Genomic DNA, 500,055 nt, shown 5'->3' with positions numbered 1-500,055 from the left:
TCACCTCTTCATCCACATTTCCCACCTGCCTCAAAGGTAGGTCCACTTCTGAGGGCAGGCAAAGCAGGCAGCTGTCTAACCATAGCAAGAAAGTAGAGACAACGGGAGCAAGAAATTTGCCACTGCTCATTTTTTATTATAGTTAGTCAACTGGCATGAGCAATTAATCAGATTTTCTGGGAGGCTATGAGTGGAGGTTAGGAAGCTAAAGAGTAAGAGCTCCTGCAATACTCAGGTCTGGAGAGTACCCCCTTCCAGGAGTCTCAGTGGCTGAGTTTTGGAGCTCAGCTGGTGGAGTACAAGGTCAGCGCCTTTGCTGGCAGTAGCTGTCGTAGAGAAAGCTAGAGACGAGGGTCTGCCCCTCCTGTCCTTTGGGAGCTGCTTTTAAACTGAAGCCCTACTGCTGGTCCCTGCTTATGCTATACCACGGTTTGCAGCGGCTATATCTGTGCCCGGTCTTGTACCACCACTGTTGTCTTGCTGGGGGATCGCCAGGCAGTGTCTGACTCTGATCACTGTCTCTGGACCTGATCCTGAACCAGACTTGCTGTTCCACGTTCTGGCTCCTTGCTGGTGCGGCGACTGCTCCCACCTGCCTTTTTACTACGCTTGGCTCACTCGGGAATCAGCCGGCCCTCGCTGGTCCCTGGCACATCCAACATGATTCTGGCTCTGCCCGCATCTCCTCTTCCTGTCAGGACCATACGGCAGAACGCCAGTGATTTCATCCCCCTTACTAAAAGCAAACTCTATTACAATACACGTTTTCTTTCAAAATACTACACAATTGATTTTATACGTGCATTCAGCAATATTTCACTGAACAGGAAAAGAAAGAGTAGAACACGAAATTTTTGTCCCTGAAAAACGCAAGTACAATAGAAGAATGCTAGTAAGCATTTCCACTATATGCCGGACCCCACTCGCACGCATGCACACCTGCATCAATATGGGAATGACCCGCTTTTGGCATAGCTGGGTTAGTGTGGTGGTGACGTAGCGCTCTCAGCTTCATCTCCCAAGCATCTGAAATCCAGTCCCCAGCCATCACTTCTTCCCTTTATCCAGGAGGAGATATATATGCCTTTCCTGGAGCCATCAGTACATGAATGTACCAGGGTAAGTGTTTAGAAAGAGGCAAGACCACATGAAAGGATCGATTGCATCTCCTCCCTGTGGAATCGGGCCAAGGGCACTGCATTTCAGTGGGAAAGACAACCAGAAGGTCAGCAAAAGAACCACAAAACCAAACCAAAACATGTCAAAAAGGGAAAACTACCCAAGAAAATATTGGGCCATGAAAAGAAAACCAGCCTTACAAGGAAGAGCTCTTTTCCTCTTACCATCCCAAGCGCTAGCCCCTAGAGGCTTAGTGTTTCCCTCACCATAATACAAACCAGGCTTCCATGCCGGGAGCCCGCACAGCTGCTGCTCACAGAGAAGCTGGTGACTCAGTGATGTGCAGGAATGCCTATGTCCTGATTATTTTGGAACAAATCAGATACAAAATGTGAACAAAAGCAAACAGTTATCTGACCACAGAAATGATGTTCACAGGAGTATCTTGGGAGCTGTACTGGGAAATGTGGGCTACGTACAGCACTGTCAAGGTCCTGCAGTACCAGAGTAATGCATATGGTTACACCACATGTGCCCGAAATAGTAGGGTTGGTGTACTCCCTGCCCCACGTGCTGGTTCACTCACATGACTGCAAGCAGAGCAATTTCAGGAGAGAGGATTCAGGGCACAAGTTTGGAGCTCTGGGCCCAGGAAAGTCCAGCTGGGCTAAATCAGTAGCAATGCAAGTCTACCAGACAGGTGGAAAGAATGGAGAGGCCACTGCAATGTTTGCCAAGAACCATGTCAGAGCTATCTCCAGCTCTATCTTCAAGTAGCAAGGATGATGTTTTACAGAGGAAGACTAAGGAGAGCTGCACTGGTCCAAGGGGAGTAAAAGACCTTCCTCAGAAACACACTAGAATTTTGTTTTCTTGCGTTATCCAGCCACGACTGAAATTTTCGAGACAACAGTTTTAAGATAGCTCTTTTCCCCAACACATTTCCTTGGAAATAAATAAAAAAGTAAAGCATAAAAAAGTGTTGGAAAAAAAAAAGTAAAAAAATGAAACTGACAGGAATAGTTAAAAGATTGTTTCACTTCCAGTTCCAAGAGACACTCGTGGTGGTGTGGGCAGTTATCACCTTAGTGATGGAACAGTGTCACTTCCACGCTATGAAGTGAGTATCTTTGCTTCCTTCGGAACAGGAAAACCATAACCGGCAGATCAGCACAACGTGGGGGCAGAAGAGTGTTGCTTGCTGACTCGGCAAGCCTCAGAGCTGCCCATCTGGTGCTTTGAAACCCCATCTGGGAATGCTCTCTTGTCACCAGCTCCAGCAGACAGGATCCAGCACAGGTCTAGGAGGGAGAATGATCTGTGCATAAACTAATCTCACAAGGACCACGAGCTGCTGATACAGTTTACGTCTCTCCTTACCTTGCAAAGCTACCAACTCATCTCCTGAAGCTGAGGTTTAGGTTGTTGTTGGCAAAAGGGGGAAGACAAGAAGAGCAGACCAGAAGATTTTGGTGACAGGACTTCTCTTGAGATCCTCAGAGTTTGCACTGACTTCTCCTCAGTCCCAGTAACGGGCAGACGGAAGGAAGATGGAGAAGCTGGGACCGGGCTGCAGTCACTGAATCCAAAGCCACATTTGCATGAACACCACGAGGCAATGAAGAACAAAACATCATCTGAAGAACAATTGTGGAATGTATATTATGCTTTATATACACGCAGTCTTTGCTGAGGTAGAACCTGCCCCAAAGGTCTATGCCTGTACAGGACTATGTCTTTTTTAACCCTGTACTACAAGGGTTGAGCATCTCCTGGGGAGAGCCGAATTAGAAAGACATTTTAATGTTTTATTAACAAGTGTGTTACCTTTCTGTGCAAGAGCTAATATCATTAGAAGAGGCTGGTTACAACTTATTTCAAGGAGTCAGATTTTACAGGTAGCATGAACTGTCAAAGGGCAGAGCTCTCAGTCTGTTCTCTTTTAACTCTCCCAACTAGAAACAGACTTTTTCTCTTTTCTTTTCTTTTCTTTTCTTTTTTTTCTTTTTTCTTTCTTCTTTTCTTTTTTCTTTTCTTTTTTCTTTTCTTTTCTTTTCTTCTTTTTCTTTTCTTTTTCTTTTCTTTTCTTTTCTTTCTTTTCTTTTCTCCCTTTTTCTTTTCTTTTCTTTTCTTTTTTTTCTCCCTTTTTTCTTTTCTTTTCTTCTTCTTTCTTTTCTTTTCTCCCTTTTTCTTTTCTTTTCTTTTCTCCCTTTTTCTTTTCTTTTCTTTTCTTTTCTTTTCTTTCTTTTCTTTTCTCCCCTTTTCTTTTCTCCCCTTTTCCTTTCTCCTCTTTTCTTTTTTCTTTTCTTTTCTTTTCTTTTCTTTTCTTTTCCTTCCTTTTCCTTTTCCTTTCCTTTCCTTTTTTTCCCCCAAACGAGGAGAGAAGCAACCCGCACTCCCACTCAAAGAACCAGGGAGACTCTCTGCCTCCCCGTGCCACCTTCAGCCCGCGGCAACCGGAGGGAAAACGGCACAAACCCACGGCAGAAACTCGGGGGCGCAGCAGAAACGCCGTCCCCCGCCTCACCCCGCCACTACCACCCCCCTTCCCGGCCCCGGGCGGCGGAGGGAAGCCCGGGGACCCCCGCCGGCCACCTCGCCCCGCGGCGGGCGGAGCGGGGCGCGTTTCTTCCGCGGCCGCGGGCAGCGGAGCCGCGTTCGGGTCTTCCCCTGCGCCGGGGAGGATGCGGAGAGGAGGCTGCTGCCGCTTCCCTTCCCGAGAGCCAGCGAGCCGAATTTCCCGGGGTGTGGACGGTCAGCAATAAAAAGAGAAACGCACGATCCAAGTTAATTTTCCACCCCCGAAAGGAAATGCTGCTTCCTGTATTATGCAAGGCCGGTGCCAACACCACTGACACAGGAGTCTATTGTCCTTTTTCACAAAGCCGTGGTGGGGAAGGACGCCTGAGAAAATAGGCCTTTTGCAACAGCAAGGAGCTTTTGATCTTGAAGGGGGGGGAGAAAAGCGGGTGTGCGCTGGGGGCTGGGAGGGATGCGCGGACGGCCCCAGCCGGTACCGGGGTGCCCCTCACCGTGCCTCCAGCCCCGCTCAGGATACACCCAAGTGCCTGCAAATGTCTTTCCTTTTCCATAAAAAGCGATCACACGGCTTCAGCCCTGCTTCCGATGTGTGCAAGCCGGAACAAAGACACCAGGGATTAAGAGCCTCTTCCTGCCCCCTCACCCCCCCCCCCCCCCCGGCCCGGTGTAATGCAGATGATTTACAAAACCTGGGTCACCGGGAAGAAGCTAACGTCTCCCCCGACGGTGCTGGGGCTGCCCTGGCCCCGGGGACACGGCTGCACGGCGGTCCCGGTCCTCCCGTTACCGGAGGGTAACAAACCGGGGGCTGCCACCCGCCGCCACCCCACGGCAGACGGATCCCCTGGATCCCCTCCGCCCGGGGGGGTCCTTCTCTGCACAGGGCACACGGTGCTGGGGGCCAGCTGCGAGCCCCAGCAGTTTCTTAGCAGGAAAAGCGAAGTCACATCTGAAGAAGAGCCGCGGTGTTTCCCAAAGCCGTTTGGGAGACATGCTTTCCTGTCAGAGGCTTTAAAAATATCATGGCTTGCTTTCCCTTAAATAAGCGATAAAGGCTGGAAACCTTTTATTCCTACTCTGGAAGGATCATGTCAGTCCAAAAGAGTGTATTTGGAACCTTGGATACATGGGTTCTTTCAATGTTGCTGATGCTATCCCTTGTCTTAAAGAGTTAATCTTTCCTTAAAAGAGCTTTTAAAAGAACAATTCTGATTCTTAAAATAGTTCTTATAAACTTTCTTATTAGTTCTTATTAAAGGCGAGTTCCTGCCTTTCTTAATGGGATACAAAACCCATTTCCAAGGGAAGTCTACATCCAGCAAGAGCAGCAGGGTCAGGCTCTTGCATTGACTGTTTTCTGGCAGCTGTCTGTCTGCAGGATGGAATCCCTTTGGCCGACTAATGACTGACAGTGGCTCATTATGACAAAATGCAAATCACTTTAAATGTGCCTGCTTGCCATCAAAAAGAAAACCTAATGTTCCTCTTCACACATGTAGATGGCCTGATTTAGAGGCATTTTAGGGTAAGAGGATCTGGGGAACCTTCAAGAATGATTATGAAACATTTCTATATAAAAATAGAACAGGATTTCCCATGTCCAAGAGCAGGACATTTTTAAAAAATCCTAAATCTTGCCCAATTTTTGTGTCTCCCTTGCTGTGAAAACAAAACGGAACAAAAAAATCCCGAAGTAAAACAGATCATCCGGGTTTCCAGTAGCTTGCAAGGTGCTCAGGGCTGAATATAGCTGGTTGTGAAATGACGGTGAGTGTCACCGGTGGCCTTCCACCCCTGCAGCTGCATCCACACCCCCCTGCCTCCCTCCACAGAGACATCGGTTTGGATCTGCAGTTCCTAACACCGTGCCCAACTTTGGTCCACGGTCCTCAGCTCTCATCTAACCTCAGATACAGTCGTTTTTAACGCTGTCAGCACGCCAGCTCTTCAGGCTCTTTCCAGGCTTTCTGTGGAGGCCAGGCGTGCTGCAGGCAGGAAAAGCTGTGCTCTTTCTGCTGTGCTACCGCCTGCCCTTCCCCCAGCCCTTAGATGTGGGCAATTCAAGTTTATCTCCCACAGACTCTGCCACAGACTTCTGTTATCTGGAATAAGCCCCAGAGGCACAAATCCTTAAAGGCATTGAAGTGCCTAACTCCCATCAGAATGAGGGATGTAGTTGTCTAAATACCACTGATAATCTACAAAGTTGCTCACGATTTGTATAACAGAGATCATGTAAGTACCTACGGTCTGACACAGGCAAAGGGCTAAGTAAAGTTTCCTTTATTATTCCTGCTGCTGTTGCTACTGCTATTATTCAACATCCGTACCAGGGTGTACTCACAACTCCACGTCGGGAGTTAGGAGTCTGCTGGGAGAAGGAGCACAAGGAGAAAAGGTTCTGCTTATGAGATATCACAGCCGAAGAGTACGCTGAGAAACAGCCCTCTGATGACGGCTGGGTATCAGACGATGCCTACTGCAACATCCGTCACCAAGCCGTGGAAAACCAAGTTAGCCCAGCTTCTTGGGCCTCTGTTGGGAACGGGTTGGAAATGGGAAGGATCCCTTCCTTGCACCCACCTACATCTGTAGGTGTCCGACCTCCTCATGGCAAAATACAAAGCACTCTTGGGAATTTAGAATCTGGGGAACCGGCTGGTCATCTGCTTTGCACTGGGTTCAGCTAGCAATGAAGTTAAGATGTCCATCATTTTGGTGAGATGGATGAGGCTTATTAAGAGAGGAAATAGGCACAGCCCTAAGGGATAGGCTATACCAAATGAGTGCCTAAAAATAAACTCTTTGTTTTTCCTGTTCCATGAAAGCTATTGTTGAAGTTGCCACAGAAATATTTATAATTGTGAAACAAAAAAACACCCAAGAGGTAATCTCTCCTCTACCTGTAATTTCTCAGAACAGTACAAACTTTGTAAAAATTTCAGTGTGTTTGAAACAATCAGTGCATCCAGGTGGGGGCAAATTTGTAACTGTTCGTCATTAATATGACTAAAAAAAAAAAAAAGTCACTGTTGTAACAGATCTAATTCAAACACTTTAAAATATGATCCAGCTGAAGGTGTCAGTTTGTCTGCTTGGTGAGGGGTAAATCTGCACACATGTTGTAATCCTAGAGGTCACATAAGGATGAAATGATGTGTCCAATTTCACACAGCACACGTGACGGGGTCAGAAAATGCATTCTCTTGGTCAAGTCATCAAAACCAGTCCTTCTGCAGACAGACACGTTCAATCCCTTTCACTGTGTATCAGCCTCCAGTGTTAGAAATCTAGTGCTGTGACCACAGGAACTACAGAAACCTGTTTTCCTAAGTAGCTTGAGGTTTCTGTGTTTGAGAAAGTATGACCTCTGCTCGATGCCTTTCCCATGGGTGAGCATTCATAAGGCATTTAAATGCCCTACTGAGCCCAGGGACATGCTGGTGACTAATAAGGTCTGAATTCACACTAAGCCTTTCTCTCAGCTGATTTTCATATGGGTTCTCTCTACTCTACCTAGCCCCTATTTTCATGAAAACTGTGGGAATATAATTACCTTTAAAACCTATTCCTTTTTATCAGCTTTAATTAAAACCGGCCAACAGATTCCAAAGGGAGAAGGAACACTTTTGGTGAGGTAGGAACCATGTAAATACACACAGGTTGCTCATACAACTCTTATTTCTTTAGAAAACAATGCTAATTGCTTAGATTTTTTGCTGTCCCAGTTCTTTCTGAAGAAAAGCTGTAGCAGAACCTTATTCCCCTACTTTAAAGAATTTCTTCCCATTTCCAGCCTAAGTGAATTCCTACCAAGTTTACATCTTTCTGGTTTTATGTTGACTTTGTCTTTCTAGCTTAAATACCATCTATTTACAGGTATTTATTCCTTGATAAATACTTATGTCAGACACAGAATCAACTTCATTTTTACTATAATTGCCTCCTCTCATAGGACAGGAATGCCCTCGTAGACATTCCCTCCACCTATCCCAGTTTTAAATCATTTTTCTTGAACATCCAAAACCACCATGCCTTTTCATGGCAGTTTCACACCGATGGGTCATGACCATTCTGAGATACTGAATGCATCCTTTTTTTTTTTCTCTGTCATTGCCAATGTATGTTTGCCAAACTTATAGCAGATATTTTTGAGGAATTTACTCAGAACAGTAGTCATTGGGCCATTCTGCTTCCCAGTCTCATGAAGTTGTGAGCATAGCCTGACTCACAGATTTTGGCAAGTTATTTCAAGCATTATGTACAAAAAGATTCCATTGTGAAGGTTGTTTTTATTGGGGATTTTCTGCTCTCTCATACATATGTACACAGAAATTTGTAATGTGAGACTTGCAAGTATAGGGAATGAAAACTAGTTCTGGTTCACCTTTTCAAGGAGAGATGAGTGCTCTCTTGCCAAAAAGAAGAACAGAATATTGCAAGATAAACCAAAACAAAACATACTGCTATTCCACGAGATAAACCTCTAAATATGTTGCTGAAAGAGTTTTCAACCCCCGAAATTGCATACTGTTTCAGGAGACAGCTGCATAACCGAAACAAAAAGCAAGGTGCTTGCAAAAATCCCATCTATTCAAGAACAAATACGTGGATCTGAAAGTGAATGCTTAGTTTTGTGCTTCACAGGAAATGTACCTGTTTGCATTTCTGTCCCTCCTCCCAGGTAAGGATCCTGAAGCTCTTTCAAAAAATCAACAGACGAACATTTGCAACATTCTGGAAATGAGAAACATCCTCCTTTCTGAACCAGTCTACTTCTTGGTGACTGCATGCTACTGAGGGCATGAAAAGGCTTCACCAGCCCTGTCTGCCCAGGATGGAGTGCTCCTTGAAGACCTGTGATGTGAAATATTTCTCCCTTGAGCCCTGCTGAGGAGAGGAATCTTTTAATCGGATGGATACTTCTTCATGTTCCTTCAGCAACCCCACCATCTGGCCCCCACACAGGGCTCAGTTTGGTTGTCAGATCCGGGTGTCTAATCCCACTCGTAGTAAGCCGGGACATGCGAGCCGTCCACCCAGGGATGGCACGGGTCCAGCATGCCCAGGCCTCTCAGGAGCAACGGCCAGAATCCAGGAGGGATTCCCTGGGGCCTGTACGATGACTGGATGCCGATGTTTGGACAACTGAATTGTCCCGCAGGCTTCCTTCTTAACGTGTCTCAGAAATGTCCATCTTCTAGCTAAGACACTGCTGAATTCTTTTGAAATGTGTTGTCATTTAATACCACTTAATACCTGGTATTTTCTAAGGAATTTACTTTCAAAGGCATTTAGGCCTACATTTAGACTAAGTCTCTGTAATTGATGTTTTCTACCGTCTGCACACCTTTGAAGGCCTGGAGCGAGGCAATAGGAAACACAAGCCACAGGGACCAAAGTGGGCACACAACCACAACCACACCAGTGAATGCAGACAGACCTCAACTCATACTGGTAGTATCTTTAACCTTTGAACTGGAAATACTGAGGAGCTGAATGAGTTGAGGTGACTGCATAGAGCCAGCCTGGATCTGGAAACAGTACAGTCATGTTTGGTTGAAGCTATTTCTGAGCTAAGACACCCTACTCCAAACCACTCCCTGGACTTGGCCTGGTCTCTACAAGGAGGATCTACCTTCTGGGCTCTTTTGTTTTGCAGAGATACACTTTTGATTTTTTCCTGTATTTTCTTCTAAGCAAAGGTGGAACAGCAGTTAAGTTGGAAGGCCTTTAGGTTGCTTATTTCAGCAACCAAGTCTTGTTGAAGATGGTGAATGCAGTTGCTTCATTGTCAACTAGAAACATACTTCCCGGAAGGCATGAAAACTGAAACTCTTCCTGACCCTTCTTCCTTTCTGAGAGAATGAGTTTAAAAGCTCTGGTATTGGTTCTCCTATCTTTTCTGCAGTGCTGAAAACCTTGTGTCGGTTTATTATTGAGGGGAGATCTTATCGCTCTCTACAACTACCTGAAAGGAGGTTGTAGCGAGGTGGGTGCTGGTCTCTTCTGTCAGGTGGCTGGAGGTAGGACAAGAGAAAATGGCCTCAAGTTGCGTCAGGGGAGGTTTAGGTTGGATATTAGGAAAAATTTCTTTACTGAAAGGGTTGTCAGGCATTGGAACAGGCTGCCTAGGGAAGCGGTTGAGTCACCGTCCCTAGAGGTATTCAAAAAGCGCATAGACAAGGCACTTCAGGACATGGTTTAGTGGGCACGGTTGACAGTTGGACTTGATGATCTTAAAGGTCCTTTCCAACCTAAATGATACTATGATTCTATAATTATGCTGTGTTGCCAGCACAATCAAGATTCTCTAGCAATGCCCAGTCTATGCTTTTTCTCTCACTGAAGTCAGCGACAATTCAAACCAGAAGTGATAAGTAACTGATACTGATTTCTACTGTTGCTGAAATCTAAATCGGACACAGCTTCTACTTCCTTACATAAAACCTTACATAAACCCTTGATGAAGTTCCTTGTTACAGTGGCATACCATAACACCTAAGATATTCCCAAAAGTATTGGGATGGTGGCTGCCTAAATGCTGTCTTTACACCTATAAAATTAATGAGGACCAACTTCTGTTTTCTTTTTTCCATTTAACACTCTGTTTCAGGGTTTGTCAATCTTTTGTTAATGCAAAGAATACCCAGTCTTTTAGATGAAAAGAAAATTGGAAGACAGTTGCAAGTAGGGTTGTTACAGAGCTTTTCACTTAATTCAGTGAAAAGTTGGCTAAACTGCTTTTATGTTTATTTTCCCCAATTCATTTGGCTTGCCTGCTTGAGTGGAGAATGTGTGTGTCTGTATGTTCTTCTGGCTGAGATACGGAAATTAAAATTATTCTGCGGTTTACTGTTTCCAGGATAAAAATTAACCCACAGGCAGTAGCTTGAGGAATTGTGGTTGAAGAACTGATCTTCCTTTTTGAAATTCAGTCTGTGCTTCCCTTATTTGTCAGCAGTTGTTTCCTTTATTCTTCTTTGGATAATATTGTAGATGGCTTGTCCGCCTCTGAACAGAATACAGCACACACTCAGATGCCACAGTCACTGTGGTCACCTTTCTTTGTCATTGTGTTTACAACTTCCTTTTATTTCAGAGAACAGAGACTTAATGATATTTCCTCATCGCGACCATCAGGACCTTTAAGTGTTTCCCCATAAGTTAATCCTCACCTGCACCTTTCTAGTTTAATTTTTTTTTTTTTTTTTGGCATCTTTCACTTCTATTGTGCTGGGAAATGTGACAGTGCCTAGTGCAGTGTTTCATTTTCGGTTGGCACTCTTAAAGAGTGTTTTGCCTATAGTGTCTCTCTGTTGTTTTGGGGTTTTTTTTACTGTTTCCAAGGACTCATCTTGTTTGGTACGGATTTGCAAGTCAGAAGGCTGCTGATCTGAAAGACCACTTCACTTTTCTCTCCTTCACAAGTGACCACAGCTTCTTTGGTGACATTTTCCATATATTTATTCTCTCCTCCTGTTAGTCCTGTTAGTGCTTTGTTTTTTATTTAGTAGAGACTTTTAACTGCTTCTTTATCTAGAAGGGGTATTGCTTCCTTTCATTTGTTCTCCTTCTTTCACACTGTTCTTATTTATCTAGACTTAAGTTATACTTGCTGGGAAATCAGGAATGGTTATTGAAGGTTCAAAGCTATTAGTGTCAGCTGAAAGGGACCTGACATCTTCCCACTTTTTTTTGAAAGAAATAGAAGAACAAGAAAATTAAATTACTTGTCCATACAATTAAAAAAAAATCTGTCATAAAACAAAAAATAAAGCCCATGCCATCTGGCTAAAGTATCATAACCACACAATTATCTTTTCTTCAATGTGTCTTTCTAGTTGCTGCAATTACAGAAGAAAAATGTCCAGGTCATAAATCACTTCACCCTTTTAAATGTTAATGTTTTAAATATTTAAGCCTTTAAACATGTTTTAATAGCTTTATAGAATAGTTCCTCAAAGCTATGCCACAGTCACTGCTCCAGAACATAGTAATACATCATTCTATGCTTTTCTACTAGGTGTTTCCAGCTACTAATTAAAAAAGAAAACATGAAGTATGTTGACAGACAGCAGTGGCCCTGGGCACAAAGACATAAAAACAATAGTAACATGATTGCTAGAGAAATGGAAGTAGTCATTAACTAATCACAGGGAAAGAAAGATAAGACTAGTACCAGAAGCAAAGAACATGAGAGAAACTAATGCTGTAGAAGCAGGAAAGATTTAAAAAATAGTCCCAAAAAAATCATCTGATTTGGTGATTTGATGGTTCATAGCAGGCAGATGAACCAATCCGTATCGGTATAACTTTTTTCTAAGAAGAAATATGGAAAACATACCTTAAAATCTATCTCTTCTGCTCAGACAACGGGAAGTTGCTAGTGACAACTAAGCAAGAAGTCATATTTTCCTATTCCAAACCCCAGAATTTCATTAAGCCCACAGCAGTTAATAACACACCCCTGAGCGCTGTGAGCAGAACTTGCAGAACATGTATTACCAACAAAGGACAAGAGAAGATTTAGAAAAATTATCAAAATGTATACAAACACGGTTTATTTAAATATCTGCTTACCTGCAATCATTTATCTTCTTTTTTTGAAGAAAAAGGCCACGAACAAAAGCTATTTACCCGCTTCCAGCCAAGAAAGACTGCAGACACCCACAGCCCCATGTTGCTGTTGAATCACCTTCCCTCACCTAGCCTGACTTTCTTATTCAACATGGTTTTATTCAACTGGCCAGAATTAAAGCCGTTCTTGAAACACAAAACACAACTCCTGTGCCTTATAATTGTTATGGCAAACCAAGATTCCAGTAAATATAGAAACTGATAACAAACAATTATGAACTCACTCACCCCTCCTGTTCTGCTGGCAGCATATATCAACTGAAGGGCACATATTATATGCTCTTGTCATCTCACTGACTGACATTTGGATTAGTCTCTTGGGTTTTTTGTTTATCGGGGTTATCTCACCTCCCTCTATTGCAATGAATCAAAGGTTGACTAAAGTAATGGATCTCCGGTGAATTTTCCTCTGGGCCCATGGACTTCAGTGGAGGAGCTGGGAGAATTGCCACAGAGCGCGAGAAGTGGCCGTATAGAGAAGAAAACAGTCGTTACATGATGGGCTTCTGTATCCTTTCAGGATCTTGGCAATGACCAAGCTGTTCTATGTCAAATGCTTATTCAGAAAAGAAACAAGTGCAGTAAAACTTGCTGTCAAATACAAGTAATGTTAGAGCAATGGATCTGAAAACACCTTCTCGGGGAGATCAATGTCATTATGAAGCTTCATATGCTTCAAAAGTAAAGAAGACGGGAAGCAGGCTGGATTCAAATCGTCATGGGGTGTCTCTTGCACAAGAGAGAGAAAACATCACTAAGGCAGTGATAATGGTCAGTATCATGATCATACTTGGACCATGAGAAAAGTGAGATCCCAAATCCAAACCTCAGACTGGACACTGTGAGAATGCAGAGAAAAGTGTCACCTTGCTACACAGTGTTAATGTGGTGAGGGAATGGATGTGCCCGTCACAGCCAGAATTTCCACCAGTGAAGTAGTGGTGTCGGACACTCCTAATGAGAAGTGCCTAACTAGAAGTATATTAAGTGGATCTGATTTTCAGAAAGCAGCAGGGTCTGAAATTCAAGACTTTCGGAGACTGTCATGTAAGCTGCCCACAAAATTAGGCAACAAAATCATCTCTGACAATCAGTAAATATAGTAGTTACTTCATCGCTTCTTGAAGAGCAGTGGCAAGGAAGCCAGAGATGACAGTAATGTCAGGAGATGAAACTGCAATAGTGGGAAAGACTGTAAACCACAGAGACACTGGTGACTGCAGGGAAACTGTTAAACTAATGAGGAAGGAACTTGAGGAGAAATGTAAAAAGTCCTCCATCCCAGCCCACGCAGTAACTGTAGAATTGCCCTTCCCATTCCTGCTACTACAAGCAGTAATTTCTTGATCTTAGACTTTCAAACCATTAACGAAATAAATCAAACCCAAATAATATAAGAACGAAAATGGAGTGCACAAGTTTATTGAGGGACTTTAGAGGGTTTTATTTCCCCAGCTGACTGTCAGGTACACTGCACATAGCCTCACCGCACTCAGCTACCGACCCTGCAGTCTCCAGCCCTGACCAGCATCAGTATGAGATATGCTGCTTGCACAACATTTCTCTAACCCTCCTGAAACCTTTTTTTTTCCTTTTTTTTTCTTTTTCTCCTGTACCGCTGATCTAAAGGGAGAGCAGAAACATTTCCATCAGATGCAAAAAGTATGTTTGTGAGAGGAAATTGGGAAAAATATTCTTTAAGAGTTGCGGTATCTCCTGCTGACCATTTTTGCTGTCAGATTGACTATATTATTTACTATTCCGTATGACTTCACTCCCTACTCCCTTTTGCTCTAGATAATGTAACTTACTGTTCAAGGTCTATCTGCCTATGACAATTTTGCCTTTCTGTATGCTCTGTAATATATGTAAAGTTGTGTAGCATCTCTGTGAACACTTTGCGAAACTTTTAGCAAGCCTCTCTTTGCATTCCTTTTTCCATTGAAACCCATCCAGCCAAAGCCTTCCAGAGCAGCAGTGCAATAGGTAGGTAGCAATATACCATTATTTGGAACACAAGTTTACCATTGAAATGTTTTTTCTTTTCTGAATAGAAAGCGAAGGCACCATCTACTTTGTAGCCTGATTGAGGGATTAATATAGAGTATATATGACTTTTTCTGCGTGTGTACCCTGCAGGTCTTGTCACAAAGAATTACAAGAGTGACACAGGTTAAAAAGTTCATACTGAGGTTCTTCTCTTAGCGTGAAAACACATTTCCTTAATTCTAAAGGTGCTAAGAATTGACATTGTTAAATGAAGTTAATGGAAGGTACAAATGTTCTGCCTCCTTTGGAATAACAGGACACAGTTACCCACTGGTTTTAGATATCTATGGTTGAAGCAATTATTTTAAACAGTATATCTTGCAGGGTCAGAACGCAAAGAAGGTAAGCCAAAAGGAAGTGGCAGCTGAAGTAAGTGGTAGGATATAGCCTCAGAATAAAAGGGATCAGCACAGCGTATTTTTAGATGCTTGGGAATGGGGCCCAAAAAGAATAAAACTGTGCAATCAAGGACACTGCTTCCCCTTCCAATCACACACACACTCTCCATATTGTATCTAATCACTCACAGTTATGGAGTCATTTCCTTAGGAGTTCTAAGGGAATCACGTTTGGATACCAAAATGTGTAAGCAATGCATTAATTTGATACTATAGAAACTTGCATCAGAAGTCCTTGACCAAAATATTCAACACTACGAGTACGGTATCATTCTTCCAGTCCCTTCACAGTTTTCCACCTGGTACATTTTTCAAGGATGCATATTAGCTTAGAAAATAAAAGAGAATAGATATTAAATTGGCCCTAAACTGATAATGAATCCTTGCATGACTTCATCGTCACATTAAGGAATATATTTCAAGACAAATAAAAGGAATCTTGACTAATTTTATTGTTTCTGAGAAAAGGCCTGTTAGAAGGAAGAGTGGGTGGCTGAATAAGATCCCATAAAACATTCAGCATTTATGAAATAAAGGCAAATGCGTTGACAAGTGAAGTGAAAACTCAGTGTGTTATCACTGAGTCACACACTGAGAAGCACATCTGTTGACACAGAATGTAGAATATATCAAAAGAATCTAGTATAATACCAAGCAAGCCCTCACAGAAGCAGCAGAATGTAAAAGGCTTTAAAATCATTACACGTAAAGAGTAAAATCAGGTAACATCCACACAGTCTGGCACTCATGCTGTCACTAGGACAGATAGAACCAAAAAAAAGTAAAGCCATTCAAAAGCAACCACTTGTGCACTGAAGCATAACAACCAGCTATCTTTGTATTTTGTATTAGTATTAATATCTGAAACTCCACCTTGTTTGAAAAATCAGTACAGTTTTGAATGGCTGCCCTCTGAATGACTGATAATGCCAACTAGACATATGTTACAACAATACAGGCACTGCAGTAATATATATATACAAGGAGACATGACGATTGTTATTTCACTTTTAAAAGTCACTATGCCCTAGGGCACAATTAACAGGCAATAAATTCCTACATGCTACTGAAGTGTAGAGATTAGTGTTTGCCTGTCAAAGCATGGAAACACATTTACACCTAATAAAATAAGGCTAATTAGCTGTTTAAATAATAGGAAATGTCAGTCAGGGGCCACAAAAGGCTATGAACAATAACTAAACCCACCACCAAAAAATTAACACGTGTGTTTAAAGAAAAGTCGAATGTTAAGCATCTAAAAGAGCCTTAAATGTTTGCCAAGCCATCCAAAAGAGAAGGAACTTTACTTAAGGGATGAAAACAATAGTTAGTGGCAGAAACTTACTGGAGTACAGTAGGGCATGTGTCACTCCAGTCTGCGCACTTCTTCACAGATTGATTTAGGAAAATCTTGTACGTACTGGACAGGAGTTCAGTGAGAATTTGGAGCATAGTACAGCTTCTTAGGACATGTTTTGGCCTTGTCCAGTTGTAGGATTGCAGGTGATGTCAAAGGGTATGTCTGAACCGCAGGGCAGATGCGCTCGGCGGCGTGCCCGGCACTTCCCATCTCCCAGCTGTCTACCTCTGTTGGAAGATGCGCGTCCCCCCACCGCCCGTAGCCCTGCCTGTCCTTCCTGGGGAATCGAGGGCACGGCAGGAGGATTAGATGGCTATGAAGTCTTGCTCTAACATGAAGTCAGGATGCAGCTGTACATACTCCCAGACCCCAAAATTGGAAAAGCCCAAGCCCCTCATTGAAATACAATGATAAAAAAATACGCTCCGGATTTAGGACTATATATGCTCACTTGAAAGTTAGGCAATGCAAAGAAGGAGGAGGTGGACAATAGCACTGGTGTGATACGCCACTGGAATGGACAAGTGATTTCTCTGTACTTCTGACCTGAGCCATTGCTTCTTCCTGAGAAGATAAGAATGGCAGCAGAGGCAGGTCTTCTAGACATTGATACGGGCCAGGTAGCTCTGTTTCGTAGCGGTCAAGGATCAAAAACTGGATCCTAGCTGCGGCTAATGTTGGAATTTGTCCACCCAGATATGTGATTAGTTTTTAAAAAATACTATAAATACTTTTCTGTTAGTTTTAACAGCTTCTAGTGTTCTCCTCCTGTTCTCTCCTTTTTTTCTCTAGCTTTGAATTTCAGAGAGATTGAAGCAATCATTACCCAGCACCTATATAAAGAGACTAATAGCATAATTTCTGAGTGATTTCATGGTTTGGTCGTCTACTCAGCACTTATAATCTGACAAAATTAAGCTGTATCACTCAAAATTGAAACTACATCATGAAGACAAGCTTTTTTGCTGGTGTGAACCCCCAAATGTAAAATAGGTACAACAAAAGTTGATTCTTGCCTGGGATACTTGAGTTTGCCAAAATTGCACTGAGCACAACCCTCACCCAAAGCATTCGGCACCTTTCACAAACACTAATGAGAACAATTTGTTGCTCAGCTGAGACACTTGGAAAACATGCATTAAAATAATATGTTGCATTAAGTAGTGACAAACTGGAGAATAAATCATCAAATACAGTTTTGAAACCAAAAGGTTTTGGAACCAAAGTTCAAAGGCAGTTAGTGTTTGCTGAATTTGTGGATTTTTCCCATTCTGGATTTCTTCTGGCCCATGGCAGGAGTCAGCCCTCAGGCAATGAACAGAAATGATCTCGCATGGTTATGAATAAAAGCAGGACCTGCAAAGTGCTTGTGATATATGCCCACTCTTATATATTGTCTGCTCTGCATCAATATTCCCGTGCAACACTGAATGATAACCATGTGCTGCGTTAATAAGAGCATAGCCAGCAGATTGAGGAAAGTGGTTTTCCCCCTCAGTTCAGCATTTATGAGATAAATCTGAACTAGTGTGTCCAGTTTGGGGACCTTCAGTACAAAGACACAGACAAACTAGAGCAAGACCAGTAGAAAGGCTACCAAAATGTTTAAGGGGACGGAGTACATGACATAGGAAGTGAGGGTGACAGAAGTGGGTTCATTCAGCTTGGAGAACAGAAGCCTAAGCAAGGATCTGATTGCTGTCTACAACTAATTAATGGGTGGTTATAGAAAAGAGATTCTTCTCGGAGAGGCAAGTTGCAGCTGGGAAGCTCTTACTAAATACAAGGAAAAAAACCTTCCCAGTGAGGTGCTCAGGTGGGAGAAGGGGCTGCTGCAGAATCCTCAGAGATAGTCAAGGCCCTGAGCAACATGATGTAATTTCAAAGCTGACCCCATTTTGAGTGGGGGACTGAGTTTAGACCAGATGAGGTCCTAAGATCCCTTCCATGCTAAATTATTATATGATTTACAAGATCATGGCAGGAACATAATGTTGGGAAACACCTAAACCACATGATGAAATACAGTTTAGTATCAGTGGCATTTAAGCATGTGTTTGAATTATTCCTGAAACAGAATCAAGAAATAAATATAGCTGCATGATGTAGAAAGATAAAGCGCCTGTATATAGCTTCAAAAATTCTTGAAGAGGGGAACGATACCTAATCTAGCCTGCCAGATTGGAACCAAGGAGACCATTTGTCATTTCCAACATTTTTTTATAGGCTCTTTTGTGATTTCAGGCAAATAACTTAATCTCACTATAAATCAGCTGCTGACTTATTAAGTAACAGGATAAATCCATTAATACTTAGGTATTTGTGAGTCCTTCAAATAATACTAAAATAAAGTTCACAAGTGGATTCCAACAGGGCAAAGGAGAGGATACATCTCCTTAAGTTCTGAGTCATCTGTCTTAGTGTAAAACAAACTGTGCCATAAGAGCATTACAGACAGCAAAGCTAGGAGGTTTAGCTCCAGGGCGGACATCTATCATGTGGACATCTGCATTTGCTTAGAAGAATCTCACCCAGGAAGCTATGATGCAAAACTGCTTCCTCATGCCAGTTCCTCAAGCCTTCAGACATAGCGTTAATCAGAATGGAATAAGAAATAGGATAGATGTTTCTTTTCTTCAGTCTCTCAATAATTGCATTTGGTGAGGTTTGTTGTTTTGTTTTTTTTCACTGTTGCCAATAATACATTGACAAAAACACATTGTAATCTCTGTATTAAAAAAACTAGATTATTACAATCATAAAGCTGCCCCAATGACTTCCAAGAAACAAACTTCTGGATGAAAAACAAATGCTTCAAATTAAACTTGGGTTAAATATGAATGATGGTTAGGAAAAATATCTTTGGAATTGTCCTAGGACAAGTACATTGACTGCTTACATACACAGACATCTTTGCTCATGCTTTCAACAGCACAAATCCTTTGTACTCTTCAATTTGCACTGCACTCTTTGAATGCCAAGATCACCACAAAAATGAGGCATGACTTCTTCCCTATGATTAGTAGATACTATGATCTGTGTTTACAACTGGTGGTCTGTCTCCCTGCACTTTCCACACATCCCAATGTCATTATTACTTCTCCAGGTGTGAGGCGGTATATGAAGCAATATATAAGTGAAGCAAAAGTGAACCTCTACCACAAGCCTGAATTCAGTAAAACAAAAAATCCATCTTCGAGCAAAAACCTTCTCCAACTACTTTATCACCGATATAAAGGTATGGAGTTCTCCCAAAAGCAAATGAATCTACCAACTTATTATCTGCTGCCACACCTATTTTCCTAACCGTGCTTCTAGAAAGTCCCATCTCAGCTCTCTCTTCTGATGTCTTGCACTTTGACATTCTTCCTGGAATTACAGTGAGCCTGACTTACTGAATTTAATTAGCGTAAAGATGATGTACAGATGTTCTACCACAGTATTACTTACAGTCTTTTAAGCATGTGTCTATATCCCCAAGGGCATCTTAGTCTACGTCCAGAGCATTTTGAATCCACATCACTTACTCAGCTATGACACAAAAAATTAAAGGCTGTAGGTCTGGTCTACAAACTTCACCTCTTGACTTTTCTTAAGCTTGGACTGTAAATATGTTACAGTAGAAATGATCTTTTAATTCTCTCTATGTACATCACCTAGCACAATGTGACCCTTGTCCAGTATCAGGACACCTGCATATTTTATACTAATACAAATAACTAACATCAACAAGCAAAACCTTTTGTGTGTGTGTGTGTGTGTGTGTGTGTGTGTGTGTGTAATAGAGAAAACCTGCATGGGAAGGAAATTACTTCCAGTTTAAGAAACCAGCAAAATCTACACACTCAAGGATAAGTAAAATCCAGGAGAAAAAAGGATCAAAATCCATTGTCATTGCTGGCAGATCTTAATGATGGGATGTAATTTAAAATGCTTAAACCCCATACTGCTTGTGTCTTGGGAAAATCATAAGGTAGACTCAAGCAGATAAGAACAGCAAATATATCACTGTAGCTTTTCATCAGATTCTGGGCTGCTACAAGGTCTCGGGCAATCCCACCGAACCAGCGTGTGCGAAGCGTGCGGGCTTCCTTACGCCGCTGCCTGGTTTCCTCCTCCCCGAGAACAATGCGATGAACGGGACTGGGAGGGCAGGAGAGCATCCAGCCCTGGAGGACAGTTATTCATGCTGCTGCAGCCAGAGGCCTGTCAGCATTTCCACTCTTTCACACGCGTCCCAACTTCAGACAGGGATTACATCATTTTAACCACTTTTCTCACATTTAAAAAAGTCAAAATTAGTCAAAACAAAAACAGCAACCATGTGTGCTCAGGGATGTGAGCGGAGAAATAAGGATAAACAAATCTGCTGTCTTGCATATCCTACCAGCAGTTTGTCTCAGTGTGATCCTTAAAAACAGCAGGGTGCCTAGTCTCAGCTTTTATCAAATAACATTTATAGGACACCCCACATTCCCTACCAGTGGACCACAAAGAATCAACAGGGAACTAATAGGCTGCCCTTTATTTTTTAAATGTTAGGGTCCAGCTTACTCAAAAAATACTATGATGTATTTTGTTTTGTTTTGTTTTATAGCATGGGAAAGAATGAATGAGAGGTGACCCATACAGGCTTACTTAGGAAAAATTACGGTTCGTATTACAGGCATGTTTATGCAAACAACTGTGTGTAAGGACAAATACCCTTCAAAATCACAGTTCTGCATCAGCATGAACACACGAAGTTTGCTGTAAAGTCTGTTTTAAGGGAATGTCAGTTTTTCAGTATAGGAAGAGGGAAGGCAGGGTCTAGTATGTCTAGACAGTTGTGTTCAGGGGTGTTGTCCCTAGACAGCAGAGGATATATGGCTTTTAAAGAGGACAAAGATTGGCTTTGCTATAAAAGAACAAGCCACTTCCTGGAGAGGAAGATGCACTGATTTTTTAGGAAAATGCAGACACATTGTGAGCTCCAAGGAACAGTGATCTAGAGAGGAAGGAAGAGGCTGCGGTGTGAGGACTAAACATTACCTACCTATAAACTTTGTAATTAAGGCTCATAGCCTGTTATAAATGAGTCTTTGTACAATCTTCACCTAGATGACAAGAAGCAAATGCTTTATTTTATGTCTTTATTGTTTTCCTCTTCTGCTTCTTTCCTGCTTGAAGGAAAAAAACCTTGTAAAATACACCTGTAATATGGATTTCACTCCTAGTAAGGAGGAAAGCCAAGGCAGAATATGTGTTGCAAGAGAAGCAAAAGGCTCTGCACTCAGGAAAAAACAACAAAAGTAAGAGACTATAGAGATAACCTGATAATGCAGGGGGATTTCCCAATGAGGTGCCATGACTCCATGCTTAGACACGGACTCCCTGGACTCTCAAAGTTTCAAGGAAAAGCTGGCACTGTTACGTTCACAGAATTCATATAGAAAATAGGATAAGTTTTCCAAAATTTTAATAACATAGTTTGCAAAGACAGCAGGTTAGTTTTTTTCTACAGGAAAATTCAGAAAAGCAAGAAAAATATGTGAGGGAGGCAATGGAAAACTGGTTTTTAGCTTTCATATTCCAGTAAGCACATAACATCCTTCCTTTGGCTATAAGACAGCTATATTCTCTAATATTTTATTGTGAATAAGCACAGATACAGGTTCAAGGAGTTCTCTTCCATGGTTCCCGCTGTGGCTTTTAACTTCTCAATAAATTTATTGAGTTGAGTTTCTTTCTCCATCATTTTCCAAATGATGAAATAATTCTAACAATATTATGAAGATTAATGTATTGATGTTTTACTTATCACAACTCAGTAGCTTGTGGTTTTAAAATGCGAAGAAAGGAAGTGGGGGTAGGAGAGACGTAAAATCCTTTGAACAGAGAAATAATCCTGAAATCTACTCTTCTCTTTCTTATCACTGAACATTCACCTCTTATTATGTTCAAATATGCCAGACAGTGGTTAATAATAGATAAGTGAATCTAGAGTGAAGGCCAAACACATCATTTCATGTTCCTTATCTCTGTAATCTTCATTCAGAGGAATTCTCTTCTTCTTCTGGAATCTGGGGCAACTTTTCTGGAAACCACAGCAATAGCAAACTCAGTAAGTTATCAGTCCCCACAACAAGTGTGAGTTGTGGCTGGAAGCAGAGCAGATGAAGATATTGACTAACAGCAGGTTTTTTCCATAATATCTGTCATTAGACTAAAGAAAGCATGAGTTCATGGCACACTGGCTACAAAACGAAGGATGAATAACTTAACAAGGCTTTAAGGAAAAATGCCAGAAAAAGCGTGGGGATATGGGGCATTGAAACAGAATAGTAGATTAATGCATTAGCCTCTCATTGTCAGACTAGTAAGAAGCTAGCTGAGGTTATTAATGAATGAATTGGTGGTTTCCATTTAGTAGACTTTCAGGAACATATCTCAAAGACAGAGTCTAATTTTTAGTCTGTCTTTGACAATCATCCAGGAAAAGTGCGGAAGCACATGTTTTAGGCTGGATCTGAGGACCGCTTCAAGGAATAAGCAAAACATGTTGGCAGGCAGAGCTAAATATGGGTAATGTAAAATGCTGAAGTACACCTGATGTCTATAATCTTCTCTTTATTTAAAGAGGGGGAAAATGCTGATCTGTAGGGCTTTGGAAACACACTGGATATATTTTGTTTTAAGAATTTTGTGACCAACACTGGCCCAGCGTAGTTATTGCCTCTGTAGGGTAGCTGCATGTGAGGCCTGGTGCTTTAGTCTTGCATTCATAAAAATGGGTGTGAAATGAGAAAGAATATAAGCATATTCAGAAATGCCTCCCATCCTGAGGGAGAGAATAGTTGAAACATCTTAACCACCCAATCCCAATGCTACTTCTCAGCATATAATGAAAATTAAGTTGTTTCTCTTGGACACAGAGCAGATCCACATGTCACCTCTCGACTATAAAAAGAAAATTCTGGTCTCCCTTAGCCACATCTTGTGCACTAAGAAACTACAATACAGCACACCTTTTAGGGCATGATCCTTATTTACGCTCTTTAGACAGAAATATCCCAGAGGAGAAGGCTCCAGACACTCTTCCTTCCTCTGTTTTTCAAAGGATTTTTTTCATCTTTTCAGGATGGTCAGCATGCTATTCTCAAACAGAAGCCAAAAGCTATAGCTTTTACTACAATCAGATTTAGTAGGAATCTAGCGGGAAAATCAAATGTGGAGAAAATAATAATCAAAGTTTTAATGTAGATATAGTTGTTCATGAAATCTGGTGTAGATCCAGTTTCTAGCCAGGGAAGAGCCCCCCCTGCAAATGAGTATTCTGCCTCAGTTTTCAAGCAGAAAGAGCAGGTACAACACAGTAGCAAGGTTGAACGGTAATTTTGAAGAAATCTGTAGAATTGGAAATGTCCAGAAAATTTTTAAAAGCTGAATGGCCTAAATTTAATGATCTAGGTAATTTTCATCCTCAAATACTCAAAGAATCAACACAGCAATCACAAATCTTACACTAAGAATTTTCAATAAATGTTACAAATTTGTATTGGTTTTATCTATTGGCTAGTGGTACACCTAGGAGCTATATTTAGGAAAGAGAGGGAAAGTGTATTCTAGATAACAAGAGAGTCAATAATCTGATGATAAGAATATCCATAATTTTAGAATAAACTTTGAAGGCGAGGATAATTAGGCATTGGGCAATTGTAAAATAACATAGACTGAAAAATGGATTTTCTAAGAGGAGGCTGTGTCCAAGCAATACAATATCCTTTCTTGATTGTGTAAAGGAGGTTTTGAAAATAGTAAAGTACAGCTCTTATCTAGCAGAATTTTAGTTTAGTATTTGATACAATGTCACAAGGAAAAATATTGTTTGAGATGAAGAAGGGTGTTAACAGTAGAATTGAAATTTGAATAGAATATTACTCAGAGAGAAGACTATTAATGAAGTGCCTTGAAATGGGATGATTCAGGATATATTAGACTCCCTCAGGGAGCATTTTTAGGATTAGTCTTAAATAAGATAAAATATTTCCATAACTGATGGTCCCACAAGAAATAGAAATATGCTAATTAAAGTTAATGGTAGCCCAGAAAGTCAGAAGGTCTCAAACCAGAGGAACATCAGACTAATCACATGTGGAATACGTTAGAATAATAGAAACGTAACAGAATAAAACAAGGTCATTGACTAGAGATTAAGAACAAGACTTTCAGCAGCAAACTAGGAGCTTGCCAATTAAAGATCTCTGGTGAAGAGAAAGCCTGAGAGTAGCCTATGAAGCACCAGTGTGATGCAATTATGAAAAAAAAGCAAATGTGAAGAACTATTACTGTAGCTGTGTAGGCACTGATGTGACCTCATCTGAAGCTCTCTACAAAGTTCTGACTACTCATGTTCAAGAAATGTAAAATTGAAGCATGTTCTGGGAATGGTTACTGGGATTATCACAGACAGTCTGGAGGCTTCATGTCCTTTTCATGGAGGAAGAACCATGCAAGCTAAAAGCCAGCATAGTCACCAGAACAAATAGGCATGAACTGGCTGTAAATGATTTCTGCCCAGACATGAAGTTGCATCATGACCAGAGCAATGAGGTTCCAGCACAACCACCCAGAATAAGAACAGTCAAGGAGGAAGGAAGAGGAATGGGATCAAGTTAACTTAATATGCAAGTTTATTAAGATGTTATGAAAATAATTATATAGCATGGCTCTTTGTAACAGCAGTGGACAGGACTCAGTGAGCCAAGAGGAGCCCTTGAATCCAAATGTGATCCTATGTCGACCTCCCCTCCCCCTCCTCGTCTCCCTTGAGCCCGTATATTACTTTGATCTGCCCACTCTGATCCTCCACCACAAAGGTATTCACACAAATTTACTCTCAGAGGAGGATATGACAGTCTCTCTTGAAATGTCCACTGTATATATTTCCCAAACCCTTTTAGGACTGTTTGCTCCTTTGAATAAATGGCTTGGGGTTTGTTTTTCCGGTAATCTTTTACAAGTTAAAAAAGTCTTTCTGAAGAAGAAACCACACAAGTTTTCATAGCTCATTTGCATCTTCTTTGTTCCAGTCTAAATCTAATTCTTTAAAATACTTGCCTTTTTTTTTTTTTCATTTTATTTTCTTTTTTTTAACCTAGAAGGTCACTCTGAACCAATTCACAATCTTCCTTTACAAAAACAGAATTCATCATTTCTTCTGAAACTAAAAATAGAGTATTTGCCTGATGGTATTAACTTCATTTGTTTCCTTTCTCTTTAGTTTTAGTTCAGTATGTTAAATAGCAATACGTTAAATAACCTCTACAACACTAATGGCATGTGCTTCAGTAACTTTGTGCAAATAAACTTATCGGCTTTCTGCTGCAACACTTTTTACTTAGTAAGTACAGGGCTGCCACTTTTTTAAGTCATTGATGGTTTCTGTCACAAGCATTTCCTAATGATGCTATATAAACTGAATAGGAAATCTCATTGTAAAACAAAGTTACAGCAACACACTTTCAGCATCTTTCAACAATAAACTTGAGCATGGGAACAGGATTTAAGCTGTTAGTATGACACAAAAAAAGTAATTTATGTCATAAAACAGGTAGCTGTAGAGACTCAGAATTAAGAGATGCAATACGAAGAGCAAAAAAAGTTAAGCCCATTGTGTGGAAAAACTGCAGTATGGCAATATGAATAAAATCATCCATGGATACAATTAATTAACTGCCAACATCCTTTACAATATAATAACGTTGAATTTCATAAAAGCTTTTCCTGAAGAAACACTGTAATAGTTCTGTACAAAAGCAACGTTGCTGTTTTGCTCCAGCCTTGGCTCGGTGAAGTCTACCCTGTGGGGTCATTGCACCCATGTGGAACCCTCTGAAATTCAAGCAACCTCTCTACAAGTGTCAGGGTTTGCATACAAGCTGCTTGCTGTAAGCTATAACTTCTATTTACCTACATGTGAGCAAGCTGCAGTTTTCTATCAGAAATGAGTCATCAGATTCAAACCTAAGCCCAAGCTTGGCCAAAATTCAGGGAGCTCTAGACCCACTTCTGATTTTGCAGGTTAAATGTAGGCATGCTGGTTCACATCTTGAGTAGTTCAACACATAATTGCTTTCGAAGATTTGAGCCTTAACTATTTCTAAGCCAGCCATCACCATGCCCTCCATGTGACTAATGATAGCATTCTTAAGCAGCACATTGTGGTTGGACCAGAAACTTTGTCATGCTTTTGTTTTTAAAATGATAGAAAAAGCACATGGAGAAAATTTTCTGTTGACAGTTTCTTATAGGGAAAAGAAACATTATTTTTAGTGATGCACATATTTTTACTGAAAATGTCTGTTTTCTGTGTGAAACACCAACTTTTCAGTTTGGTGATTATGGGCTCATTTATTGTCTTCAGCTGTAAAAGGAAATGAAGGTGACTTCTGATTATCTTGCTACTTAATGGATATGGTTATGAGTCAGAGCAGTCTCAGACTCCCCTTTTGCTGCTAGGCATTTTGGCAAACTCTTGGGTGATTTTTTTTTTCCTGCACAGTAGCAGGAATGGGAAGTAATGTCCCATTCAATTCTTTCAGCTGGGACTACTATTAATTATTTTCAAGGTTTCCCTTAGGAAGACACTCTCACAGGAAACATGCTCTTAGTCTCACCTATATGTGCAGGGTGGTTATGCTTCTGGGAGGCAAATCACTCCAGGCTAAGGGGGAAGACAAAAATGTTTTGGTTCTTTTTTTTTTTTTTTTCTGTGAATTCTCACGAGGGACTTGGGTTTCAGTGCCAAAAAAAGATTTTATGGAGCAGTGAGGTCCTGACTACGTGAGCACTGGCTAGGTTAAACGTTGGACTCAGGCTGAAGGATTAGCTTAAGATTAATATTGTCACAAGGAGGTAATAGAGCTTACTGAAAATAGTTATTCAGCCATTAGTAGGGAAATACGCCTACCAGCATTCCCCCAGGTACTGCCCATGTAGCTTCAGCTGTTGCATATACATTGCTTTTTATCTTTCGACCTTGTTTTTTCATAATTCTCACAGCATTGCGAGTGAAGAGAAAAAGTACTCAAAATAAGCCACAAGCATCTAACTCCCAGCTAGACGGAACAGAGGCAGAGGCGGCTGGCAAGCGCCGAGGAGGAAGGCAGGTTCAGGCTGTTCGGCTACTGAGCATCCCCTAGTGACTGGCTCTTCCCATTACAGCCTCCTGCTTTTCTGAGTCCACAAAAGCAGCACAGAGACGAGAAGCCCGGCTTCTCAGAGTCCGAAGAACCGATTACCGCAAATAAAGAAGTCCTAGACTTACAACAGCACCCACAAGCTACAAAATAAGTCATCACTTCAAGAAAACAAGGACCTCTTTTTAATCCAAGTATGTAACTTGGGATTAAAAAACAGCTGGCATCCCTTGTTTGACATACCAAAACAGGAACTGAAGACGCTTCTACAGATATACTATCTTTCCACTTAAAAATTAACTAATGACTCATAAATCAAATAATGAAACGAGGGATTGTTGGTATTATTTCCCCACTGGATGCTACAGCACGTTAAAAACTTTACATTTCATAGACAGATAACAATGTGCTTTTTTTGGTCATCTATTGGACTGCTTGCTGTATTTGAATGATGAGGATGGGCAAGTTTCGCCTCAAGAAAATCCTGCAAGCTGTAGAGCTTGCTGGTAAACAAACAGGAAAAAATCATCTGCTTCGGCAATATGTGGGATTCTTTTTTTTTTTTTTCTTCCCTGCAACAGTAACTTTTTTTCTAAATACTTTCACCAGCTTCAGGAAAGGGTGGGTTAGAGTCAGGGGTTTCCTGAGCCTTTTCAGAACATGGTTTTAACGTAGCCATGTGTTCAGAAGAGCCCCTAGAGAGTCTTGTTTTGGAACACTCTGACGCCTACACATTATTATCTTTGCTACGTTTTGCAGTTTTGTGTGAAATTTATTTTTAATCTTTAACAAAACATGCCCCTGTTTATCTTAAATTCAGAAAAGGTTTAATAATTTAAAACAAAATAACTTTTTAAATAATTAGATTTACAATGAATGCCAAAACATAAAAGCATAAAGCAAGTTAACAAGAAAGGACTTCTTAAAGATCAAAGAAAATGTGTTTATTTGATTTGATTAAAAACAAATAAAAAGTACTTTCACTTTAACAGGTTATAACTGGCTGTTGACAGAAACCAGTGAAAGAGTTTCCCAGTCCCACAGGATAAAGGTTTTCTTCTGATAGAGGTTCACGTACTCAGAACAGATTGCCCACTGATACGTCAAAGGAATTATATTTTGAAAAGCGACAAAGCTGCATCAATATTAAAAACCGTGGATACAAAGGCAAGTTTCCTTGGACAGCATACTCCTTTTGCTATTATTAAGTAGGACTGATGGTGTACATCAATGGGTATTTCCATCTTCCATCCCTCTATACACAAAAAAGCTCTGGGAATGGGAGAGGTAAAAAGTACCATTTAATTTAGTGGAAAGGCAGGATATATTAGCTCAAAAACTGCTTTAACATAGCAGTAGAGTTCCCAGAAGTGAGCTGGCTTCTGTAGATCTCCTCCTGCATGGGCAGAGAAGGCTGGTATGTGGCAGCCTTTGCCCTGCCAGCCACGTTGTGCCTCTGTCGTGACAAGCTTCGAGTCCACGGGGGAAGTCTCTCCCTGAGGCTCCAATAGGAAATGTACAGACCTCTCATGAAATGATGCCGTGCTGGGATCCAGCAAGAAAAAGCTAAGTAATTGAAACAGGAATTTGCTTTAAGTCAGGATGTCTAAAACTTTGTTTAATGAGGTTTTATGTTTGTTAATACCAATTTAACTGCTAAAAGAGCATTTGAAACAGTATGGTTTTTTTTAAAAGAGTAAACACTTTCCTCATTTCTAAAAGATAAAAGAATCCATGGTCTAAAGATCACTTGAAACCTCAGTGAAGTCCCCCAGCTAAACCAAAAAGACCAGATTTGACATTCCAAAAATGCTGAGGTAAAAAACATCCAGAAAATATTTAAAACATTCATACATTTCAGACCTTCTCTACACAAAATGATGAAAAAATCATTCTTAAAAAAATAATAATTTGCAGGTTATCTTTAAAAGCAACATGTGAAATTCATCATCCTAACTTTACAGAAGTAATCATTTTAGAGGAGCGCTAGTTATTTTCACCCTAATTTTAGAGCATCCACATACTCTAAAGAGTATGTCCACATATTAAAGAGTGCCCACATACAAGAATGGCCTCTTTAGCAACCACAGTCACTGCGTCTCACTTTCCACCCTGTTACCATCGGCCTGGAAGATGCCTTCAGACAGACTATCCAGACCTGCACGCCAGCAACACTCCCCGGCGGGGCTGCTGCGCCTGGGGCAGTGCCTGTGGGCTGCTGTCTGTACTCTGGCGAGCCCGGTGCTGGGGGCAGCCTTGAAATCATCTGCAACACAGAGGGCAGCCGTACCTACTGCTTCTGAGCAGTGGAAGCACTCATCGCCCACCACATGCTCTCATTTTTGATCAAAGGTTTGGTCAGCCTGACAGTTGCTCATGTAACTCCTATTAACTTGCAGCGGAGCCGCAGAGAGGAATGAGATACTACTCCAATCATCCGCCATTGAGATGCTCACTGTAAGATCATTAAAACAAAGCTGGCAGTGAAAAAAAATCAAGCCTTGCTCCAATTTAAAATACTTGGTAATTTGATGAGAAAATATGTGTGTGATTTGTGTTTATGTCTGGAAGTTTTCCCTAGCGTGAAAGCCTTTAAAGGAAAACCAGATCTTTCTTGCAATGTATGTTCTTTCATGTTATGCAGCCTAGACTGCAGATTGCAGTGATGTCAAAAATGTACATGGAGTGATTGCATCCTGTCTGTGTCCTGCAAGAATGACTTTGAAATTTAGATGTTTCATCTCTACAGTCATATCCTGATCAACAAACTCAGTCAATAAATAAATACATTTAGTGACAAACCTAGCTTTTTCTGTAAGCTGCAGTTAAACAGGAACTTGATTTGTTTTTTGTATTCACATCTATTCTATAATAATGAATCCAGCACCACAATACCCGAGTACCCATTATAATTACAAGATCAGAGAAACCTTTGTGGTACCCATTTTCCTAAAAATGATTTAAAAACCCCAGTCCTCCATTCTCATTCTTTTGAAGTCTTTGCTTTAAGCCTAAGACCTGAACACAAAAGGCCAGAACTTTGGTTAAAACATTCTTAAGTGGTGAACTGATTTTGCCCAAGAAAGAGGAAAACAGAGTATAAAGCGTATGATCTTTTCAGTAATTTTTTCCAAAGCTCAGAGTGCCATTAAAACATATATAAATTTCCCATTTAAATATTGCTTCTTGTGCAAGATGTCATGATTGTCATGTATGAAATTTGTAGCACCAGGGAAATTTGGGGCAAAATCTCAAAGGGTTGAGTGATCTCCAGGTCTCAGAAGAAATACGTAAAATAGATACGCCAGACACGTATCAGGGGCTACGCATCGAAAGCTGTGGAAAACTTTGTGATTGTTGGAAAGTCCTTCAAAGGTCTTTAAGTGCAAACTATATGAATTCCGTTACCATAGTGTTATTTTGGCTATTAATACCTGCCTACTAACACAGCAGCTTTTATCCACCATTCTCAAGACTAATTTCCAAAGATTAACCTGCTGGAGGCCCGTCCCTGTCGGTCACTGACAGAAGGTCGGGGCCTCGAGGGCTGCCTGAGGTCCCTGATAGAGCAGTGCACCCGGACACCTCGCGCCTGCACAGCACTGCCCAGGGAGGCTCCATGGCTGGCCGCGTTTACCTCAGGGAGCACCGCTGCCTCGTTTCGCTACGACGTGACGCTGCTGGGGTCACCCAAGCTCTCTGCTTTTGCCGCCTGTGGCCCACTAGGAGAGGAAGGGTTTGACCAAGACAAGCAGCCCGCACCTGACACCACAACATGGCCGCCGCCGGCCTACCGCGGGAAGCCATCGCCCAACTCCAGCTCCTGCTTGGGGCCAGGGCGGTACCAAAACGGCTGGCTTTTGCCGCCATGGGGGAGCAGTGCGGTCAGTCTACGAGCAGCAGCCCTGGAAGCAGGCAACCCATGGCCGAGGAGGACACGGGGCCGGAGAGGGACCCCTCACCCCACCGCGGGCCAGAGCCCGCCGGCCGCCATCAACCGCCGCCCCCTCGCTCACGGTACCCGCGGCTCCGCCCCCCATGCGAGGCCCCGCCCCTCCCCGCGGCCCCGCCCCTCCCCGCACGGCCGGTTGCGGGGCGGGGCGGGGAGGGGAGGGGCGGGGCGCTGTTCCCTCCTTGCGTCTGACGCAGCGCGCCGGGGGCGGAGCGGAAGTGAGGAGGAGGAGGAGGCGGAAGTGGCTGGGCGTGCGGGGTCAAGATGGTGAGTGCGGGCTGGCGGCGGTGCTGGGCCGAGGAGCGGGCCGGGCCGGACCGGATCGGACGGCGTTCGCCTGTCTACCCCGCTCCCCCCTTATCCCTCCCGCGGCCGTTGGGGTCCCCGGGGGTGGCGGCCGTTGGGCGAGGGGCGCTGGGGCCGTGCTGAGTCATGGGGGTCGGGCGCAGCCATGGCGGGCGCTGGTGCTGGCGGCTGGGGGGCCCTCACCGGGGGAGAGGCGTCCGGCGTCCGTCCCCTTCCCCTCCCCGGCGAGGGCCGGTCTCCATTAGGCATCCTCACGGGAGCTCGGGGCCGGGAGGGTGCCTGGGAGCTGGGGGGGACGGGACGGGGAGGCCGAGCGGCCCGGTAATGCCGGTGGAAGGTCCCGCCTCGGTTCTCTGCGGTGGGTAGCGGTGGTGTGACCTCCTAAGACGGGCCGGGCACTGGCGTGACTTGAGAGCGTTACTTTTTGGGGAGGATTTCATGGTTTTCTCCTTACGTTTGACTTTCACTTTGCTCTTGTCACATCTTGCAGGTAATGTATCTCTTTAATGCTTTCAGTGACCGTGATCTCAGAAAGGTCTGGTCAGCGTTGAGTATGTTAGTTGGTAGATGCTTTATATGCATGTAATAACAGGTATTTTCAGGTTTTCTAATAGCTGTTAGGTTGTTGACAGTTACCACATTAGTACAAAAGACCTTAACAGTCAGCATGAGTTTTCTGTTAGATCTGACAGTGCTCCTGGAGGAAACTCCTGCACTGAACAGCTCATCACTGTCACCTTCCAGAGATTATTGCTGTCACCTTCCAGAATTCATTATACATCGGCCTATTGGTGGAACAATTTGTATGAACAATCCTAAAGTCACTTCAATAAAATCAGGCAGGTTAGCATGAAATCAGTGGTCTGGGTTAAGATGGCTTTATTTAGTAAGTCTGTGGATGTGTGTTTTTCTGGTCTTCTGCTACAAGCTACTGTTCTTCCTTTGCCCTTTCAGTTAACTGGCATACTAGACCACTTGCATACACCTTGTCCTCTATGGCAGCCTTAAACCGTGGATAAAATCAATTTGATCTTACTTGATTGTGTCTGTATTGAAGTGAATGAAGGAGTGCTCAGCCATGTTCCTTTCTGTTCTGTCAGCTGAGCATGACCTGCCTTCTTCCTTTCCATCCCTGCAGCTCAGGGTGGGAATGAAAAAGGGGTAATTGCAAGTTTAACTGTTTGAGCCAGATCCTACAAATGTATTATCAGTACCTTTAAATGTTATCAGATTCTCTGAAAAAATTCTAATTTAGTATGGGGTTTGTGTTTTGGTGAGGGGTTTTGTTTGTTTGTTTTTTAAAGAGACCCTAATGTCTAGGGCTTGTGCGTGAGTAGTTTAAGGAGTCTTTGAACACTTTGTTTCATTTCCCTGGCCTAATGGCCCATACGAAAGGGGTCTGGTTCTGTTAAAGTAATCCTAACTTTTTTGGTTCCAGAATTCCAGAGGTGGTGCTGCTCTGTTGAAAGATAGTATCCCAATTACTGAATTTTCAGCCTCAGGACCATTTGAAGGTCATGATCTTCTGCGTAGAGGGTAGGCTTTACTTGTTGATTTGTGCTGTAGCAAATGTTGAACTTTAGATATAGGAAGAAAGTATGTGTTAAATGTTGGCTTTTTAAGAAGGTTCTTGGAAGGTGTATCACAAAAGCTATAGCCTAAAGTGCATGTATTTAATCAGATTGTCCTTCAAGTGTGAATTTGCTGTGAAACATCACTTCAAGAAGTAGATAACATTAATGGACTCTTACCTGTGTGATACTCCTCTTTTCTAAAGAGATGGCAAAGTATTAATGATTATGAAAGGTATGCTAGTTGTAAAATACATGTATCTGAGCGTGATATAGCACTGTGGGAAATGGTTAATTTCAGCCTTGGTACAAGTTAATATAGTAAAAGTAGTGGGTTTGGGTTTTGTCATTTTACATGAGTGCAGAACTATGTACATGTCTTGAATCTAAAATAAGTTATGGAGTTTAAAATGTGGGTAATAAAACTATGAGTGGTGGGGGAAGTTATGTACAATATTCAGTTGCAAAAGCTTGGAGACTTCTAAAATTAGATACCATGCAGCTTGGACATAATTAAATCTATGATGTTTTAATTTATTAATATTTGTCTCTATTTCTGAAAAGGGTCAAGGAAGAAAAACTGTCATTCTGTCTTGTCAAACATAAAGAAAAAAGGATGCCTGAAATTTAAATTCTTTTTCTTCTGCTAGTGCTGTAGTTAGAGGTCTTATTTGCTGCTTCACTATTAAGCTTTTTTTTTTTTGTAGTTCAAACTGTGCTAATTGTGTCTCTCTGTGGGCTGATATTTGTATCTGAGATTAGTTTTGGAATGCAACTTAAACAATATCCTGATTTATTTGAAGTTCAATTTTTTTACTTGTATTTCTAGCTTTACAAGTGTGAAAAATGAATTGTTGCCTAGCCACCCGCTGGAGTTGGCAGAAAAAAATGTAAGTATAACATGGAGTGTAGCCATCTTCACTCTTAACTGATTATGAAGTTTAAATTAACAATGTGGTTACCTGGACTGCTTTGTGTGGTAACAAGCAATGAACGGGGTCTTGCCTTTAACAGAATAAAGATGTTCAACAATAGTAACGTTTTATTCATATAAATGACATTGTTGGCAAGTTTGTTTAATGTTGACCTCCTACTTGTGACTGTCTGCACTTCAACTAGGTAAGTGGGCTTCCACGTAGGGATTTACTTAGCAAGGTTTTGTCATCTAAAAGTTACTAAGGTAGTTGTGTGTGCAGGCTCTATAGTTAGGTGGGGGGCACACCTGCCACTTCTGGAAGGCTGATCCTCCCATTTTGTTTATAGGTTTACCATATATCTTAGTTTTCAGACTTTCAGCCTGTGAACACAAAAATATTTTTCATTAAATTACTTGATCCCATCTAGAAATTTTATACATACAGTGTGTTGTAAGTGTATGCAATCTTGTTCGGTTTCGTCATCACTCGTGGACCACTGAAGAGGTTGAAGGTAAAGGGAGACTAGACAGCTTTGGCTAAATAGCTGGTTGAACTGAATCTCGTCTCTGGTAGCTGTTTTGTCAGTACAGATTTGTTCTAATAAAATGTCCTGAAGCAAAGGCAGTATATCTGGATAGAATGTTCCAAATTGCAAAGCTAATCAGCATGACAAAGTCTGAATGTAATTCAGACCATCTAATATATTCTAATTCTAACCAGTGCTAGTGTTGTCTTGAGTTAAAAGGATGATGTTAATGTGACACCAACTTCACAAGCTTATTTATAAATACTATAAATGTTTCAGAGCTATTTTTCATTTGATTTTTTTTTTTTACAACTGAGTGCTATAACTTAGTTTTTAACTCTGTTCTTGCTGTATAAAACCTGCATAATTAAAAGAATACATGCTAGAGAGAAAAAAAAAAAGTACAGAAGTAATTAAAACAGACAATGTGATCCCCTAGGGAGTATGTGAAACTAATGGGGTTTTTCCCACATATTGTTTGGTTAGTCTTTCTGTAAGTTTGTGGCCGATTTATCTAAGAATTATTTTTATGTACATTTGCATGGGAAAAGGCTTATCTTAGCCTGACATAGTTATGGTTGTTTTTACTGCTGTAAATGGTAGGTTATTCAGGTAGCAGTAGTAGAAACCAAATCTTTCTGCTACCCAGCTAAAGGACCCTTACTTTTATAAAATAAAAGAAATGGAAAAACGATGTGACCAGAATTGTGAGTTTGGGATGAGGCATATAAATAGTATTTTCTGCTAACTTTTGAAGTGTTCAATATAGGTTGTTATGAAGAAAAGGCATGTTATGCCTTTGACTTGTATTTTCCTGTTGACTTTTGGGATCCCTCCGCATAAACAGGATGATATTCTTATACTAGTAGGCTTTTGTCATGGTGATTGAGTACAGGTTTTAAAATAAGATGCTTGTATTTTTTGTTTTACTTTACAATATTGTGTTAAGTGAACATTACAGGCATGTAGTCACTACTGTAAAAGCCAAATTTGAGACTGGATTACTCAAGCTTTTAAGTTTAACATTAAGCATAAGTTACTTTTGTGTACTTTAGTATTCTTGAACCAGCACTTTTTCATTAAAAGAACCCTCTACTAGATAGATTTTCTTTGTCTTGCTGATCAGTTTTGGAGCAGTTGGTAAAATTGTGAGCTTTCCTTTGCTTTTCAGAGTCATATGGAGTATATGTGGTGCTCTGTCTTCCTACTTGACCAGAAAAGAAGTATTTCAAGTGTTTTCAAGTAGAGTCTTTGATGACTAACAATAACATCAATTGTGGCTTTAAAGTTTGTGTTCTTAGGTTAAACCAGACTTAGCTTCCAATTTGTGCTGACAGTATTTTAGTAAAGTAGTGCAAAGCTACACCACTTGGTGGTGTTACATGACCTGATTGTCAAAAATAACAAAATAAAATGGCTACTATTGATTTGTAATAAAATCCAGCAAAAAGCAATTTCAGTTTCATAAAACAAGTATTACTGCATCATTATCTTTCATGTACAATTGAGACACATATGACTATCACTGAGTTTTTACATATACATTTAATAAGCATGCTCATTTAAGTAGGATGTCACAAATCTTTTCTATGGCTGTACTGGAAAGTAACTTTTCTAAAATAAAAATCAATGTTGTTTATGATAGTTCCAGTTAAATCAAGATAAAACAAACTTTGCCACGCTGAGAAATATTCAAGGACTCCATGCACCTTTAAAGCTGCAGATGGAATTCAGAGCAGTGAAACAGGTAGGCATTTTTATCCAACTGGTATAACTTAAACCACTTAAAAAAAAAAATTTTATGTTGGATCATGCTTTCAGAGAGACATCTTTCTTTATTGAAATACCTTATGTTTCCAAAACAAATTCTTCCACCGGACTGCTTTTATTAAAACCAACCAACCAAACACTGCTATTAATAGTTTCCAGAACAGTCAATATGCTAAAGCATTTCAGCTGTTGTTCTTTTATTGGTTACTTGGTGAAGTGGTAACTGCTCTAGATTTTCTGTGGACTAGCTTCCTGTAAGCCTTCAGAGAAAAGCAGGAGGAATTGAGTATTAATTCTTAAAATTAATACTCTCCTCTGTGGAACGTATGACCTTCATGGGGAGGAGTCTCTGCACCTGTGGGGTAAAGAGACTTAGAGGTCTGAAGGAGGTAGTGATTTGGGAGTGGGTATAGAGGTAACGTGAAACCTGAAGCAGAGAATTTGCTATGTGCTTATTTTGTTCCACAGCCTTTCTTGTAAGATCAGGGGAGGTCTACAGGGAGTTACGTTCAAAGGTTTTAACTCTTATTTGGGAAGCTGAGTCTCCCTCCTTTTCTTCATCTCCTAGGATGGAGAGTAACTGGAGGGAGGTTGACTTTGTCCCTTAGGAAACATGGAAAACTCATTGGTACTAGTAAACTTTTTTTTGGCTTGTTGAAGGTTGTCAAGCTATTAAGAGTTGTTCTTCCAAGTGAGTTAGAGCAATTTTATACTCCCTTCCAGTGGATCAGGTGCTACTGAACCACAGTGAGCTGCATTAAACTTGGCAGAAATTACTGGTCCTGCAGATGTGAAAGTCAGAGAGGATGTATGAAAACATCCCTTGATCTCAGCTGGGCTGTCTTGTGAGGAAAAATCTTTTTCCTAACTTATGTGAGGAAAAAGGCAAAAAATGAGGCAGGTGAGGATACCCTGCTACTGTGTCTCCACAGGTATTCTTGGGGAATGGGTGAGTGAAATATGGTGATTAGAAGGTTTTTCACTTCCAGCTTCATGTTAGATATACAAGTTCTCTTGTGGTTTTATTTCACTTTTCTAAAATATAGCTAGCAGCTAAGCACCATGCAGCCGTTCGCTCGCTCCCCTCACAGTGGGATGCGGAGAGAATCAGGAGGGTAAAAGTGAGAAAACTTGTGGGTTGAGATAAAGGCAGTTTAATAGGTAAAGCAAAAGCTGTGCACACAAGCAAAGCAAAACAAGGAATTCATTCACTGCTTCCCACGGGCAGGCAGGTGTTCAGCCATCTCCAGGAAAGCAGGGCTCCATCACACATAACGGTGACTTGGGAAGACAAATGACATCACTCTGAGCATCCCCCCTTCCTTCTTCTTCCCCCAGCTTTCTATGCTGAGCATGACATCCTATGGTCTGGAATATCCCCTGGGTCAGTTGGGATCAGCTCTCCCGGCTGTGTCCCCTCCAACTCCTTGTGCCCCCCCAGCCTGCTCGCTGGTGGGGTAAGAAGCAGAAAAGGCCTTGCCTCTGTGTGAGCACTGCTCAGCAATAACCAAAACATCCCTCTGTCATCAACACTGTTTCCAGCACAAATCCAAAAGACAGTCCTGTACTAGTTTCTGTGAAGAAAATTAACTCTACCCCAGTGTCCGGGTTTCAGCTGGGATAGAGTTAACTGTCTTCCTAGTAGCTGGTACGGTGCTATGTTTTGAGTTCAGTGTGCGAAGAATGTTGATAACACTGATGTTTTCAGTTGTTGCTAGTAGTGTTTAGACTAATGTCAAGGATTTTTCAGCTTCTCATGCCCAGCCAGCGAGAAAGCTGGAGGGGCACAAGAAGTTGGCACAGGACACAGCCAGGGCAGCTGACCCGAACTGGCCAACAGGGTATTCCATACCGTGGGATGTCCCATCCAGTATAGGAACTGGGAAGTGGGGGCGGGGAATCGCCACTGGGGGGACTAGCTGGGTGGCGGTCAGCGGGTGGTGAGCAATTGCACTGCGCATCATTTGTACATTCCAGTCCTTTCATTATTGCTGTTGTCATTTTATTAGTGTTATTATCATTATTAGTTTTTTCTGTTCTGTTAAACCGTTCTTATCTCAACCATGGGTTTTGCTTCTTTTCCCGATTTTCTCCCCCATCCCACTGTGGGGGGTGGGGGGGGGAGTGAGTGAGCGGCTGCGTGGTGCTTAGTTGCTGGCTGGGGTTAAACCATGACACCCAGCCAAAACCAGCACATACAGATACGCCATTCTTGGAATGTTTAGGATCTGAATGCTGTGTGTACCACTTGAAATGTTTCTGTAATGCTGTCAGTGAAGGGTACAGAAGAGAGTGTTGAAAGTAAGTGGGAGTGGACTCGAAGCTTAAGAATTGTTGGGATCGGAGAAATAATTATGATTTAGATTAATTGCAAGGAGGATTGTGTTTAGATGTGAAAATCAATATAGGTCTTTCACTTACATTCCTGACTTGTGTTGGATATGTAGGAAACTTAGAATGTAGTTTCCAAACACTGTAGTATATGTCAGTCACCCAGTACTGACCTCAGGTCGTAGATGTGTTTTTTGCAGTGAGCCTCCCCAGCTTTATGTGATAACAGAGGAGAAAAAAACCTACTCTTTTTTTTTCTTTAACCTACACTATTCATCGTTGTTTTTGAAGGAAGAAGTAACTTTACCTGTTGCTTTTCTCAGTCACTTCACACTGAGAAATACAAATGTAAACCCCCTCAATTTCAGACTTGCAGAAACTTGAACTCTTTTTGTCTTTTCACAGGTCCAGCGTCTCCCATTTCTTCACAGCTCAAACATAGCACTGGATACTCTGAGGGGAAGCGATGAATGCATCGGTTTTGAGGATATCCTTAATGGTAAATACATTTTGTTTTGAATGTTATGGGAACATTTAAAAGTAAAATTTGGGAACTGCAAAGTTCTTTGCCTCTACGGAATAAGAGAATTAAATGCACAAAATACAAAGAAAAAATTGAATTCCTGAAGGCAAAGAAGTACTGGGAGAAGGAGAAATAAATGTTATTCAGCTGCTAGTTGTGCAGAAATTACTCTGAAATATTGAGTAAGGCAGTATTTGCTTGTAGGCTGGGTTTCTAAAGGAGTAGAAGATTATGCACTTAGATTGTATGCCTGTTTCCCCAGAAACCTTTGAACTACTTGTGCAGATTTTGACAGGTGGAGGTTACAAAGATACAAAGTTTTTATAAGTTCTATAATTAAAAAGAAAGAAAGTCTAGAGGAGAGATACTGAACTAATGAACCAGAGATGTGGCAGGGGGAAGGCTCCCTCAAATTAACTCACCAGTTTGCAGTTGTGTGGTGGGCTACTGACTGACAGTTAGTATGTGTGGAATAGAATAAACCTGGAAAAATAGTTTGAAAAAAATTATTTCTTTCTAGCTGGTAGTTAAGGACATGGAAGGAGGCAGAGGGTATTTTGAGGTGGGATTGGAGAATGGAAGGACCCAGGGAGGTAGGAAACTGGAAATAATGGAGGAGTAAGTGGGATTCTAGAGGCATGAGTTACCTCTGGGATTATTTTCTGGGATGGATTTACAGGGAGCAAGGGAAGGAATCTTAGGTTATTGTGATTCAGGGGGTAGAGCAGTGTCAAACGTTATTTATAGGAATTTGGTTATTTACCATTGCTCACAACAAGCTATTACGTATTATGGAGTGCTGAGGAGTGAGTGGGTAGAAGTGGTTTTGGTTAAGTTTCTATTTATCAGCTGGGGCTAGATTAGATAACTTTGGTGTCTCTGGAGGAATCAAAGGCATTAATATGCCTTATTTATGGAAGGAAGACACTCCAATAAACCCATAAAGAAAGGTCTATTTCTTCCAAAGTGCAGTCACAACCATTTTTCTGGTCTTGATTTTTTTTTTTATTTTTAATTTTTATTTTTTGTATGGAAATGAAGTTCATACTGTCAGTATTGGTATCTCTTGTGTGCTCTGCACATTCCTTGATAACCTTGGAGTACAGTGGCTAACATCAACCATACTCTACAGAATGGAGGAATCTCAGAGAGATTTAAGGGCATAGAAAGTCTGTGAAACTAGGCGGTTAGGTGGAGAAGAGAAACTATGAATATGTCCCAACTAACAGAAGGGAGGAGCATGAGCTCCTATTGTGCAGAGAAGTTGCATTGGAAAGAGATGTGGGGCACTGATGGGGAAAAGAGCTTCAGTCAGACTCGAGTTTTCTTAAACACAAAACTCAATCAGCCTTGAGATTCAGGCTATAGGAGACTGTGCTTATGTAGAACTGATGGTTTTACTCGAAGTGTGTGTGGGGGGGGGGGGGGGGGGGGGGGGGTCCTTATGAAACACTGTTCCACTATAGATGTATTTGTTATCTCATCATTACTTTGGATAGAGACTTAGGAGTTACAGACCTACATTGTGCAATACTGTCAAAAATCAGTCAAGTAACTGTTGCACTAAGCATTAGAATGGAGGAAAAAAAAAAAGGTCATGTTCATAGTTACTGTTGGTCTCTGTAGCTTGATAAAAGCCTCATGCTGTCAACTTTTTTTTTTTTTCCAGATCCTTCACAGAGTGAGGTTATGGGAGAACCACACATGATGATGGAATACAAGCTTGGTTTATTGTAACAAAACGTACTCTGCAAAAGTGTTTTGTGCGTGTCTTTATACTGCAGATTTAAATACATGATAAATTGACACTCACAGTGTTAAGCAGTCCTACAGTTATCATTTGCCTTCCTTGATGACAAGGCGCATTAAATGTTTAAAGTCTATAAATTGTTCTGTGCTTGTTGTCAATTACATAAATGTCTTGTAACTAGGTAGTTTAAATAATGTCTCTTCGTACACTGCTCAGGACAGTAGCTTCTTAACTATGGAAATGCTATATATGTATACAAGAAATCCAAAAATACCCATGCATTTTAAAACTGATTACTGTAGGTAAATGCATTTAATGGATGTTCTTGCAGAAGAACTTTTTAAGGGGGAAAAGAAGGTATTTTCCATTGAGTAACTTTGTTCATGAAAATTTCCATACACTTTTTAAACTATTGAATAAAAGTTTGCTATAAATGCTGTTGCGTTCCAAAATATATTTAATCATAAATCAAGAATCTCTTATCCACAACACAAACAGTGTTGTTCCTTTTTCTTGCAGTATCTTTGAAGATCTTTAATGTCTACACTGCCAATGGAATCCTGCTACATACATTTTATCCCCCCTGTTGACAGTTGTTCATGAGTGAGCCGTTAAGCTTTTGTGTAGAATTGGAAGTATTGCTGTAAGAAGGGAGTTAAAGGTCTGGATTTTTTCATCTGTGTCCCTGAGAGGATATTCTGGTTTCTGGAAGTAGAAGCAAGTTCCACTTGGAGTTTAAAGAGGTGTTTTAAAATCCATTTGGGAACAGAATCCAAAAGAGCATTCCTAGATCTAGGTATTTTAGTATTCAGAAGGAATGCAGTGCCTAATTAGGACAGTACCTAATAAAGCTGCTGCAGTGAGAACATGAAGATACAGTGGTACTAGATGACAAATACAGAAATAATTTTTTGTGGGTTTACCAAAATCAGATCTTTATTAAAGGAGAATGAGAGACCTATACTTAAATACACCTTTTAAAGGAGCAGGCCACTGAAAGGTTTTTTGTTCGCTTAAGCGGGGCAGGGGTGTGTGTGTGTTATTAAATTCAGGGTTATAACAACTATTTTCTGATGTCATACATGTGCATGTGTCACATATAAACCCTGTGAGGCAGCTAGTATGATGTGGTGTATCAAGAGGAAAAAAAAAGTCTGTGGTTCAAAAGATGTCATCTCTTGTCATATGTGGAGAGCCTGAAGCAGTATTTCTAAGACAGGAACTGTCTTTATTCAGCAGGTTTGAATGACTTGCTTAAACCAGTAAGTGCGCTTAGTGTTCTGTTGTAGATAATTTTAGCAGAAATATTGCTGTAAACCTCTTTTCACAATCCCAAACATCTCTTGTGCTTTTCAGTGTGCTTAAAGCTGCCCCAAACTCCCTATCCATGTAGACAAAAGCTTCTAGCTTCTGTCCTGTAAATTTTACAGTGCTTTTATGTGCATCTCTTGCAAAACATTGCAGCAAATTAAAAACATTGAGATGGCACAGTATGAGACACTTTACTGGTGGTTTTGTTTTTATATTTAAACTTGTTTTATTTAAAGAGTGAAGCTTCTAAAATTGTTTTTCCCTTGAGAGTTGCAGAGATTAGAGGCTTGTGCTATGAAATACAAGCTCTTTCATTTGTATTTTTTGCCTTAGTGAAGTTAAACATAGGACAAATCAAATGTGCAAGCGTAGACCTAAACACTATTTTGTTTTCCATAGCTGTCCTGGTCTTGCTGTGAGCTGATATACTTTATTAAACATCAGAATTGACTGCTATTTTATAATTGACAAATTTCTTGGCAGTTTTGCATAAAGCAAAAGTAAACTGTTGCTATAAAGCAAGGTTAGGGTTCAGTAGGCTTTGTGTTGCTTTAGGCTTAGGCCAGGAGGGCTGAGGGATTACTTTGCCAGGTCTGGGACAAATTAAGGAATGGGCATGGATTTTTAAGAGGATTTTCAGGTCTGCCTTCCTACCAGCCCTGTTCCAGAAAACAGGGAGCCATCCCACAGTCCTACACAGTTACTGGTACCTTACAGCTCCCCGCCTCAGTGTATCTATCTAGTTGGCCTTTCCTGGTGTTAGTTGAAAGATGGATGGTCTTGTATCTGAGCAAAACTACATTAAGACAAGTAACTTAGTACACTTTGTCATCAGTGCAGTGAAGAGCGGACACAGATGAGGAGGCTGGATGTAATTTCTAGGTGGTTTTGTTCAACAATTAGTATACTTTATTACAACCTTGGGTGAGGTCAAGCCATATTCAAAGCAAGGAAGTTGTATTGTTCATTATGTCTGTAAGGAAGCTGATTTTAGGGGTTAGCCAGGCTGGAAAGCAAATGGTATGGCCTGTGCAAGAATTTATGCGGTTAATAAAGTAATGGGAGTCGAACAGGACTGAGGCGAAGAGGTTTTGAGATAAAAAGGAAGGGTGACACTTGTGTGGTGTTGCAGTGGGTTGGGCTGGGGACTGGTCTTCCTGGCCCAGCCCCTTCTCCCTGTTTCTACAAGCCGCCTGGCAAGTAGCAACCCACGGAGGTGAGCCAAGCAAGGTGTGCTGGCAAGTGGAGCTGGGGCAGAGCCAGCCTTGGTCTCACGTGGGACCCAACCTGGGCGAGGGGAGGAAGGCGCTTGCGGATCTGCTGGTCTAATAGGTGCAACACAAGCCCCCACCGTGCTGACTTCTTGCAGACAGCAGTGTTGTCCCTGCTCTGCAATTCCCCACCTCCTCTTGGTGCTGATGTTCTGGGCAGCAACCTTTCCTCTCCCCAAGCGCAGGAGGGAGGGAAAAGCACATCTACCTGCACTGCTGTTTGTTTGTTATGACCACAAAAAAATAGATGATACTGTATTGCTGCTGCTTCTGTTTACATAAACGTTCCTCCACCAGTGATCCCGTTGGCCATTTGTCAAAAAACAAGGCAAGAACTACAACATAGAGTTTAAAAAAACAAACTTCATTATTAGTTTCTGTCAAAATAATTTGCATTTATATACAAATAGAGCAACTATTATAAACTTGGAAGATTTTAATTTAATAATGTGAAGCGCATTAGTACCTGGTTTCCTCAGCTTGCACCGTGCTAGGCACTTTAAAAACACAGTTCATATCCTTCATGTGTTTTGACCTAAACTTACAGCCAGTTCTAAATGCTGCATCTACCAGAAATCGTTTGCAAACAGCAAGTACTTTGTACAGCAAAAATCAAACCATGACAAAGCCATTCCTGAAGGGTACGTGCTTGTTCTCGTCCGGACCGACACAACGCCACTGCAGAACTGGCTTGCTTTGTTGCCACCTTATGAGTGCCAGCAGACGTGTGCATTGAAGAAGGGAAAGCGAAGGCACACACCCCTTCTTCATTTGCTTTACTTTTTCCAGGCAGTTTTGTGCGAAATAGTTAATTTCATAAAGCCTTACATAACTGCATAATGAAGAGGCTAGGAGGACAATGTAATCTTTGTGCTGAAATCCTTTACATCAGTGTTTTCTTAATCTCTCTACAAACACTCATTATGTTGTGGACCCACTGATTATTGTAAAACTCGGCTCGCTTCTCCAACAAGTTGGCAGCAACTTGGGCACCTCAAGGGAGGAGAGTTAAGCGCTTTTATTTACTGGCCAGTGTCTAAACTAGCTGGGAAAAGGTAATGATCTTTAATTGTCAAAATCAGCCTTGGTAGTTCCGGACAGAGGTGTAAGAGCTGGCTATAGTTATTAGCTGTGTAAATGTTCATTCCCCCTGTCCTGGATAAACAGCACTGTTTTCACCAGTGACAGTCTCCTGGGTAGTGTAAACTCTCCTTTACCTTATTTGAACCCTCTTTCAAAATTCTTGGTGATCATGATACATAGCCTGGAAACAATGCTGTCATTCAAACAATAGTATCATGATCTGGTACTAATTTTTTTGGTGGAGTGCCACTGAGAAGCTCTGAAGAGTACTCTGTTCATGTGATGGATATTAACCACTGTAAGCAGAGAATTAATTATACAGCATATACTATGTCCGTCTTCATTTTTAGCCTATGCAGTGTGCATGTGGAGTCAGTTCCCATATTATAGTTGCTTTCCTAGATTTTTCCATCTGTAAATGTCAACCACTTTACATTATTTTGATTTCTCTACCTAATCTGTTTTGGGGAAAGAGAGTCGGGTACAACCTACCTGTACTTTCAGGGATCAGAACAGTATTGGCTGTCAAACTCCCTCTGAAAAAAACACGTGGAAGTGGTCCTTAACATGGTGTTATCTTTACACTTCTGCTGTGCTGTGCATTCCAGAAGCTAATACTCTGGATAATTTCTACTTAAAGATCTCAATCAAAAAGGTGAAGAGTCAATGTAGAAATTGATTTCTGAGTTTGGCAGTCTCACCAGTTTGCACTGTGGCCCTGGGCAAGTCACTTGTCCTCTCTGTTAATTTCTCTCTCTGTGCAACAGGGAGGATAATATCTATTATGGAAGGAGGTTCTTAACAGCATTTGTAAAGTGCTTTGAAGATAAGAAGTGCTGTTCAAGTGCTTATAAATTATGCTGCATTCACTGCAAGATGATCAGATGCATGATTCAGATTTGGTCACCTCATTTCAGTGTTGTTAAAAAAACAATCAAAGATCCACTGAAAAGAAATGCTATTACAGCCTTTCACTAGAAGAAACATTTAAGCTAAGTACAGGCAACTTAACTAGAAAACAAGTATCTATGGGACAAAAAATAGAAGTGTCTATCTGCAGTCCCTAATATATGGAAAACAATAAAAATAAATGTGCAATATGGCCTCTGCAAAATGTAGGCATAGGCATAACTTCACACTCTGCAAGCTGGAAATTTTCTAAGTATGACAGTTCTGTGTGAAAATCCATTTTAAGAACTAAGTCACAGGCAAGGTCCACACATCATACATTAAACTTACTTACACAAACGGTCTCTGCTAACTGCAGAGCAGTAAGTCTACTTAAAGCAGGTGCAAGTACTGCCTCCAGTTTAGTTGCTTTCTGAAAAAACTACCATTTAGTTTAGTAATTTTAGACAGCTTTGGGGTCTTCACCATTAAGACAGGCCTTTTAAGATGTACACAGTGGACCGCATCCTCAGCTGGCATGAGCTCCACTGGCTTCAGCAGAATTGCCAGCACCCTCTGAGTTGATAAGCTTATCTCTGTCGCCCTGCTTAGAATGATACAAGATGTATCACAATACACAGCTGACATTCTCAAACTTGAGAAAGGGTAAGTGTAAAGAGAGTATCATCCTATCTTATTTTTTTCTTCATGCTGAAAGCAGCATTAAAATCTCCACTGCCAGCCTATTTGCATAGTGAAGTATAAGAGCTAGCTTTATTCAAGTGCTAAATAAGAGACTGGATAAAGAGTGCTACCAATTTAGTGCTTATTGCTGCAGGGCCACTTTGAGATTGCATCTGCAACTGTTGTGTTATTTCTATGGTCTCTGTATGACATAATGGTCTCTGCCACTGCATGTCAGGTTAGAAAACCCAAGTAGGTGAATCCTTTGTTCAACTATCAGTGCTCTCTATGCTGGATACTTCTTCAGGTACAAGCAGAGCCAAGTCCTCCCCATTCCAGCTTGTGCACAGAAGCCAGCTGTAAGACACAGATAAGACGGGTATCTTTAGCTGAGATAGTTAAGTATAGCATGCTGATTCAGCACCAACACACACATCCGCTAGCTCTGTTACAGCCATCTTCTGCGGCACAAAGCTGTCGACTGGTCTCAAATAGTAACACTGCATGACACTCTAAAAGGTTTTAGAGAAAGCTTGTTCAAAGGGTGGGATATCCGGGACACTAATGACAGAAGGAAAAGAAAAATGACTTCAAAAAATTTATGGTGATGATGGACTACAGTCCTGATTGTAGGATGGACTAATTGATGGTAAATATCTGTTGCCTTTTGCAGAGGGTAGAGTGCTTTTTTAACAGAAACTTTCTCTGCCATACAGCAGTGAACTAAACTAAAACTGATATTCAATAAACCAGAAGTATTTACTGGGCCTTTGTTAATCTAACTGAATTCCTCACTTTTTTATTACTTTACTGAAAAGTATTCTCCACGCTCAGCACAAGACCTATTTGCTTCAATTCCCTCAGGTCTGCGACCCATCACTACCTTAGTCTTAAGTTATGACTAGTGCAGCTTCTCTGAATAGACTGTGTAAAACACTGTAGTCAGGCATGCACAGACTTGAAATTATGTGAAATGTTATATATCTACAGCATTATCACTGCCTATTTAAAACTTAAAATGCAGCTGATATAGAGATAAAAGGTGACTGAGGTAAAGTCTAAGCATTAGAAAAAAGATAGAAGTCTCCAGCAAGAGTACCACCCTCTTAAGAAAAACAGCTTTCCCCCCAAATATAAATCTTTCTAATAAAAAGTGGTCCTTCTGTCATTTAGATCAATGTTCCAGCACCCTAAAAACCCACAATTTATATTGGAAATAATGTAAAGTAAACTCTGCTTTAGTGAATAGTCACGAGTAATGACCTTTCACTGTCAGTATTACTAGGTGGTCACTAGATATGATTAGATGCAAATGCTACAGATGCATATTTTTTAAACATGTCTAGAGGTTTATTCATATGGGCCTTAAAGTTAGTGCAGATCTTTTACAGATTTTGATGGTACTGGGTCAAAAGGTACCCAAGACCATAGGCTGGGACAGATAATTTTCCATTAAATTCACTGCATGATTGGTCATGTTTACAACCCTCATTAGCATCTAGAAGAGCTCAGACTGCAAAACTAAGCTCATGCCTTTCAAGTGATCTGCTACTTTTGTACTTTGTCAAAGGCTTTCCTCAGGGACACGTGTAAAGGTCTCAAACCAAGGGAAGGCACACAAATGCAGTCAAGGGTACGGTGTATCCCACTACCAGTACATTCAGGGCAGATTTCAGTTCGGGGGAATTAGATGACAAGTTCACAGCATGGGGCGGAGGGGAGGCAGCTGGATCAGGGCCAGAATGGGAAACCTCCAGCAAAGGTGTAGGGGGGTAGGTGTTGAAGAGAGAAGAAATGTGAAACTAGAGCTACTAGAGCACACTATAGAGCTACTAGAGCACACTAGAAAGTACTCAAGTTTGAGAACTACTGCACTAAACCATTCAGCTTCAACTCATGTCAAAACAGAAATTACTGGCAAAGCAGTCAGAAGCACCCTCCTGATCTGTACTTACCATAGCACAGCCAATGGAATTAGACAAAGGCCTGCCGATAGGAGGAAGCTAAAGCCTGAAAACCATGCAACAGTAGCTGCATAGAGAATATTAAAAACTGAAAGTGAAATAGTGCCGGTCACAACTTCTAAACAGGCAATACAAGCAAACACAGCACCTGCCAAAAACAAATGGATCAATTACAAACAAAACAAAATAAAACCAAAACGCCTTCAAAGTACTGAAGTTTTAAAATTTGTTTTGAAAGATCTATCTATCTATCTACAGTTTTTAGCAAGTATGCAATTAACAAGCACGCGAGTATCGTATGTCATTGCTATGGAATTGTCTTTCTGCAAAAGACTCAGTTTTTAAATGAAATAAAACAAAACAAAAACCATTTTGCTGATGAAAACTATTTTTCTTTGCTACTATTCTGTCACTGTACCTATTTTCTTGAATCTGCTTATCACGTGAAGTTCAAACTGTTCATCCTCACTAACCATGTTCTGCACATCTCCATCCTTTACCCCTTCCAATTCTCCTCTCGATTATCACTCTTCCTTTTCTTGTTTCTTCCTTCTCTAATCTTCACTCTTACATGTGGAAAAGGCTCTGATCCAACAAAGACTGCTGGTTCAGCACATAACCATCTCCTTCCCATTTTTGAAAGAAAAGAAACAACATTTTTTGCACTGAACTACCCATTGGGGTGGCAGTCTATCCCATCACTGTCTTGTTGAACACATTTTCCCAAGCCGCGTTCATATTCATGGGACCATAAACAAAATCACAATAGGTAAGCAGAAAAGGATGACAAGAGGCAACCTGATTCCTGCATCAAACTACACAAGTAGCCAAACGCTGAAGAATGCCAAGAAACTGCAAGAACAGAGGTGTATGTTAGCATAGTTAAGTACAGAGAGATCTTTGGTTTAGTGTATAAATAATGTCTTTAAAAAAATAAAGCCAAACAACTCAGGAGAATGCTTCTAGGAAGTATATGCTCCCCAAAATCTAGAAAGTATATGCTCTCCAAAAGCAAAATATGGGATACTAGAGCCACATTTTGGGGCCTGACATGCTTTTTTCTGTGTTCCATAAGGAAAGGACTTTGAGAAGTAGTTATCTTATATCTTTTGGGACATGTTTAAGTAGCCACGGGCACCCGTGAAGCCGTGTACATAGCTCAAGATCCAAGTCTAATTGTTTTCAAGTGCTTTGAAGGTTGACCATCTACTGCTTACCTTTCTAAATTATTAAGTGTGACATTGACTAAATAACAGAAATAAATCTTTCTCTGCATCTCATAATCTTGTGAATGTAGAAGCACTTCTGAAATCACATCTGTATAGAACCTGAGCATTCCTCTGCTTTAAGTTCCCCATGGTTTTTATTTTTAGAGCAGATCTCCTTTGAAGGTTGAAACTTGCAGCAGTTTTTAAACACAATGTTTTTTATATTAAATTCAGAATAAAAAACATTAATATCAATCATGACACAGGGTCATATTATATGGAACTTGAAAGAAAAGCAGTCTTAAAATACCAATACATATCTGTTTGTTTAAAGGTAATCTTGGTGCATCTCTGTTCTGACATATCATATTATTGTATTGTTTAAAAACAAATTCTACTCACCCTGTTCACCAGTGAGAACCACTTTTGACAGCATGGATCGGAGAACAGGAATAGGCATAAAGCAGAGCAAAGATGGCACTCTTACTGTAAAGCAAGGAATCAGTCATGAGACACTGAAGTAATAAAAATCCAGGGTTTTACAAATACATTGCAAATGAATTAGTCATATACTTTTGAATGCTCAGTTCCCCATATAGTAAAAGGCAATAGAAAAGTCAAACTGGAAGTGCTCTGAGACACAATTATCTAAGCACAGAGAAATTAATAAATCCAATATATCTGTATGGCACTAAAACCAAATAATAAGCAAGTAATTCTGTCCTCTGTCCACACACTTCATCTTTTAATTAACGCCTACATCAGTCTGACCAACCTTGTGTATTTTACCTCTCTATGGCCCTTTCAAGATGGTATGTCCACTATCTACCAACTGCTCTCACTACAGATAACATAGCAGTATTTTCATATATGTTGTTGACCATGGAACAACTGATTCAGAACTCACCTAAAAACATGAGCAGGGTGGTTTTAGCAAAGGCAGCCATGACCATTCCTCCAATGTAAGAAAATATCCCGATAAAGACAATATAAATGTCTTTGAGACACTTAGAAAATAAGTAAACTCCTAAAAAACTGGTCAGAGAAACAGAAGTGAATGCAGCTGCTCCATATCCAATGTATACTTCATTCCAGCAGAGTGGCTCATCCAGTTCATACAGTGTAAAAAGCGAACTCCCACCAACCATAGTAAACAAATAAGTCATAAATGTAAAAAGTAACACAATTATCAAAATTCTCTTTTTATAAGGGGCAGTTTTAAAAAGCATGTACACTCCAGAAAATGTTTCTCTAAGAAGTTCTTTACAGGATACTGGTGCCTCGTGCTGGAATTCAGACACGCCTACTGTATCTTCCAGAAAAAATATAATATAGATAATATTAATGACATGAAGCAGAGATGCTGTCACAAATGTCCATGTAAAGCCTATTCCTCTTAGAAAGTAGCCAGATGACAGTCCTGCCAATCCAGATACAACTCCAAAAATCAAATCCACCACAGCTATTCGCGTTGTTTTCTGCTTCTCATCGTGACACACATCTGCTATAAAAGCAAAGCCTCCTCCAAGGAAAGTTGCCATACTCCCAAACAGTCCAGTAACAAATGCAACCGCAAATAGGATAGAGAGGGACAAGGAAAAATACGCTATTACAGTGAGGCAAATATCTGCAATCAAAGCTCCCGTTGATGGTAAAACTAAAGACCTTTTGCGTCCCTGGCGATCCCCATTAGCTACAATGACAAAGGCAACTATAAGGCTGGGAACTGCCCCAGTTAAGTCCAACTGCATATTAAAAATAGAGGCTTTTTCTTGAACTTCCTGTGAAGAGAAAAGAAAAATAATTGTAGATACTATAATACATTGTAAAAAAAAAATATATATAATCTATGATAATAGATTAGTATGCAATATAATGTATAGCACAGGGCATGTTTATAGATTATAAATTCTATTATTATAAAACATGATGATACATTATCATTTTATAAGATCATATGACATTATATTATGCTATAATAAAATACATTACTGTATGTTTATAAGAATGCATTATATTACAGTAATCGCTAATGCAAAGGGATTGCATATTCAAAGACTCGCACTTTTGTAATTTTAACTTTCATATTCCTCAAACATCCCCTGTTACATTTTAAGCCAGAACTTACTTCTTAAAATACAGTCTTACTAGTACTCTTGACAGAGAAGTTTCAATGGAGACAAGAGAACGCTTCTTTTGAACATGCATTTACAAAGAGCTGGTGCTTATACTCCAAGTGTCTCCTTCAGTACAGTGTATGGCAAAAGGACATTGAGCCTATTTTAATCTCTTGGAAATCAGTAGTAAAACAGTCTTCCATTGAGGAACACACCCTATGCTCCCTACTCACAGGAGATCATTTTTCCTCCCAAATAATCCTACTGAGAGGGTTACAAGAAACAATTCACTGACTAGCACACTGTGCAAGTAAACAGATCAGTATTTACTCTGACATCCCAATGTACAATGTTAATAATAATAATAACAACAATAAAAATGTGAAACACAGCATTAAAAATTATACTGACTCACAGATATGTGAACTGATTTCTAAACCAGTGGAAAGCTCTAAGTTAAGAAACTGCCCAAATCAGTGATGTCTCCATACACACATTGCAGCCGGTATTCACATAAGGAGCAGCAGCTAACGCTACGACAATAAACTGTAAACAGCCATTATGGGAAAAATTTCTGAGTTCTTTTTAACAGAAGTATAAAAACCAAACTTAGCTGAAAAACAACACTCAGGTTAATAGAACATGAATGGCTGTGGAAAAAAAGAACTAAAGAAAAGCCAATTAAAAAAAAAGACTATCTTGTTATGAAGCCAGCTGCTAAATGACAGTCAACAAGCTAATTCAGATCTTGCATTTAATATATTGATGCAGGCTAGACAGACAGCAGCCGCGACAGCCCTTTCAAAGACAACCACCTGATCAGACAGGAGAGCAGCAGGGGAAAAGGAAATAACTTCATTCAACCCTTTATAAGATAAACTTTCAGATGCAGAGACTAAAGTCACACTGAAAGTTCTCTTCAAGTTTTCTGAGGTATCACACTGACTTGGGCAGGGGTTGCACTCTTCAATCAGTAGCAGGCACAGCTGTGTAAGTCTTCCCAAGCCATTCTCAGCCTATATTCAAGCCATCTATATTCCACGTTTCAGGTGTTTGTAGCGAACATAATCCCCACTGAGTAGTATCCAAAAGATGAAAAAAACCTAGAATTTCCAGGAATGTACTTTGGGTAATTTTAAAAGCTGCTGAACGCTTTATAAATTCATGTTTATACTTACAGGCAAAGACCATGAGTTTCTAGTTCAATCTCTTCCTTTGTTTACAAGATAGCAAGTTTTATTGCAAGAGGAAAATTCAACTGATCCTGAGGCCCTCAAGGAAAGCCCTCAAGATCCCCAGCACTCTGGAGTTTTTTCTCTCTTCCCTTGTGGTGTCTGACTACCTTAGGATTCCTGATGTCCTGTCCACTGGCCAGCACTGTTGTCACCCTGGAAGGGTCAAAACCATGAAGACTGAACAAACTGAGATGGAAAACTATATTCTGACCTTTAACTCCTCCCCTGCTGACAGAGAGAACTCTATGTAGTTGCAGGCATTGCTTCTTTACTGGGATTATCATGTTCAAAGACATGAGCATCAAAGAAATTCTAATACATTAGAAATAAAACTAAACGTTATTATATATCATCTTAACCCACATTAACCATACAATACAAATATTATTGCCAAACCATAATGAAGTGTAAAACTGAAGGAATAAAACAGCAAAGACTTGGGTTTCATTGTTTTGGAAGTAGTTGCGCAACAGAAAGAACACAGCTACACATCCAGATACCGCAAATAACCATAACCTTGCTGACATAAATGACTCGCTGTCTACTGACAAGAAGACTAAAAGACAGAAGTACAGGAAAACTCCATTTAGAGCGTAAGGCACTCAACTGCCTACTTTATGTTTTTATAAAGTCAAGGGAAAGGAACATAGAAAATGATAGGTCAAACCTTCAGCTGCTTTAAAATCATGTAACTCTATTAAATAATCAATGGAACTACAAAAATTTGAAGAGAAAGGTCTAGTTTTTTAATCTGCAAATTCACTCTACTCTTAAAAAATACTCATGGTGGACACAAAGAGTTCTTAAAATCACAGATTTAAAAATTAGAAGAACGACAATGAAGCAGCAATTCACTTATATAAGGATTAAATTAAGAGAGAAGTGTAGCGCCTGAGGCTGAACAATGTACAGGACATGATAAACGGACGGGCTCATAAAATTAAAAAATATTATTGAGTAGCAAAGGAAAATGCATGGATTGGATAATAAATAACCTGGATAATAAATAATGTTTAATGATTAATAATATAGCTCTTTCTGAGCTAAAAAAAACACCCATTATCCAAGTCAGTGATTGGAATGCTTCAGCTTGTATTCAAATTACCTTTGAACTCATTTCATTATAAAATGACTAATTTCCTTCAAATCATAAGAAATAATTAATCTAAATGCTGCAAAGACTATCTATATTCTACTTTTTTTGCAGGCTCCAAGTGATTTTTGCCTTCAATTTCCTTTTACATTTTGCTTTGAAACAGGTGAGATTAGTATAAAGCTTCTCCATTCTCAGAATGAAAGGACTTAATCAACTATTCAACTAAATCAACTATTAAGGGAGGTGTTCTTCTAAAAGTTAATGCCAAACAGGGCCTGTTGGGAACACTCCTGACAGGAGGGTTTTGGTTGTTTTTTTTTTTTACAATAATTTGTAACAAATTTTGTTACACACATTTACAACATCTGTAAACATAAGTCAGTTAAGATGGTCTTGGAAAACCCAGAACACCTACTTCACATACCCTCAGCAAAGGGCTTGGGACTGAGTTACTGGATCTACCCTTTGGCCCATACACAAGACTATTACTCAGCACAGAGACCGGGTTCCACTGAAATTAATGGGTGTTAGAGCATTTTACATTCTTATACTGTGGTAACAAGTGTGGTATCAGAATGCAAGCAAGACATCCAGACAAGAGGATAATTGTTCAAAAGCTCATGCCCTGCTGGCAATCACTGAAATGGAGGGAATGGAAATTTGGCAGGAAAGGGAAACAAGGAAGTTGTGTTGGCCATTATTCAGCTACTGTCTTGAAGGGTTCATGTTCTCAAATATCAAGCTAATAATACTTTGTAACCTTTATGCCAAAAAACCTGTAATGTGTGAATTCACCACCACATCAGAGACGCTATCTAAACTCCAACTGAAATTAAGCACTCTGCTTCAGTGTTTTGCAAAAAGAAATATGAAGTCTTATATCCTGACTCATAGGTGATCGCAATGTGAAAATTGGGTTGAATTTGCGGGGGGTTCTAGCAAATGCAAAGCGCAGAAATGTTTGTGAAATGTAGGTTTCTTGATGGGCTCTGCGATTAAAACTGTATGAACCATATATGGTTTTCTTAGAGTTGCTCCTTCTATACAACAAAATGCCCCCACACAGCACCAAACGAGGAGCTAATTGTAAAGAAAACATTTTGGGGGAGTGACATACAAGCATTACTCAGACAATAATTGGTTATTATCTCCAAATCAATTCCAATGGGTAGCATACATTACCTTCCTTGGCTGATGGGTTAGCCCAGAAGGCATGCTAGACTACGATTCTATTGACCTTTTTTACTTTCACATTCTTTCTACTAAGACTGGCTTCTGTCACATGAGGAAGAACCTACTCCACAGTAAAAATCCTGAATTATTTCTTCGATCATCTTCAGTGGAAGCACGTACCATTAAAAAATTTATGTTATATACAACAAATGAGGCAGATAAGCGCAGGTGATTAGTCTTGTGCATACACAGCACATCAGAGATGCAAATCTGGGATGTGAGCAAAAATTTTCAAGTGCCACCTTTTCAGCAGCATAGGGGAATGCCAGCTGACTGTTTCCATAACTCCATCTTCCGTGTAATTTACAGTCTGAGTCATCTACTCTTCTGACCCTACAGTGGTTTCATGTTCCACTTGATCCAACCTAACTGCCAGTTGTTGTTGCCAACGATGGTTCTATTGTACCTCTTCTGGAAATGTGTTCCCTCTGGCATCCCCACGTGAGATACAGCAATCCCGTGGCCACAGAGTGTGTCAGAGCAGTGCACTGCTTCAGAAAAAAACAACACTTAAAAAGCAACAAACACAAAAAAAGAGATGAGCATTCTGTTGAATCAGTGCCCCAGTCAAATCCAAACCGTAACCTCCAACTGGGGAATTGCGAGATACAACACGTGGGGGGGAGCAACAGGGGGAGAAGGGAATGGAAAATGGGAGTATGATCATCTCTTCTGCTGGCAGCCCATAGTTAGCTCTGCTTAAGTGTAGCATTAAAACTGCATTAGAAGTGCAACAGAAGAGATTCCAATCAACAACTAAATAGCTACCCAGCATGCTGAACTATGAAAAAGTGATAAAAAATGTAACTGACCACGGGATGCTGTCATCTTGACGTCTTTGTATTTCAGCAAGGCAGACTAGCACTCTGAATGGTAAACCATCAGTTATATTTGACTGTGCAAATTTTTTTCACATTTTAAAATTAGAAAATGTTTTATTTCAACCTCCCCCGTCGTTCATTCTTGTAATTCCTCGGAAATAAATGTATTCTAAACTAGATCCTATTCCTGAAAACTGCAGGACATTTGCTAAAACTCTGCATAGTTACAAAGAACGCCAGAAGTCAGAAAGACAACCGATGGCTCATGACCACACGCACAACCGTCACCGGCACTTCGGCGGTGCCCGCTCTCATCTCAGCCCAACGCCAATCTGGGCCCAACCCTCCAAGACGATTTCTGGCTCCCGCTAAAATATGAATTTATCTCAGCCCCTTCCCGGAGCCAAACCTTTGCCCCTAAAGCACGACAGCGACCTACAGCGCAACACCGGAGCGGTGAGACAGCAGGTTACAGAACTACGGCTCTTCCATACGCAGAAGGTTAAGTAACGTTATGTAAAAGGAGAGACAGCACCTCCTGGCTGCAAGTTTATTTACAATTATCACTTCTTCCCCCCCCCAACGCCCTTACCTTCTGCTTGATGTAAGCCGGGCTACTTTTATTCTGCTCGCAGGCACTGGCGTTGCTGTCGCTGACGAAAGTGGAGTTGTACTCCTCCTCCCACAGCCGCCGGTAGATGAACTGCTGCACCAGCGGGCTGGTCAAGGAAGACGCGAACATGTAGATGAAAATGACGGGCTCCACGCACAAAACCTTCCTCATGTCTGGCCGTGCCCCGCGGACGCTGCCACCTCCCCGCCGCCCGCTCTCCTCCGCGCCGGCCCGGCCCCCGGCGGAGGTCGCGCAATGCCGGCGGTGCGTGGCAGCGGGAGGCGGGACGAGGCGGGCGGCCGCGTCCCTCAGCGGAGGAGTCTCGTCGTCCCGCCCGGCCGTTCGCGTCCCGCCCAGCGCTGAGGGGACGAAGCCGGGCGCCGCCATCTCGCCCCGCTCTCCCTCAGCCCCTCGCGGCCCCGCGGCCTGGCCGGGCCGAGGAGGAGGGAACCGCCGGCTCGGCGGGACGAGGGGACGCGGCCTCCCCCTGCGGCCTGCGGGCAGCCATCGCCCCAGGGCGGGAGAACGGCCTCACCGCCCCCCCCACGGTGTTCGTACCCACAATTTGTGTGGCGTTGCTGCTAGAAATCGGGACAAATCAGCACTTTCCTGATTTTAGGGCAAGAGGAAATGGCCTCAAGTTGAGGCAAGGGAGATTTAGGTTAGATATTAGGAAAAATTTCTTTACTGAGAGGGTTGTCAAACATTGGAATGGGCTACCCAGGGAAGTGGTTGAGTCACCATCCCTGGAGATATCAAAAAGCGAGTGGACAGGGTACTTAAGGACATGGTTTAGTGGGCATGGTTAATGGTTGAACTCGATGATCTTGAAGGTCTTTTCCAACCTAAATGATTCTATGATTCACCCCCGAGCAGCAGCCTGCCAAACGTTGCTATCGCTCGGAGGGTTTGTTTTGGCCGGTTGCGCAAAGAGGATCTTTCCCACCAGCCTCCGGCCTCGTTTAACACGGCACCGGTGCGGTCAGCCTGCCCCGGGGGGGGGCTGGTTTCTGCTCTGTGCTGCCGTGTTTTCGGCTCTCAGCTGACACGATTTAGAGGTTTTGGTATAGCTGCTCCCTTTCCACGTGCCGTTGACTTGTCAGGGTGTGTAAAAGCAACATTTGTTAGCCACCAGCTGCTCCGCGGTTAATGCATCTCATTCCGATCCGAGTCTGACGTAGCTGGTGGCCTGTCTCTCTGTTGGGACAGCTGCTGCAGCACACGCTTCGGTTCGACGAGAGAGCTCACGCTGGTGCAGATCCACGGTTGTGCTGTTCAGGTAGGACCTCTGCCCACCTCGAAGTACGCAGCGGAGGGAGCACGCCCTGGCATCGGAGCTGTAAAACTTCGGGATGTGTTTTCTTGCACAAACTACAGAAGCCATGGCTGCTCGTTGGGTTACGGATGCTGGTTTGTCTCTGCTTTGAGGTAGGGTGCTGCGGGACGGACACCGCAGTACCCCTGCTCTCTTATTTCTCTGCGGTGCGCTGTCATCTTAAGACACTGAGTAATGATTCTGGCTCCTTGCAGGTGTGGTACAAGGAGAGGTGACACAGTTGGGAGTCCCAAAGGACCTCCTTTCAGTCTTAAATACTGCTTTTCAACTACGTATATTGCAAAAAGTCGTATTTGCTAAAAGCACATCAAAACTTCAAAGGTTGCCTGGTGTATTTTTTCTCCTAAGAAGTGTGATTTAATAACTTCATGAATATTCAGTTCCTTCGTAAACTGATTTGAAACTAGATTAACTGTAACATGGGACATATGATCTCAAATAAGGCTTGAATTTGTTTCACTGGCATGTGACATGTCATTCAGTCCCAAATTTAGAGACAACACTGGCCTGTCATGTGTCTCTTAGCATAGGATCAGCCCAATGTAGAAGCTCAGTGGCCTTGATCATTTACTTCAGATGGTGAACTCATTTGGTCTGGCAGATAGGCCTGCTCACAGAGACACGCAGACAGAGATTCAAAAAAAGGGCGCCTCTGGCCTGAGATCAACTGTAGAGAGTATTGTCCTTCTCCTTGACCTACCCAGGTCCAAAGTCTGATTCACCCTGTGACAGTATTTTGTTTGTCACAAGGTAAAGCAAAAACAATCATGTGAGGGTTACACGCGAACGGGCTGCTAGACGAGAGGGGCTGTTCAGGTCACTCAGCCAGCCATTAACATTTATTTGGATGTAGCGAAGAAGGGATTTTAAGCCTGTGGGAGGTTTATGTTCCACAGAAGGGTATTGTCCAGAGCCCCATTAGGTCTATTGCTATGTCCATCTGTGCTCAAGAGCATGTGGTTCGTGAACACAAGTGTCTGAGTGCAGCCCAGGTTGCTGGGCAAAACTCTTTAGGTAGCAGTCCCTTCAGCACAGCCTTACCCACACCAAGGAGCGAAGCTCTGGCTCTGCGCTCTGGAGAGGTCCTCCGCTCCTGTCCTTCCAGTAGCTGTGTTCAAGTTTGGGCTTGGGTTTGCAGAGCCAAGTGGCTCCAGCAAAGTTGTAGCCTCGCCAATGCTGAAGGCAATGCTGCAGCATGAGCTGGGCACCTCTAAGCACCTGATTATCTTAGTCCAACAGTTTGAAGCCTGCTCATGAGTATCTTCTAGTGCTGACAGGTAACGTATACCCCACACGCAGGTGCACTGGAACAGACTTGGCCCTCCCTTGTTCCCAGTCCCCCCCTGCAAGGGGAACTAAAAGCAATAGATGTGATTGAACTTTTAAGATCAGACTTAGCCGGGTGATGCTTATCCTTTGAAGTCAAGCATTTCCAAATAACAGAATACATGGCAAACTAGCTTCTTCTCTCCCCTATCACCAATATTCACGTTGGCCCAAATTTGAGTGATATGCCGGTGAACAGACTTCACGAAGCTCACAGGCCTGTAGAGGCTGCAGCTTTGCAGTTTTGTATTGTTTGTTTACTGACATCCTCAATGTGAGAAGAGTTGAAAGAGCACATGTATTCATTGTGGAGGTCAGACTTTCTGGGAGCACTTGCTAAGTTTTCCATCAAAAAATCTTAAAAAACAAACAGATTACTGACCTTTGAAGGTGATATGTCTCTTGTGTGTCAGGGCACGGAAAAAAGGTGACATGTAATGAAGTTCAACCTTCAGGACATTAGGAGACTTTTGAGAGATCCCACCAGCACTGGTCAAAGGGCAAAGACATGTTACCTTCAGCGACAGAAATCTTCAAACAAAGCCTCCTGCACTTCAAGGAATTATTCTTGATTTACATGGCAAGACCTTGGCATTCAGTGATTGCTACGATTGCATTCTCAGACAACTTTGTTGCTGCAAACAAAAGAGCAATTTTTAATTTTTTTGTATATATATATACAAATCATAAATACTATAAACATTTTTTCTAGCAAATTCTTTTGATGAAGATGAAGTTGGAGACATTTTGGAGATCTGGATAGTCACATTTCTTTGCTGAAAAGATGAGTAGTGCTTTAATAAATAATATTGCCATGTAAAACATGATTTTAATTGCCTTCTAAGAAGTTAAGTACTTTTTAAAATTGAGGTGACTTTAATTTTCCATTTTAACAATCTACTGAGATCATGGAGAACCTTAGCCTTCTACAAATCATTTGTGGATTAAAGAGTGACAGTAAGAAGTACCATATCTACTTCTATTCAACTCATGTTTTCAAGGCTATCTTGATAACGATGGTTAACACAAATTAAAAAAGAAACCTAAAGAGGGAAGAGAGAAGCATACTTCCTGCAGAGTGTTGATTTTATACAAAATGCAGTTCTGCAGAAACCTTGCGTACCCTGCGTCTTGCCCATGAGCATGGCCAACGGAGGGACATGAAGGAAGTTCTCCAAATACTACTGCTGGGGGAAAGGAGAAGAGAATAAGCTGCATAATTCTGCAGAGGCTTGTCTAGGTTTAGATGTAACTGTTTTGTTTCAGTATAACTGAGTTGATTGCTGAAGCTTGAATGCAAGCCCTGACAACAGAGAATAGTAATGAAGATTTAAATATAAGACTGAAAGAAAACATGATAAGGAAAATTTGTGCAACGAATCCAACCACACAGTTTTGAAGTACCTCTCTTTTATAAAAAGAAACAAGGAGAGACTGTTACAGTCATCCAACACAGAGAAAACCCATGCTGGTTTCATATCACTAATTTTCATTCAGTGCAGATCATCACTCATTTTCAGGGCCTAAAATGGCATCTCTGATCTTTGACTGTTTACACAGCTAAAAGCATCTGCCCCAGCAAGTGCTCACTGACCTGCAGCCCAAGTAGTGCAGAGAGGCTCACGCCTTCATCACTCTCATCTCCGACTGGCCCCGTTCATACTGCGTAGCATTTGGTCTGAGTCTCCTTTGGCCCCACGGGGTAGCTGAAAGCCACAGATAATAAAAAATAATAACAGCTTTGTCTTTTTGCAGCCCAGAATATTTGAAACAATGTGACTGAGTTCATCTGGTGTGGAAGAAGGTGCTTGAAAGGTATGGGCAAGGACATCCCACCAACCCAGTGTTGCTGAAAATGGGGTGTTGTTCTGAACCCCTCCATCACAGCATGAGCACTACTGCTGACTGTAGTCTCCATGCCATATGGTACTTAATACTATTCTTAAGTACTGCGTTGAAATTTTGTGTCCTCAGACACGTGTAAGGCATCAAGATATATTTATTTTCTCTGAATTAGATAACCTTAACAGAACCGATGTTCTTGCTGGCCTCTCATCACGCACACCACATAACAGCAGCCATTTCTAAATGGTATGATTTATTCAATATTTTTGCTTTTCAGTTATTTTCCTCTTATGTATTTGCAAGTCCTCAGTGCTCGTCTCTGATTATTTCATATCTCAGATTTAGATATTTCCATTAAAAGCCCTTCATCTTGGTGGCTTTTCTGTTTAGATGACTTAGCAGAGGAGAAGTTTGTAGCTCCCTTCACTGGGAGCTAGGTTCAGGTGCAAGCTTAATGTGGGCAGCCTGTTGTGGTTTTGTTCAGTCCAAAACAAAGCTACAAGGAGCTATTAGACCTGCTGTGGCTGGCTTTCAGGCTTCTCAAGGATTTGAAATTTATTTTATGCACCTGCTTGGTTGTGTTTGTGGGGGTTTTTATTTTGTTTTTTTTCTTCCTGTTTTGTTTTCAATTACATTTATGTACTAGACGTATGATAGTTCTTCACTGTAGATAGGTGATTTAAGTTGTGTTAGTCTGACTGCATTGCTTAACACAGAATTTCTGCTGAGCTGTTTTACAACTCCAGTTTAGCACCTTGGTCTTACTTTGCAAAACTGCTTTGAAAAATAACTAACGGTAATGCTGTCCTGCCTGCCACCCTCTGTCCCCTCCCCGCGAAGCTGTTTATTGGGTGCGGATGATCAGCAGCAGGCTGGAGATATTCCTGGTTACTGTGACTCAGCAAAGTGCTGCTCCCTTTGGTCTGTATTCCACTTCACCCATTTGCAGAAGTGGACAAAGGCATAGAAGAATGTTTTAATCTGAAACAGTGTGTTTCTTTCCTTCCTTTTCCTTTTTAATTTTTTTATTTTTAATATTTAATGTAAACAATTCCTTAAAATGAGGAACTGAAAGTAAGCAGCTGAGGCAGGGCTGGAGTGGCTGCCTCTGAGTCACATGCTGTTCTGTTGCAGGATGCTGTTAAATTTTATCTGCTCTTAAAATTTTGCTAAAGCAAAGTGCTTTTCCAGTTTGCTAAAGAAAAGTTTTTTTCAATCCTAGTGAGTTGGTGGGACTGGCCAGCTGCATTCCCTTTTCAGAGATGAGGTCTTATCATCTGCCATCACCCTCAAGAGAAGCAGCAGCGTTTTGGTGAGCTTCACCAAGACCAGAAAGCAGAATGAAGTCTCTTTAGGGTACAAGTTATTTAAGCTGAGTACCATCAGGAAGACTTCCTGGTGGTGACAGATGATGAGTTGTTCGAGTCGTTCTCATCTTTCAAAGCCAGTGGGAGATTTGCTGCTGTCCTTCCAGGGGACCGTGCATCAGGCTTGAGGCTGAGCAGCCCAGCACAGACTCTGAGACCAGTGACAAAGACTCCATCACTTGGAGGAGTTTGAATTAGAGTGAGTGAGACTGTGCCTGTACCCCAGACCGGGCATAGCTGATCTCATGTGCTTTTTCCAGTTTTAGATTCTCGGGCAAAAAACCCAACTGGTCTCACAGGGGGAACCTGTGAAATGTTTCAGTGGAAGCAGAACTCCACCCTGCCTTGCTTTGGTTTAGGTGCTAATGGCATTTTTCCTCACCAACTGACCATCAAAACTGTTCTTGACGTTCAAAGCAGCAGGGGAAAAAATTATCAGTCCTTATTCCTATCCATCAGAAAATACCAAAATACAACATTTCCCTCAGTTTCCAAACATCTCTCCAGAGCTGTTCAGAAAGATCTGCAAGGTGGTGTTCAGTGTGCCCTGTTACTTCTTTAACTGAAATATCTCCTTCCTCAATCTAATTCTGCTGTGGATTTGTGCACATAAACATCACCAGGTATTTATCCCAATTACACTCTTTTTGTTTTAAAATAGTTGCGGGGACCGTAGGTTTCCTGATGGTCTTGTAGGTATCATTGAACAGCAGCAGGAAATTCCCTGGGTTCTTTAGATTATCACAGTGCCTGAAGCAGATTTGTCATGTACTGTTTTCAGGCAAGTTCCTCGCAAGAGTTCTTATACAGGAAGATGGGGTAATATTGTTGAAAATAATATGGCACTTGGATCCAGCTTTAGGCATCATAATAAGTGAATTTCTTCTAGAATAGTACTGAATGCTCTTTACTGCTCTCACAGGGAAAGTAAATAATAAAGCAGCTCCATTCCTTTGAAAATTGGGCCACTTATAAAGGAGAGGTATTCAGTTTATCCAATTTAGTAAGTGTGAAGCCTCAGTTTAAGCACCTTAAACAGGTCCTTTAGGGACCTATTAAACCCGACAACCTAACCCTGACAGATGAAGTTCCTGGTTCAAAATGTTCCCGAACTGCTGATTCCTGGAAGCAGGGAAGGTATCCTGAGAACAGTCAGCACATTTGCTTGTTCTTTATCCTGTTCCCTGAGCATCTGTTATTTGCCACTGTCAGAGAGGGGCACTTGAACTAGATGGGCTTTTGTCTACTCGACATACTTATTTTAGTAGGGCTTTGGTGCTGATAGAAGAATAGAGGTGGCATTTTGAGAAGATTTCACAAAAACTGGGAGCATAACAGAGGATGTAGGAGGCAAAGGCTGTATGAATTAATGAAGAGGAGAAGACACTCAGATAAGCTTGCATGAAGATGCACACTTTGGGTTATAACATGTACAGTTACTTACGAGCAGTCTTGCCCTGAATTGTTCAGCTGTGTAAATGCATGACATTGCGTAAAATCCTGGAGAAACTTCTAGTTCTCTGCATGGGCCTGGGTGTGTTGGGTTTTTTCTATGATAAGGTATAAGTATTTTCCAGATAGCTTTGCAAGTGACTTTCTGAACCTGATCAGAACTTGCTGAGTGTTAAGCTTGCCTTGCTGTGGGCAGCAGGTTTTGCCTTCTGTCCTGTCTATTTTTAAAATGAGGTTTGTGGTGGGGAAACGTAAAGCCGGTTATCAAGTGTTTTTACAAAACAGAGTTGATGGTGACAGTGTGTCATACAGACACTGAACCTCCTGTTCATAACTATGTTGTCTGCTCTCCCTGACCGTGTTTCTATGGCATGTCCACAGCTGCCAAAACTGCTTAATGTGGAAAAGAATTGCTAGTAAAGCACTTAGGGGCTTGATTGCAAAATTAATTTGGCAAACAGAAAAAAATACTGTCTGACTCTTGAAGGTCTTTTCTCTTTCCTTCCCAGTTGGCTGTTCTCTGCTGCTGATTCTCATTCTTGTTGACTGTGTCATGATGTTTTTCCTCCTTGCCACTCCCAAGCTCCCTGCTACCCTCTGCCCTCCTTTGGTGCATCTTCTGCCCAGTTTCCTACACCCCTTCTACTCTGATGACTTCTCTTTGGCTGAGGCCTGGTGGTGGCCTCAGGAGCTCCTGTCCCCCTGGCATGCCTGCAGCCTGGGAATACCTGCTATTTTTTCCGTGTCTTATTCCCCAGCACTGACACCTCAGAGAAGCGGCTGGGCTCCCATGCATAGTTGTTCCCAGCTGTGTGCAGATGTGCCAGGCGAATGAAGCCTGGAAGCACGAAAAGGAGCTGGAAACCAACAAGCCGAGCTGTCACCATCAGATCTAGCTGCTCTTCATGAAACCAGCCAATGAACTTAGCTTCATTTTTGTTTTTCATTGGTTTCACTTTCTGCTTGTCCTGCTCCATCCGTACACGTTTCAACATTAGCAATCTGGTCTCTGTGTTGAAGTGGTTATACCTTCTCATACCTTTTCTTTTCAAACTTGAATAAACTCTTTTTATTCTATGTTGAGAAAAACTCCTTTACAAGAATGACATTTTGAGCCCGAACTTGTATGCATTCTCCAGGACAACATGGGAAAAGTTCCTCTTTCAAAACTGAACATTTATGTTATTTTTAAAGCAAAGACATTAGTGAAGACATTACTAAATATCTTCAATAATTCAAAGAGAATCATGAAATTGATTTACAGTCTCACATACTGTATTCAAGTGTAAATAATGTTCACCTCAGAAAAAGCCGGCCACGTGAGTCAGTGAGTACTTGAAATATCCTCTTTTTCCCCCTCTTCTTTTCTTTAAAACTCTCTGAGGATTGGACTATCACATCACTAGATACAGCACTCTTGTTTTATTAAAAAAACTGAAAATGATTTAAGAGATAAATGGAGACACACTCATTCAGAAATATCACAGCTTGAAGTTTGTCTTTTCTATTGCGTATTTCCTGATTGTGGCTTTTGTTTAGTCTTTAAAAGATTGTATAAGCACTGTCAGAGAGCCCCCATTTTGTGCCCAGCTCTGCGTTTCGTGATGGCCTGGCCCTCCTCGTGGGCTCCAGGAGAGCTCTGCCTGTGCAGGAGGTACCAACCTCGCTCACGTCTACGACCCGTGTGTAAGCTTGGGTTAGTGTGAGGGTGACAGGGTGTTGTGTTTCTTTGGCCTGACTTTCTGGCGTGTTCAGAAGATATCAACAATTGTTATAATTATTTGAAAGATCTGTACTGATTTACTGTGTGAATCAAGGAGAGATTAATTTATGATATCTCATCTCCCAACTCAGCTATTTCTTTTTAATCTCTGATCAGGAGTAGCACTTCTGACTGGCACTGTTATTGTCCTCAGGCCTTGGGTTAATAAAACAGGAAATCCAATTTTAGCATGCCTCATCCCAGATCCAAACCAGTAATGCTACTTTACACTGATAAGATTTATCGGAGATCAGATAGTGTCTGACCAAACCACTCCAATACTTTGCCTACATGACAGCCACAGGCTCTCTTCCTTTGCCACGTAAAGCCATTATGAAAATGTGAGTCTAAGAAAACCCTATTATGAGTTAACTTAAGAGTAACTATAATAGCTACAGCTCATCTGGACCAACTTTGTCCTGCGACGTGATCTGGCAGTCTATAACTCAGGGACTAGCAGTGGCAGGGCCATGAAGCTGAGCTCAAGGTGACCCAGCCTGGATGTGCTGCCTCTCCACAGCTCATGAGGAACCAAAAGCTCTGTCAGCTGCGCGTGGAGAGGCACCTCTACTGCTTTCCCATGTGAATTAGACCCACAGCTTTTTGGGGGCTGTGCTGTGCTGAGCCAGGTCTCAGTTTTCAGTTTTCCCTACTCTTTGGCTGTTTGCTTCTGCTATCACTTGCCCTTTACAGTTGTTTTTCTGGCCACACAGTAAACTGAAGTAAGAGTTCAGTTCCACTGCTTCTTTTCATGGTGTGACAGCAAGCAACAGGCTTGTGGTTAAAGATACTGAAACTGTTCATTAAGCTGTACCTTTGGTGGCTGTTACACTGGGGTCCTCTCTGGAAATTGTTCCTGATTGCTGTAAGCAAATTCAACTCACGTTTGCAGGAGTCCTGACTGATTGCACTTGCAATGTCGTTTGCACTTGTCGTTTCCTTGGGTCTTGAGTGAAGCACAGGTAATACGCTATATGCTGTTTGTTAACTGCTTGTCAAAGCCTGGATGAAGAGAAGTGAAAGGTGGTTGAGGTGGGGCTGAATTGTTTTCTGGAGTTTCCCATCTCTCTTCTTCCCATACTGTTACCTGGGCATGTGGTGTAGACTAGATACCTCACTTCAGGATGGCTGAGGTGAGATGAGCTTGACTTCATCCTCATACTTGGTCTGCAAGTGGGGTTTGTGCCCAGAAAGGCTCTGGGGAGAAAAGAGTACACACTTGTTTATAATGGTTACAATCAAGGTCCAACCTGAAATCTCTGAAATACTTTTATTTACTGTGAGAAATGGGATATTGCGTTGCCATGTCACAACCTCCCAAAGCTCCTGAGGACACAAAGACTGGCCAGAAGAGGCAGCTGACAAATATTAGCTATTCCATAGCAGGCAGATAAATGCACCGTAAGGAAAATGGGGCATTTGGACCTGGTAGGTATAAATCACATTTGTTAATGCATGCCCATTAGGCTGACACTATTAATTGCAGCTGTAATCAGCACATCAGTATTCTGCATTATCTGAAGAAAATTTGCTACCAGTATTTTAACTAATTTGCACTACATTTGATTCTTCATTTTTAGTAAGATTGGTATTATTTACCTGTCTTTGAAAAGCTGCTAAAATGAACGTAGCCTCAAGCCTACTTTAATTGAGAGGAGCAAAATACATTTTTTTAATAAGTAAGCATCCTGAAATTACTGATTAAAGTCTGATTTAATTTTCCATCCTAGTGCAATTCTTCAGCCTAAGTCCAATACAATTTCACAGTTCATTCGTGCTGAGCTCAGCATAAAATATTTCATACTTTTTTGTGAAATCACCTCACACTCTTACAAACCCATTATACTAATTACCGTTTTAATGAGCACAACTGAAGGAAATGGGTGCACTAACAGGGTCCAGGGAACACTATATGAAAGAGAGAATAATACTATTCTCAGCATTTCAACAGTGGATTTTGTTTCTAAGCTAGTAGAAAATTCAGCCCAATTTCAGAATCATGTAGTGTGAAATCCCATAGTAAATGGTGGGAATTTATAATAAAAATTGAAAATTAAAGAATCACACTCTCTACCATACAGGAAAGCAAAGTTCCAAAAGGTCTTGTTTGATTACATCCATTTCAGTGGCCACATTTGTTGAAAGAAGCAGGTTTTAAGAGGAGGGTCAGAACACTGAAGACAACTCCAGCAAAGCGAAGGGCAAGCCTTGGAGATAAAGGTTCCTCTGCTGCTGTTTCTTGCAAGCTCTGTGCATTAAGTTACTGGTGGGGTATTCCAGGGGACACAAAGCAAAGGCCACATGCATTTTGTTGATTCTTGTTTGGCTGAAAGGCTGCAACGGGCTCTAACCATGGTGAAAAGCCATTTTTCCTTGGGAAAAACAGAAGGAAGGCACAGCCCCAGTGTCACTGCTTGCCATCCTCAGGGGCTGGACTAGTGGAACCCCACGCAGGTGGGCAAAACCCCACAGTCCCAGGGAGACCTGCCCTCCTGCCATCTCCGTTCAGCGACATGGTAAGCATCCAGTTCCTATCCAGTTTGTGTAGCTGAGTCCTGCCTGGCAGGGATCTGGCGAAGGGAATGTGATTTTGGTAGTAAAGCGTGGCCCAGAGCCAGGGAGTAAATTGCGGCAGAAGAGGAGAGGGGATGGTAGTGCAGCAGCTCACCTGCTGCTCTGCTATGGTCCTGTAAGATGAAGCAAACTGAATTCAGATAGAAGATACTGCATGAAAATGAATGAACGAATGAATGAATAAGATCCCAGAGTAGATGCACATGGACGGGGGCAAGCAATGGGGTACCTTGAAAATGGAGCTTGCGAAGTGTCGTTTATACATTTTGTCTCTTAAGGATGAACAAGTCTTCCTCCAGTCCCTAAGGCAGCAGCTGGGAGTAGAGCCAGCACCAGCTGCCAGGTCATGTTTGGAAGGGAAGCAGGGAGGAAATTTTCCTCCTCCTCCTCCTCCTCCTCTCTTCTCCTCTCCTCTCCTCTCCTCTCCTCTCCTCTCCTCTCCTCTCCTCTCCTCTCCTCTCCTCTCCTCTCCTCATGTCCTTTTATTAAATCTTATAGGAATGCTAGAAAATAATTATTAAATCTTAATTGTTCCCCCTTTTTGTGCGACATTAAAGATTCACTCTGCTGAAAAACACTGGCTGTAAACTACCTCATTTACCTAAATATTACGTGAAGATTTCTTTCAGAAAAAAAAAGAAATGTTGTACGACATACTCTGCCTAATATTTGAGTACCACTTCATATTTGTAATTAGGAGTTTAAAGCACATATATGCCACTTACTAACAGTTTGGGGAGGCAAGAGGGAGATAAAGAGTCACTTACAATCACCACGCTGTTGAATAGTAATGCTAGTTTTGAGCAGCATATGGGAAAAATTTGTTAAAATGCAATAAAAATTCTCTTCAGGGATGAATTTGCAATGAAAAAAATGTGAGCAAGGTGGGATTCATAGTTCTAATGGTCTTATGCCAAAAAAGAGACTTTTTGATATTTCAGGGCTATTAGCAATAATACCTGTGCAACAACCATATCATCACTGCGCATAATGGCAGGAATGCAATGGATGTACATTAGGACACAAGTATAGCTATTATAATACATTATGTGTTCTGTAGTGATAAAGGAATTTAGGAAGAAAAAGTGAGTGGCTGTTTGCTTGTTGATGATATATTATGCACTCCCCTTCAGTAATGGATGTGGTGTAGAAATATCTCAGCAGGATAATGAGGTTGCAGGTAGAAAACAAGTGCAGTTACTTCATAAAGGTGAAAAGTAACTGACGCTTTAACGTCCCTCGGGAACATGTCTGATGGATGCAGCTGCAGTGCTCTTGTATTAATGGCTTCAGTTTCCTCATTGCTGACTCTTGTGAGGTGGTATCAGTTAGACAGTCCTCTGTATTTTAAGAAGTCATGAGAAAATAAGCTGTCATCCTCAGAGTGTTGTGACAGTGCTGGCATTATCAGAGCAAGCCTGTCTCCATTGCTGAATCCCACCAGCTAGACAACAACACTGAAATCAAGGTAATAATTACTCCCCAAAGCCATTTTTTTTTTGTGAACACTGACAATTCCTTCAGCTAGCAAAAACTGACAGACAACCTTTACATTCTGATTGTACTTTGAATTTCTCGCTTTCCAAAATACTGACTACAGATTTTTTTCCCTGCTGATAAAGATGTGTACAACGTTGAATGTGACCAAATTTACTCGAATTTGCATAAAAGCAATAACAACGCGTAGCTTTCAGCCATGACTGCATGTACATTTCTGCACAATAAATCTTCCTCCCTCCCACCCTGTTTTTCATGCTGATGAACTTTCCTGAATGCCGTGCAACATCACACAACCTGTAAAACGGCTATTAGGGAGCACTGGTTATCGTTTCAGCCGTGCCCTGTGTGGGACTGGGGTGGTCATAGCTGGCAGTATTTGATTTTGCAGCTATCATCCTATCTTGCCTATCCCCTTGAGGCTATTATTATTGTCTGGAGTCATCTACAGGCAGCCTCATACTGCTTGCAAGTAGACAGCTCTGAGAATTTTTTGCCTTTTCATGCTTTGAAGCTTTGGTTGAGGCAGCTCTGCTTTTATCCATTTTTTTCCTTAAAGCTGTTGTCAGCTATCATTTGCAGTTCTTTGGTTTGATGGGAAAGTGCAAAGGAACGGTCCAGCCTTATCTTCCCGCGGCTCAACTGCAGTCCTAACAAGCTGGAAGCAATATATTCCCATTAGCATCTCATTGTATCATCTTCCTTCTGGCTTTCCTGATGCTTAGCCAGGAAGGCAGTAGTACTGTGCAGGATTCCTCGCTGGACTCTGCCTGTATCTCTCCCCTCACCTTCAGCACTTCTCTTGGGGTAAATGCTACGAAGTGATGCCCAGCTGCTGAGCACCTTAAACAGGGTGAGGTGAGCTGTGCCAAAATGTCTGTCTGCAGGAAGAAGAGTTTCTTCACCTTCTGATCCACACATCTTTTGTGCCCTCTCTACATCTTCTGGGTCCAGCTGCAGCCTCTGCACTGGGGATGGATGATACAAAGGTAAGGAAACTAGTCGTTGGGTATTAGTTGACCATCCCTGCCCTACATCTCCCTGTGATTTACAAGAGCCACTGGCCTGTGTTCTTCTCTTGTAGATGTATCAGAGAATGTATTCGGCAGCAGTCTGGGTGCAGCAATATGTACTGCTCATTAATGCCCCTAACTACATCCTTCCCAAAAAATCCCTGTCTGCTTTCAGAAGGAAAAATCTAGGTACAAATCAGAGCTGGCATCACCAGATCATCTGAGAGCTGCTGTCATGTTTGTCAAACTTCTGCTGTTTAATAGTGGGGAAAACAGGTAGGTTAATACTTTATATTTGAATTTTAATATTAAATTATATTTACATCTACTATATTTGGTTGTGGATGTCTGAAGTCAGATACATCTGGAAGTGACTGGTATGTATAGATCCCTTTGATTTGGCAGTTGGTGTCCATCAGTGCTGGGAATCTAGAGGGTCTTATAATTTTTAGCGTAGACATCAGAAATTGCTTTAGATCACATCCTTTCTATTTCAGTATTTCCCCATGAATAATATGAATGTGGTGATATTCTTCTGGTACAAGGAATATAATGCAAGTTCAGTGAGGCCAAATGCTGTTTTACATAAAGAACATAAAACTGCCACCAAATTCAATGGAGAGTCATGCAAGGGGAGAATACCTTTAATTCTTGTCAGTTGAAGGGAGATTTTAGCTGTCAAGTCATAAAGAGCAAAGTATAGTCTCATTTCCTCTATAATTGATAGAGAGTAATTTTCCCTGCTTTATGATATAGGTTTTATGAGTAATTGTTTTATTTCTGCCTACCAAGTCACTTAGTGTGGGTTTTATCTTCTTGTATGGTGTGGATTGCAGCCGCAGTCAAAAAGTTTCCTTTTAAAGGAAACTATAATGTCCCAATCTGTTTTTTTGGCTTTATATCATTTATAGACAAAATGAACAGGATCAAACTACAGCTTGAAGAATCATGGCATTTTTAGCTAAGGAAATGTTCTTGATGAAAACCCAGATTTTATTAGTGATACTACAATTAAATAAGCCATTATCAACTTCCTACAGATCTTCTAAGAGCAGCTCTCTTTCATTCTGGAGCCCAAATTACGGAAGCAATCTTCATAAAGGCCACTTCCCCAGCTATAGCGCCTGCTGTGATATGATTCATGCCTTTTGTCTTCTGCTTGGAATTTGGGGATGTTTATGAAAGACTGTTATAAATACTGCATCTAATTCTTCTTTTCACAAGATGCTTTATTCACAAGGAAAAAAAAAAGAAAATTGCATCACATATGTACGTCATATCATTTCCATTCCCATTGCCATCTGGCACTATTCTTGTTGCCTCCTTCGTATACATATTGAAAGGATGTGAGACCAGTGTCAGGCAGACACTCTGGAGCACACGTTTCACTACTACAGCTGGTAATTTAATGGTGCACAGGGACGTTTGATACAACGAATCTGTGTAAATGTGCGTTTGAAGGCTGGAGCTAGAATAGTACGTGCTGAGGAACAGGAGGAGAAGTAATGTATAAGAATCCCACTTTCCACACTGTGCATTACTAGTGATCTTACACAAAAGTTATGAAGGTGAACAGTATAAATATCTCAGCTCTTTTTATACTGTTCAGACTTGGGGAAACAGCAGTATCATCTGTACTTGGAAAGTACCTGGCTGTTGGTTTATCCTAAACTGTTGTCTGAAAACATGGGTCAGATCTTTTTGGCATGTCAACTTCTCTGGGACAGTAACCACAATGGTATGTCAGTACACTGCTAATTACAGCAGGATCCTTTCTCAAACAAAAGAGAGTTTGCAAAGGCTGAGAAAAAAGGGTGGATGATCACTGCAGACCCACTGAGTTCATTGTGCCTACGTAAGGTGAAGGGTGATGACAATGGTTGCATTCGTATTCAAGCAGTCTATTTATGTGAACCACTATGCTAATAAGAGACAAAATTATTGGTTGTGAAATTCAGATGGGCTTCCAGGTTACAAAGGGATCAATTTAGGAGTCAGGGATTTCACGTCTGTGCAAAACACTTCTTTGAAAAGCTAGAGGAATAATCTGGCCATGGATTCAAACACAGAGCTGGTCCTTTTGTAAGGTATACCTAGTTATAGGTTACACTACTATCATCTCTCCTCTCTGTCCATCCTAGTGTCGACGCTACCCTGACTTCTAGCAGCTGTGCCAGAGCTGGACATGCAAAAATGTTTGTCAGCAGACACATCCAGTCGTTCATGGTCTGTGTTTGCTGCCTTAGCTTCTGCCTCCCTCGACTGGCCCAGGGCTCTACAGCATTGCCTTAGAAAGGCAATTCAGCTATAGCCTAAGAGCACCCAGGAATGCACACGGATGGCCAGAGCCTGGGAGGAGGTGTTTTGGAGACCAAATAACTATCTCAGCATCGCTGAGCTGAGCCCAGCTCAGAATTACTGTGGAGTGCTCACGGGTCAGAAGAGCAGCGTTTGCCTGCTCCCAGGGAGTTAAGCTTGTTTAAGCAAGGAAGTTGAAACTGTAGCTCTAGAGCCTGCAGGTAAACGAGCCCCAGCAAACAGCGCTACAGATGGAGCATAAAACCAAGGCATTTTGCGGTGGTGTTTTGTTTTGTTGTGATTTTTTTATCCTCCAGCTGAACAATGGATTAGATGGATTATTACGCATCCTATTTCGTGGTCTAGCATTAAGTCATTAAAGTGATTTATCTTTACAAAGAGTGATTTTTAATCAGCTGAGGACAAATTAACCAAACGGCAAGAAACAAAACAATAACTTGTGAATTATTCATATTTAATGAGTCAAAGGCTTGATCCTCATCTCAGTAGCTCCATTCTCTGCCCTGAAACCCCAAAGAACATGAAGCACAAGCAGGCCCGACTGTGGCTCTGGGTTTCCTCTATCTGAAGTGTCAGTTCTGATACACAGAACAGATACTGCGAGAGAAACAAAGGCTGAATAATTCCAGCAAAACAAAATATAGCAAATATGTCACAGTGAGCTGCATGACCCTAGTGTCCTTATAGCAACATTTGGTATTATCAGCTATAAATGAAAAATTAGTGGAATTAGTCGAACTTCAGGAATTGCTTCTGGAGAGTTCTCCGAGTTCACCTTCTTCGGCTGCAGGCTCCCCAGATGAATAATGCCAGACTTTGAGTGTCACTCTGACAGCGGTTGCGTGGGCATCTCAGGACACGGTCTGCTACCATGGTGAGTGAAACCCTGTCTGACAGCGCCTGGTGTTCGCCACTGATCATCAAGGGAGCACTGACGACTGATTTACAGCAGAGTCCTGTTTCTAGAGGGCTGGAGTTAGATTAATTGGTTTCTCAACTGTAAAACAAACTTTCTGTTCATCAAGACTGATGTGATTAGGAGCAGGAGCAATGAGATCTGTCTAATCCAGAGCAAAGACATTCCCATCCCTCAAGCTGCCAGGCAGTAACAGTTCCCCATGAACTGGATAACATAATCTCTATGCAAAACCCAGTTCCTAACCTCTCTTTATTCTGCAGGAGTTACAAAGCTTGATACACACATTCTCCTTTTCAAAATTCCTTTAAAGCATTAAGGCGCATCGTTTCAAATAGGGTAGGAAAACTGAAAGCTCCCACTGGTAAAATAAAGACGGTTGAATATAGCCTCTTGCTCTGAATCACTTTTAAGAACGATGCTTTCCCCTGATTTATGAAGGGAAAACTGAGAGTGGCTTTCAACCTGGGTGATACAACACTGCCTCCCACTGCTGCATCCCGCTCCTCTGACGCCTTGGCCACCCTTCAGCCAGCACAAGCCCACTGGTGCTTCACTGGGAAGGGAACGGGTCACAATAGGTGAATGCTGGGACCTTTCTCAATTTTTTCCATGCTGTTGATTCTACATGTTCACACAGGTATATCTAGGTCCTTGTGCTGGGTGTAAGTCTAAACACTGCTGGCGATCTTCAGAGCACGAAATTAAACCTGCCATCTCCCTTTGTGGAGAGGGGATTTCAGGGAGAGAAGACATCCAAATTAAGAATCTCCCAGGGACAGTACCGGACAGCGTTTCTTATTTTTTTCTAAATGAAGGACCACTCCATCTTCCTGGGAGAGCACATGCACAGACCAGCCTCCACACTGCTGCCAACAGTTTTCACATACAAACAAAAAACTATTAGGCCACTCATAGGATATTTGTTTTTCACCTTAAATAGCCAGGATTTTGTATACTTCCATGCATAAGAATGCATACATACATTTTAAAATCTGTCTTTGCCACCACTTCACTGACCAAAGCCTGAGGCTGAGAGCAAACCAGAGGCTGAGAAGAAGAACCCTCCTGTACCAGCATATTGCTGGAGGGGCTTTCCACGCCCTGTAGCAGCACAGTGGCTCACTGGGGTTATTTGTTTTTCTGAACTGGGAGGCTTTCCTGGCCCCATGGCAGGCTGCCTAACTCGCCATGGCAAGTACAGATGTGTAACCACTTGCCTCCACTTCCCAGGGTAGCCTTCCCCCACTGCCGATCTTCCCAGAGATGAGAAGACAGTGAACGTACTTTTGACTCCAGCGTTGGCCAGATCCCATCTGAACAGGGATTTCTGTTCTCCAGTATGGGTTTGATGGAACGGATTGTGAGAAATCTCACTCTGACATTTCACAGCTTTCTTCTGACCTACCTAGGCTGCAACATGCAAATCCCAAAATGGTCTGCTAAGTTTCTTAAACTCTCACCGTTTTTGATATCTAAGGAGATCTTGGGTTTAAGATTGCTGATTCAAGAGTATTAATGTAAGATTGCCTTTCAGCAACCGCGTTACACCACGTATCAAGCTTCTGCACCGTCCTGGTCTCTGGGTTCTGCTGCAACGAGGGACGTGCTTCTGCTCCGCTCTCCCCAGCCCACCCAGCCCGCAGGAGAACAGGCCTTACAAAACCTGACCCTGGATGCCGATCACTCAAACAGGTTTAACTTGTTTGGGAAGATAAAGATTATTTATTTATTTATATATTTTAAAAAATAAGCACCTAGAGTTAGTTTAACTATTTCCTTCCTCTCCTATGACAAAAATCAGCGTTCTCTAGTCAAGCAGCTGCATATCAGCTGGCAGCCTTTTCCAGCTGAAAATTGCAGTGCTTTTACACAGTTTGGGTTGGAGTCTGATATTTCAATCCTGAAAGACTGTAAAATTTGAGCATATGCCCTCTGACAACCTCCGGTTTTCTTTTGATTTCATAGGTGGGCTTCCAGTGACATGCAAGATTTAATCCCTTGTGTCTGGTCTTTCTTTGATGAGGTAGCCTGTTCCTTTGATCCAGTGGGATGCTATGTTTTTCCTGGCAGTCAACAAGGTAACAGTCATGAATCAGTTTTGAAACCATCCAGTGGCATCTCAGAGAGAGGGTTCAATAACCAAACAGTTGGAAGAAATAAATTTGTGACTTGTACTATTTTTTTCCAGCCTCTTCATAATGCATCTATAGAATTTCTGCCTTTTTCTGCCTTCACTTCTCCCACCATAAGGGACAGAAAAATGAAACATGCAGCTGACATTGATATTTTTCACAGAGCTTGGAAGTGCACAACTCTAAGTCGGTGCTGTCTTTTGGGGCTGAGGTAGGTTGCATCCAGGAAGCTGAAAAACTCCTCGGTGTCTTGCAGTTGTAGGCTCGTGATTTGTCCTTGGGCTGCGTGCAAGTGCTGCGGGGAAGCAAGCAGAGGAAATCCTTTCCTCCGGTCTCCTCGTACGTGGCTGGCGTGCCTGCCCGCAGACACGGCCGCTGCTCTGCAGGGAGGGGTTCAGGCATCCCTGCTGCGCCGCAGGTCCTGCCCAGGCTGCTCCTTATCTGCAAGAATAGACACTTTCCGTACGTGGAAGAGAGGCTATAATTTCTGCTTTAATTTCAGGGGCTGGACCCATGCGGCCGTGTTTCACAGCACGGTGCTCGCTCTGGCAAACGGTGTGAGCCCCCGCATGGCTCCGCATGCTACGTGTGTTGGCGATGGTACATTCACACACAGGGAGACATTATTCCTGGATGCCAAATAATACTAGCTGGTGATACTGATCTAAGAAAGCACCCTGTGGAATATCTATCCACCTGCAATGACATGCATCTCTCCTACACCAGTGCAAAAAGTTGGCATCATTTTGCCGTGCCCCGGGATGCAGGGGATGTAGCAAACCCAAAGGCTGCCCAAGGGTTTGCATAAATGCTTGCAACCAGAGTGAGCAGATGGGTAACAACCAAAGCTACAGATTTTACATTTGTGCTTTTTCCCATTCCAAAAATGGAAAAATCTGTTCAAGGATCCTCAGTGCTTGATTGTGTTTCATAAAGAGAAGGATAAAAAAAAAAGCAGCAAGCGGTTGTTTGGTCAGAACCCATAAGGAAAATGCAAATTGGGTCATAAAGACCTGAAGGGGGAACAGCAGCTACCTCTGGCATGCCAGATGCTGGCCACACTTCCAGGCCCTGACCATGGAGCAGCATGCTGCTAAATTAGAAAGCCCGTCATCTTTTAACAGCAAAAGGCAAACTCAATTCCATAGCAACCACATTATGTCTGATATGCTGGAAAGGCAGAATTCATGATGAGAAAAGAAAGCTGTGCGTGGCTTGGAAACCTGAACTGCCTCTCTGACTATGGGAATGAGATCAGAACAGATGCCATTAGAATAAGATGCAGGATGCTGTGTCACAGAACTGGGAAGGAGATGATCATTTGTAAGGCTTTTCGTCTCTAGGATGGGGAATAAAGATGGAATGATTTTTGTTATCCTCTGATTTTCATTAGTTTCATTTGACTTCTGATTGTCATTAGTTTAACTTATAGGAGTTTAACAATTTAACTTATTACAGGAGTATAATAATTATTGTACATCTCTGCTGCATCGTGATAAGGTAGATGATAGATAGGCAGCTGCAATAGTGTTGTAACTTAGTAATCTTCGATTATAATTGTTATTTTAGCACAGTTCACAGTCATTCCCCACAATACACAAGTGGAAAGTTCAACTCTGTCTCAAAAGAGCTAGATTTAGACTGGAAAAGGTTCAGAGCAGGATGTCAAAAGTGGTCAAAGGAATTGCTTCCCTACAAGGAATAAAAAGTACAGTTCTTCTAGCTGGAGAAGAGGTGACGGAGGAGGGAGGAAGACAGCTTCTGAGTGCTGGGGCAATGGAGAACAGGGGATGGACTTCACCAGCTCTTCCAGAGCAAGCACAGGAAAGAAACCAGCGGGTAAGATGTTGCAGGGCAAAAACCAAGGTGGCTCTTCAAACACCATGTATGGTCTCTGTGGAACTCCTTCCCATGGGAGGTGGAGGGTGATAAAGGTCTCCATGAGTTTAAAGAGTCATCAGAGAAATCGGTGAAGGACTGGTGAACACAAACCCACCCCGTGTGGGCCAGGCAGTCCCTGTCCTGCAGGTTGTTACTGGCCAGCAGGGTGTTCTGGGCAGTATCTCTACAGGCGTTTCCTTGCCTTAAGTGTTTCTCTAGATATCTACTTCTGGTCATTGTCAGAAAAGCATAAATGGCATTTGATGCAAGCTGATACAGTTTTCATATTCTCAGAGACTTGGCATACAGGCAGTGACTATTTTTAAAAAAAAGGCCAGAAATCTCTAGTGGATGCCTCTGTCCTGCCGCATTTCCTGTCCGTTGTTTCCGCCTGGGTTGCGGCTCTGCTGAGCATCCTCGCTGCGTACGTGTCTGCTCTCACCTGAACCCCAATCTGACACAAAGTCCACCCTCCACGGGGGAAACCCCAGGTGCAGAGTGGAAGTAAGCCCCTCCATCCCGCCAGCCCCTCGGATGCCAGGGTACAACATAGGTGTAAGGCATATTGTGCTGAATTATGCACCTCAGGATCTGGTCCGGTCTTTGTACCATTGCCATCAAGAGTGCAAATTGCTTTCTTACAGCTGTCTTCAAGGCCACACCAGATTTCCCATTTGTTTAGTCCTCCAGCTTAGAGTGTGCCCCATTTCACATTTAAAATGTATGTAGACAGCTCACAGGTTTTGCTACATGGTTATTACACACAAACTCTGAGTTATTCTACTGGGACCTTGACAACTGTGCTCGGTTTACTTATTTTGTTTTCTTTCATTTGCTTATCAGCTGTATTTGGAGAAAAGAGGGTTTCATTATACAAAATGTTTCATCCTTGGCTGCAGTAGCTTGAAGCCTGATGCTGCTCATGTTAGCAGAGGGAGGTGTGGGTTTGGGTTACACATTTGTGAAAAGCCTGTGAAGCTTTTCCGTGTTTTTGAGCCTGTGTTGCCCTCTGCTGACTGGTGACAGTTTGGAAGATCCCCAAGGTCCCTGCAGACCAGCTCAGGTGCCTGCAGGCATCTCCCAGCTCATACAGGGATGTGTTTTTGACCTGGGATGTCAACCGTGCTCTTCTTCTACCTACGGTTAGCTGTGTAGCTGTAGTTATGAATTCCCCAATAATTCAGCAACTAGAAGAATATCCCCCCTGCATTAACGTTTTCAGCTTAGCTGACATTTTATTAAAGTTTCGATTCTAATTAGCAAGTAAAATTAAATTGACGAGGCTTTAAAACAGGCTCTTTGTCACCTGTGAACAGTGTCTAATGCCTCTCGTCAGCTGGGTTAAGAAAAGCACAATATGACACACCGTATGGAGGAAGGATAGAATTTGACATTAGTTCACACAAGAGCTAGTTTTCAAGGACAGGAAAAGGAAATGGCAATTATTTGAAAATAGATGCGAGTCTGTGCAAAGAGAGAAATCTAGCAGGAAATGTGAAGCCAGAGACGATTATGTACTCAGGGCATGAACAACTCCAGACTCATCTTCAGAATTGAAAGAAAACTCTATTACTTGGTAAAAATGTGCTCTCTCCTGGACTTCCTAAACAAACAGTTGCTCTGGACCCTGATCCTTTCCCAGGAGGTGACTGAGGAGTGACATTTATTAAAACGTTAATGGAGAGATTTGTGTCAGATGCAGAAAGACAAGCTTGCTCCCTGACACAGCAGGTTCCTATCTTAAACACAGTCTCTCACATAAAAATTGCTTTGAATAGCTCTACCAAGATTTCAGCAAACTCTTGTTAATAATGCCTACCTCTTATTTGTTGTCAGCTCTGAGACCTGCAATTGAAAAAGCAGAGCCTAAGCTGGAGGCAGTATTTATCTACAAGGACTGAATGCAGAAAGCAAAGCGAGATTGAACGATGCTGGTAGACAATGCAACAGCCAGTAACAATACTGCAGGCACAGATGCCCTAGATCTGACTTGCAATTTCATCCTGGATTATAGTCTTTTTTAAATCATCCAGGCTCAGGACAGGCTGAGCTGAGTATGTAAGACCAGTTTAGCTAGAGAGCTAACAGCTCGGACACACTAAAAAACCCCCAAATCCCTGCAGAAACAACTATTAGCTCAGATAGTGCTATTCACTCTTTCAATTTAATAAAGCTGTGCAGGAAAAGTCCTGCATTTACAGATTTAGGCAGCTGGGTTTGCACTCTCATTTGGTTATGGAATAGTTTCTTGCTAATAAGCACCGTATTTTGAAACCTAAAGGTAAGCGCAGCTGCACAGCCATTTGATTCCAGAGTTGCCCCTTTTTATATATGCTATAAAATTCCATCTTAATGGCAGTATTATCTTTTCACACATGATTTCATCTTTTCATATGTAATTTTATATCTGATTTTGAAATGGAGAAATAAGGCTAAATGTAGATCTGTACTGTCGCATGCAATACTGAATGTTATATCATACTCTGACAGGCAACAGCCAACTGATGGAGGGCAAGACTTGTAGCTGTCCCTACTTGTATCAGGCTCAGCAGTGCTAGAGCTCTTTAAAGCATGAGTTCGTTCTCTGTGAGCATGCAGAACTTGTGGGCGAGCCCACATATAATGATACCTGCAAGCCTGCAAAAAAATTAAACTTGGTTCAATTCTACAAGCTTTTAATAAAGAAAGGAGAGAGAGCCTCAGAGAACTGCTTTAACCTGTGATGACAGAGGAAGAGGTGTACTTTCATAAATATGAACTAACTTCAGTGTCAGTTTAATTAAGGAAACTCATTTAAATACAATGCAAAGATTCATACTCTCCAGATGAATATTAACTCTTGTGGTAGATTTACTTCTTATTTGAAATGCGGTTATCGCTATTTGCCTGCACATATTGGAATGACTTCTGATTATGTCGATAATGTCAATAGTGTTTTTAGGAAGAGCCGTTTTCAGTTGTCACTCCTTAAGGACAAAGCAGATGTCACTGTAATTAGGAGCTATACCTACTGCTCATTTTTAAGAACAGCAAGATGAGCACGCTCAGGTTTGTTTGTTTACTTCAGATCTGATTTCTAGCTTGGAAAACACTTACGGGATAAGATCCACTGCCAGGTATCCTATCATCTCCTGCCCCTCAGATTTTTTTTATAAATATGAATGCTGTCCTTATTGGAAATGAAATGAAGAGTATTCCTCCCAGCAAGCGGTTAATCCTTGGGAAGGAATTCCTGAACGATACATACAGCTTTTTTACTGGCGTATGCACTGTGGTCTCTAACTGAATAATGCAAGGAGGTTGCAAGTAAATTTGCATCAAACTAATACTGAATTTATTTTACCTCAACCTATGCTTTCCTCATAGTTTCTGGATTTTTCCCTGACTTGGTTCTTCCCAGATTCTCTCACCCTTTTTTTTTCCCTTTTTTTTTCCTTTCTTTCTTTCCCATACATCCTATATTCTCCCATGCTGCTCCTGTGTCAGCACACTCTCCTAGTATGGTTCTCCTCCACCTTCTTTCTCCACCAGGTACCACCACCCTTTCCAGGCACCTGGGCATGGTCAGAGGGGTGGGCAGCAGCCTGAAATGGAGACGTGGTTAGTGGGGAGAGTGCCTGTGAAGAGCTGTGATAACACTTCTACCCACACTTTTGGGTGTAAATGATGAGGCAGGACTCAGCGTGGCAAAGGATCAGGCCCACTGGGTGAGATGGAGTGAAGGAAACACAGGACACTTGGGCTGAGGCTTGCTTACATTTTCAGATGGAAGCTAATAAAACATTATTTGCCTTTTGAATATCTTGGTTTCCTAATTCCTTTTGGCCAGTTTCAGCCAGGTTTGATAAGGAAATAGAGATCTCAAATATCTCCAGTACCTACCTGTGTCATGAAGGCAGCAGCCAAGTACCCCATGTGCCCCCGCCTGAAGCACACGTAGGTGAGCTGACTTGCGTTATTAGACACCAGAGAAGCCACATGGGCTCAGGGTGCTCTCAGCAGCCTGGCTCGTCCCCACGCAGCCCACACAGGAGTTACGCTTACAGCTGCCCAAATTGCAGGAGAAGATTTCATCAGCCACCTCACCTTATCGCAGGTCATCCAAGCAGGTGATGCCAAGCCTGGGGAAAAACAGGCTCCAGCAGCTCTGCAGCTGGAGCCTTGCGCTCTTCATTAAAAGTCTTTAATGACTTTTATGCAGCCCAGGGCTCAGCCGTGAGGACGAGCCCTGAGCAAGGGTGACTCCGTGGGCACAGCCTCCACCGGGACCGGGTGGGCAGAGGACATCAGAGCAAACGGGGCAGTGTTTGGACTGCAGTGGTAGAGATTTACTCCCAGTTTTTCTCAGATGTTTGAAAAGATCCGCATCTGTCCCAGCATTTGCAGGGGTCAGGAGCTGGTAATTCCCTGCCTGGCACAGTAATTTTTTTTCCTTAAACACAAACCCTGGAAACTGTGAAGCTGACATTTCCTATAGCATTTTTACAAAAATTCATAGAGAGATAGTAATTCCCTTATTCTAAGGGGCTTAGAACTGCGTTTGGTTACATACAATACCCAGGACAATAGGTCAAGTGCCCAAAATGAAAATGTGTCCATCTCTGAGGTCAGTGCAGGAAAGTTTTGTGAAACAAGTATGTGCTGAGGAGGAAAGAAAGTAAAGAAACCAAAGAGGGAGAAAATCCCATTTCAGACCTCCAACCCTGTCTATAGGACTTAACTATGAATGTGTTCTTCACAGAAGAGCAAATGCATCATAGTTTTTTAAATGGGGATTTTTTTTCCAATTGCTTCAGAGTCCACATAGCCTCATTACAAAGCAAAAAGTCAAGCGCAAAAGGCAGTATCCGAAGGGAAATGTCCACTGGGAAGGCGACTGCCAGGTGGCCTGCCCTGGGGGAGGCTGTATAAGAGATGCTTGCAGGGAGCCCTGGAACAGCCTTTTTTCTTGGCTCTTGGGGAAGCCAGAAGCTGCCCCTTATCTCTCAGCTGTGCATACAAACCCTATGGAGGCTAATGATGCCTGGGACTGTGATAATCCCTGAGAAACCATCAGCCCTGCACGGGCAGATGGGTTGGCGACTCAGCTAGCCTCGGCCTCCCCTCAGCCAGCCCCCATTTAAACTGAAGTCCCTGTTGGCAAGGAGTTACCTTCAGCATCTACAGGGAAATCTCAAACCCCGTGATGTCTCTGCAGCTGAACTCGGGCTCAGGGGTACCCGGTGAAACCTTGCCCTGGTGGAAAGCAAAGGGGCAAAGGACCTTAAACACTCCCCAAACCCCACAGCGCAGTTGGCCGCATGGTCTGATCCCAGTCGCTGCACCCTGGTGTATAGGGAAGTGTGAGAGTCAAAAGTCTGACAGTAAAACACTGGGATGTTACTGGATGGCACCGCAAAGCCAGAGAAGTTTGACAGATAAGACGACAAGAGGATGGCATGTAAGATGGCACAGGCTTTAATATAAGCACTGTGTAAATAATAGTCCTTCTAAGATTTTCAGTTGTCTGCAATATGCAGAAATCTGCCAGGGCTGAGCCCTCTTCGCATTGCTGCTTCTCTCTGTGGCTGCTGGACTGAGCTGCCCTCGGGAGAGAAGCTGCAGCCAGTGTGTCACTGCTGCTCGCCGGCCTGCTGAAGCGCTCGCTGAAACATTCTCCTGCCTTGGAGCTTGTCAGACTCACTGTTATAATTTTTCCTTCTTCCACTTCATTTGCAATATCATTTTCTGGAGGAGAGTCTCTGCCATTCAGGGCTGCTGATAAGCCCCGCTGCCAATCATGTCTCCACAAACCTCATTATTCTGCATCCACACGAGTGTCAGTTCCCTTCACTTTCCTGGCTGTGACTGTACGGCTGTTGTTTTCCTCCTGGTCCTCATTTGTGGCTGTATTTCCCCCCTCCCGCCCCCACATACGTATATGCAATGAGTTGTCCCTGGAAATTACCTGCTGCAACTCTTCCAGCAGCTGAATGCCACAGGTAACAGCAGCTCTACTGTAAACCAGCTGCTATTTTCTTTAGTGCTATTATCTACATGTACTTCCAGGAAATCTAGCTGATACCATGATAAAGCTGAGCCCGTCCTGTTTTCAATTTATTCTTGATTTTGACAGTTTCCTGCTCTCCCAGAAGGAGGTACAGAGAAAGACATTTGCATACCTGTAGATCTACCATTGCCCCAGTAATGCTGGCTTCACTCAGCCAGGACTTGACCATGCTCTGTATTCCCTGCTCACCATCTACAGTGCAGCCTAAGCTGTGAGACTTCGAAAGAAGCAATCCTAACAGAAACTAACTTTCTGTTAAGAAGCTGCTCTGTTCTTCTTCTCTGTCTGCTTTATCACAGGTCCAAACAGCGATAGCTGGAGAGAAAGGGGTATAGTTTCCTACTGCTGATTTGCAAAGCCCTGGTGAAAATCAGACAAGGAGGCAGTGGAGGAGGCTGTCTTTGGGTATGATTTTACAACAACCTACTGGGACCATTGCATCGCTAGCATTGTGTACAATGGGAAAGTCCAGCAGGTCTGGCAAGGTCCATACCCCTCTGTACAAACATCTCACTGCAGTGCCATCTCATAGACGACCTGCCAAAGTCCCCAGAACAGGCCTGGCTCCCCAGTAGCATAAACACCTTCAAAACAAAGCTCCAGTTTTGAATGTATTTGGGTTTTCCTGTTCACCGTGCAGCAACATTCAGGGCCTCAGGAACTGAAATCATGGGCCTTGGAAGAGCTGTGAAGCACCTTCAGCCCTTACTTTGGCTAGCGTGAAGAAAACATACACAGCCATACTCCCCCTTCCCACTGAAGATATGTTCCTGAAAAGCGTGAGCGTTAGGCACGCAATGGATAGCAAAGCAGTTTTTCCCATCAGAATTAATGAGCAGATCACTGTTTGAAATCATCTTGGCTGCTTTGTCTGAGAGACTGAGCACCCAAGCATTATCCTCCATTTCTGTCCTTCACGCTGGATTGACTTGACTGATCTTGATTCATCTGAGGAAGATGATGTTGAATGTGGCTGTTCAGAAAGAGGCAGCGAAAATGCTCACAGTAAAAGATGTGTGCTGAGTGTTCATTGTCATGGATAAAACAGCCAAGACAGCGGACTGCCTGTGTCCCCCCCCAGGTGATGATCTGGACAATCCTGCTCCTGCCTCTTCACCCTCTACCTCATTTTACACTGTTTTTGTGTATGTAAGCTGTATTTCTTAAGTCCCTGACACATCCTCCTCTGTTTCATTAATTCTAAGGGAAAAACTGCTTCACTATCCAGTGAATTCAGTCACTTTACCAGCGAGGCCGAACACTTGACGTAACATTTTTGAGAGCATTCTTGGTGCTGCTTTTTAATAGTCACATCTTCCTCCTCCTCTCCCGCCTCCTCAGATGAATCAAGAGTCAATCAAGGTGAAGGATGGAGAACGCAGTAGTGAGGATGGTTGGTGGAGCAAGGGCTTGAATGATCAGTGGTGGATCTCCAAAGCGATGGACAGGGCCGTGACAGACAAAGGGGTGCTGCTGGGCTGCCAGAGGAGAGCTGGGTCCGTGCACTTCCCTAACTTAACTTTAACATGCTGTTAAATTTAGGTCCAGGTCCTTCTTCCCACCTGTGGTTTTCTGAACAGGGGTGTATCTCTGCTTTCTGCACAGGTGGTTCCCTTCTCCTTCCGCTGATTATACAGGACAACTCTGCTACACATGTCCTTTCTTTGGAGAAGCAACGTGGCTGGTGTGCAATGTTACCTTACGCAAGGGCCATTGCACTCCACAGTCTGCAGCCCCTTCTGCTGCGTCTGCTCCCTTATTTGTGGAAGTGCAACCGTTTGTTACATTGCCCAGGGACTGTTTTTCTAAAACCATGTTCTTGAAATTTTAAAAATTGCATCTCAGTTCCCTAAGCCAGCCGGCAGCGTGGGCTGTGAGTTTTAACAACCCAGGCTGTGGTTTCACAACCGATGTTAGGTGGAGCAGGGGCTCCCACGAGCCCTCCTTCCCCCTCACTCACTCCTTCCCACCCTGTTCCTTGTACAGCCCTCCAGCTGTGCACGCAGGGAGGAAGGGGAGCCACTGGGCAGGGAACATTTTCTGGGCGACCAGCTGCCTTTTACTAAGCAGAGCTGCATGATACAGCTGAATGAATCTGAACAGCTCTGGCAAAAGTTGAAGTCCTTCTCCTTTTCGCTCCATGTCCTTCTCTCCTTCTTTCCTGTTCCTGCTTTCCCCACCCCACCCCATGTACCAATGCCAGCACTCACTGAGCCCCTTCATGGGGCAGTTCAGTTTATTGACGTGGCAGAAAATGAACCCCCCAAAAAGACTGGCTGTGATGCCAAGGCAGCTCTCAGCCCGCTCGGCTGCTGGCTCAGAGGGTCTTGCCTCCTGCCCTCCAACCCCAGTGGTACGCTGCAGCCCTGTTGCTGATGCAGCTCAATATGCTAACTCAGGATAAAGTGAATCACTTGGATTTTGTTGTCGTGTTAGTTATTTGCAATGCTGGGGTGGCTCAGAGCTGCTCCAACTAGTGCTGGAGCCACTACAAGGAGAGCAGGACTGCAGTCCTGCTGTGCAATGACGGCTGGAGTGGTTTGAGCAGGGTTAGTGAAATGAATAGGCTTGGGTTTAACGTCAGAGCTTCTTGTTTTCCTGTTCTGAGCTCTGCCGATCTCTAAATCCCACCTCCTGGCAGAGGAGTTGGAGGGAGGTGGTTCTCCTGGGATGTGACCATCCTGTTGTCTTAGACACTGCTATTTGAATAGAAATTGTCCGGATTGAAGGACTGTCTGTTTTCTGTGGCTCAAAAGACACTAGAGGCAGGCCTGCAGATTGCTGGCTACATATATGCAGTTGCACATAAGTATATGTACGCATATATGTATGCAACTGCATAAATCCATGAGAATTCATAAAATGCAGAGAGTCACACTGTTCAGACTATCCCAACAGCTGAGTTTTCCTCAACTGTAATGTTTCCTCAATGCAAATTGGAAAAAAAATGAAAGAACTGTCTATATGTTACTTAAATACTGCAATCCTTTCTCATGGTGATTAGAAATTATGCATGCGAAGAGTCCCCTTCGTCCAAGCAAATGTGCTCAATTATATTTATTCAGATAGGAAGTTGATGTGTTGAGCAAGCTGCCATTTTTATCTGACCGCAATTACTCTTCTTCATGATTGGGATTCCTCAGGTCTCATGGGACGGATTTCTTCCATGGTGTCATTCACAGGAGCTCACATCAAACTGCTTTATCATCTGTCTGCAGTGTTTCACTGCTGTTATCAAGCAGTAACACAGCTCAGAGGCACAACTATTGTGATCCCATAAGACTTTGAATTTATGACTTAAAATAATCCAAGCCATTTGAAAAGACTATTTGAAGTCATCCTCACCACTTGGTTGTACTCTACTCAAAAATGAGCAGGTTATTGCTGTTAGCATGCCTAATGCAATATGTTTTTGCAGGATTTTCAGTCACTGGTAATTTGAGTGTACAATATAGTCCTCATAATTTGAATGAAAGAGCAATCGACTTCATAGATTAAGTTGATATTTTTCTGGCAAGACTGTTTGCTTTACATGATAGATTTTCCCTGGCTACAGCCTTTTATTTCTCATCAAATTAGCCAGCCAACATTCACAGATGAGAGAATAAATTGGTTTAGCTGTAATTTATATAGAGCTCCTCTACATCTTTACAGCACAGGTTTATTTGGGGGGTTCTGGCAAGCCAGTCTCTCCCCTGACGAGAAGACCAGCACTCACAGTCAAAGGCAGCTCCTTGGTGTTTATCGAGGCACAAGAGGTGTCCCACTTTAATTACACTGATAACAGCTTAAGTGACACCGTCACCCCTCGTGTTGATGCAATAAAAAAGAGCTTATGTTTTTACAGCTATTCAAGACCAGAAGATACCCTAAGTCAGTATCAGACAGCTTCATTCTGGGACAAATGTGTCAGCACTTGAGTTTTAGCTGGTGTAACTGAAATTTAAGGTGGCACTTACATAAAAATAGCTGATAGGACTATAGTAATTATCTAAATAAAAAAACCCCAAACCAAACCAAAACAAAAAACCCAGCAAAAAGTCATACTTTCAACTGCAATCATTTTGCTGATAAAATGTGTGTGGGCCAGACCTGGAAGGCTAAGGAAAATTTCCTTTTGGAGCTAGTAGCTTAGCATCTTACCCAGCCAGAGCTGGGCACAGGGCTGCGGGCAGACGGTCAGCTCTGGGCATCTGCACGTCTGTGCCCTCCGGCAGCAGCCCCCAGCCGTTCTCCCTGCCTGCAGCAGGCTCTGCCTGTCACCTACCCACTGACCTACCAGGGGCAGCCAGGCAGCCCTCAGCCTTTCCGTGTGCCCTCGGCAGTGCTCACGCTCTCGGCAATGCAACCCAGGAGCTGCTCTGTGGACCTTCCTTCATGCAGATCCGAGCTGCATCCTCCCTGGTACAAAACCTTTTAAAAATCTTCTGGATCTAATAGCCTTAATATGATGTTGCAGCTTTATTTAAGCAGGGGTGTGTGTGCTGTTTTTTATTCCCTGGCTTTCATTGTTCCCAGGTAATCTGCAAAGCTGAACGCCAATTGTGCCTCTTGCTTGTTTCTGCAGAGAAATAAGCCTTGTGCAGCCTTCGGGCATCACCAGCTTTGTATTTACTGCTAAGTAAACAGAGCCAGGAACTGCTCTCCGATCCCGAGGCCAAGAGACACAGGCTGGCTATATCCATCCTGCATAGTACTTGATCCTGGTCTCCCATCTGGTGCCCCTGTGGCCCTAAGACATTGGTATTAATGCGTAGATGTTTCCCTTCTATTTTTTTTTTTTTTTTAAATTTATGCTGTCTGAGCTAATGTAATAGCTGTGCTGCAGCCCACAAGAATGGTGTTTTATTGCATGAAACAGGGTTTGTGTTGCATGAATTGGTGTGGGGCAGGAGGGAAGTTTGTGGCTGCAAAACCTCTTGAGACAGAGCTGGAAGACTGTATAGGGTGAAGGGAACGGGAAGCAGTGTGGTCCCAGCGAGCAGGTCCCTCCTGCGTGCCACCCCCCAGGCTGTGCCCCGGCACTGTCTTGCTGTGCCAGGCTACATGGCATCGGCCAAGACTGTGCCTTGGAGCACGCTAACAATTAAGCAGTGTGGATGGTCCCACCGTGTCCATCAGTGCAAACACAGCCACTGAGATGTCCCGGCGTTTGTTTAAACACACGGGATGAAGCCTGGATGCACAGCAAAAGGTGCCTCTGCTGTGCCAACCATGCATGATGCCCTTATGACAGGGAGGGAAGACTTGGGGGGGGGTCTCCGGGTCAACCACGGCCAAGGCATGGGGTTGCTCCGTTCCCCAGTTCCATCAGGGCCATATCCAGTCCTGCGTGCTCACAGGCAGGCTGTCCCTGCTCTGGGCCGTGGGTTCCTCCCTGCTTTCTATTTCCAGGTCTATGCGTGAGGCTATTCTGCCACCTCTCTGTAGCTGCAGCAGCTTGTTCCTAAACACATCAACAAAGTGGTTTTGGCTTGAAACTGCGCTTGAAACTGCTCTGCCTACCTTTATAAAAGCCATCCACTGCTTCAGTTTCTCATCATTTTCTTTTACTCTTTACAGCGTAAACAACAATTTTTTGTTATCCCTTCTGTTTGTTGGAGTCGCATAAGAAATCTTTCGCTGTACATTTGTATGGGCTACAGATCTCTCTTCCAAATGTTGGAGAAAAACAAGTTTATGTGAATTATCTACAGCAGATAATTTCACTTCTGCACAGAATCTAAAAATAAAGTGGAGCCCACATTCTACAGCTAAGTAGCTTTTAATTAGGTGCGATAATAGCATGAATTATCTTTTAGAATGCAATAGCTCCGTGATCAGAAGTCAAGTGCTGGGAGTGATAATTGTTTGCAAAAATGTTCTATTGAGGGAAGAAACTCTATGCTGGCATGTATTTACTTTTTTTCATGCATAGGTCTTGTCAGGCTGATTAATATTTTGCGTGAATTTGGGCTTTCTCAGTTAGTGTTCCTGTTTTAATACAGCCAGTGGGTCCTCTCAAATACTAATGTAAAAAGAGGGCAGTGAAAGCCTGTAAGTCCCCATCATCGACAGTTTCTTGGTGATACCTTTGGACAATACAAATGGCACTGCTGCTTTCTGAAGATTAATGGCTGAGGTGCTGGGTGGTTTCGTTCACTTCCTCGGGATCCCCTCTCCTTCTTTTAAATGTGGATAAGCTCAGGGTTTGAACATAAATAATATTCTGAATTGTGAACCGAGGTGTGGCCACGTCTCCTGTCCTGCCCGCTCTGCTGGGGGCTGGAAAGCTCTGGTAGAGCTGGCAGGGGGGTGGGGGTCCATGCCGTAAACCACCGCAGCTAAACCTGCCACTGCCTGTCTCGTCAGGGTCCTCCTTTGTGCCAGCCGGAGGGATGCTCTCAGCGCCTTCACCAGCTAAAACGCTTGATCTTCATTGTCTCTGTAACTCAAGCGTAGCATTTAGTCCAGCGTGGTGGGGCTGGGGGTGGGGAACAGAGCTTTTTTCAGCCGGGAAGACAAACCTTAAAGAAAGGTCCTTTAAGGATAAGAGACTCACTTATGGTGCCACAGGGATGGTACTTGGCACTTGAGACTGCAGACAGATGCGAGCACAGTGTGTTTGAGCCCAGGCAGAAATAAGGAAGTTATTGCGTGCCTGGGAAATAAGGATATATCCTGTGACAGTGACTGTCCTGCCGTATGAGGCTGTGACATGGCACCGGGTAAGGGAAGTCCTTCCACAGTGCTATACTGGATCCCAGCTGCCAAAGGGCTGGGCTGGAGCTGGGGTGCAGACCATGGGTGTTTTCTGCCAGACTCCCGGACACTGGCCATCTCATGCCCCTCTGCGTCGGTCCTGAGCTCCTGGCTCTTCTCCTGGTGCCTCCGGGTATCGGTCCTGAGCTCCTGGCTCTTCTCCTGGTGCCTCCGGGTATCGGTCCTGAGCTCCTGGCTCTTCTCCTGGTGCCTCCGGGTATCGGTCCTGAGCTGCTGGCTCTTCTCCTGGTGCCTCCGGGTATCGGTCCTGAGCTCCTGGCTCTTCTCCTGGTGCCTCCGGGTATCGGTCCTGAGCTCCTGGCTCTTCTCCTGGTGCCTCCGGGTATCGGTCCTGAGCTCCTGGCTCTTCTCCTGGTGCCTCCGGGTATCGGTCCTGAGCTCCTGGCTCTTCTCCTGGTGCCTCCGGGCATGGTTGCAGGGGCTCCCAGGCAGGAGGATGCCGTGTGGCATCTGGCCGGCCTTGCGAAGCGGGAACCCCTTCACCACCCCCTCCTGAACAGACAGACCTTCATGCATTTGCCCAGAGGACTTTGTAAAAATTAATTGAGTTGCCCAGCATTAGACACAGATCATAAAACTCCCATCTGATCTCGTGCCCGCTGTCGATTTTAACGGCCGGTCGAAACAATGAGCGCTGGCTTGTTGGGAATATTAACGATGTGCACAGAGATAGCTGTAACACAGGCTGTACGTGTAGATAAGACTTTAAACGTGCAATAAAGAGCCTCTGCCTATATCACAAAGCTTGCTCTCCTAACGGGACTAAAACCCCTGGGCGAGAGTTTAAGCAAAAGCGACAGAGATTACCGTTTGAGTTACACGTTCTGCTGAAAAGCAAATCTGCGTGTCTGCCTCTTTGTTTACTTATTTTCTTATTTTTAAAGCGAAAGAGAAATGGACTCGGGGAGAGCGGGAGAGCGGCCGGGGAAGGAAGAGAAATCCTTGCCACCACCAAGCCCCGCTTCTGCCTGATGTCACCCGAGGCACCATCCCTTATTTCCTTGCAGGGGCGTTAATTCCCATTTCCCCAGGAAAACCGGGCAGCGACAGCAGCGTCCCGCGCGGGCACTCCCCGAGAGCTTGGTCCCGACTCTCCCTATCGCCGTTTACTATCGTGACACCTCCGTTTTTCCCGCCAGGTCCCTCCTTCGGGTGCGTGAGGCGGGGCGGTCCAGCAGGGGGCGCTGCGGTGAGGCGAGGCGGGCGCTGCTGGGCGGCTGCGCCCCCGCCGCTATATAAGCGCGGCCACGCGCCCCCGCCGCCGTCGTTCTGTTCCGCCGGCGGGAAGAGGGAGGGAGGGAGGGAGGGAGGGATGGGGGGGGAACGTACCACCGGGGCAGGTGAGCACCGCGTATCCGCTGTGGGCGGGCAGCGTGGGCGGGCGGCCTGGGCTCCCCTCCGCTCCCCCTCCCCTCCGCCGAGGTGGGGTTGCCCCTTCTCTGGGCTGCTACCGAGCTGGGGGGGGTGTGTGTGAAGGCACGACGCGTTCGGGCGGTGAGGGGGCGAAGCGAGCCCAGTTCAGTTCAGGTGGATAGGATGCGTTATCTAAATGGATTCAGCCAAAAGTTTTGGGGACGCTCGTGAACGGACTGGCTCAAGCGGGCGTTGCTCCCTGCGCAGCGCCGAGGTCGAAATTTGCCCGGTTTATGCCCAGCAGCAGTGAGTTACCGGTGGGACGGTGCCGGGGGGGGGGGGGGGCGGAGCGGGAGTTAAACGACATCTCGTTATTTTTCTTAAGAATGACGACAGCTAAAGCAGCTACTGCGAATTATAAGCCGGTGTTTTGGTATGAGAGATAATAAATCCGTGGAAGGTAGGGCAGCGGGTCCAGATAAACCACTTCTGCTTGAAGAGCTGTTCATCTAGGCTGGTTGTTTCCAACTCTGTGTAGGTCAGCCTGGGTACCTTTTCCCTCCTCCTCGCTTCATCTCCCTTTGCTACCTTTGCCTCTGCTTTTTTCTCCCCGGTCCCCATCACTGCATCCCGAAGGTAACAGCGGTGCTGAGGGGCTTGTGCCCTGTGCCTCAGCCTTCGCACCGGCCTGTGCTCCCTACGGGCACCCCTGTTAGGGAGCCGGTGATCCCTGAGCACTCTAAACGTGGAAGAAGCCAGCCAGCAGGAGCCTTGACATTTATCATTGCATTAAAACTGTCAAAGATCAAAAAATGAATAAATATTTTTCAGCAAGCCAAGCATTAGAAATATTTACTGATATTAAGGCATCGTTAGCAAAATAATTAAATGTCAAGTGTTTGCATACAGGTTAACTTTGCAATGGATGACTGCATTAAGGAGGCACTTGGCAGCAGTTGTGCTGGATATAACGTGATGCATAAATGCCTTGTTTTGGCTTGTGTGATTTCATGCAGGAATTGTTTTATGCTCTCTACATTCAGTGTTGTGTTTGGGTTTTATTGCTTCTCAGCCCCAATTTCAAGCAGGGTTGTGGGCTTTTCTAGATCTCCTGCTGCATGAACTCTTTACCAGGCTGCCCTTTTCCAATGCAATTAAATATACCCGGCTTCTTGTCTCCTATCTCTGCAATCTGTTGTAGAGAGCACTACAGACTGTGCTGCAGGAGAGTGGTAGCAGTGAGCTACATGTATGCAAATGAGGCTTAACTTCTCATTCTACTTTATTTATCATCACCTTAATTTCTGTGGAATAAGGTCCTATTTTAAGGTACAATAGGGGGATTCTGCAAGTGATCCTTTGAGTAATGCACTGTGAGTTTGGAAATGCAGTGGGTGTTTGGAAATCGCTACCTGAGGTGAGGGAGGGTTTGAGAAAAACCTTTGCAAGGCTGTGTCCATGTGGTTTATTTGAAGTAGCTTTTGATATGGTACCATGTCTTTAAGGACAGAGGTAGGTATTTGGCTACTGATCTAACAAATGTCAGCTGTAGGTTTGGGTCAGATAAGTAGTTTTTCATTTCTTTACGGCAAAGCTGCTTCTATGGGAAAGTTTTCTAGGGTGTTGTCTGTGACTGTAACAAACAAGAAAGCAGCTTAAAACTCCTGGTCTAAATTTCTGGAGAGTGTATTTCTGTGCAAAACACATTTATGGTATAGTAAGCAGTGCTAGATATTTAGAAGATAGTGGGGAGAGGACAGCTAGCAGCACATCTGCTGCAGAAGTGCAGTTCTCCACATCTGTAAAGCACAACAGCACATCAGAGGCTGTGCAGGGAACTCCATAACCAGTGAGAAATAGTCCTCCCTCTTAAGTTTGGAAAAACAAGACTTCCAGCTTCCAGTGTGCATCCTCTATTTCCTAAGTTCATGCAGGAAGCATCAGAAATCAGCATAGGACAGAAAACTGCAGCCAGAATTGCGGGCTCCAGTGAAATGTGCTCTCTCCAGAGTCTCATACAGTGGTAGATGAAGTGAAGCACAATACAGTAGAGACTCATACACAGTGGTTGGTTTAATATTTGATTGAATGCTTTGGAGGAGAAAAGATCTAGGCATAATAATGGACATTTCAGCAAATACCTTTACTGATATGCCAGCAACAAGCAGTGCCAGAGGATCTCTTCCTCTCCACCCCTGGCTGGATGGTGAGGTTTGCTAAAAAGACTACTGAGGCACAGCTGATTTAGCAAATGCTTTCCCTACACAAATATTGCATTTTATCGTAAGTTATTTATAATTACACTGGCCTGGTTTAAATGCAACTTTTACTGAACATTCTGCAGTCAGTTTTGTTAAAGAAGTCTGAAGTAGCTGGAGTGGAAATAAAGTAGCAAAGAGCAGCAAGTGCTTGATGGTTTGGTTTGTACCTTAGCTTGCTATTGCAAACTCAAACCCATTGAAACAATCTTTCTTCAGGAAAATAATAACGATGGATTTTTGTATAACTTATTCTGGCACTATCGTAATATAAATAGCATCCTTGTCAGCCTGGGAACACTGTCACTTGCTGTTGCTGGGCATGCATTTGATGCTTCGCTTGCCGAAAACCTTCTTTGTTTATTCTGTCCATTGCCATTATATGGTATCAACTTGCTATTCTGGATTTTCCAGTGGGGAACTGGGAAGAGGATAAGGTCCAATACTTCACCCAAGGTCACCAGAAAGATCTCCAGAGTACAGCCAAATGCTGTAACCACCTGACAGGGTCCCCAGTCATTGGTTTCATGAGAAAGACCTACTTAGCAAGGGTTTGTAGGGTGAGAAGCAAGAGGGGAAATGATTAGCTGTTATGAATTGCTGTAACTACACAACCAAGTGATTTATACCAATTAAAGCTCTGTCCCATGTTACTCTGTTGTAATATAGAACCAGGTTAGTATTTTGCAGCCAAAAGGCATATCTGTAAAACATTCAAAATATCTGAAAAATAGGTCTTCAGTACAAGAAAGGGCTGTTTAAGAGACTTTATTTGAGCAGTCACCTTAGTAATTTCTTTGAGGAATTCTATTTTCTTTTTCAATTAAGTGGCTACAGAGCTGGCAGTCAGGCAAACAGGTTCAAAGCTCCTGGGATAGTGAATCTTCATGTTTCAGGGCAGGAACTGTTTTCTGCTCAAGCAAAAGTTATTGCTGCTTTTGTGGCATAGTGTGGCACAGCATGTAGTCCTGCACAGAAAGTGGTGCACTGGCTGGAAGGTAAGGAGATCCAAGTTATGTTCCTGTATAATTGTGGTAAAGTTAGTTTAAGACTGTGCCAACAACTGGGAGGAGTATGCTGGCCCACTCTTGCAGAGCATTTGGGGACTGTGGATGGAGAAGTCCGTTTTGTTCCCGCGGAGGCATCCACATCAAAAGTCTCTGCAAATGACTTAATCCTCAGAAGCAGCTGGTGTAGCAGCAGTTCCCAGGCTTTTGCTGTTAGTGACATCACTTGCAGATCAGTGATTTTATGCAATCCTCAAAACTAGCAAAAGCATCAGCTGAAAAAATTCCTTGGATTCCCCTCCCAGCCTGCAATCATGACTTCATTTAGATGATGGTGTAATACAGGTTGCTGCTCCTTATGTGAGCCTGAGGGCTATTCTGCCCAGAGATAAACTTCTTTGAAGCAGCTATTGCATGGGATGCAGAGCTGGAAGGAAGGCATAACTTGTTCTTCTTTGCACAGCTGTGAGTTTCACTTCATGGGCATAATCACCAAACGCAGGAGAATGACTTCCCTTTGAAATCATAGTTAAAAAGTAAACAAGCATCTAAAACACATGCTGGGCTAATTAGTTTCTCTATTAAGTTTTACTTTTTGAATTTTACCTATTTGATAGCTTATCCTAAATGAGTTGGCTTCCGTGTTGATTATCCCCACAGGGCACTCTATGTTATGGCAAAATGTTAAGGCTGCCAAAGAGCCAGTCTGGCAGGCAAGGGTAGCTTGAACAGAGATGCTCCAATAGTGCTTTCACCCTCTGGCATGTGTTGTCTCTGCCAAGTTTTGCATGGGGCGCGTGGAACAGCAACCCCTTAAGCCACCTGAGATTTTTTTCAGTCCAAGGTGGTCTTCATAATAATTCTCAAGTTTATACTGCCAGAAAAATTCAGAGGGACTGGATGACTCCCAAGTAATGTATTTCTGTGCTACAGGGTATGTTAGTCTTACTGAAAAAGAATTAGATTGTGATGGGGGAAAAATAAAGCTTTGTATTAAGCATTTCCAAGCTTGATGCAATTTGTTCATGCCAGAATGCTGGGAGGAATCATGATGTGCTATGCACAGAGAAAGCTGGCAGGATGCTGGGTGCAGATAAGGCATTCAGAAGTAAATTGCATTTGAGTGTGCTCGGCAGAGCTGTGCTCTCAGGATGAATGTATTCCTTCTGGTCTACAAGACCATCAGGTTTTTAGGTTCTTCTCTTGCTATTATGACAAAAGGTTGTTTAGCTATTGGTGTGGTATAATAGTGAGGCTTTAAAATGGGAAAACCAGTAAAACAATCTCTGGAAGCAACCTACATGAGCCTTGGTGAAATCAAATGGCTGCATGCACAAGACCAGAAATGTTACGGAGATCAAGAGCAAGTGCTTAGGAAAGGGTTGCTGTATCATGGTCACAATCTGGATACACTGTTTGGGGTTTAATGCTATGAGAATCAAAACAAATATTCAGCATGGGCACTAAAATTGGGCTGTTTCTTCAATGTGTTAAATGGTTGAAAGGCTAGGAGAATAGATAGGAAATCTGAGATCTACATGAAAAGAGTGCTTTTCTTCCCTTTTTCAGATCTTAAACTAAAAAAAAAACTTTAAAAGAGCAGTTGAAAAGAATGGAAAACTTTCTTTAAATGTAGTTTGTAAGCTGGAAGGAAATGAGTAAGTTTCTAAAACAAAACCAGCCTGGGTAAAGTGCTAATCTTGATATGACAGCAGCTTGATCAAATTACCAGCTAGGACTTCCTGAAACATCTGTATCTACCCATCCTTGATATTGCTAGAGCATGCCCCAAATACATGAGTTAAGTGGCTTACAGAAACAATTAATTTTTTTGTCAATACATGTATTTTCTTAAATAACATGTGTATGCATAAATGTGTCATGTAAAATTGTGTGCATTACCATCAGAATTATTTACAGTAATAATTTAAGAAGACAAGGGACTCGGAGACTCTGCCAAATGAGCTTGTGTTTTTCATTGATGAAAGCCCAAGTGTCAGAGTGGCTCACAGCCATCTGATCCACGCAGCAAAGTTCAGGGCCAGGTCCACAGCCTTTATTCATATGAGTAATCCTTTAATGTCAACAGAGCCAATGAGATGCTGATGCTGAAGAAAGGAAAGCCCTCAGGCTTCGTTAGGAAGATACAAGCTTTGCCCTTCACTGAGGACCGGGTGGGAAGGTGGACAAAGGTTGCTTTATTTCACCTTTCTGTATCTTGAGGCCTCGGGCGAAGTGAGAGCTGAGTCACTGTCCCTATAAGCTATGTCAGTTTTAAGGTTAAACTGATTAGAGTGGAAAACATAACACTGACTCTGACAGACTCACAATGTTAATTTTTAGCTGCTCAGCACTTAAAAAAAAAAAAAATCAAATCATGGAAAAACTGCCCTGTTTGATTGTTCCTATTACATAATAGCAATGTCTTTGGGATTTGAGAGATGTCATGAGCAACATGTCCCTTACGTAACAAATCCAAGTTGCTGTAATCCCTGCTGTGCTGCTGCTGACCCTGGGCAGCCAGGAATAGTCCGGGAGTGGTGCTGAGCTCCCTGGGCTCTCCTCTGGGGCTGCAGAGTAGCGATGGAGCAGAGGTCCTTTGCTCTGAGGGGTATTTCTGCCAACCATGCTTGCTGGATTTGCAGTCTTTTTCTGCTAATAAAGTGCAAATAGGGGCTGAAGTCCTGTCTTGCTCCTTATGGGCAGAGCTGATCCTCCCCCACTTCCTTTTTTTTTTTCTCCTGAAACATCAGCCTTTACCCCCATTTCCAGCTGGAAACAGGTCATCTCATGATCTTGGTGCCTTTGTTCCTGTGCTAAATTAATAAAAAAAAAAAAAGGGGCTAAAAGCCAGGTCAGACCTTTTGAGCAAGTCTTCCCGAGCCTTTCTTCCATCTCGTGGGACAGTGCCATGGCCTGATGTCTGGGGGGATGTGCCGACGTGCTGGGCTTGCCAAGGTGGGTGCTTTGGGGGAAGAGCTGCAGCCAGGTATCATCTTGAATTCAGGGGCCTCCTGTGTCCCTTAGCTTTGGTGGGGTGTTCGGGCCTCGTTCCTGGCCTCTGATTTCATATGCTGGGTGTGGAGATGGTGGACCAGCATGTGGGGGCTCGTGGAGCGGGAAGGAGGCTGCTGGGAGAAGTCAACTCCGTTGTGATTGGGGCTTGGTGTCTGTGCAGAGGGTCTGACCCTTAGCTTGAACCTGTTGTGCTGATGAGTTGTCTCAAAGTGGGTAAACCAGTGTGGAAGAGCATCTTAGCCCTGCCGAAGGAGTTTGTGCGCTTTGCTGGCTGCAGCTTCTGCCCTGTCTCCTCCATAGGAGAGCACTGCTCTGCCCCCATCGCCTTGTCTGTCTCCAGTGCAGTAAAGAGCATTTGAAGAATGATAACATAAAAAAAGCAACATTGTGGGATTGTCTGGGAGGGGAAGGATTGAGGTAGCTGTGCACAAAGAGACCTATCTAATTAAAACCGCAGGGGAATGGAGATGGTGGCTAATGAGGCTGAACATACAACTTAATTTAACTGAGTTATTTGAAAAGAAGCAAGCTGCCTTGCTGGGGAATGGAAGGTGGGGGGAAAAAATAGAACGTACCTGGAATTTCTTATTAAAATATAAATTTCATTGTAATTAGTGCATCTTTTGCTGTGAGTTACTTTGGATTTGGGGTTTTACCACATTTGTGGGAAATCTATGCAAATGAAACATTTTAAAAGACTATTTGATTAAATCTTACCTAGAATCCCATTTATATCTTCCATCTTCTAATATTTTCTAAGCTTTTTATCTAACTTTTCTCCACTTGATCTTTACCACAAGGGAAAATGAGTGTCATATGACTTCCCCCTTTTCCCTCAGCTGTCCTTCTCCATTCTTTCTCTGACTCTGCCTTTTCCTCTGTCACACTTTCAGGTCTCTTCTCATTTCTACCTGCTCTGCTTGTCCCACAGTCACATCCCTCCTCTTGGTCTTCCTCGCACTTATACCTCTTAACTCTTCACTCTAATCTGCCTGTTTCCTATCATAATATAAATAAATACACATCACTGACATAATATTAAAAAAAACCCAAACCCCAAACCAACTGAAAACCAAAACCTTTTCCAGCTTTTTTTTGTCATCGTATGATCTGGTCAGCCCTACTTGGGAGATCTTCTAGTTTCATCTTTGATTCTTACCAGTTTGACTTTGGCCCCTTTTACCACTGGTAAAACCGTATCTTGTGACCTCTTATCAAATCTCAGGACTGGCTTGCTTTCCTTCTCTGCCTTGACCCAATGTCTTTTGATATAACTTACATTCTCTGATTCACAATGTTTATTTCTTGTGATCGCGATCTTTTCTTGTCTTCTGGGAGAAGCTCCTTCTGTGTGTTTTCTGGATGATCTGCCTCACCTTTTCTTGTTTCTCCTCCTTCCTTCCATACTTCTTCTGGGTGATCTCATCACAAGCAAATTCAGCTAAATCTCACTGAATAGCAATACATCACCCTTATCCCATCAAAATGTGGCATAGGGACAAGGCATCAAATAGCACAGAGTCCCTTAAAAACAATGATCTCTGTAAATACATTAAAACCTGACTAGGTTTAATCTGTGCTTCCCCTTCAGCTTGTGTACCTAAATTTGACTTGAGAGCGTTGACTTAATCTAAAGATACTACAGAGGAAGAGGAAGAGAAAATGCAGAGTTTTTGTTTCACAAAGTTTTTGTGTACTCTTCCCCTTTTATGAGTAGGTGTATTGCTTCATTTCGCTTATTCCTAACATGGACCAGCTTATCTGTGAGCTAATGCCAGGAAACTTGGACAGGATCATAATCAGGATATTTAATCTTGAGCACTGTGTTTATGAAAGATTTGATGGTGTATGCCCTTGTTACCTACTCTAACTCTAATGAGTCTTTTGGTTTTTTTTAAAGGTTTCCACCCTGGGACTGTCTTCTAGGGCAAACTATCACCAATGGAAGTAAAATTTGTTTTTCCAGCATTCTGGGTAAGCTCGTCTTCCATATTATTAATGTCTGATTTGATCTTTTAAATGTTTTTGCCACCAAAGAACTCTTTTCTAAGTTGTCTTTGATTTTTATATTAGTGCTAGTCTATCCAATGAAAAGAAAACTCCCTCTAACAATTGTGTAAACAACTGAGATAAAGGTGTCTTCAAAGCAAACTGTGAGACTCTTTTACTGTGGGGAATTATCAAACAAAAATAGATCTTTGCTTTCCTAATGTTTTTGATTTCTGTCTGGTAGGTATAGCATATATGGAAAATATTAATATCTAAACCAATGTACTATATATCTAAACTAAATCCGGTACTTTTTGAGATAATGTGACAATACTTGAAGTTAGTCTTTCATGCTTGGGAAGGCATAACTTTGTTAGCTGGGAGATGACCACGATATGGATCCTGGTAAAGTTGTGTTGTAGTGGTATGAGGTTGTGTTCAGTTGTGAGCAGTAACAATGCTTGCTGAAGCCTCTGGGAAGTCAGCAATGATGTTTTACCTAGAAAAAAAGATGACAGCTACGCTGGCAAGTTGTGGGGCAGTATTTGCCACCTGGTTGGGGGCATTGGCTCTTTGCCTACTAGCAACAGGCTGACAATGGTCCCAAAGCCTCAAATGACTCGAGGAAATGGAGACAGGACAGTGTGGGCTCTGGAGGGAGGCTGACTGTATGGGATACTGCCAAATTCTGGAGGGGGTGAGGGAGGCCACAGGGTGCTTCTTCCCAGCCTATCCCTAAGCAGGCTGGGTGCGTGCATCCATGGCTGTGGCCCAGCCAGTGGTAACCTCAGACAGACCAAATTAAACCAGAGTTCTGAGGTTGCGTTTTCTGGGATGACCAGGTCGTAATGGGACAAAGTCTCCATTTGTGGTCTTATACTGTCCCCAGTTTTACAGCAGGCGCATGGCTGATTTTCCCTGTGCATCAGTAGGGTGTGACAGCCTGCTGTGTCCTGCTGGCTGAGCAACCGTGGGGAGGAACAACAAGAACAACAAGTAGCCCAGCGTGTGCTTCCCTGAGTATGCATCTCCTGGGGCCAGGCCTGATCCTGTCCCTCAAGTGATAAAACACAGCCTGGCTAGAGAAGTTCTGATGGCAACCTGGCATAAGTGTTGCTCTTTCCTTTGGGGAGACTTGGACCTGGTCCAGTCTGGAGCAAGAAAGGTCTGACAAGAGCAGCCAGTGCTGGGAGAGGGTCAGGATCCCAGCAAAGCCTGGGGGCATGGCTCTAGCACGCAGCGCTGTATGTGGTGAGGAGGCACCCAAGGGGTGACGTTTCTGTGGTAATCAGACTGAGGGCAGAAAGCAGATGGGAGCAAAGAGAAAGCAAACCCAGGTCATTGGCAAGGACATTCCCACCATCCCAATCCTCAATGTAGGAAATCCTATACCATGTCTGTCTCCCTCTCCAACCCAGGATGTGGGGCCAATAGGGACTGGCAGGGCTCAGAAGGATGAAGCAGACATCATCAGGGCATGATGCCTGGCTTTCAAAGGACTCTTCAGACATGCTGATGCCTTTGGGGATGGTGCTGGGTGATAGGAACTGTATGGTTACAGGAGCTTGGGGAAGAATATCCCATCCCTTACCCGAGTCAAAAGCTGTTTCTCTGGCAGCAGTCATGCTCAGTCACAGATGATGTAGTTGTGGCTGTGAAATGGGTGATTGAACTGGTGTGTTACTGTCTTCCGGGTGGCACGAGCATCCTGGTTATAATTCCACAGCAGTCATGCAGCTAAACACCAAATGAGGGAGATCCTGTGATTATGGGCTTCCGGGTGGCATGTGATTCTCCAGCATGCTGTTGCTCCACATGAAAGAATTGGAAGGCATAGCGCAATGCACATCTTCTGTTTGAGGACAACATTTGCAGTGCACTGTGCTGAGTGATGTGGAGGATGTACAGAAATGCCTTTATGTATTTCCCATATACAAATGAATTCTGGTTTAAAAGCAATTATAACTGTTTCTGCCTTCTCATTACTGGGGTTGTAAGTCTTGTAACTCGGCCGGTGAGGCTAAAGCTGTATGACTCTTGTGGGTGGGAAGAGTTGCTGTTTGGACCCTCTCAAAGAGTGTTCCTGTGTACAGCTCTCCCACTGCCATTAACTGGACAAAGTCAAAGGCTGGACCCTGGATTTAGGGCTTGGCTACAGAGCTGGAAGAGCAGAAGCTGAAGTGAGAAATACAGATGAATCCTGCTGAGTATTCTTAGTTTTCTATATATGCCTGTGGATTTCCCAGTTTGGTTGAGGACTCTCTAGTGATTGGATGATGGTTATGAAAAGAAGTATATCAGCATCCAAAAAATGGAATTGTACAATGTTTCAGTATTCTGTAATTGCATCTAAATGAGATAAGATCAAAAAAAGCAGAGGAAGTAATTTCTTAGTAGTGTTCACCAAAAGGTCATGTTAAAGCATTCCCTTTCATAAGGTATGCTGTTTCACTGTTAAGAGGTACTGAGTACTTGTTTCACTAACATGTTCTCTTCCTTTTTGAGCTGACATGTCAATGGTATTCAAAGTAAGGCCTGTGAGAAGCAGCTTGAAGTTTTGACTCCTTATGGCTAGCAGGTTTGGAAATCAAAGGCCATCAGCTGGAAAATAGCTCTGGGAATCTTTGAAATGAATTTGCTCTGTGATGAGTGTTAGAGATGTTCAGCTTCTGAAGGGGGAAATTGTGCCAGAAGTAGATGTTGAATAGAGCAAGAAACGTAGGAGACTATTTTGCAATTTGAGTGCTCATTGTAGACCTGGGAGAATAAAGTTTCCTGGCCCATTCCAGAGCTGTCTACAAGAATGGCATTTTCAGACCCCTATGTTTTGTTTCAAATAGACAGGACCAAATAATGTGTGTTTGGCAGAGATAATGTGACTTTCACCTCTTGTACTGATCTTAGAGCGCTGCATGGGAAGATGATGGGTATACAAGAGCATAACCTCATTTGAGAGATTTGTATGAAGTTAGTGTGTTGGTCACAGCTGTGCCTGATGGGAGGCTTTCTGACATGCCACGGAAATACTGTTCTGATAGCATTACTTTAAAAAAATGTTTCCTAAGGAATAGGTCAAAGTGGTCTGCATGGGAAGTTGTAGATCAAGAGTTTGATACCATGCCTCTGTATTTATGCAAACAGCTAGTGAGATGCTTCAGAGGGATAGGTTTTTGCTGCTTTCAGCTAAAAATCAGAAATTCAGGGAAGTGACTCGATAATATTTTAAGTCATCCAGTAATTTAACACTGGATTAGAGTTGAAATCCCATAGAAATACTCAAGACACTTTATACTGTATCAGATGGATTAAGCATGATTCACTTATTGCATTAAATTCCAGAGGGATTAATAATGTCTGGGTCATTGTTTCCTAGGCTTATAAATTTAAGGACCGGAGGGAACCACATGAATATCTATTCTTACTGCTTGCTCAGTGCAGGTCAGAGAAATGCAGGATATATCAGTAGTAGTCCTTTAACTTTTCTTTATTTAGCATATCTTCCTGAAAAAAGATCAAGGTCTTGATTTAAAGGGTAGTGGTAGTAATGAATCTACCATGTTGCAGGTAAATTGTTTCAGTAAATAATGAGCCTTGCCTTTTGAGGCAGTCTGTAGCTCTTTTCAGCTTCCAAATGGTGTACCTCATTTTTTTTTTTCTGCTGGACTGACAAGGAATCTGTTATTTGGATGCTGAGTCTCATTTAGTTTCCATTTCATTAGTCACTTTTGAAATTCATTTATTATGAGCAGTGTTGATGTAGTGTGGTGAATCTTAACTCAGGATTTTATCTATAGCATGACTTGAAATTTCTGCATAGTGTGAAATATGTCCTATCAGCACACTACCATTATCAAATGATGATGTAACTGCATACAAATGATCAGATTTACATGACCAGGCCTATTTTCCATACAGCTGTGTTGATTGGTGTTAATTATGCTACCGTCTTTCAATGCTTTATTGATTGTGTCCCATGATAACCTTTCCCTGCTGTTGCTTACTACTGATGCCAGTCTAACTGTTTGATAGGTGCTTAGGTTATCCCACTTAACCCTTTTAAATACTGCTTTGATATTAGCTCTCCCCAGTCACCAGGAACTTTTTGTGTTCCTATGTTTGTTAAAAGCGGTCATTAAATCCAAAGTTATTGGTTCATCTGCCCTCTACTCTTGAATGCAGGGTTTTAACTGAGGGGCTATTTAAAGCTCTCTCCAGTTACTGATGGCATTATCACTGTAAGCTGTGAATCTTGCATCTCTCTGAATGCAGAGTAGAAGTAGTTGTCAAATACATTTGTCTTTTTTTGAATTGTTTGATAATTTTTGTCTGGAATGACCAGTTATTGAAGTCATTGCTTGGTGTTCACTTATTCTTGTTCCATTTAGGGAGGAGCTCCTGTTGTCATAAACCTCACCATAGCTTTTTAATGTGTCTTTTTCCTTCCATCATTTGCTTGCATTTCTGCAATGTTAATTTGTATTCATTGCTATCAGTGTCTTTTTTCCCCATCTGTTATGTACTGTGGGTTTGTTTTACAGGTTTCTCTGCTGCTGCTGTCACTTTCCTTATCCAGGATTCTTCAACCAAAAAAGCTTCCTTTCATGGCTGTAGCACAGTGATTTTATTTAATTTTTTTTTTTGGCATGTAATAAAGCATCCCTTAGCAGGTCCTTTTTATATTTTTGTGTGTAACTATTTCCCCCTGCTCAGTTTTGCTCATGATTGTTTTTAGGTTTGAGAAATTCTTTCTAAAATATCCAAACAAGTAAGTTAGATATTGGCTAAGATTACATATTGTTTTCCAACTGCAAAAGAAATTGGAGCATTGCCCTTTGCTTGTAGTGAATCATAATTTTCTAGTTAAATGGTTCACCTGTATCCAGTAGGAGTCCAATATAACATCAGCTAGAGCTGACTTCACTACTGTCTTGTGTTAAGCCATGAATAACGTGCAGACTTTCTTGAAGTCTTACTAGTAGAGTGGTTCTTCCAGAACAGATTCTCTGCTAGAATAAAATTCAATGTGACAATATTTTTTATAACTTCAAGGACATATGCTTGAGGAGTGCCCCATTCTGTTCCCTTACCTCATTTGATGGTTTTCTATCAAACCTCAGCCTTTGTCTCAGCTTGTCACTTGCCAATATCCCAGATTTTGCTTTTCTCTTTGGACATGTGGTGTCCATGGCTTTATCTTCTGCCCACCCTGTTTCTCTTAAGTACAGTACATATTTTTATCATGTGTTTGTCTGTTACCTTCTTAACCTTTAACAGAATTGAGCTTTCTTTTGAAAAAGGCAATTCTAATTTCTATTGATATTGAGCCCAGTCATTGCCATTGTAAGCAAGCTTTCAGGGGAACAGATTGCCCTTTTTAAAAAAGAAGCTATTCAAATATCAGCAGTATGGTGAAAGCATTGCTTTCTATTTCTAGCTCTGCAATACTTGAATCGCAAGTTTTTTGACAATTTGCGTTGACGTGGGGAGGCTCTTTTTTGTTGGTCAGACCTCTACAGTTGGAAGCTCTGAGTCCGTATGGCCTTTTGCAAGCCTGTGGTTGCTGTGCAGACAAGGTAAACTTCATGAGATGAAGTTCATGCTGCGGTTGGTTTGAGGCTGGCTCTGGAGAGCAGCTGAAGGAAAAGGACAGTAGCTGAGGTCAAAAGCTGATATACTTTCTCTTCTCTCATGCTTTGTGCAAGTCTTAGCCATTTCTTAAGACTATGCTTCTGTTACTGAGATAACCGGGTAGATTTTTTATTAGTGAAACCAGCATGGACCTAGAAATTAACTTCCTGCTATTAGAAGCAAGTGACTTGTCAACATGTGGTCTTGTGCTGTCACCAGAACTGACTTGCACATCTAGCCTTGGTGAGGGTTTGCAAGGAGCTGTATGGGCAGAAGATGGTTCGCATGAGGTGCTCACATCCAAATGCCTGAGAAAGACCCACATCTTCCAGTGTTTTACTGTGCTTAGCACAAAAGTATTTTGGCAGCTAAGTATCTTGAGTACAGAACCTGCAGAATGATTTACTGGATGTATTCAGGTGGGTTATGGGAGTCTTACTTGGCACTGGTGAGGCCGCACCTCGAGTCCTGTGTTCAGTTTTGGGCCCCTCACTACAGGAAAGACATGGAAGTGCTGGAGCATGTCCAGAGAAGGGCAACCAAGTTGGTGAGGGGCCTGGAGCACAAGTCTTATGAGGAGCAGCTGAGGGAACTGGGGCTGTTTAGTCTGGAGAAAAGGAGGCTGAGGGGAGACCTTATCACTCTCTACAACTACCTGAAAGGAGGTTGTAGTGAGGTGGGTGCTCGTCTCTTCTGTCAGGTGGCTGGAGATAGGACGAGAGGAAATGGCCTCAAGTTGCGGCAGGGGAGGTTTAGATTGGATATTAGGAAAAATTTCTTAACTGAAGGTGTTGTCAAGCACTGGAACAGGCTGCCCAGGGAAGTGGTGGAGTCACCATCCCTGGAGGTACTTAAAAGACGTGGTGCTTGGAGACATGGTATAGTGGTAGACTTGGCAGTGTTAGGTTTACTGTTGGACTTGATGATCTTACGGGTCTTTTCCAACCTAAATGGTTCTATGGTTCTATGACTCCAAGTTACTTGTTTCCCTATCCATAACCACACCATTACTGAATTGTTTCTAAGGAGCAGCATCCCAGCTGGAATTGAGCCTACAAAGCAGGAATCAGCTTGTAGATGCTTTGGGACAAGGACACTGTTTTCATTCATCAGCGTTGTGTGGCTTAGTATGAGGGATGCTACTCCAAGCATCCTTTCAGTACAAAGGATTACACAAACAAAATGAAGGATATAAACAAGGGCTAAGAAATGATCCATCTGCAATGACAGAATAGCAACAACTTCGCAAGCTCCTGGTTTAGCCTGCTTAAAGTTACTTGCAAAGAATCTTCTGATATGTTAATTATATTATTCATACTGTTTTTCTGAATTTCAAAACAAAGTGTGACCTTGATTTCAAAGTAAAAGTGCATGAAAGCATGCTGTGCTTATTTTTCATAATTAATCACATATAAGCCAATTTTATGGCAAAACAGATAAATGAGATGTCAGAATATTTGTTTGTAAATACTTTGCTTCAAGATGTTAGTGCAATTTGGGTCTTAGCTTTAACAAAATCCAGTGTTTCTTTCAGTTTCACTGTAGGATGAAAGCACAGCATACAATACATGCTGCATTTAAGCTCTAAATGGATATACTGTAACTGGTCCTGAGCCTGTCTTGGAGGCTGAAGCCAGTGCTTTTCCAGAGATGACTCAGAATATGGGCTTTTCTTCCCTTCCGAAGACAAGACAAGCTTACACAACTATATTTTCAACTTCAAAGAAGAGCGCACACATTGATGATGGCCCTTGTCTGGCACGGCAATGAAGTGCATGGTGAGGTAGGTTAGGCTTGGGGCCAGTGCGTCCTCCCATCCTCACCCCAGGGAGAGGTGAGGGGGTGCCATGGCAAGTCCCCCCTGCCACGGGACTGTTTCCAGGGTGGGTGGATGGAGACGCAGGGCCCTTGCATTGGTGCCCGTGCAGGCAGTGCAAGGCTATGGGGATGCTGTGGGACGAGCTCAGAGGTGCAGGAGACCCACTGCCAGTGCAGGGGGAGTTTGTACACCCCGGGCTCCCACTCAGCCAGGGCTTCTGTTACAGCAACGTCTGTCAGGACAACCAGAAAGCCACACTGAAACTAAATGGATAGAGCCATTTGACTAATAATAAATGCCCATGAACATCATATTCAGGTAACTTTGCATAACGAAGTTAACAGCTGGTGATGTGTGTATTATAAGTGCTTTTAAAGTAGGATTTACTGAATTCTACTGTAAAGTGTCACAGGACGGTATTATTTTATAGCTCACTTCAGTTGTCTCTCTACCTCTGTCTAACAAGTCCTGGCATTTAGTATCTGTTACATATGCAGTATAATAGGTTTTGGCATTAGGCTGCATTTGGTGCATAAGCTAGTGTTAGAGTCTTATAGCCCTTCCTTCTAAGCTGCCAAGTGGTAGAGGATATAGCTCCGATGAGAGAAAACAATTTAAACTTTCTCAGTGAACCAGTTTTGAGAAGAGTTTTTTCTCAAATGCAGAGTTCCACACTGAAGCAGTGTGATTAAAAGCCTATGGGGGAATCAAGCATGGGAATGGTTTTAAGGAAGATCAAGGGACTGAATGCAATTTTTTCTTCAAATGATAATTAAAGAAACAGCATCCTCATTAGCATAATACACTAAATGATAAAAAGAATTGGACAGATGCCTAATCTTGAAATGCTTCTTAATTTACAAGTACACATTTTAAAAAGAAAGCAATTGAGGTCTGTTCTTTCTAGCTGCCTGCCTGAATCATCAAAACTGCTGCTTATATAACTTACTGGCTCAAAGAGGAAAAAAATGCACAGAAAAGTAGTTATGTACTCCAGGACACCATCCATACAATGTCTGTTGCACATGTATAGATACTAGAGCATCCACAATATTTCAGGTCTTCTGAGATTGGATGCCTACCAGACAAAATTACACATTTGAGCAGATATTCTCAACTGGGGCCATATGCAGCCTCAAAGGAGTTCAAAGGCAGCTACCGCAAAAATGAAACACTCATTTTTCTGTTGATTCTTGACTCTAATTATCTAGAAGGTGGCTCCTCTGAGTTTCTTATGATCACATGTTGAGCCACAGAGAAATGTATTTGAGAGTCCCATCAAGTTTAGGTTTTGAGAAGAATTTCTGAATTCTTGCTAAGCAAAAATGACTTTCTGGTTTTAATGAAATTATGAATCAAATGTGGCAAGGAGAAATAGGTGGCATTCACATTGATGCTTCCATGACTTACCTATATTCTGTTCTTGTTGAATGTAAGCTGCAACGGTGCAGTTTCTCTGTTTCACTTTAAATATCATCCTAATTCTGTTCTTTCACCATCACATCTCTAGGCTTCAGAAGGGTTTTGAAGTGAACCAAAATCTTGTGAAGTCTCAGAATTATGTTGCCATCTGCAAATGTGGTGAAGCTCATTAGATGGTGTCTACAGCGCTGAACGAGAGCTGGGTATGTGGCAGGGAGCTACTTGCACTGCTCGGTGTACCCTGCTCTATGCTGAGAGCTGTTCTGCACTACCCAGCCCTCAGCTTGGGTCTCTGCTGGGACCCATACGCTGCCCTGTACAACATAATTATTCCTGTGTGCATTTTTTTCCATTTGAAGCTTGTGAAATATGGTGAGCACCAGAGCACTTTTTATACTGCGAAAAGGAGGGTATGTGCTGTGGGCACACAGGGTCAGCAAGAAGGCGTGTTGGGAGTGTTAAAACTCGCTGGGCTAGTGATGGGAAACTGTGTTGATGGGTGTGTGGGATCCAGACCTGATCTGGTCTTGTCTGTGCTGCTCCTGAGAGTGGTCCCTGGTGTGAATACCCCAGACCACACTGCGGTATTGCCAGACTGTTTAAAAAACTTACCTTAATTAATGACAGTCCTCTCTTTGTCTGATAGTGCTAGAGTGTGGATCTCTGGAAGACTAGAATGGGAATTACACTTCTGATAAGGTTAAGTGTATTGAGGAGAAAATTTCTTTTTTTTTAGGAGTGAAAATGATTTCTCAGTGGGAACTGACTTGAATTATTCCACATGCAGCCCCGATGCAAGGTAGAGGTAGATTTTTCTGGCTGGAAGTAAACCTCCCCTTCTCAAATCCTAAAGCTTTTCTTCAGATGGTGAGCTGGTAACCACCACTTTGTGAAGGGGCTGTGGCAGCCAGAGAGCCAAGAGGTAGGCTGGAGTAGGCAGTCTCTACCAAAGCAGTATCCAGCCCCTTTGAAGCCTGCATATTTTGATAAGTACAAATCACAATTTAATGTTAGGTAATGAAAAATCTTCAGGTGATGAGTAACTTGACAAGGGCACTCCAGAAAGTCAGAAGACTTTTCAGGCCTCTGCTAGGTGACTGCTACCAGTCATAGTGTTAACTCTGTTGCAGACTGGGTTTGTTTGGCATTAAGACTGTTAATAAACAAGGTGGGTGATTGAATGCTTTAAAGTAAATATGAATGCTGCTCAGAAGATGTTATGGCAGGTAACTTGTTCAGTTTCCATCTTAACCTCTGAAGTAGTTTGGAGTCAAAGACCTGCCTGTTTGATTTTTCTAGTGTCTTAACACATCAAGCTGAACCTGATCCCTTTATATCCTGCTAATCTCTCATATATGCTGAAGTAGTAACCGTGGAGCCAGAGAGTTCCGATATATAAAAGGCAGCACTATTGATCTTGCTGATGCAAGTTCAAAGCCCTATGTAGAAATACATATGATAGTTCTGGAGAATGAATAAATGGAGTGGTACGTGCTAGGGTGTGCATTTTCAAGGCAATGCTGTATCTCATTCAGATCTGTAGTTGCAACAAGTGAGTTACTAAGACACGAATATCCTTACTGTTAGCTGGTCTGAATGCTGGTAGCGCTTCAGCTATTCAAAATCCAGCATTGCAGTCCATAGGGCTCTGCAGACTTTCTTGGGGTTTTCTCTACATGCATCCCTGTTCTCTGCTTACTGTGCCTGTGGCTGCTTAGTTGGGCACGTGGTATGGGATGGAGGGTGACCCTTCCTCATCCAGTTCAAGGTCTTCGGGGTCCTTTGTTGGCATTGCATCTGGGTTTCTTTATCAGATGAGAAAGATGGGGACAGGGCACCACCGAGGTGTGTTGCTCTGCTGGGGTTGGGATGCAGTGGGAGTGTGCTCCCGGGCCTAGGGATTCAGTTCTTGCCAAAATTGCACATTTTCATCTAGTCCGTGTTCTTGGAGAGCTTGCTATGGCTTGTGCATGCTATAAGGACCAAGTTTGAAACAGTCTTTCTCACTTTCTGTTTTTCTAATAGATTTTAATGATGCTTATTGCAGTCCTATTTTTTTGTGGGTCTCCTGATATTTCATGATTTTTTTAATGCCTGATTTGCATACATGTTATTTATACATATGTGTATGAGCTTTTTCTAATCCCTACAGTCTGAGGAGAAAAAAAGCTAGAAAAAGTAATGCAACTCCCCTCAAAGGCTGAACTAACAATTGACAAATAAATGTATTGTAATTTATTTTTAATGATGAGATTTTGGAGGAATGACTCATAATTTTTTAATTGCAGGATTTTTCAATGTTAAATTTGTTCTACTTGTATTTGTTTTAATGACTCTTAAAGGTAAATAAATGTAGGCTCAGTTATTTTTCCTGCTGGAAGTAAATAGGATTGTAGTCTGGCACTTACATTTTTCTAGCGTTCACATAATTCCTGTCAGATCTCTTCTGTTTACATCGGAGCTGCAGTTATAGATTTGTCTGAGTTCCTCTGTTGGGATCCATCATTACAGTAGCTAGGAAGTTTCCCAGAAACATCAGCAATGATCCTCCTTTTCCTCTCAAGGGAAGGGTTTTAATTTTTTTCTGCAATGTCTTCATTCTTATTACATCACTGAATACTGGGATATAACCCTTCATGTTATTTTTGACTTTCTGAAAAAAAAACCCAAACCAAAACTTGCCAGAACTTTATTGTAAGCCTTTTGTCTACCCAAATATTACTCTGGGTATGAACAGTTATCACATATAAAGGTGCCTCTGAAGGAGAGATTCAGGCTGCTTCTTGCTTAAGTGAATTTAACTCTTAAGGAAGGAAGAGGAGGTCTTCACTGACATAATAAACCGTTCAAAAAATAAATGTGTAGGAAGCTTGGAGCCTGTCCCCCATTTTCTGATTTGCAAGAGCATTCTTCTCTCTGTTCCTGATGCTGCTTAAAAATTGGTTCCTGTAAATTTCAGAGGTTTATTAATTTGACTTACATTAAAATGCTGTTTCTATGGAGTCAAAAGTATGGTTTGCATGCTGGTTCCATAAAAAGTAGAAGAAAAGTAAATAGCTCTTCCACTCCTATGAGAATATGAGAAAAAAATCAAGACGATACCAAAAGCCGTTCTTTAAAAGTAAAACAAAAAGAAAGTCTTTCTCCTAAATCCTCCTGAAGAATGCATTTGTTAGATATTTGTCACTTAGGGATTTTCTGAATGGAGGAAGCCTGAGTATAGGTGTATAGCTGGCTTTAGAATGTAGATTTTTGTTTTCACTCATATGGGTAATATAAATATTTCATATATTTAGGGGTCTATGCTACTTCTAGATTAGAATAGAATATATGAAATTGTGAACCTGCCACAGGTTTTAAAGAAACCTACATTATTCTATTTTTGCTGTGAATACGTGTTCCAGTCTTACTAAATTTCAAAGACTACTTTGCTAAAATTTCCTGGGCAATTGGCTTGACATCCGCTAATTTAATTCCCATGTAGTGCTGTAATAGAATATAAATTAGAACTCTGGGGACTACTGATAATGTTCAGTGAAAATGAAACTTTGAAGGATATGAAAGGGATTGCTTTGCTTGTAGTGCAAGTAGTGACGGAGAGGTAGAACAGAGTTTGGGGGAGTAGATGAAGGAGCTTGAGCTATCTTACCATATCAAACTTGACCCCAAATGTGAAGAATTTCTTTGCATAAAATAATTTTTTCCCTTGTATCATACAAATGATTGAGAATAAACTTGCTGAGATGAGTGAAAATAGGTGTTGACTGTCACTGCCTTCTGCACCCCAAAAGTCAGCAACCAGATTTTTCTTTCATAAGTATCTCTCCTGGTCTCCCTCCATTTCCCCGTTCCCTCACCCTCTCCTATAAATTCCTGGCCTGATTCCCTTACCCTCCTCCTCACTTATTTTACAATCAGTAAAAAATCTTTTGGAGCTGTTGGTTTTTTGATTCTCCACCTTCCTTCACCTGGGCAAAAGGGAAGACTATGGTGAGGGTTAGAAAATGTCATGTTGCCAAAAGGCTCATCTCCTAATTAGAAGAGAACAGGACGTAAACTATAATGGACCATGTATAGATTCATACTGAGATGCTTTGAGAATAATGTTTCAGTTCAGTTAGAAAACTTTGGTGTTGCTCAACTGACCTGAAATTGTGTTAGGTGGTATCATAACCATGCAAGTCTGGGTATAGGCAAGAGGGAGAGGGAAAGCTTATCTGTTGATAAAGGAAGAAGAAAGGAAGAAGGAAAGAGCCCTCAGAAAAATGACTCTGCTGTTGTTTTACCACTATTGATGGGTATCTTCAAACTTTGCTATATTTGCCACGTTTTCTTCCTCAACTTTTTCAGCTTTTTTTGCTTGAAAAAATTAAATGTTCTTGGATTTACGTTCTTGCTGTTGACGCTGCACTTCACATGAAAAACATTTTATTTGAAACATGCTGATGTTTTTGCCCAGCCATAGCTTACAAATCCATCCTCTCTTCCCCATCCCTGGGTGGGGGTTTTCTTTTTAGTTCTGACTGGGACTGACCTGGTTTTACCACCTTTCACAGTTGCAGTTACCACTGCTAGGTCAGCTCTTTCCAAAACTGCCTGCCTGATCTCCTGCCATGCCATTCTGCACCTTAGCCCATCTCTGGTTCCTCTCTGTGAATGGCTCATCAGTATTCCAGGCATGTAGCTAAAATAGATATTCTCCATTTCTCTGCACATTTTACTGTGCAGAGGGTGAAGTTGACTACTTGCTGCCCACTCCCGCAGCAGGGAGTTACCTGCACATCATCCTACTTCAAATCCTGTCACTTTTCCTGTAACATCCCTTAGATATTGTGCCCCACTTTTGATGCAACTGCTTCCCCATCACAGTTGTTGTGATGCCTCTCCTCCCTGACCAAGACTGTAGAAAGTGCTTATCCTCAGCCCTGGATGCCCTTCACATCCTCACCTGATGCTTGGCCAGTTTGATGCCTTGCTCATCAATGACTTTTCTGTGCCTCTCACAGCATGATTATGTTTGCATTATACTGCACTGCTTTTATCTTCAGAGATTGTCAACTGGTGAAGCTAGGTGGGAATGCTAGTAATAATAATTTTGCTGTGTATTAAGTTTTGTGCTTGATCAATACTGATGGGTCAGTTCTAATCTTGTTTTTTCTAATTCTGCAGAAAATCACTAGCAAGGAATTTAGAAAAATTTCAGTTTTCTGCCCTTTGACTCAAGCCTTTCCTGGTAATAACTATTCTCTTCTCAAAGATGAACAATTTATTAAGTGAACTCTATGGATTTATTTCAGCATTTTGGACTTTCATGATTAAGTATATGACAACAGACTATTGGACATGAATAAGCAAGAAAGCTACTTGTGGCTTGAATATCTTCTCTCACCTTGCACTGAAGCAGCTCCAGCAGCTCTACCACAATGTTACATCTGAGTTATATAGCGTTCAGTTATGGACACCTGATTTACTCTGGCAGAGTCTTTTATTTGACATTTTGAAATGGTATGCTTTAATTTGTGCTGGCTGAAGAGGGGTTTTAAAATGCAAAATAATAATGCATAATGACATTGATTTCTGAGAAGTGGTGCTTGTCAAAAGGCTCATTGGCTTCACTAACCATTTGGAAGAAGCTGACCATGCTTCTGGTTCTGCCAGGGTTTGCTGGCTCTTGCTGTCCATCTTGCGTGTTTAGAGTTGGTTGGGCATCCTGCATCAACTAGCCTTGTCCTTTAAATCTGCTGAAAGCTGTTGTCATGGGTATCATGTCTCCATCAGATCATCCTGTCTTCACCAGTGGGAACAGAAATGCTTCTTGTCTTAACAGTCACTGCTTCAGAGACATTTCTTTTTCTTCTTTTTTTTTTTCTTTTGCTTTTCTTTTGCTTTTTCTTCTTGGTTTCAAAAGGCAGTGTGAATTGATTGGGAATCCAGTTTTCACATATTTACAAGTTCCATTAAAATTTCATTTCAGTGGGTTGAAACTATTGGGTCCTATTGATTTATTATATTGAGAACACAACCTGTGCCCTCAGGAGTATAAAAACCTCAAGGCTATATTTCATAATACACCAAATTTCCTTTTGGTAAATATTGTTAAAGGAGTTTGTATTTTGCCTTAAATTGCTAGCTTTTTGTACTGCAAACTGCGTTGATATAAAGGGTGCTGCTAGTATGACAATCCAGCTGGCTTATGCCATGTTCTTGGAGCAGAGGTTTTTTAGCTGTTGGAATTACAAAAAACCTGCCATTGCCACTTGATCCAAGGGAAGAATTAATTGCGCTAATTTTGGAAAAAATGCACCTGTAAATCATTGATAGGACAATGTCCTAAGAAAATTCTGCAGTACATAGTGGAATTGATACTCCTGGAATCTGGTCTATTAGGTACAAAGGTCTGTCAGAGTTGGAGCTGCCCTTTGCAGAATGTGTGGTCGTTCACCACATGATTTGAGGACGCTACAAGGAGGATCCATTCCTGAGCACCTCCTGAAGGGCACTAGAGTCATCCTTCTGAGCTGACATGTCACCTTTATTGCAAGAGAATGACTACACTGGTATGAAAGGACAGAGCAAGGCAGAGGTTCCTCTTTGCCTTTAATTGCCTAAAACTGTAAAGAGCTGCTCTTCACTAGAGAAGGTGGTCTGTTTCCATTCCTAGTGCAAAAGTTGGGCCTTGCTGATTAGTCTGCAAGCCCTCTTCCACACACCATTTCCTTTATCCAACTCTATAGTCAATAATGGAACAGCCCATCTTTCTTTTGTGAGAACAACTAGGTGTATGCACTTTGTCATCAAAGTAAGGTGGAAGAGTTCATGCAACCTTATGTTGTTGCTGTAATAAAAGAATGTGCTCTATGAAATATCTTTAGAGGTCAGAAGAGATCTTTTTTTCTGCTGAGAAGTTGCCTTCCCACAGATCTAGTGAAACTCTGCCATCTCTGCTGCTTAGTAACTTTTATACTCTAAGAGTTCATCTTGAGTTCTCTCTTCTGAGAGGCCAGAGAAAATTGCTTGGGACCTGGCAAAGAGAGCATGTCACCAGAGAGGTTTTCATATTCAGTGTGTAATCCTTTTATGTGATATCAGTGATAAGCAGAGCCTTCATCTGTGTATACTATGGTCCTTTTTGTAGTCAGGATATTCTGTTAGTATGGTGACTAATGCCTCCCTTCCCAATTACATGAATGCTACTTATTTACACAGCTTCAACTCTTTATTCTTGCTTCTAACTGATCATTTAGCAGACTGGCTGCTGGCGTGGCCAGGCTTTGCAGATTGCAGGAGGGTGCTCTGAATGACATACATCATTACACAGGCTCTGGCCCTGGCTGCTGGGAATTGTGTAGAAATAACATTAAAAATATCTGGCTTGCTAAGGCTGAAAAACACAGAACTGAACCACTTGTCCTGGTTAACTATTAGTGTCACAGTGTCTTTGGGCATGGTGTTAAGCCACAGTAGGTATAGTGAGTAAAATGAAATCCATTAGCAAAGTTGCAGGTCTATCATAGCTAATTTAACCTAATTGTGCAAGAGAATTCTTGGCAGCTTTAACTGTGTCTTAGGATGGTACTTATCACTTGTTTTCATACATAATTTAATGAAACAATCAGTACAGTATGACCGCAAGCATGGTTTAAAGTTAAATGGAAATATAGAAGGGAAGGCATGAAACTGAGGTTAGAGAAAATAGACTAAGGAGAGTAATTAGGTGAGAAGATTGGAAGGAGACTAAGGGATAGGTAGGCAGAAATGAAACTTGGAGGATGAGGAGGAAATAAAATCCAGGAACCCAACAAATGCTTTCAAAGAGCAAGGTGAAATGGTCTGCGGTACATTAGAAACAGATACTGCTCAACACAGGCTTTATCTCAATGGTGCACGTTGTAGACTCGGAATAGGAGAGCTGGAAGGCATCTTGAGACATCATCTTTTATACTTCTCTTCCCCAGGGCAGGATCATGTGCACACTTTAAAATGTTGCTGACCCATTTTCATGTGCACTGAAGAGAATGCATGGCACTCATTAATTGCATGGGTACTCTTTTAGACTGGCTCTGCTCAGGCATCTGGAAATATTTAATTGATACCAAGCATGACTGGAGGATGGATCCAGGTACTAGAATAGTCCCCTCAATACAAGTAACTTGGTAAGTAGCATGTATGTACATCAGATACCAGTATCAGAATGGGGAAACCAATCCTTCAGAAGAAAATCTCTCTGTGCTGCTGGGAATAATTTAATCTTCAACAGCAAAGTAAATGAACTGAAGTTGTTTTTGCTGAAGGACATTTTGGTTTTTGGCATCCACAGAATTGGTCCATGGAAGGTAGCTAGAGAGAAGGACATTAGTAATCAGAGCCTCTCTCTCAGTGTTTGGGAGTTTTGGTTCTCACCAGAGATATGTTACTGGTGTGATTCAGGACCTTTTGCCAGGTCGATGGACATCCCTATGCTTCTGTTTCCCTACTTGCCTCATGTTTGAATTACTGGTCCTTAAAGCTGGAGCTAGAATAAAAAGTCCCAGGCTTGTAAATACAAGAGTTATAGAAGATAGGTCATGCATATAAGCTGTAGTTGTTTAGGACATACTTAGAGGGATATAGAGTAAAACCTCAAATGTAAGACCTCATTCAGTCTTTAATGGCTGGATCTGAGGTCACAGAAGCATGGAATCATAGGTGAGGGAGTGTTTACTCCTTGTATACTCTCTGCATTACTCTTACATCATCCTCTGAAGTGTTTGGTTCGTACTGGTATTGGAGATAGAACGAGAGGCCAGATGGGCTTCATCTCTGATCTGAGGGGGCAACTGCTATAAAAACCCCTTCAAATTCCATTATAGGAAGATCATCAAACCATGAAACACCACAGTGATGAGCATCTGAATACAGTAAATGGAGGCAGTAAGCTAATCCTAGGCAGCTTCCTCAGAAAAGCCAGAAATGAATGTGTATGGAGCAACCAAAGAGCTCTTCTGTACCTCAGAATGGCTGAAGCCATCTTTTACGACAATTTTCCAGCTCAAGGAGGACTTTCATCTCTAGGACTTCAACATAGCAGACCCTACAAACACCAAAATCACTTAGTTAAAAAAAAATACAACCCCTCCAAATGTTCTACAATTGAATGCTAAAGTATGCTATGGACAACAGGGATTTCTCTTCCAGACAGTTGTTATTCTGTACTGGGTATTATATATATTGATATCAGAGGAAAACTGATTCTGATGGTGATCTTAGTTAGCTGCATGTGTAGTTTGTGGTACACAATAATTGTATTATTTGGATGCTTTCACATTAGACAAAGGATGGTTAAATATATAAATCTATTTAGCTAAAATACGGTTACTCCTGAAGCAAATCAGTGATGATGTTCCAGAAGCTGTGATTTAAAAAAAACACAACCAAAAAAAAAACCCCGAAAAACAAACCACAAAACCCCCTTTAAAATGTAGAATTTTATATTGGTGACACATGAATTCTCGCTAGATAAAGAAAGCATTTTAAGTTTTTATTTCTAGTGCTAGTTGCCTCTGTTCTTGTGAGCTGCTTGGGTTCATGGTGTTCCTCTTGTGTCTGATTTCATACTTAAATGGTTCTTGGGAATATGCCTTTTTGGTTTGAGTTAAATAAAGGATTTGTATATAAATAGGGTTTGTATTTTTGTTGTTGTTGTTGCCTTGACTGATGAGGAGTGCTGGTAGTCCTTGTGCAAGACTACAGTCTTTGTGCAAGACTGAAGTTCATGATGGTTCAGGTGGAAGAGCGACCTTTGCATCAAAACTATACTGCCAAATAAGCTGTATGTGTATTGTTGCCTACAAGGATATCCCCAGTTAGTTATCAAAAGTATTTTTTCCTGGTAAAATAAAGAGCTTAAGACAGTTTTTTAACTTGGGGTGGTGGTGAGGAAGATCACAGATGTCCAAGACAGGTTTTTAGAGGTTTGTTAAAGTAATCAGCAACCCAATCTGAGTAAAAGGATAAACAGATAATTAAGGACCCTTTGCAAATAAAATAATTTGTTGAACGGTTTTGCAAAAAAAAACCCAGGACAGTAAATTGTATTAAACATATGCCTTAAAAATTGGATTGCAGTTCACTTTTATTTCAGCAAATTTAGATGTTAAATCTCAGATGAAGTATTATGTAGCAGGGATGCATACTGTGTTTGCTTTTTGGTGTTTTTTAACCATAAATAGTTCATAATAACTTAAATTCAATTAAAAGAAGCTCGTCTGTTACTGTTCTTGTTTTCTTACCCATCGTTTAAATGGTAAACATCAAACCATAAATACTTTAACTGTGTTCTCCCCTTTGACAAAGAAAATGTGACAACTGTTCACCTTATTGTGAAAGCAGTGCAAAACACACACAAATACAGGTTTGAAGCCATCAGCTACTTTATGCAAAATAATTATTTTCAATGAACTGCCAAAAAATTCCCCACCTGGTTTCTGGTCACATTCATCTGCTTTTCAAACTTACTTCTCCATTGATTTGAAAGGAGGTAACCCTAGTTGATATGCATATGTAAAAAAGGGACAGTTTACACCATGTACATTTTTCAAACACTTTTTCTTTTAATGGTCCACATATACTTTGTTTAATGAGTTTGAAAAACTTTAAACTACAGTGGGTTGTTGTACTACTACCACCCAAGCACTGTCATGCAACTTTGGTTCTTGTCTAACAAGACAACATAATCAGAAAAATGTGCAGTAATATTTATAAAAATAATTTTTTTCCTTCCTGGAAAACAGCAAATAAATGTGCCTGAAGACTGTTTTTAGACACAAATTGTTTAAAGCTAGCCATTGCTGTTGCAGATGTTTGCATCAAATTTAAGTTTCCCTTTATATCTCTGCTGTCAGTCAGTATGTTTTATCTTTCTGAACCTAAGGTTTTTCTTTTTCAGCCCTATCTCAAAAGCCATTTGTTTTAGGTTCTTAAATTTTCCTACCATGACAAACATACCATTTTTGCTGATTTTTTTTTTTTTTCCCCACAGTAACCAAAACAAATGGAGATGAAAAAAATAGTAGGCTTTGCCTGAACAACCATAGTATTACAGTAAGCTGCAGGTTTGACTGTTAGCAAAGAGCACTGCCAGAGCGTGGGCAGGGGCTGTCTGCCTGCATGGGGGAACTGCTGGAGCAGTCCTGGCTGCTCTCTGCCCTGCCACCGTCACTGTGCTAGTGGCCCCTTGTCCCCTTGCCTTCGAGAACGTCCCTGACCTCATGCTGGGCACCCGAGTGTGGCTCCATGGGTGAAGTAAGGTCCCACAGGAGCAGCTCTGCTGCGGTTACAAGGGAGCAAACAGTGAGGGAATTGATATAGATCAGAAAGTAACATTTTAAGGCTCAGAAGATTAATAAAATGATTTAAAATGGGGTTGGTTTGTGATTTTACTTTTTCTCATTTTTTTGCAGTGTTTTTCTGAGCACTGAGTTTTTCATTTGTGTCTCAGATCATTCTTCTCCTTCCTTTTCTCATGATGGCTATTTCTTCCCATGCCTGTTCCCTCCTTCTCTTGTGTTCCCACATCCCTGGCTGCCTGCCCCTCTCATGAATTCTGCTTTATCGCTTAATTTCACTTGTCAGTGCCCCAGTCCTGGTGTTCTGTGGTCTGTTTCTTCTCTAGTGCACACCTTGTCATCCCCTCACCACCCTTGCTCCCCCCCAGTGAAACCACAGCAGTGATGCTCACACCTCTCCCCTTTCTTTACTTCCCTCCATCTTTTTTTTCACCCTTTTTTTCCTCAGATTTGCATAGCATTGCCTCCCTTCCCAGACTGCCACCTCTAGCTGAGCTCGGAGGGTCCTTGCCCATCTCAACTCTCCAAGCTGTGGGGTTTCTCAGGGTTGTCCCGTCGCACTGACAGCCACAGACCTTGGTTCCTGGGGCCTGATCCTGCACAGAGTAGAGGTGGTGCTGGCTAATCGTTCCTGCTCAAGAAGCTTTAAAGAGCAGGATTTTTAATCCTTCTTGTTTCCCAGTGCAGGTACAGTCAGGTGAGACTGTTTTCCAGTTTTAGAAGAAAATTAGACTTTGTTGCCATACAGAGAGGGAGGGGGAGATAAAGGATTATTAAATGGTGGCAGCTGGGCAAAACTCTCACATTTAGCTATTTTGTATTTTTGCAGCTGAGTTGCATAAGTGACAGGTGACAGCTCTGTGCTTGTCTCCTTGTGGGCTGGTAAAAGCGGTAGGGAGAACTGCGCATGAGGCTTCTCATGGGGGAGAGGTGAGGTGGCTGCCCAGATACTTCAGGTCAGTGCTTCGGCAGTATTTTTTGAGCCATAATTGCTGGATTTCCCTGCTGGCGCAGGGGGATCTGCGAGCAAACGGCTTCCTGGCAGGATTCTGGGAACAGCACCAAAACCCACGACAGGCAGCAAGCAGGTTTTGTGCTCTGAGTCAGAAGCAGGCTGAGAAGATGCAGTCCTCAAAGCACCTACCCGAGACGGGGAAGGGGATTTGCGCGAGAAGGATATTTCCAGCCTGAGGTTCAGAGCTTGGGGAGGGAACCCTCTCCTGCCAGCACGCTTGGTGAGTCTGCGGGTCAGCTGCTGGTTTTGGTGAAATCACAGGAGAGGGGAGGTTGCTGCCTTTCACCACCATCACCCTGAGCCAGCTCATCCTTCTAGCTATTTCTGTCTGCGCTTATCTATAGCATCATCCCCCTCGTGCCTGTGTACCTGCCAAGCATTCAGAGCAGGCACTGCTGTGGCAGCCTTCTTCTTTCTTTCCAGCCTGGAGGATAAATGACTGGATTGCTTTTTTTAATTGTTTCTCTGCATCAAGAATTTACAGCGGGAAAGCTAAGTTGGAGAAATGCTTTCAGGAGCAGGTGGCCGGGTTGACAGATCCCCTCTTGTTCTTAGCTCCTAGGGAGGTCCTGCAGCCTGGCCTTTGCCGGGCTCTCTCGCTGCCCCGTGCATCGGAGCTCTTTTTGAAAGCGATGGTTTCCCGGAGTGAGATGTGGTCTCAGGTAATGACAGACAAAGTTTGGATGCGAGAGAGAAGACCTGGATCTGACTTGCTTGCAAGGCGACCCAGAACAGAAAGCTGAGTGCTTGGGTGAGTTCACAGCAACCAGCTTGTGCAATGCAGGAGTCTGCTCTTCTTTGTTATAGACTGAGTTATTCTATGTAAAAAATAACAGTATCAAAAATCCTAGCATCTCTATAGTACATGCTGTCTGTATGCTATATGTGTTGTTTTGTTTAGTTTGGGCTGTGAAGTAGACTGTGCTCTGTGTTTAGTACAGCTCACCATGGTTTGTGACTTTGTTCCCAGCTGGGAATCTCAGTGTTTGCATCTGGAGTCATGCAAACACATGCAGTCGTGCAAAACTTAGGTCCTGCTTTTGAGTGTCCGTTACAGCACTGGTTTGAGCAGTACATTTCACTCAGATTGGGAAATTGGAATTAAAGCATGTCTTCTGTCACTTCAGTGTGTGACTTCAGAGGGACTGAAGAATAGATAACATGTATATCTGGAACATACTGCTTTTGTTCCTTAAAATACAAGGTGTAGACATAATGGGATACAGTTTCAAAGCACCTTCTCCACAATTACTTTATTGGCGAGGTGGGAAAAGAGATCAAATAATAAGAACTTTTTTAGTTTGAATAATCAGGTTCTAAAGACAGATTTTTTTTAATTTTTTTTTTTTTTTTTAATAACCAGACTATATTTCAATGTGAGGCTTTCAGGGCTCCCCAGATATTTTCTTCTATCCTTCCACTGACTGAAACTGTCATTGTAACATTTGGAGTAAGACTTGGATTCAGATATCCTACATAGATATTTCTGTTTGTCAAATCTGTAATTTACATATGGATTCTTACGGCAATACCTACAGTGGAAGTTGTTTTGATGAGCGAGAAACGTTGCAGGATGTGGAGTATCTAAATATCTAAATTAATATATTGTTTCTTTCAGTGTTTGTAAAATACTTCTATGCTGTAGGCAACTATTGATTTACAAAATTTGACTTTAAAACATTAATAGTTTTTAGCACTTCCACAACAGTATAAAGATATCTGTAGTTGGCTCCTGCCCAGATGGAGCATTTGGGCTGAGATTGCTTTGCCTTGCCAGCTATGGTCTGGATGATGTTTCTGGCCAGAAGCAGAGTCCTCAGCTTTTTGGCTTAGTTTCCTATTGGAGTATGAAGTTAAACCTGGCAGGTCCAAGGAAGACTGTGTTTTACCCTGATTGTTGGAAATTATCCACCTTTACTTGGGATGAGTCAGGCAGGTTTCTGTATATATGTATATTAAGGGTTTTTAAAATCCATAAGTAACAATGTTCTATTTTCCTCTCAATCCATAAGTACAGGTACTAGTTCTTACGCTGCCCTTGTCATGAATTGATGAGAAAGTCCTTTACAAATGGGATCACTGCCACTGCACTATTGCACACATTCAGGAATGACAGGACAGGAGGTGGGAATTATTTTGTCTCATTTTTACCATCTGAAAGTTGAACTGGTTATTCAGGCTCCCACCACGTCAAAGGGAGAGCTGCACAGTTCATCACACTCTGGAGGAGCTTCCTTCCCTTTGAGTATGTGATGTCTATGGAGTTAAATAGCTTTATTTTCCAGCTCAGTCCCAGGTCCTGGATCAGATAGGCTGCGTTTCTTTGCTTCAGATGCTTGCCTTTTGGAGACAAATAATTATTTCCTTCTGAGACAAAACTCTTGTTAGTTTTGAGGCCAACTTACTGAGGGGACTGGCACTGGAGGAGTTAAGGGTGACACCACACCAGGTCTGGCTCCCCGCATTGTATACAGTCCTCCAGTGCTGTCTCAGCAAAAGGGTTACCAAAAGCACCCACGTGCCCATGTCTTGCTCCAAGACATGCAATACACCCTTCATGCAGTTAAATGCTGCTCTAGTGAGCTGCAACACAGGCCTCGCGTTCTATCAGGAAATTTTGAATGGAGAAAACAACCAGTTGCCACATGGCACCTTGAGCTTAAGCAAAGCTCTTAATATATGGATGTGACTAGGTGGGTATAGACAGGGGTGGCTGTGTGGGTGCTTTGAGGATGAAAGACCCGTGTGTGGGGTGGGTGTCTTTGGCAGGGTAGACGCTGTCTCCGTTGGCCAGGGAAGTGCTTACCTGCTGAGCTCAGCTAGATGCGTTTCAGGCAGCTGACAGATGGACCACTTCTCACCTGGCGTGACTTGTACAAGGTCACTTCAGCAGGTGAATGCCAAAGCTGGATGCAAAAGCCAGGCCCATGTGTTAGTCCTTAGGACACATCACCTCCCCAGCACCCAAACAGCCCTGCCTTGTTTGCGCTTCCCTCATTCTCGTGTGGTTTGTGAAATGCCTGGTTTAAACACCAGTGCCTTCATGCCCTACAGTGGGTCTGGGTGGGCAGCGCTTAGCACCACGGCTACATGAGGATGTGAAACCAGCCATGCCTGCAGGATGAGAGGAAAAAACAAGGGAAGAATGGTTCTTCTCCTAGATTTTGCAAATCACAGCTAAGATCCTGTTGTGCAGCAAAGGCAGCAGGTGCCTGGCACAGTCAGAGTGGTCATGGTGGCCTTAACCAATCTTTTACCAGCCACTAAACCACAAAACATTTGTGAACACTGCTGCAGTGTGCTCCTTTGCTTTCTAGTTCCTATGGAAACATGCTGTAAGAATGTCTAAAATAAGTACAGTACTTTGAAACTATTATTATTTTGATCTTTCTTTTCCCCCAAAAAATCTCCTTTACCGCTTTTCTGGCTGAATTTTTAATACGTTAAAAAGGTCATTGTCATTATCTGGTAACAGCGTGCTACCCAGCTTACCCAGGTTTCTGCATCCTGGGATCTGATGGATCCCAGGATCTGATATGGAGATTAGTGCTTTCTTCTTCCATTCTCCCTGCTCAATGGGGTGGCAGGTTGTGGGTGTAAGTGTCAGATATATATATATATGTAGGGGTGTGTGCGTACACACACTGAATGGGGCTTGGCTCCAGCTCCCTTTGTTCCCCATGTAGTGAATAGGACAGTTGTTTGCCACAACAGGTGAAGGCGCAAGCTCATTCCCAGCTCCTTTTAGGATCATGGTGTAGTGTTGGCTGGGAGGGTGTGCTGGATGTCACCTAGTCCAGCTGCCCATCGAAGCAGAGCCCTTTTCATTGGAGGTACAGGAGATGGTTGTGAGCCAGACAGAGACATCCTGCAGGTCCCCTTTGCCCTGCAGCAGGGTCAGTGCTGGAGCAGGCCATGGGCTGTTTGGGACAGCTCTTGCAAAGGAAATTACTTGTTCTACCCAAAAGGATGCTCAAACTGGTAACTGAAAACCAGGCTGTGTCTTTAAAGCGCTCTTCACAGGGCTCCCGTGGTTTCCTTGTAAAGCTGTCATCTCCCCTAGAGCAGTCTTCCTGACCTTAGTAATGTCTAAGATTTTCAAAGTAGCCATGTCCCATTTTCAAAAGCCACTTTTGACAGGAGAGCTTTAGGAGAACTAGGGCTAAATCTAGTAAAGGTCTAAAAAGCCTTATATAAAGCTAGGTGCTAATTTTTGCTCATTTTTAGGCTTCTGGCTTCTTGCAGTACCCTGCCTCAGAACCAGTGTTAGATACCAGCAGAAGAGCTGGAGATGCATCTTTGATATTCAAGGGGGAAGCAGGCACTTAAATCCAGAAAAGCACTTTAGGAATTTTGAGGCAGTGCCAAAACCCATGACACCCCTATGTGCTGGATACATATTTCCTTCGGTATCTGCATTCCCCAAGCGTCTTCTGGTCTGGGGATCTACACATCTGCTGTTTCTGTATGGCCCTACAGGATACCAGCAGTGGAGGTAACTACAAAAGGAGGTTTGAAATGAAAGGGAGTTGACACTGGAGCAGTATTTTTCATGACTGCACATCCTAGACAAAATATATTCCAAAGAGTCATGGTGGTATGGATCTAACTGACGTTATGCTTTAACATTAAATCATGTCTCAGCCATTTGAGAAATGTGGGCATCTGTTTGAATCCTATTCCAAATCATCAGGCCAAATTCTGCTCATGGGGTTACATGTGCAGAGCCAGCGAGCAGCTTGCTGTGTAATTATGCACCCTGGTTTACGTTGCTGCATGTTTAGTCTTTGCATGATGCTTTATGTGCTTGTGGCAAGCATAGTGGCAACACCAGATCTGTTTTATTTTGGTGCAACACCAAAGGCCTGCAGAAGAAATATAAGTCTAATCTTAGGGACAGAAGAAAGTTTTATAGACTGATTTCAGGGTTGCTACCATAGTGGAGTTAAACACTCATTAACCAAGTAGACAAATTAAAATGTAAATGCTGGTCCAAAAGAAAGTATTGTGAAGCCTGGCATTTGCATTTCATATCTGCGAAGATCCTTCCTGGCTGGAATAACAAGCGTTGGCTCCAGCACTAAAGCAAATACTGAGAGAGATGAGAATTGTGAACTCTGGAGCAGTAGTGGATTATAAAGAGAAATGGCTCTGTTTTAACATGGAAATGCAAGGCTGAGATTTTGATTGCAAGGGCTCTTCTTGAACTGCTTGGAGCTGAGCCGCTGTAGATGTAACCTTTCTAACCCAATTGATAAGTTCATGTGTATGCACAGTATCGAGGTCATTCACATTTACCCTGAGTAGCCCAGAAATGAATGTGCTAAGACTTCAAAATATGTTGCCTTTCGACCCTTTCATTGTAGCAGATTTCTCTCTCCCTCTCCTTGTTCATCTATGCATTTTATGCTGGAAAAAACCCCAAGATATCACCTGATATGCACAGATAACTGATAAATGAAATGCTAAATAAACAGCTACACGGATGAGAGAGTAAAGGGCAGTTGGAGATGCATATACCTGCAAGTATGAGGGACAGGTACTCTGAAATAGGGAATTATTTACACCTTTACTAAATCACTGCAAATTTGTTTAGCAGTCGTGGGAATTTTGGAAATACCTTCAATTTGAGAAGGACAATATTGCAATGATTTAAAAGTATTATTCTGGCATATGCCATTAGATAATATTAAATCCCAACCATAGTCAAGTAATTGTTAAACTCCCTTAAGAGAAAAATTGTAAGTTATCTTGAAGGTAATGGACTCATGAGGAATGTATGTGTGTGGTTCAATAAAGGAAAATCACAGAACGTAAAAGTGATTTTTAAAGGTGACATTTGCACATGTACATTATTATTAATTTTGTCCTTGTATTGATATATTTCATAGCCTCCTAGTCTTGCCTACCACACCAAATAAATTTTCTTGGCCCCCAGTGATGTCAGACATACCGAACGTGGCATGAATGGTAATGATAGATGGTCGTACTTCAAACTGAGACATAGTGTCCATTGGGTTCCCACAGGAATTCGCATCAAGTCTGGTTGTAACTAATGATCTGTGAATACAAAAATCAATTGAATTTGAAGGCAGTACTGGACTGGGAGGTGTGCAAGCTCTGCTGATGACAGAGAGAAGTTTATAGCTGGGGAACTAGAAATACTAGATTTCTTATCTGTAAGGCTCAAAGATGACAAATGTAAACAGATCTGTGGAAAATGATCTGAAAATACGTAAACAGTAGTGCTAGGAAAGGAAAGAGCTGAAGAGAAGGGCTGGAACTGAAGTGAGACGTACACCCCTGCAAAACAGGTCCTAGCTTGTTTTACGTTGGGTAGCTGGGGCAGTGGGTTGAGTTGCTCTCTGCACATATCTACAGTTCCCCACTCGTCGTAGATCTGAGACTGCTATAGAATTAAAATCACTGGATGAAACCCAGCATTTAACTTTTAGATGGCTAAAGCTGACTCTAAGATGGATGTGCCATAGGGAAGAGGAAAGAAGCTGCCAAATTTGCCATGTGGCTTGGGACTCTTGGGCAGTCTGGTGGCCATACACAAGGTCTGAATTTTCTTCAAAATAGTGCACTGAGTGTAACTTATTTCTGGCATGTTTTAAAATGTGGACAACTGCATTCCTTGTTTTTTAAAATGCCTTTTTTTTTTTTTTTTTTTGAAACAATCTTTTTCTTTGCACGATGTTGCAATACAAAGAAAGGCCAGTGAGTAGCGGAGGTGTGAGCAGAAGGGTACTGCCACGGAGTCCCATTAGAATAGATGGGGAGGAAAAAGCAGAAAAGGCAAGGAGAACAACCCCTGACACAGAGCCACCCTCACTGAAACATGGATCTCGGGTCATGTTAGTTAAACTGGGTAAGAAGAGGGACAGCAGTCAATGCAGGTTTTGATGTCAGAATTAATTTTGTCAATCAATACTCTTTGCCTAATCAAATATCTGTATGCCTTCAAGGATTAACACTTCTGTATTTAATTTATCTGTCCCTGGTTAGGATCAGAGTCAGGGTAGATTATAATAATATCCACTTTAACTTTGATTCTGTGTTTCCTCGGCTAAAACACGACATAAGTTTTGTTGTCTCAGAAAATACTTTTGCACATACCTAATGCGTGTGTGTGAATCCTCCCCCTCCTTTCCTAGCCGCAAAGAGCATCGGTTTGCGTAGATGCCCCGGGGAATTACATTTTAGCGCATCATTGTGTTTGAAATTCCAGATTTCTTAAAGTGAACCTACAGCCTATTCTCTCTTCAACCACATAAGATACTTTTTTTTTAGATTAGAAGGATGCAGGACTTAAAAGAAAGGAAGATTTGCTAGCAAACAGAGCACTAAACTTGAGCATCAGGAGGTCATCAGCACTTCCCTCATTCTGTTATTTATCTGTTTAGTGACATGGGATGAAACATTTCACTGCTCTGTTTATTCCACACGACTTTGGTGTTTCCCCACACTTTGTTTTATCCTGTCCTGCTGTAAACTCTTTGAGGTGGTGTCTGTTTCTTACTGTATGTTTGTAAAAAGCCTACAGCACTTGACTGTCTGCCTGTGAGCAACTGAAAATGAGGGCATATTTGGGGATGACAAAAAAGTAGAAGATGCATGTCTCAAGGGGTTAAATGTAATAAGTAGTTGAGACAAGAAGATAATTTTTTTGGTTGGGCCTAAGATGCCTGGCCTATTTCTAGAAGGAAACTTTCATTTCTAGTAGCAGGACTACATTGGGCATAGTCCGCAGGAATTCAGCCAGAGAGGAAGACAGTTATGAAGAAAAACCTCTTTTGCTGAGCTGTGGTTCTTCATGTTAATATAATGCATAATTTCCCATTGATCCCTCAGATATGGTGGTTTTCTAATATGCAGAATTAGTGTGCGTTGCTTCAGATGTCCTTGGGAAGCAAACATAGTTTTGGACTCGTACTGTCTGGGCTTTGCCCCCTACGGCAGGTCCATGTCCCTGAGCTGGGACCAGGACACCTCTTCTGGAAACCTCCCCCCATCCCTCTTCTCTGCTGGGTGGCTGAGAGCAGTTACAGATAAAAGAGATTTGAGGACTGCAAGAAGGAAACAGGACCACCCCTGCATCCAGACTGGAGAGGCTGTGAGGGACCATGGTGACAATTTTGACCTTCTTTTGTTTCCCTCTGCCTCTGGAAAGGGCGTATCAAGATTTGTTGGATAGTGCTAGATTTTTTCAGAGCCCTGTGGATGCTTCTGTGAGCACTATTACTGTATTCTTGCACAAGGTAGAGGCCAGTTGATAAGAGTATTTTGCTTCAATCAGATCTCGGTGATTTCCTCAAATCCGGTTGATAAAGCAAAGCCCAAACTACTCTTAGATCTTCAAAGCGCCCATCCACCTCTCTGATTGTGCCCAGACCAAGTACTTCAAAGAGTTAAAAAAATCTATAAATTAATTCGTCTGGCCTGTTTCCTTCCCTGAGATATTTCATTATAGGACAGGTTGAACACAGGGAAGAGATTAGCAAGTTTTTGTAGTTTTGTTCATGTGCATATTTGGATCAAACTGTTATAACATTTTTTGTGAGATCTGCAAATTGTTTTTTTAAAGTAAATTTAATCCCTTTGAGCATATTGTGCACTTTATAGCTCTTAAATGATGCTTAAGCTCCAAGTTCTGTCACTGTTTATGAAAAATGGGTTGTCTTCATTTGTAAAATCATGAGAATCTCTTAAGCCTGCTGGCTTTTGTTGCAGTCAGTGGGATATTTTTGCTTTGCATTCCAGCTGGAAGAGGATCAGCTCTCCTGCTACTGGGAAATGTACCTTTAAATTGTCCTGCATCCTACTTCATTAATTGATGTATTCTGCACTGAGCCATGACATTTTCATTTTCTAAGCCATTTCTTAATTCCAACACTGAATAATTAAAAAAAAAAAAAAAAAAAAAGCCCAAGGAAAACATATCACTGAAGACCATCACAGAAGCTGTATATACAAGAAGACATGCAGATTGTAGGGTGGATTGCAAACATAGACGAAGAGCTACCTAAAAGCCAACATAATCCAGAAGCTGTATCCCCAATTATGCATATGTAGGGTTTTCAAATGAGTGCTGCAACACCTTCATCGAGTGCTTGTTTGGTACTTTTAACTACAGAACTTGGTGTGGAGTTACAGGCTGACATAGCAGAGCAGTGTCATTAACCTGTTTTCTCTAGAAGATGGGATAAATGTGGAACAGCCTGTTCTCTTAAAATGATTTTTTTTAAACACCATCTACACAGATAAAGCATGCAGTGGTGTCCTACCATATTTCTGCAGGAAAATTAAATAATAACAAAGGAAAAGGGAAAAAAGGCAGTGCTTTTTGTGAGGGACTGTGAGGAAGCAAACTGAAATTTGTGGGTTACTTGCCAAGAGCCATCATTCTGTGTCTTTGGGAGAACAGCAAGCGTTTTACACTATCTTCTCCCCTGGTGTTTCGCTTTTTGTAACAATACAAAACCATAGCAATGTGTTTTAATCTTTTGCCTCTCTGTATTGCGCCTTATCTTCTTCTCCTAGGTTTCCAGAGAAAACAGGATTCAGAAACTTTGATAGAGGAACAGATCAGATAAATCTGTGCGGGTTTTCATCTGATTTGTACTGAAATGACACTACGTGCAGTGCTGTGGCAAAAACATGGGGTAAAATTAAGACTACACAGCCTGCAGGAATTATTAAGATTTAATAGCAAGACTGAAACCTGATGTGCCATTCCCAGCCCCGTTGAGCTTTACAGCGTGGCATTTGGATGCTATTGTAAGTGTGTTTCAAAATGAGTCTCTGCTTGGTTATGCAAATTATTCTTGTATCAAGGAACCACTATGTGCTACAAAATTAAAACTGGGAGGAAAAATAACCGCTGTGGGATAATATGCAATAAATCCACTGAAGCTGCTGACTCTGGTGAGGTAACGTCTTGTCCCTCTATGGGTGGAACATTTCTCTATCGAATCATTACAGTTTTGCTCAGAAACATCCTACTGCTTGAACTGCCGTGGGAAGAACAGTAATGTCAAGCAGATATCAGGTTTTCCCAATAGGAGCATCCTGCTGGGAAATGGGGTGCACTGACGTGATGGTCTGAAAAGCTCAGCTGCGGCAGCTCTCTGTAATTGCTATTCCCTTCTGATTTCTTTGCTGAATGCACAAAACTGCTTCTAACAAACAGATCTGAGAAGAAAATCCTTGACTTGTCACTAGTGTAATACTCTGCATGCTAAGCTGGGGTTTGTGACTAGATTGCCTTCATTGTTTCTTGCGATCACTATTTGATATTGAGTCTCTCATCTCCTGCTATGGTGCCAAAGCCTGACACTGAGAGCAAATGCTTCTGTTTCAATTGGTGATGTTTAATTTTTCATGATCAGTGCAGTTTAGTGCCTCCCCAGGTAGGAGGCTCCAATGCTAATTAGCAAGGAAATGTTTTCTGCCTTCACAGGACACATGTGCACTCTGCATTTCGGTTCTGTTAAACAGCTGGGCTGAGTGGGATTGGTGGTGGTTACTGCTGGCTGCACCGAGCAGCCTTTTACTACTATTGCTGCTTGAAGAAAACAGTGCTCAGTTTTCTCTCCTAGCCCACACAGCTGCAAAAGAAAAGCTTTTTTTTATGTGGAGGCTGTTGAAGGAGACATATAGTCCTGCTTGGAAGCTGGTAAGCGTCACATCCCAGAGAGGAGTGCTGTGTTTGTGTGGTGTGAACAAAGGGCAGGCTGGGTTTGGTTCTTGTGTGTATTCTTTAGTGATGAGGAGTTTGGTCCTTATAATATTAGTTGGCAATTGGCTATAGACCTACAGCAAAAATCATCTCAGACCTTCTATGATGTATTTAAAGTTTGGGATTTTTTTGTTTGGTTTTGGTATATAGTTTAAAATGATTGCCGCTTAAGGTTTATTTTCTATGACCGTGTTAAGCTGAAAAGAATGGTAAGGTTTATCTTAGTTTTTTTGGTAAGCTTATATCAAGGCAATTGGATAGCACAGCAGTTATTATATCCCACTTACAGGCTTTTGTATGGAGTATTCTGGGCATTGCTTATGGGGGTTGTTTTGAATGTATACTTTGCCTAATTTCCTAAACTGTTGTTTAGCCTCCTCATTTCATTTTTGAACAAGTCACACAGAATTCTGTTCTTCTCTTTGATTCTGTATTGTTTGCCAGGAGGATTTTCAGCGGTGGTGTGTCTTAGTCTACTGCACACAGAGAGTAGAGCATTAATAAAGAAATGTAAGCGGAGGAATTAGAAATATCCAATCATGATTTTTTTTGGTGTCTGTTTGTGCTGAAGAGAGGTGGCTGAAATATATTAACACAGCAAAACCTCCCTTATGATAAAGCAGAAGGAAAAGTTGAATGTTATGTGGACTATACCCTTCAACACCATAGGCAGAAGAGGCTGCCGTAGAGCTTGGACCTGCCTGGCTGCTCTGGTGCTTTCCTGTCTAGGAAATTCCTGTTTCAGAGGAGGGGGGCCAGCAAATGGAAGCAGCCCTGGCAGGAACTGGGCACAGAGCTTGCTTTCCAGGGTCTGCAGCCAGTTGCTCCCATGTCCGTATATCCCCAGCCAGTGCAGCGGTAGGTCCTGTCCCCGCGGAGACTGCCGGTGGCCTTAGTGCCCGTGAGGCATGGGGTGTAGGTTTGACTTTCTGGGGGGCTGTTGACACGTCCTGCCCCTCAGGGAAGCAAAGAAGAGATCTTCAGCTGGGACAGATGAGCCCCATGACGATGCTTTGACGAGGGGCAGTGTGCCGGGCTCCTTTCCTCTGTGTGCTTTGTGGCAGACAGACTGCAGAGCGGATCCCATGAAAACATTGGGGTGTATATGCCTTTCTGTAGAGGGTCTAAAGTTTTTAGAGCTGCTGTAATTAAGTTGAAGAGATTCTTAGTTTGGAAAACAGAAGTTTAATCTCAGGGCTCAAATCTAGGGCTGAGATTTCTCACAGCAGAGATCCCTAAACCCATAGCAAATCCTAAAGCTGCGCCTTGAGCACAGTGAGGGGTGTTAGGGTCTGAATGAACGTCGCAAATCAAGCCCTTAGGACTTAAATGAGGCCCTAAAGGACTTACAAAGCTGCCAGGTTTATGTGTCCCCACTGACCATATGTGGGAGGTAGGTATATACATGGACAGCCCGGTTTCTCAGCACTTAAGAGGACAGGATTATGAGCACTCAAGAAAAAGTTTAGCAGAAACTCGAGTGTTGCATGGCATGCTGTTGGTACATGGGTTGGTCAGGCTTCTTGGGTCGCTGTCCTCTTGAATACTAGTGCTAATTCCACTCAGCACTTGGGTACCTGTACATGCTCCTCCAGGTGTTACCGTGGGTTTCTAAACAAAGCGAACTGCTTTAAAAATGTCTCTTCTTTCTCCCCCAAATTACAGGAAGCTTGTTAATGTCTTGCAATATTTCAGATTCTTTTGCCAGAGTGGAAAACTTGAAGAAAATTACTTTTTTACCAAAATAAAACACAAAGAATTTATTAAAAATAATTGGAGTGGCTCAATATATTTGACTTTCTGAAGTGCTACTGCTGAGTTATTTTAGTGTGAAGTTGGGAATCGTAACTGAGTAGTGTCAAATCAAGGTGCTGTGTGTGTATTTGAACAGGACAATACAAATTCCAGCTAAAGGGAAAGCTGGCTCTATGTGTAGTGAGACTTTAGCATTTGCTTTCAGATTTTGGATGGGTGTATACGTTGGATGAGCTAAAGAAACAGTCCACAATTTCTTGCCCTTCACAAATTTTGATTTAATCCTTGTTCTTAAAATAAGTAAATGAGAAAAGCCAGCTGAGAGCTTACGGGTGTCAGTGAATGACTATGAGCTGCCACTTTCTTCCACCTGGGCAATGGTAATTCAAGCAGATCTTGCAGTTTTCTCTAAGTCCTGCAGGGTTTGGTGTGGTCCCTCCTGCAGCCAGACATAGGTACCAATGTCCCAGCCTTCATTGATGACAGAAACCAAAAGTGTAGTCCTCATGGAGAAGAAATCAAGAATATGATTCACAGACACTCAAAGAAAGAGTGGTAAAAAAAAAAAAAAAAACAACAACCCTGGCCCAAAGTGTGGCATTAAAAATTAGTAAAATCTCACTTTTAAGGTAGGCTGTGTTATTAGCAATTTTTATTGATAGGATGGTGACATGCTGAAACAAGAGGGTTTTGGAGCTCTGGGGAGGTTTTCTCTGCAGCCATGGAGGCTAGAAACTTATTTCTTTGAAGTTGAAGCTTTCATTCTTATTTAATCTCATGCTTCCTGGAGCCAAGTCCTTTAAGAAAAACACTAATGTAAAATTCAGCAATTTGTTGCTGCTCTTCAGGGATTTTTTTGGCAAAATTGGTCTTGTTCATCCCCTTTGTGTTCAATCAAAATTAGTGAGCCGCACTTGCCACAGCAAATCAGCAGGATTTGCTGAGCCCCCAGCTCCTCCTTTGAGTGAATAGATTGCTGACTTCTTATTTTGGGCTATACCTACCTTTGCCCTGGTATGGGGGCAGCAAAAATAGTTTGATATCGGTGTTAGGCCCCTTCTAATTAGTTTAATATTTTCTATACTCAAACTACAAGGTGGAAAGGTTGTTTTCGAATAAGCATGTCTTGAGTTTTTTGTTCCAGTCAAACGTTCCTTTCAGAAGACGGCGGACCAGCCCCACTGAGGTGTGTAGCTCCCAGCCAGAGCCAGGAACTGAAACACTTTGGTTTGTAGGAGTACATTTTATTATTGGTATGTACTGTGCATACCACATACTTCAGCAGAGCTAAGCAGCCTGTGTGCTAGGGAAACACTTCCAGCAATAAACCTGAGCTGAATAAATTCCTGCTTCCTGTAGCTGGGGAATATCCATATGTCACTGGTGAATTCCGCCAGCTCACATGTTGAAGTTCTGGGTCTGATATCAAGATCTAATTTCCAAAGGGTTTTACTAAATCGGTGCCGTTATAGATGGGGAAGCACATAAGTAAATGCAGATTAATTGATTCAGGAGAACTGAACTCTTTGCTTGGGAGAAGAGTGTCAGGGTGGGATCCTGTAATGGATGTCTGGGTGTCAGGGTAAAATATTGATGATCATTTCTGTGGTTTGGGTCACTGGAGTGGATGAAATTATATCTTATAGAAGAAAATTGATTTGCATTCATTCATGTTTGGGATGCACAAGTAAGTAAGAGTGCCGTCTATCAGAAGACATGACGCTGTGTCTCGGTTGTTTACTATAATATTTTGTGTGTTCAATTCCTACAGTATTTTACCTGGGACCTTTCAGAGATCTAGAAAATTGCTATCAGAAATGCACAGGAATAAGCAAACAGTAAAAAAAACCCAAACCAACCCTCATCTAATCTCATCTAGTATCTAGTTTAAAGTGGCAAACCACCAGGAATTCAGAATTAATAACACTTCACAGCTAATACTGTCTTGTTAAAGAGTTGTGATTTTAGAGCATCCTACTGTGTTACATAGTGACGAATTGGAATTTCAGTGTTAACTTGTAAGTAATTCCAATTTGTCAGTCTATATATCTCTGTTTATTGAGGTAAGAAATGCAAAAAAATTGAGGGTCTTTGTATATGAATGCACAGAAAAGTAGTTAGGCTTATTTCCTTTTAAAGCATTTAATATTTCATGCCTCTTGCCAGCCCAGCTGGGAATCTTTAAAAGCACATCTTTACAAGAGCTGACCAAGATTATTTTTTTTTCTCGGAAAATGCTGATGGATCAAACTCAAAACTGTTAAGTTTAGATGAATTTTTCATTTTATAGAACATTAAAAAATGTTTTGAAACTGGAACAGGACACCCCTGTATTTTCAAAATAAAAGAATATGATTTTGTTTATAATTTCTGGGGGTTTAAAATAAGGTAATTATTATACCCAAAATAAAAATAAAAGGCAAAATAAGGCAATGTTTTGGTGCTATTAAAAATATTTTATTTTCCCAAATACTACAGATATTACTGTTCTTTTCTGAAGATTTTAGGGTCATATTCGTTTGCTGCTTAACCTATGGAAAAAAAAAAGTTCTGCCCCAGAATTAGAAATAACAAAGACTCAGTCCCTTGGGACCCCAGTTTTGCCATTGATTTTTATGTGGAAGACAGACTGGGACCACTGTGAGGGGTGGCCTCATGAAGCTTGTGACAATTATAAGTAGTATGCAATAATGATAGATGAATATGGAAACATACAGATGGCAGCTGGTGGTCCATGAAAGATGCAGGGAGCCACATCCAATTTGTTGTATTGGTTAAGACAGGTTTATTGTTCATCATTGTACTGCGTGGAGTGTATCGCCAGTGTCTGGTTGCTGTGTGTTCCTTCCCTGAATAATTCTTGGACTTGCTCTGCTAGCAATAGCTTATTTTTTAAATACGTATCTTATTGGCTGTGCATTTCTGTCATTCAGTTTTAGGCCATGTCCCATTTCCTCCACTGAATAATGAACCTTTCTTTTCAGCCTTTTTTCTCCCCTCTTTGAAATGAAACAACCGTTAGTGTTTTTCAAGGGTTCAAACTCACCCAGGTACCGCGTATTTTCAGTTTTTCCGTGGTTTTGGCAGTGTGATGAGCACGAGGAGATGCTGTCCTGGGAACACGCTGTGTGTGTCCCGGCAGTACAGGGACCTGTCCACCTGCCCTGACACGGTGGTTGTGAGCGGTCTTGTGAGTACAGGTTGGAAAACTTGACACGGGATCCAGTTTAATGCAAATGATTGTGTGGATAGTATTGGAAGCCAAACCCCTTTCTCTTCACGTTGGTACCCCCTGATGCCAGAGAGCCTCAGTATCAGTCCTGCTGGCCTGCTTTTAAATGTAAGGGATATTTTGGGGCTAGTCGTTTTCCCATTGTACCCTCAGTATTTGCTGGAGAACCTCAGCTCTGCTGCCATTTTGCTGCCAGTGGCTCGTTTCAGACACAGCACCTGGTATTGATTAGAATTGATTAACATTTCTATAGTGCTTTTTCTTAATGTAGAGCTGGGTGTCATTATGCCCACTTGACAGTTGGTAATTTGCATCCTGGAAGGGTAAAAGGTCTTGTCCCAAATAATCGAAGGGATGACAGTGGTTGTTTTGCTAACGTGCCATGGTGGTACCTGGGGTCCTGAAGGAGGGATCTGTGCAAAGCGCAGAGTCCAGTGCCCCTGCCCTGAGGGTCTCAGGAGACCTGCAAGACAGAGAGAAGGAACGGAGGCACGTCTCTACCCTTGCAATGCTGGTGTCCATCTGCTGTATCGGAGCAGCTTCATGAAAAAGAATTTGTAAAGGAAAAAAAAAGTGCTTTGGACATCAGTGTTCTAGCAACTTAGCACTCAGAATCATTTGAATAATTGAAGGTTGTGAGCTCCTGGAATGAAGCAGTGATCTAGTGATGCAGTTAGTGATCTAGTATTGACAAGGCTTGCTACAACATTTTCTAGATTTCTTCTTCCTTTCTTCCTTTATTTGCATTTCTGATCTCTACATAGGCAACTCTAGCAGCAAAATAGAAACTGTAAGGTGCATAGTAACTTACTGCTAAACTGCTACACATAGAAATCCTTCTAGCCTTACTTGAGTACAGCAGGTGCCTTCTCCTTGACTTACAGCTATGAGGAAAAGAAAATGCTTCTGCTTTCCCAGAACGAGGGTGCTGGCTGCTGTTGGACGGGGACCAGTAGCAAGCGCCGGCCTGGATGTGCCGCCTGGCTCAGGCGAGCATGTTGCAGCGGCGTTGGCCTTGTGCAGGAGCTGTGCTTTGATCTGAAGGGCCCTGACACAGCAGATGCTCTGCCGGAGGGACCACCTCAGGCATCAGTGCAAGTCAGACCTCTTGGTCAAGTGTTTCCTCTCCTCCTGCACGAGAGAGTGGGGAAGGGACAGAGGAGAGCAGGAGGAGGTCCCTGAGGATGCGCATGAAGAGGGGCCGTGTTTCTTACCCTGTGTGGGACAACGCTGGGAAGAGCTGGAGGCTCTGCATCCTCATCATGCTCCTGTAAAAGCTGGCTTGTACAGCAAGGTGGTCACTCGGGGAACTGAAAGATAACAATCTTACTTGCTTTTGCTTCATGATGATTATTCAGGATCACTTGAAAGATTTTTGGGTTTTTTTATGCTCAGTTTCTCTATCCAAAAAATATTGGAAATGTCCTGTCTTTTCTCCCCTCTTTGGAATCTCTCAGAGGACTTAGATGTGAATAGCTAGGGTTTTTTTCCTCCCTTAATTGAAAGCCTGCAAAGTTTTGATCCTTAATGAGCATATCTTTTCTTCCAGCTATTTATATGGTACCCATGCAAAATAGATGTTAACATTGCGGAAAAACGGTTTCAACCCATTTGATCAAAATGATTTCTTTTCCTCAAGCAGGGTCTTTCAAGTAAATAAGGCAGACAAGGACTGAATTGGAAGAGAATGTGGCAGCCTACTCTCTGAGGCCCTCTCTGTACACGATAAAGAAGCAAAGAGATCCAAGTATTAGATTCCATCTAGTACTCCATGTGTCTTGATTTGCCCAGGAATGTCCTCTACTGCTTTGGCATTCAGGGCGCCTCGAACGCTCACAGCTGGTCTTACATGGCCTCAGTTTCCAAAAGGCTGTTGCCATCTCAGCTCTCTGGAGTGGCCGCACACGTGCTGCGGGGTGCAGGTGCCTGTACGTCCATCCTGGGTTTCTGCGTGGCAGTGGTGAGACCTTAACTTCATCCCAGAACCATCAGATTCTGTATCACCATTAGTCAAAATTGATCAAATGCCCATTCTCCCTGCTCCAACTCCTCTGTCTCCAGGAGCTGTGAGCCCTGGCCAGGAAGGGCATGCTTCTGTCTCCATCTCAGCTCTGTCCCTTCCCTTTCCACGGCAGCCCCTCCACCTCAGAGCAGCAGTGCTCTGTGCTGCTATTGCAGGCTCCTCAAGCAAGTCCTTAGCTGCTCACTTACTTATCAGAGTCACCCAGCTGCTTGAGCTGGTAAGGGTCCTACCACTGATTGCTACTTCTCAACCACCAGGCCGTGTGCCTTAATATGAAAAGAAATTTTAAAAAGTACTTTGCACTTAGGTGACATGTAAATTTCGCTATAGTTAGCTGGTATTATTTGTCGGGCTTGGATGAATTATGGCATATTATATTTGGCTCTTCTTCATATAGGGTCTTGTAGTACCATTAATAACATTTGCAAGCACTATCTGCTGTTTGGGCAGAAATGGAAGTGCTGTAATGAGTCTGGACAGGGTGGCAACCACGGAATCATCAAATGATGCTCGTGTTAAAGGCCCTGCGAATTCACCTGGGAAGCATCTTTGCAGGGGAATGGACTGGCTACACGTTGAGTGAAATTGGCCTTGGATTTGGGGATGTGTAGAGGTCATGGTAAGATTCAAATGTACTCCCATCAGTCATTCAGAATGTAATAGTTTCCAATACCACATATTCTGCTTAGTACTGCCTTTAGCAAGCAGATAGAGGGAAAAATTAGCATGAGGTGATGCCCACATTTTCTTAGAGAATCAGACCACTCATTTTGCACAGGTGCCTGTGTGTTTTGTGCATGTGAGTGCGTAATCCATCACTTGCAGAGCCAGTCAGCCAGCTATTATTCTCTGGAAAAGGCAGAAGCTAAAATCTGCTGTGGATTTACACTGTGCTGGTTCTTTTTTGTCTGACTGACTACTATCTAGGTTAATATATTATACACTCCCATGTATTATAAATATGTCTATTATAAAGGATATAGGAGGCAACAACCATAGATAAGATTGCAAAATAGTTTTCATTACACAGTTTGCTGGATTTAGACATCCATAACTTAGTGAAACCTCTGCCTTTCCGGGCGAGATATCCCAAACATGGCTTATGTCCAAAGATGACAACCTGCTTTTAGAAGTTTTAGCGATCCTCTTAAACAATATTTTTTAGAGAGAGGAAAGTAGAAAAGGAAATGTTTGTATTTAAAGTAACTTTTGAAGTGCTTTCCTTGGGAAGGCAGGGATCATATGAAACTTTAAACCTGATGGACTGATCATGCTCGTACAGCAGGGGGTTCAGTGTGCTGCAGATTTTGGGGAAGTTATATTAGTGATCATTTGAAAACCAGCTGATGTTTGTACACAGCACAAACCCCATGAGCCCTGCTGTCAATCTCTATATGAATCAGGTATGCATGCAAAGTCAGTCAGTTTTATAATTAGCCACCTGATCCAATGCACTCCTCCGAGCTGTCTCGGAAAGCTTTCCAAGAGTTTCGGGGAATGCAAGGTCATGGCAAACAGAACTTCTTGTAGCAGCATGAGCCCTTCTGCACCCTCTTGGCTGGAGGGGATCAATGTCCTCAAAGTAAATAAACTCAGCTACACACAGGGAGTTCAGAGGAGCCTTTGAAAACTGCAGTCCTGGTATCTCAGGAGGGATGTCAGAGCCCCAGATACTTTCTGTAGGAAAGTCTCCAAGCAGGTGTGCTCTGTCCCCCGCGAGCCTGCTGACGCTGCAGGCGCTTGCACGGATCCATGTAACCCCACTGCAGGGAAACTCTATTAAAGTTGCATGGTGGAGCACTCAAAACCAAATACGTGTCAAGAATAAGGTTAAAGACACAGTTTTACTCCCCCCCATTCCCTTCCCACCCTGTATTCATTCTGTTACTTTGCAGTTGCCTCACTGCAGTGCTTTTTTTTCCTGGGAAAGCACAATTAGGTTGGAGAAAGTGCCCAGGGAAGCAGAGATGCTGCTCGTGCGAGTAGGCACCGTGCAAGAAGCTGTGCTGTCCCCAGGGACCACCCTTGGGATGGACGTGGAGTGGTGCTATTGCTTATTGAGTAGCACGGTGAGGAGCTGAGCGTTCCCGGTTGTTTTTAAGGAGAGGGAGCAGGTGGAGCTGCTGCAAGGACTGCCGGCGTGAGAGCAGACCCTGCGCGGCTGCTGCTTTTGTGGGAGCAGAGGCCAGGGAAGGTCTGTGTGGGCAGTCGAGGGCTGGCAGCGTTACCAGAGACAAAACCGAAGGAGACGTGTAGCGGCAGGGCCCAAATGAAGACGATTTATTGCTGGCAAGGCATGGCATACGCTGCTTTGCTGGGGGAGGTTACTCAAAATTAATTGGTGTGTGGGTTGGGGGTGCCCTCACCTGTGCCAGAAGAGTTTATTCTGCAAAAGTCTGAGGACAAGAGGCTGCGGTGAGGGGTGGGATGGGTGCCGGTGTGGTTGGGGCATGGCCAGCATGTCTGTTCCCGACCAGACACGGCTTTGTCACCTCTGCCCTGTTGCCGGAGCTGGTGTGCGTGTCCTACAGCCGGGCCAAGACCCGATGTGTGCACACCATGGTTATTCTGCAGACTATAAAGATTACTTTACACACATCTCAGAAGCTGGCACAGAGGATTTGCTGTTGGGCTCAGTGTACTAGTAACTGCTGAGAAAAGTGTCTGGCTCCTCTTTTTCTTACAGCCATGCGGGTGGATACCCTTGGAGAGCTCAATGCAGACTTTCCCCAGCTGGCCCTGAGGTCGGGTGGTATTTGCTTCCTTCAGGGACGGGTTTTCCTGCCACTTACTTACCGGGGCACTTGTTTCCCGTGAGACCTATGAGAGGGCTGGGCCTTTCGTTAGCTGCTGCCGCGGATGTGCCGGCATGTCCCCACCACAGCAAGTCTCACAGGTAGTCGAGCTGCATTAGCGGGGCACCACACTAATAAGGAATAAGTTAATAAGTAATAAGCTTCTAAGTCCCTCAGGAGATTCCAGAACAATCAGCCTCAAGATCTCTGTATCACACTTGGTGTGTTTTAAACCTGCCTTCTGTCTCTTCTGACATTTGATGTGCCGATTCACCAGCCGTCTTTCTCCCAGCCGTTTATCGTTAGGCAGCAAGCTGCAGGGAGCCATGTGCGACCCGAGGACTTGCTGCAGGAGCAGCAGCTAGAGTAATGCAGGTCACATTGGCTTTGTTGCTTCCCTTCGCATGGTGTACATGCTGTCTTTCCGGGCCAAATGAGGAAATCTGCTACGGGGAAGCACCCTGCTGCAGGTGGCTGCTAACACTATTGAACTCTTTAAGCAGCACTTGCTTTTTGCACTGAAGCCAACAGTTGTACTGCTAAAAACGGTAGGAAGTTAAACTCTGCAGACATCTTTTCAGAGGCTGTTTTGTATCACGCAGATCCCATGCCTGCATGGGATACTCAATACCGGCTCAGGTAGAACTTACCTTCTACATCAGATAGACACTGAGTTTCCTTTAGGAAGCCCTAGCTAGAGGAAGAGGCGTTGCTTACTTTTAATGAGGGCAGTTAGCCTGAAGCAATCCACCTGGCTGCAGAAACAACTTCTGCATGACGCTACTTTTGCTTCCTCCAAATATTTGGTGTAAAGCTGAAGCATCTAGTGAAGCTATAGCCAAAAGTTGATTGCAGCCTCTGGGTGTACAAACCACAGGGCAGCAAAAATAGATGCTTTTTGCCTTTCTTTGAAAAATTTATATACTTGTTTTAAAAAAAAAAAAAATCAAAAACTGAATAAGGTGCAGGAAGGAACTATGGAAATAAGGGAAGAAAACACAGTGATGGGCACTGAACACCTCAAAGAAAGCCTGAGAGGTGGTTTGATGTCAATATAAACTTGGCCATAAAGCAATAGTGACAGTAAAGGACTAGCGAAGAAAGGTTTCTCAAGGTCTAATAGTTGAAAGCTGATACCATTGAAATTCCAACTGGAAGTGCGTCACCACTTCTATGGCTCGATAAAGGGGCTAATGAATGAAATTTAATAACTCATGATATACAGAGGTCAGACCAGATAATTGGTTCATTCCTCTGGGCTTAAGTTCTGTGAATCTAAGGACTGATGTACCTTCTGCAGTTTCATCAAGAAAAAATACGTACTAACTAGCAGACATGGTTTCTCAAGTGTGAACCAATTTGAAAATTTTTTCTACAGTCTAGAATGCAGTTTCAGAGTGTTAGAAGTTCAGAGGCATTTTTGCTTTACTTTTTTTTTTTTTGTAAAGTTGTTCTGAGATCAATTATCTGAATTATTACTATGTGCAATTTGGCAAGTATGTGTGATTTTTAAATAGATTTGAGAAAATATTTGGAAAATAACAGGGATGAAGAATCCATTAAAAAACTAATGTTTCTGAACTGAACAGTATTTTTATCCTTTGGGAAATTAAATTATTTTCTGTTCAGACTGGTATAAATTAGGAGTAATTAAATTGAAGTCAGCAGAGTGACATTTGTCAGATTAGGTGTAAGCAAGTTTATATTGCAGTCCACCAACAAGGAACCTTGTAAAATGTGCTCCTTGTGGGTTTTCTGCTTTCAGCTGTTTATTAAGACTGCTTGAATTATTCATGGTGTATAAATGATCTGATAAAGTTGAATCTTTTTTCTGTCTGTGAAAAATTTGCAGACTGCCTCTGAACGCTGGAAATGAAGTATTTTCAGCCACCGGGTGTTTGTGGAGTTCACTTTGACTATCTGCATTTTGCTACCTGAGGGCTGGTAGCCAGTGGGTCATGTTCATCATGTGTTATTGTCCCAGCTTGGCTGACGCACTGACATCTTTCAAGCAGGATGGATATACGTATACAGTGAATAGAAGTCCCTTCAGGATGTGACAGGGAATAGGGTCCTCCGTGTCGGTGCATGCAAGACCCGTAGGGCCAGCTCTGTCTCAGCCCCTGCAGTCATACGGTTCCTGGACAGGACCAGGGCCTCCCGCCTGTCCTCTTTCCCCCCCATCCCCAGCAAAGCCAGCTTATCCCCTCTGGAGCCCTTACCCCGCAGTATCCAGCATGTGGAGTCATGGTCACGCTGGAGCATGAGACCTGCTGCCTGCCCTCTGCCCTGCGACCTGCCCGTCCTCAGCGCCCATCCTCATGCATTGGAGCTTCCCACCATGGGAAAGCAAAACACGAAAGTCTCCTCATGAATGGCTTTTTTCTTCTGTGCATATATTAATATATATGCATATATTCATATGCACACATATGTATTCATAAGGAGTAATCAGTAACCAAAGTCTGGGGAGGGGAGGAAAAGCCTCTGCTGCACGACTCTCCTTCTCATAAATTTTCCTCCTGTGTGACGCAGAGAAAAAGTGTGGGAAGAGCATGCAATCAGCAGTATGTTCTTAGGGAATTAGCGTTGCCTGGTATGCTTGAAGTAGTATATTGATAAAAATGTGTTTTTAATCGTTTGGAATGGTTACACTGAAGCACTGCTCTTCATGTTTCCCTTGCATTAGCCTCTGTCAAGCTATTCTTAGAATAGCCTCGGACTTGGAATGTCTGAATTTAATTACTGTTAACACTAGAGATATTTAGCCCTATTTGAGGGAGAAAAAAAACAGAAACTTTTGGGAGCAGAGATAGCTGTAAAGATAGAAGCATTCATAAGTTTGTTAGCTGGTCTGTAGTATTTAAGCTTATTTCCATAGCAACATTATCAGTTCAGCTCCAGAATTTTGAGTTTTTTGTGTGCCCAGTAATTAGAACTAATATCCTAATTTTAGCAGAGATATCACATTTGTATTTGGCAAGAGTCTTTTAACTAAGCACACTGATTGGAGACTGAAATAATGTTTCATTTTCCTTGATTTCTCTTTCCTGGATCACTCCAGACTGCTTAACTAGCTAAAAGCAAATCATTGCAGTCTGCTTTCTCAGTACATAAGACTAGTTTTACCTTTTGGGAGAATAGATGCATAAATATATATATATATATATAATTCTTTATAAATATAGCTAAAAGCTTGCCTGTCTGTGCAATCCTTGGTAAAACATAAAGGCAGACCCAAAGTACAGCAATTCCGAGTACCCATATAGTCCTCATCTAAATTGCTCCAGTTTAACACAGTGATGCCCTCTGTCCCTAATGAGGAATTTGTGTGGGATACCCCTGAGCCCAGGAAGGGAGGGTGTCCTGCTTGCTCACAGGCCTTTCCAGCCATGGGGTCCTGCGGTTGGGGTGTGCAGGGAAGGGACCCCCCCATCCCCTCCCAGTCTCGCTCCCCACCTGCGCTTCTTGGCTTCCCCAGGGCTTCCCATTAACCTCCCCAGAGGCCAACCTGCCCTTTGCAGGAACCGTTTTTCTGAGGTTCTCCATGAATAATCACCTGATGAGATGCACAGTAAATAGGGAGAGTTTTGGCAGCACACAGGGGGGGTGTTTGTGAGCCCCACAGAAGTCTTCCCAAATGCTTGCAGGTAGCACCCAGGGGTTGAGGAGGAAGGGTGCCTGCCCCTCATCTCCCCACTGCCATTTCTGCAGGGCTGAGGACTGTGATTTTTTTCCAGGGCAGAGAAACAGCTGCCTTTTTAATAACAAAACAGAAGGACTACAGGAAAGCTGTAACACCAGACTGCCATATTTCCACTGAATTCAGTGCGATGACTCCAGCTTGTATCATTTAGCCCCGTATGACCAGACTCTGCCTATTTCTTATAACCAGCTTGGCAGTATATACTATTTCATAAATATATACACGTTTGCATTCCAAATTAAAACAATAAGTTTTTTTTCTCACTGATGTTGGCTGTGAAAAGTTATGAAAAACTCAGTAGGAGAACTTGGGTTTCTGTTGATTTGTGTCCTCCATCCCCCAATCCCTCTGAGCTCCCACAGCATGCTGTGCTTGATCTGCGTTCCCAGCCCGGTGGCCAAACGTCAGCCCAGGCAGTGGCTGATTTGAGTTAGGTGTGCAGGGACAGCCAGCGGGCTGCTGCCTCCCAGGATGGGCAAAATATTCCTCTCTATCTTCTGTACCCAGCCTCTAATTTTCACAAAACTTGTCAGGACTTCGGTCTCCGAGACTTCCATCTTCCCTGTCCCCAGCTGTCAAATTTGCTTAGAATTGGCCAACAAGTTCAAAGGTTATTAAGGAAGGATTGACAAATGTATATATCAATGTGATCATGTAAGCCTCAATTTCCTTAGAAGTCAGGCTAAAAACCAAGTCTGCGGTGTTTTGACAATAAATCCCCATATCTACACAGAGTTCATAAAGACCCATTAGATTATCTACCTACTGGGTCAATGTGGTTTGGGTTCTTCTTTTAAAGATTATTTTTTTTCCCCTATATTCAATTTGTTTTTCAATTCACTCTTTAAAATAAGGCTAATGTTGGAAATACAACACTTTTGAGCGGCACAGCAGGTTCAGCATATGCAGTGGATATATAGTGGAAAATAGCATCAGAAGACTTGTTCCTGTTGCTAATGAGTTCTGAAGGTAAGAGAACAGTTAATGTATTCATAACAGACTTATACTCAAAGATTTGTAAATAATTTATGGCTTTCTGTGAGTGTGAAGCCAACTACCATAAAGCTTGGACCCAGATAGAAAATAATTTTGTAACAGCAACGGACTTTGGATTTTGCACATGCAGCAATTCAGCTGTAATCCCCCCTGGCAGGGAAAAAAATTTAGTAGACTTACCATAGAATATCAGGGGACTAATAATTTAGTCTTTGTGGCCTCCTGGGGTTCTATCACAATTTGGCATCTACTTTCCCCTAAGGAAAATGAAACTCCTTGCAATATGACCAGTACTTTGCTAACTTGTGTTTATCTGCAAAAATTCTATTATACATCTAAATTAAAGGCAGTGGAGAAATATACTGTTGGTGTATGAACCCTCCTTCAGTGATGGATTTGTGTGTAAATTGGCAGATAGTAATTATTCTTAGGAAATACTAGTGAAATAAGCAGACATACTTTGCATGTGAATCATGGTGGCCTTTGGGAGTCTGGAACACTGATTTCTTTTACCATGGATTTAAACAGCTGAACTACTGTTTAAGGATGAAAAATTCTGTGCAAATTTTTTTTTGTAAGATTGCAAGTAAAAAGCACAATGACTGCTCAACAGTAGGCAATGGCAAAGGGGACAGCTTGTAGACTGGATCCAGAAAAATTGCCTTTGTTCCCGGTTGAGCTGTTTTTATAAAGGTAAAATAAAGGTGTGAGTGATGCACTGCTGTAACCAAGACCTATTCCAAAATCCAGGTAGTGACCACAGCCTTTCTAGTTACAATGAAGCAGCATTGCTTATGCTCCATAAGAATAAAACGACTGGAATCTTCATCCCTTTGCTTTGGCTCAAACTGGACAATTTTAGCTCTAAGAAGGGAAGTGGAGAGAGGAAGGTCATGGTGGTGAGAGGCAAGAAGCGCCAGTTGCCTTTTCCATCGTTAGTAAGCTTGTGTGAGGACACAGCAGTTCCCTGGTCAATTCAACCAACCTGTCTTCATTTGGGGAAGTTTTCCTGCCTGCTGGCAGCCATGCTCTTGAAGGAGGCAGAGGGTTTGAAGCCCCTTGCTAACAGCCAAGTTAGGATCTCTTTCTTTAAAACTTATTTTGAGCTTTTGTACGCATGTTTTGGACACATACCTTGCTGAATACTGCATTTATCTACAGCTCCTGTGAAACTGGAGAATGTTATTCAAACTCTTTAATCACAGGAGAACTTAAGTTTTTTCCTTTCCCTCATTATTGTTCTCAATTTTAGTAGGTGATAGAGAGGCCTTTTAATTTTTTTATTCCTTTTGGGTTTTTATTATAATCCTTTGAGTTTTGAGGACATTGGTTAATAGTTGGAGGTACATTTTCATCAGGTGTGATTCAATGTCCCTTGGCCCCAGGGAGGAGGTCAGTACAGAGAACAAGGAGGTTTCTTTCCACTGACCTCACATTTTGATAAGGCCGTTATTTATGGGGGCATGGTGGAATAAGCAAAGGAATCCTATGGACTTGTTCAGTTCTCTCTTCAGTGAAAACTTGAGATCTAAAAGGGATGTATATCATAAGCATAATTTGCAACCCTTAATTTCAAAAAGATTTTATGAACCATTTATGGGCATTTCCTGATTCACAGCAAACAAGTAATTGCTGTTTTAAAAATTCTGCTTTCCTAGGAGACTGTATCCAAAGAACCTTTTTTCAAGCGCTGGTGCCCCTAGCAGCAATTTGTAACTTGCTGAAATGAAAGAACAGCTGAAAAAATATATATATATATATATATTTATAGTTTCAGCTATTACAAAAGAAGTGGGTCAAAATGTGCTATTTTACCCATGAAACATAGTACTTTTTTACCTTCACGATTAAGATAAATCACCTTGGCTATCTGACTGTGATAACTATGTGTTAGGACTGACATTTAGGTACAAACTGGTGGGCATCTGGTCTGCTGCATACAAATGAGGAGGCCCTAACGCACAGGCATGTCTTTGGCTTCTTTTCATGTGATTCTTATACCTCATGCATGAAAAAGAGACTTGTGGAAGGGTTTTTCAACGCTGTAGTATGTTGTGGGATTTATTGTAAGGAGAAGCGAGAACTGGAAAGCCAAAGAAGTGCCCTATCATATTTTGTCTGATAAAGGGATTTGTATGGCCTTGTGCTGCAAAAGATAGGATGAGTAGTGTTTCTGACTTAATGGATAGTGCGTAGCAGTAAATATGCAAAAGAAGAGACAGCAGTGTATAGTGTCTTTATTTTAGTACTCCCTTTAAACTTTTTTCCTTTAAACTTTCTGTGTAGGACATCATAATCTATAATGCAAAATCAAACAAGGTCCACCCCCCCTGCAAGAAAGTTTCCTATTAACCGGTGGAGAATGTGGGGATTACTTTTGCTAAATATGTTTAGGAGACATTTTTCCCATTCTTTCTGCAGTGTGACCCAGTGGACTGAGGAGTTGAGTTCTCCTGTTAGATGGGAAAGGTGAAGCATTAGGGATAGTAAATGTATCTGGTGTGAAACCCAGGTACTACTGGAAACTGAAAGGAATGTCTTTGGTGATTTAATGGAAGACTAGTGACAGCATTACCTTCTGGTGCAAGGAACAGGCTGGGGAACCCCTGGATCAGAGTTCAAAGTGAAGACCAGGCAGTGTTAGGGAGGCTGTCACCCAGACAGAGAGGCCCCAAAACTGGGGGCAGTTTACACTGGGAGCCATGGATGCACGTGAAAGCTTTGCTTTGGCTTTTTTCCCCCCAAATTCCTGGGTAAATACTTCCATTTTGAAAGGCTGTCCTGCATTGCTGCAAGGAAGCATACCACTAGACAGGACCAAGTCTGCTCACACATGACTGCACAGTAGGCAGAAGGGTTTGCAAGCATCTGCTTCTGTCTTAGAAGACATTAGAGGCATCAACAGTGTGTGTTGGTTGAATGACTCTTACAAAAGGAACAAAGGGAAACTCATTAGGATCTGCTGGAAGAGTGATAGCAAGAAACCTTGATACCTGCTAAATATAGGGATGTGGTCTGATAGGCAACATTTAAACTTCATAGCACGTGGGAGCTGTGTTGTGGCTTAAATACTGTCGTTCTGGTCACCCAAATTAAGCACCTGAATGAAGAGTGTGTTGTTGAGAACTTACGTGACTATTTTTCTGTTTATTTTAGTTTCTAATATCTCATATACAACACCAGCTCACAACTCTTTCATTGCAGTTCATTGCTATATTGTTGACTCATTGTCCATCATAAAGTGAAAGGGAAATAAATTTTGGTTTTGTTTGTTCAGTGCTTTTCATCCTATGTGGTCTCTGAATGCTTGACATGACCATGACCCACTTCAAACACCACTGAAATATGGGCACTGAGCAAATGTGTAATGATGTGCAGGTGCACTTGGCAGGGTTGAGAGTGCAAGTGAAAAACACCTCCTGAGTTTGAAATTCCGGGAAACCTTTAGCTAGGCAGTATGTCAATAACTGTTAGCATTTGTTTGTGGTAGATGAGCATCTCACAACACTTCTGAAAAGTTAAGGAAAGCATTTTCAGACCAAAATAATACTCACTTGTGGTCATTTAAATGACCACATAAGATGGCTGTTCAGATAACAGCTTGACTGGTCTAGATTTAAAAGTATTCCACAACAAAATAGTTGGACTAACATGGGAAGAAAGATAGGCTAGAAGACAAGGAGGTTTGTCTTCAGCTTGTTAGAAAATTGTGTTCAATATTGGTAACACATGTTACAGGTAAAACTCTGGACATTACTATGATTATTACTTCAGAGCAATTACACTGATATTTATAAAATCTGTAATGGAGATGGAAGGGAACATCTACTGCACACGTATACTTAAATAAGATCTACGTTGCTGTGAAATAGTTTTGTTATACTTTTATAAAAAGCAGCAGTGCTTAGTAAAATCAGTTAAATCATTTAGAGGAATTAAAGTGCTGACAAGCTAATACCTATCCTTCTAATTATTGAATAAATTAGCATAAAGGAAATAAATGATGCATTCCTGGATTTACAACTGAAGGTTATTTTATTAGAATGACAATTTCTTAAATTGGGTTGTTTCTGAATATTCAGGTGTGATTTTTTTTTTTGTTTGTTTTTTGTTTTTGCAGCTGAGAGTAAGAAAGATACATAGAAATGAAAGCACATATTTAAGAAAGTATACTATATAAAAGTAATTTTCTTCTATTTTACCAGTCATATGGAGTTGGTCATGGGATTTGTAGACTGCTTTTTCTCTCTGCTTACATTAATTGCACAACTGGAACTCATCCCTGTTGATAGAAACTTGCTTTTCGATTCAATAAATCTATTTACTATCAAATAATTTATGAAGACAAGTCCATTTACAGAAGTTTTAAAAAGTTTGCCTTTTCAGACTTACATTACAGTGTTGTTTGGATTAATAGTGTACCCACATTCCAGAATTCACGTCTTTTCCAATAAAAATACATGAAGTCATGTTGACAATGCAGGGTGCAAGAGTATTCTGTGAAACTGTATTTCACAGAAGAAATTATAAATTAGAGGTGCTAATTTTTTTTTTTTTTTGAGTTTGCTATTTGGTCTACTGCCTTTTTTTCTGTTTTGTTAGAGAGGTGGGTTTTGTAGGGGCTGACCCTGGTATGAGAAGGGGTGTGTGCAGGGAGCCAGAGCAACAAGTTGGCTTTAGTAGTCAGACCATGAAAGCCTCATGAATTTCAGATGTTTTCAGACTTCAACCATGTGCTTGCTGAAAGAGGGAGGAGAAGTGAAAACAGATGACTGTTATCAGACTTGCCATTAGGTTCAGAGGGCTCATATTGAATTAATGTGAAGTCTGTGCACTGATCAGTCCTCGGTTTGGATGACTGGTACTGTGTTGTAAATAGCAGTAAAAACTGCTGAGCATATTGTCTAAGCTTTCCTTGTAATGGCAGCATCAATCACTCCATGATTAACATGCTCACAGGCACTTTTTTCATCTTCTGCCATAGTACCTCTTCCAGTAAAAGAATGGATTAACAGCTGAGCACTCGAGGAAAAGAAAGGAGTCTTCTCTGAAGGAGACTACATGAAAGTCCAAAGAAAAGCATAATTTATCATGTGTCACTTGGAATAATGAAGCATAGAGAGATATCCTCCTCGTCCTGCAGAATCAATAGTTTTTTAAATTTAAATGGAAATATATAACTGAGAAAGAGGATCATTTGTCCATTGAATACCTGTAACCAAATTATATAGTAACTTTGATTTATAAATGCATTTTTTTCTGGTTGGAGAGAGATCAGTCTAATCACATTACACATTTCTCATTTTCACAGCCAAAATTTCATTCTTCCTGGATATCAGTCAGTCACTTGCCTCCTCTCTCCCATGTCTTGAGTATGAATAGTTATCTAGGAAGATTCAGGAACAGTATGTAGCAAAGGAATCCAACTGCAAATAAGATAAAACAGAGAGAAAAAACTTTACCTGCATACTAAAATATAACTTTCTATTTGTTAAGTTTGCACAACACCCTCTTGAAGTAGTCAGTTTACATCACTGCTAGTACTCTAAATGAGTAAAAAATAGTGTACACAATACATAGCGGTGTAAGGGGTGGGGGTTTTGCTGTACTCTCAATATTTTGTTAGTAAATAATCTAACATTGGTTTTTTTCACAGTACTGTTCTAGGAGAGGTTATACAATAATTTCCATGGCCACTAGAATTTCCACAGTATGTGCAAATTTCTTATCAAAGCAATTCTGAGAAATAGGAAAGTGTTATTTACTTATGCTCTCTCCAGCACAGCACTTCAGCTGGCAACACGTCTCTATCCTGAAGATTGCATCCTTTAGGGGTTTGGAGTCCCTAACCCTCTGAGCTGAAAACTTCATTTTCTTTGACTTCTAAGACCCAGGAATTCATCCTGCCATAAAAAGTGCTGCATCCACGTTTGAAGGTTGCTCACATTGTGTTCAGTTTTCATAGCACTGCACAGGCCCAAAGCTTGTGCTGAATTGCAAGCAGCAACTCAGGCAATAAAATGAATAGAAAATCTTTGGTAAGCTAGTTCAAACGTAATCTAGACTGGTGCTTGTGTGAAAAAAATGAACTGACATTTTAATAAATATTCTGTAATTCAAAGAACTTCCCTATTAACGTAGAGTGAATTGTTATTTTTTTTTCCCATTTTGATATCTTTCCAAGGCTTCTGACGAACAGAGAGCAAGAGCCTTCCTGAAGGAGCATCTTCAGCAGAAACCAAATAGTAAGTAAATACAGTAGGCATGCAAGGTACACCTTGCAGACAGCTACTCGATTCCACATAGTCTAATAGATGCCTCCAGAAATTACACTCACTTGTAACTGGAAAGTCGCATGTAGTACCCAGTTTATGTACAGCTCCATGCTCTGTTATCGAACTTGCACTGGTGGGCCAGTAATCCATATTTCACAGCTAGCTTTCTGTGTTCTCTACTCTTTGTCAGATGTACAAACCAAACAAGAGATTGCAAAATGAAAATATTTGCTAAACAGCCGATATAAGTGTGCTTACCCCCTTTCAGTCAGTCTGGGTTTAGATGCTTTGTGTTAGTCACTTCATAAGAAACAAGCAGCTATATTGAAACTGAAACTAGGTGCCTGTTATAAACCGATTTCTAATCCCATCCTTAATTTCCCACCAGGGAAGCCTAATCTTTCTGGAAGTCCGCGTGCTGAATCTTAGTGGTGAATAAGGGATCTCTGGGAATGTTACTGAAAGTGACTTGGGTAAAATTGTGAAAGTTCACCTAATTTCATAGTCAAAGTCTCAGTTTGGGGTCTTTGTTCTACTTCTGAAAGAGCTGGACTAGACATTCCACGTGAGCTTTGCTTCACCTGTCTTTGGGGACTTCCTTTGACTGTGAACATTTTGCGGGAAATAATAGGTCACTTGCAGAGGTGTACGGTAGACTCATCACCTAAAATGCAGAAGGGAAATTATTAATTGGATTTTTTTGAAACTTGACTGTAAAGGTTTGTCCTACTTTGTGACTGACATTTTATGCAAATTATTTAGAACATTTGTGTATTAATTAGAAGATATATATATATATATTATCAAATTTATTATCTTCTTCTTGACAATACCTGTTCTGAGCAGTGCAAAGGATGGTAACTTGGCAAATGGGCTGTGTACTAAGTCAGCAAGGTCACTGGGGAATTTCAGAGATGTCGGTATGTGTCAGAAGTGTTCACATTCTTATGGGAAAGGGATGTCCTCGTTGATAAAATATACCAAAACTCCTGGTATGGGTGAGAAGGACATGGTAGGCATGAAGCTTATTCCCTGATAGGAGTAAGGGTTGTAGTTTACTGGGGTCCATCTTGTCTTTTCACTTCTCCTGCCTGGCTCCTGGTTTCCAGCCATGATCTGACATGGAGACAGGTGAAGAGATGATGCCTGGCTCATCAGCAACCACAGCGAGTGTCTGTCATCTTCTGTAGCTCAGCTGCCTGTACAGAAGTTCAGTTTGAGGGTGGGTATAATACAGCAGAGCTGTTTAGTGTAGCTTGATGCAGCATAATCCTTGTATCCTACTTGGGATACACTCTAGATGGGTGGACAATTACAAGGGTGAAAAACTGGCTGGTTTATTGGGCCCACAGACTGGTAATTAATAGGTTGCATTCTACCTGCAGGCTAGTTATGAGCTGAATTCCCCAGGGGTCTGTGTGTGGACATATCCCGTTTAATACTTTTATCAGTGACCTGGAGAAGGAGACATGATGTCCCCCCATCAACTCAGTGGAAGACACAAAACTGGGGGGAACCAGGTGATATGCTGGAGGGCAGGGCTGTCATCCAGAGGGACCTGGACAGGCTGGAGGAATGGGTCAACAGGAACCTCATGAAATTAAAAGAGGACAAATGTAAACTCCAGTGCTGGTGATGGACTAATCCTCTGCATCAGGTCTGGTGGGCAGTGAACTGGGTATGAGCCAGCAGTGTGCCCTGGCAGCAAAGTTGGGCAACAGCATCCTGGGCTCTATTACGAGGAGCAAATCCAGTAGATGGAGGGAACGATTATCCCCTTTACTCAGCACTTGTTAGACTGCATTTAGTTATACTGCATCCAGTTTGGGGCCTTCTAATACAGCAAAGACATCAACAAATTTTTGATGTTTGAGGGAGTTCATCAGAGGCCCCTGAGATGGTGAGGGCTAGAGCATTTCCCATGTAAGGAGAGGCTGACAGAACTGAGTTTGTTCAGCTTGGAGGACAGACAGCTTTACGGGGGGACCTGACAGCAGCCCCCAGTGCCTATAGGGTCACTGGGGAGACAGAGCTGGGCTCTTGATGGTGGTCCATGGCAGGTGGACAAGGAACAGTGAGCATAAGGTGAAATAAGAGAGGTTCAGACTGGATATAAGGAGAACAGGAGACTGTCCCACAAAGACAGTGAAGCTTGTGCAGTCTCTCTGTCGCTGGAGGTTTTCAGGACAAAACTCTGAGCAACCTGGTCCTAAATTCAGTGTTGACTCTGGAGTAGAGACTTCCTGAGGTCCCCTCCAGCCTGAAAGGGTCAATAATTCTATGACAATGGGCCTTTAAATGAGCCAAAAAGATGCTGTAGTTGGGATCCTTGCAGAAGAGGGAAGGAGAAAGTGCTTGTTTATGTCTGCAGGAAAGCAAGATGCTTTTTATGCCTGCCATTGTTTTTTTTGGTTTTTTTTTTTTGTAAAATTCAAATTATAGATGAGGTTTTGCACATTTAGGAGATGATTGCTTTCCAGTTTTGGTAATTACTTTATATACCAATTCTTCCAGTCATTAGACATAAATTGTCGTACTTCACAAACAGAAGATCTGATTTATTGTCTGACCTGACTAGTAATGAAGCATTTTGACAGTATCTGGGCTAATTCCCTGCTGTGTAAGCATATGTAGCTTCTTTGAAGTGAATGGCACTACATGCAATTGTACTAGTGGCAAGTTTGGCCCATTTTTAATAAAATACAACAAATAGGTTTTGTGCTCCTAGATTATTTAAATGTTCAGACAAGGACTTGCTGATGAGCAATTATAAGAAAATCTTTCCTTTGACAAAAGAAATGTCAGATATTGCCAAGAAAACCAAAGGAATCTGATCTTCAAAGCTAAAAATGTTGAACTGAAAGGCCATCTATTAAATAGGTACAACACTCAAATTGATGCATGATCCTACATCAACTCCAGTGCTATTAAAACACAAAAGTTACGCGTCTCCTCTGAGCCCATCATCTAGACTTCCAGATAGTTGAGGGAAAGTGTGATGCATTGCCCTTTCTTAGAAGACCTGTCTTAGGACTGGTTGAAGCCCCTGTGGAGGTGGCTCCTGCTCTCTATTCACTATATGAAGAGAGCTAAGGCGATTAGCTTGGACTAGACACTTAAGTTTCAGATTGCTAAAATTAGCTGAGATGAGTCCTACCCACAGCTACTACATTTATCTTCAGCTTCTCTTTTTCTATTTTGTTTTTAATTTCATGCCTCTACACTCACCCATTTTCTATGCCTTCTGCAGTTTTTCCTCTATATTCATTGTCCCACATATACCTGTTATTTCCTTTAGTTTAACCATGGTCACTGATGCTGGAATGGCAAATGGGATTCTATGATACTTCTGTTCCACTCTATTTGCCGAAACATTGATTTTCTTAAAGCATTTAAGTACTGAGAAAATCGATAAGGCTATATACAAGGCAGAAGCAATAACGTAAAGGCATCTTGCTAACTTATAAAGAAAGAGCTGATTGACAGAGTTGAATGTCATTGAGTGAAAGGGAAACCTCTGGTTTCTAGTTGAGGGCAAATGATAGCTTAATTCTCTGACACCCTGCATTACACACCTGCCTATCAAGGGTAGTCACAGCCCAACAAGCTGCAAGAAGAAAGAGCAAGCTCTGGAGAAAAATAAGGGACTGTCACCTCTAAGTTGTTGGCCATGATATTTTTCAGGCTATAGTGAATATGCAGGATCAGTCCTTTTATATGAGCACAGGTGTGAACTTATGTTGAAATCAGTAGAAATTTGCAGATGCTTTCAGTGGCGGCTGATTTTTGTGTAAGATCCCTCTTTCCCTGCAGGAGGGAAGGACATACTAGTATTTCCTTTGGTTTGTGTAACAGCCACTGAGTTTTGAGTGTTTCATCTGGGAAAATTATATTGACAGAATGTCAGATATATGACAGTGTCATTTTTCCAGATGAAACTTAATCAATTCAGGGATGAATTTCAGGTACACTTCTGTGTGATGGATGAGCAACAAAAGAAATTTGTTTTATAGAAAATTTATTTAATGCTCATTTTGGACCTCATCCGCTAAAGCTGCTTAACAGAAAATACCTGTTTAGCTGTATGCAGGTTGTTCAGGAAGAGAAAGACGGTACTTTGGGACTGAAGTTGCAGGTTTTCTTACTTATTTTTCAAATGTTAGCAGCCAAAGGCAATTAGAAAAAAAAATGGTTTGCAAAGTGTATAACAGAACTGCAGCCACGTTTTTGTATATTGCTTGTTACCCATGCCTTGTGTGCTTGTTGTTACAGCTTTTAAAGCAGTCCTTAAGACATCTCACAGAGAAATGAGTCATAGCGTCATTCATTCCTGTGTGATTGCAGATTGTTAGCTGGAGGAAGAGGAAACCCTATGGAGGCTGTGGGGAGATTGTATTAGAGATGCATATATAGGCATTATAGAGACTGCATTTAGAATGGCAGGTATCCAGAGAAAGGCTCTATGTTTTGTGAGGGTTGTGTGTTGGAGATTGCAAATGCTGTGATAAGGAGAGATCCCAGTGATAATGAGGCCCCTGAGCCCCGAGGAGGGGGGGATCAGCAGCAGAATTTTAAGCAGCGTCAGGAGCAGAGAGGGCACGGGGAACACCCTGGTCTCAAGAAAAAAAAAAAATCAGTTGAGGTTCACCCCTCATTATTATACCTTTAAAACCCTGGGTCTGGCAGCACAAGCCCCTCTGCTTTCTGGGGCATTGGCTGATGTCTGTGGAAGACCCGTTCAGTTTGTGAGCTCGGACTACGGCGCTGCTAATGAAATAAGCGTGCCCGCGGCACCAAGGCCGGCTGGCGTGGAGCTTCCTCACGCCACGAAGTCCCACGGCCTCCCCTTCTCCCCGGCTGCCGTCGCAGGGCTGCGGCGGGGCAGGCGAGGCAGCCCGAGGCAGGAGGATGGCCCAGACTCCGGCTGAAACGCCGGGCCGCCATGGTCTGGTGGTGCCTCTCCTCCCGTGGGCCCCGACGTGCGGCCAGAGCTACAAAATAATCTGGCATCTTCTAATTGTCTTCATGTTGTTTGCTGCCCGCAGCCTGAACGCAAAGGCAAACCCAGCGATGTTTTTGATCAGTGCGTCCACTGCCAGTGTCAAAATACGGTATGAACCAATAGCCAAACATTTCACCCATGTAACACAATATGACCCAAGCTTCAAGGCCAGAAATATTCAAGTGCAAAGATAACTGATGTTTGCAGAGATACCTTAAAAATTTGTCTCCTGGTGCATGTAATGTGATTTTTCCATCTGTTTGCTGCATAGCTGAGGAATGCAAAAGCTAGAGTACGGTAAGATTATAATCAGATTCATTTGTTTTTCAATTACTGCTGGGTATATTTTATTTCTGAGGTTGGGACAAGATCCAGCGTTTTTAGCCTGAATGTGGATAATACAGGTTACAATTAATTCCTCAAAATGTGGGGCTCCTTATTTTTCCTATGTTTGACATTATATAATCACAGTTATTATAATTATAGGTATTCGTTCTTTGTGGTGAAATGCGGCTAGTGTAACAACATTCTTTAAATAGCTGTCTCTGTTCAGTGAGAAATAAACATTTGGCAGTATCCCATTCTGCCATTTAATTAACTTGAGCCATGTGAAATATGTGAGCTGGGAGAAGAGTAAAAATTCTTAAACCCCAGAACACATGAACTGGACATGTGTCTGTCACGGCCTAATCCTGGTATTAGTGCAAGTGTTTTTGATGCTGTATTAGAGGAATTGTAGTAAAATAGGAGGAAATCCAGGGAGGAATAAGTTGGCACCGTGAGGGAGGCTTTATAATGCAGGCAAGCGTATCAGCTACCTACCAGTCATCTCAGGGAGCGTGACCCAGCCCCGGTCATGGCAGACCAGTGGTAGGAGCTAGAACATGTATTTGCTGCTGGATTTCTTTTCCCACGAAGGTGCATCAACAGAGATCTCTGGAACTGAAACAAAAACCTTTGCTATTTTCCAAAGTGTCTTTCAAAGTAGCGATAGAGACAAGACACAATTGCTGGTTTTGAATTTCCTTGTTGCGAAGAGGTCTTTTATTAACTTATGAGCCAGAATTGTTTTATTATTTATGCAAAAGTAGGGATGCATGTGAAGCCCATAATGTAAACAAGTTGTCAGACTGCACTCTATTTAGTACCTGCAGTTCACTGTATTAATACTTCTTGTTGCTTTAGATCTCGAACACCTGAAAAGGTAAGTTATAGAGGCTTGCCTTCTTGTAACAGGTGTTCGGTTTGCCAGTCTTGAATCTGCTTTTTCTTCTGTATCTAAACTCAGAAATTGGGTATAGGAAGGCTAGTCAGTAGTGTTATGTTAAGCAGTGAAGCATCCTAAGGTAGTCTAGGTGAGCTCTGTGTCAGATATGGTCTTCTGTATGCTTCCTTCTGGGATAATGATGCTTTGCTCCAGAAGACATTAATTTATTAACCTCACTGATGCAGTTTCTTGTGATACACTGCAGGATCCACATTTTGACATTGCGACAGATAATCCAAGCAATGTTCTGTGGAAGAACATCTGTAAATAGTGTAAGAAGGGTCAAGTAAAGGAGATCCCCTTACGCAAACATGGTATGAAACATCTAGAATAAACTGATCGGGGGAGCTGGGATGTGGGTGCTTTCATAGCATAGGATTTTGCTTCTGCTAAGTGTTTTCTACATAGGCTTCATAAGCTGATACTATGAAGTACTTTGTGATCTCCTTTATCTACATATGCTTGCTACATGTCATTTTCATCTTACCTTGGGGTAAGGCCTCAAGCCCAGTGCTGGAAAGAGAAGCTTTCCCTAAAGGCAGGCTCTGTAACTCAAGGCTTAGGCAGATACATCGCTCCTGTAATAAGCCAGGCAGAAGTGAGAAGGGGTAGTTGGTCTGAGGAGGAGATGTTGTTGTTGGACCTCCTGATGGTGCCCCTGGGAGCCTCCAGGGATGTTCCCTAGAGCTTGACTCAGCCAAGAAAACGGTGGGATTTCTGGGAACAAGGAACCCCTGCTATTTGTTGGGATATTCCCTCTACATCTCCTTCGCCTCTGCGCTTGGTTGAGTGCGTCTGTCAGGCAGCCTTCCACAGCCAGAGCAGCCATCCTGCTCTTTGCACAAACATACTTTCTCTCTTCTAGCAAAGTCCAGTAGCCCATTTATCCCCTTAGGAGGTCTCACCACTGGACTCTGCATTGCTTCTCTTACATTGATGTGGTTGTCTTAGCAACAGCAAGAAGTTTAGGGCAGGGGTGAGATGCGATCTCTGTTCTGTACAGTGCAGAGCAGAATTCACATGGCTATACAAATGTTTTATGATAATCATTTCCCTTCCTTCAATGTATTATCCTGCTTTTCTTTCACCAGCTGAACCTCATTTTGTTATTTGTTGCCTATTAGGACTGCTTCTGGGAAGGACTGACAAAACCATTACTGGAATTGTTCACTTAAAGTTATAGATGGTGTTCAAAGCACCTGCTGTTTTGTTGAAATGTGCAGTTCAGTAGTTTTTCTAGCTTCACATTGATTGTGGGATGCTATGCTAGCGACAGCAGCGTGTGACAACATAAGCACCACTGCTTGTACCAAAAGTAATCATCAGTGTGGCATCAGAAATGAAAACCAACTGAGAAAATGGTATCTAGTGGTAGGAAAGTGCTCTGCTAATAATGAAGCACAAGTACAGGCAGAGAGCAGGACATTATTCCTGAGAGAATTGGCAGAACGGAGATGTAAGCCGCCTCTTTTGAAGACAGGAATCTCTATGAGAAATAGGTCACACGTGCTTGTTTAGTGGAGAGAAAGAAATGAAGATGAGACCCAGTATAAGCGCACAGGAAGCGGAATTATTTTAAAGCAGTTTCTGACTTTTTCATGGCAAGTTTCACTTGCAGCGTCTGACACCTTCCCTTGCATCTCCTAACTCCTTGCCTCCACTTGTCCTTGTCCTGGCCCTCTGGTCTGGGGGCTGGGCTGCCTCCTCCTGTCTCTGCTATTAGTAGCTTTGCTCCTGGTCTTGCCAGCATGGTGATTGCTTGCTCGGTGTCATAGCACATGTTGGAAATTTGGCTGGGATGGCTCATTCAGCCCAGGATCACCTAAGTGTCTGTGCTCCCTGCTTCCTGGCGCTGCCAGCTCTCGGAGCATGGTATGCCTCCAGCTTGGCCAGGGCAGATCTGATAAAACAAGTTAAAAGGGCTGCTCTTGCACCTCGCTAGTGAGATGTAATTAGCTAGCTGGGAGCCGTGGGTCTGGAGAAAATTTCTGTCCATTCTTACAGGAGAAGCAATATATCTTCTGGAGGGATTTCATTCTTCTGTTATTCTGCAAAGATGGTGCCTGTGATGTCTAATCAGCAGCGGGAGTTGTGGAGGGACGGAACAGGGTCAGAGAAGATTAAATCTTCATGGTTTCCAGCTGCTATAATAGCTTTTTTAGCTGCTAATATCTTGACTGAACTGTGATTTATTTTTTTTTTTTAAAGATGCTCGTAAATTGGCCGTACTTTGATCCTAGAAGGACAAAAATTAATGCGAGACACAAGCCACCCTCTGCCAAACCATAAGCTGCAGAGGACAAGGACATTAAAACTTGTAATAAGAAGTGTCACACAGGTGTCTCTTAGCGTGCATTTTTGCTAGGCTGATGCCTAGAAATGTTTACCCTGTTTCCGTTAATATTTCCTAGAAAGAGTCTGCCCGAAGGAGGCACCTACTGTAGAGAAATTCAGTTTCAGCAGTCCAAGGGGCCAGGCATGTACTCCAGGCAGGACCAAACCTGGAGGGTTCAGCCATTCAGTGACATGCGCAGCCTGTTGTGCTTGGCTGGTGTTTGCGGAGGGGGTCCAGCCTGCCAGCCCTCCTGCTTCCAAGGGAGGACCTGGGAGTTTCCTCAGCTGACCCCTTGGATGCTGCTGGCTTTAACCTACCTGGCACAGCAGAACTGTTTGTCACAGGGCTTCCCACTGCAAAAACTGAATCGTTTTGAATTTGCTGTTCAGGTGGTTTTCCTTTCAGGGGCTCAGTCATTATGGAGAAGGAAAATTGGCTGATCGGTTTTGCTGTTGTTTACAGTCAGTTAGTCCCTCTCAAGTGGTATCAGACCTCTCCAAGGTGTGAATTATAAACACTGAGGGTCCACGTTTATTTGTTTAGAGAAAGCCCTGACTCAAATGTAATGAAAATCGTATAAACATTTGTATTGCTCTTATGGAGTGTAAATTTAGACAAAGTTTTCCATGAGAGGGTGTCTTCTAACCAAAGCATCTGTCAGTGTTTGAAGTCATGAAGGTATGTTCATATAGGTAGATAAATATGTGTTATCTAGCTTTCACTTAGGATGCTCAGTAGATGATAAAAATAAACTAGAATAAAAAGAAAAGGAAGTTAATAGAAGATGGAGAAGGTAGGCTGGCAGGTATATTACTGGTGAGCAGAGAAAATTGGAAGACAGGCTGACAAGTGAGGACATACTGCTTGCTTTTTTCTGGACAATCATTATTTCTGCAGGGAGCGTCTGCGCTGCGAGGATCCTTTGCAGCAGCTCACTGGCAAAGGTGAATAACCCCAGATTGCCTCATCTTCAATGCATATTATACCTGATCCACATTTCAGTTGATTCTAGCTCCTTCTGTTTTCAAATTTAAATACAATTCTGGGGTCGCTGGTTGAAGTCCCCTCTCCTCTGTGGATAGGAGATGCCATAAAGCCAATGGGATGCTTGTGCCTGAAGTGGTGAAGGCATATGAATTTGCTTGGTGCACCCTCAGCCCCATGTCAAGTGTTCAGCCTGGTGGTGCAGCAGGTTTTTTCCCCAGCAGAAAGGGGATGTTGGGGGCTAAACTGTATCCAGAGGTAGTTAACACAGCATGTAGCTATGTATATGAGGAAGGTAACCTTATTAAAGAAAGATCACTGCTAACACTTATGAATGGCATCACCTAACATCAGCCTCTTCCCTTTTGAATGGTGAGAGTTCAGTAAGGTGGACAGGGGCTATTGCAGGGCAGCTGGCTTCAATACCAGAGAATGGTCCCATGCATGTTTAATTTATATAAAAACTGATGTGATTTGTCACTGTGTAGATGTAGCCTCAGTGGGTTACTTGTAGGATGGCATAAAAGAGCACTAGGGGCCATTCCCTTGGGCCAAAGTCTCAGGAGTTGATGATCCTTCATCTACAGCAGGCAGTGTTGGCGCTCCCAGTAGTGAACCAGTGAGGAAGAGTCACTGTTGGAGCAGGCCAAAATGGAAGCAAAACCAAAGTTAATCTGCATAGTCAGGGTTGAGGGTATGAAACATGGGATTTATTTCCATTAACTAAAAATATGTGTAATATAGACATGTGTATCAGACCTGGTCACCCTGAACTGTTCCCCCTGTCCCCTACAGTCAATAAGAAATAAGCAATTTTGGGGCCACATTCATGTATGACCTATTTTATTTAGGATGAGATGAATCCTACTGTTGCTGAAGTTACTGTTTTAACCCGTTGTGGACAGAGGGACTTTAGGCAACTACCTTGTGCATATTTAGCTGCATTGTAAATGTCTGACTTCAGATGAATCCAGCCCTGAAATATCTGTTCATTGTGTTTTGTGACACCTAGCTTGGGAGTTCCTGAAAAGCTTCCCAGATCTTACTTCCACCCCTGCATACCTCAATATATGTGGAAAAATCCAGCCCATTATCTTTAGATGTTTGCTTATGGAGGGGCAAACGGCTTGGCATGCTGAGCATGTTAAAGTTTTCACGCCACCAGAGAAGCTTACATAAGAAATTACTTTTATTTGCTGTGTGAACTGTTTTTTATATGAAGGCACTACCTCAAACCCATGTAATATCAGTGTACCTAGCAGTGAAAACACCAAATACACTGTCTTTGATATCTTCAAGGGGATTGAAACAATCACAGTTAATTGCTCAAAGATATGGAAATGAGTTATCCAAGCAAAAAAGAAAATCCACTTTCCTTTTGGTTACACTGGTGCAAATTGAGAGTTGCTGGTGTCAATTACATTTTGTCTGGATTTTCACTGGCTTAAGGGAGATAACAATCAGGCCCCCTGGCTTCTAATCAAGTTTGATGTTACCCTGGTGAGTTGTTATAATCCCTTAAACGGCACCATGTGGTAAGAAATCAATTGCGTTATGAAAATTACTCAGCTTTTCAGTTGTGCTAGTGTAGTCTGGTCTAATTGTCTAATTTTATCTGCTAAATAAAGAAAATATTCAGAGTTTTCTGTTGTACCACAAGTCCAGTGGACATCCATATTTGTAATTCTCAGTGTAAAAAAGACAAGTATTTTTGGTCAAGGAAGAGTTTTGAATATGCAACACAGAATAACTAGTCACTAGTAAGTACATTGTCTTAACAAAAATCTTGTAGTTAAATTAAATTAGCATAGATAGTCTTTGATTGCAAACATCTATATAGCATTATATAAGGACAGAAGTGAAATAACCAGTGAAATTACAGAGGCAATTTATATAGCTGATGTAAAAACTCTACCTTGCTTGATTGTACTACTGTCCCTTGCCATTGTCTTTGCTTTTTGCTCATTGCTTTAAGTTGGGACTCCAGTTTTTGTGAGCATTGTTAGCATTATGGCCCTTTTGGCATATATGAAAATAGAAATAGTAAGTACATAACAAATATTTGCTCTTATACTGGCTAGAGGCAAGTTGCATTCCCCTCCATAAGCTGTTCTTGAAAGTTATATAAAAAGTACAAAGGTATGGTTAAGGTATTTACTATGTTAGTAAATCTAGAGTTGGGGGGGGGGGTTTAGCACTTATGACCATCTATCAGCTTTGATTACTTAAGAGGAGTATTCCATTTCCATATTTAGAGATCTTGATATTCTGTGGAAAATTTTTGGAGTTTTGGCTTTTGAAGATGAAACTTCACTTTTGCCTTTGACTGTATTCCTCACTACAACTAAAAACAATTAGTAAAGTCTAGAATGAATCTTTTCAGAAGTTTACTGAAAGTAAAAAAGAAAATTAAGAATTGAGAAATATTTCTACCTTCTCCTATCAGACTGTTCACAGAGGGCAGAACCAAGCTCAGAGCTTTTGAGTTCAGTCACCTTGAAATAATTCAGTTCATTAAATGAGCGGTTTTCACCCATAAATATATACACAGTTTGGTTTTACTTTCATATAAGTACACAGATAGCTTGGAAAAAATTCTGTTTTCCTGTCTGCTATACTTTGTGCACAAATGCTTGAGCATTGGTATTTTTTGTGAAGGCAACCTCTTGCCAGTGCAGAGAGTACAGGTTATTTCTGCTGTTGCATGGCTGTGATTCAGCCTGTGGAACTTATATGTAACTGAGCAATAGTCCTACAAGTTCTGCTATGCACAGAAATGGTGTGTGTGCGCTTCTTAGAAACAAATGTATCTGGAACACAGTTTTGAATGTTATAAATTCTATACTGGAAGAAAACAACAAAAATAAGCACACTCGCATACATACTCAATAGGCAGCTGTCTGCTGTTAAGAGTTACCTAGATGTAAATTTCTGTTGTTTGGGAATATCTTGTATCTTGTAGTTGCTTTGACTGTGGCTCTAAAATCAAACCAGTAGATTCAGTTCACTCAGGTGTTTGCTTGGTCATCCTGTGACCAAGGTGAATAGATATAGTTTTATTTATTTTCCAAAGAAATACCAATATGAATCACTGAACATTTACTTTGTGCTTGGAGTATACTCTGCTGTGCAGAAATGCCTCAGAGCACTATGAGTGGAGTTACTTGCACAAGCCATGAAAAGTGATTGTGGCATTTAGAGGCGCTATGAAGCGAGAAAGTTGCAACAACTTGGTTTCTAGAAAGCCACGTTACATTGCAAATGACCTGTCGTGCTTTTCCCTCTGCCGATGTGTCACAACACACCGTCATCCTGCAACACTGAACTGCTATAATGTGTATTGATTGACTGTGCCGTATAGGATGTAAGGTGTGGTTGCAGGACATGTGGTATGGTTGAACACAAGGTGAGCAACAGACATAAGCAAAACCTAAAATTCTTTCGTGGTCGTGTGTGTAATAAAAAAGACCTGATTTGTTGCATTGGGGAAACCTTCATGCACAGATCTGGATGTACACATTTTCCAGAGCAATCAGAATTATTGGCATCACAGACTGTTTGTCCTTCTGGATGAGTTCTTGCTTCATGAAACCTGTGAAAATATAACATCAAAACAATGGCATTTCTTGGACTTTGGATAATATTTTAGAATTTCTTATGCCGTCCAAGGCACAGTCTCTTCACAGAACTAGACCTGATAGTGGAATGTTAGAAGGAGTCGTGACTGCTAACATTCATCCCCAGTATACTTCTCACACACTGATCAGTTTATTATCTGCTTGTATTGTATTTTTTTACTTTGTTTCCTTCCTATTTTTTTCCCCATGAGGGAAAATGTAGCATGTGGGAAGGAGGCACTAATAGTACTTCAGGATCATAAATTTATTATAATCACTTTATTATGGTAGAAATTAAAAGAGCACAAGAGAGGGAAGGTGTTTCATATAAAGTGACAGTTGATTTTCCTTCGCTTTCCTGAAAAATACCCCTTTATCCAAACCTTCTCTGAGTATCACGCTTTATTTTCCAGAGAGAAAATTCAATGCTTGGGGCACATTTCATTAAATCTTTGCAAACCACTGGTGCCCAGAATATGTTCTGCTTAGCATAATCATATTAATTCCAGTTTTCACAGACCTATGTGTTCCATCCTCTATATCTCTTAATCGCTAATCCCACCTCCATGAAGAGCTTTTTGAGAGAAGCATGCCATAAAAGATGAAATGAAATTGTTTTGGGGCTAGTTTCTGAATGTTACATGGAAGCTTTTACTCTTGCCAACACTGACATCAACTTGCCTTTCCTTCAGATAAAAAGTCTAGCCATGAAGCACAAAGCTGTGCTCATTTGAAGCCTGGTACATTGACAACACAGGGACTAGGTATTTTTTCAGCGCTGTTTCATCCTAATCACTGCTGGGCAGTCTGAATGTGGTGGTTGCTCCAGGTGCAGTAGGTCCCACTGGTAGCTCATCAGTTCAGTCCTGGATAGGGATTATCCCTAATGCTAAACAGGCACAGTGCTTTGACTGAGACTGGAAAGAGTCACATACTTTTAAAATACTGTTGTCAGTCCTAAGCTTTCCCTTTACTATTGTCTGAGAGGGAAGCAAAAATGTAGGGGTATGGGTGAGGAAAAAAAAGAGAGAAACAAACAAATAAAATACTGGCATAACCAAGCTGGGACTGTTAAAAGTGGGAAATAAGCATTTGTAACAATGAGGAGGCATCGTGGAAGTGAAGTCTGGAAAAGGCCTTCAGTATTGAGTATTTCAGTGACAGCTAGCTCCTCTGGTTTCTTAGGATATTGGCCCCAGGTAAAGGATTAATAAAATATTAACCTGACAATAGCTACTTCTCCTGGATGCAATTGCTCATTATCTGAAAAAATAGTTTGAAGAACTTAATAAAAAAGAAAATATCATTATTAAAATTGTCCTCCTGCGATGATTTGCACATGGAAGAATCATCTAAGGATCATTTCATCTCGATTGTGCACAATGCTGTGTGTCAAATTACATCAGAGTTACGCTGCAAGCAGCCATCCTTCAGGAGCATCTGGCTGGCAAAAGCTTATTCTAGCCAAGAGGCAATGCAATTGTATAAATCATCCCATTTCATGGATATAATTCTTCAATCGATCAGCAGAAGGAGAGTAAAAGTTCTGAATGTGTTGGTCGTAATACATCTATCTAACCTGGGATAGTTTCCTTTGTATGACGGTGACACTTGAAGCTGTATGAGGCGACTTGTTTATCTGTGCAGAGCCAGATTCTGCCAACAGTGCACTGAACAACACATTACTCCATAAATAAATGTAATGGGACTGCTTGAAAAATGAGACTGCTTAGACTGAAAAAAAATTACAATCTGTCCCTGAAAGAGTTGAACCTCAGTTACAAGAAATGGATGTAAAGTACAAGAAAAGATGGCCTTCCCCTTTCTGGTCTCTGGAAACTTTTAGTAGCTTGCAGTTCATGGCTAATGTTTCCAGAAAAATTAGATCCCTGCTCCCATTCCTTGCGCATACATACTGTGGCAGCCGATTTTGTATGGAAGTGCAGTGAATTGTTAAAGTTCTTCCATTTCATATACAAGTTTAATTACTATAATTTTCTTCATGCAGTTTTTCACTTTCTACTATAATAATACATAGATAAGTAGTAATAAGATAAAACAATAGTAAAGAAGGATTATAACATGAAACGGGAATAAAGAAAGCAAAGTTTCTATGTCAGCAAAACAGCGATAAAAAGGCATTAAGAAAAAATCTTGGTCTGAGAGGGAGAAGCAATTTCTCAGGTACTAAAGCTTTAATCTAAATTGTGTTGAAGAAGACAGGGATTTCCCCGCAGATTGTGATAAAGCTTTTACAGCTGCCCAAACCAGTACTCGCAGTCTTCAAGACAGCGAGTACTATTTGTGTGGTGTTGGTCTCTTGTCTTTCCAGTCTTCTGTATGCATAGTTTCCAAAGACCAGTAGCCTCACAGGAGAGTCTCGGGTGATCCAACTGGGTTAATAGAGCTAATGTTTGATTGTTTTGCTCTAGACCTTCTGCAGGTACCACCAGTGTACCTAAGTGTGAGCCACGTGGCCAACGTCTGCCACGCGTCATTCACTCACTTGGCTTATTTGCATGGTACGTTTGCCTTTCTTTCCCAAATTGATTCTCTTACTCCTGCTCCATGATCTCTGTTGTTTCTCTTCCTGGAGCAACCCTGATTTTACCACAAGAGGCCTTTGATCCCGTCTTTGCTGAACTTGACCAAGGCCCGTAATGTAGAAAGCAGAACATTGTTAGCTCTTAATCACTTTGAGCACTCATTTAATTTCTTTCTTAAAATGAAACAAAAGTCATAACTGTTCTACAGCCCATCATTCAGATCCCTCTGGCAAATGGTGATCCAGACTGGATGTTTCCCTGTGCAGTGTCATGCTGGTGCATCAGGTTAGGTTCAAGAATAAGTAGTGTGTTACACCATGGCCCTTCCACACTAAGTCTTTCCTTGAGAAATTCATGGAGAAATCTCTGCCAAGAACCTCTAAGAGAGTATAACCCAGGTACACTGGACTGAATTTCTTTGCACAGGTACCTCCAAACCATGCCTTCCCAAACCTTCTGGTAGTACCATAAGCTTGCAGATGAGCAGCCACTGGGCAGAGATGCCCAGTGCTCAGCAAGTTTAGTACTGTGTGTTAACAGCTTCCAAGTAGCGTTTCTCATTCTTTTCAAGCAGGGCTAAAAGCAGACTGTATGGTCTCATTCCCAAACTGGGAATCCTTATATTTTGGGGAATATCCAGGTGCTATTTCAGGTTTTAAAATGGAGTTTTAAAATTCTGTGTTCATTGCGTAGCAAGAATTAGGACTTAATACAATACTGTGTAGTTATGCCTTGTTTCAAGTATAAAGAACAAAAAATATGAGGAAATGAACAGGGTTTTCATCATCAGTTGCACAGTACAGATCTGAGAAGTTAATTTTTTGCATAACTGCTTTGTCCAACTTTACTCCAAACTGGTACGTAGCTATGTCTTCCTTGATTGTATCACTTGCTGATATGTAAGATTCTCAGACGTGCTATAGGGTGGAGTCAGAGGGAAGTTAATATACTTTTTTTAATGCAAAACTTTTTCTAGAGAGGTCTTTATAGGACCAATGTGGGACCACCCAGACATAAGGAGTCCTCCAAAACATGCTAACCTCTTTCATGTCTAAATTATATTTGTCTGGGAGAGACAGATGATGCATGTCTTCAACTCTCTGCAGATGTTCTCAGGTGACAGCATGCAACATTAATCACCCTGCTGCATCTACTGAGCTGTCATGAAGGTTTCATGCATCCTAGAACACTGTGAAATCCCTTCCCCAGGGCATCCAGTCGTCCGCACATTCCTGGGACAGCAGACAATCTGTGGGGTGGAGGATGTGAGGTGCAGACAGGGAGATTTACTAAAGGGAGTTACTGGCCAGCTTAGTCATTCAGGGACATGAACATGCCTACCTTCCTCACAGACTCCATCATCTTTGTCAGAAGAGAAGATCCTAGTCAGAAAGACTAGTAAAAAGGGATGGCTGGCTTCTAGCTTCTCTTCCTCAAGGAGCTCAGAAACAGAGGGTGGCAGGACCAATTTTAGGCTACCATCTCTAGTTGGAGGGTTGCTGGGAACCCAAATGCACCTCAAAACTGCGGAGGTTAGGACAATGAGAGATGCATCTTCCATTACTTTGTTCTTCTGTGTCTGGGATGCCAATGTTGATCAAGTCATTTTTGTATCATCTCTTGGCAGATTTTCCCAATGCACTGCGGTTGGTAATTTACAGCAGAACACTTTGAGCAGTAACCGTAACTGACATCTGAAAGTGGTTTATACACATTTAAAAGCTTGGGCAATGTAAAAGTTAAGGCAAGATTTGCAGGAGAGGTAATATCGCATATTATAACAGCTGATGTAGCTGAAAAGGCATGGGCACATTTCCAAACACCCATGCCCTTCTCAGGATTGCTGCAGAGACAGAGACTATAGAGAAACAAAAATCCAGCGCCTCCCTTTCAAATGTGGCATTTCTAAAATGCCTCCCAGTGCTGCAAATCAGTACAAGTTTAGAATAAGTCTGATTTATAGCCATAGCACATGTTGTGAGTCTGGAAACTCAATAACATTTTATTACCTACTAAAGAAGTTGTTTATTTAAATGATTACTTCTTGTGGCATATACCAGAAGATAAACAGTGTATAAATGAGTAAACTGTGTGACTGAATGCTTTGTGACTAGCCTCTTCTGTTCATTTTATGCCATTCATTTCTGAATTTATTCCACAATAAATACAGATACTACTATTACATGTTCTAGAAGAAAAAGTCTCTTCAGCTGAAGGAATTGGTGTACCTTACACGAGCCACATGTTTTATCAGATTTTCATTCTGATAGTCAGTTGCAATTGAAATTGGTAAGTTCCTATTTTCAGGGTGAAAAGCAATGATAATTCATGTGATAATTCTCCCAGCTAAAAAAACTAGGAAGCTTTATTTTAGAGATGCATAATGAAACATGATGGGGAGATGCCTTATTCCATGGCCTCACGTTCCTTCCCTATTAGCATGACATTTATGGATATAAAAGAGAAAAATCAGTTTCTCATCCAGAAGAATGTATTCATCTTCTGCTCATAATTTTGAACTAGCCTTTTTTTCCCCATCTTGTTCTTGAAAGTATCATTCAATGTAAGTTCATATCTGCAGCTGTTGTGCTATAAAAGGTTGCTCTCCCTTTCCCACAGAGGTATGCTATCTCATTTTAAAATTGATATATAGCACTAGTCTCACTTGGTCCTCTGCCCAAAGGAGTAGTGAAGGACTGAAAGTGTCCTGTGGTCCTGATCTCACCATACTGAGAATAGGGTTTCTGCCTACCCAGTGTCATGGGGAATGTTAAGGGCTCATGTAGCCAAAAGACTGTGTTTTGCCTGATAGCCTAGGAAGGCCTTCTTTAATCAGGGAAATTGTGTCTGGTGGAGCTGAAGCTTTCTCCTTCCATCTCCCTTTGCCTCTATCCCTGACCCCCTTTTTTGCTGACTTTTTGCTGCCTGCTGGGGAGGAACTGAGACTATTGTGATGTTACCCTAATAATTTCGTATCCTATCTTCCATCTCCAAACCCACTCCATTTCAGTCAGTGGCTCACCATTACCAACTTGGTGTTCTGCTAATCGCTTGGTTAGACTTCGCAGGTCTTTTGCTGGGGTGGGGGAGAGAAGCAAGGTCCGACACCAGCACAGATGTCAGTTCTTGATGACTAGGCATGGTGGGATGATGTATGTGTGTAGTCCCCTTCTTTTCTTCTAGGCTCTAGCTATAGTAAGCATTAAATCTGTTACTAGTGAGGCTGGCTAATAAACCCCATCACATCCTGGCTAGCATTTGTCATGTTTAATTGCAGGCACATATTGAGGTTCATGTTGGTAGTAGCTGCTTAGATTTCTGTTCAGTCAGTGCAGACGTTGGTGTTTCTAGAGTGGGATTCACGAGACTTATTTTAGACTTTCACAGTGATTCTTTCCGCCCATGGCCTGTGATGAAAGTGTAAATGCTAATCTTAAATGCCTAAAAGCCAAAAGTTTAGGTGTAGTGTCTACAGCGTAGGCATGGAAAGTTGAGATTGATCCTTCTGCTGATGCATTTTACAATCATCTCCCCTCTTTAGGTAAAGTGGATAAATGTCAGCTGCTCCAGCAGCCACTGTCTCTAGCAATGGGACTAAACTGGGAGGAGAAACACTTTGCTGGGGGCTGTTGTCTGCTCCAGATCCTCACACCCATTGGTGTACATTCATACACCGCCTCATGGCCACAGGTTGACTGAAGGTTGATCAGCAGGCAATTTCTCATTTCTGTGGCCATTCTCATGTCTTAACGTGAGCAACAGAACCTAGCAGAATTATTTAAATCAATTTTTTGCAATCCAAACTATTTTCAGAAGAGAATTGGTGGGGAGGTGTTAACAATTTTCTTCCTGTATATTTGCTCAAGGCCCTTGCAACATACTTCTCTGTTTCAGCTTGAACTGGGAACAGCATGGCAAGCTCTGAAAGGATCTTTGGAAATCATAGCCCTATTATCCATCAGATCAACACAGATAATTGCTTAGTGCGCTGACTCCAGTGCATGTTTCTGATGTACAGTATAGCTTTATAACGGTATTGCAAAGTATCACCAGGGTATTACTTTTGCTTTCTTAGTGACTAATCATGGGAAAATTTGATGTTGTTTGACAATTTAGCTATTGTCAAATATAATCTAAATCTTTTCTGAGAGCAGCGCTGAGTGTATGGCAGGAGAACAATAACAGTGTCTGAATTGCAGCTTTCTAGAGAAATCAATTCTGGTTTTACAATTAGGCTGTTAAAGTTTCTGCATGTTGTAGAAAACGGTGCAAGTCAGGCTAATGTGCTAACAAATTTTTGTCTTGGGCAGAATGTGTGTAAAACACAGTAGAGCTGTCATGACATTTTTTAACAATCCTAAAATGTTATCACTGTTTTCTAAGACACATCTTAATATTTTAGTGTTTCTCACATCTCTGTATCTTCAGAAAACAACTTCTTCCACTGAAGTGCTGACATTTTCCTTAAATAAGAAACTCCAAACCCTAAACTTCATTTTCACAAAATAAATTATTCAATAAGTTCTTCTTTAATTATCTCCTCTTTGACTGCTTTGTTGCCTGAATTGTTCATTGCTCTTGCAGAGAAAATGAACCCCTGGATTTCCCTAATGGTTATTGTAGATGTCAGCTGTAGTGTGCAGACTCTTCAAAGGATCACTCCCATGACCTAATCTCAGTGCTCCCCAAAGCTCACCAGTGATTACTGTGTTATGTTTTAGTAGTGACTGTGAGGTGGTGGGGAGTGCTCATTGCTAGTTTTTATTATCTACAGAAAAAGCTTTGTACCATTGAAAAATGCAAGCTGCATACTGATTGATGTGCCAAAGGCAACTAAGGTCATGGTTACATATAAAGTGGGAAACTTGCCACATATTGATAGGATAATCAAACGAGATGGAGGATTGAATGGACTCTACATAACAGATGTTAGCCACATCGCTTAATGGACTATTGGAAGGTGCTTGGGTGCTGTTAGGAGTAAGCTGATACAAGGAGCTACACAGGAAGGAGAGTAAACACTTAGCTTTCATCCTGCACCACGAGCCTTTCTGTTTTCTTCCCTGTTTTCACAGATAAGTAGCATGGTTGTGTTTGGTCTTGAAGGCTTCTGCATCTCTGACCTGCAGACTGGAGGCAGCAGCATGGAAAATCCCAATTGCTTTGTTCCCTGCTCCTGGTTCATGCTAATCCTAAGTGATCGAAGTACTGTGTTGGGCAGCGTGGGGTTTGGAGAGAACATCCTGGCAAATCAATACCTTCTGTATTTGTACTGTGGGCTAGATAGCTGAAACCTCTGTGAAGACTTACTCTTCCCTAGAAAGCCATCCTGCATTTGGACATTACCAGGCAGGGTTGGATGTATCAGTCAACCAGTCACTGACTGACCAGACTGTGTCCTTCAGGTCAAACTCTGGCAACACATCAAACCACTGGGGCTAACTCTGACTAGACTGGTGCACAGCTGAAAAGGTTTTTTTTTTCCTGTACCAGGCACTTGGTGACTGTTAGCACTGAACCTGCAAACTCAAAGTTCTTTTTTCCTGTTCAGACCTGAGATGACTTTCTCCTGAAGACAAACTCATCTAAAGAGCCATCTTGGGCTTTGTAATCACTGTCTTTGCAGGAGTTTGCAGCTGTAGCATGCTATTGACATCTGATGAAAGCCAAGCAGAAAAGGCATTCTCTTTCCCCATAGCCTCCCTAAAAGAACAGTTGATTTTTTCATAAATGTATTTGTACTAACAATAGTATCTTTTTTCCTTTCTCATTTTTTTAGCAACTTGATTCAGTCTTTCATTCCTAAATGTGACAGGTGAACTCTTTGGGCCAAGTTTTAACTTGCAGCTTGTATTTATAAGGGAGAAGTAGGCCATGGAAAACCAGGCTTTGAAATGGAAATTCTGCCTCAGCTACAGCCACAGCAGTGCTGCTCAGTGCCCTATTTTGTTTTCTTTTTCCCATCGTCAGCCAAATCAGGCTCACCGCGCCTTGTTCAAAGGAGACGTGTTAACTTTCCAGAATTCCCTGTGCTGCTGCTTAGGAGTCTTACAGACGTTTTCAAATGCCGTATCCATTATTCCATGTCTTTGAGCAGGTCTTGAGTTTCTAAGAAAAGGCTATTCTTCTCTGACTTCCAGAGCCTTGGAGCTAGCTCTAGGATACAGGGAACCCAAACAAAATAGAAGGTATGTTTTCACATTCCAGTGCTTGCATGTTATTTCTAGGCCAGTGTATGCGTTTCTGCTGGATAACCTTACCCCAGCTGTATGCTTTCATCGTACCAGGCTTCCATTAAAATCAGTAGCTGATCATACAGCATGCATAGAGTAAACCAGTATTGGATATTTGTGGGAACAGTCAATATATCACTGGAAAGTTCCTTAAATATTTGCTCGATAACAAAGTGAAGTGAGATAAAGTGAAGGTTAGTTGAACGTGAAGCTGGAACAGCTACACGACTGGACAGCCACTGTAATTGCGAGCTATTATTAACATATTTCTCTTTTTAAGCAAGTATGCTGTCTCTTTTGGAGTTCATTTTGCTTCTAAATATATGAATTCTGATCTCATTCCATTTAGAGAAGTCCTGTGTTTTGGCAGATGGCAAAACTTTCTGCGGAGTAGCTTGCAAATGTTGGGGTATGAAGCGTGCTTGGCGGTGATGCTCGGAAAATGATCGGATGTGATTTGTGAAGCATGCTGTACCGGTATGCAGTACCTGGGAGAATGAAACCATGAACACAGTGTAGCATGTCCAGACTTTGCACAGGGTAGCATAAAACATAACTCCTTGGCATTTTCTCCAGTGCTGAAACAGCAGGATTTTAGCTGACGATCTTGCCTGGCCATCTGGTGAAAGAGTGTGAAAGAACTTTACAGGGACTAATTATTTCCTAGATTAATATTGCTGACAAGTACTCCATGAGGCAGTGTGTATGTTTGCAGGGTGTTATGCTACTAGAAATGCCATTAATTATTTTGCCTGTGACTCGCCGAACACTGCGATGCTGTATGCTGGCGTTCTGCCCCAACATTGCCATCTGTGTATATCACAGGCTATACTATACTATTTATTTCAGATCTTTCCAGAGATTTTTCCATTTTCAGATTTAAGAGCCTGGATTAAGTAATTTTTAATATAAGGCATTAAAACAATCTAATTTTTTAACACAATTTTCCTCTCAAAACTTGTCAAAATCTGCTTACTAACAATATGCTCAGTAGGATGTACTGTCAGTCTAACTGCTCTCAGGCACTGCAGTTTAAACTGAGTTTAACAGTCTTATGCATTGATTAACTTCTCCATTTTTTTTTTTTTTTTTTTTTTTTAAAAGTCACTGTGATATAGTGACTTTGGTACACCTTGTAACTAAAGTATAATATTTATTTATGTTGTGATGTAAATATGAAAAATACAACATTGGCTATCCGTATTAAAATATTTATGCTACACATGGAGACATGTCAATAATTTGATCAAAGATATCAACATAATCAATGTAACCATCAGAAATGTTAAAACAATGATGGAAATATTCCTGGTTTCAAAATACTAGAAATATTTAAAATAAGTTTACACCAATTTTGGTTTCACAGCTTCATTGGATTCTGACTGATGATGATTTTCTTCCCAACACAGAAATCTGATGCAATTCCACATCTAGTCAAAGAACTAGATTGCTTTTTCATTGATTTATCTATAGAGCTCTTATTAAGAATAATTTCAGATTAAAATGCCCATAGGTTCTCTTCAACCTTCTGTGTTACTGTGGCTTCAAGGTCTTTTAACACTTAAGGTGTACATAAAACCAGTCTGACCTGACAAACTCTTGTAGGTTTTTCTGTTGTTAAAACAGATGTCCTGCCTTATTTACTGTAAAATGGAACAATCACCCAGTGGAGCAACACATATGGTCTAAATTCACTGACCTATATTCATTGGTAGAAAGAGAAAATCTCTGGTGAAACCTCGGGGAGGGAAGAAGCATTGTGTTATCCCTTCAGAGAGAAAAAGAAGGAATCAAAGAGTTTATAGAGCACTGGGGAGTTTATCTAAAAGAAAAATATTTTCGGGGTGGATGACTGTGTGGAAAAATAACAGGCATTTTAGACTTTTATGGTGGAAACAGAGGAAAGTGGTGGAATTTGTGCATGGGCAGTTGGAGTGAAATAAAATGGAAAAGGTAAGATTTATGGTGGGGTAGCAAGAAGCACCTTGTTAACGGAGCAGGGATGCAGTCCTCGGGGAGGAGGGTGTTCTTGCTTGGGAGAAACCTCTGGGCTTTGTAAACTGTGTTCAGAAGTATCAGCCAACCCAAACCCGAAAGCTAGTACATGAACGTTTCAGGAAAAAAAATAAATCATCACTGATTATTGAAAAAGAAACAGGTAGGATGAGGCTGCACAACTCACTATCTTAGATTATTAAACTGCATCAGGGATACACTCTCTGTTTCTTATCACAAGGACTACTGCAGCCAACCTAAAAACCTCTTAAGAATGCCCAAATAAAACCGGAATCGTTTCAGTTTTGTTACCTTTGTATTTGGCAACCATTTTCCTTATTTGTATGAACCTCTTAGAGCTCTAGCACAGCATAACTCAGGAGTTTGCTCTTAATGCAGAGTCTGTTTAACCCTGACTCTAGCTGAAGAGGTGCTTTATACTCCAGTGAGGGGACCTGTGTCTTAAAGCCAGAGTGCCACTGACCTGACTATTAGTAATGACCCAGAGAAGTAATTCTGTTCCTTATGCAGTAATTCTCTGCTCCCAGTGCAGTGTTTCACAGTGAGTCTGTGTTCCTCTGTGTGATTTTAACTCTGGAGTAGGTAACATAAAGAAGCTGAGTCACTACTACAACAGAGGACAAACTCTTGAACAGCATGAAGACAAGTGGTTTTACAAAACAGGCTATACGATTGCACTTTACTTTCAGCTACCAGAAAACTAGGTGGTAGTTTTCCTTGAAGGAGTCAAACCTGTTTTTCAAAGGCTTTTCCAGAGCCCTGCCCATAGAATTCACCACTCTAACTATAGGAAATAGTATTGCAAAGTAGGGAGCCAAGATTTACCTGACTTTAACCATATAAAAGAGCCAGCATGATTCAGGCCGCAAGTTTAACTTGAATTTCCATCAAGAAGGGCCCCTTTCTGTCAGCAGGTTGTGGAGTACATCTGCCTGACTTGCCTAAACTCAATGCTTACTTCTTAGGCAGCTATAGTTCATTGAAAAGAAACACTGCTTTGCAGAGATGAAGTGATTTGCCCACCGCTAAAATTGCCTGGAGTCCAGAGACCAGAGTTCAGCCCTCCAAGGCTGAGACTCTGGCCAGATGTAGAGATTACATTGTAGGTGTCTACATCTGAACCACCCCTCAGGCAGCATTCAGGTCAGCAGAGAAAATCATCTCATCTCAATCTGAGCTAGGTACATAGAATGAGTCAGATGAATTGTGCCCTGAAAATACCTAATTTTCTCGATTGTTTGTAAAAGCAATTTGAGGTGACTAGTTCAGCTGTAGATGCTTGCAGAAAGGTGAGGTGGGTCCAGCCTCTCATTGTAGCCCTTACTCTACAAATGCTGGCTTTTAGTAACGACAGCAAACTGCAGCAAATTGCAGCTTCTGTTGGATCTGTGCACTGGTATAGGGAATAGACTGGACTGGTTGGGAGATTGCAAATTGGGAGTTCAGTCTTCATCCCAACTAAGATGGTCTGCTGCTGTGTGTTGTGCGTGATGAATCACCAGTAAATCAAATCCCAAGTCTTGATTCTAGACACTTTTACCGATAAAAAAGCAAAGGATAGGTTGTTGCGTGTTATTACAGGTAGGGCAGGAGCTAGTAAGAAACAGCTTTAGTATCAATGGTTGTTTAAATTGAAGGTCCCCATCCACACTGTTTTCAACAGTTCCTTTTATCACCTCACTTCTTGCTCAGTGCTCTGGAGACCCCTTTTCTCACACAAACATTCGCCTACTGCCCTTTCTCTGGATTACAGGATGGGGGCTCTTTCTCCTGTATGTCCCTTGCTCCTGATTCTCTAAGCTTTTTTGCTTTCACTACAGGACCAGCCTGTTTTCACAGCAGCTTGGGTTGGCTTAAGCAACATGCAAGGGTAGAAAAATTGAAATAAAGCTGAGCTGTGTAGTGTGAAATGTCTTCCCACCGAAAAGCTGAATGACAGAGCATTAGGCAGGATAAACCTGAGCATCATAGATGATTTAGATCTCTTGCTCCCTCATAGCATGATGGTGCCCTGTGTGCTTGAGCTATGTCTGTACAAGGGGAGTAGGCTGGAAGTGAGGTCTGAGTGCCCTGTCTTAACTTTCCAGCTGCTATTTATATTATATTACCTCATAGAGCATCCAGCTGAGAACAGGACCTTGCTATGTGCAGTACAAGGAGCGTACAAGGATTTTTGTACAGTCTTTGACCAAAGACCACAGTCTTTTAGCGAGTCTTAAACGGTCTTTGACTAAAGAAAAGCATGCAAGCTAAAAACACAGGGCAAGCGAGGGGCAAAAAGGAGAGAAAAGTCTGTGGGGAACTCACCATGAATCAAAAAGAGGTGGAGTATACATCTATACTGTTTTTTTTAATTTGATGTTATGCTGCAGTCAGCTTTTTCTTGCATGACTTTAGTGGCCCATGCTAGTCAAGCAGGTGAAAGACATCTGTACCATGTAAGTCAAACCTCAACAATGAATTCAAAGGTGCTACGGCGATAAAGGATCTGGTCTTATAAATTACTTAGCACACCTTCAGATTACCCCTTTTAACAAAGATTGAGGTGGAGCCAAGAATGAGTAAGGCCAGTATCACTAAAGATTAAGTGAATCTCTCACTGTGTCCCCAAACCCTAGCTCTGTGTTGCAACATTTCAAATAATACCTTCTCACTAGACTATACTTCTCAGTGAAATATCTGTAGTGTATTTTATGATATTCTTCTGTCCCAGATTGGTTGTGTCATAGCTGATCTCTGAGGTCTCTTCAGATTAATGGGATTAGACTTTTTTTAAACGTTGGGTATTTCCAAGCATGCTATTCATTTGCCTTCCATGCACCAAATACACTATGGTGTTATGTCCCTCTTTTATGAAAAGCCCTACACGTTACGTTCTGAAAGGCTTACAGTGAGCCATACTTATTTCTTGAGTAGTCCCCTTTCTATAAGGTGCTCCTCCATGTGACTTTGCAGTCTAGCCCCTTACAAAATATTGTCGCCAGTAAGAAGGTTCATTCCAAATTTGCTCTGTTTAAGTATGTTGCTTTGATTTTGTTTGGGGGGTGTGTGCATAAATGTGTGTCTAAACAGGACAGAAAAGAAAATGGGGTGACTTCTTCCAGGAAATAATTGTTTCTGGTAGTGGGGAAGGATGATAACAACATGCTTGCTTAGCTGCAGATTGACTCTGTGTGGATAGGGAACCCAAAGCTGAGCCTTGTTTAACTGTTCAAGGGAGCTGTGTACCAGCTGTACACGAAGATGAGCTCCCAAATGGATGCATCCACGCCAAGAGCCTTGCTCCCATAAGGAACTGCGTGTGCAGGTTAGCGGTTGCTGAAGGGCAAGGACCCCCAATAGCAGGGTCAAATTGTCTGTTCTTTTTCTTAGTGGAGCTTCACTATCACACTTATTTTTTACCTGGAGGGCACTTTCTAGTCCATGAGTCCTGCACCACCTGCCACAAGCTTCACATCATATAATCCTTTCAGAATTTTCCCTTCTCCCATTTTAGAAGTACCTGGATAGCAAAAGCTCTCTGCTGTAAAGGAATTGTCTTCTACTCTCTGCCTAGATATATTGACTGCTAGGTTGTACTTACTTGGTTTTGTGACCCAAATTTAAATACCTTTTCTCAGGTACCATTCTCATAGTATATATTCTTAGATTAAAACCCTTATGCTCCCCTAGAGAGAGAGATGAGTCTGTCTCAGCTTTTATTTGACCAGACTAAATAAGCCATGTTCTCTTTTCTCCTCTCCCAAAACAGGTTTTCATCTCCCTCAGTTACCTCAAATGCTATTACTTGTGTATTACATTGAATGTGGCTTGCCAGTTGGGTTGCCTGATATCTCACCAATGCTTTATACAGAGACACTTGTATTTGTGAATCTGTGTTGAAAATGCTTCTGTAAGATTTCATTTGCCTTTCTTTTTGGCTGCCTCACATCAGAAACTCACAGCTGCTTTATGATCAGTTAGTTCAAGCAGATGCATTTCCAGCTGATGAGAGTTCAGGCTTTAGCTGTTACTTCTGTCATTAATCCATAAGGGCAAGACATAAATGGTACGAGCTTACTGACTGCCACAGAAAGCAAGTGCTGGAACGAGGACAGACCTGGACACAACCTGATCTCACCAGTGCCAGATGTGACATCAGGCTTTTCTTTGCAAAACTTTCTGGTTTTAAGCAAGATAACATTGATACCAGGAAACTCATAGGAATAGATTATTTTTATTATTGTCCTTGTCTCCAAGATAACATCCCCGATTTGTGTAACAGCACAGAAGAAGGTGAAGTCACATTCAAAACAGTTACTTTGCTTATCAGAGGGAAGCAGTATTATTTCTGTAGGGCACAGCCATGGCTAATCACTTTGCTTGCATTTGTGTTTCTCAAAAAATATCCCACAGTATACGATAAGGATAATGGCTTCATGCCACAATTTCTCACCCAGCAATCCCTTTGCCAGGGACATGGAAAAGGCTGATGACAGGAGAGCTTTGGACCCTTTTCTCGGGAGGTGGCTGTGGAAGGTGTGTGTGCTGCTGATGTTTATCAGGTAATTACAAGAGGAAGGCAGAAGCCAGCCCGAATGCTCCCATGCTGTATTCAGATAGGAAAGCTCTTAGCATAATCTTCCACTGATCAAACAGGGATTGGGCTAAACCAGGACTTGGCTGACCGTAATATTCCTCTTGCCAAGGAGGTCAGGGCTAGGCCAGCCTGGCTGGGAGCTGGTGGAGCAAACCACCAAGGTTGGTTATTTATGTGGCAGGGCAGGCAGAGGTTCCTCAGCCCACGGGAGGACCTCCCTGAGCTGAGCAGCTCTCTCCTTAGGTTTCCAGGCAGGTGCAAGGGGCTCCTTACTGCAAAGGAAATGAATTAAAGCAAGAGAGGTCTGCAAGAGAGCCAAGAGAGGGAGGAATTTCCCAGTATCTAGTTCAGAGGAGAAAGGGATATGGTTGCTCCTGAGTCTCCTTTCTAGCAAAACATTAGGAAACACATTAGGAAACAAGATGTAATAGGGAGTTGTTTAGCCTGACTCCATACTTAACTTCTTCAGTCTTGATTGCATACCTTGTACTTTTCTCTTGTTTTTTTCAACTTTTCCAAAGTCTGAAGGATTTCCTGGGAGTGACAGTTCTGTCTGAGAAGGGCCAGAGCTGTTATTTGCAAGCGGGTGCAATTTCCTCCTCTTCTATCATTATATTTCTCTGCTGTCTTCCTGGTTTTCAGCCTATTCCAGTTTCTTTTACTACTGATTTTATTTTCCCTTTCACTGCAAACAACTGATTTCTCAACACTTTTTCTCTCTTATTTTTTTATATTCTCATTATTCATTAAGATTGATTAACTGTTTCCTGCCTTCCTGCTTTCCCTTAGCTTTCCTTCTGCTGTTTGTGCAAATATTCTTCAGCACTCTGATATTGTCCTCATACCCATTGTGGGATGAGGCTAATTAATACAGGCTTTGCACTTCCTTTGTAGGTCATGGTGTGGCTTCATGCCAGCTGACTTGGACCCTTTTGTCCTGAAATGTCAAATAAAAGCAGTTGGTCAAAAAATATTGACTATATTAAATGAAAAATGTCAAAAAAGATCTCTAGAATTTTTCTCTATTCTCGAAAATACTTTTTCAGAATTAATTTTTTAAAAAATATACTTACTTACCATTGTCATTGCTCCCTTCTCTTCTCTGCTTAGAAAAAACAAGATAGAAACTTTCCCACAAAAAATGTGTAGGATTTTAGTGGGGTGACAGGATTATTTTGACCAAAAAGTTAACCTGCTTTAGTAACCCCACCAGGGTGAAAACCTGTTCTCTTACAGGCAGTAGATGTTTTGCTGTGAATATTTCTTGCCAGGAACTTATGCAAGGCTCAGGTGCATCTGGAGGATGAAAGCTTGCGCTGCGTAGTGCTCTACGCAGTTGGGTAGAAAAAGGCATTTTAATGCAAAAGGTAACGGGGTGCTCCAGGCACTGCATCCCCTCCCCGCAGGGTTTGGCTCTGCCTTTGGTACCATGCGAGAGATGGGGCAGAAGACACACAACTGCGCTCTTGGGGATTCCACTCAGAATATATGGTTTTTAAAATCTGAAGCCCCAAAACCAAGTGAATGTATTTACTGGAATATTTCTTACATAAACTGTTTTCCGGAGTGAAGAGGCTGGAAGACAGCAAAAAAGCATTTCAGCTTGCAGGAGGACCAGGCCATTACTATTCAGTGGCCGATTCCTGCCTTTCGGGCTTATTTCATTCAGACTGGGAGCCCAAGAGTACAGTGAGGTTTTCCACAGGATTCCATAAAGTTACAATTTTATTGGCTACATTTTCTTATGTTTCCCCCAGCCACGTCTATACAAGTAAACTAAATACGGAGCCTTCCTGAGCACTCAGACTTGATCTCCATCTGGTTAAGCCATTAGAATGGCAGCTGGCATATCTTTGGTGCATGAGGGTTAATATTCTCCCAAACATTTCCTTAGAGTATCTCCAAAATTTGAACATTCAAGGATGCAGTTGCAAGTAGCCACCCTCTTTGGGGGGATAAAAATGTTTGGAAGGATAAAGATGGGTCGATGGGCTGTTCTAGGCCAGCTGGTCTCACTACCCAGGAACGTTGCTAGCCATGTTTATTTTGTTAGTCTAGGATTGGGCTGGAATTGCTACCATACCACTTTCTTTTTTTTTAAGTCTTAATATTCTTTTTGATTAGAAGTATGTAATTTCACTGAGAGCGCTGTGCTATGAGAACACAAATGACTGTATTTTATGAAAAGTTAGGTGTCAAGGGGCATTTTTGTCATTTGGAAAAATTCTTGCCAACATAACTTATAAAACAATAGAGCTAAAACAAATGGGTGGAAAATGTTTGCACAAAATAGCAGTAATTGCAACTGAAAGGTATAACTGTCATATCTTTATCTGACGTGATGAATTTGAAATACAATTCAGTATAAAAAAATTAAATGGGACATTCTGTGTAAACAAAGTAACACAGTTCACATAATTTTCACAGATAATTTCTTTTTGTATGCAAAACCTGATCCAAAGATACTGGTTTTGGTGATAAGAGCTATTGTACAGAAGAACTCACGTACGCTTCCCATAGGAGCACAGTGTAGTCTTTCAGCTAAAGCAGGACAGTTTATGTTTAACAAGTAATCTGATTAATAAATGTAGGCATTTGCTCCCCAAAGTACCTCTTAAGAGACTTCGCTTTGTATGAATTCATCTGTCGCTTGAAATTATTTCAGTGCTTGATTTGGATGCATTTTTGTCTACAGTTCCTTGCTGGACTACTCATTAAATTCTCTCCAGTACACAGGGTTTGAACAAGGCAGATTTGAACTTCATGTGAGCCCTGTCTTTCTTACCCCGGGCTTCTAGCTGCTGTGTTTAAGTCAAGACTGCTCACATGTGGCTTCCACCATTCTTACTGCAATGTTTGAAGTCAGAGCAAGATAAAATTAGATAGTTTCCAGGTGATCTCTGAGCAACAAGATGTCGTCATTCCCAAGTAGCAATACACAAGTACAGGAGTATAATAGCTTAGAATTTTAAATCCCTTGATGTGGTTATGATATAGGACTTCTGCTACTAAACTTCATTGATCTGGTGCTATTTTTACTCTAACATGGAATTTACCAAATGTTTTCTGGATTTATTTGTATTTGATTGGCATGCTTTAGCTTGTGGGTTTTTTGCATTCTCTAAATAATCAGGGATGAAACACTGGTGGAGATGGGACACAAGTAACAGAGATGAGAGATACAAACAATCATATTTCTTAATTGCTTGGCTGGTGAGTCTTTGTTCAGATGCTCATCTTCCAGTCTGGGAAGAAATTAGCAAAGTGAGATTAGCAAAGACAAGAGAATTCATCATTTTTTTCGCTGTGTCAGGGAGCACCACTGCCTGCCAGGAGCACTGCCTGTGCAGGCAGTACATCAACTCCCTGCTGTGCATGGACCTCAGGCGTTCTTATACCTTAATCTTGCATGTCTCTGCCTGGTTTCTCGGGGACTGAAATGCTTTCATTTATCCACATTCTTGGCATCAACACATAATGTGTTTGCATAGATGATGTTCGACTGTATGATCAAATACTATGGACTCTGTGATCTAATGTTCTCTTTATCCTTAACATCAATTCACAGAATCCAAATCAAGTATGCCCTAACAAACGTAACCTGTCAATTCTGAAATCTGTATCTTGTGGTTTGTCATGGTTTTTGCAAGCTGATTTAAACTGAGCGTTGTGTTTTAATAGAAAAAGTTCTTGCTAAATCATATAACCATAAAGAACATCCTAAAAATGTAAGTTTGTACAGTAAGACCATAGGGCAGAAAGCTTTGATTGCATTTCGATTGCTGCCAGTGCAGCTGTATAGTCTTTGCTTTCATGTCTATGATAGGGACATGGGCTTCATATCATGTAGCAGAGATTAGATCAGAGACACCATCTGATTCCTTATGCGCTCACACCACTAGGTTTTTGCCCACTCCTGCAAAATATGAAACTGGATGGTATTTCTCAGTTAATAAAGAGGATAGATGCTGAAGGGACTTCTGGTTGATGCTTTGCACTTTCCCCAAGGATAAGATAAAAGAATTTTCTGCTTGCTTGTGCTTTGAACAGAACACTAGATGTCAAAACTATGGGAGAGGAAGGAGAGAAGATGAAAGTTGAAACATGATTAGATATACATGTATTACAGAGGAAGTAACTAAGGCCTTGGATAGGTTTTGCAAGGACTTAAGATCTGCAGAAGTGTCCCCACAGCTTGTAATATCCTGCTTTTGCATTATGGCAATACCCACTGCCATTGTACAGTGAAGGGTTTATCTGTGTCTTTTAAAAAACCCTTCTGTAAATGCTTTGTATTCATTTATAAAAAAAAATAACTCTAGGCTGAAATTTACCATGTAGTGTGTCATTCCTGAAAATGTATTTTAACCTTTTAAACTTAACATTATGTGCCAACAAGGGAAGAAAACCTCTCACATGGCTATTCCGTACCTCTGAAATTACCAGGTATATAGCAATTCACATGCTAAAATTCCTACATAAGCAGTCCCTTTTTAAAATTCAGCCCATAGTTAGTGTAAGATGCAGCTTTTGAGTGCAATGAAGGCAAAGGGGGAAGAAGGTATTTCAAAATGGCAGCATGGCTAATGACTTGGGTCAGCAGGCTTTCCAAGATTTTTCACTAGGAAGATGTCAGCTGCATATATGTTGCTTGCATTGAGTGAATTATGGGGAAATACCTCCACAACAGCTTTTATATCATGTCTTATCAACTGTATATGTATTTGTGTAATAGACAACAGATTCCACCTTCTAGTAAGTTGTTGAATATGTATCTGCAGTACAGATTTAATGTCCCTGCAGATCAGATAATGCTACAAAAAGTTTGCCAAATGATACTGGCGTATAGTTTTTGGCAACAGCCTTCCTTCCTTGGAAGAATAAAAAAATTAATACACTGAACACAGAGAAGCTATTTATAAATAGGTTGTCTTTATGTTTTTTTCAAGCCCAGCAATAATACGTTAGCTGATTGAGTCCTTGTGAGATAGTTTAATATAATGCCACAACGGTATTTAGACAGTTTGCCAAGTAAAAGGAGACAAACCACAGAGTTATTAAAAATGCACTCTTGAAGTATTTGCATTGCATTTACTGCTATCATTGTCAGTTAACCAGTGGAAACTTTCTTGAAAGATAACTCATTTTTAGAAGGGTGGAATACCCAAGAGGCACCCTGCTTCTTTAGAGTGTTACTCCTGGCAAGGGGATATTTTCTTTCTTCCATTGTGCTTTTGGATATTTATATTCCCTTATTGCCTCATAAAAGTTACTGTAAGTAAACAAGGAGACTAAATGAACAAGCCACTAATTTTTCCGCATCTAATCCATTCTGTAGCATGAGGGCAATAGTTTCCTAACATTTATTTTTCAGTGCTCTCTTTTAATCATTTTTTAATGATTAAAGCAATAGGCTTGGTCCTGCACCATTCGAGGCAGTAAAAATGCCCCTAGTAATACTCATGGTGCAGAACTGAGTCACAGCAGGAGAAATGTTCATTTAACTTGAATTTTCCTTTTCTCATTTTCATTCTGTTACAACTAATAATGTTACTTTAAGAGTATTGTATGTTAGACAGACCAATTTCACTGCTATTTCTTTTTCAGATTCAATCCTCTAAGCAATTACATAAAAGTTATTAAAGTGGTTATCTGACATAATGCGTATTAGTCCGGTAGAGACAAACCAGATGTGACTTAACAGTCTTTATTGCTCCTTTTGTGTAAGCGTTCCAAGAAGATCCCTAGCACTCTGTCATCACATGTACCATCTTTGCTTTGGCAAGAGAGATAACAGCTCTCAGACATCCCCCCCCTCCCCTTGCCCCCCAAAGTCTGTAAACAGTTGGATTTATATCCCCAAATCATCGCACTGACTCAACCATTTCTTAACTATATAAACGTATTCTGTAATATTGGACAAGGATACCTCGCTTCAAGACTGACAACATTAAAGTCTCTTTAGAGATCATGGTAAGAATGTGCCAGTATCCTAAAACATTGGTGTCAAGACATCCTGACTTCACCAGTGGGAGCTTCTGACACTAAATCATCCTTATTATTTCATCTCCATACACTCCAAGTGAATGTACAAAAGCATTACAAAGCTTACTGATTCATTGCATCACTTTTTCTATGTCCAAAGCCCTACAAATGTTTCTTGTACAAACTTACAAAGCTCTTCACTAGCCAGACGTTTCCAGCATTAATTATTTTGATTTGAAAGCTCTCATATAGGCAGCATAGAAGTGTGAACAGTCGTCTTTCTTCATGCTGTACAGAAGTGAGAGTTATTGCACTCATAGTGCAAACACTTTGGCACATGCATAATTTTACTGTTCTGAGTCATCCCCTTGACATCTGTAAGATGACTTAAGATAATAAGGTTCAGCCTGCATGAAAGCATTTGCTGGACAGCAGTTTATAGTTGCCATAGTCATTATTTATCCATGTTGCGTATATTAATTTCTTTTATTGTTTTTTTCCCAAAGTTTCACAGATGAGTTAGAAAATAAGACTGGGAGGGAGGTCACATCATCCATTCCTCTTCTTCAAGGCAAGATAATCTAGAATCACATCATTTCTAAGAGGAGGTTGTCTAAATGTTCTTAAAAACATCCAATGATAGTTCCACTATCTCCTTATGAAATCTAAGTGCAATGTTTGATTAACTACTGTACTGGTATGCAGTGGTTAATTATGGGACACTGCTATCCTATTAAGCATTTATCTTGCTTTTTTCTTGATGTCCTCCAATTTCTTACTGAGCTTCCAAACATTGGCATGCTCAGAGCTGTATGTGAGGTGCAGATCTCTCCAGTTTCAAGCAAAAGTAATCTTTAATTTTCCTGTTAGTGTAACATTTCTACTTCCAAGAGTTGTATTATGATCTGCCTAACACTCAAAACAACTTTTATGCATATTAAAAGTACTGAAAATGTATTTAAAAATACAGTTAATGCAACATATCAGATAGTCCCTATCCATTCCTTTTGTAGTTCTCTGAGAGCATGCAGGTAAATTGATGTCCACTGTTTTCCAGTGCCATCTACTTTTATGACTGTTTCCCAAACATCTACAGTATCTTTCCAGTTAAGGACACAATGAGTGAATATTACTGACTGCTTGGCTACTGGTGTACTGTGGATCATGAGGCTGAAGGAAGCCAACTGACAGTAGACTTCTTATTTGTAGATCTTCTTTTTCTTCCAGTTGCTGAAGTAATTAAAAAAAAAAAAAAGGATTGCAACTTTGGATCATTGAGACCACTTTATTTTGGGAAAATAAACAATGCAGTCCCACAGACTCCCTGCAAGTAGATTTTATATTGGCATCATTGGGAAGTTCTTTGTATTGAAGATCAGTCCTGTAGTTTTAATGGTATCAAAATAAGTGAAGGGGAAAAGGGCAGATGGGATGGCTGTCCTGCTGCAAGTTAGACCAAACCTTCGCCATCTCCAACTATGCATTCTTGCAGTATTAGTCATTGTTCTGCTAGCCTTGGTATCATTACATATTTATTCATATTAAGAAACACATTTTGCAAGTGGTAGAGATGGTTGTAGTATTAATTTTTCTCCTTCTTACAGATTGAAATGATCTACTTTATTTCTTCAGTTCTTTTTGATTTTCTGCTTATTTTCCTCCCAGAAAAAGACTTCCCATTCAGTAAGATATATAATTTCCCTTACAACATGGAATTTGTGTTTCTAATAGAATTAGAATCTAGAGTTTAATGAATTATGCTGTTGAATCAGGTAGCATAAAAGAAGTTTTTACATAATTTTGTTTAAAACTTTTACTTGCTCTGCAAAGATGAATGCGATCAATTGAGTCTATTCTTGTCTGTATGTCACTGGGAGAATGATTAATTTAACATATTGAAGAAAACGGGCACCGTAATTTTCTCTTACGAATAATACACTGACAAAGATGTCACAGATGTGAAATGGAGGGAATTTCTTGTCCTGCTTCTCTGACACTTTTTGATGAAGAAAGATTTCAGTGTAGCATTCACATACCAGGTTCAGCAGAGCTGATGTTTAGAGTAAGGAGCCATTTTTACCTTCAATTTTTTTCCCGCAGGTGTTAGCAGAATCCTGGGACTGCTAGCCATTGTGAAGTTCTTTTACAATAAATACTTAGTATATAGATATATGAGATGTGTTTTGAGTGATCTTCTGAGTTTTGGCAAATGTGCTCACTAACAGTGTGGCACCAATTTACCAGCACTAAGTAGATTTCTATAGAGTTTCCATTCCTTTTGTTTCCTTTCTTTAAGTCATCTAACCATGGCCACACTATTAAATTCCCTGGCCAGAACAGACAGTCTAAAACTCAGTAGAGTTAAAAATAAATATTGTGGCACAAAGGAGGATTGTATCCTTCTCTTTGCTGATGGCATGTGCCTGCCAGTTTTACCTGAGCTATCGTTAACACGCTGGTAAATGTTAGGTACCACGTCTCTGCCACAGCCTTGGTGGCTCCAGCGTTACCACTACTCCTTATCTACAAAGTAGCTTTACATTACGGGTGGTCCTTGCTCCATTCCTGGAGTGCTGAGCGAATGATGACTGCTATAGTTTCTGGGTACTATTTTGGGCAAAATGCACTGTGTTGGAGATACAAATAGTCATTTCAGGCTCTCAAGCCTGCACTGTGTCTTGTTCAGTGGCGTTTCCAGCAGTGTGTCATGAAATTGTCCTTGGTTCCTCTTCCTGTGAAGTTGTTGCTATTAGAATCATAGAATAATTTGGTGAGAAAGGCCTTCGGGAGAACACCTAGTCCAAGCCCTGCTCACAGCTGGACCAACTTCCCCATTAAGTCAGGTTGCTCAGGGCCTTTTTGAGTCAAATTTTGAAAATTTCGAAGGATGGAGATTGTATAACCCCTCTGGGTGACCTGTACCTGTGCTTCACCCGTGTCATTATGACTTTTTTTTCCCCTTAGGTTCAGTTAAAATGTTCCTAATTGCAACTTGTTCTTCTTTTTGCTTCTTTTCATTTGGCTGGGCACCTATGAGATGAGTCTGGCTCCATCTTCTCTATTATTCCCCTTTTTAGGTAGTTGAGAACAGCTATTAGGCCCCCGCCATGCTCCTTTCTTCCAGGCTGAACCAAACCAGACCCCTCAGCCTCTCTTCATACATCGTGTGCTCCAGATCTGTAACCGTCTTGGTGACCCTTCTCTGGATCCTCTCCAGTATCAGCACACCGAGGCCCCACACCTGAACAGAGTGCTCCAGCTGCCTCACGCGTGCAGCGCTACAGCCTTGGGGAAGAGCGGCTGGAAAGCTGCCTGGCAGAGAAAGACCTGGGGGTGCTGGTCGACAGCCGGCTGAACATGAGCCAGCAGTGTGCCCAGGTGGCCAAGGAGGCCAACGGCATCCTGGCCTGTATCAGAAATAGTGTGGCCAGCAGGAACAGGGAGGTGGTTGTTCCCCTGTACTGGGCACTGGTGAGGCCGCACCTCAAGTCCTGTGTTCAGTTTTGGGCCCCTCACTGCAGGAAAGACATGGAGGTGCTGGAGCGTGTCCAGAGAAGGGCAACCAAGCTGGGGAGGGGCCTGGAGCACAAGTCTTACGAGGAGCAGCTGAGGGAACTGGGATTGTTTAGCCTGGAGAAAAGGAGGCTGAGGGGAGACCTTATCGCTCTCTACAACCACCTGAAAGGAGGGTGTAGTGAGGTGGGTGCTGGTCTCTGCTGTCAGGTGGCTGGAGATAGGACGAGAGGAAATGGCCTCAAGTTGAGGCAAGGGAGATTTAGGTTAGATATTAGGAAAAATTTTTTTACTGAGAGGGTTGTCAAACATTGGAATGGGCTACCCAGGGAAGTGGTTGAGTCACCATCTCTGGAGATATTCAAAAAGCGAGTGGACAGGGTACTTCAGGACATGGTTTAGTGGGCATGGTTAATGGTTGGACTCGAAGATCTTGAAGGTCTTTTCCAACCTAAATGATTCTATGATTCTATGATTCTATGCCAAGCAGAGGGAAGGATCACTTCCTTGACCTGCCGGCTACTCTCTTGCTCACGCAGCCCAGTACCTGGTTAGCCTTCGTTGCTGCAAGGACACACTGCTGACTCATGTTCAGCTTGTCCTCCACCAGCACTTGTCCTCCAACCAGCTCCACCAGCAAAGCTGGAAAATCTTGAGCAGTCCTTTGGGAGACTGCATCCTTTTCCCTTCAGTTTGCAGACACAGTCAAACTGGAGAAAGAAGGAAGGGAATTTGCAAGTGATTCCTTTGCAGTACCCCATTCTTTGGAGCTAATTTCTGTGTTTTGCCCGAAAGCCCAACTGGTCTTCAGCACATGCTGCGCAGCCTGAACCTCTTCCCAGCTTCAGAAGGAGGGAATACAGTTGTATGGTTGGGGTAAGTAGAGAGTGGGGCTGCTGTAAGTCGAGACATGCAACTTGAAAGAAACATCCCTCTCTCCTTGGGCTGAGGGGGTGAATGCTTGCTAGTTTTCATTGAGTTGATCTGTATCTGATACATACAGAAGATGCCTGATGCACAACTGTGGGTGCTAATCAATGATATGAAAATAAATATGAGCATAAAGCTCTTAAATCCTGTCCTTTTATTGGATATAAATTTGCTGTTGAAAAATAAAATAAAGAAAAAAATCCCCAAAGTTCACAATGAAAGTATTTCTTATTTTATTTATACATGTAAGGGATGCATGGTGATAGACTGCTAAAGCTGAATCAAATTTCAGTTGATTTATGAAAATGGGGATGCAATCTTTTGACAGACAAGTTGCTGCAAATGTTTTTGAGCAATATATACAAATTTTTTTAAGCAGAACAAATGTAATTATTTACAGAGCAGTGGTCACTGTGAAGTACTTGTAGTACACTTTCAGGATCAGTAGCAGCAGGCAGGTAATGCATTAGTTGTGCTTGACCTTTCTGAATAATAAGATTTTGCATTCTGCCTTCTGTGCTCTTAAATGAGAGCTTCCTTGCCGGTTCGCCCTTGGTGAGCCCTCAGCCACCACGGACATGTGATGCAGGGTGCGCAGCGTGGCATCTGAACTTCTAGTTTCTCGGTCAGAGTGGCTTGAGTGGAATAATTATATATGTTCGTTCTGCCTTCCTAACAGCTGGAATTACACCTGGAAACCTACTTCATGTACTTTACAGAGCCTAGTAGGAAAGTAGAACTGTGAATAAAAACACACTGAGCTTTGTGCACTTCAGTAGGGCGTTGTAACTGATGTAACCAGGGTCCTCCAGTCCAGAGCCCAGTCTGGATTTTACCACGGTTTTTGTCTTGCCACTGTTTTTTAAAACAAATTGAAAGTGGTTTCCCCTGCCTGCCTTAGGTCCCAAGTCACAAGGAAAAATATTTTGGAAATGTAGATCAAATTACGGAAGATGGTTTTTACTGGAGATAAAGCAAATGGGCAGAATTTGTGATAATGCTTTACATGTGCTTTGGTTTTTACTGATGGGTTGCCTCTTTATATCTGCAGTAATGTTTCTGAAAGTTTGACTGCAGTAATGTTTTTGGAAGTTTGACAGCATTACAGGACTGGTGGTGGTTCAAACTGAAATGTGCAAACGTAGCAAACTAAAATTAGGGTCCTAAATTCATATTTAGGTATTCAGTTAAGAACTCACACATTTACCTGCTGTTGAATTCAGTAGAATTCAGAAAATGATGTGGAAAGACAGTTTACCCTTGGCTACACTTGAAGTTAAACTGAGTTCAGCACCAGTTGTAACTGCTTTATCAGCAGCGGGTAAATTTGCTGGAGTAGACAAAGCTTCTGAGTTTCTGGGTTTTGCTCAATAGGAAGCAAATTTATGAACTTTTTTCATGTTTGAGTGTTATAACTAAATATATTTTTTTCTGTCTCCCAGATGTTTTTTGGAAGGCAGGAAAGATTTAGCAGTCTTAGCAAAAACCCCAGTTGATCATTTTGGAAACATTTCACAATCCCCTTTCTATGTCAAGATTTTGTGCTGTACAGAAATAAATTAAGCAGTGTTTTGGGGCCCAGCGCATCTACTGTCCAGCTGTTGCAGACTTTATGATAAACTGCAGTTCATGTTTTTGGATAGAGAGGGACATAGTAAGTTGCTGGCTGGGCTCTGCAGGGTGAAGGTGCTGAGAAAGGATGGACAGGATCCCTTTGCTGCTCTCTCCCTTCTGACAGAGGAAAACAACAGGAGCTAATGGTGCATCTCTCACCTTCACTACTAACTCCTATTTACATTAGTGCCACTAATTTACATTATTATTATTAAATTACATTACTCCTATTTACATTAGTGCCACTAATGCACAAGTGTGAATGTCAAGCGGTGGGAAGAAAGCAGAGGGCTGTCCCCGTGCCTTGTGTTGCGGGTCAGCCCTGGGGTAACGTGTCCATACGTAAGAGGTGGGCTGAGCTATGGCAGCATGGACTTGGGTTGATGTGTCATTTTTCTTCTGTTTGTTTCCACTTGTTTGGGAGGAATCAGTTTTTGCTTTGACTATACCTGCCTCCAAGAAAACTTCTTTACTGCTTGCTTTCTTGCTGTGTTCATTTGCTCTATGGTGCCTTGGGGTGACAGGTGATAAATTTCTCTCCTTTGGGCTTTTGATTCAAGGTTTTCTCGTACTGCCTGTGTTTTGCTCATGGCTGTGGCATTATAGATCTACATGGACTGGAGCTCTGGGCTGAGGTCTCGCCTGGCTCGATTTACCAGCTCTTACTACTCAAACAGCCAGGATGCCCTCATCTAATACTGTCTGTCTTCACAGTGGCTTTCCCTGAGGTTCTGCTGTTTTTCTTTGAAGTCCTGAATTCAATAACATTGTGCCTCAGAAAGTATGCGCTGTTCCTATACCTTTAACTAGGGGTACTTATCTGGAATTAAAATAAAACCAGCCATTTGTTCAAGATAAGTTGCTGTTGTTATCAAATCAACTTCCTGATTGCCATTGCTAAGACGATCAGAGACTTCTGCCTTTTGAGGGGGGATCCGATTAATAGGATTGCTTATATCAGAGTATGTTGTCTTATCCAACAGTGAACATTTGAAAGCAAATAGAAATGTTAAAAAAGAAGTCTTGAAAACAACTATTAAGACTTATGCCTTGTGGAGACTTGATTGATGTTAATAATTAAAATAATTTGTCAGTTTTGATAAAAAGAATCTTTAATCCCAAATCCCGTACTCCTTTGAAATAGCAGTCAGCAGGATCCTTTCCACATAACGTGCTTTGGGAATTCAGCTCTCACAGGTAATAAATTATTAGGGTGACTCTTCAAATTTGTATTACAAAATGCAGTTTTGACCAAAAAAACCCCCAAACCCACACATTTACAAGTTTCTTATGGAAAGGAAATAATTGATATACATTATCTGGGAAGGTTTTTGATCTGTTTGCATTGAAGTCATACTGATCCTCACAGTGTAACTGGAGGTAAATTAAGGAGCTGTACAAAGATTTCTGCTCTTTGCATTGCCATTGCTACTGCCACTGCCATAGCAGGAAAAGTTGTGGATCTGTTCCACAGGGAGACCAAGCGGCCACAGGTTTCTTTAGCCAACAGCAGTTGCACATGGTCGTGGCTGTTTCCCATCCACAGTAGGGCCTGTGAGATAAAACACTTAAGTGCTGAAAAGGGGTATTCAACCAAAGGAAAAACAGTGCAATCCCTTTGCTTTCCCTGCTGCGTTGATGTCCTCCAGTTGCCATACATAGGCAATTAAGGATATATAAATGCTTCTAACATTGGAGCATCTTTTCCATTTTTTTCATTTTATTCAGAAAGGGAATTTGCACTTGCAAGCCAGTTATACATCATGATACTGCCAGGAGCTACAGTGATTTCCAGGGCTGGGGTCTCATGCTGGCACCTGATTTTTCAGCCCTATTTCTTCAGGTCATGGAGAGAGATACTGCAACATCCACCCCCCTTGGGAAAATCAGGGCACAACCTTGCTTTAGCACTTCTACCTTTGGCTGTGCTTTCGGGAGTGATGCACGCAGCCATGATTTCCAGCAAACAGGGAGTTGTGCTGCTTCCCAGAGATCTCCCAGGGGTGTTGTATAAGAAAATTACATTATTGCAGGCTTGACCCCAAAATCCCTGGGGAAAGAGAGCGAAGAGAGCAAGCACACAGGACCTAGAGTATGGGCTGTACTCTGATATGGGCATTTTCTGGTTGATTTTGGTGGTGGACAGGACCTGGGCTGAATCCTTCTCAGCAGTCCTCTTCCACCTATGTTGCCACCTCATTCATCACGGGCTCGGTTTTCAGGAGCTCAGGAGCTTGGCCAGCGGCCATGCGGGCATGTGGCCATACCTGGCACGTTTGGTGTGTGCCTTATCCTTCAGGTGACATGGCAACTGGAAGTAAAGGGGAATTACTGACAGAAGGAAAAAAGTGAAAAAGAAACTTCTCCTCATAGGCCTAGTGAAAGCAAGAACAAGAGTCCCCCCTCTGGGCTTTTTATCACGCCGTTATTTGGGAAAATAAAATACTAATTTGGGTAGAGAAAGTAACCTTACTGTGTCACCTACCTCACCGTTTAAAAAACTTTTAAAAATGTCAACATGAGGTAAATTTTATCTTGAAATATTATTTGGAACTGTAAAATGAGAAAAGTTTGATTTAGAAAATTTTGAAGCTAAATGTGACAAATGTTTAAAATCTGTTTTGTTCATAATCATTTTGATAAAATCAATTTGATAAACCAGCATAAATCCATTAATAATTTGGATAAAATAAAACCTGTTTTATTGGTGAATAAAAAATAACTAAAAAACTTTGCTTTGGCATATGTAACCGTTAGCTGTTCTATATCCGGTGTTTATAACTATTTATGTAGATATAAAGTAGGTAATCATGTAAATAATGAAAAGATTAAAATCTGTTGACTGTAAAGGCATTAAACCCACTAAAACACTGACATTCTGGAAATGCTACAGAATCACACTCTACAAAAGCCTTTAATATCTTCAGATCATTTCAGTTTTACAAGTCCATAAGAACTGCCTTCCTATCATTTTCCAGTGTGTAAAAATTTAACATTTGCTCCACCATTTCTCTTCTCTGCCCACGTCTTGTTTGCTTGTCAGGCAGAAAGTTGTCTATCTGAAGTACTGTCCCCTGCATGATATACAGCAACATTTCCACAGGATCTGCCAATAATGAGATTATGCTGTAATTTCCTCAAACAGCTGGGTCTGCTTTGTTAGGAATAGAAGCTGTTGGGGAGTGTATCCAAATCTTAGTTCTCAGCCTTCCAAATCACATTAACAAAATTATCACATGCTTGGGTGAGCGCTTCTCCACCACTTTTAATTACCCACTCCAAGAGGTTTATTGGCTTTTTTTTTAATGTCCTAGTACCAGCTTTCAACCTCCATCACCGTTAGAAGTAGTTCTTCGTAACGATTTGGGCTTCTCAAGAAGATATTCCCACCTCCTTCCCTTCCAGCGCTGTATTTGTTTCATCCGTGGGCTCAGTTCTTGGCAGCGTGCAGCCCTGGCATGAGACGCGGCGGTATCTCGTCTCCCAGAGAAGGCCTCAGCGAGGCTGTGGCTGGTTTGCCGGTTCTCCCCCGCGGCATTTCTCGGGACAACTGTGCCTATCGGGAGGCTGCTGTTCATGCCAGTTTTCTGCGGTAACTGTAAAAACGGCATCTGTTTCCTACCTCGTACAAATATATTCCTCATGTGCTTTCATCTGTCTTCCTCCATCACTGCATTGGTCAGAAAACGGGAGCTTCTTTCCTGCGAGCCAAGATTTCTTTCCTGGGGTCTGTTTCTGCAGGATTTTTTCTGTGGGTGCCGTAACGCAGTCAGAGATGCTCGTCCTGTTCGGAGCGGAGCTGGAGCTTGTGCTCACCCCTTGTCCTGGATGCTGCAGGGGTTTCTGAACCGGGAGCTCATGACCAGGATAGCATCTGAGGGAGATGACTGGAGGCTTCGCGCTTCATGCTTTCAACCAAGTTGCGATCAAGCGCTCGTAGCTACCTTCTGGGAGGATAAACACCCCACCGCACCTCACGACTCCTCTCCGAGGCGTGACAAAGTGGGCTGGCATGCAGGTCCCTGCATGCGGCCGAAAGCCTGTGTGATCCTCATCCCCTGGCAGCGCAACCCACTACCCCACCAGGGCGAGAGCATTTACCTTGCAGGAGCGGGTGGCCGACGAGGGGATGCCGGTCCATGGCTGACCGTTTGCGGGCTGCTGGCTCTGCCCCAGCTGTTTACAAACCCATTGCTGTTCTTTTATGGTAATAGCAAGACGCGTAAGTTCAGTGGCAGATGGTTAATAAAGTATTCAGGTGCTTCTCACACACTTTGCACTGAAAGAGCAATCAGCCTAAGCCATGCACAGTGTTACCAGTACAACCAGATGTTTTTAGCGTATCTTGCTGTAAATATTGTGGTTTTAGACTTTCAGTATCGGGATGGGTAAGCAGCTGTGACAGCCTACGTTAGGAAATGTTTATACAGGAGCCAAATTTCTTAACACATTTCATGTTTAATTTCTTTATTTCCAGTTTTATTTTTCCATGTGTTTTGGCAATTCCTTTGCATATCTCATAATTATTACTGTTCTATTTTTGTGGCAAATTGAAAACAAAACAGACCGCCAGTAACATGGTAATGCTTTACCATTTTTCTTTTATTCAGTGCCTACTGAAGATAACAATATTTCTACGCTGCTTGTTTAACCAAGAAAAAGCTGCTCTTACTATTTAGAAGCAGGCTGCTGCTTTCTTTTTCCAGCCAGCTACATTTTACAAACTTGAGCTCTGCTGATTCAGTCCATGCTGTGTGTCGTGGGGCAGAAATCATCCAGCTCAGCTTCACCTTCCCACTGGTGTCTCCAGAGGGTAGGTTGGGACCTGCTGGCCAAATGCAGCTTAGGATGGAACAGAGTGTAGGGGAGGAACAGCAACAGCAGACGGGAAGAAACTCTTGTAGACTTCTTCCCCAAATTATCATTAAATGGCCTCAGGTTTAGAATAGAGGCTCTTAAGAGATAGACATCTCAGAAGGAAACTGATACTCCTGAAGTTAAACAGAAGTATTTAATTATGTTTCTGGCTCCTTGAAATTTTCTTCTCCCTGTGGGATTCATAGCTAACCATAGTCTGGTGGATATAATTTTATTTTACTGTCTAGCATGTTCACGTCACTTTGTTAAGGTTTTTTCACAAATATAGTTACTGCATCCTGCCAAGATGCTGTGACATGGAGAGCTATGACTTCATTTTCCACTCTCAGCCATTCAGAGGGGACATTTTTACACTATATGGTATCAAGAAATGTTTACCCATATCAAGGTTTACATATATCAAGTTCAGTCTTTGAGACTTGCAGTATGTTTCTTGTCCAGGGTCCCCAGTGAGATGCTGCTAAGTGATGAGCTGTTGTCATTGCTGGGATCGAGACTCCTCTTACCCCCTGCTCCTGAGCTAAAGAGGGCATCTGAAGAGTTAGGAGGTTCACATCTCTGTCATCTCAGAGCATTCCTGCACAGCAGGGAGTGACTTTAGATGTGTATATGTCAGCCAACACCAGTCAGGAGAGGTGAGTAATAAAAAATCGAGGAAGAGCCAGCAGAACCCAGGCACAGCTGAGTCTTTTCATCTCACTGACTCCAAAGAGCATAGTGAAGTTGAGCCTGGACAGTGCCACATAGAATAAACTATCCTGCAGAAAATACAAGCCAAAGCCTCTTAAATAGAAGCTATTTACAGAAGAAGGATCAAATCTTTTGAGGTCGCAAATGTAACACAAAACCATACATCTTACTCCCAAATGTGCCTATCACAGTATGTAAGTCTTCATCACATTGACTGAACCGAAACCAAAAGCTTGTATTCTTTAACAGGGAAAAGTGGACTAATAAGGTATGAATTGATATAGATGCTTGATTATATTTTTATATTAATTTAGGAGGAGTCCTGTGCTGTCAGTATGTTCTAGAGCAGAATGGAGTCTTGTGTTATTTTCAAACATAGAATCATTATTCTGTGTATTCATTGAAATGGCAGCTGTAAAACAGATTACAAAGTTAAACAGGCAATATTCTGCAGAAGAAGGAAATATTTTGGGGTAATTGTATGGATGCTAATTGTAAAGATATAATGGGTTCTTCAAGTCTGTGACATCCTTAATCTGAGACTAGATGTCACCAGAAGGGACGAACTTGGAAGGTTGGGTGCCTAAGGTCCATCCTGAAAAGTGTTAGCATGAGATGAACCACTTTTCCAAAGTGCCCTTCCCTTCTCACTGACTCTGGAGGAAGCACAGGAGTAATGCTAACACTACCTGAGATTAATCTCTGCCTGGACAGTATTTTATTGTCCCTTCTCTTAAAAGCAATGTAATTACACATACATTTGAAGTCTGTGTCTCTGGCTAGCACTGGCTGCTTTAAGAGGTTAATCTCAACTGGCAGCGTACTGAGGTTGTGCAGTGCCCTGTGTCTGAGAAGGGACAGATCTTTCCTGACCCTCATGTTGATCAATTTGTACCAGCAACATTAAACTAAATTATTTGGTCTGGTCTCTGAAGCGTACCACCATGGCCTGTCTCGCACACTGTGTGTGAAGATGCTTTCAATGAATCAGGTACTTCCACGATGTTTTTTTCAAAGCTATCTTAATTTGCATTGCTACTAATCATATTGGGGGCAGTGTAAACGAGGAACAAATGACCTCTTAGCACCATGTTCATAATCTTAAATGCCTTAATTAACTTTGTTCTAAACCCATGTAAGAGATTTAGAGAAGAAAATAAGTGGCAAATTAATGTATTGCTCTACTTGTACATTTGAAATGCATCAGCCTGATATGGTACTTAGGGTTTAATGTACATCATCATCATCATTTACCAATTTGTTTATATATACTGCCATAGCACTCAGAGGTTCAGTGTCTCTGGGAGCACAAGGCAGGGAGGGGGTGGGTTGGAGGGATGGAGGAGCCATCCACTGGTGGGATGGAGGAGCTGTGAATGAAGGAGTGAAGTTGAGCCTAGGAAAAAAAAGAGGGTGAGTGAGGGAAGGTATTTTAGCTTTTTTGTCTTTGTTCCTCACCATCCAATTCTATTTTAATTGGCAATAAATTAAATTAATTTTCCCTATTTTGCCTGTGATAGTACTTGGGAAGTGATCTTCCTGTCTTTATCTTGACCCATGAGCTTTTTCGTCTTGTTTTCTCCCCCCGTCCTGTTGAGAAGGGAGAAGGAGAGAGTGGCTGGGTGGGCATCTGGTAGCCGGCCATGGTCAACTCACCACAATCTGTTAAAGTTTTGGGACATCAGGTAACACTTTTGCTAAGAGAGTAACAAGGTAGTGCAAGAAAGATGAGATGAGTTTCCTCCATCTTTTTCTCAATTTCTCATTGCACTTTCTATTCAATTCATAGAATCATAGAATCGGTTTGGGTTGGAAGGGACCTTCAAAGATCATCTAGCCATGGGCAAGGACATCTTCCACTAGACCAGGTTGCTCAAAGCCCCATCCAACCTGGCCTTGAACACTTCCAGGGATGGGGCATCCACAGCTGCTCTGGGCAGCCTGTTCCAGTGTCTCACCATCCTCATAGTAAAGAACTTCTTCCTTATATCTAGTCTAAACCTACGTGCTTTTAGTTTAAACCCATTACCCGTTGTCCTATCACTATAGGCCCTGGTAAAAACTCTTTGTCCATCTTTCTTATAAGCCCCCTTTAAGTATTGAAAGGCCGCAACAGGGACTCCCCAGAGCTGCCTTCTCCACGCTGAACAACCCCAACTCTCCCAGCCTCTCTCCATAGGAGAGGTATTCCAGCCCTCTGATCTTTTTTGTGGCCCTCACTTTTGGTGCCACAGAGTTTTGCCATTTGCCAGGTGAGGGAGAAACATGTGCTGACTGAACTCAGCTCCCTCTGGAGCCTATCAGTGCCCCTTCTTAGCTAACCAAACAGATAACAGACATGCTTTGCCCAGTGAAGAGCATTTAGAGTTCAGCTTTCAGGTTGAATATGTAAATTCTGGTATTGTAATTTTTTTGGGAAAAAAAGGAACAATGAGAAATGAACCAAAAAACTCCATAATGCATATATTTAATTTAATAAGTATTCAATTCTTTTCTCTCTGGGAATAAGGACAGAACACAGAAGTAGTTTAAAAGTCTTGCTTCACAGTGCTTTGTGAACGAGATCTATAATAATACAATTCTGTAGTGTTGAAGTGAAATTCTTAATACTGTGTTCTGTTTCATGAGTTAATTTAATTAGTTATTGTTTGCTGAAGAGCTGGAACTATGCCAGGAGCCTGAATCCAGACTCAACCAACACGCGTGTGCGCCGTGTAAAGAAACTGGATTGAGCTCAGAGCCAGACATTGTGAGCAGAGCTGAACTGAATGCAAAGGCTGGGACAACCTGCTCCTAGCGGGCGTTAGAAACGCGGGCCCAGGCTTGCACCCAGGTGTTGTAGACAAATTAGTGGACTTAATCAGCACTTCCAGTTCGTGCCCCTGGGAGCCCCTGATTGGAAACCCAGCAGAGCTTGGAGCATCGCAGGTGCTTTGAATTCTACCTTCTGGGAACTGTGGAGCATTGTTTTGGGTTTGTGTGGCGGGATTTTGGTAGCGGGGAAGGGGCTGCAGGGACGGCTCCTGCGAGAAGCTGCTAGAAGCTTCCTTGGCTCCAAGTCGGACCCGTCTCTGGCCAAGGCTGAGCCCATCAGCAATGGCGGTAGCACCTCTGGGAGAACAGATTTAAGAAGGGGAACTGGTAGTGAGTGGGGGCATTGGAATGTGAGAGGGACACCTCTGCAGATGCCGAGGTCAGTGAGGAAGGAGGGGAGGAGGTGTGCCGGAGGAGGGGATGCCCCCCGCAGCCCGCGGTGAGGCGGCAGGCTGTCCCCCCCCAGCCCACGGAGGGGAGCAGGGGAGCAGATGCCCACCTGCAGCCCGGGGAGAGAGGAGCCCATGCCGGAGCAGGGGGATGCCCCCCAAGATGGCTCGGACTCCATGGGAAAGCCTGTGCTGGAGCAGGCTGTGACTGAAGGACTGCAGCCCATGGAAGGGACCCACGTTGGAGAGTTCGTGAAGGACTGTCTCCTGTGGGAAGGACCCCACGGTGGAGCAGGGGACGAGTGATGAGTCCTCCCCCTGAGGAGGAAGGAGCGGCAGAGGCAATGTGTGATGAACTGACCCCAAACCCCATTCCCCGTCCCCATGCGCCGCTGGGGGGGGAGGAGCTGGAGAGAACCGGGAGTGGAGTTGAGCCACAAGGAGGGAGGGGTGGGGGGAAGGTGATTCAAGATTTGGTTTTACTTCCCATTATCCTCATTTTGCTTTGATTTTTAGTAAATTAAATTGATTTTGTTTCTTCCCCAAGCTGAGCCTGTCTTTTGCCTGTGACCGTAAGTGGGGAGTGATCCCTCCCGGTCCTTGTCTCGACCCATGAGCTTTTCTGTGTATTTTCTCCTCCTCATCCCACCAGGGCCAGGGGGGAGGAGTGAGCGAGCAGCTTCGTGGTACTTTGTTGCCGGCTGGGCTTAAACCACAACAAGCGTGTTCCAATTTCCAGTGTCTGTATTTCTTTATGTTGAAGGGTATGAACATACAGGGTACAAGAAATATCTCGGAGAGTGAATTTGGGTATGGCATAGACAGAAATTTCCCCTTCATCTTGTTGGAGGTGATAGAGGACAAAATCTGGGCTCCCAAATCTACAGGTGGGAGGGAGCCAGAAGGAGCTGCACTGTATTGGGACTGGTGTATAATCGTCTATATTTGAACATACACATACACAGCTGTCTTAGAAAAACACAGTTTTTCTTTGCAGGCCTCCAGCCATAGCTTTTGCTTTCTTGGTATCTATAGATCTGTCTAAGAAATGTTGAAGGGGATAGGGTGTCAGCACAAGTACAGCAGTGATTTGTACAAGGCAAGGAGAGAAACCCATAAACGTCCCCTAATGGAGCTGGAATTTTATTACTTACGGCTTGTCTATACTGTGGTGCTTTAAATGCATCAGTAGCCACTTGGTGTAATAAAGATATTGTTATAGCAATATCAAAGTGCTTAGACCCTCAACGTGGGATCCCATCCTCACCTAGCTATTTATGCCTATTTCCAGTTGTAAATCTATGTGGCTTAAAAACAGTAGCAACCACTCTTCTAACCAGGGCAGTTTTAACTGTGTAACTTCTCAAGTCAGAGATCTGTGCTACACTAAGAATCTTTGCTGGGAGCAAAGCTGTGATTGAAACAGCATCTAAGGTGTTTGAAAACGCTCTATCCTGGGGATGTACCTGGAAGTGCTGTTGATTTTAACCTTGGTTTTGTTAGCATGATTCCTGACATCAATGTAACGTCTGTTGTTTTGGGTTTTTTTTCTCATAGGTTGGCTGGATTAACTGGCTGTCATTCAGAGGGAACTTGACAGATCTATTTTGCTTTCGTTGAACCTCTCTACTGCATGTCATAAAGATTTCCTAGGCCCAGAGGCTGCATGGAAGACAACTGAGCAACACAAAAATGTGACTCTGACAAGAGACTCCAAGCTTTCTGACGAGGAATTTTCTACTGATCAGTTTATAATTTAAATGTATAACCGAAGCATGCATAATAGTTAACCTGATAGGGGAAAAAAAAAGATTTCTTATTAATTAGGGCTGCCAAAAAAGCAGTCACCTGATACTTCAAAATGAGTGCTCCGTTAATCCCAAACAAGTCATGTTATGCCCAGCTTCAGGACAACCGCAGTGAAATAAAAAACAATAACGAAAGCATAGTGAATGTGGGGGATACCAATGCCAACCAAATTGTGACAAAAGTTAGAACCACTGAAGGGGATATTAAGAAACACGATTTGACAGATGAGAGTGGGAATATATACTCTAGAGGATCAGAGAAAGTTACTCATCTGAATACAGAACAGAATAAACTTCTGACTTTCAAAGACTCTCAGACCTGTCACACCGGTGTACAGGAAAGTAAGCTGCCCTCCACCACAAGCAGGGAAATAGGGCAAGATTGTAGGACCAGCGAAGCTAAGGATATATCAAGGCATAACAGGATTAGCCGAGGACAAAGTCTGTCCAATTTAAAAAGTAGCACAAATGATGCCAACCTGGAGGTTTCTTCCAAAGGTGATGTTGACTTCACCCAGAACTTTTCGAAGGGTAAAATGCCCAGGACTGTGGAGATGGAGAGAATAAAAAGGCTTTCTTTGGGAAGACCAAGTAAATTATCTCCTCAATCTGAAACATTCGCAAAAGACTGTGTTGGCCGCGTGTCGTGTAAACGTCTGCTTTCTGCATCATTGGACTCCATCGACAGGTCACACCATTTGATAGGAAATACAGAGAAATCACAAAAAACATCCACGGATCATTTTCTTGGGATGGTGTTTCATCCACTTGACAATACCTCAGAGGAAAATACTGTATTTTATTCCAAACCATCTACCTCAGGGAACAAGAAAATAAGTAAACCAGAAAATGTACCAAATGTTAATGTTGAAAGCACACTGCATACTTCTCATTCTCAACATTCAGCTGTTAAGCCCAATGAGATTGCTAGTAAATCAGAAGCACAATTAGGTCAGGGTAATAAAAGTAAAAAACTGGAGCTTAAGACTGCACCATCTCTACAATCTAAAACCATGTGTCAACAGAAGATTGAGAGGATTATGCTGGTAGAGTTCCTGGGATGTTCAAAAGATGAAAATACAGCAATGCAGGAACAAAAAGGCTCTGGGTCTGATGCATCAAAATTTCAAGCATCCCATTTTCAAGACGCCTGTAATAAAGTAGAGGATCCATTTTCAAACCAGGTGGTAACCTATCCTGATGACAAATTGCTAAGTGATAACGTCAGCATTGGTGGGGAAGGGAGAGGAAGCAATGACAGTGGCAACAGGGCAACTAGCCAGGCTGGTGAGGAATATTTTACTGACGAAGAAGTGGAAACAATATTCCCGCTTACCTGCAGTAGTAAATCCAGTGGCAAAGTGACACCTAGAAAAAAAGAAAATTTACATGAAGTTGACGCAGGTTGCGCTGAAACAGTTGGTGAACAGATATGTCTTACACATAATACTAATCTACCTGACAGCAAACCTTTGAAAGCTAATGAGAATAAACTGACGCTAGTCAAAGGAAGCACTGAGGATGCTGCTGTGCCTGCTTCTGATCTCTCAGATCAGCATGGAGCGTGCAGTGCAGAGACAGTGTCAAACCAACAACCTGACAACCACGACAGTGATGCGGAAACCTTGGACTTTTCAGTTCCAAGTAAAAAGACAGCTAATGCACAGAAACATCTTCCAGAGGAAGCACCAGACAGCTGTGAAGCGCCAGAAAGCTGTAATGTTTCGGCAAAGGCTGATGCCTTTTTATGTGTCCCAACGCCTGTGCGCCCGGTGGCAGCGCTGGATGTTAATAGTCAGCCCACGCTATCAAACAGTAGTTTGAAGGACCTTTATGCACTTCATGTTGACAAACTGTCACCTTCCTCAGTCCTACCTCCCATTGACAGTACGCAGTTATTAAACATATCCCCTAAAGTGCCTATCAAGACTGCTTGCAGCAGTGCCATCCCCAAACCTATCCTGGTCCACTCCAAGGGCTCCCTCACAGATAAGGCGGGTGCGGACAGTGACTGCAGTGAAAAGCTGGAAGAAAGTGTCGAGATGAAACCTGCCATACCCAGGCCCAAACCCGTGAGACCCAAAATCATCACGTACATTAGGAGAAACCCTCGTTCGATAGAGCAGCTCGACCCTTCGTTTGCACCGGCAGGGCTGCCCTTTGCTAGCCCTGCGTGTGGCATGCCCATCTCTACGGAGCAGAAGGTATCCAACGGAGGGGAGGCGAAGCCCACCAGCATCCTGTACGACAAATTTAAACCTGACCTCCAGAAGCCAAGACTCTTCAGTTCTGGACTGGTGGTGTCAGGAATCAGGCCCCCTGGCCATCACTTCGGTCCGATGAGCGAGAAGTTTCTGCAGGAGGTAAGGAGGCAGCTTTGACAGCCTTTTTTGTATGCCAGGTGGTGATCATTTAATTACTCGTTGCTGCCAGAAGTTAGTTCTCAAATCTCAAATAAGAAATAAATCCCAAATCAAGGCAATGTGTGATCATTAGAAATAAACTTACTTAACCATTTCTGGCACTGACCCTCTTGCGATGTCTGATCTGTGACTGGAAGTTGTCACTGTGTTCCTCCAATGGTTTCCAGCAAACCGGTCACCTGCTAGTAGTATAAATAGGGATGTTTAGAAAGGAAAAGACATGCTGTTTGAATTTATTCATAAATGGAATTTCTTTTTTTTTCCCAAGGAGCAGCTTTGGGAAATGAATGTAATTTGCCCACAGAGACTTTTCCTCCTTAATGGGAAAGTTGGCGGGTTTTTGCAGACAGAACACTAGAGGTCTAAACTAATTCCCTTCTGTTTAGCTGTACTGAAACCCAGGGACTATCAGAGCTCTTGTTAGATTATATATATCATACAGGAAAAGATTTACTTTTGACTCATTTTAATGCTGTGTGTTATATTGACCTGGACCTCAAATAAGAAGTCTCCTTTCCCCAGAAAGCCTCCCCGAGCAGCCAAAAGGTGGTGGAAGTCCCTCTGGCCAACCCTGGCTTCTGATACCTTGTTGTGTTTCTGCCTTGATGAGTTGGTCAGGAGTTTTGGTTCCCTGAAATCCTTGCTGGGCGGTGACCACAGTGGAGGAAGGTTGACCTTGCTTGAAAGGTGGAGGAAGGTTGACCTTGCCTGAAAGGTGGAGAAAGGACATGGAAGAGGGAGCTACATTCGGGTCTGTGATGTGCCCTTGCATCTGCTGCTTGGGACCTGTGGTAGCTCAACAACCAAGCTTTTTGTATAAATACTGAATATAACACAAGTGTTTTTAATTTGAACCAGTCTTTAAAAAAAGAATTACTTTTTTTTTTTTTTTTTGCTGTGTGTCTTGTGGTCTTATTGAGGCTATTTTAATGCCTGCCTCATTCTACATACAGTATTTATCCAAGGAACAGCATTGAAATAACAAATGTCGTGACTGTTGACAATCAGAAGCTGGCAAATACCCAAATTAAGATATCATGTGTGAGTGTAGATTGGCCCTTATGGCATGTTAACAGGCAACCTACTGAAGTGATCATGGATTATAGTTTTTCATAGAGCACCATCTCCTCCCAAACACAGAAAGGACAGTGCTTGCTGCCCTTTCCCCTCTAACTTCGGTTTCCAGCTCTGTCCCTTATATTTTGCATCCAGAGGAGGAATTATTCAAGTAATTGTAAGGTTGTCTATGCTAGCTGTTATTAGTATATCTTCACAATTGCCTTGTAAGGTGAGGGGAAAATTACTAGGTTATTACTGTTTAATGTATGGCAACAGAAATTAAAGCCAAAATAACACAGACTGTGCAGCTGTTTGGCTATTTATAGGGTGACATGACCCTCTGAAGACCATAGGTGTCTATGACCCATAGAGTTGGGGTTCAGATAATCAGGCAGGATGAGCAAACACATCTGGGAGCAAAGGACCGATTCCTGTGCACCACTGAGGACTGTTCTTAACGTGAGAAGGACTCAGGTTGTGGCAAATCTGCAGCATGATTTACTCTAGACTAGGGTTAGAAGGAGGACACTTAGAGGCTGGAGAAGATCCAAAGCACCTTCCCCAACTCCTCCATGAAATGTGACTTTGGGTGGGTATTTCAATGAGGGAAGATTTGAACCCAAGCAAGCTACTTCTTCAGAGAAGCTGGACTGCCTGGAGGAGAGGCTGGGAAGGAAAACTCAATCAAACTGCAGTTTCTGTTACGACTTTGCATTAGCCCAGGAGTCAGGAGCTGATAGCAGAGGGTAGTATTTGCTGTCTTGGGCTGCCACCCTAAAAGCAATTACTTTACTCTCCTGCTAGTTAGGTAATGCAAAAGGGACTGATTTGGCTCCAGTATGGATCAAGAGAAAGGAAAATGATTGATCCATGGAAGTGGAGAGATGCTTAGAAGAGCAGCTGTGCACAGTATGGGTTCATGACAGATGACTGATGTGTAATCCAAAAGAAACCAATTAGGACGGATTGAGATAGATCAAAATCACCCTGGTGAAGGGACAGTGTTGAAGACTCAGAGATTTTGGAGACAAGGAGACACTGGGGCAGGATGGCTACTGTTTTGTGAGAGAAAAAATCCCAGATTGCCCTATTTCACACATCCAGTTTGGGCTTTGGAGAGCTTTGATTAGCATTTTATAGCTCTTTACATAGCTATGATAGGGAGTGTTAATAGCTGCTCTCAATCAGACCTGTAATCTCTAAGCACCCTTCAGCTAGCTAAATGGTAGGAACAATTAAATACCCGTCAGGGTGCCATGAGCTAGAAAAAATAGGAAGGTGCCGTCTTCAACAGGAGACTCCAAGGCAAGGCCCGGGGAGCTGTATGAGGAAGACTCGGGGGCTACCTCCGTGCTGTGGGGAGCCTGCAGGGCTCCTTGAGCTGCCTGTCCTAAAGCCGATGTAGGGCAACTCAGACAAAAAGCCCAGCTCATGCGTGAAGGCAGTCTAGCTGTGCTTAGAGACTGGGTCCATAATGGGATTGAGTTAAGGTTAAATGAGCAGCCTTGCCTATGGCACTGGCAGCTACTTTTTTCTTTTTTTTTTTTCCTACCTTGGCATGGTGTGGAGGTAAACCTGTCATGCCTGTCTTCGTCCCCAAAAGAAAGGTAGAAAACCCCTCAAAGTGAATTGCTTAAGAAAACCAGTCATTGTCCAGGGCAGATCGCTGCTGCCCACATGCTTCACCACAGCATGGGCTCCCCATCTCAACGTGGACCTCAGCCTCTTCTAGTCAGCACCAGTGGGAATTTGTGGCCAGTTTGTGTTCCCAGTTACCTCCGTGGGAAGTAACAGAGCAAATCGTGGGACCCAAAGGCTGTAGCCTTGCTAGTGAACTGAACAGTGGGAGGGCACGTCCTCCAGTGCTCACGCAAGGTTGTCCATCCTGCTGGACTGGGAGCACGCTTCCCAGCTCAGTGTCCACCTCTGCCAGCATGTGCTCACCCAGAGGCTGTTCCCAAGGACCAGTATGGATGAGACCAGCCTGGTCTGCAGGGTGAGAGTTTACCCATATGGATATGGTCCGTGCCTTGTCAGAGAGTGCTTGTTGGCTCACTTTATTCACCGCTTTATGGCTGCTACCAAGAGCCCTGGTACTGGTGGGGTCTGGAAGGAGGTCAGCCGATCCCCAGCTCTCCTGCCTGCCTCCCCAAGGCTGGGCCTGCCCCGTTCAACCATGGACTAAAGCATGTTGAAATGAAAGGCCTGTAGGGGAAAAAAGGGTAGGGGGAGTTGTTTTATACATAGTCAAACCAGCAATTTTTCCCCCTAATCTCATTACCTGAACTGCCTGAACTGATGTCGCCAACGCATTTCCCAAATAGTTGCCTGAAGCAGGCACTGGGCAAGAAAATTCTTGCTTGAGGCATTAATGTTTGAGGATGTTATAAACAAAGTAACACGAAGGAAAGCGTTGGGTATCCTTACCTGCTGGCCATGCTGCCAGCTCTGCTTGGGATTACCCAGCCTCTGGAAATTCCTGTACACTCCAAGTATTTGCTGCAGACTTTCCAACTCTTTCTAAGAAATTTCTTAAATGGGGTGAGTGGGGAATGAGCAGACAGCCACACACAGTAAAACTCTGAGCTGAGCTGCTTTTTAGTTGACAGGCTGCAATAGATCTTTTCTTTAAAAGGCTCTCATACAAAAATCCAGTACAGGATGCTCACAGGTCTCATATTAATCCATATCTTTCTGAAGAGCTTTAAAATGGCCTTATAATCAATAATTGCATGCAATTCTATTGAGACTAGTTGCATTTTACACTTCATGGATTCACTGTTAAATAGAAAGGAAAAAATAATGTGTCTTAATAGCAAGTTTATGACCCCCAAAACTGGGCTCTTCAAAAAAAGCATCTATTTCTTGAGAGGTATTTGGGTAAATTACAGTTTGACTTGATGATTTTAAGGGTCTTTTCCAACCTAAATGATTCTATTCTAAATCCTTCTCACTTCTCTCAGCTTGAGAAGATGTTTTATGCTTGTGATTGATTGATTGGTTTTGTGTGGATGTTTGTTGCCCTTCTGTGTTACTCCTAGCATACTGTCAATAAAGAAAAAAATGAGGTGACTGAAGGTTTGGCTAAGCTGACCCAGTTTATCAAAAATACATGGTTTCTATATTTAACGATTTTCTCTACTCCTTATACTGAAGAACTTGGCATTAGTATGTACACTGCCAGTTAAATATGAAATGATAGGAAGTGTATAGTGGAATCTGATTGAAATAAATTCATCAGGGAGAGAAAAGATAACCAAATCTTATCCAGGAAAACAATCTCGTATCCAGAAATTGAAAATAAGCAGCTAAGCTTCTCCTGCAGTCTGAGCCTAAAGAATCATGTATACAGTAAAAAACTGCACCCTAACTTGTAGAAATAGGTCATAGGAGTATAATAAAAAAGGAAATGGGAAGATCTAATGGCAGGAAATAGGAGTGCAAACAAAGGAAAAAATATAGAGCAAAAATATAATGCTCAGTGTTTGTTGCATCTGCCCTCCCAGTTCCTGTGCAAAGGGCTCAAAGATTTTATATTTAATAGTTTAACGCCAATCTTGTCTCTTTTAGCATATTAAAGATTTTCTAAATTAGGATTAAAGATCTTGAAGCAGCTAGGATCAAAGCTTTTATAGCCAATGTTGAAGTGCATACTCTAAATGCTTATAATTGCTAAATAGAAATTGATTTGGCATATTATATGCATCATAACTTACAGCAGAGTTAATTAATTGGCAGTTACATTTCTTCCTAGGTAGCCTATGGCACTTTTTGATTAATTTTTAAACAAATTTAGTTCAGATTTCCTATTTCCTAAGCTTTTTTTTTTTTTTTTTTCCTGTGGCCTAAATGGGATGCACTGAAAAAATATTTATGGGTCCTTTCTACATTATGATGATTTTGCATTTTATAAGAAAATGGTAAAGAAGTTGCACTCTACCCAGAAAAGCAAACAGTTCTTTGCAAATGAGAGAGATGAAAACTACTGACATTGCTCTGTGCCCTTGTCCCAAGTCACGAAGCAGCACAGCGAGGTGGGCATCAGAGCCCAGCTTGAGTGTAGAAGGATGCAAGGGCTGAATCAGGGAACCAGGTCATTCCCTGACTGCAAGTTCCCTGGTAACAGCCGGTTTGCTGGAAGTACTTCCAGCTTGGGATTTACTGTGCTGTCCTCACAGTATACGCCCATTAAAATACTGAGAGATTTGTTACTGATTTTAGCAAAGCAGCATCTAATTGTGATAAACAGTAAATGTTTCACATCTGCAAATTTGCTTTTTTTCTCCAATTCAAATGGGCAGCTGGGTTTTATAGCTCTGATTTGGAATATTCAACAGACCCCTGAAAATGTAACATACAGAAATGTACCCACCTCCACAACCAGGTCTCTTTTCAGGAGCTTCAGGGGCACAGATTACAATGAACATTTCACAGTAAGAACATGTAGAGTTTTCTTCTCACACAAGTGATTTGACAGTACTGTTCCTCTGATAAAATGAACTTAAAATACCATCAGCTTTATTTTTAACTATCTAAGTTAAAACTGACTTCCTCCAAAATCATATCTCAGTAAGAATATTTTAAATAACTTCTAATGCAAATTCCACTTACTCTCTTGGTGTATCTACCTCTGTAAATATATCACCTTTCAGAGCTTCACAGTAACTTCATCTTCACTAATTGAAGATTGTCCATTTATCTATTTTCTTTTGGGGAAGAGATCAATTCTTTATTTGGGTTTAGATGTGTATTGAGACTGTAATGTATGTGTATTTTTGGACAGTGATTCATATGGTAAAACCATCCCTTTTTGAAAGTGATGATCAGTCTGCAGTGTTCTGAAGCCCAGAATCACAATGAAGGAAAATTAGCCTGTATAAGCAATTTAGAGCTCCATATTTTCTGGGTTTATTGATTTATTGCATAATATCTGTGTTCATGATTTTTCCGTAGGTTGGGGAAAGACCTGCGAAAGATGAATTTTGCCCTCCATCCTATACTCACTATGAGGTCCCACCAAGTTTTTATCGATCTGCCATGATACTCAAGCCACAGTTAGGACTGGGTGCAGTGTCCAGGTTACCATCTGCAAAGAGCAGGATTCTCATTGCAAGTCAAAGATCCTCAGGTAGCTGTCTCCATCAGCAAGGAGAAATAACGAGTGCTCCCAGCCTCTATCATCCTGATGCTTCAGGTAAAGTATGAACTTTCTTTCCTTTCCTTTAACTGTAGTCACCAATAAGATTTTTCTTTTTTTCAGACAGAAATATCACAAAACGAGCAACATCTTGACCTGATGCTACAAAGCTCCAGCACTCTTTGAGATGTGTCTTTTTATCCTGCAGCAAGGCTGACTAGGGAGTCTGGGACTTGCACAAAGGTTGTTTAACAGGTCATTGCCAAAGAAGGAGAATCAATTTCAGTAATAATTCTCATTGTGCTCTTTTTTATCATCCTCCTCCTTGCAAGTGCCTGAAAAAACCTTGCTTTTGTCCTGTGGAAGATAACAGGACATTTTCTTCCATCATGAAGACCCCGTCGTTCAATCTGAATATGCTATTCCCCACCATGTTGTGCTCTGAAATCCTGGGCAGTGTTCAGATGTGCCAGCAGAGATCTTGAATCTCTGAAGCCCTGGTGTACACCTCTTTGGAGACAACATTTCTAATACTTTTTTCTTCCCAGCTACTGCCCAGCTCAGCATGACCCTGGGCAGAATTACAGGGGAGGGAAAAGCAAGAGAAGAGTCGGAAGGAGAAGTGTACGGTGCCACGAGACAGAGATAATAATTACTTCTACATGACACTCCTTGGTAGCCTCGAAAAGCTTGGAGGTTTTAACAACATACGTTTAAACAGCAGCAAGTTCAGACACAACTGAAAATCAGTCATTGCCAGAGTGAAACATAGCAGCTGTTTAACAGGCTACAAGTCTGCAGAGGTTTTTAAAAATAGTCATAAGGGATAAAGTTAAGTAATGACTTGGGTTCATATGGTCCCTCCTCTTGCCCTAGGATGGGATTCCTTCTGATAGATGTTTATTTAGCCTGTTCATGAAAAACTATTTATAAAAACCTTCAATATGAGATCCTGGAGCCTCTGAAAGCAGGCTGCGCTGATGCATTACCTGCTTTCAAGTTAAAAGTTTTCCCTAGTGTTTTGCCTAATCCCCTTTGTTGCAGTTTACTTCCTCTTCTGTCTGGAGTGGACGTGGGGTCTTCTCCTCTTTGCAGGTATTTGAAAACTATTATTTTCTCTCCCCAGTGTCCATTTCTCCATACTAAGCTGCAGAAGAAATTTAGAGAAAATTAGAATGACAATGGGCCATAAGTGTCTTTACTTACCCTGAGAGGACAGTATCAGTCAGTAAAACAGGTTGCCAGGATTTGGGATTTATCAGAAAATCAAGGTTCTCTGTAACACAGTGCCTCTTGCCACTACCCTTTACTATCTGACCCTGCATCTGGAGTTTATCTGTTGATGTCATTAGCAGAAGCTGACCAAGCTCAGCTGTATGTGACTTCTCAGACACTCCAAGATTGCACGCTTTGTAGTAAATACCAATTCAGCGCTGTGAGTTGAGTTCAGTCAGCACTGAACATGGGAATACAGGTGCAGAGAGCAATTGGATCATATTTTCCATTTAAATGAAACTGCAAGAGGCTGCAAGTTCAGCATATAAGTAGGGTAAGCCATTGCATAACAGGAACCAGTTTGGGTGATAGATATGAGAGGAATATACGAACAGGACCTATTAACAAATCCACTGTCTTTTCTGATCCTTGGAAATGAGCATTGTCTTGATTTTTATTCATCCATGATGCATATTATCCTGCATCATTGATGACTGCAGACATGACTTTTCCTTAGCCATTTTTAATCCATATAGGAACTTGTCTTGTATGTATTAATTGACTGTCTTCCTATATTATGTGACATTTTAAAATCTAAACGGTATCAGGCTCTCAGTCCTATTTATTGTCTGTAATACTGCCTTTAAAAATGCCAGTGCATGAGAAGTATGCCTGAGGAAATTGCATTAGCTGTTAGTGCAATTCCTATTCCACTGAAGTTGTGTTTCCTAAAGTTTTCATGTTTCTCAAAAGTTGGGGTTTTTTGATCTTATCACTGATTATTTCTTGGACCTTGTCTGCTTTGGAGGTCAAATTTAATTCATAGCTCTCCATAATTTCCTTCCTACAACTGTTACTTTGTTTGTTTCTCTCTAGTCTATTGATACCTTGCTGTTTCAAAGATGCTGTTAAAGATAAGTCATGGTAGTCCAATAATCTGTCTGCCATCTCTTTCAGGATCCTGAAGTGTGTCTCATCTGGTCTTTGAGCTCTGACTGTTTTTATTGATTTTAAATTACCCAAGACTTGTTCTGGAGAGGTTGCTAATGTCTCTAGTTTTTCACTGTCCACCCCAGGATACATTGTTTTAACTTCTGGCATCTCACCTTCCATTTTCCTTGTGAGATGAAGAACATGTTTAATTTTTCTGCAACATCTTATTCTGTTGCAAAGTACTTCTCATTGCTCTCTGTTGATTCAATGCCTCTCCATATTGATCTTTTGTGTATTTCTGATATCTTAGTTACTTTACATTCTTTTTTTTTTTTTCGGCATTTTATTTCCCAATTATCTCTTCAAGATCGGCTTATAATCACCTTTTCCTTGTCCAAAGCCTTTGTCCTTGTATACCTCAAATGACTTAGTCTTTCTCTCAGCAGCGTTCATAGGTCAGCATACCAGTCTTTTCATCTTGAATAATTCCTTTTAAGAAGAATGAATTGCTCATGAAAGAGGCTGAAGTGACAGCAGACAGGCCAAGACTGGCATAGGAGTGGAAGGGCAGCAGAGAACTGGTTCCTGTGGCTGTGTCCACACTGGTGCACAAACACAGACCAGAGATGGGTCCCTAGTTGCCACGGAGGGGCTGGATGGGACAGCAACCCCTGGCATGCCAGAGCTGGTGTGGGGCTGACTGGAGGGGCTCAGAGTAGGGCCAGGAGCCATCTAGCTAATTGTTTTAAGGTACCCAACACCATTTTCAACCACTTTCCCTTAATTTGGCATTTGGTTGTGGTATTAAACTTTAATCTGCATTATTGGTTTTGCTGCAATATTTGAGAAACGGGATTAAACACAGCTTCAATAGAGTCATATTTACAAATATAAGCAAACGAAATGCATGAACGTATGGTCAGCATACTGGAAGTGGAGCTGGTAAGGCCCTTGCTCATGGGTGTTGTGGGGTGTGAGGGCTTGGCCGACTGCAGCAAAAGCAGCTGGGGACTAGGAGGTATTTTTCTCTCAGGGATACCCATCCTACCTTCAAGACTGCTAATCAGCATCTCTTGCAGCTCAGTCCTGAGCTTTTAATCCAGTTTCTAATCCTAGTGATTTCAGTCCTGCCCTGGGGTAATGGAAGCAGAAGGATCTAGCCAGTTGCCATCCCGTGACAAAGTGTGAGGTACCATGGAGGCTTTTAAACTGAAATCGCCACGGCACAGTATCGAGGACAGCAGCAGTGCCTCATAATGAGAATTTTATTCCCCTTTGCCATGCCATTCATAATGTAGCAGTCTGTTTAAGCAGCACTGATAAGCTGAGTGCTTTGGCCCATGTATAACACTAATACTCATAAAATTGACTCTGAAGTAATTGATAATTAAATCCCTGAACTGCTGCAATGGACTGCAAGTACTACAAGTACATTAAGGGTTTCGTTAGTTTTAAGACATGCCAAGTAGAAAGTAAAATAATAATGAATGATCCAACAAGTGTGATCTCCAAGCGTGATGCCTAAAATGTGACTGGAGCAGCGATCCTTCTTTGTCTGTAGGACATGGCACATGTGTTGGCATTGGCTGTGAGTTCCTTATTAAGCAGTGCTGGTCCTTAGGTGATGCTTTGGCTCAGATGGGTCAGGCAAGCAGCCTGACTGTAAGAAAAAGCATTCTGCAGTGTAGGTAAGATAGGAAGTCATTGAATCATGACGTATTTAAAGGTGCAATAGTGTCTCTGAAAGCTTAACATTTGTTTATTTTATGTAAATTGCCTCTGCTGTTTCTATGGGAAAATTGTAATTCAAAACAAGCATTGAAGGATACTGTGTCTATAACATATAAATTATGAATATGTTTTCCTTGGTTATAAAGACTTCTTGGAGCAAGCATGTTAGGATTTGCATTAATTAGCTGATTATTTTCATGGGATTAATGTCTGATTTTGAAAAGTATAACAGAGATGTCATCATTAAAACTTCACTTAATTCTACTCATTAACTTCATTTAATTCTACATTTTTCAGGAGTATTTATGGTATTTTTTTCTCCGAGTGAGTTAATGAAATGTTGTTTCCTTATCATCTCTCTCTGTATTAAATTTGCCAGTCCTGAGGGTCTAGCAGTTCCTCTCATTTCTAAGCAAGTTAACTCTTGTTAAAGATACAATTTATATATAAATCAGTACAGCAATGTTTCTGATTAGTCAGACACACAGAGGTATATTCATTTATTTGTGTGTTTGCATATGTATAATGTATTTCATCATGGATGCTACAATATGCCTACAGTTTCTCCTGGTAGGAAAGCTTTGCTTTCATGTTTATTCTCAGGAATATCTAATACCTGAACAAGTAAATGGGATTTGGTGATAGAAAGGGGGTTTTGAGGTTACTTCCCGAAATGCTGCATTACTGCTACTCCAGCTGTGTGCTTATTTTATAGGTTTGCGGTCTGAGGTGCTTGGATTTGAGCTGGCAAACTTCTGAATTATTTAAGGAAAGAGGTGACAAGGGGAGAATTCAGAGAGGAAAATATTCTCTATCCTCCACTAATCTGCAGTGTTTTCAGTTGGTGCTCTGCTTTTTTTGGGGAGAGCAATCTGACCGTATTTCAAATAGAAAAATTAAGTGCTTCAAAGAAAGACACACACTTCTTCTTCAGAGTTTTGCTAAGGACATTGTCACCACACTCGAGACTTAGCCATATGCCAGCTCTCTGCTCCCAACAACTATTGCATCTTCAAAGAACCAAAATGCATCGTATGCGAAGGGTTGTCTATGTGGCTGTTGTACCAAATTGTCAGTCATGAGAACGGTGTCAGTAACAATCTGGGTGCAGCAGCAGGCAAATGTTTCGTACCCTACCTCCTCCCTGGCGAGAGCCAAGCATCGGCGTTGGCTGGGCACCCGCAGGCGCTTCTGAGCAGCCGATGAGCAGCAGCTGGGCAGATGAGACGTGGCTCTGGTGCACAGAGAAGTGTTCTTGCCGCTCTGGGCTTTCAGTGGAAAATGCAGTGAGTGTGGCTCAGGCACTGACAATTCCTGTGCTGTGGGATGCGGCTGCTTTGCGCATCAGCTACAAAGCACACACAGTCATTTGCAGTTTGAATGAAGGGCGAGCTGACAAATTCTTGGGGTTGTGAGAACGTGCTAACCAGCCTTGGGTGACCTGGGAGCTGGGAAGGCACAGAGCAGCTTTTAGGGGCTTTTAAATCTGAATCAGGAGGAGGTGAGCATTTCCTACCGTATGATGGTGGACTGGCCGATCAGAAATGAATTGATGTTCAGCAGTGACAACTGTTTTGCCTTTGGAACTGAACTGTCCCAGGCTTGACAGTATTTGGATGAGAGACCATCAGGGGAGCTGGGCACAACCTGCTCACTGCTGCTTAGGTGTAAATCATTAAAACCTCTGTTTTAAAGGCTCTTTCCTCAGTTCTTGTTCAGAGAGAAGTCATTATGTCTGTAACAGGGAAACCACAAAGGTAGTGGCAACAGCATAGGTTTCTTACTTGCGTAATTTGTTTTTAATCTGCAAAGATATCAATGATTGGGTTAACTCTGAGGTGGGTTAACTCTGCTTGTATTATCTCTGACTAATGCAGTGACCTTGCAGGTAACTTCTTTGCCCCAGATTCCCCAATATGCAATGAGAATAATGGTGTTCAGAGCATCCTATAAAAGAAAGTGAGCTTTCTGAGAGAAAATGACACCTAATGATTAAAGTTTTAATGGAAATTCTTGTCAAAAAAAAAAAAAGAACAACTAAAAACCCCACCACAAGAAAACAAAGGCTTGCCAAGGATCACTGAATCGCAAGCAGAGTTGAAGTCTTGAACTGCTACTCTTTTTCATAAGAACATATCTGTGTAACTCCTTTCTTTAATTTTTCATTCATTTCAGCTAAAACCTATTTCATTTTTCACAGAAGTCACATGAAAGTTGCTTATACATGTGCATGGAGATGTGATTCATGTGCAGTGGGGATGCATAAGAAGTCTAGCTCAGACTTTTCTTAAGGCTCCCCAGACACATCTGGTTTGTGTCAATCAGTTGCTACCTCAAAAAGTTTTCATGTTTCTAGATGGGAACAGCTTGAAGTGTCATAGAAAATCACTTGTGTGCCATGCAGACAACAATACTTAATTCTATAATTAGCTTCAGGCAGTGAGACAGCTGGAAAGATTTTTTGCCAATTTTTTAAGCTTATTTTGGCAGATTTTTATTAAAATGAAAGCTGCTCATTAAAATAACTTTCATTTTGAACTTCCAGATCTTGTTTGCAGGAGTGCTTCTATACTTCTAAGAAACAGAAATAAAGCAAGAACATCCATCGTAAAACTTGATGATATTTAGAACAGAAAATACGTACAATAGGCTGGTGTCTCATGTATTTTAATGAGAAAGAAGACACAAAATGACTTAGCTTTAAGGATTTGAATGCACCCCTAATGAGGATAATGTCCTGCCCCCAGGTCCTTGTGGTACAGAAGAGCTGGATTACAAAGAAGAGAAGTGAAAAATAATTTAAGGATAATCATGAGTTCAAGATACAAAATATTGTTAGTTCAGGGGTAATTTGAATTGAAGTCATAAACTGAAACACTCACGGAAGTGTGAGAAAAAACACTGAATCCTCTGCCTGGGTCTGGGAGAATGCTTTTGGAGAAAAGATAGAGATGTCTCGGCATTTTGTCACCAAAAACTTTCTGGTTTTAAGGAAATTCTTCTGCTTCAGTGACACTCATGGTGCTCAGTGTGCCGCAGACTGCAGGTGCTTGGTTGCACAGCGGTGCAGAGAACGGACAACCCGGGGACGCGGTGTGGGCATCCCTGCGGTTGACCTGGCGACATGGGAGTCCCATGCCCACTGTACTAGGGCAAGTGCATTTCAAATGCTTTTTAAATAAAACCATTTCTAACGACTCCCCCCACTGCCCCAGTGGAATTTCCCCTGTTCTGCTGCAGGAAATTTGTGATATTTATAGCTTTTTGCTGTAAAATGGAAAGATTTCTCCCTCCACCTCAGTTTTCAGAGATTCTTAGGAAAAAGGAATCTCAACTCTCAGCTTACGTAGTGCAGGTGTTGTTGGTGCATTTTTCAGAAACCTGTAAAACCCACAAGAGACAGTGGGTTCCCTACTGCCACTGATGTGAGTGGGTTCCTTGCTCCTGCAGCCACTTGCCACGGGTACTCGCCTCTGCTTCAAATCTGGGGGCTGCCTGGGCTTGGTCCTGTCACCGATGCAACACAGGGAATATTTTGCACACTGTGACTGAGTTGTATGGCTTTTATCACCCGCAGTTGCCCTTCTGTAATTAGTCCTTTAGGTAGCTGGCGTGGATGATGTTTGGCCATGCCCAGCCACTAGCAAGCGTATGACTGTGCAGCCAGCTGGGTAAACAAGATGGTCTGACCCATCCAAAATTCTGCTGAAGTGTTTGTATCAGCATTGGTGGGGGCATGACGAGTCTGATTGTGGAAGGGAGAGAGCACAGGATCATCCTTTTATGGTAAAAATGCAGCCTTATACTGGCATAAGCCAATCTGAGTCCCACCGTGCAGCAGTTGTTAACACAAGAAGATATTGGTCCTGTCAAATAGAAAGATTCTGTCCGAAAGATGATTAGTATGTCATTTCTAGCATTTGGGACTCTTAAAGCCTTTCACTGGACACTTTTTCTTGTTCCCACATGAAAATTAGTTAATGTCATTCACACTAATTGCAAGCTGTGCTGGTAGCACTGAGGGAAACATTGAGATCAGGTTCTGTAGTGCCTTGCCGTGGAGTCATTTAGATGAGGCGTGAATGTCCCCAGCAGTGGGGAGGGAAGAAGTCTGGCTTGATGGTGCTTTGCAGATAACCATAAGCCACCACTGTCAAAGCAATGCTGCACAAGCCTGGCAGTAAACTGATACAAAACATCGCTGCTTATCTGTTCTCCATGCTAATGTGCCTGCACTGCTCTTCACCTGCACCTGGAGCCCACAGCTACCTCGGAGCCCATCTTCACATCATCCAAATGAAGCCAGATTCAGGATCAGAGTCTAAAATTGTTCCTGTTGGTGCCAAAAAAGTGAACGGGGATTTTAGCAGTCTTTTATTACACACTGTGGATATTTATTATTTTCATTTGGGTTACTCTCCACAACATGTCCTCCTCCGGGCTGATAAAGGTGCTGCAGTCAGACATCCATCTCCTTGTGTCTTAATAAAGGCCTCAACTTGTGAAGAGTGGGTACAAAAAATGCATTTTTAAGAGTCTATAGTATATAAATTATTTCGTTTGTTGAGCAAGGAGCATTTTTTGATGTCTTTTATAGGAATGTGTTTTATAGGATAACAAAGCTCTTTTTAGTTTGGTGTTACTCATATTTCTATTTCAAAAGAAAAGGCTTAGTTTTGTTAAACAAAGCGTAGTATTATTATTGTGATGAGGTACACAACTATCTTTCAAAATCCCCATAACATTTTTCTGCTCAAAGGAGTTAGTCTTGTTTTCTATAAAGTCTCCTCAAAGTGTAATGCTTCATTAAAATTAATAAGGCTGTGACCTACATAGTTTACAAAAGAATTAAATACTGTAATAATATGAAGACCATATTCTTACTGTGCAGTTAATTGCTATTTTTCCTTTATATTATGAATGTTCACTTCTTCCTTTGAAGTACCTGTCAGACTAATGCACAAATAGTGTTCACCGAATCAGAATGGGAAAAGGGTGACTTTGTGGCCTTTTCTGGCAAAATATGTTGATAGTTTTAATGCTGCCTTGTCTCCTAACCCACCGGTCCTGATGACTGATTAAACACTCTAGCATCAGATTTTGGAGAGCTTTATTATTTTATTTTTTTTAGTATATGTTTTTACTGCTCAGGATTCCACAAAGAACAGGAATCTGGTATTGTCAAACCTACAAAGAAAAGCTCTGTACAAATTTTATGTACAATTGAGGTCCAGATCCACTTGGTATCCAGACCTTCCAATCAAAAGCAAACTCTAATCTTTGGTCCTTGAAGATAATCCTGCCATATTCAGGGTCCATGAAGACAATTTGGCACATTTATGGATCTATGTTCTGGATTTGCCTAGACGAGATTGCCTAAGCAAGAGCAGCAGAATACAGGGTAGGACACAAGCTAGAGACAGATGACCAGTTAGTAGTTACCACAGGCGGACATGGTAGCCGAACTACTGTTGTTGCCTGACTTCATCTATTATAAGCCCGCTATTGGCGGTTGTCTGAGACTTGGCTGATGTCATTCACTAGGCTGATGGTTTATAGTGAGTAGAAGTCCATCAATGGAAATGGCTGGTGGTATGTTAAAAAAGTACAACTTTACAGGTCACATCCTTGTTCCTGGGCTTGGTGCAAGAAAAGGGCATTTTCTTTCAGCAAAATTTGAAAGAAAGACTTCAAAGAAGTGTTTTCTTTGATGGAATACAAAGAAGTCCTGTGTCCTTGAAGAGGATTGTTGGTGTTCTACAATAGTTTCCAAAATTGGAGGCTATGCGTAGCATGTTTGTCTCTGTGTCTGAGTTTCCTTTAATTGGCACATAACAAATGTAAAATTAGAAAGTGATACAGCATAAAAGAAGAAAACATTAAAAAAAATCTTAGCAGACTTGAACTATGTTACTTTGCTGGAAGTTTGAATTATGCCCCATGGGTCCTTGCTACATTTCACATTTTAAAAATTACTGCCACCTGTAATTTTTCCACAGAACTTTTAGTGGAGCAAAGTATAAGACATCACTGCAGTTTGAGCAGCCGTTAAAACTTGCATTCAGTCTTTATACTGACTTTACGTAGCTGGGTGGTACAGGTAATGGTCAGTATATCCCAGTTAAGTTTATTTAATAAAAATTTCTTTCTTTTCTTCTTTCAGTTGATCTTAAGAAAGGCTCATGTCCAAGTGCTGCAAAATCAAATCTCCCCAAGCCCTGCCAGTCTGGACTTCGTCCTCCAGGTTATTCACGGTTGCCAGCAGCTAAGCTGGCTGCATTTGGTTTTGTGAGGAGCTCAAGCGTATCCTCTGTCTCCAGCAACCAGTCAAACGACAGTGCTCAGAGTGATCAAAGCAGGACAACCAACCGTAAGTCCGAAAAGTGTCCTTCTTTCTGGAGGGCTATTAAATAGATGTATTCCAGGATTGTCCAGGCTGGAGTTTGTGTCTAATTTAGGACTAATGTAAGCTGTGCAGCACTCACTAATCTCTTCTGTGCCACTGAGCTGTAGGTTTGGTGTCTTGATTTCCCAGTGTAATTTTTTAAAATATTATGAATAATAGATATATAGGTGCTGAATGTACATGGCATATAGAAGGGGGTGGTTTCCCTGTTGCAGAGAAAATCACATTAAGAGTGAACCTGAGGTATTTTTGCATTTTGTTTGTACTTAGAATATTCCTTCTTACAAGCTGAAGGAAGTAAATAATCACACTAAACTGTGTTTGGTAAGTACATTGCAGCTATGCAGAAGAGTTTAGGACAAAGATTATCTAAAACGAGCAACATAGTCTTTCTCATCTGCTTTTCTTCTGCCTCTTAATATGTAGTGTAATAAACTGCATGTAAACTAATAATAGTTTAGAAAATTTGTCAAATAATGCCAGTAATATGAAAGGGATCAGAACCGATCTCGTAGCTCTTATCTCATCTACCAGACTTGGAAGGATCTTGTGGCTGAAATGTCATTTCAAATCCTATTTTCTGTAAAGACCATTAATTTTATTAAGTACAAAATAATACCCACTGGATTGTGCAGTCCTTGGGAAGTGCGTGCATGCCCTGGGCTTGGAGCGGAAAGGGGGATTGAGGGATTTTCATGCCCGTTCTTCTTTGAAGACTGGCTTGAGCCTGAACTGTGTCAATATCAAAGCAAGCGGTATCAGCCCTGGAGGGGTGCAGACAGGGGGGACCAGGTGATATGAAGCACCAGAGGAGACAAGATGCTGCAGGCTCCTAAATCTTTAGGAGAAGAAGCATTAGTAATCTCAGACCTAGAGAGTTACATCTGACTCTTCATTCGTCTTAAAAGAAGTTGATTTCATTTATATATTCTGGTGTGTTTTTATATTATATTTGTACATAAAGCCCATAAAAACTGAAACCATATTCCAGTCACCGGAAGGATGTGGAACTATTTGGCGCATACATTTTGTTCCAGCTCACTTAGTTGAAGATGGTAACCCTCTTTAATGTTGCGATTAGGATGTTGTGACCAACTTGTGCATGTTGCAAGAATGTTTCTGACGGATATGAAAATTACCCAGGGGAAGTGTTCTGCTTGTACAAATTCATGTAGAGATGAGCTCAGCCTGTCACCTGATGAAAAATAGGACCTATCACTCCTGCTCTTCCTGACAAGTTAGATAGCTTATCTAAGCAGTTGTCTAGGTTCCCTCTACCTCCGTGGGAGAGCAAGAGAATGAGCCCATCCTGAGGGTCATCTCTCTGATGTGGTTCCTGTGAACAGCTGTCCAGCCCAGAAGTCTTTTATTTGTCTTTAATTCCAAATGGATAATGCTTCCTCCTGGACCGGGGTGAGGGAAGGAGAAGGTGTGTTACCAAGCAGGTGAAGGCACTCCCTGTGTTTAGGGTGTCAGCCCTCGCGTAAGTCATCACACGAGAAGACACCTAACATCACCTGCTTTCTGTGGATTAAAGGCAACACAACTGCCGTTCATCACTCCTGATAGGGCAGATAGGTAGGAAGAAAAAATTATTTCCTTCCTGTTGAATTACTAACTTTCATAGAAATGTTATCAGTGTGAAAATGGATCATCTTTTTCTATTTATAGTCTATGTGCCAGCAAGAGTTAAATTAGTTGCCCAACACCCAGGGAGCACAAATTAGTTGCTTTCCATTCTACCGCAGCTTATTTAACACAGATCAGCAGTGCACTTCAACATGCACAGAAAGTAACCCCAAGAGTGGATGTAGGGGAGAACTATTGGCTCAGGAATCTTAGCATGACATATTATTTCTTCCCTTCACTGTCTGCTGGAAGAATGGTTTTATTTAAATTAAATAAATAGCTGATTCTGTAGTTACTACCTGAGATCATATCTTTGACTACATCAGGCTTCCTAGAGGGCAGGGTAAAGTTTTACTGTTAATTTCCTAGCTCAGTAGGGTAGAAAATGCAAAATGATCTAGCTTTAGAAATCTTCAAACATATATGATAACACAATTTCCTATTTAAGCAGCATCTCTGCATGTCAGGGAGACAGAAGTAATTGAAAACATCTTACAAGTGTGCATATATTATAAATAGAGGGGCTGCTACTGTTGTAAATGGAGGGGCTCACCTCAAGATCTTGTATCTGCCGTAAAAAAAATCATGATGTATTGTAAGTTGCTAAAAAGCAGATGACTATGGCTGGGTGACAGGAAAACACGGGTTTATTTTAGGGGCGGAGTGTTTTAGGGGAAACGGTGATTCTTGAAGGGGTCGTAGTGAGATCCTGTTCTTGCTTTTCTCTCCCCTGCCAGATGTCTTAGGGTGCTAGTTCTTCCCAAACCCCTGATGGTTACATTTCTTTTCAGAAATCCCAACTAGTGTCTCATTTTGGCATACTAATACTGATTAAAGACTGTCTAGAGAGTAAAACCCCACTTGTTTAGAGTAAGGAGACGTGATATTTGTGTTGCAGGGAAGTTTGTTAAGGGAGCTGCGATGCGGCAGCTTTGTTCTTCACCAGATTTCTCCCCTTCCCGTGACCTCTCTGAAAGCAGTGAGCCTGGATGTGCACCGAGGCTGTGCTACGCTCCTCGGCTGACTTTCTGGCAATAGCTCACATATTCTGATCGACTCAATTAAATGGATTTGCAGCGGTGGGACCGTGCTCTTTTCCCACGGTAGGGACAGGGCAGGCTGTGCAGCACTTGCCTGCTTGTCCTCTGGTCTTTCCTGGAGTCCCATCCCTGGAGTGTGGGTATAAGCCAGGCTGCTGTTCGCCGATAACACACCAACTGCGACAGCCGTGCCATCAGCTGCTAATCAGGATCAGTCGTAACGGGGCTCTGCTCCTACGGGGCCCTGCCCAATTGTCTGCTGAGGCTGGAGGGACGGCTCTGACATCCCAACCGCTCGGCATCTCGCCACCTTCTGTGGCAGGGAACTGACCAGCAAGCCAGGGTCACTAGTCTGTTTTGGCCATTTAAAATCCACTCTTCGGTGCTTACGTGTAACTTGCAGTTTGCACACAGGGGAGCCAGGGTGAAGCTCATTCACGGTTACAGTGGCATGTAAGGCAGCTTCTCACCTTGCTGAAGGAGGTGGAATGCAGAAGCCAAAGACCATTCCTTTTTGGAGCTGGGTCCTAGGATAGATCAGGGCAGCTCACCACGGCTCACCGCTGGCTGTCCTGTCACGTTCAAAATGAAATGGCTAAAACGGTTCAGGGTGAGCTCTTTGTTTGATACGGTGAACAAGGGCATTTGCGTTTGAATAAAACAACTCAGAGAAGCATAGGCAGTGAGAGCTTGCTGTACCAATGGAGGGAGTCCATCCTTTGTTGCTACTAATGTTCCTCTCCGAGCGTGCAGCTCTCCCTGCTGCTTCCACACCTCCCATCCCAAGGCTTCCCACATCAGAGCAGCTCTGTACCACAGTACAGCAAGGCCCACGTAAGGTCTTCTGCTGGGACAAAGCCATGCAGCCTGGCACCTGTGGGACAGCTGGGAAACCCCAGGCTGAGGGTCAGCTCCAGGTCCTGCTATCAGCCCTCCCCAGATTTGTTCCATGCCACTGATAGGTTTTTCCAGTAATATTTTTGTTCAAGATGACCTGAAAAGTTCAAGTTTACCCTCAGCTCTGGCCTACTGCTTTTGAGGTTTAAAAATGCATAATATTCTAAACCGTTGCTCTTTATTTAGGCAGAGGGGTTTTTTGTATGTCAAAAAACTTGTCGAGTTTGTTTACACTCTGAATTGGCTAGAATTGAAAAATTCAGACACTTCAATCTAAGAGGAACATGAGTGTTCTCTGCTAAATATGAGAAAAAGTGAATGACTAGCAAAGTCATGTTAAGGTTGAAACCGGTATGATTTGGAGTAGAATGAAACAATTGTGTAAACATAAAGGAAAGACTCCTAAATAGCTAACTTACAACAAAATACCTAACTTCGTGTATTTTCCCTTGAAATTTTAAATACACTATATTGAAGCTTCACCTGTTTCTGCCCCAAATAAAATTTGCCTAAGAAGTTCATGTTGTACACCAAAGGCCCACAGCTGTGGGATGTGGTTCCCAATATTATCTTGTGATTCTGCAGTGCAGTAACACAATGCCCAGGCTGTAGTTTCTGTTTTACTAGTTTGAGGTCTTAGAGTTCTCTCGCTTGTATATACATTTCTACTGATCGGCTGAATATCCTGCTCACGTAATTAGTTTTATGTACTTCCTCAGAATAGACTCTTAACGTGCTGTAAGTACCACATGGGAAACAGTTCATTAAGCACCATGAAACAGTTTGATGTGTGGAGGATTGGAAGAAGGACAGGTTGTTTAGAATAAGTTGAGGTATGGTAACTGCTATGAGTTTAGGAAATGAAAGAATGTAGGTATAATATCAGGAAATACTTCATAGTCATAAGGTCTACTAGTCTGTTAAATAATCTTCCAACTCAAGTGATGAAATCCCTGTTGCTTAAGATTCTTAAAATAGAATAATAGCATGGTGTTAGAGGCAATTCTTCGCCGGCGAGGTGCTAGACTAAAAGACATAATGCTATTCAATATCTACCCACAGCTCTGAGTGCTGAAGCAATTGCTTTTCAGACTGAGCAAGGAAATGGTGATGAATATTTTGAAACTTGTTTTAATATCTCATGACAGCCATTGTTTTGTTTAAAATTATAGAAACATGAAACTGCATGTTTTATGTAAACTTGCATGATCCCCTCTCCAATGTATAGATTTCACGCTGGTTTTTGACCTTGCGTTGCCTGGACTTGCTAAATGCTGAATTTCCATTCTAATAAGCAAAGATGTCAAAGTGTCAGATTCAGGTGGGCAGGGAAATGGGGAAATTAAAGTGAGCACAGAAGCCTTGAATACATGGCTAATTGCCTCCAAAAAAGGTAGAACGTTCAAAACTGTCACATGATGGACAGATATACAAATTGTTCTTAAATACATAAGTGTGTAAATGCAAAGATTTTCCTATATGAAAATACATTCCAATCATATTTCTATGACTGATTTTCTGTTCATTTTTCTACATGACAAATTCAAAATTTTTTTCCCTTCTGATCTTACTCTGATATTAATATTTTGATGGAAGAATCACTTTATGCCATCACTTCGCTCTGAATAGGACTAAAATAGAACAGTATCGAGTTAGGATTTTCAGCTTTGTGGGGTGAAGCATCTGGAAAAGTGCAGTATGTCAGCCAGGGAGAGCAAGGGCTGAAAAGACATTTTAGCTGCCTTCCAGACTCTCAGCATTTACTTTTCATACTCTAGTTGTTACAACTGGGAAAAAAAAACATTCAAAGAATGACTTGGAGGTGTTGGCACAGCAGTTTCTCTCTGTTTGCAGAGGTGGAAACAACAGTGCTGAAGTGTAAGTTGTCCATTAATTTCAGTGGGGTTTAGATACAGTGCTTGTGATAGTATTTTAAATGTGATAATATTTTAATAGCTTAGATAATGTTTTTACTGTCTACACTGTTACCTCTTCCCCTGCCCATTGGAGCACACAGAAGAGGGAAGCAGTACCGTACTGGGAGGGTCTGTACCACTCCCTGCAATCAATAAGTAAAGGAAGGAAGATCAAGCTGGTTTGGAAATGAGGAACTACTTTTATATGAAGATGCCAACCTGAAACATTTGGAGGGGTTGCAAATTTACTGAGCTGAAGTTTGTCAAAACTGAAAAAATCCATGAAACTTTCAATTCTGCAAAGCCCACTTTTTATAACCAAAGAACAGTTGAAATAATTTTGCCAGCTCCACTTCAACAGAGAGCTTAATCATCATGTTTGTTATTGTTGTAAAATGCCATATCAAATCTGCGTTTTTAGTTGTAAGAAGGCTGGTCTGGGAGATTCTGTGTCTAAATTGTGCTAAAATTGTCCTGGCTCAGACCTGGCAGCTCCAGTTCCAGTTTTTGGCACTTATTTCTGTCTGGCTTTTTAAAAGTGACTTAAATTATCCACCTCACTTTCCCGTCCGTAAAATGGGGTGGGAGAGCACAAATGTTTGCACAGGTATTGGGTAATGGGGCGACAAGGAAGAAATGCATAGTGACAAATCCTCTTTCCTGGCCCATTTCCACACAGGATTATTTGACTGATTACGAGCGCCTAATTTAGTCACCATGACTCTTAGTGTTTAATCTGCAGAGGGTAAAAAGCAGTTCAAACCACTGGCACACCAGGCTGCCAGACACCAGGTTCACTGGAGAAGGTAGTGCATCGCTCCACAATTAGATTATTCCCATCACAGGCACCCAAACTATCCCTCTCCTTTGACTCTGTGGGGAGATAATTCAATGATCAGTCTCATGAACGTAGCTACTGTGGCAGCCTGCTTAGGTACCTCTATACTGGGCTGTTTCATCAGCCCCTTCTTTATTTTAAAGATGTCCTGTGGCTGGTTTTGTTCTGCCTTGGTCAATAGGAGATCATGACTACTTTTTTTATTGCAGTAGAATGGACTTCATTAATTTTTTAGAGGGATACAGAGAAATCAGTGAAGCCATTTCTAAAATAACTATTTTTTTCAGTCTTTAAATCACATTTTCTAAAGCAATTAGTCTTCAGGGAGCCTGAAGGGGATCCCCTCTGATAGGGATGTGAGGGGAAACATGAGGCTGGTCCCCTCTGCAGCCTGGGTTAGAAGAGAGCTGCTGGTGGAGTGTGACTTTTAAAGTCTGGGGAAAAGCCACGGTCAGTCTGGAGCCTGTAACAGGGGCAAGCACAGCACATGTCTTTCTGGGGATGCACAGCACTCAGAACAGTAGCATTTAAAATGGCCTTTTAAAAATATGAAGGCAAGCAGCAACTGGAACATATCTGTCACATCCAAATTAAAACCCCTCTGAAGACCAGAAAATTCACTATAAATTGTCTCCGTTTCATACTGTAATCTTCCTATTCTATCTGATGAGGGGGAAATACTCGTTTAGAAGTGAACCCTGTGGGCATTCATTGAAATGGATTAATCTCTTAATTTAGCCCAAAGAAAAATTAAGAAATAAAGCTTTGAAGAAGTGAGAGCTCTTCCATTTCTCTTCTTCTTCTTTTATTTTTTTCTTTTTAAAAACTTTTTTCTTCCTTTTTTTTTCTTTTTTTTTTTTTTTTTCTCCATTTTGGACTAATCTGCCTTCTAATGAAATTGCAGTTAAAATCTTCATAGTCTCCCACTAATGAAGTACGACCTTGCAGGACTTCTGCTGCTCCTGCAGCAGATGCTTCCTCTTCAGCATGTTCCTCTCATGCATTTCATTACAGTTTATAAATCAGTATTTAGAAAGGGTTAATTCTGATGTCTAACTATGGGGCTCATCACTGGGCTATTTCATTGACTTCATCCACAGGTTTTGTGCTTTCGGAAATTCAAGCTTTTGGAAATCTAGATGCGTTCAAATCCATAAAGATCCATCTCCAAAAAGCACTGTATACTGCTTCTGGTTCAGTTCTGCATTTTGTATTGTCTGTGAGGTTGGAGCTGGTAAGCACAGTGAGGGACTCCAGCTTTAAAATCCATGAGTCAAACAGGTGCCCAATTGAACCAATTACTGCCAATGACAAACATCATTACAAACTCTATGACAGTAGGCTTTTTCTAAAGAGAGTTTTTTCCAAAACTAAGCATTAATTAAAAGATATAAGATATTTGATATGGTAGTTATGAGCCAATTTTGAGTTACAGCAAGACAAAGAAATACCTATGTCACAGTTTTGAATTATGGAAACTTTGAAAAGATTTTTGAAATTATATTTTCCCTTGTGTAGTTTCTGCTTAGGGTCAGTGAGGCTGTTAGCTTTTTTTCCTAAACAAGAGGCAAATAACCTTGAGGTTCAGTGTTTCTTTGATCTCTTTCAAGAAGGACAAAATTAAAAAAGTGAGTCTGAGATGATCTCATTGCAATCATATTATTAATAGCTGTTGTCAAAGGTGAAAAATTATGAATTTGTTATGCGCACAGTTCAATCCACTGTGTGCCTTACTAGCAATAAACAGGACTAAAGTTATAAATGCTGTAAATACTACCGGCAAATCGCATTTAGACCAAAAGGTTTCAGAGAACAGAGCTGGCCTCTTTACAATACATGAAAAATCAATTAACAAAATGTTATGCCCTTGCAAAATGAAGTGTGGATAATGAACACAAATAAATGGGGATTTGAAAAAAGCCTGTATACTTGTCCCTTTTGGGGAGGGAGAGTGACTGATTAGTTTAGGAGAACCATGGTGGATTAGTGCAGGTATGTATTAAGAGTGGAGCAAAGGAAGACAAACTTCAAAGAAGTTTCTAATCTTTGATCCCATTATGAATCCTGTAGAAGACTCGTGAATTCTAATTTAGTAGCAAGAGAAGTGTTACAGCCAAAAGAGTGCGGTGCTATTTATAGAGGAAAAACTTTTCCCATGTAGAGGTTGGGCTGGAATCTCACCCATGACATTTTTTCCATCACACTAATCTAGTCCAAACAGGTTAAAATTGAGGTCATTTATGTAAGTCTTCCAGGTGCTCTTGAGAATATCTGCAATAAAAAGAAGAAACAGCATCTTTTGAGGCTTTCAGTATTGCCACAAGTCTGTTAGTTGTGATACAAGAACTTGAAAATTGCAGCTTAAACAGCCTTTCCTTCCGGCTTGCTGCTTGACAGTCTCTAGAGACCTGGGCAAGATTACATGAGGCTGTAAACAGCTCAAAATGTTGTGGTTCTTTGTCTTGTGACAGGTGCGAGACCATAGGCTTTCAATTTGGGATTTCCAAAGTTAATTTAAAAGCTGGAAGAAAGCTGACTGAGGTCTGAAATAACTAAAACCAGCAGTGGCAGAAAAATGACAAACTGAGACCCTCCAACCAAGTACACCAAGCTGAATAAAATGGAAACAATTGCAGAGTATTTTCCTCCCGGGCGGGACTTATCACAAACTGTAGGCTACTGGCACACTACACGTCAGTGATACCACCATCAGCGGCTAGCAAATGTTCAGTCCCTTGGACATGAGCCTGAGAAATGGTAGCATGCTTCCCATGTGCCAGCTTTAAAGGTCCTTTTGTGGGGCTGGTGTGGTTGGAGGAGAAAGCTGCTGTTGTTCGGTTTGAACTGTGATTTGCAAAAAAGCCTTGACTCTCTGTTCCTTATGGCAAGGAGTCAATTAAGCTGGGCTACATGGTGTAAATCTTTGATTTATGCTGTTCCCAACTTCATGGACTGCTGATATGGTTTCATGCAGTATAAGTTGCCATCACCACATCCATAGAAGGCTACACAATCAGGAATACTTATGCAGAAATATGAGCATTTAGGATGAGAGAATAAAGTGCTCTTATTCACAGATGGGAACGGGACCTTGCCAGAATAGCGGGCAGCGTTCCCATATGAACCTCGACATCTGATCGTGCGTTGGTGAGGTCCGTCTCAGAATGGAGCACATCTCTTGCCGTGTGTAGATTCACCAAGCGGTCATAAGGTTACTGTGTTATGTTAGTGCACACCGTCTGAATTAGGCTATTAGGCATTGCGCGGTATGTGTTTCTATGTAAAAAGGTAAATGTTGCTAACCAGAATGCAATAGAGATGATGCCAACGCTGGCCAGCTGGGGGACCGATGCCAGGAGCAACCACCAGCAATGCTAACTCTGCACAGTGGACCTTGATGACACAAAACGAGCCCAGATCAGTTAGTTCTTGCATGTCATGAACCTTTCTCCAGCTGAACGTGACATCAGTCTTCTCTTTTTGTTTTCTTATTTAAAGCAACCTTCTCAAAGAAGACAAATTCCATGATATTCCTTAATTAAACTGCTACAAAGAAAGAAAATAGCTTCTAATTGGCAAAAAAGAATTGGGAGACACCCTTCTACCTCACCACTAAAAGTAGAGAAGGAATACAGTAAGCGAAGGAATGAGTTGTTTCCTACCACTGCTTTGCATCTCAAAAATAGCGTACATTTCAGGTGCCGTGATAGCTTAATATTTATATTTGGTCAGTTGTTAACTTCCTTTCTATCACACATTGCAGTTATACTGTCTTCCTGCCAACGATTCCTGGAAAGGTATGTACAACCTCCAGAGAAAACTAAGCAAAACTGAGTGAGGAATGACATGTTTTGAATAAAATGGCGTATCTTGATCAAAACATCTCATGGCCAAACCTGGGAAACCCTTGTATCCTCTTCTCCTGCTGCTAAACTGTATGGATTAGGGTGGGCCAGAGCTCAGTCTGTGTCCTGAAGTGTGTGGTATGACTTTCTTGGGTTAGATGAAAGAATTAAAAACGCATCACTTTTAACCAGTATTTTTCTCCTAAAAAAAAGTTTATGTAATTTTTTTGGCACTTTTTATAAACTCTTCTGCTCAGTTCTTACTGCACAGTACGAGATGATCTAGGAATTAATATTACTTTCGTAATCTGAGGAACGGGGATTTCCCAATGAACGTTATTACAATACTTTTATTTAAACTGAAGGCCTATTTTTAAATGCTTGGATGTGTCCTGGGATAAAATGTTCCTTCTCTGACATGTTCTAATGTTGACTAAATGTATTATGTACTGCATCTAGGTATCTAAGGAATTTTAATTGTCTCAGAGGTACACAATTGCTTTTTAGAATTAGGATATTTATCACTTGTCACAGCTTGTAAATTTAGATACAGAACAGGCCTGTACACTGTCAAGCTCTGTGGGAAAGTAAGAAGAATAAGAGGTAGCGTCATGGTCTCTGTATGCCTTCCAAACACATTAATAGTTAGTATGTTCTAAAAATGTAGTTCTAAGCTGTAGTTTAAAAAAGCTTAAACCTGAAAGTAAGATGCATGAAAATGTAAAAGAAAAAAGCTGATGCTAAGAAACTCTCTCTTACGCACACAAGTCAGTCCTGATCCTTTGGCAAAGTGGTAGTTGCTCTAAGAAACGTACTGAATTATGCATGGCTTACCAACAATCCTGCACTGGAGCTCAGTTGTGATGGTGGGAAGCTTTGGGGAACGTGTGCACTCCTGAACTGTCATCTACCTGTTGTGTGAATCAAAAGTATCTGCAGATAAAAAATTCAGATTAATTGAACAAAGCCCCCGAGCAGCTCGCTAAGTGATATAAGCTTGCTATCAGTCACAGTCGGAAGATTAAACTATGGACCGTCAGGCTGAACAATTTGCAGCTAGGATTAATTTGGTATTCCCCACTTTAGGGCATGCCAGCTATTGTGTTAAAAAACCTAGTAAAACTAGTCTAAAACATCAAAGGTTCATACATTTTAAAACAGACCGGCTTTTTCAAGGAACCCACAGTTTTGTAATCGTGTAATTTTTTTTTTCATTTTTTTTTTTTAAATTGGTTTGGGTAGGTGGCAAACTTTTCCCTAAGTGGTATCTCACTAGCTGTTGTAAACTGGTTTCTGCCCTTAGCTGGGGGCTGTGGGAAGTGCTCCTTCACCGCCGTCTGGGCAGAGGTGAAGCAAAGCAACAAGGTCATGCCCAGCCCTGGTGTGGGTGAGGACAAAACGTCGCAGGTCTTTGGCCCATGGGAGGACAATTTTCTCTAGCAGCTTGACATGACAGAAGCCATGCGGTAATAGAGGGTGAATGCCTCTCGTTTGTATTTACACGCTTCTGATTTGGGCAATAGAGATTTAATCACTATTGATGGAAGTGCTGGTTTCCTAACTACTGTTATTTGTCCACGTGAGAAATATTTCTATATCAGAAGAATGATTAGACGCTAGCTTCACTTCTTAATGCTTCTCATATCCTGATACCAGTCTGCACAGAGCCTCTCCATCCACTTTTTCTCTGTGATCATCAACAGTGATCCTCTGATCTTTGCAGTCATCCATTTATGACTTCTGCCCTTCCCATATGGCCATATATTTGGAGTAATCATCCTGCTAAAATATGCTATGTTGCCTATTTTAACAGTTTTAAAAATGTGGTCATTCAATTAGTGTTTCATTCCAAAATGCCTGTGCACTATCTCTGGTTTTGCTGGTTTGTCTCATGCCTTTAGACAAGGGACTCCCTGTGTTACTGGTGCTGTCCATCACTTGCATGGCACCCTGCACGCTCCCGGTGATGCAAGTGATTTGGAAGACTGGCACTAAATAAGAATTGTGGTAACATTTGCCTCCACTACGGCAGGCACAAATCTTCACCCCGCTTATTTACAGTTTGTAATTAACTAATGAAATGTATATGTAATTAGCTTTGATAATGCTTCCAGGAAAATACTGCATGCTTGCTTGAAAGTTTACCTCATTGTAAAGGTATTTTAGAGGAAAGTTTTGGGGGGAACCAAGCTCTACCAGAGTTTTAAAATGTTTTCCACTGGGTGGATTGTAAAGACGTCAGGGCTTTCTCCAGACGTGGCCTTCTGAACTTTTTGCAGCTTCTGTCTCCATCTCAAGGTCCTCCCACTGCTTGAAATAATGCCCTGGTTCACCTTGGAGCCAGGCTAGGTGTGCTGGCATCTCACATTGGCAGCTAGGGCTGAATGAACCGATTGCGGTGGATAACTTGCTCAATCAAATTAGCCCCGTGGTCTCTGAGCGTGCATAAATTTTGCCCGTGTCTAACGAGCCGCTGATGCCACCGATGCGCTTCCTCTGCCTGTGGCTGTGGGGGGCGAGGAGCCGTGCTCGCCAGCTGCTGGTATCTTCTGACATTTCGTCTTGTGCAGCCGCAGCATTCTGAAGTTGGGGGTCCCGCTGCGAGCAGGAGCGCAGCTGTGAACCGAACGCTCTCAACCTTCTCGATCCCTGTCCTGGGCTTGGTATTGGACCTGATTAATATTAATAGAAATGTGCCTCGAGAGTGAAAGCTGCCACGTAGAAGCATAGTGCAGTAAAATAAACCCCTGAAAGCTAGGCTGGTACAGCACTTAGTGTGTTTTATGTCCCGTGTTATGTAGTGTATATTCCTGCATACTAACTGATATGTTATTTACAGCATTTCAGTCATGCTTAGAATAAATTTATTTAAATTCAACTTCTCTTTAGCATTAGTTGCAGTCCTGGAGGTAAAGAAGCCACAGTTGACATTGGACTTTTGTTGCTCAGCAATCTAAATTCTGCCTAGCAGATTTCAAACTATTCAAGTCTGGCAATATTTTAGCAAAGCTACAGTAACAAATCACCTTATATAAATTACTGTTCATCTCGTAAGGGCTGGCGCGCTTTAGGTTTTACACTTTTGTTGTATCATTGCAGTATTGTGCTGGAGATTAAGCAATTTTTCTGGTAGCGATTCAAAGGAAATGGATAAAAGGGTATAAAAAGTTTCAGAGCAATCTGCGGGTGCTGAGAGATAGGAAGGGACAGCTTAGCTGGGGGTGGCCCTGGCACCCACCCTGCATCAGGAGTCCTAAGCTGTTCATGAGCTGTGGTGATTTGCAGCACGCGGTTTCAAGGCAAACTCTCCAAGATGTCAGAGTGGTGCATAGAAATTAAACAGTAAAAGTACAGGGAGTAATTAAGGGCTTAAGGATCACTTGCACTCATATTAACATGAATAATTTCTTTAATTGGCTTCATGGGGACTACTCAGTGGCAGATACCTTAGAAGGAGAGGTCTCCAGCAGACCATGCTGCAGCACCAGCTGGGAATCCACATCATTCAGGGGACTTGGGAACAAGGTGTTTCCACGGTGATTGCAAGTGGGAGGTCCAGCAATAGCAGATAATAACCAACCTACATTTGCGAATATCTCACTTTTGTTAAAAAAAAAACAAAACCACAATAGATTGGTAGGCACTTGAAGGGTAACTTATTTACAGCTGCATAAAGAACTCCAGTTGTCTGAAATATGGAGAGCTTCTCTGCACAGTGTTGTTGGTGGCAGCTCCACTGATTCTGTAGAAATTGCCCTGCACTTTATTGCTGGCTGAAGTGATAGAGTGCGCTGACAGATGTCATCCTTGCTGTGTCGCATGATATGGCTAGACACAGAAACCTTTATTTTCAATGGACAAACCTGTTCAGTCAATTTATCGGCTCTAAGTGCAGATTAATATATTGATACTTCTAAAGAAGTTTCTATTGAAAGGTGTTGGTTAATATTGCGTACATCAACTGGTTTTCTTTCAGAAAACTGTTGGGAGGCAGGCAAGTGTTGTTAGCACTGCTTTGTGGAAAGGAGAAGTGAGGAACACGTGAATGTGCCACATTCCTCACACGAACCGTCTCGGAGCATATTGGAAGGTTTATGTGGGATATTTGAAGCCCAGGTGCCTCCAGCCCTCTGGACTTGCTCTCTTCCACCCAGAGATGAGCTTCCCAGGAGCACAACAGGGAAAATGACCAGCTGTGGGAACGATGCGCTGGAAGAGATGGTTTCCCTAAACGATGTCAGGGTGAGCATGATAATGCTTCAGGACCACGTTTGAAGTGTTTTGACACAAATGTCACATTTAGCCACTTGTGCTCATCTCCAGTGGAGCAAAGCTCTGCTTCCTTGGGGAAAGTTTTAGGAACGTTTGTGCCTTTATGTGACGCAACCACATCGCCTCCTTCCTGAGCTGAGGGAGAGCTTGTATGGAAGCGCCTCAGCAGTGAAGTACGTATAGTCCTTCATCTCTGTAAAGTTGGCTTTGGCGTTTATCATATCAAAGTATTCAAATTTATGAAGCAGTTTCTTGGAGCGCAGTTAATCCCATGGGTGACTTTTTTACAGAACCAGCAGCTGAGCTGCCGCCTTGTTAGCACTGGGTAGGGAAAAGAGAGAACTGTGTCATGTGAACTACAGGGAAATTAGAACAAGCTAATCAAAGAATAGCAAAGAGGGAAGTTAGACTTTAAAGGCGCTTTCATATGGACCACGAAACATGGAACTAGAACACGGTCCTAATGTGTATTATATTCTGGTGCACAAGAAAAAGTCTGTATAGCCAGAGTGCAGCCAGAAAAGACTGTATTTGATAACAGATACTTTTTCAATTAAGAAATTATAATGAACATATGTAAGACATTTCACAAAGCTTTCTCAGGGAGATCAGAGACGTAGGGTCATTGGAAACAGGGCAGCACAGTGAGATGTCCTTGTCGTGACGCATGATCAGCTATACTTGCATGATTTGGGGTAGATTCTTCTCTACTGTTGTTTATAACATGTTTAAAAGATGGAGCTTGCCTAGGAAGCTTATTCCTTTTTCACTTTCTGAAAATAATTCATGATGCCTAACCTATATTTCTCTCGTAGCAGTTTATACCTGTTTCTCTTGTTCTATCTGCAAAGGATGCAGAGAATTGTTTCTGCCCAATACACATGCAGAGAATTGTTTCTGCCTAATACATATTTGAAGACTGTTGTCATGTCTCATCTCATTTCCCTTCTGTAGAAATGAATCAATCCAAGTACTTCAGCTTTTTCCCAGGCCATACTTTCAGAGACCTTTGATAATTTTCTATTCTTCATCTTTGGACTTCTTCTACTTTGAGTGTGGTTCCCAGACTTGGACTAGTTGTAGAAAGCTAGTATAAACCCCATTTTGTAAAACTTTTCATAATGGAAATCAATCACTGATTGCCTACAAGGACAGGGAAATTAAACGTTTCAGAGCTGACATGACTTGCCCAAGGCTACCCAACAGGGAAACAGCAGAGCCGGGAAGAGGACCCAAGACCACAACTCCCTGGCCAGTCCCTGTGTTCCTGGGAAAACTGGTCTCCCTTGGCAAACACACTACATGCAAGCCTTTCATTAATGAAATGTACCACATAGCATCACTAAAAAATCTGGACTGCCCCCTTTATCCTCTTCCCTGTCACCTTCAAAACTTTCCATAAATGGAGGTGAGCATCCTAGTTCTCTTTAAGCTGTATTCAGAGTGAATTTGTTTGTGCCTTTTAGTGATGGATTAGTGAAGAACACCCGAGAGTTTTAAAAAAGAAGAGCTAGCATATTCTGCTTTCTCCAACCAAGCTCACTTTTCCAACCCAATAAAGTAAAAATACAAGTAGCTCTAAAATGAGGTTGTAGAAGTTGCCCAGCATGAGCTGCAATTGCAGCAAATATATTTCTCCTTAATTATTGTGCAGTAGTGAGTACATTAAAATGTTCAGCCTTCTCCTTAGCTATGTGCTGTTTGCTGAAGCACAGTCAGCTTAGCTCAGCTACACTGAGTAAACACATACTTACCTATCTGGTTTAAAAATACTCTAGTCATTATTCAGCTGATCTATACATCTTATCTTTGCAATTGCTCAGATGTGTTTACTTTTTTGTTGTTTTTTTGTAAGAGTACATTTATTCATTTTCTCCTTGTCTCTATTGGAATAGTTTATCTGTAATTTAAGACGCAGGAACTTTCTTACCAGTGGAAATCAGTGTGCTAATTTAATACCAGCAATTGTTTAACCTATCCAAAGCCAGAGGGACCCAGCGCAAGAAAGGGCGTACTAATATAGCTTTGTGAACATGCAGCACTCGTACCAGCACACTGCTGATTAAAAAACACAGGAGGCATTTCTTCAAAGGATTCTGAATAAAGCCTTTGGTCCCATTTCCACTCATGGATTTTTTTTTTAATTTTGTCCTAAATACATTTGTTAGACTACCTCATTTTGAACAGTAGCTGAAGCTACATTAGGGAAAGATTTTGTATGTGTTTAATCCATCACTGAAAACAATTGAGAGATATATATATTTGACCTGATAAACATCTCAGCATTTAAAATCCTTCCAAGTCCTTAGATAGTGCTACTTAATCTCTTAAACAGAACAGGCACTTATAATCACTTCAGAATCCACACACTGGAGATCTACTGACCCAATTGTGCTCTTCACTGCCATGTGCGGGAGTTGATTTTATTAATCCAAATAATTTTTGAACCCTGTAAACATACTCAGGACTTTGCAAGTGCTAATGAGCATTGCTTGCGACTTAAGCAAACGGTGTTCTCAAGCCAGAAGCTCTGCGGCGGGCACACGACCCTGCATTGCACACTGCAACGGTGAGCTCTGCCCTTAAAAGATCTTTTAAATGTCTCATAGCTACTGTCTGTGCTAAAACTTTCAGTGATACTGTGACAAAGAAACAGACTGGAGATTGCCTGGAAGTTTTGAACTGAAACAGTAGTTTCTTTAAATGTAAATCTTCTCATAGTACAGAAGAAAGTATATGCTTTTCCTTCCTTCGAGGTACAATGGTGGTCTAAACATGATTTAAACTGCATTTCAGCGTAGTTGCAGTCCCTGAATGCTTTGTTATGTACCACTAGCTAGGACCCCCTGGTATGACCCAGTAATACTCTTACCTATGTATTATTTCTGTTCCAGGGAGAGAGAAAGAAATTATTATATATTAAATGATATAATGCCTAGCAATTATCTCTCATGAAGCAATAGAGGTGTATTTACTGGTACGAACTCACCAATCTTAGTCACCATAAAAACCACTGTATTAAGCTGTTAAAAATTATCTGTGACTGGCAAAAATATGTATATATTTATCAGCAGCTGTCAATATTTTAATGTCTTGCCTCTAAACTAATTGTCTTTAGAGAGAGACTGTCAAGTTAGATGTTCCTGCTCTAAGTTTCAAATGGTACCTTTGGTAGTTAATATGAAAGAATGCAATAGAAAAGTCTAACTTACTGTTTGGTTTTACCTATGATAGTCCAGCTACTTGGATCAGTTAGTCGTCATCTAAGCAATTTAATTTCAATCCTATCAGAGCATTTCTGAGAGGTGCACTGCACAGCAGCACTGCATGCCTGCAGCAGCACAGTAAGAGTTTCTGTCTGTCCTCAAACCTGTTGCTGTTTGCTTAAAAAGCTGTTCCATTATTTACACCACTACCCCCATTTACCTGCTCCATGCACACCTTGGGACCCAACATGTCACTCGCCCCTGTCCCTGGGTCCTCTTAGCACCGACGCTTTTGTGCCAAGCAAGTGTCCCCAGCTGCTGTTGGGGGAGATGAAAGAGGAAACCTCACCCCAGGAGCAGTCTTGGCAGTAGTGTGATACTGGTTGCCCAACCAGCTGAAGGAGTGCTGGCTTTACGAGGTGATAGGCATTTTGGGCTCACCTCATCAGCAGATGGAAGATGATCCTTTCTAGAAGCAGCGTAACCAGTGATGGTTGCCAATTATTGCATACCGAAGACTTTGCATGGTGAAGAAGAATGATTTCTAGAGAAGCAAAATGTTCTTTTCCAGGTCCCCACTGCAGCTGGCCACGCTGGACTGGGTCATAGCGCTGCAGGTAGACCTTGGAAAGCCCACCATGATCTGTGCTTGCCTATTGCAAGCTGCTGTAGGGTGCGGCTTTAATAAGGGTACAACTGCCCTGAATATTGTCCCCAGGTACTTCCTCCTCTGAAGACACATTCCATCCTCCTCCTCCCATCCCACCATGGGTATGTCACTTGCGGCTCTCCTTTGACTCCAGCAGTCCTCGCTGTCACGTAACACTTGCACCCTCTGGAGCTGAAAGCCTTTTCAGAGGGCACTGAGTCACCTTGCATAGCACAAAAATCATGCATTGTCATCCAGTCTTAAATGTATTTCTTTCATCAAGAGCAAAGAAACCTTTTTTCTTCTCCTATAAGTAGGCTTTGGCAGTGAATGAGCCCTTTAAGCTAGTTTGCAAATAACTGCACTGTAGGATGGAGAATTCTTATGGAGAAAAAAGTGGAGTGAAACTGTGAGCATGTTTGCATACAGATAAACTATCCTTTTTCCTAGGGTCTAACTCAGAAACCACAGGTAGAGCAGGGTACTCTTGATTAATTGGACCATCTTAGTTTGCTCATGGGTTTTCTTCACTCAGAGACAGTCATCTCCCCCATACACCCTGTGAAGTTAGGCATAATGTGGTCAGAATAAATGCAAGTGCAAGCCCTCCCCTTGCGAGAGCCTTGGGCAGCTTGCGCCAGCACAAGGGGCATTAAAAACCTCCATGTTACGTCTTGGCCTCCAAACCAGCTGACATATAAACAGGACCTCTGTAGCACCAAGCTCTGTCCTTAAAAGTACCATAAACAAAAATCATGCCCGTGAACCTACGGTGCCTTGGAGCTCTGCCTGTAAGTGCCAGGGACGGGATGCTGCTCATGCACTCGATAAAGCATGGCCTTGTCAGAGGCATTAAAATGACATGTTCATCCTATAAAATGAAGTTGGAAGGTTCACCTCTCGCAGCCGCCTGCCAAGGTCTGTCTAAGGATTGTCTGAGAGGGCCTGGTTGGGAAAGGACTTGTTTGGATAGGGTGGCCTTGACTGAGGGAGAGTTTATTCTCATCTGGGAATAAACATACTTTTTCACTGTGGCAGATTTTGCAGGGTTTTTTTTTGTCAAAAGAAAGATTCCTATTACAAATGAGGTAGATGAGCTGTATTGAATGCATAATGAAGGATAGTGCCCGGGTGAATGCACGAGGAAGGTGCTGGGAGGGAGGATTCAGTTGTGTGACCGTAGGTTTCTGGTGCTGCCTTCGAGAGCCCAGGAGATCCCCTCAGCCTTGTTTGCCCATACGATGTCTGCAATGTCATGCAGATGTCTCAGGTGCATTGAGATGTCTAAAAATGACATTTGGACACCTATGATTGCACTGATGAATCTCATCTCAAGGATTCAGGAACTCAGATATGCAGAGTCTGGTACTTGCAACGCTCCCTATGTGTGAGCTACACGTGGCACTAGCTACACGAGAGCTGGCTCGGTTCGGTCAGAGAAGTAGCTGAAGTAGCCGAAGTAGCTTCTGATTTTAGTCCTCCCAGCCTGCCTCGCCTCCCAGCGCGCTGGCAGTGTGGCAGCTTGCAGGGCCATGTTACATCTGCCATGGGTCCCCTCACACCAAACCCGGGAGAGCCATGTCGATCTGCCCCATTTCTGTCTTCCAGCTCTATGATACAACAGGTAGGCTTTACTGTTACCTCATGCCCAGGGTTTCATGTCTGTTTTAAGCAATGATTGTGAAATCTTTGCGAGGATCATTTGAAAAATGAAGTGCATCCAAAATAACTTGTGTGTCTGCTTCCTAGTGGGAGGGTGTGAAAGGCTTGATTTTCTGGTGGTAGTCTCTGGCTGGCTTGGAGCAGAAAAAACTCATTTTTGCCCAGTAAGTTGTCTCTATAATTTGAAGGTTTTGATTCCTTTTTTCTTCTATCTTGTACAAAGAAAGCAAGTGACTAGTACAGGTATATTTACTGAACTGTTACTCTGTATTGAGTCAGCTATGATCCACTCATACCTTAAATTCTGATGCCATCTCTTATCTTTAAAGATGAGCTATGGACTTCTGATCTGGCTGCTTCCCACTCTGTCACTGTTAACTCTCTGTTTGTCATCATGGGTGATGTGTAGTTCTCTCCAAAATTTGTCCTCCATTTTTAGCTGGGTGTGCTTTAAGGCTGAATCTTTTATTTCTTGTGCTACATGTCACATCAGAGATGCAGCTATTCATGTCAAGAAAACAGTCACTGTAATCAAGAGCAGATTAATGGAAAGATTATTTCTGTGAATATGAAGAGTTCCTGGAATACAGCATTTTCTATTTTAATATATTCAGAAAATGGATCACAATTCCCCCACCCCCAACTCTGCTGTTTTTTGTCCTCTTTTTTTCCCCATGTACAGATGATGATACTGGGCTGTGATCTCTCCCCAGACAGTTGCTTGTAGTAGCAGCATCTTGCACTTCTGTACCTGCACATGATGTATCCTCCTTAACCAATTCTTCATGAGTCATTTGTCCTTTAAAGCATATTTTTTTATTCTAGCAGGGCCTATGGTCTGCCTTACATGCTATTGATCCATTTGGATTCTATCTCAGTGACTTCCTAGATGTTTCTACCTCATTAGAGTCATTATTGTTTCGGTGTTTTGTCAGAATGGAATCCAAAAGATTTTTTTTCATTCTGAGTATGCTGTGTCATTGCCAATTATTTTTGAATTGGAGGTATCTCAGCCTCTTTTAAGTTTCCAGCCATATTTTGCAGAGTGAGTGTGAATCTTGTCAGTTCTCAGGAGAGCTTTCATGCATTTACATCCCCAAGTGGTGCCACACAAGGTCTTGGGTCTTCTGACATGGTGTGAGTAAAATCCTGAGAGTATGTTGTGGGTGACTGGCCTGAAGAGTAGCTGGAGGATGTCCTCACAGCCCTCCCTGCTGCAGTGAAGGGTTCCTACGTGTTTTCTTCTGCTGCCTCCTCCCCTCGAATACAGGCAGCAGAAAATGGCCAAGTCCTCAGAGGTCCTGGGCATGGATCTGGTGGGAAAACATGCACAGGGCCGTGATTTCTCGCTGAGCTCAGCAACATGCTCTGGTGGGCTAGAAGGACACGCTTGCCTAGAGCAGCTGCTTGCAGGGGAGATGTTTTTGCCTATCTAAAACATTCCCCTTGTGCACAGGCTGCAAACACGGTGTGAGAGCTATGCTGAGGTAGCACATGGATGGCTTTGGAAAGATTTGAGGCCACATCCTCAAACACTGAGTGTCTTTGTGGGTTCAAAGGAAGCAAGAAGCTCCATCAGTACCACCACTCCCTTCTCCTTTTCCTCTGTCTGGCTCTGTTAAAGATGCCTAAATCTGGTCCTTCACTTCTGTTGCATTGCTTTTATTCAGAATCCCCAAGTGCAATGACATTTGATTGCTCATACAGCCACAGGAATGTTTTTTAAAGCCAAAAATGATTCATCTCATTTAGCACGTGCCCCACGCATCTGGCCATGTCAGGGCAACCTGGTACTTTCTTGGTAAGGGTGCTCAGCACCCACCTCTGCTGCTGCGGGGACAGTGCTGCGGTGGCTTGGCGGGGTCAGGAGGCCAAACTATTTGTTTCAGCTACATAGATTACACAGTGGAAAATTTGCATGAGGAACCAACTATTTCTCATTTATTCTGTCTATATGCCATAATAACAGCATGCACGGGCAATGGCTCACCTGCATGGGTATGCCCCAAAATCACTGTTGACTTAGTCTGTCCCTGCTGTTCCTCTTATCAATTTATAGTTTATTCAGAAAACACAGACATTTGACTGAGGTGCCTTTGGGTCTTTTAGCTGGCTTCCAGCCAAGTTTGCTTGTCAAGTAACCTTTCTTTTCTTCTGGTGCAATATGTTTGTGCTGGTTGCTAAGCAGATTACTTCCTAGCTGCATGTTTAACAAGAAGGAGAATGGTAACACAGAGTTCAGAGGTGCAGGATAGCAGCATGGTATTTTTGAGTTAGGAAACAGTAAATAAGGGACTAAAATAATGATAGCTGCTGCTTCCTGGGATGGATTTTTTATGCATGAAATCCTTGAGATTCTGATATTTGCTGTATTTCATGTGGTGTCTTTACTTCCATTAATGGCTGAAAATGTTTGCGCAGGCAGCAAGAAATTTCAGCTGAGGAAACGTAAGTAATGTAGTATTTATTATGAGATAGATATTTTTAAAAGCTTTACTATTTCCCTCCAATATATTTTTGACAAAATCCTCTTGGCTCTAGTGCAGTTGTGTCTACACTCTTTGTGTAACCCTTTCTTTATGAATGCCTTCAGGTATAGGTTGCTCTACTGAGGAGTTACCATGTTCTCTAAGCAAAGTGAATCCTGATCATGTCATTCCCCATTCATACCGTTTCAGCATAAAAATGTGATTATACTGATTACAGTTTCCTAGTACACAGAACTTCTGTAAGATGTATATCCTGGGGCAAGAGGAAATCAGGCAAACAGTATTCTCAGGTTAATCTCGCTGTTGAAGTTAGTTTGAGGCTCTACCTGAGAAAGAACTGCAGGACTTTACGTTAAGACACCATGGTTTGAGTATTGGGTATTTTGTTGGGATTTTCTTTTTTTTTTTTTTTGTCCTTTTTAATGTGCCCCAGCTCTGGTTGATGCAAATAGTTAATAATTGATAATACATATTTTCTCATACTCCCTTTCTCATTTTATTTGTTCCTGGATCTTTTCTTTTATGCTACAAGATGTCCAGGGCAGGAACTTTTTTCAGCACACTGGGAGCTCCAGCCTAACTAATACCCACAGAGCCATGTAAATAACCAGAGAAGTTTGGAGTAAATGCACATATTTAGGTTGTACTTCTAAAAATGAGGAGCTTCTCACTGAACACGCTGGACCCCAGCGAGGCCCCTTCTTGATAGGAGCTGATAATAGCTTGGTCATCCTTGGAGGGGAGTCTACAGGGAAGGATATCAGATGTTGAATTCAGTTTTCCTCCTTGAATTCGGTTTCCTCCTTGCTTCCTTCAGGACAGTGATACCTCTTGGCATGTTCCTGGTGGGCAGCTTTCTTCCACTTCGCCATAGAGTAACTGATGGCCTTACCATATACCCTGCGCTTTCCTCTACACAAAGCTCAGACACTCTCAGGCGTTGTCTCTTGCTGTAGCTGCTGTTCTCTGCAGCGTGGGAGCAGCAGAGCGTGGCTCCTGCCGCTTCACCTGTGGTACGGTTAATGGTGCCCATCCAAGGGCCTCTTCCCATTTCCTGAAGGAAGGATTTCTCATTCGTACCTGAACTGCAGTGTATCCAGCTGAAGCAGGAGCGTGTGCTTTGTACAGCTGAAATTAATATACCAGTGACTAAATTGTTGCATTTGGAGAGTGAAAGCAGGATGAGCCCTAGTAGGTTTTCCGGTATCTATTACCTCTGCCAGCAGGACTACCTGTAGGACTACCTACTCCATGGCGGTCGTGCATGCCCTGATATACAGCAGCCCATGTCTTGGCCCCAGCAAGGGTGACATTGTTGTTTATTGTTGTTCAGGTAAATCAGTCAATCTTGGCGCTACAAGCAGCCCTGGGGAAGCACTTGTGGCCAATTTCCCCATAGAAAGGGGCTGTAGCTTGCTGACGTGTCTGACCAGCGTTTTGGTGGGTAACGTATTCTGGACCAGTCTGGAGGAACCAGCATTGCTCAAGTCTGGGAAGGGTCTGCTCTGACAATGTAGTCTGTCTCATCTTCCCCTGTGTGTCCTGTTGTCCTGTTGGCCAGATCCAACCAAATTTATCAGAGCCACAGAAATGTCAAACATAAACTGCTACAAGTTTTGAGGAATTCACTTCATCTGGGAGGCAAGATCTTACTGATGCTCTTTCTGAGGGAAAGCCTGCAAAATGAGCTCGTCTTTAATAGCAGGAAATCCTCATGGGAGAACAGCAATGGAAATGTCCCGATCAGCAGAAACCTTCATTAAAATCACTAGCCCTTTTAGACGCCAGAGGGTCCAGCCAGAAGACACAAGGCACCAGGCTGCATTAGCTCCATTGCTGCTAAGACTTTTTTTCTTTCACTTGAGTTTGGAATCGCCTAATTGCCACCAGCTAATGCTTTATTCTGCACAATTTTGTTCCTTCTATACATTTTAGAAAGCTGAAAAAACAGGTGTCCCTTAGTCTTTTTACATTCTCAGGAGTTTTATTCTTCCCTGCTCTTCTCCTCAAAAGCTGAACTACTCTTTCACACGAATCACAGAGACTGAACAAATTGACAGCAGACACTGAGAGAAGAGAAAAATAAACAATACTCGCACTGAAAAAACTGTTTCTTCAATGACCTTTTCTTATCACACTGAGAAAAAGGTAGACAATATTATCATCATTGCTAGTGTATTTCCCCCAAATGTGCTGGCTAATCAGTAAGTATGAAGTTGAAGTGAACAGTTTTACCTACTAAGCATTGCCTCGTGCCTACCTTCATTAAAATTTATCTACCGTCATGTTGCCCAATCACCCACTTTGATTAGATCCTCATGGAATTCCTCTCTGTTCTCAGTCCTTTTGTGTAACTTAAATAATTCTGTGTCCTCAGCAAATTCACTGCTTCGCATACTGCTTCCTCCTCAAGATTATAACTGAAGTTGTTCTGTTGCAGAGATATTGAGAGCACCTACATGTTCAGCTTGGCAATAAAACTATATACTCTTCCTTATCACTTCTTTTCTCTATTTAAAAACTCGTGCATTTCCCCATATGATGGCAAACTCCCATTAATATTCTCCCATGGGTGACTTTCCCAGTAGACTTGGGTAAAACTAAGTAAATGTGTGGCTTAGTAACTTTGTGCCTTCATAGAGCCAGGTTTATTGCAGATAATGTATTCTGACAGAAATTTTGCTGCTATTTCTCTGTTTATGTTTAACTGAGTTATTTATGTCTTCAATGATCTTTTTTATGCTTAGATGAGCATTTGTATTTTACAGTGCAGAGTGAGAAAAAGTGTATTGCAAAACAGAGAAGAGATTCCTATATGTACCTTGCAATAGAAATATTAAAAAGACAAAACCACAGTGCTGGTGGTCCTCACCATTATTTGTGTAAAGGAATGGGGCATATCCATGCATTGCTGAAAATCCAATTAGTAGAAGTCCCAGATACTGTCACTTAAAATACTGTCTTTGTGTCTTTGCTCTTTTCAAAGAGTATTTGCAGTTTGTCACCTAGCATTTATTAAGTTGTTTCCTTTGTGTTGTGATTAATGAGTATTGAGAGAGTGCACATTTAGCTTATGTGCTATTAAAGGAAACTGGGCCAAAGCTGTCTGAGGATACCCAACAATGGCTAGATATGGTTTTCTCTCCACATATGTGGTTATTTTAGAAGCTGTACAAGTACTTTAGAATTAGAAAGTCAAATTATTTTCCTTCTTCTATAGCAATTATATTCATTTTAGGTGGAAGAGCTGTAGAAGCATGGAGGGGCTAACTGCCAGTTGCATGAAAGGCAGATTAATACAGGTGGTTTTGTCCTGTGCTGGCTTTCAAAGCTGTTGGTGTGACCTGTTCTGCTGTGGGTGCATTTGCATTGTCTCATGAAGGGCATCAAAGGCACATTTTGGGTCTCCAAAATGAAAAAGAAAATAATCTTGGCATCCTAAAGATGGAGCTGTCAGAGCAGCAGTTCACCAGTTGTTCCACAGCAGAAAGAAATCTTCAAATCCAAATTTGAGAGAATTCAAAAAGCTGCTTTAGGATAAGTTTCTGTATTTTCTTAGTTCTGTGGATCTCAGCTGCTAGAAATAAATGGCTAGTGAACCGAGTCACCCTGCTACCTAACGTGGATGGTGTTTGTGAGGGAAGTGTTCAGCCAGAAGAAAGCATCCTGTCCCCTGGCAATCTTTTAAAACATCACAACTCAGAAAGAATAATTTGGAGAAAGCACTGCCTCCCAACCCCTGCTTCGTCTTCCTCAAAAGCCGTAAGAGTACCCATACTTAAGATGGTTCTGACTTCTTCTTTAGTAGGTTTTTTTGCTGTTTCATGAGCAAGTGAGCACTGTTCATCTCTGAGGAAATTACCTCTTGAAATTTGTTTACTGGACTATTTTTGAGATTTAGCCACAAATGATTCCATGCTGGCTTGGGAATATGCCACTTCAGCACAGTTCATACTCACAGCGGCTCAAACAGCTACCATTTAAATGTAATGGCAAATGATGCCTTAACAGTCACGAAAAAAGAATCACAATCTGAAATATTGCTACCTGCTTTGCTTGTAGACTAAGCATTTTGCACCTGCAAAAGAAAGAGTACCCAGCAAACGTATCTGTAATAGCAAATAAAGGGAGAGTTTGTGTTTATTGATCAATGCTTGTTCGTAATATTTGAATGTGGAAGGCCTCACATGTTTGTTTTTTTAAAAAAACTGTAAAATTGGTTTGGGTTGGTACTGGTATCCCAGCCTTCTCTGTGCAGTGTTTTGTGAGGTAGACTGCAACAGGTTTTTAACATTGCCCTGATGTCTTGATAGATCAAAAGTAATTTTTCATTTCTGACTGGAGCAAGTTCTAATTGACTAACTGATTATGATAAATTATGGCATCCTTTGGAATAGTTTATTAGTGCTGTCAGGATTTGTTTAAATTAAATCTGCAACATTTCTACTGGTTCCCATACCAGGAACTGAATGTGTCTTAGAAATCACAATAACTGGACAAACAAGTTTAAACACTTGCCAAGGCATGCTTATAATGCCAATAAGGTCAAGCTGTTTAAAAATGAATGGGAGGCATGTATGGACCGCCATCCTACAATTTCACAGTACTTGAGAAAGTTGGGCTTTGAAAGTACTGCTTTATGTCCTAAGACTGAGGCACATCTTGGTTTTTAATTGCTCAGCTGTTCATCTAAGAGGAACTCTAGTGTTGCTTTCCACTCAGCAGAGTATCTCCCAGCTTCCAAGCAGCTATTATGATAAAAAAGCTTCCTAATAACTCCTCCAGTATACGATAGAAGCATAATGTATTCCCATGAGTTTGCTCTACACATATGCTGAGGAACAACAGTGTTTGGGTCTGCTTGTGTATTAGGGTCTGAAAGCTGATGTATTCTTCAGATCTTTTTGGCTTCTGAACTCCTGATCCTTCACTGTTGTCTTTGGCACATGTCCCATCAGTACCTAAGCCTTGGCCTTTCTGGGACATCTGGTGATTTATTTGGTTTTATTCTTGGATTGTCCTTCTTCCCGACATGTTCACTCCTGTCAGTCCTCAGCCTTACTCTATTTTATTGATTTTTTAGTCATTGTGATTCTGTGACCTGTAGACTTTCTCTCGGGGGCTACACTCAGAACAGCTTTTTAAAAACAGTGGTACTTGTTTATTCATAGGAGTAGAGCAATTGCGGAGAAAAGAGTTAAAATAACAAAAGGCCCATCAGTCTTACCAGACAAATCCAGCTTAACACAGGTTTTCCCACCAGCTGACCCACCACAGACTCTCTACTTGTTATATCCCCCAAAAGAGGACCCTGTCTTTTGGAAGCCAAGCAGGTGTGAGCGCCTTCTGCAGCCGGAGGATGGGACCAAGCACATTTGATAAGCGCATGGAAGGTGGAGACGCAGCAGTGTGTCTCCCGTCCTCCAGGCATAAAGCTCTCCTTGAAGTTCCAGCTTTCAGCACATCACACTAACCAGGCAAGTGGAAGTACCTGTGTTACATACACATGTACAAAAGAAAGAAAGAAACAGATATCCCTGAGGTCTTCTGTCCTGGTTTCAGCTGGAATAAAGTTAATTTTCTTCTTAGTAGCTGGTATAGTGTTGTGTTTTGGATTTAGGATGAGAATAATGTTGATAACACACTGATGTTTTAGTTGTTGCTAAGCAGTGTTTATACTAAGTCAAGGACTCTTCAGCTTGTCATACTGCTCTGCCAGTGGAGGCCAGGAGTGCACAAGAAACTGGGAGGAGACACAGCCAGGACAGCTGGCCCAAATGATCCAAAGGGATATTCCATACCATATTACATCACGCCTAGTATACAAACTGGGGGGAGCTGGCCGGGGGAGCACCGCAGCTCAGGGACTGGCTGGGCATCGGTCGGCGAGTGATGAGCAATTGTATTGTGCATCACTTGTTGTGTATATTCTCGTAGTAGTAGTAGTAGTAGTAGTAGTAGTAGTAGTAGTAGTAGTCGTAGTAGTATTTTTTCTTCCTTTTCTGTCCTATTAAACTGTCTTTATCTCAACCCACGAGTTTTACTTCCCCCCCCCGATTCTCTCTGCCATCCCCCTGTGGGGGAAAGTGAGTTGAGTGGCTGTGTGGTGCTTAGTTGCTGGCTGGGGTTAAACCATGACATCTCCATGCTTGGGAGCTTTAAATCTTGGAAATCTTATTTTAAATGTCAGCAGGCTCATGTTCTAGCTTTAATAATCTGAAGGTAAGAATTACTTCAATTTCCTTAACATCTTGTGAGGCAAGCAACTAATTACCATCCTGTCTTTAATTTTTTCTTAATCTATTGATTAATAGAAGTAAGGAAATTCTGCAAGGTACTTTCCACTGATTTTTCTCTCGTTATCTGAACATCCCCTTTGCCCATCCATGCCGCCTTTGTGCATTCACTTGCAGGAGCAGTTCTACCATAATACTTTTAATTATTCTTGGTATTGTAGAACTCTATCTGATTATTCTGTATCTTGCATGCTCTCAGTTATAAATCAACATTATTGTTATGAGAATCACTGGGTACTCTGTATGTTCAACTGCAAATATTAATATGAAAGTATAATCAGACTCTCTTCAAAAGTGGTTGTAGATAAATTCTCAGTAAAGCAAGGTATGGCAAAAAGAACTCTTTCCTTCCTGACATTAGCTGTTGAAAGAAAACTAGAAGAGGTTTAATTTCCTTGTAGTTGTCATAGTGGGAAACCGTTGGAAACTTTGTAATCTTAACTTCAACAATTTGTATGTCCTGGTTTATTTAGGTAGGCTGTATTACACCCACTATTGGAACCAAATGGAGTAACTTTTATATTAAGAGGAGGAAAAAGATGCTGTAGCTTGTACACATAATGGTCTAGCTAGGGTATTTAGATCTGGATACATCTGTCTTCATAAAGATGGAGCAGCTCGAGGCCCCAGGAGCTCTAATGCCTGGACCGTTATTTTTAAAGACCAGAAACTGAAGAGTTCTCAACTCTGCCAAGCAATCAAAGATTGCTCTTTGCAAGATGTTCAATAGCTCAAGATGAGTAAAAAAGATACAGAGAAACAAAATGAAGTCCAAAACTGACCTTTTTCTCCCACCTCCTCCTAGATATAGTTTGCACCCATTAAAGAACTCTGCATGTTGTATTTCAGTTGATTAATAACTAAGGCATTGTTTTTGAAAGACTGCCATGTCCACTGCAATTATTTTCATTTATATTCTTTTTCTGAAGGGATTAATTTCCCCCAAAATGTTACAGTTCTTTTGGGTTTCCTGTAGTGATTGTAGGAAACCACAGGAGTGCTATAACCATTAGCTTAATTTCAGAGCTGAAAAAGTTGATCAGCTCATAGTTATGCAGAAACTATGCTGATAGTTTGCTTTTAATGTGTACTCAGTCTACATATAGGTCAAAATATTAAGTAGAACTTCATAAAATTTTGACATATAATGCTCATCCATCTTTCCAACCATCCCTCGTTCCTGTGCAGTGTAAGTAATTAGGAGAGTCCAAAGAGAAGTCCGTGGTAATGAGGCAGGTCTGAGCTCAAGGCAGGAACGCACATCCAGGAACGCTGAGGATCAGGTCTGGAAACCATAACCAGGGCCAGGCCCAGCTCAGTGACGACCAGGCAAGCCCGTAGTGTGCGGGTCAAGCCCTAAGTTAGCCTGTTGGCCAGGGTCCTGGTCTGAACCAGCCAGGTCCATGACCAGGGATGCTCATGGCTGTGATGCCACTGTGATGGAGCGCAGGTGGGGACCAAGGGCAAGAGCCTCAGCCCAAAGACAGCTCCCAAGAGAGGGAGGGCAGCCCTTGCGCAGGCTTCCTCCAGCTCCTTCTTCTTAGCAGCCCTCACCGGCTGTAAAACCAGAGGAACAGGCAGAAAAAAAATTGGGACTGGGAGGGTGAATTTGCAGTATATCAGAGGATTAAACTAAATGTTTGTAGTTGGATGATGTGAAAACAAAATCAAAGGACATGAAAAAAGAACGAAGTACTGTGTCAGGACAGCACAAAGACATATGTAACTTCACTAAGGGATGTAAGCAACATTACAGAAAGAAAAATAAAGGTGGCAGTCAGAGGACATAAAATATCCAAGAGTGACACACGTATGGCCACATAGCTGTCTGTGAAGGAGGTGCTGAAAGTCTGTGGCTCAGAACATTTTTAAAATGGCCTCGCTGAAGCTTTCTACTTCGTCTTCAAAGGAGTCGTCCATGACTGACTGTAGTCTCTCACCATTTGCTCCTTTGTTAGAGCTCTGGACAATGATTTCTGATTTCCTGTCAGACAGTTCAAAACTTTTTTTTTAGCATTGAAGCACTGTGAGAAGGAGCCTTATGAAATATTGCTGGGGCTTGAAAAATGTTTCCGCTGTGTACAGCCTCCTATTAGTTTCCAGAGTCAGTAGCTAATGGAAGCTAACTCAAAGCAGGAATCATTCTTATGTCTGCTATTTGAGAACATCTGCAAATAGATATTTTTATCTCTTCTTCTCCCAGTTACATTAAATTTAGTAACATCATTTCTTGTATTCTGTTATATGTACAGCCATAAATTCCACAGATAAGACAGTAACAATAGGAAGTCTTATTTAGTTAAATGAGCCTGCAGGCATATGGATGAGTGCTCTTCATAAGTTTCAGATTGGCATAAAGAGATCCTGCAAGTGAGTCCAACTTGAAACTTGTGTAGAAGTCATTGAGTGAAGCTAATTAACACCAATTTTCTTTTTTTTTTTTTTTTTTTTTTTTTTACTCTCAAGTCTCAAGGGCTAGTATTGGTGCCTGATTAAGCAGTACCACAGTCCTGTATAACTCCGTCTTAATAAAAGATGTAGCCTGGTGGCAATGTGCTGGTAGGACAAATATTATGTTTTCAGTTCAACCCTTCCATTTTTTCCCTTATTCATTGCCAACATCACTATTAGCTAATTTTAAACTTGTCCTTTGCATCTGACCAGCAATGAAATAGATATCGCGACCTTCCTCCTGCTGATATAGAAGGACTCTTTATTGACTGATGACACTTCTTGTGATAAGGTCGGAACACTGAGGTGCACTGGGTAGCAAATACATCGGGAAGCAAGGCACCTGGTGGCTCATTTTGTAAGGAGGTAAAAATAAACTTTCTGTGCTCCAGTTTCTCATCCATAAAGTGAAATTAGTGGTGCATCTTTGCTTTATTGAGATGCTTCCAATGAGAAAACATGAGTGCTTTGATGAGGTGGTCTTGAACTGTGACTGCACAGAAAGAAGAGGAAGGATTCTTCACTTATTCTCACAGTATTGTCCAGGGAGCCTGTTCTCACTGCTTATACTAGCTTCTGACTGTGAATAATTGCTGTGCTCCTTTGGGGATAAAAATCTCTCACATCTGACTGATCTTTCTGCTGTGGTGGAGGCAAACACTATCCTAGATACTGAGTTTTCCCATCTTGAGCTCCAGCTTCCGTGTAAAGCAAAAAAACAAGCGTTGGAGCTACGTAGTTCAAAGTCAGATCAAAGAAATAAAACTGCACTGATTGCATTGGGTGATGATATCTTCCTAGTGAAAAATGAAGTTCAAGTGTCTGTGATGACCACTTTATATCTGCTTGACACTGTTGATGCTGTTGATCCAGGATATTTTTATTAACACAACTGTAAACTCCAGTGGAAATCTGCAGAGATTGTTTTGAGAGGTTCTTCTCTTCCCTTTCAGGGACACTGCCAGAGGTGGTTAGGCAACTATGCACTCGTACTTGCAGAGCTTTTCTATGAATTACTTTAGGCATCTGTCTTGTCACTTTGCCCCTACTGTGTATTTTGCCTCTGCACCTGTTATTTTCTGTGCAAATGAATAAGCTAAGCAGTAGGTATTCCTAATAAAATCAGAATTAGGAAAATTTCCATCTCCCTCCTAGCTGAGACTCTATGGCTGCGTGCTCATAAGGTATAGTGAGATAGAAAAATTTTAACCCTCAAAGCTTTAAATGTTTATTCAGCCTTAATCATTCTCCGTGTCCTTGATGATTTAACTCAGAATGTCATTGACAGATACATCGTTCCTGCTTTGTCTTAGCAATTCTTTAAAACTGCTTTGTAAGTGAGAAGGACAAGCAGGCTGGGTGATATATCACAGTATATGTAATGCATTTCTTTCCCTTTTCATGGGAGAATTTACAATTCAGAGTGACACTTCATGAGCTTTTTCAGTGGAGAAAGAAAATGTTGATAATATACTACAGTGAATGAAGGAATGATGCAGCATTTGAACATGCTTAAGCAATGATTACTTCATCTTAAAAGCAAACCCTTTCATAGACTCAACAACACCATGCAGACCATGGCTTACAACTAACTCTTAAATGCATGTGGCTCATAAGCTGTACCGGTGTGAGTCTTGCGGCCGAGGCCCTGGTGTTTGGTCACCGGGCAGTCAGCATCTCTGACTGTAGATTTAGTGAGCTGCAGGGGTCTGGGAGTTTGACACAATTGTAAGTAAAGTAGAGGCAGGGACCGATTTCTGTCTCGGAAGTCAAGTAGTGTGATTGGCAAAGTACTACTGGGGACTAGCTCCCTCTGTAGCAGGTCTGTGTTGAAGAGAACTCATTGGGATAGCCAAAAAACAGAGTTAGTAATTGAGCTAATCATTAAAGACAGCCAGGGGCTCAGTGCTTGAGCTTGGTCCTTGGTACTCTTTTATTTAACTGTATAAAGACATTGCCTAGGTATGGCCCCTAGGCCAGGTCTGCCCCACGGTGAAGTGAGAGGACCTTTAGGAAAACACTGCTACCTCCTGTATCTGGGCCACTCCTGGAGCTCTCTCTCTTCTTGCTTCTTTGAAGTATGAGATCTCATCCACCGGGGTGTATTGGTATGCCCCTCATACAGTCAGAACAGTGATTCAGTTCAGATTTATGCAGATTTTATGCCTCTCTGTGGAACAGCTCAGGGCAGCATGAAGTCTGACCATCCTTGGGAGAGCTCCAACTCCAGACACTGCTCTCCCGAGTCCTGGTGCAAAACAACAACATTCAGAGGATCAGGGCAAAAGCAAGCCCTTTCTATATCAGCATGCACTGTAATCAGAAGATGTCTCCTCTAACCAGTTAAAATAGGTGGTACAGACAGCAAGCTGGGGATAGTCCAGAAAGCTGTTCAGCTGACCATATGTAGCTGTCTCTGAGACTGAGATGGATAGCCCAGTCGGTGCCTCCATCTGTGTTGTCTAGGTTGTTGATGATATAATGGGAGCGTACCCAGCTCATACAGACGCACCTGCATTGCCATACCTATGTGCAGGTGTCTCATCTGGAGCTGAATCCCACCCTTCTCAGTCTTGCGGAATAAATCTTCAACATGACGACAGGTCTGTTTCTGGGTTCACTTCCAATTCGTGGTCGAGGACACTGGCATTTTCCTAAAGAAGGTCATACTACTTGCTTGTGATTCCAGCTATACTACGATCAGATGTGTGGTTGCCTCATAGATTGATATGCTCACGCTACCTGGATAATCATCACCTTGGCACTGCTATTAGATTAAATCTCTCTTGAACATGCAGATCAGCCGCATGTCCCAGCTGCAGCACAGACATTTATCCATCCACAAGAGCCTGGAGGTAGAACGTGGGGTCTTAACTGGAGTATTATTGAAATGAGCTCTCCTCCATCAAGCCACTTTCACGGTTAGTGTTGCAGCTTTTGTTCTCAGGCACTGGTCTGCTGGCACAGGTCTGCGCTGGGGAACTGGCAGCCACTGCTGCTGTCACTGCGCTTGCTGACATTGTAGTGTTTGTTAATTTTGAGGGAAATCTGGGCACACACGTCTGTCTTGTCTTTGTTTTGTTCCCCAGTAGTCACTTCATTGTCTCCATTTTTGGAAGATGAGCTTCACTGAGTCCAGATGTTTTCCTGCATCCTTTTAATCACGAGAAGCATGCACCATTTACTTTGCATAACACGTTTGGTTTTTCCCATACAGCATGTTGGGGTGCATGCTTCTCTTGCATTTTCTTTACCTTTGAGATTATTGGAAACCAATTTACTGACAACAAAAGAAGGGCCCAATTGTAGTTTGCATATTTCTACCCTTCAGAAATCCTTCACACGCTTTAAGCAGCAGTGTTCAAAAAAATCAGTGAGCTATCAAAAATAGAGCAGCAAGTAGTGCGCTCCATTTATTTTTGTATCCCAACTCTCCATGTTGGATTAGGAAACATTAAATATTTTAAACTGAGGAGGCAAAGGATGAATTCTGAGCGTGATGCTAAATCCTGACTGTACCAGCAAAAGATAAATCAAACTTGTATACTATTTGGTGATGCATAAATACTCAGAGTTGTTTAAAAATGCATAATTTGACATTGTTTTGGACTTCCTTGCCATTAAATTAACTCAGCCTTGAGGAAATAATTTAATACCTGCTTCAAACAGAGAATCCAAAATACTCTAAAATTTCCAGTGCATGATCCAAGTCACTCACAAACCCGTTCCTGTTCTCTCTTTCCCGCTCTCTCACATCAGTAAAATGTTACATATATTTGAGAGTGTTTTCTGTTTTCTTTTCAAGTAAATGAACTGTTGAACATTTTGTGAAACTAAGTTGACATCTTAAAAGCTATTATTTAAAAAATAAAATGTCTTGGAGGCTACACAATCTCTTTTTGTCCCTTAAAGTTGATTCTTGTTGATGTTTATCATTGTCTGTGTTTTTCTCAGCCCATACTCTGGTTATTAGCTATCGCAGTGCAAATTGTTCATGCCTTCATGCCGTTCTTCTGGCACACATTGCAGTCGCTGTGCAGTGTCATCAGGGTTGGAGTCTGCCTACATCTTTCACATGGAAAGAAGTAAAATTTAAATAAATGGTATTAATGAGCAGCTCTACAGAATGCAGGCTTAATTCATTTAATTGCTTGTATGGACTAACTGCAGTTGTTATCCCTCACTGCTTAAATGAAAACATTTATTTCTGCTCAAAAATATTGTCAGCTCCAACACAGCAAAATACTGACAATAACAATAAGCACAGCAATAACTTGTAGCCAATGTGTAATCTGTGCTTGATGTGTGTGTAATTGATAAAAATTGCTTTCAGTTGGTAACAATAAAAGAATACACCATGCTCCATATATCTGTCACAACGGCTTTGTACTGGTTTTTGATGATCTTTGGAAGCATTGCAATAAGACAGAAGGTCAGTGCACTTCATTCCTTTTAAATGAGTTTCCATATGGTCTTTAGTGTGTCATATAAGAGGTGAAGGCACTCCAGGCTTTCTGAGGAAGCAACATTTAGGTTAAGCTAATGCTAGCATGTAGGGACTGTTGTGATCCTCTAGTTTGGCTCCTTGTATAAAGAAGGCTATCAGCCGGTACTCAAGTGATTCTTGTTTGAATAAATCTTCTCTGTCAGAGAAAAAATAATCATGAATTAAAGATGAAAGGGCTAGGATGACTGAGCATGCGTGTGCTGGCAGAGTACTCTGTCTTACTGGCAGGAAAAAAAAGAGAGGAATCGAGGGATTGGGGTCTTTGACAAGGGTGGGCAGAGAAAACATCCCTGAGGGAGTCATTTCGGCACAGCAAGCAAGGGGTAAGAGTTATATTCCCATCTCGTGTTCAAGGCCCTGTCTCCCAAGCAAACAGCAGCTCTGACCGCCCTTCCTGCACACATCCTTTTGATGGGAGCGGGATGAGGTGTAGCCATCTGCTAGGGGCACTGTGCCGATTGCTTTCTTTGACGTCTGGGAAAAGTTATTCCTCTTCCTTCCACACGGACTAAGACAGGTTGATATTTCTCTACGTGTTTCACAGGACAGGAGCGCAGTTGGATGTCCGGGAGAGTCAAGTTTTGGTTCCGGGCGCTTCCTTTCAAAGGGATCAGTTGGCTCTTTGATAAGACAACAGGATCTATGGGCACAGGAGGTGCCAGCTCCCTGGACTGCAGTAAATTGCTAATACAATATCACCGAGTAAAGTGTTGCTTTATCTGGAGAAAGTGGGATTAGTATAGGAATTGCATTATTGGTGAGGAACTGGCCAGAGGAAAGACAAGCTCAGGTGCTACTGAAAAGGGAAGAGTTAGGCTAAGTTGAAGATATTAATAGAGTCCCTCCAAAACTGATTTGGGGGCTAATCTTATTTAGTATTTTAATTTCTGACCTTGGTAGGAGTGTGCTAATGAAATTTGCTGACAATCTCAAGTGTGAAAGCTGCATCAATAAAGAAGAGATTTGGTTATCATACAAAGAGAGCCAGATGACCTTGAAGTCTCTAGTAATAGAAGTGGGATGAAATTCAATTGTACAAAGATACAAGTTCCTGCACTCAGAAACTAATAAGAGAAATTTTTACTACAAGCTAAGAGGTCATCAGCTGAAAAAACCTCAACAGGAAGATCTGGTTGTATTTACTACCCTGTGACCGTTAATGTGATCAAAGGCACGTGACCCTGAAAATATCAGAAACAATCCCAGAAAGTACTAGAAGAGACTGTTTCAGCAGAGGAATATGAACTCCATCTCATATGACTTTGGCGAGACCTCCTTTAGAATTGCATCTTAATCAAAAGAGATTAACTCCAGCCAGGACACAGGCAGAAAGTGCTGCCAGTGTGGTTAGGGGAGGAAACAGCCCATTGCAGCAAGTGAGGTGAAATTCCCTTGTCTCATCTAGTTTGGCAAAGTGAAAGCCCAGAGGAGACGTAGCCTATAAATACGTACAGGTGGCCATTTATGGATCAGTGATGGATTCTTCATTATAATGCATCTATTTCATTTCACAATCATTTGTGTGAGGACTATTAGCAAATACTGTAAGGGAACATTGCAGTTACAGCTGAGCATGTGAGCTGGTGGCTGGAGAGAAGTGTCCACCAGTCCTCTCGGGGCTTGCTTTTCTTTCCCCTGGCTTCCAGCATGAATGTTTGCTTCACCCCAAAGATGCAGAAAAAGGGCTACTAATGTGATCAGGGGAATGAAAAGCCTGATATACAAGATGAGACTTAAAAGATTCGGCTTGTTTAGCATTACAAAGTGCTGTGTGTAAATATTTGGGGGGAGGGGATACAAGTGAGGAAAAAGAATAACTTAAATGAAAGGACTGCGGTGGTGTGAAAACATCTGGGTACGTATGGCTATGAAGAAATTTAGACTTGAAATTTTAATAAATTTCAAAATCAGACGGTTATTACTATAGGAGGAGAAAGGCTTAGGAAGAACTTCTATGTAGAAGTAGCTAAAAAAGCCCCACAACTTTTAAGAAGGGGGTTGTTCAGCCTGTGAACAGCACTATGTGATGCGGTTGCTCACCATATCAGGACAGTGAATTTCAGTACACACATTCTCCAGTCAGTCCCTGTATTCTACTGTATGTTCCTACTAAGGTACAAGACACATAGTCAGGCCAGAATATTTTTAAGCATCGTAGAAACATCTCAGCAGAGTGAGTGAACAGAGGTTCTCCTGCTTTGATTTTTACGCATATATAATAGCCAAGATTATTTCATCAGTGCTTTCATTCATCTCAGCTTGTTCAAGTATAATGGAAGCTGCCTACACTTACACAATTTTCTTTTCAGAATTACAAATGTGTCATCATAATTGTAGCTGTATTCCCTGTCTTATTTTTGCACTGAGTAGAAATAGTAGCACATTCATAACAGTTTTTTAAGATGCTGCTGTATATGTCTAACTTGTCTGTTAAGATGGCATAAAACTACTGCTGTTTTTTCCCAGAAAATCTGAAAATAACTGTAGTTTCACATTTTCAAGGGAAAAAAATTGAATTTTTTTGGCAGAAGTTTTCAGCCTTTTTCTTTTAGGCTTTTGACTTTTGGATTCCTTGTGTTTTTTCTTCATCCCTATTATTTTCACTGAAAGAGAAGGTAAAAGGAAAAAAGGAGATAGGCAGAAGGAGGAAAAAAACAAAAATGTTGGTGCAATAGCTGGAATAACAAAAGTTGTGTTGTGCAGAAAAAGGGTGAGGAGAAAGGCAGAAAAAAGCCATTCCTTATAATGAAATATTGCTGCCAGTTTGACAAGAGTGGGGTTCTTCAGCCTAAGGAGAAAAAGTCAGATACAGTAAGTCTTCAAATCATAAAAAGGTGTTGCAAAAAGTAGTAGTCTGTTCTCAATGCCCAGAGTGGATAAAACAAGTAGTAATAGGTGAAAATTGCAGAATCACTCAAGTGAGACATTAGAAAACCTCTTTTTAAATAATGCATGTGGTAAGCAGGGGAGGTCATGTGGGAGGTTGTGGAAGCGTTGTCGTCCAAGGGAGGTCCTGAGGAGTGACGCGGCTGCAGCGGGTTCTGTCTTTCCATGGGGAGAAGGACCGGGTGACCTTGCCAGGTCCTTCCTATTTCCATGTTTCGATTATTCTATTTGCAAATATCAAGGCATTTTAAAAAAGGATTTAAACTTGTCTTTGAATTTATTAATGTACTGTACCTAATCGCAGGGAATCAAGGCATTTAAGGAAGATCAGCCTTTATCCTTCAGACGTTAATCTACATGTTTAACTTTGCTACCAGCAGGGCTACTCGTAATAGCAAAATTAAGCACATAACTCAGTTTTCCCAAACTTGCAAAGACATCTCACATGACACGTAAAGGCTTGGGGATTCTTCTGTGTAAACACTGACCTTGTCACTAGAGCTGCTGAATGCTTAACGCAAGTACTGAGTTTCAGATCCCTGTTATTAAATGGTTCCTAGAGACACTGTGGAGGCAAAAGATACAAGAACTATCAAAATATTTCATTTGCTTATAATGATATATTTAGATTTAGGCCTATTGAAGCCAGAAGGGTATATTTCTACTTTACTCTTAAGGGTTTATGCATAATAGCGCTGTGTGGCACTGATTAACACCATGCAGTCATGTAAATCCTTTAAAGACAGGCAAAAGATCTGAGCATCTGAAGTCTTTGTGGAGTGAAGAAGTTTGGGGAGTGTTAACACACTGCTTCCCAGACATTTATTTCAGAACCCGGAAATAATAACACAGCCATTGCGTAATGCTTTCATTCATCCTGTGGAGTGGTTAGTCCTATGCCACGGGTGAAATTCATATTATTTGAATGGTTTTCGCTTCCCAGAGCATTCATTTCTGACACAACTGCTCCAGTCAAACAGTACCTTAGTCCTTTGATCATTCCAGTAAAGTCAATGGGTAAAGTACTTCATTGTCTGAGCAAAGATAAAAGGATTTGGTCCATAAGGAAAAGAAATCCCAGTCTGCTGCGATTCACAATCCAGTATTTTTCTTTCATAGAATCATAGAATAGTTTGGGTTGGAAGGGACCTTTAAAGGTCATCTAGTCCAACCCCCCTGCAGTGAGCAGGGACAACTTCAACTAGATCAGGTTGCTCAGAGGCCTGTCCAACCTGACCTTCAATGTTTCCAGGGATGAGGCATCGACCACCTCTCCGGGCAGCCTGTGCCAGTGTTTCACCACCCTGCGGCATCTTGTCAGGCCCCGTAGACTTCTGTATGTTCAGGTTCCTCAGGTGGTCACGAACCTGATCTTCTCTTCCTTGCTCATTTTCTGATATATTACAATTTTTCAGCAGTGAGCTATTCCTTGTGTAATTGTATTGGAATACCTCAGGCTCATTTTTCTAATAACACTGCATTTTGTGGGGAGATAAAATTTCATGGATAGTTACAGCATATAATCTTTCCAGCACTGAGAGAATAGAACAGTTAGAAATTAAGCTGGAATACTGATGGCTGCTATGAATTCAGTATGTCATATGAATTACTACCTTATTCCCAGGTAAAAATTTGCCCTGGCCAAACATTTGAAGTCACACCAAGAGCTCTTCAACAATTGCTGATGGTTGTAATGCTGTCAACAGGAGATACCAGTTTAGAAGTACACTGTGATTATTTTTGGTACGAGGTAAATAGAAACTGAATGCATCTTCAAAATTAGTTGATGTTTTCCACTTCTCCCCTGTTTGGTATTACCTGCAGCATCAACAGTTTGCAGACCACTTTTAATAATGGCTACATTAGACAGAGCTGTAGAGGTGCCTGACAAAGGCTGAGACTCATGCTTGGACAAACACATCTACTTTTTGTTACAGTCCAGACCATTTGGGCTTGCAATTACAACTCATCATCAAACGGAGAGAAAGGGACTATTGCTTCAGAGATTTACACCTCTTCATAGATTTAAACCTCTTCATTCACATAACAACACTGAGCTCTAACCTTGATCCTAGCCCTCAGTGCCCTCGCAGTCACCGTGTCCCATGCCTTCTCCTGGCCCCATCAGGATTTCCCTGCACCTTCCTGCTCTCATGTACGTGCAGGGACCTGCTCTGGTCTCCAGCCCTAGTTTCGCTGTCACCTTGGGCAGCCCTGACAGCAGAGCATGCCATCTACCTGCAAGACTGCTCCTGCCTTAAGAAAAAGCAGTGATCGCTTTAGTTCTTGTTAATCCACTTGTGGGAAATGGAGCCGCTGGTGAAGAAGCCTGCCTGGCACTGCTTTCTGCCTCTTTTTTTGGCCTCCTGCTCTTAAAACCTAATTTAATAGTGTGGATGTATTGTACTTGTTTATTCTCCAACAAAGAATTGTATCAGCAAATCTGTTTCAAGTATAATGGGACTGGTAAGAAAGAATGCAAAACATAAAAAAAAAAAAAATTGAAAAGTTGAGGTAGCAAAGGTGTATGGTTTCCAATCACCAAACTGTTTCTGGGAGTCACCCCCATTATGTGGATTTGAGATGATTTAGGGAAGAGCGGAGAGGACCTGGGCCCAGGTCTGGTGTTATGGGTTGCTTCCTGCCAAGGTGACCACCCTGTTACCCATCCCCGGTGACTCTGAAGACAACTGCTGTGTTCTTTTGGGGTAAGCCCCTAAAACAGAAGAGCAGCCCTGCCTGAGACAGGGAACTGGGATAGTCATACTGGATACTGGTCATACTGGACCTGTTGGTCACCAGCGCAAGTGAGATAATTGGTGATGTCAAGATTGGAGGCAGCCTGGCCTGCAGTGTCCATGCACTGGTGGAGTTCGCAGTCCTGAGGGATATGGGTCAGGTGAAGAGTAAAGTCAGGACCCTGAATTTTAGGAAAGCAAAATTCCAGCTGTTCAAGGAGTTAGTCAATAGGACCCCCTGGGAAACTGCCCTCAGGGACAAGGGAGCAGAACAGAGCTGGCAGATCTTTAAGGATGCTTTCCATAGAGCACAAGAGCTCTCGATCCCCAGGTGTAAGAAATCAGGAAAGGAAGGCAAGAGATCTGCATGGCTGAGTCGAGACCTGCTGGTCAAACTAAAGGGCAAGAAGGAAATGCACAGGCAGTGGAAGCAGGGACAGGTAATCCTGGGGATGCTGCCCAGTTGTGTAGGGATGGGGTCAGGAAGGCCAAGGTACGGCTGGAACTGAACTTGGCAGGGGATGCGAAGAATAAGAAGAAGGGCTTCTACAGGTATATCAGCCAGCAAAGGAAGGTCAAAGAAAGCATGCCCTCCTTGATGAACAAGACCATCAAACTGGTAACAACGGATGAGGAGAAGGCTGAGGTACTCAACCACTTTTTTGTCTGAGTCTTCCCTGGCAATGTCTCTTCCTACACCTCTCCAATGGATGGACCGCAAGACAAAAACTGGGGGAACAATGTTCCTCCCACTGTAAGAGAAGATCAGGTTCGTGACCACCTGAGGAACCTGAACATACAGAAGTCTATGCGGCCTGACGAGATACATCCCAGAGCCCTGAGGGAATTGGCTGATGTAGTTGCCAAACCACTCTCCATGATATTTGAAAAGCCATGGCACTCAGGTGAAGTCCCTGGTGACTCAAGTAAGGACATAGAAACCCTGCTTGGGTAATTCTTCTGGCAAGAGAGGGAAATGTCTTCCTCTGGGCATTGCAGTTTTTCAGTCTTTTTATCTTACAACCCAGGTTCATCCCATGGTACATAATCCACCTGCACCACTGGGCTGCACGGGGGCACTGAGCATTTCCTGGGGGCTCCTGCTGACTCCCAGGGCAGGTGGAGGAAGGGATCAGCACTGTCCACTGCTGAAAGGTCTCTCCTCAGGTCCCACTGAAGGCCTGTGCGACTCAGCATCCTCAGACGAGAGACCTGGCCTCTGAACCCACATCTGGCCTGTTCTTACCAGTTTCCCCAGTGGGGGCAGGCCTGGATGACCCTTAAAGAAGCTAAATACTCCAGCGTCTTCCCTCTCTCCAAGAAGGGCGGGATAGAAAGACTGACCTGCGGGAAGCCAAATGGTTGTGGGTGACAATACATGGAGACAAGAGAAGAGAGTGAGGGTCAAAGTTATCAGAAATGTAAAAATAAGGAGCTGTAGGGGAACGCTGAGACCTTGCAGTGCCTGTCAATCCCTGAAGGCACCCATGGGTGCCCGTGGTGGGCATTGCCTGGTTGGCACTCTAAGGCACAGTAGAGTCATGCCATCGGGGGGACTGATTGTGAGATGAAGTGGGGTGGCGTGCAGGAGACCTCCTCTCGCAGCAGCTCCTCCTCCCTCCTGTCACCTGAGTTCCCTGGGACGTCAGGGAAATTAGTCAAGAGCTGCTAATGATGTGCACTGCTGCGGAGAGCGGTCTGCAAAGCAGAGACGTGTGTTGTCCTTGGGTTGCTGCTGTGAATTGGGCTATGGTGTGCCATTCAGCCATGGTAAATAAATATAGGAGTGCTTAAAATCACCCAGAATAACAATAGAGGGACGCTGCGATGTGGAGAAACATGTTTAACCATCCCGGTGGGGTTTCTAGTCCTGTGGGTGGAGAGCTTATGACAACGAAGACCCTAATGATCTCTCCCAGCCACCCAGCATGGTCCACCAAGCTCACCCAGTGCTCTGCACTCCTCATCAAACACCCACCTCTCTCTCACCCAGCTTTAAAGACCTGTCATAGTTTGTCCGTGTCCCACCTCAGCAGTACAATTGTGTCGTTTGCCTCCAGACCAGCCACGGTCAGCTCTTCTCACCCATGTGGCTGCGTCTGCCGTGGGCAGCTCCTGTTTGTGCCCTCTTTGTGCCTGGAGCAGAGGCTGGAAACGAAAAACACCCAACAGCCCATAAAATCATTGCCTCCTTAGAGCCTCTCCTTGATGGGTACTAGTCTTGCTGCTACAAAGGACCAAGAAGTCACTCTGCATGTATATATACACACATATGCATATATATATATATATACACACACATATGCACATATATATATATATATTCCCCCGCCTCCATGTCAATAAATACTATGAAATTGGAGAGATGCGAACCAAAAAAATTCATCCTTCCACATCCTTTCTTTTTCTTATTTAATCTCCTATATATTTTGGTCATTTATTTTTAATGGCAAGATTTTTTGTATTTATCATTTCTTTATTTTACGATGTCCACAAGTTGGTATGCAATTTGCTTCGATCACCCCAGAAACATCTCTTTGCCAAGTTCTCCAGCTGTATGGCTCGGAAGCCTAAAGGGAGGTCTGAAGTTATGAACTTTTACTATTTTATGGGCAGATATATTTAACAGTGCATTGCAGACTTGGGCAACCAAACTCTCCACAGGACCTCTGGCTGAAAGTGACACAAAGAAATGATAGACGAGATTATATTTTTTTCTATAATGTAGAGAAATACATTAATTTATCCTGCAGTTAATGTTTCAGGAGATAGCTTTTAGGAGTAATTTATAATAAACACTGTCTTGTGGTCATATTGGCCTGTAAAACATCTGGTGGATGTTATGATGTTATTGTAAATAATATTAGCGCAGCACATTAGGCATAAACTGATGATGATAGGGTCTTTGAAAAAGAAAGGAATGCTCTTCACTACAACTGAAGAGCAAGTTATCACTACAGAGTACAATGAGGGAAACAACCATCCCCTTTTAAAACAACCCCTTTGAAGCAACATGCAAAGCAGATCAGGCAATTCTGAGCTCCTCTTTGGTAGTAGTTGTTCTTCTCCTTCTCCCTCTCTCTCTCTCTCTCTTAAAAGGTAAGTAAGTAAGTGTGGTAGAATTCAAAGCAGTACAAATACAAACATAAAAGGGTTGACAGGGAATGACTTAAGGAGGGAGATTGACGGAGTTTAACACAGCCGCATCTTCTGAAGCAAAGACACAAGGCAGTGTAATTGCAGCCTGAAACTGCGTGAGCAGTAATAGTTAAGATCGATCAAAATGGTCACACAGGAACTAGTGGGCTGAACTGAAAAGAATTAGGTATTAGGAAACTTTATTAGCAGTGACTTCGTACAGGCAATGAAATTATTAGGCAAAAGAGGTTGTTACAATGTGTCAAAGCTTCCTACATAAAAGAAAAAAAAAAAAGAGTGGCATGTGAGCCAAAATTTTATACAGATAGCCAGATTACTTATGGGAGGAGTTGGTTTCTAGCCCTGGAATTTTTTATATAAATATCTCTAAATTTGGTATATACAAAGACTTACAGAATTTATGGTACTAAATAGTTACAATTCCTCTGGTAGACATATTTCAACTCACTACAGGATCTAGCATAGACAGGGCCAGTAAAAAAACAACTTCTAACGAGGGTAAAAATCATACTGTATATCTTCTGCCCATTTTCCTCCATGTAGCTTGTGCTCTTCTTTCTGCCAGGGCGTCTGGTGACCTCCTCTTTGTGTGTTCGCCTTAACGTACCATTGCACTGGTGGCAGCCCCTGCCCTGCTCCCTCATGCCAGCTGTGCCCACTTCTTGCCCGTCTTCTCCCCGGGCAGTGGGATGGGATAGGATGGCGGTGAGCCTCCAGGTTCTCCCTCCACTCGCCTCGGCCCACACCATGAATCCCTTGGGCTAAAGAAAAATCGTGTTCATAACATGGCTGCTTTTAAGGTGAAGGATCATCAGGCTGTGTCTGGAAACTCTGTTTAGTATTTGCTTTTTCCAATGCAAATTTGGGTCAAAAAATAGGTATTTCTTCCCAGAATAACGTTATGTATCTGGATTTGGCCTAAGGAGATTATTTTAGGCCTGAGTTGTACCTACATTTCTCGAATTTGCTTTATTATGGAAATAATGAGACACAATGATACCAACGCACACATGGAGTAAAGTGTTAGACAAAGCAAAGAATATTCTTTACTTCTTCTTTAATTACATTCACGTTTTAGGATTACATATAAATATTTTTAATGGTGACTAACTGGTTGCTGGTGATTTTTCATTGCTTTCTCCTCAACTGAAAATCTGTGTAAAGGGCAGGCTAAATAATTTACACGTGTTTAATATTGGAGTGGTGAGTTATTCCTTGAAGGACAGCATTTCCTGGCTGCTGCTTCATGCTCGAATAGGTTCCTCTGCAAACACCGAGAAGCCTTCATGAAGCACGCAACCAGTGATCTCACTTAGCTCTGGTACTTTTTAAAACAACAGAGAAGGAGATCTTTCCCACAGCCTCAGCACACATTTCCTCACTCTCCTCTTTCTTTCTCATTCAGATATGGTAACTGGCCACACCAGTCATATTCATCACTGTTTGATTATCAGTCACACTGTATAAAAAAAGCAGAAAGCAGGGTTGCACTTCCTAATACTTCCCAAGTTGTTTTACTCCAAAGCATAATTACTAATTTCTTTTAGACATCATAACATTTCATTGTGTTGGTTCAATGTGAAGAGATCTTCTGGACAGTCTTTTCAGAAAGCTCTTTCAGCTGTTCTCAACCATTGCAATAGCAACGCAAATAGAAATACTTCTTCCACTCACTGTATTTGTGATTTTTATTAGCAAATAACTTTTAATACCTCCAACAAGAACTACTGAAAATGTGTGGCATGTTATTTGGATCATAAATATGAATCTGACGAAGGGCTATAAAGAACGTAAATTGTATGCTGTTATGTGCACATCGATTTTCAGCACAGAGCCACCAGCTAAGGCACATGTGTGTCTGTGTGGAGTCACGGACACACGAAATGATATCCCAGGGTATCTTAAATGGCCCAAAGGAAAAAAAAAAATTACATCCATCTGACAGCTGTTTTTGCTGCCCCAAGCTGGTGTTTATGACTTTTTAGTGTCCTGGCTTAGTAAAGCAGATAGGTTTATATGACAAACAATTCTGTAGAATGGTTAGGAAACTCTTGCTGTACACCTTTTCCGTAGGCATAATCCTGATTTACAGAGAGCATGTTTTGGTCTGCACCATCTTAATGTAGCAATACTAGTGTCTAATTTCTCCTGCGTATAATGTTCATTGATTATAGGAAAGAAGTAAATGCACAAAGGAATGAATGAATCCATTCAACAAAAATGCATTGCAGATGAATACTTCTACTGGCTGAAGATTTTCGTGTTACATCTAATTGGCCGTGTTGTATTATTTTACAAATTTCCTTGATTTCAGCAGTTTTCATAGTTCTGTGAATCTCTATTTGCTTGAAGATTTTTGTCTTTTTTCTCTACTACTTCTTTTCAAAGTAGTTTTCCCTATTGGCTTTTAGTTATAACTTGTCTTCTAGTAACATTCAAACTGTAGTGCTTACTTATATGCACACACCTCTAATTGATAAATATTGGGTACACACATACACACGCAACTCACGTGCATGCGCACATAGAAATGCAGAAATTATTCTGCAGAAACTTACACCCTGAAGAGAAAAGTTAAGAGGGATTGTCAAAAAGTGCTAGTTGTCTGCAAAGCTCTTCTGTATTGGTAACTGATTAAAATTCAGCGGATCTGCATCAGCTATATATATACCCAACTGCGCCTCAATTATTAATTACCTGTTTGGCTGAGAGTCTTAGCAAATCTTCCTGTTACCTTCCTGCTAATGACTTTCCTAGATGTGTACTTACATGTTGGACAAGATTGGCTGTGCTTGTAGAGCTCTTAGAGGAAGCACTGACTGGCTTCATTCATATCACAAATAAATGATCTGACATCTACTCAGGGTATTTCCTTGTTTATTCTTGCCATTGATCTTCAGTTTAATTATTTCTGTTGAACTGACTCTAGTTACTTCCCAAAGAAATTACTTACATATTAAACTTGTCCCTTCTAGCTATTCCTTGTCTTTCTTGTGCAGATTCCCAGTCCCTAATGAGATATTGCCGCCTTCTTGTGCAAACACTCCTATAAATTCACAGTCTGCATTACCCATATGTGTATTTTCTTAATTCTCTGTGAATTGCTGGATTAAGGGTTTCCAACTCCAGACACTTGTGCAGCAGTCTTTCTGCACAGTACTCTGCATAACCCATTTCTCATCAATCCAACTGAGAAAAATCAGAAGGCAAATTTCTGAGAGTTCTCCATAAACTTTGGACACTCCAGTTTTCTTTCTCTACCAGCTCTCTCTCTTTAAAGGCTGAAACATTAAACCATGAACTCCCCAGCATCAGTGCCTGCCAGTATGAGCTAACAGGCTGGCTGTTCCAGAAACCTTTACAGGCACTCCTGGTCATTTGGTTGATGGCTTACAGGTGGTCCTATGAACAGAAAGAACCGGGTATAACAAGGCACAGTATTTTTAGGTGAGCAGCATATGAAAGGATATCTCTGTAACGCTTTATGCTTGTTATCATTTAGTGGGCAGCCTGCATTATGACTGCTGTGTGAGGCAGGAGATGAATTGCTACGGAGCCCTCACTGCTCAGTGAGCACCCCTCCAGGATCATTTCTGGCACACTTTTGAAACTGGGATCTGAAAGGAGCAGTGGAAAACCAGGATGTGGCTGTGTAATTAACGATTGTGCCATAATGCATGTGCACAGGAGGATAGAGTTAATATTTCCTTGGCAACCTTTTCTGCAATGTTCTCCATTTTGCAGACCTAAACAGTTTGTTGACTCTGATGTTGCAGTTACTTTCTGCAAATACATTCCTTTTTCTAAAGTCTTCTTTTTGTACTTAAAAAAATGTATAAACATTTTAGAATGAACCTTTCTTTAATATATCTTTATAATATATAATATACCCCCAAATGGGATTTTGAACTAAACCACAATACTTTCATGGCATTTGCAAGCTATTGGAATGTGAAAGCAAATAAATGTTTGTCTTCAACAAAATATTTCTGGTGAAAAACAGAAAAAAAAATTTTTTTTTTTCAGAAAGAATTCAGTGGAGATTCATGTTGAGACTTCAGAAACCTGGCTGAAAACGGGCTGTGCCTTCCTAAGATAGAAAGAAGCTGAGGTCACAGATAAAAACTAAGTAATGAGAAAAAATATTGCTCACTATATGCAGTCCATTGTTGTGAAAGAATAATCATGGTCTTTCTAAGGAAAGTGGTATTAGAAAATTAAAGTATACTTAATATAGGGGTTTAGCTGCACGTCAACCTGTAATAAGCTGAAAATAGGAGGGAATTATCTGTCTCCTCATTGTTAGGAAGCCTTTCTTTCTGTATATGAGAAGCAGTCAGTTCTGGGGTGACTCTAGAGGGCAGATTTTGTTTAGCACCCCATTCTGCTGCAGGCACGAAAGATTAGCCGACCTCCAGGTCATGTCTGATATTCTTAAAAGACTGGAGAAAGATGCACTGGCCATGTAAAATAGTATTATTTATTTATATCTTAATCCATTGGTTTTGGGGAGCTTGGCATTCAAATAAAACAAAGTGGCTGATGAGAATCAGAGTGATACAATATTGTGCAAAACATCATTTTCAAATCACTAAAGTATGTTTTGTATTTGTGAACCCCATCCCTGAAGTTCTGGCCAAGGAAGCAATTGTATGATTGCCTCTTTTTATCAGACAGCTTGCTTTCTAGCATGGGCAATTTTCCATAGCAATCCATCACACTGAAACACTGCTCCTCTGAGCCCCACAACACCATGGATAACTATGGCAGCAGGGAACCCATATGTAATTACTACAATGATATCCTCTACCAAATTGCATGAACTGGTCGCAAAGCAAGGTCACAAAATATGTGTTGTTCCTGCTGCCACACTAAAAGGAGCTCCAACATCAGACACATTTTGTAACCTGCTTCTTTAGCTCTGCAGGTCCCTCTCAATCTTTTTTTTTAATCTTCCAAATTAGACTAGTATTTTAACTATAAGGCTTTGAAATCAAGATTTTATTTATCGCCTTTGAAAATATTAATGTACTTAAACGAGAAAAACACTGAGAGGTACAAGATCTGTCTGTTCCTGTACACACAAAAATACATGAAAGCCTTTCACACAATTAACTAGATTTATTGTTGTTGTTGGGTGCTTTTTTCTGTATAACAAAGAAGAGAGCAATCTAATAAGGGAATCAAACAAACAAGATGTTCTTTATGAAGTGGAGCTGATAATGAGTATTTGAAGACTTCTGTTTTCCTCTGCATTGATATGAAACAGCAGGTGATTTCCTTTAACTATGAAGGGTACAGTAAATTAATATTGCCAAAAGGCATTGAGGAAGACACATTCCACTACTAATAAAATATTGATAAAGACGTGATATTTTTGTCACATTAAATATGCTTCATATTTGGTATTCTAGAAGAAAAACTGAGAGTGCAGTGTTTAATCCAGCCACCATCTATTAATGAAAATCTCATTTCAAGAGATGAAAACAGTTTGGAGTTGTTGTGATTTAACCCCAGCCAGCAACTAAGCACCACACAAAACCAGCACAGGAGTAGAGGCAATTTTTAAAAGATGCATATCTTTCTTCAATTTTTATGCAGACTACATACCTGCTTGCTCAGATGTGTGACTATATCAACACACAAATTATAGATATAAGAGTACTTGTAGCTCTGCACAAAACCCCCCAACACTTCAGTAAAAACAACTTAAAGCTTCAAAGACAAAAGAGTTCTTCACTGTTCTATCGCAATTTCCTTGTATAAGGTGTGGCCTCAGTCCTTATTCACTGTCTGCTGTCCAACCCTGTTATGGATACATAATTAATAGCTGTAGTCAGCTCCAAACACAAATGCAGGAGCACTTTTTACAACCAATCTTCTCATTATTTGCTGGAAGGACATTTCTCACTGACCCCTTTGCTGAGACTCAGCAACCCTTCCAGAAATCGCATGAGGAGGTCTTGGGTCGGATGCTCTGAGGAGGAGGAACGTGCAAATTGCAACCACCTGTAAAACATTTGGTTTGGGTGACGTACCACCCTCCCATCGGGATTCGGTCTTGGAGGCCAGGTCACTCTCCAGCGTGGCAGTGAGTTGCCTTAACCATAAAACTGTTTTCATTTCTCATCCTTTAACGCCCTGCCACGCTGACTGCCAGCTTCCCAATAGCATTGATCAACCCTCTCATCCTGCTGAGTTGCAGTAGAAACATGTTTTCTGGCATCTGCAGCAAAACCTTGGGGTTCTGCACAGAACAACGTGCTGCAAAGAGCTGTTTCTTGCTGCCCAGCCTGGATTTATTTCCTGAGCATAATCCAGCGTGTGGGCTGAGGGAGGCAGCACTGCTGAGATAAAGAAAAACACTGAACCCTTTTAGCTTCAAATAAACAAAGTAATCTAATAAAGCAGTGGGAAAAAATATTCTAAGTTATTAAAGCTTATTTAAGTGATAGATTTTTGAAAATGAGCATTTTCAATAGAAGCTGTCTGCTCATCCTCAGCAGCGCTGCCATCTCAGCCTATATATACGCTTTTCTAGTTGAGGGGCAGCTGGGGGGAGAGATGGCTGTCCCTGTGACAGACTGGCCCCCGGTATGGATATAACCATGCCTAGACACACACAATTAGGCTATGGTGGTGTCTCATAACCTCCTCCCATCAATCCAAGGTATGTGGGAGTTACACTAGCATCGCATCCTCTGGAGAGCTTCAAACGACTACAGGGACAGAAAGAAAATAACAGTCGAGAAAATGTGTTTTCCTCCCCAGATTGTGCTGGGCTTTGAACAGGACAGCCTCTCTCTCTCATTTCGGGGATCGAAGGGGGCCTGCGTACTTTGTAACCTGCTGTATCTGCTGCCTTGAAATGCAGACCACCTCTAACACACATTGCACTAGCCTTGCTTTGTGGTTCAACCCAGATTGCTTTTCTCTGTTTCTCTCCCTGGTTTTAAACTCAGAAGAACAGCTCACAGGGGACCCCGTTCGATTTCTGGGTATAGTTTACATGTGGCATCTGGGACAAGTAGGCTTTCAAAGCCCGGCTGTTGTAGCACAAGCGCAGTACAGTGAGTACCCTACCAAGAGTTCCATGTGTTGAACTGGGATGTTTTTCTCCCGGTGGAAAACAGAAAAGGGATTTCGGAGGATAATGAAACATTTGAGAGCTGAAAAACCACAGCTGTTAAAAGAACACCTTTTACTAGTAGTCCCTGGACTGTGAGTACTGTAAAACCTGATGAGTTTGAAATCCCTACTTGGGAAATGTCATTTCTCTTGTCATACATTCCCTATCTGTACATCTTAGAGATCCCGTTTTGATTTTGTCACACGTGAGTTATTTCTGTGCTCAAAAATTTTTTAAGAGATTTGCTCAAGATTATGTAGTAAATAATTGATTTGTCCTTGATACTGTATTTTTCATTTAGCTGTGTTTTGTGTGCTTTGGAGCACACAGAATAAATGCTTCAAAAAAGCAGCAGTCCTTTTAACCTACTGCTGAAAGCTAGAATGACTCTCACAATTTTTGTGAACTGTATTTTCACTATTTTCAAAGCAACACAGTGTTACATTCCCATAACGACCAGTATCCTGTAAGGCATTTCAGAAGAAAAAGGTCAAGGGCAACAAAACCCAGTATTTATTCCCAAAGTCTAGGCATGATACATCCAGTCACTCTCACTGCCCACAGACCTCTTCTGTTACTCTTCTGCTCTTTAAGGCCTGTTTTTCCCTGGAGGTTTGGGTTGGGTTTTGTTATTGCTGCCTACAAGGCTCCCACTTGCTGGTGTTTTTCAGGGAATACTCCACAGATCCTTTACTGGTAGCAACAGAGGGAATGAGAGTTTATTGATGGTACCCTTTTAAAGAAACTGTGAGGGAAAAGAAGAAAAAGTCTGTTGTTTCTTAAAAAAAACAATTTAACTTTTGCCTGTTTTTTTTTAGATAAAAATTATTTTCTGTTGTAAACAGAGAAAGCAAAGTGGACCCAGTGGTATTGTACGTGGAGATATTCCCTATCAGACTTCACATAATACTAAAACTATAAACCTGTCTTTGCTTTAATTAAACTACTAAAGCAGTTAATCTTTTAACCAGAAGAATTATTGCTCTGAACTGAAAGAATGGAAGGGAATGGGCAAAAACCCCATCATAAATTAAATCTCTCATCTTTAATTATTTAGTATGCCATAATATTTATGTGAAGCTTCTAATTTTTACATGTCTAGATGTCACAGAGCTTGTAATCTATGCCAGTGTGGTGGGGGCTCAAGAGCAGGGCACAGCTCTCATCTCCCTGGTGTCTTGACTTTCAATCTCTGCGTTGCTGCAGCCTTCTTCCAGGACTCCCCTCCCTCAGTGGTGTGGAATAAAAAGGTAGCTCAGGTTGCCGTGGAAACCTTAATTTTGACTTCAGCAGCTTGTTTGCTGCTTAAGATTTCCATCTTTAAAATTGCATTAATTTTTCAAAGTGTAATTATTTATATAAACATTTTTCTTTTGCAGTGTTTGAATGGTTCACAGTGGACATTGTGGGAATCTAATTTAGAGTAGAGGTTTCATGCTGTTGGGAGTAACCATTAAAGAGAAACTACAGAAGTAACCTCTATACCTTTTTACCCTTGATAATTTGCAGGGCTACATCTTGGTTGCTCAATATATTTTCATAACACAGTGGACACTCATGGATTTTCCTTCAGAAGAATTGATGTCACCCCTTAGGGATGTGCATATTGTCTTTGGAAATTATGACTCGTAGCCTGTTGGGGAGCGAACAATAAAAATCTAGAGAATTTACCCTGTGATTTATTTTATATTTGTTACAGTTTTCAGCAACTGTTTTGAAAATCAAGCAGGTCTATAGTTTCTCAACCACGAGCCCCAAACAGAATATTTTTCACAGTCTCAAGAGATGCAGAAATGTGACTTACGGTGATTTCTCAATGTAATACTTTGCATGTTAGCAGCATGACCCATCTACAAGTCACTGGGAGTTACAGTAACAAAATGACTGTGGCATTTTGGAAATGCAAGGATCAGACCTGAAAAGACACAAAGTTCTGGTTTAAGTTCAAAGGAGAACTAGTAAAACTTGCAATTATTTTAGATCCCTTGGCTTTTATGTAAACAAAATTTCATCTCTTCAGCCTGAGAGAGGAAAGAAACAAAAACTCAGCGTCCATCAAAAATAAGACTGACTTGCTAAATATCAGCAGTTTGTAATTTATAAGAGGTTTCAGGCATACCTCCCGTATCACCCATCTAGGTGATACCCACTGCCGTGGTTTCAGCCCAGCCGGTAACAAAGCACCACGCAGCCCCTCGCTCACTCCCCCGCCCCGGCCACGGTGGGATGAGGAGAAAATACAAAGAAAAGCTCGTGGGTCAAGATAAGGACTGGGAGGGTTCGCTCTCCACTTATGGTCACGGGCAAAAGACAGGTTCAACTTGGGGAAGAAACGAAATCAATTTAATTTACCACCAATCAAACCAAAACACGGGTATGAGGAAGTAAAACCCAACCTGAGAACACCTTCCCCCCCGCCCTCCCTCCTTCCCACCTCAGCCCCACTCCCGGTTCTCTCCCCCTCCTCCCCGCAGCGGCGCAGGGGGACGGGGAACGGGGGCCGGGGTCGGTTCCTCACCCCTCGTCTCTGCCGCTCCGTCCTCCTCAGGGGGAGGAGGACCCCACACTCGTCCCCTGCTCCAGCGTGGGGTGTCTCCCGCGGGAGACAGTCCTCCATGAGCTTCTCCAGCGTGAGTCCTTCCCGCGGGCTGCAGTTCCTCACAAACTTCCCTGGCGCGGGTCCTTTCCGCGGGCCGGTCTTCAGTCACGGACTGCTCCAGCGCGGGCTTTCCCGTGGAGTCGCGGCCATCTTGGGGGGCCTCCGCTCCCCTCCGTGGGCTGGGGGGGGACAGCCTGCCGCCTCACCGCGGGCTGCGGGGGCATCCCCTCCTCCGGCAACCCTCCTCCCCTCCTTCCTCACGGACCTCGGCATCTGCACAGGTCTCCCTCTCACATTCCAATGCCCCCACTCACTACCAGTTCCCCTTCTTAAATCTGTTCTCCCAGAGGTGCTACCGCCATTGCTGATGGGCTCAGCCTTGGCCAGAGACGGGTCCGACTTGGAGCCAAGGAAGCTTCTAGCAGCTTCTCGCAGGAGCCGTCCCTGCAGCCCCTTCCCCGCTACCAAAATCCCGCCACACAAACCCATAACACCCACCCATCTAGCGATACCCACCTTCCTTAGAAACAGAAAAACCAGGAATCAGAAAAAATCATGGAGGGAAAAAATCATGGGTGCAGGGAAAAGGGGAGCAGAGCTAAGAGGTGTGGGAGGTGGAAACCAGAATTGCAAAGGCATCTGTAAGGTTAATTCTGTGTGGGCACTCAAATCCTGTTCAACACACGATTAAAGGGTGTGAACCGCATCAGTATAAAGTGGCTTTGCAAGCCTCTGCCGTGGGTTTGTTTGAACTCCGGTCTGGAAGGCCATATCACTGAAGGTATGCAAAAAATGAACTCCTTCTGCAACACACCAAGTTGAGAATGAGACATTTCAGCCCATAATAACCACTATTCTCTAGTACAGTGAGACTAATGATACCTAAATGCATGTATAATGGGTTAGTGTACTCTGGTGTTATCGTCCTTCCCCTCTCCCTGGTTTGCATAACTTTGGAGGAGCTGCTGTGGGTGGCCTGGGACATCGGCATCCAAAGGAACTGTCTCTGTCACTCTGGTTTGACAGAGTTTCATGGAAATCCAAATTTTTCTTAAGTTTCATGATGAGTCCTGACATCTCCCTTTCATCCCAGCAGCAACGATTTATTTCTTTTAGAACTGAGGAGTGTACATGCTCGTTGGTACCACTTGCCTCTTTTTTTCTGGTTGGGTATATCCTGCAGCGTGGGATATTTCTGCGATCCATCCATCTGCATAGCTGGCATCGTGTCTGGTTTGTGTGCCCTCACCGGCTTTATGTGCGTCCTCCCAGCTTGCAACCCGGCTGTGTGCATCCTCGGGGAATGCCTGAGTGCATGATCTGTGTTTGCTGTATTTCTAATGCTCCCTGACTGCTTCTCACGTTAACCTAATGTAAAGCAAATACCGTGTGTCAACCCCAAACCAGTGACTTCTATTTCAAAAATCCATAAGGACAACATATAATCTCCAAATTCCGTTCTGGACTATAGATTGTGCTGTGAAAATCAGAGTGCTTATATGAAGTTTATTGAAGAGTAAGTGGCTTAAAATCTCTGGTAACATCCACAAACCGTTATTGATAGTAAGTGAAGTGGCAGACGCGCTTTATTAACTTCTGCATAACAACAGCGCAATCTTTCAGTCTTACCTTCTGCTCTGTCATCACGTGTTTATGAAATTGCCACTGCCATTCTTCCCCTGAATCATATCACGAGCCACCAGCTGAAAGATTATTTCAGGAAAAATGATTAGGAAAGAAGGATCTTGAATAGTTTATTCGAGCCATGGACATCACTGATAGTATTTATTTATATCATAAATAAATTGTCTTTATCTTCTGGAAGCCTTAGTAAAATAGACTCAAAATGATTGTGCTGTTTTGGTTTAGTTAAGCAGGTAATATTTTTTAAAAGCATAATGGTGTAATGGGTCTTACATTGGATTTCATTGTGAGTGATCAAAAGCCTGTAAAAATGAAATACTATTTTCTGATGCACTGAAACTTATTTAAATTTCAGAGCATTCTATTCAACCTTTTTCCTCCACTTTGTAAGCATTGCATTTGGCTGAAAAATAAGTGACTTGTTGAATCAACGGCGATCTGAGGAGCTAGGCAATTACTCCTTCTCTTGTTCATGGCTTTGGATTCACTAGTCCGTGTATGCTTAGTTGCAAGAAGCGATTCATTTGGAATTGGTAATTAAGTAAATGCTTTAAAATCTTAGAGCAGATATGTCTGGTGGGACAGACTCTGCGCTTCTCTGACAACTGGTACCTACGTTGGTAAGCACTGCCAATATATGCGGCTTGAATAAGTCTTGTGCTTCCTAGGTTTCAAAATCTCCATGAGATTAATTTGATGCTCATGGCTGCTGTAGGTGAGCATAAGTGACCTCACTGCAAGCGTCTACAGATCGCTGCAGTGTTGGTTGTTGGGGTTTTTTTTAGCAAAACTGCAAAAAATTGAAAGGATAACTGGAAGAATAGTGGTAATATAACAAACAGTCCTACATATAAAACGTACAAGAGTGGCTATGTGAGGTGTGAAAGATTTCTGAATAATATTGTGGCATGCCAGACCTATGCCCACATAACAGAGCTAGTCCTGGACAGTGAGTTTTCAAGAGGTTTTCAGAGCCTGGCAGAGACTGAGAAGACTGAATTTGCTCTTAAATATTGAAGGGTCAGAGCTAGGGATTTGCTGTGGTTAAGTTGTGGTATTTTCTTGAATTATATTAAATTCAGAAAACTAAACGAGGCTTTTTCAGCAATGTACTAATATCAGATTGTGTATTTTTTCCTAATTGCATTGCTTATATGAGAAGAATGTTTAATTAAAATTATGTATCCGAGAGAATCCCCTGAGGCAGCCACTAGCAGGGACCTCCCCTGAACACACCCAGTGTGCACAGTGCCACAGGAAAGCAGACAAATCTGTTCAATCGCTGTGGTTTGTTAAGGAAGATTTAATAATTTTTCACAAAATTACTAGCTTATTTAGATGTACAGGAAAACTAGTGTAAACGGAGTCTTCTCATACAAGGTTGCGAAGACAGTAAATAGAAAGAATTGTGTTACAGTGAGGAAAAATAATTGTCGAAGCTAAGACAGAAAATAACATTATATTTGGCAAAATGAGCAACAGTTAATTATTGGGCTCATAGGCTGCAATGCCTCTGCCAACATCATTTTGTAAAGCTATTTTCATTCCCCATTATCTACTTTCACTTGATGTGAAAGATGATACAGATGCAGCATGAAAAATGGTGGAGTAAGAATCTAGCTTCTGATCTTGAACATCTATCTGATTCAACACAGAAAGAAAAATTATGTTATTTATTTGTTTACTGCCCTAGCTACATTGCTCAGTTTTATACCAATGTTACTACCTGGTGTCAGCAACTGCCAGAGCTTCCCCGTGTCCTCTGCGCTCCTCGAGGCTCCGCAGGCATCTCCCTCTCCCTCCCCTTTTCTTCTCTCCAAACTTGGGAAATGACAAGTTCTCCCACTGTGTCCTGAAAGCTATCAAATGTTATTCAGTCAGAGGTCTGGGAGGCCTTGGCAAGAAATGCAATTTAAAGGCAAAAAAGAAAATCCTGGAAGTATCCTCTGGCTACATCATCCCGGTTATATCACGAAAGAGCCCAAGTTTTTTGGGAGATGCTTGGGTGGTACCTGCTCCGTCCAGCTGCGCCTGTGCAGGAGGCACTGAGCCCCTGGCAGTGATGAGAGCAGTATACAAGCAAAAATAACCCCTGGAGATCTCGGGAGAGGATGAAGAACTGTGCAGGTGGCAGGACCCGTGAAAGGATGCAGGTCACCAAGCCGATGGCTACGAGGACCTGTCCCAACGAGTCGGGAGGGCGCGTTGGACTCCTCCGCAGGTATTTTCCCACAGCTGCTGCTTCTCAACTGGTTTGTGGTGATGCACTGGGAGGGCACTGATTGCAGCCCGAGGGAGTGTGGTAGCCCTGCACGAGGCAGGTTAAACAGCTGGGGTTTAAGAAGCCACCAGCCACATTATTTTCTGAAACGTATGAAGTGTGTCCAGGGTCTGAGCTATCGCTGAAATGCTTATACGCAACACCTCCAAATGCAGCTCCCATGTTAGGAGCGTGAAATCCCCCCAGGATGAAAACGGAAGGGGAGTGACACGTGGCAGGTCACAGCTCAGAATGGGGAGGCAAGGACAGACTTGGATAGTCTCAGACCTTGTAGTCCTGTCACCTGTAAGTCTTCCCTAGTGTTTGCATGGAAGCAAAGTGCTCTTATCTTTAACTTCAGCCAGGAGTTGCATGTTTTGCTTCAGATAAGTAGACTACTGTAAAACAAATCCAGCTTTGAAGAGTTAAGTGCTGCCTGCACCGAGGTTTACAGGTTCTCAACTTTAAGCAATCATAGCATGTGTTCCCTAGGCTTTACCAGATGCGAGCAGATCTAAAATAATTCTCATTTGCATGATTCTATGTTTTGTAAAAGCAGATGCTAAAAAGCATTGGTGTTCCTTAAAATCCAAGTGAATATTGTTTTGGAAACACAGGATTTGATGTTTTTGTAAGCTGTAGTATTTGTGTAGCTGTGTTCTTATAGCCAGGGTGGTATGAGGATATAAAAAGGCAAAATATTTTCAGGGAAAGGTAATATTATTTGGTAGATTATCTGACAGAATTGGGAAAAAAATAAGCAAGGTTTCAAGCACATGAGGTCTTCCTTGGGTCTGATATAGATGTCATAAGCTTTAAACTATCTTTAAACTACTTTGAGTTTAAGTTGATGATGTTAATATTAGATGATTGTCCTGGTTTTGGCTGGGATAGAGTCAATTTTCTTTGTAGTAGCTGGTAGAGTGTCATGGTTTGGATTTAGTATGAGAAGAATGTTGATAACACACTGATGTTTTCAGTTGTTGCTAAGTAGTGTTTATACTAAGTCAAGGATTTTTCATCTCCTCATGCCCAGCCAGCAAGAAGGCTGGAGGGGCACAAGAAGTTGGGAGGGGACACAGCCAGGACAGCTGACCCAAACTGGCCAAAGGGCTATTCCATACCATGTGATGTCATGTCCAGTATATAAACTGGGGGGAGCTGGCCTGAGGGGTGGATCGCTGCTCGGGAACTAACTGGGCATTGGTCAGCAAGGGGTGAGCAATTGCATTGTGCATCACTTGTTTTGTATATTCCAATCCTTTTATTATTATCGTTGTCATTTTATTATTGTTATTATTATCATTATTAGTTTCTTCCTTTCTGTTCTGTTTAACTGTTTTTATCTCAACCTATGAGCTTTACTTTTTTTTTCCAATTCTGTCCCCCATCCCACTGGGTGGGGGGGAAGTGAGTGAGCAGCTGTGTGGTGCTTAGCTGCTGGCTGGGGTTAAACCACGACAATGATTTAAAAGAAGAAAGTCCTTGGTACTTGAGGACTAGAGGTGGATATTAGAAAAGGGAGAGGTGAAAAAGGCATTAGTTCTTCTAGGACAAAGAAAGAAAAGTAATAACCAGCTGTGAAATAGCAAGGGTCTTGCTGGGAGTGAGAAAAATTGTCATGTGCCATAAAGCCACCTTCCCGTCTGAGTCCATAATTTTAAGTGTCCACTTGAGTTATGAATTTCAGTTCCCAGACTCGGCTTTTGAAGATATTTTTAAGACTTTCGTGGGGCCAAGGGCTGAGAAGTCAGATGGAGTGGCTGTTCTGTGAAAACAGATTTCCCACTGACAACTGCGTATTTCTGTCCTCTGTTGATTATCTGAAGCGTCCTTGTTCTGGTGTGGAGCGGCTCATTTTTGGGGGGGTATCCAGTGTTGGATTTGTGGAGGTTGGATTGCTGCTCTGTGGGGGTTGAAAATGTTTAAACATTTGACACTGTGGTAAAACTGACGCAGATGCAAAATCATATCCATAGCTGGGTTAGAAAGGAGCAGAAGGTGAATTTGGAACAGCTGCCTCACCTACAGTAAAGGACAATGTAAGAAAGCCTAAGAAACAGCTGGAAAAGAAGAGACTTGTTCTACTGTATATTAGTAGAGACAAAAAAAAGCAAATAAAGCTATGTTGAGGTTTGGGAGTGCAATATTGGTCAAATCACACCTGAAGATTTTCTTAAGTCATATACCTCTTTGCCTCCTTTATAAAAAGCTATTATAAAGTTTGGTTTTTAACCCATCCTTACAGTTCAGTCACTTTTTTTTTCACCTTGGGAACAGCTTTATTCTCCATGAGAGCTGTTTTCTCTGGTGTTTTCTTCATGAAGTGAAAACCAGAGTGAAGTGGATGAAGTTGTGAAGAACATAGGTGTCACTTCAGATTACAGCTTTCAGCTCCGCCTGTAAGGTTGCACAAAGTACAAAATGGAAGTTAAAAATGTTTGAAGATGGAATTGAGGGACCTGTTTTGGCAGGGTCACATTTGAGGAGAAATGTTGGAGAAAGAGCATGTCCCGGATTTTGGCAATTTCTCATCTGCAGTGATACGGGGCCAGACCTTCCACCGGCGCCGTCCCATCAAAGGCTGCAGTGGAGCTGCAGTGATTTACCCCACGGGTGTCTGCCTACTCCCTTATTTGCAGCACAGCCTCCACTGTCTCAGTGTTTCTGAGCATTTCCATTGTATTTTTTTCTGGAATACATTTACTTCTTGCTTTCTCCAACCACTCACTGTCTGCTACGTGAGCCTGTGACAGCTCAGGAGAGGCACTGCAGGTCCTGCTTCTGGGTGGAGATTATCCAAAGCCAGTGGTGTCCTAACCAAAATGTCTTCTAACTATGATTCATTTAAGCTTAAAGAGATAATAACTGAAAAGTAGGACATCATATTACCTTAAGTATCAATTGATGGAATCTTAGTAAGCCTGAGGTACACCATTTGAGGACAACTTAAATGCACCATAATTGGGAAAGATTTATTATTGAGGATAACCTCTGACTCAAATGAGCCAACTTCTCCCTGTATAGTATGCCCTGAAATTTAAATACATGTCAGAAGCAGTACTAAATATAGCTACTGGCATTATTGTTAGCATAAGCAGATATTTATAAAACCAATATCCTTTCTGCTATGGTGTGCTAACAGCCTTTGCCTAATTACTAATATTTTCAGTTGAGGGAATTTTGATATGATGAATTGCCTGTTACTTGATGAGACATTTTGGACGCAATTTAAATTCAGTGTCAGCGTTCCACTTCAGTAATATGCTGTATTTTCACCGCTTTCTAATTTACCTTACTCAGTCCCACAGATTTACTTAAATTATGACAAGACCAATAAAAATCCAGAAGCCACTCACACCCTTGGCTAGTGCTGCTGGCTAAAGCTGTGTTACTGGTCACAGACTGCATGGTATATATGGGAGCATCCAACAGCAGTGGTATTGCCAAAAATTCTCCATTTAAAAAAAATATTTCTTTTGCAAGTCATTTATTTTACTCTGTAAAATGCTCCCTTCTGCCTTGTACCCAGATCATTCTACCTCACTGAGTCCATATTTTTGTGTAGATGCAGTATTCACTATTTATCTATTATTTTAACAAATATATTTGAAAGTGTACAAAACCCATGTGGTTCATATGGGTCCAGTGAATATGTTATGAACTTTTGTTTTGAACTTCTGTTTTATTTTGCTTTCCACCTCTGGAAGGGTTGTGATTTTTTTTCCTTAAGTGTGTGAATTTAAATAAAATTTGTGGGGTCTTTCACAGTTAAAATCAACTCATTTAAATGTAGTTCTCCTAGGAGAGTGACTGAGGAGAAGGTCATGGTGTGGTTATATGTCGTTGTTTTCTAAGATTGCAAATGGTGCTTACATTTTTGGGGGTAATAATGCAAGGGGGGAGGAATGGGCTAGCTAAACAAATGCTGTGTCATGGTCAATGAGAGTGTTGTTTATTCTCTGTATAGCCTAAGCTAGAAAAAGATGAGGCCATGTACTAGTACAGGTTTCCATCATGTTTGAGTACTTGACTAGTCATACAGAGGCTGAAGACGTGCCGTAGCATGGGATGTGAGAGTCCTCAGGGATTGCCACGTTAACAATTGCGCTCGGCAGCCCAGGAAGAGGAGGAACTTCAGATAAAAGCTGCGCTGTAAGGAAAAATAACTCCCTGTGTAATTTTGGAACATTTAGATTCTATTTTATTCTAATGCAATTGTAGATCGTGTTCTACCTGTGGTTGCAAAAGTTTCCTGAAGAAAACAAGAACTGAGCCCCAGTGAAGGGAGGCTGCTTTTGGACTTCATTGCAAGTTGCAAACAGGAATAACCTGGTCCCGGGGGGCCAGCAACACTGGTCAGCCTCGGAGCAGCGCTGCCTTTGAAGGAAAGCCCTAGGAGGACGTGAGGGTTGAGCATTTAACCTCCCAGCCAGGAGGTTTTATTTGCATGATGTAATACCATCTGGTCACACAATTTGGGCAGGGTTCAGTTTGTCCTATCTAAGGCAAAGGAAAGCTTTGGGGAAAGAGCCACCTTGAGCTATTGCAGCGGCATCAGCAGGAGAGTTTTGCTGTCCCAAGGGCCAGGACCAGCTGCAGGGGAGAGACAGACAGTGGACGGGGGCCAAGGTAGGCAGAGAACCAGGGAGAAGCCTTGTTGAACCTGGCTGGGGGGAGCAGGAGGGAAAAAGAGCCCTTTCCTCCCTGCTCAGCATCGCCCTGGCCAGCTCGGGTCCTCTCCCCATTCGCGGTGCAGACCTTCTGGCTGTTTGTTGTCCCCAGCACTCTGCAGCCACAGACAAGTTTTGCACTACATGTGCCTTGATCCTAAATGCTGTTTGAAACGAGCCTGCTGAAAGGTGGAGTTTTACCTTTGAGGTGTGGGTATCTGCCAGCCCAGGGTCAGCTCTGGTTCACTCACTCATCAGAGCATTGACTTTTTTAGCCCATTCTAGACTAATTGAACAAAAAACACCCTTTCTAAGCCTTAGGCTACTTTCCCCAGTAGAAGATGAATCACTGTCTTCTACTTTTAGGAGTAGAGTGCAGTCATATTTTTGATGTAGCCTCAAGAGGAGTACACTTTGGGACCGCATACCTTTCCCGTGTGCGTTGGACACGTGCCTGGCTTGATGAAGGATTATGACTTGAGCCTCATTTTAATTCCAAGGACTTTGCTCATAGATAAGTATACTTACTTGGCTGCATATTCTTTATTGTCTCTTTTTTAAATGCTTTTTCATAGAGACATCACCTTCCTAGTAACACCCATGCTTTACAAACATGTATAGCCGGCACACTGAGAAGTACAGTGCTGGTATGAATCAAATGCAGTAGCTGAAGGTTTTATCAATTTCTGGAGAAGTATTATTGCACTGTGAAGGTCAATCCAACCTATTAGCGTATTGATAAGTGCAAGGCAGCAATCTTACTTCGACAGAGCCCGCAGCAAATTATGAATTTGTTCATGGTGCCCTCCCTGCGTTGCTTCCCACACTTCTTTTCTCCACTCAGCGAGTTCACTGGCACTGCTCACCGTGAGCAAAAGTGTCACAGCTGAGTCCTTCAGTTGGGCCAAGGAAAAAATGCAGGGGTACCTGCCAGGGCCAAGGGATGTGCACTACTAGTATCATGGGCAGCAGCAGTGGGACGGTCAGTGACAGAGATGGCTGCCTGGGGCATACCCAGGAGGACAGGAAGGAAAACACAGGCAGGGAAACACTGGAAGTCCAGCTCGAGCAGCCGGCAGCACGCTACCCTGCAGAGGAGGCGTGGATCCGGCCATAGCCGCCCTCCCCATTCCCTGCAAGTAGCTGGGGAGCACAAACATTCCTGCAAGAAGCAGATGATTGCACGGGCTTGCAGCTACAGGGCAGCCTGCGGTGGCACTGCGGTAGTGCCAGTGTTCTCCATGCCACTGGGCATCGCAGCAGGGCCCTCAGCCGCCCTCCTCCCCGCTCCGGCATCTGCTGCTCCAGCGAGACGTACCAGACGATGGGAAAAGGTGGGGGCATTTCAGCCTGCAACCTTGCACTTCAACCCCAGGGGTCAGGAGAAAGAATGGGATTTTTTGGGGGGTTGTCTAAGCAGCTGTTGCACCATTTTTTGCAGAAGTGTATTGTATTTGCCTGTTCACGTGCACGTACAGCCCCACAGCCTACAGTCAGGGGAACCGCAGGGCCGGGTCAGCGCAAGGGCACACTGTCAGGTGGTGACTCAGATAAGGTTATATCCCAAGACCCTTTTGGAAGTCCTGCTCTTGTCTTTGCTCTGAGCTTTCCAGCCTCCTTGAAAAATAAATGGATGGTAGTTTTATGTTCCGCTTCTGCTGTTTGAGCGACGCTGCAGTGCTGTGGCAGGGAACGGGTGCTGGTTCAAGAGTGCTGGTAGTAACTCCAGAGAAGATGTGCTTCATTTGTTTCTCCGTTGTCACAACATTAGCTTTTGTCTGAAACCTGCTTGTTCTGAGGTTTTAGGTTGCTAAATATTGATGATGTCTACACAGATATTTACACAGTTTCGAAGCCCCTGAGCTCCTGACTCCCTGCTCTGGAAAGATTGTCACTGCTTTGAACTTTGCACACAATTTAAGAAATCAAAACAAGAGCGAAAGAGTCGTGGCAATGAGTCACTAGACACAAAGGTGGTTGGATCAAAGAGGACGTCTCATCTTCTTCTTTCCCGCCTGCGACCTTCCATAAACACCTCGCTCTTAGATCCTGGCTGTGCAGATGTGTAAATTATTCAAACCAACAAACAAATTAGATACCGTACATGCCAGAAGTGGGAAACAGGTAACAACAAAAGTCTTAGCTGTGAGATTTGTTTTGGGCAGTGGAAGAAAACGAAGGGAGTAAAATATACAGTAAAGATAAAATAGTGGCTGTACAATGTATGTTTTGCATTGTTCTTGGATTTTGGGGAGTCATCTTTCAATGCCAAAGAAGACTCTCAAAGGTCACCTGTAAAACCCTTTGAAAATACAGTTCTTTTGAATGGAGAGATTTTTTTGCTAAGGTATTTTTTAAAAAAGATAGGCAGAGAATTGTCCTGACTTCAGAGATATCAAACTAAGCTAATATATACAAGTAAAAAAACATGTAATTAAGTCCATAAGGACCCAAAGGCTGTGACAGAGTGAATCCCTCTTCCTACAGAAGTTGATGTTGAATTTTCCATCATAGGATTTAATCCCAGGTATTTTGGATGCACTGGCTTGAGTGTCGTGTGTTGGTCTGGAACAGCAGGGCCAATGGCATAGCTATGGGAGACATGAGGGACGCCGGCATCAAGGAGAGGAAAACCTGCTGCTGGGAGCCTCCGAAGAGGTTGTGGGTAGTGCTTGTAGCTGTCACCTCCACAGGGTGCCCTGCAGTCCCTGCACGCACAAGAGCACGTGTTAAGTGACAGGGCAGGGCAGGAGGAAAGAAGGAAAAGCAAAGGAAGGATGTGTCAAGACAATGGCACTTTATGGCGAGACTTTATCTCGTAAAGTTGCAAGAAGTGTCATTATCGTAACTTGAACAAAAACCAAAATCTGCTTTTGCTTAAGATCTCACATTGCAGAGCTGCAGGCCCACCAAATAGCTTCTAGAGATGTTGTCTTTGTGGCTGGGTTGCAGCTTTTCACAGCTGTAGTCTCTGATGCTTTTGGAAAGGAGGATGAGGGAGCTTTAATGCTTACAACTCAGGGAAGTGTTGCAGAACCAGAGGCAAACATGGGGCATATCCACCTGAGTGTGAAGAAGAAACAAAGTGGTACATGCTAGGCCAAGGGGAGCATGAGGAGTTGTAGCAGGAGACGGCATGATAGGCATAGACAGGCATTCATAGGATTAAAGGGAGTTCCAAGAGTTGATTTCACTGGATAAAAGAGGAAAATGAAATTTAAGGCTTTAAGAAGATAAAAAAAATTATGTTTTAGTCCAAGAATTTTCACATGAAGGACCTACCTGTCAGGGTAGGATCATTTACAAAATTGAGTATCAGAGAAAGAGAGTCATTAAAAAACTTTGGGAAAGAGGACAGAGAATACTGTGTGGCAGGGCTCAGGTGGAAGGAAGGAGAGACAAGAGAGGGCAGCTAAAAACTATGAAGTAGCAGTAGCTGTAGAAATAGTTCAAATGTGAATGCAGATTAGGTAGAAGAATCTGGGCTCAATCATATTTATGTTGGTGATCTACCATTGTAAAACTAAACTTCAGGAAGAACACTGGGAGAGCTGGGAAAGCACCAGCCATTCTTCGATTTTGCTGAACTGCATCCTTATCAGTTTGTATTTATGCAAAAATGAGTTTGGATCAGTCCTGATATTTAATTACTGGATTTTTTTCATTAAAAAACAGATTTTTACTTAATTTTTTCTGGGGTGCACATTTAGACACACCACAATGCTCAGAAAAGGAATCTGCATGCATCTTTTCCAAGAAGAATTTGTGAGATGTAATATTTTTCAGACAGTTCCCAGAAACTGCGACCAGTTCCCATTCTCTACTTGCTTCAACAGCTTTTCTGAGGCTGCTGACCAAGAGGTGCATGGAATTAGTTTAGATGACTTTACTTCAGGAACAGCATGGAGATGCTAGGGAGACTTCAGCTGAGGTGTTTCTCGGTGACGCAGAAGCTGGGAATCGAGCCTTACCCTGCAAAGCTTAAAGGGAATGATTTGCATACTAGAAGATTGATTACTCCATATTGGTATATGTACTTACACATGGAGTAGGGATGTTATAATCTATCTTACAGACTAAAAGATAGCAAAGTGACATAGTTGTTGGATCCGACCATCTTCAACTTGGACATGAGGTGTGATTTTCAATGCTTAGATGTAGTAAAGCAATGTAGCAGCTCAGTAGAGGTAAAAAAAAGTCAGAATAGCTAGATTGGGGAAGGGGCCAACTCACCTTCACCTGAATAATTTAGTGAGATAAGGTATCTTTTTAATATAAGCATCTTTAAGTAAAGTATTTTAACCCATCCTCTGTGAGAAATTCTGGATCCTGTTAACAAGTGGGAATGTGTAGGGGAAAGAGGGAGCGGGAAGGGATGGCTTAGACTGGAGGCCTATAGGCAAACATTCTGTCCTGGTAAAGTCCTCTCCCTTCATAGATCACAAAAGCATGGTGTTTCTGCATTGCCAGCGGTAATCCCAAATTAACCACATTCTGCATTAGCCCCGTGACACACAGGGGTTTAACCCCTTGCCTGCAGCAGTCAAGCAGTTAGCAAGAACTCCCCCACGCACCTTGCCAGCCATCACTGCCTTCAGCGCGCAGCTGGTTCGGTGCTTTGTGGGCATGTACCTCAACCTCCCTCCTCTGAAGTGTTAAAGGTGTCGGTGGAGCTGAATTCACTGTGGATGGTGACCTGAAGTGGCACAGCAGTCCCGCCTTAGGTGACTGATCAGTCCCCAGGGTCCAAGTGAGTATTAGAGGTGAGGATTTTCCCCCCAGATCTAATTGGCAAGGACCCTGGGAACTACAGGCAGATTGCAGCTCCTTGCCATGGCTGCAGACATTTGATCGCTCCGTGGTGTTGCCTGCTCTCCAGTTATGGCGAGCAGTCATTCAACCGAACGAAGAAACGTGTATGCCTGCCTCAAGTCCTGGGGCTCAATGTTGAGGTCTCGGGGGGGGTGTATATAGGATCTGTAACATGCCTGGGGTCAACTTAGGTGGGCTAGAGGTCCCTTCTGACCTTAAACTTTTGCTCAGCAAATTGAATTTAAGTAAAACGGTATGTTAAAGGCCACGTAGTAAAAACTGAACTGCAAAGCAGCATCTCCTGTTCATTTTTTCTTCTGTCATTCTCTCATCTTTTGGTTTTAAACTGGATGTGACATGGACTTTCATTGTTTGCCTTGCTGGACTTTCTGACTTTTGAGTCAAGATGTCTGTCTCAGGCTTCATCAGATACATTTTAAGGTGTAATATTGAACTGCAAGTTTGGAACAGTCTCTACTTTCTTCCATTCTAGTTCACAACGAATGCATTTGATGCCAATTTTTTCAGAACAATGTATTTCTGATTGCATGAAAAGTGAAAGTCAATCATTTGCCTCAACTAACCTTTTAAATCATCTTGGGTTTCCTAATGCAGTGGTTTTTCACTGGTAACGGTTTACATGTTGTCTGCCTTAAACAGTGCTTCTTGAGTGGTGCTTAGTTTAAAATAAACCACACTCACTTCAGTTGCAGTTTTCTAAAGGTGAAGCCTTTTTTTCCTGAAAATAGGGAGGTTGCTACTTTTTTGGGTTAAATTGAATACATACTGGCTGATATTCATGCTAGTGAGAATACCATCATTAATATTATCAGTTTGCAAAGAATGCTTTCTTTTTGGAAGCATTCATTTGTTTATTAAATGAAACTTTTTTTTCTTTTCACAAAATGAGAGCCTTTCACTGTAAGTTTTTTCAGACTTGTTTAGGTTCCTGTGCTTCAGAACATGTTATGCATTTCATGAATTCAGCATAAGTGACCTGAAATTTTCTTTTCTATGTCACATCCATACTGCAACATTAGCTACTTATGCAGCATTTGGTACAATGTAAGCATAAGCCTGTGCACTCATACAAACCCAAAGGATGATACCAGATGTCCTGGACCTTCCAGCAATTTATATTTTTAATAACATATTCTTAATCAGTGCTTAATCATGAACTTAGAAATTATAACCTTGAATTACTTCTATTTAAAAAAAAAATTAATAGTTTTTTAGAGTACATCAATCTCAATGAAATATAAAGCAAAATACTTAGTTGTTGGCTCAGATTTTTTGTGTGTGGCTAACAATATCTTGTTCATAGTTCATTTTGTGTATTTAATGATTTTTTTTCTCATTTGTATGAGTTCTCCATGCAGCTGGAAGGGAGGGACAGTTACTGTTTCTGCAGATAGGAAGAGGACATCCACCTGAGATGGTAGAGGTGCTGAGGACAGAAGGAATACCTGAGGCCACATATATTCCCGCTGGCCTGGCTTCTTATGGAAATGTAGCTCAGGCAGTCATGTGTGTCTGCAGTTCTGGTTCCTTTGAACTCTGAATTTGACAGGGGGTTAAGAACTATTAAATCCCTACAAGTTTCCTCAAAGTAAACATCTCTGTAGAGGGAGAGCTACCCTGTAAGTGTTTGGACAGAGTGAAAGGCAAAAGTATGAGTTCACATACTGTTAGGCACCAGAAGAGCTGCATGGGATAGGGCTCTTAATAAATATCCTAGCTGTGGGAAAACTTTTTGCTTTAGTCCATCATTTTGTAGAAAGAGAGATCCAGAAAAAAAAGCAGTCATCCTCTCCTTTGCCCACGAAATAGCATGTGTTGTAACTGTAATCACAGTTGTGATAGCTGTAGTTTCATCTTACATATAGAATCCTTCTTCTGATAAGCTAGAAGCTTTGCTTTTTATTAATACTTATTTATATATTTCTCATTTTGGGAGCAGAAAATACATATTCATTTCAGTGAGACTACTATAAGAAGGGAAATTGCTTATTTCCTCTTTCAAAAATTAGATCCCCTCGATCAAACAGATTATTGCAAACACATGCTTATTGTTTATTTTTTACTCCCATAACATCCAATGAATTTAGTTTAATGTCTTACATCTAATCTTGCAACGTATCTTCCTCACGGGTGGCAAGTAAATTGTGCTTTACCAAAATATGGAAATAAGTGGCTGGTCATTTCGTTCTACCTTTTTTTTTTCCTAAAAAATTTGGTGCTTTTGATCAACAGCTGCGTATCTCCCAGTTAAGATACCAGTCAAACTGATCAGTCACAAGTGGCTTGTTCCATACGTTGCGCCTACTTTCATAGTCTTCAACTGAGACTTTCATAGCTTCAGTTTGGTTATTTAATATTTTATAGTTAAAAGATCAGACTTAAATGAAACTGCATGCTGTGATTTCACCTAACGGCTTCATGCTTTAAAAGAATTAATCCATGAAATATCTTAGATTTAGGGAAGATTGTCTCTTTAGGGTAAAGCTCAACTCTTGCGAATTGCATTTGATAACAACAGGGACTTAGAAGTCTTGCTAAAACCTCTGCTTCAGAAGTTTTCTTGCATGGAGCAAGCAGGCTTTGTTTGGTCAGACAGAATAACTGATGAAAGATTTTTATTTTTACAGATAGTTAAGTTCCTGTAAATTTCATACATCAAGTTATGTTATGCCAATATCCTCTGAAGACGTGACATTTTCTCTCAATCTATAGTACACATGCATGAATAAAAGTTAATAAATCTACAATGCTAAAATTGTCAGAAATCATCCAGAATAAATGGGTTCTCCATGTACTGTCACAGCACAATTCTCCTAATTCTTCTTACCCTGAAATTGTGCATTATTACAGTTGCACACAAACCCACCTGGAGCATTTATCTGACCCACTGTGACAGATCCTATATTCTCATGGAAGTGTAGTAATTTGGATACCCAGAGCACCTAAGGCAATGCTTAGTTGTAAGCACTGGTACCCAAGAAGTCTCATTTCAATCAATAACTGATTTGGGCATTTATATCTAAGCATGTGCTAAAGAGCTAAGCATGTCCTCTGTTGAAGAAGGGCCTTCTGATGGTAAATGGTACTTAGCATTAGTCAACTCAGCTTCAAATAGCCGTATCAGCAGCACATACTTATTTTCTTTTACTGGCACTTGACTGCCTTTTAGTTTCTTTGTTGCTTAGCAAAACAATGAAATCAAATATTATAATACTTCATGCATTGCTGGATCATATGGTATTTTACAGTTGAATAGAGAGCTAAGTTTTGTCATCTCTGCATTAATAACATCATTATCATTGTTTTTATTATTATGGCCCATTGTATTATTTTGCAAATGAGAAATTAAAGGCCCAAGCAGATTAGGTTTGGGATTCATCCACGCTAATTAGATATCTCAAAGTTAGACTTCCTCAGTCTGCAGTACTGAGGCTTCTTTTCACCATAGGCTTCTTTTCTAATCAGCAAAGAGGAATAGGCACCTCTTGAAAGTGGTTCAGGTCTTCCTGGAAGAGAGGCTCTGCAGATGTCTCTTCTTCTCTGCTCATTATAAAGAGATTGTGGAGTCACTGGTTCAAATTTTTGCCATTTTTTTAGGGCAAATGAATCCCATTTTTGCCGAGTTAATTGCGGTCACAAAAGCGTCAGTGGCAAACGTGAAAACTGAATACAAGTTTGGCTTTTTTTCCATCTTTTAGATCGATGCTTTGGTCCCCCCACTGGTCACAGGGCTTCAGGGTATTTCATTTCAGGACCCTGACTTGGTCCTGTTTTGCTAATTCAGATTGGACATGAGTGTCCAATACCACAAAAGACCACAAACTGCTAGGAGGTTTCAGAGACCAGTACTTTAACTGCAGGCACGTTTAGAGATATTTGTAAGCCATTGAAGATAAATACTACTGGAGAATCTTGCACTGTTTGATGTACATCCACTCTAGATGACTACAGTTGGGTATATTGATATCAAATGTCTGTGAATTTGTAATCCCTACTAAAAACATAATTGTGCAACCTATTATTGTGAGAAGAGGTTTGCTGCTCTGGTGCTTTGTTTTGCCCTTGTTTGTGTTTCATCTTTGTTAAACTTCATTTTTCTGATGTGTAGAACCAGAAAGCAACCTTCAGTGCCTCCCTTGTCCCCAGTGAAGGAGACACTGATGTATCCAGTGGAGTTGCCAAAATGGGTTTTCCCACATGGCAAAGTGATGGTGAAGAAGCCGAGTTTGGGGTTACGGATTTCTCCTACTGGACTGTGAGACAACCGTTGCCGCCAAAAGCCCCTTTACATCATAACACAGATTTGCAATGTTTAAAACTGTTGATCCCAATAGTTGGCATCGTATTTAGGGCTAGTCACTTATGCCTTAGTATGGAGTCCCATCATGTCATTACTTACAGAGGTGACATCATGACTGTGTCTCCTGGCTCTTGGCCTCTGTCAGGGCAGATTTTTTAAATCATCACTTTTTCCTTATTCCAGTAGGGGCTGGAGAGAGGGAAATCAGTGGATGTCACCTTTTTTGTCTTCTGTTCTTCTTCTCTCTCCTGCTTCCAGGATCATAGGGAAATGCTCCTTTTAGATGTAATGTGATGCCAAGAGAAAAGAAGGTCTCTGCATTTTGCTCAGATCCTCCCGCGATGTGGGACAAGTGGAGGGAAATGTTGCCTGGCCACTGACCTGCGCAGGGGCAAGGGCAGCAGTGAAGCAGTTACAGATGTACGGGGCAAGAAGAGGCCCAGCGTCCTCATCACAGCCTCACTCCAGGCATTGCTGCACTTCCCACCAACTACATTATAGGTCACATTTGTATTTTATGGTGTCGCTACGCATGTTGTTGTTCTAGTCTAAGGCTTTGATGATTGTGCAGCAGGGAAATAAAACATGTAGCTTCATGACAGTATTGATTTCCAAAAATAAAAGCCAGTCACTGACCCGTGGCAACATACTTTTTCCTTCGCCACCATGTGCTGCGCTGGGCTGTGGTCTCAGTTCTCACAGGAGCATTTCGTGCTGGAGCACAGAGAAGGAGCCCTGCACAAATCAGCAAAGCTGGGTCAGGCTGATAATTTCCTGGATCGGTGGATCAGAGAGATTGAACAGATGAATGCATTTTGGTTTTTTTTCCACAGAAAGGATTTTCTTTTAACCCTATTGTTCATATCAGGCAGCTGATACCAGTTCATTAAATGACTCCTGTTTTCTTCACAAAATTGTGAATTTACAGTGTACCTTGAAACTAAAGAACCATTTTGAGCATACTTGCAGGACTCTCCTGCTTCATCAAATGCTGAATTCAACTTCACTGAAAACAGTTTACTCTCTAGCAGTTTTGCCATGTTTATTCTTTTCTTATCCCATTATCTAGGCAAGCAGACTAGCTAGTCTGAATTTTCATCTAAATGTTTTCCTAATGTTATTAATAATTAATTTAACAGAATTACAGATATACAGACAGAAGAAAGTAGTAAAAACAGGATTTGACTACCCAGCAGGAAAACAAATAATCCCGTGTTTGTTCCTAGGCTGAGCTTCACCTCAGGTAAACTAAGATCTCAAGCCTTTTCTTAGGCTTGATTTGGTTTATGGGAAGATGTAAATCTCGGGAGGATGTAACCATGGGTTTTACCCTGCCTTTACGCTATGTTGTCAGGTTAGTGGCTGACCTCTAGTGGCAGTAGCAGTAAATTGCTAATGGATTCTGTCGGGTTCATCTGGGAACCAAGCGATTTGCAAACATACAGTATGCGTTATTGTTGAAAAATGAAAATCAATTAATGTAATGGAAAATTTATTAAAAAGGAATATGAGGCCGAGCCTGAATTCAATTGCCTTTACAAACAATTTTTCTTGGAGGCAGAGGCTTGCAATAAAACTTTCAGAGTCAATTGCTGATGAACGATGATGCATACAAGTCAATAAGGAACTCGGGACCTGCAAGAAATACATATGGACTCTGTGTATCCAGATGATTTGTGTGGTTCTGCTCAGGCTGGTTGGTTCCCAAGCCATTTCCGATGCAAAAGTCTGTTTTTCTTCTCTGTGACTGAAATCTGCACAGAACAGGGCTCAGCGAGGAAGGCGAATGACTCATCCCTTACACTCAGCACCCCTCCATGACACACATATGCCTTCACACCAAGAGAGCCGAAGAAGAGAAAGGAAAAAAGAAAGTCGGGCGAGACCACCCACCTTCTCTCTATCCAAAGGCTTTCCTGGTTATTAAGGCTTGGTCTTTATATTGGACTTGCTCCAACTGACTGGGAGCCAAGCATCTTTTCTCGGAGAAGAGAAGAAACAGTGCATGGGGATCAAAATGTAAGTAGGAGCTGACTGTATAAATCAAATACTTCTGCATCATGTGTGCACTGACTGTACACTTTGGCGGAGATCTTTGGAAATGCCTAGATGCAGTTTAGCTACTCAGTTGGGGTACTGCGCAATGATTTGTTTTCCAAAGTTGGCTTAATACTCTCTGAGGAACCAACCCCATCACGTGCTCCAAACTGAGGCATCTGGGTCAACCTCAATGTCAGAAAAATAGATCCGGTGCTGAAAGGTGGGAAGCAAGAAGGTGGGGAAGCAGCAGGGCCGGGGAAGGGCAAGCTCTGGGGCTGGGCAGCAGTGGGCAGCGTGGCAGGAGAAGCGGCACCACGCTCGTGCAGTTGACAGCCAGGGCAGAGCAAGGTGGCACCAGCAGCAGAACTGCCTGGGTGCGCTTGCGCAGAGGCTGCCAGCCTGCCTCCGCTTTCAGCTCTCTTTTGTTGAACCCCATCGCGTGTGTTTGCCTAGTCGGAGGCATGCTGATTGTACACTGAAACGGCAGGATCTTCAGAAATGCAAAAATGTGGGTACGGAGCGAAAAATAAGGAGGGGTTAAAGTGTGGGACTGCTGTGGTGGGTGCTAAAAGGTTGCTTGGGCACAAGCAAAGACTAGAGAAGTCCATAGAGGAGAAAGCCACTGAGGGCTACTTTGCACACAGAAAGCACCTTGGGCTCAGAAGCCCCCAAACCACCCTGCTTTTGAGGCTGGAAAAGCCATGGGAGGAGGGGAGGTTTCACTCTATTTTGCTCTTTTTCTGTGCTTTTTCCTCAGCCTCTGCTGCTGATCACCAGTGAAAACAGAAAACTGAGTGAGCTGGATGTGTTGTCTGACAATAGGGCTGATGTTTTGTTCATAAGTGACCTCCCCAAAGCCGGGGCTTGATGTTCTAAAAAGATTCAATTATCTATTATTGCCTTGCACCCATACTGCAGTGGTGAAAAAGGAGCACAACCAGGTTCAGCCTTATTGTGCTAAGGGCTGTACAAACTCAAGAGCTCTCACAGTTCAGCTTTGTTTCTTACTGAGGGGTTTGCTACCTTTGAGCGCTCCCATTTAAATCTATGACATAGATGCACCTACGCCCAGTTTTCAAAGAATTGCCATTGTCATAGTTGTTGCTAGATAGCAGATATCTTTGTAATTGTGACTATTTTCTATCTCTGTTTCATATTGTGACTTGGAATTGTTTCAAGGCATCCTGAATTGTTTCTAAGCCCTGCTAGAGGAGACCTTTTATAAATACTTAAAAGACCTTATATAGACTGTTGTATTTTCAGAATTGCTTGATTTGCAAGCAATTAAATGTTTACAGAAAGGGAAGCAATAAATAAAGAGAACTTCTATCTTGAAGGCTAGTAGCAGTCATCAGATGCTGAGTTTCTGTTAAATATAGTCTGATAGTACCTGTTCATATAATTAATAGGTGACATATTGTCTTACCTGACGTGGACCTTTGGAAGGATAGCATTCATGAACCAGCAAGTCTCTGCCATTGTGATTGCTTAGCTAAGCCATGGCCATGGTGCACTCCACAGTAACCAGCTTGTGGCTCTAACTTTGCCAGTTGACAAGGGTCCACATGGGGTTATCTACCCCCTGGGGCAGCCCTGTAACGCTTTGTGCTGTAGATGCCCACCTACTGCCATCCAGGCTGCGGACGGCTGGGATGTTAGCTTGCTGTGCTGTAAACCCAGCGGTGATTTCCCCAGGTCCAGGGGACCCAAATGCTCTCCATCCACTTGGCACTTTGGAAGGGCCCAGGAAGGAGAAGCCCTCAGCAGATCTTCCCCATCTCTTAATGGACTGTTTTCTGCTTCTGGGTAGCACACGGAAAACATGACTGTATGGCTTCTTTGTATGCAAGTGTGTGTTTGTTTATGTGTAATGTGGGATGCTGGGTGGTCCTGGTTTTGTGGACCGAGCCCCTGGGGAGTCCAGGCCTTGAGGCTCAAGTAATCCGAGTAAGAGACTCGTGTATTTACGTTTTGAAAAACAGTCGGGCTTTCAGAAGTGATTGTTCCACCACATAAAGAGTCTAACAACAACTTTGACAAACACAATGGAGGTTGATTTCGGGTCATAATCACATTGAAGGCAATCATGAAGCTTTAAATTAATAAGACATGTATTAAGCATAGCCTGAAAGCACTCCCACTTCAGTAATCCACTCAGAGTCTTAGCTTTTGAAGGATTCATGTAGTGTTTAAGTTAATGTATTTCTTAAAAATAGTTCCCTTTTAGTAGCAAATGTATGACAGCTGAATTTATTGTCAAACCTCCTGATTTAGGACTGTACTCCTGCTTAAATTGGAGTGTTTGTATAGCATTAGAGAGGCTTCCCACAGCTCACCAGTTGGAAAGCCCAGACCCAGGCTTCCTTTCCAGTAGTGATACTGGATACTGCAGTCATTTTGACAGAGACAGCAAAGGGCTTTTCTTCCTTCCCTTGGGTCCCAAAAGCCATGCTTGTTGTTCCAAGAGGTGTTCCATTTTTAAATGTTACCATAATGCATTAAGTGTTTGGGTTTTCTTTCTCTCTCAATTTTTTTTTTTTTCATGATTTCCCAAGGAAACAGAATTTGTGTAATCCAGTGGGATTAGTCCTGTATTAATAAACTGCAGTTTCTCCATCTCTCCTGCATTTTTAACTGCTCTGAGGGGAGGAGCCACTCCAGATCATACAGGTTTCATAAGAATTAGCAGCTTGCTAAAGGTCGAAGATCCGAATTAGTGCTTTCCCCTAAGAAAAATCCTATCTTGTCAGTGCAGTGGTGCAGAACCTGTTTGGCCTGCTGGCACAAAACCTGCCACAACACCAGAGCCTGTATAGTATTTAGAGGGTGTGGAAGAGTAATGAAGGTCCTCTGTGTTATTTATGAAGCCTTTTCAGGAGGGGAACACTGAGGCTGCAAACATGAGGAGCATCTAAGGGTACCGTGGTAGGGGCTCATGCTGTATCTGATGGGGAGCCGGGAGCATTGTGGTGGGAATGACTGGTACTTGGGTGTGCTGTCATCATCACTGCAGTGGAGATGTATAAAGCACACAGCACACAAACTCAAAGGAGACCAGATTTCAGTAGTCCTTCTATTCATGAAACAGCTTGCTGAAAAAATAAATAGTTGGGCAGAAGCTGGCAATGATACCAACATTGTTAAATGGAAATGATCTTCCAGATCCCCCAAAGAGCAAAAAATTTTTTGATTTGTTGCAATTCCCTGCATTCTGCTAACAAGAACCAAGTGAAATACTCATGAAGAACAGCCCCCCCCTTCCCCCAATTAATCTGATTTAGAGGTTTTTCAGCAGAATCTGTTACGTTTCCAAACTCACAGGAACCCTTTGTTAACACTCTTCTTGTTTTCTCAATTCCAGAAAATACAAAGAGGATAAAAACCCTGTCTGGGGTGTAACAGTTAAAATTTCATTATGAATTTGAACAAAATCACAAACCTTCCAGAAAACCAGCAGTATCTGGTGTGTTGACTAATCTGAAAAAGTCGGTATGTTTTTCAAGCTTTCCATTGTCTTTTCATTGTATAAACAAGAAAACAAGACCCAAAACAAACTCCAAAGGAAGTTCATGAAACTGTGTCATGTAAATCCAGAAGAAAAATTTGTTACCACTTATAAAAGTTGTAGCTGTTTGTTTTTTCCCAGCTACTGACAAGCCACTGACTATTTTTGAGCTAGGGATTCTGGTGGAGTGGATCTTAATTTCTAATCATGGCTATACTTTGCTTAGGACACATATGGTCTGAAATATAAAATATTATCTCCATGTGTGTCCTGCAGGCCTAGTAGTGTTTCTTGCTCTCAGACAAAATTCTTTGTAATTCCCAGTCATGAAAAAAACAATATATCTGAAGTTGTGTTCCTGACCACCAAGTATTGAATCTCTTAAATGCTTGTTCACAGCATTAGATTAAACACAGAATATCTCAGGTTGGTATGGTGATCCATGCATTGTATTCTACTAGCTCATTCTTCATCTTGGGTTTGGTAGGTTCTTGGTGAATTCGGGTCACACTGAAGGAGCTGGCAGTGCCCAACAAGGCCATTGGTTTGACACTGTGCTGCCCACAACTTTTGTCAGAATGAGCTGTTTGAAGGGTGTTGGATCATTAAATTAGGTTTGGTAGAACACAAACTAGGAACAACGCCATTTGAGAGAGGTTTAAACAGCAAGGCATGAATAGATAGATCCCCTTGTCCACTGCTCCTTGGAGATGGGTCCTTGACTGCAGTCTTGCTTGGTCCAGCTGGTTTTGGTGACTTTCTGAGCTCCGCCAGCTGCCGGCAGCCTGGGGACATTGTCATCTCTGAGGCCTGGCAGTGTTGCTCCCCCCTGATTTCCTCAGGAGTCTCCCAGTGTCTCCAAAGACAGGTTGTCACTCTTCTTTTCCTGCCTCTCCATAGAGATGACCCTTCTTTCACAGGAGGATCACTTCTCCCTCTCCCAGGTCAGCAGCAGCCACCTTCTTTGCTACCCAACCACACCTAATTACCGTGCATGAAGTGCACAATAAACTGTGAGCAGATAAAGCAGATGCTGTCCATCACAGGGAGTATCAGAAGTATTCCCAAAGGGTGGGCCTTCTTTTCCTCCCTCTGCCACTATTATTTCATTGTTCATTAACTGCACAAGACTGTGAGGCTGTGTATAGGGAAGGACACCAGGCACAGTGGCTTTTCACTGCGCGCTGTGAGACATGAGTGTTCAGGCACAGTCCAGTCTGAAACCAGCACCGCCAACAAAATCTGTCCTTTGGCAACAGCCTGGACAGTTGGTAGTGGGTAACTGTTAGCCCATGTTGTATTTGGACAACAGTAGTTTCTCATGCCATGGGATTGTAATCATGATCCTTTTAGCCTGCAAAGTTTCAGAGAGGATGTAACACCAAATTACTTTTTGCTTTTAAAGAAGAGAGAAGAGAGTGAACTCTCCGATTAGCAGTACTAGCAGACCCATTAGCCCAAATTCAGCTCAGCCCTGGCAGAGGAGGGTTGCTCTTGATTACTTTCACACCCAACCTTTTGCAAGGAACTGCTCTGCTGCAGTAACGTGAATGTTCATGCTTACCATATCAGAGGTCATTTGTATGTCAAGCATTTGCTTTTTGTAACGTGAAGAATATCCCGTGTGCGGTGTACATGCCCCCCACCCACTGGGAGCCCAGTAGCAGCTTCACTTTCAGGGAAACAGCACGTGGTTTGGGAAATACAGGTCAGGAAACAGGGATTTCATAGCTTGGGTTCTAGATGGATTACTCAAAAGAAATGCAGGTTTCACTGTTGCTCTGCCAGGTGTCTCAGGTCTTAAATTGCCCCTGAAAACCTACTCTGGCAGATCCCATGTTCTCTCTCTTAATATCTTCCTGCTAAAATAATACTGGAATAAGCTTGGGATTGCTTAGTGGAGGAATAAGTATACGGAGCAGTACTGCTACCAGACCCAGTACTCCTGTTGTGTGTCATATATTTCTTCTTAAATACCTTACGCAAATAATTTTAGTTTTCAAAATTTCCCATTGTTTTAAAAAAGTATTGTGTGTATGGTTTATATATACCTATGTGTATATATATATATATATATATATGTAATAGAATTTATTTTTCCACCACTTTTAGTGTGAGTATAACTTCCTAGGTGTTTTGCTCTGAAAATTCTTAATTGACCCCAGTAGCATTTTATAAATATTTTAAAGTGCAATTTATTCCCTTCATATTTACACCCATGAATTACTCATTACCTAGCACATTTTTCCTCCTGTAGGCAAACAGCAGTGGTTGCCACGCTGTTTTAAAGTGAAAGCTGGCAAGATAAAGGTGGGTTTCATTAATGAATGACTACTGTGATATCACACAGCAGGCACTAGCAGCTTGGTTGGAGGTGGCTTTTAACAAAGATTTCTCACATTTACCAGAATTGCATGGGCGCAAATGAAATCAGATAAACCTCACCTCATCTGCAGATAAACTTTTTTTTTTCATAACAGTATCGAATATTTACCTAATACCTTTCATCCCAAGCAATTTACAATTAATTCATCTTCATAGCTCTCTTGCTAAAATAAGAGCATTGACAAAATGATGCTGGAGAAGCTGGGCTGATTGCCCAGGATTTGCCTCTAATACAGACAAAGTACTGTCTTACTCATCATTGCATACTTAATTCCATTTTTCAATGTGAAGAAAAATCCTGATAGCAAATAACCTGTAGTCTGAGTCTCTGCAGGAGATACCTTGTTAATGGTGACTGTAGGACACTGACTGCGGGATTGTACTGCGGGCTCTCTGCTCCCTTGGTAGGGTGAGAAGCTGAATAGAGAGCACCAGCTGAAACTTGCAGCATCTTCAGTTATGTCAAATTTGTGATCTACTGTCATTTAGGTCACAAAGAAAAGAAGATGAAGGTGACAAAAGATGAGGAGAGGAGCTGTGGGTTCACCTTATTTTGGGGCAATAGTTATAGTTCAGTCTTCCAGTGAGCCCTTGCTGTGAGCCTGCATCCTTCCCTCACTTCCAGGCAGGGTTGGGGATATGGGATGTAGGGCTGGGACAGTCTGGACCATTCTTCCTTGAAGGCTGTTTGAGGAATCCAGGTAGTGAACAGCAACTCTTTCTCTCCCCCTTTTCTCCACCAGCATGTACAACACTTGTGCTCACTTGTGTGACTCTCTACTGACTACCAAAATTAGAACAGGTAAAATAAAAGGGGCCTGTATTACATCTCGGTCCTGGTGAAATCAGGTCTCATACATACATTTTCTAATGTTGATGCAGAAGAGAGTCATATCCTTTCTGCAAAGAGCCTCAGCAATATATTCTACTCCCTCCTGCATCCATGGGACCTAGGAAGTTTGGAGGGAGACACAGACAGGCTTGGTGCATATTCTTGTCTCCCTGATCCTAAGGAGTTTACAAAGAAAATACATGGAGTTTTAACCAGTATTGGCCTTTCTGCAGTAGGAAACCTGGTCTGTCTCCTCTAAGAGCCCCGTTCTTTGTCTTCAGTATCATTCAGGATATTTCTTTAAAAGAAAGATCTCAGAGATGCTCTCAGGCTACGTTTCTGTGCTGAAGAAGGGGAAAAAAAAGGAGTAGAAGTTTCTTTTACAGTAATAGCAGCTGAGATTTTCACATAACCACCTGCCTTCAGGGCCCAGGAATGTAAGAGAAACACCAAGGGCGTGTGGTGGGCCTGTCAGATTGTGCCACCGCAGAGGAGAAGGAAACTCTGCAGAGCCAGCAAAGCAACACGGGAGAGTCTCCAAGGCAGATCTGCCACTTACACTCTCCTGAGGTCTCTGCCATTTGTTAGCAGTGCTAAGAGCTATCCAGTTCCTCGTCAAGAGCATGGGGGCTCTGGAGACCTTTTTCTGCAACTGAAGTACTATGGAAATCACTTGAATTACAATTTTCCAGTAGACAATGCTCTGGTTTAGTATTTCTGCACTTGTACAATAGACACACAGTTAATTAAAAGTGCCTGCAATACAAAAGGACATTATTCGTGTTGGCATAAAACACTACAGATCATACTTCTGGCTGTACTTTATGCCTCCTTGAAATAATTCTACCCCTTCACCCTCATTCACCCCCCACCCCACTCCCCACATACACATACCCTTTCTCGATCCTGTTAATAATTTCAAATGTTTTAAAAAATTTACTGGGATTTAAAATTGTACAAAGTGAGTAGCTCTCCTACTTCAATAACCCATGTATTAAATGTATGATTAAAAAGCTTTCATTTAAGTAGTCCCTTACAGGTCTTAACTACAGGATGATTCAGCCAGAGGTGAAATTAATAGGATATTTCTGGTTAATCCTGCAGTTCAGTTTTCACATGCCAGAGATGGGCAAGTAAATTTATCTTCAAAGGTCCTAATTAAGAAAAAGAGCAATGGCAAGGGTCCAGGTAATTACACCTCTTTGTAACATCATAACCTTGCTTTTTAAAAATGATGGATTTAGAAACATGATTTTATAAGTAAGTAGAGACTTTTTGCAAAATGAAGTAACCTCTTCCCCAATCTAAGCCCAAAATCCAACCAAGTACCCAAAACCTTAAAAGACCGTGGCCTGGAAGCACTGAATGATCCCAGTGGGTCCTCATGGATTTGGCTGTGACAGAACATGTGAAGAGTCACAATTCACAACCATGATTTAAGTTCTACTTTCTATTCATTGCCTAATTTGAAATTACCAGAATCCTTCACATCCTGGCCATGGGCTCTGAAGGCAGGGACCCTCAGGGTTTCCAACTCTGCTGGGGGTTGCTGAAACCAAGCAAAACCATAGGAGGACTTCACGCTTGTTTTGAAATAGCATTGCTTGGGTGCTTTATGGCTAACTAAGTATTGTTCATGGCAAAGCTTCAACACTTTTGGTATTTAGATTTGTGTAAAGCCTGGCAGTTACTTTTAAACAGCCAGCTCCAAGGGGCATTGCATGTCCTCTTGATGGAGCTGGAACGGCCTTGCAGGAACATGGGGCCAGTCCAACCAGTGTCAGATGTCCCAGCCAGGCCAGGTGCAAGACAGCCCAATCTACACAGCCATGTTCTCCTCTTGTGAAGCTGATCCCTTCAGAGAGAATGCTGTGTTACCCCCTGCTCATGGGGCTGTTTGTTAGCAGATGTTGTAAGCAGAGGCTGTTGGAAAGGACGTGGAAAGGAGATCTGCCCTTGGCTCAGCTACGGGCCTTCAGGGGTGTCCGGGTGGTACGTGCTCACCCTTCCCCTCTCCTCCTGACTCGACACACAGTTGTAGCGTGGCAGGGGCAAACACATAGCAGCAGAATGTGTCTTTAGAACTACTGAATGTTTTTTCCTGGGCACCTACAATGAATCAAACTTTGTATTATCTGTAGGACGTGTGCAGCCTTCAAACCATACACAGCTCATAGTTTTGTTTGTCTAAGTGGGATATGCATCTTCCATTGGCATCACTGGAAGGCCTTGCTTGAGGGTAGTTTGGTATATCCAATGGAATATCATTTCCTTGTGCTTCTTTACGGTGGTTCCCTGAATGCTGTTGGAAAAGGATGGTGATATACAGCCTAATTTCATAGCAAACCATGAGCCTGCTCTCCTACTGAATCTGAAGTTTTGAAAAAGAGAATGTATTTTCCCAAATAAGAGATCCTTTAATTTGTGTGAATGGTGCATGGTTGTCTGCGCCTGACAATGTCCTAATGAGTTAACTGACTGTTGTGACTAAAGCACCATCCAAGTTATTTTCAGAGAGGCCTTTAAGTATTGTTCTGACCTAAAAGAGTAATGATGCTCCACTTAGGAGTGTTGACAGGGGGTGGATTTGCTGGCTTAATAAAGAAGAATCATAAAATTGCTGGGACCGAATGCTTGTTGGAATAGACCAGAGGGGTCTTTTATGTACAGACATGGTTTTCTAGAATGTCATTTCCTTTATCAAGTTTACCTGCCACTTTAGTAACAGTGTCCGTGTCCAATCCTAAAAAAGTTTTTACCTGCATGTCACAGTATTATGTCAAAAGGATGTTGCAGTTGTGGGTCCAGCCTGGCAGCAACTTGCCCACTGATGCAGAAGACCAGAAACAGATTAATGGCCTTTTTATAACTCGTAATTTCAATCCAAGCAAGCAGTGCTAGTTCAGGAAATTGTGATATTATTGCCAGTGCCCCTGGATGTATTCATTAGCCTCGTGAAGTAAGAATTCTACCCACAAATCGCCTCTAGCACCTTTAAGTTTTTTTAATTCAGCAGCCTTTGATTTAAGAGTAACTATAAGATCAGTATAAAAGTAGCAGATACCATGGTGTAACGTGCTGACATGGCATAACACAGCTCCTGCCCACAAAAGCCACTTGCTCCGAGAAGACTCTCCAATGCCAGGGCATGTGGCAAGAGCGCTGGGGCACTGCGGTCGGATGAGGAATTTCACGCCTGGCTGCCCAGGCTGTGTTTGCTCTCTGAAGTGTAAATTTCCATCTTCTTAGTAATCAGACTGGTATCTTTCACATTTACAGACCCAGCAAGAAATATGTCTAGAGTATAAATGGCTTTATAATACCATCATTTATATTACAACTGTCTGAGCAAGTAGTGGTGTATAGTCCTTATTTTAAGCCTGGCATTGGAAATTGGGATATTTCATTTATTATTCCCCTTTCATAGAATCATAGAATAGCCCAGGTTGGAAGGAACCTTGAAAGATCATCTGGTCCAAACTTTTGTGGGAAAGGGAGCCTAGATGAGATCATCTAGCACCCTGAACAATCACGCCTTGAAAAACTGCAGCAATGGGTACTCTACCACATCCCTGGGGAGGTTGTTCCAATGATTGATTGTTCTTACTGTAACAAATTTCCTCTTTATGTTGAGATGAACCCCCTGCCAGTGCGTCTTGTACCCATTGCCCCTGGTCTTCTCCATGTGGCTCCTTGTGAAGAGAAAGCCTCTGTCCTCTTTGTAGGAGCCCTTTAAGTACCGGAATACTGTGATGGGGTCCTCTCCTGAGCCTTCTCTTCTCCAGAGAGAAAAGACCTAACTCCTTCAGTCTTTCCTCCTAGTGCAGGTTCTCCAGCCCTTTGATCATCTTCATGGCCCCCGTGTGGACCATCTCCAGTCTGTCCATGTCTTTTTTTGTATTGTGGGGACCAGAATTGGAGACGGGACTCCATAACTCACCTCTATACACTCAAATTTCTCTTATACATAAAGTGCAACTCCACTTCCTCTTCTTGCCTTCCTATCTTTCTGAAAGAGTTTGTAGCCATCCATTGCGGTCTTCTAGTCATGTGAATTTTCCCACCAAGTTTCTGTAATTCCTATGACATCGTAATTCCCAGACTAGGCACAGGGTTCCGGTTCTGCCTGTTTATTGCCCAGACTATGTGTGTACTTGCCTTTGGAAAGGGTTGGGGAGCGTTCCTCACTACTCTGGTAGGTGCGCTTATCCGCCCTGTTGCTTATGGATATATAGGTGTTGCAGCTGTGGACCCTACCCGCCAAGTTCATTAGTTTAAAGCATGATTCGCTAAGTAAGCCAACCTGCTACCAAAGCAGGTACTGCCTCTTCTAGATTGGTGGGTCCCATCTCTCCCCAGTAGGCTGCATCCATCAAAGAACGTCCCATGATCATAGAAACCAAAGCCCTGGTGACAATACCGGCCACAAAGCCAGGTATTGATCAGTGTGATGCGTCAACTTCTGCCTTCATCCCTATCCCTGACTGTCAATGCAGAGAAGATCGCTTGGGCCCCTGTTCCTTTCACTTGGGCCCCCAGGGCTCTGAAGTCCTGCTCGATCTTGCCCAGGTTTTGCTTAACTGTGTCATTGGTGCCCACATGACCAAGAAGTAGGGATAGTAGTCTGCTTTCAACCAGTTGTGGCAGTCTCCCTGTGACATCCCAGATCGTGGCTCCTGGCAAGCAATAAACTTCCCTTAACCACATATCAGGCCAGCAGATGGGTGCCTCGGTGCCTCTCAGCAACGAGTCACCCACTACTAGCACTCGCCGCTTCCTTTTGCAGCTTTTAGTACGTGGTGCTGCTGCGGTTTCTCCCTGCGAATCTTGCTCATTCGTTTTGTCTGCTGCCAGATGCCCCAGGGGTGTTTGCACGCCCTGCTCGTGGTGTTATGTGGTGTTATGTGCGCCTTCACCGTAACCTGCCGGTTATGTGCGCCTTCACCCTTCCACTCCGGGCTTTGCCATTATAACCCTGTGGAAATCACTTCTGCATGCTCCAATTAAATGGCCTTACGTTTTATTATTTGTCAGTAGCATCTATTGTAATGAAGAGAAGCTACTCACTTGAATACTGCTACTGCCAGTCAGCTGAATTCAAATACGAAGGGGGAAAAAGCTGTAAAAGGATAAAATTAACAAAATGTTTTCTACTTTATCAAGTAGAAAAGTTAAATAATTCGTTCTATAAAGGCACCTTCAGTTTTTTAAGAACCCGCCTCTTCTATTTAACCTCTGTGGATTTCAACAGAATTTTGACTTTATATACTTCTAAGAGCTTTCATTTTGCAAAATAAATGCAATTAAACATCTGTTCCCTGCAAAATATTATGGGCCAACCGGTTTAGATTATTTCAGTTCATAGAAATATAATCATAGCTAAAACACTTCATAAAACTTATTTCACTAGGTCACTGGGTCACAGCATTTAGTATTGTAAAATTAGCCTATTGTAAAATAGATGCATTTTGCTCAAAATCATCTAGTAAAGGCACTGTTTTTAGCAAGCATGAGATGAGGAAAATTTTTAACAGGTCACATTGAAAATTTATGCTTACTCTCCATAGATAATGCCATTTATAATAGACACCTGTTTTGCTTGTGGGTTTTGCTCTCCAGGTGTTTTTGAATTGCAGTTTTCCTTCTAGGCTCCTTGTAACTGACAATGTTTATTAAAAGAAAACTTAGTTTGATCAAACTGGTTAGGATGTATTGTGAGGAAAACATCATTTAATCAGCAGAATTCTACAAGTCAAGCTTATTTTTGGAGCCTTAAAAGACAGTATACCCAGTGCATGTGGAAAAATAAAACTTTCCACTGAAACATGTTTCCTGACTGTTGAAACTCTGAACTACACAAAAAATTTTATCAGATTTTTATTTTGCTATAGATTTTTTTTCTGTATTACATCTAAAATAGCCACAAAAGACAAATCTAGACAGGAGCTAGCACAGAGCAGCACAGCGCACGTTGCGCATTGCTTACAAAAGAGTTTGTGAAAGTTCACTGGGAAAAGCAGGTTCTCATTTGCTATACAGATGTAAATACGTGACAATTCTCAACAGCTCCATACCACCAGTAGGAAAATTTCCAGTAGGAAAATTCAAACAGATAAAAAAAGTTGGAAACCTGTAATGGTCCTGCAACTCTACTGTGCATTTATCCTCACTGTAGGAGATAGGCTGCGGAGGAAGGGGCAGGAATACGTGCCCGCTATGGACACTCTTGCTGTTCTAGGCATGAGGAGTGGTAAACATTGTGTTTTACACATCGTTTTCTAAAAGATGCAGGAGTGACTCTGTGAGATTTAGGCAGTTTCTTGGACATGAGTGACGAGGGCACCCCTGCCTCCTTCCTTGTCCGCTGGTGCGCAGGGGCTCAACTCCAGCAGGACAGACAGTGGTACCTGCTGGGTCTGACGTCCTCCAGGGGTGTGAGAGAAGGAAGCTCAGATGGTGCCCCAGTCAGCCAGGCTAACCCAAGCTATTCTATAAAAGATGGGCAAAACTTTTTCTTGAACAGTGTGGTGTCCAAGAGGACGAACGTGACCTGAGCACAGCGAATGGCTGCTCTGGACAGCTTAGATGCCTCCCTACCTGTTTCCAAAGCACAGTGCAGGTTTGGTGCCTGTCACCACCTTTCTCCTCCAACCAAAGCACTGCTCAGCATTCATGGGAAGTTCTGCTCAGCTGCTTGCATCCTTCATACTCTGAAATGGAGACATCTGTTGGTTTGAAACTCCTTCAGGGCTGGGATGGTGATTAAGAATAAGTAGTGTGAGTTGAATTTGAATGTGAAATGAAATAGGAGTTAACTTCCTAAGCAGCTTTGAGAATCTGGGCCTGAGCTCATAAAATGCAATTAATTAGTGACTAGCTGGAGACTCTCTAGGGCTCTTCCATCTTTGAGGTTTCAGTATGACATCTCCCCTCCCTAGCCCATATTGCATGCTCTGAAGTCATCGTTGTGCCAAGGAAGAAGGCAGACACATTTACTAGCTCTTTGATCTAGCATAATTCCACGTAAACTGTAGCACACAAGTTATTGTGGCTTGGCAGGAAAGAGCAGGACTGAATGCTACCAGACCTTAAGCACTGACAATTGTAAGGGCATTGCTTAACCTCTCCCGGTCTGGTGAGCTGTGGCATCCAGTATGGATTGCTAAAGCTGATGGAAATTCATTAACACCATTCGAATGTCATTAACACTTTTACCAAGGATTATATCCCTTTAAGTGTCCAAATATGGCAATCCAAGCCAGTGCTCAAGCAAATTAGAAGCAGCAATTCCAGGAAAGAGGCATTTGTTGATGATATAATGCTGTAAGTGTCAACAGATGTCATTCCTTTATAATAAGGCATGTGGCTCTAATTTGGCACTTCTTGCCATCAGGAGGAACTTCTTGCGGAGCAGATGTCACTTCTAATCCTATCTTTCATGGGTGCCTGTGCCCTGTTAAAACTGGCATGCCAGTTCAGGAGTAGGCATGGTGCCATTAGAGCAGATGGTCATGAGCACAAGCCGTGTTACAAAACTGGTGTTTCTAGAAATGTGGATGCTGGGACTGAAGTACTACCCAGGAACATCAAAATCTTCCTACCCAGGAAAATTCCCCCCAAAGTAGGTTGATACATGCCATTAATGCTGTAGTGCTGGTAGAAAATGGATGTTATCTGTATCTTCTTTCTGGTTATTCTAACTTTTGGGCAACCACTGGGGATCCCAGGGGCCATTCTGGCAGCTGAGGGCATTGGAATGTAGATGTGTCCTTGGCAAAAATGCCATCAATGCTTGGTGTTACTTTGACAGCTCTACAGTGCCTGGGAATTGTTGTGGTTGTGGAAGACCACTCTGCTGGGCAGCAAGGAGGAGAAGTGGCCCTTGGACCTGTATTCATCCATCTCTTCTGTAAGACAGTGTATGACTCTGCCAGACAATACCTGAAGCAAAACTGTGCTCCTGTTTTACTTCATGTGCTTTTTGCTTAGTATAGAGAGTAGCATTTTTCCTAAAAGTGCTCATCCTAAGTCGAACTTGGCTTGCATTGAAGACAACACTTTGGTTGCCCTCACTGGGATCAAATACAGTATTTCTTACAAATTCAGCCTTCAATAACAGTTCATTTCAGTAAATTTACTGAACACGGGATTTTAAAAAATCTGTTGCTTGGATATAGCTACTTATTTTCTCCTTGAAAATGAACCTGCTGAGAGGAATTCAAATGTTTAACTGATCTGTAATCTCTTGTTCATAACTTGTGTCAGCAAGTAGAGCTTCCAAAAGTACTATGAGTACTTGCTTGCCTTCAAGTGTACTTCAGGTGTTAAGAACCAGTCCTTCCTACAATTAATTAATAGGCTTCAGTAATTATATAATAAGATCAGGTTACTCTGATCTGATCTGTTAGAAATCTTAATCTCTATGTCTAGGAGAAGCTTACAGCAGATATGTTTCTCTCTTCTCTGTTAGAGAAGCAAACCTTTCCGCAGTATGTAGTCCTACTGCCTCAGCTCCTCAGGGTACCACACAAGACACTTCAGCAGAGTGTTCATGACGTGGGATGTTTCTTGTCACTGTGATCAGAGTCATACACTGAATGAGGAAAGTTTGCAGGGAAGATTTGATCATGAATGAATGACCTTTGACAGTTCAGCTCCAAGTAGTGCCAAGAGATGGCCCTTTCAGAAGGTGGATATGCAGTGATGTCTCAGGCCCATTTTAACATGTCTGCATAGTCCAGATATCTTTGGCAAGATTCCCATAACCTTATGTTATCCTTTTTGACAAACATTATGACTAATCAGCAAAATAGTATGCTGTCTTCACTCTATGGGGGCTTTAATTAGCCAGCTATACAAACGAGCTCAGCTAGCCAAACAGCTGTACAATCTGCCAGTGGTAGGCAAAGCTACCACCAACATACGGTGAAATTTTATTACAAAATGAAATGCTTATCTTGCCTAGTAGAGGTGTAATATTTCACAGGAGCCCCAAAAAAATGTGTTATGTGATTCCAAAGTGTGGCATAGTCAGCCAGTGCTGAAATTTTCACCTTGCCCAATGAGGCTTCTAATATTTCAGTAGGGAGTAGCACGTAACTCCACTCGAGTAAGAAATCCATTTAGATGGATCCTAAAATGTGTATTTTAATTGGTGAGGTGAAATTAATAAGTTAGTCTTGATACAAGGAGGTGCATCAGCAGAAGGCTGTATTTCTACTATCTGTTATGTATGAAGGACACTGAAGATGGGTCAGTACCACAAAAATTAATCTAGATTTCAAAACCTCTAAGTCATCAAAACCAGTAAAACATGTAAAGAAAGGAGCTTCAGTTCCGCTTGGCAGAGGCAAAACACCTCCACTTCTCTTAAACCCGCTTTGTTGCAGGTGAGGCTAAGCTGAATGACCTCCTTTGCCGTGGGCTGGGAGCACACACGGCCCAGCTCGGTGGATGCTGCTTGGCTGCAAGTCCAGCTGTGCAGGTGAGCAGGGGAGAGCCTGGAAGCTAGGCTAAGCCCAGTCTCCTGATCCCACACCCTGTTCTTCACACTGTGGCTGTGGTTTGGGCTGCTCTAACTCGCTCGGGAAAAGCTGCTATAGTTAGCCTGAGTGGTGTCAGGTTGAGCCAGCCTATGCCTCTTGGTCAGCTTTTATTTAGCAGCATAGATACAGCCTGATAGACCAAGCCTCAACTAAAGGCCATGTCTGCAAGGGCATCCTGCCATGAGTAGGGTTGCCAGTGCTGTCCTGGCAGTGCAGCTACCAGTTGAGTTAGGAAGGCACAGATTGAAGAGGTGATGCTTCCCTCTGCCCTGCCAGAAACACCACCTCTGTGTTTTGTTTGCCTGGATCGGCTGGAAGTGCAGGATCCAGCCTCTGGCTGCAGAAGCAATCATATGGGCAGCTGGAGGCGAAGGAGGAGCCTGCCAGTGCATCTGCACGGAGGTGCTTTTGCAGCTCTTCTGGCGACGGTCGACTTTGCAGGGTTCCCACCCTTCAAGTGCCCCAACAGCTATCTGCATGGACAGATCTGAGGGGCCAAAACTGTCTGAGAGCGGGTGTCATAGGAGAAAGGTGCTTGGCTTTAGGACTGGAGGGCATGGGCAAAAAGGACGGACATGCAGTAATCTCTTATAGATGTAAGTGGTAGTGTACAAAAGCCATGACTGATCACACAGTTGTAATTAATCATCAGTGATGGCACCAAACTCCTTCCCTAGAAATGAAGGGGCTGTCTCAGAGGCAGCCATCTGCAGCACAGAGCCCCAAAGTCATCTAAAGCTCAGAGAGCTGGCTCCTGTGCTGAGAGGCGCTGCAGATTTGGTGGTGCTCCTTATTTTGAAGGAAGTTATTAAGCTCAAAAATCAAAATTCAGGTTTCAGTTTTGAATGCTAAGACTTCTGAAAAATCAGCTTTTATAAAGGCACGTGGGCGTGCACAAACCTCCTCTAAAATAAATATGTTAAAGGGGATTATTTCTCAAACACCTTTGTCTGAGCCAAAAAAAATGCAATGGGAAAAAATACTTTGAGGTAAGTAAGCTAGGTTTAAGCATTGTGTGAACATCAATCCTTAAGCTTCTTGTTCTGAATGGAATAGAAACCTGTCATCAGCTTGTCCCTGATCTGTTGCACATTAGGCCTGTTGTATCAGGAAATACCAGGCACTGGCTTTCAGCAAAGACAAAAAAACAAATTAGCTGGCTAGTAATCTCGTCTACTATCGTAACATCATAATAGCATGGTAACCCCTCAGGGCTAATGATCACACTGCACCGCTTGGTCAATAGCATTGTTTCAGCTTGAGCTACAGAGCTGTACATTCAATCGCGTCTCTTGATAATTACACTGTGACATGTTATATTGAAATATGCAGTGTTGGACTTTAAAACAGTAACCCTTCAAACAGTGAAATAAAAAGCTCAGCTGGCAGGCTGCATATCTTGTAATCAATCTATAAAAATTACTTACCACTTTACAAATAAAAATCAGAAATAAAAAGTGGACATTAATTGAAGGATGGGCAAACATTCCAATTTAGTGACAAGTGTGTCTTGCGGGTTTTTGTTTTAGACATCACCTGATTAGTCACAGTAGTTTAGGTATTTTCCTAATGAGACTATTGCCCATGGTAGTGATTTTAAGTTTCATTTTGTGCTTGTATTTCTGCTTGCAAACTGGGGCAGAAGAAGTGAAGCCTAGTAAAACCCAGAGGATTAATGCATCCCAATGTTTTGCAGGTGAAAAAAAGTCATTCCAGCCGTACTCATCATCAGGTTTTCCTGCTCGCTTTTCCTGTCTGTCTCTGCTATTCCCTTGCTCTGTGAGTTTGGAAAGTGGCTCAACTCCTTCATTATTTTTAAAGCTCATTGTGTTCCGTGGCCGAAAACTGCTTTAGAAATGCTGAGTGGGATCACTGCTGCAACAGTTAGACGTACCTTCATTGTCATTAAACTTGGTGTCAAGTAGTGTCTAAGGATCTTTAAGATGGAAAGGGCTTGCTATTGCCCTGTGCCATGGTCTAACCCCAGCCAGCAATGAAGGACCACACAGCTTCTGGCTCACTCCTCCCCACTCCCAGTGGGATGGGGAGGAGAATCGGGGAAAAAAAAGTAAAACTCGTGCGTTGAGATAAGAAGGGTTTAATAACTAAACTAAAATAAAATATAATAATAATAAAATATAATAAGAATGGTAATGAAAAGGAATGCAACAAAAAGAGAGAAATAAAACCCAAGAAAAGACAAGTGATGCACAATTCTATTGCTCACCACCCACTGAGCGATGCCCGAGCAGCGATCCGCCCCTCCTGGCCAGCTCCCCCCAGTTGATACACTGAGCATGACATTCTATGTCTATGGTATGGAATATCCCTTTGGCTAGTTCGGGTCAGCTGTCCTGGCCATGCTCCCTCCCAGCTTCTTGGAACCTGCTTGCTGGCAGAGCCTGGGAAACTGAACAGTCTTCAACTTAGGATAAGCGCTACTTGGCAACAGCTAAAACATCAGTGTGTGGTCAACATTATTCTCACACTAAATCCAAACCACAGCACCGTACCAGCTAGGAAGAAAATCAGCTCTACCCCAGCCCAAACCAGGACACTCTGGGTTGTGTTTCAGTGAACATTCACAACACCAGCACGGTCCCAGTGTCTTGGGTGTGATTACAGCTGTGGCGGGGAGCTAACAGCTCCAAGCCTGCTGCCAAGTGCGGCAAATGCTTGACCTGCTATGAAGAGCTGGAAACTCAATCCATCTCGATAGGCTTCACATGCAGCCCACAAGACAGGGAACTGCAGAAGCAGCTTCACTCATGCTTTAATACTCTTTTGGGGTCTGTTTCTCAGCAAAACAGACCCATAGGCATTGTCAGATAAGCTGTTTTTCTAGAAAGGATGCAAGTTTTCCAACAGAAGGAGACTTTATTGCCCTTGAGTGCAGGCAGGGAAAACTGTGGCTGTCGGGCTTCCACATGGTGAAGAGAATGGTGGCAGATATGGAGAGAGGTGGCTGAAGCCATCTGGGAGCCAGTGGGATTTTGGTCATGGTTTTCTTTGAACATGTAGCCTACAATACATTGCCAGCCCTGACTTCTGCATGTCTACTGGCATAACAGTGTAGGGGGTGAGTGGGTGCAGCTGGGACTCTCCAAAGTACCTGCAAGTGTTCAAACACCTTTTCTTCTTCCCTGTATTTTTTTCACAAGCAGAAAAGTAGGATTCCTTGGGGCTCATAGTGAGGAGATGATAAAAGTGAGGCTGAAGGCCTTTAGCTCCAGCGGATCATTAATAGTCTGTTAAATACTCTACTGCAAAGTCAGCAGTGCTGCTTCTCATAGAGTACAGAGTCTGCAAAAATACAGGGCGTTTTATGTAGGAGCACCCAAATGACTTGCCAGGTGCTTCAAAGGCAAGCAAGGAGTCTCCCCTGGTTTAGATAGAATGCAAAAGTAGAGGAGTAGGAGGGAAGAGGTACAATACAGCGGAGGATGGGATCACCTGGAAACTGTTCAAGCACTGCACATCTGGTGTTTCTGTACAGTCTTCTACTGAAAAAGAAGAACTGGTATTCTGGGAGGGCAGATGCTACTGACTCACTGGCTGCAGATAATAGTGGAAGACATTATCTCATGATGGACTGACAAGTACCATCTGATGAACAATCTTTCTGATTTTCCTTCAAGAAGTGAATTCCTCTGAGTAAATGAAAACCTTTATTTTCTTCTTAGATCATGAGGAATATGCATTTCCCTGGATCTTTAATTTCATTTCTTCTTTGAATGCTATTTGAAAAGAAAAGTGGAATCCAGCATCATGTGTAGCAAGGTGGAGGTCACCTTGCGCTGCTCCTGGGGAGCTAGACACTGCCCTAGTGATAATCATGGAAGCAGCAAACATTTGGTTTTGGGGGCATGTTATACATGCATGTGTTGTTGTACCCCACTACCTCTTTCTGAACTCCATCTCTGATTGAAGAGCAAAGCGTGAGACATTGTCTCATGTTAAACATTGACCTTATCTCAAAAAATCCTGGATATATTAATATTGCTATTGTGGTGGGTTGACCTTGGCTGGCTGCCAGATGCCCACCCAGCCACTCTCTCACTACCCCAAAGGACGGGGAAGAAAATAAGCTGAAAAAGCTCACGGGCAGAGATAAAGACAAGGAGATCACTTACAAGTTGCTGTCACAGACAAAACAGACTTGACTCGGGGAAAATTATTTTATATATTTCCAATTAAAATAGAGTTGAATGGTGAGAAACAAAGACAAAAAACCTAAACCAGCTTCCCCCCTCACCCCCTTTTTCCCCAGGCTCAGCTTCACTTCTTCCTTCCCAACTCCTCTACCTCCTCCATCCCGCCTCCCCATCGAGCAGCGCAGGGCGGGTGGGGAATGGGGGTTGCAGTCAGTCCATAATAGTTCCCCTCTGCCACTTCTTCCTTCTCACACTTTTCCCTGCTCCAGCGTGGGTCTTTATCACAGGCTGCAGTCCCTCAGGATAAACCTGCTCCTGCGTGGGCTCCTCTCCAAGGGCCACAGCTTCTGCCAGGAGCCTGCTCCTGCGAGGCCTCTCCACAGGCTTCAGCTTCCTTTGGGACGTGTCCACCTGCTCCGGCGTGGGGTCCTCCACGGGCTGCGGTGTGGATATCTGCTCCACCGTGGTCCTCTCCACAAGCTGCAGGGAAATACCTGCTTCACCACGGTCTTCTCCAGGGGCTGCGGGGAACACCTCCTCCCCCTCCTTCTTCTCTGCCCCTGGTGCTCGCCGGGGCTGTTTCTCACACTTTTTTCCTCACTGCAGGGCAATGTTTTGTCGTTTCTTCAACACATTTTCCCAGAGGTGCCTTCAGCTTGGCCGCCAGGCCAGGCTGTGCCCCGTGGTGGGTCTACTGGAGCCGGCTGGAGCCAACTGGAGCCGGCTGTGTCTGGCACGGGGCAGCCCCATCCTCTGCCGTCCCTGCAGCCTCCAACGCCTTGCCACAGACACCCAGTACAGCGACGCAGCTTGTCTCCCTGAGTCCGTTTCTTATTAAAAGATCAAAAGCTGAATTGCTTTTTTTCTTTGGTTTTTTTTTCCTCCTGAAGGAGTTTGTCCAGCCACAGCACGAGGCGCACGGCTGGCTCTCTCCAGGCACCAGGCATTTCCAGTTCAGGGGACCTGGTGAGGCCGTGTTTGTCAGCTTTCCCACCCACTCATTTCTATAATTAGCAGACCTCTTATGTTGTGTTTTAGACTGTAAAAGCGTTTTCAGCTGGCGGCACTTCTTCTTCAATACCTAGAAAAGCTTTTAAACTTTTTTTTTAATGAGAGGTTATGTAACTCCCCTGGACACCTTGTTCTTCAATGCGGGAATTGCTTCCATTCAGCCAGATTTGTGAGTTGAAACGTTCTCCATATAATACATTTCACAATAGAATAAAAGGTTTCCATTAAAGAGCACTTGAACGGCATTTCTCTGCAAATAATAGGAATAATTTCCTCTTCAAGATTAGTGTTTCTACAATTGAAACTTTTAAACAAATAGCCGAGGAAAGAAAAAATTTTATACAAGCAGTGCTACCCAAACGGACTGGGTGAGCACATAGCTGAGACCACTTCAGGAGTCACTCCAGGAGTGTGATGCAAACAGACTGAGGTGGACACACACGCTATAACATCCCCCTGGCACCTGGTAGACATGTCCTCGTGCACAGCCGCAGAGGAGACTGGGCCAGATTTTCTGCTGACCTGACTTTACTGAAGTCAGCAGTGTTTTGTCAGCAGATAATTCAGCACGTAATCTTAAATGTTTGTTACATGGGTGAAAAATCCATGTACTTTGGATATAAAACAACGACCTGATGTGCTGAGGGGTTGTTATGGACACAGCAGTGTAAAGATGACAAATGCTTCAGGTTTTTCTGTTCTTGTGTAGAGTACAGTACACTGTTTTGTTTGAATTTTTAATGTGGCTTATTATTTGAACAAAGGTCAAATGTGTTTGTAGAAGTCCATGTATACTGCAGATATGCGCTTTAAACTAAGACTTATATGCAAGCAGCCTTAAAGACACAGCAAAACTTAAAGCTGTTTTGTCAGAGCCAAAAGGTATATTCTTCTTCTACCAGAAAAGAGGATTTTCTTTTCCAACCTGCACTTTTTTTCTAGTGGATTTTCAGTAAGAAAGGCAAAAAAAAAATCTCTCCTTCACTTGCACACATTTAAGAAGCCTACATCTTAAAAATACTGGAGACTTGGACATGCCAATTATTAAAATAATGTTATCATTTTCCTGCAGGCAGTACCTAAGTAGTATTGTATTATATCTTTTTAAAATAATGGAAATAAAAATTATAGCCCTTTTCTGAAATCCTATGTATTTCTTGCCACAATCTTCACTCATTTTTTCAAACAAAACGTTCATCCTTCTGCAAATGTTCAAGTCCAGATGTGCTGTAATCTTTTGCTCCTCTTAGGCTTTCTACAAAATAGATAAAGAAGACACTCCAACTTTGCCTTTTTCAAATGTTAAGAAAAGATTGATTTCCTTATGTCTACAAGGAGCCTGGGATGTCATTATTCCCTAGATGTCAAATGCAGGAAGAAAGCAAACCCATTAGAGGTTTTGAAAGAGGTCAATATAAACTGGAAACTTTGGCAACCTAAGATTCATTATGAGAATATGATTGAAGTGGATGTGAAAGTTAAGGCAGAATTTTTTTTTTTTTCTCCTTATTATTCAAATGCCTGCGTGTGGTCTGAGACACTGTCTGTGGGAAATCCCTCCTGGGTAGGAGAATTTGGTGCCTTGCACCACTGAGCCCTGCTATTCCCCTTTATTCTGACAACCAGCAATTCCCAAGTGTTAGGGTGAGTGTGTAGGGTGGCTCCTGTAGCAACTATGAAGCCAAAACCAACTCATCCACCCAGATATTTAGAATTGGTTTCTTTATGAGCCTTGCAGCCAGATACCTTTATGGAGCTAGACCAAAAGCAGGTGTTAAGTTCCTGTTGGACTCAGACTCCAACAGCTGCCACGACTTAGCATTTAAGTAACTTGCTGGGAACTCTTTATTTCTACATAACTGTTTGTATTGGCGAAAGTCCATGTAACTTAGCCCAAGTTGCAATGAGAATATGTCTTTGTAGATTATAATTGCTGATACAAGCTCAGTCTGTATGCCACAGTTCACATACATTTTTTATGAACTTATAATTAGAGCAATTTGGTCTCGTGCAGGTTCCAGCTTTGGAAATGAAGAGCAAACCACTCCTAAAGTATCTGCACCTTCTAAAGATGTCCCCAAGGGGAGCAGCAAGAGCACGACGCAGGTATTGAGCAGCACAGCACCTCCACGCAGGAGCTTACTTCCAGCACCAAAAACTGCCACAGCACCTGCTGGTAAGTGCTCCAAACTTGAAACACCACCTGCATTCGGCCAAGAAATGCAGAAACCTTATTATGATGCTATTTTGTTGCTTACTCAATTAATTTTCATGCCATTCTTGGGCACATTGCCAATGTGCTGATTTGGACTCTGTTTGCTGTAGGCTCTTTGAAACACAGTCAGCAACACAGCTATAATCTCATTTTGTGAACTGTGTCTGGAGTTGAAGGCATTTAGTGTCCCTAACTACACATGACAGAGATTTATTGTATATATTAATGGTTCTCACCAGACAGCTTTTTGAAAACTTTGCATTGCTTTAGAGACCAGAGCATTCCATTGAGCAGATAATTCATTGCTCGGTATGCTTGCAGGGATGAGAATACTGCCCTCTAAGTTTAAGCGATTTGTGGTATTTTCTCTCAGAGACAGAGAAGGAGGCAAGTAAATAAAGCAAAAAAAAAAAAAAAAAGTATTGTTTCCTAACCTAAGCCCTCTTTCAGCTCAATCCAGCTATGTCTCAAATCAGCCAGCAATAATTCGTAGTGTCTCAGGAAGGTTTACAGTTTTCTGCCAAATGCGTTTTTTGTTGAAAAATATGTGCATCTTTCTGCCATCTCCTGCTCACACTTGCTTCCTGCTGCCCCTTCCCTAGCCAGGCACTTGGACATGGTGTTTGAACTCCAGGTTCCTCTTGGGTAGGACTCACCACTTCTGAGAGAGCAAGGAGCAGTCCGTGCTGCCTGCCCTTGAGGGCTGCTAACGCCGGCCCATCTGCCTGCCCGCTCAGTGGGGAGAGATGAGGGTCAATGTGGTGGTGAACATCTATTACACACTCAGCACCGGCAACGTAGAGTCGAGTTTGAGTGTGATGGATGAGTTAGGGCTGTTCATTGTGACTTGCAGGCAGCGTCAATGTGATTATTGGTCATAATTATAAATTAAGTTTAAAAGAATGGCTGTAGACACCCTCTCCCCTGGTTACAGATGACATCTCCTCACCCCAGGTGGCTTCAAGCACTTTCCCACTCACTAGTGGACAAGGGTCCCCTACCTTGTTCCAGCTCCTGTTTGTCCCATTGCCTTTCTGTCTAATGTGGCCCAGGCACTTACCTTTCTGCACTGCCATGGTCCCTGGGCATCCATTGGCCAAGACCTCAGAGTGCCCTGAGGAGCCTCGTGAAGAGCATGGAAGTTCCTCGGAGCCCAGGAGATACTGCTGTAACCACAGCAAGCTCTCGCACACCACACCCTCTGTGTGTCTCCTTGTTCATTCCTGCTTCCTCATGCCCTGGGAGATCCTCCAAACCTCTTAAAGGAAAGGAACATTTTAACAGTCATTTTTAAAGCCATTTTTAAAGGAACTTACTGGTGAGAAGCCTGTGCCTGAACTGGTCATTGAACTCTTGCATGTGGCTACCGAGGTCAATATTGCATCTTCTAATGTGGAGGGGAAGGAATAGTATGGTTTCAAGATTTATATTCCTGGAAAGCACTTCATAGATCACTAAGATGACGGGGTGCATGAGGTGTAACATAGTACTGTAGTGAGTGAAACATACTCAACTGTGTTTATATGACAGTAGTGAAATATGAATTTATTTGACTTAAGCAGTACCCAGATTTGTTCCACAGATGATATGACACAAAGTTACTCTCCAAAGCCAGCATGTTTTTCAGAGGGCTTTTCTGTTGCTATTAGTAAGCTGGAACCTTGGAGCTGCGAGAACCTGGACGTGCCTGAATGTTTCTTTACTCCTGCAGTTTTCATGGCTCTACATACTTTCTTATAGAAACAACCCCTAGTTCCACTTTCATGAATCTTTCCTTGCTTTTCCACTGCCTTACTGTTTTCCTATGTCTATTGTCCCCTCTCTGCTAAGATGCTCCTTTAGGTTTGATTTTTAATTTTTAAATGCTTTTCTACTTCTGTCCCTAAAATATTGTAGCTTCATATCTGCCTGTTTAGAGAGAACATTATGCAGAAAGACAAGTCAGACTTTTTCCACTCAGCATTTTCCTTTAGAGAGACAGTTTGGATAGGCCACTTCATGGTCTTGAGTGAAGGGTTGTGTATGTCTGTACAGAATAGTAAGGATTAAAAAAAAGAGAGCGCTTCAGTAAGAGTATAGAAATTCTATCCAGTTCAGATTAGATCTAAGAGTTTAGATTCCAAAATAAAGAATTTTGCGTAAGTCACCAGTCTTCTCCAGTCTGGCTTTTATTCAACAGAGAGTTTCTTCTCTATGTGAGTCCCACTGGGTTTGATAACACACACTGCAAATGAAGCCGGGAAGGAAGAATCAGTACAAAATATGAGACAGAGACTTTATGCAGTACTAGTTCTGGTCACCCAGTTTCCAGATAGATTAACCTCCTGTGGTGGGTTGACCCTGGCTGGACACCAGGAACCCACCAAACTGCTCTATCACTTCCCTCCTCAGCTGGACAGGTGGAGAAAAATACAGTGAAAGGCTCATGGGTCGAGATAAGGACAGGGAGAGATCACTCACCAGTTACCATCACAGGCAAAACAGACTTGACTCAGGGAAATTAATTTAATTTATTACCAATCAAATCAGAGTATGGTATTGAGAAATAAACCCAAATCTTAAAAGACCTTCCCCCCACCCCTCCCTTCTTCCTGGTCTCAACTTCACTCCCGATTTCTCTACTTCCTCCCCCCGAGCGGCACGTGGCGGGTCAGGGAATGGGGATTGTGGTCAGTTCATCACACGTTGTCTTTGCCGCTCCTTCCTCCTCACTCTCTTCCCCTGCTCCAGTGTCAGTCTCACCCACAGGAGACAGTACTCCACAAACTTCTCCAACGTGAGTCCTTCCCATGGGTCCGCAGGTCCTGCCAGGAGCCTGCTCCAGCGCAGGCTTCCCACGGGATCACAGCCTCCTTCAGGCACCCATCTCCTCCGTCATGGGGTCCTCCCCGGGCTGCAGGTGGAGATCTGCTCCCCCGTGGACCTCCATGGACTGCAGGGGGACAGCCTGCCTCACCATGGTCTTCCCCACGGGCTGCAGGGGAATCTCTGCTCCGGCGCCTGGAGCATCTCCCCCTCCTCCTCCTTCACTGACCTGGGGGTCTGCGGGGTTGTTTCTCTCACATCTTCTCACTCCTCTCTCCGGCTGCAATTGTGCAGGTTTTCCTTCCCCTTCTTAAATCTGTTCTCTCAGAGGTGCTACCACCATCGCTGATGGGCTCGGCCTTGGCCAGCGGCAGGTCCGTCTTGGAGCCGGCTGGCATTGGCTCTGTCAGACACGGGGGAAGCTTCCAGCAGCTTCTCACAGAAGCCACCCCTGTAGCCCCCCCCCGCTACCAAAACCTGGCCACACAAACCCAATATACCTGGTTAACTTCACATTTGCAGAAAAGGACTTACTGCTATAATCAGTGGCTTAGAGAATCTGGCAGGGAAGATGAAGCTGAAACCATTCGCCTTACGTAGTCCAGCTAAGTGAAAGTCAAGGGAGGAGGATGTAGTCTTTTGTCCAACACAGTCAGGATTCGCTGTTTCTTACTGTCAGAAAACTGTTTACTTACATCCTCTGCACTTACTAACTGGGGAACGGGCCAATCTATGAACAGAAGATATGGATAAAAGGTGGTAAAATTTTTTTTGTTTGTTTCCTTTTCAAGTCTTCTTCCTTTTTTTTTTCTTTTCTTTTGAGCTTCCTTTCCTCTCCTCTGGTCCCTAGCTAAGTTATGTCATTTCAGGCTACAGCAGTATTTGATTAGTATCAGATTTGCCCCTAGACATCTCCAGCAAAAACCTTTCTTTTCCAGGTAGTGGCATTCGCATGATAAGCTCTAAAAGGCTATTTCAAGTTTCTGTAGAAAGGAGCTCTTCTGGCCTCCGGGCTTCTTTTGTCACAGGCAAGAAGACCCGAGTCTTTTACTACTTGTGCAGCCTCACACGAGTGAGTACTTGCCAGGGAGGTTTCAGTATTGGGGCACTGCAATGAGCTGGAACAGTGGTGTTTGATATGCAATCATGCTAATGTGGACACAAAAAATCTAGCATGGGCAGGACTAATTGAATGGTTCAGGCTGTCACCTCTGAATTTGCACAGGTTCCAAATCTCAGACCCGCACAGGTTCCAAATCTCACACCCACACAGGAGAGCAGAAATTACAACTTAATGCAAAACAATATTGATCAAGGAGCAGGTTTCCAGAAAGAGTGTTTGCCATCACATCAGGGCATAAACACTGAAGGGGAAAAGAATCACTGAGGCTGGCAGAAAGCTAAAGCTGACTTTTAATTTGGGTTTTTAATCTATGAAATTATTTAATCTGTGATTAATCTTTTTTGCTGGATTTTACAACCTCCGGAGACAAAGCTGAAAAGTAAAAGGCCATGCAGAATTTGGATCATTGTGAGAGGTTCTCCAGTTTTCTTCCTTCCAAATAACCTTCATTTGCTCATTGTCCTGAGGTTGTCAATAGATGTTTTCTGTGTCATCACTTAGTCTTCGTGTAGTTTCCTTCAGAGCGTTTGTTATTGTCTTTGTATGACCCTCCAGTAACCATGTCTGCTTCCATGGGTGCGCACAAATGGAAACTCTGCCTGTGTTTCAAGTTGGCCAAAAGTGAACCTGTGGGTCGAGAGCTGCAAAGTGCTGTTAATGTCATGCTGTGTCTGAGTTAATAGGCCCATCAGAGACAAAGCCGTGTAGCTTATGAATTGGATTTACTTCCCTCCAGGCTGTGTAGAGTGCGGTGTTCGGTCCTCGCGTCTGCGGGTGCGTGGGTCCATACAGGTGTGCCCTATGCAGGAGGTGCAGCGTTCAGGATGGTGCTGAAGAGCAGTCGGGTTTGTTCTTCTGATTGCAAGGCCATTATTCTGACTCTGTCATGTTTCCTAAGCTTTGTCTTAGCCGGGAAGCTGTCAGTGTGCAGAACAGGAGGCAGGGTTCAATCCAGCAGCCCGCCATGGCCTTTCCATACCAGGGATGTGATGGGAATTGCCCACATGCTTGCTTATGCAAGCCACAGTAGCAGAGAGCCGGGAGGGATGCTGCCAGAACCTGTTAGATCCATGTATGAAATTACTCTCTCCCACTCTGGGGGTCAGGGGCTCCAGTCACCTACCCAGCCTCATCCCAGCAAGGCACCGCTGTTTGCACCAGCAAAGACTCGATGCGGCCGTGTATGGAGCCCATTTCCACTACCTCACTGAATTTATAGTCCAGTCTTGATAGGGAGACTCAAGTCAGGTGAGGTAAAACTTGCCTGTTTTATTCTGGAAGAAAACTAAACTTGTAAAGTTGGGGTAGCTGGCTGTGTTATGGAAACAGTCAGACACAGATCTTGAACAGGGACAGCTGGCAAGTTTAGGAAGTTGTTGTTATTATACACAACGGACAGAAGCAAAACAAACTACGTTAGTCCAATGCTCTGGTTTAATTTTTATATGAGCCAAGATAGCAGCAGATATATCTGTGGTCAAGTCATGATTTTTTTTAATTAAAATGGTGTCAGGTTCCTCACAATGCTAAGTATCTGATGGAAGCAAAGGCTGAAATAAATCAAAGCAATGATAAAGACAAGGTTTTTCAGCAAGTCTAATCCTGCCTCTCTTGCAATATTATATGAATGCTGTCTGTAGATCCTAATGTGATAGGGAGCCCTATAGAATGTAAAATCTTCTGTTTAAGTATCCTTTGGACAGTTTTGCAAATCTTTTAAATGCTGAAGCGCAAAACCATCTTTTTAAAAATGAACTCTTTATTAAATCAGAAGGAAGATGTTACAGATCAAATGAAGCAAGCAGAGAAAGGGCAGTAAAGTGCTCGTATTGCTTTGGGCTTTCTGATCCCAGGCAAACAAAGGTGTCTAACAAAAGCCCTTTACAGTTGTGCCAGATACCATATTTTAAATATGGCAGAGAAAGTGCATGGGTGTGCTGAAAAGGCCAGTCTCCAAAAGGATGTCCTGCAGCAGACAGAGGATGTAAAGGTTGAAAGTCTGCATGTACAGACAGTGTAAAAGGTCTGCTTGGAGTGCTGTTGCAAAGTGGAAAGAACAATCACCGGCACAGGCTACCAGTCTACGCTGGGCAAGTCTGGCGTTATTGCTGGACATCACAGGGCAGGAGATTGATAACAGTAAGGGAGCAGAGGGGTAAAATCAGTGTTTCAAAAATGTTTGAAGATACACTAAAAATTAATTCACACCCCCACACCCATTGGGTCACTGACACTGGCTTGTCATAAAGATGATGAATGTCATGCTTGGGGAGGCAGCCAGCCTCATTGCTGCAACAGCAACACCAAAGAAACCTTCTGCAGTGCTGCAAGCTGAAAGGATGAACTGTCTTGAAAACAGTGGAATGAATACATTTCTAACATTCTTCTGAACTATCACATAATGGCAATTGCGTGCGCAGACAATTCAAAGAACAGAAGAGCAACCATGATGTAGGAAGACAGAACAATAGAAAAGACAAATTACTGAAGGTGTTCTTGAATGAATGAAACTACAGCTTATCTTATATCCAGTGACCATTTTGGATGCCCTTATATTGAAGGCAGTCTTTGTTCTCAAAGGGAATGCAGTTACAAGAGACCCAGATGCAAGTTTTGAGGAGGGGTGTAGAGCACAACCTTCCCGGTACATATGCTTTCATTTATATGCTGTATTAAGAGTATTTAAGGGAGGACTCAGTGTCAACAATACATCTCAGAAAGCCTTAGCTGGACATGGATTTATCCTTATCATATTTCATCATGTTCCTGGTTAGCAGCATCAACAGTTTTTTAATAAATGTATAAGATATCCAGCTCCAGGTTGCCAGGGTAGCCTTGGAAGAAAAAAGAGGAGGTGGCTCATCTGGGAAGGACAGCCCCAGCCTTGTGAGCCTGCTTGTTGCTTACCTCTTATTTGCAGCTGGATCATGAGGACAGCATCTGCAAAGGGATGATTGGTGGGGCACATGTTTATCTTCCATCTCAGCCCAGTTTCTCCGTAGCTGAACTGGCAGTAGCCCAGACCCACCATGGAGTGAGTCATGGTTGGAAGGAACTAAACCACCAAAATTTCCTGTGCCTTTTTTGCCCTGCGGCAGGAGACAAGACACTGCACAGAGGCTGTGACCAAGGAGAGAGGGTTGGTCTCCGCCACGGATGGAAGTTTTTAGCTGGGAGTGAAACACGTGTCTTCGTACCACATGCCCCTCTTTGTGGATGGGGGGACGTCCCTGTGTCCAGCAGTAAAGCCTTACAACACAAACCAACATCATCTGGAAAGTGAGCCGTATTTTCCCATAAGAAAAAGTGAATCAGTAACATGACCTTAGGGGTGAATTTTGCATTTGAGGAAGAAGTCACCAGCCTCGTTCAGTCAAAGTCAGAAGGCCAGGCTGTCCCATGAGCAGTGCTACTGAAGTCAGCCATATAGTGAAGCTTTTGAAAAGTAGGGAAACCACAATGAATCCTTCTATATGTTCTGTGTATTTGGAGAATGATATGATAGATATTCTATGTATCATACTCCTAGCAATCACCTAGTAGTAATTGCTATAGGGCTTGATGTTACCTATATGTTTATAAACACATACTGCATCTGTCCAACCTCCTGGGCAAGACATTGCAGTTACTAAACTGAAGTGCTTAGAGCACTCCACAGTTACAGTTAAAGTGCAGACACTACATGTATTGTGTACAGCATATTTTACAAAAGTAAAAGGGGGAGAAAGTATTTCACAAAGAGGTTGGCAGTTATTTAAATATAAACTCTGAAAGAGTGCAGTTATCAGGTGACAGAAGAATTAAATTTGTATTTCAGAGATTACATCATTTTAACTATGGATGAATAGTAGATTAATTCACAAAGGAGCATATCTACCTATATTAATGAGTGGAAAATAACCAACAAAAATCACATGAAAGCTTTCATGTGTTAGATGTTACCTGAGAAGAGCACCTGTGCTGTAAATTCTCATTAAAAAAAACAGATGACTGCTCAAGAGAGATTATACTCCTGATATTTCACTAAAAGTGCTTGTCAAATAAATTGGACCACAGGGAATAAAACTTGTTTAATTAATGAAAATGGACTCCTATAGCTGCTGCTGTGCAGTGATTCAGATGATCAAAAAACATTCTGGCACGGGACAATAGCAGTGGAAGATCATTGTCATGCAAATTGTTTTGAAGACATGAACTGATTGCCTTTTGACTAGTTTATGAAAAGAGTGCACTTAATTAGGTTTCAGTGTGTTGCATAGCCCTTTTTTGTGTGTTATTAGACCCCTTTCATATTTACATGCCTGTGAACATACAGAAAATGAGAAAAGACATACTTGACTAGAAAAAGTGAGACAGATCCTTTAATTTCACTTAAACACATTAGCTGCTTTGAGGAATACAGTGATAACCTAACTAATATTTACTGTTTCTATTATTGTTTCATATTTTGTTTAAAGACAGCTGCAAGTGGCTCTCCGTCGGGAACTTTGCAGCTAAGATCCACCTCTGAAAAGACATATAAGCTTCCTCTTTCCACAGATGTTGATAAAAATAGATAATCTTTGAGGCACACATATACTGAATTTTCTGTTTTAAATTTCTCTGAAAATGTGAGAATATCTGCAGAAGGCAATGTTCAGAGTCAGCAGATTAACAACTTTCCACCTTCACAGGGGATTTGTTTTACAAACCCCTTAGATTAATGTTCACCACGGGACATTTCAGATCCTAAATCAAACCAGGACCTAATTCTGTCATAACTTGGGCAAACCCTTTCAGTTTGACATGGTGCAGTTAGTGGTGTATCTGGTGAGCCCTTCAGGATGCATAACAAAACCTCAGCATAACACACCACAGCAGATAGTAATCCAAGAAGAGCATGTCTGTGCTGTGCAATGGAAAGGGGATTCGGACAGGCAGCGATTCCTGAGCTGGTGCTGACAGGTCTGGAGCATCACAGAGTACAGCACCATGCAGGCATACATACCTTAGAACTGGAAGCAGTCTAGTGCATTCACCCAGCGCTGCAATCAGCTGATTATAATTAAATTGCTTTAGACCTCGGTTGTTTCCTGGCCGGGAGCGTTCGTTTCATCTGCTCCAGGCTTCCAGTTGTGGAGGGGGTTTGCACAGATTGAGCCTGGGAGTGACGTATTTCCCACATAAAATCATGCTGGTAGTCACTCAGCAGCATGAGTGTGGCCTGAAACCTCTTCCTGCGATTGCCTTCTCATACCCAGGTTCTTCTGTGATTGTGTGCGAAAAAGTCCTAGAGTATCTCAGCTTGCTGCAGACCTTGGATGGACAATGAGGTGGCTGGAAAACTGGCTAGACCGTCAGACTCGGGGTGTTGTGATCAGAGGTACAAAGCCCAGCTGGCAGACTATGGCATCCATTAGGGATTGATACCGGGTAAATACTTCTCACCATCTTCATTAAAAACCTGAAAAGTGGGATAGAGCACTCCCTCAGCAAGCTCCCAGATGATAGCAAATCAGTGGGAATTGGTCAATGTGCTGGAGGGCAGGGCTGCAGTTCAGAGGGACCTTGCCAGGCTGGAGAAATGGGCCTGCAGGAACCTCCTGAAGTTCAAAAAGGCAAATGGAAAGTCTTGCCCCTTGAGGGAATAACGCCATGCAACAGGAGAGGCTGGGGCCAGGTGGCTGGGAAGCAGCTCTGCCAAAAAGCCCTGTTTGGGGGTCCTGCTAGACAGCAAGTTGAACCTGAGCCTACAATGTGCCCTTGCAGCAAGAAAGACCAGCTGCATACTGGGCTACATTAGCAAGAGTGTGGCCTGCAGCATCAGCGGTCTTACCTCTTTATTCAGCACTTGTGCGGCTGCTCACAATTGTGTCCAGTTTTCGGAATGCCGGGACAAAGGACAGTGTGACATACTAGAATGACAGCAGCGAAGGGCCACCAAAATGGTCAAAGGATTGGGGCACACAACAGGACATGTCAGGAGGAGAGGCTCCGAGAGCTGGGGTTGTTCAGAGAAAGCAAAAGGAGATCTTATCGCAGTCTTCAGTTAACTAATGGGAAGATGTAGAGAGAACAAAGTCAGACTCTTCTCAGAGGTGCACAGGGACAGGGCAAGAGACACCAAACACGAGTTGGAACAGAGAAAGTTCTCATTGTTTGACCACCTGTGAATGTGGTTATCATTTGATCGCCTGTGAAGGTGGTCAAACACTAGAGGAGATCGTTTAGAGAGGTGGTGAATCCTCCATCATTAGGGATACATATAACTTAGCTGGACAAACCCTGCGCAACCTGCTCTAGTGCGACCCACTCTGAGCAGGAGGCTGGACCAGAGGGCTTCGGAGGTCTTTCTGACAAAGCTGATTGTGCAATTCTGTGTGCTACAAACATCTTAGGCCCACAGGTAATAAATGTGCCACCATAGGCACAGCAACCAATGTGTTGTTTTGTAGTGCTGTGGCCTCTTTTGCACATCCAGGAGGAGTAGCTCATGAGCAGAAACATGTAGCTAAAGGGTAGGTGTGCACAGGGGAACTGGGTACATGGCTCCCACAAAGGCAACAGGACTTGCATGCAATTCAGGAAAAAAGAAAGTGTGGCTCAATTGTGTGTAAGGATTTGAGAAGTGGTTTACATCTGACCAGCTCTGCATAGTTTTTATTCTCTTCATGTAGTACAGCTTCCTCTATGCTCTTGTTCAGCCACATCCTTCTCTCAGAACATAGAAACCCACAGAAAATCCAGCTTGGTATCTCTAAACTGTGCTGTCTGTTGAAACTTTGGTTCACCTTCAGGATACTGATGCAGCTCTGGGCTCCCTTGTTTGTGCCTGAGCATCTCCTGAGCATCTCCAGACCTGCTGCTTGCTCCAGAGCTCAGCTCTGTCCACCGGGCTGGACTTGCCACCCAACAGTCTATGAAATTAGAGAGCTGAAGGATTTTATATTTTCTTTGCCTTGTTGTGGGGTTTGGCGCGTGGGTGTTATGGCATACCTATTTCAGCTTGGTTATTATTCTTATTTAACGTTTATCTCACAGACAAGTGAGACTGTTATTCCCCATAAGAAATCTCATAATTTGAGTGCAACGACAGTAGCAATAAGGAATTCATTTGAGCAGCTTGTTTCTACTTGGCCCATTAAATTAAAGACAATCAAAAGCATTGTTCAAAAAACTAACCCAGTCAATTCCTGTGCTTTTACAAGTACCAGTAAATCATATGTAACAGGGCAGGCTGCTAAATACAATCAGTCAAGATGAAAAATAGGCAGCCAGTATTATCACAGCTCTCACCAGCAAGCTTGCAGTGTAAAATGTGCTTCTTTTAATCAGCTTCTGCAAAATCAGACAACACAACCTCAGCAGGAGGGAGAGGGATGAGCTAAGGTCAGCTGAGGGCGGAAAAGTGAGCACCAGTAGTCTTGCAGGGATGAAGGGAAAAGAGTCTGCTGCCACTTTGTTCCCCTTTGCAAACATTTTCCATTAAAAGCTGAATAGTGAATACGCGTTGGGTTACATTCGCGTTGTTCCTGTACTGAACATAGGGATATGCAGCACTACGCTGCAGGTGAAAGTGAGACGTTCAACTGCAAGTTTTCCAACCTCTGTCCTGGGAATCACTCTGAAACATGCCATAGCACGACTGTGTGAGGAAGTGACAATAAAATGCCATGGGATCCATGTAAATTGACAGGAAGAGAAGGAGTAGCTGTTTTAACTTTGCACCTAATGTTGGATGTTCTGAGTTACCCTGAGATTTTCTATTCAGTCCAAAGAACGGTTCGTTTTGTCAGGTTTATTTTTTCCTTTAGTTTTTTTAATACCAGCTAAAGAGACTTTTCTTTTTAATATAGAAAGAAAACATTCACTTTCAGACGAGTCAATGAAACAGTCCTTGTCCTTCTGTTTTTCTTATCAGATTGACTTTAAATTTGAAACAAACACAAAGGGAAAAGCACAAGCGTTAGCAGTTTCTACTTCAACAGATACGTAGTCTTTCTTCTACATCTACTTATTTATTCACAGTCTTTCAGTGTCTCATAGATCACAGGAAGCACAGAGTCTCTAGAGAGAATTAGACTGCTCTTATTCTACAGAATCCATCATATTTCCAGCTTTGCTCATTTTGTCTCAAACAATGCGTCCATGGATGTGTGTGTGTCATCACTCACCAAGGACATGACTAGTCGTGGGTATCAGGGGGAAAGGCAAAAAAAAGCTTGAAGTGGCTCTCTCTGTCTGTGAGTGACTGAAAACACTTCCTTGGGGTTTTTTAAACTTGCAGACTGGATTAGTTAACTTATAAAATATGCCTGAGAACAGCTGGAGTCCAACTGAATGCAGGCAGTCCCATTGAATTGTTAATGATGTCTACAGCATGTTAGGATTTGTTTTGAAATAAATACTCAAGGCCTAATTTATTAGCATGTTTTCAGTCTGAAGTGGAAAGCAAATTGAAGCCTATCCCACTGTACTGGCTTTTAAAGACTCAGAAAGGTACAGGCAAATACAGGCACTGATTCTGCAGCAGCTCTTGAGAAGATGTTTCAGATAAGGCGTATTTAGGTCTAGTTCCTAGGCTAGCATTCAGCAATGACGGGGGAATGGAGAAGTGGCTTTGTCTGCTGTTTTTCCAAGTGATTGCTGAATGATTTAACGTGTCTGGAGTGTTTCGCCTTGTATGTCTAATGATTTTGCCTTTGCTCCTTCAGTTTGGTTTGAAGCAGGCTGTGTGTGTTAATTAGGAAATGTAAATACCTTTACAGAACTGTGCATTTGGATGCATTTTTTGAAAGCAAATGCTGTAACCACACTAGTAGAAAACATGAGCAAGTATTTATGCTCACAGTTATCTCATGGCCTGAAATATCCATTTCTGTATACAACTGTATCTTTTAAAAGAGAGGAAACATTGGGAGATTTGTAACCTTAAATGGAATGTAAATTCGTATAAAAATTAGTCATTCGTGGCTTTGATTCCTGGCTACCGGTAAGACAACTTCTCACTTCATGAGCTCCTGTAGTGGAGGGGGTTGGCAGAGCCTTGGAAGCTGTTCCTGGAAGCCTGGAAGTTAGTGGTGGTTCCTGCTCTGCCAGGAGCCTTTTGCTGGGAGGCTCAGTGCTAAGAGCCTTGATTATGCAGCCAGCAGGAATAAAGCTAATGTACGGGCATTTAGCACAGAGCTAATTGGAGTTCCGTATTTCCAGCCTGTGGACAATAACACTAAGAGTTTGAAGTAAATTTTGTTCTAAGTCAGAGTTAATATACATTTTAAAAGACAAATTTAGAACAAAATTAAAACAGCGTGCAGATTCAAGAAATATACACTTGTGGTGCTTAGTTTCCTTTTGTAATTGTATTTTACATATTTTTTATTATTTTGTGATTGTACACACCTTTTGACATTTCAAAATACATATGTCAAAGTATTATTTGAAGTTTTGTATGCATTCAGGCCCCTAATAATGACTGAAATGTTTGTCTTGTTTCCTGAGTTACAGTGGAGCACCAAACTTTTTATGTATATTATAACCTTTGAGTTACTTCTAGTACACTCCGAGGTAGAAGAGATCAAACTGTATAACCTCCTGCTGTGCCATACCCTGCAGTACAGCATTATGCCCATCATCATGCCAACTCTCTCCTACAGATTTTTCTAAACCTGAAATTCTAGATTTCTGTGAAATGACAAATTCGGAGCCCAAACTCTTGTCATTTAAAAATAAATTTTCCCTGTGGCAACTTCTCTTGAAATCAACATGTTTTCTGAATGTTTCTCTTTTAACCAACTAACAGCTGTTGTTTCAAAAGAGAAGAGAAAGAATGAACCCCATTTTTAGAAAAATATTCAGCACAAGCTCTTATCTGAGGTCTGATGCCAGGGATGGCTCTTCCCCTCAGATTTCCCTGCGGGTGATGAGCTTAGCAGAACGGTAACCGTTTCGACCTCGGGACCGTCCTTTCTTTTGCTTTCTGCGTGCTTCCTAAATCCCTCTTCGCTGAGGAGGGCCACAGAGAGGCCACCGGGACCCTTCTACTTAAGAAGAAGTTGAATAATCCCTAGCTCCGTGTGCCCCTCTCCCCAGCCCCTTCTCAGCAAAGCTGTGCTGTGCATCGGCTCTTCCCGTGCTACCCAACTCCTCCTCGCTTCCCCGGTAGCTGCATCGCCGCCCCTACCAGACCTTAGGACCTCTCCTAATCTTTTAAACTGAAGGAGGGCAGTTATCTTTGTTTCCCCTCCTTGTTATTAATCCTACTCTTCTCTCCTTGCCGAGATATCTAGTTGCACCTTTGCTCGCAACCTGCTTCAGGCTCTGTTGATCTCCCACCTTCCGAGGACCACATCTCCGGTGCAGCCGTCCCCGACGGGCGACTCTCGCTGCTCTCCGCAGACCTCGCCTTGCCCTCTGCAGATCGATGGTGCTCGCTGGGCTTCTTTGCTTCTTTGCTCTGTTTTCTTTCAACTGAGCTCTAATTGGAGAATTGTTCCTTGCTTTGTGCTTAAGGTTAAGAGGCTGAACTAATTTCCTAGGTGTTCCTCATTGAAAATGTCTCAAAAACAAAAGTAGTTAAGTATTTATATGCCCCTCGTTACTGCTGAAAGCATAAGGAAAACACACTTTCCCTACCATTGTTTGTGTTTGACATTTGCAATAGTGAAATTTACAGAGGAGCTTGGTATATGGCCCATTTGTGCATCATATTTTTATTTTGAAAACCACAGAAAAAACAAGGCCTCATTGCCATGAAAAAGTAATGCTTGAATCTGTAACCATATAAACTATACTTTATGAAACAAGCTCTGGTTTTGTCTCACAGCTCCCATCTCAGGTTGCTTACGCTTGGTCCTTAGTAATGAAATGGCATCATAAACTTATTTTATGTCCTGCTCTGTAGTAAAGTACAGTGTAGTAGGTGGCAGACACAGGAAATTTATATCCTCAGTCACTTCACTGTGAAAAATACTGATCACAAAGGAGAATCGTAACCTCAGCATGTCCAATTTAGAAACAGCAGAGAAAATGGAGATGGACCAAAGTAAAGGTACGAAGAAGAGTTCGGTATTTACCAGCCCCTGATGACTGATGGTGCGATTTGCCTACGAACAGTGGGAGGGAGTCAAAGAGGGTCTTAGACCTTCTCCTGTGCCATCCTCCTGCAAATAGTTGGACTCGGAGCTTGTGCGTGTGCACGTGCTCTTCGCAGAAGCACTCTGCAAGCGAACGCTGAGAGTCGGTGCTAGAAAATATGAAGCTTGGCTTCTGGTGCGTGGCAAATGCTGCGTCCGCAGCTCGCTGCTTGCAAGTCCTGATGCAGACAGAAGTGGAAGGGTGAATGATGCATCAAAAATAAGCCCGATACTGCAGCTGTGGCTAGCTCTGACTTTGGAGAGGGCAGAAAACTAGTCATCCAGTAAATGTCCCTGAAGATTATGATCCCCATCTAAAATTATCACTTTTCTCCACTATTGAAATAGCCAGATCACATTTGCATTAAGCAAAATGGAAGGTAGTGTTAGCTTTTGGACTGCCGCTGTCTTTTAAGCACTGCCAAGAAAATACAGTTTTCTTTTCCTGCTTCAGATACTTCAGATTCTGTGGGACATTTTCCTACCAGACGTCCATAAACATACTTATGAGAGAAGTGAAAGTTAATAAGGCAAACATTGTTTTTACCTTTATGACAAGTGGTTTGCCTTAAATCTCTGGTTTTCCTGTGTATCCAGGGGCTGTGACACAGTCCTGCAGGCTAAAATATGACCCCCAACAAACACTAACAGTAAAAAAGGAAAGCAAACAGGAAAATACATTTATGTCTCAGGGATTTGCTTTTTCTTGCTCTTCCTTCTTACTTCCTTGGTGAGTGTTTTCTGCATGAAATCCTGTGGCTGTGACTGTCACACCATGGGCAAACCAGCAGGGCAGGGCTTTCGTGTTACTGCACTCAGCATGGTCCCCACAGCTGTTTTGATGGGAGTTGTGGGTGGGCAGGAGGGGTGAGCTGAGCTTGGGTGGCCGCTCTGGCTTTCAGATGAAGTTGTATCTCCCTGGTACAAGAGGCAGTCCGTGCCTGCAGAGCTTGGACAACTGACAGAGCATCCTGAGCCCCTAACCAGGGAGCTCCAGTGGTGGAGGAATAATAACAGACACTGAGTTGCCTCCCACTGAAAAATTAAAGGAAGAGGAAAGGCTAGCACAAAGATTCTGGAGATCGTAACCCAAGAGCTGTGGGGCATCACGCTGTCGGTGGGAACAACTAGTGGCTGCAGAAAAAAGGATAGATGCAGAGGTCAGGAGTAACCTGGAGAGCTACGAACACAGAGAGGAGAGGAGGGAGGGCAGCCTGGCACATTCCTGGGTCGTAGATGAGCATGAACAAGGTGTAAAGGCAATGGTATGGCCCTGTTGCGTCCTGCGTTGGTGCAGCGTGTTGTAGGTTCGTGCACTGAATGTGCTGCACCTCTCTGGCCCTGCCTGACCTACTGCACAGGCAGGGACCCACTCTTCTGTCTGGGGTGCCACATCCACATGGCCCTGACACCCCCTGCCTGCTTCTGGTTCTGCAGAAGCCTGTCTCTTGCCTGTATGGGACCCTCTCGGGAAAGCTGGTCACCAGAAAAGGCAGTTTCCTAACCTGGGGAAAAAGTTGATAGAGCAGGGCCCTGCAAGTAGCTAAAGTCAGCTTTGCACAGTCCTACTGAGCTTCTCCGCCAGCATCCTTGGCTGAGGATGCCCGGCAAGGTAAAGAGAGAATGTAGAGCTCAGAACAGATAGGATGGGCTACCTTGTAGCTGTTTGTGCCTTAATGGCATTTGTCACTGTGCAGATGGCTGGAGAACCAAGACAGTGTGTAAGGCCTTCTTCTGACCTTCTTTAGTGCTGGGCATGTCAGCTCAGCCACACGCACACAGTCACGCTTGCAGAATGGCAGGTTGACATCCAACACAGAAGTACTCTGTAGCATCGTTCTGTGCAAAGCCCAGGAGATGTATTGGTGAAATAGTTATATTTTGCCACTCTGGTACGTAACTTAATGACATAGTTCTGCACAATTGCAAACAGAATTATAAAACTGGTTTCTTTCTACCTTTATTTTTTTTCTAAAACAGGTCTGAAGAAAGAAGTACAAAAAGATCAGGATGCTAACAGACCAGCTGTCTCATCCCCGAAGAGATCAGCGGTAACAGCCACCAAACTCCATTCACCAGGTATTTATGAACCCAAAAGCACTGTTTCAGGGAGGATTTAAACTTGTCGATTTTGCATCTCTTGTTAACACACCAAAATCTGAGACCTACCATTGTTAAGTGAAGATTGATTATGTCCAAGGTTCATTAAACTGGCTGTGAGTACAGCAGACTTTATGACACCAATGCATGAGCTGAATAGACTTATGTTTTCTTTGTTACAACCGTGCAATCATCTGTCCTTCAAAACAAATAGTTGTTGCTATTACATGTTTAAGGGCACAGAAACTTTTTTTTATCATTATAATTTTCTTATATAAAAAGAGAACAGATAGATATAGTGAAATAAAAGACACCTCAGATAATTACCTGGAGTGATAGTATATTACTCGGAATCTACTCTTGCTGTTGTGCAGAGGCACTAAATTTCATGGGCTATTTTTATGCATAATTGGAAAAGGGATTATCTATAGAAATAACCTTCAGAGTGCTATTGGGGCATTGTCAACTTACCCTTCAACACTGGGCACAAACACATGGTTTTAGCATTTCTAAAGGATACCTTTTTTTATTTACTGAAATGAAGAGAACTTATTTCTATTTCTGTCTACTAAGCATACACTAACAAATGTATAAGGTACCTAAAGACTTTTGTAAGGCTGGCCTTTGGCTGTTCTAAACGCTTCTGAAATGAGTCCCACTGATTTCATTGTGCTTGCAGTTTTCTTCTCTTCTGTTACCTCATTTTTCAGACTCTACTTAAATAATTTAAATGTCATCTCTACAGCTACATGATACTTGAGTTATAATTATGGGGGTAGAACCCCATGTTTCTTCATTTGATGGTAAAGATAAAACATGTAGAACGGGTCTTCAGCTCCTATAACTTGCATCAAGACTCTCTTCATGTTTACTAAACTCAATCCCTATTCTCCTCCTTCCCAACCAGCAAAATCAATAAAATGGAAGGTTAAATTTAATCTTCTCAGGCACCAACAGGACTCAAAATTCTTCTGCTTACTAAGATACTAGGGTAAAAAGATGCACTTAACACTGTCCTTTGAATCCTATAATTTTCAGGCTATTTTGCACCTGGTGAGATCACCAAGAGAGATCCAAAGAAAAATGTGTTGCAGAGAGTGCCAGGCCAGCAGCTCACCAGCGTTTATAATGGTGGGAGTCCAGTTTAAGCACCAGCAGTGGTTGTGTTACAGCACAGCTGATTTGCTTCCACTGGAATTAGAAAGCAAAATGAAACATAGGCATATTTGTACTGTGTATTTGTATTGTCTTAAGGAGACCTGCATTTCCATGGGTGACTTAATGATTTTCAAGGCTTAAATTTTTGACATATCCAATTCATGAGGCCTCAAAGGTTTCTTCATTCTCATGAGAGCTTGAGTTACTGCCCTGTCCCCATCAGACTGATTTAGGATTTCTTAAGCTTGGTTGTCTGAAATTATGGCAACCTAAAATTGTTTATCACTGTAGGGGTCAAATAGGAAAATAAACCTCATCTTAATTATTTTTTTAGAGTAGCCTTTAGCATTCTTTGAAATAACAACAGCAATAACAGAGCAATAAAGACAGACAATCTTTTCACCTATTTAACAATTTCACAAAATAATCCAAGCAGCCATTAAACAAGACAAGGAGTGAGTGGAGCTGGATCTAAGGGGCAGTAGCACAGCCTTTCCTCCATCAGGATCACAAACTCATGTGGCATTTACACTTTGTGATAAGAGCCTGTGTCCCCCAGGTAACTCCACCACAGCTACGCATGGCCATGGAACAGGCTCTAAACTTTCTGAGTGCCGTTTCTAGGTTGTTTTCCCTCTGTTACTGGCCTCCTCACATGCAGTTCCTTTTAATCAGCGCTGGGTTTAAATTGTCATACAATTTTTTTTTTGGCCTCGGATCTGATCTTTAGAATTTGGATCAGTCCTCCTGAAGACTTGCAAGGGAGTTTTGAGATGCAGAGTCTTGCAGGGGATCTCAATTTTATCTATTGATGCAATACCATTCCTGAAATCTCTGTATAGGAGTAGGTGTACATAGATGCAGGTGCTCTCCTTCCACCCCATTGCAGGACAGTACCATCTGTTTCTGACATATGTCACTCTACAGATTGCTTGTTATCAATCTTCTCAAAGTAATTTCCTCACTTTCCTTACCAAAGTATCAGAAACTGGACAGTTAAAAGGCAAATAAATTGCATTCCCCATCTAAATCCCCATGGGCTTTATTATGAGTATATACTTGTTATGTCTCCTTAGTTGAAACACTCAGGTAGATAAAAAAGACCTGGGAGTTTTGAAGCGGATCAAAGGGGTTCAATGCTTTCAGCCTATAGTGGGTCTGCCCCCCTGGTCCCACCATCAGCAAAAAGGACATTCAGAATCAGGGCCAGCATCATTAATATATACCCTGTTTTGTGCAGAGCAACAGAAGAGAGACATCAATGGCAGAATAAGCTTAGTAAGCTGCTTTTCAGACCCAAATGAACCAAGAAATTCAGATTTATCCCTGAGGAGAATAGCACAGTTTAATTTACAAGGACAGTTTATAATACGGACAAGGACAACATAGAGATGTGCACGTCAAATGTTCCAGTGAACAGGAAAGCTGGAAAGATATAAGACAAAACAACCTAATGGGTTTCTGTTTTAATTAAAACTGGACTGATTTCAAGGGCTTCCCCCTACACTTCTCCCTATGCCTCCTCTTGTAACATCACCATGCTGCCTAAACAACCCAAGATTTTTATACTAAAAAGACAGATATTTATGGCTGTTGCTTTTATGAATTTCTTATTTTGTGATAATACCTACTGCCCATTTAAGAGCCCCTTTAAATGAATGAAAGAATCTGTAAGAAAATACCATTCCTGCACAAAAAGATGTACAGGCTTTGACTGACATGAAAATGGATAGAGGGCAATAGCTATGCTGATCAAACTCTGAATGACAGAAAGTCGGCTCTAACATCCCATATTGTATTATTTAGGTCTTACAACATCATGAAGTTAGTCTTGATATCGTGTGAAACCTGGTATTCCTCTTTGCAAATGCACGTCATGGGGACAAAGAGTTTCAAAGCTGTTTTGCACTTGTGGCTCTTTGCAGTTGCAGCATGAGATACCTGGAGACATGAGGGAGCATCTCTGCTGGAGCTGGCTCCCTGTAAGCTTAGCCTGGAGCCAGAACGTAGTGGAGCAAGTTGGAAGATATTCTCCCAGTGGCTCCACACAAACTAGGGATCTGAAGAAGTAAGAATACGCTCCTGGGGTATTGCTCTGACAAAGCCACTTCTTCCCTGCCTGGTCTAGTAAGATTGCTGTAAGGATCCATTTGCACACCCAGGCCACAGTCTTAAAGATCTGGAATATCTAAAGCACATCTGCCAAAATTATCTCTGGAGCAATGTTCTACTTCACAAATTGGCTCAAACTCATACCATCAGACTCATCTTTGTGGAAAGATTCTGCTGGTTTTTGGGAAGGGGCAGAATACTGTCCCCTGTTACATTAATTGCTGAGAACTGGTTGGAGACATTGTTTCTGTATTATTTTTCAGGAAGTGTATACTACAAGACTATAAAACTACAAGATACCCTTTTTTTCAGATTCTTGCATACCCAATCCTTTCTGCTAACACAGAAATGTTTGTTTTTCATCTGTATCCAGACCAACGTCTGACTGTTTTCTCCCTCTTTCTTACTGACTCTCGCTCATAGACTAAAACCTTGAGACCAGCGGGAGGAGCTGAGGAAGAGTACCAGAGATTCCTGGCCAGTATTCAGGAATGAGCTAAAAAGCATCAGCTGAGGAGAGACTGAGGGTAGCAAAAAGAATCCGTAAGCTGTGCAAAGGTGTTGCCCAGCTGACCATAAACTTTTGCAGAGGAGGTTTCTCAGAAAGCTAAGAAGATAAAGACAAAACAGATTGTCCAAGCAGTGGCTTGAGCAACCTGACACTACCAGAACACTACCCCTTCTTGCTTCATCCATGTAACTGAGTATATCCAGAGAAATAGATAGTTGACTCAAGCAGGATATGAACTTAATTTTTAGGATGAAAACTTCTCTTCCCTGAAGTGGCTTATCATGAGTAAGCTCTAGTTCTTGTGCCATTCATGTGAATATGACACTGTATTTGAGCTGATATCCTAAAGACAAGCTAGACTAGTGGTTTCACATCTTTATACAGGATTAGGCTTGCTTCAAGCCAACTTGGAGCACATCAGAGGAGCCAGAGCCTGTCTGCACCCATTTCTGCAGGCAGACCATATAGTGAATCTGGTGTGACCGATGGTGCAGAGGGAGAAGCCATGCACAGCCAGTGGTGTAACCAGTCAGCATTACTGGTGGCATTTCTATACATATCTGGTTTCTGCTGCAATGTTAGAAGTGTTATAAAGGGGAGAGCAAGGGGAACTAGCAAGGTAGACTGCAGTATTGTTGATAAAAAGAAATAGTGATATCCCAATAGCAAGCAACCCATGCTGTGTTTGCATTCAGGGAAGGACAGCTCCAGCCCCACGTTGTCCCATTTGGAGGCAAAAGGAAATCTGCAAAGGCAAAGTAAATCTGGCACCTCTGTCAAGTCACCAAGCCTGGGATTCAAGTGGCCAAAGAAATCGTGTGTAGAGTGTAAATGTAATCCAACTGTTTTCCACATCCACAATGGGATAAGGTGAATCTCAACCTGGAAGTGCCCATTTCTCTCACTGCCATTCAGGAGAGTTCAGCATTACATGTCAAGATGCAGACCTCTATTCTTGTAGATGTGTAATATAGGTGAGATGAATCCTTCCTCTAACAACCTCAGTTCTCAGTAAGACACTCTTAGGAGAGCTCTCCACAACTCATAGCAGACCTTCAGGCTCAGAGCCTGAGGTGAGATGACTGTTACAAAGCTTTGAGCTTTGGCCCCTAGGGAAACATACTGCGCTGTGCCCTTGCTTTTTTTGAAAGTCATTACAGATCTGTATGAATGCTGCAGACCTTTTTTCTTTTATAAGGCTGAGTCCCAAAGGCCTTAGAAACACATAAAAGTCTTGTGCACGTATCTGAAGTAAGTGACCCTGATGATCTTTTCTTCTCTCCTTTGTAGGACATACCAAGCAAAGGCCAGCCACCCCAAAGAATGGATTCTCCCCCAAACCAGGAGAGAGTCGAGACGCTGAAAAGCAGTTCGTTCAGAGGTTGAAGGAAAAGTGTGATGAGCAGTCCCAGCAATTAAGCAATATTCGAGATGAACTTAAAAGGGCCAGCTGTGGCTTTGATGTCTTTGCTATAACAACACAGCACTTTTTCAGGCAGGTAAGTACAATGGGTATTTTTTACCATTGGAAAGATACTTTGCCTTTACACTAGTCACTTGCCCAAATTTATTGCACAGTCATTGAAACTTTGTTCTTGGGAACAAAGCATGTAATTTATTTGCAACAGTTATTATGAGGAGGGAGTTATTATTTGATGCCATGTATTTGAAAATCAAAGTTCAGGAACTTGGAAGAGGAAGAATTGTGACCGAAACATTTGTCAGAAGCACAGAGGGTTTTCAGGATGCCTTTAGGAGTGAAGCAGATGCAGAAACTTAGAAGTCACAGTCCCTGACCGCTACAGCTGGAATGGAAAGTGTAACTGAGATATTGATACTTGCGAACAAATGCAAAAACAATCCATGCATTTAGTCAACCAAAGGTGTTGAACGAAGGAAAAGATTTGCTTTCTCACAGCACTTATCTACTGTTCCTGTTCACCACAGATCAGGGAGAGTGGTCCCTGTTACAGAGGTGCCAATTCCTGAAGATGTTAGAATAACATGATCTCAGCATTTAGGAGATTACATTCAGCAGGTATAGAGAACATAAAGAAAATGTTGTCAATAATTGTAGAAGCTTATTTAGTTACTAAACCCAAGACAAAACGAGTAAAGTTTAAAAGACGGCCACAGTAACCATGAAGGACTTGTAGGTATTGCTTGTTTCAAAAGCCATTTAGTGATCTGGGAGATCTAGCTGGGCTCTGAGGTCCCGACCTGGTTCCCCTGATGCCCATGTATTTTGTACCATCCCAGGTTAAGCTGGTATCCCAACTACTTTGTAAAACAGGCAGATGATCATCAGCAGTAGGACCCAAGATTTGGGTAATATCCTTGATTGCTTGTTTGTCTCCTTTTGGAAGAGACAAGAGTAAATTTTCAGTATTAAATGGGAGAAAGAAAACAAAAAACCAAAACACAGATTCAAACAGTCTTTACAAATTCTGAAATACTTTATTCAGTTATTTTTTCATATTGGTGGGAAAGGTTACCTTTGAACAAATACCGTAGTTCACACTTTTCCCTGCGTAGGAGCTGATCTTGCCAGGGGGAGCTTCACTGAACTGAAAAAACAGGGAATTTTTAAAAAGTACTAAATATTTTAAATATCTTCCCAGGGGACTTTTCCCCTCTATTTTTCTTTAGTCTTGACATTTCTGGGCTTGATGGGCATTTGTAAAGCTTTTTTTTTGCCTTTTTTTTTGAGCTGACTGTGGAGTGTCCGTGATTAAAGCAGAGGGAAACAAAAAGGGGCAGAGCGGTGTCTGCTCAGCTTTGTCTATGCATTGTCCACTGGGGAGAGATTTTTCATCTCATGCCTCGTTCATAATTTGCTGAAGGAATTCTGGAAGCTTGGGCATATCTCCTTCATCTCCTCTGGATATGTTTTAAATGAGAACAGCTGCTGCAGCTGAGCTTTGAGATGACTTTCATCCTGTTAGTGCATGTTAGATCTGTCCTGAGAATGCCTCCTAAATGGAACACCTCAGGGACTTTATTTAATAGAGTCCTCTCCAAGTCCTGGCTGGGCATAACTGTGCCCCATGTTCCCAGCTCCTCTGCACTATCAGGCCAGCTGCCAGCTGGGGGGTTGCAGTAATACTCCTCTGAGTGCCTGGAGGGCTTGGAGGTAAAACATAATATACCCATGGAATTTAAGCACCTTCAGGCTTGGGCAGGATTACATGTAGATTTTTTTCAGATCCACTGCTGGACTCGCTTACCTGTGTTCAGCCTGAGTGTCAGTCCCTTCTGGGCTCGCCTGGTCGCCCTGGAGTATATATGTGTGTATATATATATCTATATATATCTATATATATATATATCTGCGTATCACGTTCAGTGCAGTGCAAGACACTTGTGTTTGCTGCTCGTTGCTGGGAGCCTTGTAACATGGACCCCCCCCGGCAAAGACACCTCTAGCTTCCCTGGGTGATGAGCTGCACAGTCAGCAAGAGCCCAGCAGTTATCCATTAGGCACTCAGGTGTGGTACCTACATTATGAGTACGGTTGCTTTAGGCTCCATTTTTAGTGAATGGAGGCAGGTGAGCACTTCCAGAAGACTATTTACAGCACCAAAGACCTGAATTTCTGCTTGAGGTACTTGCCTGTCTTGACTAAGGCCTCCAGGGAGGCCTAAGGCTACTGCGCTTTTAAATTCGATGCTTAAATTGAGAGCCTACATGTAGTGGGATCATCTGGGACTACTCAAGCAATTGCGTAACTGGACAGTCTGTTGTCTTGCAACATAGACGCAGACTTCCAAGTTTTTGAGTGTCATTCGAAAATACAATCTGTAGACGTTTTCTGAGATGGCATTATTGTTTGAAAGCTTGAGCAAAATTGTGTTGGCTGGCTTTGAGTTAGGGCAGCATGGAAGAAGAAACTTCTCCCATTATAAAAATAATAATAATGGTGTGTGTTTGTTTCTGAGAAGCCTGCAGGCAAAATGGTTGAGGTCTGAGTAGAACTGCAGTTTGGCAAGGGGATAATACTCCTTCAGGAACAAGGTGGGGCCTTATTCCAGAGAAGTTTGGGGTTGATTTGTCCAGCTGGCAGTTCTGCTCTGCTTAGCAGAGGGCCCAGTCCTACTTTGGTGCTAGGGAGCCTCTTTGGGTGGATAGTCACTCATAGCCTAATTTTAGTATGTCTCTCTCTGTCCTTACACTGCACCAAAGTAATGTCCAAAATGTAGATTTTTCTCTGAATTGGAGCCAAATTCTCCTGGAAAATGTGCTCCCAGGCAGTGAGGACTGGACTGAGTCTTAAAAGCAACCAAAGGACCAGTGTTTTGCACACAGGTAGGAGTCTCCCCATGCCCATGGCTCTCTTGTCTTGCTCACACAGTTTCTGTTCTCTCTCCAACGTTGGGGAAAGCACCAATGCAAGTGGTCCACAGACATGTTTAGCTGAAGGAGAGTGTCAATATGTAATAAAGAGTGTTAGCCCATATCAACCATTTCTTTGAGTGCTTTCCAATTTTAAGCACTTGCTATAGCAACCTTGAGGTTGCATGACAATTTTCTTTGGGTGTTGTTGGATTTGTTTTCTGACTGTTCCAGACCAGTGCTGAATTGTAGCCTGGAATCATCTCTCATTCTCAGTTGAAAATGCTCTTAATAGGCAAGATTCATTTAATAGGCATCAAGGAGTACACAACATGTAGCAGTACTTAATACAGACCCATTAAATGACAGCTAAACCAATTTGCTATCTTGGGAAAAAGCCTAGGCAATTGAAGCAGGTGATGACTGAGGCAGTGGACAAAAAAATCTAAAGCAGTGGTTCTGACATTAGCATTTAGCTAGTTATGAAAAGTAATGATTGTAGTGACTGTGGACAGCATGGCTTCTCATTATTATTTAATTAGCAGATTAATTAGTTAAGGCCGTCCGATATGCACACATGACTCCTGTTGACTTTGGGAAACACTTCGAACTTTTTCTGAAAAGGAGTAGATTGAGTTTGTCCTTAGTGTTGGATGTTCATCATGTCAATACAACCTTTGTGCTGTGAGGGGTGATACTCCAAAGTGAAAAACCGACTAGCAGGAGCTGAAGTGATACCTTGAAGACCATACCATGAAAACTTTTTAGAGCAAATATCACAAACAGCTCCCCCTGACTTGGGTCACTCCTGACCTGTTCTGGCCTGTTAGCCCAGTAATAATGACAGTCCTGGCCCAGTTTCAGCCCTGTTCAGCAAAGTGGCCAGCAGCAGTCCCTCTTGGAAGTGGTAACAGTGCCATCTAAAGGAGAGTAGCCAAAAGTGACAAATTCTGGAGGGTAGATCCTTCTGGACGTAAACAGGGAAGAAAAAAAAAATCCACTTTCATATCTCTAGTACACTCAGAACAGATGCGTTTGTGCTGAGGACTGTTGTGGCCAAACTGCATCGAGGCCCTGGAAACTGGGCTAATGCCTTTCTACTGGTACTGCATGCCCAAACAGCTGAAAAGCGGAGTCCGGTTAGCAAGTTCTGCCTCCGAAATTTCCAGTGAGGATTCCAGATCTACAGTGCATGTGAGGGGCAGGGATCCTTTCTGGGCTGCAGACCCCAAGGGTGGGAGCGGGTAAGGGAAAGGGTTATGCTGGGATAGTCTGTCCTGGACTCTGCTTGGGCATGGATGGGTTTCCAGACTTGCAGCATGATCTCATGCTGCAGTCTTTGTCACAGGGGGAAAGCTGCTCAGGACAGGTCCCAGCATGGGGGTGCAATCAGATCTGCTGGGAATGGGGAAACCACACAGATGCCCTGAACAAAAGTTGGGACAGCACTGCAGTACTTGATAGCATCCCAGTGCTTCGCGTCTACCAACGTTGGGAAAGACGTATCGCTAGTAACCACTGTGTGTGTGTTTGTCTCTACACCTGAGTGTGGGTGGGTTTTGGGTGCGTATACAATACACACCTTCCAGACAAGTAAACGCACGTAGCAGTGTCCTGCAAAATCTAGGATGGACAAGGAAAACCTTTTCCCCTGTTCAAATAACTGAGATGTGTGTGTGCTTGTGTGTATTTTTCAGAGTAATCTTCCTGTCCTGTGAATGGGCAATATGCCACCCAGTGTCATGTAGCTACCTTGTCCAAATGCTAATAACCTCTTGTGTTAGAGGCAGAATTGGTTGAACTGGTTATAAGTTGCTTGGCACTTCCCACCGTTGCCTCCAAAACAATAATTTGGGCTAACATTTCAAGTGCTTATCTCAGGCTGAGCTGAAACTTGTTTGTTTTCACAACTGTCTCTGACAATGAGTTTAGGAGAAATATATCTATAGTTTGTGCGTGGTGGTGGCACAATTGTAAGAAGCCAGCACTCATCAGAAAGACTGACCTTCTGGCTTTCAGGGGTACTACTTTCCCAACATTTGCAAATGTGTTAGAATTTGGCCCAAGAATAGTCCTTAGAAAAGTGTGACTCCTCTTCTCCCTCATCGTTATTACAGCTTGGCTAGATTTCCTGTATTTAGCAAGTTCAGTCTTTTCTTTGCTCCTGCTGGAGACCAGAGCAGTCAGAACAACTCAATCTTTTAATTCTGTATCCTGGAAAAAATTCCATTTGGGGGTCATCAAACAGCTTTGTCATCATTTATGGCTTTCTAAACTGCTTTTTAAGTACAAATGCACAAGATTTGGTATTGGGGGTTACTAGTTAGGGTAAAACAGCAGTAAGAATCGAGAAGTGCTCCTTTACTTGCAAGCGTTACAATGAAGGCTCTATAATGCGGCTACTATGGGACCCGCAGGACACTCACACATGGTCCATCTGTCCAAGGAATGGATCAGGGTTTGTGAACCGAAAGAAATTGCCTTCTGCAGGCCCCCTGCTTATTTGCTGTGGATGCTAAAAGACAGGGAGTGAGAAGGTAAGGTGCTGTAGGAACAGAAACCGTAAAGCAGCTGAATACCCTTCCCCTCACCCTCTGGGTAACGGGATGTTACCAGACGATGCTACACAGGGCCCGTAGAAAGATCGTTTCATCCAAGCTCCCAACCTCTGTGCCAGAGCGTGTCCCTCATTTTCTGCTCACGCAGCACCTCTGGGTGCTCAGTGCTCTGCTGCTCTGACCCTTTGGGTCTGCCAGCAAAACCCACCTCTCACCTAGCACAGGATCTAAGGGATGTTTTTAATTTCCCTGTGCCTCAGTGCCCAGATGTTAGATGGGGACACCAGGGAACTGCCATCACATGAGGGTGCTGTGGAGGAAAAAAAGTTAGTATTTGTGATGCACTCTGATATCGGGGTGTGATAAGGGGAGTAGGGGTGTGAGCTGACTGGAGTGGAGATGATAGGGGATGTCAGGTATTGCGAGAAAACAGAGAGAAATGCCCAGCTGATGGCTCCTGAGGCGGGCACTGTGTGAGGCAGGAGTGGGGTCAGGCGGTGCAGTCTCCCACTCCGTACATACATTTTAGCTGCGTGCTCCTGGGCAGCGCAAGTCCCACAGCAGGATTTACTCTGTGATCATAGAATTATAGAATTATAGAATCATAGAATCATAGAATCGTTTAGGTTGGAAAAGACCTTTAAGATCATCGAGTCCAACCGTCAACCCAACACCACCATGCCCACTAAACCATGCCCTGAAGTGCCACGCCTACGCGGTTTTTGAACACCTCCAGGGATGGTGACTCCACCACTTCCCTGGGCAGCCTGTTCCAATGCCCGACAACCCTTTCAGTAAAGAAATTTTTTCTAATATCCAAATCTAAACCTTCCCTGCTGCAATTTGAGGCCATTTCCTCTCATCCTATCACTTGTTACCTGATAGAAGAGACCAGCACCCACCTCACTACAACCTCCTTTCAGGTGGTTGTAGAGAGTGATAAGGTCTCCCCTCAGCCTCCTTTTCTCCAGGCTGAACAACCCCAGCTCCCTCAGCCGCTCCTCATAAGACTTGTGCTCCAGACCCTTCACCAGCTTGGTTGCCCTTCTTTGCATATGCTCCAGCACCTCCATGTCTTTCTTGTAGTGAGGGGCCCAAAACTGAACACAGGACTCAAGTGATGTGGACTCGCTTGCACAAGCTCCTTCCTCACTGCAAATGGGGCAATGAGATAACCTCTGCCTCTGAGGTGCACCCCTTCTCCTGGGTCTGGCTGGGTCTCCCTACTCGGGGCTTGTACCCTACTGCCATATGGCTGAGGAGGAGAGAAGAACCAGGAAAGCAATAAAAAGAGGAGGCAGAAACTTGCTGGGCTGACCGTGTCTCTAATACCATGGTTTTCTCAGACCCTGTCCTGCAGGGCAAGGAGTGGGAGGGAGTAACTCACCCCCGGGGAAGCAGGCAGTGAGCAGCAGGAGTAATGGCATTTGGAGGGGCAGAAAGGGAGCGGCAGCAAACTCCTCTGCTGCCTGAGATCCTGAGGCTGCAGAGCAGGCACAAAGGCTCTACAGAAGAGTTTTAAGGGGAAATTTAAAGGCTGATGTTTGAGCAAATTCGGGTGGGACCATAGCTGGGAAAATGGTAGGTGAAGAACTAGTTGCTTAGTAAAAAGGCTGCTTATTCCTTCTGTGTCAAGAGGAGATGCCTCAAATGTGCTAATTGTACATGTTTTCAGTTGAGTAGGAGTTAAAAGTAGAACAAGTGAAAAAAAAATACATATATATATACACACACACATATATATATATATGTAAAAATGGTGTTAATCAAAGGCTAATTATCTCTACCCAACAGTTGGCCACCGGGGACTGCACAGTGGAAAAGGAATGAAAAAGAGTGCTCGGGGGACTCCACTTGTGAGATGTCAGTAGGGATTTTTATTCTCTCCCTGTAGCTTCTGTTTCCTTTGCAGCCCTGCCTGGACCCATTTGTGCCGGTGGAGCAGGCGCTGCCTGGCTTTGCCTGGCTGTGGCACACCACTGCCAGCACTTTGGAGATGGGTTCATGATAATGCCGGACTAATCCTGATGGAAATAACCCACTGACTCTGGAGGCAGGGGGAGACAGGGAGGCAAGGGAGCGGGAGCCTGTGGGCAGCACAGGCAGCGTTCGCCAAGCTGCAGCCGAAATGGGGCTGTTCCACAGAGTCACTGGCAAAGGTGGTGCTGGGACAGGGGGGAAAACTGCCCGGTGGACTTCCCTGAGCTCTCCATCTCTCCTTTTGGAGCAAGAGCTAATGCTAGGCAGCTCTAGAGACATGTCACTGCTTTTGATTTCTGCACCTGGCTGCAGCTTCAGTGTTTTACTCTACAGGTCACGATACTATCCAACACGCAGCACTATCCTCAGGCACCTCGTACTCAAAAGGGGCCATTTAGGTAAGACACAGAATGCTGCTATCCCATCACTGTGTCGAGCTTTTCACTAGTGAACACAAGTGTCCTGGGGCAGCCTCAGCTGGGGACAGACCAGAAGGGTCTCTCACCAGCTTTGCAGCCAAACTGGCAGCAAACGTTAGACTTCTGCAGATACCCTACCCTACTCGAGACAGCATGGTCTGCTCAGCTTCAGTCCCTGCGAGACAGAAGGAAGAAAGTGCGGGGAACCTCTTGGCTTCTCCCCCTGTCCTCAGTGACTTTCTCACAGCCACTGCTGTGACAAAAAGTGCTAGTTTTCGTTTTGGGGGGTGGAAGAACATGCTTCCGTGGGAAGAGCTGGGGTAGTTACATGGCCTTGTTTTGAAACAACCCCCCAATTAGAGTATGTTTGTATCCCTTGGTTGGAGAAGAATTTTTTTAGTTACACACAAATATTTCGAATTTCAAGATAAAAAAGAAATAGCCCCAGGCATTCTAATGCTCCTCTTGAAAAGGTTTGAAATGTCCACTAAAAATTAAAGATCTCCTTATTTACATGTTGTCCTCAAAAAGAAATATATTCAGGCTATGTGCCAAGTATCAGGTAAAGGTGAATTTATTTTTTCCTTTTGCTTATGTTATTGATATCTATATAAGCAACTGACTTTGACAGCCTTGATTTTATACTGCATTCAGAGGAAAAAAGCAGAATGAGGGTCAGGAGTGGCTCTTGTGACAATGGCAGCCTCCAAGTGGGGTATTTGGCTTCTGGTGGGCTTGAGGGATCTGGCAGCACATTGGGAGTTGTGTGAAAAGCCATGATGAGTAATAGGCTCCAGTGGTATTGTGGCCTTTGCTTATGCAGGGGACAGAGCAATGTTTCCATGCCGTTCTTTAAGTTCAGCAAAAGAGTCAGTGGAAATGTGTCCCACTTCTAAATCTCATGCATTTGAAATTCCTCTTTCACAGTTAGTCAAAATTTCATTTTCTAAGATTCAGAATTTCTCTTCCACTTCAAACTGGAGGATCCAGTTTTACTTAAGGCTCCTGTTCTTTGCAAGAAACAGCGGTCATGCCATTCTCAGGTTACACGGACACTGTGAGTTGCTGAGTAACTGTTCACTATCCAACCTGTTGTTAGGTTTGGCCTTCATTTCCACAACAGGGAGCTTGGGAGCTCTATTATCTGTTTTGTCCAGGCCTGAGGACAACGTGAGGATCTCTCTCCTGCTTGGGCTTAGCACCACAGCCACTCAGCTCTGGCCCCATCAGTATTCCAGCGGTGCTTGTGCTTACTGGGGTTATGTTTCAGGGAAAAGCCCTGAAAGCATCACATTGTCCATCCAAGGAAACCCAGTATGGATCTGGGCAGGGTTTGTTAGAGCCAAAGCTTCAATCTGTCAATACCAAAATGTTCCAAAGGATATATTTTGGACTCAAGGTGCCTGTATTTTTCCATGAAATTCTGTTTCATCAGGAAAAAAAACCCAATAGTAACTAACAATTCTAGCATCCAGAGACTTTGATACTCTTGGATTAGTACTTTGTGCCAGAAATGTATTAGCAGCATTTGCTTTAAACATGTGAACGTATGTTCTTGTTACAGGCAGTCTGGAATAGCGCTTTCATAGACCCTGTGTGGCTGCTGTGGTTAGACCTGTGGTGGGGTAATTGTGGAACTATTAAGTGCTTTGAACCCATTTACAACATCAGACTTGAGATAAATGGAAATGATTGTGAACTGACTGGGAAGTAGGCATGCTTTTCTCTGAATTAATAACTTTCCTGTCCCTGAATTAACAATTTTCATTTTCAAAATTGCTGGAACAGGAGCTGTAATATTAGATGTTTCTAAATTAGCCTTCCTGGACAGTTGAAGGGATGAGAAGCCTGCACTTTCCTCACAAAGTGCTTCAAATCAGGCAGCTCCAACACCAGCAACGTAGCTACAGGATTCATACAGGGCCCACAGACATGTTAAACAGTGCAGTACAGCAGCTACTGCAAAGGCAATTTCTTCAGAGCAGTCATTGTTAATTTTTTTAATTTTCTTTGGTTGGTTCATTGGTTGCTCTTCACAGATACTCTACCAAGATTTCTACTAAGAACGTAATAGAACAAAGACTTTGTAATTCATTGTAGATCAATAGGTGCAAGTTTCATATATGAAAGTGTTAATCACACCAGAAATGGAAGAATTTTTCTGCTTCCATGAGAAAACAGAACTATTTAACAAATGAATTTTTATAGATACCTTTCAGGGAATTTGTCCAGGAGGCTGGACAAAGTTTTCACTAAGAGGGAGCAAATAAAGAATCCGTAACTCTCATTAGGAGCGGGGTGGACAAGCCCTGGCCTGTCTGGGTAAGAGGGATCTGGTCCTCTCTTTGGGAGTCAGAAACCTGAGCCTCCCTTTAGAGACAAACCTTTCAGCACAGCTCTTCTTTTATATACATATTCAGAAGATTTCACTTTCATTTCAGTGTATGATGAGACCAAACATCGGTCTAAAGTTACTGTAAAATGGGAGGCCGTGCCCCGATTCACAGATAATCTTCAGAAGTAATTTCAAGAACAAATTTTTTAATGAAAGTCTAAGGGACGCCACAGTCAACCCAGAGAGAGCGCTAATGCCAAGTTACCCACCCAGAAGAAGCAGTGACCACTGAGGTACTTGACAATATTTACATGCTGGTGGTTACTTTCCAGACACCTCTCGCTCTGGCAGATCCATGTCCCTCTCGCCTATGTGGCCAACCTCAGGCATCACCTGATAGCTCGGTCCGGTGACGCAGCCTCACCTGGAGATGCCCGTCGTAGCATCCCAGCGGCTCTCCTGCCCTCAGATACACACCCGTGGCCTCCCCTACCTTCTCCCTGCTTGTTTTTTAGACCTCTGGCAGTAATACTTTTGTTTGGTGATTTTACATTACCCCCAGGGCAAAAAGTGGCGTGGCTCCATTAATATAGACGTGTCCAATAATGACATATGTAGGCATCATAATAATAATGGCAATAATGATTAGTGCAATAGAAATTAAGTTCGTTTAAGGGATCTTACTGCTTCTGCAGCTTAGTGAAAGGAATGATTTATTATCCATAACAAAGGTCTGGCAATTCTAAATGTCCATCAAACCAGCTACTTGCCAGCTTTTTAATTGCAGAAATGGCAGGCTTGATGTATAATTGCCTTGATTTGGTTTTAGCCATCACAAATCATAAAGACTAGCCTTACCTGAAAAATCAATTTTTATCTTCTTATATGCCGGTGCAATAAAATCTGTTGGAAGTAACATTACCTTGTTGTGTTTCATTGAATTACACAGAACAAGGAACAAGAAGATGTTGTCTGGATTGAATCGAGTGTGTTAAAAACAGAAAGCACTTGGCTCACTTAATGTATTCCTTTTAGTTAATATTTGACCTCTATATAACAATCTCATTGGAATGTAGGACATTAACATTTTTACTGTTCCGCAGTTACCCCAACAGAGTGCTAGACATTTTGCAGTTGGTATAAAGATGATGTTCCAGTCCTGGAGTGCTTACCATCTAAATAGGCAATAGCCCAATTAAAACTGGGGAGTCAAAGTGACTGAGTCTTGGAGATTACCATATGTCTAGTTTATTCAGGGATTTATATGGAAAGGTAGTCATGTGTTTGTGTACCTGCACACGGATACACACACCTGCATGCACACGAGCACACGTCTACAGTCTGTTCTGCTGTCTCAGATAGCCTCTGGGAAGACACGTGTTTTCAGTGAACATACGGGGGATAGAGCTGGAGCATCGCACAGCCTGGGATCACCGCCAGGGTCGCAGTGACGGGCACCACTGGAGAAGGACCGGACGGTGCGGTGTCCTGCCGGAGCGTCACCTAAGTGAGGTGGCACCGATGGTTGTGCGTACGCAGCTCTGGATGAGCTGCAGAAGAGAGCCCAGTGAGTCCCGTTTCCCTTCTGCAGACAGGGATATTCCCACTGTTCATGTTCACTTACACCAAACGGGTGTGATGAATATTTTACATCCCACACAAGTTCGTCCCACCTGCCCTTGGCGGTGTTTCCTGCGGTGCAGCATGTGTCTCTGGGCTGCTGCAGAAATGAGCAGCAGTATGTGTCCTCGGTAGCACTGCTGGGCTGATGGCTGCCTCTGAGGCAAACAGGCTGCACAGCTATTCTTATTATCTCACTCTGATTTCATCTGTGGGGAAAAAATAAGCTACATTTCTTCCTTTTTTTTTTTTTATTACTTAGTACTCTGAGAAAAGGGACCTTGGTATATATAGTGTAGAGAATTCTATTTGGAGAGACATAAAAAGGAGCATGTTGTGTAATTGTATATATTGAACACTACTGCTAAAGTAAGGAGGCTAAAGTAAAACTGAAATTGTATACATTTATCACAAATATAAACATCAACATCTTGTCCATTAAGCTAACAGGAGACAATCACCAAGTGTTGTAAAGGAAAGCTAAGATGCCTTTATAGACAAATATATATATCTATAGTATTAGACTGAAGAGTCCCAGAAATCTTCAATGTGATGTGAGCAAAACCTAGTCCCTAATGAAGTGTTTCTTACCTTTGAGCTAGAGATTAATGGATTTTAGAAAGCAAACTGGAAGGCTCTCCTCTGCTCTGCAATGGGCCTCCTGTGCCAGTCGGAGCAAGGGGCTCAGTGCGGGGCTCAGTCCCGCAGCCATGGGTGCAGCGCAGGTGTCAGGTGAAGGAGGTCTGGGCTCTCGCAGAGCACCCACATTTGGGCTACAGTCAATGGGGAGACCCGGAGGGATGCTTCCCCCCAGGGGACGTACGGGGGGTGTCTGCCCACGGGTCGTACGAGGAGCCCCTGGCACCTCCAGTGTGCTGGCTGGGGAGCACTGGGGTTCACCACCACTTACCAGAGAGGTGCCTGAACTTGGCCTTTTTCTGGGGCTGCCCTTGAGATGCTTTTATACATCTGAGGTTTGGTGCCCCACGTGCTTGGCTGCACGCTGCAGGAGGCCCCTTTTGGTCCCATGACTCTTCTGTTCCGTGCAAGGACTCTGCTTCCCCAAGAGCAAACTATTTTTTCCCTTAATCTGGAGTAGTGCATCACCGGGTACACGGGACATTCTTGCTGTACCTGGCATAGCCACCTCACTCGGGCCGAGCCTTAGCTCAGGGGATTGGTCTGACCACAAGACTGTTAAGTAAGTAGTGATCCCTTCAGCAGCTGAAGTTGGCTGTATTTCTGGACACGGCTTTTGGACCTTCTTGAAAAAAACTCATGTAATATTGAGCTGCCTGCTTTAAGCTGCCCCACATTTAGCTCCAGGCAGGAGATAAGCACCAAGGCAGGACTTCAAGCAGGAGGCAAAGCCCCCCAAGCCCTCTGGAGAGGCACTCTGAGCGTGCTGCCGCAACGACAACCCGCAGGTAACTTGAAGGCAAGGGAAAGAGATGCTTGATAGGTGTAAGTGATTGCAGAGTTATTCTGTCCTGGAAAGTGGGATGAAAATGTTCAGGAGTGACTGGATGTTGTCCATGACTCGCTGCATTTCCAGTGGGATCCCTGTTGCAAAAGAAAAAGGTTTCAGGGTTCCTTTCTGCTCTGACTGTAAAGAAACAGATCACGTCTAGATTTGGCACAAGCTTCCAGATCTTCGGCCTGATTTTTTTGCTTTCATCTTTTGCTAACAGGTATTTTTAAAAGCAAACACATTACAAAGGAGCATAACATACTCAAAGCAATGGCTAAATACATTACAAGGATTAATTTAGAAATAAGCATGGAACAGTTGAGTATATGCCATATATTTGTGTAGGTGCCATGCATATGACTATAATGTTTGAATTTCTTTCACATAGTCTTGGAATATCTTCTGTTGCACGTAAAACAGCATTTCACCTATCTTTAGTTAAAATGAAGTACTAGAAGTTACTGAGTTTTAGGCGCTTTAAAAAAAATGTTCTGTCTTCTCTCCCCTGCCACAAAGGCATTTTTAAATGTCATTTGCAGAAAGACTTCAGAAGATTATTTACTGTGTTCCCTCACCACTGCATATTCCCAAGCTCGAAAGTTCTGCTGTCTGTATATATATATATATAACTCACTGTCTTTCCAAAATTACTGCTGCAGTCCCAGGGGGTGAGAGTGTAAATATCATAAGTCTTCCTTGTGTAGATCCATCAGCAGATGCATTCTGAGCTGATGCACAAGAGGGATTTTGCAGCAATATAGTGGAACTTTCCCTGTTGATGAAAATTCCTGGCAGATGTGAGGTTGCTCCAGTGCAAAACAAGGCTTGAAAACACCAGATAGACTATGACTACAATTCCCACCATTAAGCCTTTCAAGACTGTGTGCTACATCTGCAAAAACCTCTCATACAGACATGCTGACAGAAAAGGAGCACTTCCTTCATTAGTGAAGTTCTGATTTGATCTTCAATTTTGCAGGTGCAATTTCACATCCCTATTGCATTCCATATGGATTGTGGTTACGGATTTTAGCAGCTAGGTAGCCACACATTTGATTTGTGGACTGCGAGCTACCTATGCTTTTGAGCATAAAAAACCAACATGCTCACATTCCCACTGATTCATTTTTGATGAGTGATGGATGCAGCAAAGCCAGGCTGAAACCAGCTCTGCCTGGAGCTGTCTTTCAGTACAATCCTGACTTGCCTCTGTGCAAAGCAAAGCCCAAGACATCATTCCTTCACCCCCACTGTCCCATAACTGGCTGATGCTAACCACATGGAGAACCGGGCTCAGAGAGGATATTTGGACCTGGCAATAGCATGTCATGATTTGGATCATGAAATGAGCTGGGCCCATTCAAGCAAAATGTGTTGTAATGCAACTAGATGTTAATAAATAAATGCAGAATACAGGTCATGCCTACAGAACTGTGGTCTGGGCATCAGCTGGAAAGGAGTAACACCAGGAGTAATTCGAGTTTCTGGTGTCAGAGCAAATCAATGTGCACTCCTACTGTGAACGTGCATTATGAAAAACTGTCAGGATCTTTGTGTGAATAAGCAGAGACGTAGCAAGTAGAAGTAAGAGGCTGATAACCCTTGCACATTCAGCACTGGGGAGACTGATACTGGAATAAGACATTTAGCACTGGTGCCCACATTTTTTCAGGAGACTATGGAAAAGTGGGGAGGAAACAGAGAAGAGCAATAGGAAAAGTCCTTTGCTGTGAGAGACTGCAGAGCACAATTGATTTTCTTTGTAAAAAAGGACAAAGGTTTAACAGAAACCACTGGCTGGAAGCGGAGGCTTTGCACCTTCAACACGTGAAGGAAGCCCAGACTTTTAGCAGTAGAGATGATCAGTTATTAGAACAAACCACTGTGAGAAAAGGAAGCAACTCCACATCTTCAGGTCTGCAGTTCACCGCCAGATGCCTTTGTAGAGGGGATGCTTTCACCAAATACAGTTACTGAACAGTAACTGCATAAAATATAATGTTGTGTGATATAAAAATCATGTTATTTGATTGAATCATCCCTTTGTACTTAAATTCGACAAAGATCTGTTGGCAACAAGAATATCTGGACGTATAACATTTGGTGATGCAATAGGTGTTAGAGGGGAGACACCTATTTTAAGGTTGGAAGCCTTTTTCAGATGGATATTAAGATGAGATCTCCATGCAGAACAGCTTTTCATCACGCTCTCTAATGCAGGGCTTCTTGCACTTTCTTCTGAAGTTTCTGGCAATAATCACTGCTAGATGCAGGACCTGGATTAGATGCACCAAGACTCAAAGACATATCCACATGGTAATTATTGTGTTCCAATGACTTTGACATTTATTTTTGCTACCCTTTCAAGCGGAAGGTATATCCACTTGATGTTCTTTCTGTGTCCTCACAGCCACCCAAAAGCATGTAGCTATGTTTTTGAATCAGATACCCAAAACACAGCCTGTTTCTCATGTACCTCCCCTTCAGGTCTGAGCTCTCTGGTTCCAGAAATGAACTCTAAAAGGTTTCAGCTGCAATCTCCTGGAATTCCCTGGCCTTGCTCTCACCCCTGAGAGCTGATTCAAATGTTGCTTCCTACAATCACTTCTCACACATTAGAGAAATAATTTCAGAAGGTGGTGGGGGTTTTGATGTAATGATTTGAGAACTGTTTATTAAGAGTTCTTCTTAAAGCCAGCTCTAACTACACAGATGCTGGAGACAGAGAAATCAGTATAAATGATGCATTTTTAAAATGAGTTCTAAACATCATCTGAGTTAGGTTTTCTTTGTACAAAAATGTTCCAAGCCCACAACTGATAGATTGGATTCTCATTAATACAGGTATGTGCTATTCCTCTCAGCAGGGCACTGGGAATCTTCCCAATAGGAGAAACCTTGGTCCATGTGAAGCTGCTGGAATTTTTTGCCACTGACATTGCTGTCGCAGGATGTCAGCACTTGTCCCTTGCTCTGCTTGCCCTCAAAATACAGCAGCTTGAAGTTGTCATTGGCTTTGGGCCAGAATAACTCAGAAGTGGAAGAGAGGAGATTCCCTGTTTGTTGTGAGAAGAAGAGAACATTTCTCTGCAAAGTTGATTTAAGAAAATGGCCATACACTTCCAGCTACTCAGAGGTTTGGAATTTAGAAATAGCCCTGCAGGGGACGTATTCCTGGGTAGAGGGCAGGTGAGGAGTTCAGTGAAAACATGCATTTGTTTTAGTTCCTTGTGATCTTGGTGTATAAATGATGTTTCATATGAGGAAACACAAATTCCTTGTCAGCAAGAGCTAGTTAATTTGGAATTCACTGCAAATGCTTACTTTGTACCATTCCAGACATCAAGAACTGGAAAACATAGTAATAAAGTCTTGTTCTCTGGTGCATTTTAATCCATGGCCTTACAAGCTACTGACATAAAAATAAATGTAAGGCTACACTAGCAGAAATAACAAAAGTCTGAAGGAATTCTGTTCAGATCCTCACATTCTTTTCATATGAGAACTGAATTAAAGATGGAGTCAGCTGGCTGGGCTCTCTCACTTGAGAAGCACAGAGCATGTAGTCCATGTTAATTTGTTCGATTCTAGAGTAAACATTCTATTCATCCAGATACACAATAGTGTAATTGTATAATTGAAAAACTATATTAAAAAATGTTTGCTTCCATATAAGTTGCCTGAGGATCATTAAAACCTCGTGGTACTGAGTAATACACAAAATGTGAAACCTTACTGTAAATCCAAGGGAAATTGCCATTCTGGGGACATCTGGCATGAGCTTCAGCTCTGGCTGAATCATCTAGCTGAAACTCATGACTGACGGCTCATATCTTCAGAAATCCCCAAATCACTATATTGCATTTTCTGATTTTTTTTTTTTTAAGTTAGGTAAGAATAAAAATAACAGACCCGACCTAGAAAATAATGTATTACATGTGTATGTCTAAAGACCAACGTGAAGATTTCGTGTTGCTAACAACAGAGGTGGCTGCGTCATACTAGGAAACTCCCTGGTCTGGTTCGGCCCTCTGATTATTACCCGCTATTAGTTGTGCAGGTTGGCAGTGATGAGATTGCAGGGAGAAATCCAAAGGCAATCAAAAGGGACTTCAGGGCACTGGGGCGATTAGTGGAAGGATCGGGAGCACAGGTAATGTTTTCCTTAATCCCTTCAGTGGCAGGGAAATATACTGAAAGGAACAAGAAAACACACCTGATGATTAATACGTGGCTCAGAGGCTGGTGCCATCGGTGGAATTTGGGGTTTTTTTGATCATGGGGAGGTTTACACGGCACTGGGCTTGCTGGCGACAGATGGAGTCCAGCTATCTCAAAGGGGGAAAAGGATTCTCACTCATGAGATGGCGGGACTCATAGGGAGGGCTTTAAACTAGGTTTGAAGCGGGGAGGAGATAAAACTAGGCTCACCGGAGATGAGCCTGGGGGCAGCGTGCCAATGTTAGGGGTGGATTCGATAACCCAGCTCAAGTGCATCTATGCAATGCACGCAGCATGGGCAATAAACAGGAGGAGCTGGAAGCCGTCGTGCAGCAGGGTAGATATGACTTAGTCGCCGTCACAGATACGTGGTGGGATGACTCCCATGACTGGAGTGCTGCAATGGATGGCTATAAGCTCTTCAGAAGGGATAGGCAAGGAAGGAGAGGTGGTGGAGTGGCTCTTTATGTTAGGGAGTGTTTTGATTGTACAGAGCTACACGACTGTGACGGCAAGGTTGAGTGCTTATGGGTAAGGATGAGAGGGAAGGCCAACAAGGCAGATATTGTGCTGGGAGTCTGTTACAGACCACCTAACCAGGTTGAAGAGACAGATGAATCACTCTACAAGTGGCTGGCAGTAGTCTCACAATCGTGTGCCCTTGTTCTCGTGGGGGAGTTCAACTTTCCAGATGTCTGCTGGAAATACAACACAGCAGAGAGTAAGCAGTCTAGGATGTTCCTGGAGTGTGTGGAAGATAAATTCCTGACACAGCTGGTGGGTGAGCCAACCAGGGGAGGAGCCTTGCTAGATCTACTGTTTACAAACAGGGAAGGACTGGTGGGAGGTGTGATGGTCGAAGGCCATCTCAGGCTTAGCGACCATGAAATGATAGAATTCTCAATTTTTGGTGAGGCAAGGAAGGTGGTCAGCAAAACCACCACTATGGTCTTCCGGAGGGCAAACTTTGGCCTTTTCAGGACACTGGTTGAGAGAGTCCCTTGGGAGACAGTCCTGAAGGGCAAAGGGGGTCCAGGAAGGCTGGACATTCTTCAAGAAGGAAATCTTAATGGCTCAGGACCAGGCTATTCCCATGCGCCGCAAGACGAACCGCCGAGGAAGACGACCGGCCTGGCTGAACAGGGATCTTTTGCTAGGACTCAAGAGAAAAAGGAGAGTTTATCGTCTCTGGAAGAAAGGGCAGACAACTCTGGAGGAGTACAGGGATCTTGTTAGGTCATGCAGAGGGGAAATTAGAAAGGCAAAAGCTCAGCTAGAACTCAATCTGGCCACTATTGTAAGAGACAACAAAAAATGTTTTTACAAATATGTTAACAATAAAAAGAGAGCCAAAGAGAATATCTGTCCCTTATTGGATACAGAAGGGAACATTGCCACCAGAGATGAGGAAAAGGCTGAGGTACTTAATGCCTTCTTTGCCTCAGTCTTTAATAGTGACACCAGTTATCCTCAGGGTACTCTGCCCCCTGAGCTGGAAGGCAAGGACGGAGAGCAGAATAAACCCCCCTTAATCCAGGAGGAAATAGTTAGTGACCTACTACACTGTCTGGACACTCACAAGTCTATGGGACCAGATGGGATCCATCCAAGAGTACTGAGGGAGCTGGCGGAGGTCCTTACCAAGCCACTCTCCATCATTTATCAGCAATCCTGGTCGACAGGGGAGGTCCCAGACAACTGGAGGCTTGCCGATGTGATGCCCATTTACAAGAAGGGTCGGAGGGAGGATCTGGGGAACTACGGGCCTGTCAGCCTGACCTCGGTACCGGGGAAGATTATGGAATGGTTCATCTTGAGTGCACTTGCATGGCATGTGCAGGACAACCAGGGGATCAGGCCCAGTCAGCATGGGTTCATGAAAGGGAGGTCCTGCCTGACCAACCTGATCTCCTTGTATGACCAGGCGACCTGCCTAGTGGAGGAGGGAAAGGCTGTGGATGTTGTCTTCCTTGACTTCAGCAAGGCCTTTGACACTGTCTCTCATGGCATACTCCTTGAGAAGCTGGCGACTCATGGCTTGGACAAGTGTACTCTTCACTGGGTGAAAAACTGGCTGGATGGACGAGCCCAGAGGGTTGTGGTGAATGGGGTGAAATCCAGTTGGCAGAGGGTCACAAGTGGTGTTCCCCAGGGCTCAGTACTGTTTAATATCTTTATCAATGATCAGGACGAGGGGATTGAGTGCACCCTCAGTAAGTTTGCAGATGACACCAAGCTGGGCAGGAGTGTTGATCTGCTCGAGGGTAGGGAGGCTCTACAGAGGGATCTGGACAGGCTGGATGGATGGGCTGAGGCCAACTGTGTGAGGTTCAACAAAGGCCAAGTGCCGGGTCCTGCACTTGGGTCACAACAACCCCATGTAGTGCTACAGGCCTGGGGAAGAGCGGCTGGAAAGCTGCCCGGTGGAAAAGGACCTGGCGGTGTTGGTTGACAGCCAGCCAAATATGAGCCAGCAGTGTGCCCAGGTGGCCAAGAAGGCCAACGGCATCCTGGCCTGTGTCAGAAATAGTGATGCCAGCAGGAGCAGGGAAGTGATCGTCCCCCTGTACTGGGCACTGGTGAGGCCGCACCTCGAGTCCTGTGTTCAGTTTTGGGCCCCTCACTGCAGGAAAGACATGGAGGGGCTGGAGCGTGTCCAGAGAAGGGCAGCCAGGTTGGTGAGGGGCCTGGAGCACAAGTCTTATGAGGAGCGGCTGAGGGAACTGGGATTGTTTAGTCTGGAGAAAAGGAGGCTGAGGGGAGACCTTATCGCTCTCTACAACCACCTGAAAGGAGGTTGTAGCGAGGTGGGTGCTGGTCTCTTCTGTCAGGTGGCTGGAGATAGGACGAGAGGAAATGGCCTCAAGTTGTGGCAGGGGAGGTTTAGTTTGGATATTAGGGAAAAATTTCTTAACTGAAGGTGTTGTCAAGCACTGGAACAGGCTGCCCAGGGAAGTGATGGAGTCACCATCCCTGGAGGTGTTCAAAAAGCGCGTAGACAAGGCACTCCAGAACATGGTTTAGTGGGCATGGTTGATAGTTGGATGCGATGATCTTAAAGATCTTTTCCAATCTAAATGATTCTATGATTCTATGATTCTATGATCAGAGAAAATTTGTAATGCACCTCCAACAAAGAAGATGAAATGTCATAGTGAATGTATTTGCTTTTCTTATTTCCTTGGGCCACTGTGGTTTTTAGTCTGACAAGATTAAGGGTTCAGGGGCTTGTGACAGGACTCTCCTCCCAGCTGGCAGCAGAGTGTGGGGGCTGCCACGTGAACTCCGCAAGTGCCTTCGGCCGGGGAAGCTGGCCCTGTGCTAGGGAGGTTCTCTCTCCCCAAATTCACCCCTTCCTCCCTGATTTAGTTTTAACTCTGATCTGATTCACTGCCCAAATACTTGTGTGACCGTAAGAAAGGAAACAGGGACAAAACAAGTGACCAGGAGACGGGAGGATGAAATCACGTCCTTTGACGGCAGCACTCATCTTTATTGGTTTCAAGCGCTCACAGAAATACAATGTGACTAGCACTTTCAATAAGCAAGACTTGGAAAGAGAATTTAGGATTAGTTGAGACTGTTTCCAAATTACACTACTTGCAGAATTGAAAAATTAACAATACCAATAATACCTTTATCAATGGATTGCAGGCTTTGAGGCCCATGCTTGGCTTATTGAAAAATAAATTCAGTCTTCCTAGTTGTCTGCAATTCTGACAGTATACTTGACTTCTGTCTCGTAGATATCAAAATTCTGAGGAAGTCCACCTGCATGTTCTGTCACTCCAAAATATAACTAACAGTGTTTGAAAAGAGTACGTGCAGAGAAATAGGTTGTGGTAACCGCATAGGCAGTGCTGGATGTCCCCTCTGCCTGCCTTGCTCTCCCACCTTTGTCATGAACGATAATTTGTGGCACGCCACCCAATCACGTTCTGAGCCTCCTGTTCAAAATGCATTACTGGAATAGCTTTGTTCTACTCTACCTCAGCACCGCCTTAGACAAAACCCTGGCCCTTGCTGAACGCCACCAGCCAGGCTTCTCTTCACATCATCCTTTGGCGGTGCTTAATGTTGGTGTCACAATCGCCTCTCGCTGTTGACCGCAGAGAATGCCAGGAGGCGGCAGTTGCTGATAGCCTGACTTGTCCGTCACCTTCTAGAACTGAGACATCACAGAAGTTGCTGTGCCTCGGTTATGCACCAGGTCATCTGAATCTGACCTTCACGTCTGTCCTTATCTCCTCATTCCTGCAGTCTCCTGTTCCTTGTCTCCCTTCTCCACTGCACAGCCCTTTGTCTCCTGAAACGCCATCATCAGAACAAGTTTTCCTTTCTGCTCTGTTTCACCTTTTCTTTGAATCCATGCTTTGGTTTCTTTACCAGGTGAAGCAGTTTTTCAACTTGTGGTATACCCCACCTCAGCCTTCTCTCGCTGTTCTCTCTCTCCATATCCCTATGGTGTTGTCTTCAGTCTTCTTGGTTCTCGCTTCCAACCACTGTCTCCTTCAGCTTTCTCCTAGTTTCCTATTTTTATTGCCATAACCACTGATACTGTCCTATCAACTTATTCCCAGAGCTGGCAGTCCTCTTGCAAACAAATTTGTGTCCCTTGAGGTTCCCTGTGCTGTCTTTTGTTGGTCTTGCCCTCAGACTGTTATCTATTCAGCTTAAGTTAAGTATTTGTTTGACGTACTTCACATGCTATGCCTCTCAGCAAGCATTTTCAGTGTTCCGTAAAGGATGAATAATATGCAGTTCATTTAAGGATTCTCCTGCTCAGTGACACACATATTACAACGTTACTACCTTTATCTCCCAGAGCTTTCCCAAGGCTTTGGCTTTATTTTTCATTCTCCCATCTTCCTCAACGGATCTCTATCTTCAAACTTGCCAAACCTTTGCTGACCAGCAGTGTGAAGATCCAGGGAAAGCACTATGTCTCTCTGAGGAAGGGTAGCCAACCTCCATAAAGTAGGGAAGTATCAGATACTAATGGTCAAGAATCCAAAACTGCTTATATATGTTAGAATACATGTTAAGAACACCGATGAAATTATTTATTGTTTGTCTTCTATATAACAGAGTCTAGGCACTGATACATAAAGATACATAAGGAGTTAAAGAGAATAATGATGTGCTCCGTTTGGGGATCTTATAAAATTATAAAAAATGGCTAATTAAACGCTACCTGTCCCAATTTAGTTCAGATCCTCTCCCAATTTAGTTCAGATAGATGTAAAATATTGGAATTGCTTGGACAGTAAATAGGAATTGTATTCTGCCCATCATGGAGGAAAGCATTGATTCTGTCACTGTAGGAAAAAATTACTGCCCATGGTGCATCTTTACCATTAGAACAGGTTGTTTATAGACTAAGCAACTCTCCTGGGACATTTAAGAAAATGTAGATGTCTTCCTTGGGCTTTAATTACCCAGGAGCTTTACCCTGTGAAGTGCTAACTACCTTCTGTTTCCCCTGAAGTCAATAAATGTTGGAGGACTCAGTTCCTTGTAAAACATACCCTGTTAAGTAGCTTGTTGTGTGCTACTATTTTGATGTTTTAAAATCTAATTTTAACAGCCTTTGTTCTTCTTATCCCTGTCCTTATGACAAGGAACACCTCTCTTTATGGACTTACCTGTATTTTCTGTTTCCAATAAGAAAACAAAGGTACAACTTATGTGTATAAGGTAGTTTTTAACTAACAACACAGGTTTTCTCAGGCCCTGTTGGTCTCTGTCTTATCTACAGACCTCTCCTTTCTGCCTTGAAGGGCAATGTGAATCAGATCTGCTGGGATAGAGCTCCATGCAAAGCAGTATGGCAGAAGCACACACGTTTTCGGTGTGGACCATCAGCAAGATGTGTAGCAATATATTGGTGATAATGCACAGACAAGCAGTATTGCACAGATGCAAGGCTAGCAAAGTTCATCCTGGGTCATCAACTGCAGTCCCTTCCTGTTGCCAACAACCAAATCCTTTAACCTCTTCCTTAAAATGATCAAATTTCAGCTTAAAAGTCATTATCTTTTCCTCTGTTTCTACCAAAGGACTGTTTCAGAACCTCTTGTGACTAAAAGACTTAGGTATGTCCAAGTTCACACCCTTTTATTCTTATGTAAATAAATTTTTTGACCTTGAAGTACTTCTCCCTCTCCTACTGTTCTCCTCCCTGACGTATTTATAGAAAGCTATCATTTTTCAACTTTACTGTTGTTTTCTTAGGCAGAAGCGGATGTGTACTTACATGGCACCCCTCCAGTGGTATAGGCTATATATTCCCTGGGTCAGAACTGATATCCCCAAAACATGGGTGACCAGAACTGTGTGAGGTTCCAGGTGAGATCTCTCTGGGGCTTTCCATAAAGCATTTAAACTTCCCTCTTAGTCTTTACTACAGCCTAAGGTTGTATTTGCTTTATTCAGAGCTGTACCATAGACATAGTTCTTAGTCATCCTATGATTGAATAAGCAACACTGGTTTTTTGCTCTTATTTCCCGCAGATGAGTCTCCATCTTCTACCTGAAATTCCTGTTATTTGTCCCCATGATTGTGACCTTGGACTTCCCAGTATTTTATGTTTCTTCTTATGACCACTACTATACCCAGCTTGACAGGCATGGTGTTTTGACTCTCCCCGTGATGGGTAGTGCATCCCAGCCTCTCATTAGCACTCCCCTAATTTTTGACCAGGGTCATAAGTGAACATAATTTGCCCCAATGACTGATCTTTGAACAGCTCCATTAATAATCTCTGCTCAGCCCGGTAGTTCCATTTACTGCAACTCCTTGCCATCTTTCCCCGAACAGGTCCTCCCTGTTTAACACTTCTTCAGCGACTCCCCATCTTTCCCAGCCTAATGAGCAATGTTGTGGTTGGCACCACAGCTGGAGTCGTTTGGTCCCCAATAGGTGGGAGTTACATATTACCCTCATCTAAAAATATCAACTCTTTTGATGTACAGAGGCAGCAGCCTGCACTGGCATGGATCTATCTGCCTTCGGTGCTTTGTTGTGCTTGACACTTTTCTTTTTTTAATGTATTATTCCTTTCAGTATTTGATCCAAGTGCCACATGCCACTGAAATCAGGCAGTTGACTCTAGCATTTTAAAATAGAGTTGATATAATTTAAAACCTTGGGTCTGAAACTGCTGTTTTAATTGCCGGTTTTGGGTGTAGGGGTTGTCCTCTCCCATGACGTGCCTGCTTTGCTAAGCATTTTGCTCCTGTGCCAGTTATGCTCATTTCCTATATCCTTAATCCCACAGGCACTGGTGCTTTCAAGTAGGTGTTTGTAGTCCTCCACATAGTAACCTGCCTCTGACGTGGAGCATGCTCCCACCGCAGAGACCCCTCCTGAATTCTCCTTTCTTCATCCTCCTTTTTTGTGCATTTGACTGAGGAACTGCTCTTTAAAATAATTTCCATTTTCCTTTTGCTTTCTCAGCTTGGGTCTGTTCTCACCTTAATACTACACACCTTGACCTGCAAGATGAGGCTTAATTTAAACTGAATGAGTTTGGGCTCACTTTGTCACCGAAGCCAGCCAAAGAACCCAGCAGCTCCCCCATCATGTCCTTATCCCTTATCAGTGCTATGTCCCAAGTAAAATCAGCTTCTGGGGGCCCAATTCACCCTTGCCAGAAGGGCAACACATGGCTCCTGCTTAATTTAAGTTCCACTTAAGTATTTTATCTTCCAATTTAGTGCTTGAGTGGTACTAAAGTGGTGCATGGACCTTGCTAGCTAATCTCCAGCTTAATCACCACACGCAAAGAGAAAATCTACCATTATTAGCGGAATGACTGAAGAAGATGGGTGCTTCACTTTAAAAGCACAACAAAAGGAGTAATGACAGGTTTTTATTTTCCTTGCCTGATAGTCAGACATGTTGATCTAAATACTGTAGTTCTAATGGCCAGCTCAGAGAAATGGCTATGGTAATTTGTCTACAAGTGGGAATATTTTGGTTTTTTCCTATGGCAGTTAAAATGTTTCCAGTCAGGATTTAGACTGTAAAAGGTCCAAATCATGGACTTCAGGTTGTGTGGCAAAAAAAAAGAAGTTCCTGCAGTGAGTCATCATACATAGAAGTCTCTTTTTACCTCCACTCTGTAGCTGTTCAGTAGCCAACCAAATTAATTTTCACGTGCTGTAAAGAAAAGTTAGGTCTTGAACGCACATGTTAAAACACATATACGTTGAGTGAGATTTTTAATTTGGTTTGGTTTTGGTTTTGGTGTTTGTTTGTTGGTTTATTGGGGTTTTTTTAATTACTTGCCCTTGATATTCTGAAATTCTATTTAAAGTCCTGACAGGGCTGAGGAAAAGCAGAGAATAAGAAGCTGATGCAAACCGGGAAGTTACATGAGCATTTAAATGTGATTTAACACAAAGTTTTGCTGGAGATTCTTACTGGTTCCTACTATTTTCCAAATCACTGAGTGCATCACCAGTCAGAGTAGAAAATACAATTAAACAAAGATGCCTATCCAGAGAGGCACAGATCTGAACATGACATCCTTCCTACAAGAAGGCAGAGCTGTACAGCATTAAGGGCAATGTAGGGGTTTTTTTTATGTTTGGTAGTGATTTGGCTTTCAGGAAAATAATGCTTTTCAGGTTAAACAGTGTAGGCATTTGCAGCACAAATACCACCTTGGGTGGAAGTCATTGAACTGGTTTGCCTCTTTCCAGCATTATCTTTAATGTAAGTTGTTAGAGGAAATTATATTGTGCCAGAGGCCACAGCCCAGGAGAGGTGAGGCTGCTGCAGCTCCGGTGTCCCGGGTCCAACCAAGAAAATGTATTCCCGGTGGGCACACGCATACAGACCGGACATATAGACCGTATCTGTGTATATATGCAGGTTAGAGTTAGGGTTTGAGTTAGGTTATGTGGTGTATATACATAAACACCCGGCCAAAAAAATACCCCAACCCTTGAGGATTACAACAGTCCCTAGGTACATTGCGGAGGTCTGTGCTTCTGCAATCACAAGCAGTTGCCGAGGGCAGTGATTTTGCCCAGGGATTTAAACAGAGGACTTCAGGAAAAGTCCTTATGGGGAGATGAGTGCGATTCGGGAGGCCGGGGAGGGGGGGGGGGAACACGGGACCCCCCCCACACCCTGCAGACGAACCGGCAGCCGGGCTGGCAGGCTGGAGCTCCCCAACCTAAAAATCACTTTTGGGGCAAGCGGACGGCTCGGAGCTGGTCCCTGTCGTCGTCGTCCCCCCCCCCTCCACGGCCCGCCCCGCTGGCAGGCAGCGCCCGTCCCCCGCCTCGGGGCCGCGCAGCGCTGCGCTCGCCCGCGGGGATGCGCCGCGCAGAGCCGCGCAGAGCCGCGCAGAGCCGCGCAGACGTCCGGGGACGTGGCAGCCGCGTTGCCCATCTCACGGCCCGGGGTGATATTCGGGGTACACCTCAGCACCCGAGGGGTTGCGGAGGACGGGGATTGGGGTGAGGAACGGTGGGGACGCGGCGTGAAGAGGGCTCGCACCCGGATTTCAGCGCGGTTGAGGCTTTCGCTGCGAAGTTTCAAACCCCTTTCCCTGCCGTCCTGACCCCGACGCTTTCCCGCGACGGAGCTGCTGGACGTGCTTTGCCAGCCGGAGCCATCGGACCCTCTTTTTGGGAAGAGCAAGCCGGCGAGCATCGGTGCGCAGGCAGGGAGGGGAACGGGCGGCCCTCCGCGGGGGCGGGGGGGGCCGGTGACCGCTCCGCACCCGCTGAGGTGCCTTAGCCGCAGGCAGCCGCCGGCCAGCCACCCTCCCCGGCTCCGGGCTCCGGGCTCCCCGGTCCCGGTGCCGGACCGCGGGTGACCCGGGAGACGGCGGGGAGGACCGGGGGGGGGGGGGGGGGGGGGGTGGAAGGGGGGGTGCGACATCCCTCTGTGCCGGTACCATCGCCCCGGGGCTCTCCCTGCGGCTCCGGGTGAAGTTGGTGGCAGTCAGGCTGGTGGCGATCCTGCCCGGATGGGTAAATGCTGCTCCAAGTGGTTTTCCCGCACTCGGTACCAGGACGAGACGGTACTTTTTGCCTCTTTTTTTATCCTTTAGGGAACAGGCAGGAAGGTGGCCGTGATCGGGATTGAGCCTGTGCTGCCGCTTCTAGCTGTGTGAGCATCCCGGGGGGGGGGGCGCGGAGAGGGGAGCGATGCTCGATTTATTTACGGTGTGCTGAACTCTCGTTCGCCAAGGCCAGGTCTAACTGTCGCCTTCCCATGCACTGCAGTGCCTTACATAATTTCATTCTGCAGTCTAAATGCAAGGGTTGGATCGGAGTGGAACAAGGAGGGACCACCGGCATCTTCTGTAGTAAGAGGCGGCTTGATTTCTTGCTATGCTTTTCATGCATTTTTTAATAAGCATGCGGAGTACAAGTTATAAGGGAAACTTGCACAGAGTTTTAAAGTTTGAAGAGAGATTATTCCATCTCTAGCTGTCCTAAGGTTTTACATTTCTAATGATCCTCCTTTCTGACAGAGGATTGATTCTCCAATCTAGAAGTGAAACAAGGCAAAACTACATGTTTTCTTATGTCAGGGTGAATCTAAATCAAGCAAATTCCTGGGCACCAAAATGGGTCGTATAACAAACATCAGTGCAGAGGTAAGTACATAGCTACAGGTAGCAGGAGAATAGCATGTGTGAGGGAAGTTGTGGGACATTTCTAACACATAGCTTTTCGTGCCATTCTTCTGGAAATTTGCCTGGATTTTAAGTATGTACAGAAGAGGGAGAGAATGAACATATGCATTCAATTTGCTTAATAGAAAATATCTTGGCAGAAACACATGCTTGTGCAGTATATTTTGTTAGAGTTTGGCTTTTTCAAATATTCATATACTCCGTCTAATGAAGAGCTGATAGTGTCTCCCATTTACCGAATAATATGTTCAAATACAGCTTGAGATATGCTGCTAAACAGGTTAAGAAAAAATGTATGGCTTAATATAAAACTTGTTAAAGTACAGTCTCTGGGAAATATGTCAGGCTTGTAAACTTTAACCTAAAGAGTATTATGAGGGAAGATTACCTGATAAGCAGCATGATTGAAACAGCAATGTTAAAACACCTCTTTTTTCAAGGAAGACCGTAGATCATTTTGAACATCAGCTGCAGTGGGATTTAGTTATTGCTTCTACAAGTATCGTCTGAAATATTTATTGGTACAAGAGAATTCCCAATGTATATGCTTCTTTTTCCAATGATAATATAAGGCCTTGCCCCAGGGAACTCTGAATAAAGCACAACAGTGACTAAGCACCATTTGCAGGTCAGTCTTTTTTTTTTTTTTTTTTTTAATATTTTGAAAGCATTGGATACAGAAAAGTTATTCTGAAGGAACAGTTTTAATAACAAGTGCTACAGAGCATCTGTGTACAGTGCGTATTTTTAGGAGGTATTGTAGAGAACTGGGAAGTGTTTGTGGGGATACTATACATATATTTGGACCTCAGAATATAAGCGAGCATGTAAGTTGGCAGGGAGGAGAGACATGTCGATTTGGAGAGGTAACTCCAGGCTCCCGTCTTGACTTCCTAGCTGCAGTTGACTTCCTATGTGGGTCTGGGCAATTTTCTGATGTTCCTTGCCTGATAGGACCCATTTGTGCAGTGGATCTCCTATTACTTACCTGTTGTTAAAAAGTACCTGGAGGTTTAATTAATTAGCATTTCTAATGAATTAGTATCTCTCAGGTAGTTTGCTGTTCTCAGAGAAAAGAGACTCTAAGGCAAACCTCAACTCTGCCTCCTCATCCCACAGTTATTCCTCGTCCAAAGTAAAACCTTGCCCTGTCTCCCTGACGATATCTCCTCGAGGATGTCTGGCTTTCAGCTGAAGCTCCATGCAACTGCAGCAGAGCGTTTCATAGAATTGTAGAATCACAGAATAGTTTGGGTCGGAAAGGACCTTTAAAGGTCACCTAGTCCAACCCCCCTGCAGTGAGCAGGGACAATTTCAGCTTGATCAGGTTGCTCAGAGCCCCGGCCAGCCTCTCCCCCCAAGCCTTCGTCACTGCTCCCTTCTCAATCTGTTTGGACAACACCAGCATCTTGCTCATCCTCAGGCCTGTATCATGGCATCTTTTACCAAGTTATTTTTCCAGGTCCTCACACGCAGTTATATCTAAACCCTGAAGATTTTTTCTGAACTACACTGCTAAATTTTGGCACTGTTATTTAATTGAATGAATTCTTCCTTCCTTCCTACCTCCCTGCCTACCTGCCAGTTTTTCTGAAGCCGCTTGGATGTTGCAGCGATATGTCACGCATTTTTTTGAGTTTTGAGTTGAATGGAGAATACATGAGTGCCGTTTTCAGTGGCTGTTTCACTTGTTGAAATGCAGTCCGACATTGAGACTTTCACGGGAGACATATTGGGAGGTCTGTGTGTTATAAAGCTGGTGATAGGAAAAAGAGTTGCTACTGTGTCCTCTATTCAACAGAGCAGTAGTTTAAGGACAGAGCGAACGTATCATTCTACCTGTTCTACTCTATTTTTCCTTCTGCCTGAGGAGATGTGGCATATTCCAGACACAAGACTTAACCATTGTGTTGTAGAGTACAGGTATGACAAAGAAGGTTTCCTTCATCTCCATCAGGAATGTAATTTTATTTTATGAAAATTACTTAAGTATCAGAGTCATTTCTTGGGATGCAGCCAATGGAAGACCTTTCTCATCAGTTTTCCAAGCAATAATGAAATCCATCCTTTGTTAAAAGTACCTGAAAAATGAACACAACATTTTAATTTGTACAAAACCCACTGTTTTGGTTTCACATTTTGGCCAGAAAAACTTAATCCCAAATCACATCGAAGCAATTTTTTTTCTCCCTTGCCATTTAACTGCCACACTGAAATGCTGGATATTTGCACAATCTCCTTACGGTGTCTCTGACCTTTTCACCCACTGGAAAAGGCTGTGTCACTAGTATGGTTGCTGAACCTTTATAAACCTAAGTTGGATTTGGCCCTTGGTCACTAACCCTCAGTGGCTCAACTCCAACCGATGGCCTAGTAAAGGACACCGACAAAGCTCCTTTGGTATGTTGAGCCTGTTAGACACAAAACTCTTGGGAGGGCAGCAAAGGTTCCTGCTTACCCTGCCTTCTCTTGCAAATACTTTGTTGAGATAAATATTAATGAAGATTGATTAATTCAATGGGATAGCCCATTAATTTGGTTTCTTACACATTTGTTTTGGCAGATCTTTCCTCGCGTGCTTGTGAATTTTCTAATTGCTTTCATGTTTTGACATTGGACCTATACGAATCTCCGCATCGGACCTGATAGCTTTACATTCTCATGTCAGATCCAGTTTTGCTCTACTGTAATGTTTGGTTCCCTAAGTGCTGGCCTTCCCAGTTCCCCGGCTGCACTGACACTGATGTGCTGGTTATCTGCAGAGCCACACTGATGATAACAAGGAGGAGCTTTTTCATTTTGTATTAATGTCGTGTTTGTACTGGTCGCAGGAACATGTGCGGTCCAAACCTATCGTGTTACCCTGACAAAGCAGGTTACAGTGTCAGGGATTTGTAAGTTCACTGCGCATCCAGGAGACCGTGAGGCCGATAGGATGATTAGCCAGAACTACACCTTGCCTCTCTTGCAGAAGAGGAAGATGAGGACTCACGTGCTGTTGCTCTCTAAAAGAACCCTCTGAGAAGGAGGGACTACTTGAGACCTTGGTACCGAGGACAACCCTTGCACATCTGACCTCTCAGGAAACATAAATAAGAGGTCCCGAAGAGCAGTCAGAGAGCTCTAACCACAACAAAATGCAACGCGAGAATTATTGACAGGGCAGGCAAATGACAGCGAAGGCACTTGAGCTGTGCCAACAGTGGCTGCTTGAGATAGCCCCAGGGGCTGCTCTGGAAACCGCGGCCCCAGCGTGGTGGGAGGCAGCCAGGAGGCTGCTGTCCTGCTGGGGTGGTGTCCATGCTGGAGCTTGAGTTATGGGATATAGCGTTTTTAGGCTGCCACCCTGGCAATTCTCCACTCTTTTGGAGAGGGTCTCACCATCAAGCATCCTCAAGGGTAGGACAAACCTTATCTAAGATAAAACATACGGTAAAAAAAGGAGTCTGTAATATTTCTTATGGAGGATCAAAATTTTAACAACTTTTTTTTTTTTTCCCTAGGATGTCATTTTTTTACTTGCTTTTCATTTTTCTTCATGTAAGTAGAATAGTAACAATCCCACTGAATTCTGCTTATCTGTAGGTGCTGGCAATGATTTGTACAGAGCTCCCTTGCTTTAAACGGCTTTTGTTTCAAATAGTGGGAGCTGGTAATTTGAGTGGGTGCTTCCCATCTGCAAGCCCCGTATCCGGTATATCCCCGTGCACACGCCTTCAAGGGCAGCAGTCCTGGCAATCTGTCAAGAACACTTCTTAAAATGACTCCAGCGAGTTAAACAGACGGTATGGGCAGATGCAGTGGTATTCTCCAAAAGGGGAAACCTTATCTTTGTAAGACTGCTGGTTTGGGAATCTGTGTGAAGGGCTATGTTTTTTTAACATACCAAGCTATATTGATCCGGACCTTTTTGTTTTTTCATAGCTTTTATACTAATTAAAAAAACCCAAACAACGCCAAACCAACCCACTCCGTTTTATTCTGAACCTAACGCAGTCAGTCAGGACTGGGGACTCTGCAGTCCTGGCACACAACCCCTGTGCATTACTCAGCAGTGTATGGAGCTGGCTGTTTGAAGGAGCCCAGCCTTGCATGCCTGGCTTCTTCCCATAAAAGAGTAAGAAAAATGCCCGCATCGCCTGGGTCTTCTCAGGCACCCAAGGCTCTCAGATCAGCTCAGTTAATCACTCTGTTTACAGCAAAACTTTCTGGAAAGTGTGTCTCTTGGTTCTGGTAGAAATCATCCCAAAAGGGCAGTGTGTAAAGGATTAATTTAAATTCCAGATTCCAATTTCCTGGTATTACCAAACATAAAGCTGTTGTGTCATTTCTCTTAACAGAGTTAAAAATTAGATGCGGGAAAAATAAACAGAAACATTAAGCTCTGAAATCTTTTTTTTTCCACTTTCATTTTGGTAAGACAGAACTAATTTGCTATCCTATCTGCTGTGTATCTTGCTGCCGAACGACTCCTTTCTGTGCCCTAGATTTTTATTAGCCTTGCTTGCTTATTACTGAAAGATTTACTTTAGGACTCCTTTAAATTCCATTTGCTACTACACTGCCTTTTCTCTTGAATACGATTTTTCTGTAGTGTCCTTTAAAGATTCTTGGCCTTTTCTAACCTGGGTCATATTTATAGTAGTCTGATCTAGTTTTCCTAATCATCAGTGATCTTCCCAGCAGGATGCGTTCCTTTGTCTTCTTCCTAATGTGATTCAGGATACATTCCATTTTAAAGTGCCCTTATGCTCGAACCATTATGCTGGGATTTACTGTACTACACCGAACTTTGTCAGTTTGCACAGCACTCATGAGATATCTGCTGTCAAAGTCCTTGCATTTTAGTAATAACACCTTAGCAGTGTTAATGTAAATATGTTTTAATTTTCCTTTGGCCAACTCATCTGCTTTAATTCCTTAACTATTCAGATTTCTTTTGAGACAGGTTGAGGAAAGGAGCTCTTGTTCTTTACAGACAATAAAATACCAGAAATAAATGTGGAAATAGGCATGAACATCAGACCGTTAGTGGTGTCTGTATGGGTATGCCTGCCATGCCTAGAATGGTATAAGTACAGTAGCCAGCTCTGCAAATTTGACTGTGTGAGCATTTTACTATGTTTAGAGGGGGTTAAATGCAGGCATAAATAGATGAAAGTGTTTTAACAGAATTAATAAAACCATCTTGTACATGCAGTCCAGCCATAAATGGTACACATATTGAACACAAAATGATATAAAAATGCAAACGTCTTTTTAGACACGTAGGAGTAAATAGAGTATTCTGTGTTGTCCTGTGCACATGAGTGTGTGTACAGTGTATTCACAGAGATACAAGGTATTTGTAGCTAGTGAGTCGTGGCTCCTAGGCTTGATTTAAAAACTGAATGAGTTCATTATAATCCCCCCCACCAAAAAAATAAAAAAAATCTGAGGAATCAATCTAATCTGCTTTACTAAATGAACATGTGAAAGTGCTTATCTGGGACAAACCTGGGGACTATACATATTTCTCTCTTTTTTTCCTTAAACAGAATGAAAATGCCCTTGTGAAAATAAAGGAGTTAGGAGTCGAGCTTGCAAAGATCAGGAATGAAGTTGGTAAGTAGTACAAGCAAAGTAACAACAAAGTGATTTTCTCACTTTACACACAAGCGGTTATTCCCTGTGACTGATCCTAGGGAACCTGCACACATGTGATGAAGTGTCCTCTGAAGCCCAGTGGCGAGGGGTTTTGTGGCTTTGCAGGGAACCATGATTTTCCCTTTTTGTTGTGGCGATGGGTCCATCACCACACACACCGGAGCTAGTTGTGCATCCTCTTTACTAGACAAATTGTTCTTCACAAATCCGTAGCTTCCATTCTTAAACTATGTCCCACCGCTGGCAAGGAGAAAGCATAGCGTGCCGAGAAGCGGGAACCTGGGACTGTTGTGGTGCACGGTGATTGGGAATGCATTACTTACGTACCTTTGCATGTTTTGCAGCTTGGCTACAAACGGAAGGACAATAAGCTCAGAACTTGCTTATTAATATCTCTAAGGTCTCTTCGTGGTTGAAAGACAGCAAAAGCAACATGTCCCATTTGGTCTGTGTATTCCCCGTGTATCTGCACGCACCACTTTTCCCGTTTCTGATCTAGACGGGACGGACAGGGAGGGTGTAAAGACATTGCAACTCTTGAGAGAGAAGATGGGCTTTTGCACTGGCTTTAGCCAACAGGCTGAGTTCTTTTGGGCTTAAATCTCCCCAGAACGGGTGTGATGTTGGGTTCATCTACCCCAGGGCAAATGGAGAGGAGGAAGGACTCCTGGCAGGAGGACCACTGGGGCAGTGGACCAATTTGGTACCCTGAGTACCAAAAGCTGTTGGAACCGCTGATGACTGGAGCTGCGAACAGCGGGGACCTCTCAGCTTTCCCTGCATGTGGGAGCCCCGTTGCTGGGTCACACATTAAGCACATGGCAGGAGGGTGACTTGGTTCGCAAAGAGGGGCTCAGGCCAAACCCCTGTGTGGTGGTCGGAACTGCAGATCCTCCCTGTGCTTCGTCTTTACCTTGTCTAAGACAACCCCCTGCAGAAAAGCTGGGCACGGCCCTTTTCCGATGCCCAACAGCTTGTGCTCCTCTGAAATCATCATTTCACAGAGAGCTTTACTGTCCCCATGACCAAAGGATACTACAGCAATAGCAAAACAGCATTTCCAGTTATTCCCTGATGCCTGCCTGCATCCATCCTCTGCATCTCCACATCTCTCACAGAGGAGTTGTCACCACTGGTGCATTCTTTAGGTGGGGCACATCTGAAGATTTCCATTGAATATCCACTTCTCATTCGAAAGCCCTACCTCTTTCTAGCGAGTTGGGTTTGCTCATTTTCATGAGTGCTTTTGGAAGTGGCAGTGACATGGGAAGGGAAGAGAGGTACAGTGCTGGAGATAAAGAGCTCTGCTTCCATTTACACCATGTTTGTACAGCTGAAGTGACTACAAATCAGTGCTGGTTTTGCTGGAGAACTTTGCCGGGGATATAACCGACTGCCTGTTTGGGGGTCACGGAGCAGCATGTTCAGTCGCAGGAGATCGCTGCAGTGCCTGCCCTTGCCATTGCTCTTGTGCATGCAGCAATAGATACCTCCTCTGCACAAAACTGAGTCCTGATGGAGTACATGGAGACAGTTTTGGAAAAAAACCCAAATACTCCCGAAAAGCTGTCTGAAGTCTTAGCTGAGCTGTACTGCTTTGGAAGGGAGATCAGCCATAGATGTGTATGTGCTTTCTTTCTCAGCGAGGGGAAAGATGGTGTGAGATAGTCCTTTCCTCGGTGGTCCTGTGGTCCGTGTACTGGAGAGGAGCCATCCCAGGCCACCTCTTCCTGAGCAAGCCACCACTCTGGGAGACACTGAGATGCCGAGCAGAGGCTGTTTAGGAGTGACAGGGGTGGCTGGTGATCTGTCCTGCTTGTTGGAGGTAATCCTTTCTGTACAACCCTGAGACACAACATGCCCAGATAGAAGGGCTCCCAGTAGGGATGGGCAAAAAGATGAACATGTGCAGGTATTGCCCTCCAGCAGGATGTGAAAAAATTCATCAGCAGTACAGATCCTGGTATGTATCCATACCTATAGAAGGTGAATGTTTATGTTTTTCAGTGTAAGTCAAAAACTGCTGGACAGTCTCTTTTCCTTTGGAAGAAAATGATAAAACTAAGTTTTGTGAAACAACCAGTGTTTTAAATCTGTGGACAAGGTGAAATGGCAAATGCCACATGCATGAAAGCGGTTCTCGTCAGTGCAGTTCTTTTCTGTCTCTAAAGCAGTGCAAGCTGGGGCTGTGGGTGCTACTGGAGACGTGCAGCCCACCTGCGCTATAGGAGGGTTATTTTGGTCTCGCTATCAGATGAATCTGTATGTTGTACAATATTGTACATATACCACCAAGCTTTATGCAAATAAAGAACGAAACAGTCATTTATTGGGCAACAGCAGTCATAGGTGATTCTATGAAGAAATTTAGGGAAAATCTACAGAGCATGTTATTTTGACTACAACCAATTTGTAGTTCTGACTTGTCTCAGTCACTTTGATAAGTAGTCTCTCTTTAATTTAAAAATAACCAGTCCAGTTAAACAGTATGGGTGTTGATCAGAAATTCCTGATTTCTCATGTGTAAATTCACCATGTTAGACACACTGATGCAAATGCCTGGATGAATCAGTAAAACAAGGCTGGACTAGCCAGGGTTGATACAGGCAGTGTGTCCAAGATTTAGTTGTTTAGGCAATAGCTCTTATTCAGAATTCTGATTTAGGTGCTGAATGCGCTTGGTTTTGAAAGCACACAGTCTTTGTTAACTTCAACAGAAACTGCAGGATTCTGCTATACAAAGCAATGAAATTGCGAGGTATAATCCACTGTTCAGAAAAGTCAGAATATATTTTTAAGGAAGTATCTTTTGGTAAATAAAATAAAATAAAATCACTGCTGAAGCAATAGCAGTGTTGAAGCATGTGTAAAACAGCCTAGGGAGACCTGCACCCTTCTGGAGCCAGGCAAAATATTTAGGTTCAGATAACACTGTCCACCTTTACCCCCAGCACTGCTGTGAAGTATCACACCTCATCTGAAACCAGCATGCAGTGAAATAGGAAAGTGCTTCTCCCTTCCCAGCCCTGAGGAGGAATGTGGCTTCTACAAACGCTGAGGGACTTGTTATTTTATGCAATAAGATTTGCTCATGTATTTTGCTAGAAATGCCAAGGCTAGAAAAAACATGACAAGCAATCATTCTACACTCAAGACACCCATCTTTACAAATTATAAATATAAGCACTTTTCAGCTGCAACAGTGAGACTCCTGGAGTAGAGAGGTTTTGAACACCAGCTGTTTCCCTTCAAACTAATGGAAATTAAATGTCAGAATTACGTGCTCCTTTGCTCCCCAGCTGGGTAAGGGAGCCACAGACCTTGTATTGGGCTGCACAGGTGTCACCTTCTGCTACTCCTGTCCCAGTAGAGCCAGGCCCAAAGGTCCATCTCCTGTCTAAGAGATTCAGTCTTTCCTCACCACTTTGGTCCTTAGCCTCATTTGTCTCAGTCTGAGAGACTGTGGTAGGGATCACTCCTTCTCGTTAGAGGTGTTTGATATTCAGTATAGGGCAAATTTCCTGGGCAATGGCCTCATTTTCTGCCTCCAGTAGCATTTTTGGGTGTGTGAGGAACGTGCCATACAGACACTCTTTCCCTGCTTTCCTCTTCCTTCCATTTTGCACCTGCGTCAGGGCTTGATTTGCAAGATGCGAAGAGTTTTGTGTTTCAGGTTACAGAAAGTGTTTCAGACGGATTTTCTTTTGCTAAGATCATGTCATTTCATTGCCCAGCCCTCCCTGTGTGCTGGGTAATCTCATTAGAGAGGCTTGAGAGAGACGGGGTTGATTATAGCTCCAATTTAAAGCTTGAGTAAGTTTGAATTCTACTGAACGCAGAGCTGCAAGCGTTGCCCCTTGTCCTCCAGCTCAGGGATTGCTTTACATGCCAAAGAAAATAAAAAATCATAAAGCAAGAGAGAGGGGTTAGAGCTATAATCCAAACTGCCAGGAGACAAGACATTTCAGCTAATATCCATATAAACTGCACCGTTTCATTGTGGGTATGAGGCAGGCAGGTGGGAAAGCTTCCTATGTGCTGCGGTGCTAAGCTCACTGGTTCAGGCTCACTTTTCCTCTTTCTGTAAGGAGCAGAGAGCTTGAAAGGGACACAGAGTCCCTCTTAATGCTCCAGAAAACCTCAGGATAAGAACAGGACCCCAGTAGTGATATCTGTCTGGACATACTGAGCAAGTCTGGATATTGGTGTCCAGTAAGTGTGGAAGCAGAGCTCTCAACAGGGTGAAAAATAGCTATGTGGGGAAGGGGATGGTTAGCTTGGGTGCCCAAACTACCTTGCACGGGTACACCTAACATGAGCTGTGGTCACAGCAGTAAGGTAACTTTGACAAACTGTTGCTATCCTGAAAAAAAAAGAAAAGAGCACAGTCTGATACCATAGTAGAAAGAGGCAGGAACACATTGGGGGGGGGGGGGGGGCAGCAATTGAGCAAATATATGGTCATAGGATAAATATGGTTTTGAAGCATTCAGAAGTTGTCTACCCAGGAAGACAGCTGCCTCCAGTTCACTGATTTACAACACCCTACAGGTTTGTGCATGCCACGTGCATTTTGAAAGGCAAAGGAAGGATGAGTGGCTAATACAGATGGTATATTCAAGAGGTGATCATTTTTCTAAACCACCTATGGGTCTAAATTAGAAAGAAGGTCTAGCAGTGCCATTAAAAACACATCTCTTCTTCCCTAGTGTTGTTCGGAATGTTATGGTCATGATTATTTTAATCACTTCTTACCTGTTAGATCTTTGTAAGTGAGCAAACTTGCTCTCTAAAGGTAGTCTGGCTGACCTTGTCCAACTTGCCTCAGGTCTTCAATATCTGGATTGATTGCAACCTTTCTTTAGCAAAAGAAAGGGCCAAGGACACAGTGTTTGTGACACTGCTGTCCTGGGACCCAGGGAGCAATATAGGTGGAAAGAGACTGAATATCCTTGACTTGATGGAACTGTTGGAGTTGCACCTCCTGAAACTAGTTGTAGTCATGGTTGTGAATTCAGAGACATGGTCACTGGGCTAGTTCACAGGACTAAAAATTTCACGTTTTCTGATTGTCTTCAGTACCAGCCTTTCATTTGCACTCTCTGATTCCATGAAGCACACAAGATAGTATTTGAATATAAAGATATTATAAGCAAGTATGCGTTAATAAGAGGTCCTCGATGGAGCTGGTGCAAAAGACAGGTTTATGGCGTGAGCAGCTTCTAACAGTTGGAAAATGGGATGTATGAGATGCATCTCCTTTTCCTGGTCAAGTGGCCAATCACCCCCCCTGCATAACATGCTCAGGAGGCGCCTGGAAAGCCCAGGCAGCTTGTGCCTTCCTGGCACATCACTGGAAGCAGGGACTTAGCCAAGACTGTGGCTTGGGAGAAGGAGGTAAGAAAAATCTTGTATCCCAGTTGAAAGGCTTTGTGTCAAGTGATCATCTCACATGCTGTTTCTTATATCCAAGGCAAAGTAAAAGCCCCAAAGCCTCGATTTGTGGATCCAAGACTGTGCTGGCCAGGAGGGGACATCCAGTCACCCTGCAGGTCCATGGAGTTCCCTGCTATTATTATTATTATTATTATTATTATTATTATTATTATTATTATTATTATTATTATACTTCATCAGACCCTAGTTTTGCATGGGCTTTTGCATCCTCTGCCAGTGCCTCTATTTAAACAAATGCATGTGTGTATGCGTGTGTGAGAGCGGGACAGAGAGAAGAGATAGCGAGAGCTTGTTGATGTCCAAGATTCACGGGAGCCCCAGAGTTGGCGAGAACCACCATGCTCGGTGCTGTACAAACAGATCCAATGCCACTGATTGCTCCTGAGGAGTTCAGAGCGTGACTGTATGGTCTTGTCTCCGCAGCCCTCAACACGGTGAGATGGAAGAAACTACAGAGCGAGAAGGAGGAGCTGGAGAGATGCTTCGAGGAGGAGGTGAAGCAGCTTTGCAGGCGGCAGCAGGAGGAGCTGCAGGTGCTGGAGCAGCGGCTGCAGGAGGAATACAACACCAAGAAGGAGAGCCTGCAGGAACAGCACCGGCTGCAGCTGGAGCAAGTCCAATTGCAGCATCAGGATCAGGTCAGTCTCTGCCTGTTCCCTTTGAAGAGTAGACCATGCCAGTACCGAGTGGGTTCAGGCAATGAAATATGTTGACCACTCCAACATGAAGACACTGGTAGTGAACTGATGACTGGAAAAATATATTCCTGACTATCTTTACTGCTTTTTCTCCCTATTATTCCTATTGGTATTTCTACATAGTAGTACATTACATTGCCATGTCTTGTCTTTGCATGCTTCCAGATGTTTTACAACACAAATATTAAGACTAGCTCTGCTCCCCATGCATACTTGCTCCCCAACCCACCTATTGTAGTCAATTTATACGAAACCAAGAGTTGAACAAGAATCTGCTCAACACAGGTAAGGCCAGCAGAGCCCTGCTCATCGTTATTTGCAATGCTAGTTAAAGGGCAGTACTGTGAAGCTATAGGGCCCATGCAACATGTAGCCTAAACATCAGGCAGGTGATACACTCCGGGTTCCCTGACTTCTGCTCCACCGTTCAGTCTAATCGCTTAGATTGTACATCCCAAGTGTTTCTCCTTGCTTTGCTTTCTGTATGTAGGTAGGAATACTCTAACATGCAGCTACTTTAGTCTTATTTTTAACAGCTGGAGTAAACAAGTACTGTAACTCACCTATAGGCACCTCTCACCTGGTGGCAGAACATCCTGCTCTGGATTATGGCAATTTACCTGGCCTTTTTCTCATTTTGCATTCAGCGAGCAGCGGATACGGTTCTGATTTTTCCAGCTGCAACTCTTACCCATTGCCCAGCACCACAGTTTGTGAGGGCTTTTCTCACATGAGTATCTGCTGCACTCTACAATCTGTGCCATCAGGCTTTGACACACCGCGGTCCCCGCTGCTGTGGGTATGCCACCCAGATGCATCAGATCATGCAGCGCAAGGGCCAGTTGTCTGCAAAACGTGAGCCCAGCCAACAGCCCCCGCTCTTTGTCAGCATCGCTCTCTCCAACCTGAGGATTTTGCCAATGCCCAGCACAGCTGGAGGTAGTGGAGGGTGAATTTTTCAGTCTCTGAGGCAATGTAAATTGGCAGCAACAGTGCAGTGCAGGTGTGGTCTGTGAGATGGATGGATGTGACCAAAGGTGGAGGAGAAGGTTTTATGTCTGCATGCTCTGTATCTCAGGGTATCTCCAGTGCGCATTCCAGGGCTGCTGCCTGAAGCAGGAGCCAGTGGCCGAGGCTCCAGAGCTGCTGCTCCCCCCTGCTCGTGCCCAGGGAGCGGGCTGACGGCAGGGGCTGCAGTGGGGTGCAGCACGCAGGCATGCCCCATGCAGTTCCCAAGGACGATGACAGCACTAGCTGTGGGCTCAGGAGCAAACCAGCTCCATCAGCAGAGCCTGTGCCTGAGCTAATTTAGACCATTTAAGAGGTAAAGGCTGGTCCAGCACAGTGCAGCCACAGCTGAGACATCCAGGAGCCAGTCAAAGGGTCTAGCTGGCGCTGAGCTCATGGGAGAAGAGAGCACAAACACGGCACAGCAGAGACAGCAGCCCACTGTCTTTAAGGTCAACTATTTTTAAAAAGACAAACGCTACCGTTTACTGCCTGTACTTGATGTACTGTAAAACACTCCTGGGATGGGAGTGCAAATACAAACCGAGGTGGTGACAGTTTTATGTCACTCATGTCACAGCTGCCCGGTGTTAGATTTATTGTGTAACACAAATGGTACGGGCGCAGCGTGGTCCTCACTGGCACGTGGGTCAGACAGCCGTGTCGGACAGACACACGGCGTCCCAGCCTGTGCCCGGAGAGCCTGCTGCCCCTGGTGTCCTGGGTTCAGCTGGGATAGAGTTCATTTTCACAGGAACCAGGGAGGGGGCACAGCCAGGACAGCTCACCTGAACTAGCCGAGGAGCTATTCCATACCGTGCAACATCCTGCTCAGTGTATAAATGGGGAGCGGGCTGGGGGGGCTCTCGGCTTTTGGGGGGGGAAGTGGTGGAGCGTCGGGTTCTGGGTGGTGAGCAGTTGCACGGTGCATCACTCATTTTATATATTCTTTTATTAGTACCGTTGTTGTTGTTGTAAATTCTCCTGTTGTGTTGTGCCAGTAAATTGTCCTTAGCTCAACCCACAAGGTTCTGTTTATTTTTCTTCTTTTCTCCTTGCTGATTCTCCTCCCCATCCCACCGGAGCGGGGCAGGGAGGAGTGAGCGAGCGGGCGGCTGCGTGGTGAAACCATGACACCTGGGTACCACAGTGCCATTTGGTTTGATAAAGGCTTTATGGGACTGGGCTGTTTTGTCCTGGACAAATTACCTTTTTCTGTTAGTGCATTGATTTTCAAAGATGCATTGGAAGGTGCTGTCAAACAGGGTTTTGTGTTCTAAACCAGATTTTTCAAAATCTTTCTCTGTGAATGCTTATAAGCTGTGCTGAGCCATGTCTTTTGGTTCTCATTTCAGTTTATGCAAGGTGGTTTTCTTGCAATGCCCCTCAAATTTTCTGCTTCGCTTTCTGATATGAAGGAGGGCTGGTGTTCCCAAGAGCCTTGGCTTTTTTTTTTCCTTCCCCTGTTGTCAGTGTGTCAGTTTGCCTAGTAGAAGGTATTAGCTCTAGCCGCAAGCCTTACCTCTCCTGGATGACCAGGCATTAGCATTTGTGAAGGAATTTCTTCCGCAAGTTAATTTTTTGCTAAGATAGTTCATGGCTTATCTGTGCTACTCTTTGAAGTGTTTCTGCAAGCTCCCAGGACCACAAGAATAGATGGTGGGTTTTTTCCCCTCAAGTTGATCAGTGCAAGAAAGGGTGATATAGGTCACCATAGGACTTGACTAGAAGTATACTTTTTTTTTTTCAGATTCTCATCTGTTGTGATTCTATTCATCACCACACAGAAGCAATGGAAACACATCTTTCCCTCTGTGGGGCAAATAGTTCTCTCTCCTCCAGCCCTTTGGTTTGCTCCAGAGCTCTTTGTTCCCTGAATTACTGAAGATAACACAAACATTTCTCTCCGCTGCTTTGAAAGTGCTGCTGTGATCCTAGTATCTCAGAGTTTAAGCCCATCTTTTCAATCCGTGGTTCCATTAGCCTCTCATGATGAGTTTTAGCAGGTTTTCCCTTTGAATTCCTACTCTGTCGTACACCCATCCTGTATTGAGCACTCTTGGATCGGAGGAGGCTCACGGGCCAGGTTGGAAAGCTACTCACCAGCAATATTTCTTGGCCAAGGAAAAGGACTAACTTTGTTAATCTAAGAACCAAGGTGCGTGAGGAATAAGGATCCATAACAGCTGCTGGCCCAAAGGGTTTGTAATCCTCCGGTTCTTCCTCTCCCTGCTCGGAGGAAGAGGAGAAGCACCCGGCTCAGAGCATGCCAAAACGAGCAAGCCTGCTCGAGGGACCGGGGTCGTTCAGTTCTGACGCTGCTGAGCTGGTGCTGGTACCAGCCAGCATTTGTGCAGAGGCACCTAACCCATGAGCTAAAGAGCTCTTACGCTGGACATGAGAAAAGCCTTGTCCTTGAGCTGTCCATCTGCGGGGGGGGATTTGAGCTTGCGTTCATGAAGGCAATAACAATAGCAAAATCCTTTTAACCATGGATCTGCATGTATTTCTGTGTCCACACATTTAATTTGGAAGGTAGTCATCCCAGTTTCATGGTTTCCAATCACAACTTAGTCTTCCACACTGTATTGCTGTAGTCACTGTTTAGTTTAATATCAGACAGCTGTTGTTTCTTTGGATACACAGTTGTCAGGTTTTGGAGGTTCAACTGCCTCTGAGGAGGTGAGGCAGCTCTTTCAGCATAGCAGAGCATGAGAGACAAACTCCTCACAGACCGGTCATGTGTGCCAATGCATCCCAATATTTCTCATATTTCCTTGCAGCTAAGGGCAAAATTGCAAAGCTTGCCAGTGTTTCTTGCTTGAGCTGCACAGCTCAAGCTGTTTTGTCCACCAATTTACTGAACTCCTCCCACTAGAGCCTCCTCTTTCTTTTACTGTATTAAGCCTTAAAAATCCCACCTAAGCTTCTTTTTATAGCCAGAAATAACCATAACAAGGGTTAAATGAGTTGATCAAGCCTATAAAGTAAGTTAGTGGCGAAGTTGGAATTAGCATCCAAGAGATCTGCTTCCCGGTGCCAAGTAGACTATCTGCTATGAAAAATTGCTACGAAATACTGCAGACAGGAGGTCACACTGGAAGATTAAAAACAGTCATTTGGGATGTGGATATGAAACACACAGAAGACAGAAAAATCCCTGCAGACCATTTGGAACATATTTAATTGGCTTTACAGATAAATAACCTGCCAAGAATGGTGGCAGTGAAAGGAGACCCCTTCACCTTCTGAAGACGCTGGAGTTGAGCGTAATCATTCCTATGGGGTGCTGCTCAGCTGAGAAGCAATTAGAGTATGCATAAAGACTTAAGCAAAGGCGAGGTAAAGAACACGGCAATGCTCATGGGGTTTCAGCACACAGACATCATACACAAGGACGTAGTGCTCTAGGAAAAGTCAAGTGATAGTCCCTATCCCATTAGTAGCCCATTGAGTCACCTAGTCCCCCTTTCCCCACTCCTTCATGCAAGATATCAGCAGGCTGAGTCCCCGTTGTTTTGCAAATGGTTCTTCACCACTGAGTTGTCTCCCACATTATTACAAAAATGAGTTTGGATAGTTTTAAATTCCATGTTAAATGCCTATCTTTCATTCTAAGAGCATGCTTTCTCCAGTACGGTTGGAAATTTTGCTTCTGTTGAGTAATCTAACACATATGTTTGACAGTTAAATGCAGTGAAATAACATTTATCCCAGTCAAGACATGCTCAGCTGCAGTAACTTTCTACCATTATTTAACATAAGAGCGAGCAAAAAAAACATTTAAAGTCAGATCACTTTGCAATGAACAGCTGTTTCATTGCAAAAATAAAATAGTTTGATCCTTGATCTTCTGCATTGCCAGGTATCACAGATAATGTGTTAAATGTAGGGAATAAGATCACTGTGATTACAAAACCCAGAAAAGCAAATCAATGCATTGCATTCGGAAACTGCTCTGGACCACTGCCTTAACCTTGATGACCACTTCTCACTGTATTTTCTTTAATGATGCATATCGAAACACCATCATTAACGATCTCGCTTTGCCTTTAGCCAAGTCTAGTAACAAACAGTGTCCTGAAGGAGTCCCAAACCCATCGGGTGCACAGGAACACCGGCTGCCCCCAGCCCTCTTCCAGCTGCATCCCCGGCTCCCGTGATGGCTGTGTGCAGTGTGGTGTGCGGTGCCGTTTGTTGGGCAGTTTGCAGCAGCAGGACCTCTTTCTGGCCTCAGTATGAGATGGGGAAAAAGTTTTGTGGCTTCACTGTTGTCTTGCTTACTTCCACACCAACCTGAAAACCCTTGTGTCTGCACTGAAAAAGGTGCTGTCATATCTTTCATCAGTTTATCGGATGTGGACTCAAAATACATCATTCAAATGGACGTAGGAATTTGGGTATTGATGAATTTGTAGGATACTCTTTTTCAAGTAAAAGTGTGATAGATTGCAATTCATTTTACATACCCACTGATAATAATTTCAGTGTTTCTCTAGAAATAAATATTTTACAACTATGAATAATTCATAAGCACTTTCCGTGGAAGTTAATTCAAGACCTTACAATAAAAATCACTGCAGCAAAGTGCCGTGAAGACAAAAACCAGGATGGCTCAGAACTGTGCATGTTTATCGGACCATCAGAGGGAGTCGGGTCATTAATATAATTTAGATTAATGGAATGTTGAGATTTCTGAGCATTTCATAAATGGCTTCTTCGCTTAAGGGCTTTTTGGCCTTTTGCTTTCTTATATACCTCTTTTAGCACCGTTAAGTTAAAAGAACAAAAATACTATCAGCAGTGACTACACGCTACCACTCAAGGCATCAACATGCCTGTTTTGTAATGAATAAAACTGGCTCAGGTGCTGGAAGTGTCACGTTCAGTAGATCCCTTTACTGTTTCCAGCTCACTGGAGCTCTCTAGCAGTGGCTTGTCAGCGTGCCACAGCATGTCTAATCCTGTATCCATGTCTCCATTCATTGTCATTGGAACAGGTGGAAGATATCACAGCTGTACACGAAGCTGCAATGTTACAATTGGAAAATAACCACTTAGTCGCCATTACAGTACTGCAGGATGAGAATGACTGCAAGATTCAAGGTAAGCCAAAGACAACCCAATGGCTATGGAGCTATTCTAGAGCAGGAATTAGCACAGTAGTGAGGTTGTGTAAGCCTGGATTTTCTTCCTCCAGAGCAGATGATACAGAAAATTGGTGTTGACCTAGTGCTTTCACGTGGGGTGGACCACCAGGTTCATGCTAGGGGTGAGGGAGAACTGTGTGCAGTGTGTACAGCATCTAACTTGGACCTGAGACTCTCTGAGGGGTCTTTGGGCCAACGATAAGGCTTTCTCCATGGGTCGCGGCACATAGAGTCCAAATTCCACCTCACTTCACACATAGACTTTTCTCAAGAGCCTAATCCTCGGGTGCTCAGGAGGCTAGAGCTCATTGAACATCTCTGAATTTAGGTGCTTAAATGCCTACACTGCTTCTAAAAACAAGACTCATCTTTTTCAGTGGCAAAAGTCTAGCCATGCTGAGCAGGCCAAAGCCACACGCAGGTACAAATCTGCACCTCAGCACCGTTATCTTTATTTTGTGTTACGGTTTTTCCATGGGATTTGGTGCTGCAGACAGAGCTGTTTCCTCGTTACCAGTTCAGTACCTAAATACATGTCTTTGTACGTGCTTTAGCTGACATTTAACAGTTATCTGTACAATCTCCCTCTTTTTTTTTTTTTTTTACACATAAGCATCAGGGTCTAATTTTTAAATAGCAGTAGCAGGTTTTCCCACGACTTTCCTCAAAGCCATATTGGTCAGCTCTGCAATGTGTCAATTAGAGACACAGTCCAGAGCGTAACATGAGCTGAGAACAGTCTATTCCCCTCTCTCGTAGGCAGAGATGGTATCTAGCATACCATTTTTAAATTAACATATACAGTTTTGAAAACAAAAACAAAACAAAGCTGTTCCTTGCTTGAGGATATTCTTATCTGTCCATTTTGGTTAGTATTTTCTGATGATAAAACTTGGCTGTGGTTTATCAAGGCTCTGGTAGCCGAAGTTTGCGCTCCCTACTCCTGGTGTGGGTATGAAATGCCCTCCTGTGCATGGAAGAGGCATTGCAGCAGCTGCAGCACTAGAGCATTAGTATTATTTCTGCTGTTATTGTGGCTAGTGAGCAATGGTTAGAGAGCAGAACCCCATGGGGTTGGGGATAAAGACACAAAAAATAGAGGGTCCATATACTAAAAAGGTAGATGCTAATACTGTACTGGATGACAGTTTGATGCTGTTGGTTTAGAGATTAAACTTTATTCTACTTTGGTTATTAAACTTTTGGTTATTACTAAGTCCAGGGTGAGTTGTTCTAGTAGTGAAACCTTTAATCATGTAATATAAATAGAGGACTTTTTTGCCTTCGGGCTCTGTCAATCTCACTAATGGAATAAACCTCACAGGTCATCTGCCACAGCTCCTGGAGAAGCACTGTCATTTGCATTTTTGCATCTGAGTTGCTCCCCCCCATCTCTGCAATAAGATTGAAACCCAAGCTTTTAAATATATCTAATTTTAAAATCTTTGATTTGGGGATACTCACTCTGAACTGGTGAATGACTCATTGTCAGACCAACCCTTTTCAGATCAGAGTCCCCGGGAGCCGGGAATTCTGAGCAGTTCTGAAAAATCAGAATCTGGTCACGTAGAAACAGAAGTACCAGCAACCAGTGAAAGATCAGGAAATCCTGATCCTCAAAACAATTCACCTGAGGTCACAAAGCATATTACTACTAATTTCCTACTCAACCGCCATGCCCTAAAACTGCATCCCGAATTGCGCTTGGCTCATGATGTCTCTGCTCTCGGACCCTGGTTTGCTGGACTTCACTTAGCAATGTCATGTCTGTGTATCTTCCCCAGAACTGACTACTGCTCACAAACTGGAAAAGGCACAATTAGAAGAGAATTTTGAAAAACTGCGGCTGTCACTCCAGGTTAGCAGTTTCGTTATTTTCCCACCCCTGTAATGATGTTGCAGAGCAGCCGACGGGGCAGCCCCAGCCCCGTTGCCCGCTGCCAGCACACCAGGCTGTTGTTTCTTACCAGCTATAGTACCTCTTGTCCTCTGCCTCTCCAAACTGAGACCCAGCACCCTCAGGTTTTTTTTTTTCCTCCCCCTTGGCTGGTTCAGCAAAATACAAACTATCTGAAAGAGAGGGCAAACCTAAAGGGAGGAAAAGGCAGCTGGATAAAGCAAAGAAATGTCCTTCTGACCCTGCTGGCTGCTGGCCCAGTACAAGGAGCAAACTGGAGCTCTTCCCTGCACGGTGGGGAGGGTTCTGGCACCTGCGGTGGCTGTGAGCATCACCTTGTCTACACAGCACCCTCCGGCAGGTACCCCCAGGGCTCAGAAACGCTGACCTCTCCCTGCCTGGCCCTGTGCTTGTGCTTTAAATGCTTCCCCTCTGCCTTAATTTTGGGGAGCCAGTCCCATGGTGTAGACATATCTCCATTCCCCCCGGAGAGCAACGCTGTCCCCGATGAGGGATGCCCCAGGGCTGGCCCTGCTGGGCCAGCCGGAGTCAGCCCTGCACATCACATCTCCCAGATCCCACTATTTAACACCAAGCTCAAGATTGTCATGGCTTTTTCGGTCCTTCTAATAACTCCATGCTGTTCTCACTCTCTAGATGAAGAAATCCTAAGGAGCGGAGGGCAGAAGCGTGCCCCTGTGATTCATGCTAAGTTCAGAAATCTTGTGTGAACAAGTAAAGATGCCACAGCCAATAGTGCAAGCTTTGTTTGATTCATAGACAGAGATGACTTATAATTTTTAAAACCCCTAACACATACTGTTGCACGCAGCAACTGTCACGGCCTTCCTCATGCGGCTGTGACAGTTCGAGGCATGTCGGCAGTTTTGCAATAAGCACTGATGTAGTGTTATAGCCAAGAAATTACACATCTGAAAGATAAGAATACCAGTTTCACAGCAACTGTGGCTTTTACAGATGTTTTAGAGGGGTAACAAGAATGCCTCTGATTGTAACAGAAATATGATTGCTTAAAATAATATGTTGTTCCTCTGTATAGCTCTGAGACGAAACAACGATCATTTAAAAAGTCCACACCACTAACTCATTGTCGCTCGTTACCATGTTAGAAGCCTAGAAAAGTGAAGGAAGCAGGGATGGGGTATCTACTACCTCATTCAGACTCTAGGGACCGCACAAATGATCTCTTTCATGCCCATGATATAAATGCCAGCTCTCTTAAGGAAGGACATGCTCATTCTCATCCAGCCCAAGGTGATGGGGTGATTTAGCATCAAAGACATTTCATGAACTAGTGCCAGCCAGTGTCAGCCAGCTGCAGGCACTGCAGGGATTTCAGGATTCCCTGAGGCACTGGGTTATCAAAAACTTCACTGGATGTTCATGTGGCCTTACGTAAAAAATACACCTTGCAGAGGTTTCTAAGCCTTGTTCAGCTCCCCGCATGGTTTTCCAGTGCAGAATGACTTGTATGAATGTAAGAGGGGTGATAACACAGTTGGTGTGTTCATTGGTGTGTCTCCCCTCCAGGACCAGATAGACACCCTCACCTTCCAGAACCAATCTCTTAAGGCCAAAGCAGACCGATTTGAAGAGGCTCTGAAGAAAAACACCGAGGAACAACTGAAGGTAGATGGCAACTATAACTGTACGGTCATCAAGCTATGTGTTTCTAAGTATGACTCTCATCATGCGATTCAGTGGATAGCAATGGGATCCTTACCCCAGGGACAGGGGGGCAGGTCCCAACCGAGACCCCAAATCTTGAGCTCTGAGGGGGAGTCAGAAATCTTAGCCTAGATCCATCACTTTCTGATTTTACTTCTTTTTCTTTATTCTTTCACCCAGCATTTATTTGTACCTCTGTTTCCAAAACATTTCATTAGATCCATCTAGTATGTCCTTACTGCTGTCTATTCTTCTTTCCCTTCTTCCTCTTTCTCTTTATTTTTTGTCTTTTCACATTTAGGTTTCTTTTTTTGTGCCTTCTGAACCAACAACTTTGATATCCTTTGTATTTCCGCATTTTTTTGTGGACTTGCAGGGGACAGCCCTGTCAGATGAAGTATTCATTCAACTGCTGTCTATTGGGGCCATGCTGTTTATTTACAGTGTGTAAGTAAACACACACTGCAATTATTTATCTGAAATGAAATAACCCTGAAATGCCTCTCCAAAAAGAGTTTTCTTTTAACTTGGGGTGCTTCAGTGTGTTCACTGCACAGCCCCATGGGCAGCTGTGTCAATGTGACAGAGGGGACAGAATGAAAATAGTGGGATGAGCAAGGGGCTCAGTGAGTTTTTAGGTGAGAGAACTCTTTAGAAAAGGAGTGCAAATGTCTGAAATAGACCTGGCCGTGGGAAACAGGTAGTATCAGTCCCTTTCCACCTCTACCGCAGTATTTAATTTACATGCAAGGACAAATTCTGCTGTGTCACAGTGATGTTAATGCCAAGTACCACCAGGCAGTTCACTGGAGTGAGTTACACTGGGAAAAATCCAGAACAGCTTAAGTCAGCGACAGTATTTCATCAGTATAATTCACAGCACACCTTTTGCCCATGAGTTGAACCCTAGTATCCCCTACATCTGGAGTTCTCGAGCAGAAGAGGAACTTTCCCCACCAGATCTGATCTTTGTTGACAGGCACTGTGAGGCAGTGGTGCAGGCAAGGCAGAACACTGTAGTTTTCACCTCCAGCCCCCTTGTCCTCAGTTGCTCAGTTCCATGTTTGTACTTTTCCCAAGCCAAAATCCCTGCACAAGCATAAAACACCTCATGTAGTTCCCAAGCTATGAGTAGGAATGAGGTTGCTGAACAACCTGGCATCCCATCCTTCTAGCCATGAGGCTGGTCAAAAGAAAGGTACCATTGGCTATCCAGCGAAAGAAATGGTCTAGGAGAGAATATCAGGGTCCAGATGGGCTGTGGAGGCCCAGGTCCAGGCGGTTTTCATATCACTGAGACTCTTGAACCACCGGGTGCATTGAGGAACCTTTATCTTATGGCTGAAGATGCATTGAAGGCTGACAGATACCCGTGTCACTGCTGTATTTTGTAGATTGAACGAGCTCCATATCTGCACTTAGAAAAAGATTTGAAGAGCTTAAAACATGTTCTGGAAATGAAGAACCATCAGATTCACGAACAGGAGAAGATGATTATGAAGCTAGAAAAACAGGTGAGTTGTCATTTTTCCTCCAGAGGAGACACCACAGAGGTAATATAAAGTAAAAGTTGTGTTACAGCAGATGAACTTAAAAGGGGTGAGAAAACACATGAAGTTGGGGCAAGACACAGTCAAAGAGATTCATAGATGGCTGTATATTGTGTTGTTCCACTGTCAACCTACATATAGCTACTTCTACTGTACCATGTCTCAGGTTTTCACTCAGAAATTGGGATCTTTTCCCATCTCTTCACCCACCCACAATACCCTTGATTTCTGCCACACATCCGTTCATCTGTATTGCTTTTTCATGCAATACCTGCTCAGCCTGTTACGTTAGACAGTGAGGCGAGTGGTGTAGGAAGAATGGAGGAAGGGGAACTTTGTGGTAGTCCAGGGCTTAATTTCATACACCAGCCTGCACCATATGGCCCCACAGGAGTCAGGTAACCATTTAGGGCTGGAGAGGGCAAGTGGAGGAAGATTGAGCCGTGTGTGTCTTGCTGGTGCTCATGCAGGGAGCTCCCAGCTGCGAGTATGAATTAGCAATATTCAGCAAGCAGTCCCTAGCAAGGCTTGTGCTAGGAAAGGTTTCTCCAATGCTAACGTAATGCTTTTCTGCAGCCTATGCTGTTTTCTCATCCTTTGCTTGTGGGGGTCCCTAACAAAGAACTCCCCAGTTCACCATCAGTTACATTTTTTGTTGGAAAGGGGATTCATTTTATAAGGCATAACCTACAGTGACAGTAAACATATAGTGTGTTGACAGTATGAGGCACTACCTCAGCTGGGGAGCCGGGACAGCTGGTTCAGCACAGCATTCAGCAAGATTTGTTTCCATTTACGGGGAAATTTGAGAACTCTGATGATTATTTTGCTGAACAGATGCTTGAGTAAGTGGATGTGGAGAAAAGTGCCTCTTTGCAACTGAGGCTTGTTAACTGTGCTCTTTCCAACACACTGCTCCTGGAGCTAAGCTAGCATCTGAAAACATGCACTGTAGTGTTATACTGAAAAAAGAATCCCAAACAACAGCCTACATAGTTCCTGGTCATTTAGCTGCTTTTGCTAATTAACCACATATGAGCGCATGGTCCTGCTCCTGCCCTTTATCACAGTAAAACACCGGGTCTACTGTGGTCCAAAGGCACAACTGCTTTCCGTTTAAAGATCTACTTTTATAATTGCCAGAACATCTACAGGGCATCTCCAAATGCTCTGAAAGATGGGGTGTCTCATAAGGGAGCAGGAGGGCATGTCAAAAACAGGGTCAGGCTTGGCTCCTTGTCTGCTGAAAGGGAGGCTGGAAATGAAGGTGGCAGGAGAGGAGTGGTGTAGGGTGAGGGTTGCAGTGGAGAGGGAAGGAGATGCACAGGTCTTCTCCCAGGCTTCATGCTGGCATAGCTACTACTTACTTACTCAAACTTTTGAGGAAGCAGAGAGGGTGCCCGTGACGATGATTCCTCTCTCAGAGCATTTCAAAACGGGGACAAAATCCTTGTTCTGCTCTAACAGAATATATTGGGCTAGGCCATAATACCTGAGAATCAGGAGTATCCTTTACGGTTACCTGCATAGACTGGAAACCACGGCATAAAACTGATGCCTTTGCCATTAAGTGTGAGTTATTGCTAACTCCAGTGCACAATATTTTGGTTCTTTATAAAAGGTTGGGAAATTCAATAACTGAGCTCACACAGAGATAAGGTTACCCTGTGATATCTTGTTTTCTTCCAAAATTGTTGAGTTCAGCAAAATTCAAACTGCTGGAAAACTAAGAACTAAGGTGATGAAGTATGTCAGATTGAAAACTTGGGAAAAACAGGGCATCTGAGGCTGTGGTACCTGCCTATAAACATCTTACTCATGTTTTAATACACTGCTATTGACATCCTCAAGCTCTGTCCTTGAACTGTCCTTAGTAAAAGCTACCTACGCTTGGGATAGGATTAATTTCACTTAATTGTAGCTTAAAGTTAAATGTCTAGTTCAAGGCTGTCATTTAAGCCGACACTGTCAGCAGTGGAGAGAAGTGTCTCCAAAGGGCAGCCCACCTCGTGAATGCAGCAGCAGTCGAAGGCTGCTGCTGGGCATAATCTGCACTGGTGGGTAACTCCTTCCTCCCCATAACCAGGGTACTGTAATCCTAGAGGTTGGAGGCCCAAAATTTATGTCCGATGAGGTTAGTTAGGCTGGATGATGCACGTCATACCACCTTGTACTCCTCCTTCGTCGCTAGACCGACCACTCACACCACAGTGCCCTTTCCATGCCGGGCATCCCCACGCTCCCCAGGTGCCGGCCGCTCCCCATCCAAGAACAACGGCTGGTAACGCTGGCTCCCGAGGGATGAAAGTTGTGGGGGCACCACCGAGGAAGATGTTTTATTTGCGTTGGACAAGACTAAGACCCTCCTCTTCCTCAGTTAGAAGTAGGGGCTAGTTCAGCTCTGTCCCCACTCAGTGCTCTGCTGATGACCCCACTTACTTCACCAGTATGATGTGGTGTTGAGCCAGACCTCTAAGTTTCAGCTGCAGTCAGGATGACCACCTCCATCTGTCCTCAAATTTTAGAGGTTGCTCTATTGTCCCTAGAGCAACCCTTTATTTGTCCCATAAAGATAAAGAACAAATTCTTTTGGATCAGGTGTTGGGCTTTCTTCAGACTTAACAAACCTTTCATTGCAGGCTGAAAAAAATTTAAAACTGGAAGAAAAAATCACCATGCTGCAACAGCAGAATGAAGAACTCAGAGCCAGGATTGAGCAAAATACTGTCATAACAAGGTTTGTGCTGATATTTGCAATCTGTCTGAGCTTGAAAGGAGACTGCAGATCTGAACTGCCCAAGGCTGGCATTTATTTCAGAAGGGGAAAAACTTATTTCCTCCTGAAATTGTATTGGTGTCCTGATATGCTTGTTTTATTAAAAAATCCTTTTTATATCGAGGTTTGCTTACTTTAACATAAGGAAGGCCACGTATCTGTCTGTGTATTTCCATGATTTTCACATGCTGCTGAGAGCAAAGTTGCCTGTAGCTTCTGATCTCAGTGTCAGCGCCCTGAGACCCATTAGTCAGTGGGTAATGAGGATGGGAAACGGGGCAATTTCAGGAGAGACATCCTAACGATGCCACTGTCACCCAGGTGGGGTTATCCTTTGGTGGGCTTTTTTCATCTGTACCCTTGTCACAACTTGACAAGAGTGACAAGGCTCCTTGTGTTAGGTGGTATAGAAATAGAGAAGGGGAGGACAGTCCCTGTCCCAGAGAGTTTGTAGTCTGCTGTAAGGCGAGAGACCGCAGCTGGAGCCAGGCAGAAGGGCTACCAGGGGAGATGCTAGAGCTGAACTTGTCCCAACACACCAGCTGCCTAGCCGTCATTGTTGCCAGAAATGATGCCATTCTCCTAAAGTGCAATTTAATTTTTAGCTGACTTTTTAAAGCTTCAGCATCTCATCTCTGATTTAATTTTAGTTTTTGTCTTTCTTGTGTCTCCTTTATTAATGATTCAGCCTTTAAAAATTGTCTCCTGCATGTAGATATTTTTAAAAGGCACCATTGCTTGCCCTAACATTCAGATTGGGCTGAGGATTATGTTTCCTCTCACCTGATTGTAAATACCTGCAACATACATGTCACCGTCTGAGGTGGATGTCTGCAGCCTTTCTGTGCTTGGGGAGGAAAACCAGGAATTTTTAAGGTCTGGTTCGCCAGACCGGTTTGAGACACCTGCTTCTGGGCTGGATGAATTGTGGTCTGGAAGTGGCAGTTTCTCTCCGCGCCTGCGACAGTAGCCGGGGCGCCTGGGTCAGTGCTCGGCGTCTCTGCATTGCAGCTACTTGTCTCTGGCTGGGCAAACAGCACCTTCCACTCCCGGCCAGCGTCTGGCTGCAGCGCTTTGCTTCTTGCTTCTAACTACGTAGGTACTGGTTTCGAAGAACATCTTTTGGGAGAAATGCTGAATTTGAGGTTGGCCTGGAAAGTCAACTTAGAGGACAGTCGTTTTCAACAGTAACAGTTCGGGGACAGCTATAGGGACAGTGTCAGGCAGGGCTCTAAAGTCAGAGTTACTAAAACACGCATTTTCCTGGCAGCAGTAGCCGCCCCGAGCGCTCATTTCTGTTGTACCGGCACTGCCTGGGAAGTGCAGCATGAACGAGCTCAGGGAGCCGCCCTTGCTGGCGAACAGAGTGGATTAGAGCTATTTCTGCTGATTTGCAGTTTGCGTGCCCGCGCGGCTGTGGCAGCTCAGCAGCAGCGAGAGGAGGGAGGGGAGCAGGAGGGATGGGAGCCAGAGCAAAGCCAGCCTTTGCAGCACGGCCAGCAGGAGAGACCCAGAGGCGTCGGGGTGCTGAAGGGTGCCCCACAGACTTATTTCCAATCATAGCCAAGGGCGGCTGCAAAGGAAAGAAGAACCTTGCAGGCAGATCATGCACCAGCTTTGGACAAGGAGCTCCACAGAGCCTCTGCTGGGACTTCCCCAAGCATTTGAATAAATCATCTGATTTCCCAACATCTTGGATTCTCCCTCCAAATCAACTAGCATTTTTTTGGTCCTTTGGACTGGGGATGTTGGAGGCCCGGTAGTTTCCAGCACCCTAGAGATGAAGATGCCCAGGAGGGTGTCTGTTGGCATAGCCCAGGCACCTACTGACCTCTGGGCCTTTTGGGGGAGGATTTAACGTGAGTCGAGGGCACAACTCAAGCACCTTCCCCTGCATCCCTATCGTGTCGGTGTGCCCCTGCAGACCTCTGTGGTTTTATGGCTGTGATTTGTTACAGCTGCTTGAATTGTCAGGAAGCTGGCAGAGGAACGCATCTGATCCTAAGCCTGCACTGCTGGGGATAAAGGTTTCACTAGATGGGTTAGGTCTAAAATTGGAACATATATCATCTCAGATACAAACTTACATAGAACACATTTGCTTTTACATTGCCTCTCTTCCTTCTTCTGCCGGAACAATGAAGAGGGGCTGAAGGGGCATCTGTATCTTTTACAAGCAGCAATGCTGCATCTGTCCGCCTCGAGCTGAAGGCAGAGGCATTGCTGAGAGGTGCCGGCACGGCTGGCTGTGCGAGCTGCCTCTGAACCTGGGTGGCGTGAAGCTGGCTCTGCCTGTGCCCAGTCACGTCACATCAGGTAACACCATGTAAATTCCCAGCACAAAGTGCACAAGGCTAAAATAAGCGGCGCAACAAGCAGCAGCTCCTTTCTCCATCCCGGTGCCAAACCAGGTCTCTCTGGAGGACGTGTCCACATGCTGCGTGGTGTGTCCTTAGCTGCAAGGCTCTTTTCTGCTCAAACGCCTCGCTACTTACCTGCAGATCACGCGCAGAACTTGCAGCCTGCCTCTGCCACTAAATTGCAGTGGGCATTAGTGCCACAAAGTCTATTGTGTGAGCGACTCCAGAGGTCACCGGTACCGTGCATCCTACCATACCTCTAGGAAGCAGCACTAAGCCTCCAATATAAAGGAGGCTGATACGTGCTGATGGGTGCGCTTGTCTCCTGTCCAAGCGGTGCCTTTAGCAGAGGAGGGAGCTGAGCCCTTCACCGTGCTCTGAGGTCTGTGCTGGTGTGACTAGCCTGTTCCCAGTACCCAGATGAGCTTTACCAGGCAGTCACACACTAAGCCACACAAAGGCAGGGAAGGCATGTGCTTTTTTTTTTTTTTTTCTCAGCGAATGCTGGCTGGAAAAGGATGTAGTGGGGCTTTGTGTATAATTTTTATTGCCAGCCAGACACTGCAAAAGAAAAAGTAATTTCATGTGTAGCAAGCGGTTTCCTATGGAGTTATTTCTTCAGGGTGAGCTCCCATGTGGACTTTTTCATGCCTGTGAGCTCATGCCACAGCTGGTTCCCCAATGGGACCATGAATAGGATTTTCCTCCTCTACCAGACAAGCAGCTTTCTGAAAACTTCTGCCAACTTGTGTCTTTTAATCCTTTAACTCTGCTAGCCACTGCTTTATGGATCAAAACTTTCCGGGAGTGGGAGAAGGACAGACATATTCTTGATCACCTGAGCTCCATTTCTGTAGGAACCGAGGCTAAAAAAGCAGAAATTCTTTTAAAATATTTTTTAAACAAAATTGGAAATGCCAACCCCACCCTCTCAGAGACTTTTGATGCCACAAAGAGAGTGGACCAGCAGCCCGTGACATCCGCTATGGGCATCAGGCTCTACCCAGAAAAGGAGTTGTGCAGAATTTCATGTGTGCATCCAAAATCCACACCCAGCTGCTGCTGAACCCTGGAAATACCTAGGGGGAGGTTAGGTGCCTCCCTGTTTCTTTCTATAAAATTCTAAAAGTTGCCTGTAGATCAGGTTAGGTACATGCCCAGAGCTGCCCCAGGCTGATCACATCAGGACCTGGCTCCTGCCCAAGCGTAATGGGGCTGCAGAAGCCGGGTGTTCCCGCACGCATCCTCCGGGATGGTGGTGTTGCCAGCACATGCCCAAAACACATCTCGATCAGGTCCCACAGTCTGCCTGCACTGCCCCGTTTCTTTTAAAACCAGTCACCTGGTTAGATGAGAGTAGACTCACTAAGGTTGTGGTGCCCGTAGGAGATTTCCATGCCTCACCTCCCAAAAAGCCATCAGGCTGTAGGGCATTCCGGGGAAAACACCTCCCTGGTCCTTGCTGGTGAAGTTTCCCTGGTATTGCAGTCAGGAATAGAGGGTTCATTAGGACCACGGAGAAAGGAGCTGGAGAAGGACCCATAGCTTCATGGCCGTTTTTAGAGAGGAGAGGGAAGGCCTCAAAGCTGAGCTGAATTCTGCATCAGGACATCAGCTAAAACGGGGAGCATGGAGAGCGCAGGCTCCTTTCCCTTTGCATGCAGTAGCAGCTGGTTGGAAGAATCAGGGATGCAACTGCTCGCTCTCACCTCTTTGCTCTTGCGCTGCTGCCCCACAAATGCTCTCTCGCTCGTGGCACAGCTTTGGTGGCAGGGTTGGGAAACAAGGGTGAGAGTTACAGCTCTCCACAGAGTTGGGACTTTGGATTTTTGTCCTCAATCAGACAGAAGAAGGTCTAAAACCCAGGACTGTCCCCCTCTGGGGGCTGCTCTAGCTGCTGTGCTGCTCTGGAAAAAAATGGGACAGCACTGCAAGCGCCTCTGGGTTGTGAAACGGCACAGGGCAAAGGTGGCTGGAGCCAGGCATTGAAGCCAGGGAGAAAGCAGGATTTAAGGAGCCCACCTGCACTTTGTGCTGCTTATTGGTTATCTGCAGGGGTGCCATTGCTGGGGCAGGCCACCTTGGGGTGAGCTCTGAAGTCCCTTGTCTTCTTGGTGCAGGAACAGAAGCCCCGGCCAAGGCGTTGCGTGTGCAGGGAGCACAAGTGCCCTCTGACCCAGGGCTCTGGGCTCTGTCTGGGGGTGGGTTTGGCTCCACGGAGATTTATGAGCACATTCCCAGGTAGAAACTGCTGTGCCAGCGAACAGGTTGTGCAAACAGAGGCCACAACCCCATGCCGCTTCCTCCACGCGCTGAACGGGGCGGGTGGAACGCCCCTATCAATCAGCTTCATTGCAGGGTAGCTCTCAGGGGGCCAAAACCAGTTCAGCCACGAGCAAATATTGATGAGAAGAGGATGACTGAAACCACCGCGCCTACCTACATCCCCAAGCTAAGTATCTGGGGCCAGCTCTGAAGTCCTCTCCAGATGCCCAGGCTGGGCGTGAGCGTGGGACCGGCATGGAGCTGGTGTGCTCTGCCGTCCCGGCCGCCCGCCGTGGGGACCGACGGGGTTCTCCTCAGCTCCCACCCTGCTCCCAAACCCACACCTCCCAGGGACGGCCAGCGCTGGGGGACGGTGAGCGTGCGCCTGCGCTTTGATCTCAGCCTAAATTTCCAGTTACTTTCTCCACCCGCTCTGGCCGTAAGTGGAGAATCCTGTTCTTGCAGTGCACTGCAGCCTTGCATTTTTGCTACTTTCAACTCTATGTCCTGCCTCCCTCTCCAGGCAATTGTCAGAGGAGAACGCCAACCTTCAAGAGTATGTTGAGAAAGAAGTGGAGGAGAAGAAGAAGCTGAGCAGGACTAACGAAGAGCTCCTCTGGAAGCTGCAAGAGGGAGATGCTGTGAGCCCCGTGAAACTCCCACCCACATCATCCACTTCTTTTTATCGCTGCTCGTCAGGGAACAGCTCTCCGGCAAAAGTTAGAACCTTGCGGCGATGATTCGGCACCCGCGTGCCAAAAGTCCCCTGCCTTTTACGCATTTCCAATCTGCTAAATGTTGCCATCCAAGGAAGTATTACCATCAGCAGGCACCCAGGGTTCATGGCTGCAAGCATGCTCGGTAGCTGCATAGCTTTACACTAGGCAGGGTACTCTTATAGTCCCCATAGAGGAGCTCTTGGTTCTGACACGTTGATTAGGGTAGCAAAAACATAGCAAAAAGATAGGACAGCAGAAAGTTAGGATAGCAAAACGTTTAGTTTGATGTGTTAACATTTTAACTATGGTTAGAGCCAAAAGTTGGAAAATACTATATTAATGGTTCATCAGAATGAACTTTTGCTGCAGTATTTCAGGTTAGTTACAAATACAGTTCAAGTTGTGAATATTTCTGTATATGTGTCTGTGTTTATATACATGTACGTATTGTACCTTTATACCTATATATATAGACGCACACACATATATATGTAGTTGAAGATGTTCTGAATTGCATTTTTTTATATTATTGGATACTACTAAGTGCTGATATATTTTCATTACAGTCAGCAGTTTTCTAACTCGTGCCTAAGACTTGTATCTAAACGAAATGCATTTCTGTTTAGCCTCCCAGGAATATTTATACCCAACCTAGAAGAAAGTTACACAGAATTAGAAGCGCCTTCCAAATGACCACCAAGTGGTACTCTATGTAACATGAACACCAGCGACTTTGAAATTCTGAGACAGTACTGCCTTTGAAACCATCACCTTTGCATTGAACACCAGAAAAGATACACATACCATTCACTGCTTTTTAACTCTTAGCATCGATATTGTAAGTGGAGATAGGCTAGAGATGAGAAACCTGAGGGTTTTAGCGAATTTGGTAGAGGTTACTGGGTAACGTGTTTCAATTTTAGTATCTTTAAATCCTAGTTAGATCTTCTCTTGTTTTACCTTGTCCTGGTTTGGATACAATCAGAACCTCTGGTTGTAGGTTCCTGTCCATTTTGATTTATTTCAAGTCCCGTAAGCAAGGAGAAAATAAGTTGTTCATCCTTGACCTTTGCTGGCCAAGACGTTTCCAGTATTAGGATGAGATACCAGGCACGTGCTAGGGCTCTAGCCTCCTCCCACCTGAAACACCAAATAGAGCACAGAGGACTACATGGGCGCAAATGAGGTCAGAATTTCTTTCCTTCCACATATATATTATTTCACATTGCTAAAGCTTACCCAAAGTTACGGAGCACTTTTAAGATTCGTGGAAAAGAGCAGCTAAACTACCTTTAACTTCCCTGCCTAGAAGCAAAAAAATTCACCCAGGCTCGGGGTGACCCCCCCCACCCGAGGGGGTGGCAAGGCCGAGGAGCTGCTCCGGTGGGACACTGCTAGCAAGAAAAAAAAAAAATATATCTCTGAGCATAATTAAAAAAAAAAAAAAAAAGAGATCTGTGGGATGCTTTTCTATCCAGCTTGCGTGCATTCCTGCTCTGAACACGGGGGGGTCAGAGTAAGCGGGAGACAGTGGGTGCAGCAAACCCCTGGGGTGCGGGAGCAGCTTTCCCACCCGGGACACCCTGTGTGAGCGGAGGTGGGATTGCACAGCCCTGCCGTACTGCTCGGATGTGAGCTGTGCTTCAGCTTTCCTGGGAAGTACTCAGGATTCACAGACTGCAGCTTAGATACAGCTTCAATCACCGTCAAAGCACCTGTGGCCTGCTCCACAGCTTTTCAAAAAAACAAGGTGATTTTTTTTTTTTTTTCTCCTTTTTAGAGAAATTTATTTTTGTAGCAGCTTTTGCATGATACTGTGATACTGAGTAAATTGAGCATCTTCTTAGAATAGATCATGGCACACCAACTACTACTGTTGAAATGCATTACTAGATTTTAGTGTGTCCAGCAAGTACAACCTGAAAGTAAGACAGATACCTAGCACACACATGCACACAAAGCCCCTTCTTGCCAAGTACAATTTTAATCACTTTCATACTTGCTAAATGCACAGATATCTGCAATACCTACTGCGTTGTCATGTTTCATCCCACCAATACAATTCTGATACAATGAGATCATAGGATGAATTGGGTTAGAAGGGACCTTAAAGATCATCTAGTCCAACCTCCCTGCCATGGGCAGGGACACCTTCCACTAGACCGGGTTGCTCAAAGCCCCATCCAACCTGGCCTTGAACACTGCCAGGGATGGGGCAGCCACAACCTCTCTGGGCAACCTGTTCCAGTGCCTCACCACCCTCATTGTAAAGAATTTCTTCTTCATGTCCAATCTAAACCTATTCTCTTTTAGTTTAAAACCATTGCCTCTTGCAACGACACCATGCTAAACCCACTAGAGCATATTACTGCTCGGGACGGTCTGGCTGAGCCTGTCCTTTTTTAATTTATTCATTCTTTCCCTCTATTTCTGGTGCTTTCCTTATCACATTGTTGGTTTAAATGCATATGCAAGAGATGCTTCCAGCAGTGAATTGGGAGTGGGGCTTTTACGGTGGGAAAACTGGGACCGATCCCAGCTCCACCATCATTTGGTATCATTGCCAATCCCTTTCCCATCTAATTTTTGCCTCCCAATCCTGCCCTCTCACTGGATTCTTCCTTGGCACGGCCTCTGGGGCCTGCCCGATCGCTAGCAAAGCTGCAGGAAGTTTTGCCTGACCAGAAAGGACCCAGCAACCCATCCCTGGGGGGGGTGTGAAGGGTGGTTCCTTCTGGTGCAAGCCCAGAAACATGGACTTTTCCCCCCCAAAAAAGTTATTCCTTCTTCCTGCTCTTCCTCCGTCCTGTCCCTCCTTGCCTCTGCGTGCCGGAGGAGGTGTGAAACAAAATCCCAGCTCACTCCGGCCCCGGGAGGAAGGGAGCAGCCCCTGAGCGGGGCAGTTGTTCCCACGGGATGAAGACCCCCGTGTGCATGGCCAGGGAGCTGCGACCACGCGAGGCGAGCCTGGCATCCCCAGCGATGTGGGGCCACATCCCTAGTCCGTGCTCCTTGGCCGTCCCTGCTCAAAGGCAAGCAAGGGGAAGCTTTTGCTTTCAGGGGGTTGGAGACTTCCCGAAAGCCATGGCGCCCATGGGGGCTTTCCCATTCGGCAGGGTAGGGTGGCCTTTGGCAGCCAGCGCTAAGCAGAAAAGGGTTTTTATTGCCCCTGTGTCTCTAAAAAAGCAGCAGTTTGATTTGGTTAATCTTTAATAAACACAGAAGGCTGCAGCGCCAATAAAACCAGCCTACAGCTGCTCTGAAGGGGCTCCAGAGACTGGCACTGGGAGTGAGTGGGATGGCAGGAGAGCCGGCAGCGAGCAGGGGGGCACAGAGAGCTGGGAGAGCTGGAGGAAAGCTCCATTTTTCTGCCAGAAAGCGCCGTTTGGCCCCATTGGGATGGCACCTCCTGTGGCTGCTGGCACAGAGGGGTTAACTCAGCAGATGCACAGTGGCAAAGACTTATGGTGGTGGCAGGGGAGGAGGGCGGGAGGAAAGGAAAAACTATCAAGTGCAAAAATCAGGTATTTTACGTCTCTGCACTGATGGTGGTTGTGTCCCATGGACACGCTGAGGAGCCTCTGTACAGTTTCCCACGCAGCAGTTCTGTGGTCCCATTTACTGTGTGGCTAATGATTACAGGAAGAGTTTGTATTATTTCAGTTATGATGTACAGATAAGTGTAATATATTCCTGATAATAAATATATGCGCCAGCGCACATATGGGCCAGTGCATACGAACTGGTGTGTCCTGCAGTGTTTTCTGTATGTCTGTGCACACGGAAACTGGAATAAATGGAAAACAAAGCAAAACCCCATTACGGTAAAGACCGAAGCTAGCCAGCCACTTAGCCTCCTGGCAGCAGGGCTGGTTGGTTGGGTTACCCGACTACGGTTCACATGCTATAAATTGCATCAAAAATCCCATGGATTCATTTTGCCGTAAGGCTGGGGCTCCCAGGAGACCAGGGATCATGGTCTGCAATGTTTCTATTACGGCGTCGTGCTTCAGCACGCGCTAGGAGGAACGTTTCTGCCGGTGGTTCAGGCACAGCAGCAAACGCGCGCGCTCTCCAACGCGCCAGGTCCGCCGCGTTCCAACACCCCGTCCCCTTGCCCTGCCCTCCCGCTGAGAGCACAGAGTTCCTCAGGCTTTGCCAGCAACGATTAAAAAGGGACCAGGGCACATGCCACCTCGGGAATGTACCTGATAACGTCCTCCTGCAAGATTTTTCACCGGGCCCCTGGCTCGCTTAGCACAGCCGAAGCCGTGGGAAGGCCCAGGACTGAGAGGAGAAGGAAAGCGGTGTTTGCGGGGCCACGGCCTCATTTATCGCAGATTTATCGCAGGACACAGAAGGAGGATGCAAACGATGCAGGTGGTGGCAGCGCAGACGAGACTCCTCCTGCCTGGCGGTTTCAGCGCTGTCCTGCAGACCCTAACCTGGAAAACCCCACCAGTAGAACTCCTCATTCATTACACAGTCCTCATTTCCCGAGACAACAAAATTTTGCAATGCCAGCAAAATTTACACCAGGTGGTGTAAATTTTAGGCTAACTTTGCAGGTTCATGAAGTCCCACCTAATACCTGAACTGGTTCTACAATACAGGGAGACACTCACCTCAATATCAGCAGCAATAAGCTGCTCAGCACTGAGCACAGACCCCAGCCTGCAGTAAATTTCCCAAATTACATATTGTCCCACCGGTCTCAGCAAGCCCAAAAGACTGGGCAGAATGAACATGAGCAACTCCCAGAGCAAGTGCTCTCCTGCAGAGACTGGGACAGCCAGCAGACACTGGAACAAGCTGGAAAACAGAGGCAGGCTTGCAAATGAGGACAAACGATACGCATAATTTATTTGGATATCGAGAAATATATTTTAATGCTGTACCACATAATTACAAGTGAATTTCCAAATTCCAAAACCATCGTTCAGGGGAGAAGTATTTACAGTGTCGCAAGGATAAAAAGTAGCTGCACACCTGCGCTGTGCTCTGAGGGTAAGGTTCACATTTTAAAACTTAAGGCTTTAATCGCTACATGAACACGGTAAAAAAACAACCCCAAAAAATCAAACCAAAACAAAGACCACAACAAAGATAAAAAAGATAAAAAATAGATTTGTTTGCAGAACAAGCATTAAAACTATTCATCATGCCCGTAAGAAATTCTGAGAAATCATTAGGAAAATAGACCATCAAACAGACAACAGAAAGGTATTTACATTTTGCTTAATAATTAAAAAATAAAAATATACAGACTCTTCCATGGCTTCGGTCAGTAAAAATCCCTTTACTGACATGACCCAACCTCATGCTAGGTTTGCCAGCACACCGCCTCCGGGCTGCCAGCGGCTCCTCCTGCTCCTTGCACCCAGCGCAGCTGGAAGGCACAACGTGCTGCAAGGGAACGCTTTGCTTCCCACCGTTATCCTGAAAACATGAGTCGCTCCGCCGAAACCACCGCCCCGCGCGGCGTGGGGAGGCAGCGGTGCCTCTGGCTGCCAGGTCTCAGACAAACCTCTCGTCTCGGAGCGTGAGCCAGGAGCAAATACCCTGAGAAAAATCGAGGTCTGGCTCTTGCTAGCAGAGACGTTCCTGGATCGTCTGGTTTCCAGCTGGGTGTCAGACACCCCACGGGACCCCACTGTTAACGGAGAGCGTAAGGCAGCCCGGGGGGGTTTATGGGGCAGGCATTGCTGCTGGAGTGGGAAATGAACGATAAACCACGAGGCGAGCGGCAGCAGGCAGAGCGACCGGCGAGGCAGCTTTGCCTTCGGCTCGCCTGTGGGATGCCGGCATGCCTGGCAGCGAGTGTTGGTTCACTGTGTACATATCGATTTAGCCTTGAACAAGTGCAATTTTTTGGTAAGGGGAAGGAAGAAACGGAACCTGCCCATATAAGTTGGGCCCAGCGGATGTCCCGAGGTTATCCGAGGGTTTAGAAATAGAGATGCTTTTTCTGCCAGAGGGAAGAGGCTTCCTCCGAAAGGGGAGGGTGGCGAGACGTGTGTAAGGGAGGGACGGCAGGGAAGCCAGCTGCATGAAAACCAGCACCACTCCTCCTCCTCCTCCCCTTCAAAGCAAGCCCCTCCAGCCTGCTGGACCTGCGTCTCGCCCTTCATTCATTTGGGCAGATGACAGCAATGCTCACTTGTATGTGGCTTTCTGGGGGCGGAATTTAGGAAATCCCACTGGAATTCATTAGTATATGAAATGCAATCACTAAAGAAGCAGATTTTACAAATATAACATCCTATCATATTGCTTTCTGATCTCTGAGTTAGCAGGAATGGAGGCAGCAGGCAGTGACAGGCACGCTCTGCACACTATGAATAGGAATTTGTTTTCATCCGGGATGGACAAAGGGTAAGAGCGTCCAGGGCAAGCACTGCCACCTAAAACTTTACCCTTCCAAAACCCCGGCAATGAACAGCAACACGTGGCATCAGCACCAGCAGTGTTTTCACCAGCGTGGTCCCCTGCAGCCCCCTTTCCCCCGCTGCGACCAAGCACAGACGGGTCCAATCGGCTCCGAACCAGCAGCGCTTTGCCTGCAGCACAGGCACTCGCCGCCCGAACCGGTGGCAAACTCCACCCTGAGGGATGGGAAAAGGGCGAAATGAAGCCGAAACCCAGCCGGTAATGATTTTCAGTGATCAAAGAATTGCAAGCAAATAAGCAAAATCTAGTCATTTTTGCACAGAACAATTCATTTTTGGTATGTGTGCGGGGAAGCTGTTTTGACAGCAATTTTCCATTGAGAAAGGCTGGCTGGCTACGTGTCCGGATTTGCTATATAACTGCAAGCTGCAGCCTCGGTGCTGCCCACCTCCGCCTGCTGCCCACCAGCAGTCAGCAGGACCCTTCCGACAGCTTCCCCTCAAGCGAGCAGACCGGGAGCAACCAAATACGCTGAAACAAGGTCAGTCCTTCAGGCCAGAGCCTGCCCCGAAAGATCAGGCAGGCCATTTTTACTACGCCTCTCGGCTTTGGCAGAAAAGGATCTATTCTCGTGCTGAGCAAAGGCATCGCTTCTCCATTCCCACCTCTTCATACAGCAAAATGCTCTGCATCTGTACAAAACAGTCTCATAATAAAATAATGACTGAAGTATTTACAAAGAAAAGATCAAATGAATGAAAGCATATCGTCCACAACAGCAAGGTTATAGCAGCAGTCGCATGTCTTCAAAGATATCTGGCTTGATATATGTTACATGCAGACATCAGCAGGGAGGCAGAGGAGACGGTTAAAAAAAATAAAATAATAAAAAACCCACCCATTCAGCAAAGTCCTTGACGTCGTCCTAGAAAGAGGCAGTTAAATTTGCCTTTCAGCTTACAAAACATAAAAGCAAGGGCTTGACGTGGCCAGGAGGGGATGGGGCAGGAGCACGCAGCTGTGTCAAACTCATCACCTCCTCACCAGTCCACTCCCCAGGTCAAGTCACGCAAAGGGGAAGGCAGGAGGTTCCCCAGGTCCAGCAGGACACGGGGGAAGCAGGTAGACAGAGAGCCCAGGAGGCACGTACGCTTCCCCGACACCGCGCAGGGCTGCAGGCTCCCTCCACCGCCTTGTTTCGTGGTGAGTAGCAACAACGAGCAAGAGCGACGGCAGCACCCGCCGGTTCTGCAGGGAACCGATGGGATGAAGAAGTCACGATGGAGGAGTGGGAGATGGGGCTAAGGATCTTCACCTCCAGCAGCAAATCCGCAGCGGGTGGCTCTGGGGCTGGTACGGGTAATGGCACATTTAAATACCAAATCTGGTGACACAGGAAGGTTTTCCTATTAACCTTCTCAGAGAAAAATGCCCCCCATCAGGACTTTCCCTTCTTCTATGTGCTGCTATTATATGCCACAAAAGCTGAAACAAAGTTATGGAATATAAATACCAGAACAGATCCCTAAGTAGACAACAAAAATAAGTTAACATTTATAAAAAAAAAAAATTACATACAGCAAGAAATCTGCATATTTTTAAATAAATTTCTTTGGAAACACACTTCCAGTCAGAATTCACCCCCAAACGGTCATTGCTAAATGTCTTAATTGCTCAGAATCTGGTACCCAAGGTAGGGAAAAACATCCTTACGTCCCCTCCCACCACATCTTCAGTGCTTTTTGGAAGGCAGTGGAGAGTACCAACCTTGCCTGTGTTTAAACAAAATAGACCTCAACCTAGTGGCTTTTAATTTCTATATTCTTCTCTCCCCGCTTGAGCAAGACTTTCTATATGCACAAGGCACAAAGGCTTGGCAGAAGGTCAAGACCCAGCGACTGGAGCAGACCTTGACTTCATTTTGTGGGGGGAACTGCACTCAAAACGCACCCTGAAATGCACCCGGGAGGCAATGAACACATTGCCTTCACTCCCTCCAATTCCAGCCCTGGCAAGAAGAGCCTCTCAGTGTACGAGAAGGAAGCCGAGATCAAAAGTTTTCAGTGGGCAGAAAGGCTATAAAGTCTCTCTTGGAAACCTGTGAGAGATGGTCCACGGTCGGGCTGTGTAATCCAGGAGATGATCTGGTTCCCCTTTTCTGCTGCACCAGATGCCTGGTGAGACCCTAGTCAAGTCATGCGGGGGTCTGTTCTTCAGTTCTCCATCTGAACGGTGGGGACAAGAGCCCGTCCCCTTTGTCAGCGAGAGCCATGCTGACAAACAGATTAAAGATTGTCTGGTGTTCATGTGGAGGACACCTAGGACAGCATCCACTCAGGTTGGGAGAAGGGATTTCTGCAGTATCTATTTGGGATGCCCTGTCCCTGGAAGTGTTTGAGGTCAGGTTGGAGGGGGCTTTGAGCAACTCGATCTAGTGAAAGATATTCCTGCCCGTGGCAGGGAGGCTGGACTACATGACCTTCAAAGGTCCCTTCCAACCCAAACCATTCTGTGATTCTACAATTTCTTTTTCAGTACAAGCTGAAGCATGAATTTAAACCAGTGGCATTACATGGGCATGGCCCACCTTCATGACGGTTTAACAAGCCTTTTTTAGGGCAGTGAATTTGGCTGGGAAAAGCTATTAGAGAGAATTAAAAAAAAAAAATTGCATCCTACAGCAAAACCAAGGCATTGCCGTCCAAACACAGACCCTGGTCTCAACTCCAAATTTCTCACCTTTCACAACAGCCTGGAGATGATCTCCAGCCCCAAAGGGAAAGCTCTCCTCTTAGCACATCAGACCCTATGCTCACGGATCAAGTTCAAGCCCCTGAGGATCCTCCTGTGCTTCCCCTTCCCGGGGCAGAAACACTCTCCACCTGCTGACGCCAGACCAGTCTCATGGCCAAATCCTTTGCTAACGCCACGCGGCCGGCGCACAAAACTGACGTGGGGAGAGTAAAATAGGTCCCCACTTGTTGTCGGAGCCGGGCTCACGAGCACTTGCGTTAGCCACCTCACCACTGCAGCCGCACCGCCAGTGATGCCTGAGGCGAAGAGGTAGGACGGCTCTTTGGAGACACCCGTTCTTTTTGAGCCATTCAAGTACTTGCACCACGTAGTTTTATGACTAAACCTAGCAATCCCTCTGCTGAGTGTACGGGCAGCAGAAACATCTGCTGGCCTTACCTGCGCGCTGGCAAACGACCATTCACCCGACAAGCAGCCACCACAAACCCTCCCAACATTTCACAGCAGCAGTGCGCTTTAAAGCATATGAGTACGTAGTTAAAAAAAAAGTTAAATACAACAAAAACTATGAGACCTGATACTTTAAAGAATGCAAGTCTTGCAGGTGCTTTCTTAACCAGGTGAAAGCCGGTGTTTGGCAAGAGCCTTTTTTTTGTGCGTACACGTCGGGTACAGCTCATATCGGGTGAAGGATGGATCTGGTCTAAGCGTGACAGTAGCACTGCAAAATCTGCTCCATGTATAGTCAGGTAGAGTATCTGTGGGGAGGTAATTCCCGGGGCTACTGAAAGAAAGACCTTTGTGAGGCCTGGTTTCATAGCAGCATTGAAGGTTAACTGGCACACAGAAGCAGTTTTCTTTCTACACACTGGAAAAAAAAAAAAAAAAAAAAACCCAAACAACCAAAAACCAGAAGAGGGAGGAAGGGAAGCGCATAGCCCCAGATTAGCTGACAGTGTCGCCGGGAGTATGCCAGAGGTGTGGCTTTTTTCCTTGTGATCCCTTTTAACTGTGCTACTAAGCAAACTGCAAGCTGCAGCGACAGGGCTGGCGGGGAGTCCTGCATTACCCTTCCTTATTCTTGCATTACTGATTAACCAGATGTAACCTGGTTCAGGATCCCCACCACAAAGCATCCTTCACTGCAGCCATTCCCCAGTTGCCCATAAGCCAAACATGCCGTCATTTACAGCTGTCCGAACCAGCGTCCGTGTTTCTCTCTGCATCTGCTGAGGCCGTGTAGGTGGCTTCCACGCTGTGCCATATTCCATAGGTAAAGTAGATGATAAAGCCTGCAGAAGCCAAGAGGACAGGGCACCGTTAGGTCTGTAAGGAAACAGAAACCACTACTAACACCGATCGACACAGGTTATACCAGGGATAAGTCCAGCCATCCTGATAGCTAGCTTCTAGCAGACAGCCACTACCTTCCTTAGAAAAAAAGCCATTAACACAGGCACCAGTCTTTAAAACACAACCCACCCAGGCCCCAAACGGGGGGGGGCTGATTATAGAATAAACTTCTCATGCTTTCCAGCGAGTTCATTGCAGTCCATTCTGCAGAGAGCTTTCTCTCTCCGTTTGTGTGCCTACAGCCTCCATCTCAGTAAAATACATCCGCAACTGATGCTAGTCTTACTTGTTTTCATTGTAACAAATTCCCTGGGCATTTCAGACAATTCAGCCTTCTCCACATGGCTACTGGGAGCACCTTGGGATGCAGTTCAGTTCCCCCAGCTCCAGAAGCACAAGACCCACCACCTGGACTGCAGTTCAAGGCCAGCCAACAAGAAATGTTGTGTGCTTTCTTGTTGGCAACAAGACCCATAAGATGGTTCATGGGTTGTTGTTTTGTCCTCACAAAGGCTTCACGACCCTTGAATTTAAAACAAGGCTTGAGACACACGGCCTAAATGGCTTCATTTAAGTCACTGAGATTGACCAAGGATGATGAGAGTGCAGAATCCCTCCCTGCAATGCTACAATATATTTATGGTTAACAAAATCTAGTGACTTTAAACATAGCATTTTATTACTCTCTCACACTCACCTATGAGCATCCAGACTGCAAACCGTATCCACGTGCCTAGGTCTAGCTGCATCATGAGGTAAACATTCACAAAAATACTCACAACAGGAAGAAGGGGCAAAAGAGGTACCTGAAAAAGAAAGACAGATACATTGCATCCACAGGGCAGATCAACGGGCAGGCAAGAACATCGCATCCCTTGTGAATGGGAAGCGATGGCTGTTACCAACTCTTCAGCTGCCAGATCTGAGAAAAGGCAAGGTTAGACCAAAACGAAGGACATCAATCCACTGTCGGAGAGGGATGTGAACAATGTTGTTCACCTGTTTTAAGAATGGTTGTCCTCGTTTTGTGGTCTGGAAGGAGGCAAGAGGCAAATTTTAGCAGCAATACTAAATACTTGTGGGGCAAAGGAGAGAGAAAGAAAACCAAGGACTGCATCACGACAGGCACCTACTGAAGACCAGGAGAAGAAGGTAAGAGGAATGTCAGAGGAGGGACCCGAGGAACTTCATCCAGCAGGTACTGAGGTAATGAAGCAATATAGAGCAAATTTTCCCAGAGCAGAAGAAAAACGGGAAATATTGTAAGAGACGAGTGCAGCTGTACCAAGAATGCCTTAATGATCTGAGATACAAAGAATAAGACAGTAAAGCCAAAATGCAAGAATCAGAATATAAAGAATAGCACAGGCATGTAAAGACAAAATCAGAAAGGACAAATTATAACAGTAGAAAGGTTTGTGAATATGGTAAAACCAAGAGGCACATGAATTTCACTCCTAAGGAAAAAGGAGACTTACAAAAAGAAACAGGCTGAAATGTAGGCTTTTCTTGATTTAAGCTTCACAAAAAAACCCCAAATTTATGGTGAGCAGCCGTTCACATCATTAGAGAAAGGGGATGGGCACACAAATTAGAAAACAGAAGAAGAATATTTTTCTAAATTAGGTTTTGTCAAGTCAGTAGGGACAAATGAAATTTCCCTAGGCGGGTGAGTTATGTACCCAGAGATTGCAGAAGTGATCTCTGAACTATTAATAGGCATCTCTGAGAGCTGGTAAGGTAGACTGGTAAGGTCTCCAAAGACTGGAGAAGGGAGACAAATTACCTATTAAAAAGAAATACAGAAAAACAACTGGGGAACAAACCAGTCAGCCTTGGATTCCCAGAGACTTTGGAGAAAAATCACTAGACAGTCAGGTTGTAAATGTATAAACGACAACAAGGAGATAAGAAACAGCCATTACAGATTTAGCAGTGACAGGTCTAATTTTTTTCTCCTCAGGGTAGTGGCTGAGGGGAAAAAAAAGGAGGTGAAGTATCCTGATTGTAAGGCAAAGAGACCTCCTCAGAAGCAAGTTCAGAAAATACAGTCTAGACTACAGTTCCGAAGTTTTCTGCTCCTGGACATTTCTGTTTCCAGTGAGCTGCAAACACTACCTTGGGCAACGCTGGTTCAATTAAATTATTAAAATCAGAGAATTTACTGAAAAACTGTAATTGAAGAACAGTAAAAATGAGAGCAGTTTGGAGGATGGGATTAGAATTCAAAACTAATTTAATAAGCTGGGGAAATAGCCTGAAATCAATATGATAAAACATGACTTGCAGGATTGTACTGGGGAAAAAACCAAAACATCCCACTGTTTGTTTAATATAGAAAGGATGGTGTGGTTGGACAGGGCAGGAAAATGACAGAGTTCTTCATACTTAAGGCTGTTAAAGAGAGAATGGTCATCCCTTAGTCTCCATGGGGACTAAGTAGGACATGAGAGTGCACTTTCTTAGAGCCTTTTAGTGGGTACCCCTTTGATGCTCACACACAAGCTTGCTTCTTGGGTTCTCTCTCCTGTATCCACGATGTGATGTGGCCTTTCAAAACCATCCCCCTTTCCTCCGGTCTCCGTCTCTTCCATATCCTATAACCATCTTCTTCCAAAAGCACTGTCCTGCCCTTCCCTTCTGGCCACATCTCTGCAGCAGGTTCTGCCCTCCCAGCTTCTCCTGGACTCCAGCACCATTTACATTTCTTTCCAAGTCCTCTATGGTCACCTCTGATCTGACCATGTGGCTTCTCCTTCTGAGTCCCTCCTCCAACCTCTCAGCTAACCCCTTCAGCCCCTCTTTTTGTGCCAAATCTCCTTCTGCCCACGGGGCACTGCTGGGCAGCAGGCTTGCCACAACGCTGCTTCTGCCATACTGCACTTTGCAGCAGAGCACCTACGCTGACATTTGAGGTTAGACCCCAAGAGGAAACCACGCTCAGAGGCTGGTCTCGGCTCTGGTAGGACATCCCTTTATGCAATGAGTGGAGACTACGAGAGGTTACAGCCACGCTAGCTGTACAGCTCAAACCATCAGCTCTATTGGCAGCCCTGCATGGAAGAGTTCACATCATGCCTATATTCTCTGTGTGTCCATTTGGCCAAGTTCCCCTTCTGACACAGGCCAAAAACACACTTCCTCCTCCAACCATCTCCCCAACAGCTCTTTTCTAGCTACACCTCCCAGGACACTCACCTTAAAGGAGAGCTTGGTTTTGCTTTCAGGCTGTTTCCATATAATGAAGCTGACAACGAGAACAAGGATGGCAGCAATAATCCATACTGCCTTTATCAGAATGCTTGGCTCAAGGGCAGTCAAGATACAGCTACCCACAATAAGGAAACCTGTGAACAGACAGAAAAGCTTACTGATTCTTTTTTTAGGAACGGGGTAAAGAAAACCAAAACCACAAGCAGGCAAAGCAGAATCTGAAAGCTTGGCAAACAAGACAGCAACATGTGAAAAAGCTAACTGTAAGAGATATGTAAGATATGCCCTTCCCCCTATACCCACACGTATCCCATCTCTGGATTTCTTTTCAAGTCATAAATTTAATCTGTAAATCTTCAGTTATTTTGGCCATTACAAGAGCTCATCAAAATCACAGAAACGAGGTGAGCTTTCCCACTGTGGTGAGTACAAGGACCTACCTACCAGCTGGCTCACTGCCCCAGAGCCACACTGCCCAGTGCTTACCAATGATGAAGGTGGAGACGTTCACCACCGAGCCAGAGAATTTGGAAGGGTCTGAATTTGGGGGACACAATATGGCTTTGAGGGAGCACTTCTCCTCTTCCTCTGGCAAAAATCCAGCCTGCGACTCGCTGGTGCTCACAGACTCGTTGTTATCTGTCTCCTCTGTTGTCCTAGCCATCTGGTATGCCAAATTAGGCTGCTCTGGCTGATACCTAGGAAAAGAGAAACGAAACAAAGAGCATATTGGTTTGGTGCAGGTTACTGTTTGTTTAAAAGCCACACAGATAGCCATGGCTGCACCCCAGATCACTATAGCACCAGAACAGGCACACGTAACATCTACACCCTTCTATTTCAGGGGAAAATCTGAGGAATAACATCGTCATAACATGAGCAAATATGGTCAGCTATTATCACTCACAGCTCTGTTGTAATGTCAGTGTTTTAAACTGAACAGTGCTCTTTCATAAACCTATCATCCATGTCACCAAAACATGATGGAGTGATAGCAGTGAGGACCAGAGACGGAAGTGGCAGGGGGACAGACAGACAGTCATAACCGGGCCATCAGGTTATCTGTGGCAGTTCAGCTCTTGCATTTTGGCATGAACGTGACTAAGCTAACAGCTCAACAGGTATCGCACCCCAGCAGCTGCTGATCGCACCCTGCAGTGACTTTCCTGGTGCCCCATCCTCCTCCATTCCCACCTCTTCTGCTAGATTGTCTGCTGCCACATAGGGAAGGAAGAGGTGAATGAAGAATGGTAATTTTTTTGTTGCACGCGTGGACAGCACTTCATTCAACAGGGTACTGATGCACAACCGTGTGGCTCTGAAGAAAAAACACTCTTCCAGCCTCAGCTCTCCTTTACAGAAGGTTTTGCCCTTGACACTCAGCCACAAGCCTGACTAAAGGAGAGGGCCATTTTGAAAGACACCTTAAAATCACTCCTGTGGGTATGTGTTTGCAGTGAGGGCATTTGTGAAACACTGCAAATTGAGAAATGCAGTGAAATCTCTGGCTCCAGCCACAGCAGCGTATTAGTGGCAGGACCTTACAGCTTGGGAAACAATTCAGCTGCTACTTCATTAGGCAGCCAGCGGAGCAGCCAAATCACTGCCCAGGCTACTACAAGACAGGCTGTCAGCTCTGCAAATCTGCGATGGGGAAGATGTCATACAATGGGTACAGCAGCTTGCAAAAATAAATTAAGAAAACATTTACAGCTGTATGGAGAAGAGGGGACTGAGAAATCAGAGGAAAAGTAAGAAGGGCAAGGAAAATCATCAAGAATTTTCAAAGGACAGGGTGGACAGCACAGGCTCAGAGCAACGGTATTAGAGCACAGCGCTGGCCCTTCACCTGCTGCGAGACAGTTCTTAATTCAATGCATTTGGTGTGAGCAGGTAAAAAGCCTCCACCAGACTGAATAAATCATTGAACACAAAGGTATTTTTCAGTAACACAATCTTCAAAATACAGTCCTCACGGGTAGAGTGCTGTCGTCCATGAGGTGCCAAGCAATGAAGATACTCAATTTTCAGCTTAGGTTAGGGAAGCTATGGGAACTCAGCACTTCTAAAAGACATGCACTAAGGCACTGATCCGGGAAACACATGCTCAGCTTTTTTGCTGCTGCTAGCTTTATCTTGAACCCCCTTTCAAAAGTAAGATGACCTGAAACTGTATCCCCAGTGGGAACAAGAGTGATGATGACGTAGGCATCCAGGACCACCCATCTCTCATCCCTACCCATTGGCGTATCTCCCAGGGCATTCAATGTTGACCACATCAGGAGCAGCATGGACCAAGGGTTAACCAAGTTCAGAGGACACCCTTGCAGATCCACCTAACACAATCCCCCATGAGCTTAAAGAAACAAGTTCTTCACATGCTTATAGCTGGAGATGTTCACGGTTTTACTGGGTCCATGGAAGCTATGAGGGCATCTGATCGCTGTGTGGATTCACGTCTGTGTGATACAAGAGAAGCTGTTTCTACATCCATACCTCAGTACCAACACACAGGCTGCCACCAAGGAGTAAGCCAGGAGAGTCCCGATGGACATGAGATCCACAAGATCTTTCAAGTCGAAGAGAAAGGCCATAACAGCTGTAGAAAGAAAGGAAGGTGAGAGGAAAGAAAAAAATCAGTAACACGGCAGAACATGCGCATCTCAGGAGCGTTAACGATGATGCAGCACATGTATGACTGTTGCTCAGGACTCAGCAGGGGAGCTCGAGCTGCCCTGAGATGAGGAGAGGCAGGACTTGGTGCATGAATACCCTGAGTCTTGCAGGCTGTCCCAGCTCAGCCTCGCTAGCTGGAACTAGAGGAACCATTTACTACAGTAAATGCCAGCCTGTTTGTCTCATATGGGCATGTTCACCCAACTACCACCAATGAGCAGGTGTTTAAGGCACAGCCTCATTGCTTGAGTCCCCTGGCCCAGCCGCAGCACCCCTAAGGCCACAACTATCTCCTGGAAGCAGCTAGAGGGAACAGAGGATGGGAAGCACCCCGCTCCAGTGTCTCAGCTCAGCTGGGGCAAAACCAGGCTGGTGCAAGCATCAAGGAGGGCATCTTGAGGTAGCATGCCTCATTGTGGGGGTTTCCAGAATAAGGTATAGACTGCCATCCTCCAGGCGACCCCTGGTTGTACAGAACTTCGTCTAAGGGCCTTCAGAAGCAGCAGCAAGTAAGCAGAGGACAGACGCCACGGTCAGACATCCAGGTGACACCACCGGTCGTATGAGAGCGCAGGGATCTCAGAGCTAAGCCTGGCCCAGCCCGTCCCTCCACGCACCACCTGGAGCCCAACCACCAACCCAACCTTCAAGCTCAGCTGGCAAGTGCTGTCCCTGCAGCTTTGTGTGTGCTTTGGTCCTGGGCGCTACAGACCACTCGGAGGAGACCTGAAGGGATTGCAAAGCATGTTTTTTTACTTTATCTGGCTCTTTTTTCCCCCCCAGGTCTGGACCCAGGGACACCTGAAGAAGAAGGTGTGAGAGAAGCAGCTGTGAGGAGGCTCCACAAGTCCCAGCGGCAGTAGCTGAGCCCCTTCTCAGGAGCTCAGAGCTCATGGCAGCAGTCCGGCAGCAACTCCCCACCGAAGGTGGCATGTTCTTGTAATAACAGCTCATCCTGCCTTTGCAGCAGAAGGTAAAGAGGAAGCAGCAAGGCTCTCCTCTTTGCTAGGCTTCATGAAGAAGGGGGCGGCTGCAAGAAGAGGGCACGACGCTCATCCTTGCCATCTGGGAGGTTTAATTCCTGTATTCCTGGGGGCCAGGAGAGGGAAGGGGAGAACAGGATGGCTGCCAGCTGTGACTAACTGATTAACAAATGCCAGTGCCACAGGGGCCATCTGCCTGTCTCCGGCTGCTCTGGCGTCTTCTGCCGAGCTGCTATCCGCAGGCAGTGTGGTGTCTTCAGCCAAGCCAGGCCAACAGCCACAAGGATGCTGGGGCACCACTGGCTGCCACCTTGCAGGGGGTTAATTATTTTTAAGGCCAGCAGAGCACCCAGCGAGCAGATGAAGGCAATTCTTGGCGTGAGACAGGATGGCAGCAATGAACTCTGAGAAAGAGGGACAGGCAGAGAGCAAGCCATTCATGCTCACCCAGGCCCTCCGGGGCATGACCCGGAAACCCAGGGCACCCTCTGGGATGTCGTGCTGTGCAATACATCCGATTAATAAGTGGGCTAGAGTCAGGCGGACTTATCTGCCCCTAGGATGAGCTTATGTCTCCTTTCCACACATTCGTGCAAGTCTTTGGATCTTACCTGCAACGGCCCCTGATGTCACTGTTGCAATTACTGGAGTTTTTCTCTTCTCGTTGACTTTAGCCAAAAATTTAAAGAGAAGTCCATCTTCTGCCATAGCATAAATTATTCGAGGCATCGGAAACATCGAGCCGAGGAGACTAAGGACACAGAATGGGGAAATAATCTACTTATATCACCTCCTGCTGAGCGCAGGCACACAAATGAAAGCAAGTTTATGGCAGTACAAACACAGAACAGGTGGCTTTCGTTCACTTCAGCTTCTTCAAGGGCTCCCTCCACACACCCATGTTACTGCTAACTGGCAACTGAGGTGCAGCAGTAAGATTTTGGATACCCAAACTTAGCTACGGGGCATGAACAGCCTGACTTTCAGGTAGCAAAAGAGCTGTAACTTCTATGAGCCTCTATGAGTTGCTCAACTAATTGAATAAGTCTAAGTTGATCTGAAACAACAGGCCTCCAGAGCGCAGGAGAAGATGACACGTTCTGCCTCCAGTCTGCCCTGCCTCCCATCCAGATGGCTGTCCTGCAGGCAACCTACAGACAGACAGCTCTGGATATGGTAAGCCCCATATGCTCCAGAAGATGCGCCCTGCACTACCTGACACAAGTCTGCTCTCCACCCAGAAGGCCAGGATGTCTTGCACGCAAACCACGCTTGCACTGCGGAGTTGCCTCCACGACTTAGTCACTCAATCCAGATTTATATTCCAGAGAGGCACCTGCTGGGTCTGCTGCTAAGATGGGAGTTCTGAAGTGATACTGGTCACGCGCATCTCTGAAATCTATCACAGGGTGAAATCCTGGTCCTTTTGAAGTCAATAGCTCTGAATTTCATCCCTGGTCTCGGCTCCCTTGACCCAGGGGAACACAGCGAAGGGAAAGCCCTGACATGCACCATTTTTTAAAGGAGCCGGAGATACATGCTTGCCTTGAGAGACGCACAAAGGAAGAGCAGTGTCTCACCTCGTAGAAAGCGCACACAAGGAACCGACAGCCACTGCGTAATTGGCTCCGTCCCAACCCACATATTTAAAGGCATTGGGTAAAGGGCTATTGGTATCCAGCTGGTAGTAAGGCATCATGAGTGTCAGGGCAGCTGACACGCCAAAATAAGCCACGAAGCAGATGAGCAGAGATGCCACGATGCCAATAGGAATGGCCTTCTGGGGGTTTTTTACCTCCTCGCCTAGAAGGAAGAAATTGAAATATCAGCTAAACAATGAGCAAAACTTTATCCCAACCTGGGGCACGCTGGCTGGGGCTTTCAAAGGCTTCATGGGCAGTGAAGCACTGTTTGACCATGATGCTGCTGATGGCCTGCCCCATCCCCTTTGCATACCAGAGCCTGTTTGCTCCCACTTCTGCTGCTCCTGTCACACTTCTGACAAACACTTGTGGAGGCCTTGTAAACTCAGGCACAGAAACAATCTGGATTAAAAATAGTCCTTTCCCCAAAAAGGATTATTTTTACCTCCAATTACTCCTGCTATCCCACTGATAGTGCAGCCCCAGGAAGAGTTCAATGATCACAAATGATGGGACAAGAAATGATTGTGCAGTTGTAGGGCAAATACTTGGGTGACCATTTCAGTTAGCATCTCCACCAGAACTACTACACAGCGAACACAGCACCAGAGCAGCCTAGTTCCAGGGAAAGGCAGACTTTGCACAGCAACTGGAAATCATACGGATCTTTGAAAATCCCTCCTAGAAAACGGACTCCCCCTCTAGTTTTTACAGAAAATTTTCAACAACCAAGTTGGGACGAATGTGTGGAAAAAAAAAAATCCTCAAAATTCAGGCAGGGATTAATTAAGAAGCAACTTTGAGCCTTCCCTGTCCTACAAAGTTGCGCTTCTCTGAAAGCAAGAGCTCCTGAGGTTTGGCATTTCAGGAGGATGAAACAATAAGCAGAGACCTATACACCTGTAAGTCAAAGGCAGATGAATGTGTTTCTCCTCCAAGAAGAGGCCCTAGGGCTGGCTGGAGTAATGGAGCCAGCACTTCTCAAACTCCTTGGAACAAGAGGCAGTACTGCTTTATCTGTCTTTGTGATGATCTCCTCCTCCCTCTGCTCCAGCTTTGAAGCAACTCAGTTCTTGCCAAATGTGAAATTTAGGATAATCCTTCCTTTCTCCAGGGAATTAAGATTCTTCTTAGCCAGGAGAAATATGACAATCCTGATGGCTGCTCTCTCAGAAAGAGATCTCTGAATCTTTGGAGATAAAAACTCCCTCTGATTTTGAGGCACAGCTTTAGGCTACAGATGACTCCCCAGAGGCTCCCTCTTTCTCTGGCTCTTTAAATACACCAAGCCAGCGGAGCTTCTTCAGCTGAAGGCACTGAAGAACCCTGCTCCAGAAAAAACTGTTGATTAAAGCATCATCTGGAGTTAAGAGGTTCAAACTTCACCAGTCATACAAGGCATCTGAACCTGGGCCTTCCCTGTTTGCCTAACTGGTAAAGCTGGACGTGTTTTCTGTGGAGTCTGACCTGGTTAGTGTCATCAATGACCATCCATGAGATTGGGCCCTGCAGGCAAAGAAGAAGGGAGAAAGCTTGTTTTGTGGGTTATACGGTCTAGCTGCCTGCCACAGCAGCTAGAAGTCAACACTCAGGCACCCAGGGACGGGGACATACTCAGCACTTTGACTATTAGGAGCAGCTGAGCCAAAAGTCTATTTTGGGCAGAGGTTCAGAGCGGTGATGAATGCAGTGCCCTGAATCACTCATTATCTGTGCTGTGCAACATTACTGAAAGCCAGTCTACCAGCAACAAGGTTCATAACCAGAATGAAGACATCTTCGCTCTTACCTGTAGTAGCAATACAGTCAAATCCCACGAAAGCATAAAAACACGTGGCTGCCCCTGAGAGGACTCCTTTCCATCCATAGGGCATAAACCCTCCAACACCGTAGAGCATTTCTTCCTGTGTCTGACTAAAAGGCATGGCACTGGGTTAGAAGTCATCCTGCCTAGGTGGGAGTAACAAAACTATTCATATAGCTCATAACAAAATCCAAAGCCGAAGTTCGAAGGAACACGCTCTCCCTTTCACACACTAGCATACAAGTACCAGGCAAAACGCTAAGCCCTACCCACTGCTGAGCTGTGGACTGGCCTGCAACGGTCTGGAGGATGCACGGAATAAAAATGGTTCATGGTTTATTCCCACCACCTGGTTTTGGGGGTGGATAAAAATGTCTTGGCCAAGAGAGGGAGAAAATAGGAGAGGAATTTTAATATTCATGCTAACATTACTGCATGTGTGTAGATATACGTACTCTTTTAAACATAAGCTTTTGAAAAAACACAACATGTAATTCTGAAAGCTGAAGACTGAAAAACATGTAAACCATCCACTTTCCACCTAAAATGGACTCTGATAAAGTGTAGGTGAGTAGACATCAGAGAGCAATGCAGGGTGCCATGACTGTCCAAAATCCACCCAATCCTCCATTCTCAGCTTCAAAATTCCCTGTGCCAAGCTCATTCCCAAACCGTGCTTGCGACCCTGAGGGAGGAGACGAGCCTGCATCCCTGACACACCAAATGCTTTGCTAAGCCTCATCCAAAGTTCATTAAAGTCAACGGAGAGACACGTACTAATCCCAGTGCACTCTGGATCAGGACCCCAGATCCATGGGCCTGTGTTGAGTCATGTATAACATACCCTTCAGTTCAAGTGACTTAGGTCACTTTTTCAGGGAAAAGCCTTTGTAAAGATGAATTAAGTCAATTAAATTAAAGTAAATCCCAAATCTGCAAGCTTTATCAGGTGTAAGCATCTGAACTCTCTTGTAGAAGCTCTGTTGAGACTTAGATGAAAACTGGCCTGTTATTTGCAGAAATAGCACAACCCAAATGTGGATTGCGCTGAAAATAATGATAAAGTAAAGTAAACCCCAGACAGATTTTACAAAAATAGTAAGTGCTACAGGTCAAAGTGCTACAGTTACACTTTGAAGCTATTGCACTAATTGCTCCTTGCATGGGAATAGCAATAGGGAAGAAGGGGGGACCTTTCCTATAGAAGCAATTTATTCACAGCAGGCTGAATTTTGCTCAAATTTGAGAGGCTCAATAAGCAGCTTGTACACAAGCCAAACTTGATCCATGCAACATTTATGAATCTCTCCAGTTTTTGCCAAACTGTGCTTCCTTGCAGGCCAGCATAAAGGGTTTAGATAGCAATCCAGGACTGAGTTGATGTACGTGGAGAAATTTAAAGGCCCTCATTCTGTGTTGTACAGTCTGAAGCAAAAATTGAACAGCCTTGTATCACTGGCAACCCTTGTAAGCTCCTTAATTTCGATCTTGTATAGGGATTTTGGCCAAGTAGCAAAATGTCATTAAAAATGGATTTGTGATGTGGTTGCTACAATGCATTGAAATAACATGCAACTTGCCTTCATTTTACTGAGGCATTTGGGACAAGGTCTCCAAAAGGCACAACGATGCCTCAAGGATATTGCCCAAGTGTCCAAAGGAACTACAGAGCTATACTTGGTCATGGCTTCGCACAGGCACCAGAGCCAGCCTGGTGTAGCCTTCAGTAGGCGGTTGTCTAAAAAGCTCTTTTCTCTCAAATTTGGATGCTGTATTGGTCATGAGGCTGGAAATGGCCGGTTCTGCAGCAGGGCCCACGTTGACACAGCCTACCTCCTACCAGTTACAGTCCATCACCACAGTCTTCTTTCAGCAAATGCCCACCGAAACCAGCTTTGCCTCCAAGGTATCTGGCAAAGGAGGGAGCCATCCCATTTTCAAATCACTTCACAACCCCCCCTATAAACTTGCCATTGAAAATGCATCAATTTCAGAGCTGAGAAGAAAAGATCCAACCTACTTCTCTCTGTAAATACTGTGGTTGGTGATGTAAATGTCCTCTTCAGTCAGCTGCCAGTTTTTAACAGACCCTTTCACGAAGCCGGAGACCATGACGAAGCCGAGGACGAGGATGTTGATGCAGGTGAACACTTTATTCACCAGGGCAGATTCCTTCACGCCAAAAATTAAAAGCCCTGGGGAAGGAAAAAAAAAAGGCAGATAGGCAGTCAGGTAGCAGGCACTGGGGACTTGCAGAGGTAGCCCAGCTCTGTTCGTGCTGTGCTCTGCCCAGCTTATCACACCTCATTTCTCCACAAAGCCAAGTAGCTCACGTAGGTCAGGATTAACTCACCCAGGAGGAGGATGAGGACTCCAGCCCAGACAGACATTACTACCGTGGGATGTGACACAGCTTCCCACCCAGCATGCCCATTTGGTATTCACCCCTGGTAAAGTGCTTTGCTAAACTGCTTCTAGCACTTTCAAGGCCAGCTCTGGTCACCTCATGGCGCAGCGCTCTGCCACCTAGACACAGCCTCAAACTCCACTCAGAGACCTGAAGAAAGCACCCCACGTGGCTTTTCATGAAGGAACATTGTCTTAGAGGTCTTGGCCACATGCAGAAGTTATGAACAACATTCAACTTTCCTTAGAAGCAGGAGAAAACATGAGCAGGGACCGAATCCAGGAGGACAGCTACTTCTAGTGCTGAAGACACAGAAGAATGTGGCATCTTGGGAATCCTGCTCCCAGTTAAATCAGCAGGAGCTTTGCCAGTGAGTTCAGCAAGAGCAGGATTTCAGCCTGTGGTCTTAAGAGCATCCATCTAAAGAAGAGCACATTTACAGGCTTTGGCAACCAGCATCTCACTGAGGCATAGCTCAGCTTCTCAGAACGACAAGCTCTGGTAACTCGCATTTGCTTTTCAGGTGCCTGATTTTCAGGAACCCAAACATTTACCCCAAATCTAAGGTGGCGGCTGAGGGAGAAGGTAAAAAACTTCACATGGGCCTGAGGGAGAACAGAAGCACACCAGGGTGTCCTTAGTGCTACTCCAAGGCACTTCAAGGAGGGGGGACCATCCTGTGCACTCACCTTTCCTCCTTTTAAAACAGGAATTAAGCTGAGACAGCCACATCAGGGAAGTGTTTGATAAAACTGCATACCTGCCCAGGAAAACTAGTAAGTTACCTTGTAGAAATCTGAAGCTCAAGACAGTGCAAGCAGAAATAAACTTGTAGTGCTTATATTTGGCACTAAAGCTGCTCATTCAGCAGCTTTTTGTAGAAAAGAATGGGTTTACATTTTTTATTAAAATCCAGGGAATTTGCTCCAAGCAGGGGAATAAAGTCATCGGTAATCTGTATAATTTTATGCCTCGGTAGTGCTAAAGTGAGGAGTCCTAAATTTTGTAAATCGTATCTGAGGTGAAAGACCAGATTCTAATTTGAATCTAAAGAAATTCCTATTATATACAAATGAACAAAGAGGAAAATGTTCTCTCCCATTCAGATGTAGTCCTGAAAACAGAGGGCTGCTATTGACTTCAGCAGTCCTCGATATAGTCCTAGATCCAAATGCAAACCCAAGATGCCAAAGCATCCCTTGCTTATGAAGCCTGTCCCCGTGAGCACAGCTCACGCTGTAAGATGACCGTCCTGATCAGAGTCGGAAACGTTGGGATAACCTTGTCAGGGTGACACTGCAGCTTCTGCATTCTAGAAACCACAGAGGGGTACACAAGAGGCATAATTTTTTAGAGTTGTCTAAATTTGGCAATGCTTTGCAAGATCCAGTTGGAGTAGAGGTAAAAGTTCAGAAGGATTTTAATTTTACAAATTTTCAAAACTTTTACAAATTCTGATCAAAGCCTTGGCACACTTTTAGGAAAAAAGAGGTCCTGACCGTTTATCACACATTTATTTCTCTGGAGTCTTGCATTCACTGCTGCAAACTGAAGCCCATATGTATGTAAAAAAAACCAAGACCAAAACCAAAACCAGTAGTACACGAGATTGTTACCGAGTCCCGTATTTTTTTTCTCACTTTGCTGGCTCAAGGCACCAAAAATTGGCAGATTATCAAAGGGGGAATAAGGCTGATAGAGCAACAGAATTAAATTCTTGTGTAATAGGATTTGTGGAGGGAAGGATTAAACTTCCGTACCTGATTGAGGATAACAAGTCATCTTTTCTTTTCTTCCTTATATAAAATTTGATTGAAGGTTTTAAAAGTGGCTCAAAAAATATTGAGACTACTCCCCTCTAATTAAAAACCTTGTAAACAAGCTATGCCCTGTGCTAACTCCACAGCAGCTATATAGGTCAATCCAACACTTGTAGCAAAGAAAGAGTCTTTAATATGTTGTCCAAAATAAATCTGGACTTTGTGCCTATTCCAAAAGCAAACACTGAAATTACAGAAGAAGGAGGTCCAAGACTCACAAACCTCTCCAAGGTTTTACCTGTTAGGATGATGATTATCACCACGGCGAAGATGTCTGGGTATTTTGCTAGCACTCCGGGAGCATCCATCGTCATGTATTTTTTACAAAAGTCTTCAATGTGCTGGCCTATGATTTCATCAAACGTTGCGCTCCAGGCTCTGGCCACACTCGACGTTCCTGCCAGAGGACAGAAAGGATGCAGATCACTCTTCATGGCTGGCACACGTTCCAAACAGGGGGCACCTTGCACGGCTTTTTGCCGTGGAGGGCCTCAAAGCAGCCTCGCATGCGCTCCCCGGGTGCTGGGAGCAGCCTTTCCTCTGCAGATCCAGCCCGCAGCCTGTATTCACGCCTGGCATCTGCTTTGATGGTGACACACACAGGTGGTGGGTCTCTGACTTTTTCCTTACGCTCCCAGCAGCCTGAACTTCCCTCAAACGTGGTAATTTCTGCTACTAGAGAGGTCCGAGTTTCTTCCCATACCAGCAGAAATCCCTGGCAGCCCCAGCCAGGCGACTGCAGCCCAGGCAGAAGAACCTCAGAGAAGCCAGCCTGCCTCCGACAGCGCGACGCTGGAGCACCAGAGCCGGGACCACAACACGCGCCCAGCTCTCTAAGCTCCGCACTGCAGCAACGTGCAGGTCTGCTTGGTGCTAGAGCATGCGGGGGCAATAAAGACTCAGGTATACTTTATAGGTTATCTGAGCGTAAGTCAGCCTATTGCACGGTGACGATCCCAGCGAGCGGCATGACTCCTGCCTGCAGCAAGAGCTTAGACTTGTCCCTCCAGGGCCGCTGTTTGCTGGGGTTCCCAAGAGCACCAAACCACGCACAGCCTGCCGGGGTAAGGACTGAACCTGGGGTCTCAGAACGACCAAGTCCAGGACATTGTCTGGGCCAGAACAGTCATTTCAGAGAACTGAAATAGTAACAACGAAGAGCTACCACCAGACAGTGACAGCATCGTGTAAAATAAGTAGGTTTGGGCAATAGCCAACTTCTCCCTCTCCTGCGTTAAAGTGGCTATTGTTACGGTCTCAATGTCTTACACAGTACACTATATATAACAGCATCTAATTGCATGATATAATTGTTACCGTACATAATGACCTAGTTAAAAAAAAAAAAAAAAAAAAGAGGTTGGTTTGGTTTTGGTTTGCAGAGCAGATCCTCAGAGGATGCCGTCAGGGGCCCCCTTCTACCTAGAACAGTTTGTCCTGACACCCTCACCCGCAGGCGGGTGTTCAGGTCCTGACTCCAGCACCTGCAATCGTGTCGAACAATGGCCGTGCTCACCTACAGCTAAATCCTCTGCAGCAGTGGCAGGCAGCACCCGCAGCAAAGCTGGGAACACTCACCCCCAAAATCCAGCTTTGCAACAGTATAAAAATAAGCTGCAGAACAGACCTGCTTGGAGACTCTTCTGTTCACTGAAACAGCAAAGTGCACAGTGCGAATGCTTTTAAAGAGGTGGGACATCAGTGCCATCAATTTAATCTTGAAAAACTCCAAAAGGTATTGTATACCACATTACAATTTTTCAGCTTAACTTTGGCACAATTTGAAGGAAAACACTATTTCTTTAGTGCTTTTTTTTTTTTTTTTTTTTTTGTCCTGGCTCTAATATATCATGTTCTAGGACAGGAACAACGAGCTACCGCACGTGTCACATTAGATGCCAGTTGCTTGGATGCCAGTTCCATGTAACTGTCAGCCGTTTATCCCAGACTCTCTGTAACCAACAGCCTTGAGGGAGCAGGGGGAATCTGACATTCTTCCAACATTGTAGACACCTGGATAATATCTTACTGTTGCTAGAGAGCACGGTGCAAAGCCACTCAGCTTGTATCCAGGAGGATTTACTAGTTCTGGGTCAGCATAACCTCAGCAGATCGAGCCGGCTCCTGGGCTCGCTGCAGGAACAGGCACAGGCCAGGAGGTCACTGCGTGCCCCAGAAAACTCCAGCAGCGGCTTCTCGGCAGGGATGCTGTTACTCATCATATTACCAGCTCCCACCAGCTTCCAGCTCCTGAAATGCTTCCCACAATCTGGCACGGTTCTGCAAACCCACATCATCCCAGAAGGAAGTTCACACCAGATCCTGGATACCTCTTCCTTCTGCCTAGACGACAACCGATCAGTTGCACACCCATTTTTGCTCGTCACCCACTTCCAAGACCCCACATCTGTCTTCCCCCGAGCCAAGTCACTTCAATTAATTACAAGCTATTGGCCACCCATTCCAGGACCCCAGGATTTCTTTTTCTACCCCCACAATACTTTCTGAACAGATGTCTGAGAACCTCAGCGTGAAAGCAACCAAGCTGGCTGAGCCCCTTACAGATGCAAGCTCCCACCAATCTGCCTGGGTTCGGTGGCACTGCCTGGTATTTTCTGCAGCATGACTAAGAAAAAAATTGACTTTCTGCCCCTCTCAACCCCTGGCTCTGAATTGCAGCATGTGCCTGCCAACATATCTTTCTCCTCCACACCCCTGAAGCTGCTGGGAGCTGTCCTTGCTCACAAGGGGGGCAATTAGCATGGGGAAAGGAGGGGTGAGAGAAAAAAAGAGAGACCTGCTACAGCTCACATCCTCCCCCTGTTGTTTTTCCTGCTTGGCCACCCTTCCTTCCAAATTACGAGGAAGCCAGTTGCAAACATGCATTTTTGTCATCGGACTGAATTAAAAGTAACAAAGTTGTGTTTGAACACATTAATGGATAATATCTACTTATTTTTTACTGAATTTTCTGCCTCATGATAATACACTGAGCAGCCAACTCTGAAACAAAAACTGAGGCAGTGGTTCAAAAGCCATTATGAGAGGAGGGGAAAAAAAAAAAAAAAAATCTCAGAAATACCAGCCTCAGCCCAGGTCCAGGGAGTGTAACTTTCAGTATGTAAATCTTTTCATCGTGCATTTGCAGAATCAGATTTTGGGACAGCATCCACAGCTACGTCTGTCATGTTGGTGGTCCAGTATCATAGCAGGAATGGCCACATAACTAACTACACAAGGGGCATGGAGGAGACTATCATTGCATTTCTGGAACAGAAGATAAATCACCAAGAAATCTGTTCAATTTTTCTACATGTAGCCTAAGCAGAGTCTATTTTAGAAGTCTGGAGGAAATTATATGCTTACTTTTTTAAAAACTATTTTTATCCCCTCCTTGCAGTGAACCTGATTCATAAAAGAACCACAGGACTCAGATTTCCTAAGGAGATGAGTTTAATTGACTCTGGCTTTTCATCCTCTCATTTCTTATTAAAAAAAAAAAAAAAAAAAAAAAAAAAAAGAGGAGGAGGAGGAAAAGGTTTCAGGTAGCACACAGAGCAGAACCAGCACAATCTCAGACAAGCAGCTGCTATATCACTATATCGTTCTTGATATGATCTTACCCTTCCCAGCACCATGGAAACTAATCTCCAAGGTAACACTTACACATCCCATAAAATGCATTTAAAAAAAACCCTCTCCCTTCATTAATTTAGCATAACATTGGTTTTCATTTTAACTAGTAAGTCTTCGCTCTCAACCGGCAAGTTGGTTGCAGCCTTAATTACAGGCATGATGACAAGCAGCATGCCCAGAATGTGCTTGAAAAGACACGAATCCTTAATTAGCAAAGTGTGGCTTAGTTTTAATGTATCAGCTGAGTTGTACACTGCATGGTCTGAGCTTGATCCAAGGCCTCACCTAGTGGGAGTCAAGAGCTTAGAAGGGATTTGATTTGGACGTTTCAGAGACTGTGAATCGGCAGATCATCCTAAACTTAATCCTGCAGCCATTCACGAAACAAAACTCTGATCTCCAGATACTTTAAACAGGTCTCAAAGGGACCAGGAATTAATCCTTTATTAGCCGGGAGTACAGATGCTGCTGTGTAAAAGCATCCTTCCGTCAGCGGCTTCTTTCTCGGCAGAGAGGACACGCTTCTGCTCCCTGGCAAGTGTGCCACAGGGGATGACGCAGAGATTCAAAAGAAGCTGTAGCAGCAATAATCCAGCTTCAGGACAAACTCTCAGCCCACAGCACACCACTCACCTTGCCAACTGACAGGAGCCAACAACAACGTGCCCCACAGACGGGTCCTGAAGTCCTCGGTGAGTGCAAGAGTGCAGCACCTATTTTGCAACAGTAACGCGGGTGCCCAAACAAGGCTGATCTTACAAACCGGGCTGCTGTCCTGGTCTGACACTAGGGTCTCGCAGTGCACCCACCGTACTTACCGATAACATAGGAGAGGATTAAATTCCACCCTGTGATGAAAGCCCACAGCTCGCCCACGGTCACGTAGCTGTAGAGATAAGCTGATCCCGTCTTAGGAACTCGAGCACCAAATTCTCCATAGCAGAGTCCGGCCAGCACTGAAGCCAAGGCAGCAATCAAGAAGGAGATAACGATGGCAGGTCCTGCGTTCTCCCGTGCCACGGCTCCAGCTAATACATAGACACCTGCACCCAAAGTGCTGCCTACACCCAGAGCCACTAAGTCAAATGTGTTGAGGCATCGCGAGAGCCGACTGTCTTCTCGAGTGCAGTCCACGTTTTTCCTGCGAAGAAGCTGGTTTCCAAAATTGATAATTTTCTGGCACTCCATCTCTGTGTTTGGGCCTGCAAGAAAGATGCTGCCATCATTACCTGGACCAGGATACGCCCCAGAGCACCATCACTGCACAGGTACACTGCTACAGCCCTGTTACATTTCAATAACTTAATCTTCCCACTTTCCACCTTTTTACATGGCAAAAGGTCTCCTTCAGCATTTCACCTAGGCTTAGCACAAGGAATTAACAAAGCCCATCTTTCAGATTTCAGAGCGGTTTTCCTGGGCTGGGAATTGAAAAAAAAAAAAAAAAAAAAAAGATATACATAGAGAGACGTACTTATATACGTTTTTTTAGTCTTGGGGTGAACTAAGAAGTAAGCATTACATCCCAGAATAAGGCACCACACGTGCTACTGTCCCTAGAGCACAACGCGACCACATGCTGCAGTCAGTGACACCATCTGCAGTCAAACAGACCCGCTGGGACATTTCCCATCTCTAAGCTCCAGCTCCAGCCACAGGCACTAGCACAGGCTGCTGTTGCCTACTACTGTGCAGGCTGAAACAGATATACTTTAGGAAAAAGGACATGTAGAATCAAGTTCTATTTAACTTGGTTACACTGAGACAAAGGCTCAAGCTATTTTGCATTTGCAACGACTGAAGCAAGAGCAGACCGGGGCTCCCTGAACGTCCCTGTCCCACTCAGAACAGAAACACTGCAGGACAGGGGTGTTTAATGAAACCATGGGGCAGGGTTTCCAGCTGTGGTCCCGTTTCAGCAACTGCACTATTCCCATGTACGGACCTGCTGGCACGGCCAAACAGCAATGTGCAGCGGCTTCAGCATGCGAGCAGTTCAGGTGCAGCTCCCCTGCTTGGGACCTTAGGATGGGATTAGCAGCAGGGTAAAGCAAACCCCTCTCTGTGGAGGGAACCCTTAGGAAATCCTTCCAGAGCTTCTCTTCCCATGAGAGACACGTATCTTGCAGTGCTACACCATGGGAAGATTTTGCTGTGCAACTCACCAAGCCTACAAATTCGACCATCTGCATAGGCGTCCACCAAACACAGACAGTGATAGCACTCATTAAAAGCTACAACTGGTCAAACCAGCATGGGCAGCAGTGGGGTCAGCTCCTTGAGGACATCCGTGGAACCAGTGCTGTTAGGAAGTCTGTCCCTTCAAGATTTATGTGCTTGGACACTGCCTGAGTACGCAAGTTTTGTCTTACCATTTCTGAAAAAAATTAAGTACATTGCTTCAAAATTGTCCTTGCCTCTAGAGAATGGCTATAGAGCTTCTCCTCACAGCATTACCTGAACCATGAGCACAGCATTAGAAGGAATTTCTTGCTTTTTACACCACCAAGTCTAGCCCCGGTTGGTCACGGGCAACCATGATGTACCATCAGGCCTTCCCTTAAAATTTCTAGGTGCATTATCTCCACTGTCGGAAAGCTTCACCAACACTCCTCTGCTCTCCAGCCAAAATGCTTTAGTACGCAGCGTTCATTCACATGCTTTTGTGCCAAGAATGGCCTTTTGCCACTCAGGTGGTTATCCCAGTGTACCTTTAGAGATCAGTCATAACCTCTCAACCTTCATTTTGCAAAGGTAAGCAATGCAAGCCCCAAAGACACAGGCAGTCCCTTGCCCTGTCTGCAACTGTTCACCTCTGAAGCACCCTCTGAGCAGCAGTATATCCCATCAGCACCCTTCTGCTCGTTGCATCAAGAGGAACCATCAGAAGATGCAACAAGAGCATCCCAAGAGCAACCACCAAGAACTCCAGTGGGTATCCAGTCCACTGCTTTCAGCTGGACACCTGCCCACCTCCCCAAAGCAGGGACAGGGCAGTCCTGAACTTTGAACTGGGGTAAGGTGACACTCTACCAGTGTCTGTTTTCCTCTCCCAGTCCCTGACTTCTCACTAAAAAGTCCCTTTTCCACTGCGCCAGTTTCCTACTAGTCCTCATCTTCATAAACAACTTCCTGAGTGGCATTGCATCAAAAGCTTTGCTGAAGTCAAGATAAAGGACAGCTATCATTCTTCCCTTTAACCTTAGAAGTAAAAAACCAAGGGTCCCCCACCTTCCCTGTGTCTCTTATCAAATAAAACTGCCTGTCTCTCATAGGTAAACTCATGTATCTCTTTGCTCTTCTCCAGTCAATGGGCACCACCTCCTACTTCGACAGAAGTTTCACATTGCTGGTTCACCACCGTTTTCATGCCCTCGTTCTTTCCGATTACCCGTCCCTGACCCTCCTCTTCTGAGTGTTGCTCCCACTGGCTGTAGCCGTTTTCCTCAGGCCATACTCTGCCATCCCACCTTCATCCCAGCATCATCATCCTCATTCAGTATTTGGCAGCTGGATAATATGATGCTCTCCACAGGTAGGATGTTTCCATAGGACCTGCTGGATTACTCCTAATTCATATACACAGAAAAGCACGCACTAAAATAAAGCAGCGTTGGGGGAGCTGTAACAAGGCATGTTCTTCACCTTGAATGCGCCTCCAGTGGAAGAAATCCAACACTTGTGACAAGCACCAAGAAGCTTTGAATGTCCCTGCAGAGCCACACTCCAACCGAAGACAACTGGCAAGCTAAGCCAGAGTAACAACGCTGGCACTGACAACAACGGACCATGCTTTTACAAACACATTTGGCTCCAGGCACTAAAATCACTACTATAAGACCTGCATTAAACTCTTTAATGCCCATTAGCATTTCTGTTCTGAGCATAAGAGTACTTTAAAAGTGAATGTCCCAGTTGCCCCATTTATTAGGCTTTGGTTCACACTGCAAAGAGCTTGTGGCATGCACAAACCCGATACTACCGGGATGAACCTAAACCTAAAGACGCTGCAAGGGCATATGTAACGCATCCCAACACCTGATGGGTGCTCAGCCTGCAGGAACAGCTAGTCCAGGATAACCTCCCCTGTAAGATCTGTCATGCAGACATCAGATTCTCAGCAGCAATTGCTTTGTTCTGCAAATCTACAGGCTGCATTACTTGCTCATGTGGACACAGCCAGCAAGGATGAACGTCATCTTCCATCTCAGACTGCATCCTGTAGCTCCAAGCCCCAGCCTGATATCCACATTGCATCATTAAGCCCAGCTTCAGCAGCAGGGTTTTTAAATGTTTCTTCATTAATTATGGAAAAGGAGAAAGGTTCTTTTATTTAGATGCAACGCTGGACTGAGGCATTCACATTCCAATGAATAGCGCCTCATATACCAATAATGGAACAGCAGTATACATCGCACACTAACATCAATAGTATGCTGAGAATAATGTGTAGGCAAAAATATTACTAAATGCAATTTACAGTATGGTCAAGTGAGATTGGTACTTCATCAGCTCCAGCTAAAACCCCGTGTAAAAGGTGGGAAAATACATGCTAAGAAACTTAATTAACTGAGTTAGCTATTAAATCCCATGCTTCAATTTTGTCACCACAGCATCAACTACAGAATCAAAAATCCTCTTCATTTTTCCAAGACACCAGTCATAAGCCCTGGCTTAAATCCCTTTCTCTTGGCCTTATGCTAACTCCCCTACTATGAGAAAGTAATTACAACTGCAGGAACAAGGCTGAGGACTTACAAGCCCCACCGTGTCAGGAATTGTCTCCTCCACCAACAGCTCTCAAACACACTCCCAAGAGACATGGATTTAGACTAATGGAGAAAGGCACGTTTCAGGCCAATCTTACAAAAATCTCATTTGATGAACCATGGGAATTCCCAACGCACACAGAGAGGGAAAACGATCTTCTCCCTTCAGAAGGAAGACAGACCTCTTTACCTAAGTGCATTCATATGTCAGGTTGCTCAAGGCACTCTCCTTCCCACTTGAACCTTACGCAAATCCGTGTCAGCCAGGACTGCCTGCGGCTGGACACCTGCCCACCTCCCCAAAGCAGGGACAGGGCAGTCCTGAACTTTGAACTGGGGTAAGGTGACAAGAAGAACACTGCACCGGAGCATCCCCTATGAATTTTGTTGCTTTCTAGGACAACACAAGTCCTAGGCTTTGCTTAACTCCCACCAAAGTGATGCAGAGATCCCATTGATGGCTGCATCCTATGAAGACCACAGCAATGGGGCTAACTCATCCACCCTGCTCAGCAGTGGTGGTGGTTTATGTTCAGTCTGGACCTCCAAGAAATGGGGAGGATCCCAGTGCTATGCACCAAAAAAAAAAAAAAAAAAAAGCTACAGAAGATACAGAAGATAAAAAAGCCCTCCAAAACAAAACAAAGAAATCCTTGCCATAAACTGCACCCACCTATGAGCAAGACACCCACAGGAGATTTGTTACTGGATTTATTTTCCAAAGCTAGTGTGAAAGTCAGGACCAGTTTGACTCAGAACCAAACTCTGGATTTCAGAACATGGGTTTATTCTGTGGTACAGAAACATCAAGAAATGCCAAAGGACTGGTGAAAAACAGTTTACTTCTTGCTAAGTCAGTATTTATAGCAAGGTTTAGACATTCAATGGCCTGAACAGAGGAGTTTGAAGCAACACAGAAGAATACAGGAAAGTCCCAGCCGAGGCTATTAATAAAGACAGAAAATGGAAAGGAGGTAGAGAGATGCCCCAGCTCAGCGACAAGCTGAGCAATGAGCCAGGGAGGTCTGCAGAGATGCAGTGCAGCTGGGCAGGGCTCGTCTGCCCTTTGCACAGAGCCCCTGGGCAGGTCCTTATGGACCCCTGAGGCTGAGCTGGACCAACCACAGGGGAACACCAGAGATGCTCGGAGGAGATCTTCCTGAGACATATCACCCTGGGCAAGGCTACAGGTCCAGGCCTCCCCAAATCCCAGTGACTTACATGTTATTTTGTGTTCCTCAGGGTTTGCACCTCCGAGTTGACATCAACCTTGCTGAGCATACTGGGTTTCATCCTACAAGCTGCTGAACATTTCTTACATGGAAAATCAAGGTGAGGGAGGAGGGTATCCTGCAAGGTTGGGCCACGTAATATGCAGACGGAAAAGGTTTGTGATGTGCAATCACTCATCAACACGTGGGTTTCTACGATGCCCACACAATGGTGCTAACCCTAAGAGCTAGAAGGCACTAATGATACACTTGCTTGCAGTCTGTAAGGGACCTGCTGTCCCCATACACTGCAGAAAGCTCCAAGGAAGACATGCTCTGTGGTGAACAAAAGCAAAAGGCAGAGGTCAGGCTGTGCACAGCCTGACATTAACTTTGTCTAGGAAGTGCCTCCAGGTGGAGGTGGACCAAGGTTGCCCGCAGGTGAGAGCCGCTCTCCCTCCTCTTTCCATCACCACTGACACCCGAGGAGCTGTGGATGCTAAGTCTCTTTCAGGATTTGGCTCAAGGCATCTGCTTCAAAAACATACTACCTAACAATAATGGTAGACCTTTTATTTCCTACCTAGCCATTTGACTCAAATTTAACTAAATTTGGTGCCTTGCAAAGCAAACATGACTCAGTGGTCCCAACCCAATGGGAGTTTCATCTCTGCATTGAAAATGAAGGCAGATCTGGTACCCAATGCCCTCCCTTGCAACACACGTCATCACAAATCACTTCTTTGGCAAGAACGGGGCCAGGGAGGGGCAACGTCCCCAGAAGAGAAACAGCCCCTCGCTGCAGGGAAGGAGGATCAGGGCATGAACTTGGCAAGGTTTTTGGGGGCGGGGGGGACATAGGATTTATTCATTAAAAAAAAATAATCTAGTGAATTATTTCAAGCTTATATATCAGTCAAGAGTATCCCACAAGAAACGTATTTCAATACTATTTCAACACTATTTCATTTTGAAGCTCCCTCAGGCATATCTACAGGTGTTCACAGCTGTACTACAGCTATCAAGAATAAAGCAGAACTGTGTTTTATGGATAATTTGTTTAGAAGAGGGGCTATTTAATTGTGACAGACGTAGAAATTAAGGCCAACATCCTGCAATTGGCTTTATGCCAGCAGACAGTGCTCTTCTCGGTGATCTCAAGATCAAGATATCAACTTCATCCTGCCCAAAAAGCATCAGAAAGTCTGAGTGTCTCTGTTGTGAATAAAATACTTCCTACGACCCGTAGATAACAGATGGGGAGCTGGGTACAGGGCACGGTACCCAAGCTGCAGACATGTTCTGCATCCCTCACAGGGAGCGCTGTCCTTCATCTCACAGATGACTGATCACCATCCTAAGCATCTCTTACATGTTTTTGTTGCTTTTGAAACAGCAGGTACCAAATCAACCTTTCACTTTCAATCATATTCACTGTAGCTTGGCAAAGAGACCTTCAATAAAGACAAGCGGGATTTTTTTCAGGAGAACAGTCTTTTGGTTTATCAGGATGCAGTACAGGGGCCATTACACCTCTGCCCAAAGCCTTTCCTCTGATATCATTTGTTACCTTTGCAATTGTATCAAAGGGTGATTTTGGCGGAGATTATGATTTTTCCCTCCTTAGAAGTTGGATCCGGCTGTGATCTCGCTTTCTGAAACAGCCGTTCTTGTCTTTGAAGTGAGGAAATGTGTTCTGGGCTGGTTCCTCTCACTCCCACTCCCAACCATACTTGAAACGACGAGCCTTTTTTTGAATGTACGGTCAGTATTCCTGTGGCATAACGCAGTCCTAATCACATAAACCAATATAAATTATTCCAGAAATGTTACCAGACGGTACAAAAGCATCTTCAAGTTGAGGGAGCTTGATCTGAATGAACACAGATTAGCTTTGTTCTGCACACACCTAGCTCTCACCCCTGCCTTTTCCGATGAGAAACACTGAGCTGCAAGCCCCGGCCACTCAGACCCTGGGTAGGGAATGGCTTCACCCCAAGGTTCTGGGCACCTTCATGTTTCAGCAAGAGCCGAGGGCTTTGAGAGCAGCGGGAAGCAATGATGCACCTAGATAACCTAGCAGGGCGGACCCCGGGGCAGGGGCCACATCCTTGGGTGAAATCCTGTCCTGCTGAAGTCAATGGCAAAGCTCCCACCGACTTCAATAGGGGCCAAATTCCACCCACTGCTACTGGTCCTTGTCTTTTATTTACAGTGCATTTTATGTTTGTTACTTTTGTTCCCTGTCCAAATTCTTGTGCCTTGACTGTATTGTATTTTCAAATAAAATAAGATATTCTTCCTCCTCTTATCTAATGGTTAACATACCTATTATATCAGGTTGATAGATTTCCTTCCCCATTAACAACATTTTAAAAAGGGACATTCTTCAAAACAATCCCGTAAGAAAATAAGCAATCTTGCATCTGGTTAACAGCAAAAAGTAAACCATAACAAACATCTGTCCAGCTAAACATAAAACACGATGTGTAAAAATAAGCTGACAGGGCACCATTTTATATAAGCAGTACTATCACTTCCTAAACAATTACAATTTGTCTCAGCTTCTGAAAAACCACTCCTTATCTATTTCAAGGCCTTGCTGCTCCTGAAAATTTTCTTCTCCAATTTGCAGAAGAGCATAAAATTAAAGCTGATTATGCAGAACAAGGAGCTTTCTACTACAGAAAGAAGAAAACCCAAGCCTGACCCCGCTGCACATCCAATGAACTCCACAGGCACCTCCTCAGAGGAAGCACAAGCAGAAATCCCCACTCAACATTGTCCCACATATGCTTATACCCATTTTGAAACACATGGAAACCTCTACTGCCATCAGTACCCTCCTCTTACAGCAAAGTGATGTCCTGAGGACAGTCTTATTTTTCCTCAGCATCTGTTTGGTCTTCAACAAATGTATCCCCCAGACAGCCGTACCATCACTGCTACCAGTCTGCAGAACAAAGAGCTTGTGCTTATGCCATGTTGGTATGTTTGGCAAACAATGTGGAATGGGTTTGGTGCTCTGTATTTAGTTCAAACACAGGTCAGCTACCTGAACAGGCATGTAGTGATGATGCCAACTTTTTTCATCAACACACAGGTAACAAAGCCATTTGGGAGCCCTTTCCAAAAGGCTGATTTTGCTATTTCCATCCCCAAGGTAGCGCAATTCACAGAGAAGTCCTACGCAGAAAAAGAAGAGGTAGAAAACCTCAATTCCGACTACTGCCATTAACATTACAGATATTTTGGAGGTGTCAGATTTGACTGTAGACTCCTAGATACAAAGAGGTTATGTTGTAAGGAACCAGACCAGAACCACTGAATGCTTTTTGAAGCATCGTTCAGAAATCCAATGAGGAAAGTCAACAGTCCCCGAGGCACGTCAGCCCCAGGTGCGATCCATTACAGTATAAAGCAGGAATTGTGTCAGATATGTCCTTCCAAAATGTCTCGCCTTAGAAAGTCTCCAATTTTTGTTACGTTACTCCGCAACAAGTGACAGAGCAGAGACGAGATGGCTACAGCAGATGCTGAACTTTCCCCACAGATACTTGAACACTTAATCTCAAGATTTTTAGAAGCACAAGCAAAGGACATGGCATCAGACCCTAAGGTGCGTCTGTCTGCGTGCTCATCAGCTGCGGTGGACAAGGCAGGCAGTTTAGAGAGGACACGCTTGGGACAAGTGCTGAGAACCAACTCAGAGGCTGCGGTCGTAGCCATTTGCAGATGCCTGCCACCAGCAAAAAGGCTGATGAAAATAAAGGAATGACCAAGTATTAGCATTATGCGAAGCTGGAAGATATCCCACCATAGTAGCAGTAATGGCAAGGAGTCCAAGCCAAAAGCCACCAAAGTAACTGTAATTCTTTGCATTGGTTTCACTGTGTGTAAAGGGATGCTGTCCCGCTGAAGTATTTTAACCAGGCAACAAATATCTTGTCCTTGTGCTGTTAAATTGTTCCCTTCTTGATTATCATAATTTTATTTTTTATTTTTCACACATGTACATATGTATGCATATATCTCAATATACATTACAAAAATGTAGATTATATCAGTGTACATATATGGATACTAAATGTTATAGTCTTTGCCAATTCTGTCATTAAAAACCAAGATCAGCCACTAGCAAGGTACTTGCTACTCAGAAGAAGGAAGCCACCCAATTAAATATAAACTACGCACTATAAGTGTGTAAGATAAGGGCACACACACGTGGGTGTGCAGTGTATACAAAACACAATCTTAACCACGGCTTAAAGACACACTGCCTGTAAGAAGGGGACCATATTACTGTCCTCTGTTGAGCGCATCTGCTTTAACAGCACGAGGGAAGTGGTACTGGGGGACCAGCCCGCAGTCACCGATGGCTGGAGATGGTGCAGGTTTCTGTTCCTCAAGCTCCTGAAGTGTGAGGGACATTTCCAAGGCAGCATCTCCCATTCTTCTCCAGGCATCTCATAGCCCTGGAGAATTTCTTCCATTGGAAAAGGAGCAGTGAGGTACGTTCTCCAATCCCTATGCCAACCACTTACCAGCAATCAGTTACTGAAAGGGGAACACCAAATCCCGCTGGACATGAAGAAGGTGCTGGTGCTCCAGCATTGCCTCAGCAGAATGGCGGGCTGCTGCAGCTCACCTGCCTGTTTTCCAAACTGTCACAGCTACTGGCTGTACCAAGGTCAGAAATTCCTCTCCCATCCCAGGACAAATTCTGAGATGTCAAAGACCCTCCTTTCCCCAAGTCCAGACAAGAAGTCTCAATTTCCCCAAAATTTTAAAGCAGGCAAACTGCAATGCTTTGACTCAATACCTGCAGAAAACTCAATCTGGGTTATTTGTGGTGATACATGAAACTCATTTTAAAATGATTAGTGATTTTTGACCAAAATAAAGGAGGGAGATTCCTGCTCTGAAAGGTCTGAGGGGAATGCTTCAACCTCCCACAATTCAAGCTTCAAAATCTCCAAAATGGCAGTTCAGTGATCTCCATTCTTCTTCACAAAGCTTCAGCTGTGATTTCCATCAAACGTGGCACACAGTAAGCCATTCAACAGGTAAAAGGTTGGATAAACATTAATTCCCCTCCTTAGCTATTGCAGAAACACACAACATATTAGGCTTAATTTGCAGCGGGGAATTTGACGTTACGATCACTTTCCAACTGTGGGCACAATGAAGGGCTGGGACAGGATACAAGATGAAAGTCTCCACCACCCAAGTGTTGCAAGAACAGGTTAGAGAAATACCTGTTAGACACAAACTGGATATAGTGCATCCTGCCTCAAAGCAGGGAAGACTCAGGTGCAGCCAGGCAGCATGCTTGTTTTGGCAGGGTTAAACCATGAAACCAGATGTTCCTCTCTCCAGGCCACTGCATATCGCCCCTGTAGCTGTACTAGAATAACCACCTGGGGAATTGTGCTGCAAACAGCATCGCTGAAATGAACCCAATGCTGTGCCTACAATGAACTGGGTGGCAAGCCACCGCAGCCAGCAGCTGAGGCAAAGAGGGATGGGACACTTTCCAGGATGGATTCCCACCTGGGAAGTACCATCCAGCAAAAGGCATCTTCGGTGCCCTCAGCCCTTTTAGCCCGTACCTCAGACTTCAGCTGGTGAGGATCCTCTGGCAGCTCAAAACAGCACTCAGCTGTTTGGAGGAGGAAGAGCAGGAGGAGGAGGAGGGCAGCACTACATTTGCCACTCACAGCTCCTCAGGGATCAAAAAGTTAAGGAGATGTCTTCCTGCCTAGCTGATAAAGGGCATCACACCTCTCTCGTTACATGAATCACTATTTTCAAATGAAAAAGCATCTAATTGAAAAGTCTCCCACCAGCTCTAGTACAGTCTCCTCAAATAGTTCCTCAGCATGGCTTCAAATAACACTTTGCAAGAAAATTGCTTAATTTAACTCCTCAATTTGTCATAAAACCCGAGGGGATCTCCACTGATAATTAGACTTCCCAAATGAAAGCCTGAGACAGATTGCCAGGGATCTACTCAGAGTGACACATCGCCCGTAATCTGCCAAGGACTCAGCCTTGGTATCGAGCAGAAAAAAAAATTATGCTCTGGAAAACAATATTAAATAAGTGAGCTTCTGTCTTCTTAAACCCAGATAAAATTAAGACAAAGCTTTGCTTAGCCAAAATGCCTGGCTGTGCCATTCAGCATGCTCCAGTCATGGTCCTTGGACAATAGTCCTTGGAAGAAGGTGGAAAATGTCCGTTAGGAGATAAGGAAGCGAGTTAGACAGAAGTTGGTTTGTTATTAAAACAGTAGCAGGGAAACAAACAAATAAAAATATTAAGAGCCTCAACCTTCATGCAGAACGACAAACACCACCCTGCACAGATGCAGGACACATCCGATGAGACACACAGACAGACAGAAGAATGGAGAAGACTTCCCTGAACACCATCATTTCACCAGGAGTAAGGGCACACAGCTGAGTGGGGATTTTCAGGTGTGGACAAGGGGCAGATCAAAGTGGGTATAAACCAGTGGATTTTGCTATGTCCCTGAGCAGCTGGGGAGCAGGCGGAGGCCAGCAAGTAACTCGTGGTGAGCAGTGGCAGCTCCAGCTGGAGGCAGCAGCAGACTCCAGTCACCCCTGCCCAGTGGCCCGTGGGCATCCTGCCTGAGCATGGACCAGGGTTTGGCCACCTTCGTGGACCACCGTGTCCGCAGGTCAGATGTTTCTCAAACAGGCACGCTCTCAGCACTGGTGCACGGCTTATCACCATGCTGCTGTCCCAATTAAAAACTTCCTCTGTTACCATAACGGGTACTGACTCAAAGCAAAGGAACCCTTTCCTTTACTTGGAAAGCAGGAACAGTGTTTCTGCAAGAGGTAGAAGTGTCTGAAGAGCTTTTTTAGAGGAAATGCTCTGTAAATTCCTCTTTGGAGGAATAACTTGCAGAAAGGGGAGCTCAGCCTGTGCTGGATGCACTTGTTCAGGGAGGAAGGGGAGCAGAAGTTGTATGTGGCCAAGTCACAGGGCTCCCTGTGCCTTACACCAAGATGACTCCAGGCTTCTAAGAAAGACTTTGCTACCCTTGGGTAACTGTGTTTGCAAATTAAGTGTTTAAGATCAGGCTGGAGGGAGCTTTGAGCAACCTGATCTAGTGAAAGATGTCCCTGTTCCTTCCAACCCAAACCATTCTATGATTCTATGAAACCTCAAATTATGCTACATTACTCCTTTGGGCTTATGCAATCAAAATAAAGTAATTAGAATATGTTTTCATTAATCCAGGAGTTTTTCCACTGAATTGGAGGCCATTCTCAAGGGCTTGCCCCACACAGACCTCCCGAGTTAGACCTGCCAGCCCTGCACCCTGATGTGGCTGTTGGGTAGTGACTCAACACAGCGGAAAAATTAAGAAAAACTTCCGTTTTCTGAAGAAACCAAAATTAATTTCTCACTAAGCAAGCAAGCTGCATTCAAAAATATATTACAACCTTCTGAGGGCACTTGCATGACTACGGACCTAATACTAAAGCTTTCTGTGAACATGATTTACACCGTACCAAAGAGAAGCCTAGTGTGAAAGGACCTAAAATGTTTGCTTTCAGACCCAGTATTCCTGCATTCCAGCCACAATTCAAGGGCTCGGGAGGGATCAGCTCCTTCCAAGCCCCACGTGTTCCATCACTGCAGGCACAAACAAGCACTTCACACACACCCCCCCCCAGCTGGTGTGTGCAGCCACGTACTCTCCTGCAGCAGAGACGATGCTACGTGTCTGCAGTTTCAGGGGTGGCTCTTGACAACTGCCTAGCAGACAAGTAATTCCCACTGGAGAGCTCTTTGGGAAGACCTCCCCCTGAAAATCAATGCCCTGACTCATGCTGGATTAAAAGCAATGACTGAATGCTAGCGCACAATCCAACTAGTACTGCCCTTTCCCCAGACATACCCTGCTGACCCGGCTCACCCGGTGCCGAAGGAGCCAACAGCACATGCCTCGGAGGGGCTGCCGATGCCCCAGCTGCCTGGGAAGAGCACGAGGAGCGGAGCGTCTTGCAGGAGAAAGCCCTAATTGAGGCAGTCCGGTCAGCCCAAACCAAGGCAGAGGGAGATGCTGAACACCAATGGTGTGGCCACACTTCCAGTGTAACTGGGATATGGCGATGTCCCAACTCCCTGACGGTTAATGACCCTCCCTGCCCGTCAGTCCATGACACATGCCTCACCAGGGACCGTTGTTTTGGGAGGGGAATTGGGCAGGGCAGGGCAGCTGCTGAGCCTGGCTCCAGGACCACAGGATGTGTCTACATCAGCATAGTCTAGACAGACACCCACAGCAAAACAGGAGCCAAGGACGGTGCAAAGAGATGGAGCAGAGGAGGTAAAGCACGGGGCTGCGTGAAGGAGAAAGAGAGGGGAGGTGATAAAAGCCGGCCCACATTTGAGGCAGGGGGTAACAGCCCTCCAGGAGTGCAGCCAGCACACCCAGAAGCGATGGACACCACGCTCGCCTCCCAGCCTGCGAGGAAGCACCGCTCCTTCGGCCATCCCTCACCATGGCAGGGCAGTGGGCACACACTTCTCGCCCGAGATCAAACCATCCCAGCCACGACTGCCCACCCTGGCTCTCCCAGCCCGGTCAGCGCTGCTACCTGTGCTGCCTTCAGGCTTGCAACAAGCTGCTGGCATTGCATCATCCTCCCACCTTCCTCCCCTTCCCAGGCAGCTGCCCTCCGCAATATTCCCAGCCATCACGAGCGGAGAGGGCGGCTAAAAACGGACTAGTGTTTAGGAATAGCAGCGATGCAGAGTTTGGTGTTTTTTGCAGGCACTACAAGCAGTTTCCATGGCAGCTTCGCCCACGCGCTTGCCTGCTTGCTGTTAAAACTTCACAGGGCAGAAGTCACTCGCTGCCGTTTCAGTGTTTGACCCAATCCTGCCCAGCTCCGCAGTTCTTCAGTCCCATACACCACCAGAGCTAGTAAAATCCCCTATTCAAAAGGGCAGGACCATCCAACTAATTAAAAAAAAAAAAGTGTATGAAATGGGATTACTGGTCTGACTGTGGGGAAAAAAAATTCAGTCTCAGAAATGTTTTGCAAATAATCCCACAAGCCATCATTGTAAAGACTTTGCAGCTCCTAAGCACTGATGGATTTACAACAAAATGCCCCTGAAAACTGCATCCATTTTAGGCATTTAAGCCTAAAATAAGTACAGAGCACAGCAAATGATACAAGCATGATGTTTGACTGGTCTGACGATAGGGTAACCAACCACTCCTGTTTTCACACACAGATATCACAGCCCAGTTTTGATATATTCTACCTAAATAAATCTTATCAGAAAGGAGGTACAACACTTATGTGGAATTACATTTCACAGTGAGGTAGGTGTGGAGTCTGTTTGCTTTGGGTAAACGCTCTATTTTTTTAGCCACAAGCTCACTGTTCAGCTCTTCCCTGCTCCCTGACAGGAAAGCTGTTGTCTAAGGGGAGTTTTGCCTCCATCTAACCCAAACGTTCAAGGCTGCTGATGGGGAGGGGTTGGGGAAAAAAGACATCCAAGCACAGCCTGTTTCATATTTATCTCAGACCCTTTCTCAAAGTATGACAAAAGGCTTCCCACTCCTGCCTGGGATTGAGTCAAAACTTGCTGAAGTTTGTTGGGTTTTTGGTTTTGGTTTTGGTTTTTTCCCCTCAAAATGCAAAGATGACACCCACCAGACAAACCGGGAGCCAGACCACAAGCCGTGCGTTTCAGGTCTCAGTGCTGACAATGCCATGCAGAGGGACCCTGCACCCCCTCAACACAGGGGCTCGGTACTGGCCAGCCCCAAGACGGATTTGGGCAGAAAGCTCATAACTAACACTAAGGGATGTGATAGTTGGAGGAGCAGCGAGAGCAGGGACAACGTAGAGATATCAGCAGGTAAGAAATGCAAAAAGTTGGCAGATCTGGCCTGAGTCCAGCCACGAGGCTTCTGCAAAATACAGTGCAGACCCAGCTGCTTGCTTTTCACAAGGAGCAGCATTACCTTGTAGCCAGCCTTACAGCTTGTTTTGCTGTCTGTGCGGCAGAAAGCCAGCTCTTGCAACCCACATCTCTCCATGAAAGGAGTTTGTTCTGGCTCCCTCGGAAGTGCAAGTCAACTTACAGAAGAGATTAACTCCCATAAGCAAAAAAAAAAAAAAAAAAAAAAAAAAAAAAAAAAAAAGATTTGCCGTATAGTTTTTATTCAACCCCGTCAGCCTAGTAGTTGTCCAATTTGTAGGCTAAAATCTTACTCAGATTTCTGATTTTATTGGAATTGCCACCTGCACCTCCCTGCCCCTCATGCAGAAGCCTGGTCTGCCCCAAAACCCACACCTAGAACCCAGGAACAGAGGTAAGCGAAGCCATCCAGCACATAGACCTGTCAAGGGAAGTTATGCAGCTATCCTTAAAAATAATTGTGTCCCTATCAGCAGAAGTACAGTGTTTGGAGTAAGTATGCACTTTTTATTGGGAGAAAAATGACTAATATAATCCAGTCTGCTAATACGTTCTAAAGACTTTATTATAGTTTTCTACATCATCATTCCGGCATCAAAGGAAATCACTCTTCATTATATTTACAGGGCTGGGAGGGTATGCAGAGAGACCTAAATACGACAGTCTCCGAGAGGTGTTGCATTATACATGTCAACGTACTTTTCTGAGCATGTACAGTGCCATCTCTCCCCATGTCACTTATCTAGAACAACAAACTCTGAAGTATAATAAACTCTGCTGCTGCTAGCATCTTTAAGCGACAGCAGGAAGGAAACAAACTACTGGCTGTAAATATTCTGCTTAGCTCCACTGTACTGGGACTTGGAAAAAAAATATTGGGTGGTTTTAAAGCAAAATAACTGAAACAAATGATAATTAGCATTTCCCCCCCCAAGGGCCTGAACAGCAGCATGAAAAGCAAAGAGCTGCTGTTGTGCTTCTGATGGTGCCCTGCAGCATGCTGTTGCACTCTCCAAGTATTTCCTTCGAAGGAAAAAGCAGGTTCAGAAGTACTCTAGCATCTATGATGGTTTACCTGGAGCAGCCAAAGCACAACAGTGTGGCTTCATCACTTACACAAGTTTCCTTGGGGGACATCCTTGTATTTCTTCACATGCCAACCAGGTTATGAGGGGTAGGATCCTCTTGACTAGCTTTAGCCAACTCCAAAGCAAACATTTGGACTTAGGGTATCATCTCACTCCCCTCTGTAACCAACAGGCAAAGACAGGCACCTCCAGGTATAAATTCATCCCTTTGGAGGAGAGATGGGAGGAATGATCCTCCAGAGATGCCTGCCTTCCCTACCTACTGCAGGGCTGTAGCAGACATCTATGAAAACTCCACCAGACCACTCCTCAAGGCAGAAAACAGACTGAACCTAGAGCCAGCAGAAGCAAAAACACCTCGATGAATTTTGACCTGTCTTTCTGTGGACAGTTAATAGAAAGACGTGAAAGTCTCTGAACGGTCTCCCCCTTACGCTCATGCTCCTCAAAAATAAGAGTGTTTTCTGGACAAAGCTTTGGATTTCACGACTACCCAAGAGTAAAATCCTAGCGACTTCAGGGCAAAGCATAAAGATTTTGCTTCTGCTCTTCTCCAGTTGCTTAACTGTTACGCTCTTCACTTTATTGCTTGTGTTGGTACCTTTCCTGAACTGAAAAGATGCTAGAGGCCAAATTCCCACTCTAATCTCACAGAAGTTCTCATTTCCAAAATCCGAACAAACACCTATTGTTTTTCTCCACCAAGATGTGGCACCTCCACCCTACTCCATCATTCAGCTGCCAACTTCTGGGTGTTGCACTTTCTTCTTGCTGAGGGTGCCAGAACATTTTGCTCCTTTCTTCCAGCAGATTGCACAGCCAGAAAGGTCCTGCCTAATGCACCTGTAGTCAGCACGGGCAGATATACAACGGTACGGCACCTTTGCATTTCAAACCTTTATCAGCCAAGTTCAGGTAGCAACTGGAAGACAGACTTTTAAATACCTGTTTTGATCACTTCCTTTCTATACAGCATCCACGTGCCTTTATTCAATGGGTTGCTACAATGGTTCTGGACAAGTTAGTTGGGTCCCCAACTACATGGCTTCTTTTTCCTATGGTGACAATTATATTATACATTCATTGTCAATATCTCTTAATAGCTGCATGATTCTTACTGCAAATAACGTGCAAAAAAACCGTTCTGTTGCTGCTCTAGGTACAGCAAAAAAGCAGAGGGGTTGATTTTACTGTGTTTTTCTTAATGGCCTGTTCTCAGCTTTCAGAAGCTATAAGCACACAAACCAGTCCGATGCACAGACTCTCACTGCAAAGTGAGACAAAGAATAAAAATCTTTGCAACACTTATGTTACAGGTCACCCTGTTTTGCAAACTTTTTGGAAGGAAAAAAAACAAAGAGTGCAGTATGCAGCAGCATCCTCTGCTTGGGAATTATCTCACATGGGTCATCAAACAGCTGTCAGGCAGCGTGCAACCTCGAGTGGAGTTTAATCAGCAATCTAAGGATGAAAGACTATATTCTGGTTACCCTAGCCAACTAATCCCCTCTGGAGTATTTTCTAAAGATACACCGCATTATTTACTTTGCTAGCTGAAACTGCTTTATGAGACTGTCACTTCAACAAAATAACCTAGTTCTACAAACTCAACAATGCAGTTTTTCCAACTATTTTATTTTAAGAGTCTTTTACCCGACAACAGCAAGCTCTTCTTCAGCTTAAGGGAACAGTTCATTTATCAAATCACAGTAATTTCTTGCACAGTAAGTTTACTCCTGCCACATATACATCCGAATAAACCTCCCACATCAGCATTCCCAAATGAAACTACTACTAGCATTACCAGTGGTCTGATTTTGTTATGGTTTATAGCTTGAACTTCCCCCTACCCCCCCTTTCTTATTTTGCAGAATTGTTTTTTCTTACTGACTCCAGATTTCACAGGAGGGCTGTCTGTTCCCCCGCTATCCACAGAGTTATACCACCTCCCAACCCCACTGCAGAGGCAGTTTGAGGAAGCAGATCCTGTGGAAGCATGTTCTCCCAAGCCCTGATCTCAGCATGCTTTACCCATAAAATTAAAGGTGATTTTGCATGGTATTTCTTCTATAGCAATGGAACATGGCACCAGACCACACCCCACAAATACCCCACAGCCAAAGCAAAATCACCTTTGGTTTAATCAAATCACCAAACCCACGTGGTCCACTGCAGACATGCAGAGCAGCACCATATCAGTGTAGACACCGGCTTTCTTACGGCTCCAGGTGCACCGGCTGCAGAGGTAAATGTCCCCAAATGTTTGATACCACCACTGCCTTCTACCTCCCAGACATCATCATCCTCTCTGCTCCATGCACTGAGCTATCTGTGCAGCATCCCGGATCACTTCACTGAAATGCTGCTAACTTGAGTTAGCAAATATTTTCTAGAGACATACCATACCATTTACTTTGCTAGCTGAAACTTCAAAGACGAAACCTAGCTGCTAACTTGAGTTTGCAAAGACCTACCACTGAAGCAGCCTGTGTTACCCAGCCTCATTTGAGCTGAAACAAGTCGGAGGAAAGCTGTCCCAAGCCTATCAGCCAGAAAACTGAAGCGGCAATTGCCTCTGCCACTGGGATGCCAGTGAGCAGCCGCCAGCGGCAAACTTCTCAGCAGGCACAACTGCAGCCAGAGATGATGTGCATCTACCCTACAAGTCAGTTCTTCTCACCTATATCAAAATACCTGGCAATGTAAGACAGTCAGGCTTGCACACAGCCAGGAATAACATGGGTCACGACACACACGGCTATTTACTTTGAGAACACCTTCTCATTTGACAGAACCGGTTCCAGGAATAAAAAAAATGATCCAGTACAGGGGATTTTAACTGCCTGCCTGAATCAGTACCAGGGACAAACCCTAGTTAAATAAAAAGCTCATTGTTCAATTTTTTTTTTTTAACTCCAGAGTGGCTTATAATAAACTTCCAGAAGTGGTTGACTGTCAAATAGCCACTAAATTTCACGAAAAGCATAGCTCGCTCAGCAAGTAAGGACAGTAATTAATTGCAAGTCCTCAAAAACAGGATACTAAGTAAAATCCTCATCCTTGTAATTTAAAAATTAAATGGGCCAGTAAGATCTACAAGGAAAGATACAAATAAATTACAAGGATGTGGAAAATAATGAGGCAATGAATTGCGAAATCTGTACAGCTCAGAAAAGACAACTGGGGTATTTGTCTGGAGGTCTGGTGAAACGGAACCCAAGAGTTATTCCTCATCTGAGAAAAAGACAGGAGAAAGGTATAAGAAAATACGAAGCTAAATACTACCATTAAGTAGACAGTAATAAATTTAGTGTTTTATTAAATATAGCAATTGTGTGGATTTCTCAGAAAAGGGGCCAAGACACAGCATGGCAGGCACTGAGGAACAGGTTAGATTAACAGGAAAATTTCACAAGGGATCCTGCTCAGCAAAGAAGCTAGTAGCACATTTTTTTCCTATAGCAGTTACTGCAACTCCTGAACACAAAAAAACTGCACCTCTACGAAAATAAAGTTTTCTGAAGTGTTTTTCACTTGAGTTAAAAAAAAAAACCCTGAAACTCAAAAATGTACCTGGAACCAAAAATCTCACAGTATTTTGGAAACTCTGAAATAAGGCACTTCTGTATCAGACGCCATTCTCAGGATTTACGACCCACCACCTCGGTGGTCTCCAGCGCAGTCAGGGACCCTGGCAAGAGCAGCAGCTGCTGACCCACCATCGAAGGAAGGCAGCTCCAGCCAGTGCTGCCAGGGCGAGCGGGGTTCTGACGTTTCTACAAACTGTAGCAGGAAGGTGGGAGCCCAAGCTCCTGATCCCTGACACCCCCAAACTGCCCAGGAACCACAGGCAGTTGTCAGGAATCCTGCAACCAGTGCACCTATCATAGGGCAGGTGACAGCCCCCATGTTTTGTTTGACCAGGAGATTCAGCTATGCCTTTTTTTTTTTTTTTTTTTTTTTTTTTGTAGGTTTAAGTAGCCAGTGACATTGCAACAATGGCACCAAGGAGGGAGTGCTCAAGTACCAGAACAAACCCACCCGCAGTGCAAAGAGCCATGGCTCTTTCCAGAGTCACTGAGGAATCCGAGAACCTCAAAAGTTCATTGAGATAAACGCTTAGACATTTATAGTGCAGACTTTTACATACAAGCTAATGCCCCCTAACGTCAGTGGAAAGCAGCTTCCAGGTCACGACTCATCTGCTTTAGCATACTGGGCTGAGAGAAATCATATCCCAGGAATATCCAACCCCTCCTCTGGCTGACTAACAGGAGGCAGGACTGAATACCTTGGATGTAGATGACCACATTTGGCCAGATGAGCTTTGCCTTCAACACGATTCAGCACATGACAGATTTGCAAGGATTTTGGCCCTAGGATAACAAAGGATGAGGATATAGCAGGTAATGGAAAAAACCCTAGGATACTGCCAAACACACCAACGTAGATAGCAGGGAAGATCCGCCCTGGGTTACTAACTCCGGATCAGTATTGACTGGAGTTGACCCCAACCAACTCTGCCCAGAACCACTGAACTAGTTCTCCACACCGCCCAGCCTCCTGGTTCTGCTGGTCAATGCAACTAGTTTCTCCACATACTTGGTTAAGTCAGCAGGACTTCTTAGCTCATCCTCCAGGAGAGGCAAAGGGGCTCTGCCACGTCCTCATCTGCCCTTTGGCACCACAGTGGCTCAGCCATTAAACCTCACCCAGAATCAAGCCAGCATCCACCTGGCACATCTGCTGCCAAAGTAAATCACCCTCTTTTCCTCCTGCCCCGGTCCACACTGATGCTTTTAGCATCACAGATACAGGCCAAGAGAAGAGAATTAAAGTCACCACTTTGTCTTCTACTCTCCGAAAGCTGGGATACAACTGGAAGCGACATTTCTGAAAGGCTACTGAAGTCTCATTAACCTGTCGTGGTGGATCAAGGTTGAAGAACTTGATAGATCAAGGGCGAACAAGAGGTAGTAGAGGCAGTAATTGCAACGAGTTCCCTGCCATCCTTAACCTGAAGCATTTTTTTCCCCATCTTCTTTCCCACCTGAGACTAAACAATGACCGTGACAGCTTTTTGCCCTCCCTCTTGCACAGACCAGACCATCAACTGCACTCAACACCAGCTAGATTGGCACACATCAGCCTTCACTCACGTTGTCACACAACCTAAACCACAGACACAGAGCTCAGCCACACCACCATGTGGGGAGGAACCCTACCTGGAATCTGGCAGTAGACTACAGAGGAAAAAAGAGGAAGGAAAGAAAAAAAAAAAAAAAAAAAAAAAAGAGGGTGAGACAAAGGTTTTGACAAAAATACAACTCAGAGCTGCTTACTCTGATAACTGGTTAGATTAAAGAGTTAAAAGTTCCCTCTTTTGTCTAAGCTAATTCGTTCTTTATAGCAAATCCTTTTCTCTCCACGTGGAGTCAAGAGCATATTGCATATGTGCAATCACACGTCTCTCCCACACTCACAACCGAACTGCTTGAATTAGCAGCCTAGCTGGCCTCAGGTTTCCGTTACAGCCCACCCAAAACAAGGAGTGCCTTCTGAACACATCTCCTCACTGATAAGCACAAGCCTACGAGCAGCGAGGCTCAAAACTTTACACATCCAGCAAACTGGCCTAAGTCAGGGACTAAACACCCAGTAGTCCTCCTGGTCAGGAAATGGGTTTATTTCAAAGCCAATGTGACTACCTAAAACATGCATGCGGCGGAGCACAGTCAAGGTCTGTCCCCTTCAGATCGCTCAAAATGCAAGATACTCAAAATACTTGAAAGCAAAATAACCTTCGAGAGCTGTGGCAATCAATGAGCTCGTTCCTTCTTTGTGCCAGGGTCGGCACTTGCAGCTATGCAGTTCCTCCCCGTTTGCATTAGATGGAAATCCTGTCTAAAAGACATTTCGGTTGACTGCTGAAGGCCACAGAAGTCCACAGAGTACCTGACCAGAAAGGTAAGTTTCTGCCTGTTCTCTCCAAGTGTTCATTGTATTTGCCTCTGACTTGCAGACAGCAAACAGCCGAGCATCACTGAGTGAACAGCTTCAAGAGGCAGAGCTGTCCCACCGCAGAGGGGCCCACACGACACCTCCACGCATGACCACGTCTCCCCCGCTTGCCCCCATGGCTTAGCGGAGCCCACCGAGGTGGGCAGAGGGAGGCAGGGTGTCCACTCGTTCACCCAAAGTTGGACATCACCATGAGGTTGTTGCTCAAGTACAAAGTTAACAGTTGTAAATGACCACACATAGGTGGCAAAACCACTCAGCTAAGAGAGAGATAACTCATAAAGCTGCAGCACTGTGATCACCTCGGCTCTTCTCGATCACCTCGGCTCTTCTCGGCCTGGATCTGCAGCCTGTGAGCTCTTAAGAGCTGCAACTGCCTTTCTGAGTCTGTACAGCACCTATGACGATGACACCCTGCTCCAAAACTAAGGCTTCTAGCAGCTGACAACACAACTAACTAGCATTTCTGTACGTTGTCCCAATCTCTCTGTCCAGCCTTAGCTATACACAAAACCCCTCTTGAGGTTTTTTAGTGGGTTTCCCACCTGCCCCAAACATTCGCACATACATATGCAAAAAAGAAACCCATCTGTCAGTCAGGCCAGCTGCCTGCAAAATGCTGACGAACAAAATGGAAAGAAGTCTCTGTCCTTGTTCCACCGGAACAGGTTCAGGAACAGCAGACAGCAGCAACTCGCAGCGTACGGGGCTGACTCGAGCGCTACGAGCGATACCTGCATTTTCAGTAAATTCTCGGCCTCTTTTGCAGTTTGAAAGAGAAAGCAAAGCCCAGCACAGCAGCCCCTCAGGAGCTATCCTGGACACGGAAAGACCATCCGGGAAGCGGCCCGCGGTTTCTCCTTGACACCTGGGCCTTCACCTCCCGGCAAAGCACGCCCTCCGCGGCACCGCTTGTGTTGCAAACCAAAAATAAGCAAAAAAAAAACAACCCCCCAAAACCGGGTTAGCTGGGAAACAGTTTCCCAACTCTGCCCCGGCTCGCTGCTTGGTCTGGAAGAGGGAAAGCGTGGCTGCAGGCGGCAATGCCCACCTCCGCCGGCGCAGGGGCACAGGCTCCGGCAGCGCCCGGGCACCGACGATGGCAGGTCCCATCCCCGCACCGAGCAAAGGGCCCTTCCCGCCGGGCGTCCCCGGTGTTTTGGGGGATCCCAGTCTCACCGGAGGGGCTGGGACACCGGCCCGCCAGCGCCGGAGAGGCGAGGGATGGCTCCCGGCAAGGCTGCGGGAAGGACCTGCCGGGAACCGCTAAAGGAAGCTACGGAGAGAAAATGGAGGCGGCGGCTCTTTTGGCGGGAGGGGAGACGGTGCGGCCCGGGGAGCCCTCCGCGCCGCCCCGGTTGCATCATGCAAAATGGACGCCGCCGCCGTCGCTACCTCCCGCCCCGGTCCCGGTCTTACCGACCCCCGGCCCGCTCCACCCGCCGGAGAGGCGGGTCCCGCACTCACCCGCGCCGCGGTGGGCAGCCCGGCGGGCTGAGGTGAGGCGAGGCGAGGCGAGGCGGCGCACCGGCGGGCCCAAGGGCAGCCCCCCGTTCCCCGCCGCTTTAACACCTCCGGCGCCGGCCGCCCGGCCCCGCCTCCGCCGCTGTAATGAAAGAGGAGACGGAGCGGCGGGCGAGGCCGCCGCCGCGGCGGGGTCCTTCCGGCGGTGGGGCCGGGCGGCGGCCCCCGGCGGGGGAGAGAGCGCACGGCCGGAGGCAGCGCTGCCGAACGCCCGGGTTTTTAAGCGCGGTAAGCGGGAGGACGGCGCGGGCTGGGGGTGGCCGAGGGAGCGGGGAGGAGGTCGCCTCAGCGGCGCCAAGAAGGGGCTTGTTCCTGGCAGGCAGGTTACAGGTGAGCGGTTCGTGCTGGGTTTAGTTCAGCTTGGACTCAAAGCCGGCTTATTTTTGTATTTTATTTTTTTTTCCCTCCCAGGGACTCTACGAGAACCGAGGGGCTGGGTTGGACCGAACCGTCCGTTCGTGCCGCTCGCCGCGCTCTGGCGGCCGGTGAGCTTCTGCGGAACGCGGCTGAACGAGCGGTGCGGGGTGAAATGGGCGCAGGGGGTCAAAGGCGGGCGCCGGGGGACCTGGGCTAGGCTTTTGAGCCTGCCTCCCGCGAACCGTCGTGCCCCCAACCAAGGAAACAGGCCCGAAACTGGGGCGAACGGTCAAAAAGAGCTGTAGATGTTGGAAGGGGAACAGCCGCGGGGTCTGTGCCGGGCTTGGTTAAATCCCTTTTCCATCACCGTTCCTAAGGGCTGTGGTGAAACCACTGTGGGGAAAGTTTCAAGCGTGCTGCCCGATGGGACAGCGTATGAATATGGATCTTGGAAGAAACTGTCCAAAATAAAGTGGAATTCTAGAAAGGAGGAGAGTGATAGTTTAGGAAAGAAAACCAAATAAGCAGTGGGGAACAGCTGGCTGAGCAGCCAGTTAGAAGAAGGTCTGGCGTTTCCAGTGGATCCCAAAAGTCATGTGAGCCTACTGCATGGTACTAATGCAAAAAAAAAAAAAAACCAACCCCAAAGTCCATGAACCCCACCCAAAACAACTGTATCTTGTAGAGCTTCTTAATGGAAAAGTATGTATGATGTAGTAAGTAATTATGAAGCTGTAATCAATAGTGCTGAAACCCCAGCTGGAGTACTGTGCTTATTTTGACGTATAACCACAAATACACCTACCTGGGGGAGTCCTGAAAAAAAAGCTGATAAGAAACACATTCATTAATGAAAAGCTGAAGGAATTGTTTTTCTTTTCCAGAACAAAGGCAGAACAGTAGAACAATCCTTCAGTGAATAAACAGACAAAGGCATAAACAATAAAGAAATCACTTAATGTCAATTACAACCGAACCACGCTCATTAACGATTACCCACTGGAAAGGCTGGGGAAGGCTGGAGAACATTTTGGCGTATGCATTCACAGAAAGCCTTCGAACAATGTTTCGCTGCCGTGTTTCTTCAACAGCTGCTCCACATGAGACGCGCAGCTATACCTGTCACGTTGCAGTCTGCTTCTGCCTGTCACTGCCATAGAGCCCTGCTTCATCTCCTGTGCTTATTAACAGATGTGGTTGCATAAATGAGGGGAGTGGTGGTCTGAGATTATGCCTCCTAAAATTGTTCAGGGAAAAGAAAACCTCTTTTATGCCAAGCTGAGGTACCCAAGAACACCAGGTACAAATTAAGAGGCAAGAAAACAACCAAACAATTGTTCTGGGATTTCTCTTCTTTTTGCTAGAATTAAGAAATTCTGTATTTAAAAATAATTTGTTGCACCTCAATCGTTCATTGCTTTTTTTATTAAGCAGTTGGTCAGCCCATCCTAGCTCATTTTAATGTGGGGAACCCAGGAATGGCGTTACTCCCTGTGTTCTCTGCTATCCCAGACCTTGTTGCTGTGATCATCCAGGTGAGTAAACATCCAGCCAAAGGACAGGCTGCAGACCTGGCACAGACTGGTTGTGAATCGCAGTCGGGCTGTGTGTAGGCGTCCTGACCAACTTGTAAAGGAAGTCCTGTCTGCTGGTGGGGCTGCAAAGGTAACACCTGAACAAAACCGAGGAGGATCTGAAGCCGTGTGCTCAGAGCTTGGTGGTGGGAGGTGCCGGGTGGCAGTTTTCATGCTGCACTCGCTCGGGTTACGTGAACTGTGTGCAATACAAAAGGAATGGACTGGAAGGAAGGGAGGAAGGGAAGGATTATTCATTCTGCAGTTCAGGTTCCTTGGAGAAGATGTGGCAACACCAAGAGCTGAGCAAGTGGAATTGCCAACATCCAAGCTAGCTCCCCCAGGCAAACTTCATAGCCAACAGACAAGGAAAAGCCTAAAACAGGTCAGCTGAATATCACCCTGAGAGTCTCTAGTTTACTAAGTAAGCTCGCAGCAGTGAACTTAGATGCTGATATCTGTATTACAGACATCCGCAATTAACTGAAATGAGTCCCATTCCTGAACTCCTTTCTAGAGTTCACTCCTGGAGCTCAGCCTTTTTCTGGGATTAGCTCTAAGGCTGAGATTTCTGACAGAAGGCCACCATGAAATAAAACAAGCTACATGAATGAAATACCACTACTGATTGCTCCAGTACCACCTGCTACTGTTTAATTGAGAGGTGATATTATCATCGCCTTCAGTATTTTGGTTGTGTACAACATAGGTTCATCCAGGCTATGCTGGGGAGCAGATTAAGAACCCTGAGGGACATCTGGATACAGCAGCAGTCATAGATAAAAGAGATCCATCTCCCCTAACCTTAGGCATCTACAGTACAGATAACTCCACATGAGCACATCAGAATAGCTTCTCTTATAATCAGTGCACAAAAGCAGGCATTTGTGGAGCACATCTCATAAATCTTAAGTACGGCTGCCTGGACTACACCAATAGTCCATCTAGACCAATGTGTAGTTCCTGAGAATGGTCCAAGCAGATCTGTGGGGAAACTATGATAAAGCAAACGCATGAAGACACTTCCTTAGAACACTCCCTTGATCTCAAAAAATTTGCAACGGAGGCAGAATAGGCATCCTTGTATGTAGTAGCTGTTGACATCCTTCATTTTCCATTAAACTCTCCAGATTCCCCTGGTCTCATGCAAATTGTTAGCATTTACAGCATCCCATGACACGAAATTCCACTGCTTTACTACATGTAGCTTCAAATACTACACCATTTTGTTTCTTTTGAACTTGCTACTTACTAGGTTTCTTTTTCTTACACTGGAGAAGACAGTGAAAAATGTCTGTCTATAGACTCTGTCTATACTTGTAAGAAGTTAAACAAAGCTAAGGAATATTCATGGAACGTAATCATCTTTTGGCTAGATTTTTTAAAAGGCTCGTGGCACAGTTTTCATCTATGCCAACTAACAGTGTCCCAAATAATCCTTAGACACAAGAGCCGTTAGCACAAACCTGTGGCCGTTCCCTGTTTACAGACAACCACCCTGTTTTGGAGGGCAAGAGGATTTAATAGTGTGGACATTAACCATTCTGTTCCATAAGCATTTTCTGTTTTGGGCAAACTTAATAGTCTAATATAAAAGCAGTCAATACGGCTGCTCGTGGAATAGTGCTTAGGCACATGCCCTAGTCCTGTTTAACTAAAGAGTACGGATGTGGCCGAGATGTGTGACATTAAGCATAAGATCAATACTGTCTTGTCTACCATGAGAGCATGACAGAAAATGCAGTGGGCTGGGCAGACCTGCTGTGACTAAGCAGTTGGACATCCCCTGCAGAATTCTTGTAGCCAAATATGAAGATGTAAGAGAATGTGTACCAGGGAAAACAGAAAGACTGCAGAGGTGGATGGGTTTTTCAAAAGCTTTGGCTTTGCAAAGTCCAGGCACCACCTCAATCTCAGCGTACAGTATGCACCCCGGAGGTAAAACATCAGAGCAAGAGGGGAGGGTCTGGAAGCTGCACCCATTTCCCATGCTCAGGGGCTGAAACAGAGCTCTCCTGCTTTTCAAGAGCAGTGTGCCAGGTTGGATTTTCCTTTTTCCAAATTAGAGCTAAGTGTGTCGGAAGAAAGCTTTGGAACAAAGAGACACTGCCTTTCAAAGAGCCAAAATGCTGGTGGTATCGTTACTCTGGCTGAGGTGGTCCCTCCCAATTCCCACAGCATTTGAGTCTTTCTGGGAGCTGCAGATGCGCTCTCATAAATGCCTTTCTTGATCCGCTCTGGCAGCAGTCCTGCTAGGTGCCGCACAGTTGGCATAAGGTGAGTATTTGCCATCTATGGCAGAAGCCTCTGTCCTGAAGGCTCCACAATGTTGGTTGCAGAGAATCTACATTGCAGCAGAGAGTCCATGAGCTGGAGGGTGGAATTCCACCCTTGGACCTCCCCGTCCCATCTGGGGACTTACGTTGTGTTTGAGAAAAGTGATGCTCAACCTAGACATTTTAGTCACCCTTACATTTGTAATTAACAGCATGTTCACTGATGTATCGTAGTGACAGGTAAGGCAAGTCTCTAAAGCAGTTTTAAAATGCACCTTATTGCAATATACAGAATAAATCAAATGAACTCTGATGATCTGTTTATCTGTCTCTTTTCCTTCTCTTGCTTGGTCGTGGGAGGGACTTGCTCCTTTCCAAGTTATTCAGCCTTACAATAATAACTGCTGGCAAATAAAATTATTGAAGGATAATTATGAACAGGTATTTCCATTTCAGTGGGAGGATCTTCTTTCCTGCTTTGGCCAGAGTAACACTCTCATGTTTCATCCTGTCTGGTTTATTCCATTCCTTTTTTTCTCTGCTTGTGCACTGATGAATTCAGTACTAGTTCAGGGACCCAGGAATCAAAGGAGATGCATCAAACAAAGCTGATACAACAAGAGCTGGGCCAAGAGGTCACCTTTGAGTCGGATGGTGGATTTTAAAGTCCTCTTGGCCAAATTTTATTCCTGCAATGCTGAAAACAAGGAGAGATGTGACTGCCAAGAATGGAGTGGCTCCAGACTTAAGACAGTGAAACGGCAAGGAGAAGGGTGCTCTATGTGTTTTCGTAATTTTCTTATAAATCTAAAGAGATGCCTTGGAATGTGCTTGGCCAAAGCTGTGGGAGGTGGTGGTGTAATACAAGGCTTTTTGTGCTCATTTACAGCCAATTTTTATCTGAAGCTACCACCCTCAATCCCACCCTTTTCTCTGTAATCTTTTCTTAAAATAACCAGAGCTAACATCCTGTTAGTGCTTTGGGTTAGTCCCATTCTTAGCAAAGTTGTTCTTTCACCTGCTAATATGCTTGGGCTAGTTTTCTCATTCATCTTCTCCCTCTTTTTTTTCTTTTTCCCATTAGGACTTCATGGGTGTAGCGGACTTCCTTCAGAATCTTGTGTTTATTTGGGGGGAAGCAGGCCATGATTTTACTGGAAATTATTAGTATAATTCATGTGGTTTGTGCTCTCTGAAAGTGCCAGAGATGAAAAAGACTTTTGTACTTTCTGCTCTTGAAAGATCATTGTTTCTGGCAAAGTCATTTAGCATTTTCCAAGCTGTGAAATGATATCACTCACAGGCGAAACACAGAAAAGGCTATATCCAGGCATGCCAGAGGATACTGAGAAATGCTAAGACAATTTTCTAGGGAAAACCACAGTGTCTGTGGCATATGTTGTCCTTTTGGCTCTGCACATTCATTAAAAGTTGAGGAATAGGCTGGATTCAAATGGACTTTCCATATGTTGGAGAACAGGTGGTTTAGTTTTCATTTTCAGGGAATTTTGGTGGGTTTTTAAGTGAAAATTGAATAGCATATTTAAAACCAGTAAAAAATAAATCCTCAGAAATAAAGTATTCAAGACCTACAAACCATACAGCTATACAGTCTTACCATAGTTGATCCCAGTCTTACTGTTGACATCCTGTAAATCATGTTACACTTAGCAGATTCATCACATCTCATATGCACAGCAAGAAACTCCAGCTGATCACCTCCTGGACCCCGTTCTTCTGTAGCTAAGCCTGTAAGTAGCTCACTCGTTGGCAGGACAGGACCAGACTTTTTTCCCCCTGCACCAAGTACAGCTGGTTCCTCACAAGCCATGCCCCATGGGAGAAGGAGCCTCACCCCAGAAGGACCCTCATCACAATCTGTTGCAGGACTCACCTTGTCACACTCTTCTTCTGTGTGCTGGAGGCAGACACCGGAGAAGGGCCATGTGACCTCTCCTGGGAACATGTCAGTCTTGATTTATGGGTAAGTGGATAAAACATTCATTTTACCACCTGAAGAGACACCTCTGACTCTGCTGAACTCAATGTAAAGTACCCACTGAGTGGTTTTCAACCTGAATTTCCACCTCAAATTATATGCTGGGATTTGTCCGTTCCACTCGCCCAGGCCTTTGTCCTGCTTATTAGTGGAAACCATCTTCCTCCAGGGTTGGGGAAGAATTAAATCCTATAATATCTTTTCCTAAGCAAACAAGAGCAAATATAATGCCTATGATTTATTTAAATTCAAGGGGAGCCAAAAGCTGTCAGGTTTTGGGGTGGTTTTCCCTTGTAAATAGTAGTAGGGCCAGGCAAGAAACATCCCAAAGTTCAGCCTTAGAGATAAAGCATTTCTCCTGTGAGGGTCAGCTCTATGATTCAAAATATTGGTTCAAGTCACCCTCACATAGGTCTGTGGATCTTCATTATCACACACAAAAAAATACATTAATGAATGAACTACAGGTGAAAGGGAGATTGTAAATATTTTTTTTGTTGCTATATATCTCAAGACCCAAAACAATGTCAGCCCAGAATTATGCATAGGAAGAATTCTGAGTTGGCCAAAACTGTGTTTTAGGAGGAACAAAATTATTCAAATCACAGGAATTCCTTCCAGGTCCTGTTTGCCTCCTCATCTACAGTGGTACCCTGACAAATTTCAACTGAATTTGGAGAAAAAACAGTTTCATTCCCTTGCTCTCAGCTGACAGGCTACATCCAAGTCCTCTAGTTTTCCCACTTCCTCTCCACAGGTAAAACTCTCAGCTGGGAAACTAGAAGCAAGGGGAAAGGGTGCTTTGTGGTTTACAGTATGCACCAGTGTTTACTGGTGTGTGTATGTGTGTGTGAAGGTGGAAGGTGTTGACTGGGTGTTCTTTACATTCCTGGACCAAATGACACAGGTGATCGAGGAGTTTTTTCTTGTGACTGGGAGGGACTGAAGCCGGTGACACATGTGATTTCTTACACTTTTAGTTTCCTGTCTTGTTCCTTGATTGTTGTAACACCTTTTTCTTACGCCTTGACAAACTCTGGCATGCCCTGGTCTTACACAACCAAAATGCTGCAAAAACATCCCCCTTCCTAGCCAGGAATACTGACCTCATGATTCTCTCTTTGCAGCCCTTCACTATTTCTCTTTGTAACTTGTACCAAAGAGCACCTGCTGGTCTGCACTGCACAAGGCTTTGCAGGTCCTCATATCCCCTTTGGTATGTACAGATTGATTTCCACCTCTGATCCACCACGGTGCCACACAACTGTGGCTAAGTCTCTTGGTGCTGTAGCAATAAAAATAACAAGCACTGTTCCGGCTGGTAAGTCCCTTTCTTCATAGGATGAAGACAAATCAATAGAACCAAAGGATCCCAGTCAAATCAATAGAACTGTCATTGGAAACTCCAAGCTGTTCACTTTCCGATATCTCCCAACTTTGATCTAAGCAAGTTTTATCAAAGCAATCCATTAAAAGAAATACCAAAATAAAACTGATCCCAAGATGGATCCTGAAGGAACTGCAGTAGAACTTTCCTCCAGGTTGGTAGTCCTCTTTCAACACAGTCAATGTCATCTCCCTTCTCATTAGTTTCTTACTGCCTCTCACCTTCCTTGCCATTTAGTTCATGTACTAACCCTTTCTTCAGTTCAGCCAGTTTGTAAGGCAGCACTGTATCATTTACTTTACTGCAGTCCAAATAGATTAGATATGCTGCATTTCTCTTGTCTAGAAAGTTATTTGCTTTAATCAAATAGACCAAATGGTCTCCTTTTGTGATCTCGCTTCCCTTTGTGTTCCATTTTTCATTTAAATCCATACCTTTGTATAGTTCTACTTCAAAAGGTGTCTTAAGACCTTGTGTACTACTAAAATCAGTGTCTCATGACTGCTAGTCCTCTGGTTGTGTAGTACCACCCTTAATTTTAAAAAAACTGTAACGAAAATCTTTACTTCCAGATTTTCAAATACATGCTCACATCTTTTCACAGCTCTGGGATGGAGATAATCTGCCTAGCATACATTAAAATCTGTAGGTTCTCTTCTAACAGTTTCATAGTCAATTCAGTGCATCCCTGCTCCCAACAGCAATGTTGATTTGCCCTTCTCAATATCATTGGTGGAACTGCTGTCCAGTTAGTTAGGACAAAATCTAAAGAAGGACTTGGCACCCTAACATGCAACTTCAGTTGAGTAAAGGCATTCAGAGCAGTGGTCCTAATCCTCTTCCAAACTTACGGAGGCTGATTAACTCAGATGCCATCTGATCAAATGACCCCCACCTTCCCATTAGTACCGAAGACCTAGTTACACCAGGAGCACTTGGAGAACTAACACAAAGTGTGAGTGCTGAGGTCAGATGGTGGGCTTTTTTAAAAAAAGCTGGCAGGGCTTTTTAAAGCAGCAACCGAACCCCAAGAATCCCTCTGCCAATCTGACCACCCTTGTGACAGAGAAAGTGCCGTGTTGCTTCTCTCTTGCTCTCCTTTTCCACACAGGATTCTTGCATTCCTCTGAACCTAGGGGCTCTGCTTAAATGGGTGGATATAAAGTGCCATGCATCTTGCTATCTAGAGAACTCTCCCAGCAAGCCAGACAAGAGCACGATAAGTTGAGAAGGGTCTAAGATTAGGTTATATGCAAGAAACCTTGAATATACTATGCAGGAGATTCCTACCACTTTAAGGAAAAAAAGCATCCAGTCGTTAATGGCCCCTGACAGTACATGACTGAGGTCATCCAAGATATCTTAGATATTTTTAATAGGGCCTGTAGTGATAGGACAAGGGGTAACGGTTTTAAACTAAAGGAGGGTAGATTCAGACTGGATGTAAGAGAAATTTTTTATGATGAGGGTGGTGAAACACCGGAACAGGTTGCCCAGAGAGGTGGTAGATGCCCCAACCATAGAAACGTTCAAGATCAGGTTGGACGGGGCTCTAAGCAACCTGATCTAGTTGATGATTTCCCTGTTCATTGCAGAGAGGTTGGATGAGATGACCTTTAAAGGTCCCTTCCAACCCAAACCATTCTATGATTCTATCTCGGTAATGTCTCAGTCATTTAGATCATCCCAATTTCAGAGGCTAGACTTATGCTACTAAATAAGATGGGTTGTGTCCTGTTCCCTGCCCTTGAGGGCAAGCTGCACAGCACAACTTGCATCCACACAGCGAAACCCTCTGCTCCAAAGCAAGTCCAAAGCAAGGTGCCACCTCCAAACTGCCCACTGGGAAGAGCAATCCCATGCTGTCCCATGAACTGTACCCAGGCATTGTCTGGGAGTGGGCTCTCTTGCACAGACCATACCTGTAGCAGGAACTATTAAACAGCATGGGCAATCACGGACTGGTACACCACCCTGGACCCTTACCATGTTTTATTTACTAACACAGGTGTAGCCAGAGAGGCTGAAGCTTTGTTACAGACCTAGAACCAGACAACCCAGAGTTTTGGACAGGTGTCTTTAGCATTTCCTTACGAGCAGCTCAGACACCACACCGGTTGTGGTAGATTTTAGTCCTGGGAATGTAACCTTCTCTCATTTACTATACAAAGGAATAAGACATCTTCCTCAGCATTGTGAATTTTGTTCCCAGAGCCAAATTAACTTCCTGGCATTACAGCCCTGCGTACCCTCTTGGGTCTGGCCCTTGATCTAAGTGTGATCCAAATACTGTGTTTGATCTCAGCCTCCTACTCTGTACACAGCAGCCCTACTTCCTCCTTTTTTAATTGTTTCTATTTATACAGTTACCCAACCTTTCAGCACTTATCTTCACAGATCTTTGCAAGGTCTAACTCAGCTTGAGTTTTGGCACTTGGTGCTGAATTCCTACGTTTTCTGACCTTCAAAACATAGCTGCCTAGATCGACTGACCTCTTTATCCGTTCCCATAAACTGTTTACACCTAGCATCCTTCCTTGGGCAGTCATTCATTCAGGTAACTCTGGAGAACTTCCTCATTCATTTTTCCCTTGTTTAGCATGCAAATTCCAGAAAGATTTTCTTCCTCTGATGTAAACTCTTATACTCCTTCATATGCAACCCCTGAGCTTGTCAAACCGGTTAACTCCACTCACTGCTTTCCTTAAATTTCTTGAAATTTTCCCTGTGGAAAAAAAAAAAAACCAAACCACAAAGTAGAAAGACATTTTTTATCCTTTTTCCTATTCCATTTTAATGCTATGAACACTCTGATCCAAAATTATTTACTGTAACTAGTTCTTCTATAATATGTTCACTACTAAAACTACATCCAAAGTACATCCCCTTTTGCTTGTAGGGATAAGCAAGTGTATTATCACATGTCTTTATTCTTGAGTTTGCAGCTAGAACATTAAACTCTTGCGTATTGACAATTCACAGTAATATTTATTCTTGACATTAAAGAGTCATTAAAGGTCTAGGGTTTTATAAAAGAGGCCTCTAACACCATCTCATTTTTCCCCTTCACCATCCTTTCCCAGAGGATTTTGACTCAACTCATTCTGTTTTCTTCCTGCTTTGTCTCAGTTTTCTTTATCATCTGTCACTGTATCATCATTCAGTAATGATCAAGAAGACAAATCCAATGGAGGGGATCATTAGGAAAGGAAGAGAGAGAGGTACAGAAAGCATTGCTATCACTCTGGTTTGCTCATGTCTTGAGAACTGTGCCCACATCTCAAAAAGAAGATACCAGAACCTGAAAGGTTCAGAGAAGGGCAGGATGGACATTAAAGATATGGAATGATTTACATGTAAGGAGCAGCTAAGTAGGCTTGAATTGTTCAGCTTCAGAAAGAGATGACTGATTTCAGAAGGTATGCTAACAGAGCTGTGAAATGATGAGTGGGAAAGGTGGATCCCATGAGTCAATAGAGAGGGTGTTTGCTTCCCTTGCAGAACAAGAACCAGGAGCTGTCAAATGACACTAAGACAGCTTCAAAATTAAGAAGGAGGAGCGGCCCTTCTCACGGTGCCTGGTGGGTCTGTGGAGCCCTTCAGCAAACAGCGCCCAAGATGCAAAATGTGTATAGTGGCATGGGACAAGTGCTTGGAAGAGGAATCTCTCAGAGCTATAGATAAATTGTGTCGGGCTTGGGAAATCCCCTGAACTGAAGAGATGGAAATTGGGAGAGCACTCCCAGGGCAGTACAGCGAATATGTATGTGTGTGTGTATATATACTTGCACTGCTCTTACTTTTCACTGTGCATCTCCTCATAGCTGCTGCTGGAAGCAGGGTACTTTGGAAGACAAAGTCTTCTCAGCCTGAGCTAGCGTAGGTGTTTTTATAGTACATATTCTTCCATACTCAAATCTTGTTTCTATGGTCCTGTTATCCTGCTAATAATATACATCCCTCCACCCTCTTCTGCTGCTTCTCTTTTTTCCAGCTCAATCCTTGCAGTAATACACAAATTTGGTTATTTCTGCCTTCCTACCTGAATTAGATACAGCCCCTTCTTGAACAGGACACTCCGATGGCAGGGCTCCACGCACACCCTCTGTCCAGCACGAACTAGTGGCCTTGCTTAATTTCCACATCTCTCCTGCTAACCCAGGCAGCCTGTGACAAGCCAGACTCCTACTGTCCCTCTGCGACTGGTCTCTGTGATGGTTTCTGGGTATGTGACCGAGGTCTGTGGAAAAAAAAAAAAAAAAAGCGCCATGATAAGCCAAACTCCTACTGTCCCTCTGCGACTGGTCTCTGTGATGGTTTCTGGGTATGTGACCGAGGTCTGTGAAAAAAAAAAAAGCCAGAAAAGCCACAGCCCAAGCGAGGAGACCATAACCAAGACCGCTGTTGCTGTTCTAAGCACAATGCAAATTATTAGATAGCCACGCACCGGGTCGCGACTGGACCATGTCGCGATCACGGGCGTGTTTCCACCCCGCCTTGAACCGCCGGGAATTTCTGAGGCGGGAACCGGCAGCCGCTCCCCGCAGGCCCGGCCCGCCCGCGGCCCGCCCGCGGCCCGGAGCACCGGGCTGCCGCCCGCCGCGGCCCCGGGGCAGAGGCGCCGTCCTGCGGCGCCCCCGTGCGGCCCGCCGGGGACTTGCCGCCTGCCTCCGGCGGGGCCGGGCCTCAGCCGCGGCCTTGGCTTGGCGGGCTCCTGCCTTCCCCGCGGCGGGGAGGGCCGGGCGGGACGGGGACGGGGCCGGGGACGGGGCCGAGGGGAGGCAGACGAGTTCAGCCCCCCCCCCGGGCTGACCCCGGGAAGAGCGGCTGCTCCGCGGGGGCTCGGGCCTTGGCTAGCAGCGGGTGCCGGCTGGGGCTTCGCCTCGTCCTCACACCACACCCTGGGGCAGACGCGGGGTGTCCGCATCTCCTGAGATCCCCAGCGGCTATGGAGGGCTCCCGTAACAGGAGTCACTGCTGTCTTGAAGGAGGACGGCCCCTTGGTTCCCTGGCTTGACCTTCGCCCCCCCCCAAATCTTCCTCTCCCCAAGGAGGAGCCAAGCCACAAAGGCATTGTCCCCCCACAAAGGGGTCCTACGTCCCATGGTTTCAGTGGGATGTTGGTACCTAAATGTCTCTGTAGGTCTTAATTTCTTTCCATGTTCGCCAGCCGAGGTGGAATTTCCCGTTGGGCTGATGGAGAGACTCCCCGACAAAACCCCTACAAACTCACCTTTACTGACGTGAAAATAAAACAAAGAGAAAACCCCAACCCCTGCAGCTGTTGAGCACTTGCATTCTTTAGAGGTGGTGGTTGTAATTCTCAACCAGAAATGATGTCACACCCATGATGCAATGCAGTAAACATGTGAGGGGAAAACCGTTCCCACCCGAAGCCTGTACTCCGGTGAGACTAGGTGTTTTGGCTGGCTTAAACAAGGTGCAAACAGTTTGAAAGGTGCTGGTGGGGCTACCGCAGTCTCCCAAGTCTTGGCCAGGTCAGATGCTGAACGGGGAGACTGCTGAGTCCTCTGAAGATCTCCAGTGTGGAGAACACAGTGGGGCACCCGCTGAAATCAAACTGTCCCAAGGCTGGCTCCTGGTGTCATGAGAGCAGCCTCCCTGGACGTGGCCTTGAAGAACGCTCCTGAGAGAAGAGCATCCTCTTCCATATTCAAAGGTTTCCGCCTCTGGTGTATTGCCTGCAAAAGAAGCCATTACCGTAGCTTTTACTTGAACCTGCTTAATTATACCAGAGGACACATGGACTTTGAAATTTGACATACGTCCGTCCTCTCCCCCACAAAAATTGCACACCATCTAGAAATATCCTTTTGCTCTTCCCATTGCTCCGTGAGGAGTGGGGTCAGCGCTCTCCACAGCTCAGATTCTTGCCCCTTGCCGCCGGACCTCACACGTGTAAGCCATATATTACTTGGGCTTACCAATTTGCAGTCTGTTCTTGGTTCCCAAACCTTTGTTCCACTGAGCTAACTGCTCTTTCTTGGCCTCCATTCCCCCACCTAGACCCTGCTGTCCTTCAGAAAACTGTTTCAATTTTCTGAAATAGTAGATCCCTCCAGGTCCATGGCCTGGCCTAGCTCTAGCAAAAGACTTATGCCACTTCTCCTACCCTGAGAAGTGTCAGATTATCTCCTCTGACACCTCCAGCAAACCTTCCACCCATGATCTCAAATCTCACGGCTTTCTTCCTTGCTTCATCCTTCCTTCTAGCATCACCTTTAGGACACCAAGGCATTCCCACAATTAAAATCCCTCCCCCAAAGAGCCTTATGTGGCCAGTACCTTTCCATGTGTCTACAGATCTGCCATGCATTGAACCAGGCACCTTCTGTTCTTGGTCAAAAACATGTCAGCTGGGCTTACCAGCTCACACCCTTCAGCAGCCTAGACCTTCCCAGTCTTCCTGGTTATCTTAGTCCTCATCTGGGCAAAGCCACCTTGTATATGTCATGGCAGTCCCCATCACTGAAGGAGCATCACCCCTCCTTCTTCTTCATGTCTGCGGCGGTCTGGGCTCCCCGACACTCTACATCCCTTTCTACTTCTGCAGCTACACCACAGGCTGGATGCTGGGAGTCACCCAGTTTTGGTTGACTGTCCACACTTCTTCCAGGGGTCAAGAAGTGGGGATCTCTGCTACTAGCTGTTGCACGAGGTCCCACATTTGCCTGGGTACAGCCACCAGCAGTGAGTAGGGGTGCCCCCAGCATTGCTGGAGGCGGCCCTGCAAGGACCCTGCTCCTGTTCCTTCTATGAGTCTTTAAAGATAAGCTCAAAAGCTTCAGATCAAATCCTCTCCTTCAGGTGGCTTGTTAAGCCTTTTCCCAGCCCTTCGGACCCAATCTTTCTTCTTCTGTCTTCAATAACCCTGCCACGATGAGACAGTTCAGTCCTGTATCTTCTCCTCCGCTTTAAAGTCTCACCGCCCTTCTGGTGCAGGGTAAAGTGGCGCAGACAGTTCAGGCAGCTGCTACCTGAAACCTGTTCCCTCCTTCCCTCAAGCTGCACCATACCAAAGCAGTGAGAAGCAGATATGGACATCTTTCCCAGGCAGCAACATGTTTCCAGTATCTCTGCTCACTGCCCTTCCCGCGAAATCCGTGCCTTCTGCTTGCTCATGGGTTTCCCCCACTCCCTCTCCTCTGTCTCCGTCTCCTGCTCTGAGATAGTTACCTCCAACCAGGAAATCAAGAAGGAACATTTTATGCAGTCTTCAGGGGGAAAGTGCTACCCTTGCAGGAAACTCGAGGATGACAATGAACATGCAGCATGGAATTATGTGCATGTGGTGATTTCTCTTTATGCTTTCCTAATGTGACCCATTCCTCTGCAGCATTAGGAGACTTTGGACATTCTTAGTCATTTACTTCCCACTTCTAGGTTTGTAATATGGCTTTATTTTAATGCACAGCTCTTGGATGCAGTCCCCTGAGACGTCACTGTGGTTGGCTGTTGTTTATGGTTCTTTCCAGAGGAGTTCCTACGTTCCACCCCAGCTGTGGTGCCATCTAGAAATCCCCCAGCCTTCCCCTCCCACTGATAGTGTTTAATACTTTTTTCCAGAGCACAATATCATCCTCCAGTCTCTCAGTAAACAACATTTGTCTTTCTGACAGCAGAGACTGCTCTGATCTTTGCCACATCCTCTCAGACCCTCGCTGTCTCTGAAATGGAGCAGCTTGGTGTTCACTGTCTCCAACTTCCCCCACTGCGTTTCGTTTCTCAGGTTCTGGCAAAGTTAAAGTCAGTCAGAAAATACCTAATCAGCTTATGCACTGTTTTCACCCAAAACAAAGCTGGTTCTCCCAGTCTTTGGAAACCAAAGAAGCGTTAAGTGAAAACACGTCTCCGTCACTGGGAAAGCCCGTGCCTGGGGGTGCCCACCACCTGGCCCATGGCCTTGACGTTGAGCAGGGTTCACCGAGCCTGACGAGACCCATCCCTGTCCCTCAGCAAGTGCTGGCCCTGTGATATTCGCTCACCGTGGAGCCACTGCATTCCTGCCCGATGACACAATGACTGTGGATGTCCTGGGACTGCAGGAGCTCGTGACGGAGTTCGGAGCAGTGCACGTTGGTGACCATGCACAGCACGGACAGGAGGAGTACCAGGCTTCGATCCTTCCCCCCAGTTACTTGGTGTGGGTTGGCAGAGAATTGCTTGTAGAAGTCAAGAGTGGGTCCCACTGCCTGGAGAGGAGAGGAGAGGGGTGTCCACTGTGACACCCTTTTCTCAGAAGTAATGAATTGATTCCTAGTAAGTTCAGTTCTATCAGAAATGGTAGCAATTTTCCTCCAAAAGAAGAAGAGTTTGGCTCTTCGTCTGTCCCTGAGGAAGGGGATGTAGGACGTGCTGCCCTGGCAGAGGGAGCACGGTGGGTAGGCAGGTGCAGGAGATCTAACTGGGAGACCAGCATCAGCTCTGGCTCTGGAGTGCCACGTCATGAAAATCAGAACAAGTCTGCAGCATTACAGGAGAATTAATAGTCACAGAGAGCTGCCTTTTGCCCTTCAAGGGAGAGAGCCTGGCCAGGAGCACTGGAGCTATTAATTGAGTCACAGAGCAGTCATTTGTACATTTAAATGGTAGAAAGCTAAATAAGTTCTGCAATCAGTCCTAGCAAAGGACACTGATAGGGACACTCTCTTTTCAAAGCCTGATGTCCAGCCGCTCTGGGCTGCCTGACACATCTCTGCAAGCACATCTCTTTCTGCCCAGCTCTTGCCAGGCTCCCTTAGAGAGGCAGCTCCCCACGCCTTTTTTTCCCCAGGCCAAATGTAATAGCAAGTAACAATTGAGATGATCATAACACATAGCTTCCAGCATAAATAAACAACCTCACTGATTTAAAATGTCCTATTAATTTCTGAGGCGTGTGTGTTGGCACTTGTGCTGAAATATCTGCACCCTGGACAAACCTATCCTCTGGCTCTGCCTACAGGTACATCAGCCAACCTACCATTGCCCTCACAGCAGGACTTCAAGTGATTCCTTCAGTTTCTCCACCTGAATAAGATTTGCATCCCATTTTTTCAGTGTATGCATTGTGCAGCTTCCAGATTTTGCCTGAGGAAGATGAGACCCACGTTTTCCCATAAATCTTTCTATCTAGTAGGACAAGCATATTGCAGCTGTCTTCCATTACCATCACTTTGCTTTAGACTAATTGCTCCAGCTGGTGTCAGAGCAGCTTGGTGTGTTGGCACGATCTCTTATACTGTGTTTTCCCAGGTCTTAGTACAGGAAAAAATGCAGAATGAAGGGGCCTTTTGTCAAGTTCTTAGCCCAAATGCAGCATCAGCTTTACCAGTACTACACCGGATAGCTGTTTGCTTGATGTGCTCTTTAAAAGACCTGTGAGGGCAGTCTCCACCTCTCCCTGCAGTAAGAAAAACAAAAGATCGTTGGTTGGCCTGATGAAACATCTGGGCTGCTGAATGCGACTTCAGCGGTGGTTGGAGAAAATAGTATCTCCCAAACAGAGTGCTGAATGTGAGCAAACATGTGCTGGTTTTTTACGGCCTTGCCAGAGACTTGCTGATGCTGGAGTGTCAAGTGTAGAAAAATATCTGGCATCAAGTGTGCCCTTATGAAAACATTCCCTTTGCATGCAGCGAAATCACTCCCTTCCAACGCATTTACAGGAATCTGTTGAAATCTCTCCATCAGCAGAGGTTTTTGTATGTTCCCCAGTTCTTATCTCTCGCTTCTTTCAGTCTCCTCCCTCTTTGGTGCCCATCCTTTCTGTCGAAATCCAGCATGTAAGATTTCCCAAATTATAAAGAGATTCAGTTTCCTGCACATACACATTCCGGAATGTAACAGATTTGCATTCACTTTGGTACTTATCTGAGCTTGCATTTCACACCCTTCCTCAGTAAAGATTAGTTTGTGTAGTCTCTAGGGTTCACTGCATGTCTTGTGTTATCTATGGTGTCTCTTCCAGTGTTAATAAAACTGTTTCTGCCACCATGCTGATTTGGGCATCTGTATCCAATTTAAAATAAACAAATATCCAGTTTGGTTTGGGGCTGATCACCCATGTGTGCTCTGGAGCTGCTGGCAACCTCTGTCAATGCTGCAAAGCAATGGAGCCGCTGCAGGTTTTGCATCTCCTTCCAAATGACAAGCGTCATCTCTGTTTGTGGTGTCTGCCACTGAGCCTGCAGCTCCTTCAGCTGTGTCTTTTCCTTGAATGGCTTCCCTCTTTCACTGGGGGTGTTTTCCATTTTATTTCGCGTGTGGTACCACGTGGTGTTTAGTAACCACGCAGAGCTAAGACAGCTGACAGAGGCTGCTCCCTTCCCCGTTAGCTGATCATCAGCTTTTTAGCACTGCGTAGCAGGAGCCTCTGCACAGCAGCGCAGCATGCCCTAAGTAGCTCTGGCAAGAGCTTCTAAAACAGTGTTATTGCTGAGGAATGCCTAATCACGAGTCTCCTCTTATTATTATTCTCTGTGTGTTCCTGGGATTCCTTCCCCCTTTGCAGTAATAACATTTTTGCACCCTCCTGCCAGAGGGTGCTGGAGTGCAAGCTTTGATTTATTGGCGAGTGGAGGGGGGGGGGGGGGGGTGGTGCTGGGATTTTTCCCAGAAAGTGCTGCACTTCCTCAGGCTAGTTTGCTAAAAGCTGACTAGAAGCACACTGCGGAGACCAGACCAGATGGGCAGCTTTTATTTAAACAAGAAAACGCTATATGGTGACAGTGGGGAAACAAACTCGGGAAGAGAATGAGAGAGTTCTCTGAACGGTCTCAGCAGGAACCCAGCTCTAACAATGCCTGCGAGGTCTGGGTGCTCCCACTGCCAGATACTGGCTCCAGAACAATTCATTTCAAGGCTGGGGGATGATTAGACCAAACGGAAAATAAGATTCAAGCAGTTAAGGCAAGGATCAGGCTGACAAACAACTCTCGGAACAGCTCTGTTCTGTATTTGGTGGACCAAGGGCTGAAAATATGTTTTCCTTCAACCTGATGACTTTGAAAAATCAAAATCCTAGAATGCTGATGCTGGCAACTTGAATTAATATTTCATTAGAGACAGGATTCTTTTTTTCTCGGTGCAAGGTTGATTCTATTGAAGCAGCTTTCACGGCCCTGCGCACCCCAGCACAGCGTGGAGAATTCACCAGCAGGTTTCATGATTAAATGTTACAGGAATTATTTTTATTTTTTGCTGCGAGAGAGATCACTGGGTGTCAGAGAGGCCGTAGCTTGACACTGATGTGATGCCAGGGAAAGCAATTACAGCAGATACACGAGCCAAGAGCACCAAGAAGCAGCAGGAGACATTGCAGGGTCCAGCTAATCCCCTAGGCAACATCAACCATGTTATTACTTGATGCCAACAGTTAAAGAAATGTCAGCATTAACCTGCATCTGCAGCAGCTTTTCCAAACAAGCTAAAAGCAGTCTGCACTGACGGTAAGGCAAAACCAAACAACCTTTGTATTCATCTGGTGCAGCGGTAGCTGCCTTATTCCAATGGCTCAGGTGATAAAGGACACAAGGGCCATTAGACATACATCTGCCTCCTGGGAGAAGAGAGGATAAATCACTGGCATAGAGAGATTTCATACGGAGACAGGACAGTCTGTTCCAAGACTGTGATAGGGACAGATACTCCTGAGAAGATGTACAAATCTCTTCTGGCTCATTACAAGCCCTGCCCTGTTGGCAGGCAATTATATGTACCGAAGAGGTCCCTTCAGCCAGGATCAGTATCCAGGGCACCAGCATGGTTTGAGATGGTGTCCACACAGGAAGATGTCTGTTGAGTTAAAACCTTTTAAATACCGCTGCTGAGCTGTAATTTAAGTGAAGAACTAGGCATGACAGAGGCTTAATGAGAATCCCAGCTCAAGCTGAGAAGCTAAAGGCAAGCCATGGCTGGCCAACACACCCCGCACAGCTTCAGCTCCTGCAGAAGAGCTGCCTTACAGCACACAGCCCTATTCAGAGCTGTAATGTGATGTTTTGTTGTCGTAAGACTTAAAACAGTGATACCAATGCAAACAGCCATGCCTGGCACACTCAGTGACACCCAGATTCTTCTCTTTGTTCCTTCCCCCACTTCCCACCCAGGAGATTTGGTAACAATTAGGAAAATTATGCTCTTTCTTTGTAGGCTATTTACTACTGAAGCCTACCTGATACTCCTCAAAATGAACCCTGCACAATAAAGCTCAGAAAAGGAGACAGGTCCATGGCATGGTCCCAGCTGGTGGATTGGTTGTGTGCCTCCTGGCTGGTGGGTGCTCTCATCGCAGTGGCAGAGCCCTCTGGGTATGTCTGACAACTTAGAGATCAGGAAAAGCTGGAACACAACCTCTAGCCCAGGCTAGCAGCCGGGCATGCACTTGGCCCGGTAAACTCAGTGCCAACAAGATGCTAAACAAAGTGGCATTTGGTGGGTATTATTGTCTAGATGCTTTGTGATCATCTGAGAAAAAATGCCATGACTGTTTCAAGAAGCCAGACTCACCCGGACATGAGCAGATGTGGATTCGCAGGAGAAAGCACTCACTTCCATGTCCAGTACTCCCCCGGCAAGAGCCGGCTGAGGCCATCTGCAGAGCAGGTGGATCTGTCAGCACCATGGAGCTGAAGTCCTACCTGGCTGTGAGCAATTTACTGGAGAAAGAAAAGGTATGCCAGAATGGTTGGCACCTTGCAATCTTTGAATTGCTGTGCTTTGACTGGAGAGCAGAAAAGGAAGTGAGGGTGGGCATAGGAGGAATTATGTTACGAGATGATCACGAGCTCTAGTTAGAGCTCACCTGTTCTCTGCCAACACAAATGTACTGTTGTCATGACTTGGAAGAGGAGATCTACCGAGAAAGAAGGACGTAGTGAGACTGGGCTGATGGCATATGCCTCAGGAATGCTATCCCATGGAGAGAAAATACATCTGCCGATAAGAAAAGCAATTCTGGTGTTTGACTGGGTGTTTTAACTGCTTTTGAGATTTCACCACAGGCTTCTGTGTAGCTCTTACAGCTGACCACAAGCAGTTCTTCCTGTCAGGATGTCCCAACCTGTCCGCACTGGGAGTGCAGTGAATCCAGATGTGTATGACGAGGCAGTAGCTTGTGGTCCTGGCAGCCCAGGGTAAGACTCTTGCCACAGCAGGTGCCCCCTCAAGAAGCCCATTGCTTGAAGCGAGAGGCTGTCATCTGATTGCAGAATTGGCTGCTGGCTAATTAGGGCTGCATTACCAGCCACAGATCAAAAGTTGGCTGAAACCTGCTCGGCAAAGCAACCTGATGAAATATGATTCAAAGGAGCTCTGCCCTTCAGCACGCTGAACGAGTCTCAGCTAGGAATGCGGACAAATATCACCCGTCTTCCTGGAGAGCTGACAAAGATGTACTTTTTGCTCATCCAAGAACCGTGCAGGCTGAGACATTCCCAGGGCCGCACGGGGGATGTCGAGGCACTGCAGAGTGCTTGGCCTCTAAACACGCGCTGCGTTAGGGCCGGACCTCTTCTCTGAGCTGTATCCACATTTGCGTGTCAGGTGTCTGGGAACAGCAGAGGAGCCCAAACCATTCAGGTAATCAGCCCTCTCCAAACGTCCTTGCAAACGAAGAGGAGCTGACCTGTGTCACCTAACCAGTCAGTGATGTCGTTTCATGTCTGACTGGTATCACGCTGTTCTGAGCCAGCCACACTTGGTGGGGTTTTTCCTAATACTGGTTTTAATCACATAAAGTCCATCTTTGCAAGACACAGCATGCCAGAGGACAGCTGACTTTTCACAAAGGCTGCAGCTTTAGCCACATCACTTGGAGACCTCCCTGTTTGGAGAGCACATTGAGACAATAATGAAGACTATGAGGGTCTGTGTAGCAGGAGCTGATAACACATACCAGCTATTATTGACTTATCGTGTCCTACTGTGACAAGGAAGGCTGTCCTCTCTTACCAATACATTTGTTCCAGTTTATCATGAATTTGTGATATATTTATATTCATCAGAAATAAGAAAGTAACCAGAATAGGAAAAAAAATGATGGATATTTTGGACACTGCAGGCCTCCTGAATACCAAATGGGCCAATTTAGTCTTTGGTGCTGATATGTACACTCAGGGACAGGTCAAAGAAAATGTCAAGATCCCATATGTCTTATTTTCTACCTGAAAACCATATACTCCTCTCCTCTCCTTGCCACACCTTGCTTTGCCTTGCCTTGCCTCCTCCCAGCCACCCTCTCTGGGTGATAAGAAACAGGACAAGACCAAATCCTGACGCACCTGCCCTCCTCCCCCATGACCACAAGGAGGGAACACAGTGCTTTGCCCTTTCCCAATGTCTTCATCACAGACTCGCACACCTGCCTTCGCGACTATTCAGAATAGGGAAAATCCTTGGGTAATCCCCTACCTCGTAATGGCAGTAAGTAGGAAAACATCCAACACAGACACATCCACCCCCGCCCCAGTCTTCACTGTGGGAAGCAGAGGCATCAGTAGCCCCAGAGCTTTCCCATGCAATGGTGATTCTTGAAAAGCAGATGTTCTCCTTCCTTGGGTATCCACTTGCTGCAGTTTGCTCGGCAGGGACATTTCCCCTTATGGGAATCTCTCTCCTGACAGACATGGTGTGAACAGCTTTCATGGTTATGCCTTTCTTTCTCATCCAATGACCACCAAAATACAAGCTCCTGTGCCCAGGCAGTTGCTTTCTGTGGTTCCCTGCAGAATGGAGGAGGTTTATAGAAGCATCTGTCTGTCCTGTGTCCAAAACAGCGCCAGGGCAAGACTGACGGACAGAAAAGAAAATTGGAGTCTGTTGTATTTCTTCTTCATCTGGCCAGTGACTCATCTGGCACTGGTGTCTCAGATCTCAAAATTAAAACTTAGATATGATCCAATTTGCAACCCATAGAAGGAGGCATTTTCTTCTCTCTGTTCCAGGACTCTCCCAATAGACCACAAAGGGTTCAGCAAATAGAATAATATGTTTTCTCTGCTATGTATAATGAAATTATATTCACCACAGTTCCTACTGGGAGTTTTTGAACTCCAGGTTTATTTCTTAAACAGCCACCAAAGGTTTTATTGCCAGAACAAATAATTAAAGAGAGAATGGAGAACCTTGTCTAATGGATCTAAGTATGTCAAAGGAGATAAAATGATAGGTTTTATTCAGACCATTTTCTTGGGATTGTATCACAGACTTATATGATCAATCATAGGGCAAATTAAATGAAGCAAAGGTTTTTAAAGTTACACCTGCTTACCCGTATCAGAAATTCCTTGAACTGCTCAAAACTAGAACAATCACCCATTAGAATAATTATCACTTAGAAATGCAGCATTAAAGAAAGGTAATAGAATGGGAGCTGTCAGCCTGTGTGATACACGTTTGGTGGAGCTCTGTGGATGGATCCATTTTCCAGTTACAATGAAGGCTGTGGCAGAAGCTACCATTTTTAGACATCCACTGATTTTAAAAGAACATCCAAAAATAGCTCTATTATTCATTATAATTTTCTAAAAAATTCTCTCCAGTAATTCACTAGTCTCCAGGGTGGTGATTCTACACAGGCTTCAGACTACTTGTACTTTGGAGAGTCTTGCTTCATATTTTTGGTCTATCAAAACTTGCATTCTAATTTTGAGAGCAACTTGACAACATTAGGAAAGTAGATTAAGCACAATGAGATGGGGAATGGCTCTGTAATAAGAACAAACATAACTACAGTCAGGAAGTCTTTCCCCATAAGGAATTACATCCATAACAAGAACGCAAAATAAATCAGCTTGTGCAAAAGTAGAGTGATCAGCTCATTCCCCAGCATACAGATAAATCCAGTCCCATGAAATATAGCTATGTCACCCAGCTACATTCTCTGTTTTAAGCACCTCTGCACAAGAAAGGACAACCACTCACAAGAGCCAAGTGCTGTCCTGGACCTCTCACGAGGGACCATTGACTTCAGTAGGGAGTTAACTCTGGATGGTGCTAATCCCACTGGAAAAGCAGTTACTTTTAGGGAAAGTTTTTCCATAGTAAAAGGCCCAAAGTCCCATTCCAGGAACTGATACATTTAATAAGGTTCACGTCTTCACTTTGTCAATGATTCATGTAAGCAGGCTTTTCAGAGCTCAGAACCAATCATTTAGCCTCTGTTTAATATTTCAAACCCAGAGAAGACCTCATTTTTCTTTTGTAATTTTTTACTTAACATTTAGGTAAACATAATATTTAGCAATATTCACGTAACGAATACAGCTTGGCCTATCTGCTCCCCTCCCATCAAAGCATCTGTCTGTTAGCGACTTCAACATGGAACCCCACGTTCAATTACAGCTTCTGCCTTTCAGTTGCATTAATCAAGACATGACAGAGATAAGCGGCTCAATGCATCTCCCCATCATTTACTTCCTTTCTCATCAGCCACTGTCACCACAGAAATAGTTGCAAAACTGGTCAGAGTTGTCCAGGGAACTTGGATACTCTCCTCCCTTTAAGTTTCCTGGAAAATACTTGTCTACTCAGGCAGTTTCACATAGATCACTTCATGCATTTCACCCACAGCAGTGCCAAGGGTCTGTTCAGACAAAGCCTTTTGTGTGCAAAGCTGCTATTGAAACTAGTCAGCTGCAGAAGATTTTAAGACTGGGCACTTCATGAACTCTATACAGAAATAGAAGTGAATCTCCAAGAAAAGAAGAAAAAGCTCATTTTGGACAATTCCAAAAGAAACATTCCAGTATCTTGACTCAGTTGGAAAGTAGTTAAATAATCTGGAAATCAGATTCAAAGTCTAGCAGGAAAGAAAGGCTCCCACTGCTAAGAGAAACAGCCTTGCAGGAGACACTGATGTATAACACATATTCTGTGTGTAACGGTGAACAACTGGACTGTTACTGGTATGTTAAAGTCTGTGTTAAGAAATCAACCCTATATTTTCACTCATTTAGAGCTCTGCTTGCTTTCTTTTCGTCTTTCCTTTCTTGTCATTGTCCCCTCATACACATTCCAGGCAGCTCTGCTGTAAATCCTTTTCATCACACTGTCACACTTACTGACACTTCAAGGACGTTTCATTTGAAATGTTAAGAAAAACAGCTCTTCACAGCCTTCCCAGAAGAAGCATCAATGACTGGCAGCATTTGAATTCATGCTGCCCCATCTCCAACCGGACCGAAACCCTGAGAAGCAACATCTGGAAACAGGATCCCAGGAAAATTTCCAAAGGCCCCCACGCATTTTGGGTTCACCTGTGACACCACTTCATGACAACAATTCACGGACAGCTGGATGCTATCATTTAGCACAAGCTACCTCATTATTTATCGCCTGGCCCCTCCTCATTTTTCCCCTTCCAAGTGCAATTTCGTTCATCCTTGGCGTCCCTTGTTGCCTCCTTGGCACACAGCTCTCCCCAGTTCCTCCTCTTCTGTGATTGCTCACAACACAAACTCACTTAGGAGACTGCATTTAAAAATTATTGCTTCTGTAAATTATCAGTGTCGGATCCTCACCTGCTGTCATTCACAGTAGTCCTTGAAAATTAACAGCTCAAGGCCATTCAAGGCACTGGAGGATATGAATCTCTGCTCTCAAGCTCATAGTGTAAGTTCTTTGAGACAGGGACTACAGTGGCAATAGGTAACAATAGAGAAAAATAGATAAAAAGATGTCGATAGAGTCTATATGGAGTCTGAACAGTTAGGAGGAAAAATAAAACTTCTGGCCCTTGAAGTATGAGACATATGGCTAAGAGAATAATCAAAGGTGGCCCTTGGTAATGGAATGTGTGATTTGGGGCTTCAAAAGGTTTGGAGGGGATGGTAGAAACGAGATGGTAGAGCAGACCCTAAATCTTCATGGTCAGGCAGATGGAGAAAGCCGGTGCAACTGTGCGTGAGTGGAGGCCCACGGAGGACAGCCGCGCTCCTGTGCACTGCCTCATCGCTGCGAGTTTTACTGCTGAACTTCAGCTGCGACAGTGGGTGGTCCTCCGTGAATTAATAGGTTTATCATACGCTGTTTTTCTATTCAAGACATAACCGCTTGCAAAACAGAAACATGATATGGCACAGAGTAAAAGCCCTGATTCAGATTTGATGTGCTGGAACAGCAGTATTTGGCAACTGCAAAGGAGAAAAGAACAAGAAAAATATACTATAGACTAAATAGGTACCCGTGCCGTTACTCATTATTTCTCTGCTCAAAAGTCATTTCCCTGATGATGGATTTTGCTTTCCGATCTTATTCCTCTTCTGTGTGAATCCTGTCCTTGTGATAGACCAGCGTGAGCTGTTGTTGATATCAGAAGGGACCGAATCAAGGACTCCCATTGTTTCCTTGCTCTCCATCACTGTTCTCCCTCTTGCTTTGTTTCTTTTTTGGTTCGAAAAAGAAAAATCACACAATCAATGATATGCCAACATGAAATTCACTTTACTTCCCACCCTCTGGAATCGCAATGAAATTGTGAAATCACAGCCTTCAACAATATTTGATTGATGTCCTTTAAAGGTGGGACAAAAAAGTCAATAAAGAGTCATTTCTTCAGAACGTCTTCTCTGCTGCTTTTTCGTATTTGCCCTGTGGGATATTTGGCAATTTTTCACACAGAGCACATAACCAAGTTGACTTATCACATGCAGTTCTTTAAAATAACACTGGAGGAATTCAAGGATTTTACTCAACAGAATATTGTGAAGAAATACATCAGAGTTCTGTTTGCATTAGCTACAATTCCCTAATGTCCCAATGGGTCTGTTCAGCCAGAGCTGGCAATTAAGCTAAAGTTGTTTAGGCAATAATTAAGGTTTTAATCATGGTATTTCATTTGAAGTTCTGTTTGGGGAAAATCATTATTTAAGAACCTCTGTCCAGATGAATGGTGTCTTGGGTTAGACAAATGTCTCAAAAAGAGACTAAGATGATATGCAGGGCATTTTCTATGACACCGACAATTGGCACTGGTGCCTCCTGTGGAGTCTACATTCAAAAGAGTAGTGAGCAATTCGAACCGCAATTATCCAGCATTCCCAGACCCTGTCTGCTTACGTGGTCAATAAAGAGAAGCCATCAAAACACCCTAGGGAAGTACCTATAGATTATGGTTTGAATATAGGCCCTGCTCCTCAGCCAGGCTATACGGAGTCATCACTGGGAAGTCAGAGGTCTAAACCACTCTCTTGGATATCAATGTCATAGGAGGCATTTGAGCAGGACACTTAAGGGCTCAACGGTTTGTTACGTTGAGGCTTAGCCCTTAATACCACTGTTCGTGGGGCAAATTTTTTCATAAATAACAAGCCAGGTTGCTTTTATTGCAGGCTGTGTCATTTTTACTGCCTATGTAGAGCAGGAATCCAGTGCCACAACCCTCTCCGCAGAGGAACACCCACTCTGTTGGGCTCCAAAGCAGCTCCGCATCGGCATGAGGTTGTGAGCCCTCAGCATCCTACTTCTGGCACAGCTCAGTCCACGTGAATCCTGCTTCCCACTACAGTGGTGCCGGACGCAACGTTTCCACAGCCAGAAAAGCAGCAATTCATGTGCCCCAGCCATCTCTGAAGGACACTGCAAAGCCCCATCAGCTCTCCCCCTGCTTTTCATTTGGGAGGAAGCTGCATTCTCAGGGACAACTCTCCATGGCATTGGTTCTGATTGTGCAGCAACACCAGTGGGCCAAATCCTCAACTCTCGCTCAGTCTCTGTCCTGGGCTTATTTAGGACATTGACCGCTGTTTACCTTAATAAATGACAAGCAAGAGACAGACTACAAGGTAGAGCAGAAACAGTCTCTGCCCTATCTTTGAACAACACATGAAATCATAGCATCCTCACCCTCACTGAGGGCTTTCTGATGTTATCTTAATAAAAATAATTATCCTAATTGCTCACTTTAAGTATTCCAGGTGCTGACAATACTTGTGCCTTATAAATGGAAACGTGAAATGAAAAAATAGATGAAGCAACTACTCTTATAAAGAAAAACTTAAACATTAAACCCCCATCACAACCACAGCAAGCCACATGAGGAGTGTGGCTGTAGCATCAGCATCAGACACTACCAGTTAGATGTATTTGTCTAGCACTAAAAGCTTCATCAGTCCACAAGCCCTTTGGTCCTTCTTGTGCCCTGTTGCGCCCCGAGAAAGCCCATGGTTCAAGATGAGGGCTTTCAGGGTTCCTGTGCCTCCAAGCTTCATAGCACCTGGAGCTGGGTATAATGCGAGGGGCTACCCACATCCAGTGGAGAACATCCATTCCTGTGGGTGAGACACTAACAACTTGCAAAGTTTGGTGATGTAGCTCTTTCAAATGGTTATCTTCTGCCAAAACCCTGATCATTTCACCTTGAAGACCACAGCAGAAGAAACGGAATGCACTGCAACAGCACGGTGTGCAAGGGGTGCCCTGGCAGGCAATAGCGACGTCTGCAGTAACCTGGGGTGATGGGTGGGAAAGCTGGCGGAGCAAAAAAAAAAAAACTCTGCTGCGGTGCTTGCGTGGGGCAGGTCTGCGTGCCTCACGTTTGACATGGGGATGGAAAGCCTCGTGTGAAGCCCTGGTGAAGCCTTGCCTGCTCTGCTCAGCGATGCTCAAGGCAAACAAAACCGCGTGGAGTCAGCAGAGACGGGTGTTTGGGCGAGCAACACTTCCCCGTCTGGAGAGGACGCCGATGGAGTGGGCATTTCAAGCCTGATGAGAGGGGCTGTGAGTGCTCTCTTCACACCTCAAGGGCAAGCACGGGAATGCTGAAGAAGCTTTCTGAACTGCAAAGCAGCACTGTCACAAGAGCAAACTGATAGCAGCTTGCCATGCGTGCGCTTTGGCTGGGCATTCACCGAGGGTCCCCGTGGGCTCAGGGCAGCCTCCGACCCGGCGTGTGGGACCCCACATCCACCTGGGTCTAAAGCACAGTAACTTTATAGGCAGCACTAAGTGGTGAGGGGCTGGGGGCCAAAGGAGGCTCGATTTGATAAGCCAGAAGAGTCCTATCACTCCTGCAGCCCTCAGTCTCCCTGGGCATTTCCATTAGGAAGCAGAAATAGGGCTTATTAGCCCCAGTCTTATTTATACCCATCTGAATCCTGACTAGTCGCCTTGCTGCCGGTGACTGAGTACTTTGAGTGTATCTTGCAGGGGGGCCTCTATCTGGAACAAACTTTATGAGTTCCTAATTTCAAAATACAGGTTTGTGCAACTTCAGCCTGTTCTTGCTTCTTTCCATCCATAGTACGTCACTGCCAGGATGATCCAGCAGTGTAACAGCAGAGGCTACAATCTGAATTTTATTTATTACGAAAATTTCAGGCCACCACATATCTTCAAGAATATATCCCTTTATATAACTGGCAATGCTCTGATATGAGTCAGTCTGTGAATTGCAGCAGGTACAACTAGAAACCAAACTAGACCTTGCTCTATTCTTTAACAGTAAAGAACTATTTTTGCTGTCAAATCAAAAGAATTTATTCTTTCAGTTCATTACTTTTCCCCTTCCCTCTCCCAGTTCTTTTTTTTCCTTCTTTATAACAGTTGCTTATTTGTTCCTGACGGGAGGCAAGTCCTGCCTCTGGTCTGCATGCCGGTGCATTCCCCTCGTCACTGGGTGATGGGACTCAGTGGTATGACCTGCATGTGGGACCAGTGGGGATGCTCCCGAAGGTCACGATACCCTTTGCTCTCATGCGTGCTGCAGTAGTGCCCAGAAACGTTTGCCAGGACTATGTAAAAATTACGTACATGATGCAAGCACGTTTTGAAGAACTGCAATGATGTGGAGCCCCAGCTGCGGCTCTTGTGCAATCTCATTCTCATGCTAAAGAAGGGAAGGGAAGCTTCATGCTGGAATATTTTGCTGCAGAGGGCCCCAAACATGCCAAAGAATCAAGTATGAATGCACGGGCACTCTGAGGTGCACGCAGGACCGGCTCGTGCTGGGGATCTGTGGGCCATGAAGGACATGTCTCCCTGTGGCTGCGTGCCCGGGTCCAGCCGAAGCGATCCCACACAAAGGACCATCTGGGACGGCAACGTCCTGGCCTGGGCAAGCAGCTCTGTTGTTTGTAAGAGCAGACAGCTGATTTTCCTGGTGGTGAGTATGGTTTTTCCATGGAAAGTGATTCTCTCTGTGATGCTGAGGTGTGGAAACCAGATAGAGGAAAAAAAACCCACTAGGGGTGGGAAAAAGTTTCCCATGATTTTTTTTTATCCAGTGCTAAATCATTTTACATTCAACCCCCTTCTGGCCAAATTTTCAAGGGGGTGAGCTGGCACAGTCATGCTAGGGAGGGAGAAAAGCAGTTTTCCCACAAGTGCTTCAACACCCATCTGTCTATCCCTCAACAAATAACCTCAAACAACAAATAACTGAATAAGAGCAGAGATAAACTGCACTAAGAGTAATCCTATTCATTTGGTAGATATAGATGTCCAGGTAGAGAAGAAGAATTCACTCCTGCCTAGGCAGAGGATCCACATGGGCACAATCCTGCCAGGGACAATCCCAGGAGAGCCAGGCTTGGTTCATGCTGCAGCTCCAGCAGGGCTTTAATTTTCCACTTTTGCAGACAATTTGCCCAAATCTTACTTCGGTTTGCCTGCAAGTTTGGAGGAGGGCTTTTCCCTCCTCAGCAAGCTGTCCCCTCCCGGGGGTACGAGCACCCTCCCAGCCTTCATGACCACGTTCAGCCAAACTGTCAGCCCCATTCTGCTTTCTTTCTGGCCTGCTTTTGGTGGCAAAACACAAGAAAGAAAGGTGGGCACCTTCTCCCGTGCTGGGCGAGCTCCCAGTCCCTCCTCGCTCTTCTGAGCTGGTGCTTTTCTGGGGAAGCACTGTGCCATCTTCGTGCATTTAGATCAGCGAGTGCTGGGAAGCAGAGGGAAACCAGGGAGCGTGCAAGCAAGAAACGAAAGCTAATGAGAGTAACTAGCGCTGCGTGGGAGGTGGAATTTCCATTTTTGCAGGGAATTCCCCCGTTTCGCAATGGGCTTTTATTCTCTGCTGGATCAAAACCAACAAGTTTTGGAATTTCCTATGAAACTAAACTTGAGAAAGATGAGCAGATCCTTTGATGCCAGTTTGTTGTCATTTCAACAACTGACAGAGCTTTTTTTTTTTTTTACATTAAATTAATTTCAGAACAACATGTTGCCTCACAAAAGAATAAGCCAAGTATTTCACAGTGGAAGGGTTGGAGCAAAGTAATTTTATTACTTTAGTGCGATGCTTCTTTCCTTCCTTCCAGGATTTTAGTCAATCTTTTCCTCTAAATGTTCCCTTAAAAAAAAAATCCCTTAAAATGATACTTTCTCCTGCATTACTACCGCTAACAAAGCTAAGCAATTTTATTGCTTTTGCAGCCACGAGTCCACCTCCAGCACTCCTTGAATGCTTGAAAAACAGCCCTATGGAAATAAAAAAGACGCTTTTTCCTTTCTCCCAGGTTTTCTTGAGTGCCACCCATCCCGGGAGGTGCTGGAGGTACACCCTGGTGGCACCTGGGAGGGGGGCCAGCTTCTGCCCAAGCTCCTCTCCCATCCCAGGGCCCCCGCCAAGGGGAAAGACGGTGGCACAGCTGATGTGGTGAAGGATTACAGCAGCCATCCAGGCTGGGATTGACTGAAAATTTGGTGACTGTGGGAGCAGAAACAAAATTCAGCCCCTGAGCAGCTGCCTTTGACAAGCTGACGGCTAAATCCTGGAGAAGAGCAAGCCCTGATGGATCTATCAGTCAGGCCAGCTCTGCATACCAATTTATGGCTACAGGTTTTCGTAAGTAAGAAACAAATACAAACACTTTATCCATGTCCTCAGTTTTCCATAAATCATGATGCTCCTGTGGCGAGGAGGTCCTGCAAACCCGGGCACTCACCCGGCAATTGGTAGCGCGAGATGCGCAGCCTGCGCCACTGCTTGCAAAGCGCTGCTTTCGTTTAATGAATTTTAAGCAACCACATTCTCACTCGATGCACCAATTCCCACCCCTGGTTTTCCCTGGTAGCTGTGCCCAGAGGCACAGTCCCCCTTCGGTTTTGGTGGGTACGAGAGCCCCACAGTGCAAGCCATCCCGCCGAAGGAAGAACACTCCTTCAACAGTGTAAATCAAAGCTCTTGCCTTCTTTCTTGGCCATATTTGTTATTTCAACTAAGTCAATCCCATCTGAATTCCTGAAAGCCAAATATCCTCATCTGCATAAGGAACGTGTTTTATCTTTATGAGAAGAGCGATGGGATCATTCCTTTGTATAGCAGTGCTTTCTGCCTTGTGTCTGTACTAACTGCTTCTCTTCATTTAATTATTCATTTAATATCCACCACCTCTTTGCTGCTACCTGAACTACAATTCAAAGCTCCAAAACATGAGCTAGGTGCATACAAATTTCAATGTACATCAAAGCAAAGAGGAATTTCGGAAAACCATCAAAAAGCTGTATGGAAAACTTCCTGAACCGTCCCAGCTCCCAGCAGGCAGCCGTGATGCCCCGTGGTTCCTCCCTGGTAGAAAAAACAAAGGAAGGACGGTGCTTTTCCAGCACCAACCCCTACTCCAAGGATTACTGTGGGATGTAGGTGCCAGGACGGTCTGGAGACTTATTTCAAATGTTTCAGTAAAATATCCAGGCCTGTCCATGAATTGTGTCCCCTGAGGACATGTGGGACCATGACCACACGCTGGTGGCTTGGCTGTAAGTAGAAGCTGCAGGAGAGGGCTGGATCCTACACCCCTTCCTGGGGTGGGACGGCTCCTTCCCACTCCCTCCCAGCCCTCCCGGGGCACTGCCCGACCCCAGCAGCTCCGATGCGTGGGCGAGAGGTGCTCTTCGGTCAAGTCAAGGTTTAAACCCTTCTATGAATTAGTTGAACCAAGAAAATTTTAATGGATTTTTTTTTTTTAAATTTTATTTCTAGTCCATCAGCTCAGTAAAGAGGTTTCTTTCTACTTTGTTGGTCTTGTCTTCAAACCATTTAGCTCAGTTTTGCTCTTTGCTCAGCCTGCCCTGTGCTCAGTTTTCTTCTATTTCTAGTGCCTCACACTCCCATGTGTGTTTCCATGTAGGGTATCTTTTAGGGGCCGTTCCTGACAAGCATCCAAGTCATCACAGCTGTCTTTTGCAGCTCTTCAGTAGCAGGGCAGTTTCTTGTGTTAGCTGTTTCCCTCATCACATCATCTTTTATTTTCTGCAGCTCTGGCCCTGGCAGCCTTCTTTCCAGCCGCCTCGTTTCCACGGTCCCCATCCCTGGGTCACTGCTGTTTCTCATGCTCCAGCACCCTGACCCATTCAGCAGTTCTGTCTTAGACGTGCTCATTCCTGGCTTCAGGAAAATGTTGGGAGCATGCTCCAGTCCTTGCAGAGTTTCTAGCCCCGTGCTTCTCCTCGTGCCATTTCCACAGCCCTCACCTCTGCCGTTAGTTCTCCGCCAGGTTTTTCAGCTTGTCCTCGATTTTCACCTCCCAGTTCAATCTTTGCCTCTTCCTGCTGTTTTCCATTTGTCATGATGTTTGCCTGCATGCTGAGCCTCCGTCCAAACTTTCTGCTCTTTCGATCCCACCTCATCAGTTATTCTCTGCAGACCTTTCTTCATCAGTGATACCAGGTCAGTAAGAGAGCTGGGCTGGGAAAATGGCAATGAATAATTTATCCGAAGAGCGTAGCTCCGCGTGTCACGGCATAGCCATAAGCAGCTTGTGTTTCCCTGGACTGCCTCCAAGTCCTAGCCCCATTTAAAAAGTCTATTAATCACCAACAGTTTCATTATTCACTTACCGGCTCGTCAGCCCAGCAGAAGCCGAGCCCCGTGGATGTCCAGTCTGGGTCTCACCAAACCCCAGCCCCACCACTTGCACCCAGGTCCGGCACTGGCAGACGAGCGATTTTCCCCGTATCGATGCTTCGCTGCTGGTACCCTCGGCTGGAAGGAGCAGGCGAGTGATTCCCCCCCGGGGGTTGAAAATCTGCTTCCCACACACTGGTGGAGGCAGCTTGGCCGTTCCCCGTCACGGGGCAGGAACACCGGCAAGGCTGGGCTGGGCGAGCACACGTGGCAGCTGGCTCCCGTGGGGATCTGAGGGGACCAGGGGGCTGAGGGGCTGTTCGTGGTGCGCGGCTGGGAGCCTTCGCCCGGCTCCCATCACGGGATAAACTTCTCTGTAAGGAGTCGCATGGACGACCAGGTAATTTTAAAATCTAATTTCAGCACCAGTTAAGCCAGAAGAAAAGGTTGTCGGGAAGCTGAATAGCATAGGGAGACCTCTGACTCTCAAAAATGTCAAGGATTAATCAGGGAAACCTGTGCGCAGGACACCTCTTTCCAAGTAATCCTTTTAATGAAAAATGGATATACCAACTGAGCCCAGCCCTTCCTCCACTTGTAACCCCAGTGACAATTAAAAGACAGACAGACAGCAAATGCAAGCGAGAGAGCATTGCGTGCATCGCTAATGGGTTGTTTTCATTCTCTGCAGGGACGGGATTATTTCCCTTTTAGCTTCTAGCACTGCCTTTGCACAGTGGACTGCAACGCTGATTAATAGGAGGAAGAAACCCATTGACCCAAACCGAAGCCCATTACAGTAAATGGACGCTCCCCACTCATTTTGCCACGTCCTTCCTCCCACAGCCCAGCGAGAGCCGACGTCCCTACAGCCGGTCTGCAGCGCTGCTGCCGCTTGGGATCTATGTGGGTTGGGAAGGTGGGAAGAGGAGGGAAGAGCCCCCTCCTGCAAGACCATGGCAGGCTCAGATCACCCCACCTCTGCATCCCATCTCCCCATGCTTTGGGGAGATGACATTTCTTCACGAAATGTCATTTCATGACATTTCTTCCTACGAAACTATGGGTCCTTACAGTCACTCCGTATTACTTTCAAAAACCATCATAGTGATGAACACCAGTGCAAGGGGCCGTGCAGGCCCTGGGAAGGGGGGCACAGCTGGGTACATAAACCCCCTGGATGTGGTAGGGTTCACCCCAGGGGTCTGCTTCACAGCTCCCTGAATTGGAAAGGCTCAGGAAGGGAAAAAGGCTCCTGAAAAAGCAAGTCCTGGCAAAGGAAGGCTGCTCCTCTGAGGAGTCTGAAGGGCCCCGATGCCCACTCACATCATGCAACCAGATGCGCGCACAGTTGACCACATCTGTTGGAGTTAAAGGGTCTTTCAGGGTTGCAAACCTGTGGTTTTTGACATATCCTCATCCGGTTCACAAGAGGTGACCAACCTACAACCCGGTCATCTTTTTGCCCTTGAAAAGCTTCCCCTTTATATTGTCACATGGGAGCCTGGAGGTCCCATTGGTGTCAGCTGGCCCGAAAACCACCACTCCGGACTAATGCGAGACGTACGCAGCTCCATTCTTGCAATACCGTTGCAAGGCCCAGGCAGACAACAAACCATAGGAGCGGGTTTACCTGCATATTCACAAGCGGGAACAGGCATGACTAAAAATGAAGGTAAAAAACCCAACAGGCAACAGGTAAAAATGCTAAGCAACAGCAGAAGAAACCATTGAAATACGCTGAACACCATCCCGGGGCTCCTTTCCCTCCAGATGAAAATAGCTTGCAAGACTCCAAATATTGGCTAGATGTTCGCATGCAGCAAAATGGTATCTGTAAGTCAGAGGAGGTTACTTTTCACCTGGGATCTGTAAAAATGTTATTATAACAGTTTAGAGAAAGTTAGGGATATTATGCCAAGGGCTCTTGGAGCCCAGTCTGCAGCACAGTTTTATCCCCATAAAACCAGTGATGTGGCAAAGCAAGCCCTGGTAATATCTAGATGTGCTTCGCCCTGCAGCCTTACCGTGGGGCTTATGATGCTTGGAAACAGAATACGTAATGTGTTTGAATTTATGAGATTTGGAATTATTTGGGGGTAAAATCTCACGAAGATTTTTTTTTAAAACAAGCCTACATGTTTAAAGGCCCAGAAAGACAGAAAAGAGGATAAATAAGACAGGAGTTACTATTAGTTATTCAAAATATTGTTTTCAAAATGGGAAAACTCTTCCTCACTGCACTCCACCATCCTCCTGCTGCGTGGAACCCATGAACCCCGGGGTGCCCTGAGTTCAGAGAGCACATCCACAGGGGGAAAAAGGACCATTTGCCTCCCTGTTCCGTGCCAAGTGGTGCCCTGGCCTCTACCTGCCGTGCTTGGGACTCACTGGCAATATAAATCTGAGTTTCCCAAGCTGCAGTCGTAGCCTGCAGAATAGGAGTTAAATTAACGAGCATTTGGCCTCCTAAAGGCAGGCAGATCCCAGAGGCAGGGGCAGGCGGGGAGGGAGATGAAGCGCCTGGTCCCTTGGACCTCACGCGAAATGCAAATGCATTGCCCCGATTTGACGACGGGGAAATAACGGTGCCCTTCGGGGCAGCCCCACGCAGCTTCTCCCCCACCTCCGCCTTTCCCGGCTGCCCAGCCCGAGCTCCGCTTTGCAGTAGCTGGTTTTCCAGGGGATGGCAGAGGGAGCAAAGCCTGATTTCCTACTGAGCTGGGTCCAAAATCTTCACCCCTCGGCTGCTCATCTCCTTATCGTGTTGTAACTCATGTCCTGTTTCCCACCCCATCCCCAACGGGCATCCGTCTACCCAGTAACTCCGTGGGAGATGAGCCGTCTCCACATGCTGGTGTCATGCCCCCCAGCTCCCTGTGTTGGCCGTCAGTGGATCAAACCGGCAACGAACAACCCAGCTCGCGCTCCTGCCTTCCCACTTTGGGTGTCCATCCCTCTCACCCGCCCAGCCGTCACTCCTCGCAATCCCCTGAAGGGTCTTCTCGCCGCTGGGACCATCACCTGCCCTGCCAGACTGAGGGAGAGTTGATCAACGGCATCAGAAGCCGTTGAGAGCAGACAGACCCAGCTGGCTGCCAAGACAGACAGACAGACAACTAGCGTGAGTTTACGTGCCTCATTTCCTCAGAAATCTGGGCTAAAATTAAGTTTCCGTGCTACGACAGCAGCGGTTTCTATGATGATGTGAAAAGGTTGCTCTGGGCTCGCTGCACGTCTTCGACAACTGAGAGCAAAAGGTCAAACGATACATATATCCGGCAATAAAAATCTCCCAATAACACAGACTTTCTTATTTCTACGGCTGACAAAGAAATCCATCCCCAAGCGCAGAAGCAGAGTCACAGAAAATAAGGCTGGAAAAGCCTTTAAACATTAATCCAGCCTCGTGCTCCTCAGCTGGCACCCCCTGCCCTATGCCCCCCGCCAAGCCCCGGGGTCGGGGGGGTCCGTCTGCTGCCCGCTGGCTACGCATCTGCCCACCGGCTACACATCTGCCCACCCTCCACGCTTCTGGCATTTTGGGGAGCCTCCCGGAGACATCCTCACGGCCAGCAGGACCTTCACTCATGCAGCGCTGGGTCCCAGCCCACCTAACTGCCCTCCCTTGCTCATCTTCCTTGAAAAACCAGTCACTTAAACCTTATTTAGTTCATCTTCCCTTGCAGAAAAAGCTGTGCACCGCTTGAGCCCAGGGCAAAGCCTGTTCTGCCCTTTTTTTATCCATCCCTGCTGAGGAGGGGAGGACGCAAGTGGCCCGGAGCAGTAAGGCTGGGGGTGCAGGATTTGCCCCCCCACTGCCCAACCACGTCCCTTTCAAAGGGACGGCACCGCTGCCTGCCAGGCTCGCCGCCGGCCCGCGGCGTATCTGGGGGATGTTTCCAATTTCAGGGGAAGCGCGAAGCGATCGTTCTCCCGCTGCGTTCGTTTTCTGCTCCGCCGGGCAGCGGTGACAGCAAAACGACACCGACACCACGCAGGCGGTCCCCAGCCCAGAGCCCCCGTGAGCTGTCTGCAGCTGTAGCTCTCTGATTTCTTCCTTCCCACCCCACTTGCCCCACCAGCGGGGGACACCCGGGGGGTGCTTCCCAAAAACCGCGCGCCCACAACGCCGCGCACAGAACACGAGCGGGGGTCTCGGTGGAGCAGCCCATCCCCTCTATCCCGAGGATACCTCATCCCGACCCGACCCTCCCGGTTCTCCTTGGAGGAAGGCACAGGAGGCTTTGCCCAGGTGATGACAGCCTCTTAGATCTCTGGCACTAAAAGAGATCGAAAAGCAAATTAAAAAAATACCGTTAAGAGACGCGAGCTGAGACCCCTGACCACAGGGTCAATGGGCCAGCGCGGGCAGAGGGATGCTGGGGGCCATAAGCCCCTCTGAACTTCGCTTCACGCAACTTATCTCCGGCAAAGCCTTTCCAGGAGCCCAAACACTTTCTTCTCGTCAGAGCTCAGCCACGGCTCCGCACCGCTGCACACATAGAAGTCTCAATAAAACGTACTTTAAAAATAGATGAGCAAAACCCAGGGGCTGCTTCTCAAGCAGGGAAGTGGCCAGTGCTGCTGTTGCCGTTTGCAACCACCCGTTTTTGTTTCTCATCACAGTTTGCTGGTACTGAGGAGATGCCAACACTTTGCGCAGAGAAGCAGGGAATGATTACCTGTGGTCATCACATCCAGCCGTGCCCGTGTCTGCAGGCAGAGCGTGAGCATCCAAGATGCCCTCCGATTTGGAGCCGTCTCTGCTAGCATTAAATAGCCAATAAAAGAAAATTTTGCATATGAGTAAGATACACCGCTGGGATGGATTTCCTCCCTTTTCTTCACGGTTTATAGGAGATGAAGAACATGCTGCACCCCGACACCCACATGCCTTCTTCAGGATGCTCTCTGTGGCAGCGACGTGCCCAGCTCCCGGGGCCAGGCGAGGGCACGCTAACGGGCTTTCTGTGTTCACGAAATCAAAAAATAACGCATGGCCTCTGCCAGGACCCCTGGTCGGTTCCTGGTGAAAACCAGGGACACCAGAAAATGGAAGTGGCGCAGACAAATAGCAAGGACAAGGGGAAATTTCCTCTGGTGTTCAAGCAGAAGCCGCAACCGAGTGATTTTGCTTTTCAGCCAGAATTTCACCTGGCTGCAGCCGTCCTCCTGGCTCCCCCTTTGACATGAATCTCGGTCGACATCTCACTCCTGTAATTGGATAATCACGTCAATTATGAGGGTGAGGGAAAATTTCCAAGCTTGTAGTTGCCAGCACAGCCTCCTGGAGCCAACCTCTCCCCGCACAGCCAACGCCTATGGCTCGGGAAGCCTTCTGCACCAAGGATGAAATTCACTCCCGGGAGAGATGTGCCAGGACAAACCTACGTGCACGGTCCACGGTTGGGGAAGGGCCAGGGCTGAGCTATGGCCCACTCAGCCCCTGCTCCCCGATTTGGAGGTGCCTCCGGGTCTGTCCGTGCCCACTGATGCTCAGGGCTGCGGTGGTGGGAATCTGCAGCCCTGAAACGCCACGATACGCTACTCTGCTGCATGAACTGCTGTAAAACCGACGCGTTTCTTCCCCCCCCTCTCCTTACCAGCAGGCAAGCGAACCATCTGACCCCGTGAAAGCCACGGTGCGTGCCGCGTGCCCGTGAGCGATGCGGGTCCCGCTCCGCGTCCCTGCCGCCGAGCCTGGGAGCGGCAACGCAGCGAGGACAAGCCCTGCAAGGGGCCGGGGCTGCGGGGAGAGAGCCGAGGGGCCAGCAGCATCCCCTGGCACGGGCACACGCCCAGAGGGAAATGCACGGAGCGTGGATGCACGGGGAGAGTTTTCCCCAGGAGCTCCATAAACATTATATCAAGGTATAACCTAAAGTCATCCGACGGCTCAAAAATCAGCTAAGGAGTAGCCCAAACTTGCTGGAGGGAGTCAAAGTGTCTTCGGTTACCTCTGCTCCCCGCTGCAGGATGGTGTAGCACTAAGTGGGGGGGTGCAGCACGGCTGTGGGGCAGCGCCGGGGGCATCCTGCCCCAGGGCAAGGGGCAGGAGGGGGATCCAGCACTGCCCCTGTCGGAACCCTCCAAAATACACCCTGGGTTTTCACTGCACGGGCTCGTAGTGAAGCCTAACAGCACTTTGGGGCGTTTGTGGATGTCTTATTTCTTCATCGGGAATTGCCTTCTCGATAAGTCACCGATGGCACGTGGCCTCGCGGGGGACGGAGCGGCAGAAGGAGTTGCAGCTTCCAGGGTTGGGGCTTTGCTGAGACAGATGGGGGAAATGCCTTCAAACCGACAAACCGAGCTGGGGCACGGGAATTTGAAGCTTTCTTGCAATGCGCCCAGCTCAATAGGCAAACCAACGAGCTCAGCAGTCTGCAGGAAGAGCAGCAAAGTAACTGCAGATAAATGATCGCAGAGGTCACTGAGAGGAGGAAGGAATATATCGATTTAGGGGCTTGGAGACCACTTTCTTACAGAGGATGCACAGGAAAGCCAGGGCTGTTTACCTGAAGCTCTACAATTTTTTTTTGAAGCTGTGAGATATCTGCCAGAGGAAAAAGATGGCTCAGATAGGAAAAGAACCGCCTTATATTTTTGTCTCATTACCCACGTATTTTTTTGGCAGAATCATCTGAATTGGAGACACTGCTAAGCGCAACGGAGAAAATAAATTATCCTTTTCAGACGGGCCTTTCTTACATTTCTGTTAATATGGATTGCCTGCCTCGCTCCAAGCTAGAAGGTGAAAGCTTTCAAGTACGCGGGGGTCCTTACCACCCACCACACAAAGCCACCAGCATTCAAGGCAGGGCTGGAGAGGGGCTTATCTCCTCCTCTTGCCCAGCGCACACACATCACAGTTTTCCTCCTCTGGCCCAGCAGAGCCCCGTCAGAGGATGCTGCAGCCATTCCTGCTCCTCCCGTCCTCCCCAGGGCCGCTTCAAAGAGCGGGACTGGCTTTTTCCTAGTTCCGTGCCATCCAGTTTTTATATTCTCCCTAGTCTTAAGGAAGAAGGTTTCTGGCGGAATTAAGAATAAAGAGCTTTGGACCTAGCAATCAGCAGCATCATTTGATATCGTCGCTCACAGTGGGGCAGTTTTTAATGGAAATATCTCTGGTTTTTTGCCATTGTTGGGAAACCATTTGGAAATAGATATGTACCAAGTGAGGCTGGGGCTGCTGCATGCGTGAGAAAGTAATGCACCAAGCTGTAGTTCGTAGATCTGATAATGTTTCAGCATTTCATTGATCTTAGGACCATAGGATACTTAAGGCTGGAAGGGACCTCAGAAGGTCTCTAGTCCAACCTGCTGCTCAGAGCGAGGTCAGCTGTGAGATCTGGCCAAGTTACTTGGGGTCCAGACGGGTCCTGAAGACTTCTGAGGACAAAGAAACAGGACACCGTCCCTGGACAACCCAGTCCGAGGTCTGGTCACCCTCATGGTGGACTTTCGGTTACGTGGCAAAAGGGCATTTTCAGCCTGGCTGCCCCCAGCCAGGCAGTCTCCCGGTCTGCGTCATTGCAGAGGGACAGGGCTTCGCATTTGCCCCTATTGAATTTCACGAGGTTCCTGCTGACCCATTCCTCTAGGCTACCTAGGTCTCTCTGAACGGCAGCATATTGACCGGTCACCTCAGTTTGGTGTCACCTGCAGACTTGACAAGTGCACTCTGTTGCCTCGTCCAGGTCATTGATAAAGATGTTGAACTGGACGATAGACCCGTGGTACCCCGCTTGTTACTGGGCTCTGGGTAGAGCACAACCCATTAACCTCTACGCCATGAGCCTGATCATCCAACCAGGTTTTTACTTTTACCCGTCTGGTTGCCCACCCATCCAGATCATAACGTCCTAACTTGGATACAAGAATATGTAGGAGACGTCATTCCGTGATTTTCCCAGGGACCAAAGAAAAGGGTGACCAAGCTGTAGTTTCCAGATCATACTTTTGGCTGTTTGTTTTGGGTTTTTTTTCCTTACCAAGATGGGTACAACACTTGCTTTTCTCCCAATGTTAGGAACCTCACACAATCTCCATGACCTTTCAAAGACCAGCACAGTTGCCATCTCCAAACTGTACTTACGGACTCATGATGTTACACTCAGGTGAGCATGGTGGCAAATCTTCCAACCCTCTTACCTTGTGCTCTTCAGTCCTAACAACAACAGAGAGTAAGAAGATGACGGTATATTTGCAAAGCTGGTCTTTGCTAAAGGGAATACGTTTCAAAGCAAGTATTAATGAACTTTCCAAGAAGGAGGACCTCGTGCATGACGCTGCATCTGGTGAAAGAAATCAGGGTGTAGATTTGAATGGCTAGTACTACTAACTCCTCCTCTCCTCTTCACAAATTTTGTTTTCTCTTCAATAATTATTCAGAAGTGTGCTAACAACAGTCTTCCTGAGATCAGTACCTTGCTTTTTAAGATAGTAGACATGAAAAAGCTTTAGGAGTAATAAAACATAACAGCACCACCAGTGAAGTGGTACCATAATCACCTAGACAAACTTGTCCTCAGATCCCTCTGTGGCTGCATTTGCACCATGGGCAGAGTGAAAGAACAAGCCACCAAGAGAAAGACCACTCTCCCCTTGCAGGAGGTCCTCAAAGGAAAATTATGGGAGGGGAAGACTGGCCCAGCCTGGATGTTGACTTACTCAGACATCCAGAGGGATCCCCATCGCAGAGGGTCTTGACTCTGCTCTCAAAAAGGACAGAGATCTCCTGAAGTCAGAAAAGGGACAACACCTTTCAGGGGGAAACTTCCATCACAGCTCTCACCATGTTTGGTATGGGCCAAACGCAAAAAAAAAAAAAATAACTGGAGTCAACAGAAAACTTTCCGTGAGCTACTGTGGGAATCAGACAGGGCCACATTTCTCAGTACCTTTTTCTTTTTGCTACTCCGTTCTATTGGCAATCCTTGGAGACCAGCCAAGTCTGCTTCCTGTGCTCCTCATTTATCAGCGTACACCTAAAAATCAATAGCCTTGCGCTGGCTACTTCTGCTAGTGCATTATCATTTCCTGCAACAAGGATAGCTTGACAAAATGAACTTTCAGCTAATTAAAGTTTGTAAACCAGTTGCATTGACACTGGGTCTCCAGCACTCTGTAGGCCATTTCGTACAATTTCTTCTGGAGGAGACTCCAAAAGGTCTTGAGTCCTTGATCAGTCCTTTTGCAGTTGCTAGCCTGGTGCGGTGCTCAGTCAGGACACTCTGTCCCCCATCCATTAATAGGAATCACTTTGATTTGAATTACGCAAGTGTCATCTAGATTCAACGTGCTGGGAGCCCTTTGCATCGCTGTCAACATAAAGGCGCTGGAAGGCTCCATGCACATGCAAATTTCACATCTGCTAACGCTGAAACCTCCCTCATGGCACATGTGGTCCTTCACATAAATGAGAATCAGCCTTTCCGATTTCCAAAATATTTGCAGCAGCGCACATGCCTGCTGAAAGACAACAGACAATTGCCAAATGGTTCCCAACGGTTGACTAAGGCGGCCCAGTCTCAATGTGTAGCCTTTGAAAGGAAAGAAAGGAAATTGTACAGCAATTTCCAGTTTGCTGATAAATCCCAGGGTAGTGCGGGCTGAGGTGGACTGAGCAAAATCTATCAGGCAGCTGTAGCTCTCAAACAGTTCACCAGGCCAGTTAGGTTTGACAGCCTGGTTTGCACAAGAGCATCATGTAACGTGTGAGTTTCTTGTGTTTATGTAAGATGGATCCTCAGCTTTTAAGACAGATGCAAAAAAAGCACTGAGGGACCAACACAGGAGAGAAGCTAAATAGGGCAAAATCAGTGCAAATTCCTTTCCCATCTGCCCTTTTCCTAACAGGGATAATGTATCAGCTTAGATTTGTATGCACGTGCTGGTAGGAAAATCTCTCTTTCCACCTTCTCGTTGCACGTGAATATCGTCCCGCAGCTTGGCACAATCCAAATGCAAAAGGCCCAGAAGAGACGATGCATTGGAAAAGGAAACTAAGAGCAAGGCTGCGAGATGGCTGCTAGCGAGTGCAGACAACAGCCCTCCAGTTTGGTCCCAAGTGTTTCAAGATGTTCCTTTACACCAGCCCAAACTCAGCCATCGCACGACGTACCTGCACGTCAGCTCCCCTTCCCATCTATAATCTAAAGCATTTTGTGTATCGGCTTGGAGTACAGCACTGTCATTTCCTCCTTCCCTGCGTGACTTGCGGGATGCTGTTCTCGGCTGTTTTCTCTGAACTTTTCCTATGATTGCTTAGTAATGACCGTGTTAGAGCTAGCAGCTATTACTCCGCACGCAACTGCATCCTAAAAGACAGATACCTCACATATGAGGAAAGGAGATTGACTCCTGCTGTGCAGCCTGGCTAACCAAATTCAGTATTTCCTACGTAAAAAAAAATGAGTAAATAAATACCCAGACCACCGGTACAGGATCCACGTGGAGATACAAAATGGGGAAATTATTGTAGGGTCTTCCTAAAGACATCCAGAGACCTGCCCATTCAGAGGTTCCTGACAGCACCCGAAAACCTGGCAGCCTCATCTGGGGTCTGATCCAGACCCAGAGGAGAAGGCAGGACTCACCACCCCTGCCTCTGCCCGCGCTTGGGCCGGCAGTCCCAAAAAGGAGCAGTGATGGAGTAGCCGCAGAGAAGGAGATAACAGCTCCTCTTGCAGGCACGGCAGGATTGATGGTGCAGCGTTGCCAAGAGTTTGTGCTACACAGAAAGGCGATTTTTCATGTTGAAGAAGTGAATTCAGTACTTAAAAGAGGTGTAAAGAAGGGACATCACATGGGGAAAAGTAAATTTTTGTTGAATCAGGTTCAAACGCTGTGGCTGGATTTTCAGTCTAGCAATGAATAATAGCCTCTATTACATGCTTCTGCATCT

The 500,055-nt window shown here is 43.7% G+C and overlaps 5 protein-coding genes across 21 annotated transcripts; 3 read left to right on the top strand and 2 right to left on the bottom strand.

The window, feature by feature from the left end:
- Positions 1-31,395: 31,395 nt before the first annotated feature.
- LOC115353190 (proteasome maturation protein) lies at positions 31,396-41,367 on the top strand. The gene is made up of 6 exons (XM_030042175.2): positions 31,396-31,506; positions 32,984-33,081; positions 33,946-34,006; positions 36,205-36,306; positions 39,066-39,159; positions 40,853-41,367. The coding sequence occupies exons 1-6, from the start codon at positions 31,504-31,506 to the stop codon at positions 40,918-40,920; spliced, it is 426 nt and encodes a 141-aa protein (XP_029898035.1). The 5' UTR covers positions 31,396-31,503; the 3' UTR covers positions 40,921-41,367.
- Positions 41,368-43,858: 2,491 nt separating this feature from the next.
- On the bottom strand, positions 43,859-56,859 carry SLC46A3 (solute carrier family 46 member 3). 3 transcript variants are annotated; one of them, XM_030042174.2, is made up of 5 exons: positions 56,437-56,859; positions 50,250-51,123; positions 49,745-49,828; positions 48,126-48,282; positions 43,859-46,527 (listed from the first exon to the last, which is right to left on the bottom strand). In XM_030042174.2, the coding sequence occupies exons 1-5, from the start codon at positions 56,842-56,844 to the stop codon at positions 46,440-46,442; spliced, it is 1,611 nt and encodes a 536-aa protein (XP_029898034.1). In that variant the 5' UTR covers positions 56,845-56,859; the 3' UTR covers positions 43,859-46,439. The 3 variants fall into 3 exon arrangements, with proteins under 3 accessions (XP_029898034.1, XP_040974306.1, XP_040974307.1); XM_041118372.1 differs by lacking the exons at positions 43,859-46,527; positions 48,126-48,282 and adding an exon at positions 48,319-48,764; XM_041118373.1 differs by lacking the exons at positions 43,859-46,527; positions 48,126-48,282 and adding an exon at positions 48,319-48,760.
- Positions 56,860-92,011: 35,152 nt separating this feature from the next.
- MTUS2 (microtubule associated scaffold protein 2) lies at positions 92,012-406,236 on the top strand. 9 transcript variants are annotated; one of them, XM_030042804.1, is made up of 17 exons: positions 92,012-92,031; positions 100,228-100,301; positions 152,960-153,020; positions 204,000-206,613; positions 212,686-212,926; positions 222,912-223,118; positions 320,559-320,720; positions 337,779-337,877; positions 342,970-343,178; positions 376,817-376,883; positions 382,806-383,020; positions 389,089-389,194; positions 391,023-391,096; positions 392,687-392,785; positions 394,219-394,338; positions 397,014-397,111; positions 402,299-406,236. In XM_030042804.1, exons 4-17 carry the CDS (start codon positions 204,304-204,306, stop codon positions 402,513-402,515), a joined length of 4,224 nt encoding a protein of 1,407 aa, XP_029898664.1. In that variant the 5' UTR covers positions 92,012-92,031; positions 100,228-100,301; positions 152,960-153,020; positions 204,000-204,303; the 3' UTR covers positions 402,516-406,236. The 9 variants fall into 9 exon arrangements, with proteins under 9 accessions (XP_029898664.1, XP_029898669.1, XP_029898666.1 ...); XM_030042806.1 differs by lacking the exon at positions 92,012-92,031 and adding an exon at positions 92,100-92,218; XM_030042807.1 differs by lacking the exons at positions 92,012-92,031; positions 152,960-153,020 and adding exons at positions 92,136-92,350; positions 122,080-122,275.
- A 1,118-nt stretch (positions 406,237-407,354) lies between these two features.
- On the bottom strand, positions 407,355-455,799 carry SLC7A1 (solute carrier family 7 member 1). 7 transcript variants are annotated; one of them, XM_030042771.2, is made up of 14 exons: positions 455,423-455,438; positions 449,099-449,103; positions 436,307-436,317; positions 431,992-432,375; positions 427,776-427,934; positions 425,331-425,505; positions 423,296-423,420; positions 421,444-421,666; positions 420,475-420,614; positions 418,701-418,803; positions 416,691-416,902; positions 416,190-416,338; positions 413,689-413,797; positions 407,355-412,930 (listed from the first exon to the last, which is right to left on the bottom strand). In XM_030042771.2, the coding sequence occupies exons 4-14, from the start codon at positions 432,359-432,361 to the stop codon at positions 412,821-412,823; spliced, it is 1,875 nt and encodes a 624-aa protein (XP_029898631.1). In that variant the 5' UTR covers positions 432,362-432,375; positions 436,307-436,317; positions 449,099-449,103; positions 455,423-455,438; the 3' UTR covers positions 407,355-412,820. The 7 variants fall into 7 exon arrangements, with proteins under 7 accessions (XP_029898631.1, XP_029898632.1, XP_029898636.1 ...); XM_030042772.2 differs by lacking the exons at positions 436,307-436,317; positions 449,099-449,103; positions 455,423-455,438 and adding exons at positions 438,724-438,945; positions 455,711-455,791; XM_030042776.2 differs by lacking the exons at positions 436,307-436,317; positions 449,099-449,103; positions 455,423-455,438 and adding an exon at positions 455,711-455,799.
- On the top strand, positions 455,287-460,287 carry LOC115353608 (translation initiation factor IF-2-like). Its single transcript, XM_030043261.2, has 3 exons — positions 455,287-455,995; positions 456,179-456,252; positions 457,009-460,287. Exons 1-3 carry the CDS (start codon positions 455,287-455,289, stop codon positions 457,045-457,047), a joined length of 822 nt encoding a protein of 273 aa, XP_029899121.1. The 3' UTR covers positions 457,048-460,287.
- The last annotated feature ends 39,768 nt before the right edge of the window (positions 460,288-500,055 follow it).

The sequence above is a fragment of the Aquila chrysaetos genome, chromosome 19 (assembly GCF_900496995.4).
Source record: "Aquila chrysaetos chrysaetos chromosome 19, bAquChr1.4, whole genome shotgun sequence".
Classification (NCBI taxonomy): domain Eukaryota; kingdom Metazoa; phylum Chordata; class Aves; order Accipitriformes; family Accipitridae; genus Aquila; species Aquila chrysaetos.
Note: the sequence above shows the minus strand (reverse complement) of the source record. Positions and strands in the feature narration are given on the sequence as shown.

What these genes read in the sequence shown, in the direction of transcription:
- LOC115353190 (XM_030042175.2), top strand. An exon ending in AATTCAGAGCAGTGAAACAG is followed by an intron (nt 36,307 to 39,065) that starts GTAGGCATTTTT and finishes GTCTTTTCACAG; the next exon opens with GTCCAGCGTCTCCCATTTCT. An exon ending in TTTTGAGGATATCCTTAATG is followed by an intron (nt 39,160 to 40,852) that starts GTAAATACATTT and finishes TTTTTTTTCCAG; the next exon opens with ATCCTTCACAGAGTGAGGTT.
- SLC46A3 (XM_030042174.2), bottom strand. Translation starts at nt 56,844, where the DNA reads ATGGCGGCGCCCGGCTTCGTCCCCTCAGCGCTGGGCGGGACGCGAACG. An exon ending in CACCCTGCTCATGTTTTTAG is followed by an intron (nt 49,829 to 50,249) that starts GTGAGTTCTGAA and finishes CTTGCTTTACAG; the next exon opens with TAAGAGTGCCATCTTTGCTC. An exon ending in GGTTCTCACTGGTGAACAGG is followed by an intron (nt 48,283 to 49,744) that starts GTGAGTAGAATT and finishes TGTTTTTGGCAG; the next exon opens with GTGCTGTGTTTGCTTGTATT.
- MTUS2 (XM_030042804.1), top strand. Translation starts at nt 204,304, where the DNA reads ATGAGTGCTCCGTTAATCCCAAACAAGTCATGTTATGCCCAGCTTCAG. An exon ending in CACAGCACTTTTTCAGGCAG is followed by an intron (nt 343,179 to 376,816) that starts GTAAGTACAATG and finishes TTCCTTAAACAG; the next exon opens with AATGAAAATGCCCTTGTGAA. An exon ending in AATTGCAGCATCAGGATCAG is followed by an intron (nt 383,021 to 389,088) that starts GTCAGTCTCTGC and finishes TCATTGGAACAG; the next exon opens with GTGGAAGATATCACAGCTGT.
- SLC7A1 (XM_041118527.1), bottom strand. Translation starts at nt 449,198, where the DNA reads ATGCTGTATAGAAAGGAAGTGATCAAAACAG. An exon ending in AATCCTCTCCTATGTTATCG is followed by an intron (nt 427,935 to 431,991) that starts GTAAGTACGGTG and finishes GTCCTCTGGCAG; the next exon opens with GAACGTCGAGTGTGGCCAGA. An exon ending in AAACCAAGCTCTCCTTTAAG is followed by an intron (nt 413,798 to 416,189) that starts GTGAGTGTCCTG and finishes TTTCTTTTTCAG; the next exon opens with GTACCTCTTTTGCCCCTTCT.
- LOC115353608 (XM_030043261.2), top strand. Translation starts at nt 455,287, where the DNA reads ATGCCCACCTCCGCCGGCGCAGGGGCACAGGCTCCGGCAGCGCCCGGG. An exon ending in CGCCCGGGTTTTTAAGCGCG is followed by an intron (nt 455,996 to 456,178) that starts GTAAGCGGGAGG and finishes TTTCCCTCCCAG; the next exon opens with GGACTCTACGAGAACCGAGG. An exon ending in TCGCCGCGCTCTGGCGGCCG is followed by an intron (nt 456,253 to 457,008) that starts GTGAGCTTCTGC and finishes TTTCTTTTCCAG; the next exon opens with AACAAAGGCAGAACAGTAGA.